Raw genomic sequence first — 425,293 nt, 5'->3', positions numbered from 1 at the left:
CATGCATCCAATGAAGTGGGCTGTAGCTCACAAAAGCTTATGCTCAAATAAATTTGTTAGTCTCTAAGGTGCCACAAGTACTCCTGTTCTTTCTCTTTGGGGTAGAGATAGGGCTAGGTTTTAGATAGTTTAGTTTAGACTGAAGTATTCAAGTGTCCACAACCCACAAATGAGGCCAAACTTTTGAAAACGTTCAGCTCCCTTTTAGGCACCCAGGCCAGGGATGGGTCATTAATGTGCTAGGATCATTTGAAAAAGTAGCCCATACTGTATAACTAATTGCTTTATTTTAACGAAGTGCATCACCCCCCTTTGTTATCTCCACCGCTAGTGTTTTTGAAACCACAAAGGTATGTGCATGCAGTTCTGAGTTAATGTTTGTATCGGACCAACTTCTGCTGGTAGAATAGACAAGTTTTGGAGCTGCACAGAGCTCGTCTGCAGGTCTAGAGAAGGTAACCGGAGCGTAACAGCCAAATACAAGGTGAAACGCACTGCTAAGCATAAGGGGTTAAACATGTTATAAGAAATCACTTAAAATGAAGAGGGTAGTTAACACCTCTGCAGTCACAGAACAAAAGAGGGTTAGCAGGACTGCAAACAACACATATTATAGAGTCAGAAACGGTGGTACCTGCAGTCTGTACACAGAAGCCGATCCAGTTACATCTTGTCTGTTTGGTATTCCTGGAAGAGCTCCAAGATGGCCACTGATGAGTCATATGAGCCTCCATGTTCTGAATTCTCTTGTTAAAGATACAGCGTAATCATTCATATACCTGAGGCATCATGGACCAACATCATCCCTGGAGAGTATCTCTATTGACATCAACAGTTACATCAGGGATGACTCAGGCTACGTACACACTACAGCTAATGTCTGGATACGTTTTGTCGTTCAGGGATCTGAATGAGCCACCCCACCGAGCAATGTAAGCTACACCAACCCAAGTGCCGGTGTGGATAGAGTCTCCCACTGGCATAGTTATCACCGCTTGTGGGGAATGGAGTAATTCAGTCAATAGAAGAGCGCTCTCCCATCAGCGTAGAGCGTCTGCACTAGCAGCGCTATAGCAGCACATCTGCGCTGCTGTAAGCTCTGTAGCATAGCCATAGCCTACATCTCCACTGGCTCAGGTACTGCGGGCTGGGCAGTAACTCAAGGAAACTGCATCGTGGTAAAACTAAACTGGCTCTATATTAAGAGAATTATTGACAGAGATGCAGCAACTGCCGCTAGCATTCGAGCTGTGTGCACAGTCTGGCTTCCTGGGGCCTCTTCCAAACTCTTCCCTCCAACTTCCATGCAGGGCGCAACCGTCACCACTTTTGTCCTCCCCTTTGCACCTCAGTGAAAGCACTAATCCATGACTCCAGGCCACGTTGTTCAGAATTAGCCACTGACTCTGGGGCCCTTCATTATGGGGTGTCCTACATGAGAAAGCTTGAGCCACCAGTGAACAGCACCAACAGCGCCACCGGAAGCCAGGCCCAGAGACTGCAAATGGGAGAGTCAAATTCTGAGCCACCCTGTCCACCATGCTCCTCCCATCATCATACACCTGCAGGATATTTTGATGGCTGTATAAGCAACATCCTTACACTCACATAGTTAAAATGCATTCTCTTGCTTAGCACAATCGCACAACGTGTATTACCCCACTCAGGTCTTTCCCCATTGCCCTTGAGTGGGTTTCTGTGCAGACAGATGACAGATAGACTGCACCTGACCTAATGGAGAAGCCTTTATCTTCTATGTAGAGGAATGAGCTCATTTGCACTAAGGAAAAGGAGATGATGAGAAGTGGCATTCAGATCAGAAGAACACCATCAATAAATAAATAATAACAGTAACAACAATAATACCATGTGTGTCCATAATGCCTTTCATCTTAAAGTGCTTGGCAAACATCAATGAATTGAACCTCTCCGAATCCCTGTGGGGTAAATAATTATCATTATCTCCATTTTACAGATGGGGAAACTGAGATGCAGGGAAGTGAAGTGACCTGCTCAAGTTTACAAAGACGTCCTGTGCCTTAACCACTAGACCACACTTCCTCTCTGAAAGCAGGTTTGACGAGACTCAGGCACATTTCTCTTAATAACCGCGCAGTATCAAATTCCACATTCCAGGAATGTCTGCCACAATCTGGCAGACAGAGACAGAGAATTAATGTTATGGCATGGTGGGGTAATTGACACTACACTAACTGTGCACCCTCCCCCCTCCTTTTTACATCCTTTTGGTAAAATGGTATGTGAAAGACAAAAACAATACAGTGTTAAAAAATAAGAAACACCTTTGAACTAGAAAAGATTCAAAAAACGCTTTAATTTTTTAATTTTATTTTTTTCAGTTTTTGGGTGCAATTTTCCCAGGTTGTCAGCAATTACACCAAGGAAACAGCCTGTAGAGTCGTCTAGTCAATTTCTCACATGAGTGTCTATGGAGCTTCAGGGTGACAATAATAAGCACACTTTCAGAGATATTACTGTGCTGAGTTTGCTACGGTTCTCTGAGCTTAGGAATACTCTTGAGTACTTAATGCAGCTCTGTAAACTATATAGACATTTATTAGCCCCTTTTGGCATCCCTGAATTTCAAGTTGAGTCTAAGATGGTAATCTTTGCTATGAATATTTTAAGGTTAACAAGGGAAATTTTTTACATGGTCAGCTAGGAAGACATCAACAGAACTCTCTGTGGAACCTTCATTATTATAGTAAACTGGCGAGTTTATATGTGTACCACTACCCTCTGCTGGATGCACTCAGAACTGCTCTACTATGTGTCATAGGCCCCATGCTGATCACAAGTAAAGGAGATTCACCTTTAGCTCCTGTAAGTTGGATCTGTGCTTTGAGACTGATAATCAAAATTTTTACACTTGCTTCTTGTCTGAAGTTCTGAGTAGCCATAGTGTGTAGCACAGTGACAACCAGGAAGGCCTAGGTGACCAGTTGTTACATTCATCACGATTGATAAATTTAGCATCTTATAGCACTATATTTTCAAAGCACTGTATGAACGTGCCAACGCTAATGAACATGCCAACGCTAACAACACCATTGTGAGGGTGGTACGCAACTACTACACCACTACCTTGATAGAACGCCACCCGATATAACACAAATTTGGATATAACGCGGTAAAGCAGTGCTCCTGGGGGGTAGGGCTGCGCACTCCGGTGGATCAAAGCAAGCTCAATATAACATGGTTTCACTTATAACGCGGTACGATTTTTTGGCTCCCAAGGACAGCGTTAGATTGAGGGAGAGGTGTATCTTCAATTTACAGATGTAGGGGCTAAGGGACTTGTCCAAGGCCAGGGGCAGAGGCAGGATTAGAATGGAGGAGTCCTGGAATCCCAGTTTTGAATGCTGGAGACATGGGGGCTGGGTTGCCCGGAGACTGGTAATGGAGCATAGAGTTATAAAATCATAGAAACGTAGAGCTGGAAGGTCCTCAAGAGGTCCATCCCCTGGCACTGAGGCAGGACCAAGTACACCTAGACCAACTCTGACAAGTGCTTGTCCAACCTGTTCTTAGAAACCCTCATAGCCTCTCTCCTTGAATGCCAATTCCAGAGCTTAACTATCCTTATAGTTAGATATTTCCCCCCTAATATCGAACTTAAATCGCTCTTATTGTAGATTAAGCCCATTACTGCTTGTCCTACCTTCAGTGGACATGGAGAACAACCGATCACCAACTTCCTTATGACAGCCCTTAACAGGTTTGAAGACTCTCATCTAGTTCATAGTAATGGAAAGTTGTTAGGAGTCTGTGTCAGTGCTGTTGTGAAATGGCTTAGTGCTCTCAATCCCGTTATCTTGTGAAGTGCTTTTAATATGAAAGATTCTGTCTCCGGGCTTCATCCATTGAAGTCTTCCCATTGACTTCAATGGGCGTTGGGTCACGCTCTAAAAATATACCAATCTGAAAACACACCCTCTAGAGACAAATGTGTAGATGCACAATAACAAACAAAGGACCAAAAAAACCTATGATCCATTTCCCCAAAGTAAAGGAGATTTCATAATATCTCAATATTTCTAGTAGTTTTATTTTTCCTTTTCAGAACCGATGGTAGCAATTTTCCATCACTGCTGACCTGAGCAGTCTAGCAGCGCAGAGCTGAATGGATCAATCCATGGTTATCAGTGGTTGCCACGCTGTGGCCTGTCTCCCAAGACCTAGTGCTGATGGTCCACTGAGAAGTGGCTGGCATGTGGTGCTGGCTCTCCTTTTGGTTTCCATTTGATTCCATTAGTGTCCAGATTGCAAAGAAGAGCTGGAGCAGCTGGAAACAAGGTGGAGGAATCACCTAGTGGGGGCAAGTGGATGAGGAAGCAGGATTTGCCATCAAAGGCTACAGCCAGCACTGAGACTGCAGCTGCCAGCCAGAAACAGAAGAGGAATGTTCAGGGGAGTGGAGGAGAAGGCCGGGAGTATGTCTAGGGGAAGAAACAAATGGGGGAAGGTTGGGGGAAGAGGCAGTTAAGCGTGTGAAATCTGGCAACAGTCAGGCAGCAGAGAAGCACAAATAGAGGGAGAGGGGGACAGAACAAATGGGAAGGAGGATGAAATGCATAACCAAAGTGGGCAGTGTGATTAATATTAAAAGTACATGAATACGAACTTTCCCACAGAAGCAATTTCTGGGAGGAGGAGTGGCCCATTCAACAGTGAATGGCAGAGGAAGTGTCCATGAGATGATCTGTCTATTAAGGTCTGAGCCAGCCTCTGATAAAGTTTGAGATCCTTGGTTCTCTGTCTTGCTCCCAGTCCCCTGAGTCCAGCAATCCAGTCTCTCTGGAGAGGAAAGGGATGGAGGGAAGTAAAACTCATTATCAGTGAATCCCTGCCAAAGGTGTTCAGCATTTAATAACAGTCCACTTGGTATAGGCCATGCAATCTTGGCAGGGCGATTTCATTTTCTGAGCTCTAATTTGATACCTACATTTGAAAGTAAGCTAAAGGGATGGGAGGGAAAAATCAATCCCCTGCCTGTTAGTTGAAATATCCTTGCCCTGCAGTTTCACTAGGCTCTTCCTAAGGTGACTAAAAGCAATAATTGTCTACATGGGCTTCAAACACTGAAAAACCACACTTCGGAGCTGCACTGAAATTGGAGCTCTCGGTAAGTGAGAGCTTTCCTGTTCCATTAAGACAAATGAAGCTGAGCTGGGAGGGAATGCAATTCTGCTGCCCATTAGCAGAAGATCCATTTAAGCCACTTTTACATGTGAAACAGCCCCGATTTCAAAGAATTAACTGAAAATAGATCTAAACTGAAACTAGATCTTCTCTCCCTCTGTCACACTTTGCAATCCCTCTCTTCCTGTACACCTCTACCCCGATATAACGCTGTCCTCGGGAGCCAAAAAATCTTACCACGTTACAGGTTATACCGTGTTATATTGAACTTGCTTTGATCTGCGGGAGTTTCCAGCCCTGCCCCCCCGGAGCACTGCTTTACCACGTTATATCCAAATTCGTGTTATATCGGGTCGCGTTATATCGGGGTAGAGGTTTATTATCCTTTATGATTTCAAACCAACTAGTTCATTTAACTCAGTACAGCATTTCAGATGCTGTTTGCCACGAAAGGAACTGTGATCATCTTGGATGGTGTTGCTGAGAGATTTCCTGGTGCTCATCGGTGATTAGCTTTCGTTTCTCTCAGAGGTTTTGATTAATTTCTCAAGCCCTTTTCAGAGTCCTCACTACATCTTCACTCTGCAGGTTCAAGGCTGGAAATGTTTCCTGAGGAAAAAAATGGTGCCACCTTTGCATCATGGCTCACATCCACCATCCATGTGTTATGTTGCACATAACTAATCAGTAAATGCAGTGTCCGCAGGACGGGTCCTCTTCACAGCTAGATTATTCATCTGGATCCGTTCCTCAAGCTGTCCCTGGATGAAAATGGATTTTGTATTGATGTTAACTTGCAGAAAAGTACTAGCTCCTCCCTCTTGTTAGTCTCCATGCTTCTCTCCATTGCTTTCCATTGGCGCCCTCTAGAGTTCACAAATATGTATTGCATTTTTTCACACCTGCTCTATTGCCTTGGCAACAGCTATAACAGACATGAAGGTCCCTTTATATCTCTCTGGCAGCTTAAAGGGGCCTAAAAGCAGGCATAAGCATCCCTCTGAGAATATTCATCCCACAGACGGCCTCTCCAGAGGGAGCAGAACTGGTGTAAGGGTGTTGCAAACTGGGACAGAGGCAGACTGGGAGGACGCCAAAGGTGTGGCCAAAGTGCACTAACCCTGTGATTCTCTGCTTCCCAGGGGTCATATTCTAAGGGAGCCATGGGAAGCACCATGTACTTTAAAGCAGCCTTGAGGCTACTCTAACTTACACTGAGGGTGGCATGGACGTGCACAGCCCCTGAGGGGTATGCAAAGATAGCTTAAAGCTATTTCCCCTCACTGTCCCCTCAGTATCTGCACCAAGCCAGGAATGGGATAACCAAGGGTCAGACCCAACAGATTTGCCAAGGCAAGATCCGAGGATGCAATGGGACTCATTTATTTTTGATTAGCTACTACCGCAGCAGGTATTTCCAGCTCTGCAGAGAACTCCTATCACGGCCATTGTCAGAACAGTCTGAAAGCAGGGGTTGTGATTTTTGAGAATTGCCATTTTTGGAGGTTGTTGCTAAAGACATAGGAGCTCAAAGCCTGAACTAGGTGGAAGAGTTCTCTGTGTTCTACCTGACTGGGAGGAAGGACTTGCAGCTAGCCAGGGAGCGGGAGCAGGGTATTGGGGATCACCCATGCAAGGGTATCTATAGAGCTCATGGGATGCCATTGAGAGGCTAACTCAGTTTTGTTCTGCTATACTAGGTCTGTGAATAAACTGAGGGATTGCAGTCTCCAGGGCTTTCAATCTAGCACCTTTCACCAGTCCTAAATCCACTCCCAAGAATGAGCCATTTACAAATGTCGCAGAAAAACGGCCAGGCATTATTGTAATTATTTGAGTTATGCAAACACTAACTGCAGTACAGAGGCCTGTTGAGATTGGAAAGATCAGCTGGGTACAAGAGCACTGGCCTCTACCAGTCAGACGCGGTTTGCCAAGCTACAATAAAGCCATTGTCCAGGCCTGCTTGCCAAACATTGCTCTTTGTTAAAGCCATCAGCACATGATTTATAACGTTACCTTTAGCTGAGTTATTTACCCTGATCCAAGCAAGGCCTTGCTGGGTGTGCAGTAATGCAAGCTGTGGCCCTGGCCAAGCCCTGAGCCTGGTGCTGCACTAGCTTGTGCTGGCTATCCGCAGCTGGGGAGCAGCGGGGCAGAGCGATGCCGAGGCCACGTCTCCTCTCACCCAGCCATGATTCTGCCACCCGCCATAAGGAGGGGCTGGTGTAGAAGCCCTTGCACCAGCTGTGCTTCCCTGAGAGATACCCGTACAACGGGGTGATCCTTCTGTGGCCATCTACCCTGACTTCAGTGCCACTGGGGTTGACTGTGTGGTTCAGACCTGCCCCAAAGCAGCCCAGCAGTTGGATCACTGACTCCATCCACCCCTTTATTCCATTAGACATTTGCGCCCCAAGAAAATGGCTTAGATGGTGCAAGCATCAGGCCTGACAGCCGCAGGTTTTCTAGAATTACAGGTTCATACCCTGGCAGAGTCACATCCACTCCTGACATTACTAGGCACGTGTGGGTCATTTGGCAGTGCATTTAAAGATGGCATGGATATTAAAGACACCAGGGAACTTATTTTTGTGAGACTAGGGGGTCTGACTTGGTGCCATTGACTCAAATCACTAGTGTCTGTGAAGTAGTTGGCTGTTACCTGTCACCCCAGTGACTTCAGTGAAGCGATTCCTGTCCGACGCCATCAAGCAGTTTGGTTTAGTAGGCTGGACTCCGGAAGGAGTAGCCAGTGCTGACTCTACCATGGGCTTGCTGGGTGGCCAAAATTTTCAAACATGGCTGCTCTTTTTTGGGGTTTCCCAAGTTTTGGATGCTCAACCTGTGATACAGATGGTGGGGCCTGGTTTTCAGAGATTCTGAGCAGCTCCGATTGATCTTGGCTGGAGTTGTGGGATCTCAGCACTTCCAAATATCAGCTCTTTCAGATGTCTCCATTTGGGCACTCAAACACGCAGCCCCCCACATAATCAGTGGCTGCTTTTGAAAATGGCCTTAGTGTCACTCGGTGACTCAGTTTCTCTATTTCTAAAATGTGGAGAACACTGGTTTACCTGTCTGAGACAGGTGCCATGAGGTAAATGTCTATAATAAACTAACACATGCTGTACTATCATGTGTATGGTTATGTAACCCTTCTGCCCCTCTGAGTTGGCAGCAACAAGGGCCGGGTTCAGTATCCAGGGGTTCCGTTTCAGTAACACAATGCATAACTGGCTCGAGCCCCCACCCAGTGACCTGGGACACTCACATACCACACCCCTCTGGGCGCCTCTAGGAGGCAATACTTCCCCTCTCGCAAGCACGGAGTCTGAGTGTAGCAAAATCTTTTTAATAAAGGAAGGAACCAATGCGGCATCCCATTGGAGAAACACCACAAACAGGGTTATAACACAAACCATAAACAAAAACCCACCTCCAAGTACGTTTGGCACTGTCCTTTTTCCCCTTAGGGTTTTAAGTCCAATCACCCCAAAGTCCAACAACCCAAAAGTCTCTGGTCAATGTCACCCCAGAGTTCGAGAGTTTATCTGTAGAGGTCCCTCCCCCCAGCCTGGGTAGAAAGGGGCACCTTACGTGGTCCGGGGCCAACTGCCCTGCCTCTCCGTGGGTTCTGCTTCCGCCTTCTCCACGAACTGCTCCGCTTTACCAGCCGCTCCACGCTGCTCCTCCAGCCATCCTCAGAAACTGCTCCGCTCCACCAGCTGCTCTGCTCCATGAGCTGCTCCAGTTCTCTCTGCAAACTGCTCGGCTCCGCTCGCTCTATGGGCCGCTCCACCCGTCCCACAGCTACTCCGCTCTGCCAGCCGCTCCGCTGCCACGAGCTGTCCTGTGATCAGCTCCAGCCGTCCCCACAACTGCTCCACTTCGCCAGCTGCTCTGTTCCACAGTATATCTTCAGGCTTCCCCACTAGTTAGCACAGTACTCAGTGCTCTCAGCTCAGTAATTTCAGCTCTTTAGTGATTTCAACTCTTAGTGATCTCAGCTCTTAGTGGGGGAGCCCCAGTGCTAGTGCACCATTAGCCCAAAGGGAGTTCAGCTCAGTAACCTGTATCTAGATTCTTGAGGGAATAAAAAAATCAACTCTGACATTCCACAGTGGAGAGAGGAGGGGGTGGAACTGGTGCTTCTGGCTCCACAAGGAAACTGCACCACCAGGCACAGACACCTGGCCCCAGCCTCTCTCAATTCACTGGGCTTTGGAACCCATGTCCCTTGTCTAGCAAGTACCACCCAACTGAGGGTGAGTCATTTGTCACCAAGCAGTCCCACAGCTCGGCAGTCTGGGATAGAGTAGGCGTGCCTATGCAAATACACTCTCTGAAATTCTTTCCACCAGATGTCAGGGTAGAGCTTATCCTGACTCTGCTTACAGTTATATGGCTCTCAGGGTGCCTTCATGAGAGAAGCTATATAAATGTAGGGTGACATTACTACCATTAGGCTACTAATTAAGGGTGGTGAGGTGAATTACTGCCAATTAGTCTGAAGACATCAGTGGTATAAAGCTTTTTACAGGTTAAGAAATCAAGGTCCATAGTTACTAGAGAAGAGGAGGTTTAACAGAGGACCTGAGTGAGGTGTGCAAAATGCTAAAGGACAGTTAGAAAATGGATGCCAAAACCTATTGGAGAAAATTAGAGGCTCCAGTACATCAGGGCATGAATTGAGGCCAAGAAAGGACCGAGCACAGAGGGAGTACAAGAGACGTTTCTTTGCACAGAGGGTAATGAACAAGTGGAATGGATCACTAACACCAGCAAGAGCAGACACAGCTGTGAACATATCCAAGAACAAGTCAGACAAGCACTTACAAGAAGAAAACATGACAGGGTGCAAACACTTGACAGAGAGGGGATAAGCTGCATGGCTGCCTTTGCCCTGAAACGTTCCTGTGCTTTCAAATTATATGAATCAGATGGGCTATGGATCACCTGGATAACAGCTCCGAAGGGACACATCCTCAGCGGGTGCAAATCAGCACAGCTCCCTCAAATGCAGTGGAGCTATGCTGATCTACACCAACAGAGAATCTGGTTCATAAGGGAGGGCCTGTCCATATTAGGGTTGAAATTATACCAGACTCTGCCAGGGCTGAGCCCCACAGAAGTCTAGCACCTTTCAAGGTAGAAGGCCAAACTACATGGAAGAACTCTCATTAGTCAAAGGATTCCTCGTACTTCTCAGGAGGAGAGTAAGACTACAGTAGATCAGAGTAGCCCTCCCTAGTCTGGCTGGTAAATAAAAACACTGATCTGGATAATGGCCTCCTTCCACTGATCTATATACCCTCAGAAGATGGGGTAACAATGAAGAGAACCAGGAACTCTCTGGTGAAAGCTCTGACTACCTCACTGGTGCTCAGAGAATGAGGATAAATACTATGGGACAGCTCGCTTATGGGAGGGAACATCCATCCATGACTGGATCTCTGTCTGCAGTGAAGGGCACCTCCCTGCCAGTCCAGGGCTGCTTCATGCAGAACAGATTCCACTGATGTTTGGGGCTGGGAGCTGGAGAATGACTAGATCAGGCAGGCTGGAGGCAGCTAGCACTGCTCATGGCACCGTGCCCCATGGATATCCAAGCAGATAATGACTCATCCTCCATTCCCTTTGGATTCTCCCTGCAACAGCTGCTTAACAGCCATGTGGGACCCAGCCAAGGGAGACCAATAGGGCCAGGAGCTACCCCTGCAGACAGCTTCTCTCCACACAGATCTAGGGGGTCCTTTGGGATGGACCCCATCTCTTAAGGGGATGCTTGACAGGAAATGCCCTGCATGATCCTGGCAGTGATTTCCTGCCCCACCCCTGTGGCCGTTTCTGTGGCAGGAGAATCTGGCTCAGTGTGAACATAGCGAAGTTTCACTTTCCATTTTGGACTCTGGAACTGCAGAGCTCTTGGACTACTTCATTGGGGGCAGAAAGGGAAGAAATCGACTGTAATTATTGTGGCTAACCAGTACACTGAACCCCTAGAATACCAGTAGCGTGCCTAGTGTACTCCAATTCGGATGGAAACAGGCCTTGTAGACACTAGCCCAGGGGTTCCCAGTACACACTCAGGAACATGGCTATGGGAAAGGGTATTTGACTAGGGCTGGCAGGAAAGGGAAAGGTGGCTGATACCCAAGGTACAGAGGCTTAAAGAGCTAGCACTCAATGTGAGTAATAGCAGTTCTTGTCTGGGGCCCTCCTGGACAGTCCAGCGGAGAGTCAGGGCTTTTCAGGTCTGGGGTGCCCTCTCCAGTCCAGTCTCTGTTCCAGCCAATGGGCAGGTGCAGGGTTCCAAGCAAAACTCACTTAGCATCTCTCTCTTGGTGCCCCTCTGCACTGGCTCCCTGCTCTGCTGCTGCTGGCCCCTCCCCCCCACTAAGTCCCACATTGACCCACACCCAACTGTATTATCTGGCCTGTTTCACGTGTGGCTCTGTCCACAGTTCCTGGGACTTCTCTCCAGCCCTTTGTTGCCATGCAGTTCTGTGACACAGAGGCCCATTAGTGCCAAGGAGCAAAGGGGTGACAGTTCTTTACAAGCAACTCCTCTCTCAGACCTGACAAACTCACTACCCCTAACATCCCTGGCATTTATCCATGAAGGGTAGCATGTGAGGTCTCTGCTGAAACCTTGTAACTTATCAATACTCATATCCATGCACGCATCTCACAATTATTAATATTTAAGGAATAATGCAACTCTGTTGAAAATTATACTTTATGGTCCTGGAGGGAAAGTGAGTCACCAGGGAATCAGATGTCTCAGTGCTGATCCATTCAAGTAGGAAGGAGTTACCTCTCCTTGGCTAGCTGATTATGTCATGTATTGCTCCATTGTCCACCTTTGCACCAACCCAGAAAAGTCAATGGAAAACCATCAAAGATAAACTGTAAACATCAAACCCTAAAAGGAACAATAGGACCGGGAGGGGAGTGCCCTGATTCAGTGTATCACAGGGTGGAGAAAGACATTCTGTGGATGAATTCACTGAGAAGGTATGTTGATGAGCTGGGGGGCACTGGATCCTGGCTCCTTGGGACCAGCAAATACGCCAAGAAACTAAACTTTGGGGTCAGCATCTACTTTATTACCTAGGAAAGGTAACTATTAATAAGTGCAGTCCTGGTTTATTTTATGATTTTGTTTTTTATGTAAACCATTTGTTGCCCTCATTCACACTTGTTTCTAGTGAACCTCTAGTCTTTCTTAAATATCTTCCCTTTTCTTTAACTGTAATTCAACTCACTGCTGCGTCTGAGACAGGAGCAATGATCTAAGGTAAAACTGAAGTACTCGGCTCCCTTGGGAACAGAGGGCCTGGGATGTCTATGGGTATCTAGTGATCAGGAGCTGGATACCACAGGGGGACACTTTGAAGGGAGTTGGGGGCTGGGGTACATCTATTGTCAACCTGCAGGGCAAAGGCAGAGTGGTGTAGGGCAGGAGAGAGTGCTTGAGTGGCTGACAGGCTGGTGACGTGAGGGAGCTGGCACCCAGCTAGGCACAGGCAAGACTCTCTTGCACTGGAGGCAGGTGGTAACAAGGTGACTTAACCCTGGGTGCTGTGAGAAGCATCCCAGACTCCCACTCACAAAAAGAGCCCACTGCCCAGCCACTTACTGGTTAATAATTTCTTTCCTTATCTGGCCAGGGGAAAGGGCAGAGCAGTGGGGAAGAGGCTGATAGGCATTGTTATCCCCTGCTTTGCAGATCCAACAGGTGATCTTTCTCCATTACAGGTGCGCAGAACTCTGCTGAAGTCAATGGGAGTCCTACACATGAGGACCTGTATCAAATCAAGTAGGTTCATTTTTCAAGAGCAAAACTAAACGCTGCACAGAATATCTTTTCCTACGCAAAGCACAGGTCCACTGGCTCCAGTCAGAGGTCCAAGGGTGTCAGTCCTGTCCTGTCTCAGGGACAGTTTATACCCTAGAAGAGTCAACCACCGAAACCTATTTGCAGCCTAGGGACTTGATTCTGCCTTGTGCTGAGTTCCTCCTGCTAGGTACTCAGCAGCCTCCATACTCACCAAGTTCCATAGGGTGCTCAGCACCTTGCAGGATCGGGCTGCTAAGAAGGTTAATTATATCTTTAAGTTGCCTCAATTGTCAAATCGTGTAACTAGTCTCAAGCTGACAGTTACATACGTAGCAATTAACTTGCATAAAAGATTTGCAGACAGTGGGGGGTTTTGGCCCTGTCTCCCGAGCGCGCGCACACACACACACACACACACACACACACACACACACACACACACACACACACACACACACACACACACACACACACACACACCCCAAAACATTTCCTTAATGGAGCTTAACATGGTTGGCAAATACTCCACCCATAAATCTCGCATTTACCAATGCATTGCTCCAACAAACACTGAATCAGTCAAGACCCTGATAACAAAAGGCTCCTTGTTACGAGTGGCATGAGCAGATTCATGTCTTTTTTACCTCCTCAAATGCCCTTTATCTGTGGAACTGTAAATATCAATACATCAGCCCCATACTCCTTGGGCAGCGTTTCAGCTCCTTGTAATGGATTCTCTAGTTTGTCCCTCTCTCTCTCTCTTTTTTTTTTTTTTTTGCTTTAGGTGGAATAAAGACGCTATGTATCTTGGGTCCCCAAAGGTTGTGAGACATTGCCCTTTTACTCACCGCCTGCATTTGGCAAAGGCGATTTGGGAGATGATACTTTCTCCAAAAGAAATAAAGCAGAGTCCCCCGGCAGTAGTACACTGATGAAGCCAGAGGTGCAGGGTGTCACAGACATAGCAAGTAATAATAAACCTTTGTATTTCTCTATAGAGATTGCCACCCAAGGATCTCAAAGCACTTTATAAGCACTCATGAACTGAGCCTCACAGCACTCCTCTGTCTACAGGATTTATATGGCCACCATCACTGTAGTACAGGCAAGTCGCATCTTAGGTGCATTTAACATGAGTGAATTCAGCTTTGCGTGGTCGGCAAAAACAGAGAAAAAAAGAAAAATAACTGCTCCCATCACTTTCCACCCCCCCCCCACCTCGGCGTTACTGTTTAAACAAAGGAGTAATGGAATGCACGACCTCATGGCCACAGGCTTTCTGCTCTCAGTGGATCCAGACAGAATCATCGTCAAGCAGCTGGTGCTCTGTGGTCACCCTTTCAAGATCTTCAGCAAGACCGCTGTAGTGCGGAACATGTTCTTTAACAGAGAGGATGTGCTGTGGTTTAAGCAGTGGAACTGAGGATTAAGTGGGGCCACAGAGGACACATCACAGAGCCACTAGAGACTCATGGTCACATGAAGTGTCATTTTGATGGGCAGCTGAAATCCCAGGACACGGTGCTGCTGAATCTGTACAAGTGCGTCTTCCCTAAATGGACTTACGACCTGCATGTGCTGGAGCCGGTACCGTGGGTGAGAAACGAACAGCAGCTCCCCGTGCAGGAGGTGGAGATGGAATAACCCTCCAGGCCTAGCGTGTCTGCTGTGGTTCGCACCTCCTGCACCCCACATGGGTGCTTGGCTGTTCCAAGCCTCGTGAGAAGTAGGGAGAACAGCCCTGGACTTGTTAGTGTGGTGCCTTTCCTGGGGTTTGTGTCCAGCATTCACGCTGGCTGCAGCAGCATTAGATCTGGCTCACAACTGCCTATGCCCTGGCCTCCAATGTCAGTTTATTTCAATGGTAAATATATCTTCACCTCAATGAAAAAATACAACAACTCAATGAGTGTTTCACTATCCGCGGTTTTCGCTTTAGCACTAACCGCGAAACGGAACCCCTGCGTAAGATGAGACTTGCCTGTAACTGAGTAGCTCAAAGACTTTAATATAGTCCTCCTCCTCATACCACTCCAGTGAGGTAGGGCAGAGCTAGCATGCCCATTGTACAAATGAGGCACAGAAAGACCATAACGGTGACATTTTCAGAAGTGCCTAAGTGACTTTAGAGCCAGATTTTTAAAGATATTTCAGGTGTTGCTCTGCTCAGCATTTAGGGTGACCAGATGGCCCGATTTTATAGGGACAGTCCTGATATTTGGGGCTCCTATTACCCCTCACCTCCATCCCGATTTTCACACTTGCTATTTGGTCACCCTATCAGCATTGCAAGGCTTAAGCCATTGAGATGACTAAGTCCCATTTGCAAAAGTCACAGGGTCCTAAACCCCAGATCCTCAAAGGTATTTCAGTGTCTAACTCCCATTGATTTCAATGGGAGTTAAGCACCTAAATACCTTTGAGGATTTGGGCTTTAGGAGCGCACATCCCATTGACTTTCAATAAGATTTAAGTCACACACACATACAAAGCTATGTAAACATTTATCATTATTGTTATGACTTATTACTGTTATCTAAATGGTTGAAATCTATGTATGATGAATGACAAGCAGTCACGGGATAAGAGGGAAGGTCCTCTCATGGATCAGTAAGAGGTTAAAAGACAGAAAACAAAAGGTACGAATAAATGGTCAGTTTTCAGTATGGAGAGAGGTAAATAATGGTGTCCCTCAGGAATCTGCATCCTCTTCAACATATTCATAAATGATTTGGAAAAAGGGATAAACAGTGAGGTGGCAAAGTTTGCAGATGGTACAAAATTACTCAAGATAGTTAAGTCCAAATATGGCAAAGAGTTACAAAGGGATCTCACAAAACAGGGAGGTTGGGCATCTAAATGGCAGATAAAATTAAATGTTGATAAATGCAAAGTAATGCACAGAGGAAAACATAATCCCAGCTATACATATAAAATGATGGGGTCTAAGTTAGCTGTTACCACTCAAGAAAGATCGTGGAATCATTGTTAATAGTTCTCTGAAAACATCCACTCAGTGAGCAGCAGCAGTCAAAAAAAGCTAACAAGGTTAGGAACCATTAGGAAATGGATACATAATAGACAGAAAATATCATAATGCCAATATATAAATCCATGGTGCGCCCACATCTTGAATACTGCATGCTGTTCTGGTTGCTCAATCTCAAAAAATATATATTAGAATCGGAAAAGTATAGAGAAGGACAGGGGTGAAAGTAACTCCAGACACGTAACGGGATGGTGCCGGGGCTGGCTTCAGCCCCCACAAGGGGCGGGCCCTCAGGCAGAAGGGGTGGGGCGGTGATCAGCATCCCCCAGCCAGCCCTTCCAGGCTCAGCTGCTCCCTTTGCCCGTCGGCGGCCAAGGGGGGGCAAAAGGGCTGGGATGTTAAAGCACTGCAGGGTCCTTTGCCATGGCAGCGCTTTAATGTGGGCCACGTATGGGCTGGTACCAGGCTGTTACCGGTACGCCATACTGGCACGTACTGACTCATTTTCAACCCCGGAGAAGTGTAACAAAAATGATTAGGAGTATGGAACAGCTTCTGTATGAGGAGAGATTAAAAAAAAAAAACCACCTCATTTTCAGCTTGGAAAAGAGATGACTAAGGGGGATATGATAGTGGTCTATAAAATCATGAATGGTGTGGAAAAATTTAATAAAGTTTTATTTATTCCTTCACATAACATAAGAACCAAGGGTCACCTAATGAAATGAATAGGTAGCAGGGTTAAAACAAACAAAAGGAAGTATTATTTCACACAGTGCACAGTCAACCTGTGGAACTCCTTGCCAGGGGATGTTGTGAAGGCCAAAACTATAACAGGGTTCAAGAAAGAACTAGATAAGTTCCTGGAGGATAGGTCCATCAATGTGGTCAGGGATGCAATCCCATGCTCTAGGTGTCCCTAGCCTCTGGTTGCCAGAAGCTGGGGGTGGACAACAGGATGGCTGACTCGATGATTGCCTGTTCTGTTCATTTCCTTTGGGGCACTTGGCATTGACCACTGTTGGAAGACAGGATACTGGGCTAGATGGACCATTGGTCTGACCCAATATCACCATCCTTATGACATAGGTCTGACTTTTCTCAGCTACAGATTGGAGAGGACCAGTCCATATAGGGAGTTTTTGGGTCCTGCATTCGCGAGGGGAAAACCTGACATACTCATTATCCACATGGCCATGTAGAACATTCCCTCATTTTTGCATAATTGTTCAGTGCAGGCTCAGGAGCAGAAAATGACAGACTAGGCTGCAGGTGACCTGGAATTCCAACTTCCTACTCAGTGCCACTGTCTCTTGCTCTGGCCAGCTGAAGAATGTAGGTTGAATGAATGCAGAAAAGGATTAGCATGGAATTAGGCTTATTCATTACTGCGGGAACAGTAGTTGGCATTTCTAAGTACTGTAAGGCAAACATTGAGATTAGCCAGCACAGATCTTGTATACGTAGGCTAAGATGCTGAGGCCATATATTACCTTCTAGTTGTTTGAATGTGTTTTATCAGAGTAAAATTGTATGGAATCATTCAACTGGCTGCCTTCAGTGGGGTTACCCCTGGTGTCATTATGGCCCATAGTCTTTACTTGGGAGGTTCTCTTTCATAGATACCCTAGTCCAAGTGGAAACCCACTGGAAGGGGATTAGGCAAAATGTAGACTCAAAAACTGATATTATCATTGGGATGGGGCCAAATTCATCCCTGAGGTAATGACAGTGGTTTCAGTAGAGTTGCATCCATTTGTCTTGAGGATAAATTTGGCCCTACATTTTACACAAACAGCCTTTCATCACAAAGGATTCCCAAACTCACAAAGTCGTCCCTTCATGGACCACTACAAGGCAGCCACTTGGAGGAAGAACATGGCAGATATCTAACACCACACATCAGCATCATATGTTAACAGGCCACTTACACATTGTAAGAGACCATTCAAAGTGGTTAACTACGTGTGCTAAACAATCTGTTCCACCTGGTATTTTGCTGTGATGCTGCGAGTATCATTCCCAGGCCTGAAGAGCAGCTCTGTGTAACTCGAAAGTGTCTCTCTCTCACCAACAGAAGGTGGTCCAATAAAAAATATTACCTCCCCCATCCTGTCTCATCAGTATCACATAACACTGTAGGATACAGAGTGACAGATCATCTAATCTGATCAGGGAACTTTAATGTTTCATCTAAAAGATGCCTACTTCCAGGAGAAGTGTGTCCTAACCCCAGCCCAGGCCACTGGTGTAGTTCCAATGTAGAAGGAATAATGCCACCTATTGATTCACCAACATCACTTCCTACAGTCTTCATGGATTTCCTTTGAAGGTCTGACATCCAAGAATTTACTAGTCTTTATGCTGCTTAGTTTCTGAGATCCCAGTCCTAGCTATTATGGCTGCAAGTTGATGCCTTATGTAAAAAATTAGAAATCTGCCAGTAAAGCTTTGATTTAATACATATGTGACTGCCTGAAGATTTCCAGAGATCATTGCTCCTGTCTTCCCTGCCACTCATCTGTCGCCGCAGGACTTTGTGCAGATGTGAACCCTCTGGCAGAGGCCTGCGTGTGAAATCTTTTAACGGGAAACCAGTGCACAGGCAGTAACCACATGAAACTTGACAGGAGGAAAACCCTGACCCAGTGGCAAGGAGCTCCAAGACAACTGGGGCTTCCATCCTGCTGCAGCCCTCATCTGCCTTCACAGCTGCAGAGTACTAGAAGGGCCTCTATGTGCCCTCGTTCCATCGTTGGGATCTTTTGAAGTTTAGACCACGGTTAGTCAGGGGCCTCGCCTCAGACCTGCTCACCAAGGGGGACCCTACCAGGAGTATAAAAGCTCCAGACAATATAGCTCTGAGGATCTTTAGCCCACGCAAACCTCTCCACCATGACGAAGTTGCGGTTCATCAGAGAGCAACACCAAGAACTGCTCATGGCATTCATCGACTAACCAAGGCCTTTGACTCTACCAATCATGATGCCCTGTGGAAGGTGCCGTGTAAGTTTGGCTGTCCACAGAAATTCATTTTCATCATCAGACTACTCCACGATGGGATGACTGACACCATTCTGAGCAATGGCTCAGAGATCGAACCACTCATCATTCGCACTGGTGTCAAGCAGGGTTGTGTCATTGCTCCAACACTCTTCTCCATTTACCTTGCTGTGATCCTGATTCTCATTTGTGACTGCCTTCCTGACGGAATCAGGATTGAGTATCATAGGGATGGCCAATTGCTCGATCTTCGATGTCTTCAAACAAAATCTAAGATCACAAGAATTGGCAGTATGAAGATGACTGTGTCATTCTTGCATACACAGAGGCCGACCTGCAAAGTACCTGAAACCTTTTTGCAGATGCCTATCACAGCCTAGGTCTCTCTCTCAACATCGGGAAAACCAAGGTACTCGACCAGCCCCCACCTGCACAAACTACAGTTCGTACTCCACAAATCACCATCAGCAGAGAACCCCTGAAAAATGTGGACCATTTTCTATACCTTGGCAGCCACCTCTCCCAAACAGACAGCATTGACAAAGAAATCGAATACAGGATCCGCTGTGCCAGCACATCTTTTGGAAGACTATTCAAATGAGTCTTCAATTATAGGGATCTGCAAACAGGTACCAAGATCCTAGTTTACAAGGCAGTTGTCATCCTCACCCTTCTCTATGAGTGTGAGACCTGGGTAACCTACAGATGACATCTCAAGCAGCTGGAGTGGTTCCAGCAGTGCTGCCTCAGGAGGATTCTCAGGATCAGCTGGGAAAACAGACACACTGACATCAACATTCTCTCTGCAGCCAATATCAGCAGCGTAGAAGTGCAGGTCATGAAACACCAGCTCTGCTGGGCTTGCCACTGTGTACATATGCCTGACACTCACCTCCCGAAGCAAGTACTATTCTCTCAGTTAAGTCAGGGAAGAAGGGCTCATGGAGCGCAGCAGAAGCATTTCAAAGACATACTGAAAGTACACCTCAAAAAGGGAGACATCAACCCAACAACCTGGGAGGACTCGGTGTGGAACAGAACACAGTGGCACCACACCATACACCAGGGGTAGGCAACCTATGGCACGGGTGCCAAAGGAGGCACGCGAGCTGATTTTCAGCAGCACTCACACTGCCCGGGTCCTGGCCACCCGCCTGGGGGCTCTGCATATTAATTTAATTTTAAATGAAGCTTCTTAAACATTTTAAAAACCTTATTTACTTTACATACAACAATAGTTTAGTTATATATTATAGACTTATAGAAAAAGACCTTCTAAAAACATTATAATTATTACTGGCATGCAAAACCTTAAATCAGAGTGAATAAATGAGGACTTGGCACAGCACTTCTGAAAGGTTGCCGACCCCTGCCACACATCAAGCCACAACTCACTTTGAGGAGAAGAGATGTGCTCATGAGACAGAGAAGAGACAAAGAAGGAAAGAAAGGGCACAACACTCCAGCCAGCAACTGTGTCTCCTCCAAGATTACACCTGTCACTTCTGTGGGAAAATCTGCAGGGCAAGAATTGGGCTCCTCAGCAACTTAAAAACTCACCAATGAACCTCCTTTGCAGACATCATCTTCACATGGAGGGATAGCCAAAGAAGACTGTCTGAGGGTATGTCTACATTACAGCTGTGCTGTTGCTGTAGATGGAAGGGGTTTTTCCACTGAGGTAAATAGTCCACATCTCCGAGAGGCTGTAGCTGGGGTTGATAGAATTGTAGAATCGGATCTGGAAGGGACCTTGAGAGGTCATCTCGTCCAGTCCCCTGCACTCATGGCAGGACTAGGTATTATCTAGAACATCTTTGACAGGAGTTTGTCTAACCTGCTCTTAAAAATCTCCAATGATGGAGATTCCACAACTTCTGTGGGCAATTTATTCCAGTGCTTAACCACTCTTGACAGTTAGGAAGTTTTTCTTAATGTCCATCCTAAACCTCCTTTGCTGCAATTTAAGCCCATTGCTTCTTGTCCTATCCTCAGAGGTTAAGAAGAACAATTCTTCTCCCTCCTCCTTATAACACCTTTTATTTTCTTGAAAACTGTTACCATGTCCCCTCTCACTCTTCTCTTTTCCAGACTAAACAAACCCAGTTTTTTCATTCTTCCCTCATAGGTCATGTTTTTTTTAGACCTTTAATCATTTTTCTTGCTCTTCTCTGGACTCTTTCCAATTTGTCCACATCTTTCCTGAAATGTGGCACCTAGGACTGGACACAATACTCCAGTTGAGGCGTAATCAGTGCAGAGTAGAGCGGAAGAATTACCTCTCATGTCTTGCTTATAACACTCCTGCTAATACATCCCAGAATGATGTTTGCTTTTTTGCAACAGCGTTACACTGTTAACTCATATTAAGCTTGTGGTCCACTATGACTCCCAGATCCCTTTCTGCAGTACTCCTTCCTAGGCAGTCATTTCCTATTTTGTATGTGTGCAACAGGTTATTCCTTCTTAAATGAAGTATTTTGCATTTTTTCTTATTGAATTTCATCCTATTTACTTCAGACCATTTCTCCAGTTTGTCCAGATTATTTTGAATTTTAATCCTATCCTCCAAAGCACTTGCCACCTCTCCCAACTTAGTATTGTCCGCAAACTTTAAAAGTGTACTCTATGCCATTATCTAAACCATTGATGAAAATATTGAACAGAACTGGATCCAAATCTGGTCCCTGCGGGAACCCACTTATTATGCCCTTCCAGCATGACTGTGAACCACTGATAACTGATGGAAGAATCCTTCTGTCAACCTAGTTGCATCAACACCAGGGGTTATGTCGACCTACCTACGGCACTCAGGGCCCCAAATTTTTCCCAGTCATGAGCGACATAACTAAGCCAATTTAATTTGTAAGTGTAGACCAGGCCTGAGTCACAATCCTGTTGACAGCTGTTAATACTGCAGGTAAAATCAGCAACAGGAGGATTTAGCCCCATGATGTGATGCTATTATAAAATATTATCAAGTTAGCATCCTCATCAGAATGGACCCATGTTTAAGGATAATGCTGCTAAAAAGGACTCCTGATTACTCACTTGCTTCTACCCTCAGGCTGAGCTGCTCGTCCTTTGAATTACTGTGTTTGGACACAGGGTATTTTAAGGTCTTGCTGCACTGCAGTACAATTTTTTTTTGTTTACACACTCCAGCCTTTCAAAATAAACGACTTCCCTTGTATACGGCGCTGAGATGCTAGAGGGAGCTTGACGTGGCTCTGTAATGGGATCGGAGCAGCAAGACAAAACCATAGTGATTCTGTTTCTGGCTGGGCTGCTCTCCCTGAAAGGTCTTGTTCGCAGTGATCTAAAGACAACACAAGCAGCTCAGGTATATAACGCAAGGAAACGAGGATTTGACTGGCATGGCCACCTTGCAACAGCAAGCACAGGAATCAGCAGTGGTTGGGAACACTGGTGTGAGGGAGCCACTTGCATCACTCTGCAATGGTCCCTCCCCCAGCAGACCCAGGAACCGTCCTGGTGGTGGCTGGAGGGTGCTAACAGTCAAAGGAAGCTGCATTTGAGATGGGTGGGGGAGGAAAATATCGGAGGACAGATCACAGGGGAGCTTGGAGGGCTTGCAGCATGAGCGTCAGGAGAAAAGGCCTTTTCTGTAACAATACCTCGCTCTAGTTTTTAGAGCTATTGGACAACAAACCGGTCACCAGTATAGTGTTGAAGTCTGCTCAGCTGGGGCTTGCTGAGGAAAATTCCACATTTGGGGGAAAGAAGAAAAGCTCGCTTTCTCCTTCTCTTTCTTGTTTGTCAGGTGGAGATGAAGCTGCTCAAAGTGTTGGAATGTTAGAATAAGTCCTGAGAGGGGTAGCAGCTGAGGTATGATAAATGAGAGAGAGAGAGAGAGAGAGAGAGTGTGTGTGTGTGTGTGTGTGTGCGTGCGTGCGTGTGTGTGCGTGCGTGTGTGTGCGTGCGCGCGCGTGCGTGCACGCTGCATAGACCTTAAGAAGAGCTCTGTATGGTTCGAAAGTTTGTCTCTCACCCCAACAGAAGTTGGTCCAGTAAAAAATATTACCTCTCCCACCTTGGCTATGTGCGTGTGTGTGTATAGACCAATAGGTATGGGCTTTATATCTACTCAGTGTTTGTATTTTAAAATTCAGCCAAAATTTATTTATAGTGATATTTCTAGCCAGAGGCAAACAATATTACACCCCTTACTGTAGCCCCACCACTGGAAACAGTTGTAGGAAGAGTCATGAAACCCAAGAATCAGATTCCTAAATCCAGTTGACAGATGGAAAGAAAAAAATATATAGCTGAGAAGAGGAGTTGTTTGCCTATTATACCAGTTTCTCCAGAGAACAGAGAGGAGATGGAGGTTGAACCCAACCTCTGTTTCAGGACATGGAAGCTGAGCTAAGCCCAGGATCTCGGACGAAAGGACACTGGCTGTACATGTGTGTCTGTGACAGGGACAGAGGGCAGGCGAGGAGGAACTGGGCTGAAGGCAGCATCCTATAACAGCACTAGTCCAACCACAGCAATCACCATGAGGATGCCAGCAAGAATACAGATGCTAATGAAGACAATGTCACTGCTGTCCTGGCTCTTGTTCTCATAGGCCTCCACTGCTTCCGTTTGCTTCCCGTGGGGCTCCACCAGGTTCTCCGCATACTGGGTCAGCCGGTAGGGGTCAGAGCTCGAGATAAGATTTACTGAGGCTTCTTTCCTCTTGGGCTCACACTGCACTTCATATTCATGAATGTCCTCCTGGCTCCCAGCCGAGAAGTCGATATACAGGATACTGACAATCACAGACGTGTGGTTTCTTTTCTACAAGACAAAGTTTTTAAAGGGCAAGGGTTTGGTTTTACTTGTCAGCCTTCCAAATTAATAAAAACGAACCCCCTAGAGTAACACATTTCAGGCTGTGGCTGGAGTTAGGCTCTTCATGGGAAAGGAGAGTTACAGGGTATTCATGGCATTTCATTGCCAGCAGCTTGAAAGCATGCGCTGAGAACGCGCATTGAGAATAAGACAGGCCATGGGGCAGAAACCAGGTTGATCAAATTCTCTAGAAACAGGGAGCCTTCTTTTCACAGGGGCGTTAATGAGAGCTGCAAGTGCTCAGCAACTCAACCATGTCAGGCCAACGCCCACCGTAAAGGTCTGGGAGTTGGGACTTGTAGGTTCTGTTCCTGGCTCTGGCACTCACTTGCTGTGTGGGCCTAGGCAAGTGACTTGGGCCAAGTTTTTCGAAAATGGCCACTGATTTTTGGGTTCTTCAGTTTTTTGGCTGTCCAGCACCTAGGTCCTGAGAATCTCAAACTCCAGCTGAAGTCAACGGGAGCGACAGGCCTCAGCATCTCTGAATAAGACCCACAGAGCCGCATGCTGGATATGCAAAAAGTAAGGCACCCAGAATCAGTGACCACCTCTAAAGAGGTGGGCTTTTCTGTGCCTCAGTTTCCCCTTTGGTGAACTGGGGCTTGTTTACCATGGGCATAATGTTGAGAGACCAGCACATGGAGTTGTTTGGATGCAGCAATGGTGGGGCTTGCTCATGCCAGGCAGGGCTGCCAAAAGCATGTGCATAGTTTTTATTTGAGTAACTAAACGCTGGGTGCACAGTACCCCCGCCTCAGGCCTGCGTTCATGTGGGGAGCAGGTTACAGTTACCTAAAAGAACATATCCTAAATCAACTGTACAAAATTCTGACCTTGAGCAAGTCACTTCATCCATTATCTCCATTATACAGATGGGGCTAATAGTTCCTTTCTCGCAGACCCTTTCAGTACGTCTACACTGTGATAAAAGACCCGCAACAAGCCCAGGCTCATGCTGTGGGGCTATAAAATTGCAATGCAGATGTTCAAGCCCATGCTGGTGCTGGGGCTCTGAAACCCTGCAAGTGACTCCAGCCCAAGTCCAAATTCTACACTGCTATTTTTAGCCCCATTACCTGGGCCCTGTGAGCCTGAGTCAGCTGACCCTGGCTCTGACACTTGGTGCCCCAGGATTTTTTCCCCCCTGCAGTGTAGACGTACCCTTAGTCTTGTATATTTGGATTGTAAGCTCTTCAGGAGACAGACTGTCTCTTACTATGCATGTGTGCATGTGCATCATTAGACACAGATTTTTTATCATCTTACTGTATTTGTTTTAGGTAAACAGGATTCACTCCTCATTATACTGATCACTTACCTGGGACTCAGTACCGCAGGTGTCGAACCTGGTGTGTATTTTAAAGTTCAGGCCAACCACTTGGGCAGGACAGGATGGGGTCCCTAAATAAATCTTATTTCTCTCCAGCTGGGCAAGAGACTGCACAGGAATCTGGATCTGGAAATCTGTTCGCGTGCAGCTGACGTTCACGGGAACAACTGTTGCGGGGGGAAGAAAGAAGCTCATCTAAAACTCACAAGACTGCACCGAGTGGGGATTTTCATCAGTACTGTGCAGTGTACAATACAAGCCAGTTCCCATAGCTGAGAGTGGCATTGTTGCTATTGTCACCATGTCATACAAAGAAGACTATTAGTGGCATCCACAAGCAAGTGACCAATGCTGAAAACACTTGTGGTTTTATTGTGTGTCTTCCGATAAGTGTTTTTCTTAAAGCCCCAGCTGCTGGAGTCAGGTGATTATGTGAGAATTTCAGCTTACATTTAAAAAAACCCAAAATAGTAGTTTCTAGTCCTCATAGTAGTGGAGAAGATCTTTAAAAGTGCATGATCTGAGTGTAACCTAAAGGCTCAGAAAGGAGAAGGCAAAGAAAAAGAACACTACATTTATCATTTTTAAAAGACTCATGAATTTTAAACCCAATCTCAGAATTTCTGGGGGCCTGACTCATGATTTTCGAACACTTGAGGTTAACAAAATTCTGCATCAGCATCCACAGGTTTTTTGTTGTCCCAAGCAAAACAAACAAACAAACAAAAACAATGGAGTGCCACTCCTTCAAAAGTGCCGTCCCCAAGGAGACGGAATGCCGCCCCTTGAAAAGGGCTGCCCCAAGCACATGCTTGGAACGCTGGTGCCTAGAGCCGGCCTTGCTGGGAACACAACAGGGTGTGTATTGGATCCCTTTGCTTTGGGATGCGATTCAGAGCACTTCTGACAATCTAGAAAAGCTTGACCATCCTGGGATCTGAAGAAGTCAGGTTTTTTACCCACGAAAGCTTATGCCCAAGTAAATCTGTTAGTCTTTAAGGTGCCATAGGACTCCTTGTTGTTTTTATCCTGGGATCTAGTTATCCAAGATCCTGCCGAAGCCGCACGTTTCAGACCAGTTTGTAACCCATTATTGGCATGCTTGGCTATACTCATGAATTGTGTCTGTACACCACTTGGTTAATACTCTGGGCCCGGTTCTGCCAGCCCCCTCCCTGAGGGAGCAGTGGGGTGGGAAGGATGCCAGTCAAACTGGTCAGATAAAGGCTGCATCCCACAAAGGGGTCTGAAGGCATGTGCACAGCACTCCGCCTTCCTGTGCTCCTCATGGGGCAATGCAGCTCAGTGCCACCCCAATGCAGAGTAATGGTAGTGCCCTCTAATGATGTGTAACCCTAGGCCTAATGCAGCATAGGATTGTCTTCTTGTCACCCTCTGAGCACTGTTTTCTGTACTAGTGAGGGAACCCTCTCCTCAGGCATGTCTGTGTAACAGTTTGACTGGTCTGTCTTCCTCCCAGCTCTCTGTGGAATACTCTGGTCCCAGCGTGGACCCACCTCAGGCATGGTCTACACCTAAAACATAGGGCCACCTCGCTACATCATGCAAAATTTCATGCCCCGTGCAACACAGTTAGATCAACCTAAATCCCTGCTGTAGACACAGGTAGGTCTCCAGAAGAATTATTCCATCGACGTAGCTACCATCTTTTGGAGAGCTGGATTAAATGCACTGATGGAAAACCCCCTCTGTCAGCATAGGAAGCATCTACACTACAGCAGCGCAGCTGCAGTGCCGTAACTGCTGTAGTGTAGACAGTCTGTGCACGTAGTACATGGAGTTCTCAAAACATGGCAGATTTCTGTTATAGACTCTGCTGGTCTATCATGCAGCTGTGGGAAATGTTACACCCAGCACCAGCAAGTCAGCAGCTTTTCAGAAATGGAATCACTCCGTGAGTCAGGCATGGGTATAAAGCACCACATGGCTGAACCGCATGCAGCACAGGACTGGGAGCTAGGATCTTCTGCATTCTAATATTGGAATGGCCTTGAGTGCATCAGTGTCCCTGGACTCTACTTTTCCCTGTCCCCCACTCTAGAAAATGGGGTAACTATACCTACCTTGCATGTGTGTTAAGAAGACAAATGAAGGGCTACAGTGAACTGTGACGATGTAGAATGCTAGGGGGCCTGGTTCTTCATGGCCATGCACCTTGTGCAGTCATTGACCCCTGTGCACTTTACTTTGCACTACTGTAACTGCCTACATGAGGAGCAGGGCAATGGAGAATCGGGCCCCTAATCCACAGATCTACGGAAAGTGTCGCATCTGTGTCTGCCTATCACAGCTGGCCTTTCTACATGGAGAAGACAAACATATAAACCATGTGGAAAGGGAAATAAGAACAAAAATCCCCACAATATTTAAAGGTATCTCCCACCAATGCTTGGCCCAAAGACTAACAATATGAATTATTGAATTATTCTAACTCACTCTGTTAGAATCAGACTCTTATGAAACTGATAAGATGGAATAAAATCAACAGGGAAAAAACTGTGTCACTTTACTACACTTAGTACATTATAGAACCATTAGAAGATTTACCAAATAACTAGAGTGCATTAAATCAAGGGGAGGAGAAAATGGATCCTCGCTCTAGAGTTGAAGGCTTCCTTTAAAATGACCATAAATCACATGGACAGCCCAACTCACATCCTTTCATGGGCCCATTTAGACAGAAAAATATTTATGCTAATTACAAGAGTCTGATAGAGCCCTCTCTCCGTATGTCATTTTATATACTTCGCCCATTACCGCACTGAGCACACCATGGCATCTGGACTTCCACTGGGGCCTTTTTCTTACATTCTCCTACTGTTCCACTGCCACTGAGGGAGCGCCATTGGTGGCAGCGTTAGTGTACTTGCCACCATGGGATCTAACCCTGCTAATGCAGACCAGGCTAATGAGAGCAGTTTCAAGCCTCTAGGATGATTGTTATGCATTGTCCATTAGTGTCAAGAGATTCCAAACCAGACTGGGTCCCAGCTGTGCTAACTGCTGTACATACACACAGGAAAAGACAGTTCCTGCCCCTTGTCATCTAAATAAACAAGGGGTGCCAGATCACACAGGATATGTAAGAATTGAACCCAGTTTGCCAACAGCCCAGTCCAATACCTTACCCACCAGACCACTCTTCCTCTCTGGAGCCAGAGTACAACACTTTGCCATTTGAATCTCTATTCCAAAGACAGAGTCAGTCCAAAGGAAATCTCAAGCAAGAGGCTCATTCTGTGCACTGGAAAGCAATCCCAGGTTCCATCATGAAGATGGTCATCCTCCTTTGCAGCGGCTGTGTATGGAAGGTTTGTACCACACAGAGTCTCATGGAGCTGGAGTTACGTGCGGGCTAGACTACGCTAGAAACACTACAGCGCTGCAGCTGTGCCGCTGTAACACGTCTGGTGAAGATGTTCTAAGATGATGGGAGAGAGCTCTCCCGTCGGCATAATAAAACCACTTCCAAGAGAAGCAGTAGCTATGTCAGCAGGAGAAGCTCTCCTGCCAACTTAGCCCTGTCCACACCGGCGCTTCGGTTGGTGTCATTTATGTCACTTGGGGGCAGCTTAATCACATATACAGTTGCCAACCCTCCAAGATTGGCCTGGCATCTCCAGGAATTAAAGATTAATCTTGAATTAAAGATTATGCATGTGATGAAATCTCCAGGAATACAGCTAACCAAAATGGGCAACCCCTCTGAGCGATGTAAGCTATACCGACATAAGTGTCCAAGCCTTCAGTGTAGCAGGCAGTTACGTCGGCAGGACTGAAATTTTAGTGTAGTTGCTTCTATAGTTAGATCAACAAACTTCTTGCGTCAACCTAACTCTGTGGCGTAGACTAGGTCTAGGATGCAGAACAGACATTAGGAACCAGATTGACAAGGGCAGTTAGGGTCCTACCTTCCACTGAAATCACGGGACGTTAGGAGCCTAAATACCTTTGTGGATCTGGGTCCAGGAGGCTAAGCGCACCACCTCACTCATCACGTGAATTGTGACAAAATCTGAGTGACCCAGGATGGATCTGAAGGCAGAAGGATCTTGGCAATATCTCGGCTCAGTGAAACTGAGGTTATGTCCGCTATAGCACTAGCACTTTTGTCGGTAAAACTTTTGTTGGTCGGGATACGAAAAAACCCCCACAACAACACACCCCCATCGACAAAAGTTTCACCGACAAAAGCGCCTGTGCGGAAAGCGCTGTGCTGGCGGGAGACACTCTCCAGCTGACATAGCTACTGTTGCTTGTTGCGGGTGATTTGATTATACCAGCGGGAGAGCTCTCTCCCGCTGGCATAGAGCAGCTACACGGCAGAAATTACAGTGGAGCAGCTGTGCTGCTGTAAGGTCCGTAGTGTAGACACAGCTAAATAAGGGCCATGTTATGCCCTTAACAGGCATGCACGATTGACACCAATTGGAATTATACACATGGGCAAGGACCATACTATGCCCTGGAGTCAGGGCCGGCGCTTCCATTTAGGCGACCTAGGTGGTTGCCTAGGGTGCTAGGATTTGGGAGGGCGGCAATTCGGCGGCAGGGGCATCCTTCCGCACTCTGGGTCATCGTCGTCAATTCTGCAATGGATCCTTCACTCGCTCCGGGACCCGCCACCAAAGTGCCCCGAAGACCGGGAGCTGCGGAAGGACCCCCCCACCGCAGAATTGCAGCCAAAGACTGGGAACGCGGAAGGACCCCCGCCTAGGGCACCAAAAACCCTGGCGCTGCTCCTGCCTGGAGTGCCACCTGCACTTTGAATGGCCTAGGTTTGCCTGTCAGATTGACAACTTTAGTGTGACTTAAAAGGGATTCTTTGGTTGCGGTATTTAGTGCACTTTCTCAAGCTCGTGTGAGAGGCAGCACAACCCAGTGAACTGAGCACAGAGCTTAGAGTCAGCAGCCCCTGTGTGAACTCCACAGTCTTGGGCAAGTTGCTTAGCTTCTCCGCCTCAATTTCCCCCTTTAAAAAATAGAGAATTCTTACGAACCTCCCTCCCAGCAGCATGGTGAGAGTTAACACACTCATTTTTTAAAAGTTCTTATTACACAGATGTGGTGTGATAAAATTATGTGTTTATGGGCTGCTAAAATGGCATGTTGCTGAGCATATGTACTTAGACGCATTGGGCCTAACTTGGCTTTTTCATATAACTATCACTAGCTTCTAATGGAAAATATGCCCAAATTAAAAATCCATTGGTAAATTACAGACTCCTTATGCCAGGAGCAGACACTATTCAGAAATTAATATAAAACACTTTGCACTTCTCTAGTACATCCAATGATTTCAAACCACTTCACAAATATTAATGAATTAAGCATCATAACACCCCTGTAGGGAAAAGACATATTATCACTGTTTTACAGATAGGGAAACTGAGGCACTGGGTGATTAAGTGAGTTACCTCAGCTCACACAGAAAGTTGATGGCAGAGCGAAGACTATAACTACCTCCTTCCAACTCCCCAGTCCTATCCTTTCATCACCAGACCTTCCTCCTTCCCCTCTGCTCTACTGAGTTTTCTGAAAATGCCCGCTGCATGAAGCAGATGAATCCCTTGCCAAACATAAAATTAGGCGAAACTGAAAACTTTCTGGAGTCACAGTGGCTGAAGCCAACTAGCTAGTGTCTTTTATACTGCAGAACCCAGAATAATCCTGCACCCAGAGCACACACTGGTGTAATTTGGGACGATTGTGTCTCTATGTGCATAAGATGTTTGGCCAGGATTTCAGAATCTCATACATCAAGTTTGAACTTTGGTGTCTGAGTTATAAAACCTTAAGTACATGAGGTTTGTAATCACAACACTGATTCCACCTTAAACTACAGCAACACTACCGGGCACAGCTATAATCCCCCTTCTCATTCTATTACTCAGCCCAAGAGGTTACCCTGCACTGTGACTGTAAGTGGAGGAAAAAAGAAAGCACAGTAGAGCTATGCTAGTCCCATCCGCAAACATACACAAGCAGCATCTCAGTTAAAAGCCTTCTGAATACTCAGAGAGGATCATCTTGAGCAGAAACAGGTCATGAATCATCCCTGACACACAGGTCAGCTCCAACACAATTATTTTGAAATACAATGAATGCCATCAATTCGCCTGCTTTTGAGGAGGCACAAAGGTTGACAACTATATGAGGAGCATTACACAGCAAGGCAGCATCTAGGCAGCTCCTCCCACCAACTATCTCCATATCTTGGAATCTCCAGGCTGACAGAGTCTGGTCTGGGTCTTTTCCAAAGACACAGCCCTTGCTGGTATCTCGCAAACCCCAGAATACTTATGTGGCTTTGCAGATAAAACATCCAGGAAGGTCTCACTGAAAACTGAGTCCACAGGACACTTTTGTTTCCAAGGGAATATTCCTTGTGAGAGTGAGTCTCTTGCTGAGGTTTGAAGAGGCCTCCTGCCAGTCTGATATGGCCCCCCTCCAGGGCCAGCGCTTCCATTTAGGTGGCCTAGGCAATCGCTTAGGGTGCCAGGATTATTGGGGGGGGCGGCATTTTGCCAGGGGGGGGGGGCGGCAGACGGCTCCGGTGGACCTGCCGCAGTCGTGCCTGCGGAGGGTCCCCTGGTCCCGTGGCTCTAGTGGAGCTGCCGCAGGCATTCCTGCGGACGGTCTGCTGCTCCCGCGGCTCCGGTGGACCTCCCACAGGCACAGCTGCGGCAGCTCCACCGGAGTCGCGGATCCTCTCCACAGGCACAACTGCGGCAGGTCCACCAGAGCCGTGAACCAGCGCACAGGGCGATGAAATGGCCGTGCGCCTAGGGCGCTAAAAACACTAACACCGGTCCTGCCCCCCTCGCCCCAAAAGTGGGCTTACTGCTTGCGCTAATTTCACCCATTGAAGGTAAGGTGTAAGGGGCTCCGCCAATTCCAGCCAAACCTCCATCCTGTCTTGAGGGCAGGAGATTAGTCTCCAGTTGTGGGAGACATGGGGGAGATAAATAATCATCAAAGAACAGAAGAGAGAGTTTAAGTAGGTCCCCACTAGGAAACTTCAGGTTCACAGATTTTAAGGCCCTATGATCATCTCATTTGGCCTCCCACATAACACAGGCAAGAAAACTTTCCTTGCTGGCAGCTTGAGGCATGAACTTTCCAGGACAGGCAAGAACGTATTCTGTGGGACATCGGGATTGCCAATTTGGATCAGACTTGTAGCTCATCTAGTCCAGTAACCTGTTTGCAACAGTGTCCAGCGCCAGATGCTTCTGAGGCAGGTGTAAGAAACCCTACAGAAGGTAGATGTGGGATAATCTTCCCCTCAGGGCAGTCTCAGAGTCTAAGGACAGAAGGAGTGACCAGATCATCTAGTCTGATCTGCTATATATCACTGGCCACCAACAGCCCAACACCTGTACATTAAACCCAACAACCAAAATGAGACCCAAGTATTACAGCCCACAGGAGACTAGACTAGTATGTGCCACAGGCAGAGAATAGGAGGGGACCAAGGTGCACCAGTGTTCAAGGCCACTGCAGTGGCAGGGAAATGACTGAGTGAGAAATACCCAAATAATCCTGGCAAGTGACTCACACGTTGCAGGGAAGGCAAAACACGTGGATGTGGCAATGAGCTACAGCCTGAGCACGTCAGCAAGAATCAGCCAGCCCAGCACCTGAGAATGAGAATGCTCGGAGCCACCTCAGGGCCCTGGCCCAACCCATCCCACCCAATGTCCCTTCTCCCACCGTGGCCATCCCTGATGCTTTAGAGGAAGGAGATATAAACACAAAACCAAACCATTTCCATACAACTTCCCAGAATACATGGGGGAGGGGGAATGCACAGAATCCCTTCCTGACCCCTCCTGGTGGACAGCTGAAACTTTGAAGCATGAGCTTTTAGGAACATAGACATAGACCAGAAGTGAGCCCCAGGGCTGCTCCCTGCATCCCAGAAACCCCATCATACAATTGTGCTCTTAAATTTGTCCAGCTCTTTCTTAAAACTAATTGTTTGCCCCACAACTTCTACTGGGAGGTTGCTCCAGAACCTCACCCCTCTGATGGTCAGAAACCTTCTTCTAGTTTCCAGCCTGAGTCTGTTCATGGCCAGTTTATACCCATTTGTTCTTGTGCCAACATTGTCCTTTAACTTAGATAGCTTTTTACCCTCTCTGATATTTGCCTGCCAAATGTATTCAGACTCAGAGAGGAATCATATTCCCTCTCAGCCTTCTTGTTGCTAGACTAAACAAGCCAAGCTCTTCCAGTCTTCTCTCATAAGACAGGCCCTCCCCTCCCTTTCCCTGATCATCCTTGTAGCAAATCTCTGCACCTGTTCCAGTTTGAATCCATCTCTCTAGAACAGGGTGACCAGAACTGTGCACAGTGTTCCAAATTAGGTCTTACTAGTGCCTTGTACAGGGGCATTAAACATTTTTTTCTCTTTACTGGAAGCGCCTAGCCTAATACAGCCTAGGATCGCATTTGCCTTTTCTCTCCTCTCCTCTCTCCTCCTAACCTGTGGATCTTGTTCCTTTTCATAGGTGGCTGGAGCCAAGCTTGGCCATGTTATAAGGCTTGCCTGTTAAATCAGGCTTTTAAATAATCGCCAATTAGTGGAAGGGTGGTAGTTATGAATGAAGGGCAGGAGTTTACTGGAGGATGCCCAGATGCTATTGTGTTAAGTATTCAAGCAATAGCGTCTGTTAGTTGGTAGCTATCTTAGCAAGACAAGGTTTGGGAACATAGGTACTCACTTAGTTCCCCATTCATGGTTTGGCCAGTCTCCTGTGCAAGACCCTATCAGCCAAACTCCTGCCTGGTGTCACTCCACATGGCCTAGTGTTTTGTTCGTTCGGTGTCTCAGAACCCTTCCATCCAGGGCTAGGTGGTTGGGGTAGTATATAACCCAGGACCTACTTATTTTTAAAAGTGTCTTTGCAGATCTGACTGCATGTGTGAAATCCCTATACAAAAATATGTCATGCATGATTAGTCATTTGAACAGCAGAGTGCCTAACTGATATGTGCAATTACAGTGGTTGCAGAGGTACAGCTGGGTAATCGCACGTGCAAAGAGACAGTTATAACTCCCCACTGGCTAGCCGTTTGCACAGTTGCTCAGTTTGCATGTGCAATTATAGTAACCTCATGCATGCAAAAGTTTGGTGCACAAATTTGCTCACATTTTTTTGCATGTACTTTTGGAACTCAGGCTGTCAGGTTTTTACTGACTGTCTCCATACTTATAATTCTCTGCTGCCTTGCCCTACAAATATCCAGCAGGGAGCGAAGGAGAACCGGATCAATGCACTGAGTCATGTCTTACCTCCAATATATGCTACCAAGAACCCCCTGTTGGCCGTGTTCCTGTCCGTGTGGAGGACCAACAGCAGTTTGTTTCTAGTAGATGTTATGGGAGAGAGCATCTCTCTCCCACACCACTTCCCCAGGAGGGAAGCTTTCTCAGTGTCTCCATCAAATACTGCCAGATGGTCATAATCACAGCCATCTGTTAGGCTGTTCCTCCCCTCCAGAGCCAAGTCCAGGAAGAAGACTTTGATTCGGTATCCTGGGGGGAGCTGGATGGTCCAATGACATTTGATATTGTTGGGGTAAAAGCTGGGATACTGAGGACTGGAGAAATTTCCTTTGATGGCTGTGTATACTTCCTGGCATTTGCCTGGTTAGAAAAAGAAAATGCATTACCAACCAAACCGAAACCCCTGTGTGTGGAGGGAGCAGCTGCTGGGGGGTTCCCTTGATTTATTGCTAAAATATATACAACAAATTATCTTTTTCACATAAAGGTTTCACAGCCACATGCTGTATAGATCTGCCCCAAACATTCAAAGAGTTAGTGGGGGTCGTTAGCTGCACAATTGCGGCCAGACTCCACACAATGCAAAGGATTTCAAGAACAGAGATAACAACAAGCACCCATGCAGGGCTTTTCAGCTGAGGACATCAGTGTGCTTTGGCAAAGAAGGGGAAAGGATCCTTATCCTCAATCTAAAGTCAGGGAAACAGAGGAGTTAAAAGCTTAACATGTCACATGACCAGGACATAGGCAGAGGTCATGGCTACAGGTCAGAGCAGGAGTCCGGGGGTCAGGCCTAGGTTACATGCAGTGAGGCAAAGCTGGAACTAAGCAGACACAGGGACTGTCACAGCCACTGCACAGCTGCCGCAGCTGGGCTTCAGAGCCAGTCTGCTGACTCCTCCCACCCATCATGCATAGGGTGACCAGAGGAGCAAGTGTGAAAAATCGGGACGGGGGTAATAGGCGTCTATATTAGACAAAGCCCCAAATATTGGGACTGTCCCTATAAAATTGGGACATCTGGTCACCCTAATCATGCAGTGTGACCTATTTGTCAGCCTGCTACAGGCCAGCTGTGCTCGTTAGGTTGCCTGGAGACTGGCTCTGCTGCTGCATGCCCTAATTCCTGACAGTACTACCACACAGAGGTCAGTGGGAGCTTTCCCATTGACTTCAAGGAAGCAGCCTACAGCTCTAACTGAGGGCAGGTGGTCTTCTGGTTAAGGCCCTGGCCTAAGACACAGGAGCTGTAGGTTCTCTTTCCAGCTCTGGTACAGGCTTCCTGGGTGACTTTGGGTAAGTCCCCTGATCTCTTTGTGTCTCAGTTCCCCATCTGTAAAATGAGGCTGATACCCTTTCTCTACAAGAGTGCTCCATAAACATTTTGGGGAGTCTTAGGTGCTACAGTAATTGGGGCCGCAGAAGGACCTAGATAGGAATGACTTGCTCAAGATCACACGGCGAGCTGGGGCAGAGGTGGGGATAAAACTCTTGCCTCCTGTGTCCCATTTCAGTCACCCTGAACACTCTTAAATGTACTTTTTATTTACATGGATACGACACAGACACTAAAAGCGCCCTTCCACTCTCTGGGAGCCCTTCATATACTAAGGCTTACACTTCACAAGCATGACACCAAACCATTTCACTTGCCAGCCTGCATGCAAAAGATGGAGGAACAGTGAATCTATACCCCCTTTGTGAGAGCAACACCCTGGGATAGTGGTAGAGAAGGAGAAGGCCCAGAGGGCTTCCCATACATCTAGTAGCTTACGCTGGACAAACAGTTGCCTCCGTACCTGAGAAAAAATAGGCCTTAAAGCCTCTACCTCCTATGTTGAAGTCTGACTTGAACACCACCAGGAGCTCGTGTGTGGAAGAGACGATATCAGGGGGTTTCATATTCCCACAGTAGTGGCTGAGATGCATGTCCCCCATCGTGGGCCCATCATAGACAGCCACGTAATCAAAATTGCATCCCTCGTTGTTTTCCATCTGAAAGTCAGCAAAAACCAGCTTGATGATGGAGTTGGGCACTGCCCGGATGATCCAGCGGCATTCGGCATTGTTGGGGTAATTCTCAGGGTAATGGGGGCTTGTTATCACGCCGGAAAGGCCTGTGAGCACTCCTCCACAAACATCTGGAAACAAACACAGACGGGTTACACACATAACACATCCAAGTGAAGCAGAGGGAAGTTCCATGGCCCACAAAGGGGATGGGGTATCATGGAGAACATGGACACACATGCCCCAGTCCTGGAAAGAGGAACAAAGGAGGCGAAGAAACACCTTGGGGGTGCAGAAGGCTGTAGGTTGTCTCTAACTCTATAAGGAAAAGAGGTTTCCTGCCAAAGGAGCAGAGCAACCCAAGTTTCATTCCATCTGGAGACTGACGATGGACTAATGTACTGGGCCTGAGAGATTCCTCCTTCAAGGGGCATGGTAGAGAAAATTTTTTTTTACTCTCCTGTCCTGTTTTTTTATTAGTCAAAATGGTACATCACATGATGCTCATTCAGCACTAAGGTCCCATGGCAGGGCTGAATTCTAATCTCAGTTATACCTGTGCATCCTTGCTGCTCATTGCCCAGGTCTAACAACACAGTTGAGGCCCCACAACCTTTATTTCTGGTGATGCTTCATAAGGAGGAAAGAGACCGGCTTGTCTCAGAGTGTAAACTGTGGGCTCGCTGTTAGAAAAGCCATCCTTTTAGCTGTAAACTGAGCACACTGGCACTGGAAATCACTGGGATATAATCAACCTGGAGCCCCAGGATTTTGCAGACTCACTTTTCAGACCAGAGCTGCACTTTAAGCCTGATACTATGCAAGACCTGTCATTTTTCTGGGGGGTGGGGGGTTAGCAGAGTTTATTCAAAACACCCTCAAACAGACCAGATTTGCATCAGAACAGAGCCGGGTATTCATCACATCCCTGTCACAGTCCTAAGCCTATGCTCAAACATGGCGTCTGTTTGGCCAATTGTCGGTCAAAAGGTCACATTGGTACCGTGTGCAACACCGTAGTGCGGTGTGCTACATTATAGTGCTGTGTGCATTTTCCTGCTCTTTTTGCCTGGTCACCTAGGGGTCAGGCTAGTGCCTTGTGCAAAAATACCAGCGTGCCGTGTGCATAAGGGTAGTGTGCCGTCTGCAGATCCTGTTTACGTGGAGGGCTCCAGCTCGGAACCTGGAAGGTGAAGGAGCTAGGGACCAATCAGATGCTGATACGAGTAAGAGCCTTCGAATAAAACCATGTCTTGAGCCAAAATCTGCAGGAGTATCCGCATGTTAGCTGGAAGGCCTGATCACCCTTCCAGCTAGAAGGGTCTCCTCTGGATTTAGCTGGCTCGGGTGGTGTCGTTACGGATTATTTCCCACTAATTCGTTATGCCCTTGGTGTCTGTACTGCTGGTCAGCTGCACCTGGAATGTGGTATTTGCATTGTAATTTCTGTAATTATTCTGTTTGCTTAGCCTCTTCCCTTTTTCCCTCCCTTACTTGGTACCAAGTTGTGTATATAGTATATGAAAGTTGAATTGTTGTATTTTGCAATATCTGGTTAATGCTTGTACAGTTTACTCAGTTTTTGTGTGTTTTATCTGGATTTTAGTGAGCGGTTAATCATAGATTGTTTGGTTTCTTGTTGTTAGATGTAAATAGATTGTTTCAAGTTGCGTGTAGATTCTTGTTTTGATAGTATTGCTAGTTGGTAAAAGTGCTCCTCCCCAGCCCAAGTTGTAACTTATCCCTATTAATAAACGGCCACATGGTTTTGAACTTTCAATCTGTTACGTTTTGATTTTCCTCACTCGATCAAAAACTTACTCGAACCTGCATTGGTCTCGGACAATCCCTAATTAGTTCACTCTGTATAATCCTTTAACTCTACTTTGTGGGACGCAGTTTTTTTCAAAGGTGCTCGTGTAACAGTCTCTTTGTCCACTGCTACACAGCAAACCTAGAAACCTTTCACTCAGGCATTTCATGCATTAACCCTTTGAGGAGACTCCACATAAAACCTATTCCAACCTTTCCGGTAAGCTGCAGAAAAGCCTTGACTGGCCACGTGCTTATCTGAGTGGAAGATGATGGACATGACATGCCAGGAAGAAGTAAACTGAGGAGGGGCTCTCTTGCCACAGAACTTTCCCAGGAGATTCCCCTCATCCTCGGAGAAGCCGTTGTAGATTTTGAGGTAGTCGTAGTCACAGCTGTTGTGATATTCCAGGTCAAAGTGGTCAAAGGTCAACAGGGCTGAGGATCCTTCTGTGACCACTATGAGCCACGTGCACTCGGTGTCATAGGGGTAAAGTCCAGGGAAATTAGGGCTGGAGAAGTTGCCATATGGTGCGGAGAGGACTCCGCCACATTTGACACCTAGAGAAAACAAAACATTGCTTATAAAAAACAAACAAACCACAGAATATTTATCTGCTTGGTAAATCTCCGAAGTCGATGATTTGCAAACCAGTTACAATCATTGCTCATTGTAGCTGTTTGCTCTTAAACAGCATCCATATTCCACCCCAGAAGTGCCTTGACTTCAGTGGTGCACAAAGTGCTTTTCTGTACATTTGCAAAGTACTTTGGACTAAAGAGAGCAGGAACCCAGAAGTGGGATTTTAAGATGGAACTCAACATGGTGGTGATTCTGTTGTGCCAAAGTCATTTACAGGAACAATAACTGATAGTGATTTATTAATCTATTTTCATTCAGGGATAGTTTGCTCACTCACTTTGCCCCTCTAATCTCAGGTATACTGGTCCCTCTGAAGTCATCGAGTTGTTTATATTTATATCTATAGACCAGGGATTGGCAACCTTTGGCATGCGGCCTGTCAGGGAAATCTGCTGCCAAAGGTTGCCAATCCCTGCTCTAGATGAATACACACAGCTACACAGTAGAGCTTTCCCACTCTAACTCATGCTGCCTGTTTGAAATCTCCCTCCTGGAAACGAGCTCCGTGTGGTCCTTTCTGTCTTTTTCTTGCTGGAAAAAAACCAAAGTGAATTTGAAACCAGTGGAGATACTGGCCTCAGCTGTACCCTGCTTGGAAAGCTGCCTTTGCACTCCAGAACTCATTAACTGTCTGGGAGATGACAACAACAATACAAACTGAATCTAGAAGGCAGATCTAACAGCTCCACCACCCCATTCAGAAGGATGCTGTGCTGGGTGGCCATTCCATCTGTCTCCTCCTCTATGCAGCCCTCTCAGGTGGACCAGAGATGGCACTGTGCATGAAGCAGGAGTCATGAAACATCAGAACCACAGCAGAGTATCCTGCCACCCTCAACACACAACAGCAACCACACAATGTTCCTGGCTACCATTGAGCATATGGAGAGCTATCTGGGGCCTGTATTTTCCCCAGAAGGGGACCAGACCATCAATTTACAGCCAAACATTGTCTTTTAATCAGTGGAAGAATATTGCATTGAGGCAAAGTCCACAGAAGGAGCTTGTCTGGAAAGGGTGTCTGTGAGAAAATATAGCCCTGAATTCACCTCTTGTACTCTATTGTAACAATCTTTGTACAAAGTATGCCTCATGAGGTGTCATTTGAAAACTCAGAAGTTGCTGGGCATTATTGTCCTGGTAAAACATGTATAGCAACATTGTGTGTAAAGTTATAAGATTCTACTAAAACATGTTCCAAGTCTGGGGCTGGCTAAACCAGTCCCTCAGAGACAAAGGGCAAGCTGACAACTCATCCAGGCGTAAACAAGGCCAATAGGCCAGGACCCAATAAATGGCCATTCTTTGGCAGGAAAGGAGGTATGGGTGAAAAAAATTATATCTTAGCAAAACAAAAAACAAAAAAACAACCCCAAACAGCAAAAAGTTCTAATCCAAACAGACTTTTTGTCTCCTGAATCTCAATTGGAAATGCTTTCCAAGGGAAAGACTGACACTATACAAAGGGGGACAAACACAATGTGGGACCTCACCCTCTTCTCCTCCTCCTCCTCCTTCTTCTCTCTCTCTGCGTCCATCAATTCACTGCACCAGAAGGAACAAAGGAAGCAGCCATTAACAGAAGGTTGTCCTGGCCTAAGAAGTTCAGCCAAGTAAGACCGTTGAGAACATGTGGTGAGAAAAACTGTGCTTTGAATCTATCATAGTTCATTAAGTTAGGCATTAAGTTGTGTTTGATCTTTATGTTTCTTGTAACCATTTCTGACTTTTATGCCTCATCACTTGTATTCACTTAAATCTATCTCTTGTAGTTAGCACACTTGTACTATCTAAATGCGTGTGTTTGAATTGAAGAGTTTAGGCAAATCCATTTGGCATTACAGGATTCATGCATATTATTTCTCTTAATAAAATGCAGGACTTCATATGAGCTTGTATAGTCTGTGAGAGGGCTGGTCAGTACAGTACATACATTTCTGGGGGGAAATCTGGAAGTGGGAATGTGCTGGGGTCACCTTGCAATTTAATTCAGGTTCGCTGGATGCAAATGCACACAGACATAGCTGGGAGTGATTTATATGCTAAAGTGAGCAGTCCGGAAGTGGAGGCAACAACAGCAAAGCAATGTAAAGGACATCCCAGGTTAGAAGGCACACAGTCTAGATTGTATCTTGGGTATGTCACAGCATATAAACACTTGGCCCTGAAAGCATGAACTGTAGAACAAAACCACTGTTAAAGTAGGCGAGTACTCAGCCTTTTTGGCATTCTTCTTTTAGCTTTCATCTTTCAAGTGCTACGAAAATATTTAAAGCTGGTATCTGAGAATCTAAACTCAAAGAAACAGGGGTGAAGGGCTTGATTCATTTACCAGTGAGTTATGGATTCACCGATTGATTTTCTAATGAAAACTTTATATCACAATGTCTTCTTCAACGCACAGCTGAACAGTTGGCCACAGTGATCGTTCACTATTTGGTCCATGCCTGTGTGGCCACAAGGGCTTGTCAGCCCAAGAGTCCAATATCATAACAGACTTGATGAACCCATGTAATAGGGGGTCTGCCTCTGGGCCTCCACCCCTCAGTTGGCGGAATTTTATCCCGGATGTTACAAACCACCCAGAGAACAGCGCTCGCTGGAACGTCTTGCGGGATTCTTGCGACATGTCCGAAAAGCATAAGGTGCCATCTGTGGACAATGACCCCAGTAGTCTGTAGACCGGCATGTCCATAAACATCTGCATTACAGATTAAGTCATTCCACTTTATGCTCAATATACGACATTGGCATTTTGTGTGGAAAGTCTCCAGCTTTGCCCAGTCTGAGCGGTGTAATGTCCATTGTTCGCTCTTTTATACTGCAATGTAGTTACTATAAAATAAAGGGAGTGAGAAGAAGCTGGCAAACACCTGCAACTCACCATAATCAGAGTGGATGAATGTACGGTTGTGCTAAGCACATACCACCAGGACCAGCCCTAGACAAAATGCCCCCCCTTCATTTGTTAAACTTTTGAATACCTTATTTTTTTTGCATTTGTAGCCCATTTCATGACTTTGATGCATGATTTACATGCATGATTTATCCCCTGTCATATAAGATGATAAATTTGCATGCTAGGATGTGTAAATCTGTATTTATTCATGCCATATGTAAGCAAATAAAAAATTTCATTTTCTCTAAGCTTATAGAAACTTTTTAATTTTAAGAATAACTGAAATGTACTAACATCAAGAAATTGAACTGTGCACCAACATTGGGTGGACCAGTATTAAATAGTGTTACAGTAGGTGACATCCTTAAACTGTTAACCCTAGTCCTTTACTTCAAAAGGTTGCTTTTCTTGCCTTTGTCCTTGTGAACTGAAGCACAGCGTCAGAGATTCAGAGACTGGCCAATGGCATTTTCAAGCAATAAAATAGCAAGTGATGTCAGTCTCTCATTAGTCATAGTCCACTGAAGATATATTTTAATGAGTCTGAGCTTTGAAAGCTGTGCTCCCCACTCCCAATTGTGACCGGCAGCATGAGCAGAGTCCTCAAAGCTATCCACATATTAGGAAAAGTGTCCTTCAGCTCTGCATCATAAATGAATTGTAGAACTTGGATCGGAGAGTGCTTCCCGTGTTGCAAAATGTGACTGTTGCTGTCTAATTCGACACAGAGGTCTTTATCATTGACGTCCGAACATTTCCCACGTATCAGCATCTGGTGAAGGTCGGTACAATTGTTCAAGTCCGTTACTAAGGTCAGCTCTTTTTGTAGTGCTTCATTTGTCCAAACCTTTCTTCAATGGATACTCAAGGAGTGTCAATGAGAGAGCAAAAACACTCCCTCTTGAATTTTTCTTCCGAGCTTCCCAACATCTCATCTCTGCCCTCATAACCAAACTGTCTCTTCTTCTGATGAATACGAGTTTCCTTGAAGACAGGCTCAACTCCTAAGTTTTCCACCATTTCTCTGGCAGCAGTGATGGCATCTTCAAATCTGTTGCCTCTGTAGGCCACAACGAAATCAAGGCAGCTTCTCATCAAAACAGTAGTGGTCGTCATGTCCATCGATTGAGTTTGTAATGCCTTGCTTAAAACATTTACACGGAACAGGATGTGATGCCAAACCACAACTGACACCAGAGATTTGAAGTCAGTGACCTTGTTTGCCAGGCTTTGTGCCTCGTGTCTGATTATGGTCTTGGCTTTACTTGACTCCACCAGTTCCATCAGGCCATTGTAAACCTTAGTCACTCGGTACCTCACTGGCCTTATACTGTGAATTTGGCTCTCCCAACGAGTGTCACTTGGTGGCTTCACCCTCAGGTTTGTAACATTGTCCGTGAGGATCTTCTCCCTGAGAGTTCACGCTGAAAACAGGATGCATATTCTTTGCAGTCCTCTGAAGAGAGATACTGAATCTAAAGAAGATGATACTGCATCTCACACAACCAGGTTGAATGAATGGCAGCCAGAAGGCACAAAGAAAGCTCTTGGAATCAGCTCAAGGATCCTTGCCTGGGCACTACTGTTTCTTCCTTCATGTTTGTGCCATTGTCATAGCTTTGGCCGCGGCAGTTCTGAAGCTTTATTTTATTTTCATTCCAAATGTTCATAAACAGTTTTGTTTGGTCTTTTCCAGTAGAGTCGTTCACAGGAAGGAAACAGATAAAGTGTCCCTTTACTTGGATTCAACCATCCTCATCTTCAACAAATCTTACTGTAAATGACATCTTTTCACTGTGACTAATGTCGGAAGTGCAATCCATTATTATGGCGTCGTGCTTTGCTTTGCTGAGACACATCAATATGTTATTAAGCACCTTCCTTGCCAAAAGGTCAATCAATTCATTTTGAATTGTTTTGCTGCAGTAATGGTCCATAGCTTCTTTATAAACTACTTGACATAGGTGCTCACACATGAAATCATTGTATTTCCCAAGGAGCTTGACAAAACTGAGGAAATTACTGTTATGTTCAGTGAACAACTTGTCCAATGAGCCCCAGAAAGCCAAATTATTCTTTGCAAGGAAGAGGGTAATTGAGATCAGACACTTGAGCACGTTCCTACAATGCTTGGTTTCTACATGAACAATGCTTTGCTTTTCTGCATCTACACATTTATTCATCTTGAGCCTGAACTCACCCTCCATCCATTTGGAGTAGGCCATAAAATGGCTGTGTGACTTTTCATGTTGCTTCAGAGCATCAGTTAAGCTATGCCGACAATTGTACACAGAAAGCGATGCAACAATTCGGCATTCCTGTCAAATATTTTGCAACAGAAACAGACCACTTTGTCACTTGATTTTGAGTAAACTAGCCAATGCTGATTCAGTTTCTTGCCATTCTTGAGCATTCTTTCACAGTGTGACTTTGAGAATTGTCACTTCTGTTCATTTACTGGAAATGTATATCCTCGATTTTGCTCAGCTCATTCAAAACTGTATGATCAATATCGGCAGAGTTTAGGATCGCCGGTCATAAAGCAGGATCTGATGTATCGATTTGTGGTGTGCAATTTTTCTCACTGCTGTTTCTGTCATCATGTGAGGCTGATTCTTCTATATAGTTTCTCTCTTTTCATGTAAACCAGATTTTTATTTGTCATCACTCTCCTTTTCATGTGAGCCACATTCTTCTTTATCATCACTCTCCTTTATGTCACCAGGAAAACTGGACGATTCTCCATCACTTTCCTCACATTTCCATTTCTTATCCTCAGGAAAATCTGCTAATTCCTTAGCAATAGGACTTCCATCACTTACACTTTACTCCTCAATTTCTTCTGCACTGGGACGATCACTACTGCCTAAAGCCTGGCCTATGTTGTTTGGTTTCAGATATTTTCCCATCAAATTTGCCCCTTGCTGCAAACTAGATTGCAATTGTGCATTTTGCTTCCTATACTGAGCTCCTGAAGGCTTCTTCAGGGATATCTTTTATTTTCTTTAAGAGAAAACAGATAGTATTAGGGAGAGCAAAAGTCTGTGTTCCGCAGTCTTAGAAAGTCATCAAACATTACGTGTTAAGCAGAGCAAAAGAAGTAACTTACTTTAAGAAAGTATTTACTTTTAATTTTTGCATAGAAAGGGATTTGATAGTTATCTCTGGCATCTCATTAAATTTGTCCTTTATTAGTCACTATTTACATGCTTCTAGTCTTAAAACACAAGTACACTTTCACAATTACACAATAAAACAAGGTTCCCAGTATTGCAACTGGGCTCTCACTTCGTTCTTATATCTCACTGCCTGACTGGCGACGCCCCACCCCTTATACACCCATGAGGGCATGGCTGACAACATTCTAGGAGGTTCTAGGAAAATGTAGTTCTCAGAAAGTCTGGAAGGTTCCATGACATTCTACAAAGGTCTGGAACATTCTAGAAGGTTAGTGAAAAATTAATCCACATAAGGAATACCTGAAACATTTTACTTCAGACATTCTATTTTTCCTTTTATCACTAACGCCAAAAACAGGACTCCAAGCCCAGCTCCCCCCGACAAGCCCAGCACCCCAGGCAGTAGCCTGAGTCGCCTTCCCCTAAATCTGGCCCTGTATACCACATTTGGGAGCAAAGAAATACCCTTTGTCCCTTCTGAGGGACATGTTTAGATTCACAAACAAGTCTATATGCTCTCAGTCTGGGCAAAGTCTATTGCAAATCAATAGCTGGCCATTGCACATTGCTTTTCATTATGCTTGGCAGTGCTGTGACCTGCTATGGAAGATAAATATGCATTGTGATGAGCAGTCAAAAACAAATGGTTAATATACATTTGCGTGTGTGAGCGCCAGCGCATGGGCAGGATGGTCAGATAGCAAATTGACATGGTAATTACCAGGGATAGGCAATAAAGTAATGTGGGGAAGGTATTAAACTAATAATGTTATTGAAATAAATAGCTGAACGAGGAGCCTGCAAGAGGGGTAAAGGTTACTTCAGAGACAATTACTGATGAATTAATAGCTCAGTGCTTCAAGGTACTTAAGTGAATGCAGTAAGTGACAATGGCTCATGAGCAGCCAGCACCGTGTGAGGACTTTGGATTAACAGGGAGGTTCATTGAATTCTAGTGGACTTATTTCATGTTGCAGAACAGATGGCGGTGTGGTCTAGTCATGTGGACTGGGAGTCAGGATATCTTAGCTCTAGCCCTAGCCCTGCCACTGACCTGCTGTGTGACCTTAGAGGTGTCATCTCACTCTCTGTGCCTTGGTATTACCTCTGATTAGACTGAAAGATCTTTAGGTCAGGGAGTGTCTCTGACGATGTGTACATACAGTGCCAAGCACAAGGGAGCCCCAAACTCAGCTGGGACACCTTGGTGTTATTTTATAATATGATATAATAAAATAATTATAATGAATTATAATTAATACATAAATGGGCAAAGGGGGACAACCCACTGGCACAGCCCCACCAGATTTAGCAATTCAAGGCCCGCAAGATTGAATGACACATCCCAGCTAGCTGGAGTTGCAGTAATTTTGACTGACAGCTCAGGTACATGTTCCTGGAGAAGTCAAAACACACAGGGAAGCTGCTGTGTGCCTGGGGACTTGATACAGAGCTGGTTTGAGTGATGTTCTGGATTGTGGTGCTCAGGGCCGGCTCCAGAGGTTTTGCCGTCCCAAGCAGCCAAAAAAAAAAAAAAAAAAAAAAGCCGCGATCGCGATCTGCGGCAATTCAGTGGGAGGTCCTTCGTTCCGAGCAGGAGTGAGGGACCCTCCACCGAATTGCCGCAGATTCCCTGAAAGTGCCGCACCACTCTCGAGTTGCCGCCCCAAGCACCTGCTTGATAAGCTGGTGCCTGGAGCCGGCCCTGGTGGTGCTGCACCCACGTGAGCACTTCCGCTTATACTGCCTTTGCCCCATCCCGCTCTGAGGCCACCACAGAGATGATGTGTGCATTGTAATTTTGTGTCTAATGTGCATGCAGCATCCCCGCACCTGGATTCACTCATTTCTCTTCCAGCAAGGAAATACCCTAGCCTTAGGTTACATCCTGCAAAGTACTGAGCATCCTCAGCTCCCACTGGCTTCAGAGGCACTGAAGGGATCAGCATCTTACAAGAATAACTCCCACAGTCCACATCTTTCCTGACTTCTCAGACACCAGGACAGCTCCAAACTCTTGCCTGTCCTTTGAACTGAAATCAAACCCTGGGAGGATCAAGAGGGGGTAGCTTAACTTTTGGGTTGCTCATGTTTTGTGCACCTTTGGCTTCCTAGCTCTACTGGGAGATACTGGTGCCACAGGACCTCCATCCCCAAACAGCCAAGCTCTCAGGTTCTTCTCCAAACCAAACTGAGTCCGTGAACTCCTGGCAGCTCCTCTACCAGTAGCAAGGGCCTTTGTGAAGAAAATAATGTTCGAGGAAGCCCAGTTATGAGATACAAGCACTGATTATCAGTGAAACCATGATAGATTTCATGGTCTGATCTGAGAGACGCATGTTCTTAGTCCAGGATCGAGTCCACATTGCCTTCATTTCACAGACAAGACAGAGCTAAGACAGCTAAAACTCTGAACTAAAAACAGCTCTTAACTTTGCTGACATTCTGATCTGGGTCCAGATTTTGTGACTTGCCTTTGCGTCTTTCTAATGAGCATCTGAACTCCTTCAAAGGAGGGAGTATGACTCTCTCTAGTTAATTTAGTGACAAAACCAAGCTGTCAATATCTGACTTTCCCTACTTCTGAACCAGTTTAAAAGAAAAGTAATTAGTTGTGGTGGTGGGTTTTTAGAAAAACAAATACTTAGAGAAGCAAACAAATATTTCAGAAGAGTAACTGGAGACTGATGTAGAGACTTCCACATTGCTATCCCTCAGTCGTTAGCAAACTAAAAGAGTGAACCATAAAATCAACCAAGTAGCATTCTAAAGCATTTTATCCTGTGTCAGTGACTGTCAAAGAAAAAGTAAGAAGAGACCTCAGGAGGTCATCTAGTCCAATCCCCTGCTCAAAGCAGGACCAACCACAGATAAATCATCCCAGCCAGGGCTTTGTCAAGCCGGGCCTTAAGAACCTGTAAGGATGGCGATTCCACCACCTCCCTAGGTAACCCAGTCCAGTGTTTCACCACCCTCCTACAAAGATGGCCCATGTGCTGATGAATAAGTTAATGGCACAGGGTTCTACTGATGTGGTTGAAATATTTCATTTCTATAGATAAAAAGCAAATCCAGAACTACCACACTGCTTTAGAGCCAGACTTTCAGCTGGCGTACGTGGTCCATTGATTTCGATACAGACACCAGCTGAGGAACTGGCACATACAGTCTATTGTGTAAACAGTTGGGACGATGCAGCAGAAACAGGGCAAGGGTGCTGCCAGCAAGGGTCAAGGGTTAATCAGCTTAACATAAGCAAAAAACCCCCAGAGCAACTGCAAATGCCCCCCAGCCTGGCACTCAGCTCAGTCCTATGACCCCGGGAGCCCTGCCATTCACTGCCTGTCTTCCAAGCAGTTACTTGATATCCTATCCCCTGAGCACATGTGCAAGAGGGGGAAAAAGTTGGGCTGAGATTAACTCCTTGCTTGCTGGAGAATTGGGAGCAGTGCTGCCCCAAGCTACGTCTGCAAACATTGTACTGTCTATACCTTAAAAATCTAAATGAAAAGGAGAGATTTACAAATGAGTAAATATGGTAATAATAATAACGCATAACAATACAGAAGGGCTTGGCCTAGAACTGCTTCCTCAAGCGTCTAGTTCCGTTGCAGCCAATGAGATTGTATGTGTGTAAGGATGGCTCATGTGAATAAGGGCTGGCAGGATCAGGCCCTAAAACCACATCAAAGATTGATAAACCAGACAGAATCTCAAAAAGCCCATGAAACAGGCATTGTTCATTCATGCATACACACTGCAGGTGACCCAGGAGCGTGCCTGCTGCCAGGGTCCTGTAAGAGCTACCCCAGCTGGACATCCCCTGGAAGTTAACCCTCGGTGCTTTGGTGCTGAGCACAGCTGAACAGAGTCTTACCTTTCTTAGCATGCATCCTGTTTGCCACCCACAAGAAAGTCATTGCCACAAGACACCCGACGTGAATATGCCGCATCCTCAGACACAGCTGTGCTACGAAGCAAACAAATGTACTATCATGAAACAGCAAGGATATGCTCAAAGCCGCCTAGCTGAAAAAAAATAAAAAGTAGGAGGCCGGTAGAATTAATAGTGGAATTAATAATTCATTGCATGTTTGAATTAGTAACCTGATCTATTCCTTGCTCCCTTCACTTGGTTTTAATGATCTGGATCAAATGTCCCTAGGATTTACACTATACCAGATACCTTGTCAATACACTATATTTAGAAGAGATATTAATGTTTCGGCTATGGTATATAACTGCAGTAAGTCTGTGCTGACAATATGCCCTTCTGGGGCTATGAAAATAATTTAGTTCACAATGCAAGACAGTGAACCAAAATGGGAATTTCAGCCTTAACACAGAAAAGTACCTTAGGAATTAACTTGATTTATACTGCGGCGCAGGCACTCGCTGCACAAAGCCAACTGTTGATAAAAGCAAGAGAAACAGAGAACATATTTTAGTCCATATTTTTAAACAAAAGCCATATTTCACTGCTGTTCCCAGAGATGTCATGTGATGCGCATATCAAAGATCCAGGGAGCTTCAGATGCAAAGGTGCTTGCTCACTTATCTGCCCAAAGGCTTGGGCTGGTTAGTTAGTCCTAACTGCAATTCAAAACTGCCAGTGAAATAATCAGAAGGATTTTGTGCTGCACAGCAGGGCCTGGAAGGGGGAGGACGTTTAAACAGCATTTAGCTGGTGAAAAGTGGATGAGAAAGGGCAGCCCATTTTCTCGGCTCTGTATTGTATCTTGGCTTGAGTGGCAAAAAGCAGCACGTTCTGAAAACCTGGCAGGATTCCGGCAAAGCTTGGTGATCAGTTACTACCTGTGAATATGATTGGGCACAGCCTGATGTTGGAAAAAGAGACCTGTGTATATTCAAGTGGGAACCAGGCAGGTTTGCTTAGCTAAGAACATCCTGAAAGACTTGCCTCCAAAAGATTACACACAAATTATTTTAAATTGACTTCCTTCCTCCTAGCGTCCCAACTCAACTTCCCATTTTAATATATTGCTATTAAAAAAAGAGGAACTAACAAGATGAATTGGCTACAATCAGACCCGGTGTCCTCTTTGTTTTATACCTCACCCTTTCTTTATGGTCATTTCTTGCTGTGTTTTGTCTCTCAGATTGTAAACTCCTAGGGGCAGGGACATGCCCCTGTTTATTGTCTGAAAAGCATCATGTACAACTCTGGTTATTAGTAATAATTATTTGTATTATAGTAGCATGCAAAGGCCTCAACTGAGATTATTGACCCATTTTGCTAGCCCCTGTACATACATATTGAAAAACTCAGCCCTGCCCTACAATCTGAATAGACAAGACAGGCATCAGGTGGAAGAAAGAAAGTATTAGCTACATTTCACAGATGGAGAACAGAGCCACAGAGAGATGAAGTGACTTTCCCTAGGTCACACAAGAATTCTGTAGCAGAGCACATCTGGACTCAGCTCTCCTGAGTATGTTTTTCTTTCTGTGGTACAGTCTAAACAATAAATAGTTATGTGTAAGACGATCAGGGCTTGGTTCACTGGCATGTCTCACTTGGCTTTCATCTTCAGCTGTGCACAGATAGGTTGCTACCACTGCAGGTTTGTTGTTGTGTAACTCCTCTGTTGATTTTTTTCTAGCCCAATCTCCATGAACGCTGAGAACTGTTTCACAGCACTCGCTTACAAGAATGCATTAGCATTTCAACTGAGGGAAGCAGGGGTTATTTGGTGCTGTGTTAGGTACACACCAACGCGCAAGTTAACTCTGGACTCCCTAAGCAGAGGAGGCCGCCTTTGTTAAATGCGGTGCGTGGTATGCTCAGGGAAAACGCCACGTCCTCAGCAGATGATGGTGTCATATCCTTACCATGTATCAGTGCTGGTGAAAGGTGCTGAGCTGGCATTCTTGGAAACCAGGGTCCTCTCTTCACTGATGAGGTACAGCTGCAGCAGCCAGGGGGAAGATTCCTCCATGTCATCAGCCAATATGCTTTAAACCTGATGGGGAGGGATCACTTCTGGGATGACGATAAGTAAATCTCAGGCCCATTCTGCCTTGGGAAGGATAAAGAGGAAGATATTAAGTAAGATGATGGTTTTTCTGATGTGGTCACTGAGCCCCTAAGAACAGAACTGGGACCCATCAAGTCATTTCACACAGGAATTCCAACAGTTGTAAGATCATGCCAATCTGGGATAGAATTCAATCCAACATCTTAAAGGCTCTGTATTCCATCACCAACTTGCATCCCATGCATTTATTCAGACAATAGCCCAGCCACGTTCTTTGTTAATTTAATTTTATTGCTAGTCTCATGATACCTGGTACTCTTCTGAAATCCTCAGCTCCTGGAGTAAAATGCTTACATGCAAATCTCAGCTTTTCATTAACCCCCACCCCCCCAGTACATTTCTAACCTTTATGGCTGCAGAGAAAAGCTTAAAAAAATGTGACCTGAGTGTAAAGTAAAGGTTCAGACAACAGAAACTCAAAAAGAAGAATCCAACAATAATTTTTATCTCACGATTTTTAAGCCAATGAATCATCTTGCTCATTCCCTCAACAATGTTGTGTATTGAGTTGATTATTCCTGCAAGTAGCATATTTTGGGTTGATCATTCTGCCAGGAATGATGACTATGCTGGAGGTATTCAATGGTTACCAATCAGGGTAGATGGGAAAAATACTAGATCTCCCACCTCTCATTGGACATTGATGCAAAGCCTTACAATGTTAAGTCCAAAGAGGTTCACAGATGTTTTATGCCAGAACCAGGTCACATGGGCTCACAGGCCCTGAAGTTTTAAAATCTTGGTGGGGGCACACAGGCAATGGTCCAGGTCAATGGTTTTGTGCTCATTCCGCCTGACTGAATCTACTTATAAAGCATCAGCTTCTATGGGCGCTAGATGTGAGTTCATAGGGGGACTGGAACTAGAAGTGGGACTGGTGGCGCTGCTGGAGAATACCATTTGGCCTTTCCAGGTTCAACGGTGGGAGAGAGCAACTAGGCACCATGAGGGGGGATTTACCCCACACTGCCATACAAGAGGTTACCAAAGCCCTAGGGAGGCTGGGCGGGAAGCAGCCAATAGGACAGAGGCTGCGAGGAGCAGTCAATCAGGGCCCAGGAGTCTCACAGAAATGGAGCTGCAGGCAGAGCAGAGGTTGCTTGTTGCTGGGAGCACAAGAGGTGAGAACTGTGTCCCTAGCAGGCTGAAAGAAAGCTAGCAGCATGGACAGGTCAGTTGCTGGCTGGGACTGGGGGAACAAGGCAGAACTCCTGGCTGGCTCAGGGGCTGAGCAGCTGAGGGCCCTGAGGTAAGGAGGAACTGGGGCCATGGGGAAGTGTCTAGGGAACCATAGCAGCGGTGAGAGGAGTTAGAGGAGCAGCAGGAGGCTGCGATTCACAGGGTCCCTGGGCTGGGACCCGGAGTAGTAGGTGGGTCCAGGTCCCTCCCACTCACCATAGGGAAGTGTCAAGATTTGGACTGCAATACTAACTGCCAGAAGGGGGAAACACGGATGGTGACACGGCCAGAGGGTTGAGCCACAAAGAGGACACTGCAGTTCCTGGGGTCATGGGAAGGGCTGCAGAGAGACAACGGGGACAGAGCAACAGTGTGCAAACCACAGATGGGAGGGCATAGGCATAGGCATCGAGCTAATCCCCAGGAGGCAGTGCCTGGCCAGTGGTGAGTGATGTGCCCCCTGACAGGCACAGTCTAAATGCACTGGCCAAGTGCAGCCTCAAAGTGTGCTCATGGACAGCCAGCTAGCACCAAAAACCTCCCAGTCAGAGGTTCACAGACATGAACAGAACTTGTCTGGGCCTCTGCTGGTTCAGTCACCGTCATCCTCAACATCAGTGGGAATCTCTAGAGTAAATTAGCAATGGACACTGCTGGCATCTGTACACTGATTTCCCTCCTGTAGTAGGATTACCATCCCCAGTGTCCTGGGGACATCCCGAGACACTATGGAATCATCGGTCAGGAGGCTCCATGGAAGCACAGGGACACCACAAAGATGGCTTCCAATAAATCTCAGGAGACCTGTGCATTTTAGGGTTGAACTCCTTTCCTGGTGGACTGGCAGGTGGGGCAACCTGCTGCTTCCAAAGAAGAATTGGTCCAAACATTTGTCCAAAGATGCTGAGGATACATCAACACTGCAATAAAAAAACCTCTGGTACCGAATCTCAGAGTTAACTGCCTCGGGCTTGCGGTGCTTGAAAGTAGCTATGTAAATGTTCAGGCTTGGGCTACAGCCCACACTCTGAAACCCCACAAGGGTCTCAGATCCCAGGCTCCATCCCACGCCCGAACGTCTATGCTGCAATTTTATAGCCCCGCAACCCAAGCCCTGCAAGCCTGAGTTAGCTGACCTGGGCCAGCTGTGCTCTTTTATTACAGTGTAGACATACCCTGAATTTGCTGTCTCCTATTACTATTGTATTGTATTATAGAAGCTCCCAAAGGCTCCAACAAATATCTGGGCCCCATTGTGCTAGGCGCTGTACATACACAAAGCAAGAAACTGCCCCTGCCCCAAAGAGCTTACACTAGACAAGGCACAGAGTTGCATGGGAAACTGAGGCACAGAGGGGTGAAGAGACTTGCCCAAAGTCGCACAGGAGGTCAGTGGTAAAGCTGGGAATAGAAACCACATCGCCTGCCTCCTCTCATTCCTTATCCTCATGACCATGCTATTTCCCATGGAAATGACCCCTACAGGAAACAATTTAGTCCTAGGACATTGCCATGTGTTATAATGTTATGACCTCAATGTAGGCAGCATCCCTGAACTGCTTTACTTAATATGGCCCTTCAGATTGCTATGGATGTTAGTTTCACCAGCCACATGCTCTGAAGCCATGAAGAGTTTATGCTTACAAAGGGAGAGCCATGCCAAAGGACCACCAGTTTGTCAATAAAGGGCCAGCTTTCTAATGGTTAATAGAGCAACATCTCACCAGCTGACTGAGGGAGAACAAAGCAAATGCTATGTAAATAATGCCTCTTGCTCCTGTTCTCTCTCCAGAGAAAGAAATGCAAATCTTGTTTGCCTTAGTGTTTATGGAGGGTGGAGGCCTGGCGAGAGTCAACACAGTAGCCAGAATGGGTAGCTGGAGGAGTGTTAGTCATCCATTTTGTACACACTGGAGAGCAGGCGTCATGTTAAGTAGAAGAGGTTTCATTTTATTTTAACTTAATCTGGTCAGTGTTCAATGTAGCTGTCACAAGGAGAGCAAAGCATCTTGAACGGAAGCTTCACCAAGGCCATCTGCAGGTAGGACAAAAACAATTCTTCCTATCTGTCAGTGAGTGGAGTGTCACCACTAGGGTGACCAGATGTTCCGATTTTATAGGGACAGTCCCAATATTTGGGACTTTTTCTTATATAGGCGCCTATTACCCTCCACCTCTGTCCTGATTTTTCACACTTGCTGTCTGGTCACCCTAGTCACCGTCCCTGGAGCCTGTGTGATGCACTGGGTGATGGCTGTAGTATAGCCCTGCTGTGTAGACATTAGGGCCGTTACCTTCTGGCTGCACATTTTTACACATTTACCTTTCTTAATACAAAATGAATTCAAGATTTGCAAAGGGAGAATCTTTTTGGTACACTGAGGGCCCAACTCTGCTTGCCCAGATTTACACCTGTGTAACTTGGTCGAGCTGATGAGAGTTCCTCTGTATTTACATCCTGAAAGCAAGCCCAGAACTGGGTCCTCACTCTCCTGGCCAACACTACTGGCATTGTCAACATGAGAAAATACATGTGAGCAGCTCTAAGACAGGCAGTGAAAGAGTAATGCCATTTAGAAATGTTCCAGGCAATATAGCAAGCACATCGTTTACCAGAGGCAACCTTGAAAATAATAGTGTTTATGTGTCTGCCTTGTGATATAAGGAAGGAGCAGGTCATTTAGTCTACGCCACTCAGATGAACTCTGTTTTTATATCTGATTGGGTGAGACAGCGCAGTCCTAGTCTTTAAAAAGTGCATGATCTTGGATCCAAGATTTCCAAAAGCAGGGATTAGTGATTTTGGATGACTCTGTTTTTTGGGTGCTCAACTTGAGACACCTTTAGGGACCTCATTTATAGAGGAAGGTGTTCAGCACCTTCTGAAAATCAGGCCCCTTCTGGCAACTCAGGCTGGGCACCCAAAACCACTAGCCACTTTTGAAAACAGGGCTCCAAGTCAGATGGGGACAGTGCACCTGACTTTTAAAACTTGATAGACTGGTAATGGCTCCTAATTAGTGTGGTTGTGTCTCAAAGACAGTTGGTAGCCTAGAACTAAAGATAGCAAATCCACCCAGTAAAGAAAGTACTGAAGATGAATGGTGACTCATAGGCAAGAAATTGATTATTACAGAAAAACGTTAAGACCTCGGTGAATTACAATGTTCTTGCTCGACAGCTCATGCTCCTTTTTGTGCAGACTCTTGTAAAGCGGATGTAATCAGCTGAGGATAATCAAGACTTTGTGTTGCTTCTGAAAGATTTGCTTCTCGTGCCGTGCCACATTAGCCAGGGAAACGCAGAAGACAGCAAGCGTGTCATCTGTCTCCCTCCTTCTAAGGGTGAAATCTCTGCTGCAGCAACAAAACAACACTCTGATGAATGCCAGGAAACCAAAAGACCCAAAGGTCTCAAAAGAAAGAGCGACAGGTGCTAAAAAAGTCACCTTCAATGCAGCAGGAAGAGAAGAAAGGGCCGTCTCTAAATCTAAGCCAGTAAGACATGTTGCATTTATTAATTAAGCAATAGGGATCGATACCCAAGACTTTTCTTGTGGATTAATGTCCAGCTGGGAGGAGCTGACAGCCTGAGGGACATGAACACCAACCTGTCATTAATCCCCAGGAAATGCTCTCTGCCAAGGTCATTAAGTGCCTGGATTTATTTTATGGGTGATAATAACAATAAACATACTTCCTCCCTTGACCCCCACCCCAACTGAAGTGCTATGCAACAGCAGCAAATCAAATACAGTATAGTATACACATGAATACAGACTCCCCTCTTCAAATACAAGCACTCAATGTGTGGGTGGGTGTGTTCTATTTAATATCAGGGAGGAAAAGGCATTCAGCTACTGTGGTGCAGGGACCCATGTAAGAATTAGATTTGCTAGCCAGATGATGTATCCATGCCCAGAGATGCAGGGCATTCACTGCCCCCATTCACACTCACTGTGGGTGGCTGAGATGTGCCGTGGAATGGATGGGGTTGAGTGGAGTTTATACCTGTTTGGCTAAAGGGTCCAATTAATATTTTTGTTATCTTGGGGGCATGTGAAGGGTTTGAGCTGCTGGGGCAGGATGAGTGGCTAGCAGCTCAGTGAATGTGTCACAAAATTCCATTTGGGGAAGTGTCCAAGATGGACACCATGGACCAGATGCTCCTGCAGCTGGTGTCATGACACTGGCATGTCTCTTCACTCAGACATCCGCATGCACTCACTTCTTGGTCCGTATATTCCCCTTAAGTCCCCAGGTGCTCCAACTGCTGGCGGTTACTCACCTTCCAAGCTTCAGATGGGCATAGAAACCACAGGAGCTTCAGAAGCCACAACTTCTAAACCAGCCTTTGTCACCTTGAGGGGCCTTCTAGCCGCCCAGCGACTCACTAAGGAATTTAAGGTACTGTGGTTATTGCTGTAGAGATGCTCCCAATAACAGCCACTTAAGTGCAAGGCTCCAGTGACCCCCTGGTTCCGCTGTGTCCCATAGCAGTAACCATCCCCCTCGAGCAGACATCAGAAGGTTTCAGAACAGGAGCGAAAGAGGCTGGTATTGTTGCTAAAAGCAACTATACCCAGGTCCTGTTAGTGGGCACAAACAATAAAGCAAAGCCTGGGGCCCTGCTGCCCAGTGCAACCTCTACAACTCCCAGCCCTCTGCAGGCCCACAGCCTTTGCTCCCCCAACACCAGCAGGTGATCATCCCCACAGGCAGTGGGAGAAAGCCCAGTGGTTTTGACCAGCCCCATCACTGTCAGGCTGGCTCTGACTGCAGAGGTTTGAAGCTGCGCCCTTGCTAGCATGGTTAACAGAGACATCCACATGTGCCCCTTTCCTGGGGTACTGGAGTGCATCCCTGAAGCAAAGCCAGGCTGACTCTCTTTATCATCCCACCTACCTCTGCTAACTGGCCTCTGCTAACATGATTAGCCCTGGGATTAAATCCATTTTACTCATGGCAGGAATCGATGATGATGTTTTTAACTCCCCTCCCATGGAGCTTACCTGTTTAAGGCAGCTGCTAGCAGTGGCTGGCCATTGACTCTGAGGTCCAGCCACAGCCACTGTTTTCTGGTGGTGAGGGCTCAGGTAAAACGTATAATGCCTAATACTGGGGCTTAGGCATTTTCTGTTGGAAGACAGTACCAGGATTTACAGCATAGCTAGAGGTGCCAGCTAATCGTCTGACACTGGATAGCTCCCATCTCAGCCACACAGTGTATTAAAGGACTGCCTACTCCTCTTAGTTAAACAAACAAAGCCCGAAGGAGCCCTTAGAAAAGTGCTACCGTAGGAGCCGAGATGTTAACCACAGCGTCTGGGACAAATTCCAACTCCGGCAATGACATTCTAGCTAAATTCCCCTAGCCCAGGGCAGGGAGTAAGGGGAGCTGGGGTCTGTTCCCAGCGCAGTCACTGACCGTCTGTGTAATCTTATCAGATGACAGCCTCTCAGCTGTAAAACAGGGATACTGACACGGTACCTGTCTCATGGGGCGGGATAGAGGCTAAGTTCAGTAATGTTCATAAGGTGCTTTGAGATCCCCTTACAGCAAATAAAATAAGGCTGTATTTGGATGTCTATAAGTCAAATGCAGCTATGTGAATATAGATAGTTCAACATGGCTGTGAATATAGTCTTGTTCTTCACTTCCTGCCCTAAAATGCTGTGTATTGTTGCTGCCTTCAATTCCAGAGGTGGCTGTATTGCAGTGGTAGGTGAAGTGATCCCTTACCTGCCTCACAGGGACATTGCAAAGCCTAATTAGCTCACCTTTGTAAAGTGCTTTGAGATCCTTTGATGAAAGATGCTGAAGAATAGCAATGTGGTACCGCAGTGTCTGGGCCATGCACGTGCCCAGTCACACACTCCCTGCCCTGAAACGCTGCCCAGTGTGTGGGCTGGAGCTTTGTTGTCTTGCTCGTGTCTCTTAGCACCTGGTAAAGCATGCGTTTGACTTGCAGAACCGAGCCACTATGAAAAACAAGTCAAGACTCCAAATCTCTCATCACAAGCCCATCACCATCATCAATGAGAAGGTACGTGTTCTGTCTGCCTAGCACAGGGTCACTCAGATGACACGCTCAATGCAGTTTTCTATTGAACATTCCTATGGCTGAGGAGAATGGTGACATCCCCTCAATTAGCAATGAAGACTGACCACTCGATGCCAATAACAGTGGGACACACCACAGTGGAATTGCCCTGTCTAGGAATTGCTCCAAGGGCTTTGAAGATCTGGACTGGGCTCAGGCCTCTTTCAGTGACTAGGATATGTGCATGTTTCAGGCACCACTGTGATCTACATATGATAGATCCAAAGAGCTCAGCACCCAATGTGCACTTATTCTGGTGCCTAAATGGAACCTGAGCTTATTTGAAAATTTGGCCCTTTGGGCCTGATCCAACCCCACTGACATCAGTGGATCAAACCTATAGGAATGTGTCTTTTCTAGCTGAAGAGGTGTGGTCCCAACTTGAGTAGGCTAAAACCAGTTAAAATCCTAGTGAAGACCCAGCAGTTGGTAGTTTTTCACAGATTAGTGTGTTGAGTTAAAGACTATGGAAAATCCAAGATCTAGTACTAGGATTTTACCTCATGTTAGTTACCATGTGTTAGTTAACTTGAGTTAAGAACACACCTTGTTTCTGAATGAAGACAAGGCCTTAGCATTTGATTTTCAGTGGTGCTGAGCCCATAACTCCAGTTAGGGTCAAAAGGTGCTTTGGATCAGGCCTATGCTGTCCAGAATAGCCTCCATTGCTACGCTCATGGATAAAACTATAAAGGTGGTGATTATCCCTCGCATTGCTTGGAACAGACTCATCATCCGGGCTTAGAAAGAACATGCTTCCTCCAGGCTCGATTATTGTACAGGTGGCCAGAGCATTCTGGGTTTCCCCTGCTTTCCTCCAAAGCATGCATCCATCACTGGCCACTGTCAGCAACAGGATGCCTGCCTGGATGGCTCACTGATCTGGTCTGGGATGGCAGTGCCTAGGATGCTCTTATTTGTGTGGTTTAGCGTCCCCATTCCATCCAGCTGCATGGCATGTCCCCAGTTTCTGCTATTTGTTGTACCTACTGGATACAACATTACTTAGGAAACTAGGAGTGTGGGGGGCGGAGAGCTCTCTTCCAGGCAGGCTAGCAGTGATATGCTCCTAGGAGACAGCATATATCAGCCTCATGACACGTTCACCCTCGTGTGACCTGGGGGCCTGCAATTCAGCTGCTGTGCCTGAACTGAGGAATCCTCATTTGTCAGCTAAGCAGTCCTGGGCTAGAGGGTGGGGGGGGGAGGACGGGATGAGGAATAATGCTGACGAGCCAGGACAGTCCTGTCAAATAGGAGTCTTGCCATTAACAGCAAGGACCTCTGCATCAGGACCACAGTGGATTAGTTTGTACTGCAACCATTTTGCTTCACTAGAAACAGAGGTACGCCATATCTGGTTCTCACACAGTTTCTATCATGTAAGAATCTATAAATCACACGTCGAAAAAGACGTGGATTAATTTAAATGGAAGGGATGTTATCAAACAGTGGGACTTCAGAGCTGATCAAGGGTTTAAATACAGTACCAAGTAGGGAGAGAAATTACTTAGGCAGGAACATGAAGTAATGAGATGAAATTAAGAAAGAGAATATCTAGGCTGCATATCGGAAAAACCTTCCTGGCAGTGAGCTGCATTAGGCGATGGTCTTGTCTCCTTGGGGAAGTACGGAAAGCCTCATTGCTAGGTTGCGGGTCTAGCACTGGAAAAGTCCTGTAGGGACCAATCCTGCATTGGCTGGGAGATGAGCTGATCTCTCTGATCCCAGCATTCTGACATGAAATGAGCCATCTGCATCTCCAGAGATGACTCTACACACACACAGCACTAAGAATCCATTTAATAATTGATGCAACAATCAATATCTAAGCAGTTTTTCAATGAAACTCTTCCTATGGGATACTTCTCTGTTCTGCTCCTAGAGCCTGTTGAGAAGTGGAGAAACCCATCTTCCTTTAGTAAGTAAAGAGTCCAGGCAGCATCCTGCCAACTGAGCATTAGTGTCACACACAGGCTGGGGCTGGAGTACAAGAACCCCTGTCTTTGTGGCATGGCTTTCAAGCTCAGCACACTACCTCCTTCAAACGGGGCTGCCTGAACAAGGGAAGGTGTAAACCCCAACTTGGGCAGAGGGAGTCTTAACCCGCCAGGACAAAACACTAAATGGAGTGGGGGAGACTGTCTGTGGATATTGGAGAATAAAGATCATTAGGGCCTGGCCAGAGGTGGATTCTATTTAGAGCAGTGGTCCCTAAACTGTGGGACATACTTCCCCTCCCCCCAAGGAGGACACAGAGGAATGTTCAGAGGGGCAAGACCCCATGGGGGGTGGGGAGGGAGCACCCCGCTGCCCTGCCCCTGTCCGCAGTTCTGTCCTCATTCCCTCTGCCCCCTAGGCCAGCTCCACCTCTAGCTCCAGCTCCCCCTACATCCCCAGTTCTGCCCCCAGCTCCATCCAAGCTCCTCTGCTGAGCCAACTGTGCAGTAGTGTGTGTGTGTATGGGGTGGGTGTGGACAGATTCCATGACTGGTAAGGGGAGGAGGAAGGGTGTGACAGGAAAAATTTGGGCACCACTGCCTTCGAGATTGCTGTGCCGAGAGCTGCTGTTTAAGGCTCTTCGCATTTCCAGGGCCACCTCCCACACTAAGGGGAAATTTCCCTCAAGAATTTCCCTCCTCCAGGGAAGGCAGATGGCTGAGCTGATGGAGCTGCATACAGAAATGCCACCCTCTCTCCCTGCAGTCTGCCTTTGCAGGATTGCAACCCAATGATATTCACAGCCTGGGCTGTCTCTCTCTCACTCCCCTCCCTTCTAGCTATGAACAAAGAGAGAAGAGTTAGCAGCAGAAGGGCCGGACCAGCTGGGCAGGGTTGTGCCCCATCGTGTTCCATATGTGCTGAAACACTGAGGCATATTGGGGTGGAATTTAAAGTACAGTTCAGTTCCAGTTTTAATCTCCCATTCTTTGCTAACTTGAAGTTATACCCCTGCATTTTCAAAGAGTTGCACTGGGTACATCAATACTGCAGCTGGGAGCGGGCTTCCCTGCTCAGATACGGACATGGACACACACACACACACACGCGATTTGCTCAAGCTTGCATACTAAGCATAAGTGTAGTTGGGGGTACCACAGGCAGTGGTTAAGGCTAACTGTCTGAGCGCATAGCCGGGATTCTGGGTGGATTTGTCCTCAGGTGGCTAGCCCAAGTCTTCCCCTGTGCTACCCATGGCTACACGGCTATTTTTTGCAAGCTAGCTTGAGAAGAGCTAGAGCACCTGCCTAGCCTACCGAAGTAGGGAAGCATGCTCCCAGCTGCAGTGTAGACATACCCACAGACATTTAGCAAAACCTCTAGATTTTCAAAGCTTACTGTGTGTGTGAACAAGTCTTCGAAAATTTGGTTCAGAATGGTCTGAGATGATGCCTTCTCTTGTGTTCCTAGCTAGGGCCAAAGTACAGCCAGCTACTGAAGAATCGATCTCAGGCTTTATGGACCCAACATATGTTGGGACAGGACTTGGGCAGTCAGCATTGGGTAGAAGTCCTACTAGCGAGGACAGGTTCACAGAACTTCTCCATCTACCATAATAGTATAGTGGCGGCCTCCAAGATGGTTAAAACATGGTTTGATATTCCAATGCAGATCTAACCAGGTTTTAACCATGTGTCCAAATTGGGCAAAAGCCCTGGATATGTCTTAGCATTTACCTATGCTGGAGAACCAGAACCACATTTTGTGTTGTGGGGATGACTGTATGGTGAGCCAGCACACTGACCCAGTTCCGTTAATATGCATGCTTGGGTTAATTCTAGACTCCCAGTAACTGGAGTCAACTTTCATTGACTTGACTGGAAATTGACTGGTTAAACCCCATGTAGCTCTTTGAAAAAGCAGAGATTCATATTGTTTGAACAGAATTTATTGTGGTTCAATTGTAATACACACACACACACGTGTGTGTGTTTGTACAGGGTCTAAAACAATGGGGCCCCAATCCTGACTAAGGGCGCTGGGTATGACTGTAATACAAATAAATTAATTACATTATATTATAGAGTTGGGTCTTTGTTACAGATTCCAGTCTCGTCTGCAATATCAAAAGAGAAATTCTTTTGTGGCAGAGCAGAAGAGCTGCTAAGGGAATATTTACCAACCAAACTCGCCAACGTTACCTATGAGCCTACAAAATGTGCCAGCCTCACTATTGCTTTAAGCGAAGAAATAAGACACTTGGTCAAGCAAGTCACTCCTCCTCGGTATAAGTTAGTTGTCAACGTCACCATTGGAAACAAAAGCAAAGATGAGACTGTGGATATAGTGGTGACTAGCCAGTGTCTGTGGGACCCTCATTCAGATAAGTTCACATCCTCCCAGTACGTGAATGAGACACTTTTTTGTGTTGTTTTGGTACATGCTGTTTATTTCGAGTAAGAATCCAAATACATCTCCTTCGCATATGAAGAGCTTAGGTATGTTACTAGCTACCAGTAAAGCGAGATGCTCAGACACGGGTGTTTGATGACAAACTTGGAACTGTGCCATAGCTACAGCATACACAGTATGCAGAAACTAAAACAGAATAAAAATGCTAATTAACAGATGAATTTAAAGATGTGCAGAGAGACTATGTGTGCCATACATCACATGTACACTTACATGTGCAAGATGCCTTGTCATATCCTGTAACAATACCTGGCTTTTACATAGTGCTTTTCACTGGTCTGTCTCAAAGTGCTTTACAAAGTGAAGTATGTATCATTATATCACTGGATGTACTTTTACTAACAACTATTGTTTTCCATTAATAATGTGATGTTTTAAAATGGAAAATATGATACCCAATACTTTTATTTCTGAGATCAACCATCTCCTCCAGTCTGTTACATCTGGCTAAGCCTGGGTCTGCATGGAACTCAGAGGCAGTTTGGACTTGAATCCCAGGGACAACTCTTAGCCTGCACCTGCCAGATGTTCTGCCTCTGGCAGAAGAACAAATTCAGCAGCTCCACTCTCTTCTGCCCTTGATTCAGCAAGGCATTTAAGCCTGTGCCTAACTTTCAGCATGTGAATAATCTCACTGATTTTGTGTACTTAATAGTCAGCAAGTGTTTAAGTACCTTGCTTGAATTGGGGCTTTTGTTGTTTTCTATTTTATTTTGTATCTCTTGTAAGGGTAGGGGTGATAGTGAGGAATTTTATTGAACAGATTGTGTTTTCTTCATTCGTTCATCTCCTCTGGGGTAACATAGCTGCTTTGAGGCTTTGTAACCAGGGCCGGCTCCAGGCACCTGCGCAGGAAGCAGGTGCTTGGGGCAGCCAATGGAAAGGGGCGGCACGTCCGGGTCTTCGGCGGCAAGTCCCTCGGTCCCTCTCAGAGGGAAAGACCAGCTGCCAAATTGCCACCGAAGAATGAAGCAGCGCGGTACAGCTGCTGCTGAGGTGCCACCGATCGTGACTTTTTCTCTTTTTTTTTCTTCGTCGCTTGGGGCAGCAAAAAAGCTGGAGCCAACCCTTTCTGTAACCTCTGGAACAGCTAGTCAGGTGCAGCCCTAGCAGGCCTCTATGCACTGCCCCTTCCTCCCCCCACAATGCTAGAGCGTTCCAGAACAGCCCTGTGGAAAATCCAAACATTATTCCAGATATGAGGCACTGTTTCTGGGAAGTTCAGAAAGTCAGTTCTGGCAGCCCTCTGCCTATGGAAAAGTCAGGCAGTCACCATGAAATAGCTTCAGTTTAATAAATAATAGAGACTATAAAATGCTTGGGAGCAGGTAAAGCAAATAACCATCATCCCTGAGAAACTGAGGTTTAACAACAGCTAGAACATCATGTACACTTTCTCAAATAGATTTTTAGGATAAATTTTTATTCTCCATGTGAAGTGTTGTACACAAATGATAAAGGACTTTACATTTTTTGGGTACACCGTGCAAACCCATACCAGTGCATCAATACATCGTGGGGCAAGGCTTAATAAATGCCCAGTGACCAGAAGTATTAGGGTATGTCTAACTGCATTGTAAACCCGAGTCTAGGGGACCTGGACTCATGGACTCAGTGTTTATAATTGCTGGATCCAGGTCTCACAGCCATGTTAACGCATCAATGCTATTACACTATGCAGACCTTCTGACATGGATCTGTGGTCTGATCGTGTTCATACTGCAAAACGAGAGGGCTTGGACTTGAGTCACAGAGGGAGTTGGGCTCTGAGCCACTGCCTTATGAGGGTCCTAGGACCTGCGTCCTGAGTGCCTGCTGATCTGAATCTGACTGATTTGGAATGGGGTTCAGGTTCAAACCTGCATCAAAGCCTGGTCTTTTGTGCAGTGTAGACATACATATAAAGTCCCTTACGGCAATAACCTCTGGATTAAGAGTTCCCAATAGCGCACAGTGACACGGTAGACCTAAATGGCTTTCAGGGTGTTAGTACCGTGACAACCATGCACAGATCAGAGCAGAGTTACTTACCTGCTCCTTTTTATTTACAAAATGAAAGTGATGACACAAAAAAATGAGGTAAAAGTAATGCTAAACATCTCTTTCATGAAATTCTGAGTTACTGCTTCCACTATCATTCTTCTCTTTCCTGGCTGTGCCATGTTATTGTGGCAGGTATGGTTTGTCAGCTGGTCTATAGGGATTTTTAAAATAATAAGAATTATATTAAAGACACTGTATAAAATATTTTATACAAAAGCATATGAAAATATATGCATGAGAAACCCAAACAGGTCAAAGGGCAAGTTCAAATTGATGTTTGCATAGGAAACGGCAAACAGGTGCATGCTTGGTCTGCACTTCTTTTCAGAGGAAGCAGGCCTGGAACACGCTGCTAAAATACAAAATAGGAATCCTCTTTGAGTCCTATGGCTTTCAGACATCTAGTCATATCTTCATTAAATTCTACTGAGCCACAAATCAGCACAAATGGCTTTCTTCTACAGGAATCTATCATTTTCTTAATCAAGTTCTCAGTTATATGGCCAGTGTGTGTGTTTTCTTGATAGCTCCAAGGAAGTTTTTCCAGGGAAGATTCCTGGAAAAGCAAAAAGTTTACACTATATCAAGTTATTTTGGAGAAAAAGGATGATTAACACTTTGAAGAGTTAATGCTTAGACCAAACATCTGACCTCCCTTGACAAAGTTTCATCTGAAAATTTACCCTTCAGGAATCCATCTAGGTGGTTTCTTCCAGGTCAGTAATTGATGTAAATGAACCACTGCGACAGCTGTGCTTTTCTAGGACAATGAAAATCACAAAGCCCAAGATGAATCAGGTGTGAGCTGGGAACAAAGCATTCTCTGTCAAGGGGATCTGGCTGTGGAACAACCTTTCAGAGGAGATTGGGCAAATCCAGAATCTGACCATTTTTAGGAAATGTTGGGAAACGTTCCTCTTCGAGACAGCCTTCCCATCAGAAGTGACACTCACAATATGAAGACCTGCCTCTATTCCCAAACCCCTAACAACCTCCTCTGCAAAAATAAAACCCTACCCTAAGCAGAGTTTTGACCCTGACAAGACAGAAATGCCAAATATTCCATGAAGTCCACTAGAGCCTTTGCTATTGTTAGTGATTTTATGTGGAAGGTGCTCACCTACTCCCATGATAGGCAGCAGTATAAAACAGATTGATAAGTAGACAGATAGAATTATAAAAAGGAAGCTGTACAACTTGGTGTAAGATTAAAACAAATCTCTTATGAGAGGAAATCACAATGAGAGAAGAGAGAAAAAACGTATGGACTGCCATGTCCTGATTAGTGTCAAACAGGTACCACTGCCCTGTACAGGATGAAAGCAGCAAAGAATCCTGTGGCACCTTATAGACTAACAGACGTTTTGGAGCATGAGCTTTCGTGGGTGAATACCCACTTCCCCAGATGCAAAACGTCTGTTAGTCTATAAGGTGCCACAGGATTCTTTGCTGCTTTCACAGATCCAGACTAACACGGCTACCCCTCTTATACTGTACAGGATGGAATTTCAAGGCCTCCTCAATGTTTGTGACCATCTTATTCTTTGGTGGCTGCTGAGCAAAAAGGTTTTTAGGAGCAGAAGGTCATGAGTTCTGTTCCCCATTGCCCGTACTGGCCAAATGTAGGAGACAAAGGGTATGTCTACACTACGGGATTATTCCAATGTTACAGAAACCAGTTTTGTAAAACAGATTGTATAAAGTCGAGTAAACATGGCCACACTAAGTACATTAAGTCGGTGGTGTGCGTCCATGTACTGAGGCTAGCGTCGATTTCTGGAGCGTTGCACTGTGGGTAGCTATCCCATAGTTCCTGCAGTCTCCCCCACCCATTGGAATTCTGGGTTGAGATCCCAATGCATGATGGTGCAAAAACAGTGTCGCGGGTGATTCTGGGTAAATGTCGTCACTCAATGCTTCCTCCATGAAAGCAATGGCAGATAATCATTTTGCGCCCTTTTTCCCTGGATTGCCCTGGTAGACGCCATAGCATGGCAACCGTGGAGCCTGTTTTGCCTTTTGTCACTGCCACCGTATGTGTACTGGATGCTGCTGACAGAGGCGATACTGTAGTGCTACACAGCAGCATTCATTTGCCTTTGCAAGGTAGCAGAGATGGTTACCATCCGTATTGCGCGTTTACCATTGTAAATTGGTGATGAGATGACGGTTATCAATCATTTTGTACCGTTTGCAATTGGAAATTGGCAATGACGGTTATCAATCATTTTGTACCGTCTCCTGCTGTCATGGGTGCTCCTGGCTGGCCTCGCTGAGGTCGGCCGGGGGTGCATGGACAAAAATGGGAATGACTCCCCAGGTCATTCCCTTCTTTATGTTTTGTCTAAAAATAGAGTCAGTCCTGCCTAGAATATGGGGCAAGTCTACTAGAGAGCCAGAGAGCACAGCCGCTCTGGGTCAGAGCCCCAGAGATCCCGCAGAAATGATGAGCTGCATGCCATTCTAGGAGGTGCCCCTGCAACAACCCCACTGGTTGCTTCCCTCCTCCCCCAACCCTCCTGGGCTACTGTGGCAGTGTCCCCCCATTTGTGTGATGAAGTAATAAAGAACGCAGGAATAAAAAACACTGACTTTTTAGTGAGATAAAATGAGGGGGAAGAAGCCTCCCACTGCTATGATAGTCCAGGCAGTACAGAATCTTTTCTTTAGACATGAATGCGCGGGGGCTGATAGAGCTCAGCCTCCAGTTGCTATGATGAGGACGGTTACCAGCCGCTCTGTACCATCTGCTGGGAATGACCGGGAGTCATTCCCATTTTTACCCAGGCGCCCCCGGCCGACTTCACTGAGGCCAGCCAGGAGCACTCACGGGCTGATGACGATTTTCCACCATTTTGTACCGTCTGCCGTCAGGAAAAGAAGGGGAGGGGATGCTGCTGTTCATCGCCTCAGCACCGTGTCTACCAGAAGCATGTAGTAGACATACGGTGACTTTGAAAAATGGCAAGAAATGATTTTTTTTCCCTTTTCTGTCACGGGGTGTGTGTGGGGGGGAAGGTGTGTAAATTGACGAGATATACCCTGAACCACCCCAGACAATGTTTATGACCCTTCAGGCATTGGGAGCTCAGCCAAGAATGCAAATGCTTTTCGGAGACTGCAGGGACTGTGGGATAGCTGGAGTCCTCAGTCCCCCTCCCCCCCCATGAGCGTCCATTTGATTCTTTGGCTTTCCGTTACGCCTGCTGCACAGTCCCTGCTGTGGCCTCTGTCTATCATAGCCTGGAGATTTTTTCAAATGCTTTGTCATTTCATTTTCTGTAACGGAGCTCTGATAGAACAGATTTGTCTCCCCATACAGCGATCAGATCCAGTATCTAACATATGGTCCATGCTGGAGGTCTTTTTGGATTTGGGACTACATCACCACCCGTGCTGATCAGAGCTCCATGCTGGGCAAACAGGAAATGAAATTCAAAAGTTTGCGGGGCTTTTCCTGTCTACCTGGCCAGTGCATCCGAGTTCAGATTGCTTTCCAGAGCAGTCACACTGTAGGATACCACTCGGAGGCCAATACTGTCGATTTGTGACCACACTAACCCTAATCCGACATGGCAATACCGATTTCAGCGCTACTCCTCTTGTCGGGGAAGAGTACAGACACCGGTTTAAAGAGCCCTTTATATCGATATAAAGGGCTTTGTTGTGTGGACGGGTGCAGGGTTAAATCGATTTAACGCTGCTAAATTCAGTTTAAACGTGTAGTGTAGACCAGGCCAAAGTTCCACAATGAGGGGCGCAAAAAATGATTCATGCAGGAAACTTAAAATGCTGTGCGATTCATACTATTAGCATAAACAACTTTCTGTAATCTGAGTGCGATGAATCTTTATTTCTGATGTAAGTAATTTTCAACAATAAAAGTGAGGGAACACCAGATTTGTGTGAAACATACATAAATTTGAGACTAAATGAGCAACATCCCTGAAAATGAAGGCTACTTCAGAGGTAGCCCCTTGTCCATTAATTTGGTATAGTTAGCAATTTTAAGTATGTGGCCCCAACATTTTTACGCATAGATGTGACATGGGGTTCATAGGAGGACTCCAGTGTGAGATAAGTTGATGAGAAGCTGGGTGGATGCATGCTGCAAGGTGAGACACCAAGCTGGCAGTGAAATTTGTGATGATTGAAACTAGCTAATGAACGTGAGCAGTGAATGAAAGCAGCTAACAAATCATTGCATGGGTGCTGAAAAAGGAAGACCCTTTGGGTGCTGTTTGTTTATTGTGAGTTTCACAGAGAGCTGAGAGTTCTATAAATACCATTTTTCATATGCAGCAATAATCAATTTGGAGAGGAAAAATATTCCATGGAGGATACAGTTCAATGGGACCTTCCTAACAGAACCCCTGTCAGGACAGGTCAACTAATGAGTGATACAGTTGAAAGTCTGCTAGTTAGTATGAACGGGATTTAAGAACATGTTATCAGACAGATGCTACTGGATCAACACATGGCTTTGGCCACTGGTAAGCAATCAACTTAGATAACACTGAGGCAAAAGCAGAGAAGGCAGAGTTGTTCACCACAGAAAACCCAGGGATGAGTGTATTTATATCAGAATGTTACCTGGCTAAGGACATAACATGTTCTGACGTTCCAGTATCGAGACTGATCTTGGAGAAGAGGTTTCAAGTAAATATTTTCAAAAGTCCGGAAGCAACCAACCAGGGTTATAAAGGTTTCATCATCTTCATTTTCTGTTATGTACTGGAGAATGGGGAGCATTGGTGCTACGCCAGTTCCAGAGGCAAGCATAAGAAGTTCTCCATACTAGAAATTAAGTGGAGGATTTTGAATAGATTATAGTAATTGGAAATGGAAAAACCTATTACATAACTCTGAAAGGCTGCGATAGCAGGCCTATAATATCTGATATGTTCTCTAATGGGGGACTGTGTCAGGTTCATTTACACACAAAATTTAGTTTTTTAAAAGGCAAGATATTACAAAACCCAAGCTCAACGGAAATATTTTCATGATTAAAAAAAAAAAATCAAATGAAAACCATTTTCTCTTGGATAGAAACATACCCCTGATATTTAACCTTGATTTCAGCTAAAACATGTTGAGCTTCAGTTCAGCTGCCCCCATTGCTGACACTCTTTGTCAGCAGTGGTTTATATTTCCATTGTAGACAAGCCCTGAGTTAAAGATGAAAGCACTCAAATCTCATGCTGTAGAGTGTAATTTGGAAAGCTGCAGGAAGGAACTCATTCCTTCTTTGTACAATTGCTTGGTGCATTATGGAGGTTCTCTACCTTCTTCAGCAGCCTAGGACATTACATATAAATAATAGTAATACTTAGAACTTTTTATCCACAGAGCTCAAAGCACATACAAAATGTGGGTGATCATTATAATCCCCATTTTATAGATTAGGAAGCTCAGGCATGGGGAGGGCTCGATTTTCAGAAGAGCTGAAGGATCTCAGCTACTTGCCCAAGTTCACACGCATGTCAGGAGAACCCCGATCTCCTGATTCCCAGTTCAGTGCCCTGCCCACAGGACCACCTTTAGCCTCCTTCAGCCATGGCTAGGGACTGGATATCGGACTGGATGAACTACCAGGTCAGAACTGATATGGGAAATCCTATGAATCCATACAAAATCAGATGAAGTGCTCAGAGCCAAATGAATCACTCTTATTCAAGAGTTGGATTGAGGACATCTGAGCTGTATCCCAACAGAAAAGTTAGTGGCCTGTAGAAATCAAAGCTCAAAGCTATATTAGACTGAGAAAAGATTTGCAAAATAAAGGGCCCACTCCAACTCCTATTGACTTCAGTGGAAGTTGGATCTGATCTTTTATGAACAAATCTATCCTAAGTGCTATGAAACTTTCAGCTTCCTTTTATACAGGCCACTGATTTATACAGCATACTAATTCTTTGGGACGGCCATCACTGGGAGCCAGGGGTGCTTAGCATCACTCAAATTCAGGCCCTACATGTGCCCAGTAAGGCTGGTTCCCCGTGGCACAGTTTGCAAAACCTATTCTAACTTATGAATTGGTAAATTAGCTGAGCAGGCTGGAAGCAGGGCACAGAGATGGTGTTTTGGGACTATTTCACGATATACTGTGAATGACCTATTTAAATTGCTGAGCCATATCCACTTTTAAAATAAGATCAGTTTTGATGTATTTTGGTAACAAATTACTCTGAACGCAAAAATAAAAGGGAATTTTATTTTCGGGTGTTAGCAGAACTCATAAAATACCTTCCGTCTATTATTATTATTCATAAATAATACAAATAATTATAAACAGTTTGAGCTTCTGTTGGGATGCAGTCACTTCTGGCAATGCAGCACAAACTTGATCCAAGTTCTGAAGAAGGGGAAGTGAAGAATAACTTTACCAGCTGAAACAGCAGGGAGGATTTCAGCAAGCAGAATGTAATTGCTCTACCTGGAATTTGGCGAGGTCTCTGGGGTTTTCACACTCCTCACTACAAGTGCTATGGGATCTCTAACGACCAGAACCACAATTCTACATCTCATCCAAAAGTTGCGGATTAAATAACAGTCCCTATGTTTGTGGGAAATCTCTCCAAAATTTAATATAGTCATTTTTGCTGTGAGTTTGGCACCCATACGTGGGATCACTATTTGCAGCATCATGGACGTAAGACTGCACACCTCATTGGAGTCTGCACAATCTGATGATACCTCATGGGCCACATAAATGGGTGAGATCTGGCCCTGGGACTAGGAGTTTGATACCTCTGCTCTGTTCAAACTTGGTCTTGAAACATCAATGTAGTTCAAAGTGATGCAAAACAAATTTGCACGTATTTTTGGTGATAACTCTGACCAGTTTTCTTCATTTCAACACTAATGAAATGGATGCTCAGCAACCCTTGCTAGTGTTTTATAATCTCCCCCACTCCTCCCATTCCTCTCCCTCCTTACATATTTTGCATTCTAACAAGATCCACTTACTCCAATCAACTTCAAATGCTGTAGTACTGTACAGTAAATGTGTAAATCCTTCAAATAATCAAAATAGTAATCTAATTGACACTCTCCCTTTGGTACATTACACAAAGTGAGCTACCATGTGCTGAGCCATTCTGTATCTATTATATGACTAACCTGATTAGGGCTATATGGGAAGCCTCCAAATGGCCCTCGCCAAAAGACTGTGTCTCCTTCAATCCAGGATTTTATATATTGTGACATTAGCCCAGCCTTGTAGCGCTATTAAAAAAAATCACACAAAAGGAAAGAATAATTATACTTTGCTGGAAAGTTTCCCAGCTTAACGTTAATTACAAAATTATCTCTGTTTAAACAAAAGGGGGGAAAACATTTCAGGGATTTAAAAAATGACTGTTCTATTGGCAAAATAATATAAACTTGTAACAGTAAGAAAGACATTTAACTGAAATGATACTGGATCAAATCCAGCTTGAATATAATGTAAACACAATACACACTCATGAAGCCTAAGCTTTCTGAAGCTAGGAAAGCCTATCAGAACTCTCATTTACAAAGCACACAAAGAAGAACTCCTTACAGTCAAAAGCACAGCAAGCTTTCTTGTGTTCTCCAGAGCTCAGAACATGGCCATGTAGCACAGTTATTAAATGACTGGGAGCTGGAAGTGCATTCTGAGTATTGATATTCAAATGAACACCACAAATTTTACACTTTGTTTCAGATCTCCCAGATGCTACAATGGCACAGCAAGTAACTACTGAACAGGAGTCGGATTTCCCATCTGAAATATTAAAATGGGTATTTTTAGTACAGATCATCTGAATGTGAAGGGATGCTCTGAGATTTTACAAAAATGTTGACATGGACCTCACTAAAAACGGCATTCACAAAAACTGCTCTTCTTTCTAGCAGGTACAAAACCACTGCGAAAACACTGTTAGAGACTGCTGCATAAGACTTCATGTATTACTGACAGGAGTCATAGCTCGCCTGCAATAGAGGAGGACACAAAGGGAAACGCTAAAACCCTGGGATCATCCAATTAGTCCTGTTACCATCCCTAATGGCTCCAGTGCTGTAAGATACTATCAGAGACATTTTACGTTCAATGGGCCTTGCATCTTGGGTAGACATTTAACATCTATGCAGAGTGGGTAGAAAAGGTATCATATCAGAACGGTTAGTACGGTAAGCATCTTACACTCACCTTCCACAAGCATAAATGGCAACACAAGGTATAAGGCAGTAGCAAATTAGCAGTTACTTCATGTTCCCTAGAGCACTGGGGGAAAAGCATTTGGAACTCAAACACTCTCCACACCCAAATATCTCCTCTCAACCCAAATGAGAAATGACTCAACAGGTTTACAATTATTTTTTTGTAAATAAAAAGAAAAAATATCTCCTGGGATGAAAACTTCTACACTTAGTTTTACACCAAAAGAAACGGTAACATTATAAAATCACTCAAAGAAGGGTGTAAGACTATAGCTTGGCACTTATGGACTAGAGGCCCAGAGTTAGCCAACTCTGATTACTGAAGGAACTGCTGCAGCCCACCTATGCTGTGGGACCTGAGGGAGACAGCTGATTCCCCTATAAGGGGCAGCAGGAAGCTGTGGTAGAGAGTGGGGAAAGGTTCTAGCAGGGAACATGAGAACTCAGAGCCAGGAGGATGAACTCCAGCCAAATAAAGCATGGGAGTGATTGGTAAATTAGGACCCAGCTCTGGAAAAGAGGAATGGGGACTTTCTACTGAAGGGGAGAGAGATATTGAATGGGGGTTGGGGCTGGAGGGCAATGTGTTTCAGAGGATTGAATAAATGACCCCAGAAGGGGACTGTTTTAAGTACTGTGGACTGTGCAGTTCTTAAGGGCCCTGAAGAAGGGGAAACGGAGTGACCCTAGGCCACAAGGGGGGGTGCGCAGAAGGTGGCTGACCCTGTTACAGAGGGTTATGCATGGTAAATAGCAACTCCCTCACTCTAAACTGTAGTATCACAAACGTGATAGTGTAACAATAGGAAACAGAGGGGTTTGAACAGTACTTGGATTGCACGGTAATAATAATACAGTACTTCCCAAAATTGCCTGAATAGTGTGAAATATACTACAACCTACACAGCAAGTTATAAAAATGGGTACTTTCTGAGGAGGTGTTGCAGGTCTTTTATTACTGCTAGAGAATCGCTATAGTTCCCTTTGGGATGAAAGGTTCTACATAAAGGAAAGGTATTATTACAATTATTACTATTATTATTGAAACGCAAAACCTGTGTAATAAGCAAGTATACATGAAATTTCACAGTTGACTTATAAATGTATCCTATTAATGCAGCTCAAATGTAGCACTTTTCCGATTGCCACAATAGTGAAATAACCCACCCATAAATGTCTTTTATCAGAGCTACACACATTTCTAAAGGACGACATTCTATCATACCAATGAATTATAAATCCTCAAAAGTATAAACTCCTAGGAACCAGTCAGAGGCTAAGAACTTTTACTCTAATCTGCCTGGAAGCTGTAGCTGTCAGAATTTTACACGTGGAGTAAAATCCATCCTCCCCCCAGAAATTAGCAGAGATATGTAAATATGACCAGAAAGATGGAACTGATTTTGATCTCCTACACAAAATAATTATTTTTGTTGAGCCTGGTTCTGCAGGCAAAACTTCCAACTAAGTGGAAGGGTAAAATCTCAGCCCTGTTGAAGTCAGTTGGTGCTTTGCCATTAGCTTCAATAGGGCCAGGATTTCATCCCAAACAGGTCTTAGTATCAGTTTCTAAATGTGAAGACCACAAAATAGATGTTTTATGGTTCTACATATTCTGCAGCAAAAGGAACAGTTTCCCTGAAAAGTGTCCTTAAATCAAACAACCCTTCAATAAGGCTAATAGCTAAAGGTTGGTCTTGTGATAAAGGCACTCTCCAGCGATGCAGGAGAGCTGGTTTCATTTCCTGCTGTACCACAGACTTTCAAAATCCTCCACTAGCATTGCCACTGCACTCACATGACAGACTTTAGGGGTGAAGAGGGACCGGGGGGCATTATTCCCCCAGGGATTCCATGCACAGGATTTAGAACTAAGCCCTGATCCTATTCCTACCATAGTCAATTGCAAAACTCTGGCCTTGATTTTGCAAGGATCACTTAATAGGGAATATGCTGTAAATAATTTATTTACAAGACACCTTTTCACTTTCAGTTTTGTGTATGTGAAATGACCACTCTTATCAGCAAAGCACAATTGCTCCTAAATAATTACAAAAATGCTGCATGACACATACTCCTAATTATTATTCTCATTTGCTAAATATTATCAGAGTGAGTTGTATACATTCAATGGAAGAAAAACACAGTCTCAAGTTGTTTACAATCTTATCTAACTAACATAGACTACTTACTTTTATTAAAACTTCAAAGTATCCTTCAGCGTTTACAGGGCTAACTGGAGTATAAGCTCTCTGAACCTCCAAACCATTCACCATCCCTCTGAGAAGAAAACAAGATGGTACAGGAAGCCATTACTGGAATCACTGATTGATACTCTTTGGAGCGATGAGCAAAGGCTACTGTCTGAAACACACAGCAGTCTTTCCTCCCCATGGGTCAGCCTTTGCTGAGACAGATGTTCCCTCAATTAGCTAAAGATCCAGGGAGTGAAATAACCTCCGATTTCTCTGCAGACCCTTTACGACACTCTTTAGTATTCCTCTGATTCTCTAGGAAATGGCACCAGCTATGTTGCACATGCAGCTTCCCCAGACAGATCAGGCAAAGGAGAGTAACAGATGTTTTGTGTGGAGCAGATAAATGTGCAGTACTGTGAGGAAATGCTATATTGGTAAATTTGAATTGTAAGCTGTTTGGTCTAGGGGCTGTTTTTCACTGTACAGCATCCAGTAAACATATAATAATAACTGGTATATATCAATGTGCCTACAGTCTGACTTTCTTCTGTATCTGGCAGTGGTCACCACGAGAAACTAGCACAGATGACCGCTCCTCCCACATGGCCCCTTTTTGGCAAATACTATGCCGGGAGGGGAATGTTTTTCCTGACCTCCGCTGGCAATCAGCCACAAAGCACATGGACTTTGGATACACTATTATTGCATGGTGCTTAGCCACCCCAAGCTACAAGGCCTAACATTGAACTCCTGATTTAGTAGTTTGCCTTCATGCCGCCACATTGATATAAATCATGTGCTGAAACAACTACCTTTTTTTCTTTTTCCTTCTGTTAATTGCTCTTCTTAGCCACACTTAGTTCTCTTTTCTCCACCACCAATACAAAGCTAATGTTGGGAAAAAATGAAGCTATAGAGTGGGCTTTCACCATAAAATTAACAAACTTAAACTCATGAGTTCTTTCAACTGTATCATTACAGAAGCACAGAAATTATGATTTACTTGGTATGAAATCTTTGTATATTGACAAACTGCATATTAAGTCACATAATGTAACCCATTTAACTGGAGACAAGTACAGTACCTTAACACAATATGTTGTCCTAAACTCAATCCCAGGCTGCTATTTCCTGGCAGCTCGAATTTATACTGGTAGGTGTCCTCTGTTAGCTGTTCCACAGAGCTTATCTTGAAAGCAGTAAATATATCTGGATTTAATTCTGAATTACAACTCTGTAAGAACAACAATAAGTAATTACTGGGGTAGACGGCATCCTTTATTTCACTTTTATTTTTTAAAAAAACTTGTGTGTGGATTTAGTGCTTGTGAAACTTAGGACTCCAGAAAAATGTGCTTTGAAAACTCTAGGGACAAGCACAGATTTAGGGGTCTCTCTGCTGGTTCGTTTTTGCAGTGTTTTTTTTTCAAAATCTAAGATGTCATTTAAAAAAAATAAATTAGATTCCAGATCCTATGACCACGAAGAAAACCTTCTAAACGTGACTCAGTGCAATGCTGTCATCCTGAGTGTGTAGAAACAGCTCTAAGAGAGCTTAACATCCTAATGGGGATGTAACGCTGAACTCTAATGATGACCATTTTAAAAAATAACAGTTAATTATTTCACTGCTGATTATGTTAGTAGAAACATCCAGCTTTACTAACATTGTTGGATTTATTTGAAGGGCATTTGACAGGAAAAACTATATTTTGAAGAGGCAAATAATTGACTGCTGGTCAAATGTAAATTTTTTATCTTCAATATATGAACCTGAAAATGAAGGTAAAATAAAAGTTGTCTAAGAGAAACAGTGAACGCTATCATAGCAGAAGAGATGCTGACACTCTCAGCTCTGCTTTTTTCCCTAAAAACTTGTTGCCTCAAGCTGTGGAACCACCACCTATTCTATTCTACACAGGGCGCATCACTGTAATATCTGAATACTTTCAGTAGTGCATTAAGAATGTAACACCTGTCATGTATTTGTCCTCTCATCAGAGAAAGATGTATGTGCAGAAAAGTGTCTTGTTTTGGTGGGATTTTCGAGGACTTTTTTAAATATACATGTTGCTATGTATTTACGTTAGGGACAGAAAGATCAAAGAAATGCACCTTGCACTGGGACTGGAGGGTGGTGAAGTTTATGATGGCCCTTAATTTTCTAGGGGTCTTCATTCAAGTCTCAGACTGGCCCTGAAGAAAGTTCTGTCTCCTGCATCACCAAGCTTTATCCTTATTTTATCACCTTCATGTGATGTGAGCTTGCTGTAGTGGCACCAGGAATTGCACTTGAATGAGGTACATAATGAAATCCAGAGAATATGGGAATTTCCATTACAGCAGGTATTATGGGGGAGGTCTAAATTCTTCTAATAAAAGACCATTATAGATCACTCAACCCTCAGCTACACAGCTATTAAACGCTTACAAACACAAATGTGATAAAAGTACTGACTGATTGGATGCTATGAAGGCCTTTAAAGTCCCTACCTCCTCCTTCTGTTTGGTCAGAAGGCGTTTGTCTTTTTTTGCTTTGGCTTCTTCCCACTGGGCTAACTCCTTCTGATACACATCATAGACACACGGTTTGCAGCCACTGCCACAGCACTGAGATTCCAAGGGTTCAGTGGGCATAAGAGAGAGCCAGTCATCCTCACTTTCACTCATTACCTACAAAACACAACCCAAGCATCAGTCACAGGGCTACATGTTTTAAGAAAGAGGCACATATGAATCTGGTGCTACCTATCTGCTGCTTTAGAGACATCCATCTCAATATGTTGAAGATTTAATTCAGGAGGCATCCAAACTTTATCTAGCTGAATATATAGTGGTTAACTTGATACAAGCAATGCTGCATCTTCATTTGAGTGGCTGCAATCCTCTGCTTTAATACAGAATTGTTATACTGCATATGACCAATGGCCCACAAAGTCCAGTATCCTGTCAGTGACTGTGGCCAATACCAGATGATGCAGAGGAAGGTGTAAGAAACCCAATAACAGTTTGATGAGTGGTTTATGCCCAGCAGAATAAGTGCCTGTATTGCATATACATTAGACAGGAAAAATAATGTAACTGTGGATGTTCTCAGTATTCATATAAATTGCTATATTTTTTAAATCCTAGACTCATCTTCAGTGACCAAAAAGGAGCACTGTGACCTACAATTTATCATCTCTGTGGGCCACACCCCTACATTAAAGATGAATACATGGTGTGCTCTGGTCCCATCTTTATCTTGCATCTTTCTCTAAATCCTCTCCTTCAATACATCTTTATTACTGTACTCAACATACAAAGCAGCATTCTAAAATGTGGCCTGCACCTGCCCCTGCTTTTAACAGAGAGGTTCAACCTCTGGAAGGCTGGAAGATAAGCGATGCTAGAGAAATACAGGTGGCAGTCAGAGAGAGGAACTTGACAGGGAGCAGTGTTTAGTGAAATCAGCCAAGTAAGGGGCCATTTTGGTGAGCAAGAGAGTTGCTACAGGGTTAGATATTGAATAAGTAGGAAATGGCAAGCACTGGTAGAATTATCTTTAACCCCCCCTCATCCAAAGATCCTTATATCAGACAGTCCTAGATCATGTCCTATCAAAAGAAGTCCCAAAACTAACCTCTGTGGAACATCACAACTTTTTAATACATTGCTAAACTCAATGCTTTGGTATATACCGATGAAGAGTGCTAGATTACAGCTAGGTATTATTAATGCTGTATCATTCAAAAACGAGGAAAAATTATAAAACCACAACTGGCAGCATTGAAGAATACTTAACGCCTATAACCATTTTCATTTTCAAGGTGCTTTATGAGGATTAAAACTTATCTTCACACTTGTGACAAACATATTATTATTCTCATTTTACTGAGGGAGAAATGGAACACTAAGGCCAACATTTTGAAAAATGGCCACTGACTTTAGCAGTCCAGCCACAGGGAGCAACATACTGAGCATCCATAGCAAAGTCAATAGGAGTCATGGGTGCTCAGCATGTCTGTTAGGTCCTAAGTGTCCGTTAAAAATTAGCTTTTGTGACCTGACCAAGGCCAAAGATGAATATCAGTTGTTAGCACAGGGCCTACAGGTCATGAAAGCTGACTCCTAGCGTTGTACTCAGACCGTGCTACCTTCTACCCAAAGAATATTCTTCTTTCACCCAAAGATAGTAAGCTCCTTGGAGCAGGTACTGTGCCCCTATCTTTCTGTTGGGAAGAGCCTAGGACATCACGGAAGGCAGGTCTCTGCTTTGGTGAGTTTCCAATCTGGACAAATGGAGAGTAGGCAAAAGGGGCCTGTACAAGTAACACAGGAGCAGTGTTTGGGGAGGGCATTCAATATGCCTCTCAGTTCTGTGATTTGGGTACAGTTGTAATATGATAAATCCATCTTCCCCCTGCAGTCCAGCTCAGCCATGCAACCCCATCATGCTACCAGGCAAAGGCAAGACTGGGAGCCTGCTGCTTCCTGTAGCTATAGGAGGTGGTAGCTAATCATCCCAGTTAGTGGGACCCAGAGTCAGGGCAGATTATAGGGCGGCTCTCTTGAAGCCCCAGATCCTGGAGTCATGGGATTAGGGGAGAAGCTCTGCATTCATGGATGGACAGGTCCCGCATATGCCACGGTAGAGACAGGCTTGGAAGCGGGCCCCCCTAACTAGAGCTGCTGGTGTTCAGTTTTTGACCAGAACACCAGGTCAAAAAGGGACCTTGGTGGCTCCCGTCAACACTGCTGACCAAGCCACTAAAAGTCTGGCAGCATGGCTAATGTAGTCTCCCTGCCTGCCTTGCCTCTCATGGCTCCTGAAAGTGGCCAGTATGTCTGGCTCCTAGGAGGTGCAGGGGTGGCCACTGGCTGGGAGCTGTGGCTGACGGGAGCTGTGGGGGCGGCACCTGCAGGCATGCAGGTCACTTCTGGGAGCCGCTTGAGGTAAGCGCTGCCTGGCCAGAGCCTACACCCCAAAATGCTCCTGCACCCAACCCCCTGCCCCAGCCCTGAGCCCCCTCCCTCACCCAAACTCCCTCCTGAAGCCTGCACCCTGCACCCCAAATCCCTGCCCCAGCCCCCTCCTACACCCCAAACCCCTCAGTCCCAGCCTGGACCCCCTCCCGTACCCCAAACCCCTCATCCCTGGCCCCAGCCGGAGCTCTCACGCCCCCAACTCACCCCAACCCAGAGACCCCTGCACCCCAAATCCCCAGCAACGCCCCACAGCCTGCGTCGCCAGCCGCAGCCCGCACGCCCCCGCCCCCGCCCGCTGAAAGCGACCGATGGGGCCGGAGGGCGGGGCCTCGGGGCAGGGTGTCCGGGTTCCCGCGGTTAGAAAGTTGTCAATCAACCCGACTGGCGGAGTGGGACCGCGCACCAGGTGCCCCCAGCGGCTGCAGCAGCGGCCGCCGGCGCCCACGAGCCGTAGCTGTGGCGGATGCCGGGGGGCGCCTGGAGGCCAAGGGCCCTGCTGGGCCGGGCAGCGGGATCCTTGCCCTGCCCCGAGCCATCCTCCGGCTCGCGACCCACCAGCAGCCGGCTGCCCTCAGCGACACCCCCTCCCTTCGCGGCCCTTTCTGCCGGGAGGGCGGGAACAGACAGTTTACCCAGGCGTCATTGGCTGGCGGTGCCGTCAGTCACTGGCATAGCGAGCGCGCGCTGCGTACCCGGCATGCCCCGCGCTGGGGAAAATGGCGGCGCCCAGCTGGTGACTCTGGTGGGTGGCTGGGCCGGGGCCGGAGCTGCTGACGGGAGCCGAGCATGGCGGGGTTATGGTGGCCTATGAGGCCAGCGGCCGGGGCGCTGAGGGTGTGGGGCCCACGTGGGCCGCACCGCAGCAAGACTGTGCAGGCCGCCCGCAAGCCGCTGCCCCGCACGCCCTGGACCACCCGCGGGCCGCCCCCGGGGGCCCCCCTGCCCCGCAGCTGGCAGGAGAAGCGGCCGGTGCAGGAGCAGATCCCCGGGCTGGAGCAGGTCACCTACGCGGGCAAGCAGTACTTCGTGCCCTGGCTGGCCCGGCCCCGCCACCCGCGCTGGGAGCGTGGCTGGCACGACCCCCGCCACTACCTGGGGCCGCGCTACGAGGAGATGCCCCTCTACAAGGAGCGGGTCTGCTACGTGTGCCACCAGCGAGCCAAGATGCTGGAAGGTAGCGGGCGCAGACGATACAAATGATGGGGTCATATAAATGCCTTAGAGTGGGATGAGGGTGTAGAGGGATGTGCCTGACAGAGCTGGAGTAGCAGTTAAGGGGCAACTACAATAATATGCAACAACTCGCTGCCAGACCTAGTTTACAATTAGGGCCTTACCAAATTCAGGGCCATGAAAAACTCATCACAGACTGTGAAATCTGGTGTTTTGTGTGCTTTTACCCTATACTGATTTCAGAGGGGAGACCATTTCTCAAACTAGGGGTCCTGACCCAAAAGGGAGTTGCAGGGAGATCACAAATTTGTTGGGTTTTTTTTAGAGGGGGGGGGAGAGAAAAGGGAGGGGGAGACAATCACTGTATTGGCACCCTTACTTCTGTACTGAGTGGCTGGAGAGCGGTGGCTGTTGGCTAGGCTCCCAGCCCTGAAGGCAGCACCGCACCAGCAGCAATGTACAACGAAGGGTGGGAATACTATACCATACCATCCTTACTTCTGCACTGCTAGTGGCAGCAGTTCTGCTTTCAGGGCTGGGCTCCCAGCAAACAGTTGCTGCTCTCCAACTGCCCAGCTCTGAAGGCAGCACCACTCCAGCAGTGCAGAAGTAAGGGTTGTGGTACTGCTATCCTTTCTCCGAAAACGTTGCAAATTCCCCTTCCCCAGAACTCCTTTTTGGGTTACTACCCCTACAATTACGAAACTGTGAAATGGCAGATTTAAATAGCTGAAATCATGACACTTATGATTTTTGAAATCCTATGACCATGAAATTAACCAAAATGGACTGTGAATTTGGTAGGGCCCTACCTATAACTCAGGTGGAGGCTACCATTATCCTAAAATGGCTCATATCAAGAAGGCATTTTGCGTTGGTTGGAGTGGCTGTAACCTGACTCGTGGTGTGGAGTGCGCCCCCTGCCCCAGCTCACTTGTTTACACCAATAGTGGTGTGCACAGGAGGCTAGCACTTACTTTCTCAGGAGGGTGGACTAACAAAAATACTGGATTAGGTTGTAAGGGAAGTATGTCACCTGAAGGTATAGGGCTATGCACAGTGGGGCTCTGATTTTTGTTGGGGCTCTAGCTACTATGATGATTTAAACTAGATACCAGTACTTAATTTAAGATGAACTATGCATGCAGCAGAATGCAAGATCTCATTTACACGTAACATGAAGTATAACATGCAAAGTATACATATGCTATATGTAGCCTCTCATATCTTATTTCCTTGTAATTCATAAGCCAATATACTATAATTAAAAATGAGTAGGGAAAAACAGTTAAACTAATCTCTTTCAATAAAATTATTGTATAGTGTAACTTATATGGTGCTAATGAGCCATGCACACTTATTTCAGTGTTGTAAAACAGTACATAAATGAAAGTGGTCAGACTACATAAAATTAATGTTCCTGATAACTTGGTCATGCTGAGAAGTATTCTATATTAGTGGTAGCATAAATGCTTAAGATTCAATAGGTAAAAGAGCATTTTTATATTAACCCATTTATGGCATAGTTAACACTGCTGCATATCCTCAATAAATATATTTTGATTTGACTCCAAGGAGTAAGGCAAGCACTCTGGCTAACAAAGACAAAATTAATGGAAGGCTTACCTCCAAAAGTACTTACTATTATTGATGAACCAGCGAACCAACTAGAGAATCAGGATGAGAGAGTACAAAATGCAATTTCTCATGCACGTGCCTGGAATACCACTGAACTTATTCCCAAGAGAGAGAGTTATTGGTAAGTCCTCAAAAGTTTCAAGTCTATGAGTTAAAGAAATCTTTACTTACACTGCAGCTTTTTCAGGGAAGCTCTGCTTCAAACAACCAGTTTTTTATTATCAGTATCAGTTTTTTTTTAAACATATATATAGATAGATATTACCCGCAGAACATTAGATTTACTGTTTAATGTTTCCGAGGTGAATTCAGTTGACATCTGGTTGCCAGCCCTCACTTGTTTACAGTTGTACTTGTGTGTATATTCAAAACTTGTTTTCATCTTATGTCAAAGTGTGTAACAGTCTGTGGGTTTGTACAAACTTAGTTCTAGTTTAGCTCATATCCCAGCTAATACAGATGTCAATTGTTTACTTTCAATTATTAAAACATTATCACTGCCAACTTGGAACATGATTGGTATGCCAGATGGATTTAAGAATTAAACAAATCTGCATTAACCATTTGGAAATGTTACATATTTCGTACAGTTTTATGTCTTACTGTATTCATGTACTGGAATACATCATACATTCTGTACACCTATAACTTTCAAAGTCATTTTGTATCCTATCCTACTAATTCTTGTCTCATTCTAAAGCCCTGTACTCTTGGAAGACTTGTTACATTTGTGTAGGACAATGGCTAGCAAGTATCCTTCCCTCTCTAAAAGAATGTTGGCTAGAGACTACAAAGTGGCAGCTACATGGGAGAGAGGTTAGTAACTTCTTTCTTTTTCTTTTTTTGTAGAAAACACTTCTCTTTCTCTTTACTTATAATCCTGATAGGGAATAATAAAGAAAAGTACTAGGTTTAAAGCTAAGGACATGAATGAGAATTAAAATAAAGCTAACGCCTATGAAACTAAGTGTCTCAGAACCTTTTAGCTTTAAATAGTGCATTAGGCATAGTTGAGGTAAGATGGCTCATCCCTTGTCCTCAGGAATTTACTATCTATCCTTTAGAGAATATGAAAGACATTGGGGGCAGGAGAGACAGTCAATGGTACATGACAAAAGGGAATCTGAGAATTGTTTCTAAAGAACTGATTTGTTTACGACAATGTGCATGAAATCTGTACAGTCTTTCAAGCCACACTTATATGGGACCAATAACTAGTGAACTGGATAAATAGAAGTGTTATGTTTGTATTCTGTGTAAAACATTGTCTCCAGTTGGGCTGCTACTTAACATTCATGGGGAGAGGGAAGGGAAGGAGGTGCCTTGCAAAATAATTCAGAATTCTTGCAGTAATACTATTGTGACACTCCATGGTTAACTATGCAGGGGTCAGCCTATGGCTTCATTTTTTCCATAGAGTATTAAACATTAGCAAATGAAACCTAGGGCATCTTTTCCTTTGGATACATGTTACAGTAAAATTATAGCAATAAATTTAGAATAAATCTAACGCCACATCTATTAGATTTATTCTTCAAGTACGAGTGTTTAGTGAGTCTTTGTCGTGTAATGTTTGCATGCAATATGATCTCTTTTTTTACAGAATCATCTATTCTTCAGGTGCGTGGCATGAATGGAATACTTTTGAATGCCATGAATCCATTATTGCCAGTAGCCTCTAAGGATGAGATTCTGGCTACTGAAAACCACACTCTAGAGACCTTCCATCCAATCTCTCCTACAATTGATCTTCAGGAAGTTAATGTATATGAAGAACGAAATGATACAGGTAAAAGTTGTGCAGCACTTACATAAACGTTCAGGCTAATGTTTACTAGTGGACAGCTCTAAAATCTTTAACTTTCCCATTTCCTTAAACATTTAATGTGCTGAGGTTAGATGGTGTACAGTTGATAATAGATTAGCCAATTTGCTAGTGCTATATAGGTATCTTACATGTTCTTCACATTAGTAAGTCTAATCTGCATTCATACACATTTAATAATTACTGAGGAGAGTAAAGGAAAGACTAACTTTTTGTACTCAACTTTTTTTTTTTTTTTTTTATCTCATCTCATGGTTACCTGTAATCCAGGTTTTAGAGAGGGTTATCCCTACCCTCATCCTCACACTCTGTACTTTGTGGAATCAGCCAACATTCGTCCAGCCCGATTTAGACCAGAACAACTCCGGGCTAAAATGCTCATGTTTGCTTTTGGCAATGCCCTGGCAAAGGCCAAGATGCTATATGGGGTACGTATTAAAATGCCTGTCATACCTCACTACTTCTATAGTATAAGTCATTGTTCATGGAGGCTGTTGTAATGATTTTATCTAAAGGTGCAGTACAACCGGTGGTTGCAGATGAATAAATTGCAAGCCAGCAGCAAAGTTAATTTTGCTTTCAATTACACAATTGAAAAAATGGTACAGTGATATCACAAACTTGGATTAGAAGGTAGATTGTTGAAATACTTACTACCTGCACTTTTACTTAATTATGAAGATAGAAGGTATCTGTTGCTGAGGGTTAGTTCAGCCAACTATAGCATAGAGTTTGTGATTCAAACTTTCCTATGCCATCCCATCCTTGTGCCACAGTTCTGACCTAGAAGTATGAACGCTAGGTGGGAGTGGGTAGGTCAATCTTTAACATTGTAGCTGAAATTTACAAGAAGGATGCCAACTACTTGAACTTTTTGCGATGTGGACACCTCTCCCTTTGAAACAAGAGTGAGACTCGGAACACTTCCGAGGCCACTAAGCAGCCACTAGCTGGCAATGACTTAGTCACTGTGGAGCTGGACTGAATTTGAACTGATGACCTAGGAGTGAGGGCTTCTGAATTCTATTAAGTCTGATATTACAATATTTTGAAATCTGCACTGATATCATCTAGTGACTTTATAGGCCAGAGATTTACAGGTAACCTTTAAGGACATGTTTTGATTCTTAAGTTGTTTGCCAATTCAGAGTAACACCTTGTTATGCCAATAGCAATTACATTAATGTGTTAATGAAGGTTAAACGTAGACTGGCAATGGGTAGAAATCAGTTGAAGCAACTGCCTTGTGCGTGGCTAAAATGAAAAACCAGAACAGACATGTAGTTCAGTTTACATCTATAGTCCATTGCCATTTGAAAGAATTAAAATTAGGGCTGTCAAGCAATTAAAAAATTGTAAGATTAAAAAATTGTGATTAATCACACTTAATAGAATACCATTTATTTAAATATTTTTGGAGGTTCTATACATTTTCAAATATTGATTTCACACAGAATAAAGTGTACAGTGCTCATTTATATTACAAATACTTGTACTTTAAAAACCAAGAGATACTATTTTTCAATTCACTTAATACAAGTATTGTAGAGCAGTCTCTTTACCATGAAAGTTGAACTTGAATGTAGAATTATGTACAAAAAAAACTGCATTCAAAAATAAAATGTAAAACAATGTAAAACTTCAGAGCTTACAAGTCCACACAGTCCTGATTTCTTGTTTGAGCAATTGGCTGAACAAGTTTGTTTACATTTGCAGGAAACAATGCTGCCTGTTCACAATGTCACCTGAAAGTGAGTGGTGTTCTCATGGCACTATTGTAGCCAGCGTTGCAAGATATTTACATGCCTGATGCACTAAAGATTCATATATCCCTTCATGCTTCAACCACCATTCCAGAGGACATGCACCTATGCTCAATGATAATCCAAAGCAGTGCGGACTGACGCATGTTCATTTTCATCAACTGCGTCAGATGCCACAAGTAGAAGGCTGACTTTCTTTTTTGGTGGTTCAGGATCTATAGTTTCCACATAGAAGTATTGCTCTTTTAAGACTTCTGAAAGCATGCTCCACACCTCATCCCTCTCAAATTCTGGAAGGCACTTCAGATTCTTAAACCTTAGATTGAGTGCTGTAGCTATCTTTAGATATCTCACATTGGTACCTTCTTTGCATTTTGGCAAATCTGCAGCAAAGGGGTTCATGTGCTGAGTCATCATCCGAGACTACTGTGACATGAAGTAAGTGGCAGAATGCCGGTAAAATATCGCTGGAGACATACAATTTTCCCTCAAGGAGATGAGTCACCAACACAACACTTTTTTTTTTTTTTTAACGAGCATCAGCATGGAAGTGTGGCCGAAGCATGAAAGGGCATATGAATGTTTAGCATATCTGGCACGTAAATACCATGCAGTGCCGGCTACAGAAATCCTATAAGTAAGAAGTGGGAGCATTATCTCCCATAAGTGTAAGTGTCAATGATTGGCTGAACAAGTAGTAGGACTGAGTGGACTTGCAGGCTTTAAAGTTTTGCATTGTTCTTGAATGCAGTTATGTAAGTTGCAATTTCATGATAAAGAGATTGCACTGCAGTACTTGTATGAGGTGAACTGAAAGTTTTACAGTGCAAATATTTGTAATCAAACATATAAAGCAAGCAGTGTAAATTTTGTATTGTGTTGTAATTGAAATCTATATTTGAAAATGTAGAAAAACAGCCAAAATATTTAATACATTTCAGTTGGTATTCTATTGTTTACCAACATGATAAACTGCAATTAATTTGAGTTAATCACATGAGTTAACTGATTGACTGCCCTAATTAAAATACAAAATCTATATTCAAAACCTGTTTGAATAGAGTAACTTTCTGGGCAAGATAACACTTTTGTTAAAGTCCTGGCTTTAAACCAAATGATAATTGCCGATTCTGTATCTTCTCATCCATTATCTGTTGTAACTCTTCCTCCCTTCCCTCCGCCCTACCCAGGATGATCCCAAAGTTTTAGAGCACCCAGTAGTAGTACAAAGCATTGGCACAGAGGGTCGTATTTTCCAGTTCATGGTATTCCAGTTAAATACAACAGACTTGGTCTCTAGTGATGGTGTTAAAAACCTCGTCTGGATTGATTCTGATCAGTATATGTATGACTACATCCGGTATCTTCCAGGAATCAGGAAGAAAGTTGTCAAGGTAAGTTAACAGGCTTGAGAGAACTAGTTTACTCACCAGAATTATTATGTAAGTCCTAGGCCTTTACATATATTTTGAGCCTTAGGAGCTTGTACAGATGGTATTGGTATAGATAGGACAATAGGCAGTTTGGTACTTAATTGTGAACACTGAAATAATATAGGGCAACTATCGGTCCTGTTTATATATCGGTGCAGTCAGCTGCTTTGCAATTTATATTAAACTTGCTAAGATGGAGACATCTTATATAGATGTACAATTTCATTATGTCCTTATTGAAAAAGTTATTCAGTGAAATAACTAAGAAAATGTATACTTGTATGCAATGGTCAGCCTCAATATAAAGTAAATGGAGAGAATGGTAATTGTCAACTCCCCTTAGACTAGGAAGGCTCTTTAATCTCACTGAGTAAATTCCCCACGCATTAGTATAATCCCAATGGAAATACGCTCAAACCTGCTTGTATGTCAGAAAAAGCTTGTTTCAGACAGACTGCCATGTTTCAAGTGGTCTTTAAGTATAATAAAAGACTATTGCTTAGGAAAGTATCCGTTCACTACAAACTGAATATACAAGTCTCTTCTCCACAGTTTCCTGCTGGAATATATGGCTATCGACCTGACACATTCAATAAGTTTCTGGCACTGTATTTGCATGGAGCTGTTCAAGATTCTACTCAAACCAAAATCCTTTAAGTTTACTTCCCGGTATTCTTTCATCAGAAGATCATACAGCTAAGCAAATGTGATCGTATACTACTCTTAAATGGAGTAATTTAAGGGTTTAAAACCTAACAATTTTTGAAAATAAAGACTTTAAAAAAAAGTGTGCGCACTTGAATATAAACTTTCATTGCAATGGCTTAACTGTACCATTATACACATGCATTAAGTTAATGAACCCAGCCTCAGTGAGTATTTTCAATTTTCCATCATCACCAAGAGGGAATATGCAAACCAAACTGCCATTTATTTCTTACTAGTTGTAGGAGCAGATCCTGGATGTAGCAGCTGGGAGAGCAGAAATCCACATAGAGTAGAACTTGAGCACAGAATGTGTTGAGTGGGTACCTGCCTCCAAAGCAAACAGCACAATGCACCTCTACCCTGATAGAACGCTGTCCTCAGGAGGCAAAAAAAAAAAAAAAAAAAAAAATCTTACTGCGTTATATCAAACTTGCTTTGAGCTGCTGGAGCGTGCAGCCCCGCCCCCCTGGAGCACTGCTTTACCATATTATATCTGAATTTGTTATATTGGGTTGTGTTTTTAGTGGGGTAGAGGTGTAGTTAGTTCCCAAGTTGCATTATGTAGAAAACTCACCTTTATAAAGCTTTAAGCATAAAGTCATGTGGGACAATAGGTCTTCATAATCATCACTTTGGTTTTACTTCTAATATGTTTTTGGCAACTTGGTGCCCAGCTCCTTATTGGTGATTTACTTTAGAATATTATCTTATTACCATCAAAATGGAGTTTCTCTGGAGGCAGAGAACTGAAATTCTTCAGGCACAATCACTGATAAAGAGTCCTGTTAGCCTGCAAAGGTGTTAAAATGGTTTTTGCTTCTATAGCTATTAGTTTGGGGTGGGGAGAGGGAAGGATCAAGCCCCTAGGTCTGAGCATCTCTCTGCTAGAGCTGCAACAATCACCCTGCTTATTAGCATGCTAGCTCAAATCTATCCATCCAGGCTAGGAGGCTCACTCCCAGGGGGAGTGTAGACATACCCTATGGTGCTGCAACAGTAAGTGGTCTCAGAACCACAAGTCAAGAAGGATATTAATAAAGTGGAATGGGGTGAGAAGAGCCACAAAAATGACTATTGAAAAGATCAGAAAACATGCCTTAAAGGATAAGCTAAACAGACCGAGCTCCTTGAGTCTAACGCTGAGAAGGTTAAGTGTGACTTGAGTACAATCTAGAAGTGCCTATACAGGGAACAAATATTCAATATGCTCTTCAATGTGCAGAGAAAGGAACAACAATCCAATGGCTGGAAGTTGAAGCTGGACAAATTCAAACTAGAAATAAGGTGTAAATTTTCAACAATGGGGGTAATTAGCCTTTGAACAGTTTACCAAGGGTTGTGGTGAATCCTTCCTCACTGAGAATTTTTAAATCAAGATTAGATGTTTTTCTAACAGATTTGCTGTAGGAATTATTTTGGGGAAGTTCTAGGGCCTGTGTTATACCGGAGGTCAGACTGGATCATCATAATGATCCCTTTGAGCCTTGAAATCTGTGCATTCTTACCCAGATGACACTTACAAATTTAGACTCTCTACCTTCAGATCAGTTGTCTATAACCCTAGGCAAAGAGGCTGGATTGGCTGTGGCCCATGTGAAAGCATTTTCTCACTCTATAGTCCAAGTCCTTAGCATGTAGGAAACAACATGATGGTTTATACAATTTCTTAAGGCACAGTGCTAAAGGAATTTGAGCATATTAAGGCCTCAAATCTGATACCAGTCTCTGCTTCCTTATCTTGGCTGATGCTCTGGATAAAAACCTCCTGGGTGGTCCTATAATAGAAAACATTCAAGAGCCTTAGCCCTTACTCAATTTGTTTAGGAAGCCAGAGTTTCACTAGCCAGATTCTGAGTCAGCAGTTGTACCCAATAAATCTTGAAGTCAACTTCTGTAAAATCAAGTTGGAAAATTCAATATGCAAGGGCAAATGCCAGGGGGGAATCAACTGTACCACATCTATCTAGATTATATTAATTCTGCTTGCCCAAGAGATGAATAGCTCATCTATTCAAATTGGGTTGAGTCTATTCTTTGCATATAATTATATAGGAATAAATCTGGACTAATAGCTATACAAAAATTGCATTTCTTGTTAGGTGCCAATATATTGCTGCTCCAGCTTGGTTTGCCATTTGCTGTGTCACATGGTGCTCAGAACAATTACAAGCAGTTGGCCTAGAATAGGCTAGCCAATGGCCCAGCCCCTTTAGGTTCCTTTCCAGAAAAGAGACGACACGCTGCAGAAGCAACATAACCCAAGTACCTCCGTGAAATTAGCTCCCTCCCTTCCTGCTCTAGGTGCTAACTTATCCTAGAGAAAGTATCCTGAGGGTGGTCACCACTCACGATCCTATTTGCGCTCCCAGGTTTTCTGTTTGACATGTCTCCACTGGAGCTGGAAGAGTAGCTAGCAATGATACACTCCTGCCCCAGAAGTGGGCTATGGAGTAAATCCCCAGAGGCTATACCACCACTTTCCAACATATGCATAGGACCTAGGCTGGGTCCACACTACAATTTTAGATCAAATTTAGCAGCGTTACCTCAATTTAAGCCTGGACCCGTCCACACAACGAAGCCCTTTTTTTTTTTTTTTTTTTTTGACTTAAAGGGCTCTTTAAATTGATTTCTTTACTCCACCTGCAACGAGGGGTAGTGTGGACACAATTTGACAGTATTGGCTTCTGGGAGCTAGCCCAGAGTGCTCCATTGTGACCGCTCTGGACAGCGCTCTCAACTCAGATGCACTGGCCAGGTAGGCAGATAGTGACTGAATAGAAGTAACCTCCCTGCAGAGCTCAGCAATGGGAAGCTTACTGAGGCAAGGCTTAGAGCTGCATCACTCCTGGCTCTTGCAATTGGTACTTCAGACTCCTGCTTTGGTGGAGGGCCACACCTTGCTGTGCCACCCCACCCTGATTCAGCTTGGCACCCCTTACCCCCTAGTGCAACTCACTACTCTAAACTCCAGTCTGACAGCAGCTGGCAGGGCCCAGGATCCCATATGCCCCAGGCACTAGTGTAGGTTCATTCATGCACAAGTGGGAAGTAGGCAGGGCAGTATTACACTACACCCCAGCATAGAGCCTGGGAGTTTTAATGTTCATATGAGGAAGAAGGGGCTCACAAGTGGGAGAAACAGAAAAATAATCGATTGGTTTGCTTTGGAGATGTTAGTTTCCCCTACTGGCTCCCTCACAGCAGCGTCAGTGCTAGCTAGAAGCACCAAGGGCGTAGTGCAGTAAGCTGCTAGTTGCCAAAAGGTGGTCTCCCTGCCTCTTACAAGTCCATTTCATCCGAGGCAAAGCACTCCACATGTATGTTTGGGTACAGCTGCTTTCAGTATACTCTGGTGGCCATTTAGACAGTCTGGTGTTGAGCTAGAGTCCCCTCTGAACGCTTTCACTGACAGGCAAAATAAAAGGCAGGATTATTTTACAGGAACAGCTCCACTTCACAGGATTGCTGCCTCCAGGAGTGAGTGGGGGTAGGGAAGAGAGATGGAGCAGTTCAAATGAAATTCAGACTGAGGTACTACAGTCTTATAGAAGAGAGTGAAGAGAGCTTGGAGATCACAGGCTGGGGTGAGAGTGGAGAAGGGCAGCTCAGAAAGTCAGTAGAAAGAACAGTGCCCCAGAGGTTCAATAGGGGGAAACACGGGCACCAGCTTGAGGCCACAAGGCAGCACAGGGGGCCATTTTACAGAAGTGTGCCATTGAGTACAGCACAGACTGTAGGACTGTTTTGCGCACAGCTCATTCTTACCTTTGCAGGCCAGAGAAGCAGCGAGAGGCCCTTGCTAGCATGAGCTTTGTTCTGGCTAACGGGCTTTGAAATCTAGCACAGACAGTGCCTAAAATATGCAAAGTGGGTCTCAGGGGTTGTCACTTAGCTAAATATAGGCAGTAATGGGGTGTCCAGCAGTGTAGAGAATGTAAAGGCTCCATCGAGGAACACACTGTTACACAGGGGCCACTGGTAGAAGCTGGACAGATTCTACATACAGAGCAGACCCAGCACCATGCTGGAGACCAGACTAGGTCTTGTGAGCATCTCATATGAATGTACAATCACTATTCTCACCATGCCTCAGCTACCCCCTTGTTTCCCTCTCTTGTGAGCAGAGAAATTCCTCCTCCTCCCCCTCAGATTTCTATAGTACTGTGACAAGTCTAAGGCTGGCCCCTGCAGGGACCAGCCAGAGTGTTTTGTGACAGGTTTTTCAAGCTGCTCCCTCTCATTGATCTCCTGTCTGTACTGTTTCAACAGGTATTCAGGGCTTAGATAAAACATTTCTTGTGATGAATTCCTCACGCTGTTCAAGGGGAGAGTTGTTTCTTAAACAGTATGTTCCCTTGAAGTGTGCCTGGTATAAAATCAAACTCTTCAGGCTGCGCTAATAGTGCTCAATGGGAACCCTGCCTTGTACATACCCTCCTCTTGCGTTTAGTTAATGAAAACAAATGGGGGAGAGAATTAGCCCTAGGCTGGGCCCCGGAGACCGTTTATTTGCAGACCATGGCAGTTTCTTATTCCTGCACTTTAACAAAGTTAGTACGTAACCCCTCAAGAACCACCAGGAGAGTTTCCTCTGTACCTTGCTATACAAATGCAACAGAAGCATAGGTAAGGGGTGGTGGTCTTGTCTGATTTTGTAAGCTAAGGGGGTTCACACCTGGTAGAACATGTACTTGGAAGGGTACGACCCACCAGAACAAATCTACCATTGAACTGAGTGTGTGTATGTGCTGGCTGTATAACACACAGGTAGAAAGAACATTACCCTACACTAACATGCAGGAGATGCATGGGCTCCTGGCAGTGGTGAAAGCTCGGAGCTACTGGGCTTGTTCTTCAGGCATGGCCACCATGCCAAAGCTTGAAAGATCATCCTGATTTCAGCAGGTTGGACCTGCAGCACAATATTTTTTTTCCCCATAACTCACTCAGCCATGGAAATGAAAGTCAACCTGGGTTCCTTTCTGCTCACGTATCAGCAGCCCGTCTTGGGTTATTTGTAAGCTGAACTCTTAGCACCAAGGACAGAAGTAAAACTGAAGTCTGCCAAGGACACATGAGCACGAATAAAATCCAGCCCTTCTCCCATATCTGTATGAGCTGTGTGGTAGGAGGATAAAAAATATCAATGATATAATTTACATTTAAAAAAATCTTTATTTTTAAAATAAATGTATTTTTCCTTTCTAAAAAGGAAAATATTCAAAATGAAATCTGAAATGATAATCTAGGTTAAGGCCTAAATTTACTATAATTTATTAATACACTTTCAGTTACATAAAAGTGATATTCAAGCATTATATATTTGCTGCCAAAGTTTTAAAGGAAGTCAGACCATTGAACTGGTGGAAGGCACTGGTTACACACCTGGAAACAGAATTAGTTGATGTGCTAAACATGCTTTTGACACTAGTAGTCTCCTCTGCAGGTACAGAGAGAATATGTTCTTCATTTCAGTTTATTCAACTAATTCATTTCAATGACTAGTTCATTCAAAGTTAGGAAACGGATTGGGAATGGAAAAAGAAAAGCTTGTTTTCCTCTCCCAATCTCTAAATAAAAACTAGGTGAGAATGTTTTAAAATCCTGCAGGACATGATTTGTGGTCACCAATCAGATCAATCTACCAAGTACTGTTAATTCTTCCTTGGTCTAATAAATCAGTTTTAAATGAAAAACATGTTTTGAGAAACTTACTCTTTATTGTGTCCAGCATATTTGATTGTTTTAACTAAAAACAATTTTAAAAATGTTTGTGCATTTTTCATTTAATTCCAGTTTCCATCCAGAGCTTAACTACAAATCACAGGTAAAAAGAATAGAGCCAACAGAAAATGGTGAATGATGTATTTCTTAACATACATTTATTCAGATTCATAGTTTTTACATGTTTTGTTAAGTTATATATTTGCTTAACTATGTATAGACATAGTGCAGCCTCCTGGTTAGTAAAAGGAAGAACCACATTTTAGTTTCCTTTTCTGAGCCCAAAAGGCAGGTCTCACGGAATGAGTGCGCCCAATACAACAGTGAAGAGGGCCACCTAGGGACCTAGCGGACACAGGAACCTATTTATGCCAAGCAGTGACAGCCTCCTCAATGCATTCCTAAGTCTGATAAACCACTGAAGCTTTGAAGGCACAAGAGTCCTGTTAGGTCCCACCTTAAAGACTGATCAGTCATCACCATGGACATGGCACAAAGTTACCATATATATCCGCATATAAGCCATTACCCCAATTTAGATGTTACATTTGAAAATAATTCCCCACTTATAGGGGAAGTAGACTTATGCAGAAGTATATATGGCCACAGGGAGGTGCCAAGGAAAAATGGACATCATTAAGGGGTGCTGAAGAATTGAGACAGCCAAGTGCTAGAGGCCTTTTCAGGTAGATCCACAGAGCTCCGTTCATACCTGATCCATTTCTGCAGTGTCAGGGCAAAGGGAATGAGAAAAGAGATTTCTAAGGTGAATGTAACAGGGAATAATAGGCTGATGGGAAGCCAGGTGGCACAATACACCCTGCAGTGCCCTGACTTTTGGCTAAACAGGGGACCACCTGGAAGATGCTTAAACCCCTTCCTCCCTGGGGAATCAGAAATGAGGTGTGGAAAGCAGCAGCAGCAGCTGGAGAGGAAAGTAGGAATAGCAGAGCCATGCAAGAAGCCCCTGGACAGCAGCCGGCTGGCTTGCAATTTTGGCAGCTGTATTGGCTGGCACAGGGAAGTGTTTGCATGCTGGAGGGGGCCACAAGCCAAGGAGCTACAGAACCAACTGTCTAAATGAGCTGTTCACAAGGGGCCACTAAAACTGCGCCGGGATTAGAGGATTATCCCAGAGGAATCTGACACCTCCCTTGGGGTTTCACAAAGAGCCTGGGTGATTTCATTTAGCCCAGGGGGAGGCCCTCACACAGACTAAGGGAAGGCTGAGCCTGAACTTTGGCTTGTCGACTGCTTTCAAAACAAATAACCCCCCCCCCCCCCCCCCCCAACCCAGCATTTCTCCAAGATGGGAGCCCATCTTGCTCCTTCAAGCTCTTACACCCTCAATGGCTTCTCAGGCCCTCAGCAACCCAGCAAAGGAGATGTGAACAAGGGATGAGACAGCTAAAAGCATGTGGGTTTCTCTTTGAAGCAGGGCCTTGTAGGTGCCATGGACTCTGCTGTGAACAGCGTAGGCCAGATAAAGATATGGAGGAAGGTTCAGCTGTGGGAGGGTAATATTTGAGTGCTCCTAGCCTAACGGATTTTACAGCCAGAATCTGACCATTCTTGGGAACATGTATCAGGGGGTAGCTGTGTTAGTCTGTATCCACAAAAAACAACAAGGAGTTCGGTGGCACCTTAAAGCCTAACCGATTTATTTGGGCATAAGCTTTCGTGGGTAAAAAAGGGTTTTTTTTTTTTAACCCACAAAAGCTTATGCCCAAATAAATCGGTTAGGCTTTAAGGTGCCACTGGACTCCTCATTCTTGGGAAGGCTCTCTCCTCAGTGAGGAGTGAACAGAACAGCTTTGAATTTAGTAACTTGAACAAGTCCGTAGCCACACGGTGATAAACCGAGGCAGCCGACATCTCAGAGTGGCTGCAGTAGAAGAGTCAGACCAATGCGCCTTACAGTCTCTCTGAGCACAGTCATTGTAACTGTTACATGGGAGTGGGGTTCTGATGTGAATGAGCTCACCCCTTATACCATACATAGCGGTGAGATGGAAAGGGGAGAGCTCTTCCTGTGGTTAACTCCCCATCCCCTTTCAGCTCTAGAGTGATGCAGGCCATCTTAAAAACTCCTACCTCCTCTTGGAACAGTTTTCCTTCTCCTCAGGGCAATTTGTCCCACATCCCAGGCCAGGAAGCCAGCCCACTTGAGCGGTCCTCCCACAATAGCTTTGCATAATTTCCCTCTGCCTGAAGGAAGGAGACTGAAGCATCTGCCTGGAAAGGTAAAGACTGAAATGAGCACTTCCACAAAAACCAAGAGCTTTATATAAAGGAGGACGGCATACGGAAGGAGTACCTGCCTTTATGCAGACCACCACCATTCTGGACCCATGAAAAGGAACTGCTTAGTCCTCACCACAGTATCCAAGTCTAGAGTGGTTGAGGAACAGAGCTCTGACTTTTCTGTGCATGTGGCACACAATGGTAGTGAGATGACACTGACATGGACCTCCACAACATTGATACAAATGGTTCACGACATGACCATGATACCCCCCATGCCCTGTAACAAGTGGAATGGTAAAGTGCTGGGGAAAAAAAATGTGAACTGCTCTGCAGCCAGCCTTCCTTCCTCCAGAGAGGGCCTTACTCCAAGAGCCACTACACCTATAGCAGGACCTATGCACTGACTGGCTATGTGGATAGTCAGGAAGAGACGGCAGTGCAGGAACAGTTACGTTGGGTGCTGCATGAACTGGGCAGGACTTCACCCAACACAGCAGACTCTCCAGGGTTGGAAAAAGCAGTTGAGATCACAAACAAGTGGCCACTTTCTTGCAGTTGATCCTTGCCCACTAGGAGGAGGAAAGACACTGCTACCCTAGGGCCATCTCCCTAGTGTGCTCTGGTCAATGCAAAGAGAAAAATAGAGCACTCACTAAATCAGGCCACATCCAACCAGCTAATCTTGAACAGGGAAAGGACTGAAAGGAAGTATTTGCCAAAGAAAAGGATAACACTTGAGTAATTGCCACCTGCTGCGAACAGGAAAAGAACTTGGTGGATCAGCAAAACATACTTGTAAGTGAAGAGACAGCACAAGAAAGGTTACTTACCTTACAGCAACTGTGGTTCTCCAAGAGGAGTTGTGCACTTCGATTCCTAGATCTCAAGGCCAGAGAGGGCCACTGTGATCATCTAGTCTGGCCTCCTGGGTAACACAGGCCTTAGAACTTCACAAAGTAATTCCTAGAGCATGGTCAGAAAGCCAGGGAGGTGTAGCGCTACCGAAGTAACATGACGATGGATGCACCAATCCCAGAAACTTGTAGCTTCCTGGCAGAGCAGAGAGGACCTGGCTCCTGCTTGCCTGTTGATGTAGTGCAGCGCTGTGGGTTGTCCATCAGGACCTGCGCTGTCAAACCCTGAATGAAGACCTACCCAGATCTGATGAGACCTGCATGAATTTTTCCAAGACAGAGGGTGATGGCTTCAGCTTCATGTCTCTTGCCTTCTGGGTTCTTTTGGTGAAGGACTTGCAGACTGAGCAGCACACGGGAGCATGCATCGCGAGTGCCTGCTATTCACTGGCATAGTAGCAGTACGGGGGGGCAGGGGGAGGGCAGAACTTAAACCCCAGCCATTTTAGGCTAATGTACAGAGGGTCTGTACTAGGGAAGAGATCCCTTGTCAGGGATGGTAACCTACCACTACCATTCTAAAATTAGTTATCTTTAACTAGCAAAGAAAGCCCATCAACACAAAACTTAAGAACAAACATCTTTTCCCAACAGGAGAAAACTGTTCGCTAGGAGCAGAAAATGTGGATGCTACAGAGCTCCATCAAGGGGGTAGTAAGGAACTGCAGGGGTTGCAACAGCCCTACCCTTTAGGCCATAGACTATAGGTTGTGAGGGGGCACTCAGGGCACAGGCGTGGCCCCAGTGGGCTTTAGTATTGAAAAGAATCTGAACTCATTTGCACATGCACCAAGGGTGGAATCGTTGAGTGTCCACACAGACAACTTCACTTTTTCCTCTCTAATTGCTGTAAGGGTTTCTGGTTCTCAGCTGTTGGGCCAAGTAGAGAGAACGAGAGCATCGGAAGATTCCAAATTAATCCCTGCTTTCCCCCCTCTCCCCCAGGACATCAAATTTAGCAAACAGGTTTGAAAGGTCACATTATACCCAAGTCGAAGGATAAACGAGATCCAGGATAGCAACAGATTCTGCTCTCTGTAGGTGCAGATGGGTTGCTGGGTAGTGGGAAATACCTGTTATCTACTCAGTAAGCAACCCAGCAACTCCTCCCTACTGTATATGCCTGCATAGGAGCTCATGGAGCACGGATACAGGTCAGTGATGTTAAAATACACTTTTAAAAGTCAAATTTACAATGCTAAACTGTTTTAACCTCAGCCCAAGAGACAGCTATTGGTTTTCCAACTCCTGTCTTTGAATAATAGGGCAGTATTCTGGAATAAACTCCATGAGTGGACATGCTTATTCAGGAATTAGGGTAGTAATGCCTTATTCAGAATCAGAAAGTGGATTGAGCTAATTTGGAAGATGGCACTCTTATTCTGGAAAATGGATGTCCACACGCGGAGTTAATTGGGAATAGTTCATCTGCTTTAAATTCACATCATCCTTCACATGACGACAAGCCCTAAGAGTCAGATGGAGAAGGATTTCATTTCTCATTAGTAATTGATAAAACTATCTAAAGTTGTATTGCATTAGGAGTGCTTGGAAAAAGCAGTAACTTTGCCATGCTAGACCTCTACATCCCGCCCATCAGGTATCATCTGTTCTAACATGAAGATACCACAATCCTTCCTTACATTTTAAATAATTAGCATGAGCACACCTTGCCCTTACAAACCCCTTTCACCAGAGGATTTCAAAGCCATTTACAAAGGGATATAATCACCCCCATTTTGCAGATGGGGAACTGCAGTACCAAAAAGTTAAGTAACTTGCCCAAAGTCAGACTGAACAATTGTCAGAGCTGGGAATAGAACCGAAGCATCCTGACCCCCATTCCCTCCTGCTGTGTTATCAGCGATCGCTGATATTCAGACAGTAATGTTGCTCGAGGTAAAGAACATGCATATTTTCTACAGAGTGATGAAGGAGGAAAAAAAACAAACTTACCTACTTTTTCATAACTGTTCTGTTGCTCGTCCACTGCATTCTAGGTGTGTGCACACACCCCCCCCCCGTGTGATTGTTGGAGATTTTTGCTTTAACAGTATCCATAGAGTTGGCTGTGGGGCCCCCTTGAGTGCCATGCTCATGCGTCGGTGTATCAGGCGCTGCTGGCCCTACGCCCTCTCAGTTCCTTCTTGCCCGCAACTCTGACAGGGCAGGACGGGTAATGGAATGGACGTGAGCAACACATCTCGAAGAACAGTTACGAAAGGTAGGTAGCCATTTTGTCCTTCGTGTGCTTGCTCGTGTCGATTCCATTCAAAGATGACTCAGAAGCAGTAACAATGAAGGTGAGCTCGGAGTTCAGTCTTGCAGCATGCAGCACTGCTCTGCCAAAGCCAGTCTTATCTCGGCCTGCTGGGTAAGCACATAATGGGACCTAAATGTGTGGACAGATGACCAGGTAGCAGCTCTACAGATCTCTTGGATCGGCACCTGAGCCAGGAAGGCCGCTGACGATGCTTGCGCTATAGTTGAGTGTGCCTTGACTATTGTCAGTGGAAGCACTTTTGCCAGCTCATAGCAGTAGCGGATGCAGGCTGTGATCCAGGACAAAATCCTTGGAGCAGACACTGGGCAACTTTTCATCCTGCCTGCCACTGCAACGAACAGCTACGTTGACTTGTGAAACAGTTTTGTCCTGTCAGTATAAAGGCCAGCACCCTCCTGATGTCCAGGGTGTGCAACCTGCATTCCTCTTCCGATTTATGGGGCTTAGGGAAGACAACTGGTAAATAGATGTCCTGGCTGGTATGAAACTGGGAAACTACCTTGGGCAGAAACGCCAGGTGCGGCCACAACTGGACTTTATCTTTGTAGAATACCGTACAGGGTGGTTCTGAAGTGCCCTGATCTCAGACACCCTGAGGGTAGACGTTGTCGCAACCAGGAATGAAACCTTCCAGGAGAGAAGCAGGAAGCCAGAGGTTTGAGGGGAGACCCCATGAGCCTCAACAGCACAAGATTCAAATCCCAGGGAGGGACAGGGTCCCGGATGTGAGAGCAGAGATACTCCAGATCTTCCAAGAACTGGGCCGTCGTGTTGTGAATTAAGACTGACCTGCTTTAGAACAGAGGGTGTAAAGCAGAAATAGTGGCTAGGTGGACCCTGATCGATGACAGGGACAAGCCTTGAAGTTTGAGGTGCAGAAGATAATCCAGGATCACCTGCAGTGAGGCCTGTTTGGCCCGGATACGTAATTCCAAAGCCCAGCTCATGAACCGTTTCCACTTGGCGATGTAAGTCGCTCCGGTGGAAGGCTGCCTGCTACCCAGCAAGACCTTCTGAACCTGGGCCAAGCATTCCCACTCTTCCGCATTCAGCCACGCAGTAGCCATGCTGACAAGTGTAACACCTCCAGGTTCAGGTGCAGAAGACTGCTGTGGTCCTGGGACAGCAGGGCGGCTAGCAAAAGGTCCAGCAGTGTGCCAAACCAGTGCTGGCAAAGCCACTAGTCAGGGGCTGTCAGGATAACCTTTGCCGTCCTGTTTGATCTTCACAAGGACTCTGTGGATCAATAGCACTGGCGGGAAAGCGTACATCAGGGCCCCCGACCACAGGAGCAGGAAAGCATCGGACAGAGAATCCGTCTATCCCCTGGAGTAAACAGAACATGTGGCATTTCTTGTTCTGAGGGGACACGAACAAATCCACCTGGGGAGTTCCCCACTTTCAGAAGATCATACTGGCTGCCTCCAGATGGAGCGACCACTCATGGCGAGACAAAAAGGTCCTGCTGAGGCAACCTGCTAGCACATTCCTGGTCCTGGGCAGGTGCGCGGCTAGCAGGTGAATGGTATGCCACACACAAGTCCCAGAGGTGGAGAACTTCTTGGCAGAGGGCTGACCTGTCTCCACCCTGCCTGCCTGTTGAGGTAATACATCATGATGGAATTGTCCGCGAGGACCTGCACCACATTGCCCTTTAGGTGGGGCAAGAAAGCCTGGCAGGCCAGGCAAACTGCTTTTAGCTCCCTGATATTGATATGAAAGGCCAGATTGTCCCACAGCCACTGGCCTGGAGTGCTGAGCTCGCCCAAGTGGGCTCCCCAGCCCAGGTCCAAAGCATCTGAGACCAGGGTCAGCAAGGGGGCCGGGGCCACGAAGGGAACTCCCTCCAGCATCAACCCAGGTTTCAGCCACCACTCCAGGGACGACAGGATGTGATCCAGCATCCTAACTACCTGGTCTAGTTCGTGTCTGTTGGGGATGTAAACAGACGCCAGCCGCGCTTGCAGAGACTGGAGATAGAGCTGGGCATGACTGACAACCTATGTGTACATGGCCATATGGCCCAACAACCACAGGCAGATATGAACCGTGGTGAGCGGTAATCAGGTCTGATGTAGCCTGAAAACGAGCCTATGGAAAGAAGGCTTTGGCTCGCGTGGAGCTGAGAACCACCCCGATGAACTCTATTAGTTGGACTGGCCTTAAGATAGATTTTTGCTCATTGATCAACAGGCCCAGGCTGTGGCAGGTGGAACGCACCAAATCGAGGTTCCTCTGCACTTGTTCCTGAGACCTGCCCTTGATGAGCCAGTCAGAGTTACAGGAAGACCCGGACCCCTCAATATCTCACGTAAGTGACCACTGGCACCATACATTTTGTGAAGACTCTTGAGGCTGATGAGAGGCCAACGGGCAGCACCATGAGCTGGAAATGGCGTCCGGCCATATGAAATGGGGGGTGGGGAGGAGAGAACGTCTGGCCTTGGAATATGGAAATAAGCAGGGAGACCATGTGAAATGTCAACTTCCTGAGTTTTGGGGTGTCGCAGGTCCAGAATGGGTCTATCAGAGTTCCCTCCCCACTCTGAACTCTAGGGTACAGATGTGGGGACTCGCATGAAAGACCCCCTAAGCTTATCTCCAGCTTAGGTTAAAAACTTCCCCAAGGCACAAATTCTTCCTTGTCCTTGGGACGGTATCACTACCACCACCAAGTGAGTTAGACAAAGATTTAGGAAAAGAACCCCTTGGAGTTCCTGTTTCCCCAAAATATCCCCTACGTCCCTTCACCCCCTTTCCTGGGGAAGTTTGAGAATAATATAGCAACCAAATCGGTTAACAAGGTGGGCACAGACCAGCCCTTGGGTTTTTAGGACACTAAAAACCAATCAGGTTCTTAAAAGCAGAACTTTATTATAAAGAAGTAGTAAAAGAAGCACCTCTGTAAAATCAGGATGGAAGAAACTTTTACAGGGTAAGCCGATTCAAAACAGAGGATTCCCCTCTAGGCAAAAACTTTAAAGTTACACACACACCACCCCCCAGGAATAAACCTCTTTCAGCACCTAGGGAGAATTCATAAGCTAAAACAAAGGATAATCTAACACATTTCCTCCCTATTACTTAAAATTTTAATCTTAGATGCTTAGTTCAGGTATGGCTATAGGAGATGTATTTTCCCTTCCCTGGTTCCTCGCTGACCTGGAGAGAACACACACAAAGAAAACAAAACAAAAACCTTACCCTACAGATTTGAAAGTATCTTCTCCCATTATTGGTCCTTTTGGTCAGGTGCCAACCAGGTTATTTGAGCTTCTTAACCTTTAAAGGTAAAGGAGGGATTTTGCACTACCCTTAGCTATATGTTTATGACAGGGTCTTAAGTCCCCTTTTGCTTTCAGGATTAGGAAATAACAGGAATAGAATCCCTTTCCTGTCATGTCCTGAGGGACCTCCTCTACCGCTCCCAGGCACAGGAGATTCTTGACCTCTTGAATGAGGAATTGGGTCCCTGAAGAGGGACAAGATTGAGGGGGGGATGGAAGGGAGGGGCAGCCGAAAACTGCAGGCTGTAGCCTTGAGACATTATCTCCAGCACCCTATAGTCTGAGGTGATATGGGACCAGGCTAAACAAAATGGATGAAGACAGTTGAGGAAAGAACAGGGTGGATCCTGGGAGGTGACTGGGGCATTGCTCTCAAACCGCACCCACAAAATGAGCACTTCTGGCTCCCGGGGTGCTTTGCCGGGCTGGGCTGCACAGATAAGCAGGAGGAGGAAGGTGGCGGCAGCTGAAACTAATGTCCCTGTCCCTTCTCTTGGCAGACCCCAGAAAAGGCCTTGGCAGAAGGGAGTGGCCAGAACTGCTTTCTTGTAGACTGTGGCGTATGCATGCCCAGTGAGTGAAGGGTGGCTTGAGTGGATGAGGCTTTTTTCAAACAACTAACAAAATCATCCAAAGCCCAAGATTTGGTGGCGATGGGGGACTTCAACTATCCAGATATATGTTTGGAAAATAACACCGCGGGGCACAGACTATCCAATAAGTTCCTGGACTGCATTGCAGACAACTTTTTATTTCAGAAAGTTGAAAAAGCTACTAGGGGGGAAGCTGTTCTAGACTTGATTTTAACAAATAGGGAGGAACTTGTTGAGAATTTGAAAGTAGAAGGAAGCTTGGGTGAAAGTGATCATGAAATCATAGAATTCGCAATTCTAAGGAAGGGTAGAAGGGAGTACAGCAGAATAGAGACAATGGATTTCAGGAAGGCGGATTTTGGTAAGCTCAGAGAGCTGATAGGCAAGGTCCCATGGGAATTAAGACTGAGGAGAAAAACAACTGAGGAAAGTTGGCAGTTTTTCAAAGGGACGCTATTAAGGGCCCAAAAGCAAGTTATTCCGATGGTTAGGAAAGATAGAAAATGTGGCAAAAGACCACCTTGGCTTACCCTTGAGATCTTGCGTGACCTACAAAATAAAAAGGCGTCATATAAAAAATGGAAACTAGGTCAGATCACGAAGGATGAATATAGGCAAACAACACAGGAATGCAGAGGCAAGATTAGAAAAGCAAAGGCACAAAATGAACTCAAACTAGCTATGGGAATAAAGTGAAACAAGAAGACTTTTTATCAATACATTAGAAGCAAGAGGAAGACTAAGGACAGGGTAGGCCCACTGCTCAATGAGGAGGGGGAAACAGTAACGGGAGACTTGGAAATGGCAGAGATGCTTAATGACTTCTTTGTTTCGGTCTTCACTGAGAAGTCTGAAGGAATGTCTAGTATAGTGAATGCTTACGGGAAGAGGGTAGGTTTAGAAGAGAAAATAAGGAAAGAGCAAGTAAAAAATCACTTAGAAAAGTTAGATGCCTGCAAGTCACCAGGGCCTGATGAAATGCATCCTAGAATACTCAAGGAGTTAATAGAAAAGGTATCTGAGCCTCTAGCTATTATCTTTGGGAAATCATGGGAGACGGGGGAGATTCCAGAAGACTGGAAGGGGGCAAATATAGTGCCCATCTATAAAAAGGGAAATAAAAACAACCCAGGAAACTACAGACCAGTTAGTTTAACTTCTGTGCCAGGGAAGATAATGGAGCAGATAATCAAAGAAATCATCTGCAAACACTTGGAAGGTGGTAAGGTGATAGGGAATAGCCAGCATGGATTTGTAAAGAACAAATCGTGTCAAACTAATCTGATAGCGTTCTTTGATAGGATAACGAGCCTTGTGGATAAGGGAGAAGCGGTGGATGTGATATACCTAGACTTTAGTAAGGCATTTGATACAGTCTCGCATGATATTCTTATAGATAAACTAGGAAAGTACAATTTAGATGGGGCTACTATAAGGTGGGTGCATAACTGGCTGGATAACCGTACTCAGAGAGTAGTTGTTAATGGCTCCCAATCCTGCTGGAAAGGTATAACAAGTGGGGTTCCGCAGGGGTCTGTTTTGAGACCGGTTCTGTTCAATATCTTCATCAACGATTTAGATGTTGGCATAGAAAGTACGCTTATTAAGTTTGCGGACGATACCAAACTGGGAGGGATTGCAACTGCTTTGGAGGACAGGGTCAAAATTCAAAATGATCTGGACAAATTGGAGAAATGGTCTGAGGTAAACAGGATGAAGTTCAATAAAGATAAATGCAAAGTGCTCCACTTAGGAAGGAACAATCAGTTTCACACATACAGATTGGGAAGAGACTGTCTAGGAAGGAATATGGCAGAAAGAGATCTAGGGGTCATAGTGGACCACAAGCTTAATATGAGTCAACAATGTGATACTGTTGCAAAAAAAGCAAACGTGATTCTGGGATGCATTAACAGGTGTGTTGTAAACAAGACACGAGAAGTCATTCTTCCACTTTACTCTGCGCTGGTTAGGCCTCAACTGGAGTATTGTGTCCAGTTCTGGGCACCACATTTCAAGAAAGATGTGGAGAAATTGGAGAGGGTCCAGAGAAGAGCAACAAGATTGATTAAAGGTCTTGAGAACATGACCTATGAAGGAAGGCTGAAGGAATTGGGTTTGTTTAGTTTGGAAAAGAGAAGACTGAGAGGGGACATGATAGCAGTTTTCAGGTATCTAAAAGGGTGTCATCAGGAGGAGGGAGAAAACTTGTTCACCTTAGCCTCCAATGATAGAACAAGAAGCAATGGGCTTAAACTGCAGCAAAGGAAATTTAGGTTGGACATTAGGAAAAAGTTCCTAACTGTCAGGGTAGTTAAACACTGGAATAGATTGCCTAGGGAAGTTGTGGAATGTCTACAGATAAATGTCTATTAGGGATGGTCTAGACAGTATTTGGTCCTGCCATGAGGGCAGGGGACTGGACTCGATGACCTCTCGAGGTCCCTTCCAGTCCTAGAGTCTATGAGTCTATGAGTGTCTTTTAACCATGCCTCGTAACTACCGTCGACACAACTACCCTAGCCACTGAGTCAGCCGCGTCCCATGCCATTTGGGGGGAGCAACTAGCCGCCATGGTACCTTCCTCCACCAGGCTGCTGAATTTCTGGGCCAAACCCTGCAGGAGGGACTCCTTCAATTTAAGGAGGGAGTTCCATAAGTTGAAATTGTATCTTCCTTAGAAGGGCCTGATGGTTTGCCACCCAGAATTGGAGGCTGGCAATTGAATAAATTTTTTTTTGGCCTCTGTTTTTGGAGTTGAGCTGGTATGCCCATGTTTATCTTTTTCATTGGCCGCAGAGACGACCAGCCTGGGGGAGCGTGGGTGTAGAGATACTCAAACCTTTTGGCGGGGACAAAAGTATCTCTTTTTGGCCCTTTTAGAGGTGGGAGGGATGGATGAAGGAGTTTGCCAGAGGGTCTTGACGATGTTGAGGACTCCATCATGCACTGGTAGTGTGAAATGTCCTCTCAGGCCAGGGTAGAGGCTATTAAACAAGGTGTCTGCCTGTTTGGCCATCTCCACCTCCAGGCCCAAGTTCTCAGCCACCCATTGAAGCAGGGCTTGGTGTTCTTTAAAATCATCTGGCAGGCTGGCCCTCGAGGGTCCCACAACCACCTTGTCTGGGGACAATGACAATGACCACCAGCAGGGGAGGCCCCGGGGCATCTTCCACCATGGGGAAGGGAGGCTTGGAGGTGGGTGCAGTCTCCTCTGCTTCAATCTCCGAGTGGGTCTCATGCACCGAGCCTGGTGCCGCCAGCTGTTGCTCTGAGGCAGCAGCCGAGTGCTGCAAAGGGGGCATTGCCATGACTAGCATGTCCAACACGCCCCAATAAGGCCACTGACCGTGCTGCTAAAGTGGCGCCAATGTAGATGCAGTCTCGGGTGCCCATTCTCACCGGTGGGGTGTAAGCGAGGGGCTGAACTGCCCTTCTGTGCTGGAGGAATCCCCTTCTGGTGACCACAGTGGGGCCGTTGATGCCTGAGTCGGAGACTGGTGCCCAGAGCAAGGGGACAGTGCTGGTATCGAGGGCACTGGTGCTACTGCCGGGGGGTGGGGGTGGACTAGAGATATGACTGAAAACACTCCCACAGGGCAGGCAACCAGGATCTGCACCAAGAGCATGACCAATGAGAGCGCAAACGGTGCCAGTAGTACAGAGACAGGCAACTTCCTCGACGCACTGTGTGTTGAGATGGCGGGGACCGCGATTGCGGTGCTGGTGACCGAGGACGTGCCCCACAGTGTCTGGGCTGCGACTCCGGCAATCTGCAGCGTTGAGGTGGAGAGCGTCGCTTTGTCTTGGGGGATTGGTAGTCTTCACTGCCCCAAGGGGTTCTTAGTGGTTGGCTTGCCGATTCCTGTGGCACATGCTGCATCAGTGGCACAGGTGGAGGCTTCTGCTTTCTCAGCACTAGGGGAGCTTGGAAAGGCATCTGTGCCATCAGGGGTTTAGGTCCCAGGAGTCAGAGGAGGACCTTTTAAAGAGCTAAGGGCCCCGACCAGGGAGGCACAAACACATGGTTCCAGAGTGGCTGGGGGCAGCCCGAAGTGGGTCCCTTGCCCGATGCCTCATGGCTCTTCTTGCCTGGTATCTTATTTCTTTTTGGGCACTGGTGACAGGGGCACACTGCGCACCAAGGCACCCAATGAGTCCTGGTGGGGCGGCTAGGAAGCCAGGCAAAGGGTGGACTCTGTGAGAAACACTCATTAAACGAATGTCCTGCTTTGAGTTGGGGGCCAAAGGTTTTTACAAATACGGCATTTATCCCTCACGTGTGATTTCCCCAAGCACTTGAGGCAGCTGTGGGGCTTACTAACAGGCATAGGCCTGTTACAGTCCACCCAGGGCTTAAACCTGGGAGACCAGGGCATGCCCTGCCTGAGGAGAAGTCCCCACTGGGACTCTAACTTCTAACTACACTTAAGTATTTAACACTAACTACTATAAACAACTACTTACAAGGCCCTAAGGCTCAAAGTCAGTAAAGACAAAAAACCGCCAGCCCTTGCTATGCGAGGAAAGGCGCTCTAACCAACCACCACGGGTGGTAAGAAGGAACTGAGAGGGCTAAGGCTTGCTGAACCTGATATACCAGCGCATGAACGCAGCACTCGAGGGCGCCACTGCCACTCTACAGATATCACTAAGTCAAAAATCTCTGATGACCACACCCGTGGGCATGCACACACCTAGAATGGAATCGACATGAGCAAGCACTCCAAGAACAACTTTACAATGAACCAAGTCTGTGTTTGCAGTCTCAATTTAAGACAATCTGCAGCATTGGGTGAGATGGGAAACAAACCTAAATGCACAAATCAAAGGTTTGTTAGGAACACGAATACTTTCTGGTTTTCACAAGGGTAAACTACCCTGCCAGTCGACCTTTATGCTAAATGGACTTAGTAAACAGGGGGATTTTTCTTGGTGTTTTCTAAACCACACAGGGATTTCAGTGCAACAATTCAACCATTTCACACAGCTCATCTTGCACTGAGTGGTCTGTGGGTCACCAGCAATGAAACCCTTCCGACGGATGCAAAGACATTTTGAGAAGCAAATCATGCAAAAATAACGCTGCCCCCACCCCCCACCACACACACACACCCAGCTAGAACATTGAATATTGCGACTTGTTCCTGGTTCAGGGGTTGTTTTGCACAGCCACAGCATTCCATTTGTACATGATACAAAATATGTTCCCTCTGAAGAAAAGCTCTCCAGAGAGCAGCATTAAAGCTGCATTTCCAGACCATTTATTACAATCCTAGTTCAAATCATATTAAAGCTTTCCACAAGCAAAAGGAAAAAAGCAGGAAATTTCAAGTCAAAACTTACCTTCCCCTAGCCAGTCAGTTACTGAAAACGGAGAGGACAAGTGACAGAAAACGGTTCACAACAAATGATTAGCAGTTATCCAGCATACAAGCCCTCCGTTATCTAAAGATTGAGAAATCAGAACATTTCAGACTAGTTAAGTGCAGAACCTCAGTAAAGTTTTTTCTCTTCACAAAAAAGAAGACTGATCAGAAACCTGGTTATAGGTTGTTCCACCATAAGGTCAGAAGGTCGTGCAGAAAGACATTTATGCACCTTGTCACAGTTCAGGGTAACTGCACCAGTATTTTAGGCTCTCGGCTCCCAGCTCCTCAGCCATCACCTGTCTTGCGTAGAGGCCCACATCTCTCCTCCACCTGACCAGGGTTTTTCCAGGCTTCAGAGTTCCTTGCTTATACCGATATCCCCAGCAAGCCAGACTGCTGGAACAGGCCAACACCTGCACTTTGCTCTCTCTCCAAATGCTATGAACAGCTGGCATTGTCAGCAGTCAAGTTACCAAACAGCTTTTTCTAGGCAAGCACATTTATTCTTAAGGTCAAAAGCATTTCAGAGAAAAAAAACAAAAACAAAACCCTGCCTGCATGCTAACAAGTGTACCAGATCTCACCCCAACTCCAAAAAGGGCTCTGGCAGGAGCCAGTCCTTTAAACCCCTCACAGGGGGTTTACTGTAGTTACAAGTTCGTAACAGCCTTAGCTCAGAATCAGAACAGTTGCATCAAAATCTGAAAGAGCAGCTCTCCTGGAGCATTTTCTTCAGAATAGCTACATTAAAGATGAACTTGTATTTGTATTGCAATAGCACCTGGGAATTACAGCCCAGGACCCCATTGTGCTCGGCGCTGCAGATCAGGTCCTTTCACTGTGCGCGCACGCGTGTGTTCCACATGCTGCATGTGAGAACAGCAGGTGCTGACTTGATGTTTACAATTTGTTAAAAACAAAGCTGTAAATTTAACTCTCCAATATCCTTTCCTCCTTCCCTTACCTTAAATCAGGATTTTGTGCATCTCCTGCAACAGATGCTGGTCACAAAAAAATCCAGCTTTTCTCCCTACATTCTCCACTTTAGTGTGTGTGTTTGCAGAGCTGGTGCAAGCCCATTGGGGGCCCTAAGCAGGAATATTTTAGGCTCCCCAATACTGAAACAGGAAAGTTCTTATAAAAAGCAAACAGGGGGCCCCCTTGAGCTGCTTGGGACCCTCAGCAATTGCTTAGTCTGCTGATGCCTAGCACCGGCACTGCATGATTTGATGTCACCTGGGAGCTATATTGCAACTGACCGTGTCTATGTTTGTGTATAAAGCACTCCCTGCTCTACAAATGATGACCAATAAACAACTGCATGAAGAGGAGGCCCCTGGAAGGGAAAATGGAGGAATTTTCAACTTGATTATGTTTTTAAGAACATGGATACCTGGCATACACTTTACACATTTTCCTAGGGTGAAAGTCTCAGCCCACACGCCAGCACAAAGCCAGAGTTTGGGCTGTCTATCCTACAGCCAGAGGCTGCTCAAATGGCTAAAAATCACAGCGAAACTGCTGCAGCGTGGGCCTCAGTGCAAGCTGTACAAGCCTGCCTGTAACACTGGGTACATACTTGCATTGCTAGCCAGTGCCGGGGTCCTGTGCCGCCACATCTTCATGGCTAGTTTTAGACTAAAGCTAGCCTGGGTATGTCTGAGCTGCAATCACACCTCTGATTGCCACGCAGACCACAGACTAAATGGACTCCACTCATATTGCTCCTAACCGGCATAGCAGGCTGTGGCGCTGCAGCACGACGACTCCTCATGCAGCCATGGGCGCCTCACGCTTCCATCTGCACTGACTGCTAATGGGCTCAACTTCTCCAGCAAATATGGGGATGGTGAGGGGGAGGACCTCTTCACCCCACAGAGTCATGGGGCTTCTGCCTCTCCCATGCAGGGAACCTCACTTTCCCAGTGAGGCTCCCATAGGTCCTTTTAAAATACTGACACCCACTTTTAACAGAAGTGTCTCCAGGCCCCATCAGTTCTCTCCTGGCGAGCATGCTCACACCAGACTGGGAAGTTTTTAGGCAACCACGTTGTACATTTACCTTCCTGTTCAGTAGCCCCATGAGTTTAATCTAGCCCCACAAGCCGGGCTGAAGATGGGGAATTGTAACGTTCTTCCAATGGATCAGTCCATCGAAGTTTCAGTTTTAAGATGAAGAAATCCTCACTTCGACCCCCCCATCCGACATTACTGTTAAAGCTTCCAATCCTAGCGTGGCAGGAGACAAGCTTCCAAAGATATCCCACAGACCAGGTCCTTAGCAGGCACAGCCCTAAGGAAACTATCGATACCATGGAAGTCACTCATTCCACTTCCCCTGCCCTTTCTACGTGGCACCTCTTGAGAGGCCTAGCTCAGAAGGTGCAGCCTGACTTTATACCACCCCGGTGCAGCCCAGATTCTGGGCACTCTGTGGGCTGAAATGGCCACTGGCATAAGGCATTATTCTAATTTATAGTTGCCTCTCTAAGGTGGCGGTGTAGCCCAGAACCCAGTGCTACAGGCACACCTCTACATTAGGGCCTAATGGGGCGGGGAAAAGGGCACAGAGCTGCTGTCCTCAGTCTTCTGTGGCTCTGGGCTGAAAAAATTCGCCACCAGCCCCTTAGCAGCATCTCTGCGACTGCCAAACCAGTGTATAAAAGCTGGGGATAGGCTCTGAGACCCCTTCTTAACCTTACTGCTCTGTCTGGAACCGAATGTCTCAATACAAGTTCCTTGTGGGGAAGGGGTTAAAATGGCCAATCCTCAGTGGACACACTTGATCTCCCCCTAAACTGCACAGAAAGCGTTCGAGTCATTAGAAACAAAACAAAGTGCCCAGCTTTCTCATGGCAAATCCCAGTAACAAACAGCAGAGACCTGAACTCAAATGTTTATGTTTATATTTATTACAGCATGGAGGGGGAAAAAAGAACCGTTTCATTCAAAAACCATCCCATACCAATGAAGACAATAATTTAGCTATCCATTTTAAAATACATTAAAACCGGTCTGTCATTTCTCACTTCAAAAAACAAAACAAAACAAAAAAAAAGATGACCCATTCTGGAGACCACGGATGTTTCAGCAATACAACAAATCTTCATTTGATTTTTTTTTTTTACTTTTTAAATATTAACCTGACTGTAACTATGAGACTGAACCCTTTTTCCACCCCCAGCCCCACCCTCAACCCCACCCACCTTCTACAGGTAAAGCACAATTAAAATGCCTAGGAAAAAGGTGGCAAACATTTAAAAAAATTCATATTACACACTAAAAAAAGTTTGTCATCTCATGTCTTGCAGTCAGAATAATAAAAACCAGCCAATGTTCCCAAAAAACATCTCAATGAAGGGGTGCGGAAAAAAAAAGACATCCCTTTAATAAAACATTTTCAACAAATATCATACACAAACTACAATGTATAATAATTACTTTTTTTCCCTCTTATTTTAGAACCAGACTACAAGGTAAGAAAAAACACTGAAACAAGATACAATGTTCTCAATAATCGGCACAAAGGGAAATCCAGGGAGATAATATTTTACATAATATGATATACATGGATCAGAAGTGGAGATTTATAAAACAAAGACCAACTACAGGGTAGTGTAATGTACATGATCCCCAGACTCTGGCGAGTGTCACTTTAACACGGTTGGTTTGTTACTTTTCTGTAGTCACCTCTACCACGAGAAGAAAGGTAATTTTCTCATTTTTGTTTTTATTTTTTTGTTACAGAGTGAGCCTACAGAATAGCAAGTATACATTTGAACAATTACTTTAAAGTATCTCCATCCAGTTTCACAACACATACAGCGAAACCCTGATAAGATCACATCTTTTTTAAAAAAATACAAAACCAAAAAATATCAACAAAAGATGTTAGCTTGAGACCACAATTACAAAAACCCAGGTCAGATTAACCCTCTCTCTCTTTTTTTGGTGGAGGGAAAAAAAAATAGCTCAAGGATTCTCACAGGCGGAAGTATTGAACTCTCCTTGTATTCTGAAGGGGGAAAAAAAGACTAATACAGTGCATGCCACGGTCACAGATAGTAAGATCACAATGAATTCTTGAGGATGTGATCCTATGAGGGGCCAACTGCATTAACAACTTTCTATGAGGTGGAGGAGTCTCTTCTGGAGGAGGCGGCGGCGTTGTGCTGCAAACAAGAAAAACAAAAACAAAAACAGGCCTTCCAAAGAAAAACCACCAGTTGTAAACTGTCCAGTTTATTTAAAAAAAATAGGACTACAACAGGGACAACATGAGATTTCATATCTAGACTAGCTTCCTGGTGTAGCACAGCACAAACATACAACAGGTTTAAAAGAACAAAGCAAAGAGGTTGGAGTTGGGTACTGGAGGCTTCCATTTGTTTCCAAAAAAAAAAAGAAAAAAAAAGTCATGTACATATATAAATCCTTCAGCACAAGAAGGATCTTGTCACGTCTTGAAATATTTTAAGTTTTGTCCTTCATGTTTTATGGAATAAAAAGTTCAGCCTTTTTATTGCATGAAACTAAAACTGGGGTTTGCCCCCCTCGCGTCTCTCTGCCAATACACCTAGCTTCTTCTTGCATAATTTCTTTTAGATCCTCCAAATGGCAGCTGACTCTCTTTATCCTGGAGAGGAGGAAGGGGGAGGGAAATCACACACTCATCGTCATGCTGGGGGAATACTGAAAGAGAAACACAGAATGAGTACTGGGCAAACAGGACTGAAATACTAAACGCGGCCAAGGCCAGGGAAGAGGGGATATGAAAGTAAGACTCAGGCTTATGAAAACTATAAAGCAACATAATTGGATATAATAAATCAGAAAGATAGAATATGCTAGAGACTCTTAATTTATCAACACATAATCCGCTGCATAATGGTCCTTCCAGGGAGAAAATAAGCAAAACAGTATGGGGTAGGAAGCAATTTAAATACATGCATGTATATAATGCTAAATATGGTGAGGAAAAAAAAGGGGGAGCCTCTCATCTGTCGAGCTTGAAATCCAATGTGAAAATGCTCTGCAGATCTCAAAGATGAGTGCACATTTGTTCACAGCTGAAAGCGAGCATGGTTAGCGGGGTCTGCTCAGGGGCAGCTCGGAAACAGCAGGGGGTGTTGCAAGCCTGAGAAAAACTGCATCCGAGCATCCACAGGGGGTCCCAAGATTAGACCTGCAGCTTCCCTGCTGTTCCAAGCAGCAGCACAGCTGTATAAAGGAGGCTTTCACAGAGTCTCTAGCTCACCACGATAGCTCACTTTCACCCGACTATTTCACGCACATGATGGCTAGAAAGGGGGCCAGCACGGTTTATTTACACCTTTATTAAAAACCCTACCAATTGAGCACAGAGCTGGGTTCCACAACTATGTGACCCTACTGCTGTCATATTTTTTCTCCCCCCCTCAGCCTCATTTGTTCCATGCTGTTGTCATCTTATCTAGCCTGCATGCTTTTTGGTTCAACACCTTGTTCAGAAACAGATCTCGAAACGCAGCACAAATTGCAGGTAAGAGTGACCATCGCTACTTTTTGGTTTTCACTTGGATAGGGGTCTCCAAAGCACAGAGCTTAAGCAACATTCCCAGGTCAAACAGAAAGGCAGTGGCAGAATCAGGATTAGGAACCTGGGCTTCTTGTCTTCCAGCCCCTGTGCTGAGTCCCCTGGACCACAGCTAGATCTGTATTAAGTGACAACATGCTCTCTCTACCATCAGAGATCACCCCTGCCCCTTCAAACCCCTGGCCTCACCAGGAAGCAGAGACAGAGCCTTATAAATTCTGTGACACCAAAAGAGAAGGGGCTTAGAGATTGAGTGTCTGGGCAACTCACATTGTCATTTTGGAAGGAATGGAGGAAGTTACCTCCCAGTTCACCATCATCTCTAGGAGTGCCCGGGGGGTTGCTAATGCCACTTATGTTGTTTGGAGAATTCTAAGGAGACAAAAGAAGGAGAAGGTGAGTACGTCTCAAATACATCACTGGGCATAGACTGGCAAAATCCCTCGCTAACGACTACGAGCAGCCGGTGGGAGAGCAGGAGAAAACGGCCACGTTTATACAACCTTCCATTAGTGCCGAAGCAAACGGCTCCTGGGAAAGGGCTACAGCATGGGAGAAAGCCCCCCCATGTCCCTCTACTGCTCCCCCTACAGTGGAGCCTCTCCACCCACACACACAATTTTCTCACTGCTGATGCTTCATGAGGGAGGGAAGGGCTACGGTTGAAAGGAAAGTGATTCACCTCTACCGTCACCACAGTGCACACTTACTTTTGGAAGTCCATCTATGTCGCCTGACCCTATCAAAAGAGGGGAAGAAAGGGAACTTTTATTTGCACGTTAGTTACATTCCTTGCTCACAGCTGATGTAGTTCTCTCTGTGGCTAGCCTGTTCAGTGCAGGAGCACGGTGGGCAGGTGCCTAGAATGCCATCCAGAAACAGGAAGCTGTTGCTACATGCAGCTACTCCAGGGCATTGTAAGCAGCAGGCAATACAGGTCGCAGCTGTGCTAATCCCACACCTCTTAACATTTGTCTCTGGTAAAAAGGACCGGTGGGGGGCCTCAGCTGCCTTTCCTTTATATGCTGAACTCCAGGGAGTTGAGGACAGCTCACCTGACTGCATAGCACCGGCACTCTTACTGCATGGCACTGTAATAATGGCAGGTTAGTTGCAGAGGCCTTGGCTCTCCCTGTGGTACTTTGACATTGATCAAGCTAGAGCACAGCTCCTACAGCAGGACAACGTATGAGATGGACTCGAGAGGTTAATGGGCCTTTCTACTGCTTTCAATTAAACACTAACACCGGTTTTGAGTTTAAGCTCCTCTTCTGACTGAATCTATCAATGCTGCTCCAGTGAGCCTGTGGCTAGTCTCCATGCGACAACAGAAGAGTATCCAGCCACGTGGGCGGACAGGTAGGTCATGGCAAAAGAGGGCCGTGTGGGGTATGGGCCAGAGGAAATAGGGTGATTCTCAGACCTCTGAAAGCTCACAGTGCACACGTGCCTCCAAAATCACTGACCAGTATGCCAGGAACAAGGCAGGAAAAGCCACCAGACAATATCTCCCTTACAGGGATCTAATCCTGAACGGCAGATCAGCATTAACAGCTTGTTAAGAGTCAAGTCTAGTGCGCTTCCTGCTCAGACAGCCTTGAGCTTACCTAATGATCCATTCATGTGATGTGGTTCCATACCTCCCATGCCTCCCATTGGGCCGTCAGAACCAGGCCCCATTGGGAACTGAGAAAGAAAATAGAAAGTGTAACCCCAAAATCAGAGACCCGTACTATCAGCATCAAGCAGACCAGCCCATCCACTGGTAAGGATGGCCTCAAAACAGAGCAGAATGTTCTACGATCCAAGTTTTGTCCAGACACGGAACGGTGACCTGGCGCCCGTTGGGCTGGGAAGCAATACCCCTTGAAAACTTAACCGCCTCAGGAAAGTGGCAGCAAACCTTTTGTTCAGTCACTAAGGCTACACCTACACTACATAGCCCACATCAGCAGAGCTATGCCTACACAGCAGCAGCAGTTTTTCCAACAGGGTAGGAACACCATGTTCACAGATCACGCATTCTTCTGTCAGCACCCTGGCACCTACCCAGGGGTTTTGTTGGCATAGCTACATCACTGGGGATGCAGGCTATAATACTTTGGTCCAGTTCTGGCTGTTGGATTTAGTGTGTGGGTGGTGGTGTGGCCTGTAACATACAGGAGATCACAGTAACTTTGGTGGTCCCCTCTGGCCTTCGACTCAATTACTCCCGACTCTATAGTTACACAGAATAGCAGGGCTCTGGTTTCACCCTCTGTAACCTAGACTATGAACAGTGTTTACAGAGGAACGAATATCCCTCCTTCAGGACTACCCGCAGCATACAGGGCCCCCTGCCGCTCTGGAAATAACTCATTGTGGCGGGCTGATAGGGGCTGAATCACAGCGCTGGCAAGTCAGCCAAGACACCCAGCGAGGGGAGCGGGTAACATGACGGGTGTCAGGCACGTCGGGGAGGGCTTCCTTTCTCCCAGCTGGTTTAATGCTCCAAGGTGCTATGCAGGGGGCGGGGGTTCAAACCCCCCTCTTACAGAAACAATCACAAAAACATACGGCAGTGAGACCTGTGCTCAGACACATGCATGAGGTCACCCTTTGGCCCCTCCTGCCCCGCCATCAGCAGACGCTCTGCCCCAATAAGAACGGCAGGGAGGGTGGGGACATGCACACGTGTGGGGTGACCCCCAGCTGCCTTGTTAGCAGCACTCTGTGCTCTGTCAGCTGACGGAGGCATACGCAATGGTTCTGCAGCTACTTTGCCCAAATAGTTACACTCCCTTGAAGCCAGGAAGTGATGTCTAAAGGGCACATTCTCCCCACCAGCATATCCCCAAGTGAACCAGCTGTTATAATCCAACATGAGTATCAACATGCTGCGCCCTACAAAGATTGGCTCCCTCCCTTTCACTCCACTGTGACATACTTCTCTGGCCAGGAGGGGGGTATTCCAAGATCACGCCATAGCAAAACCACCTCCAGTCTGAAGAGTGCACAACCTGATCTACCATTGCAAATCCAGGCCAAAGATCTCACGCTCCACCCACCTGGCAGCACACTTCAACCGCTGGCTGAGGAAGCCAGCCATATTCCTTACACCACCTCCCATCTTCCCCTAGTGCTACTCCCACCACATTCCCAGGGATCAGTGAGGCTTCAACATGATCGCCTTCGCTAGATCCACCCGAGCCCCCTGTGCTGTGACCATCATCTATCTGTCTGCAGGGGGAACGGATGGGCCTCCCTTTGGGGCCTACTCATGCAGCTCCTCAAGTCAGCCAATAGTGTTTGCTCTTGAGCAGTCTAATGCCTAGGTGTCACGTGCCTCACATCTGCCAGGCTCCTGACCCACGAGAACAGGAGAGGGAATCTAACCATGCTCTGCCGTTTTCCTGGTGAATAAAACCACTGCAGCTAGCTGGCAGCCTGGGCACCCCATATTGAGCTGAAGAGCACCCCAGGATTCAGAAAAACTGGCAGCTTCTGCTCAGGCAAGGCCTAGAGTACCAGGCCTGCTAACGGGCCGGATGGAGGAACACTCCCCTCACCGCTGATCAACTCCTCTCTTACTGAGCACCGAACTGTCATGCTCTGACACAGCCCCCTTCTGGCACCACCATTTCTTTTTCTAAGTGGATGAGTGTGATGTCTTCCCACACCTACACCATTACTCCTCAGCACACAGACAGGAGTGACGGACCCTCACAGCTGATCCAGCCAATGCAGCCACTTATAGGTGCCACGCTCCCAGGCTCCACACTCAACAGGGGCAGGCAGATTCAAGAACGCATCAGCTCCTTGGAGCTGGGCCCACCTTCGTTGGGAGACTGGAGAGCACCGAGCAGGCACTACTATCATCACCACTGCCCTCTTTTTCCCTGTCCCCACATTACTGGAAATGGCCAAGGGAGTTCCTACTCGAGTCACTTTACCTACATAAGCTGAAGATAAAACCTGCAAACATCTGTATAAACAGATACGCAGCCAATGTGGGCAAAACTGCCCCCCTCCCCTTGTCAAAAATGGGTTTGACATCTTACTGTTTTATGTAACTGCTGCAGCTTAGCACAACGCAGCGAACACCCACAGCTGGCCCAGGTCAGCTGACTCAGGCTCACAGGGCTGTAAAATTGCTGTGTAGATGTTCAGGCTGGGGCTGAAGCCCAATTCTCTGACCCTGCAAAGGGGGGTCCCAGAGCACAAACACAACCGTTTTTAGCCCCGTGAGCCGACTCAGCCCAGCCACAGTTGCGTCACAGGTCTTTTATTCCAGGGTAGACATACTCCAAAAAAGTCAATCTGGTCTGATCTTTTTCATCTGAAACACCCATCAACGTCACAATGAAAACAGCCCTCTCTCGACATCCAGTTGATTGATTTGGGCTGTGATTGTCAGAGGAGCCCAAATCCCACTGAAATTTAATTCGTCCTTTGAAAATCCCTAGCTTTGGGTCCAGTCAGTTTCTGTTCTGCCCTTAAGAGCCAGCTTCCCCTTTGATGCGGGCTTTTGTTATTATATATTCACCCCTCGGGGGAGGGGTGTGGGGTGGGGAAAGAGAACATCTCACACGTGATCACAAAAAACCCCACCCATGCTGGCAGGGGGAATCTCAGAAACAGGCAGTGCTTGGAACCAATTTTTGAAAATGGAGTAGTCTATAAGTTGACTGTATCCCTTTAAATGCAACTGCTAACTGGATGCGTTGCTGACATGATCTTGACCAGAGCGGCGTGAACGGCACCATTTTAATAAGCATAAAAAATTAACAAAGTTGCTGAAGAGTTAATCACTTTTTGATGGTTTGTTTTATTTCTATTTTGTAACCAATGGCTGAAATCAATTAAACTGCTCTACCCTCAACTGATGAAGTTAATTATGATTTGTTATGGCATCTGATATGTAAATGATTAGAAAGCAGACTTACATTCGATCGACTGCCTCCAGGCGGTACTGGATTAATCATTGTGTAGATGTTGTCACTTGAATTGGTTGAATCTGTAGAACAGTGAAGCCCAGTAAGTCAGAGTGATTAATTCATTTCTTAATTAAAACAAACTCATGCCACTTGAACTCATTCTTTTGAATTTTATCACCTAAAATTCCCTTTAAGTACCACCATTTTCTGCCTAATTTGTATTTAATGAAGATTCACAAAGTTTTAATCACAGAAATTCAACTGTGAAAATAATTCAACTACTGAGAATCACAGGGCTTGCTCGTCAGAAGAGGCGTAGAAAGATAATTTGCTTCTATGTATCACTTAACACCTCAAAACTATCCAAACATCCTCCAACATTATTACAATACCGGTATTAAACACATCCCCGAACTAGTATGGAAAAGGAACCCGTGTCTTTATAATGCACATGGTAACAGACAAACCATTTTAATCATGTCCAAATATATAAATGCACAAATGACAAGTGTGCTGCTGCGACAGAATACTGGGGCAGTGACTAGCAGCACCCATTAACATATGGATTGCTTTATTATGACCTAGTCTGAAATGTAGGTCAGAGTTCTCATAAAAATGCAGAAGCAGAAAGACAGTCGTAATATTACATTTTAGCTCCACCCCTGCAGCTGTGAAACACCACAGTTACAGAGCAAGGGTACTTCCCTTGAGCCCACCCACCATCCCCTCCTATTGATCACCACAACAATTACAAAATCAGCCTTGCAAAACTGCCAAGAGAAATATATTTACCAGCCCAGATGCAGAATCTACATGCCCACCTTTATGTGGGGAAGGAGGAGAAAAATCATTGTGGGAGATTTTACAGACCCATTCAAAAAGAATTAGAAATTTGGGGGCAAGGGAATTAGCCTACTGTGGCAAGCAGAATTTTTGCAAAGCTGTTTTCAAAAGCCCCTGCAAGTCCTCATTATAAATCTGAGCACCACAATGGCAGCCTCCACAGCCTGAGTTTTTAAAGAAGGAAGCATCAAAGTTAAAATGGGGGGGTGGGTGAGGGGGAAGAGAGAGAGAGGGGCACAGGAAACCTTTCTAGTAAACAGATTGGATTTTTTTTTGTAGCTAATACAATTTTTAACCTTAACTTGATTTATTTTTTTTTTAAAAAAGAGCAAGCAGTAGCTGATTAGTCAGCCCCTAAACCGTACAAAATGACTCCCTTGCTTTTTGTTTGCTAACCAGCATGAACGGAACAACAAATAAACATATTCAATTTTTTATAAGGACATTTTGTCAAAGAACAAGCAGCGCTTTGCACATTTCGAGTTTACATGCCTCACAAGGCTGGTTCACTTTAGTAACACGGGGATTAAACGTGAAGTGACTACTACTTCTCAGGGAAACAAATCTGGACACAGAGAAGGGCTCCCTCCATCTTCCTCACTTCATTTATGCTCATGCTGTTCTCAAAGCTCTCCCTCTCCCCAATTTTCACCCTCTTGAAACTCAATCTTGGGTGGAGAAGTGAATACAAAGCCCCATCCTAACAAACACCAAAATCTTCTTTCAGTACTACTGCATACGATCAGGAATCCAATAGAGAAGCAGTTGAGCAGGAACTGAGGAGTTAGGGGGCTATCATTCAAAAGAACACCCAGCAAATTTGGGTTTTTTAGTGCTGAATTTGTCAGCTGTTGAATTTTACCTGCAGGACTAGGCATGATCGGTGTTCCTGGAGGACCTCCACCACCAGGGGGCCCCTGTAGACAAGATTAAACACACATCAGAAACCACCGTGATAACATATACTGCAATAGGTCAGCACAATCCTGCTGCTGTCAGCAACAATGTCTCACCTTGGTATTCAGCCAAGCATTAATCTCCTGCTAAAACCTTTGATGCCAAAGTACAATGCTTTGTTTAAGCCTCAAGCAAAATCAGTTTTTAAAGTATTTGAGAGGTATATGTGGGAGAGAGCGGAAATCATATGCAGCATCCAAGGGACCCCTTCTAAAACATTTTTACACAATTACAGAGACGGAGGCTGTTCTGGGTACCCAGAAGAAGCGCAGATTTCTAGAAACAAACATTCTTATGTTTTAGAATTTCTGCCTCTGCCCAGACTTTTGTACCAACTCAGGATAGAGGGACATGGCTACACTATACACATTTAACTCACACGAGACTATTTAAAAGTCTGAATAAGTTATATCTACATACACATGGGTGTACAAAGAGTCAATGATCTGTAATGTATATACTTGAAATCTGACTATACATCTGGCTAGAAATAAGAACTCAGCCCACGAACTTACCACATATGTACCAGGCGATGAAGAGGAATATGGAATCTATAAACAGATCATAGGAGATAGGTGACTATCTGAAATTTAGCATTTCATCAATATCATCCAGATTTACACATTCCGTTCTGTCAAACTGAAGCGGAAATTAGGCTGAATTACAGTAGTGGCCACTGACGTGTTATAAATGCCCACCATCCACTCAATATGCTGGCACACAATATTTCACTTACCCCGTGCCCAAAACCCTACTATTGGCAGGATACAAAAAGGCAAGAAAAATTAATGGTTCAAGAGCAAGGTTGTGGGTGTTCTGCTATATCAGACATCTGCGGTCACCGAATGACCAGGTGGCTGCTGGAAGATCCTGTCTCCTTCCTTCCCCTACTTTTTTTTTTTGGGTGCGCACAGTGCTGCAAAGTATCACACCCTTTCCCTGAATTACAAAGAAAATGGGCAGAAAACTGGCTAAGGAACAGATCAGACCAAAGAAACACAACCTTAACTTTCAGGCACACCAAGGCCGTAACCAAATTAATGGAATGCTGTGCAACATAAAAATCTTCTCTAGTTAGCTGAATGCTCGCACACCTGCGCTGGGAAGTGCTCTATGGTATGGAAGATGAATGTTTGCCCAGAAGTTTGCCCACATTTAAAATGGGTATAACACTACTCTCCTGTCCTGATACTCAGGTATGTTCATGTAATACCTGCAGACTGATCATCTCTCAAGATGAGGGTTTAGTCAGAAGTCGTAACAAAAGACAGAGAAGGCAGTCACACTCGAAGAGATGCTCATGTACAAACTTTTGCTCTAGTCTAATACTGACAAAAAAAGATAGACACTTACTGAATTAGCACTGCTGGGATTAGGCCATGGTCTACCAGCTCCTGGGCCCCTAGAGTTTAAATGAAAAAGAAAAGCTTTTTATACATGGCACATCGGGATATAGCACAACAGCAACGTAGAACTGGGATTCGAAAGTCATTTCAAAGCAAGGGTCAAAGCCGCTGTCAAACACCAGAGTTAAAGCATCATGGGTTTTGCCTTACATGTTAATTCCAGGCATGCCGGGGCCTAAAGAGTTGGGTGGAGGTCTCATTCCGCCGCCATAGTTCTGCAATGATAACCAAGGATCAGTCTACCATAACGAGAAGGGAAACCGGAGAAGAAAAGAGAAGGGAAAAAAACAAACAAACAAAAACAAGAGGGTTAGTTTGTGAAAATGAACTTTAATAAAAAATTAGATGATGATGAACATACAAGCAATTAAAAACTTTAAAATAAACAGGCCTGTTGTATCTTTCCATTGACTCTCCGCAAGACATCATGGGCTGTTAAAAGATTTATACAGAAGCCAGACAGATTTTGCATTTTGGCTTCCTATTGCAGACCAGAGCTCAGCACTGGGTTATCCTAGGCCCGGACCTGGCCTCTGGGAGTGGCCCACTTCAGAGGAAAGAGAATGCCCTGGCCAAAGTGCAATACAATTATTATGGAGGGAGGGAAATTCCCTCCCAGCTCCAGCAGGCAAATCAGTTTCTGGCTTGTGGTCTCCCTCTCCTACCCCCTTCTTTTGTTTAGGGGTGGAGGAACAGAGAAGAAAGAAAGCAGCTGTTTCAAAGATTATTGCTTGCCGATTACACTGTAGCAATGGGATGCACAGAAAAGATGCCAACAGCATGAACATTTGCAGTAGCCTTCTAAAGACAGAAAAGGAACCTGTTCTCTTAGGGTTACATCTCCAGTAAAAAAAATGAGAGAGATTGGTCTTAAAGTCACCACAGAACAATGTGCATTTCAGACATGTGCACACACGCACACATACAAACATATATACAGAGATTCATGGCCCACAGAGTTGCAAGGGAAGGGACTTCGATTTTGCTACAGAATTATTCAGATTGAAGAGGTGCGAGTTAGTGAGTTGGTCATAGTCAAATCTGATGCTGCGTCAGCATGTAAAACCCAATCACGTGTACACAGGGTGGGGTGGAAAGTGACATGCAACACAGAAATGCTGTAAACACGTCAGGCATTACACAAAACTCCCCAACTCAGGCACCTGCTCTTCTTTCTTATGTCACCCCCTGGCTTTGCCTATCGCAGGAGTCTCCAATCAGTGTACCTGATCTTATAAGAGCATATCTACTGTAATGCCAAGCCAGAGGATGCTGTGGCTCCCAGGAGTCCTCATGCTGAATTTCTCTGCCTTTCTCCAAGTCAGTTGCCCATCACCAACGTATCTGGGCACACCTTTCACACTGTACATCAGCCTTGCTAAATTCTTCTTGTTCACTCATTCAAGGTAAAATAGCATTCCTTTCTTCTGTGCCTGGACCAATTTATTTCCTCAGCAGTTTTGCAAGGCTGGTTTATCTAGGAAGCCACCACTCCCAAACATGGAGCTAAGCACCCAACCCAGCAAACCACGACTGTAAAAGGGATAAAGAGGAAAAGGATGTTGACAGCCAGCAACCGGGAAAAAACAGTGCAGTCGCTAGATCAAGCACCTGATCAAAAAAGTTGTCCCTCGGACTTGCTTTGCACTCCCTGTATTTGCAAGTATGGCAGCGCAAGTAGCTTAGACCAACCATTTCAAAAAAAGTGTGGGGGTGCTGGTGTTCCATTCAAGGAGAGGAACAAAACCTGTGTGGCTCCCAAGAGAAGGAAGGCTCCCCAGTTTCACAGACACATTGACTCCCATTTTCCCCCTGCAAACTTATACTCATTCAACAGGGTCCCCCATCTCGAGACAGCTTAGAGAACCCCTTCCCCCCACCCCTTTAACTTGACTGTGCGTATTTCTGAGGCCTTGTATCCAGAAAGCTATCCCTGTGGGACTGGAATGGGACACAACTTCTATTTGTCCTCAATGAGCTCCCAAGATACACTTTTGCCACATACATCTTTCAGCAGCACGGGGGGTACAAACACGGCTAGTTCCCCTAGCATGGGTATAATAGCAATGGAGACCACGAGGTGCTGCTTAGGCAAACAGAGTAACATACACTCCTGAACCCTTTGGGGATGTAATCTACTTCCCAAGCCACGTGTCCCACTGCTGAAGTCTTTCCCCAAAGCAGGGAAAAGACCCAAAGGCTCTGGCAGCTCTCTGCTCCAGAAGCCTTTCCCTGTCAGTGAAAGACTAGCAGGGGGACAAAGGGAGAAGGCTCTGGCAGCTTCCTACTGCCTCTCCCTGCCAGAGCCTTTCACCAACACGTGTCACTATCCATCACCACGTGGACACAGCCTGCCTTTCGCAGTGGCGGGTAGCTACACATATCCTACACACCCTCACAAGAGGTATGCAGTGTAGACAGAGTCAGCTGTTAAGAGGCTCTCTTCTCGCTGCGAATGAGGGGGATAAATGGTGTCTCTAGCAAACTCCTTGTTCCTTCCTAGGACTGGAGCCGTACCTAGTATTTGGCAGTGTAGCACTCCACCAATATTTTGGATTTGCCCCAAGACACATCCAATTTATTTGGGAAATTTGGTTTAACCACAAGACTGAGCATTTTGGGGGTTGTTTTTTTCCCGGTTTCCCTGCCATCATATCTTTATTTGTAACTCAAAGCACAACAGCTAGGACAACAGAACGGTGTTGCAGGAGTACAAATATTACATTACGGTCCCAAGTCAGAAAAGCATTTAAGCATCTCCTTAACTTTAAGCATGTACTGAAAGTCCCACTGAACTCTTTGGATTTAAGCCCATGTTGACATGCTTTCTGAATTAGGGCCATTAGCTTATCTACATATGTACTTTTAGGAGGATGAAAAGGGCTACCCAAAGAAATCACTAGCGAATCGTAAATCGATCAAATCTCAGTTTCTATGCTGAACTACATAAAACCCCATGTTAAAACTTAGCACTTCTAACTGGAGCTGAAAGAAACAGATAAACAGGCGAAAGCATTTTAAAGGTATTAGAAAAAGGGGAAAGGGTGCTGTAATACTGACAAGTTGGGTGACAACCTTCAGCAAAACGTGAATTAAAATGAGGGAAGTTAAAAACCCTTGTAAGACCGTATTTAATAGAAGCACTGACATCTAACCTCAGCAGCACCAACAAATGCCTTTATACTGTTCACAGAATTAATGCTACAATCATCAAAAGAAAAGAAAGTTTAAAACATGATGCTAGATTGTAAAAGATGACTGGTTCTCAGTTCACATCAGGTGGCTGGTACATGACTGCAGGTTACCATTGGTTGGATAAAAATGTATTCCATATGAATGTTTATTAACTAATATTTTAGAAGGTCTTGAAAAAACACTTTGGGAAGGTAGTGAGTGTGTACACAATGATTTATTACAGACAGCAAAAATGGTGACTCTGGTTCAATATTGTTGATTATTTCCTGCATGCACTAAAGCTTCACAGCACTCGCTTCTTTAGCATTTTGGGAAGACTCAAAAACATGCAAGACTGCACGTCTATTTTCACAGGCTTGCACTTGTTTAAAGGAAAATTAAACAAGTCGCTCTCTCCAACATACATGCTCTAATAGTCCCAGCATAAGAAACTCCTAAAACACCACAACTTTCAATACCACCTGTGACCGAGAAAAACCTACACGGTGCTCGATTAAAATGCAACCACTTTCAAGTTCTATGGCAATCACCTTGGTTTGTCCAAACTGCAGCGAGCATCCAGAACTTTCATGGCACTTTTTGCTTGGCTGATGCGAGCGCAACAGATGCGGGCTTTTGTAATCATACATGTGGGACTATTAAGAGCTTTGTTGTACCAGTTCCTGACAGTGCCAGACCATTGCAATGTATAATAAAGCAACTGGCATCTAAGCTTGCCAGCAAAGAATGCTTGGGATTTTTTCTGAGGTGGGGGAATCTAGTGGAGTTTCACGCCCGTGCCCAAGGAGATGGATATACATTTTTATTCAATCAACTTTTCTCCCTTCTTGTCAGTATTCAACAGTTTTGCATAAGTTAAATCCTTCCTTAATTCTCTTCACGCAAGATCTCTTTAGTTCAACAGCCTCCTGGAAAAACTGTGCAACACACATTCGTTTACTGCAGGGTTAAACAGCACTGAAGACAACACAGGAAACAAGAAGTCAGGGAGGATAAACCTACATCCGAGATATGGTAGTATGTTGTTTAAAGTCTATCACAATGAACAAACAGGAGTGAGTCAACATAATAGCATGCAAATTCACTTGTTAAAATGAATCAACACAGAGACAGAATATATTAACCCAGATCTACTTCATTTCAAATTTACTCATAATTGGACTGGTTCCCCCAACTCCGTGGTATGTATGCAAACAAAGAGGGATTTGGCATTCAGGAACTACAGAAGATTTTGCTGGACGTCGAGCTACTACTCATGCTAGTGAAAGTTCAGAGGAGAGTGCTACTCTGCTAACTTAAAAAAAAAATCTGAGCATTCTTGAGTAATGCCAATGTTCAGCTCCTACTATAAAGGAATCTAACAAGTTGGCTGAAATGCCTGGGAAAGGACAAGAGCTTCTGAAATATACTTGGAAAAAAGTTACAGGGGGAAAAAAAAAAGGACGTCAAAACCTTTCCGAAGCTCATGAGAAGATCACTCAGCATATCCCACTTTTGGGGAAAAAAATCCCTAAAACTCATCAGCAAGTTTTTCCCTCATCGAAAATCCCCAACCTGAAGTTTAAGATAAAATTGAGAGAGGGGAAAGAGGCAAGCATCAGATTTATCCAGGAAACAAAGAATGGTTTAAATTGCAGAGAAGTGAAGTTGTCTATAGAATAGGATAGGGAAGAACAGAATACAGAGAGGGAAGCTTTATGCACCCATTATAAATAACTTACTTTATGTGGGCACTCTCTTAAGTGTTATCAAGGCAAGTTGGATAATGCATTCCCCAGCACTACATGGTCACAGCTAAACAGCACTGCCTCCAACTAATGAGCAAAAGGGGCTTCTGCAATATCCCTAATGAGGATGCTGAGCTCTGAAGATACAACTGTCGGAACGCAGGCTTTCCAGCTGCAATGCACTAATGTAAAATGCATTAGTGCTAATGGGGAGTAGGTGGGAAGAACTCCCAGCTCTTGAAACCCCTAGAGATAGTTTGGATGATGTTTTGCTTATAAACTTTATGAAGTCGTAAGATGTTATTTGGCACTGGACAGGAGAGAGAATGTGCTGCTTAAGTTTACCTGCGGACCAGGACCCATGGGGCCCATCCCTCGTGGAGGATTCATCCTTTGCATTGGTCCTCCCATGTTAGGGTGCCCTGTTGGGAGTAGAACCAATGAATTCATTATAGCAGAGTAATAGTGTTTGCCCAAAGCCAACAGTGAGACACCTTCCAGCATCCTTGCGCATGTTTACCTTGTTGTCTTGTAGGGTCCATTGAATTGGGCAGCAGTGGCTGCGTACCAGGAACAGCCCCTGGAGGCTAGAAAAATTGGGGGGGAATAAAAAGGGAGGGGGAAGAGAAGAAAAACAAGCTTTCAGGTACGTAAGCTAAATATGTAGTTTAAATTCAAGGCTTTAAACACGAAGAATTCAAGTGACATGGTCTATTTTCTGGGAAATGAGGGACTTGTACAGGTAGGCGCTGTGTGCAAGCAGAGGAAGTTATGCCATCTCCCATGACATGTTCTACAAATTCCTAACTTTGCGTTCATAACCTTCCTACTTTGTTTCACAGTCTTAAAAAAGGAAAACAAAAGCCCAGTTCTCTTCTAATCCTTCACACTACTGTATTAGTGGTCTGATTCCAAGCTTCTACTTGTAAGTAAATAGAAGGCAGGGACACGGTTGTTGGAGTCAGCGAATGTCTGATCAAAGCACTTCAATGAAATGATACTGATGCCAATGTAATTTCGAGGTGTACACTTGGCAAATATGCTATGTAAATATATTAAAGTTATTTATTTGCCAGTGAAGAGACATTTCATCTGCAAAGAGGATTTTAAACGTTCTTAGTGAATAGCTTACGAAGATGGCCTCAGGAGTATTAAAAATGTATATTTTCCTCTCATTTCGTAGTATCCCGAACACTGTATTTCTTTTTTCAAAGTCATACTCCACTTGGACAAGAAATCTATTTAAAGTTCAAAAGAGGACTTCCACGTACAGCTCAGTGCAGATAAAGGAGGAGAAAACACAGACCATATGCCTTGGGGAAGCAAACTAAACAATTTTGATACATAGTTGCTTTTCTTTTATTTGAATACCAACATGAAATAGATTATGCTGTAAAAATTGAGAGACTCTCCAATAAGGAAGGATGACAGTTTAGGCACGCCAGGCCACACATCAATACCATGAGTAGAGGGAAGGTTTTCATTCCAAATCTTTATAGATTTACAGCTTTGGGAGACAAGCAGGAAAATAATAAATGAACTTTTCATGTATGGTTCACATCGCTATTAACTTGTTTCTCACCTAAACAAGCAATGAGGCAGTAACGATTATTTGGCCCTGTTGTAATGTTTTTGCATCTCTGGATCTATCCAGTAACCTAGCTAAGCTGTGTGAGTGTCTCTCAATGCAGCAGGGTGGGGTTTTTTTTGTTTGTTTGTTTTTTGTTAAGTCTGATTAGTTTTATCCTCATTAACTTAAATTATCAAGTGAATAAAAACAAAATCATAGAACGCCGAGATTCTGAAGTTGCAACGTCACAAACGTTTCCGGTATGTCATTGCAACTTGAGACTGAAAAGAACCACGGCTCCGCCTTGACACTATTAGACAAAAAATCAAAATAGTGTTCTGCAACATGTAATTTGCACAAGACTAATCCATAGCACTTAGAGATACAGTCCAGCACCATCCTTGTGCTGTACATATTTCAGCATAAAGAGGTTGGACTTCTTGCAAGCCTGATTTAAAGAGACACTGTAAACTGCACTTTAAAAAAATGACTTTCCATATTTTACCAGGCCTGGACAGTACAGATTGACTTGTCTGTTTAACTTCTGCTCCTAATCAGTTTCACTTTCCTGTTCTCCTGCACTTGCCGAAAGCTAGAATCTCTAGCTGGAAGCTAGAACCTCTAGCTAAGGAAAAATCACTTATGTATGAGCCTGTGAGAAAACTGTAGCGTAGCCACTCTCAACTGGTGGGACATCAATAATCTAAGCAGGTGTCAAGCAGCTGATCTCATCCTCAAGTCTTCCGTCTTTAGGTGAAACAGATCTGCCGAGCCACTTGACTCCAGTCCTCTTCCCTGAACCCACTGTGCCAGGCACCAGAGAGTATATGATTAAGGTCCTAACCAGGCTGAGGTCCTCCATTGTAAAGCACTCCAAAACAAGTTACACAGAGCTGCCTGATCAGTATCATTTTCCACATGCAGGTCTCATTACAGGGCTGTGAGATTTCACCAGCACCAATGAGGAAGGGAACTCGGAGAAGGTGGAGGAGTTGTATAAAGCCGGGTAGACATTCCTTAAATCCTCCCCATTTACTCCCTATAACCCCAACAGAAACACACACTGTCCACTCTCCATCTTTTTTAAAGGAGATAACAGGACAAGCTTTTTTATTTTTAACGATTCCCCACAGCACAGGGAAAGGCTGGAGTTCGAGTTTATACTGGTTTCAATGCATTATAAGAAGTTTCATCTTATTTAGTACTTGGTAAGATAGTTGATGTTTATCTCTACCAACCCAACACTTTGGGTAGCAAATCTGTCTCTTGTAACTGACTCAAACTGATAAGCTTGTTGGCTGTAAGACCGATTTCTTTTTCGCAAGTTTTTCTTACAATCAGACAGCTAAACAGAGATATAGGAAAAAACAGATGCCTAAATTTATGTAACAGAAAGAATGCTTATGCACTATTTGTGAGTTAGCTGTGGTGACTGAGCCACTTACTACTGGCGGGGAAAAGAGTCATAGAAAAATATTAAAAATTAAGTGGCGTTTTCCAAATCATATTCATAAAACTGTCTTTTTTAACAGACAACGTAACGCTCTAACAAGAGAGTTAGAAGGTTTATTTTAAAATGTCTGTCTTTGTAACAGTAAAGTGACATATTATTGGAATAGAAACTAAGCAGGTAACTATTTCTGAAGCACTTTGTGCTACACCTTTTGCTAAAAAGAAACTGAAGGAAAGTAATTAGTGAAATTCTTGGAATATGCTTCAACAGGATAAATTACATCTTAAAACTTCTGCACATAGAATCACAGACTAAGGTCAGAAGGGACCATTATGATCGTCTAGACTGACCTCCTGCACAATGCAGGCCACAGAATCTCACCCACTCACTCCTGTATCAAACCCCTAACCTATGTCTGAGCTACTGAAGTCCTCAAATCGTGGCTTAAAGAATTCAAGGTGCAGAGAATCCTCCAGCAAGGGACCCTTGCCCCACACTGCAGAGGAAGGTGAAAAAAACCTCAGGGCCGCTGCCAATCTGCCCTGGAGGAAAATTCCTTCCTGATCAGCTAAACTTCACAAGATTCACCAGTCAGACACCCAGGAAAGAATCTGTAGTAACTCAGATCCTACCCCATCTAACATCCCATCACAGGCCATATTTACCGCTAATAGTCAAAGATCAATTAATTGCCAAAATTAGGCTATCCCATCATACCATCCCCTCCACAAACTTATCAAGCTCATTCTTGAAGCCAAATATGTCTTTTGCCCCAACTGCTGCCTTGGAAGGCTATTCCAGAACTTAACTCCTCTGATGGTTAGAGACCTTCATCTAATTTCAAGTCTAAACTTCCTGATGGCCAGTTTATATCCATTTGTTCTTGTGTCCACATTGGTACTGAGCTTAAATAATTCCTCTCCCTCCCTGGTATAACTGTGTGAACAAAACCCCATTTTCTTTAAAGCTGCCATAAGGAAGAGGATAAACAACTAAAATTTAACCCTGCCGCTGATCTAAGTGTTTTGGTGGACCAGTTCTCTAACAGCAGGATTATATGCATCATTTTGATTTTTAAAGATTCCAGGGAAAATTTACATTTTTATGCTAGCTTTGTTGTAAACCATCATCAGTTGCACAGCAAAACTTTGTTTATATCAGCTGAAATCTTGGTTTTTCCATGACTGTCTCCCATGAAGTTGTGCCATTATAAAGGAGAACTCAGAACTGCGTACTACATGAAAGCTCTCTTGATAGCGAAGAAGCTGTTGGCAGTGGAGGGAACACACTTCCTATGCCAGGTCCTGCTATTTACTACATTTATGTGATTGCATTTCTGCCAGCAAATGGTTTCTTGAGATTCAATGCATTACAAACCCCTGATGGAAAAAAAGAGGAGAAAAACATTTTGATGGAATTTGTTAATCGGTGAGTTAATGTTATTTGAATGATAGATACCACAAAGTCACCTAAGCATATAAGAAACCTTCAGCTCTGCGGAAGTCTGTTTTTCCCCCACTGCCAAAAAAATTTCAGTTTAAAATCCCCAACTTAACTCAGGTAACAGATGAAGGAAATACAATACCTGGTTTCCCATTCTGATGGGGGGCCGGGGACCTCCTGCATATCGTGGTGACATAAAAGGCTGTAATTACATGAAATTAGTTTAATGACAGGATGCACTCACAGCATGGAGATAAAAGAGAATTACTACATTCCATACAGACTCTGGTTACAATCTACACAGTTTTCTGGAGAAATCTCTCTTTTTTTTTTAAATAAGTTGGTAAAAACAGATCTTCACACTCCATTTTTGTATTTGTCACAGATTTTTTTTGTTGGCGAGATTGTTTAACATACTTGGAGAGTACTATATAAGGCTGCTAAAATTAGTGCATGGGAGACCCTGACCAAAGTGAAAAAGAAAATTGGTAAATGAAGCAAAAAACCCCCAATACCAGGAACCAAAAGCCAACCACTGAAACCATATATTCATCAGTGCTATGAATGTAATTTTAAAAAAACCAAACAAACTAACAAAGTTCTCACACTATCATAGCTATGTATATTTGAAACTTACGAATGGACTTTCTAATCCTTTGTCAACTGAACATACAAAATCAAAAGGAAACAAAACATTTCATATTGGCGCTGGCATGATGCTGGAAGAATAAATTTGAGGATCAGATCCCCAGCTGGCGTAAATCAGCGAAGCTCCATGAGGATCAAAAGGAGCTCTGCTGATTCACATCAGCTAACAATCAAACCCAACAAGCTTAAAGAGCAAAACAGAACGCAAGCCTCGTTATCAGTGCCCTACATATTTCTAGTGTCTTTACCTGACTGTGGGGTCCCATCATGCTGTTAGGATTGTGAGGTGGAGGCTGTGCGTGTGGCGAGGGCTGAGAACCAGGTGGTCCCTGTGAGGTCAGACAGTAGAAGGAGGTTATAGATTAGCACATGAAAGCGCAGAAAGAGCTAAAAAGGATTTATTGGTGGATCTGTTTGTAGGGAAGCCAGTCTTGTTTTAGCTGAGTTTCTATTCATTTATAACTGAAGAACAACGAATAATGATATATGCAAAGAAATAGGACACCTGTCAAAGCACACCAGCAACGTTACAGTAAATGGTTCAGAATTCAACCAGTCTGCAATGACAAATACATTTGGATACGCTTTGAAAGTGTGCATATGGAGAGAAAAAAAAAAGGTCTTCTCCACTACTCTCCCACACCTTCCTGAAGGTAGAAGACACCTTAAAAGGCAGAAGACACCTTAAAAGGCTTCCTTTTGCTTTGTGGGTCGATGGTTAATACAAGGTATTAACAATAATGTAGAGGCAAAGATCTTGTTTAGAAGCACATCCCATGTTTGTGCCAGATACTTTTGAAGCTGAAGCCTAGGTTTAGCTCCAATAAATGGATGGTACAACTCCAATCCATTTCTACATGCAGGGCTGTGTTGTTACCCTTAAAGATCCAATATCCTTCCCCAAGACGAATGACCTAATGATGCAAGTAAAGTTTCTTTTGAGTAAAGTGATACTAAACATGTCTGGGGGAAAAAAGAAAGATTAGTTCATGTAGCTTTTAACACCACAAGACAGCAGTTTCTGACATTTTTGGATAGAACACCAATTTTTTTCCCCTTTAAAGCATGAAAAGAAAGTTTGTTTGGAAAATGTGAGCTCTGAGCAAGAACACATTGATGCATGTTAATGTAAAAAAAACAAAAAAAAAACCAAACAAACAAAAAGTCAAGTCCAAGAACTTGTAATTGGTATAGAAAGCAAATAAGCCTTGTAAGTATGTTATGTGAAGCAGCCACACACTTCAGTAAAAGCACAGCAGCAGATGTTCTATACCTGCCACGTTACTAATTTCAACAAGTGTTCGCCTTCTAGCTGCTGCCAGCAATGGCATGGTTTGTTACCATGAGCAATTTTCTTAATTAACAGACATTAATTAGCCATTTAGCAATTTTGCAAGCATTTGTTTAGCAGCTTTCCTAAACATGAATACCACTGTGATAATGGTACTGATTAGAGGGGTCTCCTAATTAACAGTACAGGGAAGGAAAATTGAAATCACATAAATTAAAAAGGGAGGGGAAGTTAATGAAGGCAGGACATTTGCACCTGCAAATCTCTTGTACTACAGAAACTTGAGTGCACCATAAATAAGTAATAGGAATTTTTTTTTTTAAGTGTTACACAGAAAGACAGCCACGAAGATTAAAACAGAACCGCCCTCTGTCAATCTTCCATGTTTAGTTTATATGCTCATATAAATTAATCTCTGTTGCATTAACAGGATATACATAACTAGTCCTACCTTGTAATTTATAACTAGTACAGTAAGACAAGAATAGTTCTCTTGCCTCTCCTAGATTCATTATTCTGGGCATAAGTCATAACTCAGAGTTGCAACGTCCCGCTGTGTCTCACCACAACTTTAAAAAAAACCCTCTGAATGTTTCCCCCTGCTGGCATGTTTGCAGAACTGGCATCCTGCCCCAGAGAAATCCTTCCAAAGCAGAGAAGACAAAGCTAGAATCATAGCAATTTGAATGTCAATCATTTTGTTTATTTCACTGGGACATTTCAGGGCTTTTTAACATTCCCTCCCTGAACTGAAAGAGGAGAAAATCCCATAATAAATCAAATATCTACTGAATACCAACTAGACAAGCACAGGGAATGGGGTCTGTCCAGAGTAGTGGATCTCACTAGGAGAAATCAGTCACATGCAAAAATGATAAATAAATCTAATTTTGCCTTTTTTCCGTGATGGATCCACTATGCTAGACAGAAGTCAGACCTCAAGGGAAGCTGCCAGTGTGACCACCACCCATCATCCACATGGGGAAAGTAAATTAGGTCCTGGATCTTGCAATTGACAACATGCAGGTGGACTGTTGAGCCTGTGAAGAACTCCTGTGAAGTCCACCCACATGCTGCAAATTGCAGAATTGGAGCTTAGTGAGTAAGTACAAAAACAACAGTCAGTCACTACCAATAAAAGGAAAAGGTGATTGTGGGTCAAATAAAAGACCCCGCAGAGAAACCCTTGCTAGTTAAAACTGCCTCAAGATTAAAGAGATCCTTTACGATGTACATTCAGGTAGCTCTAAGCTCAAAAACGGCCATTTCCCATAAGAAGTATTTTCCCTCTCTATTTATAGATTACACACCACTCCCTCTTCATCCTGAAACATACACAGAACAGAGAGACAGGCATGTTGCCCAAAGACTGTATCCAAAGAGAAAAGACCAACTCAGTTTTGTAATGCTCTGGGAAAGAAGGAATTGGTCACAATTTGGGAAGAAACTTACAAGACTGCTAAGAGGGCTGATGTTTCTCCATCCAATACCTTGCATCTCTGGCAGAATGAACCCCAATCTTTATAGTATTTCCTGGTGTGCTGATTCATCTATCTGGGGAATGGGATCGTTTGACTGCTGTGGCAAAGCAAAAGAACGTAGCTGCTTTCATGAACTGCCCAACCACACGAGCAAGGCGTTACACCTTCCTCCGCAGATGAGAATGGTTCAGACAGAAATGATTGCCCAGACCGCTTCCTGAGAATGAAAGTGCATTTCTAAGTGGCACAAAGGCTCATGACTGATAGTTCCTTTTCCCGCTGACTGCTTTAGGGGGAGTTCAGTGTTCTAAGCCAGGCACAGAGTAGAGCTGCCATGCAAACCTGCCCAGCCAGAGTGTTGTAACTACAGGTCTACAAAAACACAATAAAGGAACCCTGCTTGCTTAACCCTCTGACCAAACTGAAAGGCAGATGAAAGGCGATCTGGAGAGTCAGGAAACAGACACCAAGGACGACTGTTTGAAAGGCACATTAGTAAGGGCCAGTTGCACCACTTAAAAAGGTTCTGGTTCCCTGGGTGACCTAACCAGGAGGCAACTGGTAGCTACAGGTACACATAGTGACAGATATCAGGATGCAACCTCTTGGACCTTGTGCAAAAAGCCTTCTTAGGGGATCCTGAGATCACTCCTGGGGAAAAGGAGAGGCACTGTGTGTTGAGGCCTCACTGATGCCAGATTCTGTATGTAACTCAGTAAGTCCAAGAAAGCAGCAGGAGCTGAGATCAGGAAGCATCAAGGAACCACAATACACCAGGGCTTGCTCTATCCGGAAGAACACACAGTTTGATGCTGGACTCCCTGTGAGGGAGTCTCTGCCCCTTACTGGAACATGCCTGCAGGCTCTGTGGCTGGATTCAGGCTCTGCAGGGGGAACAGACCGGCAGTGTTCTGCTGCTGTCCCCACGGGAGTTGCAACCCATCTGCCAGCAAAGCAGGGAGGGGGGGCTGGCTTGCAGGAAAGGCTGTTACTGAAGGAGATACAGGCCAGTGCCCAGTGTGAAGACTGCCTTGCTGAAACCCCCCTCGAAGCATCCAGCACAGCAGGAGGCAGTGCAGACCTGGTGGTGTGCCAATGGGGTGGTAAGTGCTTAGGGAATCCTTTGGTGCTCAGAAGCACCTGCACTCCAAATTAAGAACCCTGCACGAACATGCCAGGAAGGGTGGGGCACTTCTCTTCATTAAAGTGCTTCCATGAAGGTTCTCTCCATTCCAAGAAGCCAAGCTGGGGTGAGGTAATTGCCAGGGGAAAAGAACAAACAGGAACCTTGTTTCCTGGGGTGGGGGGGAGAGAATCACTTGACAGACAGAAAGTGAAAGGTCTGCTGGGGCAAAGCGACTGGGAAGGCTGCAGTCAGCCCAGGAGCTATCCAGTTAAGTGAGAGCAGCATGGTCACCACTCTGCTGGATTGGCCAGAATACCCAAGAATTATGGGTTCCCATGCAGAGGCAGACGGCTTATCCCAAGAGCAATATAGCTTCAGTAACAGTATTGCTAAACCACCTTCTCCCACCAGCTGACACACCCTGGAGAATTACCAAACTGAGCAGATACGATTCCGTTGTATTGGTGCTTAATCTGGAAATGGCAAGTGTCTTTGTAAACCTAATTGTCTCACACACGAGTTACTTGGGTTGGTTGCATATCTAGGGGCTTTCAAGGTTTTCACTGTCTCTGGGGTATGGCAGGTTGTTGCAGAAAGAAAAAGGAGATATAAACCTGGCACTACCTGCAGGGGAGCCTTAGCAGTAATATCTCTGACACCAGGTATTCTGCTGCTCTGATGGGAACAGAGTAAGAAGAGTATGACAACATACAACAGCTTTCCCTACCAATAGGATGTACTGCTTCTTCTGTGTTCGGGGAGAGACCAATGAAAGTCATTAATGTTTACATTTAAGCCGCTTTTTAAAATAATGCTAAAAGATGGATTTCTCATTTTGCCATGCATCTCAGTAACGCCTTCTGCCTTTATCTTAAATGGACTTCAGTTTCAGAGTAGAATGGTCTACTGTTAATCATACACGGCATCAGAGGGATAAAAAAGTAAATATCATTATTCCTAAAAGCATCATTAGGGAACTGCTGCAGGAAATCCAGTGGCTTCCCCAAAATGTGAGTATCTCCTTTTGGAAAAAAAATATATCAAGGTAGCTAGCGATGTTTAGCTAACAACTTGCAAGAAAATTCTAGCCAGTTAACACACATGCTCAAATGGTCAGTGGCATCCCTCCAAAAAGAGAAATCTCAGAGAAGAATGGGGACTAGTCAATGTCCTGCCTGAACACTGGATCGATAGAATCAGCGACTCCCTGTCTGTGGTTGAAGCTGTTTCCAGCAAGAATATTTCAGCATTGGTTCAATGACTGCGTGGAGAAGGACTAGAAGTGGCATAGGAGAACAGCACTGCTGGAGCTGTGCAGAGAACAGTAACGCACAGCAAGAGTTTCAAACACACCTGTCATTAAATTGCCCTGACAAATAAAGCTTCACTTTCATCACAGCAGAGTTAAACACCCACAATACAGCCATGAATCAGCTTCTGCCAAAAAACAGTTTTCCATATACCAGTGTGCAGATTGGTATGGTTAAGATACATTTAGGGCATTGTTGTAAAGCAGATTGAAATTTTGGAGCTATGATTAAAGCTTTAAGACAAGGAAATCTATTTCACTGAATAAGTGATTCAGAGTAAAACATCAGCAATTTGACAGAGAATGAATGCCCCACCCAGCCTTCGAATTTGAAGTGCGTCTTGGGGTTTTGCCACTGAAATGCATCAAATGTGGAGTGGGTGCTTGCTTTCCCCCCTAAGACACTCTCTACCTTCTAACAAGCTTAGTTACCATCTGGTTTAGAAGGCGTTAGGTGAGAGCACAGACTGCTTACAGTTGTGTTTGAGAAGTTTCAGGTACCATTTAAAACCCACTTAGATAAGGGATTAAACTCTCAGATATTTGAAAACATATATATCTATCTCTATCTATCTATCTATCTATCTCTATCTATCTATCTATCTCTCTCTCTCTCTATCTCTATCTATCTCTATCTATCTATCTATCTTGATCTGGAATTGGCCATTGCTTGGGACTTTCATCTTCTGACCCTTCCATTCCTAATGGAATGGATGCGTGAAGGTATATTCAGCTCACACTCAACTAGCACTGGCTTTTTCCCTGGTGAAGTGTTACATGAAAACAATCATCTGGGATAAAGCAGCAGAGGTTAAAAGCGACACTTGCACGAAGCAAACACGCTGTCTGAGAAGCATGTCACCCTTCCCCATGCACCCCCATGCTCACATTACAGAAGAGCATTAGAGAGTGATTCTGTCCTAACTGCCGGTGTTAATTAAACAGGAGAGATCCCATCCATCTCTGCTCTTAAGTCTGATCAGCAAGTAGGTCATTGCAATTCACAACAGCACATCTCCTCTGAATTCCTCCAAAGAAAAACTGGTCTCTGAATGGGATCTGTCTGCACACTTCCAAACAGACAGTCCTTTTTTATGGGACAAGTTGCTTAATCTCCAGAAAGTTCAGTTTGCCAAAATACAGCTCAGCGTAAAGAGCAGCAGCGGTTAATTGAGTCCTTTCTAAGAAACTCCAAATCTTCTCCCTCCCTCCGTCCCCCTCCGCTCCACAATAGACAGACAGACAGTAATGGCCCTGTGCAAGCTGCAAGCACGCGAGAAATTGTAACATACTCCCAGGAAATTCAAGACTTTGTGAAACATTTTGTTGGCAAACAGCACACGGCAGTAAATCAAATCCTCATGGCTGCATTATTCTTCAATAGTAACGCTCATGACAGCTACTTCTGGATAATGTAACTGCAGATGTACAGTTTATGCAAACATCTCAGCAAACGCTGCATGCTCTTTCAACTTACGCTGCATGCTCTTGTTATGCAGCCTGGGAGGAGCTCGATGTTTTCAAACAGCAACAACAACACGCATCTGAAAATGTTAGCTACTTCCTGTCTGCTACCCTGAGGCCACTAAATCCATTGTGCTCAAATTAAACTGCAGCCTTCCATTCTATTTTCTTCTGCTCTCTCACATCCCAATCCCTTCCAGCTTTTACAGAACAGCTTAAGATTCATTTCGTACCTCTTATTCAAAAAAAAAAAAGAGGCAGAACCTCTGGATGTTCTCTCTAAATATTTGCAGATGTTCTACAACGGAGGAGAACTGCATTTCAACCAAGTGTGGCTGTTGGATATTTATTTTCCTCTTTTTTAAAAAAAGAAAAAACTCCAAGACAATTGTTCTTTTGGTGATAAATCTATCAGTGAACTCATATGACTGATCTCAATGGTTCAGAAACATGGAATTCTTTATGGAGCCAATTCATCGTCTCCTATTGCGGAACCAACACTTCTATCAGGATGTTCAACATACAGTACCTAATTTCTCTAACTGGATGGTGCCATGCGCCCACAAAAAATCCTGTTTTTTTTTCAAAATGCTTGTTCAGGTACAAGACTAATTATTGGGGATTTCATTCCGTATTAAGAGAAAAAAAAACAAGTGCTTCTGAGCAAGTGAGAGCTGATCTTTGTAATTATTTCAATATCTCTTTTAGATGGTTTAGCCCAGTAGCTGAGACCCTTTTCAGAAAAGTTAAACCCATTTTCCCTCCCAGCAGCTCTACTCTGGCTAGTTCTTTGGGTCAACCCCACTTTGAGATGGGTTGGGGTAGATGTTCTGAACATAATTCCTATTCTTTCTACATAATAGCTCAGTGGTTTGAGCATTGGCCTGCTAAACCCAAGCTTGTGAGTTCAATCCTAGAGGGGGCCACTTAGGGATCTGGGGCAAAACTGTCTGGGAATCGGTCCTGCTTTGAGCAGGGGGTTGGGACTAGATGACCTCCTGAGGTCCCTTCCAACCCTGATATTCTATGAATCTATAATTACTATTCACTGCTCATCAAAGTATGTTGACATTTGACACATCAGCATCTGACTTAGCACCCAATGAAACGAATGGGACAGTCTGCAACTCAGACATCATTTCAAGTTCTCTGTAGAGATCTGCTTGAGCCTACATCACTCATGCTTGATTCACATTTTGAAAGTCTTCTTCACAACCGTAACAGCTAGAAACTTTTTTCTTAAATGAAAGATGAGACTTAAGGAAACAACCAGTCCCAGTCTCCGCCCACACTTTGGGAAACAAAGGTTTAACTCATTGCTTGATAAAAGTTGTTTTATCTCATAGACTCATAGACTCAGACTCTAGGACCGGAAGGGACCTCGAGAGGTCATCGAGTCCAGTCCCCTGCCCTCATGGCAGGACCAAATACTGTCTAGACCATCCCTGATAGACATTATCTAACCTACTCTTAAATATCTCCAGAGATGGAGATTCCACAACTTCCCTCGGCAATCTATTCCAGTGTTTAACTACCCTGACAGTTAGGAACTTTTTCCTAATGTCCAACCTAAATCTCCCTTGCTGCAGTTTAAGCCCATTGCTTCTTGTTCTATCATTGGAAGCTAAGGTGAACAAGTTTTCTCCCTCCTCCTGATGACACCCTTTTAGATACCTGAAAACTGCTATCATGTCCCCTCTCAGTCTTCTCTTTTCCAAACTAAACAAACCCAATTCCTTCAGCCTTCCTTCATAGGTCATGTTCTCAAGACCTTTAATCATTCTTGTTGCTCTTCTCTGGACCCTCTCCAATTTCTCCACATCTTTCTTGAAATGCGGTGCCCAGAACTGGACACAATACTCCAGTTGAGGCCTAACCAGCGCAGAGTAAAGCGGAAGAATGACTTCTCGTGTCTTGTTTACAACACACCTGTTAATGCACACTCTCACACACTTCTGAAAGACAATTACAGGTTCCTGTAGGTGTTTCTGTCAGCACGGCTCATTACAGTGGACTTAATGAGATAGACTATGAGAAATATGTTTTTTAGCGACAAATCTATGCTAATAGAGAACAGAAGAAGTGTTTTGCTGTTGCTGATGAGCTTATTTCCACATGAACTCAACTTCTCAACCTGGGGTATGTCCAGCCTACCTGCCAGATCGGTGAGTGGCGATCCATCTATTGGGGATTGATTTATCATGTCTTGTCTAGATGAATATATCAATCCCCAAATGTGCTCCAGTTGACTCCGGAACTCCACCAGGGCGAGTGGTGGAAGCGGAGTCAACAGGGGAGCCATGGCTGTCGATCCCGCGCCGTAAGGATGGGAGGTAAGTCAAAATAAGATACATCAACTTCAGCTACGCTATTCCCGTAGCTGAAGTTGCGAATCTTACATTGACTCCGCCCCCTCAGTGTAGACCAGGCCTTTTTTTGTAAAATATTAAACCTAGAAAATTGCACAAATGATCACAGGTAGGGGCTGTGTGTGCGTGAATTTGTTTCAAGAGTAATTTAGCACAAATGGATCATGTTTTATAAGCTGCATACTTTCAGATAATGGGTTTTTTTTTATTTTTAAAAACATTTTTAAGTACCTCTGGGGGTGGGCAGAATAATGAAGAATGATGTAACAAGGTAAAATATCAACACAACAAGCTATCTACAACTTATACTTTGCTAAAGGAATGTATCCCACGTTCTAAATGATGTTTCTCTAGGTACATATTCCAAAATAAAAGAGGACACCCAAAATGTAATTTACCATCATTATAGAGAGGTCTGAAACTGTATATTTGATTGGGTAGAAAATAGAACCTAGCCCTCTTTTTAAAAGGTCAAATTTTAAGATACCAACTGGGAAAATCAAATCACTAATAAATTCTTTATTAGAGAAACTCTGGAATCCTTCAAAATAAGTGCAGGAATGTATCAAAGAACCTTCAACCATTCTATCAGAAAACACTGCAGAGATTAAAGAGGCATTTTCCATAATAGCAGATACCATCATTTCCCCTTACTTTAGAACTCCACAGTTAATCACGACAACATTAGCAGTAGGTGAGATGCATATTAAAAGCATCAGGCTCGCTGGCCAAAGGATTAATGCTCAACTTTAACTCAAGCCATATATGCAATAGGCAGGAATGCAACCGCATTTTACAGTCCGAACAGGAAACTTTAAAAAAACCTGTCCTGCAGCAGCAGCATGATTCATCATGTACTCAGGTTCAGGATACAGGGCTTTGGCAGCAGCTGCACAAAATTAGCAAGCCATACCTCAATTACTAGGAAACCCAAATGGCTGATCTATGGGCATCTGAAATGACGACTCTTACCTGCAAGTTTGGATTTGGTATCCCATACACTGCTGAACAGCTTAGTTACTCTCTGTGCTCAGGATAAGTGGCAGTCAGGCAGGACCAATCCTGCTTTTGAACACTGTCAAACACCCATAGCTGTGATGTACCAGAACCATAAAATTAAGAGAAGGAAGAGCCCAACTATAGGCCAAGTCCATCCTCCTGACATGATTACCTGCTCTAGTCCCTTACGTTTACTGTGGGCTTTGTGCAGTGATTTCAAATGTTTCAAATAATAAGAGCTTTCCTCACTGCCCTTGGGAGACTATGCCAGAGGGTTAGAGGCTGCATTCCCAACTGTAAAGCTGACCATGCTCAGAAATGTTTAAACCTGCTGTAGTTTTGTAGCGGCTGGGGTGTCATTTTTATAATAATGCTGTTATGGAAAAATATTTTAATAATATTAATAGTCCTTAAGTGCCTGACTTTCAATGGGACAAAGGCTCCTAAATCATTTCTGAAAATGTGTAGATCAACTGGGTAGACAGATCTGGGTTCAGATGTTAGAGGAGAGGAATTATTTAAGATGGTGCTAGGAGTAGATATAATTTCTCCCCTACTTTAAAACTCTACAGCTAAATGGCTGTATTCCTGACTATTATGCGTGTATGATTTGAGTGCGACAGTAGGGCATTAGTTCTCTGGATAGCAAGCTAGGCCTGATGACTTCAACTTTCTCTCACCTACTGCTAAGTCATTTTTGAAAAGTGAACTTTGGTTCCTAGCTCACTATGGTACTTTTGAAAGTTTATCCTGAGAGCCAGTTTAAGTTTCTCTCTACATCTCATCCCACCACTCCTAGTATAAACCTTAAATAGACTCCTTCCTGGCATCAACAGCTTCAAGCATCTCCTTAACTCAACAATACTTATTCTTTTAACCAATTGTTCTGTTTCCCAAAATCAAACTCCAGCAGCTATAAGTTAGTCCACATGAGCTCTTCTTTTTTTTTTTTTTTTTTGGGGGGGGGGGATGGGGCGCGGGGAAGTAGTTCTAAAAGAAAAAACTTTCAATAACTCCTCATCTCCCTCTCCATATCCTCACTCCCCAACAGTCACCCAGCTATGAAGTGACCTGCAGGGGGCCCTCAGAACTGGCAAAGCAAAGCAGAAACTAAGTTTACTGACAGGTAAGAATCTCATTGTCTGAGACTGTCTTTACAACAATGCTCTTTAAAAAAAAAATTATATATACACACACACACACACACACACTACACAAGGATTTAGTGACAAGAAATAGGTACTTACTGTCTGAAGAGCTCTACAACTTACTGCTGCACCTAGGGTAGAAGAGTCTAAACCTGCAACCCTTTGAATGCCAGAAGAGACCACTCTGCAAACCACCTCTTTGCCAACGCTCAGGCTACATTTCACGTCTCATGAGCTCTACTCTTCTGGGTGCAGGGAATTCTTTCTAGAACAATCTTCTCCTATACACTCCTGGCCCTTAGCTAACTTGAATTTCAAAGGCTTACATTCCCTCCAACACAACCAAGCTTATCAAAAGATTTCCATCTCTCGTTCTCATGAGAGCTTTTTAGCACTCTTTTAGAATATCCAGCACCTCCAACCCCCTACAGTCCAACTGTGACTAGGTCACAACAACAGTTTCAGGGAGAAGTCTTGCAACCCAGTTCAAATGAAAGGAGCACATGACCCTTTGGCATAAATAATGGAAGGAAAGCCCACCGTTTCCCTGTAAGAACCCAAATGCAGACCTCTGGAAAGTTCCCAAGCTGGCAGCCTGGGCATGCAAAGGCAGACAACACTGTTTAGAAAGACAGATGGCAGAAGGTGCTTAAAGGACAATGACGTTGCAATGTGAAGAAACAAAGGACAAAACAGGACATTAATTCTTTACGCTGGTCCAAATTAATACCATCGGGAGGAGAGATCCTGCCAGGAAAAAAAAAAAAAAAAAAAAAAAAAAAAAAAAAAAAAAAAAAAAAAGACTCTTTTCCCCATCTGATGGCTTCGCGAGGTCAAGAGCTTTCATTTTAAGGGGTATCTGAAAGCCAACCAACATGTGAATCTGCCTGGAAACTAACCGAAATGCCAGAAGAGGCCAACAAAGCCCACTTCATCTGCAAGGAACTACCAAGGAGAGAATCTATTAGAAATCCCATCATATGCAGGGGAAGGCATAGGAAAACATAGTAACCAGTTCCAAATATGGGAATGAGTCCCTTGTGGAACAGATCTGGCAAGTTCTCACCAATCCAAATACTAGGGCAATGTTGATACACCCACTGTGAATGCTTCTGCATGCACACACCACTACCTGGGAAAAGCTTTCTGCCTGCCGTGAGGTACTGATTTCCTGCCCAGTTTAGCAGAAAGCAACTCATCTCACTCCACAACAACTGGACCCCTGGTTCTTCTGGGTTTGTCTGTTGGCACCTGTATTGCGGAGATGAGTTTGCCATGACAACCTATTGTTGCAGCAGATTGTCTTGGAGCTCTCCAGAACACTCTTGCTGCGAATACATTTATGTGGTAAGCTTTTGGACATCTCTCACAAACTGTCTGAGGCACCGGATGTGCTGGAGAGCTGGAAAAAATGGGCTTTGGTTGTCCCAAGCAGCCATGTGGGATCCCATAATTGAACTTTATGCCTAACACTACAGCTTTCTATTCCCTAGAAAAGCAAAGAGGACTCCTGAAGGTAAAGTTATTCAAGTGCCCTGAGTTTCTAGGAAGAGAGCTCTGTTTTAGGAGGAGGAGGAAAAGGAGGAGAAAGAGAAACCTGGAGTGGAGGCTTGAAATTGGGGTGATTCATAAACAGAAAACGACGTGCACTGTAAGGATCAGCCCATGTCTGACAGGAAAGGGGGCAGGCAGCATTTGTTGCAAACTCTAAATTGCAGGTTTCTTGTACGACTGAACACCCTGTTCTGCTAGCTGGGCTGAACATCATTCCCAGATGTAATGGTCAGTCTGACAAAACCAGCCTCAGCTGTGAACAGCCGGAAGGCTAATACCACTGATCTTTAGTCCCATGCTCTCTTGGAAAGAGGTCGTCCTCAGTTGAGAAGGAAGATGTAGAAGCTGCTGGGGGAAAATGCAAATCCACTATGGAGAGCAATGCCCAGGAAGCATGTTGAACTCTGGCTAGACAGTATCATCAAAACATACCGCTTAATAGAGTTTTGAATTGAGATATCCTCAGGGGGAACCATTAGAGATTTGATCTGTGGGGGCCCTCCCAGGGGCTGGGTATGAGAAGCCTATTGGAGAGTTTTTTCCACAGGCAAAACAAATAGGATAGGCCCTCACCCCTGTATTTTCTTGCTGCTTCCTAGGAGTCTCAAGACATTCACCTTGCCTGGGAGCAGGAGACATTGATTTTTGCCCTTCTCATGCTGTCTAGCAGAGACTGATTCATGGAGCTGGTGGGTGAAGGAGAGTGAAGTTCTGTGGTTCCTGGGCACTTTGCTATTCTGAGGGATCCACAGAGTAGTGAGGGTAAGAAGTCAGGGTCTGAAATTGCTCACATTCCAGTAGAAAAGCCCATGTAACAAGGTTAACTTGTGAAAAATGTTGATTCCTGACATGGTAGCAGAGTAAAGAAAATTCATTCTGTTTCCCCTTAACTTCATATTATACGTGAACTGCCCTGCCAGCAATGTCTGTTCCTTAAAGCCATCCTCTCCTGATAGCCTGAGGCTCCCACTCCCACCAAACCAGCAGTGACAGTTATAAGAGTGCCGCACTAACCCCACTAGGGCGGGCTGATGGCTTCATTCTCTGGCCCCATGGAAGAACCAGGGTTGGTTGGTTACACATAGGTCTGCTCTGTGCTACAGCTGTCCTTTCCCCAAGGCGCAAGGCGGCCTGAGAAAGGAATGTTGTAACTGTGGCAAGAGAGATGCAACATTCTGGCCCTCAAGCTCCGGATCAGGACTCATCACGAAGCTTGCGACATGGACTGGTGGTGCAGCAGCAGCCCAACTATTCTGATCCAGGGAGCCTAGAACTGCAGTCAGGCTACACTCTTTTGGTCTATTCCTATCAACTGGTTAAGCAGCAGTCTGGTGTCTACACTACTAGGAAATTTTTTTTTAAACCAATCAGTTCCCACCCCATATTTTTAGAGAGAAAACAGACTGCCCCTGGTTTATTAGCAAGCTAAGGCATATGCTGAGCTTTATTACACAATCAGGAGTGATGTGTTTATGCCTGAAACCCAAGAACAAAATAAATGAAATGACAAGGATCTCCAGTTTTTCCAGCACAAGAGAAATAGGTAATATAGAAGCACTCACACAATTAAATAAGAGCTACTTGGAAGTGTAATAATCAAGGCTTTAGAAATATTAATGAGAGACATCTGATGTGATACCAAAAAAAGCATAATAGCCTGAAAGCTTCATCTAGGGGGATCATGAGTTACATACAGCACCTCAATTTCTCCTCCATTAGTTTCATTTCTGTTTTACCAACAGGATTACAAGCTAGTAAACAAATGTATTTACTCTGGGTAATGAACGCTAAGGAGGCAAATGAAAAACCAATTCAGAAATCCCACCATCTTTCACAAGTCCCAAGATTTCTAAGCATTAGGGGGCAGTATAGGAACACTGACTAGCCAGTGCTTTGTTATGGTGCATCTCTCACACTAACTGCTGATGCATAGCTAACACAGCAGCAGACATTGATTTATGTTCAACTTTCCATTTCATCAGAGTGTTACAGAGCGACACACAGAGCTCAAACTTTGGAGAAAATAAATAACCAGAGTGTGTCTCTGGATTATTATATATGCATATGTGTGTGCATATACATGTACACACACGCACACTTGCATGGCATTTACTCATTACTAAAAAGGCCTTAAACTTTTGTTTGTTGCTCTTGAGCAGTAAGCCTTTTGTCCATTGCAAGGAACAGGAGACATCTAGTCTATTGCTGTTGACATTAGGCATAAATTTAGCTTTCTAACTAGGATGGGAAGAGCTTCCCTGACCTTTTTGAAGATGAGTGAAAGGAAAAAATAAATGTTTTTGTACTATAGGTCACAATTAGGAGGGGAAAGGAATTTTAGCAGGTAACCATCCATGTGACCATAGTACAGTCACATGACAAACATGAGAGTTTCCTGCCACTAGTTCATTAACATTCTGAACCCATATATGTGTACAGGGCACTTGTTAAAGTGTTTCATTTTTGGCAAGTTGCCTGGCAGCAAGAGGGATCTAATGGCAATGCTTTACCATCAAGTGTGTCCAAGCTTTGCACAAATGAAGGCTGCATTTACCATTTGCCACAAGATGAAAGGTTGTAGCTAATTTTTATAAAATGGAATAGACTGTAGGCATTCTCCACCACAAACTCCACCACAAAGTTGTGGCTTGCAGCAGGGACATTGCATGCTGGGACCAGCAGTCTCCCAGGGCCGCCATCATCTTGGATACAACTATATTTCAAAACTCTGCTGGTGAGGCATTTGGCCCACAGGCTATAGTGAAAATGGCTTCACAATGAGAGTTTTTACAAACCTCATCAGCCCGAGGAGAACCTCATACCAGTATTACAATTAAGAGCCTGTTGGGCTCATAGCTGTGCGCGCTATATTAAGATCTACTCCCTCCCAGTGACTCTATGGCTTCAACCACCACCTCTATTTCAATACACCCAAAATCTGTCCCCCTATCTCCAGTCTCTCCTACAAAGCAAAAAGAGGAGATGTCCACTGTCATCTCTAAACCAATCACCCCCCAAACAGACCTCCTTATTCCCCCCCATAATCTTCACCGACAACTCTACAGGTCTTAGAGACAGGCAGGGCCGATTCATTGTTCCCCATGACCCTTCCCTCCTTTGTCTGCCTTTTCCCATTCTTGGCCTTGTGCCTCCTACCATGCTTCCCCTGATGCCTGGAACTAGTTCTCTGGCTTCATAGGCCAGGCCTCTTCCTCCTCTAACCCTGCTAAAAGCTAGCTTTGAAAGGCAATCCCTCCTCCTTTGGTATCCTCAGTAATCCCCAGCTCCTCCTTTCCTGAATATCCTGTATCTGGTGTTAAGCTCACTAGGGGAAGAGGCCAGATTATGATTCTGAGGTGCTGTTTCGATTAATACTATTCTGTAATGGAATTTTTATTTTGAAGTTATTGGAATCCATACTAACCACTAACAGACAAAATCCAAGGTAGTAGGTCAAGTCTGGAAAACAATTAGGTCACTATAAGAGCACCCACTATATTACACCACGTCAATGGCCTTCAGTGATCGGATTCCACATTAAGCCATTACTACCTTCTGGTTCTATTCCTTGCCTTCATCTGCTAGTGGACTAGGTCAGTCTATTGCCCAGGCTGACATATGGGTCGGGGAGGGAAATCCTAGCTACTTCAATCCTTTGCATTTCCTGTGTCCCTTCCGACACTGCACTCTCCAGCTCAGTGTTGTGTTCTGTTCTGCTACAAAGATAAGAAATTAACTGAAAAGTAGCTAACCGCTCAACACAGAAGCCCCCCAGCAGGACTGCTGGAGCAGGCAGAACTTGCAGTCTCCAGCATATCCAAAAGTGGAAACAATCCAAAACACCTAAAAAAAATATTAAGGTGGTTTTGGTACAAAGTTCAGACCCCGCTAAAAGGTGGCATCCTTTCCAGGGGTGAGGGAGACAGCAGCTGGGGGTGCTTTCGGGGAAGGAAATGTGTGGGTTAGAATTTGGGGTGGGAGGGCAGCTTTTAGGGAAGCACCTCTTGTGACAAGTGAATCACGTGGAGGGAGCCCTGTTGCCCACCAAGGCTACTAGAGCTGTGGGCCATTATAAACCAGAGGAAGGAAGAAATGCTTAAATTCCCTCTTTCACTCCTACCCCACATCCACTTTGATTAAATAAAATGTGTTACTTCTCCATCTGCTCCAACTTTTTTGAAATTTGGAACCCCACAGAGGTGTGAGGTTGCAGGCTGGGGCGGGACAGGTAGGGACCAATTCCTCATTCAGCAGAATGCAAATTAAAACCCCAGAAAACACATTTGTCATGTACGGGGAACAGAACTCAAGTTGCTGGCAGCAGCTATAATCTGTGAGGCATTATCTCTTCTCTTTTTGTCTCCTCCAGTATCAGAGAGGCTTGGTAACCCTGAAACAGGTCAATCAATATTCAAATATTCTTATTTTGACATAAGCGAGTTGAGGAAATGGGGAATTGTTTAAAAAAAAAAAAAGAATCCCATCTCTCCACACATGCACATCAACTGCAATACTGCCACAACAAATCACAATCAGTTTATCGAGTAAAGCTGTCTATTGCACAAGAACTTCTCCTGTATACAAATCATGAACCCAGATAACAGCAACTGGTCAGAACAAATATTACCCACCGACAGCCAGCTCATTTGTTACATGAACAAGCACTTATTCCTTAAGAAATAAGATCATAACACACCAAGATTTCACATTGAAGCAACCAGTACATATACATGGCATATAAAGAGGTTTCAGAGAATCTAAAAACATCTTACACATAATAAATCTTAAAGCTTCCATTCCAAATGCTCTTTAAAGTCCTTCCTATTAGGATCACGCATAGATTATATTGCCAAGTCTTGAATCAGGGCATAAGGAAAATGAACCATGGAAATGGAGAGGACACTTCTAGAACTCTGACAGACAAATTCTTACAAGGTGTCTCCTTGACACGCAAGGATTTTTGACCCATATTGAATTTGCTTCTGCCTGTGGCTACGATTTAAGCTAGTGTTTGTTAAATGCGTTCAGTGATTGCAGTTGGAAAAAATCAAGTGGTTAACCAGAGGGAAAAGGTTCCAAGAACCAAAATCCAGCATGTTTTGAATTATGCACAAGCCCGTTATGACCGAAGAATAAAATAAAATCTCTACTCCCCTTTCTCCCTCCAAAAAGCAATTTTGGAAAAATATCAATTGTAAAAAAAGAGTCAGTGAGTAATTTGCTGTGCTTACAAAAAATGTGGAATAGCAGCAGAATGTTACAATTGATTGACTACTTCTGGCTTTTGTCATTAAAAAAATTAATCAAGAGAAAGCAGCGGATTATTTTCTGGGATCCTCTTGGAAGTGCAATGCTGACATTAAGAAGCCAAGGAGACACATGCAACACCACCAAAAAGAATCAGGAAGTTCAAAACCTACCTGAAAGAAACCTGGAGGGATGGGACCGCCTGGCATTCCATCATTAGGAGGAATGTTTCCTAGTACTGGACTTGGTGCTGCAGCTGCGCTCTGCAGGAAACAAAGATGGACAAATTGATTTCATGTCAGATTTAAAAGGCAACCTCTCCTGCCATACCTCACTATACCAATTAACCCACGACTAATCACTGATAGCATCAAAGGGGTATGAAATCAACCCTAACCCTCTATGTGCATTCACAGAACATATCTTGGGACCAAATATTGCTCAGGTCAGCTCTATGCCTGGGTGCAACTAAAGGCAGGGATTAACCCTAAAGTGACTTTTTAAACAACTTTTCTACACCATCCATTTAATTATGGTAAGTACATATTTTAGAAATCCAACAGCATCATTCATGGCAAAAGAAATCAGCAAAGATGCCCTCAGGTGACGCATCAGCATAGATTCTTTTTTTTTTTATTTTAAACTACAAGATTTTTTGGAACAAAAGCTGCTATGTCTCTTTCCCTACTGATTTTCCCTTCAGAGATCACCAATGGAGGACTCTGAACCCACTGTTCAGGGCTTCCAATTGACCTAACACCCTCTTTTCTCCCCACCCCCCACCATTTATTTACTTCCTTGTTCCTCCTGCACTAGTGTTCTCTCTTTCTCTCTCTCTGAGGTCAGCATGCTTCTGGGAATGCAGTTCACATTATCCATTAACAACCAAGAGGAAGTGGTAATGTTGCACCCTGTTCATGGCCCTGCAAAAACTGAGGCTTTTTTTAAAAATAACCACAATATTTAGTATTGTTAATCCATTGGAGAATCTGATTTTGGATTCTAATGTGCCAAATTTGGAACTATTTAAAAAATAAAAACTTAACAAGTCTGCTTTATTCTTCCAGATTTGCTGCACTGCTTTGCTCTGTCCTCCAAGAAGGTGCATCCCCCACCTCGCAAGTGTGCCATTTTATTATTTATTTTCCAGCATGGTGTCTTCTAATAACCGTCAGTGTTCAGCACCCCAAACAGCCCCTTCCCTCCAGGCCCCTCACAAAGCCCGTGCATTTCCTTATATTTTAGTTGCTTGGATGGTATTCCTAAACTTCAAGTGGCTCTGCTGAAAGCCTTTGTTTGGTAGATAAATGATTTGGTTTTGTTCACCCTTGTGTACAGCAGAGACTGCAGGTTACTTCGACAACTCTTGTTCCCATTTAGCAACCGCATTAATATTTACTCCCTCTATATTATATACGTTGTGGGGCAAAGGGGAATTCTCTGGCATGCAGATCAGCCCCATAGTGGGCTGTGAAACAGAACCCTTGCTGGGTGAACTGGCCGTTTTTATAGACAGTAGGTAAAGATAAACAGCTGCAAGATTAAACAAGCGAGTATTCACTGTCAGTTTATGATCCAATCACTCCACTTTGGCCTTTCACCTATGGAAAAAAACGGAAGGATCTTAGTTTAAATTTGGCAGATTCTGCTTGTGTCAAAAGGATAGCTGTACACACTGAATTAGCCTGCTACCTAATGTAAGTGGCAGCTTCTGCTCTAAAAAGGAGCAGCATTATGTAAGGCTGCTGCTACTCAGAAGGAAAAGAAAGATTTCTTCCCTCAACACCACAGCTGACAGAAAATGTCCCTTCTAGGACAGGAATAATCATTTTGCTCTAAAAGTTTTGCTGTTGCTCATTTATCTGTAGACAAAAGAGCCAATACTTCTAGTGCCATTTTAAAGATCACAGTAATTTGAAAACCAGTGTGATCGAGTTTAATGCAATCAGTGATTACTTTCCTTTGAATTTTTACGACGAACTTGTGTACTTGAGGTTACATAACAGAACTATCACTCTCTTCCTCCAGTCATTTAAATCGCATTTACAAAGGAAAACCCACAAGATAGCAAAACACAGTAAGATCCTCTTTCCTCTTGGTTTAAGTCCTACACTTACAAATCTCCTCTTCCCACCAAAACTTCTCTAGAGAGCGCAACACTGGAGAATCCATTTTAAAAAGGTAAACAGCATCTCTTCAAGTGTTTGCCATCACATAAATTACGATAATTTGAACAAAACAAGGAACTCGGAAGGCATTCAAATGGGCAAGGTAAACCTTATGACAAGTCAGGAACTAGCTGAAAAACACCACAATATTTCACCCAATTTCAGCCAACAAAAACCCTCAGATTCAGAGTCCAGGTAGTGAGTTTGGGCTCAGAAGGCTCCATATGGCTGAATTCACCTCTCCTCCATAGCCTCTCTCTCTTCGGTCCTTCACTCCAAGTGTCAATGGATGTATTTAAAACACAAAGGGGAGCGAAGCCAGCTTAGCAGCACTTTTAAATTAAGCCAGTTTCAGTTTTTGGTAGAAAATTTGCCCAGAGGCTAACAACCTGTATGCTTGGGTTTCAGTTCAGTGTAATTTGAAACTGCCAAGCTATTTACACCTTGCTGAGAAAAGGCCGCGTAACCAATGCAAAGCACAAAACGCAACACAGTAATACTGAGCAGCAAGACTGAAAACTAACTATTGAGCATAAAGCCCCTCATACGCATGAGATCATTATTCTGCAAGTGTTTTTTGAAGGAAGAAATAATGGCCTGGTTGTGGGGAATGCCCCTTTTAGCGAGGGCACAGGATGGTTTCTGCACAAGTTAGTTCAGAAGGAACTTTGGCACTCCTGATTTTTGTTTTAGGTTTCTCTGCCTTTGAAGGCAGCCAGCTCCTGCTCCACCAGTCGCATGCAGTGAGCTCTGAAGTTGCAGCTATTAATTGCTCCAGAATGGTTCTGGGGACTGGCTACTAAAGGGGGAAGCAGGGGACAAGTGCGGCTTTAGATTGTATGGGTTTGTAGTTCACCCGTACCTGCATTACATTTTATAGCCAAATCAGTATAAAGCATTTTTATTAAACATTACAATTAATAAGGATCTCAAATAGATAGGCTGCTTCTAAAATGTCTTTTAGCCAGAACATTGCAACAACCTCTTCCCATAAAGCCATCCACAGCAAACATCATAAGCCACTGCTTTCACCCTTGCAAAGCTGATTTGGACCAAAGGCAATTTACAGGATGGATTAAAAAAAGTCAAATGTAAAAAAACCCACATGATTTAAAAAAAAATTAAATCAGATTTTATTTAAATTAATTAAAAAAAACAAAACAAGCCTACTTACAATTTCAAATTGACGTAAGGTCCTAAAAACATCTTATAATCTATTAAAGTCATTTAAATTAAATACAATAATTTTAAGCAGTCCATGTTTGTTGCCAAGTTTTAAAGGACAGCAAATCACTGAACTGGTGGAAGTCACTCGCTAAGCACCTAAAACCAGAGTTTACAGAAGTATTAAACCAGCTTTTGGACAGCCTTAGCCTCTTCTGCAGGTGCAGAGAGAATATTCTCTTGAATTCAGTTTATTCAACTAGCTCAGTTCAGTTCAAAGTTAAGAAACCAACTGAGAGCTGAAAAGAAAGGAGAGCTTGTTCACTTCATCGAATCTAAATAAAAACCAGGTGTGAGAGGATAAGCTCTACTAGTTCTAAAAATCTTGAAGAGCATGGTGACCAGAAACAATCAGTTCAATGGGTTAGCTAGAGATAACATTTTTGGTGTTTAATAAATCAGTTAGCTTTACAACCAATATATTCTATTTTTTTTAAAATGTATCCAGCACATAATTTTTTACATTAAATGAACCTACCTAACAAGTGCATTTTTAATTTAATTTAAATTACCATTCAAGTAGAACTTGACAAAAAATCACAAGTAAAAAATGAATCTGGTAAATAAGGAATGCATTTGCCATTTTCTGACATAATAAAAAAATGTAAAGATTAAGAATCTGAACAAATGCAACTTACATAGTTCAACTGCTTAAATAAGTGTGTACACACAAACCCCTCCTGGTTAGCCAAAAGTAGTAAACAGTGCAAAGGCTGTATTTAGTTGCAAATCAATATGTTTTAATAGTTACTAACTAATGAGAATCAGTCCTTTAGGAGAAGAACTAAGAAAGTACAAATGTAAAACATGATTAAAATTGGTGATTTACTTGCTGATTTATATCATGATTCAAGTCAGTGATTTAAATTACTTTGATGTAAATTAATCCACCTCATCAATTTACAAAACTAGATTATGAACCCTGAAATTCTAGGTTTAATAGCAACTGTCAACTCTCAGGAGGTGCTACCTAGACCAGTCTCTGTAGTACTGGTTACAACATCTGAGCAGCCTTTTTGGTGGATCATACATTTAAGGAGCCCAGCGGTGATTCTGTCATCAAATATCCATCTTCCATTGCTGTACACAATGAAGCAGGCCTCGCCTCACCCTATCCCACTGACTGTAATGGCCATAATCGGCTCTCTCAGAAGCCCAGGCAGGCAGGAAGGCTTCTTTTTATTTAAATTATTTCAGTAAAAAAATTATAGGGTGTCCCTAGAGGAAAGTTTATATTGCAGGTAGTGTGTGATCTACCTGTGAGATCTCTGGAATGAGAGTCAAGAAACCTGCTGAGTAATCTGATAAGTCACTTCACCTCTCCGGGCCTTCGTTTTCCATCTCATTCGTATTGTCCATCTTGTCTATGTAGGCCAGAGGTAGGCAAACTACAGCCCATGGGCCACATCTGGCCCACAGGACTATCCTGCCTGGCCCTTGAGCTCCCAGCCAGGGAGGCTAGCCCCCAGCCCCTCCCCGGCTGTCCCTGCAGCCATGTGGGCAGCACTCTGGGCAGCGCGCTCCTGCAGAGCAGAGCAGTAGTGTGTCTAGCTCTGGCCAGACAGTGCGGCTGCAACATGCTGCTCTGAGAGGCATGGTAAGGGGGCCGGGGGATTGGATAAGGGGTAGGGGGTTTTCAGGGGCAGTCAGGGGACAGGGAGCAATTGGATGGAGTGGTCAGGGGACAGGGAATGGAGGGGGGATTAGATAAGTATGGGGGGCAGGGATGTGGATAGGGGTCGGGACAGTCAGGGGACTGAGAGCAGGGGGGCTGATGGGGGTGGGTCCCAGGGAGTGGTTGGAGTGAGAGGTCCTGGGAGGGGGCGGTTAGGGGACAAGGAGTGGGGTGTGTGGATGGGTCAGGGAGTCTGAGGGGGGCAGTCAGGGGGCTGGAAGTGAGAGGGGCCAGATAGGGGGCAGGGACTAGGCTGTTTGGGGAGGCCCAGCCTTCCCTACCTGGCCTACCATACAGGTTTGTAACCCCAAGGTAGCCCTTGGGCCAGAAAGTTTGCCCACCCCTGATATAGGCAGTAAACACAATAGGGTTCTGATCTCTATTAGGGCCTCGAGGAACTAGCAAAATACAACCCAAACAGAACACACAAGAACAAACCTCTCATTTATGACTTAGTCCTGCCTGGAGCGCAGGGGAGTGGACATGACGACCTATTCAGGTCCCTTCCAGTCCTACACTTTATGATAAGATGATGCTGCCCCAGTGCAACACAGGGTGTACACCGGGGTAGCGCATCTACTGCTGTCCCAGTGGAAAAAACAAACCCCAAAACTCAGACAAAAAAAAGTGTTAGGCTACGTTGATTGAGTTTTTCTCACCCATCTCCTACCTTCACCGCTCCTCTGCCCCCCCCAATTCCCCACTCATTTGTAGAAGTTAAGACAACCTGCAGGTGTGTCATATCCTTTGCAAGTTGCTCTAAGGCCATAAAGAGCCACACAACCCATCACTGCTGTCCCAAAAAATAAGCCTCTGTTAAATTCAGCACTATTCAAAGCCACTAGTGTGCTTCAGCCAGGCTGCCTTCAACACACACGTGGCCCCATCCATGCAAGCCTACGTTTAAATGTGACCTGACAATGGCGGAGGAGGGGGGAGAAACGGACCCGTGCCTTGGAATACTATGGATGACATCACAAGCACAAGGAAGCAAAAGCTGAATGACAGGGGAAGTGATGTTTATCCAGGCTGTTTAAAGCCTAGGTTTTTGTTACCACTTATCTAAGTAAACCACTCAGGAGAAAAGGTTCTTTCCCGTAGGGATTCAACACCCCTTCAGCCCAAATTAAGGGCTGAGAACGCAACTGTGCATGAGAAACAGAATCCTCCAGATAAAACAGGGAAGAACCAGATCTGACATTCCTGGTATTCGTACAGTTAAAAATAACTAGCAGGGAAAAACAAAACCACCCATTTCAGCCTGTCTTTCTACAATACAGGGCAGGGGGGAGCACAAGCCCAAATTTCTCTCCCCTTTGCAGGTCAGACTTAGAAGTGACATGAAATCTTAATTCAAGCCCACTGAACACATTGCAATTTCTCTGCAAAGCAGATGAACGCTTTTAATGAGAAAATATATAAGACCCAGCGCCAAACTGCAGCAAATCCACTTAAAATATCCTTTATAAAGCCCTCTATCACACAAAATGCTTCTCTCCGAAGAAGGCAGCATTGCAATAAAGCTGCCAGGCAGTATTTTATGGTTTCCAGAGATTTCCAGCACACCATAATCCCTTGGTGGGAAACCTCCCAAAGCTAAACAGATCCCAAAGCATTTTAGAATAATACAGTTCACATATCTGGGCACTTCAGAGCCCATCTACACCACAGGAAAAACTGTGCACCATGGAGAGCAGAGGTGTTGTGATCTGACTGGTCACTGCCAATGGGCAAAGAACACATGGGTTTAACACTATGTAGGGGACCTAGGTCAACCTCAGCTAAAACACTCATTTATCAAGTTTACCGTACCCTGTTCAGCACATGCTGGCAATAAAGTCATCATGGCTGCCCTAAACAATGGCAGAGCATCATGCACCACAAAATACGTTTTGCTAGCATAAATAGACCCCTGGTCTAATTTCGCTAATACAGTTTCCTGGTTGAATCCGAGGGTTGTGTTGCATTCTCTAGGCGAGAGCTAAGGAGCAGAGTAAATGGGGCACAATGCAAATGTTTTCAAGCATGTGCCCGTTTTCCATGAAGTCCCAGAATTGTTTTTCCATGATCCATACCCCTCACACCACGTTTATATGTAAAGTTCCATGCACATGTGGCACTTGGCAGAATTTAATAATTAAAAACCCACAAGTGCCCTGAGCACATTGCAGGATTGGAGCCAGATTGGCCAGCACTTGATGAATGATTTAAAAGACTGCAAAGTAACGTTTTACTTTTTAATTCTCCTCCCCAACCCTTCTGCTCTCCAGTAACACTAAGTTAAACACAAAGGTCCCTCTATACAACAGCCTACCTATGACCTTAGAGCAGGGGTAGGCAACCTATGGCAAGTGTGCCGAAGGCGGCACGCAAGCTGATTTTCAGTGGCACTCACACAGCCCAGGTCTGGCCACCAGCCCTGGGGGGTTCTGCATTTTAATTTAATTTTAAATGAAGTTTCTTAAACACTTTAAAAACCTTATTTACTTTACATACAACAATATAGTTTAGTTATATATTACAGACTTATAGAAAGAGACTTTCTAAAAACGTTAACATGTATTACCGGCACGCGAAACCTTAAATTAGAGTGAATAAATGAAGACTTGGCACAGCACTTCTGAAAGGTTGCTGACCCCTGCCTTACAGAAACATTACATCCCCAAATGCATGGGCCCTTGGACCAGCTCTGCAAGAACACATGGCATGAACGAACTGGCAGTGGCTCCAGTAAAAAGAGTCACTACAATGCCATCAGATGCCACACTAACATGCTCTACATCAAACGGGCGTCTTTTCAAGTGGTGGGTGGCCCCTTATCCATAAGCATTCACCTCTGAATTCATTACCAGCCCCTTGCATTGCCTAGTATCAACTAAGTGTTTCAACTAGGTTAGCCTCCTCTCCTGCTACACTTCATCCACACAACTACCTGAAGGGTGCACAAACCAAGATGCAAAGGAGGATGGTCTTGTGGTTAAGAGACTAGATGGGTGATCTGAGTTTGGCTCCCAGCTTTATTATATGCTTCCTGTGATATTGGGCAAGTCATTTAATCTCTTTGTGCCCAAGTCTCTCACTAAAAAAACTGAGCTAATACTACTACTACTTCTCCCATACCCATTGTATGTCTATTGGGATTATAAACTCTGCAAGGCAGGGACTCTTATTATGGGCTTGTATAACTTTGACTGGGACATTTAGGTACTACAGCAATACAAAACGGAGTTCAGAAGGGAGAGGAATGGTGTGGGGTGATAAGAAACTAGGAACAACTGAAAATTTAGGCAGAAGATCCAGAAAAGATATTTTACCCAAGAGCTTTTCAAAGGGAAAGGTACCCCTTGATAGAGACACTTAACATTAGACTGGCCAGGCACTAGAGATTATAGAATCAGAGAAGCATAAGACTGGAAGGGACCTGGAGAGGTCGAGTCCAGTTCCCTGCACTCAAGGCAGGACTACGTAATAACCTGACCATTCCTGACGGGTGTCTATCTAAATCTGTTCTTAAAATTCTCCAATGGAGATTGCACAACCTCCCTGGGCAATTTATTCCAGTGCTTAACTACTCAGATAATTAGGAAGTTCTTCCTATTGTCCAACCTAAATCTCCCTTGCTGCAATTTAAGTCTATTACTTCTTGTCCTATCCTCAGAGGTTAACAAGAATCATTTTTCACCTTCCTCCTTGTAACAGCCTTTTATGTACTGAAAACTTATTGCCCCCCTTCCCCCGCCCCAAGTCTTCTCTTCTCCAGACTAAATAAACCCAATTTTTTCCAATCTTGCTTCACAGGTCATGTTTTCTAGATCTTTAATCATTTAATGTTGCCCTCCTCTAGACTTTCTCCAAGGGGAAAATCCTGCACTGGCTGGGGGCACTGACTAGATGACCCCATAGATTCCCCCCCCCCTTTTGATCCATTTTCTGGCTAAAGAGGAATTCTTCATATGAGAGGGACCCATGTTACCACTGAGCCAGTTTGTCAAATTAAAAGCTATAGTACTGGCTTGATTTTCTGAGGTGCTGAAAGGCTACAATTCCTACTGACTTCACTAGGATCTGCAGGTGCTCAGTACTTCCAATACTTCCCTCTGCATTGTAGCAGTCTGAAGTGTTTAGGAGCTCGGGAAAAAGTTTCATTTTGAGGATGCCAAGAGCTAGGGTATCGCTCTCGTTGCGTCAATTTGGGTGCTACATCAAGGAATGCAATTCAACATTATTTCTGTAGTGCCAAGAGTATACTCAATGGCAAGGTGACTGCTGACAGCTAATCCTAAGCAGACAACACACGTGTGTTTGGGGAAGGGGGCGTAAGAGAAATGGTGAAGTAGAATGTGCATTTTTTGAGTTGGTTTCATAGCTTCTGTTACTTTTGTTGGTTATATATATTTCATTATTTGATAGAGGCAGTTATAAAGCCTGCTAAAACAAAAAACGCGTGTGGGGGGGAGGGGGAATTTTGCAAACCATTCCCCATTAGCCTCGCTCTGGTCCCACTAAAGGAGTAATACTATTATAATGCATTATAACAGTGAAATGCCCACTGACTGCAACAGGAGCACAGCTAGGCCCATTTGGAGGGCTCTTGAAAATCCCACCTTTACATTTTCAGGAAGATTGTAAAGGAAGAGGATGGAGCAGTGGTGCAATCGGTAGGGTTTGCTCAATGTAGGGAGCAGGACTGGAAGACTGAGATGCGAATGGGAGCGGTTACTTCAATATCTTGGCACAGCAAAGAAGGGGTAGCAAAGAAACAATGACAGGGAGGAGCTACTTGTGCCAGGCGGCAGTACTCAAATTTGATGCTAAAAGGGATTCAGCTATTTTAAGGCTGGAAGGGACAATTGGAGTCAGATCTGCATAATGTAGAACCTCATTCAATCGCTGCTGGCTTAAACCCATACATTGCTGTTTGAGCTATAAGATCTCTTTTGGAATGACAACCAATCCTGAATTCAAGAGCTCAGGCGATGGAGTATCCACCACATCTCTAGGTAAGGGGAAGATGCTGAAGGGATCCAAAGAGCCAGGCAAGGTAGGGCTATTTGCGCTTGCATTTTGGATGGATTGAAGGGGGGGGGGTGGTGGGGGAGGGGTGTCTAAGCAAGAGCCAAGGGCCCAGACACGAAGGGCATTACAGTACTCAATGTTTGATGAGTCTGACTCATTACAGTTGATATTTTGGACAATTAGTAAAACAGTCCCCTGTAAAGTCTCCCTTGCGTATAAGGACATATCTGTTGTAACTGGATGTGAGATGGGTCTTCCTACTGTGGATACTTGCAAGGCACAGATTGTGATGGGGTACAGCAGGTAAACAGTGTTGTTTATACAGCACGAGATTAGGAAGTCTTTTGTGCAGCTATGTTCATTATCAGATTATACACACATGCTGTTTTTATTTGTCTAGTTATGTTAAAGGCTCTTTGCCAACCTCAATAAACACACAGTATTAGGCAAATCACATCTTGTTACATGCCTATTGACAGTCACTTCTGGGTGGTAAAATCTTGTTGGCCATAACCAGATATTCACATCCACCACTACAGCTGTAACTTCAGAAGCAAACATACTTAGCACTCTCAGAGCACCTTGTATCCAAGGATCTCAAAACTCTTTGCAAATGCAGCATAACAGCCTATAGACAGGGACTGCAGCCCAGAGATAACTCACTAGCCCAAGCACACACAGTAGCAGAGTCAGGAGTGGGGCAGAGGTCTCCTTCCCCCCACCCCAAAAAGTCCCACTCTAAACCTATCAAGAAGGGGTTATCCACTGGGAAGAGGGACGAGTGGGTTGGGGCCAGCTTGCTCAATGAAATGTGGGGGAGAGAAGATCCCAGCTGGATTCTGGGCATGGAAAGGGTCGAGTACCATCAGCTGTCTATATATGATTCATGAACCCAAGTTCCTCAAATCATTCAGCTATTCCTGGGATGGTTCACATCTTTCTGTGCTCCAGGTATTGTTGCTGGCATTCAGCTTTAGTAGGGAGTAGGTAATTTACCTCCTTCCAGGGGCCTGAGCTATGACTGACCTACTGTCCACACTCTTGGAGCATTGCACCATGTCAGCCAGGGTCAGCTTATTCTTTGCTGGACACACAACACAACTCATGGAACAGTTTTGAATAGATCTGTATTTTTTTTTTTTTTAAAAAACAGAAGCAGCCAGTAGGATCGTGAAAATCTGGATCTTCGAGTTTCGCTTGCCAAACCTAGACATTCAGTTCACACACCAAGTTGGTACTCCAGCAGATGCCGTCTAAGCCTTTAAATCGCACACTAATTGCACTAATTGAGCTAACAGTCTCTGTTTCGTCTCCCTACCCTGAGTCAACCAGCGTCTTCTGGTACTGCTGTAGAGATCCAAGCTGTTGGCTTTAGTGTTATTTTGTCAGCCATTAAACGATTCATCAGAGTCATTAATTGATTTATTACTGCTGCCTGCGAGTATAGCTTTGCAAATAAAGAATGATGTAGGTCAGAACGCAATAGAAATTGGACAAAACAACACAGCTAGGAGCTGGGTACTTGAATTATCTGTAGGAGAGCACTCGTGCAGGCCCCCTGACACCAGGGTACAAAAAAAGACGATGTGCTGCTTGGCGGTGTTGCCAGAAGCCCTGCTAACTGGAACAGCCTAACAGCAGGGGGAAGCTGTGGTACTAAACACCAGCCTTCCAGTGCACGAGGAAGCCATTCAGGCTGTCACCACTGCCAAAAGCTAATCATGCACTCCTGTAATGCAGTTCCCTGTACCTGGCAGCAGAACTAGAAACACAATAGAAAGGATGTGACAATAACTGAAGTGTTGGAGGTACAGGACATGCAAATTGGGCTTCAGCCAGACTGAAATTATTCAATGAAATGGCAGCCTTAAAACCCTCACTCTTTGAGACGTATGTTTCTCTAGCATTTTCACAGTCCACTAATTTGTTGTGGAGACTGAGCAGTAGCAGATTTATAAGGAAATGATCAACTGCCACTAACCCCTTTCAATAGCGAACAGGACCCCTCATCCCCACCCACTATGCTCTATGGAGCGGAATTTTCCCTGGCTGAGATGCACAAAGTAGACCTGCATCTACAATCAGACCCTTGTAAATCCCAAGTCCAGAGTGCATTAGTAGCCAAAGGAATCCCTGTACAAGGTTTGGGCATCACCTCACACACATGCCAGAAGCAGTCCATATGCAGTATGGGTGTGTCTACAGCATGTAACTGGCAGTCTGTGTAGATCTTGTCCAGTAACACAGGAAGCATAGAGAGGAAAAAAGCTTTTCCTGTAGTGAAGCATAATCATACTCAGTGTATTAAATTCATATGCAATGCAAAAAAGTCTGAAGCCCAAGGGCATAATGGTTTTAAGTCAAAATATATGTAGCACTCAAAGAGTGATTAAAAACAAGGCTGTTTTCCTAAACTAATCTTTAACATGAAATCCACATTACCCAATTATGTTAATTGCATTCAAGGGGAAAAAATATACCTATATATACACACACCCTTACATGTAACTATTGACCTAAGCTTTCTGCAGCATGTGTTGCAATCATAAGAGAAATATCCTCACATGGCTCAGTGTGTTTTGGTGAAGGATCTGGAGCGTGTCATTCCAGCAGAAGGTAGTGATGTAATCTCCACAGGAATAGTTATTCTGCTCTTGTATCTCACACCTCACTAGTGGTGCAATTTACACATCCGCAGAGAGAGCTCAGGGCCCACTACGTGGAAGACAAACAGCAATTCACTTCCCAAGTCCAGATTAACTATGAAAACAATTTGCCTCTGTTTAGGCGGAAGCCCTGTGTGCTGGAAAGTGTCCAATAAGGAGGGCTGTCACACAAGGACTAACCTCTAAATGAGAGGGAGCCTTTCTGCATGTTGCATTCTTGCTGCAGCTTGAAGACACTCAGTGTGGTACTGTAACCACGATATGGGGAAGCCAGGGCTCAAATGCCACAATTCACTACTTAATGCTACCGTGTAATGGAGGACCAAGAAGTCTCATGTTGGTTATTACTAGCAATGGGAGGGGGAGGAGACAACTTCGGAAGAGGAAAGGGCATTTTGCTGGGTATCCCCTGTTTGACACCACTTCACCACCCTTCTAGTTAGAGGCCTGAACAGGACGTGAGCTTTTCAGCACCACTGTTTACTGTTGAGTCACAATTTAAGGCAAGAAGCGACCACCAGATCATCTAGCCTGACCCCCTGCATATCACAGGCCACCAGCGTCACCCATCTCCCACACATTAAACACGAAAACATTACCGCTCACATGAGACTAAACTACAGAAGCTCACTCTCCTTCATCAGCCACCTTACCAGCACTATCAGCTCCTACAGACATGGAGCAGACCAGGGCCCGAAATCAAAATCCCGGCACTGAACTGATCCCCTTTCTAAAATTCCACACCCGCACAGTCTACCCAAAAGCTACCAAAAAGCCTGTAGCATGCTAGGCCACTCAGTTACAGCATCTAATGAGCGCTATTTAAAACGTGGGGTAGAGTTTAAAGGGTGGTTATATGCTATAAAAAAGCAACTCTGTAGAAGTGGCAGCATCATGGGGCTCCAGGTTTACTGCTGAGCTATGACTCCTTCACAGGTGTGCCCACTTCACATGTAAAAAGGGGTTTTCTCCTAACTACCAGCTTTGTAGACTCAACCCAAGATCGGTGAGTCAATCCATCTGCCTTCTCAAGCATCACCACTGGGTTTCCGCAGGCCAAGTTCTGCCCTTGGTTACACACACAGAACCCACCAGTGCCTTCAATAAGCTTGCTCAGGAGTAGCGGAAGGGAATGGTTGACACACAACAAGGAAAGTAATAGAGTCCTGCTCACTTTCTTAGCTGCAGAGGCTCTGCAGGGCTACCAGGAGTAAAAAGCAGGAAAAATCTATTCTTGTCACCGAAGTCAGCAGATACGCAAGTATGCACAAGTGGCAGATCTGTGGAGCAGCGCAGTGGCATTTTTCCAGACTTACTTTTCAGAGCACACACACACTAAGCGAAACACTCTCCTGCCTGCCTAGACACATCTGTCTCTTGTATATTGGACCCTGCCCCAAGAGGCTTACAGTCTATCTTTTAGTTCTGTTTGTACATAAGTAGGGCCCCTCAGTGCTACAGTACTACAAATAATAAAAGTCAGTGGAGGCACTCAGTTGACTAACAATTACAGAAACTACAATACATTTGCTTCCCTCAGACCCAACACCCAAAAGGAGATACTAGTTTTAAGTGAGGGAGCAAAGTAACTCAAGCAGATCCTGGAGTCTGATGACAACTCCGAGGCATGGGGCACAGTGCATTTAGGGCTCAGACTGAAGTGAAAAGGAGGAGAATAGGAAAGAGTCCTTTCAGAGGAATAAAATAAGCTGGTTCCATGGTCAAATTACTCACCATTGAAACCCTGCAGCACCTGATCGGTAATTAAGAGGCAAGAGGAAGATAGGCTGTATGGTTAAGGCATTTGACTGGCACTCAAGAAATCTAGATTCTATTCCTGGCTCTGCCAGGGGCTTCCTGGCTGACATTATGCAGGCTGTTTCATCTCCGTGCCTCTGCTCCCATCCGTAAAATGGAGCTAACACTTCCCTACCTCTCAGGGAAAGAGTTAGGAGGATAAACCCCATTCAAGTGTTCGAGGTGCTCCAATACCATGGTTATAGGGACTGAAGGAAAGCCCACTAAAAAAATAAAAGCTCAAACTGCCTAAACCTTCCTGGGTTTTGTTAAGAGTCAGTAATTGGCCATGCTGGCAAGAAATAAAGGTTATGAATATTCACCTCCCAACTCTCCATTGAGCGATCCGAGCTTCTGAAAGTCAATCAGTTATGACATTCCCAAAGCGTACTTCAAATGTGTAAGTCATTATTCACTGGATTCTTAGCATTTATTAATTTTCTATCCAAAGACTGTCTATATTAGTGGTTCTCAACCTTCCCAGATGACTGAACACCTTTCAGGAGTCTGATTTGTCTCGAATGTCCCCAGTTTCACCTCACTTAAAAACTACTTGAATACAGAACTATTATTGAAAAATTGCTGACTCTCTCGTTTTTACCATATAATTATAAAATACATCCATCGGAATACAAGTATTGTACTTGCATTTCACTGCAATACTGAGCCTGTTTTTCACTTGCGAGCCTTGTCTGAAGCCCGAACCCTGCTGTCCGGGGCTGGAGCCCAAAGTCCTGCACATAACTTAGCTTTGTGGGAGACCCCAGGCAATTGCTCTGCTTACCACCTCCTAATGCCAGCCCTTCATATGCAACCCCCTAAACCCATCCCATGACTACCCCCAGGGCTGCAAGCCCTAGGTTGAGAAACACTGATCTAGATAAGCTGAGTACCCCCTGGATGACCTCTAAGTACCTCCAGGAGTACACGTACTCCTGGTTGACAACCACTGGTCTACATGATCATGTTGCCCGGTGCAGCTCACTTATTGATGAAATACTAAAAGAAGGTCTCCATACAAGATCTATTTCCCAAGAGTTCCCCCTTTCTATATTGCATGGCACTATATTTCTCTTCTAAAGAAGAGGAATTGACTTCCTGCCATCTGCTCTCAATCCAGGGCCTGCTGCAAGCAGAGCCGCGAGGATCCTGATGGAGCATGCAACTTAGCCACTTTTGCTCAACAATAAATGACACTTAATGCTTTATCCTATCTTTTTCTTCACGATCCTGTTCCTGATGCCCTATGGGTATTTCTGCAGCAAGCTGGACTGAAGTTCTGAGACAAGAATGTTTGGTTTACATTCAGTCTAATGATGCATCCAGTTCAGTTACTTCAGAAGTGGATGGTTTCTACTGAATGAAAAATGAATAATTCTCACTATCGGCTTTTATTTATTTCATTATTAAATTCAAGTTGACTCTTCCTCTACATGTTGTGTGTGCTGAAGAGTTTGTGGTTGAAAACATGCAAGACTAGTATCCTTCCCACACCCGGGCAGTAAACAAATCCCATTGCTTCTATAGTCACACATCAAATCCATCCCTTCTTCCCTTCTATCCCAAGGGCTAATTCACAGGCCCACAGCCTACTTACCACCCCCATTCTGGTCCAGGGGATGTTCTCTTTGCCATCCTCCCACCTAGCCAAAGCCCTCACCTGGCTGTCATTTTCACTGTCACTTCTCTTTGAAACCCTTACTGGCTCCCCATGGTGCTGTGCATCTGTGTTACAGCTCTTAACCCTTGCTTTTCAGGGCTCACATCCCTCAGTGCCAACCTGTATTTCCAGCCCCCATCGATGTTGAAGGCCCCTTTCTTTCCTTCTCCCAAGTCCTATGTTCATACCTTCCACAGTGCCCACCTATGTATGGAACATCCTCCTTAAGCCAATTCGCCAAGTCACCACCCTGCTCCCTCCTCTTCCAAATCCCTCCTACAAACCCACTTCTGCCATACCATAATTGGAGAAATGGTCTGAGGTAAACAGGATGAAGTTCAATAAAGATAAATGCAAAGTGCTCCACTTAGGAAGGAACAATCAGTTTCACACATATAGTATGGGAAGAGACTGTCTAGGAAGGAGTATGGCAGAAAGAGATCCAGGGGTCATAGTAGACCACAAGCTTAATATGAGTCAACAGTGTGATACTGTTGCACAAAAAGCAAACGTGATTCTGGGATGCATTAACAGGTGTGTTGTAAACAAGACACGAGAAGCCATTCTTCCGCTTTACTCTGCGCTGGTCAGGCCTCAGCTGGAGTATTGTGTCCAGTTCTGGGTACCGCATTTCAAGAAAGATGTGGAGAAATTAGAGAGGGTCCAGAGAAGAGCAACAAGAATGATTAAAGGTCTTGAGAACATGACCTATGAAGGAAGGCTGAAGGAATTGGGTTTGTTTAGTTTGGAAAAGAGAAGACTGAGAGGGGACATGATAGCAGTTTTCAGGTATCTAAAAGGGTGTCATCAGGAGGAGGGAGAAAACTTGTTCACCTTAGCCTCCAATGATAGAACAAGAAGCAATGGGCTTAAACTGCAGCAAGGGAGATTTAGGTTGGACATTAGGAAAAAGTTCCTAACTGTCAGGGTAGTTAAACACTGAAATAGATTGCCTAAGGAAGTTGTGGAATCTCCATCTCTGGAGATATTTAAGAGTAGGTTAGATAAATGTCTATTAGGGATGGTCTAGACAGTATTTGGTCCTGCCATGAGGGCAGGGGACTGGACTCGATGACCTCTCGAGGTCCCTTCCAGTCCTAGAGTCTATGAGTCTATACCCCCAAGAGCTCAAATGAAGAGCTAAACTTAATGGAATCGTCAATGTGTGCACATACCTCACTGAGTCTCACGGGTTACCCTTCTCCTTCCTCTTTCCTTAACACCCCTCCCTCCAAACTGCAAGAACCTCATTAGCTGTGTCATGTATGGCTTTCATGCTTTTCGTGGCAGAAACTGGGTCTTCATTTGCTCCTACAAAGCACCTCACTTGCTTCAGTGAACTGAAAAATAATCCCAGGGTACACGGGGCACTGGTTTTCCGCTGAAAATATATTTTTCTTAACCTCCAATGCTAGTGTAAGGCAGCAGTGAAGACCAAAGCCCCTAAGCTAGCCACAGATAAGTCACATCTCAAGCAGCAGTACAAGCTCCCCACGCCTGATCTATTCTGGAAGGACTATCCTCCAGGGAGGAAAGGAGTTCCGTCTCTATGCTCATTTAACCCTTGACCTTCCAGCTGAGGTTGCTAGCTAGTACCGGATGGTGTAATAATATTAATGAGAGAGACACACAGGTTTGTTAGGAATTGGACTAAAAACAAACAACGTCATTAGGCAGTGGCTCCTTAGAGTACATGAGCATTAGAGGCAAAAGGATCTGAGGCCCAGCAAACCCTCAAGCCAGCCAGCCCTGCTTATGACTGGCTTTCTTTCCCTGTAACAGGGTGTCAAACAAGTACAAACAGTTCTATCTGACATAGCACTTCAGACTCTAGCAGATGGGTTGGGAGGGAGACAAGACTGCTGCCAGGAAGCAAAGAGAAGACAAAAAAATTGATGGCTGAGCATTTGCACATTAGGCTCAAGATATTCTCTTCCCTGGCCTGCCTTTCAGCATGGCCCCAGCGTGAGAGTGCCCTATTTAACAAGGCAGCCCTCAGACAATGCTGTTGCAAGTAAATACAGCACTTTCATTCTCTCCCCCTTGTCAGGATAATCACACTGCCATCATATCATTTCTTTCCCATGTCACAAGTGGCACGAAACAAAGCTGCTTAATGGGTCACACAGTTGAAAACTGAAGTTAACCTCAAGACACTTGGGTATATATTTCCCACTTGATTCACAGGCATAAGTCCTGGCTTTGGGTCTCACTTCCCAAGCCAGCAGGGAGGGCAGGGTATGGGGAGCTGTGTCTCGATCAATGCAACACCTGCTTGATGACAGGGAGGGATTTTTAAGGTCCGAAGGGGGGTCCACCAAGCCCTCAGTGTCAGACAATATTCATACGGCCAGCATGTTGGAGAGGAGGGTGGGGGGAACAAAGCCTTAGCAACTGTATAGTTTTGACTAGAACATACAAGATTTCTCACACACACGCCCCTGCCTCCAAGTCCTCCGGGTCCTGATTTTCACAGCTGGGCTATTCCAGGCAATACATCTTAAAAGTAGGGCATGGAGAGAGGAGAAAAGAGCAGATCACCCACATAACGTGGTCTCAGAGGCTCTGTGCAGGGCCAGGGCCAGGATCGACAGACATGTGCATTCCACTATCATAACCCAGGTTCTGCATGCTGGGACCCCTTCACAGACCAAGGCCCTGAGCCACATCAAATCCGTGAAGAAAGGAGAGAATTGTTAGCCTGAGGCGAAAACTTCAGGTTCTCCCCTCTCACTGCATTTCTTCCCCATACAACTGGAAAGGGCACTTTCAGGCCACAGCCACATCCCTTCCCCTTCTCCCCAGCCTTCTAGAAGGGAGTTTAATTAAAGTAATGCATTTCATTAGGGAGCGTAGTGCATGGTACTTAGGAGAGGTGCTCCTGGACTCCATTCCCAACTGCTGCTGGTTTCCTGAGTGACTGTGGCCGGGTTATTTACCCTCTGCCTCGGTCTGCCCATCTGGAAAACAGGAACAGTATTATTTACCTATCTAAAGGGGCTGCCTGATTCATGTCTGTGGAGTACTTTGCACCACACCCTACAACCCTCTCCTCATCTGAGGTTCTCCGGGTGTTGCCTGCCGCCTACACCACAACTACCGCAAATCAGAACAGCAGAAGGTAACTGGACACGGTGGTTGTGGGCCTATACATTAAGGGTACATCTACACTGTGAGAAGACCAAGTCTCAAAGCCAATGTCAGCTGGCTTGGGCTAGGGCTAGGGCTGTGGGGCTAAACATGGCAGTGTAGCCATTCAGGCTCAGAGTGGAACCCTCCCCACTCACAATTTTATAACCCTGCAGCCAGAGCCCTATAAGCCTGAATCAGCTGACCTGAGCCAGCTATGGCTCTTATCACAGTGTGGATGTACCCCTAGAGTCTCAAACAGGTGCTCTGGCTGTAATGAAATAACTTTACGTTAGCAGTGACTAAATATTAGGTGAGTCAGCAGTTAATTCACTAAAAAACACTGTAGGTGCCTTGTTTAAAATCTACCCTGGAGGTACACAACGTGAATTCACATCCCCAGTGCAGACTTTCAAAGATGGCTGGGACAGATTGGTGATCTGGCATCTATCTACTTCGCCGCCCTCAGCATAGGCTTCGAGAACATAAAAGAAAGAAAGAATTAACTTACCGGTCAGGACTTAAGCAGACGGCACAAACAGGTAAGACTGAATTTAATTGGACTCCAGTTAAGCCTTTTCATCTCATTAAAGCTGCCTTCATCTTATAGAGTGAGGTTTTAAATTTAATAATAGAACTCTACCACACCTCACAGTAACCCAATTAACAGAGTATGGCACTACGTTGACCATTTCATACAGATCTAAACATCAGATGATTTCCTGCATTAGTCTCTTTGGGCTAGTAGTGCCTGCGCTGCTTCAATCAAATGATCCTCTCACCCCCTTTTTAGAGTTTACACCACACGACAGAGTAAAACTGTTTGGTAGACGCCATAATTTGTTACATTAAAAATCGGCAACGTGCTAATAACTGACAATTTTTTTGCAAACAGTGAGAAAGTGTGCGGGGAAAGGGAGGAGAAATTTATGCAATGGTTCCAGCAGTTAAACTGCTATGTCAATCAGCTTACAGCTTTAACATCATATTAAAATACTATATACGAAGTGTTTTCTCCACCATATTTCCAACCACCATTTTGTCTGCTGTTTCCAAAACTCCAAGGGGGGCAAGATGGAAAAAAAAAAAAAAGAAAAAGCCATGAATGTAGTACAAGTATTTGAGAATAGTTTCCATATTAACAGTAATAGCACTTTACTATCTCTCATACAGTGTTAATAGCCTGTAACTGTAATAATTCAAATAGACTGCCTCACTATTCTAGAGATTTAAAAGCAAGTGGCAGAATAAGGTAGGAGCAATGGTCATACCATTTACATTTAACTCTCTCCCCACTTAAGATGCAATACATGAAACTAGCAACTTCACAAGATGAGAAGCTGCTCACCATATAGTAGGTGTCACAGTGCTTACTGTCCTACACAATTCAGTTTAAACCTTGGAACAGTCTGAAGATGCATTTCCTCCACATTCTTAAAAACTTCAGTATTGCATCAATTCAAATCGAATCCAGACTAAAGACAAAACTTAGGCACTCTTAAGCCCTGAAAGGAATGAGGGAAATGGTAAAAAAGGGGGTTGATGGCAATTTTCCATCAAAGATCAGATGTACATTGTTCGTTCCAACCAAACCCATAAATATTTAAAACAGGTGTGTCACAAATATATATTCAGTGATGGTGAATATATATATGCGAACTAGTTTTTTGTTTTTTTTTTAAAAGAGGATATTGTGGTAATTTGCAGAGGTTCCCAGAAGAGAATAAGAGGCTAACATTTTCTCTACTATAAGTAAAGGAACTAGAGGTTTTGGAATAGGATATTAATTGCATTTTACTTTTAGATCATGTAATACACAGGCAGGCTACGGTAAAGATTTGGGTTAGTGGTGGGAGGAGGAAAAAAAGACTCAAAGGATTGCTGTGGTGTAACTATGCATTAACTCCATGAATGGTATCTGAGAGCCAGGCTTCTGACCTATACTACGACCTCAAGGTGAAGGGGGGGAAGAGGGTAAAAGGGTATTTACTGCAAAGGAGACTTTTTGATGATGAGTTTTAGTTTACTTATGCTTCTAATATTTTAGCAAACTTTTATGATTACTTATAATGCATCATCTCAGATAGCTGCACACCAAGAAAATCCTTAAAAACCTAAAAGTTGCAGTTTGTTTTTCAACCAGGAACAAGCATGTATTTTCCTCCCCCCGCCTCCCAAAAAAAACCTCCACAAACAAAACAAAACCACACATTTTCACATACAAAGCCAATGCTTTAAAAAAGGCAACACTGTTCACTGGTGTTCCAGGCTAATACAGAGCTTTTTCCCTTGTAATGGATAATCTGAGACGGCAGCTACACCAGAGCAGCTTCAGACTCAAAACAATAGGATTTTAATCTTTTAAGGTGACGGCCCCCTTATCCCTGGGAAGGAAACCCCTTCAGCCATTTATAAATTTGTCAATAAGGATCTTGGTAGCATCTCATGGACATCTGCTCAACAATCCTGACAGTGTTACTGCTAACGTTTACAAACATCCTTACGCAAACACACATCACTCTCTGCTGATCTTGCTTTATCTAAATATATCCCAAGGAAATAACTTGGCAGCGCTGCAAAATTTCACAGCAACCAAATATAAAAAAAGGAGAGAGAAAATCAAAATGAAAGCTGTAAGACAACAGACTAAGAAAACAAAGGAAGGTGAGCAAGATTCTCCGTGGACGCACATGTACAGAGGTTAAATAAGGCCAAATATTATTTACTGGCAATTAATGTCCTTTTTTTTTTTTTTAAAGTGATGCTTGCTCAGAAACTGTCCAAAAAGCTTGTTTATACAGATATAATTGACAAGCTACTCAAACGGATAGGATGCTAAACTGAAGCAAGCGACAGCTGCGCACACGCATCCTCAATCATTCCGTTAGCTGGTCAACTGGAAAATTCAACTCAAGGGGGTTAAGCTACTCAAGTCCCCTTGCAATTCTGGATTTATTTTTTTTAAAATGCCATAAAAGCAGTGACAGAAGGGTAGTTTCAACCTCATTTTCAATAAGCTTCACGGCAACTTCTTGTTTTTAAATCCACGGACTTCGGTTTTTGCCGCAGCTGTGCGAGTGCACAGCGCACACACTTTCTCAGTGGCAGTTTCATGGCTCATACAAGAAGCCAAGCACAATACAGTACTTACCATTTCCAAGCTTTCCTGTCTTACAGACTAGCTGGCAAGGAAAGTCCTTCTGAAACCTGCAGTCCCCTGTTAGACCACACTGCCAGCGATCAGGGCAGGTAGTTTTAGCTATGGAAACTGTAGAGTACACAGGCACTAGAAAAAAAGGTAAACACGGGTGTCTCTTCCCATGCGTTTGTTCGGCACATGGCACATTCTGGGCATCACTATAACACAGTATAATAAAAACGATACTAATACAACATTGTTACATGTTTGAGAACATGTCTGGAAATTTAAAGTTGAGGTGTCGACAACAAAATAAACCGCTCACATTGCCTGAGGTGTATTATGCTTGCCACAAAAGAGATTTTCCACAAGTGCCAAAAGGATTTAACAGAACTAGTCCCACTGACTCTTCCTAACTCCCTTTTGCACATTTAAAAAAATTCTCCTCCTAAAGTAACTAGCTATAACACTAGACAGTTACACAGTTCCCTTACCCAGCTGCCTAGTTCCAGAATGATGCATGTAATTACACAACTTAGGGAGGTGTTTTCTTGTGCATGCATAGCCATATTTTACTCCTATGATTTTTTAACTTGTTTTTAAACTCAGCTCTCCGTAATCATTCACTGTGGATTGGCTTCAAATTTGAAGAGTTAGGGACTGTATATTAAATGGATTTACTCTGCTGGAAGTCAGGAGTAACTCCACAACACTTACATTGGTGTGTACCCAGAATCAGGCTCTGTAATTCATTTTCTAAAATGGCAAATATATTTTTAAAGCTAAAAAAGTCTCTCTATATACACATATACTGTTAACAATCAGTTGAAGAGATTTTTCAGAAGTTCCCCAAAAGCTGACCTCTGGTGACTCCTTAGCGTCCCGTTCCCCTGTCCAAAACGTTCAGAAATTTACTAAGTAAATTCATGGACTTCCGACGGAAGTCATTTTGCAACCTGAACTATAGCCTTCTCAGTGTGAACACGCTGTGCTCTGGTTTCTTTCGCTAGCAGGTTGGAAAGTGCTGACAATCGAAGGGTTACAAGAACTTATTTTAATGCCAAACCTCCAGTGCAAAATCAATTTCCAACCTAAACATTTAAAAAAAAAAAGTTTATGAACTTCCAGTGCTGCCAAACAAGCTCAAATGGGTTTCACTGAAGCATGCAATTAGCAAGCTTAAAAAATTATGTAAATACACATATTAATTACTATAAATTCTCCTCTAATAATTCCAGCAACAGAAACACCAGGCTCTTTTCCAGCAATCAATACTACCCATTTAAGGACCCACCTGCCAAAAAAGTTATATAAAATAATTATATGAAACTTTCATTAGATAATACAATTGTTTAAGGCAATTAATCTACCATTCATCTATTACCAAGTGTTTTTCTGTTTTATTGACCTCATTGTGGCATGACAATCAACACCACTATATTTTTCTCTTCAACACCCTAACCCACAGCAAATAGTTTCCATATTACTACAACAAAGAGGCATAATTCCTTTTTTACGGCTATACTGGCCACCTAAGCTCCCTCTGGGCTTGCTTCTTACCTACCTACAGAAGATTTAGAGAATGCTTACAGATCAGTTTCAGAATTCTGAAATAAAAGAAAAGCGACACAACAAAGCTGCTAGGAGAGATAATTTGCCAGAGAGTTTCCACAAAGTTGTGAGCATTAAAGCAGATGGGTGTTTACTCCCTGTAACGCTTCTCACTTCATGTGCTGTTACCACCATGTTATAATTATGAAGGGTCATTCAGCCACATGCTCATGAGCATACTTCCCTTCTGGACACACACATGTACTTGCATTTCATCTTTTTATGTTTACCATAAAAGCTGCATTAGAATGAGGCTAAGCAAATCGAGTTCTCTTATTTAGCTACCTTTGAAAAGGCTGAACTAGAAGAGAAATACCTCCTTCTAAAGAGACTAATTGATAAGCTTGCTCCTCCATCCCCAGTGCTATCTCCTTGGTAGAGTCTAAATTAACCCCAAATGGACAATGCGTTGAGTTGGCCCCACTACTACCCATATAGAAAGCAGAAAGCTCTCCCTTCTCGTAAGCAGTCTTTAACTTCCACATCTCCAGTGGAGAGAGCAGGTGAGGGACTCCATTGAATACACACCACACGCTTCTGCCTCCATGCCAGTTTGGGCACAGGTGGTGCAGACGTGCACTTGGAGAGCTTTACTTCCCCCAGAAACTGGAAGTGATCACCTTGACTACACACACAGGGCAGGGGTGAATTAGCTTTCCAGAAAAATAGGTAGCTTTTCCATTCACAAAGATTAGCCCTTGTAAGGGTAAGCAGCGATGCCCAACGCATGAGGCAACTTTGCAAGAGAATGGTGGTTCTTCAAACTGCCGTAGCCAAGGTCGTAAGCAGCGTTCTCCACTGCATAGTGAAAAAAAATGCACTAACTGTCTGGGGATTGGTCCTGCTTTGAGCAGGGGGTTGGACTAGATGACCTCCTGAGGTCCCTTCCAACCCTGATAGTCTATGATTCTAACTCTGCTGATCAATTGACAGCTGTCACCCTGTGCGGCTCGCCAAAGGAACGCACAACTAGTGCCAAAATGCATTCTGGTTTTATTTCCACACACACTAGTGTTTTTTTATAGGCTGGTCTTGAGTTTTACCTGTTTCCTGAAAAATCTGTTCTCTCATCTTCACTCTCAATGAGTTAGCAGTGGTGACTGGGACAGGAAGGATCATCTAAGGCTAATAACTTAGACTGGGATGCAGGAAATCAGGGTTCAACTGCTAGCTGTACCCTAGGCAACTCACTTACCCTATGTCCCAGAACCCCTCTGTAAAATGGGGAAAATCACCTCCTTATCTCATAATGAAGTTATTATCCTCACAACAGCCATAATGGATGGGATATGCTCAGATGCTAGCATGATAAGGGCCAGATACGAATGAGGGTAGATTCCTGGACACCTACGCAGAGAGGGCATATGAAGGGTGACAATCATAAAAGGATCAGAAGGTTCAACCTGTGAGAAGAGGCAGTGAAGTTCAGACACCCAGTGCATCTGGTGAAGAAGGCAGTTAAGCACTTTCCAGTATTGGGGAAGGACGGGGAAGGAGGAAGGACAGCAGTTGTGGAAAACAGAACAAGTAGCAGCAGCTTCAAAACAGAAAAAATTACAATTGTTAGGAAAACGCTTGCCTGAGGGCAATTAAGAGATTAGCTATGTAGTGAAACACAGACAGCAACATCACATCACTAGGGTTGGTATGGGTCAGCTCTTCCCTCAGCCTGCATGATATCCTCTCCTGTATGGGCGCAAAGGTACTGAAAAGAAAGGCAGAGTGCAATATTGTGCTTAACACCACGCCTACTTGCTAGAACAGGGAAAAATGGCACTTCATGCAGTGCCTATAAAGGAGCAGAAGTAAGGAAGAGGGTTACACATTACACACACATTTTGTGTCTAGACAAAATTAACTACATGCAAACATATACAAGCCAATGGGCTGCATCTCTGGGTGGGGGTCTAGAGTGGAATGTGGCATCACCCAGCTCCTCTGTCACTGGGTAATCAATTTAAGAGGTTAAAGTGATTTTTAGGGCAAGTTAAATCTGAAAAACATTTTCCCCTTCAACCATGCAGACAGAGCCATTGTTTTCCAAACAGCTTCGAAAATTAAAACTTTGGAGCAGATTACTACGAAAACCAATGACATAAATATGTTCAGATCATAAGCTGTTCAGGGCAGTGAACATGCCCTGCCTGCTAAATACCATTCAGTTATGACACTGTGTAAATATTAATAATTAAGTGAACAGGTGTAATACATCTTTAACCCTAAATCCCTTGTCAAAACCCTGTTGGCTTCAAGAGATGGGACTGCCGTTTCTTAGAGCAAATAACTTTCACTGTTGCTTTCTCTGTCTATTTATTTGGCCAACTCAAAATGTAATGACATTTTGAGGGGGAGAAGGAAGAGGAGGAGGGAGGGAGGGCTAGATTTAAACTGAACCTAAGTGAAAAGAAAAATCCATGGTAAAACATGCATTGAACTATATTTACATTACTGAGTTATTTTTTAAAACAAGTCTCTACTTATCCAAAACATTTACCGACATTATGCTGCACTGACTAATAAAGGTTTTGCCATTCATGTCGAGCTACACAGAATACTATGCGACACTTTGAAATTTTGCAAAAGCAAGATGCTGCTATTACTCCATAGTAAAAAGGGACACACAGTGGGAAGTACCCTGTGCAGCCCTGTTTAAACGGACGGATCTTATCGATAAAATTACAACTGCCCTATTTGTAACAGTATCCTAAACAAGCATCAACTGACCATACAGAGTTAACTAAGTCATTAACCTCACATTTAAAAGAGCTGACAAGAGCTAGAGGGTTCTGAATTTCAAGAAACCCAAATAAAAGCAAATTAGCTTCACATGCTTTTTCCAATAAACCTAGTGAATTTTCAAGAGTTAGTGGGAAACAAATTTTGTCTGCACTAAAACAATCCCCCTTTCCTAGTTCTGAAAGTCCGACGCCTTCGGGAGGAGAAAGAAAACTTTGCATTAGGTCTAGAAGCATACACATTGATATAATCTTTTCTGACTTGGTATTTAGCAATTTATCAGCTCTGGCTTCACTATAAGGTGTGAACCCTGCCAAGAGAACGGTCAGTCAGGTATGGGGGGCGGGGGAGGAATGGGAGGACTGCAGGATCGAGCCAGTTAAAAAAGAGATTGACGGGGGAAACTGAGGCCAGGTTCTGGGATCACAAATCAGGACACTGATTATTCTGTAGAAAATGTTCCTACTTTGTATATTATCCTCTAAGAGGACGGAAAAAATTAATGCAAATACTATGGACAATCTCCCATTCTTGCTGTGCACTTCCAAGCATTTGAATGCCAAAATATCGCTTTTGCTTAAGCCTATTTTACTGCTAGCAGCTGTTTGTTATTATTCTACAACACCAATGGCGAGTTCGAGAGGGTTCTTCCAGAGCAGGTGAACGCCATCTGCCCGGCCCTAACAAGATGCCCATTTCACTTAGACAAAAAGCTGACAGCTATGCGGCCACCATCTTCGTGCAATAATATGAAAACCTTTTGAAATGCTGCTGTAACCTTTCACGGATATTCAAATAGGCACTGTGTACCTACAGAAGTAGCAACACTTCTCCTCTAGCATCTCCACGTTTCAAGCCCCTCACAGGCAGGCTGGAGAGAAGCATGCTTTCAGAAAGGCCTGTAATTGACTTGCCTACTGATCTGTGAAGAGTAAGTTTTCCACAAAAGCCTTTTTAAAATCACCTCCCCCACCCCACCCCACAAACATACAGTGTAACAAAGTGGCAGGTTAACAAAAAAAATTACCATTTGTAGCAAGTAGCTTTATAATATAGACTGTTAGTGATAAGTATTAAATATGCCAACAGAGCAGGAAGGAAATGGCTTAAATTGAGGAGAACAGGGTTGAGATGGTGACTGCTTTAACTGTTCATCATCCCTAGATATTCACTACCTGTGTCCCTTCTCGGACAGCTTTTGAACAATACCACTACTAAAAATGCTATCATATGCCCTCAATCACCCCCAGCTGCCGGGGTACTTGGGCTAACAAGTTGGGCAGAAGTTACTAGTCAAGTTAGAATTGACCTAAGCCACAAGGGCACCCCTGGACAAGAATATAAAGGCTCTGGTGGTGGAAGACTACAGGAAGACAAGAGGAACACTGAAGCTACAGAATCATCTACTGATGGACAGGTCTCTAGTATGTGAGACTATCCCTGTCTGTAAACCCATACAGGGCCAAGACAGACTGCCTTGAAAACGCTGAGCTGGAGAGTTCAGCCTCCCCTCCATCGCCACGTGGGATCCCAAGATTCAAGCAAAGGCTGAAAATACGGTGCTCTGAGCTGGAGAAGAGCAAACTCCTAATGCTGCTCAATACCGCCTCCCCTTCACTCTCCAGTCTCAGCCCTGGTCTATCCTGCCAACTTATGTCGGTGTAACGATGTCACTCAGAGGTGTGGAAAATCCACAACCCTCAGCAACAGTTAACCTGCCCTAACCCCCAATGTAGACAGCGTTATGTTGAGGGGATGGCTTCTCCCATATCTAGGCCTTCTCAGTGGGAGCCATGGAGGTCTGTAAGGTGAAGCACAATGGAATGGGAGCACTGGGGAGATTGAGGAGATATTCTCAGGGTTCTTCGTGGAGGACCAAAACAGAAGCTGGCAAGGGGAGAAGGGTCCCAGAATCCTATTCTCACTGTGGAGTCAGACGTACATTGATATGGTCCAGCCCAGTGGCAGGCCTCAATGTAGCCAGGCATGACACTCTTAGTTCCTGGGAGAGAGTCCCAGCAGCAGGGAGCTACTAGTGGATTCTCATTCCTGGCTGTTCAAAATGAGAGAGGGCATCTCCAATGCTCTCCTGTGCCCCAAATCTGCAAATCGGATCCACGTGAGAGGATCCTGAGGCCCCACAAAGTTCCACTGAGGTCAAATGGGCTCCACTTGGGCCCAAATGATCCATCTCCTTCGATCCGGTTTCCGCAGCACAGGGGCTTCATTCATAAGTGCCCAGAGCTTGTTGCTAAAGGGACAAGGAGAGGAAGAGGTTGCTAAAAGCCTGCTGGGACCATGCTCCCACTCTAGTCACACATGATGAGAGGAGAGCCGTAGACCTCACACTGCAGAAGCCTTGCAAGGTGTTTGTCAGGTCACCACTGCAGAAGGAGGAGAATAAGCCAGACTGGCTGCACCATATGGGGAAGAACAGGCTGTAACTTAGGGCAGTAGAACTGGGGCCACCAAATGTTGAGCTGCTGAATGGCTGTCACAGACTGACATTTCCAGTCTTCCCAGGTCACAGTAAAATCCCACAAGTCAGCACTGAGCTGGCAGTGAGGTTAAATCATGGGGTGTATCAGATGGCAGCTTATGGGGTATGGGAACACTTGACTAGAAAGGGTAAGCCACAAAAGAAACACGGCTGAGAGGTGTTACAGTGAATCAAAGCCCAAAACGGCCTGCTTTATCCTGCCAAAAAGGGAGGTTTTCCTTTGGCAGTCCTGTGCATTATAAACCAACCCACACAAGGTTTACGAGAGGACTCCCTTCATGAGTCCTCAGAGTTTTTCACCCTGAAGGCATTTCAAAGGCCCTGCAGGGCTTGGAAATGGTACATGGACTTTGTGGTTCTATTCTTTGAGAGTGGACCAACTGCTGTCTAGGCTTTGCGAAGCTCTCTGGACAGCATGCAACAATCACACTGGGGCGCTACCATGAAATTCTGGGTCAAGTATTTTTGGGTAGGCTTTTTTATATGAAAAGGTGAGCTTGAAAAGCTTCCCGAAGAATCCTCCTAAGACCAAGCATCTTTAAATGCTACAAGTGAAACAGAATTTACTAGCTACACAGCCACACATGGGACTGTGTAAAAGTTACATGTGGTGTTTGGACATTGGTGCCACCCTGAAAGTTTAAGGTTCTCACCACATACGTTACCTTTTAAATCTCTATTCCTCCAAGCTGGAGGAACTGCAAACAAGATAAATGCCACTGGCCCCTCACTGTAAGGAGATTTGTTCCAGGACGTTGTGCCTGCCATGTCACTGGACTTTGTCTTCTCACCAGTCTGCAAGTGACCACGTGCACTTGATGTAATGCAAACACACCACACTCGCTGGACAATGAACAAAGATATATCCTAGTCCCATGTCCTTAGAGCATTCCTTTCCATAGGACACACCACAAACGACTTGCAGAGTCTTTGATTAAAACTGCCTTGTATATAGTGTATGGCTGGAATTGCAGATTAAGATCCCATTTGACTGGTCGGGCCTTTTCAAGATCACATCCATGCACCACTTCCCAAGGCATCTTTGGGAGAAAGCTGCTGCACACCATTGTGCAGTAAAACTGTTCTCTGAACCTCTTACAAAGGAAATATTTTGACTGAACTAACAGAACTTGGAAACATATGTCTCTAAGTCTGATCAGACCGGCCAGAACTGACCAGTTTAAATTGCTAGCCTGGAACTTATGGGAGTGAATGTACTTATTAATTAATTCAATTTAAAGGCTGGATGGTGACACATGAAAGAACATTTGGCACTTATACAGCACATTAGAACTTCCGTGTGCTGCATGGGCATCAATTAACCCTCACCGCACCCTTGTTCTGCCTCCATTTTACAGCTGGAGAAATAAAGTGGATTTGCCTAACAAAACATAGGCTTTGCTTACACACACACACACACACACACACCCCACCAATTTAACTCAGATGACTGAAAGCAGATCAGTTTCTAAAGTGATCCAGTTAAATTGGTGCAACGCACGCATGTAGATAAGGCTGCAGGGAGTTAGTGGCTGGGCCAGGAGTAGAGCCCAGGAGTTCCTGGATCCCAGATCCATGCTCTAACCACTGGATAACTCTGCCCTCCAAGTTTGTTTTTATATTATATATATATATATATATGTTTATTTTCATTCCTGTAGAGGTGGTATTGGACCAGACACCACCGTACATACAGGAAACACTCACAATTTAGACAAGCAAAACAAAAACAAAAACACCACAACACATGGCTGGAGCACAGATGGAAAAAATTAGCAGGTGCTTAGCACCCACCAGCAGCCAAGCTCCGCCCTCCTCCGTAGCACCTCTTGCCTGCCTGCAGCCCTGCTGATCAACTCCTCTCCCTCCCTCCCAGTGCCTCCCAGCCACGGCATGCAGGAGACACTGGGAGGGAGGGGGAGGACTGGGGATGGGGTGGAAAGGAGCAGTGAAGAGGTGGTGCAAGGGTGAGGTTGGGGCAGGAAGAGGTAGAGTTGGAGCAGGAGCTGGGGTGTCGAGCACCCCCCGGGTAGAAAGGAAGTCTGTATCTATGCATACAATCAAGCATATTTACATAAAGTTGTATATACACGAAATAAGATTTTTTTAAATATACTCAGATCAAGTTTCCCCTAACTTCCCCACAAGCTATCCCATTGACTGCTGGCCTACGTACAATGTTTTGTGTTTTCAAAACAGTGCCCTGATCTGGAATCCTCGTAGAAGGATGCAGCCCTACAATGCCTTAGCACTGAGCTGAGCTCGAATGGCAAAAGACCTCTACAGAGAATTGCCCTAATGGCTGTAGCAGAACCTGGGGTGGGCATTTTCTTGCTCTTTTCCATGTTCAGAGGGATGCTTTCAAGTTTTAATTATTATATTTGTCTGTTGTCCAGCACCTTGAGCAGGGGCACCAAGAAAAAAACTCCCACAATATTAATTGTTCCTATAAACCATTCTTGTGCATCTCCCCAGCTACAAGGGGCTTGAGTACAAGTCTTGCAATACAAACCGATGCCATCTATAGGGCTGTGAATGTTACTACAAGCAAAGCAGCTTTCCCTACATGGCTAAGGCTTCTGCTCCTAGCTGCCAGGAGTTCTGCCTGGCTGCCGCAGCACACAGTCTCTGCTTTATAGGAAGGGTAGTTGGTTTTAAATCCAAATCAATCCATGATGAAATGTTGCTCCCATGGATTGAGATCAGCATCGACCTGCTAGGAGTGCACATTCCTGCTCACCTGAATAGAGATTTAGCACCACATGTGCAAACGCCTGGAGGAAGTGAGGACACCAATGGACTGGGAGGAGTCAAAATTAAGGGCTAAAATCTGACTGACTGTACTTACCCCACCTCCACATGCCTCCATTCCTGACGTTACCCCTCCAAGCATTGTTTTAATGCTGTCCCCACACCGAAGTCCTACTCTGCCTGGTTTCCCCACCTGTTCTGCAACCCTCCCCACCCCCACCCCCACATTTGATCCTCAAAACCAGTCTTGACTAATCCTTTTGTGCCATATGGTGCTTGAACCATTCAGATCCCTAATATGCCTCCAAATATTTAAAGTTGAATGTGGCAGCACCTTGTAAGTGCTGCAACAGCAGCAGCTGGCACAAAATCCCAGGGCTCCAGGGAAAGGTAAGGGATTGGACCTTTTCTCTCACCCAGAAACTCTGCTCCCCTCTTCCGTCTCAACCTTCAGAGAGAATCATGTCAAGGTCAGCTCTGATGCAAAGATGCTTGAGAGGTCAATAGGGAAAGACTCAGGCCTCTGTTGCAAACCATACAACATTCCCAGGTTCTTATGCAGGGCTGGTCCAGCACATTGAACATTGCTTAGTGATGGTCCAGCAAACATTTCGCAACTGTTCAACCTCCGTTCATCCACAAGACTTTTCCTCTTCTCTTCCATTCCCCTCTGAAATACACTATATTCTTGTAAATCACATGGCTGCTGCTTAGAGAGTTGGACCACTGCTCTTGTATCAAAGAAATTTCTGCAGCCACAGAAGAGCAGGGAGCAGCACAGGTTAGATGGGGGATGTGGGGACAGATGAGAAAATCTGCCCCATGGTTTTTGTTTTAAATATTTTATCTTTTTCTGTAGGCTCAAGTTTTTTTTAATCTGGGCAAGGTAACAGACTCGGGAGGCCAAGAGCTATGTTTCCCCCTTCTCACAGCTTTTCCTCAGATCGGATTTGTAATCAGGCCTGAACACAAATTAGGCTCAATTTAGGGGGTGGGGATGTATCTGGCCTCCCAATACAATGCAGCAGTAATGGCTGAATAGTGCACACCCAGCGCCAATTTCCCCTTACACTATCTGTTTTTGCAGTTGCATATGTTAACCAGCACTGCAGCATCTGGACACCTTAAATTATTACTACTGCCAAAAACATTGAAAAGTGACCACCACCCACGTAAGGTGATTAATGACTACTAACCAACTCTACCCAGGGGGTATATCTACAGCTCATCTCCCTGCCGCGACGAACACACCAAAATAGATGGACCATGCACCATGTCGTGAGTAGCAGCATTTGGTTTGGCTCTTAAGGCCTACAAATATCTGCAAGAAAATGACTAACCTGTCATTTGGTTTGCAGAAGCACCACTGCTTCACCTCTGGAAATTAGCTCCCTTCCATCAGTAGGTCTCCAAGTCCTTTACAAAGCAGGCCGTACCCCCATTTTACAGATGGCGCAATGGAGAAGTGACTTGCGAAAGCTCACCCAGCAGAGCCAGGAATAGAACTTAGTGTTCTATTCATTGGGCCACATCGCCTCTGACTGCAACAACTAGATGTGACTGGGTATGGCTAAGGGATCCAGGATATCTGGCACCTGTTAAACTTGCCTCAGCACAACACTAACAACATATTACAGGATGAAACAACAAACAAACAGGCAAAACTTCAGTCCACATACTGACGAGGGCTTTTTAAAACAAGTACAGGGGCTTGTTGCCATGGAGTAATTGGTTTACTGCAATTATGTGTAGTGTGCAGCTCCAGAAGCCAGTCTCCCAGAATCAGGACTTACTGAAGGCATTTTCAAGTTAATAGACTAGCTTGAGTGACAGAGTTAATTTGATGTAAGCTACCGTGTAATTCAGCACTATTTGCTATCATTGGTGGGTTTCTCCACACTCTGAAAAAGCCAGAGACTAATCTAGCATAGAGGCCAGTCAGATTTCCAACTACTGGTAGGAAGGTCCTTTGGCTCAGAAGAGGATAGGTCAGAGCAGTCTGATTTCCAGAGTGATTTAACTCTTAGGTGTGTTCCAGAGGAGGATACAGAGCACGCATGCGTATGGGGGCCGGGGGCAGGGAGGGGAGAGGGATTAATTATGGCAACTGTACAGTGAGAGGGGGAAGGAAACACCGATGCAGCCTCATCTCTGCATCAACACAATGCAAGACTTCCAAGGACAAATCATTACATCTTTCAGCTACCGTTAGCCAAGGACATCTTGTTTTCCCTTCAGCAGGCATCTTGCTGTCTTCAAAATTTCATCTACATCAGCCAAGTTCTCACCCCCAACAAACTGGACCACTAGCCAGAATGTTAAGTTGGTCTCCAGTTTGGGAGGTTACGTTGAAATGCACTCGATGCTGTGAAGTTCTTGGGTGCTACATGGGGATTTACCTGCACAACACCCTCCCGTTAACATCTCTGGGGCAAACACAATTAAATCCTCCCACAGTGCCCAGAAAATTTCACTTTTCAGCAACTATCACCCTCACATGCCACGCTTGCTTCCAGATTTTTATTCCACCAGGGGGTTAAAAAGCCAAGAAGCCTTGCCATTGCTTACTGCCTAACAAAGCATGAGGAAGGACCTCCGTGCTAGACCCAAAATTTTACTTACTGTAGCCTACTTTGGATTTTGCTTGTTCCTAGATACTCTCAATAGCCACTACTCTAACTGCCTCTGCGGCTACGTCTAGACTACCCGCCATATCGGCGGGTTAAAATAGATTGCTCGGGGATCGATATATCGCATCTCATCTAGACGTGATATACCGGTCCCCGAGCGCGCTTATATCGATTCCGGAACTCCACCAACCCCAACGGAGTTGCGGAATCAACAGAGGGAGCCGCGGACATCGATCCCGCGCGGTGAGGAGGGCGAGTAATCCGATCTTAGATATTCGACTTCAGCTACATTATTCACGTAGCTGAAGTTGCGTATCTAAGATCAATTTCCCCCCATAGTGTAGACCAGCCCTGCAATACAAACTTCCAAGATGCAGGTGGGGGAACCCTTTATCTAATAAAGCTCTGCAACATGGCACATTTCTTTGTAGCAAGATTTTGTAACTTAAAGACAAAGATCCTAATCCTGCTGAGACTTATGCACTTGCTTACTGGACCCTAAATCAAAACCCTACTTTTTTTTTAAGCTTATCAGTGTTTGAGTAATGAATCTGAAGACAATGTCCCCCACCCCATGAGATTTTTAGCTTGCAAAGGAACAGTCAGTTTGGTAATGCAAACACTACCTTGTTCCTAATGTTTGCAAAATTCATTTCTTTCAAAGATGCCTCCCTTTCAAAAGAAGAGAGTTAATACAAGCTGGACACATCTGTGAATCAGTTAAAAAAAAGTCAGCTCAGGGAAGCAGGCTCACAAGTAACCCTAACACACCAGGGTTCAAAACCTCGACTTCTTCACACAATAAATTGGAACATGATGCAGGATAATAAGCCGCGGGGCTAGTCTACAGTGGCAACACTCAAGCGCTGCAGCACTTTAACATGGCTTGTGTAGTCACGGCAGAGCGCAGGGAGAGAGCTCTCTCAGCACTCTAAAAAACAAAAACCAAAACCACCTTCATGAGGGGCGCAGCTACCCGCTCCCAGGGCTGGTGCTGGGGTTTTACAGTGCTGGTGCTGGGGTTTTACAGCGCTGAAACTTGCTGAGCTCAGGGGAGTGTTTTTTCACACCCTGAGCGAGAAAGTTGCAGTGCTGTAAATTGCCAGTGTAGACAAGACCTTAATAGCAGGAGATTTTAGTTTATCACTTTCAAATGGCAATATAAACAATGGGGGGGTGGGCACTGATTTTAAAAAGGACTTAATATCACTGGGTCTTGTTTAGACACCCCCCCCCCCCCGCCCCAGACAATGTTAAAGAAACACTGGTTTTGGAGTGGATGGAAGAATCCAAAGGATTAAACAGAAAACAGTGAGATGAGAAAGGGAATTAAGTGTGTGAGATTAAGTTGTAAGGTCGCTCTGTGCGTTCAGTGCTGGAGCCTGGACCGTTGAAACTGTTCACTTGAGGGAGACAATTCCATCTGCTCAGGAGAACTGGCGCAGTTCAACAGGCACCATTTTCATCTAGATTCTCAGCAGGGCTGCATTTCTGCTTAAATTTTCAAACCAACTGGGAAAGGATCTCCCCCCACCCATATACAGTCTTAACCCTAATGTGTATGTCTGAATTGAACAGGCAAGGGCCCAGTGTAATTGTCACCTTCTATTATTCTTCTGGAAACTTTTTGTTGGCTGGGTGTTAGCACCTCCCGGCATTACATGGGGGAAGTATATGCTTCTCTGGAATCCAGAGTTGTCTTATGCCATCAGACTGACACCTAGAGACTATTAGCCCTAACAGAGCCCATATGCCCCTTGGTTTCGAGTACTCTCTTCTGGAATTCTCTCAGTTATTGCCTAGTAACTGCATGTTTGATTTCAGCCTCATCTCATGCATCTTTCATTATTAGATATTCACCACAACAAGAAGAGGATCAGACTCAAGAGCAGACTGCAGCTGTATGGCATGTTGAAGACACATGAGTGAAGACAGGCCGCACAGCAGACTCCCAACGTGAAGTTCCACCTAGGAACCTCTGAGCTTCTGCTTGAAGGCATCTTACATATAGACAAAACCAAGCAACAGTTAGGGAGGCTCATGTCAGAGCCTAGGGAATCCATCAAAGTGGATGCCGTTATGGAGACGGAGTATAGAGGGTTCCTCATCGAATTGCAACATTAATGACACAAAACTGTGCCCATAAGCAAGAGGATGGATGACCAGGAGAACAGACTGATGCAGCAGAGCTGGCAAATCTTTGTGGTGCAGAGGTGGCTTTGCCCCATGGCAGCAGGGGGCCAAAACTGCTCACATGAAGGGCATGTTTTTCTCTGCAGCACATCTCATTTACTCCTGTATGTGACACATGGCTGTTCTCAGTAACATGGTCTTGGTGCAGGCAACTCCAAGGAAATCAAATGACCCTATGTTTTATTGGGTGATGGAACACTGGTAAACCTGAGATGGTTCTAACTAAGTGATGATAGCTTCTAGGGGTACTCCTCTTGACTGAAGCTATCCCAGGGCTTTTCAGAACACTACAGGCTGCAATTTGGCATGCCCTGGCCAACTATAGGATAAGACGTTTTACCTCATTACAGACACAATGGCCTATGTTCAAATAGCCACAGATGTGCATGACATGAAGTGGGTATTTAAAAAAAACAAAAACACACATCTGTCTCACCCAGCCATCACCACCTCCTCCACTCTACAAACCCAGATTCTACCGCTGGGGGGAGGAGGAGAAAGAAGAGAAAGCACGCGCTGTCCACTGCACTAAAGGAAACAATGCACCAACATGGCCTACCAACTTGCAACGAACAGTGACTGTGGGGGTGTGAGCTTGCTCATCTATAGATTTTTTTCAAGCTCTGCATTCACATTTTATGATTTGAGAACAAAACTGGATTGAAGAGAAAGTTGGCAGAAGGCTGTGGGAGCTAAAATCTGGAGGGTTTTCACACTGCTAGCTCCTTGTACTAGATGTTTTCCTGTGGAGCACTGGAGTAAGTCAATCTGGCCTCTGCTGGATTTCTATCAAATTCATGTTTTGGTATGATGGACTACCAAAGTTCACGAGAGGCCCAGGATTCGAACAGCAGAGTTATGACATCTGTACGGAGGCTCTCTGCTTCTTGACACCTGGCTTTTCAGTTTATGACGAGTATAATTTACATGCACTAAAATTACATTAAAAAAATCTTTTCAACTTTGTTACGTACAACAATTTGCATCATTCAACGGGTGAAACTGGAGGCTTAGTAATGAGATATGGAGACTTTCAACTGAGATCACAGTTTCATATTAGGTTAGACTCGAAGTGACTAAAGTCTACTCAATACCCTTTGTTAGCATTAACTTCTGGATTTTGGGGAGGAGGGAAAGGGGAGGGGAGGGATGGGAAGCAGGCAGCACACACAACCTCTGTCCTGTAGGTACCCCAGGAAAAACAAAAAACAACAACAACTGCATTTGTAAGCCAGACTCTGTTGAATAAATAAAAACACAAACTCAATGATTTCCTCAGACATTGGGGCATTTAATGAAGGCATCAAGGTAGTATGTGAAAAACAATGAATATACTCAATATTTTAGTGCAAACCTATGAGAGATGACTTAGCTACAAGCCAGGCAATTCCCATCATGGGAAAGCGTTTTCCACATAGCCAAAGGAAGTGACATCAGAAGCCAGGGCTTTTATTAGCACAGCACCCTGCTAAGCTTTACAAAGCAGCAATGTGGATTCTAAAGGTTCTCTTATTGCAGGGAAGGGCCCTTCAAATCTTCCCCCAGGCTGCAGCTTTTGTAGTGCCTTTACCGCCACAGCCTTGACTGGATTCGTTAACTATCATCGTTAAGCTGGGCCTCCTTCAAATGGAATTACTGCAGATTTTACCGTGAGGCAATAACAGCGAAATCGCCCCTTCACTGGGCCATAAAGGGACTTGCGAAAACAACATAATGCAGCTGGGATGCAATCACAATGATTAGCTTAAAAAAAAAAAGCTCATTTGAGAATATTTTGATAGCTCTGCCAAAAGATGCCTTTCCATTTCCAAAAAACACGGGTTAATGGTGAGAAAAAGGAATGGGAAAGAGTTAAAAACCCCACATATGCCATGGAAAGAATGAGCTGACATGATCACAGGGAGCAACAAGGCCAAGAGTGAGGCCTCCCCATTCATCAGACACTGTCCAGGACTTTAACAGGGCTATCCAGTCTGTGTGTATATCTATGCTGCAGCCAGAAGTGGGACTGCAGTTCAGGCAGGTGGACCCGTGGCTGGCTTTAATCTAGCTCGATTGCTAAAACTAGCAGCGAAGACATGGCGACACCAGCCTAGCACCAGGCTACACAAGCATGTCCAACCCCTGCGGTACATACTCTTGTCCTTAGTCTGCACCGCGTAACTTCACTGTTACTTTTAGCAAGCTAGCTATGGTACGCCTCCAACTGCAGTGTAGAGACAGCCTATAGTAGAAGGAGAGTAGGGAATGGGGACCTACCTTACCTCAGCCTATAAATCAGATTTCTTACTGGGATCTCTACTATAAGGAAAGGGGGAGATTTAGATCAGTATCTTCAAGACTAACTAGTGATTCTGCCTGTCCAACTTGAAACACCCTCAAGGATTTTTTAGAGTGGATGGTTGCTCAACACTTTTTGAATCAAGTTGCCTTTGAGGGGTCTCTTGTAGGACCCTGCGAAACCCGGGTACCCAAATCACTAACTCATATGTGCAAATCTCAGCCTTAGTGCGTGAAGATGCCAGAATTAAGCAATGAACCATATCATTCGTGTACGGGAAGTGTTTTGCACAGCATGTTCAACATTCCAACTTCTTAAAAAGTACATAATCCACAGGTTTGTAACAGAAGTAAACGTTACAGTACTCAGAGGTGTTACTAGTAACACAAAGATCAGAAAACAGACTGTTTTTCAGTTTTACTCTGTGAATGTGAGAGCAGGACAGCTTCACCAGTCCGCTTTGTGCAAGTCACATACTACAATAAGGGAGAGAAAACTACTAAGGGGTGGGGAGGAAAAAAACAAAACAAAACACATGGCTACAAAACCCACAAAAATTAACATAGGGCCTCAGAGGCAGGGACAACTGTGGAAACAACTTTTAAAATCTTTAGAGCTAGCTATTTTCAGGCTGACAGTCTCCCTCAATTTACTGTGGGATTCACTTAGATCACAGCCAGTTTTAAAATCAAAACCTAAAATTCTGATTGAGTTGAAAAACGGGTGCTTAAAGTTAAGCTCAAATAAATCTGGCTCAGTTCCCAATAACCTCAGACCAGTCTCTTCACCCCCTTCTTGCTACATGAAAGCACCACACAAACAGAAGAAAGGGTGTAGAGAAGCAGAGGATACTCTGGGCTTTTAAATCACATCAAGCTTATTTGGAAGCCTAAATATGGCTTTGGAAGCATAAACTTTAACCCTATTTTTAAAATTCTTGACATGAGTCAATGCTTACTCTTGTGGTTAACGAAAAGGCAAGGAATGGTTTGAGTAACTGTTTAAATCCAGACAGGAAGCTCACCACTTTACATTAGCAAGGCTTTAAAGAACAGAGATTAATTCAAATTAAGGTCGTCAACCACACCCAGAAATCCTTGGGTGCTTTCCTCCTTTAGGAATAAATTAACATTTAATACTTTCTTCCCAGACACTCCTCCTCCTTTGTCTCAATTGTTGGAGAGATCAGGCAAGTTCTCAGGTTCCAGACTTTAAATCTGGAACGGGAATACAAATACAGGTTTGATCTGATAAGTAAACTCCTCTCTGGACAGACTAGCTGATCAGCAACACTTTGGCATTTTTGTTTATTAGAAACATTTAGACAGAGCAGGGATATCAAACTAGCCTATTTTAGAGCAGGCCTCATGCTGATGGGCTTGTGTATAGATTGAAAATAGAAAAATCAACTACAATTCAGGCTTCTGCTTCATAATACAAACAACGGTTTAAAAGCTGAGAACTTCTGGAATTCAGTTTAAGATTTACTAGTAAAAGTATCTCTTTATGATGACATGGCCCAATTTCAAACTTCTGTCCACATAGCCAGCCTGGTTTACTTTGCTTTTATGTTAGGAAATGGACAGGGTGCAAAAAAACAGAGACCAAGATGGAGGAAGCCAAAACAAAAATCTTGTTTTTGAGCAAAAGCTTATCTGAAAAATTCCTGAGTTCTGGAAATGCATAGATCTGGAAAAGGAGAAATTGGCCCAAAGCCAGAGCACACAATAACCTACAATAGGAAAAGGCCGCATTTGTAGACATGGTAAAAAAGTAGCCATATATTAAAGAAAGTGCACTAGATGGACATAACCGGCCAGATTTCATAGTAAAAGAAGTTCAATAGGACAGCCATGCAGCATAGACGATGTAAATAGCTGTGTAACCTGCATTGCTATTGATATTGTGGAAACGAGTGTTAAGCACAGCTCTGCAACGTAGAACGTATTGTCTAAATCCAGTGGGTTCCAACGGAGATCACTGAACATTGTTATTCTCACCTTGATGAGAGGATGCTGTCTCTGTACATATTCCCATCAGCATTAACTGGCACCACAGAGCTGAGGTCCTCGAAACAGAACATCCCACTTCATGTATTGAGGGCGGGGAGGTGAGAATGAGAATATTGAGGTGTAGGCCGAAACAAGCAGGACAGTGGGTTAAAACTCTATGAAAGCAGTTGGCCTGTTGGCCCAAATGGTCTTTTCCTACTCCAAATATTTGAAGTACAATTACTGGCTTCCCTGTTGTGTTGGCCTCTTGCTTTCTTCAGTGTACCTGGAGCCCTGCATGGATACAAAATTTGTATCTGCATCCAATCCGCAAACATGGTCCATGAATATAAAGCAGACATTTGCAAATTTGCAGGGCTGTAAGCATATCCTTTGTGTGGGTAGGCCACGTATCAAACTAGAGAGACAATGTGGGTGAGGGAATATCTTTTATTGGACCAACTTCTGCTGGTGACAGAGACAAACTTACAAGGGTTCTTTTATCTCACCTACCTTTTCTCTAATATCCTGGGACCAACATGACTACAACAACACTGCATAGAGGGATAACTAGCCGATACAATAAATGAGTCTGCTTTCTCCTCCAGTAAGTGCCACTTCTAATTAGTCATTATGGGACCTTCAAAACATAAGCTTAAAATAAGTTGTCAAGACCAGCACTTCAGCACCAATTTGTGATGTTCTCAATGTAGAGTTTTTCTAGAAACGTCAGTGCACAGGAGCAGCAGCCATTTCCATTCATATCTGAAAATGCTTACTCAGGAATGCGGAGACTGGGGAAAGTGAAACACGTCTTCCCAAGAGTCTTTTCCTGAGCTGCACCTAATAGCCGTTCATTATAAACCAGGTGAAGCACAAGTTAAACATGAAGAGCAATATTAATATCAAGGCAGCATCTGATGGGTTTTATAGTTGGTTAAGCAGCCTTGAGATTTGTACCTTGAAATGCAGTAATGTACGTATGATACACTCAAGGTACTTCGTAGGATTGAACTCTCTGGAGTATGTAGCCATTAAAAGTGAACATCGGGTTAGTAGGCTAGAAGGCAGAAATTTGGCTGGGTGAAAATTAACCAATTTTTCATGGAATAAAACAACAACTTTTAAAATAGATCTACGTTTACCCCATCTCTGTGTACGGAGTTCACAGATGCTCCATTGGCTGGAGCAGTCAGAATGGCGTTGGGGTATAGAACTGGGAATCAGGACTCATTCTGCACCTGCTTATCAATGATTTACTACAAACCCTTAGGCAAGTCAATCCGTGACTCACTTTACCCACACATAAATTTGGGTATATTTACCTCCCTTCCTGAGTGCTTATAAAATACGTCAGGTGAAAAGATCTTCAGGCGAAAGACACATGCCACAAAGTATGATCTGCTCCAATCAGATCAGCCTAAACCAATTAAATAGAAGAATTTGCTTGATGCATGTAGGATGCCTCAAAACAGTAGATCTCCTGGGACACACAGTATCACAGACCCCCAGAAAACAGGATTTGCCAGTGTGGTTGGATATAACAAGTTATGCCCTTGCATTCCTCTGACTTCAACAAGTAGCCTGTTAACACAGTAACTGGGACAACCAGCTACACTGCAGTAGGAAACAGCTTAAGAATGGTTTTAGACAAGATAGGACAGGACAGCATATTAAGTGCATTCAATTCAGTATATGCACCAAGGGAAGTTTCATATTTATACTTAAAGGCAGTCAGGGGCCCGCAATTGAGCTCTGTTCTCAACGCTACTAGAATAGAGGGTAAAGATTTAGGTTTTACACTGGATATACTGGTCTCTCTCTAAGTCAGGTTTGACGCCATTTTAGAGTTATGGCCTATCAGAGAAGACCAGATGTTGAAACAGATTCTAAATACCTTGGTTCTTCGCATCAAAACTTCTCTTTAGAAAAAAGAACAAAATGGTTCTCCCACGTTTCCAGAAATACCCAGCAAAGCACACTGCATGTGACTTATGGAGAATGAGTTGCAGAAGCCTTGACCTTGACAGCCCATCACATTCAGTGGTGACTTCTACCGTAAGTACCTGGAGATTTGATAGCAAACTAAACATTCCATAACTTTGCATACAATGGGGAAGGTGGGTTGAGGTCCACAGCTGTTGGTCTCCTAAGATTTATAGACTTAGATGACTTTAGCTCTCTTCCAGTCCTTTGAGAAAACTCCAGTTTAAGGGACAGATTAATGATACCAAAATTGATGTAGTAGCAATATATCCTGCTTCGTAGTTTGAAAAGTTCTGCATTGAGCAGATGAAGTCCAGTGGATTTGCAGTGATTTAGTACCTGAAAACTAATGTCTCCAATATGTCAGTAAATCTGCTAAACGAGGTGGTTTTGTAAGGGCGATTTTTAAGATGGATTGTCTGAAATGGACTAAATTAGTGATAAAATTTGGCACCAATATGGAGTACCCAGACACACTGAGAAAGTTTTCTGGTTTTGAAACTTATCTGTATATAAAAACTCAGCATGTGAGAAAGATCCTTTAACAGAAAGGAGCTTTAAGCTTGATTTGTCTGTTCAGAAGAGAAGCAAACAGGTCTCTTCCCCAATACCTGTTTCAATGTGAGAGAAAGGAGTCACAGGTACTATTCATACTGATGTTGCCAGTGCCTTGAAGGAAGCAATGATTTTACTGATGGGGTATGGAAAGGATGCCACAGCTATGCTGAGAGGCAAAAACAGGGGAAGAAACGTCATTCCTGCACATTTGTCTCAAATTTAGAACCCTGGCTGAGATTTTTATTGCAGTCCAAAACCAACCTGGATGTTATTAGTCCCATTCAACAGAATTCCTCTGGCAATCTAAAAAGTACAGGAATAGGCAGTTAAGATGCTTACGTTTCCAGAGCCCCTAGATCTGGCTGAGTATAGCAGCATTTAAGGAGAAAGTTGGGATCACTGAGGTTAACACCTTCAATATTTCTTTACTATCAAAAAAAGTGGATTTATGCATGCATGTGTATTTTATTAACAATGGCAGCTGAACAGATCATAGACAAAAGCTGGCTCCAATATTCCTCTAATGCCCAATCTAGGTGCAACATAGAAAGGATACAAGTCAGATGTATGACCTGAACATTTTAAGTAACAGCAGAAGTCTCAGTGTTGCAGATGTAGATGCAATATATTAGTTAACAATCACTTACACCAAGATCTAGCCCTCTGGATTTTGTAGCAAAGCTGACTTAAAGATCCATATAAAATACATTATGATACTGCTCTTTCCCGTTACTCAGGCTGATGATTCAAATAATTTAAAACAGCAATGAAATTTCTCCATTAACAACCATTTAGGTCTCAATCCCTTACAAGAGAGTTCCGAAGACACTGGCAGCCTGTGCAAATGTGGGTGGGCATAGAGGTAAGCAGGAAGTTAGGGAGAAATTGCAGAAATAGCTAAGAAAAGGAAAGAACAGTAGAAAGAATTTGGTAAATACATCAAAAGACTGATGGATTAGAAGGCCAGGGGGGATCATCTAGTCTGACACAATTGCAGAACACAGTGTAAGGACTGTAGGACTTCCCTGAATTAATTTAATTTCTGCTCTGACAACCAGTGAAATCCATTGAGTAAAAAAATGAAAATTTTATTTTATTATTTGCTTAGCTCTAACAGGAACACTTAATATATCAAATAGATAGGCAATTCACAATCTACAATTAAAACAAAACACAAGCAAACAAACAGTACCCAACTCTTTGATTCCTTTTAAATTACAGAGGGGATGAGGGTACAGGCATTATCAGCCTGGCTGGCAGGCTTAAATCTCAGGTCAGCAAGCATTGGGCAAATTTTTCCAAGAATGCCTTTACATTTTTGGTCTTAGCTACTCTTGGGACAACTAAGAGAAAGTTTCAAGTTGAACTCAGTGAGCCAAGATTGAGCGAGAAAGCATCTAAAATGTTATCCTCTATTATCAGCTGATAAGTCACCCAGCTCTGAGAATGAAAATGGAAGAGGAAAAGCTAGTTTTAAAAACTATTCAAGAGATTGACCGACCATCTGTCCCCTCTCTTTAGGTACTTCTCCTGCACTCGCTTTTATTATCAGATGGCAGCAGAAGCACATCTTGTGGATCTGGGAGGAGAAGGGGTCTTGCTCAAGGGAGCACTAAGCTAGACAATTTAGAGATCGGGGTGCCAGACTCCTGTGTCTTCCATAATTCATCCAGCTCATTTAATTTGCACAGCAGTCACCCCGTTGTGCTACAATAACGAGACAGACTGTACGCCCTTCGAGGCAGGGACCAAGTAGAAGACAAAGAAAAAAACCAGAAGGATACAGACACAGGAGTCAAAACAGCAGCAAGGGAATTACGGTCACCTGTAATCCTTACAATTAAAATTTACTGAACTGGTTTTGCAATTTCAAAACCTTCAATCCGCTATTCTTCCCATCTGCATCCTTCCCTTCAGTGCAGCTCACACAATGTTGGGGGGCTGGGGGGAGCCTGAGATGCCTTCAGAAATGTAATTGTGGATGTCACTGGGAACGGGGGTTACTGGTAACCATGGAAAGAAGGACAAATCCACTAGAGACAAGTTGTTCTTTTGGGGGGCTGGGGTGAGAACAGGAGAGGTTGCCATTCAGATCTCTTTGTACAACGCCTGTTACGGATGGCTGAGCACAGGAACAAACGTTCAAGTGTCAAGTGGGGCTCATCTTTTAATTTTCTCAAGGCAGATGCGTTCGCCAGCTAGAGCGACATGGCAACTTTACGGGTTTTCCTTGCAGACACTTGCCAACCAGCAGAAAATAGTTGGCTTAACCAGAGCCCTCCCATCTGCTTTTGTTTTCAAATGTGCTCTTCAGTCCTGGGCTACACTCAGCCCCTAAAGTCACTGGGCATCTGTTCTCCTCCACCCCTCGCAATCTGCCTTTCTGACAGCTATCAATCAAGTAGTAATATGCTGACCACAAGACCCAGTGGGACATGATTTTCAAGTCAAATGTAGCAGTTAGCATAAATAAAGCATTGCCCTGTTTTTATGATTCTGCAGCTGCTGCTAGGGACTCTGGATGCAACAAAAGAAGGGGGGAGAAAAGGCAAAGGAAAATGGCAATTCTACTTTTCTGAGTCATAACAATTATGACGTTGTGATAAGAAACGCGTTTCCATGAATTTTTAAGTACCAGTAATCCTGTTTTGCAATTGTTCCCAGGGAAAGAGGCGAGAGATTGAATGGGACTGACAGCTATTTTCATCCTGACAAACCCAGCTACAACTTAACCATCCTTAGCCTAACCCACCCTATTCCTGACACTACTTGGCTTCTATGCTTCCTTTGGCCCCTAGAATAAAGGCTGTGCCCTTTAAATACATTTAAATGGAAGATGCTTTTGTACGCATACGATTCTGAAACCAGCATTTATTTTTGAACACTGTGTGTAAGACTCTGCGTAATGAAGCTCTCAATGCGCATGTATCATGGTTTTCCAAAATACTTTGCAGAAAAGTAGGGAAGCAAAAGAAAGCACAAATACTAAGAGAGCGCCCACTTCTCTACAACCACCACATTCTATACCAAGTGGGCCAATAAATTCCATGTGAAGCTAACCCCAAGCAACCTTCATCTTGCTAACTACTAACACACTGATGTGAGCAGCACACAGTATACCCTGGAACAAAGAGCTCCATGGGTTACCATCTGTACTAGTTCATCCTTACTAATGGTTCAGTGCTATGTTCTCCTAAGTATAAGCCACGTTGTCTCCCACCTCTTTCTATAAAGACCATGCAGTGATCAAAATGACTAATTTCTGGTTTTTCCAAAAATTTCAGCTTAAGTAAGCCCAGAACAAATATCAAAAATGTCCTCACAGCATTCTGCCATAATTATCTAATTTCTAGCTTCAAAACCAGCATTTCAGCAGTTCCACCAATGCATGTGTCAGTGATACAGTAACCCTAAATTTCTAGGAGTTTTGTTGCAAATTCGCAGAAGTCACATCTGAGGCGATCTTTAGTCTGCTTAGAAGTTTCAATTGATCCACACATCTGTGGTATGAAGTTTAGCAGGCCACAAACAGCTGAATAAAAGCTCTTGTTCCACTGATATCTCTGCGCAAGGAGGACCTCGCCTTTACATTTAGTGGAAATACAATGCCAAAATATATATATTAGTACACCTATAGAACCCAGGGATGTTCTGCCATATCATTCCTAAAGCAAATGAGCCCTGCACACAGCAAGCAACTGGCTTATTGACACACAGCTCTTCACTTACATGATTATACACGTTGCAGCTATTCCACTTGCTAGCTTGAAAAAATTCAGCACCAATACCTGAAACGTGATGTGTATCTGGCATATTTTGGTTACTTTCATTATGTCCACTATCAGCAGTCATCGGGGCACCAAGAAGATTCAAACAGCACAGAAAGATGGGAGACTGGGAAGCAACCAACATTTTATAACGCTCCAAGACTGCTTTTAAATTTTCTCTTTTAAAACTAGACCACAGACCATCACACATTAAAAAAAAACTACAGATTTCTCAGTGACATTCTAAGTATGCTCCAGAAACCAAGATCCTTAAATCAAAAGGGCATTTTTTTTTTTAAAGCTTGTTAGATTAGGAATAAACCTGTTTACATTTTGCCTTTTGTGAAAACAGCATCATCGCCAGAATTAATGCATGCAAATAAATTTATTTTCTATAGAATCAAATGAATTATAAATGATGTGAAGGAAAGCTGCCATGAAAATGTTTAATGTCTTGAGATGTTCTGCTATACACTAAATTTTCTATTCCATTAATTTCTATGGCACCTCACATACAAGTCTGTCTCGCTTTCACTCAACTCCACATCTTTTCCAGGGCCTCAGTTTTTTGACTGGTTACTGATTTTTGCCTGTGTCAAAGTGACATGTCTGAGCAGAGTGAGTTGGTAGCTTTTTTTGGTTTTGAAACCCTGGATTTCCAGTATCCACTAACACTTTGCTGGAGCTACTAGACCACATTGCAATTCAGACATTTTATATGACTAGATGCCGCCTGCCCTCAGCAGCAGATCATGCAGGTAGTAAATATACACTAGATCACAGTGCAGTGACCCAGGTTACCCAGGGGATTGTCTACAGAATGTCAATATCAGTAACTTCAGTAATACCCCATCTGACATTCTTCCAACCGTAATGCTGTTCGTACATTGCAAAAGAGGAAAAACAAAAAAAAAAGGGGAAGAGGCTGGCTCTTTTGCTTCTTTACAAAATTCACAAGACCTTCCAATAAACCCAAAGGAATCCACCACACAGGGATCAAAAGTTAACCTATGTGGTCAGCTGTCCTTGACAGACAGCAAGGCAGATAGATGAGAAATGAACCACCGGAGATCTCACCAAGCCCCTCCTTCCCCCCTTTTGAGACAGGGACAGAGATTACAACTACACTACACATGCGTCTGATGAAGTGGGTATTCACCCACGAAAGCTTATGCTCCAATACATCTGTTAGTCTTTAAGGTGCCACAGGACTCATGGTTGCTTTTTACAGATCCAGACTAACACAGCTACCTCTCTGATACCTGTGTGTCTGGGAGGTGCACACTACAAGTCAAACTGACAACTGCACCTGCAAATGTCATTTATTTGGGTAACAAAGTTTTATCAAGCAAACAGCGAGAAGGAAAGTCTCCATGCACACCAAGGAGAAAGCAGTGACAGCAGGAGGAAAGAACTCAGCCCTCATACACCCTGTACAGTTCACAAACCTATCTTCAGGCAACCGTAAGGGCACATGTGTTCTCCTCCAATAACAGGTGTACTGCACCTCCATTACTAGGTCAAACACCACCACTTCTTCTGCCAATCCCAGTCACTTACCTGCAACCTTTCCCTCCCTCTCTAAAGATCTCCCAACACCACCTCCCTGCTATCTATTTCCCCCCCCCGCAAACACACACACACACAAACTAAAGCCCTCTCAGTCATCTCTAAACCTGCTCCAGTGATCCCACCTCCTTCAACCTTCCATATCAAACCCATTCATTGTCCCGACTCTTTCCTCTCTCCATATAAACATATCCCCACACCTGCTTCTCCAGCTACACCTACACTTTGCCTTCTCTTCATCACTTAATGCCTACCCTGCAACCCTCTGACTGATTGCTCCTCCCTCAACTCAGTCTTAGAAGTCAGACTAGAAGACACTCGCCATTTCTTCTCTGATTCTGCTCCCAATAGGGTCTCTGATGACTTCCTGCTGGCCAAATCTCAAGGTGTCTGCTCTGTCCAAACATCTCCGCTGCTGACATCCTCTCCTTGACATCTTGGACATATGTTCTCCTCCTACCCCTCTAATCGCATGTTCTCTGGATCTTACTTTCCTACTCCCCCACTTCTACTCGGTGGGCATTTCCCCAGGGCATTGTCCTCAGCCCCTTTGCACTTCTCACTTTACACCATGTGTCTGATTTCAGCTTGCAGGATTCAGCGATCATCTACATGCTGATGACTCATCTCTCTCCACCCCTAAAGCCTTGCCTTTGATCGAACTCTGTCTCAGCTTGTCTCTTACATCTCCTCTTGAATGTCTTATCACCAGCTCAAACTGAACAGAGCCAAAACCCAAACTTTCCAAGTCATCTCCTCTCCTACCACTGTTGACACCCACCCCAGCCCGATCTTCTGCCTCACTCACACCTGCAATCTGGGGAGTATTTATTTTCCATTCCTTCCTCTGCCTCACTCCAGACAATAAGACCATTTCCCAATCCTGCTGCTCCTTCCTCCATATTCCATCCTTTTCTCTCCATCCCCATATTTCCCTTTCAGGAGCTCATCACAACCCAGTTTTATCATTTCAACATCCTTCCCCCGTCCCCTCCAAGTGTTCAGAGGTACATATTGCCTCCAAAACAAAAAATTACCCACTGAACACCTCTTCCCTGCCCTGTTTGAACTTCCCATGAATCCTTCCACTGGCTTCACCATCAGCATCATCCCAAATTTAAGCCTCGTCACCAACACCAAAGTTTTTCATGACTTGGCTCATCCCCTCTCACAAAGCTTGATGTTGCTTGGAAACCCTCGAGTCTGTCCATGCTTCCAACCTGGTGTGCCAGTTTGTCAGATTCTCAACTCTGTGCCTCCTCCATGCAGCCCCTCAAGTATGAGACCTCCCTGAGCTTCTCCACAAAACCTCTAACCCATCCACATTGAAGTCTCTCTTGCAGACCTACTTCTCCTGGGCTGTGTAAAGCACAGCAAATCAAATCTGTCTCTGTCAGACTGTGAGCTTCTCTGAGCCAGGTGTGAACTTCTTCAGTTTTTGGAAAGTGCCCAAAGCACAAATGAGCCACCACCATAAATAATTGGGGATCGGTAGATATTTGAGAAGCCACAGCACCAAAAGATCCATGCGCTCAGGATTTTGGGCAGCTGGTCTGCAGCATTACTACTCATAATTAGAAGCCAGGTCTCCCGAGTTCCATTCCTGTGCATCACCCACTACAAATGCCTTCCCTTTATCCATACAAGATTCATGAGGATTGTTCGAATGCTGAACACAAGGGTAGGCTCAGGGTGGGTGGGGTGAGATGTACACACACGTGTGCTCACTGTCTCACCCTCCTGCCCACACCGCCCCTTTCAGGTCCACCAGCCTGGAAGCACAGGGGCTGAGCTGGCAGTCCCCAAAGCCATGGTTTAAAGTAGCCAAACGTGGAACCCTACAATAAGATTGCCTTGTTACTTTCAGAACAATCCTCAAAAAAACAAAACAAAAAGCCTATGAAGCCACACTGGTCAGCCAGACGATGCTATAAAAGTTTGTTTTGGTAGCGTGTATGTCCTTATCAGATGGTCCCACTCACCTAGTCTGAGGCCTGATCTACGCTGGGGGGATGGAGGGGGAGAGAAATCAATCTAAGATCTGGTAGCTGAAGTTGCATATTTTAGATCAACTTGCCTCTCATCCTCAGGGTGCAGGATCGACAGCTGCAGCTCCCCCGTCAACTCAGCTTCCACCTCTGCTCTGGTGGAGTTCTGGAGTTGACGGGGAGCGTGCTCGGGGATCAATTTATCGCGTCTAGATGAGATACAATAAATCAATCTCCAATAGATCGATCGTTACCCGCCAATCCAGCGGGTAGCATGGATGCACCCTGAGATTAGGGACTTGATCCTGCCCAGTGCAGGTGCACAGCAATACTCATGCTCCCCATCATTTTATAGGAGTGTGGGGGAAACATGATCCTGCATTTACCAGAGTGCAGCTGCAGGGGTGCCCAAATGACCCCTGCCTAGCACCAGAAGCTGGGCATGAGGGAAGGGCTAAGGTTAGAGGGGGAACCAGACAGACTCCAGCCAGCACGAGCAGCTGCCAAAGCAGCCAAAGCTGGATCTTCGGACATTCAGAGATCTTTCTACACTTTGGACTGGGCATTCTCTGCCTGTACTGATCGGCTGCTTCCCCCAGTTGGCTCCTTCCTCTGCCTTTCCTCACTTCTGTCTCTCAGACCTGCCCTGCCAACCCTTTTCTCCCCACCCTGTCCCCCGCTTCCCTTCAATACACCCCCCTTCACTTTTCTTTCCATTCAGCTGATCCCCTCGAACCAAAAAACAGTGGCAGTAGCGTGTCACCTGCTGCCATCCGCCCTGCTTGTGTGTCCTACCTCTTCCCCCACCCTACAGCTGTCTTCTCTGTTTAGACTACAAGCTGTTCAAGGCAAGGACTGTCTGCTACTGTTTGTAAAGAGCCTAGTGCAGTGAGGCCCCCTTTTTGGTTGGTCTTTAGGCACTACCAAAATAAACAGAATTAACAAGAGTGTATTTAAGTTCATTAACATTAGGATTTGAAACCCATACAAGCCCAGTCTTGGCCCACATCTTGCCCCTTTTTAATCTAATGCTTCAGTTAGATATTGTATTGTGGTTGCAACCCTCCCCTACGTGCTAGGTGTTGTATAAATATAGGGAGAGAAAGTTCCTGCCTCCAAGAGCTACAAGTCTAAACAGACAGGGGGGCAGGAGGGGAAACAAAAGCATGGAGAAGGTCACACGGTCACAGGGCAGGTCACTGGCAGATGCTGGTATAGAACCCAGGTCTGACCCCTAGTGCAGTGTCCTAACCACTAGTCCACACTGCTGCGTGAGCAATTAATAGACTAGGCACACTAGGAGTGCGACAATGACTTTTAGTCAGGGCAGAGAGGACTATTGCTATCACCCTCACTTCCACCTGTGCTCTCAAGTGGCTGGACCACAGCCATCTGGGTCTCCCTGCACTGCACTGGCAAGGACCTAGGGGATGCAGGCTCAGGTGTGGTCAATTAGAAGGTTCATGCTGTTTAATACTCAAATAAAGACAGCTTTTAACAAAATAAAATCACATGACAGAGAGGTGGCCAATCTACTCTGAAGTTTCCCACTTTACTCTGAAATTGGGTCTGTGACAGGAAGAAGTCTCTTGTTCACTAAATCATACGTGAAAAAAAAATTAAACTTTCGAAATAAAACCATATGGAGTAAACTACTGCCATGAGGAGTGAACCTCCCAAGGTCTCCTCTGCCTGCCACATATTACAGCAATCAATTTTGTATCTGAAGTGTAAACATAATCTAGTTTATCACATTCCCATAATATTTTAGGGAAGAGGGATTTGGAAGAGCTACATTTCCCTGGAACCAAGAGACGTGTGCTAAAATAATGCCAAAAGGTCTGGATAGCCCACCATTAGGAACACTTTGGGAGGCTGGAATGAGAGACATGGCAGGAGCTTAAATTAATTTCATAATTAAAATGTATTACAAGATGGCAAAGACTAATTTTAGATCACACAGAACAACACAGTTTTATTTTAAAGAAAGTTACGACTTGGCGGGGGGGGAGGTATGTGAGGGGGAATATATCTCCTGCATCCAATACCATCTTCCACCATTATCTAGATAGAATAATTCACCTGGGATTTCTTAGCAAAATCTACTCCCATGCTGCCCTCTATGTCCTCTGGCATGCCACTTGGCCACACCTCTTAAAGACCACTTAATTTCTACTTCTTCAACTGAAGAAAAAAAGTAGCATCCTGAGGGCTCTGCAAGTCTCCTTTAATGGGAGCAACGTTGTATATCCTAGAGCACTCAAAGGATTAATTCAATTTAAAGGAAAGTACCTTCTGGTTAAGCATTTTTCAAGTGCGTGACCAAGACAGACAAGCATTGCACCAAGACTCTAGATAGATATTCTCATTAGTGTTGGAATACTGGACACTGTGCTGGGGGATTCATCTCGCACTCCATTTGAGAGAGAACAGTCTAGTCAATAGCTCAAGCCACAAGTGTTCCAACACCAGAGGATAACCAATCACCAGCTTGGAGTCTCTAGGATTAATAAGAGACCTACAAGACTTGATTTGGTCTTCTGGAGGAAGCTAATGCAGAAAAGGTGCAAGTGTTATATACACTTTACCTTAAAACGCAACCTACGTGTAAGAAATCACTTACCTTACCTCCACAATCATATTTAACCTCCCCTACACAACAAGAGAACTCATTTTCAACCTTGACTATCATGGAGGGTAAGAAAAACACAGCATTTGGGATATACTGTAACATTCAATGCAAGCAAACATGAATTTAGCATTGCAAGACTACACGAGTCAGCACTACAAGTCAGGAAACTCCAGAGTTAAAGGTGCAATTCCAAACCCACACTCTGACCCCTGGTGTGCACACATTACAACAGAAGCACAACCTCTGACTCCATGCACATGTGACAGGTAAATATCAACTTAAAGGTGGGGAGCCAGGGCAGACTGAGTGACTTGCTCACGGTTACTTAGCAAGTTTCAGACCAAGTCTAAAATCCAAGTCTATTGCGTTAGGCATATGCTCTCCTGACCACTAGAGCACAATGCCTCCCCCTAGGCAGGACACAACTTCTCCATGCGCTACCCTCATAAGTATCCATATGACAGAACCCAGAGTCTCCAACCAAGATTAAGGGCCACTGTGCTGCGCACTGTACAAACACAGTAAGACAACCTGCCCTGAAGAGTTCACAGTCTAAGTAGACAAGAAAGAAGGAGGGGAAACAGAGGCATAGAAGTGAAGTGACTTTCTCAAGGTCACACAGCAAGTCAGTAGCAGAGCAAACCCTTCCGAATCCCAGTTCAATGCCCTAGCCGCTGAACCACACTCCCTCTCCTGTTAAACACCTGACCCTTAGTGGGTTTATTTATTAATATGGTGCTCTTCGAGTGCCTTAGAAAGCCCCAATTTACAAGCAGCCTGACAAAAAAAGAGTGCAAAGAAGTCAGGCAGGCCAGTTGCAGAGCAGAGCACAGAACACAGGACCTCATACCACCCCGCCCTGCATTCAGCACTCTAAATCCTGGGGCGTTCTGATGGGGAGCACAGTTACTGCAAGAGCATCTCTGTTGCCAGCCCATGGTTTTCCATGAAACATTTGGCCCACTGCTGGGCTAGTTCAGAGCAATTCAAGGGACTAAACAATCTACCTTTAAGCAGAGCTATCTTTGCACGTGCACAAACGCCCGGTAGGTCATTCCTTAGATAAGTCTTTAAGCCAACAGAAAACCTCCACTGTACGTGCTCGGGATATAACTTTCAAATGCTTGTAATTGTAGAATCAAAACCAATTCCCTCCTGACTAAGGCCAAACACTGCTTCCCTGCGAGGACGGTTTCCATGCCAAACTTCAGATGCCAGGCACTACCACTGCAGCCCTGATAAAGTCACCATCATTGTATAGGTTTTTAAACAAAGATGGAATGGGGTGAGGGAATGCTTTGTTTTTAAATTTAATCCCAATGGCTGAACTAATTTTTTGCTCAAATTTTCACTTCTGGCAACAGATTAACCCAGTGATCATGTCACAAAGGTACTATCTGAAAACGGGCTTATAGTACAAACTGCTTGGCAACTTTCTCTACTAGGCATCTGTTACACTAAGTACACTCCATGTACACCTACAAAGTGTCCAGGGTCTTTAAGCATTACACAGCCAGGAGACAGACTGTCAATTTAGATGCAAATGTATTTTAAATGGGACAGAGGGCTTACAAAAGAAGGTAGCTATAGGCTGGTTTCTTCTGCTAAGGCTATTGTGATTTGGCTCCCAAGTGTATTAGACCTTAAAAGGATGGGTGACTGGATGGCTCAGGGGATTGGTAATGAGATATACAGAGATTTTCACCTCTAGGTCACCCTCGGGTTGACATCCAGCCCAGCTCAGTAATGACTGAGTCTTTACAGTCTGGAAGCTGTTCAGGCTTCATCCCTTCCTTAAAGGGCATGAATCTAAATGGCAAATTGGCACCCTTGTCAACAGCCTGAGCAGAGGCCCAGGACAGAACAGGCACGGAGACAACCACCTTCTCACCACTTCAGGCAAAAACTCCACGGCATACTGTTAAGAGTGCTGTCCTATTACTTCAATTATGGTAGCACTCCAGAGGTTGTTCTTCCTTCACATCTGAAAAAAACATTTAGATGTTCCCTGACTCAAAGAACTGAAAAGCGGGACCAAGTTTGCACTGCTTCTGCCCATGCTGAACCTTTTGTTCTGTGAACAAAGAGATTCACTTTTAGGGCTCTTAGCCCAGAACCCTTCATAAGCAGCATAGATCTTACTAAAGAGAAAAAACTCCAGAGTTACAAACACACAATACTGAGGCCCAAAGAATAATGTAACACCCACCATCAATGTGCAACACGTTTTTAAGGCCTCAAAGTTATTCTGCACAGCAAATCACTGTGGAAGGCGGTGGACAGCACCAGGGGATTCCTGATTGAAGCCCCTGGAAACCTGCTGGAATTTGTCCAACTTGGTAGATATTTTGTAAACCCCAGATAAGTGGAACACTTAAGCCTGTGCAGGAAATCTACTCTTCTTCCAAGCAATTTCACTCCACATATTTCATTCTGTTGTCTCCCTCCACCCCGCTCAAAAAAAACCTGTAACTCACACTGAAATGTGTGCGTGCACACCCACACCTTGCCACTTATCCTCACGGAGATCTTCCAACTCCCACCCTAGGAAAGGAACCTGGTTCTGCTCTGCTTACACTGAGTGAACCTCAGCCAGAAATGGCCAGTTCTCTGGCTTGGAACACAGTAAAAGTATCAGATTTCACAATTCCAAGGATGTTGTTACAGGGAGATGACTACCCCAGGCTGAATCTTCTTTAAGTGGGCAATGAACCAGTGACTCCTTGTACCATGATGTTCAAAAGTGATTGATATCTTTTGACTAAGGCATAGAGAGGTTTGAGACTAATTGTTTTCAGTCTATGGCACCTTATATGTAAACAGGGGCGTTCTTAGTGCCCTATCTGGATGAAAATCTGAGTATTTCATATCAGACCTCGGTTCCACTTATACTTTACATGTCACACTTTTTGCATTCTGAAGTGTCCCTGTGAGCTCTGAAATAGAGACTGTTACCCATCCCACATACAGATGAACTTTAGTTACAGATAAAGTGCCCTTAGATCGTTATGGATGAAAGGTGCTACATGTAAATGCAATACCAGCAAATGGCTCTACTGAAAGCAGCTGAGAACCCTCCATAGTTCTAAAGATTTCATAAACAAGATGTGCTAATAATGCGTACAAACCCCTTCATTTACATTGGTTTTGATTACAAAGATGTATGAAGCATACTGCAGAAATTGCCTGTCAAGAGTTTATTTGGCTCTTACTAATCTTGGTAGAACATTTACAGCATTTGCACGATTTTTGCGAGCTTTTAGGCACGTGCTGACTGAAATAAAATAATTTCAGTAAGATACGCTTTGGGTGCCCAGAAACATACCGAAGTGTCAAACTGCAATATCTACAGTGATGAAACAAGATGCTTCAGTGCACTTTATACCTCGCCTACCCTGGGAACCAGCTCCATTTCCCGCGGCTGATGGCCAGCCACTGATGCACCAGCACAAAACCCAACTGCAGAAAGGGCCAGATGCAGTTTCGCTAACCACTGCTTCCAGCAAAAGACAAGTTTGCAACAGTTCAAATCTCAGCTTTCCCGGTCTAAATTCTGGATTTGCACAACTGCAGCTACTATTGGTGTCTCACTTCCGATTGCTGGAAATTCCCAGCGGAGGGAAAGCTGGCATGTATGGCAGGGAGAAGACATTAAAGTTATTTCCTTCTGGACACAAGATATGTCCCCCCCCCCCACACACACACACACACTATACAAGAACAAAAGCCCTGATCCCACAAACACTCATGCCCATGGGTAATCCCACTGAGCTTAATGGGACTACTCACCTTAAAAGCTGCTCATGAGTGTAAGTGAATCCAATAGCATCACCAAAGCTGTCAACATGTGACTAGGTGACAGTACGTCAATGCCCAGTCACTCCACAGAGGACTTGGATATTGGCTACAAAACCTTCCCAAGGGCTGTGTTTGCCTTGCTGGTTTCATGAGCACCAAATTGAACTCCCAAACATTTCACAGCAAGGGACAGCTCAAGTGTAAATCAAACTTTGGGGGGGTGGGGAGGGGGAAGACGACAACAACCTAACAACTCAGAAACTAGAGTCACAAATACTCACTCTCCTGGCAGCTTCATGGAGAACATGATCACAAATGGAAGTTTATAAAGTAGCTACTCTTGCCAATAGCTGGACAGGTTGTAATCAAGTAGAATGCGTTTCTGGAGATGAGCTTGGCCCATGGTAGTTGCCAATAAAGAGCAAAATGCACATTGCAAAGTCACCGCACAAGCTTGCCAGCTGAGATTTGTAGCAACATGAGCACTCCTCTCAGTAAAAGTCAATTGTTCTATGCCAACTACAGGGTGTACATCTACATTAGAACACTTCATTCACAAGTGCCCATGAAACCTATCAGTGTCAATCTGTCACCCTATTAGCACACTGCCGGGTGATAAACCCATTGCATGGTCACCTGATGCTTTGTGTCTCCAAACTGTTGTCCATTGTTTGCCTTTTGACTGTAAGCCCCTTAGGGGAATTGTGTGGTTCCGAGCACACAGTCAGCATTCAGAAGCAATCTTCTGTATCCGAGACTTTAACTGACCAGTCTGCTTCATTTAATTTATAGCTGTAAATCGCTAAAAACTCACACCAGGTAAAGGGGAAATCTACACAAGTTGTTATCCTCCTCCCCACCAAAAAAAAAAGCCTGGTTAAAAATAGCCATGTTTCAGCAGAGCCCATTTAGCACCCAAGAACAATGCTGTTTTTTACGAGAATACTGCATCTTCTAAATAAACCAAGTAGTTAAAGCCTGGAGATGAACAGTTAAAGGACTCAACCCATTTCTCCCCTCCAGCTTAATGTAAAGCAAGTCAGAATCAAGGTTTTCTTCAGCCTGAGCCCAACTCTCCCCCCATCAGATGGCTGAAGCAAAGAAATACAACTATCAGTCCTTAACTTAGAAATCTTAAGCATATTCACTGTCCTTCAGTTTCCCATCCCTCCTTGCTTCATGGCCCTGTGGCTTGCCTTGGCAGGCTGTTCCTTTTCCTTTCAGTGCCCCTCTGAGCATTTCACAGGCTTCCTTTTCTATTACTGCTTTTATGAGCCCATTGTTAACCCTTTCTCTGTCTGTGCTGGTGTTGAGAATCACAAGCTCTCATTAGGTAACTGGTGCTGGACCTTTCCCTCTCTCCAAAGAGCATGACAAGTGGGTGGGGGTGAGGGGAGGAGAGGGAAATCTACACAAATTTGGCATTTTCAGGTCAAGCCAGATTGGAGATATGAGCCAAAGAATACATTGGAAAAAAATTCAAACGAATTCAAAGTTTGGTTTTAAAAAAAAAATCAGAAGAGGTGTACTACAGTTAGGGTGTTGTGAAAATTTCCTCAAACTTCCTAGAAAAATCCTGGCCTACAATGAGATGAGGCATGCAAAGTTTCAAGAAGACTGGGGAGGTGATTAAGAACAGTTTTTGTGGCAGTGGGTTTGAACAAGATTAGGCTAAGGTTGATACAACAGCTACCACTCTCCCTCTTCAAAATGTACTGGTGAGAAAGGTCTTCCAGACACTTTTCCATCTTTGTGTTTATGACTGAATGTGTCCAGCGCAAGATCCCATTTTTCCTACATTGGTAAGGAGGAGAAATGTTTTTCCTCCCCACGTATACTTTCAACAGGAAATCACTAAGCAGCACAAGGCTTGGCAATACTAACCAACCACATTCTGCCGAATTTCTGTATGCTTCCTCAACAGGACACTCTACCAAATATCTATTCCATTAAGGAATTATTTTTTAATTTTAAAGCAAATCACGATTGCTTTCTAAGAGGCAGAAGGGAAAAAAATCAAGCAGCTTAGAATAACCTTTCCAGTGCTGATCGAACATGTGGCACTGAAATCAGTAGCTACCTAGAGAACTAGGTATTGCTCTGGTTGAATACCTTCTTCTTTGCCCCTCTGGAGATAGAAGTGGTTTGTGAAAACAAGATTGTTTATCTCAACTTGAGTCCCAAGCAAGCATTTGTTTGGAATCATTCACCCATTCCTTCCTGAACAGCATAACAAATAGTCAAAGACAACATGTGCCAGCGAATGGCACCTTGTCATAGTACAATTCCCCACTTTGAACCTTAGCGTCCAAAAGATGGGGTACCAGCATGAATTCCTCTAAGCTCAATTACCGGCTTAGTACTTGTAGCGCTGCCACCAACGAGGCATTCCAGTGCCTGGTACATTCTGGTCCCCTCAAAACCTTGCCTGGGGACCTCCAAGACCCAGACCTTCTGGATCTTAACACAAGGAAAGTAAACTCTTTCCCTCACCGTTGCCTCTCCCAGGCTTCCCCTCCATGGGTTACCCTGGAAGATGACTGTGATTCAAACTCCTTGAATCTTAAAACAGAGGAAAATCCACCTTCCCCCCTCCTTCTCTCTCCCCCTCCCAGACTCTCCCTGAGAGAGAAAGTAATCCTAACACAGAGAAAAATTAACCTCTCTCTCCCCCTTCCCTTCCTTCTCCCCACCAATTCCCTGGTGAATCCAGATCCAGTCCCCTGGGGTCTCACCAGAATAAAAAAAAACAAAACAAACAAACAATCAGGTTCTTAAACAAAAAAAGCTTTTAATTAAAGAAGGAAAAACAGTAAAAATTATAATTTGTAAATTTAAAATGGAATAGGTACAGGGTCTTTTAGCTATAGACACTAAGTATAAAAGTACAAATTAAAATTTTTTCAGCAAAATACCAATTTGAACTCCTCCCAGCCAAATACACATTTGCGAATAAAGAAAACCACCATAAGCCTAACTCGCTTTATCTACCTAGTACTCACTACTCTGACCTTATAAGAGCCTGCATCGGAGAGAAACCTGGTTGCACATGTGGTCCCTCTGAGCCCCCAGAGTGAACAGCACACACACACACACACACACAAACTTCCCTCTCTCAAGATCTGAAAGTATCCTGTCCCCTGATTGGTCCTCTGGTCAGGTGACAGCCAGGCTCACTGATTTTGTTAACCCTTTACAGGCAAAAGAGAGATGAAATACTTCTGTTCTATTAACTCTTACTTATCTGTTTATGATACACCTGTAGCCTGATCTATCGATTATGTATGGGCTGACATGCAATCCCCCACAATAATACACCACCCCAGGCATCCAGTGTTATTCAGCCTTCCTAAACAGACACTGCCACTTTGGGTCTGTCTGCAGTGCCGCCGGGAGGTGTAATGCACATGTGCTAGCGCTGCTTGTGCATACTAGACATAACAGGGTGGATGCATCACTAGGGATATAAAGAAAATAAGTTAAAAGGTTAAAACAAATAAAATTATATCATTTAATTGGTTACCTGAGGTCGCTCCGGCCGATGCAACAAGGTTGGTCCTCGGGCCCCTCCGGCCGACGCACGGGGGTTAACAGTTAAGGCCGGTTAACTCTTTAACCTTTTACACCCTCATGCGGCACACCTACGTACCTAGGATCTCAGACAGTATCTTCAACAGAGATAAATTAAATTGCTCCTGAAAATTCTCTCTGCCAAAAGGGTGTGTGTGGAAGGGGTGAGTAAATGGCTCATCATCCAGCAGGAGAAATACAGCTGTTCTAAACAGAGATGAACTACACTCCCAAATGATCCACAAGTACACTACCGGCGGTAGCAGTTCTTCACCCTCTCCACGGCCTGCTAGTAGAACTGTAGGAGCTCTGAAAAAACCCCATGAAAAGGGGTAAAATCTCTTTAAAAAAAAAACAAAACAAAACAAAAAAACCCCACAAGATCACAGTCTCAGACTTCCGAGGAGACAAGATGCTCAAGTAAAGGATTTTGTCTTCTGATCCTTTATTCTCCGCTTCCTTCGTGGCAGCTTCCATCTCCCAGGAATCCTACTGCTAAGGCATGGCATAGCTGATATGCCAAGAACCATGCCCTGAGTGAGGACCATCTACTTTTAATCCGGAAGGCTGTAAACTGGACTAGGATCCCATGAGGTCACAACATTTGGATTAGAAACTTGTGCATTGCAGAAAGTACTCAGCGGGTCACCATTCCCTCAGAGCCAGTTCTGAACCAACGAGGCAGTCCCGTCCCTGCAGCGGTGTGAGACTCATGTCTGGGAGCGTGCATGTTTGCACACAGTGTGACCAGGGACAGCTTCCGGTGTGCCTGGTGCCTGTCCCAGCAGGCAAGGCTGGGAGCAGCAGAGCCATGCCAGAGGAGCTGCCTGCACGAGGCACTGACAAATGGTGGCCTGACAATGCTGATGCTTTTGCTGCTGCAGTTCTTGACCCAGTCACTTGCCATGGCCCTGGCTGGTCTCGCTCGAGTCCTGCAGCAACAGGGATATAAATTCTGTATCCACGCAGGGCTCTACCAACCTCCCTTTCGCATCACTCAAATTCATCCACTCGCATATACAGGTGTAAGGTGAGGCGTGGTGCCTTTACTAGGACACTTCTGACCAGCTTTTATGCTACCTTAACTGGTGAACTCAGCCAATGAAGTGTTTCATGTGCCTTTAAGCCTCGAGAACTTTTCTCCCCTTTCCTCTCTTCTGCCTACAAGATGCACATATATAACAAGGCAAGAGACCAACTGCTGGTGAGTGGGGTTAATGGGCAGCATGTTGAATGGAGACATAGGGACTCATCCTGAGAGAAGCACAATTTTAGTACAGAAGCTTAGCCAGGAGAGGAGCTCGCTAGCTGTAGTAACAAAGAACCCTTGTACTGACCGAGCCTGCACAGAAGAACATCTGAACTTCTAGCTATCCATTAAGTTAAGATGGGATTTACTGCACTTTAGTAACTGCAGAACAGGCACCACCTAGCATTTGTATTGACTCCACTGTCACTTCAACATGCAAGGGACCAGAAACTCCTCTTGATGTGCAAGGTAAATGGTCATAAGCAGAGAAGAGAGATCGCTCACTGGCTTAAGTAACCAAACAGTCCTGCACAAGAGGGGAGGGCTAGGAGTGGCAATGGAGAGCTGAGGGACCATCCCATGACTCTCACTACAGACATCCTGTCCATCACCAACACAGACACTTCCGGCTGGAGTTGACCAAGAGATGGGACAAACTTTCACAACAACTCACTAGCAGGGAGGCCCTTTTCCCCTCTCCCCACATGTGAAGCACTGAGCATGTGCAAGATACTTAGCAGAAAGATTTACTGTGGCTGGAGCCAAAACTTAGGAGATTTATAACATTCAGCCTTCAGATCACTTTCTAGAAAGACTCTTCACTGTATTTTGGCTAGGGGGTCTTTGCAGCCAGTCGTTTTTCTAATTGATTCGTTAGCTCTCCAGTCAATTAACATGTTCAGGAAAATCATTAGGGTTCAAAAAGGCCTGCTCATATTTGACTCCATACACTATCTAATCGAGGGCTTCACATCACACCAACGCCATCTGAGACCAGAGTTCGCTGCAGCTAATGAGCATCTCATCTAAATGCTGAAGTTTTCAGGATGCACTCTCTTTGGTCATTTTTGCTTCACTTGCCTTGAGGTGGGAACCACAAGCTCTTTGATAAGTGCATTGCGAGGAGTTGCCTCGTTCCATCGTAGCTCCTCTAGATCCTCAGCCAAAACATTATCTGAAACCTCCCACAGCAAGGATCAATCAATAGCCTCAGGGCTCAAACATCAGCTGGCAAGAGAACTAAGCCTACCAGCCAGAGACTGGACCCTACAAACCCAGAGTCTGACAGGGTAAATCCTGGGGTCCTTACACCAGCCACATCCAGGGGTCAATAGCCTGGCAAGAAGCACAGGGCTGGGATTCCTATTAAAGTGTGACCCTTGGGGGGGGGGGGGGGGGCGGGAGAGAGAAAGAGGGGAAGGGGGATTTTTGTATCAACCACCAGCCTGCAGATGTCTGAAATGTGAAGCCCTCACTCACAGCTGCTGGTGTTTGGAAAGGAAAATAAAGCTCCTTCTCTCCCGCTGGCTCTGTAGGCCACTGGGACTCCACTACTCTGCTTTCAGGCTGCTGCCAGGAGAAAGGAGTCTCCTGTAATCTAACCCTTTCACCCCCCCCCCCCCCAGCCTCTTCCCTTGGGTTTCCCCTCCACAGGACCTGCCCCCTTCCCTACTACTCAGTGTTTCTCCCACAGGAGCAAGTGAAGACAGCAAGGCTCTTGTCATTTTCTCTGCTGCCTTCCAAATCCTGAGTTTATTTAAGTTTATTGATAGCATCTATCCATGATCTAGGCACCTATAAAAATATTAAACACAAAGGATAAATATCCCTAATATGCAATTTCACCGCCTGAAGACACTTCACAGTAGCCTATCACTAATGCAGTTCCTAATTGCTTTTTGCAATTAAAGATCTATCATAGCTCTCAATATAACCTGCCCTTAATCATTCTCAATACCACCACCTCAGCCCTTTTGCAGAACACCCTCCAGATGCTTGGTCAGACCAAAAGGAGAGGGAAAGGAGAAAGTTCCAGGGGCAGGGAGACTGGCCTTCCTGTACCGCCACCTTTCACAACATACATTGATAGCTAGAGCACCAACAATGACTGCAAGTGCACAGGTATCATGTAAGCAGACAGGTGGTCTCTTGAAGACCAGGGCTCAAACCAGGAAGTTTTATAAGTCAACACCAACTTACTAAACGAAACCCTGAAACCAACCCTGAACCCACACAGATCTTGGAGAACTGGCACAACGAATGCTCTCAATGTGAAGTACCCCTTAAACGGTAAGTCACATTCTGGGCCAAATTAAGTTTAAGAGATCTTAAGGAGCAGCTCTATGCAGAGTGTTTTGCCAAAGCCTTGTTTCAAGGTGGCAAAGGCACCCCATGGTGAACCTTATGCCAGGCCAGCTAAAGGTAGAGATGACAAAAGCAGCCTTGGCCCCACTTCTGCTCCCTGAGTCTGCTCCTGGATGCTATGTGATATGAGGACCTGAGTAGTTCACAGTCACTGCACTACCTCCATAAATGGGACAAGTATGATTTTTGTTCCCACAACCCTCTTCTAGGCCAGCTATCGCTCACCCAAGCCCCAGGTCTACCTAGAGATGGAGTAAGTTGTTAGTCAAGTCTGATGAGATAGACTGAGGCGGAGGGTAATCACGGTGCTGAAGGCATCGTGGACCGTGCTTCCAAAAGTGCTTATGTTCATTTTCAAAGGAGACTTAGGTTTTCTAGTCTGACCTCCTGTATAACACAAGTCACCCACGCCACGCAGCACAATACTGGAATTACACCAAAGTAAGACAGCCCACAAGAAATTCAACTATTATATGCCACAGACAGCCGACAGGAAGTACCAAAGTGCACCAATGCCTGAGACTCCTGCAACAGCAGGGGAAGATTAAGTGTGCTATACCCAGATAATCCTGGCAAGTGACCTACACACACTGGTGAGACCCCTGAAATGCATCAACTCCCCCTATATATTATAGGCCAGAATTTCCATTTGCACTGAACAGCGCTGTAAATAAAGTTCACATGCTACTTTGGGCAGTTTACATTCACACGCTACGGTGCTTGAGAGGGACTCCAGCTTACAAATGCTACATATTGCTGAAGGCGTTTTGAACAAAGGCCTTTCCTGCAGGGAATGTGCATAACCAACAGCATTTTAGCTGACAAGGTAACTACTCTAAAGAACCTGCTGGCTGCATGACAAAACGGTCGAGATAATTTACTAGCCCAAGTACAAAAAAAACAAAATAACAAAAAAAACCACTACTCTGCTTGCTCTTTACCATAATGACTGAGAACAAAAAAAGACAGTTTGACTGGCAAACAGTTTTGTACGGGTGCTGTAAAGTTTTTATCGAACTCTCATTGTAACACCATGCAGCACTGACTATAGCATGCACGACAAAGTGATACTGCATGTATGTTTTAGCCACTTTTCCAGCTCTAAAGAGTTCAAATATTAGAGGAAGCATTAGCTACATTATGAAGCTATGCAAAAAGGCCCAGTGATAAAAACTGTGGAAATACAAAGAATTCTGTGATATTAAACCCTCAATCAGACCGCTACTCCCATCAAGCAAAGCACACACTAGAAGGCTAACTTGCTGTAACAAAGATTTCACACACATCTCCAAGGGGAGGAGCAAAAACCAAGAGACCTAAACATTCCAAAGCCTGAGCTGCTTTGTTAAGCAAACTTATGCTACCATTAACATAGCAGAAACCACTTTGACTTGATACATAGTGAAAGCAGGATGTCCATAAAGCCCAGCTCAAGGCGACTGGGACTATTACTATACCCCTCAAAAACTGGTATTTGGGAGAAACAACTTACCTTCAGTAGTCAACCCCAGACATCAAATCTCTCAAAGACAGGCAGCTGTTGTAAAACCCAGCTCCTTCACATAAAACCTTATCACAAAGAAAGCTGGACTATCAACAGCAAAATCAAAATGAGAGAAAGTATTGGCTGGTATCAGGGCAGCCTAAAACAGTCAAGTAACACGACCCCAAATCCCTAACTCTCCTTTGAGACTCATGTTCTACACATACTGCTGATAAGTCACTCACTGACCAGTCTATCTTGTACTCCATGGACAACCTTGTATTGTCTTTACTGCATTCATTTCCCACCCCGCACCCCACCCTTGAGATCCACATTTGCCTCTTACTCCCCCTGCTTTTGTTCAAACTCCAGCTTCCTAGGTAAAAGTATTTTGATGCGTTTTGCTCCTTCTTGCGTTGCATTACATCAGCAAATCAGAAAGCAGTTTGGTTTGCCAGGATTCCAAAAGGGCCTAGAGAAATACCCTAGCACCACAGAAAATGAAACACATTCTGCTTGGCTAATAAGGCCAATCTTTGAAGCAAAAAGGAAATCCTACCTGTAATACACAAGTTTAAATACTATTTATTGGGCTTGAGATTTGCTTTGTGATTATGGCACCAAGGAAGCTTGTGGATCACCTATAAAAGGCAGGCGAAAGAGAAACAAATTGAGCATCAGTGCCTCTAAAAACAGGTTGGCTTATTAATTTATTTTTAATATCACAAAACTACTTGTAAATTGCACATCCTCTCCAAAAATAATTGCCTCCACAAACCCAGGCCATAATTAGGAAGCTCTAGCTAGGACAAAGAAATTCTGAAGTTTTAAAAAAATTATTTGCAGGAGGGACGGTGCATGCGCCAAGCCTCGAAGGAGCCGTCTGCATTGTTCTGGATAATCCAAACAGTTTTTGTTTTGTTTTGGAATGCCAGTAATTCTAGTGGCAGGAACAGCAGCTTTACGCTCAGAAATGAACCAGCTGGAGAGCTGCAGCCTCATGAAATAATGAAATGCCAAACCAACCCCTGCATCTTCCACAGTCTCTCAGGTCACCTACCAGATTAGAAGGCCTGTTGCTACGGCAACCATATCTTGCAAGTGCTAGCTGAACTTCCCCATAATTCTTAACCCTTTAACTAGAACAAGAGGGTAATGCCAATAATGCGATACACACAAACTGGGGGCTACTGTTCGTTGTTAACAAGCCAGAAATTTTTTTTCTTGATCTGTTTTAGCCATTTTCCTAGAAACTAACAGTACTGAATATAAAAAAAAAAAAAATATCTAGCAAACTTCAAAAGCATCTGGCAAGGCAATGAAAACAAAATCAGGTTAGGCATATGAAATATGAACATGCAAAGCAAAATGGAATTTTTACTGCCCCTCGTGGTCAGAATTAGTGGACTTGTATTACAGAATATGGGTAAACCCTTCTGTGGTAAACAGAAGGCAGACTGAAGCCATACTAAGGGTGACAGATGGCCAGTGCTGTACTAGCACCTTCCAGTTGTCTAAAAGAAACCCATTGCCAAATGACACGGTCCCCCTATCCCTCCCCACCAAAATAGTTTCACGGCAAAAGTGTCACAAAAGTACACCAGTGATGCTGCACACCCGCATGGCTCCACAGCAAGCTCTCCCACTCGCAGGTGCGGAAGAATTTTGGATCTGCCCAATGCTTTATAGAAGTACGGTCAAAGAACGAAGTAGAATGCTGGCACTGCCAGATGTCTTGTCAACTTCGTATGCAATTTGAGAAACAGGGGGGACTTGCTAGGAATTCATCCTAGCTGCAGGAAGAACAAATTATCAGCAGGTTTTAGTTGTTTACAGGCCTTGAAAGAGATCTTAAAAAAAAAAAAAAAAAAAAAAGAGGAGTAAAGTTCACACACTAGACTATCCCAGGCATTTCACAGTTCACTGGGAGCAGCCGAGTGAGGGATCCCTCTGCGGAAAGTTTGTTTTCTGCCTCCCTCCCTCATGCGTGTAGCAAATCCACTTGCTTGATCCAGATCACATCTGCCCCTACAGCCCCCACACATCATGACAGGGTGAACCGGACCAGAATCTTATCAGTTACACTCAGCTGCTGATTCCAGCAGCTAAGCAAGCACTGCATACAACAGCATCAGCATGGGTGCAATCCTCAGGTAGGGAAAAAGAGGGAGGAGAAAAAGGCCAAAAGGTTGAGTGCAGCACTAAAGGGCGATCAAGCAGCATGTCACAGAGGGGGATCCAGTTCAGTCCTCTGCTCCCTAACCAACAGGAGCTAAAAGTTTTGAGAGGAGGGAGGATACAGCCCAAGGTCCCCAGTGGATCCCCTTCTGACCAGCTAACAAACAGCATGTTGGAAAGAGACTCACCTGCTCTGTGCTGGAAAGGCTGCTGCCAGGCACAGCTAAGAGAAGGGGGCAAAGAGCACGTGTTGGGGAGAAAACAAGGGTCCCAGAAGGAACTCTTCTTTGGAGAAGTTGAGAGCCTGGAACAAAAGGGACTGAACTAGAAAGAGAGGGGGGGAAAGATGCACAGAAGGGAGAAGAAAATGGAGAATGGCATAACTCAAGGGTGAAGCTAGAGAAGTGCATGAAATCTTTAAGGGGAGGGGGCAGAGACCAGGAAAAAGAAAGCACATGCTGCGTTTTAATAGGACAGAGGGGTAGCCAAATGCACTCAGAACCCTTTGGAATCCTTCCCCCATATGAGAATGTGCAGTAGGGAAAGAGGCGGCCCTTCCCTCCCGCCTCCAAGCTAGTCCCAACAAGCTCCTGGGAAAGCGAGGTGAATTTCAGGTTTTGCCTTTGGTCAGCATTAAGCACTGCTGAGGGGAATTACGTTGTTTTTATTAAGTTAAATAAAAGGGCAGCCTGTCTACGAAGGACAGAGATGCTGGGATAGAGATATAATGGCAACGGGGCTAGGGCTGGGCACTGCAGCCACTGTTTCTAGTGTTTATCGCTGGGCTGCACACTCAACCTGAATCTGGTAATCTGCCAGCTCTTATTATGTAAGGGATACAGATATGGAATGTTTGAGAAATTACCCAACGGATTCTAAAAGGGACAGGCACCCTGCAATATCATCAGCTACAGTAAAAGCTTTAACAGGGCTGCCTCGCATTCCCAAAGATAACACTCAGTGTACACCTAAAAAAAATTTAAATGATGCCTCTGTTACTCACCCCCCGCACCTCAAGCACTAATTTGACAGTGGTGACGAGGAGCATTTGGTCTGCAGTCAAAGCAATTTAATACTCTGTCATTCCGGGAGTCAAAATCTCTTTAGAGAAGAAAAAGCTTTAACTGGCAACAAACATTAACCACGTAATTGCCAGATTCAAAATATCCTGCACCTGCCACGGTGCAGAGCCCAAGCAGTTATGAACAGCCGATTTCAGACATTTGTTAGAACCTCAAGAGGTTGCCCTGCCTATGTGTGGAAGTGAGACGGTAGCTGCACAGTTCTTCTCATGTACCATTGTTAGAGATGTTCCAGAATTGCAGGGTCCTTCTTCCCGCCTCGACCCCCTTCATTCCCCCCGTTGTCCCCAGGCTGCTCTCGGATGAGACAAGCTGAATGCCTCAAAGTTCATTCTAATTCATTTCACATTAAATGAGTTTGGATGAGTAGCACCTAGTGGTTGTCAAGAATGCAAGTGCCATACAGATGGTAGTGAGAGAAGACTGTCCTGCAGTCGTCCTTTCAAGCAAAGTCATCACTGAAGTCTGAGATTTTTACCTTGACCCTACATGTTTTTTGGAGGGATTCATTTCACAGCAAGCCTTGTAGGATGAATTCCTGAACTCCAGGGTGACCTGTGGAGGAAAGTACCAAAGTCTGGTGCTGATATATACCCAATGCCATTAAAGTCAGGGAAGCAGCCAGACAGCACATGGACATTATTAAGGGACGGGGCTGGAACCTGATATTTTTACTGTTGCAGCTTATTTTAGGAGAGAGAAAAGAACCCATCTTCAGAAACAGCAAAACTGGGCTAACAGTTCATTGCAGCACTTCCTCTTCTTCAGCTGCAAGGTTCTCCTTCATCACACTGCAACCACCACCACCCTTCACAGCATCTCACTTGACTTCTTTACTGGGTCAGTTCAAACTCCCCCCCCCCCACCCCCCCGGTCTCCACTGGCCTTTCACTGAACTAGTTTCAACCATTTAAATAGTCTGTCCGGCAAATGTAGAAAGGGCCAAACCATTTTAAATCACTCCCAGACACTGTGCTGTAGCTTTAGGCCCCAATACAGGGGTAGTCAATAGGGGGATCACAGGCCAAACCCAGACCACCAGACTCTTTGGAATAGACCCTCGCAAAATCTTTTTCATTATTATTTTCTCTGGAGTCTGGACCTTGACTATACCTTTACCAAGAAATCTGGACTTTGACAAAACCTAATTGACTACCCCTACCCACAATGCTCACTAGGCAGGTATACCTCGCTCAAAAGCCCAAACCAGCTGGAACTGTGATCAACAAATGCTGTCACCCAAGACCAGTGAACATGTCCTGGGTTTCACCCGCACCAGTTGTGGAGTGGAAAGAATCCAGGTTGCATGATCACTCTGCATCAGGAGCAGTGGGCACAAAGCTTTGGTGAAGGAGCACTGGGCCACTCTGCCGCATGCAGCTATCCACCTGACCCAAGAGCACAAACAGCAACAGTAGCCCAAGTAGGTTTGTCTTGCAGGATAATGCAGGCTATTGAGGCTTGCCCTCTCTCTGAACTACCATGCCCCAGTTGACTTGTTCCTCCTTTGATATCAGTGTGTACCCCCCCCATTACACACACACACACACACACACACACACACACACACAGTGTTAGAGGAATGCTGTTCTCCAAAACACACTACTACAGAAATGCTCCCCTTTTTAAACACAGCTCATTTACCACATTATATGACTCTCTAATCGAAATCTCTTAACAGCTTAAGACAAAACAGATTTAAACACAAACTAGCAGCCTTGCTCAATTCCCTCCTCCCAAGCCATACAGCTTCTTTACGCGGCCCTCTGAGCCTAGATGATATGCTTTCTCTGCAAGACAAGCCTGGTCAGGGGAGCCCTACAGTCCTGGCTTGGGAGTTACAAATGCACATAGCTAGTAACAATTCCATAGGTTATGATGGAACAGTTTAGTTCCTCCCTCTCAAACACACTCATCCCTGCGCCTTGCCAATTGGCTTAAGCAATAACTTAATTAGCTATATATATCAACACTAAACATCTGTAACCAGCAAAATTTACAACCAGAAATAAAGAGGAGTGACCTTCTCTACATTGAAAGACATTTAGGTTCTTGTATTACAGCTATGTGGACAGGCAAAATTCATTGTCTGTAATAGCTGCCCTTATAACCAGATTAAACACAAAGGCATCAATTTCATATTCCTTGACCTAACGATGTGCTCCCTCCCTTCCATTACAGTAGCCTTCCCTCCTAGACGAACGGGCAACTTTCAGACAAAACCCACCATTTCAAATTCAAAAGCTAAGGTTTATGCATATACAGATCTCTCCTTCCCTCCTGGAGCTGAAAAACTCAAAGCCCTCTTCCCCAGCTGCTGTTCATGGATCCCTAGCTGGTCATTTGCTGGCAGGAGTGCTACCTATGGTACTTATATGGCTCCCACTAATGTATTTAGCATCAAAAATTCCTCTGAGGTAGGGAAAGTACTATCATCCCTATTTTACAAACAGGGGGCTGAGGGACAGAGAGACTAAGTGATTTTTCCCAAAGGTTCCCCCAAGTTGGGTGGAATGGGAGACCCACCCTAGCACCCTAGCCACCAGTCCATCCTTCCTCTCCCAAAGGAAGTGACCTGGGTGACAACATGGTGCTAAGATCACGTCTATTTCATTAAGACAACTAAAAATATGTCCATACTTTCCTAAAGTTACTCTTCCACATGTGCATGTTATACAAACACGGACAGGAGGGGAGGTAGCATGTGTGATCACAGGCAGGAGGGAGGTAATGTACAAAAACACTATGAAGATGTGGTACACACAACTGAAGCCCTCTCCAGCATTTCCACCAGATAAGGAAGGGTCCTGAGGATTAAATTATTGTTCTGCAAATACCTGATCCACAAGCTATGTACCTGGTTCCTTCAACCTTCCAGAAATAGGAGGATAGGGATAGTTTCATGTTCACTTCATCAAATGTGTGTTCCCGAAACAGATTGCAATTCAAACCTGCATCTCCCTGTTTTTCTATAAGTTGTGTCCAATGGTCTGCTCCTAGCCCAAGAATTTCAAAGGGGTCTCAGAACTAAAACAGAGATGTGCCACTCTTACAAAAAAAATACTAGGAAGTCGCAGACCCTGCATGTTGAGTGCACTGCACACCAGGGGCTCCTTGCATCTCTCTGTTCCATGCACAAGCTCCCTGTGTGCCACCCTCCCCCTTGATTCAAGGACATGCTGCAACACCCCCCTATGCCAGAGTCTGTGTGCCCCCCCCGCCCCCACATTCCCTGCTCTCCAACGTGCCAGGGTCCTCCGTCTTCCCCCAATGCCACTGGCTCTCCCTTGCCAGGGTGCTTCACTATTCCAGGACTGTGCGTGTGACCCATAACCCCCTCTCCCACTTCTTTCATTTACTGAAATCCTCCCCCATATGTCAGTTCTGTGCCCCCCTCATTCTCAAGGCTCTGCATGTGGCCCTATTCCACTCCCCCTCCCATTGTTCTCTTCCTCCCCCACCTCCCTTTCAGCAGGTCACTAAACTCAATAGGATTCTGACCACCAACGCACTGAATGTCCCCTGAAATGATCGGACATGACATTTTGCCGTCCCTGTATTACCTCCATACAGTGCCATGCCTTCGAGTCGGCAAAGTTTGTAAGTCTTACGGTCAACAGCGCAACAGTACCCGAATGATATTTTAAAATCTCATATTGAAGGTGAGAAAGGGCAAAAATACTTCTTTTCTAAGCTGCTAATTAACGTACCGTGGTCCTTCTGGGAAAATAAATAAAATAAATAAGATATTTCTGTTCCTGATTGTGTGTTCTTCATGGGAATGATGAATGAGCCCTTGTGTAATGAAGGTTCAAACAATACTATTTCACCTCCCCAATCATTTCCTACAAGGCATGTTCACTGCGAATCAGCAAGCCAAGCAGTGACAGCCTGTTATTTTCATCAGATTACACTAAGTGTACACTGCACTCAGAGCCTTCTTCCACCCAGAATAAACCATGTGCTTGAGTGAACTAACTTGCTGAACAGCCCCTAATTGCTTCCCCCACCCCCAAACCGATCAATATATTTGTAACGAAAGGAAGGAGACACAGGAGTACAACTAGTTGCTGAGAGGGGGGACCAAAAGGGAGCAGTATGCCGTCCAATTCCATCATTTCCAGCAATAAGACAATGGACTGCAGGAGCTACAAACACGCTAGAACATATTAAAGCTGGACAACGTGGAGAGCAAATCGAGATGAAGCAACATTAAAAGTTAAAATTCATTAGCTGGCACATTGACAGAGAATCCATTGTACTGCACAATGAAGCAATCGAAAGTGCAAAGCCTTTATATAAGTAATGCTGAAAACTCCTTAATGACTGCAGGTAAAGATAGATGCTCTGTTAAGACATGCCATGACACCAACCAGGCTCCAAGAGAAGAAAGAGTAACGCTTCTTTTAACACAGATCGTAAAGCTCGTCTGTGCTGGGTCCCATAAGGCTTTAAAGAAAAAAGCCTGGACTAAAAAAAAATACGAGTAGTGTTCACCACTGCCCAGCGTTGCAGGACTCACTGTGAAAGCTGCACTTTCTTGAAAAAAAGGGCTTTGAAACTAGGTTGAAGGTTTGCTCCTGGACACCAGCCCAGTACTGCATCACTCACTACATTTCTGATCAAGTCACTACAGTATCGCTGATTTTTCAAGGCGTGCAAAAATACATGCCTGGGATAAAACCCCAGGCGCAAAACCTGGAGGAGGAACATTAGTTTCAAGCCACAGCCAGCATCTTTTTATTAAACGGTGCCACTTGAGTCCCCAATACGCATCGTTTCTGCCATGAAACAAAAACCATGCATCTTAGGTACTCCTATGGCTCCTATTACCACAGCAATGAGAATTTCACTATGATGTATTTATCCTCACCATCCTTGTGATACATGCAAGTACCATCATCCCCACATAGTGATGGGAAACTGAGGCGCAGGGACATTAAGTGGCTTGCCCATGGTCACAGACGTAACTGAACCTGGGTCTCCCAGACTAACACCCTAACCACTGTTCCATCCATCCTCTCCTAAAGGTTATTTTCCTACATGTAAGACTTTGCAAGAATCTCAGGCCTCAGAATTACTCTAAGGCTGTAGAGGAAGGGATTTACACAGCCAAGATGACGAAATCAAGACAGCAACAAGATGTAGATAGTCATAGTTGACATTCCAGTCATAAGGTAATCACAAACTTGTCCCCAGCTTCTACAATGAAATGAGCTCTGGTTGTCAAAAGGGGTTGGAGGAGTAGTACCCAAGCCACTAAAAGAGTGGAGAACACCTGTTTCCCCTACAAACTGCCGTCAGCTGAAGAAACTTTCCACGTTCTCTAACCAGGGCTTCAAGGTACATGGTAGGCACCTTTGAAAGGCCTGAGAGAAGGTAGATGATAGTCATGTCAAAAAAGAAAATAAACTTTGGAGCAGTGACCTGTATCCGTGGAGCAGGAAGTCCAGCGGTCTTTTCAAGTGTTAAGGATGATCACCAGCAGTATAAGAACAGCCGTACTGGGTCAGACCAAAGGTCCATGTAGCCCAGTATCCTGTCTACTGACAGTGGCCAATGCCAGGTGCCCCAGAGGGAATGAACACAACAGGTCATCAAGTGATCATCCCCTGTCGCTCATTCCCAGTTTCTGGCAAATAGAGGCTAGGGACACCATCCCTGCCCATCCTGGCTAATAGCCATTGATAGACCTATCCTCCATGAATTTATCTAGTTCTTTTTTGAACCCTTTTATAGTCTTGGCTTTCACATCATCCTCTGGCAAGGAGTTCCACAGGCTGACTGTGTGTTGTGTGAGGAAATACTTACGCTTATTTTAAACCTGCTGCCTACTAATTTCACTTGGTGACCCCTAGTTCTTGGGTTATGAGAAGGAGTAAATAACACTTGCTTATTTCTTTTCTCCACATCAGTCAGGATTTTATAGACTATCATATCCTCCCCTCCACTCGTTAGTCTTCTCTTTTCCAAGCTGAAAAGTCCCAGTCTTACTAATCTTTCCTCATATGGAAGCCATTCCATGCCCCTAATCATTTTTGTTGCCCTTTTCTGAATCTTTTCCAATTCAAATACATCTTTTTTGAGATGGGTCAACCACATCTGCATGCAGTATTCAAGTTGTGGGCACACTATGGATTTATATAGAGGCAATATGATATTTTCTGTCTCATTATCTATTCCTTTCTTAATGATGCCCACCATTCTGTTCACTTTTTTGACTGCCGCTACACACTGAACGGATGTTTTCAGAGAACTAGCCACAATGACTTCAAGATCTCTTCCTCAAGTGGTAACATGGAATTTAGACCCCATCATTTTATGTTTCTCTACAAACAATAAAGTACCTGAGATGAATATTGCACAGGGTTTCTTGCAGCATCTGATACTGGACATTGCCAGAGACTGAATATTGGACTAGAAGGAACCTTGATTTTAACCCACTCTGGAAGTTCCTACATTCACAGAGCAATAGCCAAGGCCATTTCCTACCTTATGCAGCAACATACAGCCCTCTTGCCCTCCTAAAATGGCTGTGCCATTTCTAATTCTCTATGTTGCTTCACACAGAGAAACATCTAACAAGGAGCCATTCCACATTGAACGGGTAACATGGGAACTGCTGACTGGAACCGGTCAATAGCTCATCTAATAGCTCACTATTGAGATGTAGCCAGATATGTCAGAGGAGAAATGGAGAATCCCGCAACCTACACTTGAAATAGCAGCAAGACCTTTAGCTTCCACCTAGGTTCTGGGCACACCTACAGTCCCAACTCAGTTCCCTTGCTTCCTGCAGGGACGAACACCACAGCACGCTGCACATCAGGGAGGGAGGCTGGGAAAAAGGAGAAACTCCTTCTGTTCTACCAACTGCATCTGGCTGGCACTTGAGACACATTGGCTGGCTCCCAAAACAGCCATGTCTGGTCACTCAGCTGGAGATTAAGGTCACCAGGGAGCAGGTGCAAATGGCAGAGAAACTTAGGGAACAAAGCCACACTTCAGGACTGCTTTATCATCTGTGTTAAAACTCATGCTGCGGTTACTCCTCCAATTCAAAGTGGCAACTCTGTCACAGTTCAGGCTCTCAGATAAAAGCGCATGGCTTCACCTTGCGATCCTGCAGGCAGATGGGCATAGGCTCCAGGAGACAGAACCCTTCTATGTGATTTACACACAGACCCCAGCTGCGCCTCTGGGGCGGGGGAGGGCGGGGATGGGGAAGGAGAGGAAGAAAAGGAGAGGAGAAAGGAAGAACCTACAATTAAACGTCTTACTTTCCAGGCATGAATCCATGCCAGTAGGGACACAGGAATCTGGTCACTTCCACACACCCTCCTCAGATCCAGTCTCTGCCTCCCCTCAACGATGAGCCCAGAAGACATGAGCACTGGAAAAACAATTACATTAATAATGCCCAGGGCAGCCATCATCTCCACTACAGCTGGCAAGAATGAAGGCCATGCTGCTGCTTTGCCGAGTCCTATAACGGGGCACTGGGTCTCACTGGCATGCAGTGACGGAACACTGGGGCAAATCACCAGTCATATACACCAGCCAGTTAGCACTGCCACTCGAACACTGGCTCCTCCACCTAGTAACCCAAACTGCTCCCACTAGCAGCTGCAGCTCCATCATGGGCAGGGGCTTGCCACAGAAGGTGGTGGGGACCCTGCCATGTTACATAGTAGAAAAACGATGATGCTGAGGGACTGAGGGCCAAGAGGAAAAGTTTGAGGAGTCAAACGAAAGGTGGAGATCTAAGGCCTCTGAGCAGATACCTTCTGCTGCCAACTAGAAGAACCCACAGCCATCTAGGTGCATGTGAGAAGTTGTGTTTGATGGGGATGGAGGCGTGTAGAAGGCAGGATGCTGCTTGCCACCATTTTGTTAGCCCTAAGGGGAAAGACTAATCAAACTCAGCAAGAAGCCTGTCTGTTGGCTCTAAGCCGTCACCCGCTTCTCAGCCTCATCTCCCCTTCAGCCATTCTTTTGGCCCGAGTGCCCTACCAATGCCATCCTACTTCCTGTCACATGGAGGTTGTGGGTTACCACAGCAACAGAAAAAACCCTTCCGGGCACAGCTAGTCTGCGGCAGTGCCCATAGTGTAGATGCGGCCTTTGTCAGCTCAGAGCAATGCGTTTCCAGTGCACTTTGAACCATGCAGTTGTACTCAGCCTTCAGAAGAAAAAGTTGCTTTGCTTGGGGTATTGCTGGGCTCCAGCCACCATTTCCACTTACGTTGTGCCCCATCTCATGTGGCCTCCAAACTGCTAATAAAAGCCTTCTGACCCCAAATGGACAGGCTACAGCATTTTCTGCAAGGAAGCTCCCTCCCCTTGCTGCTGCTAATTTTGTTCATTGCAAAAAGGCCCTTCTTTCCCCTTATCCCTTTAACTTAATTGTTCTGTCCAAGCAACTAACTGGATAAACTGAGCTACGAATTCCTTACAGTAAATAAAAACACACTTTCATGCACTCACCTGGCAAAGCAAACAGGAGGGTTCATTTGACTGACTGGCATTCTGAGCTAGCACTATCTACTGCAGTGGTTCTTAAACTTTTGTACTGGTGACCCCTTTCACATAGCAAGCCTCTGAGCACAACCCCCTTTATAAATTAAAACACCACTATAAATGCTGGAGGCAAAGCAGGGTTTGGGATGGAGGCTGACAGCTCATGACCCCTCCATGTAATAACCTCGCAACCCCCGGAGGGGTCCCGACCCCCAGTTTGAGAACCCCTGATCTACAGCATCCAGTACTTTCATTGTGTAACTTCCTTAGCACCTTGCAAAACAAGAATGATGCTCGTTTTGCAGAACAGGAAGTAGAGGCAACAGGATGAAGTGATTTGCCAAAGCCCATGCAGAAAGTCAGTGCCAGAGTCAGAGTTAGAACCCAGGAGCCCCAGGCCCAATCACCCAATCTGCCCTGCTGCCTGGAATCACTTGTTCCATATTACTCACCCACCCTGGGCCAAACAGCAGAATCGTAAGTGCTCCTCACTGCCCGGTCCAATCACACATTTATCGAGCATGCTAGAGCTAAGCTACAGACTGCAGCGAAATAGGAACTTAATTTCAAGTTTATTTGTGGTAGCTTTGCCTTTCAAATGTAAGAATTTGGATTAGCAGCCTGGACTTGCAAAAACATCTTTCAGATAAGAAAGCCAACAGTGAAAGCTACACATTTTTAAGAACAAGTTAAACACCCCCCTCTACCCCTTGGGTAGGATGGTACTGCTGGCCATGTCCCCTTGCAAGGCAGGTTTCACTTACAAGTGCTCAGGTAAGACAGCACTGGCTAGAACACATCCTCTTCTTTGAAAGTTTTATTTGTATTTAGAAAAATAATCAGAGGTGAAAGCTCAGCCTTGTGAAGCTGCATAAAGTAAACTCCAAAGCACAGACAGCTTGGGGGGGAAAAAAATTTTTACAGGCAGTAAAGATGGGTCGCAAACGCTGATTTTCACTACAAAAAGCTCCTGCATCCTGGGAGGATGAACGTTCAAGATCAAATATTTAGGGGTTTACACAAACATTTTTTTTAAAAAGCGTTAGCATAAGACACAGCCAGAGGTCTTCCTTTGGACTTTATCTTGACACTACAGGCTGCAGAGTCATTGCCTTTATAAGAGACATCAGGAGCAGTTAAAAACCCAATCCCTTGGCAACCAGGCTGTCTCCCTTCTGGACCTCCTCCTGCCCTCTTAGTAAAAACAAACCCAGATGACAGCTCTAGTGCCGCACCAGGCAGAAGCGTATGTCAGCAGGATGGCATGAACGAACTGCGTGGGTTGAAGCAACACTGCACACAGCCAGCACCCAACAGCAGAAAAAGTGGCAGAGCTGTAAAAAAAAAAAAAAAAAAATCTGCATTTTCTGTAGATTTCTTTGTGCTCCCACCGCCTCCCTTCCCTTCCCCCACCTTAATCCCCAGGGCAACAATCAGTTATGCAAATAACAAGCCCTGCCCCCACTCTTTCCACACGCCAGTCTAACTGCTCCGCATCTGCGCCACGTCCTTTGCTCACAAGCCACAGTGTTTCTATTGTTCGGCCCATGCAAACTCTATGCCACAAATGTTCCCTTTCTAATCGCGATCGTCTCCATCTCTCACTTTCCATCAGAGCGTCTCTTCAGATTTAACCTAACCTAGTCTTTATTTTAAACAGGATTTATAAGGGAGGGGAAAAAAATCAATGCTCTAAATGCCCCCCATTAAGCCAAGCACAAATTTAACCCATTATAAGCACCACACAGAAACCAGGAGGCAAGCTTCATTTAAATAAAAATATCCTTGACCTTAGCAAAGAACTGAAATAAAATACCAGTTTGCTCATTAGGATTTCATGATGGATGTTCCACTCCTAAAGGAGGTCCAGCGCCCAGTATGGTACTTCTGACCTGACAGAACTAATACATTTCGTATTAGGGAAGCAACCAGAAACATATATTTGAAACCCGTCCACGGGGATGAGACCCACACATCAGCTGTAAGAGGTTTGCTTAAACCAGAGTTTTTAACCACGCCCTTTAGACTCCAGTGGAGAAAATTGGCAAACGGATCTTAAAATAAAAGCGGTTCAAAATGTAGACAATGGATCTTAAACTTTTCATATTTTTGCAGCTCATAAAGAAGGAGTGCAGATTTAATATTCTGGTTTCAAACTTAAGTCAAACACCCACGTTAGGTTTTTTGTTTTTTTTTTTAAATATCTGAGCTTGTTGGAAGTAAAAATATTAAAAGTTTATAAGGAGAAGGAAAAAGAATTATTGACATTAGGCACCCAAAGATCACCCTAGGAGAGAGGAGACTGTTCTTTTAAAACCACACTAGCACTATTTAAACTGAAATGCAAATACAAGCATCAGCCCAGCGAAGGCAAACTCTGAACCGCCGCTTGACAAGCTACTGCTCACTTGAGTATTTCTCCTTAAACAAAACAGAGTACAGATGTAGATTCCCTAACCTGTGTCCAGTCTGAAACATCAATATGCCAAAGAGAAACCTACAGATATGAAAACTGAAGACTTATGGTGTCAATAACCTCAATTTGTACTACAGCTTCCATCACTGCTTCTACCAGCCAAAGCAGTGCCTGCTCTCCAAAGAGAGACGAATCCCAAGCAGATAAGGCCGAGACAGAAATCAACTTTTTAAAGACCATCTGTCTTTTCATGGCAATTTCCATGAATTAAGAGGAGTGACGAAGGCAGGCAGTCCTGCGGGTCAGAAGAGTGTTGGATGGCGCCATGCAAAGCATTATTCTCCCTGTCAAACCCAGCACCATTTCACTAACCTCACTATATCACACCACTTCGCTCTCCACACAGGGGAGTCCCATTATTCCAACACAAGCAGTGTCCACCAACGCATGTTTAAACATTTATATCTTTGGCCGAAGACTGGATTTTCCCTTCTGCTTTCATTAAAAACGTCCTTTAACACAACGCGCATGCCTCAACGACAAAAGAAACTCACCACTGCAGTACCACAGTGCTTTTGCAGATGGACCTGTGTCACCCTCTACTTCCAGAGTGTTACCCAACCAGCTTCAGTGCCCTCAACATGTCTGCTGCCCAGAAGCCGCTAAGTGACACTTTCTGTGCTTACGTCCACACCTAACACTGTGTGTGACATTGTGAAGCTGACTTGAGCGCCAGTGTAGACAAATGGTAGCATTCCCACTGCCTCTCTGAGAGACGGATTAACTACATTGATGGAAAAACCCTTTCTGTGGACAAAGGAGGCATCAACACTACCGTGCTGTAGCTGTGCCGCTGTAATGTAAACATATTCTCAGTCTCTAAATTTCACTTTAGTCTTCATTGGAGCAGGGGGGAGGGAAACACACAGCACCCAAAGGGCTGAGAGCCCAGCTGCGACGCTGGGCATCTCTGAGGAATGCAAAAGCACCATAACTTAACTGCCTAAGGCTTAGGTTAATCAACTTCTCAGGTCCACTGCATGCACACAACACAGGGCTGGAGCAGCTTGGGAGAGGAAGGCTGTAGGACAGGCGAGATGGGGATAAAGAGGACAGGAAGGAAATGATGCTCTGGTCATATAAAAACAGGGAAGGAAATCTTAATTTTCCAAACAGACTAATCCACATGAGTTTGAAGGAGAAAGCCCAAGGTTTTCAGTACACACCGATCCTCACCTTGCAGCCTCCTTGCCAAAGCCGACAAAGCCCTGTCACTGAGAATGGGCCCCACTCTCACCAGCTCCTTGGCAGATAGATCCACTATTGAGGCAAGTGGCAAAGATCAGACCTTCAAAGCCACGGACCTTGTATATTTTGAGAAGATAAATTTTCCTGTCAAGTCAGGGCAGGGCCAGATGGGGATGCTTTCTGCACCAGGGAAAGGGAAAGTCAGCCAAAGCCACATTCTGCTAGAATCTTGCAAAGTGCTCTAATGCTGCAACTACACACGGGGAGGAGAGACCACAGTATTCATTCTCAACACCCTTGTTCTGCTCCATGCTCTCGCTCTCCCAGACTGTGCATCGTTGTGATCCGAAAAGACACGAACTCCTGCTCATCCTCAAGCAGAATGTGTAATTTAACTTTCTGGTCAGCAAATAAAAGGTGTTAACTCAGTAAAGCCAAGGAAACCTCTAAGCTGCACAGTGTGCTGAACTGGTAAGGCAGCGGCTACTCCTTGCTCCTCCCATCCTGCTGTCTCAGGGCTTAAGCTTGCTACAAACCTCACTCATCAAATCACCCCACCCCCACAGTTAGCAGTAAACCAACAGCCTTTTCAGTTTAAGGAAACAGCAGCACTCCAGTCTCCGGCTCTGTTTAGAGGGGTTGTTTTTTTAAAAGGCTTTCAATATTCTTCTGTTAACTCCCCTCCTACCCTCAATTCTGAATCTCGCAGCCTTTCACCAAACGGGGAAAGCGCTCACTAAGTTAATGATCTTCACAATTATTCTGGGATCTGAATCGGTCATCATGCACAATTATTGCTTCAACTCTGCTAAAAGCCCAGCTGACCCACTCTTTTCTGCTCATATAAATCGCGGCAGATTACAACATATATGTTTACTCAGAAAACTGGTGAGCAGGTTTCAATGCCCCCTCCTGACAAAAGAAGCCAGCGAGCGACAGATGTGATTGAATTTTACTTGGTTATGGCTGTGCTGTGACAGATTAGCTGACTCATGGGAAGGGGTTTACCTAAGTTGTCTGAAGAACTGCATCCGCTCACTCCCCGGATGGACAAAAGCTATTTGGTAGGCATGGATAGAAGATGGAAAGCTGGAATAACTAGCAGAAGGTTCAGAAGCAATCTGCTTTCTTTCTACATGTCCTATAAAGGTTATGAAATGCACAATTACACACCGCTATCTCTGGGGTTGGTGGATTATTTTAAAAACGGCAAATCTGAAAGGGTACTGTCCACCTTCCCCAGAGATTGTACCACACTGGCTTAAGTATTTTCAACTGAAAAAAACACTCTACCATTGTTATAATATATTACTTCTGTTTGAGCACCTAAAGGGTAACCTCCGATTGAGGAGACAGACCCCACTGCACGAGGTGCTGTGAACAGCCAGAGAATCTATGCTCCCGAACAGCTTACAAACTACTGTATATGGAGAAGTCAGAGGAAAATCAAAGACGGAAAGGAAAGGGTAAGGTCACACAACAGGTCATCAGTAGCACAACTGGGAACACAACCTGTCTGCCAAGTATCAAGTCAGTGCTCTGCCCACTGGACCACACTGCCTCGTAAAAAAAAAAAAAGAGCGTGGGTCGCAGAGCCTTTAGTCTGCACAGGCAAACGTTTCTCCCCTTGCATTTGCTTTGCAGGGATTTGGAACTGAAAAAGGAAAGTCAGCAACAAGCTCTCTTGACAAAGTTCTCTCTCTCTTATTCGGAAAGGGAAGTTTAAGTCACTTTTGATTCTACCGTATTTGGTAAATAAAATCACAAACACCAGCAACATATCAAAAGTTTATGCTTTTAAAGGGCAAGCTCCGCTCTGAGGTTTCTGCTAACCAGCAGGAACCATTAACACAAAATGAACTCTATCTGTGGCTCTCTGGAGATGAACCCTCAGAAAGACTCCAACTGCACAGTGCATCCAAAGCTGTATGTCAGGCGTCACTCAGACACTGGACTTTTGATGTTTACTTGCACAAGAACATGAAGAACCGAGGCAGTTCTATGCCCATTCTCTTGCAGCTGGACTGCAGTCAATTGGATGAACCAGTTTCAGCATTAAGCTCTCCTCTCCCATTCTTTAATCCTCTACCTTTACATGGTTCTTCAGGAAAGGAAATTACCCAACAGTCGTATAGACTCCGCCTCTAAAACCCTGTGCAGAATCCCTGCTTGTGCCCAATCAGTTGCCCTTCAATTTATTCAGCATCTAGGCAAAGGTTACTTTTTATTCCATTTTACAGGCTGTTGCAGCTGCAGCATGCAAACACACATGCAGTGTTCTAAAAAACCCAGAGTATTTGGTTAGCTTCCTAGGATTGGCCTGCAGCTGTTTTCAAACAACCTCTTGCTCCATTGAAAAGAGAAAATATGTAACAAAAGGTAGGAGAAAATCCAAGTTTCCAAGGTAAGGAAGGAAATGATCAAGAGAACAGGAAAGCCTCGCTCATACCCATACATGTTGCACTAACAAATCTTCAATTGCCAACCAGAAAAGCAGAGAGACCTTTTCTCCTGAGGGCTGTAATGTTTTGGTCTCATTTCGGTTGCTGCGTTTAGTATGTGGGTGCTGGTGGCCTGTGACATACAGGAGGTCAGACTAGATGATAAGGTAGTCCGTTCTGGCCTTTCTACTCTATAATAAAATTCTGCTCCCTCTGAACAAAACCCTTGCCTGCAAACACACCTTTTGCTCCATACCTCGCAGTACTTGGCTGGCCCATACTGTTGCTTCAGAGAGCTCTCTGAGCTCCCCAATGCAAGATGTCATCGTCCCCCTGGCTTCATATATGAACTGCCTATGCACCTTGTGATTCATTTTCTTTGTTCCTCTGAAAGGACAACTACGGAAATGACTGAAGGCTTACAAGCTTGGATTTACCCAGAGCTACAAATCCGGCAGCGTCTGGGCCCTTAAGAACACCCACCTCCAAACTTCCGCTGAGACAGGGGGTCAATCACAGACAAAACACCTAAAGTCCATGGATGGCTCTCTACAGCAAGCATCTCAGAGCAGCTCGTCCTGGGTGCTTGACGTGACACATGGCTGTGTCCTCCTGAAGCAAACAATGAAATCCCGCATCACAAACAAAAAGCAGCCTTTTATACTGATGATTGTTCCCACCCCTAACCACTTACTCCTTCCTCAGTGGCTTCGCTTTCCAAATGCCACCGGGTCCCCTCCAATAGTGATCAAAGCTAAAGGGGGGCGGGGGTTGAAAAAATGACTCACTTCTGTATCAGTGACATCTCAACACTACACATCTATTGGCTAAAGGCTGGTCAAAGTGGCCTTTAAGCAGAGGAGAGTAAGGATGAGAAAGAATGATACAAACAAAGCACACGCACTGCCCAAAGCTAACACAGAACACATGTGATCTCAGCAAGCAAGAACTTGGGGGGTGGGGGGGAGACAGTTTAACAGCCCTTTGAGCATTTTAAGCCTTATGTTGGGAAGCGTGATTTGCAACACCCACAGTACCTCAGGGGAGGAGGGGGGGCCTCTCCTCCTCCCCAACCCCCAAACAACCACTGCATCCAACAAATCTGTGATTGGATCATTTTATTTGCTACAAAGCATTGTTAGATTTGGCTCTGTTGATGGCCACAGTTCGTGGTGTGCTCAACTTTGGAGCGGGGGAAGAGGGGGGCGGGAGAGAGAAGAGAAAAGAAGAGAGAAATCCTCTTCCACTCCGGAAGCACAAATTCCATTTGCCTTTGTTTCCCAGCTAGAATACAAAAAAGTGATTTACTTCGCTACTGATGGTCTTCGAAAGACATTAAACAAAATATTTTAAGGAACTGTTTTCCATCCAACCCTTTTTAGATGAAATCCCTTGTGGATTTAAACCGGAGAAAGTTTGCATCTTCCCACTATTTGTTGACATAAAAGAAATGTTGCTGCCTTACTTTACAGAGGCAGTCAGAATCAGAGGGGGAAAAAACGTCTGTTTCTATTTGAAACTGTCAAAATTAGCATTCAGTAATTAAAAATCACACCCTTTCTCTTAATAACCTAACCAGCATGATACAATCAGGTTGTGCCAACTCTTTAATCTAATTGACTAATTACAGATTTTAATTTAGTCAGTTACTGAACAACTGTTGACAATTTGTTTTCATTAGGGGCAGAACAGGATAAATATTTAGGAACCCCAATCGAAGACTAGAGTGTAAGTTCTGCACCCATCACCTCAAGTGTAGGGCACTCTGTTTTTCCATCAATATCAACTAAATGAAGGTATTGCTTTAAAAGTCACACACTCTCCCAGCTCCACTGCAACCATCCAACACTTCAATAATCCTCGCTATAAGCACGGTAACATTCCAAGGCAGAAAGAGATGGTTTCGTCTGCGAGAACTGTCAATGCTCTTAAAACAGCGCCACTTTATACTGAGAGCATAAATGAAGGAGTGTATTTTAATGATGCAGTTTTGCTTTTACATATTACATAGATATCAGCTGTCCAGACAAGTTTATCAGCTTTGGCTCATTAAAAAGTGAACTTCTATTTTGGGGGGGGGGGGGGTTAGGGGCAGGGGAGGGGCGAGAGGAGACACCTAAAAAGTTACGTAAGTGCCTGCTTTGGAAACTATTATTGAAATTCTTAAGGCACATGGATTTATTCTTAAATCGAAAAGACAAACATCCTCTCCTCCCCTCAAATGTCTCCATCCAAAAAGAGATGGGTAGACACATGGGTAGAAAACTGTAAAAATCAGCATGTTGCTAGGTTGGGAGAAAATTCTACACTCCTTTTAGGGGTTTGACAGATAATCCTGCAAAGGTGCCAAATGTTAAGAAAATTCCTCTGTTCAGTTACCTATTGGGAAACTCTGGCCCTACTGAACGGATATGAACATGCCTTGGAGACAGAACAGGCATATTTCTTACCAGGGAGGCAGTCTGTTTAGTTTGTGCCTGTGCAAGCACTTCCTTAGCAAAGCCACAAGGGAGTGAAGTTTTCTGGCAATCCCCTCTTTCCATGTCCTCCTTTCAATGGAAACGTGAAGAATCAAGTTTTGTCACAATTACTGCATGGAACAGGTTCTGCTCTTTTGCAGCAGCAGGACTGAAGTTCCAGCATCACTGCTGCTGTAAAGGATGCTGCGGCCACAGGGTGCAGTACAGGTGCAACTGACTTCCTAGCTGGTCACTGATATGCTACAAAAGGTTCCTAACTGATGGCACTGAACTCTTGTCAACCCCCGCCTTTGGGGACAAACTTTTAAATGGCAGAGTATGCAACAAGCTGGCTAGCGTGTGCGCGCACCAGTGTCCTCTAACAGACTGAATCCAACTGGCCTCATAGGCCCTACATTGCTAACCGCCTTAATAGAAGTGAACGGGGAGGTGCTTAAGACCAGCTCTCTGAAGTCCTGAGATGACATGGTTGCACAGAATAGCACCCACCATGAAGTCTTAGGATATGGGTCTACTACCCGTAAGCCAAGAACAACAGCTCTTCATTGGTGCTGAAGAGGTAGCACGAACTACACACAACAGTCTAGAACAGATACCGGATACCCAGAACAACTGCACATGATTTATCAATTGAGTCCCTGGTTAGCCTACATAATGCACATCCAAACACTTTACATTTCTTAGGGCAGTGGTTCTCAACCAGGGTTACGTGTGCTCCTGGGGTACGCAGAGGTCTTCCAGTGGCTACAGCAACTCATTTGCCTAGTTTTACAACTGGCTACATCAACAGTACTAGTGAAATCAGTACAAAACTAAAATTTCATACATATAAGGACTGTTTTATATTGCTCTATGCACTGAACTGCAAGTACAATATTTATATCCCAATCGTTTTATTTTATAATTATATGGTAAAAAGGAGACAGTCAGCAATTTTTCAGTAATAGTGTGCTGAGTCACTTCTATATTTTTATGTCGGATTTTGTAAGCAAGTAGTTTTTAAGTGAGGTACACAAGACAAATCAGACTCCTGAAAGGGGTACAGTAGTCTAGAAAGGTTGAGAACCACTGTCTTACAAGGTCACAACATCCTTAGCCTTCTGCTAAGATACACAGATTTGAAACGGCAAACAATCCTGTACCAAGAACAGAGGACAGGGACAAAACAGACCATAACACCTACAAATGTACAACAGAGCCACAGTTTAGACCAATGAAGGGGGGTGGGGAGGGCAGGGAGAGAGAGAGAGAGAGAGAGAGAGAGAGAGAGAAGAAAAAGGTTAACACACCAAGATCATCCCCTACAGACACTAGTTTAAAGGGCACCAAACAAAAGTCATTGTTCAATCACATTTAAACTAGCACAGACTGCCAAGTTAGCGGAACTTGTGGAAACAAGGCCACAAAAAAAGCTGAGTTTTTTTGTTGGTAGTGAAGGAATAATAGGAGTGGCGATTACCTCCACAGGTGCCTTCTCAGAGAAGGGATGTGCCCTAAAGTGACACCTTCCAGAGAACAATCTTGGCCTGAGGAATTGGCAGCTTAGTTTACAGGGTTCAGAAACCACTATCTGGATCCTATACTTGGTGTGCGGCCATCGAGGGAGCGTGACTGAACTACATATGATCTTATTCTGCCCGGATGAGGAGAAGGAGCTGGGGCTACTGAAGGAGCCCCAGCTTGTCTCCTATTCCCCTATTGATTAAAAATTATGCACACCACCACCAATCATTGCAGCCTTTTAGAAAAAAAAAAATTAACACCATATCTGCTGTTCCTGCATCACTTAAGGCAGCAGTTCTCAAATTGTGGCCTTCTGGGGTTGCTAGGACTAGCTTAGACTTGCTAGAGCCTGGGGCCCAAGCCTCAGGGCTTCCGCCCTGGGCATTGGGGCTCAGGTTACAGGCCCCCTGTCTGGGGCACTGGTTTTGGACTCATGCCCAGGGCTGCGGGATATGGGCTTTGCCCCCCATCCCGAGGCAGTCGGGCTTGGGAAGGCTCAGGCATGGGTCCCCCCCTTTTGGGGTCCTCTAATAATTTTTGTTGTCAGAAGGGGTCCCGGTGCAATGAAGTTTGAGAATCCCTGGCATAAGGGATTTCCAAAAGGTACCGTTTAACACAACAGGTTAAAGAAAAGAAACATGGGTTGTTAGACACGTGAAGCAAATGAGGTATTTTTACTGAACCAGCCATACCATCTTTTCCAGGACTAAATCACAGCTTTCCTTGCACTGTCCATCAATCCTTTAGCAATGCATCTTTCAACAAGACTGGAGCAGCTGGAGAGAAAGAGCTGGATTGATTTTTGTTTTTTAAAATAATTTAAACCATTAAAAAATCCAATGCTTTATTTTACATGTAAATGCATTATCTAGTGAGTGAGCATTTTTACTACCTCAGCCACCCTAAGGGGGACAAGACACCTTTGAAACCTATATATGAATGCAGTGGAGGACGGAGAGAGAAAATGGTGGATATTTTTTCCCCTTCAAATCTCATGTGACCAAAGAGTGATTTTTCTCAATACTTCTCACCCTCTCAAATTCAGCTTGAAGGAGGTTGTGCAGACAGAATAATGCCACAAAAGGTACGTAGCGACAGTCAACTAGATTTAAGTTCATTTTCTGTAGCTTGAGGCCATAATCGACTAAAGTGGTTCTGGTGATCAAGTTTTCTGCAATTCCCCATTCTATGTATTAGCTATTTGACAGAAATTCACTGCGGTATTTAAACTGGCAGTCATCACAGCTAACTCAAATTGTATTGGCTTTCACAATGTTGAAATGCTGAACTGCAACCATCAATCGGCCAATTCTGAGATAACGCGGTGGTTGAAATTCCCTGTCATGCTGTACAATCCCTTTGTAGCTCACCAGCTCAGAAGATGCACAATGAAACCTGCAACAAGAGTGTCTGGCAACACAGCACACACTGTAATATGAGTGTGCTTACAGAGGGGCTTTGCCTAGAAGCAAGATAAAGGCAGCCGTGCCAACAGCAGTAACCTCCAGAGAGAATATAACATTTTCTATTGGAAACACACACAAAAATACTGAAACGAGACACAGATTTGGGATATTTCTCCTCCACACTCCCTTTTGATGTTTTCACAACCCCGAACAAGTGAAGCAGAGAATAAAAGAAACATGTCCAATTTGATCAGATTCCCACTGCATGCAGGATCCAGAAATAAAGTATATTAATTGCTAAGAACTGAGTGCAAAGTTCAGAACACGTCAAATTAGAAAAGTCAACTGGAAATCAATGTATGTGGCTTAAAATGAATGCCATTTTCAGTGCTTTTTACTTTTGGATAAACTCTTTCTGTATACTCTGGAGAATAGGCCGGCTATAGCAAAGCTACAAACAGGAATAATTTATTGAGGGGTGTTGGCTTTTCACACACACTGGAAAGCAACAGTATTTGACCCCTTAACAGAGTCCTGCTCTTATACATTATGCTCCAACTACCAGGTATTATGCTAACACCACCTCACCAAGAGCACAGCATCTTTGAAACTAAGCTAGGAGCCCAAACTCAGTGGAAACTGCATTTCCTAACCAGGTAAGGAACCGTGTTAATACAAGACATCATGAAAAGTAATGAGAGACTGAAGTGAGAGTGATTTTTATTTAAATATTAAAATCTGATGGGGGAAATTGGTAATTTCTCCTGCTGCTACTATTAGTTTTCATAAGGTTATATTGGGAAGTGAAATGGAAATTACACAGCATGCAAATACCACACTTAACGCTCTGCTAATGAAGCACGCTGCTGCTCTTACTCCAAAGCCTGTGTTCCCTAAGCCAGCTGATCTTGAGAGATGTGTCTCTTCATGTGTCCAAATGACCACACCTCCAAGATAAACAATGGGAAAGCAGCATGGAAGGGAAACTGGCCAAGTTTAAAGTGTATTTCAACCGGCGTATAATTTCTCTGCTAGTCACCAGGCACCAGAGGTTTTTAAGACCAAAACATCTAGAGCTGATTTTACAGCGCTCCACTTACACAAAGGTGAAAGTTGAGAGTAGTCTACTAGCGTATATTGGAGCAAATACAAAGTCTATTGGTAAAAAAATGTCATTTTACGCATTGCAGACATGTGCAACCTCCAAAAACCAAGTTCTGTAATTGGTGAAGTTTAAACAGTGTTCTACAAATCTATGAGATGCTGTATAATGGGATATTTTTACCCACATCCAACACATGAAAGTAGTTATCTGGCCACAGTGTTCATGATTCGCAAACCATGCAGGAATGGTACTGCCAGCCCCTCCACACCCAATGAGCAAGGGACAAGGAATCAAACCCTGGTTAGAACCACTGAGCAGCCCCATAACTTTAGGGCATGCAAGATTTGTCGGCAGTTCTTCACACATTTTCAACACTCCTTTCAGCTTCAGCAACAGATGTTCTGCTTTGGAACAGTAATTCAAGAGAAAGTTCAGAAGGTGACAGGAGTCTCCATTTAGACTTTGGTGCTCCTTAGTAACCCTGAGAGAATAAATTTTCCCCAGACTCCACCTCAAACAAGAAAATCCTCTGCCTCCTCATCCTTCCATGTTACATTACACATTATCACCCCACAACAGAACTCCCAATGGAAAATACCAGGACATCAACAAGAGATAGCTTTGACGTTGCGATTAAAGGGGCATCTAGTATTGCTGCCCCACGAACGTGCTATGTTTCTTTGCATTTTCAGAGCACTCACACAAGAGCTATTGGCCATGTACCCGTCTCTCAGAGAAACACGTTCCTAGTCACACAAAAAGTTTATCATTTGCTCCCTTTCTTTGGTCAATATTTAAGTTTTATATGCCTAGTTTCCTCACCCTGTAAAGTACACTACATTCTCCTGCTGTGAAAACATTGATTCTTGAGGAAAAAAGAACCCTTAAGCATCTGCAATAAGCAACAACATGGAGCAGAAACATAATCAACCACTTTAAGGCCAATGAGAGAATGATGAGAATAAAAACTAAGGAGGGAGAGGAATGGGGAGGCAAGCAAATCTTCTTATGAGTCTTCATAATAAAACTAAAAAGGTAAAGTACTTAGGGCTGTTACAAAACTGTATTACACTGAGAATTAAAAAACAATCAGGATTGTGTCTATTTGCTGTAAGCTTAAAGCAACATGTATTAAAAGAAGTTTATGTGAATCTAATGCACTCAGGCCTATTGTTAGAATTATTACCAAGCTAAAAAAGATTAATTTCTCTAAATACACTAAATCCTCAGACACTATTATAAGGCTGCTGCTAGCATTGCTATATCTTGGCTGCCAATACCATCAAGCACACCTTTTGTTGTGAATCCAAGAGCCACCCAAAAAAAAAAATTTGGCCCGCTGTGCCAATCATGGAGTCTTAACACGTTCAAGAAATTGAGAATTACAGAAGAGATGCTTCAAGAATAAACTGTCCACTAGGACACAGCTGCAATCTCCAGAAGGGTTTTCAGGAACTTTAAGTTACCAAAGTTGGCCTTAATATGAAAGGTCTGCTGGCAAGTAGTCAGTCACTTTGTATCTTATACTCTTGATTATCAAGTCCAAGCTTTTAACTCAATCTATCTAAAAAACAATACATGAAGGACATTGCCACATCATTTGAAATATTCTGAAATCTGCAGTGCATACGGAATGGCACATGTGATACAAGAGTATTCACCAATGGTCAGCAAGTCACAAAACAAAATTCCAGCTTGGCTCCCTTTGGAGTAAACTGAATCCCAAGGGAGACGAAAAACCCACAGCAGAACACACAGACCCAAGGAAATCAGAGAAATTTCTGTTGGTTTCCCCTTGTATTTCTCTAGGGGACAGCTCAGCAATTCCTGATTGGGTTAGATCCTGGGGAAAATCAATTACACTTCTGCATCCTGAACCACTATCGAAACATTTCTTTTTGAACCTGTTCTGAAAACAGGTGCCGGCTTGCTGGAAACACCACCCTTAACACATTCATAGCAAATATTTTCAAACAGCACTTCACTATTATATCCCATGAGCCTTCACGCTTTGCCACCCCAGCAACAAATGCCTTACCAAGCAACGGATGAGCAGCTGGGAGGTCGTTAGCGTGGTCCGTAACTCATCCACTGAGTCATGTTTACAGAACAAAACCTTACATATGTTCTAGAGGAAATTAGCAGGTGCACAGGCAGGTTCATGGCAGTAACATAATAGGAAAGGAAAAGATTCTGTACCATTTTCTCCTGAAGATACTATGAGCTGGACAGGGAGAAGAGGGCTGCTGTTGCGGTTAGTAAAATGAAGCTCACTGACATTTTCCTGTAGCAACCTAGCCCAAGCCTGCATCAGTTCCTCAGTTCAAATTCCTCTGTCACTATCCTAACAACTTGGCATTCACATGAGCACTGAGTCTTAACTGAGCAGTTTCATCTGTGCAGGAACAACTCACTTTCCCTCCACAGCTCCACCCTTTATTGCCCTGGATTCCGCACTGGCAGAGGTGAGGGTAGAAGGGACACTGACGACAGAGGATTCCCAATAGTCAATTCTGATTTAAGTGCCGAACCATCTCGCAAAACACTCAGAGCACCAGCAAGGCTATCTGGCTGCTGTGGTCCAAAAAGAATAGTCTGCTCTTATTAAGTAACTTAAAACTCTTCCACTCTGAAATCTCCACTACAGGCAAGCCAGGGTCTTCAGAACAATCCCATCCCAGAGCCTGACAAGTTGCTATGTTTGCCTACAAGTACACAGAAGAGTCAGCAAGAGGTTGCTCAGGAAGCATTTTGCTCTGCATTACGAAAAACCCAGCTGCCGATACCCTTATTATGCACCTCTGCTATTTACCTGGGATCCCCCGAAACATGAATCTGCAGAACAAACAGTCATTGCTTCACATCCAATCTCAGAATATAGCCTTTCCAACCTGTTACCAAAAGGTAGGTTCAGTCCCAGCCAACACCTACATCATTTTCAAATAATTTCTCTCTTCCAGACACTCCACGGCCCTTAATAACAGGACCTTCAACAAAAAAAAGGGGTTAAGAAAAAGACTGCAATGCAGTCTTAATGAAATGAAGTACCTTTATATTGATATTTTTGAGACAGGATTATTGGACGTCCAGAGCAAGCTTCCTAGCAGCCCTAAGTGCATTTTGTCTGCAATGAGTGGATAGTTTCCCCCTCCGCCACTGAAGAAACTGAAGGATTTTCCTTTTCAGATTCATAGATTACATACCTTTTCCTGTGCAACAAAAAGGCTGGTAAAGGAGATGTCCTCAACATGAGAAATATTAGCAGTGCTCCCCCAAAGCACAGCTACAGTAACACTTTGTTGTCCATTGCTATGCAAAACTACTTCATTCTACCAATAGTCTGAACACCTTTAAGCACTCAAGATAAGTATCTGAACTAATTTACATAACTGCAACATTACGAAATACTGTTCAACCAAGTCAGAACACTACTGAATGGAAAAAAAAGGTACCGCCACTTGGCTACATTTGCTTTTGGTGTGTTGAAGAGGTTCAAGCCTTCTGACCCCCTAATTACAACAAGGATTAAAAATTTGTTACTCACGTAATCATGAAAGGCTTTTGCTTCACTTGAATGTTCACAAGTATCTCGCCTTTCAGGAGCTGCACAGTAAAGGTCCCAAAATACGCTGCATGGCAGGAAAAGCAAAACAGGATCCAGTTACTAATTATTACCTATATAATTAATAGCAAACTTACAGTGGCATAGTACAAACTGTGCCAACAGTTCATTAAAGGGGAACAACTATCCACCTCAATTGGCTGTGGTCGAGAACATTTGAAGTCCATCAGAATCATGCATCCCATTTCATTCCACTCAAACCTTCTAGCAACAACTCCAAATAAAAGCATTTCAAACCGGGTTACCTTAAACATTTTAAGAGACAAAATTAGTACTGGTAATAGTCACAGCGAGCAGGCAATCTGCCGAAATGAAGAAAGGTAATTCAGGGACTTCTAAAACCTCAATTTAAGAAGTTATCAACACTGTCATCTCAGGATGCCTCTTCCCCCGTACCCCCAAAAGGTGTTCCAGTAGCCAGCTGCTTCAGCTTGTTCAAACCTCCTTTCCACACGCCAAGTTTTGAGCAACACTTTGCAAGAATCCAGTGTTAATCTACCGAACCTCGACGTAACATTTCTCACACGTGGGAAATATTCCCAGAATGAGTACAACCCAATCACAGCAATTTCACTTCAGCATGGGAAACTGTACCACAAATGCTCTTTGAGCTCTTTGGTGTTGACCGCACACAGGATTTCCAGTTAAGAACCTCTCAGAAAGCACCCCTAGACTGCTCGTCCACAGATACAGAGAGCCCCACTCAGCACAGCATGTAGGCACTGACTCACTGCTTCTTGTTGATCTGCATTGGTTGCAGGGCAGCATATTGCCACCTGAGAGCCTGAAGTTGACTGGTTGGCAATCCAGTGACAGTATTAGCATATATATGGCAACAGGCAGAGAGAATTCAGTTTTGCGATATCCAAAAGCCTTAATTCTATACCATGTTCCCCAAACCCTTCTTCTCTAACTCTGTTACCCAACATGCAGGCATGGGCAGAAGTTAGACTGCCCAGGCATGCAACATAAACCAACTCCCCCACATGTCCAGTAGTACCACAGATCTGATCTTCAGAGACTAGTCTGCACTATATGCTTTGCATGTCATAAGCGTCCTGCACTAATTTGGCAAATGCAATTAGGAACTGGTTTTCTCAGCTAATACAAGGTTCTCAGTTACTGGCTGCAGGGGAACTCACACTGGCTCCAGTCTCAGCCACTCCCAAACCCAAGGTGTCTGCTCTGGAAAACTGGTAGGCATGTATGCCTGGTTTTCCTGAATTTTGGGAATATGACCAAAATCTCTCTCAATATAGCCAGTATTTATTTGTTTGTTTTTTAAAACACCTACCACATGCTCACAGTGCTATAGCAAACTTTAAATGAAAAGGCATTTGAAAGCCATTGACAGTAACTTCATGGACACAAGTAGTCTTCCCTTACTTCTTGGGGCACAGTAGTAGGTTCTCCAGAAACTTAGGATCCCTGCAAGTTTGCCACAACAAAACACCTTTGCCAAAGATAATCCACAAAAACTGACCTCTTATGAGTCCGTATAATTTATTTCTACCAGTCAGCACTGAACAGAAGATGGCACCTCCTTCCCTCATCCAAAAACAACCCCAGAAAGATCAAATCACCCTGAATCACCATCTTAAAGAAAGCAAGAGCTCCCTTTTTCCCCTGCTTTAGAATGATGCAGAGGGACAGAGAAGCACTTACTTAGATACCCTGACTATCCAGCGAGAATAAGGAAGAAACCAACAGGAAGCTCTCCCCTTCTTCCTTACAACAAAGCACAAATTTCTGCTCATTTAAAAAAAAAATCTTATCCTTTAGGTGAAAGACCACAGCTCACTACCATACACTGCTACTACACAACATTTATTTTTCAAACAAGACAAGGATCAAACCAAAACTTTTACCTAGGCTATTTTTTTGTCTTTCAGATGGGTTAAGATAAAACATTTTCTTTCATTTTTTTCCAGGAGGAACTAGGAATGCACACTTACCACCACCATGAATGTAGAAACCCAGGAGGCTCTCCTAGTGTGATATTTTTTTCCCATCGGATCTACAAACAAGAAAGCATGGAAATCGGTTAGATGAGGCAGGGTGAGAGCAAGAGAGGATGCTCCTCCAAATAGCCAGGAGGCTCTGAGGCCAACTAGCAATAAATGGCAAAAGGTGATAAAAATTCAAAATGGAGGCCACAGTGGCTGCTTCTGAAAACAAAGGCTATCAGGGGAAAGGGGGGGGGTCAAAAAAAATAGAGCCACTTACCTCTGATAAAAAGGTCTGTGCTGATTTCTGCGCTCCTACATGCAGCAAATATTCATAGACGTATAAAGCTAACCTGTAAAAGTACAGAAAGAGAGACACACCATTACACTGGAAAATACTTCATGAAACCGTCCCACTCCGACAAAACGGTGCCTCCTCTCCTGGGAGATGCATGCTAAAACCTATGGCAGGAAAAGACACACCATCACCACCAGAGTGGGAGAGATGGGAACTGCCTCTTCCTCTCCCACCCACCTCCCAAAAGTTGACCCTACTTTAGCGCAGGAAACAAAATTACTTCTCAAGGCACATGCACAATTCAGCATGCAGACAGTATCCCAAGTCACTGAGCCAGCCGCGGGGAAGCCAGAGCCCCAGCAACTACACACACACAAAAGGGGGGAGGGGGGAAGGTTGGTTCAACCCTGGAAGTGCATGGGGAAAGCAGCGGATATAATGAGGTGGGGAGAAGCGAACTGCTTCGTCTCCAGTCCCTTTGCCCCCAACATCCTCTGCCTGCCCCAGCTTACGAAGTCCAGGAGCCAGCAGTAAGCGAGCAGGCCAGACGGGGCACCGAGGTGGGAGCAAGTGATCGTGCCCAAACAAAGCCCCTCGCCCCTCACACTTGCATGGACGGAGAGCCAGGGTCAGACAAAAGGACGCAGTGGAACCAGCACGCCCCCCCCCCCATTTCCCTCTCCGGGACAGAGCAGCAGCCAAGTCTGAAAAATACCCTAGGGGAGACCCCCCCGAGAGATCGGAGCCTCCAGTCCAATCCCAGTCTCCAGCTCCCCAAACCCCGTTCCATCATCGGGGCTCCCCCAGCGCCGCGAGCCTCGCCGCAGCCTCACTTACTTTTCTCGAGCCTGCCCGTCCGAAGGCACAGCCGAGCCTTTGCCTTTGGCGAACATGGTCCGCAGTGAGGAGAAGGCGAAGCCGCCACTGGCTCTGCTGCCGCTGCCTGGGTCTCTTCGATGCCGCTTAGTCTCCCAGCCCGCTCCCCTCGCTGTGGCCCGCCCCGGCCTTGGCTGCCTCCCCGCTCGCTCACTCCGGCTCCAGCTGTCAAAGCCTCAGCCCCGGCCTGGACCCCATCACCCTGGAACCGCTCCTGCCCCTGCTGCCGCTACCACCACGGCTACTCCGAGCTCAACCGAACGTGGCTACATTGGGATGGAACGCGGCGGGCGTCAACGTTCCACAATTGATACACGCCCCGGCCAATCGCCGACCGGCGGGGGGAGGGGCCGCCCCGCCCCCAAGAGGCATGTTAAGGTGATACGGAGCTAAATGCAAGAGCTCGGCTGCTCCGTCCTAAGGGAGGCGGGCGGCTTCAGCCTGCCTCGTAAAGGGCCCCATGGGGTGTGGGGTTTCTCCTGCTGCTGGAGGCCTGGGGCGGTGCTGTTCCTTCCTACCTCTCTTACCCTCCGGCTTCGTCTTCCTTCCCAGTGTTCCCACCTACTTCCCACGAGGCCCCTTCCCCCTAAAGCCCTAACCGCCCCATCCTCCTCCCCTTACACCCCCCCAGCCATCCGCCCTTCCCCGCTTTCACACACCACCTACCACTCCCCTAGCCTCCTCCACCCCACTCCCCTGTAAGCCCCCCGCTAGCTCCTTCCCCTTCCGCCTCCCCCAATCCCTTACCCTCCTCTAGTCCCAAGCCCCCCAGCAGCCACCCTTCCTTCCCCTCCTTAGCTGCCCTTTTCCACCCTTTCCTTGCCCTTAAATCCCTTTACCCTCAGCTGCCCCCAGTCTACCCTTACCCCCTCGAGTCCCTCCCCGCTGCTCACTTTTCCTCCCCGGGCTATTTCCCCATCCCTGGGAAGCGCTGGGTGCTCATAGGCACCCAGATCAAGCTGTCTTGGGGGACCATGCCATCCCGCGTCCTAATTACCCTGCCCGCTGGTGGTCGAGGACTCGGAGCGCCTCGCTCCGGGGACGTGGGGGGGGGGGCTAACGCAGCGCCCGAGTCATGGGAAATTACTGGGGGCGTGGGGCAGGCGCCTGCTTTTTGAACAAGGCAAACTTGAAAGTCCAGGATGAGGGAGGAAATTGACGAGGGTTCGAGCTCCGTGACTCAGGCGAGGAGCCTGGCTGGAGCCTGTCTTAACCGACAGAGCCACAGGCCAGAATTTGCGATTTATTCTCTCCCTCCAGTGTGAAGTTAAAAACTGTTGATGGGGGTGGGGGGAGAGGCGGTGTTTCCAGCCAATTCTTTAGTGCCTGTTTCTCTTTAAATGTGATAGAACCTGGTTGGTACTGTCCCTTTAAAAGAAACAAGCTGAAAAAGCTGTGTAAGCGCCGATTGGCTGTCTGTTTGGATATATCCTAAGGGGAGCCTTGAAACTGTTCGGCGAGGTTGATTTTTTTTTTTTTAACTGCGCTGTTCCAATAAACAAGTAACGCCCCTCCCCCTTACATGCCTATCACCAAACAATTAGAGGCTAGGTCAGTGTCCTGGGGAAAACACAGTGGAAGTAGGAAAACTTAACCTCACAGTTAATCTAAGCTAAAAACCACACAAGCCCATTAAAGTTCACTGCCGTTGTGCTAATGGGCATTTTTTAAAAGGGACTTTTCCATGCTGGGACAGAGCGGTGTCTATGTGCCTGTCTGGAAAGGAGACCGTAAGGTGGCTTTTTTGGGGAGTAATGTGCCCATGAATGCAATGGTCTCCCCCCAAAAATGCTAAAGCCCTAAACCCTGTGCACGCTCCTTGATTACATCTGTTCACTGCGGGGTCACTGAGATTTATTTGGAAAGGTAACATTCAAGGGGGCTGCTGAGCAGTCTACTGTAGAAACTCTTAAGTTTTAAATAAGATTTGTGTGTGTGACTGTGTGGGAGAGAAGGGGGGTGGGCATGGAGCAGGAGGGGAGGGAAAGACACTCAACATACAAAATAAAGGGGGTTCCAGCCATTTTTCTGTATCAGGAGTAAATCGGGTTTCTCTGAGCCAGTCAGCAGTAATCAAATTAGTCTGCTACAATTGTTAGCCTGAACTTCCTTAAATCTTTGGTTTGTAAAACACCAAGGTTAGCTTTCTTGTCTATCACTCACATATCAGCCAAGTTTTAACCGTCTCTTCTCTGCCATTTACTTGTAAGATTATTATTAGACTATGGGCTAGTTGTGCCCTTTGGGTGGGGATTAGCTATGTGTGTGACGCACATTTGGACCAAATTCAACGACTTCCCAAGAAGAACCTTTCTTCATGCTCATAGAATACATGTGTAATTCCTGCAATGTTACTTAAATAAGGGATACTAATGCTAATAGTAAGTGATCATTCATTCTGCAAATAAAATGGTACCCCTTTGCCCTTCACCAAAACCAAAAGCCTGGCAAAGAATATGGAGCAGTATTTTATGGAAGTGTTGGCATATACTTCAGGGCACAGCTGGTAGATGGAGATGGCTTTCAGTATGCACTGCTTACTCCCGATGCCAGTCATTTGCACTCAGTCCCTTCCAATGGTCATCCTTCCAGGGATGGCTTGATGCCAGAAGCTCAGCAGACAGTGTAGGTAGAGGGTGAAGAGGCAAGGAGGCTTTTTTTTTTTTTTTTAAGTGCATGTAGGAAGCTTCAGGTGGAGAGTGCCAGTATCTATTTGTTCCCTATCAATACCATTAAAGTAGATTTAAACAGGAGTGGGAGCTGTCAGTGCCAACCACAGAGGAGGGAGGGCTGTGAAGGACTCCCCTATGTCAGGGTAAGGAGGAGTGAGATCTCTCTCTTGCTTTTATCAGAGTAGATCCTCCTCCTTACTTTAGCCCAGCGGTTTTCAAACTTTTGTATGGTGACCCCTCTCACATAGCAAGCCTCTGAGTCTGACCCCCCTAATAAATTAAAAACACTTTTTTATATATTCAACACCATTATAAATGCTGGAGACAAAGCGGGGTTTGGAGTGGAGACTGACAGCTCATGATGCCCCCCATGTAATTACCTTGCGACCCCCCCCCCCAGTGGTCCCAACCCCGAGTTTGAGAACCCCTGCTTTAGCACCTGGAGCTTTCCTGCAAGACAGAGGGATACTGGCATCATGCACAGAGTGGACAGTTTCCCCACCCATGTCAGGAATGTCAGCTGAAGCAAACAAGAACAGCAGCAGTGGCAGGGTGGGATAACAGATCTTGTTTCTGAACCAGGGTCACTCTAAGTGGGGGGCTCTCTCTCTTTAGAAACTAGCTTTTTTAAAATTTAAAGTGAAGTTGTTACACTGGGGAAAACTTCAACAAAAAGACTGTGTCTTTGGGCTAAATGCTTGAGCCTGTTACCCTCTGCCCCATTTCTTTGCCATTTTTAAAGACATCTGTGCTGGAATAAAAGCTTTTTCCCTGACTGCCCAACTTCTACTGGTGGATGCTGCAGTGAATCAGAGGCCTATGTTTGTGATATCACTCTGTTACCAGGGGAATTAGAGTGATGTGATAGATTCAGCATTCTGACTTCACTGCAAGCCCAATAGGGGCATGATGGGCTGGGAGGGAGACAACCTTCATCTCCACTAAACAGCTTTAAAAAGGAGGAAAGGGATGAACTGTGAAAAATATTAATTTACATTTTAAGCTTGTTATATTTGCAAGTTATGTGCTATGAAGCACATTTTAAGCTGTCTTTTATCATTTCCAAAGCTATTACCCATTTGTTCAAACTGAGCAATAGAATAATAACCTGATCACTTATTGAGGGCAGGGTGGTTCCATGCTTTAGAGGGGGTTTACATGCTAATGGGGACTTCACAACCTGGCAGCAGAATAAATCTAATTGGCTAGTCAAAAGTCAGGCTGTGAATGTATCCAGATAACCAGCAGGTCACAATTCAACCCACAAGCCCTCCCTTAAATTAGCACATCCACCCAGTTTAATGCAAAACTTAATGATTAATTTAAACAACAGACTAGACAACTACTCTAGGGAACAGTCCTGGATCAGTAGGATTAGATACATTTATTGGGCTTTTCCATTGTGGTCAGGTACTATTTCAAACCCCTTTGGTTTGTAAATGGCTTAATCCTGCAACCCATAAGCATAACTTCCACTGAAGCCCAGTGGCTGAATTTTGACTTGCAGATCTCAGCAGGCAGCCAGGAGCTGAAATCTAGGATTTCCTTCTCTGCTGCTAGTTGTCCGCTCTCCAGCAGCAGTTTTCCTCTGTAGAACAAGGTGAAGCAATGGAAGTAATCCGTTGCAGTTCTATAGCCGCTCTTGCTACGGAACTCAAAGTCCTTTACAAGCCCTAAATAAATTTCAGAACAGTGCCAGGAGTTAGATTTAAGTATTTAATTTATTGTACAGCTGGAGAATCTGAGACAAACGCAGGTTATGTGGCTTGACCAAGGTCAAGCAACAAGTCTGTTGCAGAGTCAGAAATAGATTTCAGGAGTCCTGGTTCTAATCACAGCTATAATCCTTGTGCCAAGCATGCAGTATCTTTTCTCAAGATCAAGCTTTCAAAAGCTGTATTTTATAATCCTTACCTTCCCTTGCCTTCACCTTCCCATGGCCATTTCTATGGAAACCTGGGCATAAACAGGAACTGAAAGCCAGCAACTGAAACTAACAAGAACTCCAGCTCTCAGCTACTGGCTTATAGTTACAGTTTCCACGGGAACAGATGTTGGATCAGCAGTAAAAATAAGGAAAAGGCTGGACCCTTTTTCAGACTTTGCCTCTACCTTGATGTTGTTGTTCTGACCTTGCTCTCCAGCTAACAGCCAGGAACCTGCTTTCAAAGTCTCTAGCACTTCAAGCTGGTTAAAGAATGTTTCAAAATAAACTATTAACAATTATCATTTGAACTTTACAAACAATGGCCCTAATCCTGAAAACACGTATGCACTTTAATAACTTTACGCACATGAGCGGCCCCATTGCTCTTGCAGGCTCAGCATCATCAAGTCTCACAACACTCCTGCAAGGTAGGCAATAACTTAAGACCTCAGCCTTGCAAATACATACATACAGGAGTAATTGCAGTAGTTCCATAGGAACAAATGGGATTGTTTGGGCATGTCAGTACTTGAAAGATCAGGGTCTCAAACATTTTGAATAGCAATATTCAAAACAAAACAAACAAACAAACAAAAAAACCCTCTCTACAATGTGCTATGATCTGGTTAAAGTAACAAAAACTTGAAATGCCCCTGGAAGCTTTAAAAAAAATTAAATAGATCTTTGCTTTAATTTGATATCTAATTTCACAAAACGCTGCTGAAGGCAACACTGTTTTACATGAGACTTCCTGCTCTTGGCTGGTTTAAGGCATTCAGTAAAGCCATAAACCTCCTCAGGTGGTGGTGTCTTTGTAAAAGTGACTGGAGCAAAGCTAAATCATTTCACCTGACCCAATAATATGTTGTTTCAACAGAGTAACAGATTCTCACTCTTCCGCTGACCTGCTGTATTTTGACTTGAGAACAGCTCTAGTGCAATGTGGCCCATCAGAATCTTTAGCAACAAGTGGGCAGGCTTTCTTCAAAGCATACTTTGCTTTCCTGAATGGAGTCTTATAATTTAACTCTTATCAGTGAGTAATAGGCATCCCAGCAATCCAATTGGTTCACTCAGCGCACGTCCAGACTAACCCGCGGCATCGGCGGGTTAAAATCGATTGCTCGGGGATCGATATATCACGTCTAGTCTGGACGCGATGTATCGATCCCCGAGCACGCTTACATCGATTCCGGAACTCCATCAACCCGAACGGAGTTCCGGAATCGACACGGAGAGCCGCGGACATCGATGCCGCGCCGTCCAGACGGGTGAGTACCTCGATTTTAGAAATTTGACTTCAGCTACGTTATTCCCGTAGCTGAAGTTGCGTATCTAAAATCGATTTTAATTCCTAGTCTGGACGTGGCCTCAGGTTCTGCCTCACTAAACTCCCTGAAGTGCCAGTCAGGCACAGTGTTCATCACTTTTTATTCTACAGTGTTGTGTGATGCTGCTGGGTCCTTTTAAACAGCTCCCCCAAAGGACAGTCCAGTAGAACTATGCCAGGTAGTGGACAGCCTGGTGAATCCACGTTCCCTTCGCTCAGTTACAGGCCTGAGCATTCCTTGCTAGAAAGCCTTTTCCTTTGCAGATCAGGTTGTTCAGACTGGGACCAGATTAGCAGATCTATCTGTGGGGGAATAGCTGTGTTTCATCCAGTTTTGCTTACTGTTCTTGAGGTGGTACAGGAGCTTCTGGTTACAACTGGTGATTGAGACACACCTTGTGGATCTAGGGGGAGACATTGTAGGTGGAGAGCTTCAACATGTCCCTTTAGGAGGACAAGGTGCTAGCAGCTCGTAAACAAAAGATTGTTTTTCCAGTGCTCAAACGAACAAACCCAAACAGCCCCACTGCTTGCTGTTGACAATCTTTTTGGGGGGGAAACGTTACCAAGAAGATGGTGAAGCAACATTGACAAAAACTGGACTTGGATTTCCTTGAGCCTTTTCCACCTGTTTTTGGTGTGATATGGAGCCTTCACTGATCTCCTGGTGATGGCACATAGAACATTTCCACACTGAATCTTTCAGATTCATCAGCTGCCCGTGATGCTGTCAGCTGTGAGGTATTGCTGACAAGCCTCTGGATCCTGCAATAGATTGAGAGGCAGGTCTGCAAGGATAGATTATGTTGCCCTTGTGTATATTCCCATTTTCTCTTTCACTGGACAGAATAGCAAGGGATGATTGCTCATCTGTCCCAGGGTCTCATGTAGTGTGGCAAGATTCTGTCTACCATCCTCCCTGTTCAGGCCACTAGGGCAAATAGCGAGATAGTTTGCCATCAGTAGACATAGCAGGTACAGTCACCTCTACGTTGCTGCTTCATTGGACCAGAACACTATTCCAGTGTCTAGGAAAACTGGGGTACAGATGGGAACTAGCTGGCTGCCTGGGGCAAAGGGGCAATGACAGAAGTAATGTGTCTTCAAGTGTGTAGAGTCTGCCTGCCGTTTATTTCTAAAGATTCCAGTCCTGAGGTTTTATCTGATGAAGGGTTGCTTCTGGAAATACAACTAGCTATTGTCATTTCAGCTGCGCTTGGCTAGAAGGTGTCAGACAGGGACTGTGCCTTGATTTTTGTCATTTTTGTCACCCCATTGTGGATTACTGCAACATGCTTTTCTTTGAGCTGTCGCTGATGATCTCTGTGATTTCACCTAGTGGGGAAGGCAGCCACGCACTCCTCACTCCTCTCTTAGTTTTCCCACTTCTATGGCCTAATGATCACATCAGTTTATAAACCAGGATTCTGGTCACAAGAGCCAATAAAGATTGGAAGGTGACTAACTGAAAAAACATTTTACCATAGATATGAAACATACTTCAGTAGCTCTATAAAGTTCAAACAGGAAATCAAAGACTGAAGGCCAGCAAGTGTATCTAGCATGGTCATGTAAGCCTGTATCAAGTGTCTCATGTATGGCCAAGCTCTAGTGAGTCTAGGGAAATAACTTAATTGGGCTTTTCCTAACACAGGTTTCTCTTTGTTGAGTATTTTCTAGGGCCTTGCTTGGATTTAAATAATGAAAGCAACAGGACTGCTTAAAAAATGCTCTGATCATTTTAGCTGCTTTGCTCTGAAGTCCACTGCTCTTGGTTTTGGCTGCCTCTCTAAAACTTGCTGCCATGTTGTGCAGCTTTTCCTTCTCTCCTTTTAAAAGAGTTCCATTCATGCTATGAGAGTGTGTTATTGCCTCAGGAATAAGAAGGGCAACAGCAAGACTGGAATTAAGGGTACTTGCCAGCAAGAAGAGAGAAGGACATGCAACAAGCAGCAGCTCCCAGTTGCAAAATGACCACTTGAGAGCCATACTTTCTACTTGTGTTTTATGACACAGCAGACTCCCTAGCTGAGTCTGTGGCAGCTAAGCACAATTTGAGAACTAAAGTCTGTCACCTTTTCCAATATAGCCCCATTTTCTTGATGCTCTGACTAGGTATTGCAGAGAAATTTTGATACTTGAAGGCTTTTGTTTTTTCCTTATCATAGAATATTAGGGTTGGAAGAGACCTCATGCAGGGGGTTGTCTAGTCCAACTTCCTGCTCAAAGCTAGACTAAGCCCCAGACAGATTTTTGCTCTGATCCTTAAATGACTCCCTCAAGGACTGAACTCACAACCCTGGCTTTAGCAGGCCAATGCTCAAACCACTGAGCTATCCCTCCCCCAAGTGCTCCCTTTCAATGGTAAATGGTTTGCCCACCCAACTGAGATGATCAACCATTTCCTGGACCTTGCATCTCCCACATAATCCATCTTTGCCTTTGTTTATTGGAAACAAATTGCTATTTAAGCCATAATGGCCGTTTCAAATTCTAAACAGAGCCACTTCATGCTTTCTCTCAGGGTCTTGGAGTATCTCAGCATTTTCCACACTTGGGCATGTTTCACGGAATCATTTCCCCTTTGTTTCTTTTGCCCGTATTTCCTGCCATTCCTCTGTTAACTCATTTTTAATTAGATTTTTAAACTCCGCTTTATTTAAAGGGAATCTCTAAATCAGCTTGCTCCTGTGTAACAGCATTTTTTTTGCCACTTTGTCTGCTGGCTCATTGCCTACTCCCCCTGCCTGTGCTGGGAACTGTGCTATTACAGTAGAACTGCAGAATGAAATGTTGGTAACTGGACAAAATGTTCTGGTGGGTCTTTCGAAAGTTTACAGCTGACCATTGACTTAATGCAGCTTTGAGAGTTTACTATGCTGAAGAAAAATGCTGCTTTTAACCATCTTAATTTGCATGAAGCCAGCACAGAAACTGTTTCCTTACCATGTCAAATCTTTTTTTTAAACTTTCCCTTAATTTTTATTTTTTTTTTTACTTTACTGTATTTGCTTTTGTTGTTGTTCTTGCCTCTGCTGCTGCCTGCTTGTGTACTTCCAGTTCCAAATGAGGTGTGTGATTGCCCGGTCAATTCATAAGTCTGGTGTCTGTAACTCTGAAGTTCTACTGTACTATGATTACACTCAAGTGCATCAGTTCTGTTGTTAACAGTAACATTGCATTAAGTGTATAATTTCTGTGATCTGAAGGATTATTTTTTATTGGCAGTAGTCCTGATAAGGAATCAGACAAGATGACCATGGAAGCTGGGCATACACCTCTGACCCAATTCAATGGAAGCATTATCCCTGCCAGTTCAGCCTTCAAAACAGCTACAAAATTTGATAGCCTTACAGCTTTCTTATTCTGAGTATAGGAATACAGAATGCTTCTCCCTCTCTTCCTGCACATTTAACACCTCTTTTCTTCTTTCAATTTCATTATATAAATCCATCTCTACCTCAGGAGGTATAATTTTCCAATTATAAAGCATTTGTCCACAGCTATAGATTTTAACCTCTTTTAGGCCTTTCTTTTCACTAAGATCCTGTGTCCACACTTTAACCCTACTGACGGGATGCATAGTGAGTTTTTTCCCTACATGTCGACTACTTTGCAAGAGCTCAGATAGTCTTGCAGAATTTTCCATTCAGAACGTTACGTTGCATATCTTGTAAACGAGGTGTCTTCTTTTCCAAAGAACACCACTATAATTTCAACTAGTTCCTCAAGTCCCTGAATCATTCTGGTCACCATCTGCTGTACCCTCGCTAGTCTCTATGTATGTTCTTTTCCTTTCCTCATAAGAAGATGAGAACTGAGCATGAGATGCCAAGTGTGGCTGCAAACAGCACCTTACAAAATGCTGGAATAATTTCTTCTGACTGGTGTTCAATACCTCTGATTAAGCAGACCAGAATTTAATTAGTTGTTTTGAACTGCTTCTAAGCCTCATGCCAAAGGTTTTAGAATTTCAGCCCCCCAGATCCTTCTTAGTCTCTTTATACTTAACAGTATATAAGATCTCAAGTTATATTTCTGTCCTGTGTGTTGTCAGCCAACCACTACTCCGTTCCCTTATTACTATATCTTCTATCAGCCAGGATACAGATATGTGAAATTGTTATTTGTTATTTTTATACAGTAGCACTTAGAAATGCTGGGATCAAGGCCTCTTTGGTGATAAAAACACATCATAATTTAAAATCCCTGTCCCAAAGAACTTACAGTCTAAACAGAGGAGACAGAGCAAGAGAGGAAGAGAAAATAGGAGAGGTGAAGCGATTTCCCCAGGGTCACAGAGGGTCAGCAGCAAAGCAGTGGGAAAACCCCAATACAAGTCTCTGCTCCAAATCAGGCTGAGCATGGGGCTGAAAGCAGCTCTCCTACATCCCCCAGGAATGCTCTAACGCTAACCCCTGGGCTATAAGGGGATGGATTGCTCTCTGTTCTTTGGGGCCAGGGAAGGATTTGACAAAAAGCATTGACAAACTGTAGAGGAGGACTCAACTTAATTATCAGGGTGCTTTTTTTTTGTTTGTTTTTTTGTTTTGTTTTTTTTTAAACCATGCACTCTGAAGGTGGGTATTGGACATTACCCATCCATCGTATGTTGGGGCTTGCCCAAATTTCCATTCCTACCTATGCCACTCTTATAACCAAGCAAAATAATCATTATTATTGGCCACAGGTGTTCTATTATGAAAGAAAACACATATCACAGAGCACTTCTGCTACACTGTCTTCTGTATGCTTTTCTGTTGAGAGCTTCTAACAGAGATTGCACCTTTGAGAGTGAACTGCCTCTGGGGACATTTTCCATTTGGTACGCTAAGACCAAAGTATGTTGTTTCCCAGGATTGTTGTGAATTTAGCCTGGGTATCTGATTAGATATTTAAAAACTATTTATGTAAGAGCAAAATAATTTGTTTGAGGGCAGGAGAACCCTGTCTAGACCCAGATCGTGGGAATCAGGCACCTAAGTACAGTTGTGGATCTGGGCCCTACTTCCCACTTCTGTTCTCTGTGTTTCACTCCTGGCTAGCTTAGGCTGCTCCCTGTTCAGTTTGGTGGCTTCTGCAAATCCTTTTTTTTCGGTGCCTAACTCTCCCCACACAATGCATGGGGAACCTAGGCATTCAGCTGTGGACTGCTAATTCCACTGGGAAGCAGGGTGCTTAGGAATCAAGTGTTAGGACACATGACTTCCCTTTGAGAATCTAGCCTAAAGTGACCATTATTGAGTAGTCATATTTCTGCTTCGGATCTCAAACTAAACTGGATAACCATAGTTCTATTCTCAGTTGCTACAGAGTCAGCTGGGCAGGAGTGACTCCAAAGAAAAGTTGATGCAGTAAAGAGCAAACAAATTAACAGCAAAACGTCACATGCTAATCACCCTGATATCTTGGATAAGGTCCTGCCTCTCTATCCAATTTTCTTACCCTACTTGTCTACATCAGTGTCAGCTGCTGAGACGCTGGTGAGTCAGACTTTTCTATTGTGTACTACACCTGCTTTCCTTCTAGCCCTTCTCTCCTTTAAAGGGATATCTAGCCTTGCAATTAAATATCCCCTTAATGAGCATCATGGAAAAATCCTCCGACAGCTGAGTCATTACTGCTCCCACAGTGCAATACAGCCTCAGTGCATAAAGTGATCAAAATGGTGGGTGCAGTGCAGGAGGGATTTCTGACAGGGCTGCTGAAAAGGAGTTGGTAAGTGTGTGTTTGGCTTAGATCTAGAAACACCTTGTACAAGAGTGACCAAAAAAAACACATAGCCCTTTGTTTGACTAGGGGAACCTTCCCTGGGGACAGACCCACTCCAGTGTGTGAAGCCCTTTGTTGCTAGCATATGTGTTCTCCTGATTTCTAATGGGCAACAGTAGTGAGGTCTGGGATGGGTGTGGGGGAATTCACTAGCTTGTGGAAAGGTCAGAGCAAACAGGCAGTGAGATCTAAAGGTCTGCGGCTGCACAGTGGGCTGGCCATATCCCAAACAGTGATAGTAAAGGAGAAGTGGCCAACTCCTACTTGAATTGTGCTCTCAGGTTTTAGCATCCCTCCAACCACAATCAAGGGAAAGATACTCTTGCTTGCCCTATCACTGCCCCCACAGCCTGCCCATGTATGTGGAGGCACTACTGGGGTGGGCCTTGCTGATCTCAGCCCTTCCTACCACCCCTTAGAGGCAGAGGACTGTTCTTGTTCCTGTTTTGCAGAAAGGGAGGTTCCTTTACTTGCCCAAGGTCAAACAGGAAGCCTGTGGTGGAACTAGAGTTAGAATCTAGGTCTCCTAATTCTCAGTCCTATGCCTCAACCCAAGTACATCTTTCCTCCCCCTACGTTGATCTTTATCTGATGCTGTTCTGAAAGCTCATAAGTATGGTTAATTTCCTTGAGCTGGCTCTAGTCTTGATTTGACTCCACCACTGATCTCTTCTCTCCCTGCCTCAAACTCCTTTGTAAAATCCTCCCAGAAGAGTTAGGCCTGTACTCCTTACTGTTGGTCTGAGCTTCAGTTCCATGTATCTTTGCACTTCTTGGCTTTGTCCAGGGCAGACGGCATCAAAACATCACGTGTGTGTGCTCCTCAGATTTCCAGCCTGATTTCTAGATCAAAGGACCTTTTGATTCTCTACTTTGGAGGTTTGCCCATCGCTAGTCTTATTCTATTCTTTGCTACCTACTTCAGGAGTCTGAGCTCAAAAGGCCCTGGTACCTTGCCTAGCTTGGTAACTCTAAACTCCTATCTAGGCTGGGAGCATACATGTGCTGGTTGAACTGATTTAAATGTGGCTGTGGCATGCACATTTCTAAAACAATCTCCCTACTCTATGCAGGCCAAGATGTTTTGTTTTGTAAGGGTGTTAGAAAGCCAGGCTGTATAAGCCGAACTAGAAAGCAATGTGCTAGTGGATCTAAAATGGAATTGCAACAACTTAATGTCCTACATGGAACTTACTGGACTACTACAAACTTGGTCTATAGCACAGGCAGTGCACTGGGGTCATGGGAATTGTAGACTCATTACTTGGTAGTGTCCTAATATTTTGCTCTGAGCTTAGACGTTGCAACAGTACAAAAGGTACCAGCTGACCTAGACCTATGGCTGTGAGGCTCCAATAGGGTTCACATGGGCAGATCCCTGCAATCATGGAGAGCCTCATGGGGGATGGGAACTCAGATTTGCTCTATGTTTTTTTTTTTTGCAGTACACAGGGGGGCTTACAAAATCTCTTCTGAAAAAAGGACTGTAGCTGCTCTGGGGGGTGTCAAGAGACTGATCCTGAGAAGTTGGCAAAACTGTGTTTTTCCCACTCTCAAAAGGTGGCGGTGGTTTATATGGTAAAAAAAAAAATGCTCTATAGATTCCTCAGTGATGTCACAATTCTTAAGAGGTTTGTATGTGGTCTGGGAAGAACTTCTGTCTTATTTAAAGAGCCATGCAGATGTGCTGATGAGGGCTACTTAAGGTGCTAAGGAGCAGGGGCATAGCATCCAGGACTGTGTGTGGGGGGGAGTTCTGCTTGTCTGTAGTTCATGTTGTCCCTATGTTCAGTATAATTGTTTTATAATCAATAGTCACTTATTAAAATCAAGCCATGCTACTGATTACCCAAGATACAAAACCTGACAGGAACAGACAAGTATTGGCACCCATCCCCATAGGATCTAGGCACTTCCTAAGTTAATTAGATTGGCATAGGCTTTAATTAGGGGCAATCCTTGCTGAGCTAGCACTCTAACAGCTGTACTTAAAGACCTAGCAGTTTCCACCCCTAGTCAGTATGGAGGGAGTCTAACTTTCTTATTCCTTTTGTGAGCACACTGAGGGGCAGAAATAAACCTTCCTTTTGTGAGGTGATCCTGTCATGTCTGTCTTACCTTCCAATGTCTGTCTTGGGAGCTGGTCCCCTTAACTCCCTGACTGCTTGTTTACATTATTCTGCAGCCTGCTTCTCCTCTGCTGCTAAACTGCCCCTGAAGAGGGTTCAGCTGAGGCCCTGTCCAATGGCCCCACAGATCTTTTGCAGCTTTAGTGGAAAGACTTTTTGCTCTGGTTCTTGCTTCACGGTAACTGAATTCTCAGTTGTGACTTTCCTTCCGTGGGTCTCTTATTGACCTCTGCAAATATTTACCACCTCTTCTTCTTCCCTGGCACCTGGTATTACCTTCCTCTTCTGTTAATCTGTAGGATTGCCTGGTGTCAGTTCTCTACCCACCTTCTTCTAATGGGGTGATAGGCTGGAAGAAGCCAGGTCACCTGGAGACAAACTGGGTTTGGCCTGGGTTCCTTGCAGAACAGGAGTGCAGTGGGTTGTGGGAGGAGAACACTTCATATTGTCAGAAGTGACTTTAACCCTTTCGCTGCTGATTCTTGCTATGTAGTGGCTGTTGCTGAGGTGTCAATGCTGTCATGTCATAGCAGACTTAGCCAGTCTGTGGGTTAGCAATGGAGCGGGACATGTTCATGTCCAGTCAGGTGGGACGAATGCTACAGTTAATAATCAGGGTGATGATGGAAAGAAAAGAGAGCTTCCCCCCTTCCCTGTGGAATGTTAAGCCCTCACGCTCTGTGAGGGATACAGCAGGAGAAAGGTGTGGACTGCACTGAGGCAATATTGCAGAGGAGCAGCATCAGGGTGAGCTTGGTAAAACCTCCCTTTTCCACTGGTGAGTTCTGGTCACTTTGGGTGGGGGAGAAGCAGAGAATCAGCTATCAGTCTCTGCAGCATCTCTGCCTTTGTTTTTAAAAATGTTTCTAGCCCTTCCGGTTGTGAAGAGACTTTGCCAAAATGAACCCATGCAGAGCTGCGTTACTGAGTCTGCAGACAGAGCTCCAGGGCCTCTGCTGCTGCTCCTGCTTTTCCACAGCAGCGGAGGGGAAACTGGCACTTCCGCATCTGCTATGCACAGCCAGGTGGCCAGCAGTGAAGCTGAAGAGATTCATGTCCATTTTGCTATGTTGCTGCTGGGGGAACTCTCTGAACAGCAGCAAAATCAGGGAGTGGAACTATCTGCAGGGTGGAAGACTGACAAGTGGGCTGGGAAAAGGGCTGAGTAATGGAGCTATGTGTCTCACTCTCTAAAAGCAGTGGTGACGATAGGGAAGGAGAGCAAGAAGGGCCTTGAGGGCATCACATTAACTGGACCACTACTAGCTAGAGACTGATCCAAAAGATGGTGTGCAGGGACTGTGCCCTGAGGGGGAGCCCAGGAAATGTGAGAAGGAGCTGAGCTTGTCTCCAAGGAGTTCCCACTGGAATGCATTGGTGGGATTTGCTCACTGATCTTTCATCTCAGCTAATCATTAATGGGGGGGGGGAAGGTCTTTCCTGTTCCCTTCAGGAGTGTGTGCGCCAGGGGGAGAGGAGGGCTGTGGAGTGTCATGGAAAAGTGCCATAGTAAATTATGCCTTTTTTTATAGGCTTTTGAGCCATCTTACAGAACTTGCCAGAGAACTCCATAGCATGCTTCAGTCATCCTACATAAAGGGGAGCATTTTCCATCAAATTCTGTAGCTTTAAGAGTCATTTCTATCAGGCTCTCTGTTCCATCCCTGCTAAATTCTATCAACCTTTTCCATAAGGGGGGGAAGGAAGAGGTGACCATGTTAGGCTTTACCTAATTCTGTAGAATCAGGTGGCTCCAAGAAAGCAGCCGAAGGCCTGGGGTCTTATCCAAATGAGACCTCTGCATCTTGGCTTGTTACTGGGAGCCTTCAACTAATGCTCAGAAATCCAGATCCTTTCCTACCTAAACAGGGCCAGATTGACCCATCACTGGGCCCTAGGCAAACATTCACTTCTGGTCTCCTCCCTTTTCATATGAATAACAACAAATTGCTGATATATACATATGCGTGCGTTGCAGCCAATAGTTCTGAATTGTAAAAATCTTTCTAATGCCACTCTTTGCTGCTTGCATTCTTCTTGCTCTGGTTCCTTCTTTATATGCTTTGGTGCCCCCCGAATGAGGCATTGTTTGCTATAGTGGTCACAATGACAGGAAATGCAGCCATAAAAGTGAGGAGAAGCAAAAATGTCAGGAAAGAAAGGTAAAGACGGGGGTGCTGGGATGTTCCCCTCCATTAAGTGCTAGCAATTCCCATCTCTGCCCGATCACTTAAGGCTGCTGGAGAAGGAAGTGGTTCCTTTACCCACTTCCTTCCTCATGCCTGGGCTCTGTTGGGAATAGGAAATGAGTCTCAGCTGTGGGGGAAGACAACCTTTGCCCACTCATCCACAGGTACGGGTGAACTGAAACAACTTCACTTGAGTAAGTGGCGTTGTGACTCTGTGCGCTGGGTCACAGCACCACTCACTCAGATTCAATCTAGCTGCTTCACTGTTGTGATGGAGCTATAGTGGGACTGCGGCGGTTGTATGTCACATTCTGTGTGATTTATTGCTAGCTGAAAAACAAAAGAATGTGAAATTAAAAAGGGCCCAGGAAATACTGTCTCTTGGTAATAAAAAAAAATTGCATAGCATGTATGTACTATGCAACTTGTTCACCTTAGCCTCTAATGATAGAACAAGAAGCCAGGGGCTTAAACTGCAGCAAGGGAGATTTAGGTTGGACATTAGGAAAAAGTTCCTAACTGTCAGGGTAGTTAAACACTAGAATAAATTGCCTAGGGAGGTTGTGGAATCTCCATCTCTGGAGATAGTTAAGAGTAGGTTAGATAAATGTCTAACAGGGATGGTCTAAACAGTATTTGGTCCTGCCATGAGGGCAGGGGACTGGACTCGATGACCTCTCGAGGTCCCTTCCAGTCCTAGAGTCTGAGTCTATAACCACTCAAATTTACTAAAGCTTTCACATAAGGTTTCTGGAACAATAGCTCAGGTACAAGTGTGTCCCCGCTTTATCTCCTCCCATCCCATCTCTTCTCTCCTCCCCCAAAATCAATTCAGTAATGGTTGCACTTATGCAAAAAATGTTTTTGACTGGGGTATCCTTGCTGAACTGTTACCAGCCATGGCTGCAGTAAGATGGCTGTCCCATAACATTTAGCCTCTGAACTTAGCTCCTGTAGTATCTACATTGGTTTCATTTCAGTTTGTGCGCAGTGTCTCCTTAGAGCTTGTACTTGTGTTGAGATCAGTACCTTGCAAGTAATGCAACTTAGAGGTATTTCTCTAGTACTTCTCACATAGTATTTCCACCTTGTACACATGCATGAATGAACCCTCCTAGCACCTATGTGATGTAGAATCCCTCCTTTTAACTGCCAGTGTTTATCTGTGGCTCGTTGGTTTCCTTTTTCCCTTTTATTTTGTATTGCGTGCTAGTCCTCTGCTGAATCTGCCTGGGATTGGCGTCCTGTTATGACGCTGCAGAATACCTTTTGTCCGCCGGTTGTATGAAACGCTGGGCTTGCCAGACTCTCATTTTCCAAGGGCCTATGAAAAGTACATTGGTTTAAGCAGCTTAATTTTTTCCCCCTGCTTCTTTAATTGAAACAGTAGTTCTTTGTCACAGCAGTCAAATCAGCTGTGATTTATTGGTATACAGGAAGCTAACCCAGCAGGGGACTGAGGGTGTCTCTGCTTTAGTGAGATCATCTAAATGATGGGGAGGGGAGAGAGAAGCACTGTGAGGGAACAGAGCAGAACTGGTTCGCTTTAGAGATAAGGCGGTTGCATGGGGAATTCCTGAAACTGTGTTCCTCACTGACCCTGTGGCTGGCATAACAAATATATTATTGTATAGTATCTTCCATGTAATGCCACTAGAGTAGCCTGGCAGCTGTGAAGCAATGTTTGAAGCAATATATATATAGATACCTATTGTTTTTAATTGCCTGGGGAGTCCCCAGTCCCATGCACCCATTTTGAATGCAACTTTCTCTAAAAAAATTGGTTTCCATTTGGACTTGCAGCTTTAATGAGAAGGGTGCACTGTTTTGAAGCACACAACGGTGCGCTAATAGAGTAAATTGGAAGGGCTGGATTGCATCCAGAAGTGGGCTGAAGCACAAAGTTGGGATCCAGCTCTAAATGTTCCATGGATCCGAGTGTGTTCAGATCTGGGGGGTTTGTGTAGGTCAGTTTCTAAGTAATCCAAGCTGAGCTCATCCTGTAAAATGTGCTGGGACTGTTTATGTGAAGCTGCAGCTTGGTGTGAATGTTTGCTTGGTTTATTTATAGACTTGCTACAGGCTGTCAGTGTTTGCCTGGAACGCCCCACTCTGTTAGCATGTGGTGTTCCAGATGGGAAAGAGTTAAAGGGGTTGTGCTAACTCACTGAGCCCTGGTCAACCCTACAAACTTACCTACCTCACTTGGAGTGTAAAAAATCCACACTTTGTGAGGATGCTTAACCCCTGGTCCTGGTGTAGCCAGCGCTCTATCCATGGGAGGGCTTCTCCATTGACATAACTACAGCCTCTTGGGGAGGTGGATTAACTACAGCAGTGCAACTCCATCCATGCATTTTAAGTGTGGACCTGCCTGAAGTCTCTGAGGGGGGGGATTTAGGGTATGGGCTGTGTCCCAATAGAGGAACCTGAACAGCCAAACCCACAGAGAAGACTTGATGTCGCTCACTTGTTAGTTGTTAAAGCCAAACTCAGGAAGGGGATGATTTTTCAGCTTCATGTGTTGTGTGGACTCTGCTTTTAGAGCAGGTGGGGAATGCCAACTGCTGAGGAGACATTTCTATACTGCCTGTCACAGTGGTATCTGAGCGCCTCACAGATCTCGAGCTATTCGCACCCCTCTTCTGTCTGTTCTGCAGGCGTTCTAGTGACTACATTTACTGGCAGGAGTCTGTGCAGAGCAAATGCAACATACCTAACTCTGGAGACCTGCATTGTAAACCTGGCCTAAGTGTTCTGCTTAGCCAAACAGGTCATATGATATATTTCTGCTTCCGATGTCCAATCAAACCGTTTAGAGGCTGACGATCCAATAGCTCCAAGCTGCCAATGATGCACCAAACAAGAACTATTCACAGAAACTACGTTGCAAATAATTCTGACTAGTGAATACATTTTGAGAAAATCTTGCTCTGTTCCTGAAAGAGGTGAAGTGAATTAAGTTGTTAATTTCTAATTCATTTGGCGCAAGTTAAAAATATTCTTAGAAACTTTAGGCAATTCGGCGAGGCACACTTGGAGTTGTTCTGAATTCTTAAACCCAGGATGATGATCAGATTGTTTTAGTTATATGCCGCAGTCTCATCAGCAAACTTCTCTGTAAAGTTTTTTTTTAAAGCTTTTGGTGGGGGAACAATCTTGGTGCACTCACCCTCATTTTAACATTTGACTGTTACTAAGCAAAATTATCCTGTAAGTTTCTGAATGTTTGGTTTTTCATAAAGACCAAAAAAAAAAAAAAAGATTGGATAAGCCTTTAGGGCAAGATCAGGAGGAGGGGAAGGGAGGCTAAATTCCTATATATTTTTTTCACTTTCTTATATTTGGGTAACTAATGAAGTGGGGTAGATCTTCAAGAATCTTGAGCACATACCAGCTTCCATTGACCTCAGTGGGGATTTATGGCAATAGCCTATAGCTATATTTCCCCAAGGATTTTCATTTGAGGTGACTAGTCTATATTTGTTTTGAATATGCTGTTTTAAAGAAACACCCAAGATTGTTTTCCCAACAGAAAGAGGGAAGATGGCAGGGGAAGGGAAATGAATATGAACCAAGTAGTAACATAGTTAACAGTGCTGCTAAAGGTAGCCATCAAACTATCCACTGTAAGTAAAATTGTGACTTGCCTTGGATCACTGAACGACTGACCCAGTGAAGAAATCCAGATCTCAGTCCTCTCCTCTCCATGCTCAAATCGTCCCCCATAGCATTTTCAGACCTTGACACACACGTGTTATTTGGGCACCACAGAAAACTTTGGTGAGAGTGTTTGACTGAGAAGGATTTCAGTAGCATGAAGTACTACCGGGTTATCCAGGTCATAACTCTCACCCCAAAGGTCATGAATGCCGACCGTGTCTCTTGACCAGTGTCCTCTTCAGGACTGGCACAGAAGCCCTGGTTTGGAGTCGGTAGCTCTTCTGGGTGAAAACTCAAATGATCAATGCTCCTGTTTGTGAATGGTGAATGTACATGGCACTTTGAGAGGCGTCTAGACTTCCACATGCTTCTCCGGTTCCACACCTCTTGAACAACTAACCTGGCAGTTTCTTGTGGCATCCCCAGCCTTTCTCGAAACATCTAGCCACTAATGTTTCTGGATTGAACCAGGAAGGGCAGAAACTCAGGGAAACAGAAACTTAACCTCTGTCCAGTGTTAACCAATTTCTTTTATGTTCCACCCCAGTCTGAGGTTTGAGGAACGTTCAGAGTCAGATCCCATTTAACTTGCCCAGGTTCACTTAAACCTTGTCTGAAAGAGAAGCTGGTATTCCTCAGCCCGGGAATGGAAGCCACTAGGGAACCCTGGGTGTCTTGCTTGATTTGGCTCTGTGACCAATCTTCCCTGGCCAGGGGCCCTTTGCTGGTATCACTTTCTAGTGAATCGTACTTAGACAAGCTGCTTGCTAGGAAGGTGTTATGCCTCCCTGACTTACTTAGTACTCTACAAACCAGCTTGCAAACACCTGCAAGTATCCCTTGGCTTGCAAGCTCCTCCTTTGTTGGGGGAGAGGTTGGGGTGAGCTCTAAGCTGAGGACCAGGTTCCCACTGCACTTTCTAGCGACGCAATATTCCTCTCGTAGAGCAGAGACGTGAACGTTCTGCTAGACTGGATGGGCCTTAGCTTTGAATGAGATGTGGTGATGTGTGGCGTTGATACAGCACCTCTCATTGGGAAGGGTGCCAAAGCTCTGCAAGCTGTGCATCTACCATCCCGTAATGGCTTTTCCTGCCGTTGGCATGGAATGGAAGTGGTTGGAGTGTAACAATCAGAATTAAAATGTGGCCAGAAGGACACTGAGGTGAAATGCCCTATTTCCTAGAAGTGCCATGGATCTTTAATGACAGTCACTCATCAGGATGTCCCTCCTTCATCTCATTTGAAGGAGGGAGGCATGCATGCAGTAAACTCTTGGATGCAGGAAATCTCTCTTTATGGTGCTGATCACAATGGGCCCCCAACCTCAGCTGGTACTGTCTTATAAATAATACAAATTATGCCTGATACGTTAATTCCGGGCAACCCTTTGTCTGCAGGTTATCCAGCTGCAAACATCTGAGCAAGATGTCGCAGAAGACGACTACCAGCAGGAAATATGCGTGGTGGTGGAGTGCAGGGGGACCAAAATTCCTGAGAGTCTACCTGAGAGCCAGCATGCAGGTAAGGAAGAAAGATGTGTCCTAATGGCCTTCCACAATGATACAGGGCCTCTTCTCCAAGGATCTTGATGTGCTGTAAGCCTTGTCATCCCTGGGTGAGGTGGATGGTATTGGGAGTGTGTTGAGGCACTGAGTTTGGATGGGCCCAGAGGTGCCCAGCCTATTATAACTACTTTTCTTACAGTAACACCTAGAGGCTCTAGACCAAGCTCAGAACCCTATTGTGCTAGGGGTACTGATAAGAGATGGTCCTTTTCCTGCAGCACTTGCCAGTTAATTAGAGTAGACAAAAGGTGGAAGAAAGGAAGGAATATCACCACCTCAGATAGGGAACAGAGGCGCCCAAGATAACCCGGGAAGCCTGTACCTAAGCCAGGACTGACCCCGGATCTCCTGGTGGCTAAGGCACTGGAGCAGGGCTCTGATCATCCTTTTTCTCGAGGCCATGCTGGGTTGTGACACAGCTGGGAGAAATATGATTCCCACCTCCCCTGCTATAGCAGGGGCTGTGTTCCTCCCTTCATAGAAAGCACTGATTTGGGCTGTCCCCTAGCCAGAAAGCAGCTCTCCTGCCTCTTCCAGGGGGGAGCTCTTCCTTTTGGACTCCCATTCCAGTCTGCCTGGCAGTGGTTCCAAAGGGACAGCAATGCTGATGTTGGAACAAGTGGTATGTTGGCTTGGCTTGCTCTGGGAGGTTCAGAACAGGATGTGCCAGAGTTTGTCCCCTAATTGCTGAATGGGTGGGGCAGGTGCACAGTGGTGGGCTTTCCAGGTGAAATCACAAAGGAGGAGCTGCCAGAAGGCTGGGGACTGGCTTGAGGGGGGCTTGTTACTCTTTGAGTAGAGCAGGCTTTCTGAGGAGGGGCTATTGTTTTTGAGAGCACGAATCAGGTTAGATTTGCCCCAGGTGAGTCACAGCACCAAGGAGTCTCTTGATTACTGTATCAGTAAAACCTGGGGTGTCACCCTCAGATAAACATCCTTGCTGGCAGCACTGCCTTTCTGAGCCCTTGGAAGCTGCATTAACTGGCTTCCACAAAAGGCAAACAAAAATTTAAATGGTGCAATCCTGTGACTTCAAACAGCTTCTAAGGAAAGTGTATTCTGATCTTCCCTTCTGAGCAAATTCCAAGCTGAGAACTATGGGGGAGGATTGACATGTGGAATCCACTTACGGTGACCAGATATCCCAATTTTATAGGGACAGTCCTGATTTTTGGGTCTTATATCAGTTCCTATTACCCCACCCCACACCACCACTACCACTTCCTCCTGTTGTGATTTTTCACATTTGCTGCCTGGTCACCCTAAATCCACTGTATTTAGAAGCAGAAGTTTTGTCTGTATATTACAATTCCACCTAGCCCTAACTGAGATCAGAGCTCTGGTGGGCCTGGTGCTGTTCTAATACCTCATATGGCTGTCGAGTTTCCAGTCTAAGGGTGTGCCCACGCTGCAGTCAGGGTGTCTGAATGTAGCACATGGAATCTGGATTGCTAACAAGAGCTGTGAAGCCAGGCTGGCCACCTCAGTACATAGCCAAGGGCACAGGCAGGGTTGTACTTGGGCAGCTGTCAGGGGCACATGGCTATTTTCAGCAAGCTGGCTTGGGTAGGCCTATGTGTGCTGGAGTCAGGTGTGTCTGTGTACCTGAAATAGGTATAGCTCCATCTCTCTGTCCCCTAGAACTGGAAGGGACCTTGAAAGGCCATGGAGTCCAGGCTCCAGCCTTCACAGCAGGACCAAGTACTGGCAGATTTCTTGCCCCAGATCCCTAAATGTCTCCCTCAAGGATTGAGCTCACAAGCCTGGGTTTAGCAGACCAGTGCTCAAACCACTGAGCTATCCATTTCACTCCCCCACCACCAAACAGGCCAGACCAATGGTGAGAGAGGAAGCAAGTGCAGCGAGGGGAAGTGACTGGCCCAAGGTGACCCAGCAGGTCAGAGGAGTTCTCATGCAGCATCCTGTCCGCTAGCCTGGGCTGACTCTCTAACCCTGTGCCAGGCTCTCTGGGACTAAAACAAGATTTATGCTGTTGATTAAAAGGTTGGGGAGCTCTTTACCTCTGGGTAACTAATCCAGACCTGGTCCAGCGTCAGTGTCGTCCATTTACTATAGTGTGTGTAAAATAAGCTGCTGGGATCCCAGCTCGAGCTGCTGCTGCTGTGTGTCTAGGTTTTACACCTGACTCAGTTTCCCTAGACAGAGCCTGAATAGGTTATGGCTCCTGAACTACTGGCTCTCCCCTTTGCAGGAGAGAGATGGGTGTGTGTGTGAGTGAGTGAGGTGGGGGGGAGGGGCAGCTCGCTGAAGCTGGCACTGCTGCTATCTGTGCTGTACTCTGGAGAGAGGACTTGGCTCTCCGGGGCTCCCACTGCTCAAAGCACTAACTTTTGTTCTGAGCTATAAAAACCACAGCATTTTCCTAACAGTAAGTATGAGGGTGGCAGCCCCTCAGCTGCTGTGAATTGTCACAGCTCCACTGCGGCTCTGCCCCTAGAGGTCTGGCTAGCTCTTGTAGGTAACCTACTCCCGGGGGAGGCATATAATTGTGAATAAGCGGTTGGTGTTACTTGGGAAGAGAACAGTCATGGCTAATTGGGATACGGGATGCTGTACAGTTGACCCAAACCATACGCTTATTTCTCAGCTGCACAATTTCCAGCACTCTGGCCAAGGCATCAATTCCCCCGTGCATTGCACTAGTGAATAAACGAGGGGAAACCTCCCTTAAAGCAATATTTTCCCTGAACGAAAGTCCCAAACTACAAAATAAGAGCACAGCAGCTGGGGAATGCCGCAGCAGGCTTCTATCTCCAAAGGCATTTCTGTGGCATCTGTCGCTCCAGTAGCTGAGAGCTGTGCCAGGGTTAAGAACCCAGTAAAATCTCCACCCCGAGGCACTCAGGTCTCCAGTCTACTGAGTGTGATCAGGTACCTGTACTGAACACTGTCATTTCACCGTTCTGTGCTACGCAGCCTCCCATCCAAAGAGCTTGAAGCACTGTACAAAGGTCAGTGAACAGCCTCTCCTTGCCACAGGGAGGTAGGTGGCATCATTTCCCTTAACAGAGCAAAATCTGCGGCACAGAGAAGCTAATGGTATGTCTACGCTACCGCCAGGAGACTGCTAGTTGGGGGTCAAGCTAGCCTGCTAAAAAGAGCAGGAGACACACTGCGGCTCAGACTCTCAAGCCCACCCAAGCACCAGCCCGTGCTGCAATGTCTAATGCTGCTGATTTTAGTGCTCGCTCGAGTCTGCGCACCTGGGTGGGGAGGTTTGCTCCCGGTTGCGGTGTAAACCTACCCTAAGTGACTTGTCCAAGGCTGCACTGCACATCTGTAGCACATCAGGAAGCTGAGCACGGTCCAGCGCTTTAACCTCAGGGCTCTTATTTTCTTCAGTGAGCCCAGGAAATGGACACAGCAGCTAGGCCAAACATACACAGCGAACTGCCTCTCTCCGGGTTGAGAGCTGAGCTCGACAGCAGGACCTAAGCTCTGTGGCAGCCAAGCCGGAGTAGCTGGGCTTGTATTCCAAGCTCCCAGGTGAGGGCCAATGGGGATCCCAAGCTCTGTTTGGCAGTATCAACAAAATGTTCCTTGTTAGAGCCACACGTACCGCCACTCTGCAGCTCCTTAGAGCTACGGGTTAAGCTTTCTGGACAAGGAGGGTTTTTCTCCTGGTGGTGAGCGTCAAGGGTTGTATCTAGTGAAACGAAAACAAGGTGAAGTGACTCTGCAGGGTGGGGTGGAATTGGGGCAGCGAGAAGAGTTTGCAGCCTGGTCAATGCAAGGAAAATCATGGTGTTAGAAAACAGGTGGACAAACACGACTTTGCCGTCGGCTGGCTGTGCTCTAACTGGGCCCAACCTGCTTTTATAGGGGCTGCTTCCCCACCACCGCCCACAGACAGAGACAGGAAAGGGCTGAGGAGCCCACCTTCAGTTTTGCTTGTACTGTGCTGGTGCATTGGCTCCAAGCGTCCTTCCTGGCTCAGGCTTTGGTATTTGGTGCCTCAGGGCAGGGCTAGCCTGGAGTTGATTTGTGACTAATACACCCATTGTACAATCATAGGAGAGAGGAATCTTCATTTAACCCCTTTCTCAATCAACTCCTGCTGTCAGCTCCTCTCTTAAAGGGACAGTAGCCTGATCAGCTATTGGGGAGCTGAGAGCCAAGTGTCTTTGGGGTCTTCTGCCTGAGCTCAGGAGGGGGTTTGGGAGGGGAATCCTGAAAACCTTCCATGGAAACTAGAAAGAACTTGGCTTTGTTTTCGCCGACCCTCCATCCCCACGCTAAGGAAGACTCCACCTGCTTTCTGTGGGTAATGGTCTCTATACCACTGGTGTCCAAAAGAGGTTTTCTGCTCCTATTAGCACAGCAGGTTCCCTGCAGTAGTGGAAGGATGAGCTGGATGCTACCTTGACTTGACTCTGCAGTTGAGTTAACAGTTCGGAGGATGCTCAGTCTGCTCTCCTATACCTACCTAACCCCCTTCTGCAGAATCTTTACTGGTGATGTACACAACAGGAAGATCCCAGCTTGACCCTGAGCCCAAGGTGAGTGTGTGGGGCTGTCAGAGAGGGAAGTGTGTGTGGTGTTTAAATACTGCTGATAAAGTTGACTAACTTCAGCTGAGAGTTGCTTGGGACTGACAAACATGTAACCCCCAAAGCAGTTCTGTCTGCATTTCTCAGAGCAGAACAGTATTTGTCACCAAGCGGGCTAATGTAGCAATTTAGGAAGGAGACTTGCTTCCTTCTCTGTCAATGGGAGACATCGCCATTAGCTCCCCTCTGCACAGAGGGCATAATCCCCTGAATCGTTAGGTGCATAGGTAGAAAAATGTGCCGTCATAACTGGATCTGAGAGGATGATACTAAACACACAGTCTGTTCCTATGGAGAAGGATTGGTTACAAACAGAAGCATAGGAGTGGCCCCCTAGTTTGGAAAAATGTTAGTGCGATAGTCAATGGACTGAGCATCTGTATAGCAATGGTCTCAACTTTTCCAGGTCCAGCTGTTTCCTAGAAATACCACACTGAGCCCTGCTGGTGGTTGTAGTATCAACAACTCCAGGCATTCAAAAGCATGAAGTCCGGCTCCAAAAAAATTGAGTTTGCCCTCTGGGGTTTGAGCAGTTAGTGTTCCCTCAGGTCACATTTTCAAGCTTTTCTCTACAACCATGAGGGCTGTAAACTCACTTATGTAATGAAAGCTGCGATGCTCATGTCATTGCTTATCTCCAGACCTGGGCTTTCAAGGAAACCCTGGACTCTCTCGGTACTCACAACACACGCATGAGTTGGTGCTGCTTTTGGCCGACGGTTTGTGTGAGGCGGGCAGGGCATCTCTGGTGATCTCGTCTCCCCATACAGAGGGGGTAGCGTGGTGGACATGGAGCTGGTCTGTGCAGTGTGGCTGTCACTGTGTTGGTCCCAAGTTATTCGAGGCAAGGCGAGTGAGGTAAAATCTCTTATTGGACCAACTTATCTCGGTGAGAGAGACAAGCCTTGGAGCCACACAGAACTCTTCTTCAGGTCACAGTAGGAACAATGCCTGAGAGAGAAGAGCTCTGTGTGGCTCGGGGGCTTGTCTCTCATCGAGAGAAGTTGATCCACTAAAAGATTTTTATTTTTTTATTTTTCCCCTCACCCTCCTTGTTTCTCTATGGAGCTGCTCTGTAACTTGTATGTACTGCATGCGGGGATGGCTACTGTGAAACAGCAGGCTGTCGGGAGGTGCAAGCAGGAAGGGCAGAAGAATAGCCCAGGGCAAACCAACCCATAGTAAATGCTAGAGGGTTGCCATAAGACAATGGCGCAAAGCCATTGGCTCCGAGGAGTCTGGCTCGACCGCATGCTGAGACCCACCGAGTTGGTTTTGATGGGCAGGGCAAATACTGAGAACCAGGAAAAGGAGGGGACTCTCTGAAGAGAGGGAGGTAATTGCAGAGGTGCTGTTTGGAGAGGAACCAGGCTGTGACAGCATCTGCTGGGGGGTCTGAAGAAGCTAGGCCTGCCTGGGTTAATGTCGGGGCAGACGGTAAGCCCTAGGGACGACAAATGTGCATTTAGACAACTGGTGGTTTTTTTAAAATCCTTTTCTCTTGTGCTTTGTTAGCAATGTGGTAAATACCAAGACTTTGATGTAAACAGGTTTTCTGGTCACCAGTCTTTGTAGTGTCTCAAAGGGAAGAACAGGCGTTGCTGAACCTGGTTGGAGCTGCTGGGTAAGCACAGTTGAAACCCAAGGTATTGCAGCCTAGATCCTCTAGGAGTGGAAGCATTGCAAAATTCCACCTTAGAGTCAAGGCATGAGGCCTGACATCAGCGGGGGTGCTCTCAGGGAGGGGGGCAGAGGTGGAGCCTGCCCGTGTCCATGACAGGCTCTGTTTGCATTAGCCAGATGCAGAATGTAAACTGGCTTCTTAATCTCCCTGAGAGTTAAAAATACATAATTTATACTTCAGATGTATAGCTTGTTTCATCCAAGGGTCTCAAAGTGCTTCACATACATTAAGTCTCTCAAACACCCTTGGGAGGCAGCTAAGTTTACTCAACTGAAAAATACTTAAGGCACAGTGAAATGATTTGCCCAAGTGAGTTGATGGAGATGGACAGAGAACCTAGGAATCCTGGATCCTACTTGGCCAGAAAATCCTAATGCTTTGAAAGGAAACTGTTAATCCTACAACAACTTTTTTTTTTCTCAAACTCTTTGGGTTCAAGTGGGTTTTCATTTTCCCCCACCTTAAATCTTGCATTGCTACTAGGCAGTTTGACCTAAAGGATCATTCACTTAGACCAGCAGTTCTCAAACTTTAGCAACCTGAGGACCCCCATTTTGATTTTAAAATATTTGTGGATTCCCAAACTGGTTTCTAACTTCCCCCAGGGTGCTCAATCCTGGCTCAGCCTCAAGGCCCTGCCTGCTCCTTTGCCCCTCCTCTTCCCCATCTCTTTCCACCCACCCGCCTCGCCCCGCCACCCCCTCCCCCACCAGTGCGCCCTGTCCCTGCTCCTCCTCATCCCTCCCAGCATCTCCTGCATGCTGCTGGGAGGGAGGGGAAGGAGTTGATCAGCAGGATCCATGAACATGCGGTGTGGACCCCCTGGAGTACCCTCACAGACTGCCAGGGGTCTGCAGACCCCAGTCTGAGAACCACTGATTTAAACCCTAGTTTTACAAAAATCCTCCTGATAGTTGTCTTCACAGCTTTCAGCATAAAAGCAGATTTCTGGTTTGGGTTCAAATACTCTCCTGCAGCACCCAGAATGAAGGACTGAAATGGACTCCTCGGTTTTTGCTGTCTGCGCTGAGTGAACTACCAAGAGCGAACAGCAGACATGGTGGAAGGTTCAGAAGTCTCTGAACTAAGGGTATTTAAAAAATGACTTGATCTCTGTATTTTAAGCCCTGTCCCCACTGGCGTTGTGAATCTGAATCTGAACTGCCGATCCAAATAACTCCAGCTCAGGGGAATTGCACATGAGGATCTGAATTGCATGGTGTGGGTCTCTCTACTTAGTCACTGTGAAAATGAATGCTGCTGGTAGAATAGTTACAGAACAGGATTGGAATACTGCTAAAGCAGAAGTGGGCCGTCTCCCGTGGCTGTTGCTCAGTTTAATGCACTTTCACTCCACAGTCTTGGTCTAGTGTGGGTGCATGCAAAAATTTGGGTATGTTTTGGGCCCCACGCTACAAGAAGGATGTGGAAAAATTGGAAAGAGTCCAGCAGAGGGCAACAAAAATGATTAGGGGGCTAGAGCACATGACTTCTGAGGAGAGGCTGAGGGAATTGGGATTGTTTAGTCTGCAGAAGTGAAGGAATGAGGGGGGATTTGATAGCTGCTTTCAACTACCTGAAAGGGGGGTTCCAAAGAGGGTGGATCTAGACTGTTCTCAGTGGTAGCAGATGACGGAACAAGGAGCAATGATCTCAAGTTGCAGTGGGGGGAGGTTTAGGCTGGATATTAGGAAAAACTTTTTCACTAAGAGGGTGGTGAAGCACTGGAATGGGTTACCTAGGGAGGTGGTGGAATCTCCTTCCTTAGAGGTTTTTAAGGTCAGGCTTGACAAAGCCCTGGCTGGGATGATTTAGTTGGGGATTGGTTCTGCTTTGAGCAGGGGGTTAGACTAGATGACCTCCAGAGGTCCCTTCCAACCCTGATATTCTATGAAAATGGCTCAGAAAAATACTTCAGAGGAGGAGACTGTGTCTTCACATTCTAAAAAGGTACAGGGTTTTAGTGAGGTAACTAGTGCACACCGGCTACCTCCCTGTAAAATCCTAGTGGAGATAAGGTGCAGGTAGTTTGTACTGCAAGGTAGCTAGGTGAGGTCAACACAACTCTCCCTGCCCCCCACCTGTGGTTCACCTTGCCTAGACTACATTGCAGTAAAACTACAGTGGCTCATCTCCACTAGGTATTTACAGCAAGGTAATTAATGCCCATTAATTACCTTGTAAAAATGAAGAAGCCTGACCTTCAGTGCCTGTTGGTGTTAATCCTGTTTTGTTTCTGTAGCGTGTAAGGACCAACCAGGAATGGGGCTCCATGGTGCTAGGCCCTGTACAAATAGGGTCTGAGTCCCTGTCCTGAAGAGCTTTGAATCTAAATAGACAAGACCTAGAGGGTGGTGGAAGGGATAGAACACACGAGCAAAGTGAACAATGTGATGGCAGCAAACAGCATGTTAGTGCCAAGATTTTTGGGGCAGCGGTGGAGCTAAATGGAAGAGACTGAAGGGAGAGGGGACATGGAAGGGAAGTGAGGCTAGAGGGATGGGGTGGGGAGAAGTGGGTAAGGAGGGCAGGTGTGGATTGAGCAAAGGTGAAGATTGAAGGGAAGGGGAAAGGTTCAGAGGAAACAATCAGCCCAAGACCTAAGAACATTCCATCAACACTATAGAAACCTCTGTGTCTCCGGCTTGTGGGGCTCAGACTGTGGGTATAACAATAGCACATAGATGTTAGGGCTGGAGCCTGGGCTCCAATCTCTATGCTGCTACTTTTTAGCCTTGCAGCTCAAGCCGGAGTCAATTGTCTGGGTGCTCTGGGTTTCTCTTTGAAGTGTAGATGTAGCCTCAGGCACCACTGGAACCAGGCGATGTGGCTGGAGCTTTAGAGAGGCTCCAGGAGACAGAAGGGAACTGCAGTGTCTCCGCTGCAGACAGTTTCTTGGGAGGCGGTTGCAGGCTGACAAAACAAAGCTTTGGTGGCAAAGTTCACTCTTCCATTCTCTACAGAATTGTTTTCTGAATTGGCAGCTGACTAAATTTAGCCTGATTATTGCTCAGGGAGCCCTTTCTTTAGCTACACATGCCTGGCAACCCCAGACAGCCTTGGGGTGGGGGTCAGCCAAACTTACTCACACAGAACAGTGTCTTACTCCACAAGTAGTTGTGGGGTTGGGGTACTACTCAGTGTCAGGGTATCTCCACTGATAGTGAGCTGGCTTGCTAAGGAGTAAGGACTCCCTGATGACATTGGTGTCTCTCTCCCAGACTGTTCAAGCCTGACAAACAGATTGTAGAAAGAGGAACACAAAATCCTTGCTCCTGGTCCCCAGGCTAACATTAGCATGGTCATTGCATGGACCCCTCCTCTTAGTTCCCACAGAATGGAATCCAGGTTCGATGAGTACTCCTTTCAAACTCAAGGCATTGCATGGTAATTTAGGCTAACGGCGCTACTCTATCAAGCGGAGCAGTTATTGTTTACTAGTGCAATGCTCTGTTACTCCAAGGATTGGCGGGTAGCGATCGATCTATTGAAGATGGATTTATCGTGTCTAGTGTAGATGCGATAAATCGATCCCCAATCGCTCTCCCGTCGACTGCTGAACTCCAGCTCAGCGAGAGGCGGAAGCAAAGCTGACGGGGAAGCAGCGGCCGTCAATCCTGCACCACGAGGACGCAAAGTAAGTGATTCTAAGTTGATCTAAGATACGTTGACTTCAGCTATGCTATTCTCGTAGCTGAAGTTGTGTATCTTACTTTTTTTCCACCCCCACCCCCCAGTGTAGACCAGGCCCAAGAGACCTAATGATGGCACTTGATACATAGCTCAATTGTTGTAATAATGAGGGCCCACTTTGTGTGTTTCCGAGATGCAATGGGATGTTAGGATGGGGTTAGAAGTCCAACAATCTGGAACTACCTGCCCTTCAAAGATAAACCTGCTGTAAGAGGAAATGTTGCTGGACAAGAGTGTTTTTTTTTTTTTTTTTTAAACAACTTTTGATTTATTAAATGTCTGCGGAATGATAGGAGCCCCTGTTCACCACAAGTTTCTTACTGCATGTGGTAGGTGAAAATGTGGTGGAGGCTTATGGGTTCACATTTGAGAATGAGGTGGAATGAACTCTAGATGTAGTCTTACAGAATATCGATGGCTACTGTTCCCTAGAAAGGATCTTGCCACTGAAAGGCAACAGTGTTTCCCCTGTGTACAGTAGCAATGGGAGATAATACATAGGTTAATACTGAACTATTGCTTGCATCTAAAACGTATGAGTTTGGAGAACTGTCAGATTCCTATCACTCAACTATCCAGGGTATTTGCAGATCTTTCAGTCATTCCTACTTTGAAGGAACAATTGAGAGATCTGCAAATATTGTTAAATCATAAATTCAGAAAACTGATAAACCAGGAAGACGCAGTAGTTGGCCTGGATGTGAAATAAAACGGCTTTCTGGAAAGATAGTGTTACATAATGAAGTGCCCAGTGTCCACCTTACATAGGGTACAACTGGGCTTTTTGAGTGTGCATGTATATACATTCAGTGGGAGTGCGAAAATTGCTCAAGACCCTGTTTTGGCCAGGCTTTCAGTTTAATTTTGCAGACCAAGCTGTTCAGCTAAGGGTTGTCTAATCATCCATGCTTTTGGGGGCTTACCTGGGGCAAACCCATCAATGTTTGTGCTGCTTTGAGCAAACAGCTGCGCCTTAGTCACGCAGCAATGCTAGGATGATGTAGGTTTCATATGGCTTCTTTCTCATGCTGTACCCCGAAGGAAGTACAAGTCTTCTACAGGGATTGCCAGGTCCTGGAGGAGAACTTCCCAAGACTGTTCTTGTTGAGATAGAACCAACTCCTTTTGGATATGAGCTGGAAACTTGATGGCTCCAGCCCTGAAGTCCCTTCCCCCAATCACGATGTGAATTCAAATGGTTTGCCCTGAGTCTGTGCTCAGCCCAGCCTTGAGAAACTGTACTTAACCCATTCTCGCCCACTTTTACATGAGGTTTCCCCTCATTCCAAAAACCAAATCTTGCAAATTATGGGAAATAGGAAAAGCACGCCCTGTCATACTCCTCTCTCCTCTTGATGTTTAAACGGGGGCTGAATGTTAATAGTTGCCTGGACCAGGCCAGAAATCGGTCATCTCCCTGAAAGTCCCCAAACAGATGATAATTCTTGAGACTTAAAAGTTCGCTATCCCAAACATTTTTTGGGAAGAAATCCTGGGGAAAGGAGCCAGACCAGTGCTATTGTAGGAGTTTATGACTAAATAAACAGCTCCCACTTACAGCTCAATGACCACTTCACCTCCAGGAGTTATTCACTGAAACTCCATAAATTTTCAGGAACAACTGTTTTATCACTACCAGTGGTGTCCCCTGTTAAATGCTACAAGGTGAAGTCAAGGGAGAGAAGTGGAAAACAGGAGAAGTGAGCATGAGAGAGAGAAACGGGGTGATCACTAGAAAACTTGATCAGACCTTTTCAAAAGGGTGTGGGTGAGAAATGACTGAAGGGGGAGAAAACAAGAGGTAGTGAAGACCTCTTTGATAGAACAGGAACAAGTTAATATCTGCCACTTTTGTTTCTGCGCTGCCCTTTGGCTATTTCTGAAGTTAGATGTAAGGAGGCCACAGCCAAGCAAGGTTGTATTTCAAAAGGCACAAGGAAGACTTTATTGCTATCTCTGCCTGTATGTGGGCTTCTGTGAAGTGATTTATTTGGACATATGATCCAAGTCTCTGCTCCACTGTTTCGTTTATGACCTGCAGTTTATGGTAAAATTATGAAATGACCTCTCTTTGCAGTGTGAAAATACCCAACTGCGTTCTCCACTACAAATGCAGTAGAAATGTGTTTCTAACATTCACCTTCAGACAGTTTCAAGCTGCATTTTTGTCACCCCTGTGTTCTTAACTCCAGCAGATCATCTGACCTTGAACTAGGTGAACCTGGACAGTTTGGCTGCTGCCTGTTCCAAAAGTGCCCTGGAGATCCAAGTACGTGTGTGTGTGTGTGGAACTGTTCTTTAAACCCCAGAAAGAGAGAAAATGTTCAGTGTAGCCCAGATCTGCTTGCCCACTTGTGAATAGGTATAATGTGGGTGCAATAGCACCGTCTTCCTCTGACCATTCAGTTCTTCCCCATGCTCAAAGGTCCTTTCTGTGGCATTGTTTGGGGAGGGAGATCTTGTATCTGAGCCATTAACTACTCCTGGTTCTACCACCTCTGAGGCTATGTTGACACTATACTTATGTCAGCCTAACTTATGTCACTTGAGGTGGTTTATTCACACCTGAGTGACATAAGTGCTGTTGTGGACAGTGCTATACCACCGCTCGCAGAGGTGGTTTTATTCTGCTGCTGGGAGAGCTCTGTCCCATCAGCACAGAACATCGTCTAGACACGCTACAGGGGTGCAGCTGGTGCAATAAGGTAACCAAAAAAAAAAAAGTGGATGAGGCAGCATGGCCAAAGTCCATTGGAGTCAGTCTTTCGATTGATTATTTGTAGCAGCTAGAAGTCCTAGCAGACACTGAGAGCCCTAATTTTATAGCCAGCTTGTGAATTGCTCAGCTGTCAAGTGTTAGAAACAGCGTCTGGCTGCAACTGAATGCAGGTCTCCCATTCATTTCTCCCCACTACCGCCCTTCTGACCCAATGGACAGTCCTTGCCATCCGTTCAAAGCCATGGGTTACTTTGCTGTCATGGAGGCGCTGAATCTGGGAGTGTTCACACCCGAAGCCAGGAAACCCCTACGCCTGAAAACAAGATGCCTCTTTGCATGGGTTCTGACTCTGTAGCAGTCGTGGGTGCAAACGGTGTCCTGGTAGCTCACCACCTAGCAAAGTTTCCATGCACTGTACAAAATGCACAACATAAGTTCCCCTGGGAAAGCCCTCCAACATGGGCCGGTTGTCAAGGTTAGTCCATCTGTAGGCCAACCAAGTCTTTAATACTGATGCTTGTGAAGTCAGCTGCTTTATTACTGTAGGGGAGAGAGAGGGAGTGAGAATCCCTTGATTTTTGTTGATAAGATTGTTACGTGGCACTTGGGGTTGGAGGCTTTACAGCCATCGGTGAGGCATTGTTTGTTTCTGTTTTTAGCATTGTCAGACAAGGTTATGGGAAAAATCTCTATTTACGGTTCTGCCACCCAGAGTGACTTCACAGATGGAAAGGGTGGAGAGAGAAATCCCCATCGATTTTAAATGTGCTGTAAGGTAAACATGCCGCAGAAAGACCAGTGGTGATCACCTGGGCCTGAAGAATGTTGACTTAGCTTCCTGGTGGGGATTTAAGAGCAAACTTTGCTCTTAGGAGGGATGGCCTTGTTCTGTGTATCTCTCAACCCTCTGTTCTTTCACGCAGTGAATCTTGTTGCATATTCCCAATGCAAACCTGTACGGGTGGCTTATTTTGGATAAATTGTAGATCTTTGTAAGCCATATATTTAATTGTTGCCCAGGTATTTTCTGGTGCTGCCCCCTCCCCGCAAAAAAAGACCTGATGCTAAAAGCCTAAATTTTCTTTCAGAAAGACCTTGCTTTACTGAAAGACTGGTTTAATTTTACTGATTGGACTGCAAGTTACACAGTAGGAATTTTTCTTCTTAGATTATACGGAATTTGTTTGCTCTTTTATAAAGAGCAAGTATAAAAGCTCTGGATGATGCTACTACTATTAAAACCTCCGACTTATACATTTTAGGGTGTTGAAACCATTCAACTTCTGATGCAAACTAGAGAAGGCATGTAAACAAAACCCAAACCTGTGTGGTTTCCTTATTTGGTAAAAAGAATTTGAATAGTAGACACAGTCAGGCTATGTCAATACTACAGGGACTGCAGACAGGGCTGCCCAGAGGATTCAGGGGGCCTGGGGTCTTCAGCGGGGGGCCCCTGCCACTGAATTGCCGCTGAAAACCAGGCACTTTGGCGGCAGGTCCCGAGGCAGAAGGACTCCCCGCCGCAGGTCTTCAGGGCACTTTGGCAGTGGGTCCTGGAATGGAAGGACCCCCCTGCTGCTGAATTGCCACCAAAGACCTGGAGCAGAAGAAGCTCTAGGGGCCCAGGCCCCACGAGAGTTTTCCAGGGCCCCCAGAGTGAGAGAAGGACCCCACTTCAGGGCCCCTCAAAAACACTCATGGGGGCGCCTGTGGCAAATTGCCCCACTTGTCCCCCCTCCCCTGGACGGTCCTGACTACAGCAGTGTTGCTCCAGTGCTGTAGCTAGGCTGGTATAACCGTGTAGCGTAGATGCAGACTACAGTGACAGAAGGGGTTTTTGTAGTAAAACCACCTCCCCAAATGATGGTAGGTACACAGAGGGAAGCATTCTTCCATCGACCTAGCTGCATCTACACTAGGGGTTAGGTCAGCACACAGCACGTGGGGGTGAAATTTTTTTACACCTGCATGCTGTAGCTACATTGGTCTAAAAGCTAAGTATAGACCAGACCTATGGAACTCTATCTGGTGCAAAATGGCAACTCAAAGTTAGGTGCCGCAGTAGGCAATGTTTCTTCCCCGGTATGAATCCTTGTTGTAAGGGTGAAGAAGGGCAGGTAAATTGGACTTGCAGGAAGCAAAACAAGGTGTGTGAGAGATGGCTGGACCTACTTGCTCTAAAGGGTCTGATCCAGCTTCCATTAAAGTCAATCGAAAGAAACCTTTGTCTGCATCAGGCCATAAGGAAGCATCACGGTGAAGAACTCTAGTGCAAGAAGACTTCAGGAGGGTTAGGTAGCTGGTCAGGTTGCTGTGGCTAGGTTTGAAAGTTTGAGCTCAAGAGTTAGATCCTAATGGTGCCAAAAACTAGGAGAAAGAGCAAGCAAAAAGCGAAGGGAGATGTACTCGAGTTTTGTGAGTGTAGATATCTCCAGCATCCACTCCTTCTTGCGTTCAGATTCCTCCAGCTTCCCTTCCATCTAGCCATGCTCTGCCCTCCGGCTTCATTTTAGGAAGGCCTAATAGACACATGCTGCTTCTGAACTTTTGATTCCAAATTTCCCTTGCTTGCTTGAATGGCTGTTTCCCTAATGAAAACCAAATAGAGCTTTGCGTGTTGTTTTAATCCCCTCTTCTGATCTCCATTATTTGTTAGTGGGATGGCTGAGGGATCGCTTCCTAGGGGTTAAGTTAGATGGGAAAGCCTGCAGTAATAGACTGATGTACTGTAACAGGTTAGCATGTAATGTAATGTCTCATACAGAGCTGAATGCTTAGGGCCCTGTGATAAATGGAATTGTGTGCATGTCACTGAGATCACGAAGTCCCTTACTTTGCAGTATGATTGGATTTTAACAAACTGTTTTCAATTTTCATAATACTTTCTCCTTTGGAAATATATGGGATGTGGGTGGGTTTTTCGGCTATTGCGGATCTATAATCCAAGATCCAAATTGCTATTATTTTTAATAAGCATTTACTCAGACCAGTTACTGGGAAGAAAATACTCTCTTGTTTTTGTGAGATTTCCACACATCAGTGGCAGTGGAGAGCACTCTGCATGGATTGCATTTAAATGAAGTCATCCCAAGGAACCATTCCAGACAGAGTCTGGAGAGGTTGAAATCTACCCGATGGCTTGGAGGGTGTGTGTGTGTGTGTGTGTGTGTGTGTATTTTAAATACCTGGAATTTTTCACCCATGTTAACTTGTTTGTATGTGGCTGTGGGGCTGAAGGTGGAATCTACTGCCAGTGTGAGGGCACAGCTTAGGGGACAGTAAGTGTGACATCTTCATACTGCCCTGTCAAGGAGCCTAACTCTTATAAGAACAGATGCCTCTGGGTGAAGAGAGCTCAGATTCCACGCTCAGTCTTGGCTTCTAAATTGGTGGTGTCTGATAGGAATGGTAGCGCACTGGGAACTGGACTGAGAAAAAACAATTCATTTCCAGTAGGCCACTAAGCAGTGTTGGGTTGGCAGCAAAACTGACCGTAGCCAGATTTGATCCAGTGGCGAAAGATTCCTTATCCCATTGCTAATCCCTAGAGCTATCCAGCCATCCTCTGTTGAATTGTGGTATGTCTCTAACTCACATGTGCACGCTCAGGTTGAGTGTTTAATACCGATTTAAAATGTAGATCTCTAACTTTTGTGAAACAAGCCAGAGATTCTTTTCAGATTTTTTTCCCCCTACCAATGGCTGCTGCTGTCAGACACCATAATGCAAGAGAAATGCAAATAGACTACTAACGATAAGTTCTAAATATTGTTTTAATATCCCAAATTACTCTTTAGTCTTAAAAATGGCTAAAGATCTGGGCTGAGATTTTTTTGAATCCGCTGAAGGGATTTGGACACTCGTTTCCCACAATTCCAGCCCAGGTTCTTGCCTTAGTGAGAGATTCCCACCCCCGAGAAGAGAGACTAAAGAAATGTCAAGAATAAGTACAGCCCAAATGAGACGCTCAAGTACTCCAGTAAGCTGTTGCCAGGGTAGTAACCTGACTGTCACTTGTAAGTCTCCTTAACGCAAATTAGCAACAATCTTCTTGAAGTATCATAAAGAACAGTCACTCTCTTTCTGGCCTTGCAGGTAGAAGTGTAAGAGTGTGTGTGTGTGTGTGTGTGTGTGTGTGTGTTGGTGGGTTTTTTTTTTAAATGCTAGAAGGGACCATTATGGTCATCTCTTCCAATCTCCTGCATGATACTGACCATGGAATTTCACCCACAAATTGCTGCTTCAAGGCCAATATTTTTGTGGTTGAAACTAGAGCATCTTTTTTAGAAAGACTTCCAGTTTTGATGCAGAACCGTGAGCTGTTTCAATGGTTAATTACCTGTACCCTTAAACTTATTTTATTTATTTATTTTTGGCATGGGGGATAGTGGAGGTACTAACATTTCTTGCTTACCCAAAACTCCTCTTGGAGCAAATTAATTTCAGTGGAAGATCTGGATGTACAAGGATTTGGACTCCAAAGGGAAATCCCTTTTTTAAATGGACTTTTTATCCCCAAGTCAGAAACCCTAGATGTTTCAATTGGCTGAAAAGAGCAAGCATAAAACTGCCTGTTATGCTACAGCTAGTTTCCTGTTTACTACAGCAGCTGCATATATAGCCTTAGGAACGTTAGTGTTGTTAGACAAGCCACTAATAATGTACCAAAGTATCCAACTCTATGGACACTTCTTTGTTTCAGCCAGTTTCTAGACTGGGACTGAGTTAAAGATCTTTTACATGTTTCTTTTTATTTCTCCCTTCTTGGAAAACATATGGCCCTTGAAGTTCTGGAGCTTCCAGAAAAAGAATAAGCTTTAGTGTATGAAGGGTTTTTATGGAGTACCTAGAGACACAGCAATCTGCTTGCAGATACTGTCAGTGCATAATTAATAAATTCTCTTCATTAATTTATAAAGACCAGGAGAACTGGGGATGCCCCTAGTATGAAAACAGTGAGTTGCACACTAAGTTCACTGTCAATGTACAAATAGTTCTTGTTAAACATATGCCTAATATAAGTTCTGTGTCCCGTATAGCTAAAGAAGGTGTCATTCTCGTGAGAGTGTTTAGAATACACTGGATTTTTTGTTCTTCTCCCCCATCTCCAGTCTAGTTCCTTTTTGGTTAGGTCTGACTCGATGGATTCTTGAATGATCGCTGATCCCGAATCATTCACGGTACAAAACAGCAGTGATGTAAGTTAAAACCCAAGTCTGTTTTGAAAGTTCGTCTTGCCATTTCTTTAAGCTGCCAGCTAGTGGAACAATACCCCTAAAATCTGTCAGGGCTGAGCTCATGTTCTCTGACTTAACATTTCTGCAGATTCATTTTCATATTTGGTTATGAAGATGTGGTGGTTTTTTTGTCCTTGGATGTAGCAAAGTCATCTGTGCTGTTGGTGCCTTGGCCAAGGCTGACAATATCAATAACACAACTTATTATATAATAACCCCTAGAGCTAGAGATGGCCAAACTCCCCTCCCCCTTTGTTGCAAAACCATGATTTTAAATAAAATAAAACCAAATGGTTGGTTGGAAAAATCCATGCCCTTTAAAACATTCCAACTTGTGCAGCTTGGGGGCTGAGCAATGCTGATGGTGTGTGGAGAAAGCAAGAAATCTCTACTGCAGCAGCACTCTCAGGGTTACACAGACGTGTGTAGGGAAACGTCTCAGCAATTCTTGTGTAGAGAAGGGAAAAGGGGGGGATGTGGGGGAGAAGGGGCATCTTGAAACTGCTGGCTGCTGGTTGCTGATTGGCGGAACCCGGTGTCTCGGCGTTCCATCCATAGAACCTTCCTCCCTCTGCTTTGTCCATCCCGGAAGGAATTTCCTCTGCTGCTGCTTGATCTATTGTTGTTGTCGCCGCTGCTGTCTTGCATGTTTTGGTCAGATCAAGTAACCATAGTATCAAAACGGTGACCCACTATCTGCGGCATTTTATCCCAGATACCCTCCCAGCCCCACTCCCCCCCTCCTTTTGCATGTTACTTATTATGATGACTTCACAGGACACCGAGGGAAAGGGTCCTGGCTTTTCCCACTGCAGAGATGGTTTCAATTAAACCTAGTGTGTGTGGCTTGGTTTGGTGGGTTTAAGTTATCCTCGGCGATCAGATGCAAAACTTACTTGCTCTCGTCGTCCTCCCATCCTCTCTTTAATTAAAAATAAAAATAAAAAATTACACGTCCCCCCTCCCTGCCTCCCGTTCCGGGCGGGGTTAGGTGAATCTCAAGTGCAAAGATCACCCTGGCAGTTGCCAAATCTTGTTTCCTCTTGCACGGAAACTCCTTCAATTCGGGACCAGTTCTAAGGCAGCTCCCCCGTCCAAAAATGCTTGTACTGCATTTGCAATATATTTAAAATCCAATTCTGACCCCCTCCCTCTGTCAAGTAACCGTCACAGCTGCAGAGAGGTCTGTGGTTGGGATTTGGGTGGGATGGGGGGCCAGGGGAGTGTAGTGATATCTTGTGGGGGGGGGAATTAATCAGCTGCATTGGTGGGTCAATGCTATTTTTATGGCACATTAAGCTGCACACGTAGAAGAAAGAAAGGGAGGAGGCACCAAATATCTGGAAGGGTGGAAACTAGATTTCCCCCCAGTGGATCAGAGCTCTGGGAGCTGCAAATGAATGCCTGGTGTGATGGGGAGAGGGAAGCTGAGAAGTGTAATGCCCTGCCTAAGAGACCCTGACACTTTCTCTGTATTCCCAGCTCTCTTCTCCTCCCTAGGGCTTTTGCGATGGCTAATTCCTCCTGAGGCTGACATTTGGCACTTAAGAGGGAGGAGGAAAAGGATGGAGAGCTGGGGGGAGGAAAATACATCCTGAGAACATGAGAATTCGCCATGGGCTAGCTTCAGACGCTCGGAGCAACACTGCCCCCTGGAGGCATATGCCTGATACTTCAGACAACAACCAGTTCCTTTCCCAAAGGGAGGACTTTACCTACTTGGGAGGGTCTGTTTGTGGGAGAGGTTATGTGGTATGAGGGATGATCAAGCCCATTTGCCATGCCTGGCTGTAGTCTGTAATTTGGAGGCATTTTTAATCCCCATGCCTTGGTGAGCAATCTTTGTCCCTCTGCTAGTGTTATATAAGCACTGGAAAGCTGGAGGCAGGTGTGGGAGGCATATTCCATACAGAAGAATGTATTCTCTTTGGAAATAGTCTCTAGTGGTGACTTAGATGCTCAGAGCTTATGTTGAAATGGAAAGATGCCTGGGAGGGAAGAGGAGCTGGTCTGGGAGATGGCAATAGCCCAGTGCGAATTGGCAGCAAATCATTGCTCGGGAGCAGCGTATCATCACAGGCATGATGGCAGAAAGCATGCGAAGAGAGGGCCCAAACAGTAGTCCAGAGGAAGAAGCAGCTGCACTTGTCAGGGAGAGGGTTAGCTTCCTGGGAGTGTCTTCCTCCCTCTTCCCCCCCCCTCCCCCAAATTTTGGATGCAATCTGGGCATGAAAATACACTTTTTTTCATGCATTTTTTTCTCTCTTGTGTGAAAATCAGCATTTATGCAAAGCACTGGCCCACAGCGGAGGGTACTGCATGGATGATGGCATTGCAAACTCTCCTGTTGAAAGGCCTCTGTCCTAACCTGGAGACTACCTAGGAGTAAGGAGATTTAAGTCTCTCCTGCCTAATCTGTCCTGGAGATGCCTGAGACAGCCCTGTAGGCTGAAATCTTCTGTTCGCTGCCTGTGCTATTCTTTGGCTTGTGTGTAAGCTTCCCTTATCCACGTGTTATCCCACTTGACCTGCACAAAGGTCCATTCAGTCCTTCGCCTCTTTGCTGGGAATGCTGACAACCCTGCTGATCCATATTTTGTGATCTGGAAACCTTTTTGCTAGGCAATTGAGCAAGACGGTGAAAACATGTCACATAGGCCACAAAACGAGCAGCACTGGATAGCTGCTTCAGATTATTACTGATCTGAGCTGGATTTGGCCTGATGATCTAATGATGGAAAAACTCTTTCACCTCTAACATAGGTCAGGTCTAGCCCTTCCTCGCAGTCTTTTTGTTGAGGCTCCCTCTCCTGCCTGGAACCTGCATAGTTTGAAGTGAATTCAGAGCTGGTGAAAGGACCCATGTGACAATTCCTTCTAGCCATAGGGTGTGTAGCCTGCAAGCTTTCCATGGTGTTCCCCCAACAACATGACTTTGGAGAGGAGGACCACTAGCGGTGATGTTGGTTTCCATACCCATTTGGTTTAAGGTAATCCCGTTGAGATTGCAGGACTCTTGTGTGCAGTAGGCTGGCAGTGTTTGCCTGAAATGTCATATTAACGGGTTGATCCTCCATGAAAAAGGATAATTTGGGTTGTTCTGGGTCAATGAGGCAGGTGACTCATTAACTCACCTGGATAACTGGAGAGATGGGAGAGGCTTTCTGAGGAGCAGGCTCTAGAATGAGAGCTGAGCATTCCTGAGGGAGGAACCCCTAAGGTAGTGGGTTTGAGCTGATCTCTGTTGCATTATTGTTTTCCAGGAAGGGGAGGGGGATGAGTTTTGCCTTAACGTGGTGCCTAGATGCTGTTTGTAGAGGAGACTGGGAAAAGCATCTGCTTCTGGCTGAGATTTGTAATCTCTTTCTAACAGAAGAGGAAGCATTTACTTTTCCCCAGACTGATGGGACTGAAATACAAGTTCCCAAATGGAGCACTCAGGTACAACTCGGGGTCTTTTATGAGATCAAAACGTAATAATCTAGGAACAAAATAAAGGAACAATTTAAATATCAGTTGTTTATGGTCTGCTTGAGGAAGGTGTAATGATCTTTGGCTGGTAATGGCTGGCCAGTGTTTGTAGCCAGTGCCCATAGAGAATCCACTGGAATACCAAAGTGTACTGAACAATCTGGAAAGGCAGACTGATAGACAGGGATTTTCAGGGTGGAGTTGTACTTGATCCCACAATACAGGCCTGGAAGCTAATTGCCTGATCCTGATGGGATTGACTCCCACTCATGGGAGATGTGGGTGCCCAGCATTGCATAAGCCATGGCAACAAACATGGACAAACCCTTTCAGGAGTGGTGCAGACAGAGCCCTCAAAAGCTTCTGCTTCCGGCCTAGAACATGGACTATGGCAGAAGCACGGCTGTAACAGTTAATGAGGCGGAAGAGCATTCTGGGTAATAACATGAGAACAAAGCCTATCAGGCAGCCCAGTTTGCCTCAGAGTTCCCAATGGCTTTTGAGATGGAGTAGAGTTTTTTCTTTGGCTGGGTGCAGCCATGGGTGCTGATCTGGGTGAAGTCACCTTCACAGATGGCAATGGAATTGGGCAAACTACCTCCTGTTTCTATTTGGAGGCACTTCAGTTCCCTGGTCTTCCTTGGAGCTGAGCCGAGGGCTGATGTTGGTAAATGATTCCAAGGTGGGTGTGGTTTTGTTTTTTTAAAAAGGAACTGGCCCACAGTTGCCTGTCTGCTGCCCGCCATGGTCACTTTGTGGTGAGAGCAGGGCTAGAACACTGAGCCTTCTGCTCCAAAGGCTTTGGCCCTGTGTTACTTGAGCTAGAGGAGAATCTTTGTTTGGTGCTGGCAGTTGGGAGCATGTAACTGTGCGCACACTTTCAAGTTTTACTTAGCCTTGCATATGACCAGAGTGTGGGCTCAAAAGCCTGCTAACGGCTGAGGAGCGATGACACACAGTTGAGTGTTGCTGATTGCAGCCAGTAGCAGGCAGCACAGCTCCTACACTAGTTAAGGACAGAATAAAGTGTTGTAGACTTTAAGACCTATCCTGTCTTTGACCCCTTCCATTGTGTCTGCTCTCCAAGCTTCCTTTGGAGCTGAATGCAAGGAAAAGTGGTGGTGCTGCAGGAACAGTTGAGGATTCCCCCACAGGCAGCCCCTGTGATGCTCATCCATTGATGGAGGTGTTGGCCACATGATGCTTGGGGGGAAGGTCTCTGGCCTCCAGCTGATGCAGCCCAACTGAGCGTATTGCGTGCTCTGCCTTTGTGAGATCAGTCCTCAGTCACCAATGAGAAGGTGGAACTACAGAAAGCTCTGTGCGTTAGCTCCCACTCTCCTACCCTGCTCGCCTTTCCCAAAGGAATGGGGATGTGGGCTGGACTTGGTGATGGAGAAAGGCCAGATGTTTGAAACTGCAGCCCTGCATGTGTCGTCTTCTCTGGCTGTAAAGTAGTTTAGTTTTGTCACGGATGAAATGTTGTTCAGTGATGAGTGTTCAAACCAACTGCGTGTTTCCTCCATTTTTGTTCTAAAACTTTTTTTACATAGCTCTGACTAAATGTCAAATGAATTCTTTTATTGTTTTTCTTCATTTCAGGGCAGGAGATCTGGATTTAGAAAATTAAATATCAATGGAGGAGTTGGAAAAACAGGTTACCTTGTAATTGAATTTTCCCCCTGCCACTAAAGAAAAATTAGCCCTCCTGCTATCTTGTGTGGTTGGTGTTTGTGAACATATCAGAGTATGTAATAGCTGAAGGGGTGGCATGACAGATATGGCCCAGGCTTTAAAGTTATTCACTCCTCCTTCCCTTTGTTTTCATTTTAAAATAAATGTAGTGCCAGTGATGTCTACAGGATTGACAGCTCTGTGCAGCCAGCAGGGTGCACCCACATCACAGCTCCATGGGGTGGGACCCCACCCCAACAGGTGAAAAGATAGCTTGAGTCTTTATGGTCCCCTTGCCTCACGTCCACCAGGGGTCTTCACCTCTTGGAAACAGCCCCCAGTGGGCCTGACTGAAATGGTGGATTTTTATGATGTGGACGCTTGTCCTCCAGGAACTGGACTGAGATTACCAAAAGATGCCCCTGAACAGACTGCTATCGGATAACCACTGGAGAGGTCTTTGTTTGCCTGGATTCAAGTTGCAGGTGAACGGCTTTGTCTCCTATTACTACACCTCGGGGCACATGTAGCTGTGGAACTAATGTCTGGTTTTTTGGTCTTCTGGGCCCTTAGCTTTCTAAGCACTCTATAGAGGCTGCAGCCATTTTGCTCTCTAAGCAGCTGCAGCCTGTACAGAGGAGACACGTTGTGTTCTCTCCTGGAGACGCTACTCTTGTTCTGGTCTAGGCTTTCCCTTCTCTAAAACAAACCCCCCTGCAAATTGAAAGCGTGCCATATGCCAGCCAGTCCCCTAATGTAACCATTCTAATCACAAGCATGTGAAAGCATGGGCAGAATCAATAGACTAGTCCTCGAATGAAGGCACACTGTGTGGCAGCTCAGCTTTGTTATTGCTTGAAGGTTTTAGAGACTAGCTCAGGAGTGGATGCTGCTCACTAGTGCCTCGTTCTGAGGCCATGCTCCCTGTAGCCAAGAGTAGCTGATTGCAAGCCTGACTCAGGCATGCAAATTTAAGTGTGTGAAATTAGGCTTGTGCATTTTCACATGTCCAATTTACAAGTATAAACACTGATAAGCACGTGCCAGAGGGGTATTTCTGCATGCCTGCGGTTAGCTAGGCCTTGCTGGCTATTGGCATGTGTAAATACCATATACACACAGGATATATGGAAGTTAAGTCAAGCATGAGAAGTGGCTTGTGTGTGTGAGAGAGGAATTACGCATGCCTAGCTTTGAAAATCTAGCCTTCCTTGCTATGGTGAGGGAAATAGCAATTTTTATATTTTAAAGGCTTCCTGTTGTATCTGGCACACGTTGGAAAAAAGTGATAAAACTTGTCGTACTGGCTCTGAAAGAGTCCAAGATGCACTGATAGCAAGGAAAACGTGCCTTTTTATAGGCAGTGATACAAAAGTGTAAGTGTGTGCCAGCAGACTGGGAAGGTTGCTCTTATCAATTTGCTAGCTGGATCTGTTGCCTAACTTGCTGGAGGCTGCTCAATGTTTCTGAGACAAGGCTCCATGGATTTCAAGGCATGATTGGTTGGGAATGCAGGGTGGGGCAGGAGACTTCTAGCAGCAGGAGGATTAATGTGGTGGTAAGGATTCACATCTCCATGAGAAATGCAGATGTCTCAGAGGCTAGCACAGACTAGTTGGTTTTGGTCCTGCTTTGAGCAGGGGATTGGGCTAGATGACCACCTGGGGTCTCTTCCAACCCTAATCTTCTTTGATTCTACAATACCCAAGATTTTGATTTACTAGGCTGACATGCTAGTAGGTTTCCCCCTTTGATCATGAGCCTTTAAAAACAGTATAAAACACTTTGTAATCAGGTTTCCAAGCCACAGTTTTTTTGGTTTTTTTTTTTTGGGGGGGTGGGGGTTGGCTGAAGACCATTTTCTGTGGGTAGCTACAGTTCTTGCAGCTGGGGAGTAACAGTGTGGTGTAAAGTGACCTCCTAGAAGTGCAGGTGATTGGTAGTGCCTATGTCCAGCCTTCGACGTGTGTGAGAAACACATGATTTCCAGTGCAAGTATAATGGATCACTTGCAAAAAGCTAGATAATCCTCGCAAAAACCTATTTCTGCCCTGGAGTAGAGTGTGGGACAGAACCATGGACACTGGCACAGACACCACCCTAGGGAAGTGTTAGAAGCCCCATCATTTGGGACATTAAAAACTAGATTGAACCTTAGATTAAAAACACAAAAAGGAACAGCCCTGTACTGACGCATCTGTCTGGATGACCGGCATGTGTCTTCTATGAATTACAATAGTGATGCACAGTTGCATGGCATGAGAGCTTTTACTGTTGTGCCTTGGACCCCTAATCATGACCAGGACCCCATTGTGCTAGGCACTCTACAGGCACAGAACGACTGTCCGGAGTCCAGGAGTCAGTCCTAGGGGTTTAAAGATCAGCCGGCCATCAGGAATCCAAGCTGGAGACCGGGTTACCTGGCATGAGGCAGGGCAGAGCTGGAACAACCAGGCTGGAGCTATTGCAGCTGTGGGAGAGTGCTTTGGGCCACAGGCACAATTTTCTTCCTTCTGCCGTGGGTGCCCTCAGGCCCCGCCCCCTTCTGTCTCTTCCTACAAGGCCCCACCCTCACTCTGCCCCTTCCCACTGTGCTCCTCTCCCTCCCTCGGCAGCGCCTCCTGCCTGTCACTGAACAGCTGATTAGGGGGTGGCTGGTAGGTGCTGAGCACACACTACCTTTTTTTTTTCTATGGGTGCACCAGTCCCGGTGCCCCCATGGAGGCATGCCTATTTTGGGTAGCTGCTGAACTGCTGCTGCAGCTTTCGATCCAGTCCCACTGGTCTGGATGGCAAAACCTGTGATAACTGCAAGAACTAAGGGGGAGGGGGGAATTTGAAACCATGTGTCATGATGCTGGGTGGGGTTTGGGGCAAAAAACACCGAGAGGTGAACCCCAAGGGTAGGGGTGGGAGGCACACCTCAGGGACCAGCAGAAAAAACTGTGCGCTGCAACTGCATGAAAACAGCCCAAAGTAGCTTGTAATAAGCTGACTTGGCAACTACTGTTGGGTTTTAGAGCTGGTTTGCTGATCCTTGTAGCCAATTAGGCAGGCCAGCTGCGCTCATTAGGTTGCCCAGAGACTGGCTACAGGCCCTGATTCCTGACAGCAAAGTGTGACCTCAGTACTTCATAGCAATGGAAAGCATCTGAACCTTCCTCTTCTAAATTCTGTAGAAAGGGAGCACAGCAGCATCAAGTGCCTAACTAAGGCCTTGTTTTCACGATACTTCTGAGGGAATTCTGTGTGCCCCCCTCGCCCCCCAAAGGTGCACAATATCTTAAAATTCTGCAAGTTTTATTTGTTGAATAAATGTGGCTACAGCAGTCCCCACCTCCTCTGGTACAAGGACTCTGAGGCTTCACCTGACACTGACAATGCAAGGGTTGGGCCTGCCCCAGAAACACTCTGGGGCCCTGCCCCTCTGTGCCAGGTGTATAGGTGCTGGGGGTGCTGCGGCATCCCCAGCTTGAAGTGGTTTCCATCATATACAGGGTTTACAGTTTGGTTCAATGGCGCCTAGCATCTGTGGCAGGCACACCAGGTGTGGGTGGGTAGGCTCAGTCCAGCAGGATCCAAGTGGGGTGGGGGGAACCAGGTGTGGGGCAATCTGGGTGCGGATGGTTCAGGAGAGAACTGGATGCACAGGTGTGTGTGTGGGTGTGGGTGTGTTCTGGGTGCAGGGGCAGTGGAATTCTGCAAGTGAAGATGGTTGGGGCTTGGCAGGGGGTTCTGGGTGTTAGGGGACTGAGGGGAGGGTCAAGGGGCTGAGCGTCCAGGTGCAGCTGGTTGGGGCTCGTCGGGGGGGCCCCCACATGTAGGTAGTAGGGCTTGTCAGGGTAAGGGTTTGGTGAGCCTGCTTAATGTCGGGGGAAGCCCCAGCTGTTGCCCAGGGGATGCTGCATGCTGGGCTCCCACTTCCCTCCACTTTTCCCCCAACCCCTCTTCTTCTCCATCTCATCCCCTCCTACTGAGCCAGGCCCCACCACAGGCACTCACTGTCATAGGTGCCGATTCCATGGGTGCTCCACCCACCGGCAACCAAGCTCCCTCCCTTATCTCTTTCTCACCCTTCCCCCCATGTGCCTGCTCCTCATCCTCCCTCCTAGTACTTCCCGTTGCCAAACAGCTGTTTGGTGTTTAAGAGTTTCCGGGGCGGGGGGGAGAGTGGGTACACAGCATGCTCAGGGGAGGAGGCAGGGGTGGGGACTTGGAGGAAGGGGTGGAATCGGGGCAGGGTGAGGGTGGTGCAGGGGTGTAGGGGAGGCTCAAGCACCCACCGGCAACAGGGGAGGTTGGCGCCAGTGCTCACTGTTGCACAGAAGACAGGAAAGCTCCCAGCACACAGGAGGGGAGTATGACTGGCACTAGGACCCAGGAGGCGGTGTTCAGCTGCAGCAGAGCTGAGACTAGCCCCCTTCAGGGGGGCAGCTCTGCACTTGCACATATGTGGAGGGGGGAAGGGGTGGGTGGTGGTGGCAGGTAACCCTGTGTACCCCCTCATGCCTCACCTCTGGGGAGCAATCCCCCCACAAACTGAGCCATGGTCATCCCCCACGTCACATGGCTTCCCTTTGCTTCCCTGCCGTTTTCTGCGGGGAAGCACAGGAATTTTGGGGGGTGGGGGGGGGCGGCATTTTCTGCAGACATGAAGTCCAGCAGAATTTCCCCAGGAGTATCCCTAGGAGAAACAGTGTGTTCGTAACTCATGTTAGCTAAGCTAACATAAGGGAAAATCCTAGTGGAGATAAGGCCACTTGCAACTTTTGAATGGGTTAGCAAGTCGAGTTAGGCTAGACTCCCCATAGTTATCGTAACTCTATCTAGTCCTGCTGTTAGCAAACTCGCATTACGAGTACACCCTCTTTTCTGAGTGAAGACATCACTACGTTGCCTGGCTTTTCTCAGATGTACTGAGGACCCTGGCTCCGATTGGAACAAGTGGGCTACCTTCAGCATTATGCAAAGAATCGGCTAAATGAAACTTCTCTGTGAATCCCTTTGTTTCCTGACCTTGCAGCATCTAGGTACTCAAGCCAGTGGCTTCAGTATGGTGTATCTCTGCAAATCAGGCTACTTAGTGAGATGCTACAGGTGGAGATTTGAATACCCACACTTGAAATGTTTTGGCCTGGCTGACTGGATGCTGCAGTTCAAGTCAGCTTCCAGCGAGCATATCCGAGTAGATTCTGTCCAATGAACGCGGATGTGCCTTGGTTCTATACTGTGTTGAAAAGGCCAACTTGTATTTCTCTTGATGGGACTCTTTCCCGAGGCTGCAGCTCTGTGTGAAGGATGAGGATGGTTGTGCTTGGTTCTGCTGCATATAACCTATGCTAGTTCTGGAAGAGTGTCTTTGGCCTGGGCTACACTGGGGGGGATCGACCTAAGATACATCAACTTCAGCTAGTCTATTCTCGTAGATGAAGTTGAGTATCTGGGCTTGACTTGCCTCCCGTTCTCACAGCGCAGGGTCAACTGCCGCCACTCCCCATAGACTCTGCTTCCACCTCTCGCCACGGTGGAGTACAGGAGTCGACAGCAGAGCAATCGGGGATCGATTTATCACATATGTACTAGACGTGATAAATCGATCCTCGATAGACCAATCACTACCCATGGATCTGGTGGGTAGTGTAGACATACCCTTTGTCCGCCTCTAGTGGTTGATCCATGTAAAAATTGTGTGTGTTGCTGCTTCCAGCTGATGGACTTAGTTTAGCCTAAGCCATAAAGGCTCATACTTTTAGGTCCTGGGTTCAATCAAAGCCTGCAGTCAGCCCAGGTAACGTGTATATAGTTGGGATGATGAGTGCAGTCGGCAATCAGCATGGTGCTTGGCTGGGTTGGGAATGGAGAGAATTTACTTTGTCTTGCTTGCTGAAGGTTATTTTGAAGTTTTCATTAAAGATCTGAATGTCTGTATAACTATGTTCACCTTCTACTCAGCCAATGAATGTGACTTTAACAAAAAAAGTTCTTGTTTAATGTACTCTAAGAAGCAATGAAACTGCCGATAGGTCAGAGTCTTCACTCAAAAGTAATTAATAATTTTAATCAGTAGTGTCATGACATCATTAAATTTCGATCTCTTTGCATGAGAAGCCCACTGACAAATGATACCATGGAAGAACCAGCACATCTGGGAAGTAATGATCATTTTTCACAAGAGCACAAAATCCAATATTTTGCCCTGTAGTTAGCGCGGCTCCAGCACTTGCAATGAAGGAGTTTTAATTTATGCAGAGTAATCGGCTTTAGTCACAAGTAACTTGTGAGTATCATAGAGATCCTGGCCTTTCTGGGTATTTTTCAAATAAAGTTGTTCAGTCAGCTCTTCCCTCTTGCAAAATCAGAGAACCAAACAAGCTGTGGCATGTGAACAGTATCTATAGACCCATCAGTGGCCAGAGGAGTAATGCCACATACAGTGGTTCTGATGTAGGGGGGGTCAAACATTTGCACGCAGCTTTTTAAAAGGTTAATCTAACAGTAGTTGTGCCTGGTGGAAGTAGAACTGTTCTGGACAAGACTTGAGTTCTGTCTTTTTTTTTTTTTTTTTTTTTTTTTTTTTTTAATCTTAAAAAAAAATCTTGGTATAAAGTGCAGGATTAACGACACTAGAGACTTTTTTTTTTTTTATTCTGAGCATTGCTATGGAGGCAGCGCTTGGGGCGGGGGCAACGTGTGGAGTCCCTTGGCTGCCCCTCCACATAGGAGCTGGAGGAGGGACATACTACTGATTCCAAGATCTGTGCAGAGTGGGGCAAACCCCGACCCTGCTCCCCGGCGGGAGCTCAAGGCCCAGATTCAAATGTCCGAAGGGCCAGATGCGGCCCCCGGGCTGCAGTTTGCCCACCCCTGCTGTAGGTCATTAGGACTGGGTGCCCTTTCCACTATACCATGCTGCTACGCGGAGACTCCAGTGTTCCCTCTTCATCTGCAGAATGGAGGCAGCAGCACAAGCTTCCCATGTTATCCCACTAAAAACTCAAGTAAGCCTAGTTCGGCAGAGACCCTATTCAGTGGTGGCTAGTTCTTTGGCTTCCATACTGAGACTGCCAACGCAGGCCAGTGGGATATGGACATGTGTTCGTGAGAATGTCTCACTTCGCAGACACCAGGGACAGCCACCCCATAGCAATGGCCTTTGTTCATGATCTAGCTTCACGCTGGTGACTCTGGGGCTTGGAATCCTACTGCATGTTCTGGAGCCATCCGCTGGTTTGTAGCGTTCATGACTAAACAGCCCCTGAGCTGCTCCTGGCTCCACAGATTCCCTCCATGAAGGTCTTTTGCATGCTTGGTTCCAGAGAGCGATAAGAAACTTCCTTTGTAAACAGTCACCTGACCCAATGGGCATGGTCTCACACAACTCCATGCTCAAAAGGAAATGAAAAGCCAGTTGATGCCCCTTCCTGCACCTTCTAGTGTCTGGCAATGTCCTCAGCAGTTAGCTGCTTTTAGATCAGAAATATCCCACTCTGTCTCCTCTTTTCTTTCCCAGAGTGACTCCGTTCTAGGATTCATTATCTCCTCCTCCCTCACTCGGGGGCCAACAGAGCTGGAGCTCATGTTTCCATCTGCAAAGTCATGATCACAACCCTCCAAAAGTCTTGCCAAAGCTACCCAATCAGGACCTGCTATTGCGAATGTAAAAACCCAAACACAACTTGGAGTTATTTTTACTATTCTTCTGGATTGTATAAAGAGCCCTAAGAAAACCATTTTTTAAAAAATTTTTTTGTTCTTTGCAGTTCATATTTTTTTCCAAGTCAAAGACCTTCTCATGTGAGAGCTCATTCCCACTTGGGGAAACGTTCTTACTAGTGTTCCTGGTCATTGATTAGAGATGCAAATGTTTTTGCAAGCTGCATTTTTTTATTTTACCTTGGATCCAACACATGCAGTCGGCTTGTTTGCTAATAGTTCACCTTCACTGCGGAGGAGATGGAATTGGATTTTCTAGTTCTGGAAGTCTTTGTTCAAACTTTTCGTTAAGGCCAGATAAATCCGCACTAATGACATTTTGACTTTTAATGTCCCACTGGATCAGTCCCACTGAAGGCTAGTAGTGTTACTTCACAGGCAGAATTTGGTACCAGTCCTTCCAGAGTCTTTAGGATCCCAATCTGGAAGTTGCGATCTGTTACCCTCTACAAGTGATTATTCTATAACAGGAGTGATTTATTGAACCTTGTCTGCTTTAATGTTTAGGAGCATTCGGATGTGGGGAGGGAAGGAAGACTGCACTGGTGTGTGTGGTGATTTTTTATTTTTTTTCTTTGAACACTGTATTAGAGATTCCTTCTGAAAAACCCTTTTCTTTTTCTAATAGAAAACTTTAATCTCATTGAGCACGAGTTGATCGGGTTTAGTATAAAACTTGCAGTTTTTGTCCTGTGATTTTCAGAGAGCAGGAGGAAGAATCAATTTTTTTTGATCTCCTAACACATCCCCTCTAATGCATCAGTTAATGTTGCACACCAGCTTGTAATGATGATTTCCCTTTTGAGACTTACACTAATTTGTCATGTCATCTTGGGCAGCAAATAGGCTTATTTTTTTGAGATGTTGCTTTTCCTATAGGCTTGTTGCATGCTTCCGTGCCCTCCACCCCCCAAGATGCCATGTAAAAACATAAAGCAAAATTATAGCTCATAACCTTCCACTTTAACTTTTACATCTCTTTGGAATTAGGCTTGTGAGGGACTTGCTGTCCCTGGTTAGGCTGTTTTGTTTGAGCAACAAGTAATTATTTTCGAGAGGTTTGCTAAATGCAATGGAAAACAGTTTCCCCCCCCCCACACACACATTGAAGGCAGCAACACAATTAGAAACACTTTAGATGCTTGACCTATGCTCAAGTCTCCAAACAAAAGTTGCAAAGATAGGTTTGATGCTTTTCCGGCACAATTAGCATAATGCTGTAATTATGGTTTATAGCAGTTGTATTCCCCTAGCTATTACACTGACTAAATACATTCATCTGGGGTGTTCTGGCGTGCTAACTAAACATACACATGTCCCCCCAGTCTACTGGATGAATACACAGACACACACACACTATGTTCTTGTTTCCAATCTATCACCATATGCCTGTCTTTTACAGTTCTTTGGTGCATGATGCTCATAGAGTGGATAATTAGCTAAATGAATTAATTGACATTCATACTTGTAATTAGCAAATGGTTACAAGGAGCTATTCTCCTTGGGACAACTAAAATTTCTCAGGGACTAATGTTAAAATACTGTAAAATCATTAAGAGTAAATAATGAGAGCTGATGGTAATGCATGATTATGGAGGTTATTTTCTTTCCCCAGTCATAAAGCCGTCCACATTGTAAACAAGCCTGTGCAAAAGAAAAGCATGCTATAAAATGTTCTGGAAACGGCACCTCTCAGGAGATGCAGTGGGACTGAAGGATGCATACTCCAGATGAAACCCGAGCCAGATGGATGGCATGCAATCAATAGCATGTTGATAGCTACTGCGAGCACTTGTCTGTCTGCTGTGACAAAATAAGGGTAGTGCCAGTTTTTGCTAACAGTTCCCCCCCCAATATTTACCACAGAGCTCTGGCAAATAAGAAATCTACTAAACAAAGGTACCCTGAAACCTGCACAGCTAATCTCTGGTTCACCGATGCTGACTGGTTTTACAGCATTGGATGTGGTGCCAAAGAGCCCATGCCATCTTAGGCTGCGGGTCAGAGGCATTTCTGCTGGATAGAGCATGCAGAGACGCTGAAGTCTCAGATATGATGTACTGCATCAGCTCTGTGCCCTGTCTTGGAGGAGTTAACTGCCTGAGTAACACATCACCTGTCCCTTGCTACCTGACGCCATGATAAGAATGGTTTGTGCATGATGTTGCACTGTATCTACTATTATTCTTGGATACTCTCTTCGTACACAGGGCTTGCTTGATATCTCTCTCCCTGTCAGTTCAGGAACTCTGCACCTTTGGGAGCAGACATCTGGGGAAGATTTGATGCAGAGGAGGGAGGAGATGTTTGCATGGAGGGGCTTAGCTGAGGCTGCGCTGCTCTATTTGTGGCCAGGGCTCCATAACTGCACTGCCAGAGACTGCCTAGTGTGCCTGGTTTGGATGTGCTGAATCAGTGCATCCTCTGGCTGCTTTTCATAATCTCCTGGCTGACCTCATTTGATCTGTGGCAGCTCTCAGGAGAGCAGAGATTACAGAGATCTTGTGCAGAGAAATTTCTTCCCGGTGGGCATTCTGGGGCTAGCAACCTGTGTGCCAATGGGGGCTGATGTAACTTGGCACTGTATCAGATAGGGGGGATGTCTTCGTCTCAAAGAGCCACTTGCGACTGGCTCCTGAGTCACTCTGAGTCTCTTCCACTGCTTCTCACAGGGTGAGAATCTGTGGGGTGAGGTCTGGGAGCTCTCTGCCTCTGAGGGTTGGCTGAGCAGATGAGATGGAGAACGGGAGCAGGCTCCTAGCCCTAGCCAACTTGGTGTGTGGGTGGAGGGGTCGGTCAGAAGAGCTGTATCAGAGTTTGGCATTGGACAGGTGAAGCTCTCCTGGCTTTAATTTCACATGGTGCGTGACTTGGTAGCAGCTGCTCTGCTTCCCCACCCAAAGGCTTGTGCCGGGCGCTGTGGATATGGGAGGAGGAGTTGGTTTCTCCTTGGAAATTCCCTGTGCAAACCTAGTCTACTTGGGCTTTGTGCAGGGGACCTGGTTTGACACTGAGCTCAGGCTCCTCATCAAACAGCTGGTGAGTAGAAGCAGGTTTTGATTGCCTCAAGTTTCTTGGGACTCCCACCATGGGAATCCCAGTACGCAATAGGGCCCCGATCCTGCACTGATGCAGGCACAGGATCCTCAGATGTGGCACTTGATGCGGGATCTGGGCCGGTGCGGTGTTTGTACAATGTGTGATACACTGGGAAGGATATTCCCATTATTGGCTTCTAGCTACATGAAACATAGAGCAGATCTTTAAATGGAAAAACAGTCCAGTGAGAGAAGCTTGGTTTATGACTACTGTTTGCTTATGTCTCTACAGCTCAATCTAATGTAGTTTCCCAAGACCACTAAAAGAGGTTTAGAACACAATAGAAAATTTTTTGCATTGGAATTATTATGAAACTTTCTTTTCCCTGTATCTTCAGGAATTTGCCTGACGTGGAAGGAAGTGGAAACATCACACCCATTGCTTATCTGTTTGAGGGCTGTGAGATGCTAGAAAATAGCGCAAACTCCATTGGTTGGGACACTTTTTTTTTTTTTTTTTTTTTTTTTTTTTTTTAAACTAGACTTGTCAGAGTGCAAGGAGATTGGCCTGACATTTCGGGAAGAGGGAGCCTGGGGTCATAGACAAGATCACTGGTTGGTTGGTTGGTCGGTCATCTCGTTAATGCTTAAATTGCAGTAGCACCCAAAGCCCTCAGCCAGGATGGGCATTATTGTCTCATATGTGCACATAATAAATTACAGTCCTTGCCCCAAAGAGCTTAGCCTGGAAGAAAGACACTGGGATGGAGGAGCCTAACAAGCAGGCAGTGATGGGGAAACAACTAGAGCTCTTAGGAGAGAACAGAACCTCTCACCAGCAGAGATCCCAGCATGTGGTTGCGCAGTTTTGAAAAGAAATGGCTCCAGGGCTGGAGTTGTGGATGAATCAACTGTGTGGAGGTGGGGCGAGTGGCGTTAACAGCAGACAGCCAACACACACTGGGGGTCTGGGAAAGGAGGAGGGCAGGCTGTGATCTCACCTGAATTCCAGCTGGGGTGGGGACTGTTTGAAATACTGAACGCAAAACAAGGCAAAAGCGACTCTCTGTATCTTGGACTCCTAGTGGCTTGTCCAGTAATAAATAATGGCAACAGCTCTTGGGGTGGAGGCTCAAGGGTCCAGATGACTCAAGGGTCTAGAGCAGAGGTGGGCAAACTTTTTTTTTTTGTTGGTGGTTGTTTGGCCTGAGGGTCACATCAGGGTTCCAAAACTGTATGGAGGGCCAGGTAGGCCAAACAGCCTGGCCCCACCTTCCTATTTGCCACTTCCCACCCCGCTCAGAAACCCCCACCCATCCAACCCCCCGCTTCCTGTCCCCTGACTGCCCCGTCCCTATCCACACCCCTGACATGCCTGTTCAACCACTTCCTGTCCCCTGACTGACCCCTGGAATTCCCTGCATCTTATCCGCTCCCCACCCCCTTACCATGCCATTCAGGGCAGCATGTCTGGCAGCTGCACTGCCCGGCTGGAGCTTGCCTTGCTGCCTGGTAGGAGCTTGCAACCCCGCTGCCCAGAGTGCTGGTGGCATGGCAAGCTGAGGCTGTGGGGGAGGGACGATAGCAAGGGGAGGGGCCAGGGGCTAGTCTCCCCAGCTGGGAGCTCCTCAAGGGCCGGGCAGGTCAGTCTCACGGGCTGGATGTGGCCCATGGCCTGTAGTTTGCCCACCTCTGGTCTAGAACATGTCTTCCTAACCCTGAAAGAGCCGTTCTGTAGGGAACCAGCCTGCAGAGGCAGGGAGGTAGACTAGCTGACCCTACAGGCTTCCTTCCCTCAGTCTCTAACTTCTGCTTTCTGTGGCTGTGTGGAAGAGGGAAAGTAGGACAAGTGCTGCTGAGTTGCATTGGCCTTGGGCTGATATGAGAATACTAAAGCCTTGTCTGCACTAAGAAAATCTCCCTGAGGCTCAGTGGCAGCCATGTGCTGAATGCAGGTTAGTACATAGACCAGGCCCAACTGCCTGCCCAGTACCATTTCAGAAGCTGTGATGACAACCTGTGATGCTCGCTGGTTGAGTTGCCCCTATTGTGCACAGCCATTGTGAGCAGTGGGTAGCTTAGCCTAGACAAGGCTGATTGTGTGGTGCGTAGTCATGTAGAGGAGCACTTCCGTGAGGAGTCCCATGGACCTGAGCGATACTACTCCATGAGTAGGGGCTAATCAATGTAACAGATGCAACATAATGCGCCCCCCTCCCCATGGCTTTAGGAGTGGCTGATGAGGGTTATCCTAGATACCGAGGGCAGGTTCTTGGGTGGTGAGTGGCTTCCTCACTGACTGAGAGCCTGAAAGACCTGCACAGAATAAGAGTGATCCAAAGGTTGATCCTTAAGCTTGGGACCCGCCTTTGTATTGGTCGGTAAAACAACCTGATGACTTGCCAGACGAAGGCTTTGTAAATGCTGACCCTCAGTGGGTCCGAAATGCCATCCGGCGCAAAGTTCTGTCAAAGGAGCTAGGGATTTCTTGGTCTACCTTATCTTCTTTGTTCATGGGCAAGTAGTGTTAGATTCTTCAATATACTTCAAAGATCAGAAGCTCAGTTCTTCATTTCATAGTGTCCATAGCTAAAACTGGATTAAGGGGCTTGTTAGGATTGAAGCATAATATATGAAGGAGTCTATGCTCAGATTGTTCCATGCCTGAAAACATGCCATATAAATGCTACCTGATAGAACGTTGTTTTGGTTTTCAACATCTCGAAGGGGCTGCAGAAAAGACGTCCGACTGGTGGTCATTTATCTTAACCTGAGGAAGACAGTAAAAGCCATCCTATAGCATGTTGGGACACTTAATAGCTCTTATGTAGCACTCTTCATCAGTAGATCTCAAAGCACTTGACAAAGCAACAGCATCCCCATTTTAGAGGTAGGGAAAATGTGGCACGGGGGGGGGTGACTTGACCAAGGTCACCCAGCAGGCCAGTGGCAGAGCAAGGAATAGAAACCAGGTTGTCTGAGTCTCAGTCCAGTGCTGTGTCCACTAGGTCACACTGCCTCCACATTTCAGTGCAAGATAAATGCGCTGGTGGTAGGGGGTGGGATAGGCAGGGCCCGGTGTTCTATTCCTGTTCACCAGTGCAGAATGGGTGTAAAACGCTCCCATTCTGACTTCCTAGTGTTTGGTGTCCATTTGGCACAGGTGGCGATGCTGGGTGCATGGCAGTGGAGAATCAGGCCCACGGCATATAAAGAGACAAACCAACCTATGGCCCTCCCAACCCTTCAGGAGCAGCCAGGTTAGTGCTGTAAAACAGTGTTGATTGGAAGCAAGCACGTTGATCCTGGGCGATGGCTGCTTCCTGTTTTGTTTTAAACCTGGTTCTTACTCAGCTTCTGTCTCACGGATACGCATGTGCAGCAGGCTCCCCCAATCATGGCTTGTTACGGAGACTTCTTGCTGGTCGCCAAGGCAATGATGCAAACACAGCCATGAAGGCAAAACAGCAGTCCCCTGTCCCTTTCCCAAGGCGAGCGTTGAGATGAACCATTTCAGCACAGGGTTGGGTCCAAGCAGGTATGACATGTCTTATGTTCTCACCTTTGTGCTGTTTGCTACCTAATGTTCCCTTTGCAGACTGGCATGGAAAAACAGAAAGCAAAAACAGTGAGTCTGTGCAAGGGGAGTGCCCTATGAAGAGAATACAGAGGTTAAACTGTTCAGGTAGGGATTTGCAGAGTAAGATTAGATGGTATGGGGTAAAATGGCTGAGTCCAGTGACACATGACATTGGCAAAATACGACACTTTCTGCTAACACTGAATAAGGAACTCTAATGGAATTAGACTAAGGAAAACGGCGTGTTCCTAAAACCAGTCTCTGCTTCTCTTCTCTTCTGCCTAGAACCTGCCTCAGCCGCACTCCTGCTTGGCTTCTGGTGCCAGACTTGAAGAAACAGTACATATCCCCGGAGCACGTTAGGTCTAGAAAACACGGTGTTGAAAACTCTGGTGGCTGGGGTATTTCAACACTGCCACCCCTTTAGCACAAATGGTAGTGTAATGGTGGGAGAATTCTTTAAAATCCTCATTCTGGACGCACCCAAAAACTTTGCCTGTTACAGGGGAGGGATAGCTCAGTGGTTTGAGCATTGGCCTGCTAAACCAAGGGTTGTGAGTTCAATCCTTGAGGGGGCCATTTAGGGATCTGGGGCAAAAATCTGTCTGAGGATTGGTCCTGCCCTGAGCAGGGGGTTATGGGGAGACAAGGCCATCTTAAATATAGTTACAACTGCACTGAAACTGGGGTCACTGAGATGGCTCTAGGTTCTGATCCACAGCCATTCATATATGCTACAATTAATCACTCAGATCTCAAGTCAATAGGAGTCTTTCTATTGACTTGCGTCCTGTGTGGAGTCCATTAGGACCTGATCCAGGGGAAACAATGACTAATCAAAGGGCTATTAAATGCACAAAACAAACTGAAAAGCAACCCACTATTTTCCTCTGATCGTTGTTGTTGTTGTTGTTGTTGTTACGGTAACTGTAAGAGTTAATTGTCAGAACTCTACTTCAGTCTGATTTTATTTTCAAATCACTGATGTCCCTTTTCAGACGGGACCAAGCAAAATCGAAAGCACAGAATAATTCCTGTGGAGATTTTAACGCAATTCCCCTGCTGAGTTTTTTGTCCCTGGTATTAAAATGCTCTGATGGCTCTTTCTTTAAGCCCTGGCAAAAGATCTTCAGTCAGGCAACACCAGACAAAAAGCCCCAACTGTTCAAGAGTAAAGGATATCTAAGTAGAACACCCCCCCCCTCTGCCCCACACCCTCTAAGCAGGCTAAACATGAACACGTTTACTGAGTAGCCAGCTTTGGCCTCTCTGGGTCATGTCAGGGGAGGTTAGTGCTGTTCAGCTTCTCGAACCTCTGAGTGAGAACTTTAAAAAATGAAACTGCGGGTGAATCTTCATTCATAAACTGTGCTTGCTGGGCAGCCGGATGGGACCATTGATCACCAAGTCTGCTCTCCAGCACAGCACAAGCCACACAGCTGCTTCAAGTGATTCCTGTCTCCAGCCCAATAATCTATAGTCGAACAGACTATTGCTTTTAGGCCCCAAACCTGCAAACGCTTAGCACATAATTTAACTCCTGCGTGAACTATTTCCCGTAGTAAAGTGACGCACGTGCATAAGTGTCTGTAGCATCAGGGCCTTAGTCGTTAGTTCAATCTTGATTGAGAGATGCCTAGTGACAGTGATTTCCCCCCCACATCTTGTGGGAAGATATTCCAATGGGTAATTACCCTTACTGTGTATTTAAAAAAAGTGCACATTTGTTTCTAGTTTGAATTTAATGTCTGCATTAGAAATCAAATGGTAAAAATTAAGTAGCATGTGTGTATAAAAATGTAGATCTTTTAATTTTCTTATTTCCAAGGCTCCTTATAAAGGAGTGTAAGAATACGGCTCTATCTATTTGTATAAAGCTGATTTGACTCCTGGAGAGGCTGTCTCGTGTGTTACAAAAAGGGCCATTCTCCTCTTCCTTGTTAGCGCCGTTGATTCTTTCTACCTCTCTTGCAATGGCACTGTGTAAAGAGTCTTTCCTATATCACTTGTATCTTTTGTTTTTAATCATCAATATTGTTATATTTAGCCCAATAATAATAGGGCCAGATTCTCAGCTATTGTAAATTGGCATAACTCCATTGAAGCTGTGTGGATTTGTACCCCTTAGATGCCAGAGGTAAATTTTTAAAGAGATAAATTTAACTGCAAGAGACGCCAGTTCAGGCCTGCTAAAGTCTGCACCTGTTCAAGTTTCCCATCCACCTTATAAACATTGTCATCAGAGCAAACTGACATTGCTAGGCAACAATGGACGACCCTCAAGATAGCTGATCAAGCAGTTTCTCCAAGCCGGCATTTACAAGGTAACACTTTAAATGGGGTCACGTACACTATGGCCTGGTCTACACTGAGGGGGGTGTCAATGTAAGATACGCGACTTCAGCTACCGTATTCCCATAGCTGAAGTTGCGTATCTTATTCTGACTTACCTCCCATCCTCACCGTGCGGGATCAATGTCCACAGCTCCCCATGTCGACTCCGCTACTGTCGCTTGCTCTGGTGGAGTTCCGGAGTTGACGGGAGCGCGTTTGGGGATCGATATATTGTGTCTAGATGAGACGCGATTTAGCGATCCCCGAAATATCGATCGCTGCCCACCGATATGGTGGGTAGTCTGGACGTACCCTACATGTATAAGGAATCCAGGGTTAACTTGGAATAACCCACTGAATTTTTTTTAGTCAGGTGGGAGATGGAATAAAAACTCCACTGCAAATGCACAGTGTGTTGCAAACTTGTCATACCTGTGTGTAAGTAGGTCTTAAACCCAAAGCTGAGGAACAGGTGGAAAAACATTAGGATTCAGACTAGCTGCTTTCTGAAAAAAGATTAAAAGAAAATCAATTCCCGAAAGTCTGCTCGACCTTTTCTCTTAATACTTCTGTCAAACGACACATGTAGGTGTTAGATCTGGGTATTTCTGTGTCATACCTGTGGAAGCCTTGTCTGACAACCATTTCCTTTTATAATTTTACTTGTACTAGGTGATTTAATTTTGAAACTGGTAGTTTTGTTCCTAATCACATTTGTAGCAGTTTCTCATGAATATTGTGTCTGACTGAAGGTCCAATAGGAGTGTGTGTGTGTGCTATATATAGTGATATAACGCTGTCCTCGGGAGCCAAAAAATCTTACTGCATTTATATTGAACTTGATTTGATCCGCTGGATCACGCAGCTGCCCCCCCGCTCCCCGGAGTGCTGCTTTACCATGTTATATCCGAATTTGTGTTATATTGGGTGGCGTTATATTGGGGTAGAGATGTATAATAATTTTTAAGAGGAAAAGATTAGGGGAAGCAAACAGCTAAGCTGGAAAGTAGAGACAGCAAGTCAAAGAATTGGCCAGTAAACAAAGCAAAGTAGCTATCTGAAGGCAAGAACTTGTAGGTGCCACCTTAAGAAAACTTCATCTGACTGTTTTTAAGGAACTAAGGGGAGTGCCGCTTCCTCTGATCCAAAGGACAGTTCTGGCAAGGGCTCTGCCTGAAAGGCCAGAGAGGAGAAAAAAGTGAGAAGGAGCATGGGGGTGAAAAGTACAAGCAGGTGGTCTGGTATTTCTTCTTCAGGGCAGGTCACTGCCTGATCCTGTTGTTGCAATTCTGGTCTGTTGCAGAAGAACATTACTCCGGCCTGTTGAGCAAATGCGAAGCTCCTTCTGGCTGAGGTGAGATTGGGAGGCTAAAACTGTTAGGCAGCTTTGCTGGGAAGCGAGAAGCCTGTTAAAGGGGGCAGCTGTTGATCTTGGGGGAGCACCTGGTTTTGGTAAGGAAGCTGAGAGCGCGCTGCCAGCGGGATGTACATGTGTTTAGTGCTAAATCCTTTTTGCACTGACACAGCTGCCTCCATGCAGAACTTTACATAGCTTTCTCTTTTGGCTTCAGCTGGTGTTTGCCTTGGGAAGGAAAGCGACAAAACCTTTCAACGTTTCCTAGATGAGCAAGCAACTTAGGGTGGCTTTTAACTCTAGTGAAACTAATGAACTTTTTAAACTTGCTTTGTGTGGAGCAGAAAGCTCTGGGTTTAAGGTGTGTTGTGTGGCACAGGGTAGTGCCCTGGAGGAGGATACAACCTGAAACCTTGGCAGCCTGTATACATGCTGCATGTCACATACAGCATGCTTCTGATCTCTGTTGGTTAATTTCATAAATATTGTGCAAATCTCTAGGGGAAGCCACTTGTGTGGATGCAGGATGAGGATTTACGATTCGGTAGCATTAATCTACGGCATGGGCACTGGAAGAAGATGCTAGACCCAGATGTTTGCAGCTAGCTAACTATTCCAGCAGGGTGTATTACTCCTAATTGTGCTATTAGCATTGCAGAAATGAGAGAGCTTAAGTGGGTGAAATTCTGGACGAAATCTTAAACCTTTCATTAAATTGAGGCTGTATTTTTCAGAAGAACTCTGCACATATGGAAACTCGTGAATGTCTAGCCTTTATTTTGGTGCCTCAGTGGGAGCTGAGCTGTTCTGAAAATCTGGCCCAGCTGTGGGAACTAAGTGCTCGAAAAATATGGCCTGGAGCTGCTCTTGAAAATCTGCTCCTTTTGTTTCAACCTCACAAGCTACTGGAGACGGTTTAATTATCAAACACCAGTACACTACGAGCGTGTGAGCTTCTTACAGTGCTGAGGAGCTTACAGTCTCAGGCCAGGATCCTCCTGACTAGCATGTCCATGGAAAAAACTTGCATTGACCACAGTGGTGCAGGACTGGCCTTTAACTAAACCACCAACCATAGAGATGAGGGATGGGGAACGGGATGCAACAGCTGACTGAGTGGAGTTGTCTATCAGGCATCATGTGTTCTTTAACTCTTCTTAGATGCTTTTTAAATACTCCTTTGGGGGAAGAACTAGATTTTATAGGCCTTTTGGAAGAAGCAGGTTTTTTTTTTAAAGGAGGACCGGGGAGATGGCAGAGGCATGACACTCTGGGTTTTGTTTGCAAATGTAAAACTGTAAGCTACACAAATGTCAAGCATTAACTTGCTGCCGTTGAGCAGTTGTGTAGTGTTCCTGTGTGCAGGACCGGCCAGAGGATTCAGGGGGCCTGGGGCAAAGGGGGGAGCTGTGACGCTTGTACTCACCTGGCGGCGGTCCGGGTCTTCGGTGGCATTTCGGCGGCTGGGAGCCCTGCAGTGCTGCTGAAGACGCAGAACAACTCAAGGGCCCCCTGCCGCTGAAATGCCGCTGAAGACCTGGACTGCCGCCAGGGGAACGCTGCCTGTGTGTGGTTTAAATACATACTTTGCTCTGCCCCAGCAATGCCTGCCTATCAGTTAGGTTAACCAACAGGTTCCCACAATGCTTTGGAATCCTTCTAGATGAAAGCTGCTATAACACATGTGGTAATAGTGTTATGACCTTTGCATTCAGAGCACGCTGTGTTAAGGCCATTTTTGCACAAAGTAATCAGTGGGGACTTTGGAGTCCTCAGTAGGACAGCTGTCTAATGAAACCTTCCATCTCTGCACATACCCCAGCATGCAAGTGCTCCTTTTTTATTATCCTGATGCTTCTCAACTTGTTTTCAAGTGACTTGACAAGCTGATTTTCATTTCAGCTTTTGTGGGCATCCTTTTGTGATGTGATCTGATCTTAAGAAATTAATGAGCACAGGGGCAGTAACAATAGTCTGTTCGAAACAAACAAAATTGTTCTTGGAATTGCGATGCTAGGAGGCAGAGTTACCTCTTGCACATGTACGCAGCAGGCTTGCAATAAGCAAGGTGGTTACCTGTCGTGCTATTGACCCTATTCTTTATTGCTATTTGGTGGGTTATTTAGGTGGGTCCCCGAAGATAGAGAGAGGAGGAAGGGAATCTGACACAGATGAGGCTGGGAGAAAGGGGATCTGACACAGATTAAAAACCCATGTTTGTCAGTGGTAAAGGTTTCTCGTGTGGCTTGGGCTGTCCATTTCCAATGGGCCGTTCAGCTGACTAACTGAAGCTGAATCATTTACACCGGGGTTGGATTTGGCCCCACCTTTCTCTTGGTTCCCTAGAACACAGCATGACTCAAATGCTCAACAAAATCATGGTTAAGCATCGTACGCATTGCCAGAGAACACTCAAAATCCAGCTTGTCCAGAGCCAAATTGGACTTCATTAATCTAGTTCATTCATTTTTCTGGTTTGTGTCCTTGCTATGTGACTCAGCTTGTCTCTCTTAATGGCTCCAATGCTGCGAATTGCATGGGGTCAGTGTGTGGTGCCTTAGCAGGCTTATACCTCCGAACAATGCCCGATTGTCCTTTCATGGCCCAGCGTGAAACGAGCATTGAAGTGTAGCAAAGGCAATGCATTCAAGCAGGCAGCAGTGTGCGGGAAGGTCTTGGAAGGCTTTGGATTTGCACACTGATTTCTTTCTTCCAAGCTGGCAAGACCTTTTTTTGAAAACCGTAAACAAGCCCTGATGCCTAACAGGCCCTAAGGGAATCCGTTCCCATGGGCGTGTAGGTTAAGCCACAACAGATTCTGAACAGAATCCGATGTTTATCTGCGCTAATATACTCAGCATGGAGAGGGAAGAGAGAAGTCATTCTCTACCAAATGAAGGACCGGCCTTTTCTGATAGTGCCCTACAATGGTATCTTTCATTGGCTCCCATCTGCAGAGGTTATCCTTGTGATGGGTGGGGGATTCTCCAAAGGCTGATGAATCTTTGCAGGATGTCCCTGCTTTTGCCCTTATGTGGGGCAGCCTAGCTGATAACTACCAGACTCGCTACCTTCAGGCAGATGTTCCTCTTCTCAACCTTCAGGAGGGAGTGTGGTAGGCTTTGCTTCCCTAACCTAGTCTGGGATCAGTCTGCTAATTCTGTTCTCCTTACCCTCTTCAGCTAGTGTCCTCATGGGGTCTCTTGCCAGGTCTACAAAAGTCAGGGGGAGCCACGGTAGTAGCTTTTAATTTAACAAACAAATTCTATCCCTCTTGCTTGCTGAGTCATCACTGGATGTGAAAACTGATCCAACCCAGTGTAAATGGATTGCTCAGGTTCTTCGAAGATCAGCAGCACTGCCTGATGCCCAAGACTGACCTCTGAAGATCAGCATAAATTACAGTCCTGAAATGACCTGTAAGGTCTTGAATTTGCTCTGCTCTTGGTTGTGTGAGAGTGGTTTCATTGCAGGTAACTCTACATTTGAAAAACTTTTATTTGCTTGTGCTTTATTCCAATAACTTTTTACAAGGGGCAAGTCAATTAGGAGCCCTAACGTCTAATGCCTGTTTCTTGGCCAGGCAGCTCCACTAGTTCAACAAAACAATATCAAAAAGCAGCATTTCAAGATTCAGTTAAGAGGGAAAGAGAAGGGGGGCAGGGACTATGGGGCACTTGTGATGTGTTTGTATGTTGCATGGCGTGATGGGGGTGTAGGCAGCCTGCATGTTGCCATCAGGGATTACTGCAATATACATGTTTAACAATAATAAAATACCAGGTACCAATAAAATACAAATACTAGGGTCTTAGACAATAAAGTCCATTACGGACTTCGCTACTGCTCATGGTGTGTGTTTGTTCTTTTTTAACATAGCAGGAGCTCAGATACTCTTAAAACCCATAAATAGAGGCCAAATATTACAACGATGGCCTCTCTAGAAAGGGAGGGGAAGGGGAAAAACCTCTCAGAACTGCCGAGTGTATCAATAGATCTCCTGACCTCAGTTGTTCCGGCTGCTGGATATTCTGTGTTTTTCCTGTTTCTCCTGGTGACAATCTTTAAACTTTTTTCGCAACATCTTTAAACTTCATCTGCTCCAGAGCAAGGCTTGGTGACCAAATGGTGAGTGTACCTCTTTGTTCTGGCAGCAAAACTGGCTGTTCTGTTTCTCTCTCCACTGAGGAGCCTTGTGATATGATGTGTAAAATGTCAGCAATCATTAGGCAACTTGAGTCACTGAACCACCATCCTTCCCCCCCCGCCCCCCGCTTCATTCTGACCCTCCTCCTTTGCTGCAGACAATTTATTTAAAGCTCCTTCTCCCTCTCCCTTTGTTGGCACTGGTGAATTTCTGGGGAAACATGATGCATTGTTGAGATGCTAGAATTTCTCAAACTAGGTCAAGTTAATTTTTTAACACATGCAGATTTGCTTGTTACTATGGATATTGCTTAATTACACACCAATAATCCCCCATGAGATCTACATTCACTGCTCATTTTCCCCCTCCCCACCCCCGTTTTTAAATATCCCCAGGAGCTGGTAGGGATTCTTCAAGGGGGTGGAATGAGGAGCAAGAGGATGAAGCTGAACTAAGGAAAATGCAGGTTAAATATCAGGGTGAAGGCGTGGTGCGTTCTGTAAGGTGGGATGGTCTCCCAAAGGAAGTAGTACGTTGCTTGTGTCGTCTAAAACTGCTGCACAGAGCACGTGAGATCTTATTCATCTGACATCTTCCTGCCAGTGCATGGTTGACAGATGAGATGATCATGAACGTCTATTCCACTTCTAATTTCCAGCTGTTGGGAGATGGTGAGAACAGTGTTCACTAAGATTCTGAACAGCAGTTCAGCCATGTACATACTTCCGCCCTCCCTCTCCATTTTATTTGCCAGGCATGAATGTCTCCTTTGATCAAGGCATTTGTTGTGGATGAGAGCATCCATGGTTTGTTTAATTACCAATACCTAGCTCTCCTCCTTCTATAGGTCTCCCAAAGTGCTTTACAAAGGAAGTCAGTATCCTTATCCCCATCTTACAGATGGGCAAACTGAGGCATGATGTGAAGTGATTTTTGCCCAAGATCACCCAGTGGAAGAGCTGGGGATAGAACCCAAGTCTTCTGAATTCCAGTCCAGTGCCCTGTTCACCAGGTCACACTGCCTTCCATTTACTGGCTCCCCTATGCAAGTTTCAGTCATTTAAAGAGGGAGCAGAAAGGATGCCATGTGGTGATGTGCCATTGGTCACCTACATGAATAAGCAAAGTGACCTAGTTGGGGGTGGAAGGTGCTTGGCTATATTGGTGCAAAACCCATGTCAGGATTATGGAGCTGATTGCATCTCTGGCCTCTCTTCATGCACACCTCAGCTGTCGGCCCTCATGCCTTTACCTGTCTTGGGAGTGAGGTTTTTGCACTTCTCCCACTCTTAGGCCAGGATCTGGATACAGCATCCTGCCTGTGCTAGGCACTTATCCACTCAGACCTGTGCAGCACTTTGTCCCTCTTCCCTTCAGGACCTTTGACCATGAGATAGCAACCAACCACTTTTTAAAAATAAGCAGGTTTATTCGTAAATGGAACAAAGTGTTGGACAAACTGCTGTGAAAACAACAAAGAGCCATGCACAGCTAGCGGAGACTAACCTTACACTTAACTACACACTATAGCAGGGATGGGCAAACTACGGGTTGACCGTCCTGCCCGGCCCCGAGCTCCTGGCCTGGGAGGCTTGTCCCCGGCCCCTCCCCGGCTGTCTCTTTCCCCCCCCCCCGCACAGCCTCAGCTTGCTCGCTCCAGGGCCAGTGAAATTCTCTGTGCGGCAGGGCTGTGAGCTTCTGGGGCAGCTCAGCTGCAGAGCCCGGCCTGACCCAGTGCTCTGTGCTGCGTTGTGGTGGTGGTGGCAGCATGGCCCGGCTTCAACTGGGTGGCAGCTGTAGCGCTGCCAGCCACCGGCACTCCAGGCAGCGCAGTAAAGGGGCAGGGGGGGGTTGGATAGAGGGCAGGGGAGTTTGGGCTGGTGGATAGGGGTTGGGGGGGAACAGGGGATTGAATAGAAGCAGGCGTCCTGGGGGGCAGTCAGGAAGGAGGGGGGGTTTAATGGGGTGGTGGGGGCTTAGGGGCAGGGGTCCCAGAGGGGCCGTCAGGGAATAGGGGGGTTGGATGGGGCACGACCCCCTCCCCTAACTGGCCCTCCATACAATTTATGAAACCTGATGTGGCCCTCTGTCCAAAATGTTTGCCTGCCCCTGCGCTATGGGCATGTCTACAGTACAGCTATGCAACTGCAGCTGTGCCGATGTAGCCCCATAGTGGAGACACTTCCTACATTGACAGAAGAATTCTTCCATCAATCAAGCTACTGCTCATCAAAAGAAGTAGATTAACTACATCAGTGGAAAAAACACCTTCTGTCAATCTACTTGCATCACAGTGGGGCTTGGCTTAGGTCGCCTTAACAATGGCACAATTTTTCACTGCCCTGAGCAATGTAGCTAGTTGATGTAACTTTGAAACGTAGCTCAGGCCTTAGTTAGATGGGCTTCCTTCCTTCTGCAGTTGCAGGAAAAGAAAAGAGAAGACCCAACTTACATTCTTTTAGGAGGCCAACGTGCTCTTGGAATCCATCCTTGTCTTCGCTGCAGAAAAAAATGGTGTTAACTCCAATTGTAAGAGCACATTTTTTTTTATTCGTTTGCTAGTGAGGTCTGTGTCTTCCTATCCCCTGCACCCCTCAGTCAGGAAATTCCCTTTTCTCAAATCCCTGCCCCCTCCGTCTGTGCCTGAGGCCCATTACCCTAGTATTCACTGGCTTTTGTTACAGGCCCTAAAACAAATTGACAACAGTTAGGCTTCTGGTGTGCTGAGACCTCGCCTGTCATGCTGACTTCCTGTACTCTCCTGTCTGACTGTATCCATCTGTTGTCTCTTGTCTTGCACTCTGATTGTACATTCTCTGGGGCACATCTCTTCTGTTTGTACAGCACCTAGCACAATGGGTCCTGGGCCATGACTGGGCTCCTTGGGGCAGTGATAACACAGATAAATAACAAACCAAAAAAGCCTCTATTTCAGATGTCTACATGGGGAGTTACTAGTACTAGTACTGCTGGTGAACTTTCCCAGCTAGACAAGCCCTAAGAGAGTGCCCCCATGATGCTTTGCTGTTTGCTAGTTTAGACCCATTCAACTTTACTGGCTTGCAGTCACTGCTCTCCTGCCTGGGAGTAGGGTGACCACATGTCCCGACTTTATAGGGACAGCCCCGATATCTGGGGCTTTCTTATATAGGCTCCTATTACCCCCCCCCCCCCAGACCCCCTGTCCCAATTTTTCACACTTGTTGTCTGGCCACCCTACCTGGGAGGGAGTCTGCTGGGACTGTCTGCACTGCTCTGACATTCCACCACGCCGTCTCCGAAATCCTCTGCTTAAACCTCACCTCAGGGTACAGATCAACATTCCCCGCCTCATGCCCCCACGCTCACCACACCCTGTTTCTCAGTCTCCGCTCTGCCTCTGCACTCGTCTCTGAATGCCGTTACCTTGAACTAGGCTGCATAGAAACAGGGCCACCCAGAGGATACAGGGGGCCTGGGCGCCGAACTGCTGCCAAAGACCCGGCACTTCGGCAGCGGGTTCCAGGATGGAAGGAGCCCCCCGCGGTGGGTCTTCGGGGCACTTCGGCAGCGGGTCCTGGAGCGGAAGGACCCCCCCCCCGCTGCCGAAGACCTGGAGTGGAAGAAGCTCCGGGGGCCCGGGCCCCGCAAGAGTTTTCCGGGGTCCTGGAGTGAGCGAAGGACCCCATTCCAGGGGCCCCGAAAACTCTCATGGGGGCCCCTGCGGGGTCTGGGGCAAATTGCCCCACTTGGCCCCCTTTCCCTCTTAGGCGGCCCTGCATAGAAAGGAGCCAAGAAGGGACAATCCCATGGTAATAAGAGACCGGCCTGGAAACGTGCAGTTCATAGAAGCCCGGCCACTTTTATATTGAGCACTTAGCAGTCTGAGGATAGTTCCTTCTTAGGGTCTGGTATGTGGGTGTGGCCTCACTCTGGAATGGCTATGAATGCCCGCGATCGTGTTGCAATCTGCTTAGAACTCCTTAAGCTAGGTAGGACTGGACCTGCTCGGAACTTGGATGGGAGAACTTCAAAGAAAATCCCAGGGTGCAGTAGGAAAGAGTTTGACTTTGTAGGTGGCCCTTTTCCTTCTGGCTTGCCCCAGCAAGGCCGGACGAGCAGCTGGAAGGGAGTTCTCCTGAGTGATAGGAGAAAGCTCCAGTGGGAGCCTGAAGGGGGTGGGGAGCATTGGTGTGGGGGTTGGGCTAAGGTAAAGAGACAGTGTCTTTCAGAAAGGATGCTGGGAAATGAGGCCAGCCTGTCTCTGGATGCATCCTATCGAAGGAGGGGGGCCCTCCTGTAGTCAGCTGCTTTTGCCTAGGGTTGCCAACCCTCCAGGGTTGTCTGGGAGTCTCCAGGAATTAACCTTCAGTTAAAGCTTAATCTTTGTCATGATGAAATCTCCAGGAATTCATCCAACCAAAGTTGGCAACCCTAAGTTTTGCCCCTCCTTCTGTCCTGCCTCACAAGTGACATCTGCTGAGCGGCATTCAGGATGATGGTGTATCTTCTGCAGGCTGCTCAGTGCCCGAGAGTCCTGTGTAGCTTCTCTCCTGCTGCCTCAGCAGATCTTCAGTCTGCTCACAGTGGTGGCACAGGGAGCCATGAAAGGCCGGACATGATGTGGGGAGAGAAGGAAGGGCATTTGGACTGAAGGAGGGACAGACTTCCTCTCTGGGTAGGGTAGCAGTTCAGTCTCTGTGGCCCACGCAGTCTTTCTCAGTTAGTGCAAGGTGGGGTGATTGGTTTGTGATGAGAGATGGATCAGAGACCTACCAAACTCATCTCATATAAGGATCACCAAACATCCAGTGGATGAGAGAAGAGTGAAATGAGATGAGCTGGAGTAAGATATGTTAGGATTTAGAGCAGTGAGATTAAAAGATGGAGTGGGGCTTGTGACCTTGGGGGAGAGGGGGAAGGAGGAGCTGGCTCTGGGAGAAATCCATGAAGGGTGTACAAGAGGGGGAGGGAGGTGTTTCCAGATTCCAGTGAGCCAAATCATGCCTTTTTCAGTCCAGCTGCTTATGACTACCTGGAGACGAGCAACAAAAGTGGAATGGTCAGCACCGAGATGCTCTTTGTTCACAAGTCACGTCTGACCCACTCTGTTCCTAGCTCAGTCTCCAGGTAACTCAGTGTGAAATACATGGAACCGACCCCCTTTGGGGTGACTTTGAGCCCAGTCCTCCCAGTGCTGAAAGCACAAGCTCCTATCACTTCTTCACCTAACTGTGACTCTGCATCAGAGCAACAAGCAGGACCAGCTCATGATCCTTTTTGGTGGGCCAATCACAAGAGGAGGACTAAGACCCACATTCTCCTTGTGTGGATTATACATCCAACCAAGAACGATCCAGACCTTAAAGGTCCAGTCACCACTATATGCTGTCCGCACAGTTCTCAAAGCTCTATACTTAACAAGGGTTAAACAATGTCTTCTCCTGTACCACGAAGGGTTAGAGGAGCAGCAGGGTGATGGAGCGGTAGTCCCTGTCCTTCTCTGCTAACAGGAGCTCCCACTCCGCTCCCTGCTCAGTCTGTAGGTTTTTAAAACAAGCAGCAGTCTCATCTCAGTTGGGGTTGCGATTGGTCACGTGATGTTGTTTCTGCTTCGTGACTGGGCAACACATTTTTCCAACAGGAAACTAACTAGCGAACTTACGTTGTGAATTTTCAGACGATTGATCACGTGATAAAACAGCTGATTGGAAAATAGCTTTCCGGGTAGCCAGCTCTCAACTTAGTCACAAATGAGTCGTCACCACCTCCACATTGCACTTAATCCAGTGTGATCCTTATTTGTGGAGATATTCTGGAATCTTCTCTCCCACCAGCTCTCCTGCTTTTGATCTTGCTGCCACATTGGAGGCATGTAGACTCTCATTACGCCTTCAGCAGCACAGAAAATGAACATGGCAGGAGCCAAGGAAAAAATTCCACTTGAAGATTTTTTTTATGCAAACTTTTTTTTTTTTTTGTAGAACTGGGTCACTCAAGGGGTGACAGCAAAAGAGCATCATCGCCTAGGTAATGTATCTTGTTGCCATGGTGACTGCTAAAGGCTGCATCAGTCAACAGCTTTAAAAATTTGACAGTTGAGTGAGAGTGAAGATTTTAATGAGGACAGACACTTCCTTGCTTAGTTTCAATAGCCGAATATTCTAAAAATACCCTTCCATCTTGTTAATATTTCCGGGTCTCCAGAGTAAATTAATGTGCATAACCTAGGCACGTTCCTTGCAGTTCTTGACACCCTGGAATATTCTGTCAAAGCTGAGTGCAGCCCAGCTGTTGAGATGATGATAATAGCATAGTGCAGTTCTCCTGTTTTGGATGTTGTGGTTTCCACTGACCAGAAAACTCCTAAGCCATGACTACCTGTTTTTTTTATTTTTTTCCTTTAATGTGGAACCTCCTGCTCCCTCAGTTTCCCTTCCCACACTTAATACTGGAATAACTGGGCAATAAGTACTTCTCAAGTGTCAAGTACTGCTCAGTACCTGCTGGAGTTTGATACAACTAAGAATGTTTGCAAATGCTGGGGAAGTAATTTGATATGTTGTGATGACTTCAGTTGTGGGTCCTTCATCTCCTCTCTCACCCTGTGACGTTATTTGTTTGTATTATTGACCCAGCGCTGGGCTCCTATTTTCTAGTGTGAATAACAGCCATATGGACCACTCAGTGCTGTGGATCTGCCAGCACAAGCTGTTTATCCTGCCAGTGCTTGGGCTCTTGCTCGCTACGACGGAAGGATGTCTGGGTCAAATTTGAGTGGTGTTGTGACCCTGTGCCTCACGCCTGATCTGTTCTATTCCCTTAGACCTATTTATGCCTTTGTCAGTATGCAAGTTATACTAACTTGTATTAAAGTGTTGGGTGAGGAGGAAGCTACCCAAGCAGCAGCAGCAGAGCATGAGTAAACGTTTTCCTGCTACACCCCTCTTTTCTGGTTCCTCAGGACAAAAGCCACAGGATGTTTTAGACTCAGTAATGTGTAACTTGCACTGCATTATACACCCCCTCTGGATTCAATCCTGAGTTTCTGTCTAGAATAGTAGAAAACAGAACCTTCTTTCTAAAGAGATTTAACTCCCAACACTGGTCTCTTGTGTGTGTGAGCTCCAAGCAAGCTCCCAAGACTGAATTACAAGCCCCTGTAAGGAGAGGTTCTTAACCAGCAACGCGCAGAGCTGCTGGAAGACCTGCGGCTTTGAGGCGTGTTCAGTAGGAAACCCTTGAAGAGCTCAGTGGGTGCAACTTGGATTTGCCTGCTCAGAGCAGCCTGGCTCAGTGCTGTACACAAAGGGCGTTGCTCAGTCCGTCGCACAAACACCAGGCCTGGGAATTACTGATGTTCTATGAGCTGAAACTGCTGTTTCCATTTAGTGGCTTCGCAGCTGGTGCCAAAATCTGACAGCCCCAGAGCTTTGAAAGGAGGAAGTGGAGCAGTAGCCTATGGCAGCTGTTCCTGGCAAGGGCAGCACTGTCCTTCCTATGGGTTTAGCACCCTCTGGCTTTGCCTCTCTTCCAACCCTCTGTGGCTGGCTGCCACTAGGGGAGTTTATTTGTGGCTAGGACTTGGCAGGGGCTTTGTGAAAGCTGGTGCCAATGCTATTATAGGGTTGAATACTGCAGGCAGTTCTGGTTGCCCCATTTAAAAAAATATTAGAATTGGGAGAAGTACAGAGAAGGGCAACAAAAATGATTAGGGGAATGGAACAGCTTCCAGATTGGGGGCAGGAGGATTAAAAAGACTGGGACTCTTCTGCTTAGAAAGGAGACGCTTCAGCAGGAAGGGGTATGACAGATCTATAGAATCATGACTGGTGTGGAGAAAGTGACTAAAGCAGTGTTATTTACCCCTTCACATAGAATATCAGGGTTGGAAGGGACCTCAGGAGGTCATCTAGTCCAACCCCTTACTCCAAGCAGGACCAATCCCCAGACAGAATTTTTTTTTTTTTTTTGCCCCAGATCCCTGAATGGCCTCCTCAAGGATTGAACTCACAGCCCTGGGTTTAGCAGGCCAATGCTCAAACCACTGAGCTTCCCCGCTTCCCCATAACACAGGAGGTAGGGGTCACCGAGTGGAATTAGCAGACAGCAGGGTTTAAAGCAAACAAAAGGAAGGACTTCTTCACACAACACACCGTCAACCTGTGGAACTCATTGCAAAGGCCAAAACTATAAAACAGTTCTTAAAAAAGAATTAGATGAGTTCAGGGAGGATAGGCCCATCAATGGCTCTTAACTCTGATAGAACATGGGGTTGGATCCCTGACTATGTGTCCCTAAACCTCGGAGTGCCAGAAGCTGGGACTAGATGACGTGTGGTGGATCACTTGATTGTCCTGTTCTGTTCATTCCTTCTGAAGCATTGGTCACTGTCGGAGGACAGGATACTAAGCTAGATGGGCCATTGGTCTGATCCAGTAGGACCATTTGTAAGTTGAGTGCACCTTTGTCACCTTCCGGGCTCTCCATGGTGGTAACCTTGGGTTGTTTCTGCTCAGGTGTTTCTTGGCTGAAACACCTGATTGTCTCAGAGCTGGTGCAGCCAAGTGCCTGAAATGGAGTGTGGAGGCCATCTATTGTGTTAACTTAGGGCTCTGTCACTTCTCCTCACCAAGTCCCATTGGGACTTGGGCTCTGATGTGACTTAAGTGCTTATGAAATGTTACCCAGGCCATGTCTACATCTAAAATTTTGCAGCGCTGGTTGTTACAGCTGTATTAGTACAGCTGTATAGGGCCAGCGCTGCAGAGTGGCCACACTTAGAGCAACCAGCGCTGCAAGTGGTGTTAGATGTGGCCACACTGCAGCGCTGTTGGGCGGCTTCAAGGGAGGTTCGGGGAACGCGAGAGCAAACCGCGGCGAAGCTGGTCTCCTTTCCCGGTTTGCTCTCGCGTTCCCCGAACCCCGAGCAAGCAGGTCTCCTTCCCTGAGGTTTGCTGGGTGGTTCCGGGAACGCGAGAGCAAACCGGGAAAGGAGACCAGCTTCGCCGCGGTTTGCTCTCGCGTTCCCCGAACCCCGAGCAAGCAGGTCTCCTTCCCTGCGGTTTGCTGGGTGGTTCGGGGAACGCGAGAGCAAACCGGGAAAGGAGACCAGCTTCGCCGCGGTTTGCTCTCGCGTTCCCCGAACAAGCAGGTCTCCTTCCCTGCGGTTTGCAGGGTGGTTCCGGGAACGCGAGAGCAAACCGCGGCGAAGCTGGTCTCCTTTCCCGGTTTGCTCTCACGTTCCCGGAACCACCCAGCAAACCTCAGGGAAGGAGACCTGCTTGCTCGGGGTTCGGGGAACGCGAGAGCAAACCGCGGCGAAGCTGGTCTCCTTTCCCGGTTTGCTCTCGCGTTCCCGGAACCACCCAGCAAACCTCAGGGAAGGAGACCTGCTTGCTCGGGGTTCGGGGAACGCGAGAGCAAACCGGGGAAGGAGACCAGCTTGATTACCAGAGGCTTCCTCAGGTATGCTGGGATACCTGCTTATTCCACGGAGGTCAAGAAAAGCGCTGGTAAGTGTCTATATTTGATTACCAGCGCTGGATCACCAGCGCTGGATCCTCTACACCCGAGACAAAACGGGAGTACGGCCAGCGCTGCAAAAAGACGGTTACTCACCTTTGTAACTGTTGTTCTTCGAGATGTGTTGCTCACATCCATTCCAGTTAGGTGTGCGCGCCGTGCGTGCACGTTCATCGGAAACTTTTTACCCTAGCAACTCCAGTGGGCCGGCAGGTCGCCCCCTGGAGTGGCGCCGCCATGGCGCCCAATATATATCCCTGCCGGCCCACCCGCTCCTCAGTTCCTTCTTGCCGGCGACTCCGACAGTGGGGAAGGAGGGCGGGTGTGGAATGGATGTGAGCAACACATCTCGAAGAACAACAGTTACAAAGGTGAGTAACCGTCTTTTCTTCTTCGAGTGATTGCTCACATCCATTCCAGTTAGGTGAATCCCAAGCCATACCTAGGCGGTGGGGTCGGAGCGAGAAGTCGCGGCATGGAGCACTGCAGATCCGAAGGCCGCATCCTCTCTAGACTGCTGGACCAGGGCGTAGTGGGAAGCAAAGGTGTGGACCGATGACCAGGTCGCTGCCCGACAGATTTCCTGGATGGGCACGCGGGCGAGGAAAGCCAGCGACGACGCCTGCGCCCTGGTAGAATGCGCAGTCACACGGCCTGTAGGGACGTGGGCCAAGTCATAGCAGGTCCTGATGCAGGACGTTACCCAAGAGGATAACCTCTGGGAGGAGATAGGAAGCCCTTTCATGCGGTCCGCTACTGCCACGAAAAGCTGGGGGGATTTGCGGAAGGGCTTGGTCCTCTCCACGTAGAACGCGAGAGCCCTACGGACATCAAGCGAGTGAAGCTGCTGCTCCCTGCCTGAGGAGTGAGGTTTCGGGAAAAAAACCGGGAGGAATATCTCTTGGTTGACGTGGAAGGCTGAGACCACCTTGGGGAGAAAAGCAGGGTGTGGTCTCAGCTGCACCTTGTCCTTGTGGAAGACCGTGTATGGGGGGTCTACCACAAGAGCCCGGAGTTCCGACACCCGTCTAGCTGAGGTGATAGCTACTAGAAAGACCGTCTTCCAAGAGAGGTAAAGCAGGGAGCAAGTAGCTAACGGCTCAAAGGGGGGCCCCATGAGTCGGGACAACACCAGGTTAAGATCCCAGGTTGGAGCAGGGGGACGGACGTTAGGGTATAAACGTTCCAGCCCCTTAAGGAATCTAGACACCGTCGGGTGGGAAAAAACAGAGTTACCATCCGCACCCGGGTGAAAGGTGGAGATAGCCGCTAGGTGGACTCGTAACGACGATATGGCCAGACCTTGCCCTTTGAGGGACCAAATGTAGTCTAAGATGTTGGCTACTGAAACTTCCATAGGGCGGAGATTTCTCTCCACGCACCAATAGGAGAAGCGCTTCCATTTGGCCAAATATGTCGCTCTTGTGGACGGCTTTCTGCTGCCCAAGAGCACTTCCCTCACCGGCGTGGAACAGCGCAGCTCAGAGCCAGTCAGCCACGCAGGAGCCACGCCGCTAGGTGCAGCGACTGCAGGTCCGGGTGACAGAGGGTCCCGTGCTCCTGGGTAATCAGGTCCGGATGAAGGGGCAGGGGAACTGGGTCGGCTATGGCCAGGTCCAGCAGCATGGGGTACCAGTGCTGTCTGGGCCACGCCGGGGCTACCATGATCACATGAGCCCTGTCCCTGCGCACCTTCAGAAGGACCCTGTGGACCAACGGGAATGGGGGAAATGCATAGTACAGGTGGGTCGACCACTGGATGAGGAAGGCATCCGCTATCGACCCGGGTTCCCTGCCCTGAAAGGAGCAGAACGCTTGGCACTTCCTGTTCCCCTTGGCCGCGAAGAGGTCCACCCGGGGATAACCCCACCTCCGGAAGATGGAGAGGGCGACGTCCGGGCGAAGGGACCACTCGTGTGACAGGAAGGATCTGCTCAATCGATCCGCCAGCGTGTTCCGTACTCCGGGGAGGAAGGAAGCCATGAGGTGAATGGAGTGGGCTACACAAAAGTCCCAGAGTCGTATCGCCTCGTGGCACAGGGAGGAGGATCTGGTGCCGCCCTGCTTGTTGATATAATACATGGTCGTCGTGTTGTCGGTGAACACCGCGACACAACGACCCTGGAGCTGATGACAGAACGTTTGACAAGCAAGACGGACCGCTCTCAACTCCCGCATGTTGATGTGTAGCCGCACCTCCTCCTGGGACCACAGGCCCTGCGTCCTCAGGGTCCCTGCGTGGGCCCCCCAGCCGAGATCTGAGGCATCTGTTGTTAGGGACACCGAGGGCTGAGATGGGTGGAAGGGGAGACCCGCACACAACACTGACTGGTCCAGCCACCAGCCGAGAGAATCTAAGACCCTCTGGGGGATCGTGATTAACATATCTAGTGGCTGTCTTGTCGGCCTGTAATGACTGATGAGCCACAGCTGGAGTGGCCTCATGCGGAGCCGAGCGTAATTGGTCACGAAAGTACAGGCCGCCATGTGGCCTAACAGGGTTAGACACGTCCTCACTGACGTCAGGGGGGCTGTCTGTAGTCGTTGCACGATTGCCGACAAGGCCTGGAACCGCTGCAATGGCAGCAAGGCCCTGCCCACAGTGGCGTCCAGGACGGCCCCGATGAATTCCACCCTTTGTGTGGGGGCCAGGGTGGACTTGTCTGTGTTCACCAAGAGGCCCAGAGTGGCGAACATGTCGGTGATCACACGGACATGGCTGCAGACTTGTTGTTCCGACGTGCCCCGAATCAACCAATCGTCCAGATACGGGAACACGTGGATACGACTGCGCCGAAGCTGCGCCACAACAACTGCCATGCATTTCGTAAACACTCTCGGGGCCGTGGACAAGCCAAATGGGAGGACTGCAAATTGGTAATGCAGAGACCCCACAACGAAGCGAAGGAAACGTCTGTGGGGTGGCCAGATAGCAATGTGGAAATACGCGTCCTGCATGTCGAGGGCGGCGTACCAGTCTCCCGGATCCAGGGATGGGATAATGGTCCCCAAGGAAACCATGCGGAACTTCAACTTCACCAGGTACTTGTTGAGCTCTCGCAGGTCGAGGATGGGCCTGAGGCCTCCCTTGGCCTTGGGGATCAGAAAGTAGCGGGAATAAAACCCCTTGCCTTTCTCGTTCTCCGGCACCGCCTCTATAGCTCCTTTGCGGAGGAGCGTCTGCACCTCCTGCCGAAGGAATTGCTCGTGAGAGGGGTCCCTGAAGAGGGACGAGGAAGGGGGGCGGGGAGGAGGAAATGAAACAAACTGCAGGCGGTATCCCGACTGCACCGTGCGTAAGACCCAGCGGTCTGATGTTATTAGGGACCACGCCGGGAGGAAAAAAGAAAGGCGGTTGGAAAACGGGGGGAAAGGATCCAATGGGGAAACTGTTACTGCGCCCTCGGGCGCACCTTCAAAATGAAGGCTTGGGACCAGGCGGGGGCTTAGAGGAGCCTTGGTTTTGGCCCCCTTGGTTCCCCGAGTGCCTGCGCCTTCCGTTCCTGCCGCGGCGCCTGTTAAGGTCCTGCCGCTGGCGGAACTGGAGATACGGCCTGCGCTGTTGTTGCTGTTGCTGCGGCCGGAAGGGTCTGCGCTGCGTCACTGGAGTGTGCATCCCCAGTGACCTCATGATGACGCGGTTGTCTTTTAGATTCTTTAGTCTAGGGTCTGTCTTATCCGAAAACAGCCCTTGGCCTTCAAAAGGAAGGTCCTGTATTGTGTGCTGGAGCTCCGGCGGAAGGCCGGAAACCTGCAGCCAGGAGAGGCGACGCATTGTTACACCCGACGCGAGGGTACGGGCAGCCGAATCCGCAGCGTCCAGAGAGGCTTGCAAGGACGTGCGTGCGACCTTCTTGCCTTCCTCTAAGATGGCCGCAAACTCCTGACGAGCGTCTTGTGGCAACAGCTCCTTGAATTTGTCTGCTGCCACCCAGGAGTTAAAGGCGTATCTACTTAACAGGGCCTGTTGGTTGGAGACCCTGAGTTGCAGCGCCCCCGCCGAGTACACCTTACGGCCGAGGAGGTCCATCCGCCTAGCCTCCCTGGATTTGGGGGCTGGAGCCTCCTGACCATGACGCTCCTTATCATTGACGGATTGGACCACCAGGGAACACGGAGTCGGGTGTACGTGGAGGTACTCGTAGCCCTTAGAAGGAGCCATGTACTTCCTCTCGACGCCCTTCGCAGTGGGAGGAATGGAGGCCGGGGACTGCCAGATGGTGGTGGCGTTGGCCTGAATGGTCCGTATGAACGGCAGGGCGACCCTGGTGGGAGCGTCTGCGGAGAGGATGGTGACAATAGGGTCCTCTACCTCCGAGACCTCCTCGGCTTGTAGACTCAGGTTTTGGGCTACTCGCCGGAGGAGGTCCTGGTGCGCCCTGAGGTCCAGCGGGGGGGGGCTGTTGGAGGAGGTCCCAGCCACCGCTTCATCAGGGGAAGAAGATGAGGAGACCCCCGGCAAGAAGGTGTCTAAAGGGGGGTCTCCCTCGGCCCTCGCCTCTGCCTCAGGAGCCAAAGTGGAGTCCTGTTGCTTGGATCCTTCCTCCCCATCCGGGGAGGGAGGGGGGCGAGACAACGAGGCCTCAGGTGCCCTGCGCTCTGCAGTCGCCGGCCTAGCAGGGAGCTGTTGGGGGCCCTGGGCTTGATGATACGCCCAGGGTGTCCAGAAACCCCATTGCTGTGGGGCTGCGTCCTGCTGTGGAGGCTCGCTGAACAGCGCCGCCTGCCGGTCGGTGCCCAGCGCGTACCCACTGTCCGCCAGCGAAGACACGGACGGCTGCCTCGAGGGCCATGGCGGAGCGGACCCTGGATGGTAATGGTCCGCGCGGGCCGGCACGGGCGATCGTCTCGGTGCCGGGGACCGGTGCCGGGAGTCGTAACGGTGCCGGGAGCGGGACCGAGTTCTGCCACGGTGCCGGGATCTGGATCGGTACCGGGCGCCGCTTCGGTGCCGGGATCGGGACCTGCCACCGGTTCGGTACCGGGAGGTCGACCGGGACCGGGACCTGCCACCAGCTCGGCGCCGGGAGGTCGACCGGTGCGGCGAACGTCTGGATCGGCTCCTGGACTCGCGGTGCCGGTAACGACGGCTGGACTCTGACCGCGACCGTCTCGGTGTCGACCGGCGCCGCGAGTACGACCGGTACCGCTGAGGGGAGCGGTGCCGGGACTGCGAGCGGCGGCGGGATCTGGAGCGACCTTGACGTCGGGACCTGGAGCGAGAACGAGAGTCCCGGGACGGTGCCGACATCATAGGCTTGCCTCTGGACACAACCCGCACCGGAGGTACCGGGGGTGGTAGCTGAGTGGGCTCGGTCATGGCTATGAGGTCCCGTGCCGAGGCGAAGGTCTCTGGTGTAGATGGCACCACTATCTCGACCCCAGATGTCATGGGGGAGCTTGGCGGCACCGGACTCGACGGACCCGCCGGGCCCGGAGTCGACGGTGCCGGCGGCGCCGCGGCCGATGCTGAGGCCGGGCGCTCCACTCGGGTGTGCCTGGCCGGAGTAGTGGACTTCGACGGCCTAGGCTCTGTCCCCGGTGCCGGAGAAGGTCGGTGCCGGGGAGTCTTCTCGGTGCCGGTGCGATCCGGTGCCGGCGCCGACATCACGGCCTGCGAAGCCGCCGGGTCAAGTGCCGCCTCCAGGAGGAGAGTCCGGAGCCTTTGATCCCTCTCCTTCTTAGTCCTTGGCTTAAAAGCCTTGCAGATGCGGCACTTGTCGGATCTATGCGATTCCCCCAGGCACTTCAGGCACGCGTCGTGGGGGTCGCTCGTGGGCATAGGCTTCTTGCAGGCCGCACACTGCTTGAAGCCCGGCGAACCAGGCATGAGCCCGGTGCCGGGTGCCGGGAAGGGCTAAGCCCCCGGCGAAAAACTATTTACAACTACTTAACACTTAACTACTACTATCTAACTAACAGTCTAATTAACAACTACAATAGAGATAACGATAGAAAAACAAGGAGAGCTAGGGACGTGGAGGACAGCTATGCCGCGCTCCACAGTTCCAACGACCGACACGGCGGTAAGAAGGAACTGAGGAGCGGGTGGGCCGGCAGGGATATATATTGGGCGCCATGGCGGCGCCACTCCAGGGGGCGACCTGCCGGCCCACTGGAGTTGCTAGGGTAAAAAGTTTCCGACGAACGTGCACGCGCGGCGCGCACACCTAACTGGAATGGATGTGAGCAATCACTCGAAGAAGAACAGGGAGTTGCAGCGCTGGTGGTGCCCTGCAGATGTGTACACCTCCTAAGTTGCAGCGCTGTAACTCCCTCACCAGCGCTGCAACTTTCTGATGTAGACAAGCCCCCAGTTTCCTCAGCCCTGTGGGGAGTCTGCTCAGGAATTAACAGCGCCTTAGATTGCGTTAACTCATGACTATAGGCCTCCTTTGTGATGGGAGACCCTGTAAAATGGAAGCTCTGGGCTCCTCTGCCCACAAGGGAGGTGTGGAGCTGTGCTGGTAGATATGAGATCTGTGGGTCCTGGGTACCAAATCCACTGCTTCTTGGGGGAAGCAGAGGGAAAGCCCTCCCCCGATCCACTGGGGCACCACGGTTCACTGCTGGACTATTGTTTTGGTGCCAGGACTCATGTTTGTGCCCTGGAAGTTGGTGCTCCAAGGACTGGAGGAGCTGGCCTCGATACTGGTGCCTTTAGCACAGCTAGTGTCATTGCTTTTTCTCTCCTGCCCTTTTCCAGGACTGAGCATGCTGCCTCCGCTGACCCAGAGTCCAGAGTGCAGCATGTTACCCAAGGCCTGTTTATAAAATAACAACAATCGCTGCAGGCACACAGCTGTGCAGTGACTCCTCAGTGTTGTATGGTGAATATTAAATCAATCTCGTACATCCTCAGGATTGCTGGCCTGAACCAGCACGGGCTAAGAACTTAGAGATGGTGAGTGGGGGACAATGAAACTCCATCAGCTTATCTAGTTCTTCCCTCTGTTACGCTCACACACCCCACCCCACCCCACCCCACCCCTACCTACCTCCTTTTTATAAATGACTGCTACTGAACTATCTGTGTGAGTGTGTGCTTTGTTGGAAACTTCTATCTCTTTTGATCACCCCGTCCATCACCCTACCCTTAGGTAGTGCAGGATCCCATTCTTAAGCAGGATCTGTTAATTTTCGGAGCAAGGACCTGATAAAGGCAGAGATCCTGTGTTGTGTGTCTCTCTCTTTAAAAGATTAAACCTTTTAACAAATTCCTTGTTGGAGACTGGAGCAATAAGTGCCTATCCCTTAATTCCTTTCTGTGTGGCTAAATAAATGTGAATGAGGCCAATTTAATATGACAACTGAGGGATGTCAAGTTTCTGTCTTCGTTATGTTAAAAAGTATACTTTATTTTTAAAGCCTAATTTCCAGTACTTAGACATTTTGCTGTAGCTCCTGATTCCTTCTTTCCTGAGGGGTGGGGGAAAGTCAGCCTCTTGGCATGGTCTTAATTATAGTGCCTGTCTACTTAACTGCTTGTCACTTTTCTTGCTCTTATTGTTCAGATTGAATAGTCATTTATTAGTGTCATTATCTTTCCCTTCCTGAAGGGCAAGTAAACAAAAGCCTATCTTCTGAAAACTGATGAAAACCTTGGTTAGAATTAATTCTCAGGCAGGGAAAGGTGCATTTCTGCAGGTCTTCCTTAAGCCTCCAGTTGTGTGTTTGTGGGGATTTTTTTGTTTAGGGATGTCAATTTAATTGCAGTTAATTCACGTGATTAACTGAAAGAAATTAATCAGTTTTAATTGCATGATTAAACAATAGAATACCAATTGAAATTTCTTAAATATTTTAGGTGTTTTCCTACATTTTCATATATATTGTATTGTAATTGAAATCCAAGTGTGTATTTTTGATTACAGATTTTTGCACTGTAAGATGGTAAACAGAAGAGCACTACAGTACTTCTATGAGGTGAATAGAAAAATACTATCTCTTGGTCATGAAAGTGCAATTTACAAGTGTAGACTTTTGTTGTTACATAACTGCACTCAAAAACAGCAGTGTAAACCTTCACAGTCTGCAAGTCCACTCAGTCCTACTTCTTGTTCTATTTACGTCACCTGAGAGTGAGAAGTGGATAGCATTATTTCCTGTAAATGTAAACGAACTTGTTTGTCTTAGTGATTAGCTGAACAAGAAGTAGGACTGAGTGATCTTGCAGGCTCTAAAGTTTTTTACATTGTTACATAACTGCACTCAAAATCAAAACAAACAAACAAAAGAATCTACATTTGTAAAGTGCACTTTCCCGATAAAGAGATTGCGTTATGGTACCTGTAGGAAGTGAATTGAAAAATACTATTTTTTTTTATTTTTACAGTGCAAATATTTGTAATAAAAAATATAAAGTGAGCATTGAACACTTTGTATTCTGTGGTGTAATTGAAATCAATATCTGAAAATGTAGAAAAAATCCCAAAATATTTAAAGGGTATTCTGTTGTTTAACGGTGCGATTAATTGTGATTAATTTTTTTAATTGCTTGACAGCCTTGGATGATTTTGGGTGAGTGTTTTTTTTTTGTTTTGTTTTGTTTTTTTTGGTTGGGGTTTTTTTCCTCCCCAGAAGGTGCTGAGCCTCCCATGCTCTGAAAATCAGGCCCCTGTGTCTCAAATTGGGCACCCAAAATCACTAGTCCAGTTCTGAAAATCCTGGCCCTTTCCACCAAAGCAAAGTAGCTATTGTGGGACAAGCAGTTCAGACCCCTTCAGTGAAGAAGCTGCTTGAAAGAAAACTAAATCAAGGCTGGAAAGAAGCACTAAACCCTCCTCTCCTCCCCTCTTCTCCTCCCCTCGTCAAAAAAAAAAAAAATCTGGAGGGGGGAACTTGCCATAGATTCATTTTAAACCAGAGATGTCACTTGGGACACTTTGCAAGAGTGAAATGGCTTGAATTTGAGACTAGTCACGTGTAGTTACAGCTTTGTTGGGGAGGGACTGTATACCTTCATGTCTGCAGAACACCTAGCACAATGGGATGCCAATCCTGAATGGGGTCTCAAGTTATTTGTGTTACAACAGCAGCTAAAGTCTTAATGCCAAAAGTGTTTTGGTATGTGGAGTCAGGAAGAGGGGGTTGGATGTGGTCCAAAGTTTGCTGTGGATATCCTGGGATGCATCATTCTGGGACCTCTGCATTGAAAGCCCTCCTCTTACGTGGAACGTCAAGATCCGAGCTTGGTCCAGTTTTCTCAGATGTGTGGTTCTTAGATTCCTTATTCCTTTATAACCAAGCATGCTGGATACCTGGTTAGTGGAAATACTTGCCACAGAGATCTGTGCTTGGCTCAGTGCTCATGTATCTTTCACAGGTTCCCTTTATAACACTGATTGCAAGGAATCTCTTCTACCCTCTTCTCCAAAGAAAACAGTAGTGCAGTTTGTGTCTCTTTCATATATATGAGATGGGGCGGCTGCTGCTGCTTTTTCTTTTCTTGCTGGGTTATTTCCACTTGGGAATCTTTCAACTTTTTGTACTGGTCCGAAGATCACAAACAGCTCTCTTACCAGTTCCTCCACCACCCTGATGTTGCTCATGCCTTCCCTGGCCGGCAGAGCTCCAACCCTTGGAGTCAGTCTCCGAGTTGGAGAAATGCTGCTCTAAATACAGACTTCTGACAGTCATTTGGGAGCTACAAGAAAGAATGTGGAAATGAGCGGAGCACTCTGTATTCCCCCAGCCCAAGGCTCGACAACTATAGGTTGCCTCGGTTGCGCATCTCCTGCGGAGCTGTAGTAATGTTGCTGAACTCTATGGACTCAGGTCCTTCAGGCACAAGTGATAAACATCTCCAGCGAAGTGCAGCTGAATGTAAATGTACCCGATAGTTTTGCCTTGTTCCTTGGTTGGTTATGAGAGAGCACTTTGCTTTAAAGGAAGCTACTCACTGGATTTTTTTTTCATGCACTCTCTGGATCTAGTCCTCGTATAATGATCACACTTTTCCCACTTGCCTCCTGCTGCCCTAATAAGGGTTAATACCCTGTCACATGGTGGTCAGCTGACTCTAGTGGTAGCCTGCTATCTTACAACAACGGGAGATGTGCCTTTTTGATTCTCATTCTCTGGGGCCATACAGGACTGAGGATTATGTGTATGGATGCAGCATACTCCCCACTTGTGTAGGGGGAGACAGTGTCTCCATGGCTTAATAGTAATCTGTAGAGTCACTTTTGTGACTCTAAAGTGGGACCATAAAGCCCCATGCACCATTCCAAATGTTTTCCGTGTCCTACAATGTTTTTCAAGGTCTGATTTCTGGTCACTTTAAGCCTGGTCACTTTAAGGTGGGGTGTTTGGGTTAATAAAAAGCTGCTGTTCAAAGGCCCAGGATCCACCATGCCAGGCCCCTCCATGCATCCCTCCAGCACCAACCTACTTCTTGGAAATCACTTCCAAGGTCATCTCACGAAAGCCCTTTCGGGTCACAAGAAACAATGTATTTTAGGACAGGGCTTCAGACAACTCTCCAGTGACGACTTGGTTTACCTGGTATTTATCTGAACTTCGCTGATACTTTTCCTTCAAACCTCTCTCATCTCTAGGGAAACCGCTCATCCCAGTCTTTATTGCCAGTCATGCAACGATCTGTGTGATGTCCTGCTTCACCTCTTAGAGGTGTAGCAGCTAGGGTGACCAGACAGCAAGTGGTGAAAAATCGGGACAGGGAGTGGGGAGTAATAGGAGTCTATATAAGATAAAGACCCAAAAATCGGGACTGTCCCTATAAAATCGGGACATCTGGTCACCTTAGTGGCAGCCCACGATGATTTTTGGGGTGAAGATTGCAATAGAGTTTACAGCTCTACAGCAGAAATATTGTTGTCTGATTTTTTCCACAACGCCGTCCGTGGCAGGGGTAGAATTAATGTCCTGCGTATTTTAGTGGCAGCGAACTTTGATCACAATGAAACTTTACTGGCTTGCCAGTTAGCAGATCATACCTTTGCTGAAAAGATGTGCTAGGATTTTACACAGATCACCATTTGCACTCTGCTTGCCTTCTGCTGGAAACCTCAATGTGCTGTTGTGTAGCTCTGCTCCGGAAAGAGGTCCTTGAGGTGGATGTTCCATGTTCACTGTCCCTCAGTAAATCCTACATAAAACATGATAATGCCTAGCATAAACGATGATGAGGATGTTTTCCTTGGTCATCCTATCACTAGTGCCAGTGGTGCTATCCTGGTGCCCAGAAAAGCCAGCAACTCTCACCTGTTCAGTAATGTGGTACTAAACTCTGAATGTGGTGTGACTGGCTTTCAGATTACTGACCATTCAATTTTGCAGTGGACTTGATCCAATGCCCACTAAAATCATGGGAATCTTTCCATTAAAGGCAGGGTCTGATCCAAGTCCATCACCAGGATAACAGATGTGAGCACAGAGCAAGCAAGCCTGTACTCTAATTTCTATAAGCTCTTTTTGGTGAGGCATAATTTTGGAGCATGATGGCTTTTGCTGGGTAACTCTCATTAACTCGTGTAAGAGCAGCCCAAGGAAGGTATTTGCAGTGCACAATAAGTTGCCTTGGTCCTACAAATCCAAGGAATAACGCTGTGCATTCTTGAGCACCATTTCCCAGCGTGTTATCTAGTAGCTAATTTACATAGATGCAGATAGGAGTACTCTGTAATGAGTGAAGCACCTTCCAGTGAAGAAAAGCCTCATTCCTAATCCCAGGGAGTTCTGGTGCATCCTGCATTTGAAGTTCTTCAGGGGCATGGCATGTTCATTTGGAGGAATTGTTCTCCCTGGATCACAGAGCAGCCTGGCGCTTGCAGCAAGATCCTGGTGACACTGATACCAAGTTTGGTGACATGCAGGGCCGGCTTCAGCCCCAGCACTCTGCCTGTTTTGGGAGGAGGGCATTATTTTAGAGCGTTTGTTTATTTTTGAGGATTTTCCAGTTGAGCGAGTATGTATCCCTCTAATCCAGGGGTTCTCAAATGGGGGGTCGTGACCCCTCAGTGGGTTACAAGATGGTTACATGGGGATTATGAGCTTCAATTCCATGCAGCTGACAGCCCTGAGCCCCCATTAAATTAAATTAACCCCCATTTTTAATTTATAAGGGGAGGGTGCTGAAACTCAGAGGCTTGCTGTGTGAAAGGAGTCACCAATACAAAAAGTTTGAAAACCACTGCTCTAACCTGTCTGTGTGTCTAGCACTGGGACCATACAGCCCTCTAGGGCCATTAGTAGAAAGTATTTGAGGGTTGTGAAATTATTGATATGAACTGGGACCATATAGAACATGGTTTGCAACCAAGGTCCTGTAGTGGCACCAAATCCTATGTAAAGGAGGTCATATAAGGTGTCTAAGACCAGGTTATGGGTTGCTGGTTATGATTATGCTGTCTGTATGTCTGTATCATTATGTAGTTGAAGTTATAAGTATTGATTGTATACTGTCTGTATTCCAAATCGGTGCTGTAGTTCTGGGTGACATCCCAGACAAGTGGGTGTTAGCTCTGCTTAGCCTGCTTGATGGCTCATTAAGGACCTTCAGCTACACAATTGACCCATTGAGAGGAGGCAGATATGCCTTGTGACTCAGCAGGGTGTGCAGAAATTGGCCCATGTGACTGCAAACTCCATTTTGCTGTAATTTTCCACAGTCAGAACAAAGGAGTGTTCTTACACCTGGAAAAGCCTATATAAGGCTGATGCCTCACCTCCATCTTGTCTTCAATCCTGCTCCCTACCTCTGGAGGGACTTTGCTACAAGCTGAAGCTCTACACAAGGGACTGATGACCCATCCTAGCGGGGGATGTTCTCCAGTGACTTGATCTGAACCTGCAGTTTATTCCATCACTGCTATAAGCCTGAACTAAGAACTTTGCCATCACTGTATGTAATTGATTCCATTTAACCAATTCTAGCTCTCATTTCCACCTTTTTTCCCTTTATGAATAAACCTTTAGATTTTAGTTTCTAAAGGATTGGCAACAGCGTGATTTGTGGGTAAGATCTGATGTGTATATTGACCTGGGTCTGGGGCTTGGTCCTTTGGGATCGAGAGAACCTTTTTCTTTTACTGGGGTGTTGGTTTTCATAACCATTCATCCCCAGGACGGGTGGCAGTGGTGGTGACACTGGGAGACTGGAGTGTCTAAGGAAATTGCTTGTGTGACTTGTGGTTAGCCAGTGGGGTGAAACCAAAGTCATTTTTGTCTGGCTGGTTTGGTTTGCCTTAGAGGTGGAAAAAACCCCAGCCTTGGGCTGTGACTGCCCTGTTTAAGCAATTGGTCCTGAATTGGCACACTCAGTTGGGTCCCGCCAGAACCGCATCGTCACAAGGGTTGAACCAGATAAACCTCTGAAAATGTAATAGCCCTGAGTTATGAAATACTTCGGGGGTAAGAATAGCGGGATGGGTAAAATGAGGGAAGTACGACGCAGATGTTTGTATATTGCCACATTCTGACTGTGTGTGTGTGTACGTGTATACACACACACACACACACACACACACACACACACACACACACACACACACACACACACACACACACACACACACACACACACAAAATGTGGCAATCCAATAACCAGAAATTTCATTGCAAGCCATGTCACTTGAGTGGTGCATTCGGGGATATCTTCAGTGATCCAGGAAGTAGGGGGAAGAGCTTAGCTATGCCCCACTTCTGTGCTGTTCTCCTGTTCCCCCCCCTACTACCCTTCTGCTCTCTTCCTGCTTCCCCTGTTACACCTTCAGGGCTTGTCTACATCACAAAGTTGCAGCGCTGGTGAGGGGGTTACAGTGCTGCAACTTAGGAGGTGTACACATCTGCAGGGCATCACCAGCGCTGCAACTCCCTGTTTGCAGCGCTGGCCGTACTCCCGTTTTGTCTCGGGTGTAGAGGATCCAGCGCTGGTGATCCAGCGCTGGTAATCAAGTGTAGACACTTACCAGCGCTTTTCTTGACCTCCGTGGAATAAGCAGGTATCTCAGCATACCTGAGGAAGCCTCTGGTAATCAAGCAGGTCTCCTTCCCCGGTTTGCTCTCGCGTTCCCCGTACCCCCGAGCAAGCAGGTCTCCTTCCCTGCGGTTTGCAGGGGGGTTCGGGGAACGCGAGAGGAAACCGGGGTGAAGCTGGTCTCCTTCCCCGGTTTGCTCTCGCGTTCCCCGAACCCCCGTGCAAGCAGGTCTCCTTCCCTGCGGTTTGCTCTCTCGTTCCCCAAACCCCCCTTGAAGCCGCCCAACAGCGCTGCAGTGTGGCCACATCTAACACCACTTGCAGCGCTGGTTGCTGTAAGTGTGGCCACTCTGCAGCACTGGCCCTGTACAGCTGTACTAATACAGCTGTAACAACCAGCGCTGCAAAATTGTAGATGTAGACATACCCTCAGTGTGTTCTTTTCTCATGTATCTTCTGCTGCACTGCTGGAGAGAGCGTGCAGTGGCAGGAGTCAGAAAAGTCACATGCGTTCCTCCAAGCAGGGCATGGTGATGGCTATGCGCAGTAGTCTAGCTAGCGCAGTGATGGGAGAGACTTGTCATGTCCCTCGCAGGCAGAAACAAACTGCTTGCCCCTGAAATCTGCTGCTGCTGCTGCTGTCGTCTTTCCCCAATTCACTTGCACCCCTGTTCTAAATCTGAATCCCATTGGTCTCGTGTGTGTGTGTCTCTGTCTTGCATCTTGCAGGCTTCCAGGTTAGCAACTTCATTTTTTAATGAAAAAGAGGCTGTGTTCTATGCACAGCTTAGTTTCCTGCTAAAAGGGGCAAATCTTCTGGCGTTCAAGGAAAGGCCAGCTCAGTTTGTAGTAGCTGTGTGGTATTAAAAATTAAACAACCAGAAGACTAGGCTCAAATAGAGCTATGTTGATCTGTTAGAGCCCAAAAAGCAAAATGATCTTTCGGGAGATGTGGAGGAGAGGGAGATCTTATTTGTATATGTAAACATCTGAGGCTTTTAGAGGGAGGGGTTGAAGCCCAGATGCCAGAGAGTTTTAGAATGAGGCAGTCATTTTGAACATCTATATGTTGCAAATGCTCATACAGGTGAGAAACATTCCGGGATATAACTTGCCTAAAGAATAGCTTTCTCCATACAAGTCTAAGGCTGAGTCCATCCAAATCGAAACGTGAGGATTAGAAATGATCAAGTAGCAAACTTAAATCTGCATAAATGTTCTGGTCACCAAAGCAAAGCAAAGGTAACTGCTGAGCGAACCTCACAGGCAGCAGTAGGCAGAAGCCCCCAAAAGTTTCTGGGCAGAATTTTCAGAGTTGGGTGCCTGACATTCAGTAGCTGGCTCCATATTTAGGCACTTAAATACGTGGGTTAGAGTTTTCAAACTCAAGAGCATAAAGTGAGGCATTGGAATAAGTGGCCTGACTCTTTTTTTTCTTTTTCTTCCAAAGGCTCTGAGCACCCGTGACTTGCACTGATTTAAAAGGGGAGCTGCAGATACTCAGCATCGCTGAAAATCAGGCCACTTATTCCTGTACCTAACTTTAGGCAACTGAGTTGAAAATCCTGACCTAGATTCTCTGTTTGAAAAAAAAAAACGAAGTCTTGAGTCTGGAAATTTCCAGTGACCCGGCTGGTTGAGATTCCCAATGCTTCCTGCTTCAGAAGGGCCAGAAATAAAGCAAGAACGACCTTTCTCGTGGCATTTTTTTTGGTGGAATTTTTTGCTTCTGGCACTGCCTGCTTGCCAGGAGTACAGAATGACAGATGGGTCTCAAGGGCAGAAGGGAATGTGTGCTGAAGTTTGGGAAGGTTTTGAACCTCGGAATCTGGTTTGAGCTTCCATTCTGCCTGTCTCTAAAATCCATAAAAATGCTTAATAAATATTGTGGCCACTGAGATGATCTTGTGTGTTCTGTTTGCAATGGCATCCAACTTCCCTGCTTACCGCTTGAATAATCCTGCAGACTGCCAGGGCTCTGTGGCTACTCATAAACCTTGTCCTGTGCAGCATGATGTAATTTAATCGGAGTATTCCTCTCTCCTGACACAGCAGATAATGCCGTGTGATTGTGGATTGCATAGATGTCAGGAACAGAGGCGTTGTCAAGCAGGAGCAGACCATTGGTCCTAGCCTTGTCATACTTCTGGCTGTAGCCAATACCAAAGGCATAAATTCTCCATAATATACCTGGTCAGTCCAGTGCTATATCAGTGTGAGGTTAGTGCGGGACAAGGAAATTCATTCTTGGTACCTATGGGTTTGTCACTTTATTTCCTATAGGTCTAGCAACACAAAGAGCTTGTAAAAAGAAGGTGGCTCCACAGAGACACATACTGCTTACTCTCCATCGCAGGTCTTGAACGCCGATTGGCTGGTTTGTAACTTTAAGGCTGACTTCTAAAAATAGTCTTCTGGCATGTTGCCAGTGTGGGGAGGTTGGGAAGTCACAAAATGGACTAGCAGGTTTGATTGGTTTTTTTTTTTTTTTTTTTTTTTTTTTTTTTTTTTTTTTTTTAAACGAAAGCTGAGCCCTTCTTGGCATGTAACACTTGTGGCTTGTGAATTCCATGGAATGCAGTGATCCTGCAGTGCTCTGTGGCTAGTGGAGGACCTGGAATCCAGCTCACTGGGTGACAGCATGATATTTTTAATACAAATGTACTTGACACACATTGTAATCTCTAACCTGAGAATTGAACCATTTCTGGAATGTCGTATAACAGTAGCTATGGAAACGGAGCTCTCCTATTAGAAATGCGGGAGAGGAGGATAAAGCTGCTTTGAGCGACTGTGCTGTGCTCAGCTGTGCCAAGCCCAAAAGGACAGGGACATTTCAACAGAAGAGGCTTAAACGGTTTTGTTTTCAAAATTAAATGTTGTTGTCTGGAGACTGTATGAAAGAGAAGCTGCTGCTGCCACAAGGACTTTGTATAGGGAGAGATGCTGCTAGCTCAGACAGAAGAAGAAAGTTCAGGAACAAAATCTAGACTGGTGTCTGGTCAGTTACTCATCAGGGATCAAGTTCATCCCTGGTATAACTTCACTGATATAAAAGGAAGCAGCATGGTTGTCTAGTCTGTTTATAAAACTAGTTTTCTGAACCTGTCCCTGCTGTTTTTTGGGCGTTTGTGTTCGTGGCTTTACAATCACAGTTGCTTTTTGGTTGTCTTCCTCCTCCCCCCCCCCCCCCCCCCCCGCCCCGCTTGCTTTGTGAAAGACTCAAATGGGAGACTGACTCTGAAGGGGAAGCTGTGAAGCTGGGTAGATGCATCCACAAAGTAAAATAAATATGCTTCCCCCCAAAAAAAAATCAAATGAACTTTATTTATTGATTAGGTTAGTGTCCCTTTACTTGGAGTTCCAGTCAGGAACAAATTTGGCTTCATGAGTCAGAGACCTTCAATTTGCATAAAGGCAAAGCAGCCAGACAAATGGGGAAGTAAAAAGCCCCAGATCTAGGGGCAATCTGGCTAGTAAAACACGGAGTTCTGAGAAGTAGATTAGTGTGTTGCTATTTTCTATTTCATTTATTAAAGATATGGAATGTATCATGTTTCAAAGAGCCCAGGGCTCAAATACGGTACACAGTAAGTAGCATAAACTAGTGCGTGAGTTGCTGCTGTTCCTATCAGTCTGACTGTGCACAGGCATGGCAATGTAGGGTCAGTATTTGACCTGATAGTGTTCAGGGAGTCCTGGAGTGGGCAGCCCTGCAAACAGCCTGTGCTGTGCTCTCTGATTTAAAGGCAGGTTGGTGGAAAACTTTCTATCTACGCTGTTTTTTAAACAGAAAATTGGGTCTTTGACTGACTTTTTCTTTTGAAGAGTGTCAGCTTTCTGTGGAGAATTTATATTTCATGCTATACTGAAAACTGAACTACTTTGGCTGGTAACTGAAATATTTTGATTTAAAAAGTGGCATTGTGGTGCCTCATGGGAGTTGTAGTCCTGGCTGCCCTATGCTCCCGTTCTCTTTCATGGGATAAGCCCTCTGGCTTGACTATACCTTCCACAATGCACTACTTTCTCCACTCTGGGTGAAGGGAGGAAGTCCAGGCCCTGGCCTACCATGGAACTACAGCATCCATAAGGTGCCATGTTTGAATCAAAATATTTTGGTTTTTATTGTTGAGATTTTCCAAAGGAGAAAAGAGTATTTTCTGCCCAGCACTACTTCCAATTCCTGCCTGGTAACTAGAGAAGGGCCAGAACCGAAACCTCACCAGTCACTGCCACACCCCAAACTTTGGGGCAGTCTGGGTCCAGACCCAGTTTGTGGCCTGGCTTAAGCCCCATTTCCAGGAGTGAAGATTCTTCATTTGGCACTTGGCTGACAATTTTGCGAGCTCTTTGGGGCTGAGCACCAAGTGGCCCCTTTCTTGGTGCTATATAGATGATAAATAATGCTGCCTAAGTGTTAACCAGAAAGCAGAAACTGCTTTTTTGCTGGTCAGGAAGTGATACATGTGTAAGAAGGTGACACTTTTTTACACAGGCATTTTTCTGGTTACAGCCATGCTTTGGGAGGGATTTTACGAGTTAGATGCTCTATTCCATGGAATTTCAGTGTCACTGGGGAATTGGGGACTTAGCGCCCTGGGGCTCCTTTGACGCTCCCCATCTTTGCATTGCAGCTGAGCAAAGTGTGGTTCTCTTCTTCTCCGAGGCTAATGGGAAAAGGGAATCTTGCTTTAAAAAAATGGTGGTGTGTGTGTTTTTTAAAACCTGGACTGTTGCATGTGCTCCTGCTGCGGCTCCCCCAAATGCCTTAGAACAGGGGGTTATTTCTTAGCCACAAGCCTTGCAAGCTGATGGCATGGGGGCCTTTTCAGCCCTGAGCCTTAAGGGGGCAAAGCAGATGCTGCTTCTGTCAATGGGGTGTGGGAGAGAGTCCCTCTCTCCAAAGCACTTCGCCTGAGATGGCCCGAGCCCTTTCTGCCCCGCTGCAAACCTGTGGGGGGTTGTGGCGTGGGGCAGGCTGCGGCCGGGCCCCTGCTCGCTGCTGCAGGGGCTCAGTTCCACGTGTGTTCTCCCTAATAGGGCTCAGCGTCCGCACTTCCCGCCGGGGCCCTGGCTGACCCGACGCTGGGCATGGAGAGTGGGGAGCAGTACCGCAATCCCACCGAGGTGCAGATGAGCCAGCTGGTGCTGCCATGCCACACAAACCACCGCGGCGAGCTGAGCATCGGGCAGCTGCTGAAGTGGATTGACACCACAGCCTGCCTCTCTGGTAAGCGGAGCTGCGCCACGGATTTGGCCATTCACCAGCTGTACAGAAGCAGCGCCCGAGGGCTGCCAACTTTCCGAAAACTGGACACTGCAGCAGGAGAGCCGGAACCTCTTCCCCCCTCCCCTCCCCTGCCCTGTCTCTTCCCCTGAGGCCCTGTCCCCATCACTCGCTGCTCTCTCCTCTCCCCTCCCCTCCCCTCCCCCAGCTGGGCTCCCTCTGCTCCAGGGCTAGGACAGGAGCCTGCCTGCCTCGGAGATGCAGGCAGGAGGTGGCCCAGCTGAGCAGGGCCTGGCGTGGGTTGGTGACTTGGTGCCCTTCTCCCCCCCCCCACCCCCAGCTGTGGTAGCTGGACTTTGGTGTCCAGTCAGTACATGTGGTCAGACGCTGTACAGATCCCCTTTCAATTGGACTCTCTGATCAAAAACTGGACATTTGGCAATGCTAACATCCGCTAGGCTAGTTCAGGGCTGCTTGTAAGGTGGGCCAGGGTGGTTCTGATCCAAACCATCTTTTGTGCACTGTCTGCCCCTTGTTTTCTTTCACTCACCTCCATTCTCCATAGAACTCGTCAGCTTTCTTGTTGGCTGTGAAATCAGCTGGTGTACCCCCCCCCATTTCTCTACAGAGACTAGAGAACAGCTGTGGCCCTGAATAAAGGATGTAACCTTTTAATAACTGGTCAGATTTCTATTCCCAGGTACCTCAATACTGATCTGTTCAGTGCTTGGTTTGAACATCGATGGGACACCACCATGGTACCATCTCCCTGGCTTGTCTTCAAGAGAGTCATGGGGTCCCCCATTCTGTGGGATCTTCCCCTCTCCCCCCCCAGCTCCCTCTTCTCTCTGCCCATCTGATGAGGTCATAAGAGCTCAATCTATAGGGATGGAAGTTGTTTTGGACAGGATACCTCTGAGAATGGACAGCCTAAAATATAATGGAGAGCTAATATTACAGCCTTTGCTACAGGACTTTCGTCTGATCAGGTATTAACAGAGCAAACGTGAGACTATGCAGGAACCGCAGTGGTTAAAAACTAGTGAGCAGATTTGTTCCTGCTATTAGAAAGGTTCAGTCCATTTCCTGGCTAAGACTGGGGTGTGCTTGTCAAGCAGCCTGTAGTAACTAAGAGCAGGAGTGCCAACCTCGGGGCAGACTTCTGTTCTAACCACGAGGCATGACTGCCTGCATCCCGTCATATGACACCAATTCAGCAAACAGTTAAGTGTGTGCCGTTGAAACCAGGGGACTTACTCTTAAAGTTTAGCACATGCTAGTGCTTTGCTGGAGAGGGATGGAATTACTCTCATCTGCGCAAATGTTTTGCTGAACTGGGGCCAAAAGGAGGACGCTAAACTAGATGAACCAATAATCTTGTCAGATGTAGCAGTTGTGTCCCAGTAAAACAGGGTGGTGTATATGAGTGTGTTCAGACTATGGGACATTGTTTAAGAATTCTGTATCTTAACATGACCACGAAGGGGGAAAACAAAAGGAAAACTTAAATGTGGTGGGGAAGCAGATAAAAGGGGACAACTGATCTAGTCTTTAAATGAACGGGGGGGTTCAGATTATTGGGGGATCAGATGTGAAGGAGACCTGGGGATGCAATTCAGAACAAAACGTCAGTGAGATGGTGAGGGAACTCCTGGCAAACGGCTCTCATGGGAGTTCCCCAGAAACAAAAGAAGTGAGATCCCAGTAGGATTAGCATGGAAGAGGATCCTGCTTCTTAAGAGGTGGATGGGTAGATCTGAGAGCTCTCCCAAAGATAAGACAATTGTGCAATCTGCTGTAACGGAACTCTGCTCTAGGATTAAGACTCTGATGCCATAGTTTTAGAACTTGTCTTTCTGGTCTGGGAGGTGGGTCTGTGAAAGGCTCCTATGAAGTGGTCCACAGCAGGAAAAGATTGGAGAACCCCCTCTTAAAAAATGTAATGCTGGCAGGGCCGAAATGGTGACGTCGTTTCCCTGTGTGTATGAGAGACTCAGATGTCACTGTAATAGTCCTGTAGGTTAGCTGGCTGCGGTGTCCAGCTGTTGGTGCTGTCACAGTGTGGTGTTCATGCAGCGCTTGCTAAGGCTGTGTTAGCACTCGCAGTACCATGTTTTCAATGGTTATCTGTCAGTTACATACAGCATGGCTACCAAATTCACAGTCCATTTTGGTCAATTTCATAGTCATAGGATTTTGAAAATAGTAAATTTCATGATTTCAGCTATTTAAATCTAAAATTTCATGGTGTTATAATTGTAGGGGTCCTCATCCAAAAAGGAGTCCGGGGGTGGGGGTCACAAGATTATTCATGGTGGGGGTTGCAGCACTGCTACCTTTACTTCTGTGTTGCTGCTGGTACCGACGCTGCCTTCAGGGCTGGGCAGCTGGAGAGCAGCGGCTGCTGGCCGGGATCCCAGCAGAGCTGCTGCCAGCACCAGTGCAGAAGGAAGGATGGCGTGATATGGTATTGCCCCCCCGTACTACTGCACTGCTGACTGCTGAGCTGAGCACTAGCCAACAGCCACTGCTCTCCGGCCACCCAGCTCTGAAGGCAGCGCAGAAGTAAGGGTGGCAACTGCCACCCCCTCCCCCCAAAATAATCTTGTGACACTCCCCTCCTCCCCAACTTCCTTTTGGGTTAGGACCCCCAATTTGAGAAATGCTGGCCTCCCCCATGAAATCTGCATAGTATAGGGTAAAAACACACAAGACCAGATTTCATGAGGGGAGACCAGATATCACGGTCCGGGACACATTTTTCATGGCTGTGAATTTGGTAGGGACCTAAGCATAGCTTCCAGCTGAAACTTGGCACCCAGGGCCTTTGCCTGCTGTCATGTGTCCTTATCAAATGAGATTGTAAAAACTCAGTGGGCACTGGGATTTTAAGTAAAATGTTGGCAAGAGCTTGATACATGATGCTGTCCTTAACTGGGTTTTTACTTTGGGGATTGCACTTCCAAGAAAGCTTTAGAGGGAGGATGGGGCTGTAATTAGGGCACTAGGCTAGGATTTGGGAGCCCAGGGTCAATTCACTGTTCTGCCACACACTTTCTGTGTGATCTTAGGCAAGTCACTTAATCTGTCTGTGCTGCAGTTCCCCATCTGTAAAAATGGAGATAACAGCACTTCACTACCTCACAAGGGTGTTTTGAGGCTAAATACACTCCCGCTTGTGAAGCTTTTTAAGGTCTGCTGATGAAAAGCACTATATAAGAGGTAGGTATTTGTATTTCTAGAACCCACGCTCTTGGAGATCTTCAAGCCACAGGTGATAACGAGACAGTTTCCAATGTATAGCTAGGATGTCTTTTAAATATAAACTACCCATCAATTGCTTACAAGATAAATACACATTATAGCAACAGACAAGAATGTGGAGGGAGACTGGAGAACACACTGATATAATTTTTAAACATGTAATCTAATTTATCTCTGTTTAGTAGAATGTACAATTGGTTTAACTGTTACGATATGTTTGACAGATTTAGGGGTAAAATCAGCTAAGAAAACTGCTCCATTAATTTGATCAGTATGTCTGACTGGAAAGATCAGACAGGTAATCTGTATGCTGGCCAATGTTAAACAAATACAGCCTTTGATTAAGGGAAGTACAAATGGGCATCTTCTCTGTGTGTAACCTGTGGAGACCCTCAACATAGAGGGAATCTTGTGTCCTACACACACTGGACAATGTGGATCTACAGAGACAAGGGTTACTGGTGTCTGTTCAGAGTCTGCAAATAGAGTTGCAAGAACAGAAAGTCCACTTATTTGGTGCACTGATTGTCTGAAGGTAACTGATGCGGTTTGTTCTCCTTTTTAGCTGAGCGACATGCTGGCTGCCCCTGCGTCACGGCTTCTGTGGATGATATCTATTTTGAGCACACGATTAGGTAAATGCCTTGCTATCTTCTCTTGCAGTTTGCTGGCTTTGAAAAAAATCTCTTTGGCATGCAGCAAATATTGAAGAACTGGAGTTTGTACACCATGTTAATTATCCCTTCTATTCTGGACAAATAAACCACACCCCCCAACCCAATCCACAGGGAAGGGGAGGTAATGTAAGACACAGTGGCTTTGAACCCAGGGTCTGAGAAGGGCTCTGCAATATACCTACACGTTAGGGCTAGAATCCCCCTGGGGTCTGACAATGAACAGCCTCCTGTTACTTTTCAAATTATATTGATGTTTAGGTCATTTGGGAGGCTCTTGCTTGGTTATCCTCCTGGTTTTTCCTCATAATCTATCTGCTTTTTTATTTGTTCGAGAAACCCCCTTTGGTTTAGGGTATATCTACACTGCCAAAAACTCCCCTCAGCAACCGTGGCAGTGAGTCTTAAAGCCAGCTCAACTGACTTGTGCTCATGCCATGGAGCTAAAAATAGCAGTGTAGATGTTCCCGCTTGGGCTGGAGGCTGGGCCCTGAAACTCATCCCCCTCACAGGGTTGCTGAGCCCAGACTCCCGCCCATTCAGGAATGTTTAACACTGATATTTTTAGCCTCCCAGCAGGAGCCCAAGTCACTTGACCCTGGCTTTGAGACTTGCTGCCACAGGGATGGCTTTTTTTGTGGTGTAGACATAGTGTTTATAGCCCAGGAGATAAGTCTGTCTGTCTGTAAATACCTCTGTAGCACCTTTTCATTCAAGGATCTCCCTTGACAACCATTAACTAAACCCGATAACGCTCCAGGAAGAGTAGGTAAGGAGATATAGGGTCGCTGCTTCACCCACAGCTGAAATGCAGCCAGCTCTGGGGTGGAACACGGAAGTTGTCTAATGGCGTGCGGTAATGTAACGTTCTAGTGTGCAGCCAGAAGTGAAGAAAAACTTTAATTCTAAAATCCTTGCTGTCTCTGTAAGCTTTGTTGAATGAAATACTGTACTGTACTGCACTGCATGTGGGCTTATTCGTAATCTTACTGGCCTACAAGATCTAATGCCTCCTACAGTGAGAGTTGTATGTGGCTCTGTGAAGAACTGAATGGATATCTTCAGATCCAACGAAGTTTCTGAACTATGAGTGCAAGCAATCCAAGATACCACTTCCCTGCAAATGTTAATACTGCATTAAAGGCTACCTGTGATTTGCAGGTATTGTATTATTAAAGGGGGGGACACAGTCTGTGGGCTCAGGCCAACGTTTGTCCATCAGCAGGTTTGAGAGCTGTAGGTACAAGATATCTGAATGTCCTCAAGCCCTTTTACAATTTAGAAAAGGCCAGTTAGTTCATTGCATATCTTCCTTTCTTCTAACTTCCATGGCATGACCTAGGAGCTACTATCCCAGCTAAGGTGGACAAACCCTTTACATTAGGTGCACAGAACTGTTGGCCGTTACAGATGGTTGGTTACACTGACACAGTTACCGTTATAAACCATCCTTATGGCTCTAAATGCACAGCTGCTCCTGAAGGTAGTGGCTGCATCCATCAGTCATGCATTTTCTGTCCTGTCAGACCTCCTAGGAAAATCCTGATGGTGCATTAACTGCTAAGGGACAGTCCCTTAATGGGTATACTGATTCAGATAGAAGAGCTGACCTGAACCTTGATCCAAACCTGAAGCCAAACCTTATCGGAGGCTTTTTTTTTTTAAATGCATTCCATTTATTTTACATCTGATTCTTGTCCCAGTCAGACCCAGGAAGGCAGAGGATAGGTGGTACCTGTATCTCAAACCTGACAGGAAGTAGAAGGCACAGCATCAGAAATTTCGTGCCAGTCTGTTCTCAGGAGACAAGCAGCCAGCTGTTGAGCCTTGAGAGCTTGAGATGAGCGTTCAGTCACCTATTTGGATTGTTTTCTAAACCAAACCTTGACACGTGTGTGTGTGGTTGTGTCTCTCAGCACTAACCTGCAGCGGCTGGAATAGAATATCTAGCAGCAAACTTAGTGAACTAATAATAAGCTAGATCAAACCCCTCTCTTTTCTTTGAAAGAGATCCAGAAGGACAGCTAGTTCAATAAAGTAGTGGCCTAGGATTAAGTATAGGCATACCAGTCATGTACTCGGGGCTGGCTCCAGGCACCAACCTAGCAAGCAGCTGCTTGGGGTGGCCAACGGTGAGGGGCGGCACGTCTGGGTCTTTGGTTGCGGGTCCCTCACTCCCTCTCGGAGTAAATGACCTGCTGTTGAATTGCTGCCGAAGACTGAAGAGGCGGCAGTAGAGCTGCAGATCATGGCTTTTTCCACGTGGGGCGGCAAAAACCCTGGAGCCGGCCTTGCACGTACTGCATGAAAAATCCTTTGGCAAAACCTCTTCAGTGTTACAGTGCCCCAGACAGGACATTAAGATGTCATATGTTCAACTGTACTTTTGTTACTCTGTCAGTATATAAAATATAGACAAATGACAAATAGATGGCTCAGGAATTTGGAGTAGCTGTGGAGCCTCCCCCCTTGAGCAAAAGTTCAAATCTGTCCTAGGCTGGTAGTGATAAAAGTTCCCACTTTGGCTACTGATAGGTGGCCTGTGCAAAATGACTTATGTATTTTGGTCCATTTCCTAGACCATCTTTGTGTGAGATTGACTAGATGAGAAACAGAGCCCTGTTCCTAGAAGCAGGCACTGCCGCTGCTAACTTTTAAGTGGATGAATGGAGATCTGTCTCACGTGCTATTACTTTGACGTCTCTCACCAATCCTCCATTTAGTTTAAAATCTATAGCAAAATCACAAAGGGAATCCTAGATAGTCACCAATATAAGTAAAAAATCAAATTAATACAGGGAAATGTTTAATTTGTGAGAAGCTTTAAAAAAGAATGATTAGTGGTTTTGGAATCTCCCACTAATCTTTTGCTAATTGTGTTAATAGACTTGGATTTTATTTGATGAGATAAAGTGAAAAATGGCCAGGTGATTGTTTAAAATTTCATCTTGAAGACCAATTCCTCTGCATTCTGTCTGTGCTCCGAAGATGGAGACACCATCATTTAATGTGCAACCTTTATGTGTTAGGAATTTATGGCCCTTGTTAGGTAGACAGCTGATAAATAGAATGCCGTTGGAATGTACAACCTTACCAGGATGTCTTAGAGAGTGCTTTGAGGTGGCTTAAAAAAGTTAAAGTAACTAAATCAATCCTCTGGATTCAACCACTTATGCTAAATAAGCTTTAAACACAGGTATTTGTAGCTCTTGTTTTAACACTTCCTTTTAATTTTGTAGTCTATGGGTAGTCTAGGTAGCAGTTGGACCCAGTTGCGATAGAGGGTATGAAGAGATCTTAACTAGCTAGCTAGATACCTTCAACTCCCAGCAGCCACTGGGAGCAGGCTTAGAGCTCAAACCTGTTTTTAAACCTGCCAGCCCCAGTGGCTGATGGGAGTTAGCCACCTTTTTCCAGGGCAACCGTTGAGTTGTCTACTCTGCATTCAGTAAGACTGAACAAGATCCAAACCCGAGAGGGGCAGAGAGAGATTCCTCTCCCCCCTGAAAAGTGTCTTGTGTTCGTATTTGTTTCCAGGCTCAGGCCTGGCATTACTTGTCAGCTAGGTAGAAAGGCAGATTGCCATCTAATACATCAGTGCTCACTAGCAGTCCTCCCAATAAGAATTTCTGCAAATGTTCAGGGAAAACCCATCAAGTTTGGACCTATATAGATTTGGACTCCATGGTGGAAACCCGGTAATCCAGCTGACTTGCCTTTGCTGCTTCTCCACTGTGGTGCAGGGAAAAGATCCCTATATGAAAAATTAATTTGCTGAAAATGAGTGAAATCGCCAAAAGCTGGTAGCTTTGTTTTGGGAATCTCCTTCGCTGCCCGGTATGATGATAGTTAGATGCCTGATGTAGCAAATTCTTGAGTATGGGAGAGTTGGAGTCCAAACTAGATCTTCCAAGTAGAGATCACAAAACTTTCCAGAGGCATTTGGGGTGGAGAGGGGCTGAGAGGTTCTTGAGAATTCACCTGCATGGAAACCAGGAATTGAGGCTAATCCTTGCTATTCCTCCATTAGGCAGATGTGAAGGGGACAGTTGAGTCCTGCTAAACTGAGTGGGATGGAAGTAGGATTACAAGTGGTCCTGCACGGGGCTCTGGTTGGTACCACTCCAGTGACTGGCCATGATAGAGAGCCAGAATCCTCCTTTTCCAAAGTCATGGCGCTGTCATAGAATGATAGGGTTGGAAGGGACCTCAGGAGGTCATCTAGTCCAACCCCCCTGCTCAAAGCAGGGGAACAATCCCCAGATGGATTTTTACCACAGTTCCCTAAATGGCCCCCTCAAGGACTGAACTCACAATCCTGGGTTTAGCAGGCCAATGCTCAAACCACTGAGCTATCCCTCTCTCCTGCCCTGCCATTACCAGCTTGTCCTGGGCTGGAAGCTTGGCGTTGCTCTAAGGTCTCCTCCTCTTCACAAAGAAACCTTTTAATGAAGCCTAAACTCTTGTTTTTAACAATTGAGTCAGGGGACTTGATATGGACTAGTCACATTGAGCTTCATGCTAGGAGCAGGGTTGACCCCTGACTAGCTGACACAATGCTGACGCTGTCCTGTCCCCAAACGTGCTGTGGAGAATAGCGTTCAGTCATGTTCAGATTTCCTAGTGAAGATGGGCCAGGGCTGCGTGTTCCTGCACGGTGGTGTGCTGAAAAATCTGGAGAATGTGGTTAGCTGAGGAGTTATTTTCCTAGAACACTCTTCCCAGGGGGTCACTCAGGAGTTCAATCTCGGCTTAGAAGAAAAGAGGTAAAAACATCTCAGCCCGTGTTTTTGGGCTTCCAGGCTGGGGCGGCCCCCAGGGAACAATGGCTCTCTGCTACTTTGACTTCCATGGCTGATTTTGGGGCAGACCAAGACCTTGTACGGCACTTGGAACTGTCTGGCAGAGAAATCCAGCTCTCTGGGACTCCTGCCTAGTCGGGGGAGTCAAGGGGACCTAGTGATCTCACTAAGTCCATGTGTGCTGTGTTGTTGGTTTCTGCAGCCCTTCTGTGTCTTGGGATGATTGGGGGCACTGTAGAGGTCAGGATATCTGCCCCCTGCTTCCACCTCCCTCATCTCTCCATGTCTTTTGTTCCACACCTGCCCTGTTACCCTCTTCTCCCTGCTCCTCTTCCCTTCTGTGTCCCCTCTCCCTTCGCTTTTCTTTCCATTTAGCTGATCCCTTCATAACTAAACCCAGCCCCCATAAACTTACGGGAACTAGTGTGCGGTTCATCACATTGATCGTTCTGCCCTGTCCCTCACCCGGTGTCTGTCTTGCTTAGCTGGACTGTCATCTCTTTGGGGCGGGGACAACCTACTATTTTGTGTTTTGTACCAGCCAATCACCTTCCTGGTCGGCCCTTAAACATTACCATAATAAACAGGGTTAATAATAAACATAATCTGAGGGTGAGAGGCCAAAGGAAGAGGGGGGAATTCTGGCCTAATAACCTGGATAGCCCTTTCGGCATTAGTGCCGCAGGCTCATGGGAATCGGTGCCTGAGCCGCTGTTGTCAGGTTAATGGGCTCCTGTTGCAGAGCTCTTCTGCCATCTTTAACTGTGGAGGAATAACCTGAAACATGAGGTCCTGTTTCAATAAGATCATCTAGATTGATTTCACTGATATCTTAAAACAGGTTGGAACCCTGCTGTTGTCTGTGCCATAAGGTTCTGCCTTTAGTCACTGCCACTGCAGGAGTGTTGGGATTGCTGAGCACACAGAGCTTCAGAGAAGTTCTGAAACTTCCTTGGGCCAATAACCTGCTCCTTTGGAAAGCTTTGTATGTTCACCATTCCAGAGGTTTCAGTGAGCGCTGTGTGGGCCATGGGCTGACCTGCAGGAATCCATTAAGGGAATCTGTGGTAGAATCTGGAACTGACCCCAGATTTCCGAAGCCCTAGTTGAGGGCCTTGTGCACACGGTGGTCCTTCCTCTCAGGGTGGACCTCATTCAAGGACCTGATCCAAAGTCCACTGAAGTCAATGGAAGCCTTTATATTAATTCCAATGGGCTTTGGATCATATCCATAGTTTCTCTTTGTTTCCTCTGAGTGCATGGTGTGTTTTATTTTCCCTTCCCTACAACAGGGGAGAGAAATGCATTAAAAACCAGGAAAATGTGATTTGTAAAACCACAGATATTGACATGGGTAGTTGCAGTTCCTGAAACTACTCACTTAGCTTTTAGAAAGAACTGACTAGATTTCAAATTGACAGTGTCCCTTTAAGCGTGTGCTGGCATGTGTGTAAGAGGGCTCGTCTGTGGGTTTATCTCAAGAACAGATCTGTGAGTTAGTTCATGTACCCTGGCATCAGCCCTTAGCTTTTCTGGCACTGAGCTGTATCAGTCAATGAGGTGCAAGAAGTGAAGAGAGAAAGCTGATTGGGTCTCATGGGACTAGGGGAGTTCTAAGGCCAGAGGTCTGTCCCACTGAGGCTTTGACTTCCTGACTCCAGTTCTGTGCATTCTAATGCAGTCTACAGCAAAAATCAACATGAGCAAATGGAAAACTACTTCTAAAAATGCACAGTATTGGATAAACAGAGAACCCTGGGCTAGGCAAGTGGGCAGTCTGGGCCCACTTTCTACCATGCAAAGTGGGAATGTGTTACCACTTCTTCCTAGTCTCCTCCCACATCCCCTCCCTTTATCTTCTGAGTCTAGTCCATTCACCTTATGCATCTTATCGTAAACGTAAAGTGTGAGCTCTCTGGGGCAGGAATTGTAATCTTGTTACCCTGTTTCTATAGCTCTTACCACATTGGGACCCTGATCCCTAGAGTTCCCAGTCAGGGTGACAGCAACAGAAATAAGCCATGAATCCGACAAAATCAAAGCTTATTCCTAAAATGTGGTGAAGTGAGTTCTGTAGACGATGTACGATACACCGAGAGAGGACAACGTCCTTGGTACCCATACCCTCCTTTTCTTTTGTATCAGACAGATTCAAATAATGCCTCCCTGGCAGCAGCAGCATGGGAAGAACAATGTCTGGTATGAATACGGAAAGCTACAGCAGTAGACTAGATTTAGCAGCTGGCCTAACCTAGTGGTGGTGTGTGATAGTAGCATTAACCTGATTGACACCAGTGTTCTGTAACTTCTGGCTTTGACATGCACTGAGGCCATTCTCTTAAACTCTGCATTTTTTTCTGTAATCCGAGATCACTTTTATGCCAACACCAAGCCAACCTTCACTGGATTTGAGGCCGGCATTCCCAAAGAGGTGTGATTGAGAGAGCTGTGCATGTAAAATGTAGCGTTGGCTGGCCGTTCACTGCTCTGGCTTCTAGAAAACATAACTAATGAGATGTAGCTTCTCTCGGACCAAGGGCTCATGTCTGTGCCTACAAACTCTCAGGGTGACTCCTACAAGGTGCAGAACACCCTAGATTTTGAGATTGGGCCTTCAATGTGCACTGTATCAGAGAGAGATGGCTTTCCTCACTAAGTGGCCATAGGTATGGCATGTGTCACTCTCAGCTGGAATGAAATTGGAGTGAAACTTTACACTACATCCACTTCCATACTCACAAGGTTGCTGCAATGATCACAAATGGGAATCATAGTAATATGTCGGCTTTTTGCAAATTGTTTTTTCTTATTAGAGCCAGCTGACGCAGCAACACTGATCACGTAATACAAGAGTGCCCTAACTGTTATACAGTAGTGCCTATAACATGCTGCTTCTTACCTAAGATGGCTAAAACTGAAATAGACCTGAAGGAAGGAAAATACTTCTATTTTTGCATCTTGTTTGGTCAGTTTCCTTGTTTTCCCTGTAGAGTCAGTCCATCAGTTTCCATGGGTTTTTCACTTGGGGGACAGAAACATTTTGAAAAACAAGAAAATGGGATTTTAAATCCCCCAAAACCAATAAAGATGCCTTTGGTGGGAAAAGTGGGATCTGAAATTACTTTGAATCCAGCTCTTTTAAAAACTGACTAGATTTCAAGTTAACTTTTGTCTTTTAATAGGCTGATTTACTTAACTTTCGCATTTCCTGACTTTTGAGGGATTACCTGTGCCGTGTTGCAGTAGTATTAACATTGTTTTTTTTGCCTTTAATTTCTAGTTGTGGGTTTTTGTTTTGTTTTTTGTTAAAGGAGATGGGAGGATGTTCAGTTTTATATCACATTAGTTGGCAAAGTGTAGCTGGTGTCTAGCAGTATCCTAAATCAAGAAATGCAATTTTCTGAACAGGGATTGGTCTGATTTCTTTGGGTTGGAAGGGTGTGTGCGTGAGTGTACTTTTATAGTTCGTTTAAGGCCAATATGATAGCTCTGCACAAAAGCTGTTGCATTTCTTATCAATAGAAGATGGTACCTGCAATGCTGCTCCTGATAGTCAATCTGTGAAAGGTGCTGCTTTCTGTTGTAGCACTGTTGGTTTCCAACTTGTGTTTTGTATCGGAGGGGTAGCTGTGTTAGTCTGGATCTGTAAAAGCAGCAAAGAGTCCTGTGGCACCTTATAGACTAACAGACTTATTGGAGCATGAGCGTTCGTGGGTGGTATTGGTACTAATGTCTGTTAGTCTATAAGGTGCCACAGGACTCTTTGCAACTTGTGTTTTGTGTCTCTAGCAAGGTCAATTGGCATTTTCCACTGATACCTTTATTGTGTTTTTTTTTTTCCCAGTGTTGGGCAAGTTGTTAACATCAAAGCCAAAGTAAACCGAGCCTTTAACTCTAGCATGGAGGTTTGTATGCTTTAATTCGCTATTTTGTGGGGCTTCCTAGTCTCCAGCTTTACTGTGACCCTGCATGCCACTGCTACTGTGTCCCCAGCTCTAGCGGATTCTTCTCTTCTCTTTCTTACCTTTGGTCATGTTAATAATCTAGTAGTAACCCCTGGAAGGTGATTCTGTTCTGCTAGCCTTTGGTGTGTGTTTTGGTCTCCTTTGTTCAGGGGAGTGACCGTCTGATCTGGGATGTATGGTTTTCATTTTGGTGACCAGGGAACTAGCCTTGTGATCGGTTCACTAGAAAACTGTATAACTTGCAATGCAGTAGTTGCTCTCACTGTTCCCATTCAAGGGAAATCAAAATTATCAATTGTTAAACTGGGACCAAGCACCAGGGCGGTGCGTAGAGCTAGCCTACAAACACAACCTCTTCCTCTCCCAAATAATTCTACACTGGATTTGAATCCTCAGATTTTCTTCTTATGTGGTGCTTGTCAGATTGTTCAAACTCTCTTTTTCCCCCAATAGAAATAATGTGTCTCCGCTATCTATCACATTCTGTTCAATGCCTTTCTGTTGTGATCCCCTCCAGGTTGGCATACAGGTCAGCTATGAAGATCTGTGCAGCGGAAAGCAGTGGAATGTGTGTAAGGCCTATGCTACTTTTGTTGCACAAGGCAAAGCAACTGGCAAGGTAGGAACTGAGCCTGCAGAAATTAGGATGGTGTAATTTCTACCTGTCGATTCTTGGCACTGACAAGAACCTGCTTTTGGGATCTGATCCAGCATCTATTGGAAAGACATCCAGTGCTTCAAAGGGCACTGGATTAGGCCCATAAAACCAAGTGAAGATTATTTTTTATGTGACACTACTGATGTCTGCTGAAACTTTAAGTCTGACACAATGTAATTCTTAGTTGTATTTTCGTAGCATTTACGACCATTCTTTGGCACATGTATGTAGACAGTGGGTCATTTTTGTATTGACTGTGTTTGTATATGTTTTAGCAGAATGGGGCCCTGATCTGACGGGCCTCAAAGTGCTACCACAGTGTCAATGTGAAATAATAACTTACTCTGTGTATTGCAGGGTTTGTTGAACATCTGTATAAACTGTATTTTGATTAGCTGCCTGCCTAGCTGGTTCTCCCCATAAAAGGGACTAGATTTCTCAAAGGGTTGGTAGGTAGGTTTATAAACGTTAACAAATAAATGGCATTCCTATTCATTTACTGATTTTTTTTTTTTAAGCTGATACTTTATGGTTATTAAAAATCCCACAGTGTGCTGGAAGCTAGTCCCAGAGTCCTAGCCAAACTCCAAGTTGGGTAATTGCCTTTCACCTAAAACATCCTCTGTAGCCTCAATTGAATATAGTAGCCTTCACCCCACATCTTACACCACTGTATAGTAATGAAGTGTGCTGCTAAGCTGTTTGCATATTTTACTTAAAGGCAGGGTGGATTGATTTAAATCACCAATTTTAATCATGATTTTAACCGTCAAGCAGAAAACCTTGACTTTAAATGTATCTTTGTTTTTAAAAAAAAGTGTTTTTTGCATTTGTACTTTGTAGTTCTTTTCCTAAAGATAGGTTGATTCTCAGTGGCTGGCAACCATTAAAACATGTTGCGTTTCAACCAGATATACTCTCTGCACTAAATTTTGTGCTTCTTTTTGCTAACCAGGACGATCTGAATATGTTGATTTAAGCAATTAGATAGCTTAACTTACATTTATTCTGATTTTTTTTTTTTACATTTTTATGTTAGAAAAAGGTGAATGTTGCATTTTTTTTTATTTACCTAGATTAATTTTTATTTGAAATTTTGTATTTGGATAGAAATTCAATTTAAAAATGCACAAAACCAGCATTTTTATTTATTAAATAAAAATGGCCTTAAGTGTGCTGGATACATAAAAGAGAGCTTATCAGAACACGTTTTGTATTGGAAAACCCATTTGTTACGTGTAGGTGATTAAACTCTTCATCTTCAGTTAGCAAAGTGAACAGATTTGTTTCTGGTCCTTCAAGATTTTAGATCTAGTATATCTCGTCCTTTCACACCTAGTTTTTGGAAGAGAGAAATCGAACTTTCCTGCTTTTTCAACTCCCAGTTCGTTTCTTCTCCTTGAACGAACTAGTCATTGAACTGAGCTAGCTGAATACACTGAAATGAAGCAAATGTTCTCTGTGCACCTGCAGAAGAGGTTACAGCTGTCTCTAAAGCTAGTGTTAAGCACTTCCACAAAGTCGGACTCCGGGCGCTTATCTGCGAGTTCACTGGGCTGACGTTCTTTAAAACTGGGTAGCAAACATATATGGCATAATGTATTTTGTCCTTGAATTTAAAATATTTTAATAGATTATAGCACATTTAAACCTTAGCCTAGGTTGTCAATTCAAATGTTATTTAAATAGGCATGAGGTAGTTGTTAGAGCAAACTGTTGGGAGTTGGGTGATCAGTATTCTAGTCATGGCTCTGACAAAAGTTTCCTTCTAACTGTGGGCAAGTCCCTACCCCTCCTTTCACCTTGGTGCCAGTTTCCCCATCTGTAAAGTCAGGTTAATACTTGCCTACCTCAGGCAAAGGGACCTTGTCCACTGGACTGGGAGTGAGAACACCTGTGTTCCATGCCCAGCTCTAGCACTGACCTGGTGTGTGAGGGTTAGTCACGTCCATTTCTGCGTTTCTATTTCCCCACTCACCTTTTGTCTTATTTTTTTTTTGTAGACAGTCCTTGCCCCAAAGAACTTACAATCTTTGGCTGCATGTTTGTCTGGGGCTTAGTCCCATGAGGTCCTGATCTCAGCTGAGGTCTGCAGGTGCTGCTGTAAAGCAAATAGTCATTCCTGTTAGTGAAGTGCTTTGAGACTTCCTGATGGAAGGTGCTTTGGATGCAAAGGACTCCTGTGTGTGGAGATTCAAGTGCTTTAGGATTGTTTGGGAAGAAAGGCACAAGGAGGATCTGTGTCTTGTAGAGAAGCAGCACCTCTAAAAGCGAGCACCTCTAAAAAGAATTCAGTCCCCCTAAGGAATCAGATTTCCCTGTTCATACCGAACATTGGAGTTTATCACTGGAGATAACAGTTAGAATACAAAAGTCCTGCAGATAAATAGGAACATCCTCACTCCTTGATGTCCCCTTTAATCAATGAACCGCATCCCCATGGGACCAGCCTGGAGATGAGAAGAGCTAACCACCAGCACTCTGTCTTCTCTTGGCATGTAGATGAAGCTAAAGCTGCTGACTCCTCAGACAGAGGAAGAGAAGATGGAATACAGCATTGCTGCTGAGCGCCGCCGAATGCGCCTGGCCCACACCGACACCCTCAAGGATCTCCTCACCCACAGCACCATGCCGACCGGTAAGCTGCCCTGCGGATTCTGCCCCTGAACAAAAGCAAACCTAGAAACTGTGCCCGGTGCTTGCCTGACTACTTTGAGTTGGTGTCCGAAAAGATTCGGTCATGTGTCAGGAAAATAATTCCACAACTTGGTATACGGTTACCGGGTAGCAGTATTCAGAGTGCTATACAAGTATTCACTATTCCTTGCTAGATCCCTGCCAGGTAGGTAACTAAATACTCTTCCCATTTTACAGATGGGAGAAATTGAGGCAGAGAGAGAGAGAGACAGTGACTTTGCCAGGGCCACACAGTGAGTCGCTGTCAGAGCTGGGGTTAAAAGACAGAATTTCCTAGCTCCCAGTCCTGTGCTGTCCTCCAGACTCTGCTGCCTCTAATCTCTATCTCATAAGACTGGCCTCCACTATGAGGTTCTAGCCACCCAAAATCCACTCACCATGTATCACTGCTTCTTGCCTTGGCATATTGCTTTTGTAAAAAGCCCCTTTGTTGTGCTCTCTTATTCCCGTGGGCTAGTAGAAGGGTGGTGCTGTGTCTGCAGCACATGACTGGTGGAGAAGGAGATCAGGGTCCTGTTTCAGCCTCTGCCACAGATTTGATCTTGGGCAGCGCTGAACCTCTCTGCCACCATGAAACGGAGATAATATCTACTTCACAACAGTTGTGAGGCAATTGCATGAATGTCTGATGGAAGGTTCTATCCATGCAAAACACTTGGTGGTAATGTTCTGCAAAGCCACAGAGACTAGTGGGATCTGACCCCTCATCTCATACTCCATAGGCTTTCAGGGGCGGAGCTTGCTGAGGAGAAGGCTCCCAATCTCTTTTGGGGAAGAGCACCTTGCGCTGCTCCCCGGTGAATGCTCTCTTCCATTGAGCAGGGACAATGAGCTGCTCTCAAAGCCGCCTCAGCTGGCCTCACTTAGATGGCTGGTTACTGTGGCATAGGTTTAATGAGGGAATTCTTCTGCAATCAGCAAGGCAGTGGACAGTCCCCTGGGCTGGAAGGGGCCAGGGTATGGTGGTGGATGAGAAAATGGTGTTTGTTTTTTGTTTTGTAGCAATTAGTTGAGTGATAAATAAATAAATATGCAGATAACATCAGCCCAGTGGGGTGAGTCCTTTCCACACACCACTCTGGTAAATGCGTATTTCTTTCATGCCAGAGCGTGAGAACGGAGACTGCAACACCGTGGTGCCTGCTGAAAAGACCAGGGTGGAGAGTGTGGAACTGGTGCTGCCCCCTCATGCCAATCATCAGGGGAACACCTTCGGAGGCCAGATCATGGCGTGGATGGAAAATGTTGCCACGATAGCAGCAAGGTGCAGTTCTGAGCTTCTCCACAAGGGTGGAAATGCCTCTGTCATAGGAGAGGTTCTGATTGCATGTGCTGTTAGCATCTTCTGCGCCTTCATTACCCAGCCCGGTAGTGAGGCACAGCAAGACGGTACAGCAGTCAGGGAGGAAGAATATAGTGCAGGTGAAGTGACATGGGGGGTGCCAGGTAGTTATCTGCCCAAGATTCAAGGGCTTAGTTCCTCTGTTTTCGCCAAGAAAAAACCCTCTGAACTTTAATGACCACTATGGTCAGGACCTAAACTTTCTTTCCAGTCAGGCCATTGGGCCTACATCCAGCCAGCACTCCAATTCCCTGCTTGGGCATGGGTTTGGCATTGACGCTAAGGGAAGAGTGCCACCACTGAGACGCCAAGAGCACTTTCTCTCTTGAGCAATGTAGCCTTACAGATCTCCTCCCCGCATACTGACTAGGCCCAGTTCTCGCAGCCTGAGATGGGGTGGACTCAAACTGCCCTTCCCATGTTGTTGATTATTCACCCGAGCGCTACTCTTGGGGAGCCAGCTTTGACTAGACTGCCGGACTAAGGGATGCCATCTTTGGAGTTTGCCTAGTGGGATAAATTCCTATGTCACGATGTCATCATTCCATCACACCACAAGGTTTTAACACTGTGTGTCCGATCTGGAAGATGACCTGGGGGATGCGGGGGGTGTCTCTGTGTCCTATGAGCGAGGTGGGAATCTCACCATCAAAACAGATCCCACAGAATCTGCTCTACCCCTTGACTGAGGCTGCATGGTCTCATATGCGCCTCCCTTCTGGTGAGGCAGCTCAGTTGTAGGGAACGTTACGCCCTTGGCCTGCCTGTAGCAGTACGTTTCCCCTGTGAGAGTTCTTTCCCTATGTATGTTTGGAAGCAGCTCTTCTGCAAAGCCTGCCAGTGTTTTCTGTTCATGTACAAATACACAGTCTGGTGCAATGTCGTGACCAGGGACAGATTTCCAGTGTACTGTTGTGATCCTGGAAACACTTCTTCATGACCTGGGGCAAGTTGCTTCATCACTCTGCGCCTCTGGCTCCCCATCTGTAGAGAGCGAGGTAGCAGTGGTTCCTGCCTCTGTAAAGCGCGTTGAGAGTGACCGATGAAAAGACCTATATAAGAACTGGGGGATATTTATTCTGAACCTTGAAGGATGTCCAGGACTGATGTATTCTGTCATAGATAAATCAGCAGTTGTCCATTAGATGGTGCTCTGTATGCATTAATTATGGGCATTCTGAATCCTCTGTGTGCGATGCGATGGGAAAGGAGGTAATGAAGGAGTTAAATGTCTTATCTCATTTTTCGCCATCTACCTTTTTGGGTTTTAGTTTTTTGATCTTCAGAGACTAACTTTGAGTTCTCAGGTTGACTCGTACTGAACAAGGAGTAGTCTGTGTTCTGATTTTACAGTGGAGTGGGAACAATAGCCCCAGAATAACTGCACTTGAAGGGCACTGGTGGAGATTCAGAGCAAATTTCTCTCCCTCCCTCCCTAATTATTTAATCATAAAATGTACATCGTGCTCCAGACGCACTTGGGTTGGCTGCCAGTATCATGCACTGCCTGTGTGACTGTTGCATTCTTGCCGCTCTGCCAAAATGAATGTGGGCCCAAGTCCCATGCTGTCATTTGGGTGCCTACCAAGTGCTAACACTGCAGTGCGGTAGCAGGAGGAAGACATATTGTGAAGACACATCTGTTCTTTGGATGATGTTTTTTAAACCAGGCTTCTGTGTCTCTAGCTCTAGTGACGAAGTGGGAGGTAAGGATCCTGTGGCCCCTCTTTGAGTGGAAAGGGGGCATAACCTGTGACCTGGCTTCAGGGACTTGCTTGTAATGAGCTGATCTGATGGTGGGTTATTGGCAGGATTTTGCCCTGCCACATGGGAATCGCAGAGTGTGGTCCCAGTCGTTTGCTCTCTCAGTTGGCTAGGAAAAGGGTGCATCTCTCTGCACAAGTGACCTTCGGTGCTTGGAGAATGATTATTCACAACATGGAGAATTGGGGCCAAGAGGCTTGGAGCCGAGGCAAAAGACGTGTTCTCAGGGGAATACAGACCTCAATGGCTGCCTTTCGGAGGGCAGCAAATAGGCCAAAATATCTCAGGCTGGCTGAGCATTGCTGGGGACTGTGTAATGGTGATAGCTAGGCCAGCATCAAAGGTTTTGCTTTGGGGTGGCTGCATATACCTGTGTCACCTGACAAGAACCCTGCCTCCTGTCCTGTTCTCAGGGCTCTCTGGCTTGAGTGGTTTCCCTTTTGTGCACGAACACTTGCCCAGGTCTGCTATATTGTCCAGCAGCAGGGCATGCACACTGGTTGATATGTTGGCTTGGTGAAATAGCTTCCTCATTTTGAGTGCATTTTGCTAATCAAATCTCTCTCCCTTCCCACAGCCGGCTGTGCCATGCCCACCCCACTCTGAAGACCATTGAAATGTTCCATTTCAGAGGACCATCACAAGTTGGGGACCGCCTTCTGTTAAAAGCTATTGTTAATAATTCGTTCAAAAATAGGTACATCTTTCTCTGGTTCAGGGTTTTGAATGGATTTTGATAAGAAAGTTCAACAGAAGCTTGCACTTTTGTCTTTGAAAACAAAACCATGGAAGTTATTAGCTGCTGGATTTACACAAATGAAGAAAAATAATTGAACAGGAAGGAATTGCCACTGTTCAACATCTGTAACACGAGTTCAATATCTGGTTCTATATAAAGGGATCAGCTATGTTAACAGATAAGCAGAGCAGTGTTTTCCCCTTGCATTACAGAATGCATTACTGACTGTAAAATCAGTTTGATTCAGAAGTTCAGGTTGTAGATTGTTCTGAGAATAAATCTGAATTGGCTCAAATAGCTTGAAATGGGTTCAAATAAAGATAAATTCACAATCTATAAATTAATAGAAATAAAAGATGAAGAAAAGACCCGTTAAATCATCTAGTTTATTGTAGCCAATCACTGCGTGTCTTTATTTACTTCCTTTTATTCTACTTCCTACATAGATGAGGTCTAAACATCAGGCAGGAAAAAATAAGTTTTTTTTTACTGTGGGTTTTCAAAGTAACCTCTTTATTCTCACATGAGAAGCAGTGAATTTTCAAAATAGATTTTTATGCCCTAAATCTGCTCTCAGAGTACATGCAACATCCATTAAAATCCATGGGAGCTGTCATTGTGGGCAAAATTTGCTTGACATAATAGAGTGATGTGTCCAGTCCAAGTGATTAGATTTAGTCAAAAAACTGGAGGGGAAAATTTCAGATTTCATTGCAAAGATTTTCCTTTTTTTTTTTGGGTTGAAATTTCAAATTTTGTTGAAAACTTGCGTCAAGATTTGAAAAGTTGCATGCGCTCTGCTTGAGTCATTGCCTTTTTCATATCCTACTGATTGAGCTGGACTGATCTAGTAGGTCCACTCTTAGGTTCCTCTGCTTTTTGATTATTGGTAAATAAGCAATGAAATGTATGGCACACTGGATTCCTTTAGCTAGGCAGTAGCATTGCTTTACGCCCCAGGCACCTAGAGATGATCTGCTTCCATTCTTTCTTTCCAGCATGGAGGTTGGCGTTTGTGTGGAGGCCTATCGACAGGAAATGGAAGTCAGTCGAAGACATATCAACAGTGCCTTCATGACGTTTGTTGTCTTGGATCAAGAGGGTCAGCCCAGTGCCATTCCAATGGTGAAACCAGAAGCTGGGGTAAGAATGGAAACCATAATCAGAGCCTAGAAAGTGACATTGCCCACATCGGTGGGCTTGTGCAGTGATGTAAAAATCTGGGGAAGTAGGATGCAGCTGAATCTTGTTTTGCTCCAAGCTTCACAGCCTTTAATTCTATTGCATTTATCTGATTCACTGCAAAACAAATGCAGCTTGCTAAAATGGAAATCAAATTGCTCAATAGAGAGTGAATTTACATTGATAATAAAAAATGTCCTATGTAGAGACTGAAATGTATTAGCCGGGCAAGACTTGAGAGTATTGCTTACTCAAGTGCGCAGGACCACGACACCCCTCCAGCTGTCCATCTTCTTTGGCTTATGAGGCTATAAGCCCTTGTGCTATTACATATAACAGAAATTCTCCTTTAATCCAAGGGTTGGGGTGGAAGGTCCTGAATCCTATGTAGCCAGTGTATGTGAAATAAATGATGACTGAAGTCCATGCAGCCACGGATTAATTAGGAGAGGATGTCTTTGCTGCCTCTCCCTCTAGGATTTACCCTAGGGCACAGAGAGGTTTCTCAGTGTTGCCAATTTAGTTGTTTGTCTTTGATCTCCTCCCCCCTGTAAATCCAACCTCCCTCTCTAATTTCAGTTCCTGCGGAAAACACCAAGAGAATATTAATTTAAAAAGCCAATGTTTTGCTCATATTCATGGGCTTGGCAATGCATGGTACAAAGAACAATGTAAACAGATTAGAACCATGAAGTATTGAGCTCCATCAGAACGAAGCAAGCAGGGAAGGAAGGAAGAGAAATTAGGGTTTTCAAATAGAGGAAAAACTCATCTTTTTCCCTTCTAAAGAGAAAATGAGAATGTTTTGAAGTGTGTTAGAAGCATACGAGTGCATCCCATGTTCCTTGAGCACTTCTGTGATACAAAACTGATGAACTAAATCAAAGTCTCTCTGTAGGATCACATGAGGGCTGGTATATATTTCCAGTGCTTTGCTAACAGCTGAATGTACTTCACTACACAAGTTGCTTCCAGGATTGTGGCCTTGCTGAGTACTTACGTGTTTAAAGCCAGAGCATGAGAAGCCCCATTGAAGGGGTGAGGGCTTTAACTGAAGTTCAAGTGAGAGGTGTACAGAAATCCCCAGTGGTTGGCTGGCTCTGGAGCAGCAGATCTCAGATACTGTGCAATGCTGAGACAACTGTAATGAATTTCTCAGTAACAGTGGTGGATTTAAACAAATCATGGAATCCGAAGGAGGCTGACTTGTGTTTTAAAAAGTTCTTGTGAATTCAGGAGAGTGACTTGAATGTTAATGCAAACGGCAGCAAAACGGAAATATTTGTAGTAAATCAATCGGTGCCATATCAGCCCATTTGGAAAATCAGAGGAAATTCACAACCCCATATAGCAACTGGCAGGCAGCAGCATTGCCTAGCAGCGTGCAGCAAGGGAGCCTGGTAGTTAATGCAAGCGTTTAACCAGTATCTTCTTACTAAGTCAAATAGCTGTACAATGCTAACTTGACTTCAGCCAGTGGCCCTGTCTACATAACAAGTACAGCCAAGTTTTTGTAACCAGTTTGGGTCTCGCATGTTTCTTGGCTACAACAAACACAGCTGAGTTGTCTGCACAGCAGGTTCTCCACACCCCTCCCCACCCCGCCCTCTCACACAGCACAAATGCATTGGCTGTTAGCCATCCATTTCTACCACATTGCATAGCTCTGTTGCATCAGTGCGTTCTGGGAAAAACCTGATCAACTCCCCTATTCTGACTCCTCGGGGGTAGAATTCCCAGAGGCCAGGCACCTACACAGAGTAGCACCAGCAGTGTGTGAGGCAATGCATGCTGGGGTGGCTTGCTGAAAGGAATGCTCAGTGGGAGAACTAGCCAACCTGGGGGCACAGGTGGGAGGTTCTGTCTGTACTCTAAAAACAATGACAAACCCAGCGCTGCTGACCTGACCTGACCTGCTGCCAGGAAGACAGTCCTGTCCTAGGCTGCTGGTGGGGGCAGCTGAGACCAGCAGAGGCTGTGGGATTGATTCGCTTTCTTAATGTTGAAAAAACTTATTTTCTGGTCAATAAATTTTTATTTTTCCAAAACTTTAACCTCCATGAACATGTTTCCATTTCACAGGATGGAGAGAGACGGTACAGAGAAGCCAGTGCTAGGAAAAAAATTAGATTGGACAGGTGAGTGAAAAGGATCAGCCTCAAACGAAGAAGGAAAAAATAATGGGAGTGGGGAGGAGAAGCTTTAGCATTTTGAATAGAACTGTGTGTTTTTATTCCAGTCCATGTTCTGCTCTGAATGATCACATGCAGATAATTCAGTAAAGGCTGGGAAAATTGGAGGTAGCCCATGGCTTTCTGTACCATGGAAGGTAGGGGTGTGTGTGTGTGGTGGGGGGGGTGGCTAGGTGCTGACTTTTGGGTGTGCCGGGGCTGGAGCACCCACGGGGGGGAAAAAATAGTGGGTGCTTAGCACCCATTGGCAGCCCTGCGAGTCATCTCATTTCCCTCCCCCCAGCACCTCCCACCCGTCATCAGGTCCCACTGATCAGCTCCTCCCGCCCGCCGCAGTCAGCTGTTTAGTGGAAGGTGCGGGGAGCGGGAGGAACGGGGCTGGGGCAGGATGGGGCTGGGGCCTTGGGGGAAGGGGTGGAGTGGGGGCAGGAGCTGGAGCAGAGCAGGGGTGGAGCACCCCCTGGAAATGCAGGAAGTCAGTACCTATGTGTGGGGGACGGGTTGCACGCCATGGCTGTGATGATATTTGGCACTTACATAGCACCTTTCATGTGAGGATTTCTCAGAGACTGGAGGAACTTAACCTTCCAGTGCTCCAGGAGTTGAGTTTGGGAAACTGAGACCAGAGTTCAAATGGTTTCTTCACAGCATGTCAGTGTTGGAAACAGGATTAGAATTCAGCCCAGACTCCCAGTTGCCTTTCTAGCCCAACCTATTCTGTGCTGAGCTCAACTTGAAGCAGAAAGACACTCAGAGGAGCTCAGGAGAGGTGGCAGTTGCTCAAAGAGACAGTAGTAAGGTGCAACCCAACTCTCCCAATGTGAAGGAAAGATGAGAAGAGTAGTAAGAGGTCAATATGGCTCCATCAGGAACTCTTTAAGGATCTGACAATCCGAAAGGAATCTATCAAAAAGTGCAGACGTGTGCAAGCTGCTAAGGATGAGTACACCAGAATCACACAAGCATGGAGGGACAAAAAAGGCAATCGGAAATGGGCTTATAAATCCATTAAGAAGAAGAGAAAGATGAAGGAAAGTGTAGGCCCCTATTTAACAAGGAAGAAGAGCTAATAATGGACATCAAGAAGGATGAAGTGTTTAATGCCTACTTTGTCTTCACTAAGAATGTAAATTGTGACTAGTTACTTAACACAATATTAGCAACAAAGAGAAAGGAACGCAAGGTAAAATAGAGAGAAAACAAGTTAAAGAATACTTAGATAAATTAGATGCATTCAAGTTGGCAGGTCCTGATGAAATGTACCCTAGGATATTTAAGGAACAAGCTGATACAATCTCAGACCTATTAGCCAATTGTCTTCAAGAACTCGTGGAGGATGTGAGGTCCCAGAGGACTGGAGAAGGATAAATATAGCACTTATCTTTTAAAAAGGGGAACACAGAGGACCCAGGGATTTACAGACCAGTCAGCCTAACTTCAATACCTGGAAAGATATGGAACAAATTATTAAACAATCTCTTTGTAAGCACCTAAAGGATTATATAGTTATAAGAAATGGACACCATGGATTTATCAAGCTCAAGTAACAAATCATGCCAAACCAACCTGATTTCCTCCTTTGACAGGGTTATTGGCCAGGTGAATGGAGGGAAGCAGCAGACATGATCTACCTTGATGTATGTTTTTTTTAAGTGACATTTTCATAAGTAAACTAAGGAGATGCATTCAAGATGAAATGGCTATGCTGGGTGTACAACTGGCTGCATGATTGTACTCAGGGTAATTGTCAGGAAGTTGCTGGTTCAGACTGGAGGTATTTGTGAGGGGTCCTCTGGAGGTCTGTCTTGTGTCTGGCACTAGTCAATATTTTCATGAATGAGTTGGATAATGGAGTGGAAAGTGTGCTTATGGTGGAACCAAGCTGGGAGGGAGTTGCCAGTACTTTGGAGGACAGGATTAGAATGCAAAATGACTTTGACAAATTAGAGAATTGGTCTGAAATCAAAAGACGAAAATCAATAAAGACAAGTGCAAAGTATTTCACTTAGGAAGGAAAAATCAAATGCACTTCACGATGGGGCATAGGTGGTGGTACTGCTGAAGAGGATCTGGGGGTTCTCGTGGATCACAAACTGAGTATCAATCAACAGTGTGGTGCAGTTGCTAAAGAGGTATCAGTCTGCCATGTATTAACAGAAGCATTGTAGGTAGGACACAGGAGGTAATTGTCCCAGTCTACTCTGCACTGGTGAGGCCTCAGCTGGAGAACTGTGTCCAGTTCTAGGTGCCCCACTTTAGGAAAAATGAGAAGGTCCAGAGGAAAGCAACAGAAATGATAAAGGGTCTAGAAAGCCTGATGTATGAGGAAAGGTTAAAGATGGGCGTGTTTAGTCTCGAGAAAAGAGGTTGGGGCGGGGGGGAACCCAATAACAATCTTCAAATATGTTAAGGGCTGTTACAAAGATGATGATGATCATTGTTTTCCATGTCCACTGAAAGCAGGACAAGCAGTAATGGGCTTAACCTGCAGCAAGGAAGATTTAGGAAAAACTACTTAATTATTAGGACAGTTGAGCACTGGAATGGGCAGGCATCCAAGGGAGACTGTGGAATCCATGTCATTCATTGGAGGTTTTTAAGAACAAACTGGATAAACACTTGTCAAGGTCGGTCTAGATGATCTTGGTCCTGCTTCAGCACAGGGGGCTGGATCAGGTGACCTCTCGAGGTCCCATTCCTACATTTCTGTGCTTCCATGAAAAGGTACTTGAGGGTTAAGTGGTATGGTGCCAAGCCATGGGCGTTAGGAAGAGAGACACAAAGCAGATCTATGTAGGGGAGCTGGAGAGAGAAGATGGTAGGGACAGCACAGGAAAAATGTCTAAATTCAGAAGTAGAATCTGTATGTAAAACACAGCCTCACAGGGCTGTGCTTATTTTATACATCCGTTACTGTCAAAACACACTCTCTAGTATCCAGATACCTTGGTGATTAATGCACTATAATATCTGCATAGACAGAGAACGCACAAATACATAGCTGGACAAGATCAATCTGTAATAATCATAATGATTAGCCCTCTTCTAGTGCTACCTCATCTTGGAAGTGCTTTGTAATCATCCAGTTTTATCTCTCTGCTGTGGGGCAGGAAGGGAAGAATTTATTAACCTCACTCTATTCTTGGGGAAACTGAGGCAGAGCGAAGTGATTTGCCCAAGACTTCCAAGCATTTGAGAGCCAGGATTAGAGATCTTGAATATTTGGTGCTCTTGGAGCACAAGAGAAGCAGTGTGGTTTAGTGCAGAGGGGGGCAAACTACAGCCCAAGGGCCACATCCGGCCCGCAAGACCCTTCCCTCTGGCCACCGAGCTCGGCCAGGGAGCGGGGTCAGGCCAGGCTTGCGGAGGAGTCAGCCCAACTCCTCAGCTGCGCAGTGAGCGGGGCAGAGGCTAGCCCCTGGCTCCTCCCCTCCCTCTCTGCCTCCTGTGCAGTCAGTTCCCCCAGCGCCTGGGCAGCATGGCTATAGTGCCGCCAGACCTGGTGCTCCAAGGCAGCGTGGTCAGGGGGAGTTCCAAGGGGGCTGCAGGGGGTGGTCAAGGGACCTGGGCCCTGCTGCCTGGGACAGGGCCAGAGCAAGCCAGGGTGCCCCTCCACCCCCAGCATGCTTGGCCCCTGTCCCCAGTAGCCAGGCCCAGACAGGGAGTGAGCCCTGCCCAACTGCCAGGGAGAGTAGCCAAACGAGCAGGGGAAATGCACAGGGAAAGGACTGAGCCTCCCTTTCACCCACCTCACAGGTAATGTGGGGCAGGGAGAGTTCGATGGGGGCAGGGGGGAGCTGGGGGGTGTTAGGGGGCAGAGAGCAGGGGTGTTTGGATAGGATGTAGGAGTCTTGGAGTGGGCAGTTGGGTGGGGAGCATGGGGGGTTGGGTGGAGATTCTGGGGGGCTGGATAGGGGGGCGGGGGCCAGGCCACTTCTTGCTGTTTGGGGAGGCATAGCCTCCCCCAGCCTTCCCTACTTGGCCCTCCATATGATTTCTGTACCCGATATGGCCTCAGGACCAAAAAGTTTGCCCACCTCTGCTTTAGTGGGTAAGATATGGAATGAATAAACAACTTGAGCCTGAGAGTCGGTACATCTATCGTGTTCCATTTGTGTATTGCTCCTTGTATTCTTGCTGTCCTTATTCTTGGCTCTGCTGTGAGAGTTGGACAAATCATTGAATTTCTGTGCCTCAGTTTCCCCTTCAGTAAAATAGGGATAATGACACTCGCCTGCCTCTGTAAAACTCTCTTTTAGAAGGATGGGTACAAAGTGTTAAATATTATTATTATTTCTTACAAGAGTGCACACATCTCTTACGCTGTCCCCTCAAGCAGTGAAAAAGTAACTTATTGGATAGACAGTTTTTATCCCTAGAAGCTGCTATTTTTGGCTTAATGAAGTATCTGCAGAACCTTGATATAAAGCCCTAGTTGCATCCAAGACCAGTAATTGACTGGGTTTTGGAGAATCCTGGAACTGGAAGGAACCTTGAGAGGTCATCTAGTCCAGTCCCTTGCACTCATAGCAGGACTAAGTATTATCTAGACCATCCCTGACAGATGTCTGTCTAACCTGCTCTTAAAAATCTCCAATGTTGAAGATTTCACAACCTCCTTAGGCAATTTATTCCAGTGCTTAACCACTCTGACAGTTAGGAAGTTTTTTCTAATGTCCAACCTAAAATGCCGTGGCTGTCTTATCCTGAGAGGTTAAGGAGAACAATTTTTCTCCCTCCTCCTTGTAACAACCTTTTATGTACTTGAAAACTGTTATGTCCCTCCCTCAGTCTTCTCTTCTCCAGACTAAACAAACCCCGTTTTTTCAATCTTCCCTCATAAGTCGTGTTTTCTAGATCTTTAATGGCTCTTCTCTGGACTTGAGTTGTCTCATCCTAACAGGTATCTTACTGCTGCCCCTGATCTGTAGAAAAATGGGAAGCTGGTCTCTGGTTAATTTTACATCTGTTACGAACACTGTCTTCCCCCGCCCCCATCTCTCCACTTGTTTTATCTGCATGTACAGTTGGAGTCCTAGCTTCCTCACCCATTGTGAATCCCTATTCCTGGAGTCCTCTCTGGTCATGTGGTTGCAATGAAGCCTTGCAAAAGAGATAGCTGCTTTATTTTGTTACTTTTCAACTCTTCACCTTGGTTATATCATGTCTCTGATTACAGATCTGGTGTTATCAGACAAATTATACTCCCGTATCTCAGTCCCTGAGAATACGATTGTAGTGAAGTGTGGCAATTAAGCAATGAAAATATTTTCTTCCTGGAATGTCTTGCGGCATCTGCCCTCCTGCTTCCAGGAGTTTTATAACTTTCCCTTGAGTCCAAGGCCAATATGAGAACCAACACATGGTCCCTCAGATCTGAGTCTAGCATCAGCGGTTCACTCATTACACCAGTTCCGGAATAAATTCCGATCTTTTCCGTTACAGTAAAGGTTTCCATCAAATGGCCCTAAATAAACAGCATCCTGCAAATTTGACTTGCTGCTTGTGAACAGTTCAAATATAGTGTTTGCTCCGGCGGTAAAACCCAATCTCTTCTAATCCAAGCTTGGGCTGCTGTGCACCTCCAAACAGACTTGACCGACTTCAGGTTTTGTTACAAACCAAGTGATGAACTCTTCAATGACACATCAGCTGTGGCTCTCAAAGCACTTTACGAAGGTGGATAAGTACCATCCCCATTTAACAGACTGGGAAACGAATGGAGAAGCTCGGGGCCAGATTTCAGCACTTCTGCAAACCAGGTCCTGGATTGTGGTCACCCAAGACCATTTCCATGAGAGACTCTCCAGGACTTGCTAAAGAGATTATCCAGTAAGCTAGAGGAAGAGCTGGGAACAGAACCCAGATCTCCTGGCTCCTAGTCTGGGGTCTAGTCTGCTTGTGTAACAGGGTAGCTGGCCTATTAAATGAAAGCAGGCTCAGCTCTCCTGTTCCTGTCCAAGTTTGCCCTTTCTTGGTGTAAGGAGGAGGGTGGGGTGCCTGGGGAGTTATAACTGATAGGGAAGTTCAGAACCCAGAGTTCAGGACAGGGGTGAGTCCACAGTAAAGCGAGCTCACAGGCAGAACTGGGCTAAGAGCTACAGGGAGGGGATTCCCGGGGAGGACAGAGTGGTAAAGTTCTCTGGTTGAACAATGGCACTAGATCAGGCTGGTGAAAGAGGAGGGTGGCCAGAGGGTCTTCTACAAATGTCCCCAGGCCACAGAGCGCTGAAGGCTCAGAGTAGCCCAGGGAGATGCCTGCTGGCCGGAGAGGGCCAAAGTCTGGGGTTTGATGGAGACGTGAGCCTGCTGATGTGTCCGGGCAAGAGCTGGAATTGTAGCTGGGAAGGAAACAGGGCGGAGAAACACCCCAGCGGGTGGGGTGAGGTGGGAAACTGGGCTGGGGTGAGGGGGAGAGATGCTGGAGTTGGACTGTTTGTTTGCACTATGCTGAGGGGATTCTGGTTCCTGGTAGTGGGAAGGTTTGGTAATAAATTAAACTCAGTAGAGCCTTCCGAGTCCATGGGTTATTTGAGAAATCAAGGGGAAATGAGGGCAAGGGCTGCTGTGACAGGGTGCACAGGTGGAAGCCATCCATTTACAGCTTGCCTATGCCACTCCCTGACCACCTGCAGAGATTGGCCTGCTTGACCAGAAAGGCCAGATGGGAGCACTTCCTGTTCAAATCCAGCCCTGAACGTTGGGGCTTAGGCCCCCCCATCCCTGACTAACAGATGTGTTAGTGTAGACCAGGCCTTAGAATTGTCCCATCCAGGCACTGCCTGGCCTTTGTTAGAAGTAATCCTTAAAGGTTCTTTTCACCCTGGGCTACAATCCGATTCCTCTCCCTTCCGCCTGCAAATGATGTGCAGGATTTCTGAGGCTTTTGTTGCTCTGAGCTCCCTCAATTTGAGCCAAGAAGAAATGGCTGTTTCAATCCACTGGGATCCTGGTCCCAAGATACTCATAAGATGACCATGTTTTCCCTGCACTCCTTTTGGAGATCATTGCTGGAGAAGATATTGAAGTAAAAAACACTGCTGCTAACTTTACTGTCTGTCTCTTTCACCAGCATGTGTTTGAGATGTCCTTTTCCCTGCCACGTACTGAAGATCAGTAGTGCTGTAACTAAAGCAATTTTATTTGCTTTCCCTAGAAAATACATCATTTCCTGTGAACAGACAAAAGTGCCATTGTCAGTGCCCTGGGACCAAAGTAACAAGGTAAAATAACTGCCTCTGTAGATATTGGCCATATCCTCCCCTGGCACCTAAGACCCACGTGCTGTAGGAAGGCCCAGGAACAGGTATGAAGTAGCAGCTAGACGTTTATACGTGAATAAATATGGTTTATGGAAACAAGAAGGATGAAACCTTACCTAAAACAGCAAGCATTAGAGAGCTCTTACCTGGAATAATAAATTCCTTCTTATCCTCTGATTAGTTCAGTATCTGAGCAGCTGCAAGCTTGGCTATAGTATCCCATGAGTTTAGATATAGGAAAACATAACCAAAGTTCAACGTGATTTCTACTGTATTTTCTTATGATGTTTTTGATGTAGGTTTATCTGAGCTACAACAATGTTTCTGCACTGAAGACTCTTGTAGCGAAAACCAGTTGGGTACTCGCCACAGAAATAGACAAGGTACTTAACCCTGCCGCACGCGCCCCCCCCCTGCCCCCACAAGTAAACACTGCCGCCTTTAGTCTCCTGGACTGCCTACAGGTAGCAGAAACAACTCATGCTGAGATCAAAGGACATGTTTCAATCCTTTCCCACCCCCAGGTATCTGAATCCTAAAGTGTTTGATGTTCCCAAAACAGTTTGAATAAATGGGATTGTACCACATGTATTCAATGACTGTGTCTATACTATCAACATTCTGTATATGTCCAAATGTACACTGCAGACACACGCTTATGTACATGTAAAATATAGGGCTTCCAGTGATGCCGTACTACCTGTGCTTTAGTAAAATCTCACTGAACCCACCAAGCAGAGCTGTCCACAGTCTTACCCATTTCCATTCAACACCCATGCTAGCTATCCGGTAACTATCTCTTGGACAACTGTTTTGTGACTTACTCATGGGGCTTATTGGTGAAGTCAGAACCAGCTCATAAAACACAGACCTCATGTACCACCAGGTATGTGTGATTCTGCATGCTAATGTAATGAAAGAGAGGGGTGTGTGTGATAGATCAAAACTGTTTGGTTATATTATAATAAGGCAAAAATATGAATGAATCTTATTGCTGGAAATTCAAAAGTCATTTTAAAGAAAACAGCAGGCTGTGGCTCTCACCTGTTCGGTCTGTCTCCCTCTCAAAGGTCAGGATGTACACGCTGGAGGAAGACAAGTACCTCTCCTTCCGAATAGAGATGACCCTCTGCATTGATGCAACACAGGCCTTCTTCCTTCTGTCAGACTTAAGACAGAGGCACGAATGGGATAGACATTATGCGTGAGTACTTGGAGGACAGCTAAAATGTTAGGATTGATGGTCCCTGTTTTATTGGGGATGGGGGTGGGGGGAGGTCCCCAATTTCTTTTCTTTGGCTTTCCTGCCTCAAAGCAACTTCCCAATCCAAAAAGGTTCTTCATTCAAGCCATGCAAAGTGCTTTTTCCCCTCCATCATCCACCCCACTCCAAAAGCAGGAGCGTACAGTGTATGGAGTCTGTGGCTGGATATGTACCGACATCCAAGTTGGCTGCCACACTGGTCATGTGTCGTACAGCGGGGTAGAATCCGGGACCTTTATCTCCTGAAGCACACGTTGCTGCTACTCGAGCAAAAGAAGATGCCCTTTAGCCGTTGGTGACAGTAGTAAGGCTTTTATCTTCTGGAGACCAGCCATGTGTACAAGCTAGTCAGGTGCTCTGCCTGCATGCTGATGACACCTCGAGTCTTGTTAGCCTAGGATTACAGCTGAGACTCCTAGCTGGCAGAGGCGTGTAACCACAGCAGTGAGCTGGCTCGTAGCTTTAACACTCTATGTTCCTGTCCCATATAAGGGGTCTATCTTCCTATAAAGTGTGCTGTGCTATAAAGCTGTGCTCCTCTTCCCAACTCCATAAAGTGGCTGTACTGTGACTATACACTATGACCAGCATATGCTCTTAGCTCTCCCATGGCCTTGGATGGTAATTAGAATTGGTTATACTGAGATGGGGCGGAGTCTTGTGCCAGGATCATATGCCTGTGCAACTTGCCTTGATTTTAAAGCTGTCACATTGACAGACACCCAGTCAGAGGCAGAGGGAGCTCTGGTTTAAAATCTCCTTTGCAGGAGGGTGTCACAGTTCCCAAAGTAACTGCACCTCTGATCCTTTTGTGGCCTTCTTGAGATTTTGCCTGTCCTTGGGGCAGCATCCTGCTGTCCATTCTCTCCAGGCTGGGGATTGTGGACTGCAATTCATGGTGATCACCTCAGCAGACCTATCTTTAGGTCATGCCCTGTTCTCTCTGGGGCAATGACAGGATTAACCAGCGACCAGCCAGCCTCCATAGATCAAGTACACCTCTACCCTGATGATAACGCTGTCCTCGGGAGCCAAAAAAATCTTACCGCGTTATATCAAACTTTGATCCACCAGAGTGCGCAGCCCTGCCCCTCTGAAGCACTGCTTTACCGTGTTATATCGGGTCATGTTATATCGGGGTAGATGTCTACTAGTTATTCAGAAGCAAAGCTTTACAGAGAGAGTGTTTTTAGAAACAATGAACAGCTTACATGCAAGTGTTCGCTTAGCAGGCAGTCACCCGTCTTCAGCATAGAGACCCTGGCAGGCAGGGTCCTTGGCAGGGCCTCTGTGTCTGGGTCACTGTCTCATGTCCTGCAGTTCTTGGAAAAAGTGTGTGTGGCTCCTCTCCCTACGTCAAAGTGGTCACTTGATGCAGTTTTCAATTCTTTGTTTGCCAGGCCTCATGAACCACATCAAACCAGTTTATGCAATTTCCTCCAGGGGATGAGGCTTCTCCAGACTTAGCTGCATGGGGATTTGCATGAATTATGCCCCAATGGTTTTAGTTCCTGCAGGAAACCCTGTAACTCCCCCATGGAGCCAGAATACAATCCCTAGCCCATTCAGATCATAAAACACTTCTAAAATGGAGACTGTAGTCTTTGGAGTATCTGTCACAGAGGACACCTCTCTCAGGGCCACTCGTTCTTCCCGTACCACAGCCTCGGTGAGCGGCCTATCCTGTTGTTCATTTGCACTGAATCCAGGACTTCTCCACTCACAGGAGCAGCCTGGGAAGTTTAAGGAGCTGTAACTTATTTTCCCAGGGATGGTCGGCTCTGGAGGGTTGGGGGGGTATGTCTACACGTCAGTGAGAATACTGGACTTCCTTACCCAATTTTACCCCTGGGTTGACTGAGCTACAAGAAGGTGAAATGACTTTCCCAGGTCACACAGTGAGTCAGTGATCTTTGTGGCTCTGATCCCAGCCACGAACCTCATGTCCTCCATCAAAACCAAAATATCCCAGGCTCAGAAACAACCTCTAATTTCAGGCCAATCCCATCCTTCAAAAATAAACAAAACCAGACTGAGAAGGCACAGGAGGTGCCACGTCAATGCGTGAAAAGGATTTGCAACCTACTTGACAATACAGTTGAAACGTTTCGGGTCAGACACTTGAACTCAGGACTTGGTCCAAAGCCCATTGACACCAGTGGGATTTGGCTCAGACACTTGCCTAGGGAGAGCGGAGTATGAACTCCCACAGAAGGCAACCGATCTTTTGCCTAAGCAAGGATTTCAGGGTGTGGTCATGAGAGAATTGTTTGGAGCAATTAATTTTGTGAAGAAAATGCTCTACTACAGGGTAGTCAAATTGGAAATCTGGCTCTAAGAGGCAGGTAGGCACCCGGTGGGATTTTCATGGCCTGCATCTTTGGGTGCCTAGATGTGTTTAAAAATCTGGCCTGTGGTCCAGGGGAGAGCTGATATATCTGGGAAGGTGGCTCTACTTCAGCAGAGAAAGCTTTTCTTTCTCATCCCTCTGATTGTAAGTTTGTCTAACTGGCTTTTGTTTGGCTTGAACTGCTTCTGTCTGGAGTCTCTGAGTTAGTGCTGAGTAACACCATATGGTTAGGGCCCCACCAAATCCATGGCCCATTTTGGTCAATTTCACAGCCAAGGGGTTAAAATTTAGTCAGTTTCAGGTTTTCAAATGTTTACGTCTTAAAATATGACAGTGTTGTAACCCGAGGGGCCTGACCCAAAAGGTGGTCAGAGTGGGAGGGTCACAAGGCTATTGTAGGGGGGTCATGGGATTGCCACCCTACTGCTGGCAGGGGCGCTGCCTTCAGAGCTGGGCAGCTAGAGAGGAAGGCTGCTGGCCAGGTGCCCAGCTCTAAAGCCAACACCACAGCCAGCAGCAACACAGAAGTGGGGGTCACAGGGTGTGGGGGGCGTGTTACCATAGGCCTGTTTTTTTCCCAGCTGTCTCTTGCCTGAGTGGGGGGCTGACAGCTGGAGCCACAGCTGCCTACACTGAGAGGTGATGACAGCTGGAGCTACTGGCTTCCTACGTGGGGGTGGGGGGTAATGACAGCTGGAGCCATGGAGGTTCCTGCAGACTGGGGAGGTTCCCTGAGGTGGATCTGACCTGCCCTGGGAACAGTCTTTGCAGGGGAAGAGGATGTCTGGTCCTTCCCCATCCCTGGCTGGGACTAGCAGCCAGACCATGCACATGGTAGGAGCCTCTGACTGGGCATCAGATTTCATGGGGAAGATCAGATTTCACGGTCTGATGGGTTTTTCATGGCTGTGAATTTGGTAGGGCCCTACGTACGATGAAACACTATTGAGAGAGAGGGAGGACATCTTTTAAGGGAAGGTGTCTGGTGTCATGGTGCTGGGAAGATGACCTCATCTTTCGGAAGTTGGCCTGAATCCTTTCTGGAATTTCTTCTGCCTCTTCCCAGGAGCGCTGAGCTTGTCCAGCAAGTTGATGAAGACGACACGATCTACCACGTGGTTAGTCAGACGGTTAGTCAAGAAAACAAGCCTCAGGACTTTGTTATCCTGGCATCAAGAAGAAAACCTTGTGATGAAGGGTACGTAAATGAGCATGGCTCCAGCGGCATGTTGGGTCTGGCGGGCTTACCCTGTGCAGCGATTGCTGGCAGCCGGTGCACAGAATAGGGACAACAGTGCTGGGCCCAGCCCATGGGGCTGGAAACATCTAGTGTTTGGTTAGTGTGGTGTTCGTTTTCAGTGCTACAAAGTCGATGCTTAGTATTTCCGCTGTCTCTCAAATCCCCACAGATGGTGCTTTCTCTCCTGTTTAAATATCTCTGGGATTCCCTCTCGTGCCAGGCTGTCTTTCAGTGCCTGTGGTATTCAAGTGCAGTGTGTTGAACAGTTGCTGGAACCCCATACTTACGTCCAATGATGCACAGCCCTTGCGAGCTGGTTGGTTTATGACATGCTGAAGAATGTAAACATTTGCCATGAAAATGATCCTATGAGCCAGCGAGTGAAAAATGCTTTACCATGAAAATAGTTAATTCATAGCCTCATCTCTGTGCATCTGAAAACACTGCATAAAGGAGCAATTGGCACTGCTACACAACTTCCTTTTCACTGCACAATTTTTTGGCTGCAAGAGGGATCTAAAGTAACTTGTTGTATATAGAACGTGAGTGTGTTTCACTATGTAGCTTCTTGTATTGCATGTAAGATCTTGATTAATACAGAGTGCTCTAGATTGCTTGGTAAGCTGGGTGTAAGCAAGTGTGGATTTCAGTATGGCTAAATGTAAGATTGTACAGCTAGGAACAAAGAATGTCAGCCTACTTACAGAAATGGAGGACTCTCTCCTGGGAAGCAGTGACTCTGAAAAAGACTGGGATACTGGGGGACAATCAGCTGGACATGCGTCCCCAGTGCCATGTTGTGGTCAAAAGGGCTGGTGTGAGCCTTGGATGTATTAAAAAAGACTATCAAGTGGGAGTAGGCAGGTTTTATTACCTCTGTATTTGGCACTGGTGCGACTGCTACTGGAATCCTGTGCCCAGTTCTGCGAGTGAAGATAGATTTTGTATTGGAGATGGTTCTGAGAAGAACCACAAGAATGACCCAAGGACTGGACATCATGCCTTCTGGTGAAAGACACTTGGAGAGCTCATTCTAGTTACCCCTTCCTAGAGAAGGGTGAGCGTGGGCATGCAGTTTAGGAGATGAATACTTGTCACATGCTGTTCCTGACCATTCTCACCCCAGCCACCTTTTTAGCCCAGTTCTTCAGCTGGGAATTTCAGAGGAGTTTCAAGGAGACTGAATTTCAGTAGGAGCTGGTTGCCTGACACCCTTAGGCTCCTCTGAAAATCCAAGTCTCCAGTCCCTTGGCACTAAGTGGATTGGGAGTTCCCACTCTGACTGCAATATATTTGCCTTAGTGTGCCTGGGGAAAGGGACACCTCACCTGCTTTCGGTACCCGATGTGAGAAAAACACAGGGGACACTGGAGCCACTCTGAGATTTGTAGATAGAGGCCAGATCATAGCCAGCCTTCCCCTGCCCCCCACACCTTCTTTCTGCATTGTTTTCAGTTGATTTGATTAAAAAAAAAAATCACTCCAAGATATCTTGGATGTAACTTCTTTTGAAGTCAATACGGGTAGAAATGCAGAAGCCGAAGGTGGACTGTGGCCGCGTAGTGCTGTGTTTCCATGCACGAATACCTAGGCAGAGGTCAATTCCATTCTGTCACTGAGCATGTGTTTGTAGGGCAGTTCTGCCGCTTGCATTCCTGGCATTGATCTGAGCAGGGTTAACTTAGAAGCAGGATTTTATGCCAGCTCCCTTCTCACCTTTTCAATGCACTTGTGAACTGCTCCTAAGCAGGCTTCCTTCTCTTGCAGTGACCCATATGTCGTTGCGCTCAGGTCGGTCACGCTGCCCACCTGTCCACCAAACCCCGAGTACACCCGACAGGAGACGATGTGTTCTGGCTTCTGTATTTGGCAGGAGACAGCCGAGCTAACCAAGGTGAGGCTTTCAGCTCTCCAGAGGATAGCTGTGTCCCCCAGCGACAATCACCGTGGCCTTTACCCACCTTCCATAACCAAGAGCTTGCACATGCTGACCTGTGGTTGGCTTTAGGTCAGATCCCCAGTACCCAGTTCAGGGGGGAAAACAGAAGGGCCTGCAAGTCTGGTGCTGCACATCCCTGTCTGTGCTGGGTTGGGGGATTTGGGAGAATTTCTGGAGTCCTTCAATTTCCAACCCCCCTCCTTTTTATTTAAAAAAAAAAACAACAAAAACCTCTTCCCCAAACCCCAACACCCCTGTTCCTACTCTCACATAACACCTCGCCTTTATTTGCACACATTTGTCCACATTGCTTAGGTGGGTAAGTTATGCTGTCCCCATTTTACAGGTGGGGGAACTGAGGCACAGCAAGATTCCATGACTTGCCCAAGGGAGCACTGAATTAAAAATGGAACCCAGGTTTTCTGACTCCCAGCCCTGTCCCAATAACCCTCCCTTGCCAAAGGGCTGCATGTCCCAGGCTGTCCCCTGCCGAGTGGATGCAGCAGTGTGGTCTGAGTGTGAACTCAAGTCACTTTGACAAGAGGAAATGTTAATGCTACAGACCATTCAAGTAATGGAGGCCTAACAGTTGAACTGCATTTAAACTATTGTAGTCTGGACTGAAAGGTCTTTCAAATTCTAAAAACCTTTTCAAAACATCCCCTTGCCATGCTATAACAACAGTCAGGGCCACCATATTTGTGTCCAACCCAAACTTTTCCAAGCCCCTCGTGTGCTGGCTTTGCTTTCAGCACGTAGGTTGGAATTCACCCTTGCCCACACAAAGCCAGAGGGATTTGTGGTGGGAACTAAGTGAGGAGCTGGGCATTCATTGCCCTCAGGCCAAGGAGGAACCTTTACACAGCTGCTTTGCAAGTTATGGGCTGGGATAGTGGGTACTGCCCTTCAGCACCCCACTGTGTGGAGGTTCACAGCCACTGGATCAGGGGAACTGTCAGTTCTGCAGTCTGTACATCCCAAAACCTCTGACCTATTCAGAGCCACTGGGGAGACCCATGCAGAACCAAGGGGCGAGGAAGCCAGTACCTCTGCTGCTGCTGTACATATTAGAAAATGACTCCTGTAGGTTTCAGCCTGTGGATGTCCCCTTAGCTGTCTTAATGAATGTGTTGTGGATTTCAGGTGTCCTATTACAACCAGGCAGCTCCAGGATACCTAGCTTACGTCACGACTAACATTGCAGGACTGTCCTCAGACTTCTACGGTACCTTCAAAGCCTGTGAGAGATTCCTGCAGAAGAACAAAGATGAGATCACAGTCGGGCTTCAGCATCTGTAACTGTTGGCCCTTTTTGCGCACTGCTGTGTGAATATCTTGTACATACTGAAGCGATTGGTCTGTGTAGGTGAGAGCACATGGAGAGTAATTACTTAGATAATGTTAGTGGCATTGCTAGGAGCACAATGACTTGAAATCCATCTATCGTAGCATGACTGGAATCAGCTCTTCTCTCTAGTGTGCTTGATGATGATGAGAAATGTAACGGCTGGAGCCAATCTACCTAATCAGGGAGAGGGATTATTAGGGCCAAACTCTGTGGCAACTGTAGGGGCTTCTATTACGGTTTATCTGGGGTGGAATGGGGAGAGAGGTCCAGGTGGTCCCTACATGGCCAGTGTTTCATTGCGAAGTCAGTCAGATCACTCTGAGGTCTAGTGCTAGAGCAGCATGTAATCTGCTAAAAAGCACCAGCCTTATTTTATTTGTATTCAATCTCATAACCTCATGTTCGGGAATTGACTTTCTGACAGCATCACCCACACTTGAACCTTTGTGTAAGAGTAACGGTTACTAAATGGATTATTTTTTTCACCAGTTCTTGTAATTCAGTGGAGGAATTGTCCATCTTTAATCCAATGAAGTAAATCAGGACAGGCTTTAGGGGGGGAGAAGGCCAGCCTTGTCTCCTGTAACACAGTACTGTTGTGTCTGACACACTAGGCATTATGATGCAGGATACTTCACTGATGTTCTGTCTTTCACACACCATACAAAGAATGGGAGTGGTAATAAAGAGAGCCCGTTCACCTTATGACCTCAGTAGTTTTTCTTGCCTGGTTTTCTTTAGTTAGCTGAGTGTTTTTCTTGATCAGCCCAAGAGTAAGGGAAATTGAACTGTTTTCTGTGGGAAATTGATTTGTCTTGGTTTAAGAATTTTTAAACCTGCACTGCTGCTGTCTGAAGAATTCCCCCCTTTGTTGGTAACTAAAGCAAAACGAAGGGGATGGATTTCCAGTTCTGCTTTTGTGGGTCTTCAGTCTGTGGTGTTCAACTGTGCAACTCAAGTATCTGATTAAAATGTTAGTCATCCCAGCCAGGCGTCTTTGGGATTCGGGGCTGAGCTCTAGATCTCTTCAGGCAGGCTCAAGATGGCTTGCTGCTGACTATGGCCACAGGTGTGTATGGAGAAGTGACAAAGCACATCCAAAAATACACTGGGCCTGCACTCTTGATACCTATGCTTTTCTGAAAGGTCCTGGCAGATCCTAGCTGGGAAGAAGAAATATGCCCCTCTCCCCACCACTTCATTACTTTGTGGTTGAGGTTGATCACAAACTATACAGCCCCTGTGAAACTGGGATGGGAGCGAGCTGGATGCTGAGGAGCTAGAGTATGTGCTGGGGGTAACCTGAAGCAAACTACTGTAAAGAAAACCCCCTCCGAGGAGAAAGGGGGAGAAACTGGGCTATGTGGGGAGTTCCACCTTAGCAACAACTAGCTGTAGATAAAACCCCACAACCAAACTGTGTCCAGCAAGACAGGCCTCCAGCTCAAGCAGCTGAAATGACATTTATTTAAAACAATTATTTGTCTGATAGCAACTCTTAGAGGTTATACCTACCTGCAGCAAGACAGTCCTTGCCCCCAAGAGCTTACAATCTGCTAAAATGAACAAAAGGTAGGAGAGAGGAAATACTATCTTCATTTTACAGGTGGGGAAAACTGAGGCACAGATATTAAGGACTGATTTTTTTTTTTTTCAAAAGGGCTTGGTATGCTGGGTGCTGAGATCCCAAAAATCTAGTCAGAAGCATCCCAATGGGAGCTGTGGGGGTTTGAGCTTCTTTTGATAATCTAACCCCATTGGATTTGCTCAGGGTCACTGTGTGTGGTGGCAGAGCCAGGGTTTAAACCCAGATCGCCTGAGTCCAAGTGCACTGCCTTAACCACAGACCAACCATCCTTAAAGAGAGAAGACCGTCCCTTCTGCCCCGCCAGTATGTGAACTACTGAGCAGGCTGACACTACAAACGAAAAGGAATGGGGGTGGGGGATCTCTTTGGGAGACCTGTTCAAAGCAAAAAGTACAACCAAATAAATTAAACTCTACTCAAAGAATAGCCCTCATGCCCAGGCCCCCATGTGGAGGAGTCAGTGACAGACCTACCACTACTGTGAGTGCCAGAGTAATGCTTGCCAAGGCTGATCACTCAGAAGTTTTGCTAACAATGGGCCCTGGAAAAACTTGGGTCACTTACCAGGCTCTCAGGGAAGTTCTAAGAAGTTAAGACATTCGCCCTCAAAGCATTTCTGCATTGTCTCGGAATCTTGTAATAGACCCGCTTCTGTGTGTGTGTTCGGATAGACCGGAGTCCTGGGAAGCCATGGCAGTAGCTACCCTCAGAGTAACTGTGTTGCACAGTGATGTGTAGCTGGGTGAAATCTCCAACAGCTTTGTAGTCGCCAGCCATGATCTACTCAGGGGCACAGCCTCCAGCTGAAATGACACTTGTTGCCAGAGATCCTTACAGAGTATGAGCATATCGGTTATCAGTGGGTCAGTGTAACCAGCAGTTATCGCTTCCCTGGGCCAGCCAGGGGCTACGGTAATGTATGGGAAAATGCTGTTGATGGCTGTTAGGAATTCTTCACCTTGCATGTATCCTGGTGTCTCAAAGCTTCCAAAGGAGAGCGCCATGCTTATCCAGATGGGGTTCCATAAGAGATTCTGGGCATATAGCTTACTAAGGCGCTCCAGTGTAAGGCGAAGTGCTCTGGGTTCTGTTATGTTCAGGTATATGCCCCAAGGATTGAGATGTCTGGATACTGTAACTAGACACTGTTCCAGCGGGAGGCCTGCTGATGGAGACAGTGCAACAGGAATGAGCTTTCCAGTGGTGCTATTCTGTAATGCAATGTCCAGGGCAATCATGCCCCTCGTATCTGGAGAATAAAGCAAAGGGAGATAGTTCATAACAGCCTGAGCCTCAGTGACCCCTTTAATGTATCAGTGCATTTGTTAGGTGTAATTAGCACTAAGATTTAAAGGGAGGAAATGAACTGTGTCTCCGTTATGTGTTTGGCTAGAAACAATTCAACAGCTCATTTTCATTGGACTATATGATATTTAATTAATATACAACAAAATGATAGATACACTGATTGTCTGTATAATTGATTCAACATGCATTCTTAACTGCAGGTAACAAGTGCTTTTCTCCTCTATGCATCGTCCACCAGTTCCCAGTGTATCCTCTCCAGATAATTAGTAATTTGGAGGGGAATAACTGATTCATATCTGGTAGCATTGTGAGATGCATGGTAGGGTAAGAGGTAATCTTCCACCTTTTGGCCTTTTGACCAGTAGCATTAGATAATCTTAATCCTGCTTCTGACCTAATTTAGGATTGTTCCTCATATAGATTCTCCGTTGCCTGAAACAGCCTGGTTTTATATTACTCTAGCAATAGGTCTCCTCCTACTGTTTTCAGAGACGATTTCATAGACAGGGCCCTACCAAATTTACAGCCATGCAAAACGTACCACAGACCGTGAAATCTGGTCTCTTGTGTGCTTTTACCCTATGCTATACAGATTTCACGGGGAGACCAGCATTTCTTAAACTGGGGGTCCTGACCCAAAAGGGAGTTGCAAGGGAGTCACAGTATTGCCACCCTTATTTGAGCATTGCCTTTGGAGCTGGGAGGCCAGAGAGCAGCTCTCAAAGCAGCACCCCACCAGCAGCAGTGTAGAAGTAAGGGTGGCAAAACCATGTCATGCCATCCTTACTTCTGTGCTGCTGCTGCTGGCGGCAGCTCTGCCTTCAGAACCTGGGCTCCCGGCCAGCAGCCACCGCTCTCCAGCTGCACAGCTCTGAAGGCAGCGGCACCACCTGCAGCAGTAAGGGTAGCAGTACTGCAACCCCCCCCCCCCCCACAATAACCATGCAACACCCCCTTCCCCCTCCACAACTCCTTTTTGGGTCAGGATCCCTACAATTACAACTCCATGATGTTTCAGATTTAAATAGCTGAAATCATGAAATTAACTATTTTTGAAATTTTATGACTGTGAATTTGGTAGGCCCCTATTCATAGATCTTAGTGTTGGTACTTTTCTCCTGTTAATCATTTTAAATATGCTTTTGCTCGGTTTAATCCTATTTATATTCCCATGTTTCACCCTCTCTCCTTGCACTATTCTCATTATTATGGTGGTTTTTTGCAACACATTCTGCAGGCTTTGTTCTAGGAGATGCATAGACTACTCCTCTCATCCACTCCCAAGCTCTCAATTACCTAACCTGCCTCACTGCTCTGTCTGTAAATTGGGTTTACAGGCAACCACAAATGTTCACCGGCACTTAGTGACCCTACTCTGAGAACTATAGCATGAGCTACAACTCTTAGGAAGCGCCAAGTCTGTGACAACTTATGAAAACCCCACCCAGTTGTGTTAATGGCACATGGGGAAAGACGTGTTACTCACCTTTAAGAATTGACAGTGTTTCCAGCCTGTTCTCATAGTGATCCATCCCATACCACTCTATCCATAGTTCATCGGAGTCTGCTGGGTGAAAGTAATCTAGCAAATTGCCTCCAGGATAGTAGAGTCTCTTTCTTGTTGATTTTACTGTTGGGTTGAGAGAGGGAAAAATGCTGAGTAAAATCATTCCTTTTCGAGGTACGGTGTAGGCTTTTGTCTTTAGGGCTGTGGCTACAGTAGGATACGATGTAGGAGCCATAACTTATCATTACAGCTGTACCAATTATGGTAACAGTTGAGACTGCAGTGTAGACAGTAGTTACCACTTTGTCATCTGACCCTGCTCAAACTAGATCACAGCCTAGAATGTCACATATAGTTGAACACTGCTTAGTCCCTTGACCTAGCTTAAATGTGTCCCCAGTAAGCAGCAATTTAGCTAATAGTCTTAAATAGTACACAGGATTGTTAAGCTATGCTGGATCTCTGTTCCAGAGACCCATAAAACCACATTTTGACTAAGTGGAGTACAGCTGTTCCTTCCCCTCTGGTGCAAGGAGGATAAACTACACTTCTGAGAGAAAGGTGCCTACTTGTTTGGGAGGCGGTAGAGGAAGGTAGAGAGAATCATTGCTCCCAGACTGAAAGAGTCGGCCTCAAATTCTGCCGATCTCATGTGTTGTACAGAGCCACCTGAGAGCAGAACTTGGGACCAGTACTTCCTGACTGTGCAGGTTAGTCATCCTGTAAAAGGCAGGGGAGAAGATGGATTATTGTCTCTCTAATGATTCCTTGTTTGTTTTTTTTGATGTATAATGGAAACCTTGAATTGATTTTTTTTTTTTTTTTAATTCTTCTACTTAATTTTGACTTTAGAAATGTAGGTCTGCTCTACTTTGGAAGAAGCCAGAGATCCAATGAAATCATGACCTCACAAAGGACTAGCTTAGGAGCTATTGAAGGAGGAAGACCATATTTTTTTTAGCTCAGACTGTTTAAAACTCTGGGAATTTGTTTTGGTTAACACCTACTTAACTCTACTGGGTAATGGAAGCTTGGGAGAAAGGATGCCTTTGTTCTATTCAACACCTGGGCCTCTTCGGTCAGAGTGCGCCATTACTCAGCCATCCTTTATGGCCCCAACAAGTCTTCCAGCAACGCTAACTGGAAACCAGACTTATGATATCTTCAAGGTAAAACAACTAGCGGAAGAAACCTTTAAGCAATTTTCCAGGCCTCCTGTATATTGAAAAAAGAGCACAATCCCTTTCTTTAAAACAAACAAACTTCTTTTCAGGGCCCATAGCATGTGCCTATTTACAGTATTTAGCACCCTCAGTGCACATCAAAATAGAGCCAGGACATTTTCTCTGCCTTTCACAATTGTTCTTTCAAGTGGGCTCCAGATAGCTGCTGGCCAAGGCGCACTTAAAGGGTCTCACCACCATGGGTCTGAGCCCCTTTGAAAGTGGTGTAGCATTAGGAGGCAGTGTGGCCTAGGGGACAGGGCCATGGAATGGGCGTCAGGAGCCCTCGCTGCTTTTCCCAGCTCTGCCACTGAGCTGCTGTCACCTTACACAAGTCACTTCCCCTCTCTGAGCCTTGGTTTCTTCTTTGTCTTGTCTATTTAGATAAGCTCTTTTGGAGCAAGGACTCTCTCTCCTCCTGTGTGTATGTACAGCACCTAACACAATAGGGTCCCAATCTCATTTGGGGCCTCTGGGCACTACTGTAATACAAACATACATGCTACTTCCTTGAACTGAGCCAGAACAGGATCATAAATGTCATAATAGATTTGTTCAGCATGGCTGTTATCCCGAATGAACAGGAGATCTTTCACTCTGATTGGATCCGTCTTCCCCTGCCACAGAGTGAGGCTATACCTGCGGAGAAGAGAGAGCGTTGAGCTGGCCTGGGGTTCTTGCAGGCTCTCTGCCTGGCTTTTCAATAGTTGGAGATACAGTGGTCTAATTAGCTATTGCTAGTTTGGTCCCTTTCAAGTGGAAGGGTTTAGTTCTGAAAATAAGGTTTAGGAATCTGGAAAGACAATACTGTCCAGCACTCTGAGCAGTTTTTAACAAGAGACACTGTAGGAGGGTTATTCGGTTGCAAGTGTCTGACTACAGAAAGGTTTCTTCAACATGGGAATAATTTGTACTTGGAGGCCTGACCACTTGGAGCTACAGTGTAGGCAAGGTGCTGGTGGCCGGTACTGTTCATTTAAGTCAGCGGTTCTCAACCAGGGGTACATCTACAGAGTACTCAACTCCTCTAGATCAGTGTTTCTCAATCTGGGACTTGCAGTCCCCAAAGTGGTCATGGGACAGTTTTAGGGGGGTTGCACTGCTTGCCACCTCCTAATGCCAGCCTTGCAGCTGCAATTGCCTGGGGACCCACGCCATAGGGTCCCCCCGTGAAACTAAGTTACATACTCAGTTCCAGACAGCAGGGCTTGGGCTTCAGACCAGGCTCACCAGTGAAAAACTGGCCCAAGCATCACTGGGAAATGGAAATACTTAGAATTCTATTCTAATGGATTAATTTTATATGGTAAAAATGAGGAAGTCAGCACTTTTTCAATACTAGTATGGCTGTGACACTTTTTTTTTTTGTATTTTTATTTCTGATTTTGTTTTCAAGTAGTTTTCAAGTGAGGTGATACCAAGAGTACTCAAGCCAAATCAGACTCCTGAAAGGTCATCTGGAAATGTTGAGAACCACCGTTTCAAGTGGTTTAGTCAATCCTGCTTGAAAGACTAAAGATGAACATGTGCTGTTAACTCCTTACCTATCAGACTGAGCCAGCAGCCAGCTGAAATGAGGCCAAGCCAATCTCACCATGACGGCCCTGACGGGGAAGGTGACTCTTTGGGGCAGTGTCCCCGCGATGCTGTGCATCTCATGAATCATTTCCTGAGTGTAGGTTTTGTTGGGGAACAGAAATGAGTAGAGGGTCGTCCACCCTAGAGAGAGAGTGCAGTTTGGGTACTTCTCCTGGATGAGTGAGAGGAATCTAAACGAATCACGTACAGAGCAACAGTTACTGTTCAGAGCTGCACACAAGAAGCCAGGAAACAACTTTATTAAACCTACAAACATAAGAACACACCAGATGCCACTAGATGGCACTCTTTGTATATATACTGTGCTACACATGCTACTTTTCATGGCAACTCTCCGAACAGCTCCAACAGCAAGCACTCCCCCCCACTCCCCTTTGGGAAACGGATGAGAGTCTGGGCAGAAGATGGTAGAAACGCATCACAGTGGTGTATATTGACTGGGAAATTTGCCATGGACAGGTAGATTTTACTGTAGCTCAACCACCCATTAGATCCTTGGTTTGCTCCTCATATGAAGCAGAACTGGCCTCTATATTGATTCACATAAGACTGCAAATGGTGCTGAGTGAAAATATCTGTCTGGTGACAGAATTCTGAATAAAAAGGTGAACTTTACCCCAGCCCATGCTCAGATTCCCATGTATTTTGAGTGATGGAGTAAAAGACTTAGTAATTTGGAAAAACTACAAAACTGTAGAGTGTAGGTGTCAGTGAACCTCAGAAAGTTTGGACTTTGGGCTGGGCTAGCCATTCCAACTCTTAAAAAAAAAAAAAAAAAGTGGGGTATTAAAATCCTGAGTTAAAATGCCAGAGTTTGATTTAACAATTGTATAGAAAATAGAAACTCTGTAGGGTTTTTAGAGTAATTTCTGCTCCATTTCAGGTGAAGAGCTGGTTATAAAATGGTCCTGGGAGAAACAGTCCAGCAAGAGATCCCAGCTCCCAGAGAAGAATGGGGGCAGGAAACCGCCAAACTACAACTCCCAGGAGGCATCATGGCTGTGGCCCCAGATCAGAATTTGTCGGGTTTTTTCAAATGAAAAGTCAAAATTCTCCGCAGAAAGCGGAGACTTTTTGCCAAGAAAATTTGTTTTAGGTTTAAAACCATAATTTTCTGTTAAAAACAGTTTCAATGGAAAATTTTCAAGTGGCCCTGGCTAACAGGGTTACCCACTGTTACTGGGTAACTGAGGATTAGTAAATGCAGGGCTCCAGCGGTCAACTGGAGGAAGGAGTGATTTCTGGAACCTAAATATGTTCTCCAGGGGCTTGATCCAAAGCCTGTTGAAAGCCCCCCACTCACATGAATAGCCACTGGATCAGGCACTCAGTGACCTGGGATCTTAAATGGTTGGTTTTCTTCTTCTTTTTACCTATATAAGCTTTTTTTGCCCACCTTTGTCAGCTCTTTAGCTGAACTCCACTCTTGGCGCTTCCTGGGCTCTTAGAGTTCTCATAGCGGTAGAGGATTGTTGCTAATGTGTAACCAACTATTTTGTTCCAAAGCTATGGCCATGATCAGTACGTGCTGGAATATAAGTAACTGAGAAGTGCAACATAAGCCATGAAAGTGATTTAAGAAAAATGCGTTTTACTCACAAACTTGCGTTAACTGCAGTGTTTACGGGGACATTGGGACCCATTAGAATATCTGCATTTAACCACAGAGGTCTATTGAACTTCACTTCTGAGGATTTCTTTAGTAAAATATCCAGAGATGGGTCAACTGCCTTGATGCTTTTGAAATCCAGCTTGACACCTGGCCAAGAGAGAATCCGTTGAGAAATTCCATTGGTATGGGATAGTAGCAGCTGGTCAACTACGCACAAATGAAAATAGGAGGTCTGTTTGTACAACACCTGGCACTGTGGGGTCCTGGTCCAGGACTAGGGCTCCTTGGCACTATGGTCCTACAAATAATTAATGATGTCTTTAACATTGCCTACTGCTGGTCCCCAGCACTGCCCATCATTCCCTGCCCAATGGGGTGTGAAGACCATTCTTCTGAATTCCATATGTTCATAGACCACTCGGGCAAAGGGTTACATCAGCTTGTTTAAAGGTACAGCACTTTATATTACCTTTGCTGGATGAGTTAAGGACGACATCCAGCCATTCCTGAAAAGAGTTGTCACTGTAAATAGTGGGGGGATGGGCCATGATGGGCTTGTCGGTCTCATTATGGGTGTTGTGTCCTTCTATGTTGACATCTGCTTCCAGGACCATAGCATCACCTGTGTGCACAATGAATTCACAGTATGAATCCTTGACTGGAGTCTGTGTATGTAAATTACACCCTCCACACTCATCAGTGTCTTCACAACATTTTTGCCACCCCAAGCGGCGGGCGCAAAAAAAAAAAAGTGATCGGTGGCAGTTCCACTGCGCCGCTTTCTTCTTCAGCAGCAATTCGGCGGCAGGTCCCTCCCTCTGAGAGGGACCGAGGGACCCACCGCCGAATTGCCGCTGAAGAGCTCGAGGTGCTGCCCCTTCCCCTCGGCTGCCCCAGGCACCTGCTTGCTGAGCTGGTCCCTGGAGCCGGCCCTGCCTATGGGCTCAATCCTGCAAGGTGCTGCGCACTCTGTTCATTTACACATGCTTAAATGCTTTGGTGGGTTAGTCATACTGAAGTTGATGAATTACTCAGGTGCTTAAAGTTAAGCATGTGCTTAAGTGCTTTGCTGGATAGGGGACCCGGTGCTTAGCTCTTGGAGGCTTAAGCCCTGTGTCTCTCACACATACATATGTGATGTTTCCTGCCTGTGCTAGATCAAGGAACCGCAATTTCTTTCTTTAAGCAGGATCGTCACCTACAAGGCAGCTAGCAGCTTCACCAACAGTTCCAGGCTAATAGTTCCTGCTCTGATCATAAATATGGCCTGGGAACGGATGAACCCCTATAGTCTATTAAATGATTAGGGAGGTGATAGCAAAAGGCCTGATCCACTGCCCCTTAAAGTCAATGGGAATCTTTCTATTAATCCCATCTAGGGTGAAAAACTACTTTTGGATTTAGCTGGGGATGGATCCTGCTTTGAGCAGAGGGTTGGACTAGATGACCTCCTGAGCTCCCTTCCAGCTCTAATATTCTATGATTCTAATTTAACTGGGCTTCAGATCAGTCCCCTAATCACCCCAAAAGGGGGGTTCTTCTAAGCCTGGTGCTACCCACCAATTCCTGGGTAGAGCTATTACTGAGATTCCTCTCTTCCAGCTGTAACTAGTCCCTGGCCATTCCAGGTGAGTGATACCAGACTGGAAAGTTCCAGTTTTTCTTTCCAGAAAGATTCCAAATGCTCCGTGATGACCCCGAGTTAGCAGATAAACCTCTAATCCACAATGTATCTCATAAGGTCAGAAAAATCTGATTTGGGGAGGGGGTGCTGTCTTGCATCACCATGGAGCTTTCTGTACTTTCCTCCTGTACATTATAACCACAAGATAAAACTGCTTCAGGGGAACGTGGCACAAAACCATCAACTTTTACAGAGTAGCTTTATCTCCTGAAGCTATAAGCAAGCCCTGCTTATCACGTTAGGTGAGCCCGCCTTTCAACATATCCGGGATTTCTGCTGCTTGATTCAGGGTGTAGAACGATGTTCTCATCTGAACATTAAACTTTAGCAGACCTCTTCTCTTCCTAAAGTACTCTACTTTTTGCTAGTACAAAGCCCAGTTTCAAACCATTTAGTTTTATCTTCAATGTTGGAAATCCCCCTCAGCGTTGTCTTTTGGCTAGGACATATCTTTTTTTGCCCCAATCAGATACACTGATAAATGAATCACTACAGAAACTCTACATATGCTCAGTTGATCAACTAATTCCAAAATCTAATATGCTCAGTGTTTGCCTGAGCTCCCTACGTTGTGCGCTGGCAGCTAACTCTCCTGAGTGAAATTCTGGCCCCACTGAAGTCAACTGGGAGTTTTGCCATTGACATCAATGGAACCAGGGTTTGACCTTATGGCTTTTCAATCTCATGTAATTAGAAACATAAAGGACAGGGGCGTAGCATTTGCTAGACTTGGCAAGACCACTGATGCACGTAGTCCGGCATCCTGCCTTTGGCCATGCTTCAAAGGAAGGAAAACTCCCCACTAAATCTGTAGTCAATTGTTCAGTGCTGTACCCGGTGAGAAAGGCGGGGTGGAAAATTCCTTTCTGCCTCCTGTAGGTGATCTGATTACACCCTGAAGTGTGAGAACCAACTCCCCTCGTTATCTTGGCTTTCCTAGCTACACAGGTTATTGCAGATGGAAAAACTATATTTTACTCTTCAAGGCAGCTGCCAGCTCGCTCTTTTTGTTTGCAGAATGATACCAGGTGACCAGCAATCCATCCTTCTTGTCAATGCTCCCCAGATTTAGCAGATATTCTAACAGGTCTCCGTCTGTCTCAAAGGCTGGTTTGGGTGCAGAGTCTGAAATACCAAGGAAGATTCATAATAAGTAACTTCAGGGCTGTTGATTAATCGCAGTTAATCCACACACTTAACTAAAAAAAAAATTGTGATTAATTGTAGTTTTAATCCCACTGTTAAACAATAGAATACCAGTTGATGTTTACTTTTGGATGTTTTTCTACATTTTTCAATTATATTGATTTCAATTACAACACAATACAAAGTGTACAGTGCTCACTTAATATAATTTTTTATTACAAATATTGCTCTGTAAAAATAAAAAAAAAGTATTTTTCAATTCACCTCCTACAAGTACTATAATGCAATCTCTTTATAGGGAAAGTGCACTTTACAAATGTAGATTTTTTTTTGTTTTGATTTTGAATGCAGTTATGTAACAACGTAAAACTTTAGAGCCTGCAAGACCACTCAGTCCTACTTCTGGCTCAGCCAATCGCTAAGACAAACAAGTTTGTTTACATTTACAGGAGATGATGCTGCCCACCTCTCACTCTCAGGTGACATTGTAAATAAGAAGAGCCATTCGCATGACACTTTTGTAGCTGCATTGCAAGGTATTTACATGTCAGATATGCTAAATATTCTTATGTCCCTTCATACTTCAGCCACCATTCCAGAGGACATGCTTCCATGCTGATGATGCTTGTTTAAAAAAAATGTGTTAATTAAATTTGTGACTGAACTCCCTGGGGGAAAACTGTATGTCTCCTGCTCGGTTTTACCCACATTCTGCCATATATTTTATGTTCTAGCAGTCTCGGATGATGACCCAGCACATGTTGCTCGTTTTAAGAACACTTTCACAGCAGATTTGACAAAACACAAAGAAGGTACCAATGTGAGATTTCTAAGGATAGCTGCAGCACTTGGCCCAAGGTTTAAGAATCGGACGTGCCTTCCAAAATCTGAGAGGGGTGAGGTGTGGAGCACGCTTTCAGAAATCTTAAAAAGAGCAATACTCAGATGTGGAAACTACAGAATCCAAATCACCAAAAAAGAAAATCAACCTTCTATTGGTGCCATCTGACTCAGATGATGAAAATGAACATATGTTGCTCTATATTGCTTTGGCTTGTTATCAAGCAGAACCTGCCATCAGCATGGATACATGTTGTCTGGAGTGGTGGTTAAAGCATGAAGGGACATACGAATCTTTAGTGCATCTGTCATATAAATATCTTGCGAGGCCGGCTACAACAGTGCCATGCAAACACCTGTTCTCACTTTCAGGTGACATTGTAAACAAGAAGCGGGCAGCATTATCCTCTGCAAATGTAAAAAAAAACTTGTTTTCAAGTGATTGGCTGAACAAGAAGTAGGACTGAGTGGACTTGTAGGCTCTAAAGCTGTACATTATTTAATTTTGAGTGCAGTGATCTGTAAGTTCAACTTTCATGATAAAGAGAGAGAGTGTAACCCACACACCTGCTGTCCTATCTAGTGGCATCAAGAGAAAGAGAGAAATGAGTCTGCTGTACAGCCTTAGTTAACAGCCAGCTGTTTTTTAGCTCATGCAGTAGAGGCTCATGCATTTAGCTCCCGAGGTCCCCAGTTTGATCCCGCATGCCGACGTTACAATAGCACTACTGTAGTGCTGTTAGGCGAGTTGAAAAATATTTTTTTTTTTACAGTGCAAATATTTGTAATAAAAAATAAATATAAAGTGAGCACTGTACACTTTGTATTCTGTACTGTAATTGAAATCAATATATTTGAAAATGTAGAAAACCTCCAAAAATATTTAAATAAATGGTATTCTATTCTTGGTTAAAAGTGCAATTAAGTGTATGACTAATTGCAATTAATTTTGGGAAACAAATGTGAAACTAACCCAAGCACTATCTGGGTTTTTGAAGAGTGGGACCTGAAGGGAAGTAATAGGAGAACTGCTTGACTGCTCCCAAACATTTTTGTCCAGACAGGACATATTCTGTAGCACAACAGGTTTCCTCTCTCATTTTTCTGATTTCAGTGGAAAACTGCAGTAGAGTGGGGATGGGGAAAGAAGGGTTAACACCTGTTGACTAGGTAGACTTTTTGGCTGTGACACAATGGAGTTAGAGCCGGGAGTGACTGTAAGTTGTGAGGAACTATCCTGTGACTCATTGTGTTCGCACCTGCAGTAAGAACTAGGAAAGTCTCAGCAGAGACTAACCTGAAGGGTGCTGATGAGATGACAATGCAGTGAAGAGCCCTCTGGGCTACCTGCAATACCCATTTTTGATCTAACAATGTAGACACTGATCCCTGCAAGGGCAGTGGTTAAAAATCTAATTTAAAAACTCCTTGCTCGGTGTAGTCCCCCAGTTCTAAATATTGTGTCAGTAACAGACCATCAAAGGCAGACAAACAAAATATAAATCCCCTCTCCAGGCTGACAAATTGTATATTAAGTTTAGCTTAAATCAGTTTGAAAGGGCAGGTATCCCACCTGTAAAGTCAATGTTTACATAGGTTTGGGATGGCATTTATATTATCACTGACGTGTCACTTCTGGGGAAGCTTTCCATACAGATCCTTTCTGCAGACAGACTCCACCTACGCCATTTATTTTTAATGAATGAAGGCTGTTCCTCCACAATGAATGGTGTGAGATATTCTTCCTGATCCACAAAGCCACCGCACAATCATCATTACATCTATCGTACCTCAGTGTCATCACTTTCTCTCTCCCCACTCCCTCCCCCTTTAGCACAGCTGGCTCCTATCTTGTTTCTGCTGCTTTTCCCCATGCAAATAATTTAGCCACTTTTCCCCAAATGCACCCTCTGGAGCCAATCAGCCAGAATCTAAGGTCAAGCAGCATTAACTGGTTTGGCTTTGTACCTTGGGGGGGATTCCTGTTATCGGTCAGACACACAGCCAGAGCGATGCAGGTGGAAATCACCGCCACAACGCAGACACCAATCACCGCTGCTCCTGTCGCTCCAATGGAAGCACACCTCCTCTGACTGGAAACCATGCCAGTCCTCCGAGGGCACCCACTCTTGGGCAGCTGTGTTACGAAATTCCAGCTACCTTCAACAGAAAACTGAGCCCCTGAGGCTGGGGAAGTTTATAATGATTAAACTCTTGCCGAAGGCCGACGGTGCCTAAAGTTCAAACATGCGCCAAAGGGAGGAGCTGACACATACATCGGCCTGATTCTCGGACAGCTTCTTTCTAACAGCTCTGCCTTGGAGGGCTCCCCAGCTACCAGCCCAGCACTGCCTGCCTTTGGGGACTGTACCACAGGGAGGCCTTTATGTAAGCGTCAGCCCCTCCTTCCTTCAGCTGTCATGTGGGCATGGCTGGATTTTAAGGGCCAAGTTCCATTCCCTCCCTCCCTCTGGGAGCTGCTCTGTTAATGTCACGCCTTCGGTTTCTGGAGGCAGCACCAGACGAGTGCTCAGCTAAGGTTACAATGGGAGCATGCTAGGCCGTGGCTGGTGCAGGCTGAGAACAGCGCGCCTGCGGGTTTGAAAAAAACCAAGTACACAGCCACGTGGCTGGGATCTCTGCGTGACGGCACTGAGACTAATGTAGCCAGTCACTGCAGTAACCTGAACAGCTTAGTTTAAGGTTACAGTCTGAAACACACAGAAATCAGGAACTGCAAACGGGCAGCCACAGGAACCTTAGCGCACCACATTGCACACAGCAGTGTCAATTTCGACCTCAGATACAGCTGTGAAAACCTCACTGAAGTCAATCCGATTTGGGTTTTCCTCTCAGGGCAGGATGGAGCCCACGGTGCATTGATGTTGGCCCATGTACCTCCAGTGAAGTCAACTGGAGCTGGGTCGATTTTCACTGGCTGAGGAACTGGCCATTTATATTTAACAGTGTAACTAGGAGCCTACCCTACACCCTGTGTGCAATGGGGCTAGTTGTTCCCTCTCTGAGAACCTTATTCTATATTTAAAACCGAAGACCTGCACCAGACTGATGGTTGCAAACCTCTGTGTAACTAACCCACCACTACAAATGTAACCCCCCCGTTTGGCACTGGCTCAGTAGCTGTATGATGTATGTATAGGAGATTGGCACTTCATGGTCTGTGGGCAGTCCCCAAGTTTCTGTTGCCTGGGCTAGTTTCACGGTGCTGCTGGTAGGTGCCCGACTCTTCTCTGCTTGGTGTGCTGAGGCCTAAAGCTACTTGGCGGTGCCTCCAGTGAGACAAGGGGTTCATCACACTAAGGCAGTAGCTACCACGCATGAACTCACAAATAATTCAAACTCACCCAAGCAAACAAATGTAAAAACAGTAACTATAAACTTTAAGTAAGGATTTGATTATAGAGAACTAGACAATAAACATATTAAATGATTAAAATGGGTAGAGAGATTTAATAATGCTTTTTAATTACTAAAGGCTACACCGGCAAGCAGCCGAGGTCAGGTGATCACACATTTCTCCAATGTTCCTAAACAATAGAGTCTCCCCCCGCCCCTCTGTTCCCATGTCTCAGGTTGCACATAGAGACGTGTTGCAGGCCTGTAAGGAGGCGGTGGTAGAAAAACACTTCATTACGCTGGGAACTGGCAATGTGCATTAATGGTGTAACATTAAACCCGAGCTATCTATCTAACTATAACACAGGGGACTCACTCAGAGTCCTCTTCTGGCTGAGCAGGCAGGAGACTGATGCAGGCAAGCAGGTCCTCCCTGGGGATTGCTGGAGAGGGACCCAGTCCCTCCTGGAATGGTTCTTTAAAGCTTTGAACCCCCAAGTTCAGTTGTAGTTAGATCTCTGGAGCCCAAATCCCAGCTCTGGTGTGGGCTGGCTGCAGGGCAGGCAGGCTGCAGATGGCTGCAGGAGAATTGGACTCTCTCTGCCTGTTGCTGGCAGGATAAGGGAAGGAGGAGCAGATTGTCTTCTCCTGAGGCTTTTCTGTAGGCTGAGATTACGGATAGGCCAGTTGTTGGGCCTGGAAGTGCTGTTGAGGGAGGAGGGTTGCCAGGGTGGCTGAGGGGAGTTTGCATTCCCCCTCCTCTTCCTTCCTGCTGCCCAGGAAATCAGCACTGTAGGATTCTGTCAGGGGAGGCCCTACAGGTGAGTTTCTTCTCTTGGGGCACAGCCCCCTCACTAAGAGGGTTGGGGGGCCTACATCCTTTCCCTCCTGCAAACTTGATGCCCCCATCAAGATTCAGACTCTACCTGTTCAAAAGTCCAAAGTGTCCAATGTCCAAAACTGCAAGGTCTGCAAGTCACTTATCTAAACGGTGCTATCTGGTTACACATAATTCCTGCTTAATCACATCATAACGTTTATCTTCTACTTTATATAGTATGAACCTTCACAGAGAACTCACGAGGCAGCACCTGACAAAATTAGCCAGAGCTGATATGAATCTTTACACCACACTGAACAGAAAATCATCGGGCACAGCGGAGGAATCATAGGTGAATCTGCACACAGGCTTTATCAGTCTCTGAGGCCTTGTTTCCTCTGAAAATCCTCCTTCTGTGTCCACTGTAGTCTTCACGACTTCAGGGGTAAAGTCAGGTGGTTGTGTGGCTTGAGGAACTGTGCTAGCATCTGTAATCTCACTTTCTTGTGCTCTATATACTTCTACTGTGCCTTCCTGGTGGGGCTGTGCTCCAGGAACGGGTGCTGTGACTGCTTTCTCTGCAGCAGAGGAAGGGTGCCTGTCAAATACCGTGGTGTCAAAACGCATCGGCGATGGATAAACACACTGTCTCATCATCTGAGGCCGACTTGCACTCTCCCTCTAGAGGAGCGAGATTATGTACTTCAGGTGACTTGGGTTCCTGATTTCTAGTCACTGGGTGAATCAGAGGGGGTTTCACTGTGGGTACTTCAAGAAAATGAATAACTGTCCTGTTGTCAGCAGCTGGTTTCTGTGCAAAACTTTTGTTTCTTGGTCCACTTTCTCACTTCAAGCAGCATGCTGGAATGTCTGGTAGCTTCTGAACTATGATGTACGGGGTCAGGCCTCCAATGGCTACTGAAACTGTGCTCCTCAGGGATACGGAGATTTTTGTATGAGTCCATGGTCTTCAGGTAGAAAACCCTGTTCAATTACTTGTCTATTGTAGCTGTATTTATTACTGGAGTACCCTTTCTCTGCAGCATTCCTTGGTAACTTGTACGCCGCACTCAGTTGTTCTTTAAGCTGTGTTACATATTGCACGTAGAATTGTTGATTGGTGCCATCTGGAGATGCTCCAAAGCACATGTCCACAGGCAGACGAGCTTCCCTACCAAGCATTAGGTAGTAGGGTGAGAATCTGGTAGACTCATTCTTGGTGAAGTTGTAAGCATGCACCAGATGGCTTCAGTGATGACTCCGATGGGGCTTTTGAACAGGATCAAGCATTCCCAACATATTTAGCAATGTTCTGTTGAATCTCTCCTGCTGAGGGTCATTCTGCAGAGGATATAGACTCACAGACTTTAAGGTCAGAAGGGACCATTATGACCATCTAGTCCGACCTCCTGCACAATGCAGGCCACAGAATCTCACCCACCCATATCTGTAACAAACCCCTAACCTATGTCTGAGTTATTGAAGTCCTCAAATTATGGCAAGATGTCCCACTCCATAACACCTGCCACCTGCAGCAATTCCCTTTATTAAACTACTCTTGAAGTCTCTGTGTTGGCCAGTATGTATTCATGCAGGCAGGCCATAATGATGGAAATACTGTTTCCAGAGTACCTTTGCCACGTTGGTCCTTGGTCAGGAAAACTTGTGCATACTGAGTGAAGTGTTCAGTGATGACCAATAGATTGGTGGTGTTGCTCTGGTTCAAAAGATAAAAAGTCCACACAGAGCAGATCCATGAGCCCTTTACTGTGAACTAACTCAGCTGTGAACTAACAGCTGAGTGTTTGGGCGATGTCTTCCTGGCAATGCAGAGAACAGCTTTTGCAGTATTGTTCAATGTCCCATGCAATATGTGGCCAGTAGAATCTGGTTCTCACAAGGTCTGTAGTTCTATCTATTCCCAAGTGGCCTCCATCATCATGAAGTGACTTCAGCACTACACTTCAGGAAGTACCAGCTGTCACTGAGGATGCCCCAAGGGGTTACAAATCATTCTATATAGCAACTCTCCCTGACCGATCAGCTTATCCCATTCCCTGAGCATTAACAAGGTGTTGAGGTGTTTGCTCTTCAACCATGGTCACAGCCTCCCTTGTAGCTTGACCAGGACTATGTCTCTGATGCAGGAGTCAGTTAACCAAATTTTCTTCAACTCCTCACAATTCAACTGAGGCAGTGATGTCAAATCTAAGCTCATCAAGAGGGAAAGACTTTGGGAAAGGCTTTAGGTGACACTCCCAAAACGTATCTCCAGGTTAGCAATAGTCAGGTTGGGTTTTGCCTTGGCAATTTTACACATTGCTCTCGCTACAGGGGTGGCTATCTTTATCCATTCATCATCTGGAGGATAGTGATCATGTGGTCATTGAGACAAGATGTCGTTGTCAATATTAGTCTTTCCAAAGTGATATGTGGCTAGATCGGCTAACCACGGGTGTCCAGCTCCGTCATGCTTTGCAGATGTCAGGATGTAAGTCAGGGGATTGATATTAGTCCTGACTACAAACTTTGCACCATAGAGGTAATCATGGAACTCTTCCACGATGGCCTACGTCAGTGCAAGGCATTCTAACTTATGCACTGGGTAGTTTTTCTGAGGCAGTCAGACTTTGGCTGGCATAGGCCACAGGTTGATATCCATCTGGGTGCTCTTGATATGGGATTGCAAACCAACTGTCCATGCTGGCATCTATATGTAGCAAGTAGGTCTTGTTGGGATCTGCAAAGGCAAGAACAGAGACCGTCGCCAAGCTTTCGGAGTATGGAAAGCATACTCCGACAGCTGCAGTCCACCTGTCTCCAAAAAGTTCAGACACCTTATGGTAAGGAACTTCTGGCTTACAAGGGCTCCTATTCTTTTGATACAAAGAGTCAGGGCATTCAGTGGATGGGCAATGATAGAATATCCCTTCACAAAACATCTGTAATACCCACAGAATCCAAGGAAACTCTGGAGCTCTTTCAGATTTCTTGGTCGTAGCCAGGTCTTGAAAGCTTCTAACTTATCTGGGTCTACTACTGCTCCTTGTGAGACAATGTGCCCAACGTATTTCACACTTGATTGGCAAAACTGGCACCTGTCTAAGGGCAGCTTGAATCCACAGGTGCTGACATGATCAAGCACTTAAGAAGATGCTCATGTTCCTTGAAAGTCTTCCTGAAAACAATAAGGTCATCCAGATAAATCAACACCTCCAGCAAGTTCATGTCTCTGTTTTCTCCTTTGATCTCTGGAAAATTGCTGGGACTCCAAATATACCCTGGGGCTTCCTTCTAAACTCGTAAAAGCCCAATGTACAAATAAAAGCTGTCTTCTCACAGCCTTCAGGAGTCATAGGGATTTGGCAATACCCACTTCCCAGATCAAGGACCGAAAAGCACTTGCTTCTGGTAAGGCAATTCAAGACATCTTCCACCTGGGGCAAAATGTACTGATTGGGTACTGTTTCTCTACTCAGGGTACGGTAGTCCACACACAATCCGATATCATGGTTCTTCTTATAGGCTATCACAACGGGAGATGCAAGTGGGCTTCTGGATTAGTCCAGCAGCTTTGAGCTCCAACAGATGCTTTCTCATGCCCTTGACATTTGCAAGTGAAAGTAACCGGAATCTCTCCCAGAAGGGCTTATCACTCATCCAGATTCAGAGTTTGAGCCAATATCCCATTTGTGTTGCAAGAATACGTTTGCTTTCTGGGCCAATTCCTGTCTCAGGCACTCTTTCTGGACCTTGGTCACAGGGAGTTTCCAAAGTTCAGGCAGTTGGATTAGTCTCAGGACAATGAAAGAGTCCACTGACAGTCTCAGCTCTGTAGACATGGACAATCAAGGTCCCCAGCTTGAAAATCCAGGTCAATGAAAGCCCTTTTGTATATGCAATGTGCATTAATGGTGAGACATGAAACCCTACCTAGCTATGTAACTATAACACAAGGGACTCACTCAGGGTCCCTTTTCGGCTGAGTAGGCAGGAGATTGATGCAGGCAAGCAGGTTCTCCCTGGGGATAGCTGGAGAAGGACTAACCGCCCGCTCCCTCCTGGAATGATTCTTTAAAGCTTGGAACCCCTGGGTTCAGTTGTAGTCAGGTCGGGTAACTGGATCCCAAATATTGGATCCGGTGCGGGTTGGCTGCAAGGCAAGCAGGCTGCAGGTGGAGACAGGAGAGCTGGGCTGTCTCCTCCTGTTGCTGGCAGGCTGGGGGCGGGAGAAGTGGATTGTCCCCTCCTGGGGCCTTTCTGCAGGCTCATGTCACAGCTGTTGGGCCTGGAAGTGCTGTGCTGACAGGCTGGAGGGAGACCTCCTCTCCCCTCTGCTCCCTGGCTTGCCTCAGCCAGGTGCAGGGAACCCGGGGCTAATCACAGCCTCCCTCCTGAGCACCTGGGGCTTGCATTCTGCCTGGCTGTCCTTCGACTGGCTGCCGGGGACCGCTTTTGTCTCCACTTCTCCCATTGGTTGAGAGAGGAGGGTTGCCAGGGTGACTGGGGTGGGGGATTGCCTTCCCTTCCCCTTCCCTTCTGCTGCTGGGGACGTCAACAGGGCAGGACTCTGTTGTGGACCCCATGGGGGCCCACGGGGGAGGGGGGAAAGGGGTGTCTCTTCTCTTGGGGCGCAAAGCCGCCAGGGTCCCTTTTTGACTGGCCATTTCGGTTGAAAACAAGCCACTTGGCAACCCTACCCTGGCGCTGCAGACGTGGTGCAGTCTTCTGCGAGCACGTCCCCGGGCGCTGCAAACACAGTGCCCTTCTCCTTGTGCACGTTCCTGACACTACAGACGCAATGTCCTCTTCCACACACATGTCCCCAGCAATACAGACACAGTGCCCTCCTCTCCGTGCACGTCCCTGCACTACACAGTGCCATCCTCTCCGCGCATGTCCCTGCACTACAGACACAGTGCCTTCCTCCTTGTGCATGTCCCTGCACTACAGACACAGTGCCCTCCTCTCTGCGCACATCCCTGCACTACAGACACAGTGCCTTCCTCCTTGTGCATGTCCCTGCACTACAGACACAGTGCCCTCCTCTCTGCGCACGTCTCTGCACTACAGACACAGTGCCCTCCTATCCGCGCATGTCCCTGCACTACAGACACAGTGCCTTCCTCCTTGTGCATGTCCCTGCACTACAGACACAGTGCCATCCTCTCCGAGCATGTCCCTGCACTACAGACACAGTGCCCTCCTCTCTGCGCATGTCCCTGCACTACAGACACAGTGCCATCCTCCCCGCGCACGTCCCTGCACTACAGACACAGTGCCTTCCTCCCCGCGCACGTCCCTGCACTACAGACACAGTGCCTTCTTCCCCGCGCACGTCCCTGCACTACAGACACAGTGCCTTCCTCCTTGTGCACGTCCCTGCACTACAGACACAGTGCCTTCCTCCTTGTGCATGTCCCTGCACTACAGACACAGTACCCTCCTCTCTGCGCATGTCCCTGCACTGCAGACACAGTGCCCTTCCCCTTGTGCATGTCCCTGCACTACAAACACAGTGCCATCCTCTCTGCGCACATCCCTGCACTACAGACACAGTGCCCTCCTCTCTGCGCATGTCCCTGCACTACAGACACAGTGCCCTCCTCCCTACGCACATCCCTGCACTACAGACACAGTGCCCTCCTCCCCGCGCACATCCCTGCACTACAGACACAGTGCCTTCCTCCTTGTGCATGTCCCTGCACTACAGACACAGTGCCCTCCTCCCTACGCACATCCCTGCACTACAGACACAGTGCCCTCCTCCCCGCGCACATCCCTGCACTACAGACACAGTGCCTTCCTCCTTGTGCATGTCCCTGCACTACAGACACAGTGCCCTTCCCCTTGTGCATGTCCCTGCACTACAGACACAGTGCCCTTCCCCTTGTGCATGGCCCTGCACTACAGATACAGGGCCATCCTCCCCGTGCACGTTCCTGCACTACAGATACAGGGCCATCCTCCCCGTGCACGTTCCTGCACTACAGACACAGTGCCATCCTCCCCACCCACGTCCCTGGCACTACAGATGCGGTGCCCTCCTCCCTGCGCACGTCTCTGGCACTACAGATGCAGTGCCATCAGGAGCAGCGCCAGAGTTTCTAGTGCCCTAGGCAGAATTCAGAGGGCGGCATTTTGTGCGCTCCCCACGGGGTGCGCGGGAGCTTCCGGTTCCACCCCTATCACGCCGCCGAAGAAGGACCCTCCACCAAAATGACGCAGGCGACAGCGGCAGTCATTGAGCTGCTCAATTGCCTGCCGCTGTTTTCCGCGGCATGTCGGCAGAAGGTCCTTCTTCGGCGGCGCAAAGAGAGCAGAACCGGAAGCTCCCGTGCGCCCTATGGGGAGCGCACAAAATGCCGCCCCCCGAATCCTGGCACCCTAGGTGACTGCCTAGGGTCGCCTAATGGAAGCGCCGGCCTTGAGTGCCATCCTCCCCGCGCACGTCCCTGGCACTACAGACGCAGTGCATTCCTCCTCATGCACGTCCCCAGCACTACAGAGATGATGCATTCCTTCCCGAGCACGTCCCCAGCACTACACCCACAGACTGCAACTTTTAACTCTGCCCAACATTCACCTGTAGCCCAGTATTTCATTTGATTTCAGGCTCATTCAAACCCCACACCAAAGAGCTCCCAGCCAAGGCTGGGGGCATCCTTGACATACATTAAGACACAAGATTGCAGGCAACAGACAATAAAAGTTCAACAAAGTGGTAGCATTTCTTCCTCCCACCTTACCACACAGCATTTGAGCACCAGTTGTGTGACGCAGACGCCTTTTATAACGCCCCCATGGCACTTTGCCACTAGACAGAGAGGCCACCCTCCAGTGATGCCCATCCAAGCGCGTGGGCTAGTTAACTTGCACAGGTCAGCAGAATCAGGCTATTTCAGGCCTGGGGAGGCAGCGTAGCCCAAAGGAAATGGGCCTTATGGCAAATGTTCTGCCAGCAGGTCCTTCCAAAGAGGGGCTAGCTCAAGATCCTCTGCCAATCACAGCAGCGGCAATATGGGCTGGGAGGAGGCAGTCTCTTAAGTGGGCTGGTCCCAAGTTGTTTAGGGCCTTAGGCCAAAACTCCACCTAGAAGCCAGTATGCTACGCGTGCAGACCCAGAACACTGGTTGCATAGACTGCTCCCAGGCGGTACTGCTTAACAAGCAGGCTGCCATACTCTGCATCAGCTTACGTTGTGGCTAGATTTAAGCTGTAGTCCGCCATGCAGAGTGCATTGCAGTGATCCAGCCTCCAGGTGACAGACATATAGCCCACAACAGCAACATCTACCTCGCTTTAAAATTAAATGATCAACCTAACACTACTTAGCGATATTTGCGTGCCACTTACCCACATATTCTCTCCACACACGTACAAACCATTCACTTCACTTCACTTCACTAGTGGAGCATGTTAGCTGGAAAAACGTGTGATCGCTTGTAAAGGAATCACTTAAACAGGGGTGTGGCTATTTTGCACACACAACAAAAGCCGGAGAATAATCTGTATCACATTCACGCATATGGGAACACATTGCACATCATGTCCATCGTCATTTATTTTTAAAGAGACCGGACATTCCAAACGTGAGCCTCATACTGGGCACCATTGGTTGGCACTGAGATAGAAATTTCTAGCTCCTATTCTGCAAACACTTATGCATGTGGGTAACTTTTGGTAATGAATTCAAGCAGTTCGTTCGCATGCATAAATTACTCATGTGTGTAAGTGGTTGCAGGATCCTGGCCCACCCAGTGCTGGAATTGCTTCAAAGTCCAGCAATTCTGCTGGTGATGTTTGTAATGCAACAATCTGTCCACTAGCAGCTGGATTGAGCCTACTAATTTATTACATACAGGCCACTGAACAGTCATGAAGTGATAGCAAATTTCACTCGCTGCAAGCCCAAGCTGCGTTTGAGCAAGCAATCTGCTTTGCTAATTACGTGAACAGGACCTAAGAAAAGCACTGTGGTACGACATGCTGACCTGAATTTTCAACTGCAGGTGTATAGAAGGGTATGTCTAAATGGATGCGTTCCTCTATGGATGCATACACACAAGTGAGGATTGCACACCTACTAACATGGGTTTGTCTATACCAACATGGCTGGCAAGTGTGCGTAGGGATTTGCATGCTTAGCTGACACTTATGTTGACACTTGCCTAGTTCAAGCAGTGAGCCATAAAAAACAGTTCTGAATCACTACTGGCCAAACTCTAGTAAGTTAAAAGATGCCAAATGTGTGCACCCAGGGATCAAAATGCCCCTTAGTCATTTACATACTTACCATGGTGTTTCTAAAGCAATCTATGGCACTGGTTTGTCTGCTGAATCCCTGCAACCGGATGACAAGAAACATCTTCAGCAATTTCAAGTCGTCCTCTGGTGAGCGTGTTTTATTCATTCTGCTGAGTACTCAGTCCCCCCCGAGTCTATAATTTGACAGCCTGGTAGATGTGGATGAAAGGCTTTGGTGGTGGGGGTGGGGGTTTCAAATGAATCAAATCCTCCCCCCCCCCAGGCTGACAGAAGACTGTGCTTTTGAAATATTTCAGCACTTGAAGACAAGATTTGTGCTAAACAGTCGGGGGTCTCACTCGGAGCATTGCTGAAGGCACTACAGCTGTTCATCATGCCCTCAGACTTGGTTCGACGGAACAGACCCATTTTAACTGTGTGCTAACCAACAGTGCCACTTCGAAGGCCTTTGTGAATTTCAAAGAGGCTTCTAAGCACAAAAATCCTTCCCTCCACTAAGACGCTGCTGCGTCTAAACTGGCTTGTTTGTTCTTCAGCAGTCCCAGAAATATCTCTGCCGATAATCACCAACCGATGGTCCCTTTGTTTTTTGTAGGTCCTTGCCATGGTACTCAGCAAGCTAGACAGCGAGGGACCAACCATTTGTAAGAATTCACTGAAACGTGTAATAATAACCCCCCCATCCTCTTTAAAATGAACAATCAATGGATCTACCCAAGTCACCAAAGGCACAGGGATTAGAAACAGTCTAACTGGAGTAGGTCTGTGCAGTCCGCGTGGGTTGAGACATGCTGAAAGCTGCCATGGTAACACAGGAATTGTCCAGACTGGATCAGAGCCACAGGCCCTCTAGTCCTGTCTCCTGTCTCTGACAGTGGCCAATATCACTGGAAGAAGTAAGAACCCTGCAGTAGACAGATGTGGGACAATCCACCTCCCCCATAGGTCTCAGTCTGATCTCTAATAGAGATTGGTTTCAACTCCAAAATATGAGGTTTAATGCTGCTTCCAAGCTTGTATTATAAATTAGGGTAACGCGGGCTATTCTTGCTATCCATAGCCACATCCAATCCCCTTCTCAATCTTACATTCTTGGTATAATGAGTCCAGGGCCACAAATTCTTTAAAGCAGCAACAGCAAACTCCCAGTGAGAGACTGACCCTGGAGTGGACAGGATACTTTGTCCCCTATAAACACTTTGCACAAACAACCCATTGGCTTTCAGTGAAGGAGAGGTGTGAGCGAGAAGCCGCTGGGATGATCTATGCGCAGGGTTGCAGCTGGGATGCGAGCAGATTCCTGCCCGTCTCCAGCACACAGCCCTGGTGGTTATAAAAGGTTTTGAAGGATCTGATAATATTTTTGTTTTCAGTGAGAACAAGACATAATTACACGACAGCACATCTTTCTCAAGGATGTCTGTACTGAGTCCACTCCTATCAGTTATGCCCTGAGTGTGTCGAGATGTGGTAAGGAAAGATGGGGTCTCATGCAGCCAAACCCTTTCAGGTGAATGAAAATAAAGCAGGAGGCAGAATTGATGGGCTGTAGCAATGGCCATGTGGCTCCACAGAAGGTTTATTTTAATTAATTTCCAAGCCCGCTGTAATACCAGACAGCACTTTCTTCAAACCTTCCCTTCTACTCCCACCTGCTGGCTGAGGCTCCTCACTGCTCCTTGGGAGAGCTGTGATAGCTCTTCCTTCATGCTTTAGTTTAAGATCTCCCCTAGGATTCTCAAGAATTCCTTCTGCAGGCTGAATGTTGATTTTGGCTGGCCAAAGACTAGAAGGTTCTAGAGATGGGTCCCATGGACAGAGTTTGGATCCAAACCTGGATGAGAACTTCCCCCCCAAATTTGGGAGCGTTCAGATCTGAAGTTTTGGTTCAGTGTGTTGAAGAACCAGCTGACAAGTTTAGATTTCAATCTGAACATCTGCCAGGGCTGGGAGTAGGGTGACCAGGTATCCTGATTTTATAGGGACAGTCCTGATTTTGGGTCTTTTTTTTATATAGGTTCCTATCACCCCACCCCCCACCCCCTGTCCCGATTTTTCACACTTGCTGTCTGGTCACCCTAGCTGGGAGTGTTTGGGTCTGGCCCCTCTCCAGGTAACACACTAGGACTCACATTACTGGTATCTGGGCCTCTCAATATTCTCGCTGTGAATTAATCTGCTTGTGGAAGTGAATTTGGCTCCACACACACCCAAATGCCACACTCTTGAGCTAACTCTCTAAAGGGATGTGACAAATACAGCCCATTAGTGACTTCTTCAAATGACCAGCCCCATAAGCATTTGAGCAAAGGAGAATTTGTTATCCTGTCTAGCATGGAAACCAGGAGTCTTTCATCTTAAGTTGTGTTGGGGAATAAAAAAATGTCGGTTCATCAATTTCATTGATTGAGGCAGATAATTTGCTCTGGAAGACCAATGCTTTGCACAAATAAAAGGCCAGCTTTAGGCTAAATATCGAGACTGTCCCCTTTTTTCATTTATGAAGCTTAGAAGACATTTGATGTGATGCTCACTTTTGGGCTGTAGGTAGCAACTGCACTCTGACATCTTGGCTAAAACATGAAGCAGCAACCGCTGCTTCTGCATACGCTGTAGGGCTGTTTTGCCAGACAAGACCCACGGAATGGGTAAAGATTATTCAATGGTCAAAGCGCAGAACGGGGAATCAGGAGACTTGGACTCTACTCCTAGCTCTGTCACAGACTTCCTGTGTGACCTCAGCCAAGTCACTTAACCTCTCTTTGCTTTAGATTTCCCAGCTGTCAAATGCTGGAAGGCATGGTATGATATTGCCATCCTTACTTCTGCACTGCTGTTGGCAGGGCGTTGCTTTCAGAGCTGGGCACCTGGCCAACAGTGGCTGCTCTCTGGCCACTCAGCTGTGAAGGCAACGCAGAAATACGGGTGCCAATACTGCGACTCCCCTGCAATTCCCTTTTGGGTCAGGACCCCCAGTTTGAGAAACGCTGGGCTCCCCAGTGAAATCTGTATAGCATAGGGTAAAAGCACACAAGAGACCAGTTTTCATGGTCTGCAATGTGTTTTTCATGGCCATGAATTTGGTAGGGCCCTAAGTATAACTATGTGTCGGACACTCATACCAGTTTAAATCAGGCATATCTCAGTTTATCTTGTGCCAGTATGTTATTGATATAAGCCAAGGTTAAACCAATAGAAATGTGTTCACACACAAATTGCCCTGTTGGGATTCTCTGCCTAATTGAACTGAATTCTCAACTTAGTGCAACTAAATTGGTTTAGCAGCATATCTTAAGTTCTGTGTGTACATAAACTCTTAGCTACCTACACTGCCCACTTATTTAATGACCAGCCAACTCTGAAAGTAATGATACTTTGCACTTCTATAACAATACCTCTCTCTCATCTAGTGCTTTCCATAGATCTCCAAGCACTTTACAAAGGACATCAGTACCACTATCCTCACTTTACAGATGGAGAACTCGGACACAAGAAGGAAAGTGACTTGCCCAAGGTCACCCACCAAAGCAGTGGCACAGCCAAAGAAAAGCACCTAGTCCCAGGCCAGTGCCCCTCTCCACTAGATCATACTGCCTCCCCATGGCACATTCCAGGACAGGATCACAAAAAACTTTGCATATATTAATGGTTTAAGCCTTAGCACTGCTAGTGATGGGGATGTGGGCAGTTGTGTCTAGAGGTTGGAGCAGGCATCGGTAGCCAGGTGTCAGATACCAGATGCTAGAGCCAAGCAAAAAAACACAAGGGTCAGAACCAGATTACCAGGTTACTGTGTCCAAGGCAGGTGCAGGATGAGGAATAAGCAGGAGTTAGCAAAGCTGTGGGCAAATGCCTTGAGCACCCACTGAACTGCTACTGGGCTTAAGAGCTGCTCTGCTGACTCTTCCAACCAATCAGGTGGTGTGGCCAATTAGGCACCCTGCACACGGGTCCTGGCTCGTGCCCTGCCGCTCCTGTGTACAGGGCTGACCTGACTCACTGGCCCGAGCGCTTCCTCCCTCACGTGCAGGCTTTTGTCTGGGCCCCAGCTTGCTCCCACGTAGGGCTGTTGTTGCTCCTCGCCCGAGCCCTGGCTGCCCCACCTTGCAGCTGGCATTGCTGCTCACCACCCGTCCCCCGCACGTTCCTCTCCATCCTGCTAGGAGTGCGCACTCCACTTTTGTGGCAAAAGTGGGCAAGAGCAAACTGGACAATTGCCCACTTTTGCCAAAAATGGCAGGAAGGCCCGGGACAGAGCTTACTAAATGGACAGTCCTGGTCAAAATGCCATAATGATCACCCTACTCAAAAAGCAGCAAAGATACTGCTCTGCAATTTGATTGACTCTCTCTGTATGCTCGGTAGCCTGCAGCTGATAGGCAGACGAGTGGAGGGACTCAATGCCAAGGAAGCTGAGAATTCCCTCCAGACTCGGGAGATGGACTGGGGACCCCAGGCCAGTACAATGCTCATCGGTACCCGAAGGCATTTTCCAGGAAGAGCTGAGCAGTGTCGTGTGGTAGGAATAGTACAGCATGGAATGACATGCACTAGCTTAGCTAGGAGGTTGACAATAACCAGGATTAGCGAGTGTCCCTGGGAGCATAGCGGTTGTACAATGAAGTCCATTGATACAGCATACCAAGGCTGCAAAGGCATTGTCAGAGGCTGGACAAGACCTAGGGGCTTCGATCGTGGGGGTCTTGGTAATCGCAGGACCTAATATAATCCATGATGTAAGATCACAGGCCTGATCACCAGAAGCTCCTTGAGACCCGATGCCAGGTCTCAAATTGGCCAAAATGACCCATAAGTGGCAAATTGTGGATAGTTTCAATACCTGGGGCTTAGGCAGTCCCGCTGGAACATAAAGACAACCCTTGGACTAGAGGAGGCCATACTGTAGTCAGAACTTAGAGTCAGGTTGTATCATTCAGAGTTTGGCAGATCTGGGTTATGAATGGGTCATGGGGGAACAAATGGAGACTGGCTGACTGCTGATGAGCAGCCTATGGACAAAGTTGGATGTCTTAAGCATGATGGCAGAGGGCTCTTTGACAGGCTGAGGTATTTGTCTTTGTGCGATAGAACAGCCACCTTCCTGTTTCTTATCCCTTACAACAAAACTGAAGTGAGCGAAGAGGAACCAGTGGATCTGATGCTGGGTAAGGCATCTGACAGTCTGTAAGTATTCCAGGTTCTTATAATCTGTCAGGAATCAGGCTCTGTCTAGGAGGAGGCCAAACCTTAATAGCCAGTAGCTGCTTGTCTCAAATATCATATTTTTTCTCCACTTCCAAGAGTAGGAAGCACCGGGGTAGAGTTGCTTGCAGGGGCACCTTGTGTTGCTGTAATAATGCACCTGTGGCAAAGTTAAAGGGATTGGCATTGATTGTAAATGGTTGGGAGGTCTGGGTGAATTAGGATAGGTGCCGGGGTGAATGCCCTCTTCAGTCAGTCAAAGGCTGACTGAGCCTCTGTGGACCAGGCAAACTGGGACCCCTTTTGCAGGGCTGCCATTATAGGTGGAGGCAGGCTGGAGACTGTTTTAACAAATCACCTGTAGAAACCAGTGAACCCTGGGAATTGCTGCACCTTGCCCAGTTGGTTTTAAAATCAGTCCCTTCCTTGGTTCTATGCTGGGTCCTGATCCCAGACCCTTGGGATTCGCTGTTCCCTGTGCTACACTTGGGCACAACATTGATGCTGACTAAAGACCACGGTTTTCTTCTCTTCTGTAGGGACTAGGGATATTTCCAGCTTTTACGAGGAGACCCAGCCCTGAGGGCCTGCCTAAGCTCAGGTCTTGGCAGAGTAAATAAAAATCAAGACTCTTCTGTTCACCTTTAGCCTATAGAAACTGTTTATTTGCTGAAGCTTTATTTTTAATCAGATGCTGCTTTTGCCAAGAAAAAGTGACTTCTTTCTAGTACAGAGGTGGGCAAACTACGGCTTGCAGGTGAACTGACCCCCGGCCCCTCCCCTGCTGTTCTCCCTCCCCCGCCGCCATGCTGGCCGGGCGGCATGGCGGCAAGGCTGCTCTGAGTGGCATGGTAAGGGGCAGGGCGTCCTGGGAGAGCAGTTAGGGGACAGGGAGCAGGGGGTGGTTGGATGGGGAGAGGTTTGGGGGGGAGGTCAGGGGATAGGGAGCAGGGGGCAGTTGGATGGGCGTAGGAGTCCCAGGGGGCCTGTCAGGGGGCAGGAGTGTGGCTAGGGGTTGGGGCAGTCAGGGGGTGGGATCCCAGGGGGCCCTGTCAGGGAGCAGGGGTGTGGATAGAAGTCAGGGGGGGCAGTCAGGGGATGGAGAATGGGGGGCTTGGATAGGGGGTGGGGTCCTGGGGGAGCACGGTTTGGGGCATAGGGTCCTAGGAGGGGGAGGGGGGGTTAGATGGGTCAGGGGTTCTGAGGGGGGCAGTGGGAGGGGGCACAGCCTTCCCTACCCAGCCCTCAATATAATTTCACACCTCGATGTGGTCCTCGGGCCAAAGTTTGCCTACCCCTGTTCTAGTAGAACTTCAAGGAATAGCCATTATCTATGTAACATTGGGGTGGGTGTGGCAGTTTTTTGCTATTTTTTATTGTTTACTTTGTAACCCATCCTTCCTGCCAGGTATCAATCAGGGCTTGGTGTAGCGGTGGTACTCCGCTAAAGCTCTGCCCCAAAATCAGCATCTCTGAATGTTTCTTCTAAGACGATCCATGTTGTATACTTTGTTGTCATTAGACTTCAGGGTTAACACCTCATTGAGACAAATGGGGACAGCTCATACCTTGCTTAGGGCTCTTGTTTCTATGTTCACAGTCAACAGGACACTTCTTGACTGGTTCATAACTGGATGATCTTTGCAACCACAGGGCTAGGGATTTTAGTTTTTACATGAAAGTTGCGAGAGTGAAGGAGCCACTAGAGATGTGGTGGCACAACATTCTTTCAAGTGCACGGAGCAGACTAACTGTTCTCTGGCCAGGACATGCACTCTCTGCCGAAAGGTCACACATGTTATTTCTCTAGCACTCCCAACCCCTGCCAGTCACCGCCCCAAGACCTGAACACTGATTGCCAATGAGTGGCAGCATGTTGGGCTGTTGCTAAACTAGTGAGCTGTACTAAGAAAACTCTCTCTCTCAATCTAATTAGAACCAAGATTAACAAGGTGGTGAATGAGAGTGAACCTGAATGTACTCAGATTCTGTTAGCATTCAGCTCGAGCTCTAAACTGTGGGTCTTGGGTCCATCGTTAGCTGATCTGTTTTACTTAATGCCTTTAGTAATTCCAGCAGGGATTTATCATCCTCCCTGTTCGTGAGGAGTAAAATCAAAACAAAAAAACCAACCGAAAACATCACGCAGTGTGTACAGAAAATTGTTAGTCCTTTTACAGCAAACAAAGATTGTAGCTGTGATGAGATTTTCCTCATTTAATAAAAAGATGGTACGAAACTAAACCACATTCCTGGGTTTTGCCTCCTCTTTGTGAACAGGCTGAAAACAGCAACACCAGCTTGATAACAAACCAGGTGACATCTGTGCCGACCCTGGGATAAGAATGCGGCTGGCTGACAGCGAACCTCTTTACCTCTTTAAGTACCACACCACAGATGCTGAGCCCTCAACCTTAGTGAAACAGCTGTACTTGAATTTTCCTTTCAGCCTTCTGGTGGATGCGCATCAGGGTCACTTTTATATCTGGTATGCTGCATCTTAATATTCGTTCTTATATGTTGTATGTCTAGAAGCCTTCACTGAAATTGGAGTCCTGTGTGCCAAACATTGTATAAGTAGTTATGTGATGGTCCCGGAACCGAGGAGCTTACAGTCTAAATAGACAAAAAGTAGGGGAGAGAGTGGAGGCACGGAGAAGTGAAGTGACTTGCTTACAGTCGCACAGAATTGCCTTCTCTAGACTCCCAGTCCAGTGGCCTGTCCATTACACCACACTTCCATGCTATCAAGGTTCTACCTTAACTCTCAATGGGCACAAATTTTTATGCTGGAACTTGCATTGGGCATGTTGGATGTTGACAGCCTTTGGATGGTTGCAACCAGGGTTTGACACTCATGGTGCAGTGAATGGGTAAAGGGCAGAGCGGGAGTCCTGCTCTCACTGAAGTCAATGGTGCAACTTTCATTGACTTCGGTGGGAGTAAAGCTTAGGTCAACACCTGAGTGCTTGTGAGCATCCCTTCCCTAAGAAGCTACTTCTCTCACACCAGTGAGCTGAGAGAACGCACATCACTGGACGACTGGGATTGTCAGCTTTCTCATGGTATAAGGGCTTCAGGTCTACTCCTTGCAGGTCACGGTCTCTAACCCTAATCCTTAAACCCCACCATTCTGATCATCGGTTTTAATCAGTTTGATTCTAAGATGGTCTTTATAAGTCACGAATCGTGCTGGAAACTGGCATCTACCTTGGCAAGACTGATAGAAAAACTCTATTTTTATTTTTAATAAAGAAAGTTTAGCTTCTGAAGAAGACAGAAGTCCTAGAAAGTTGGGGTTTCTGTATGGAGACTTCTAGCAGGCTGTGAAGCTTTACATCTGCAGGGCACCAGTTTGAATCCAGCCTGAATTGGTAGCGTCTGAACATCATTACCACCTGACAGCTGTTTGGGTGCCTCTGGGACATGAGTTAGTGGTCTCACTGCAGTCCAGCTGTTGGTGGCAGATACAACTACTGGCTAGACACTGAATGGGTGGGGAGACTGAATGACATTCTGATTTCTAGAGCTGGTCTCTCCCCAGCAACATGGAGATGCCGATGCTGCACTTCGTTTTTGGGTAAGCAGAAATACTTTATTCTAGTAGTCTCAAGCTAATACCTTTCAGCTTCACATTAGAATAACTGCTTTCTTCTGTCCCCATCCTGGCTGGTTTTGTGACAGAACCCAAGCTCCCTTGACATACCTTCAGCTTCTTTCAAAATAGCCTCTTCCCCTACTCCTTCCATATCAGCTCTACCTGTGCGTTCTTTAATCTAACTGTATTTGCTACACCTCATTCCAGTGAACTCCTAAATGAGAATGGAGCCAGAGTCTCCTGAAGATGTTAAATGAGGTTTACTTACATCTAACAGTCACCTCATTGGCAGGCTGTTGCTAAGTTCTGTTTGTTACACTACCGTTAGTTTGTTATTGCTAGCAAATGCTGGGAAGATGCTCATACATCTGGCTGGAAGAGAAGCCCATTAGGCTTACGAGCTTTCAGAGAATCTTGTGAATGTTGGAAGGAAAGATTTAAGGAGGAGTTGCATCTATACTGACTTGCATTAAATGTTCAAGGCTTGTCTCTTTCTCCTGCAGCTCATGATCTTCCCTTCTGTCACTTGGCAGCACAGAATGCCTACAGGCTTAGACAGATGACGTCAGAGGTTATAGCAGACGTGCACTTGATTGAGCAGCGCTATGGGCTAGGAGAGGATATTAGCCTGTTTTCAAACAAAACCTATGCTAAGCTGAGTGAACTGGGTGCAAAATACAAGAAAGTGGCCAGCCAGGTGATGCTCTGACCCAGCATCTTCTCCCTCTGCAACCTGAGCTGCAGTGTGTGCAATGGCTCGAGTCTGTCCTACATGGCTTTGTACATTATAAATAAAAAAGGCAATTTTAACCTCAACAGGAGTTCAACATTTGCATGGCCAGAACTTAAGATTTGGAAAAAGATGCATTAGCTTCTCCGGTCGGTGCCTCACTACAGAAAATGTCTGACACTTTGGATAGTATGAGCTTCAGGATCTGCAGATAAAGAGATTCTTTACTTCCTTTGGGCCAGTAACCTATAGTGTTATTGACTCTTACTGTTAGGAAATCTAGCCTCCAGCTGATCACATTACGTCCAACTATTCCTCTAAAAAAAAAGTAGTGGCCCATCACACTGGCTGCTATGAAGTGGATTATTACTTTGGGGGTTAATGAAGGTGGCTGCCCATGGAATATTTGATGTGGTGCTCACAACAACCCTCAGCAGTCTCGTTAAACCAAGGTATACATGTCCAGTTTTTAGCCTGTTTCTCATTTGAGTCCTGCTGCTCTCTGCAGTACCCCACAGCTGGCTTTATCTGCCTTATGTGGAGTTAGACAAAGCAGACTCTCCAGCCTATCTTACACTGCCACTGAAAGGGGATGAAAATGGTTTGTAGCTCAACTGCAACCAGAACCATGGAAGGTTAAAGGGGCAGCAGGCCAAAGACTTTTTTTAAAGGGAAGAGTCAAGGAAGCATCCTGTGATCTTGTGTTTTGATGACAGACTGATCTTTTCTGTAAGAGCAGGTGCCTGGCTTATGTAGGGAGCACCTGTGATTAAAGTTAGCTTTGGTACGCAGAATGCTGATGTAAGCAGAGTCAGGATAAGCTCTACCCTGACATCTGGTGGAAAGAATGTCAGAGAGTTTATTTGCATAGACACGCCTACCCTATCCCAGACTGCTGAGCGGTGGGACTGCTTGGTGACAAATGACTCACCCTCAGTTGGGTGGTACTTGCTAGACAAGGGACATGGGTTCCAAAACCCAGTGAATTGAGAGAGGCTGGGGGACAGGTATCTGTGCCTGGTGGTGCAGTCTCCTTGTGGCGCCAGATGCACCAGTTGCACCCCCTCCTCTCTCCACTGTGGAATGTCAGAGTTGATTTTTTTATTCCCTCAAGAATCTAATTACAGGTTGCTGAGCTGAACTCACTTTGGGCTAATGGTGCACTAGCACTGGGGCTCCCCTACTAAGAGCTGAGATCACTAAGAGTTGAAATCACAAAAAAGCTGAAATGATTGAGCTGAGAGCACTGAGCATTGTGCTAGCTAGTGGGGGAGCCTGAAGATATGCTGTGGAACAGAGCGGCTGGCGGAGTGGAGCAGTTGCGGGGACGGCTGGAGCGGATCACAGGACAGCTGGTGGCAGCAGAGCGGCTGGCAGAGCGGAGTAGCTGTGGGACGGGTGGAGCGGCCCACAGAGTGAGCGGAGCCGAGCAGTTTTGCAGAGCAGCTCATGGAGCAGAGCAGCTGGTGGAGCGGAGCAGTTCCTGAGGACGGCTGGAGGAGCAGAGTGGAGCGGCTGGTGAAGCGGAGCAGTTCTTGGAGAAGGCGGAAGCAGAACCCACGGAGAGGCAGGGCAGTTGGCCCTGGACCACGTAAGGTGCCCCTTTCTACCCAGGCTGGGGGGAGGGACCTCTACAGATAGACTCTCGAACTCTGGGGTGGCATTGACCAGAGACTTTTGGGTTGTTGGACTTTGGGGTGATTGGACTTAAAACCCTAAGCGGAAAAAGGACAGTGCCAAACGTACTTGGAGGTGGGTTTTTGTTTATGGTTTGTGTTATAACCCTGTTTGTGGTGTTTCTCCAATGGGATGCCGCATTGATTCCTTCCTTTATTAAAAAAGATTTTGCTACACTCAGACTCCGTGCTTGCGAGAGGGGAAGTATTGCCTCCTAGAGGCGCCCAGGGGGGTGTGGTATGTGAGTGTCCCAGGTCACTGGGTGGGGGCTCGAGCCGGTTATGCATTGTGTTACTGAAACGGAACCCCTGGATACTGAACCCGGCCCTTGTTGCTGCCAACTAGAGGGGCAGAAGGGTTACATTTTTGGGGGCTCGTCCGGGATCCCTGGGTCAGTACCCCTCACAAGCACTTGTTGAGTGTTCCACTGTATTGGGAAATAATTATGTTTATATTTTGAGGAAACTACTGTTTGTATAATGGCTAATATGTCGGGTTTGTTGGGCCCCAGTCCTGCAGCCTCTAGCTCAGGGGCGGCAGACTCAGCCTATGATTGGGCAAAAGCACTGGGGCATATATTGGAAAAGATTGTGTTGGCCTATGCTACGTCAAACTCTTGTCGTAAGTTAAGGTTATTTGATGGGGAAGAGGAGTTTGAACTTTGGTCGGAGCATACTACTGAAATGCTGCGGGAGTGGGCCGGACCCGATGTAGAAAAGCGACGATGTCTAATAGAGAGCCTTAGTGGCCCAGCATTAGATGTAATTCGCACCCTGAAGCTCACTGACCCTGAGGTCAGTGTGAAGGACTGCCTAGAGGCCCTTGATAATACCTTTGGGAGCGTAGAGGGCCCTGAGGACAGTTACTGTAAATTCATTAATTCCCGACAGCAAAGGGGTGAGAAAATTTCAGCCTATATACAGAGGCTGGAGAGACTACTTCAGAGAGCTGTTATGAGGGGAGCAGTGACTGCTGAGCAGATGGATCAGACCAGACTGGCTCAAGTTGTAAGAGGGACTCAGTATCGGAACCCAATCCTACTTCATCTCCGACTAAGAGAACGGCAGGAACATCCCCCAAGTTACTCCCAGCTGATAAAGGAGGTCAGGGAAGAAGAAGAAAGGCAGGCAGCCAGCGAGTGTTGGGAAGCCCAAACATTGGAACGAGCCAGTACGACGCCACTGCCAATGGCCAGTGTACTGATGGTGAGCACCACAGAGGAACTTGCCCAACAAATGCAGGTCCTGACAGAACGGATAGCTGAGCTGCAAAGCATCATTGACCAAGCTAAGACTTCCCGGAATAAGGAGCCTCAGACTGTGATGATAGAGAAGTCAGTATCTAGAGTCACCGTCCCACCTCGCCGAATGGAGAAAGGACACTTCTTTTGCTACCGGTGTGGTCAGGATGGGCACAGTGCTGCTAACTGCCATAAGGAAGAGAACCCCTCCTTAGTGTATGAAAAGCTGAGGATCAGTTGGGAGAGATCCAGTAGCTGCCAGAAGGTCCGGGGACGGAGACCATCTAGGCCTAGAGGATTTGAAGATTCCCTCAGAAGAGACCAACCAGCTGGGATCCCTGCAGGACTGATAGGGCCTCGAGCAGAGGTCATGGTGAGGATTGAAGGGGCGGAGTGTAAAGCCGTGCTTGACACTGGATCTCAAGTGACTATTATATTTCAGTCATTCTACCAACGGATGCTTAGGCACCTGCCCATACAGCCACTGACTGGCATTGGTCTGTGTGGCCTCAGCATGGATGAATACCCTTATCAGGGCTATGTCATAGTACACCTGGAATTCCCAGAAGAGATTGCTGGGGTAAGACAGGAGGTGGACACTGCTGCTTTAATATGCCCTGACCCCAAAGGAGCCTCTGATGTGTCTGTGCTAATAGGGACCAACTCCAGCCTCTTTAGGATACTGGCCGATTACTGCAGACAGCAAGCAGGAGACCAATATCTGAATACCTTGGTGATACACACACACTGTGCCGAGGCTTACAGAAAAATTGAGGACACGAGAAAAGTGATGCCTGATTTGCCAGTTGGAGCACTGAGGTATGCGGGCCCGGTCCCTTTAGTGGTGCCTGCCATGTCAGAAAAGGAGGTGATTGTCAGGAGTACCTGCCTAAAAGGCAGTAAGGGAACATTAGCTGTGGTAGAGCAGCCAACCAAGGGAGGGCTCCCAGAAGGAGTGCTGGTTCTCAGCGGAGTCATAACCCTACCTGCTGAAGCCCAGGAGGAGGTGACGATACTGGTTGCTAATGAAACACGCCGTGATGTGTTTGTAAAACCAGGGCAGAAGATTGCAGACATTTTTGAGCCTGAAAGCGTTGTGAGACCCCAGTGTGAAGCTGAAGTTCCAATGATAGATCCTGCGAAGTTTGACTTCGGGGACTCACCGCTGTCTGAGGAGTGGAAGGATCGCCTGAGGAAGAAGCTTTGCGAGAGATCCAAGGTGTTCTCACTACATGAGTGGGACGTGGGATGTGCAAAGGGAGTGGAACACCATATCAGGCTACAAGATCCCCGACCCTTCAGGGAGAGGTCTAGGAGGATTGCCCTCTCTGAGATGGAAGACGTGCGCCATCATCTTCAAGAGCTGATCGCGAATGGTATCATCACAGAGTCACGAAGCCCCTATGCCTCACCCATTGTGGTCGTTCGTAAGAAGAGTGGAAAAATCCGGATGTGTATTGACTACCGCACCCTAAACAGGCGCACTACAGTTGATCAGTACACCATGCCTCGAGTACAAGATGCCTTGGACTGTTTGCTGGGTAGTCAGTGGTTCTCTGTGTTGGATCTTCGGAGTGGATACTACCAGATCCCTCTGGGTGAAGAAGATAAGGAGAAGACAGCCTTCATCTGCCCATTAGGGTTTTATCAGTTCGAACGCATGCCCCAAGGGATTTCTGGAGCACCTGCCACATTTCAACGTCTTATGGAAAAAGTCGTGGGAGACATGAATGTACTGCAGGTGTTAGTTTACTTGGATGACCTGATTGTGTTTGGAAGAACCCTGGAGGAACATGAAGAAAGACTTCTTAAAGTGCTCGACAGGTTGGAGGCATACGGTTTGAAGCTTTCAATTGATAAATGCCAGTTCTGCCAAACCTCAGTGAAGTATGTAGGTCACATCGTGTCCCAAGAGGGTGTGAGTACTGACCCCGATAAAATAGAAGCACTCACTACCTGGCCACGTCCCATTAACTACAGAGAACTCAAGACGTTTCTTGGATTTAGTGGTTACTACCGCAGATTTGTGAAGAACTATGCTACGATTGTAAAACCTCTGAATGATCTTACCAGGGGATACCAGTCCAACAAGAACAAATCTAAGACCCAGAATAAGCGGAGGCCTCCAAAGCCGCCTTTGCAGAGACACTATGGCCCCTTCGAACCATTTGGGCCGCGGTGGGATGAAAGATGTGAGAGAGCTTTTCGGGAAATCATTACTCGCTTAACTCATGCTCCCGTCCTAGTCTTTGCTGACCCAAGCAAACCGTTTATCCTGCATACTGATGCCAGTTTGAAGGGTCTGGGAGCAGTACTGTATCAGGAAGTGGAAGGCAAACGCAAACCGGTAGCCTTTGCCAGCCGAGGACTGTCTGACAGTGAAACTCGCTACCCCATCCACAAGCTGGAGTTCTTGGCCTTGAAATGGGCCATCACTGAGAAATTCCGAGACTACTTGTACGGTGCTCAGTTCCAGGTGTGGACAGACAACAACCCACTGACCTATGTGTTAACAAGTGCTAAATTGGATGCTACAGGCCAGAGATGGGTGGCCGCCTTGGCTAGCTATGAGTTCAGCATTCAATACCGATCAGGGAGGAGCAATGTAGATGCAGATGCCTTGTCCAGACGTCCGCAGGCACCTGATCTTGCTGTGATACCCACGGATGGCGTGAGAGCTATTTGCAGTGTGAGTCGCCGAGAGCCGGAGGCCCCTGAGAGCCTTCATGGATGTGTTGCTGAAGCTTTGGGCCTACCCCCTGAAGGCGTGCCTTCTGCTTCAGTGAACTATATTGCTTTGGACCAATCTCCCTTGCCCATGCTCAATACGGCTGACTGGCAAGAGGCCCAACTACAAGATGTTGACATTCGTGATACACTACTTGCCAAAAGAGAGGGGCGAGGCCCAGCTGAGGTTGTCCCACCTACCCCAGAGGGCAAACTACTATTGAGAGAATGGACCAAACTAAAACTGATTCAGGGAGTGCTACACCGCACGACCACAGACCCTCTACAAAAGCAACGGAATCAACTAGTGCTGCCAAAAGATTACAGAGCCCTGGCCATGAGGGCCCTGCATGATGACTTTGGACATTTAGGGATGGAGAGGACCCTGGAACTTATCCGCAGTAGATTCTATTGGCCACGGATGGCTGAAGATGTTCGCCGGAAATGTGAGACCTGCGCGCGATGTGTGCAAAGGAAAACTCTGCCCACGAGGGCTGCATATCTGAAGAACATCACCAGCAACAAACCTCTGGAGCTGGTTTGCATTGATTTCTTGTCTTTAGAAGTGGACAAGAGGAATATTGGGAACATCCTAGTAGTGACCGACCATTACACGCGATATGCGCAGGCATATCCCACATGTGATCAGAAGGCCACTACCGTCGCTCGAGTACTGTGGGAAAAATATTGCTCAGTTTATGGATTCCCAGCCCGGATACACTCGGAAGAGGGACGAGACTTTGAGAGTCACCTTCTGAAGGAGGTGCTGAGGATAGCAGGAATTAAAAAGTCAAGGACAACGCCTTATCACCCACAGGGTGACCCTCAGCCAGAGAGGTTCAACCGAACCCTGTTAGATATGTTAGGGACTTTGCGGCCAGAGCAGAAGGCAACCTGGAGCCAACATGTCGCATTTCTAGTGCACGCCTACAACGCCACAAAGAACGACGCTACGGGAGTCACCCCATATCTCTTAATGTTTGGGCGAGAACCAAGATTACCCATAGACCTGTGCTTTGGTGTATCCGAGGATGGAGATAGCTATGACACTCACCAGCAATATCTATCCCGACTACGAGAAAAGCTGCGGGATGCTTATCACTTAGCTACATCTGCAGCTCAGAAGAATGCAGGCCGCAACAAACATCGATATGATGCTAGGGTACGTGTGCAAGAGCTCCAGCCAGGGGACAGAGTCCTACTGCGAAATTTGGGTATTGCTGGCAAACACAAGATAGCTGACAGGTGGAAGGCAATACCTTACCTAGTGATGGAAAAGCTAGGAGACCTGCCGGTTTATAAGATCAAACCTGAAGAGGGTACAGGGCAGACCAAGACCGTGCACAGAAACCTTTTGCTCCCTGTGGGGGAATTGGTAGGCAGCCCTTATGAGATTGGCCACAACCGGGCAACTGGGCAGAACAAAGGTGCTGTGCCAAAGCCGCCTTCCAACGTGGACAGCCGGCTCCCTGCAGCTAACCTACCCCTACTCAGCACATCTGAGAGTGAGTCTGAGGAGGAAGACACAACCATGGTGTATCCTGGGATGAAGACAAGATTTCAGTCTCGATCCGCTGAATCAAAAGAGAGCACATCCTCTTACGCCCTAAACCCTATGGCAGAAGTATTTAGGCCCATTCCTGACATCCCTGAGCCACTGGTGGGACCCCCGTGTAATGACTTACACAGACTATTGGACAGTGGTGACATACAGATGGAGGATGTCCAGAGCACCTGCGACCCTCCACTGTTAGAACTAGAAATGCAGGGGCCTATGCCAGTACCCGAGGGGAACTCACAGGAAACCTCCCCATCCATCACTCAAGAGGATGTCCCCTCTACCATAGCAACAGAGATTCTCAATAGGCGAGACAGGGTAATAAGACCAGTGAAACGGTTAACTTACGATGCACCTGGGGTGATTAGTGAGGAGCCTATACATTTAGCACACAGGTTTGTGAAAGCTAAAGTGGGCTATCTAATGCCTTTTGGAGGGGACCAATAAGTTGGTATAGTAGGGAATGTGATTTGTCGGGACGACAAATTCTTGGCTGGAGGGAGGATGTAAGCAGAGTCACGATAAGCTCTACCCTGACATCTGGTGGAAAGAATGTCAGAGAGTTTATTTGCATAGACACGCCTACCCTATCCCAGACTGCTGAGCGGTGGGACTGCTTGGTGACAAATGACTCACCCTCAGTTGGGTGGTACTTGCTAGACAAGGGACATGGGTTCCAAAACCCAGTGAATTGAGAGAGGCTGGGGACAGGTATCTGTGCCTGGTGGTGCAGTCTCCTTGTGGAGCCAGATGCACCAGTTGCACCCCCTCCTCTCTCCACTGTGGAATGTCAGAGTTGATTTTTTTATTCCCTCAAGAATCTAATTACAGGTTGCTGAGCTGAACTCACTTTGGGCTAATGGTGCACTAGCACTGGGGCTCCCCTACTAAGAGCTGAGATCACTAAGAGTTGAAATCACAAAAAAGCTGAAATGACTGAGCTGAGAGCACTGAGCATTGTGCTAGCTAGTGGGGGAGCCTGAAGATATGCTGTGGAACAGAGCGGCTGGCGGAGTGGAGCAGTTGCGGGGACGGCTGGAGCGGATCACAGGACAGCTGGTGGCAGCAGAGCGGCTGGCAGAGCGGAGTAGCTGTGGGACGGGTGGAGCGGCCCACAGAGTGAGCGGAGCCGAGCAGTTTTGCAGAGCAGCTCATGGAGCAGAGCAGCTGGTGGAGCGGAGCAGTTCCTGAGGACGGCTGGAGGAGCAGAGTGGAGCGGCTGGTGAAGCGGAGCAGTTCTTGGAGAAGGCGGAAGCAGAACCCACGGAGAGGCAGGGCAGTTGGCCCTGGACCACGTAAGGTGCCCCTTTCTACCCAGGCTGGGGGGAGGGACCTCTACAGATAGACTCTCGAACTCTGGGGTGGCATTGACCAGAGACTTTTGGGTTGTTGGACTTTGGGGTGATTGGACTTAAAACCCTAAGCGGAAAAAGGACAGTGCCAAACGTACTTGGAGGTGGGTTTTTGTTTATGGTTTGTGTTATAACCCTGTTTGTGGTGTTTCTCCAATGGGATGCCGCATTGATTCCTTCCTTTATTAAAAAAGATTTTGCTACACTCAGACTCCGTGCTTGCGAGAGGGGAAGTATTGCCTCCTAGAGGCGCCCAGGGGGGTGTGGTATGTGAGTGTCCCAGGTCACTGGGTGGGGGCTCGAGCCGGTTATGCATTGTGTTACTGAAACGGAACCCCTGGATACTGAACCCGGCCCTTGTTGCTGCCAACTAGAGGGGCAGAAGGGTTACACTTATTTGATCAAGCTATCTGTAGCAGGGTGGATCCCCCACTCCTGTCCTAAAGGGGTAAAAACAGCCCTGGGAGGGGGCTGTGGCTGGAGAAAGCAGCTTTTAGGCTGGGCTGACTGGGGGAAGTGG

General features: G+C 45.7%; 7 protein-coding genes across 27 annotated transcripts; 3 read left to right on the top strand and 4 right to left on the bottom strand.

Moving 5' to 3' along the window:
• Nucleotides 1-23,140: 23,140 nt before the first annotated feature.
• On the bottom strand, nucleotides 23,141-51,074 carry CDCP2 (CUB domain containing protein 2). Its single transcript, XM_050963554.1, has 7 exons — nucleotides 50,904-51,074; nucleotides 48,928-49,020; nucleotides 38,543-38,890; nucleotides 36,307-36,648; nucleotides 34,514-34,867; nucleotides 25,180-25,358; nucleotides 23,141-23,807 (listed from the first exon to the last, which is right to left on the bottom strand). Exons 1-7 carry the CDS (start codon nucleotides 51,013-51,015, stop codon nucleotides 23,490-23,492), a joined length of 1,746 nt encoding a protein of 581 aa, XP_050819511.1. The 5' UTR covers nucleotides 51,016-51,074; the 3' UTR covers nucleotides 23,141-23,489.
• Nucleotides 51,075-54,215: 3,141 nt separating this feature from the next.
• LOC127055952 (dynein light chain Tctex-type 5-like) lies at nucleotides 54,216-64,130 on the top strand. Its single transcript, XM_050963538.1, has 5 exons — nucleotides 54,216-54,329; nucleotides 55,491-55,785; nucleotides 56,542-56,694; nucleotides 58,260-58,334; nucleotides 62,436-64,130. The coding sequence occupies exons 2-5, from the start codon at nucleotides 55,669-55,671 to the stop codon at nucleotides 62,790-62,792; spliced, it is 702 nt and encodes a 233-aa protein (XP_050819495.1). The 5' UTR covers nucleotides 54,216-54,329; nucleotides 55,491-55,668; the 3' UTR covers nucleotides 62,793-64,130.
• Nucleotides 64,131-64,208: 78 nt separating this feature from the next.
• On the bottom strand, nucleotides 64,209-199,101 carry LOC127055950 (NADH-cytochrome b5 reductase-like). 9 transcript variants are annotated; one of them, XM_050963531.1, is made up of 7 exons: nucleotides 199,087-199,101; nucleotides 77,726-77,905; nucleotides 76,318-76,466; nucleotides 75,227-75,314; nucleotides 71,970-72,074; nucleotides 69,441-69,644; nucleotides 64,209-65,403 (listed from the first exon to the last, which is right to left on the bottom strand). In XM_050963531.1, exons 2-7 carry the CDS (start codon nucleotides 77,900-77,902, stop codon nucleotides 65,200-65,202), a joined length of 927 nt encoding a protein of 308 aa, XP_050819488.1. In that variant the 5' UTR covers nucleotides 77,903-77,905; nucleotides 199,087-199,101; the 3' UTR covers nucleotides 64,209-65,199. The 9 variants fall into 9 exon arrangements, with proteins under 9 accessions (XP_050819488.1, XP_050819486.1, XP_050819489.1 ...); XM_050963529.1 differs by lacking the exon at nucleotides 199,087-199,101 and adding an exon at nucleotides 80,756-80,824; XM_050963532.1 differs by lacking the exon at nucleotides 199,087-199,101 and adding an exon at nucleotides 80,405-80,427.
• MRPL37 (mitochondrial ribosomal protein L37) lies at nucleotides 80,892-88,829 on the top strand. Its single transcript, XM_050963514.1, has 7 exons — nucleotides 80,892-81,374; nucleotides 82,949-83,132; nucleotides 83,712-83,827; nucleotides 84,615-84,800; nucleotides 85,107-85,264; nucleotides 87,790-87,993; nucleotides 88,585-88,829. The coding sequence occupies exons 1-7, from the start codon at nucleotides 80,987-80,989 to the stop codon at nucleotides 88,687-88,689; spliced, it is 1,341 nt and encodes a 446-aa protein (XP_050819471.1). The 5' UTR covers nucleotides 80,892-80,986; the 3' UTR covers nucleotides 88,690-88,829.
• SSBP3 (single stranded DNA binding protein 3) lies at nucleotides 112,054-248,210 on the bottom strand. Of its 12 annotated transcripts, none has more exons than XM_050963516.1 (19): nucleotides 247,880-248,210; nucleotides 247,025-247,097; nucleotides 246,754-246,815; nucleotides 244,721-244,805; nucleotides 229,813-229,911; nucleotides 151,059-151,148; nucleotides 133,146-133,226; nucleotides 132,392-132,451; nucleotides 128,304-128,370; nucleotides 128,129-128,205; nucleotides 123,012-123,100; nucleotides 122,809-122,857; nucleotides 121,971-122,006; nucleotides 121,361-121,415; nucleotides 119,665-119,735; nucleotides 116,347-116,425; nucleotides 115,450-115,478; nucleotides 115,010-115,111; nucleotides 112,054-113,856 (listed from the first exon to the last, which is right to left on the bottom strand). In XM_050963516.1, the coding sequence occupies exons 1-19, from the start codon at nucleotides 247,933-247,935 to the stop codon at nucleotides 113,827-113,829; spliced, it is 1,290 nt and encodes a 429-aa protein (XP_050819473.1). In that variant the 5' UTR covers nucleotides 247,936-248,210; the 3' UTR covers nucleotides 112,054-113,826. The 12 variants fall into 12 exon arrangements, with proteins under 12 accessions (XP_050819473.1, XP_050819474.1, XP_050819475.1 ...); XM_050963517.1 differs by having other exon boundaries at nucleotides 123,012-123,076; nucleotides 247,880-248,209; XM_050963518.1 differs by lacking the exon at nucleotides 133,146-133,226.
• A 61,806-nt stretch (nucleotides 248,211-310,016) lies between these two features.
• On the top strand, nucleotides 310,017-382,442 carry ACOT11 (acyl-CoA thioesterase 11). 2 transcript variants are annotated; one of them, XM_050963578.1, is made up of 17 exons: nucleotides 310,017-310,235; nucleotides 342,869-343,058; nucleotides 346,885-346,954; nucleotides 353,941-353,994; nucleotides 355,640-355,700; nucleotides 356,278-356,379; nucleotides 358,921-359,056; nucleotides 360,223-360,379; nucleotides 362,799-362,918; nucleotides 363,959-364,103; nucleotides 366,225-366,280; nucleotides 373,491-373,557; nucleotides 373,896-373,979; nucleotides 374,667-374,800; nucleotides 378,277-378,408; nucleotides 380,218-380,344; nucleotides 381,533-382,442. In XM_050963578.1, the coding sequence occupies exons 2-17, from the start codon at nucleotides 342,920-342,922 to the stop codon at nucleotides 381,686-381,688; spliced, it is 1,740 nt and encodes a 579-aa protein (XP_050819535.1). In that variant the 5' UTR covers nucleotides 310,017-310,235; nucleotides 342,869-342,919; the 3' UTR covers nucleotides 381,689-382,442. The 2 variants fall into 2 exon arrangements, with proteins under 2 accessions (XP_050819535.1, XP_050819536.1); XM_050963579.1 differs by lacking the exon at nucleotides 353,941-353,994.
• Nucleotides 382,443-382,527: 85 nt separating this feature from the next.
• On the bottom strand, nucleotides 382,528-396,348 carry FAM151A (family with sequence similarity 151 member A). Its single transcript, XM_050963663.1, is given in 9 exon segments — nucleotides 382,528-384,059; nucleotides 384,062-384,574; nucleotides 386,120-386,263; nucleotides 387,863-388,002; nucleotides 388,908-389,132; nucleotides 390,562-390,721; nucleotides 391,044-391,196; nucleotides 393,237-393,383; nucleotides 396,213-396,348. Coding segments are annotated over 9 exon segments (1,770 nt in total). The 3' UTR covers nucleotides 382,528-383,907.
• Between the last annotated feature and the right edge of the window lie 28,945 nt (nucleotides 396,349-425,293).

The sequence above is a fragment of the Gopherus flavomarginatus genome, chromosome 7, assembly GCF_025201925.1.
Source record: "Gopherus flavomarginatus isolate rGopFla2 chromosome 7, rGopFla2.mat.asm, whole genome shotgun sequence".
Classification (NCBI taxonomy): domain Eukaryota; kingdom Metazoa; phylum Chordata; order Testudines; family Testudinidae; genus Gopherus; species Gopherus flavomarginatus.
This window is presented reverse-complemented; position numbering and strand designations above follow the sequence as displayed.

Excerpts from the sequence above, each read along its gene's own strand:
- SSBP3 (XM_050963516.1), bottom strand. The coding sequence starts at position 247,935 with ATGTTCGCCAAAGGCAAAGGCTCGGCTGTGCCTTCGGACGGGCAGGCT. Across the intron at positions 128,371-132,391 it reads CCATCAGAATGGGAAACCAG|CCTCCAGGGGCTGTTCCTGG; the intron begins GTATTGTATTTC and ends CAATTTTTCTAG. Across the intron at positions 115,479-116,346 it reads TCACATGAATGGATCATTAG|GGTCAGGCGACATAGATGGA; the intron begins GTAAGCTCAAGG and ends CTCTTTTGATAG.
- LOC127055950 (XM_050963531.1), bottom strand. The coding sequence starts at position 77,902 with ATGAGTGAAAGTGAGGATGACTGGCTCTCTCTTATGCCCACTGAACCC. Across the intron at positions 75,315-76,317 it reads GGACAACATATTGTGTTAAG|AGGGATGGTGAATGGTTTGG; the intron begins GTACTGTACTTG and ends TTTTCTTCTCAG. Across the intron at positions 69,645-71,969 it reads TCCCATATAGCCCTAATCAG|TATGGAGAACTTCTTATGCT; the intron begins GTTAGTCATATA and ends CTTAATTTCTAG.
- CDCP2 (XM_050963554.1), bottom strand. The coding sequence starts at position 51,015 with ATGACATGGAGGAATCTTCCCCCTGGCTGCTGCAGCTGTACCTCATCA. Across the intron at positions 38,891-48,927 it reads CAGGATGCATGCTAAGAAAG|GTGTCAAATGTGGCGGAGTC; the intron begins GTAAGACTCTGT and ends TGTTTTCTCTAG. Across the intron at positions 34,868-36,306 it reads TAAGGCCTATTTTTTCTCAG|GCAAATGCCAGGAAGTATAC; the intron begins GTACGGAGGCAA and ends TTTTCTAACCAG.
- MRPL37 (XM_050963514.1), top strand. The coding sequence starts at position 80,987 with ATGGCGGGGTTATGGTGGCCTATGAGGCCAGCGGCCGGGGCGCTGAGG. Across the intron at positions 83,828-84,614 it reads GGCAGCTACATGGGAGAGAG|AATCATCTATTCTTCAGGTG; the intron begins GTTAGTAACTTC and ends CTTTTTTTACAG. Across the intron at positions 85,265-87,789 it reads AGGCCAAGATGCTATATGGG|GATGATCCCAAAGTTTTAGA; the intron begins GTACGTATTAAA and ends CGCCCTACCCAG.
- ACOT11 (XM_050963578.1), top strand. The coding sequence starts at position 342,920 with ATGGAGAGTGGGGAGCAGTACCGCAATCCCACCGAGGTGCAGATGAGC. Across the intron at positions 343,059-346,884 it reads CACCACAGCCTGCCTCTCTG|CTGAGCGACATGCTGGCTGC; the intron begins GTAAGCGGAGCT and ends TCTCCTTTTTAG. Across the intron at positions 373,558-373,895 it reads CCTGGGACCAAAGTAACAAG|GTTTATCTGAGCTACAACAA; the intron begins GTAAAATAACTG and ends TTTTTGATGTAG.
- LOC127055952 (XM_050963538.1), top strand. The coding sequence starts at position 55,669 with ATGAATGCCAGGAAACCAAAAGACCCAAAGGTCTCAAAAGAAAGAGCG. Across the intron at positions 55,786-56,541 it reads CCGTCTCTAAATCTAAGCCA|TCCCCAGGTGCTCCAACTGC; the intron begins GTAAGACATGTT and ends ATTCCCCTTAAG. Across the intron at positions 58,335-62,435 it reads TCACCATCATCAATGAGAAG|ATTCCAGTCTCGTCTGCAAT; the intron begins GTACGTGTTCTG and ends TCTTTGTTACAG.